This window comes from Mirounga angustirostris, unplaced genomic scaffold, assembly GCF_029215605.1.
Source record: "Mirounga angustirostris isolate CCGP_5_RB_7025 unplaced genomic scaffold, mMirAng1.0.hap1 SCAF_5, whole genome shotgun sequence".
Classification (NCBI taxonomy): Eukaryota; Metazoa; Chordata; class Mammalia; order Carnivora; family Phocidae; genus Mirounga; species Mirounga angustirostris.
In genome coordinates this window covers 126591466-127058920 of record NW_026991713.1, presented here as the reverse complement: position 1 = coordinate 127058920, position 467455 = coordinate 126591466, and the positions used below count along the sequence as shown (strand labels likewise).

Genomic DNA, 467455 nt, shown 5'->3' with positions numbered 1-467455 from the left:
AAGCAGCAGGAGAGGGAGAGGGAGAAGCAGGCCCCCCGCGGAGCAGGGAGCCTGATGCGGGGCTCAATCCCAGGACCCTGGGATCATGACCTGAGCTGAAGGCAGACGCCTAATGACTGAGCCACCCAGGCGCCCCTATTTATTTATTTTTTATTTTTTATTTTTTTATTTTTATTTTTTTTAAATATTTTATTTATTTATTTGACAGAGAGAGACACAGCAAAAGAGGGAACACAAGCAGGGGGAGTGGGAGATGGAGAAGCAGGCTTCCTGCTGAGCAGGGCACCCAATGAGGGGCTCGATCCTAGGACCTTGGGATCATGACCTGAGCCGAAGGCAGATGCTTAACAACTGAGCCACCCAGGCATCCTAGTTTTTACCTTTCTTTTAAAGAGATTAAACAGTTAGGAAAAATCTTTTATATTTTATCCACATATTTAGCATTTCCATACTATTTTTTGTTTTGCAACATTTTTCTTCCATATGAAGAACCTCAACATTTCTTTTTTTATTTATTATTTATTTATATATTTGTTTTTTTTTAAGTTTTTATTTATTTATTTATAAGAGACAGAGAGAGGGAGAGGCAGAGGGAGAAGCAGGCTCCCTGCTGAGCAGGGAGCCCGATGCGGGACTCGATCTCATGACCCTGGGTTCATGACCTGAGCCAAAGGCAGACGCTTAACCATCTAAGCCACCCAGGCGCCCAACATTTCTTTTTTTTAAAGATTTATTTGTTGTAGAGGGGGGGAAGGGGTGGATAGGGAGGGAGAGGGACAAACAGACTTGGCCCTGAGCACTGAGCCCCATGTGGGGCTCTATCTCAGGACCCTGAGATCATGACCTGAGCTGAAACCAAGAGTCGGATGCTTAACCAACTGCGCCACTCAGGTGCCCCAAGAACTTCAACATTTCTTGTAGCACAGACTTGCTGATGAATCCTCTCAACATTTTTTGTCTAAAAAAATTTTTTTAGTTCATTTCCATTTTTAATGGATATTTTTGCTGAGTGTAGAATTCTAGGTTGGCAGTTTTTTCTTTCAGTACTTTAAAAATGTCACTCCTTTGTCTTCTAGCTTGTGTCATTTCTTTTTTTTTTTAAGATTTTATTTATTTGAGAGAGAGAGAGAGCACAAGCAGGGGGGAGGGGCAGAGGGAGAGGGAGAAGCAGACTACCCACTGAACAGGGAGCCTGATGTGGGGCTCAATCCCAGGACCCCGGGATCATGACCTGAGCTGAAGGCAGATGCTTAACAGACTGAGCCACCTAGGCACCCCTAGTTTGTGTCATTTCTAATAGGAACTGTAGTCATTCTTTCCTTTGTTCCTCTTTACAAAATGACTTTTGGGCGGGCAGCTTTAAACATATTCCTTTATCACTGTGTCTCACCAATTTGATTATGATGTGCTTTGGTATAGTTTTCTGTTGGGTTCATGAGCTTTTCTGATCTGTTTTCTAGTTTTCATCAAACTTGGAAAAATTTTGGCCATTGCTTCTTGAAATATCAACCCCCCCATGTGTCCCACCCCCCCGCCCCGTGCAACCTCTAACTTCCTGGGGCTCCAGTTACAGACACCTTAGATTGCTTAATATTGTTCCACTGGTCACTCATGCTATATAAATATTTTTTTCATTTCATTTCAGATACTGTGTTTTTCATCTCTCGAAGTTCTATTTGGTCATGTTTTCTTCCCTTTCCCTCTTCGTTATATTTATGTTTTCCTTTGCATTCCTGAGTATCTGGAGCATATTTATAATAGCTGGTTTAGAAGCTTTCCTAGTTCATCATCTCTGTCATTTCTAGGTTTATTTATATTGATTGACTTTTCTCCTAGTTATGGATTATATTTTCTGCATGTCTGGTAATTTTGTTTGGATCTCGGGAGACTGGATTTTTATGTTTTGGGGTGTGGGATTTTGTTGTATTCCTTCAAAAATATTAGCCTTTTATCTGACAGGCAGTTAAGTTAGCTGGAATCAGTTTGATCCTTTTGAGGCTTGCTTTTCTGCTTTGCTAGGGTGAATCAAAGCAGTCTTCAGACTAGGATAATTTAGCACCACTACTTGGGTGATTCCCTTCTGAAGACTTCATCTTATGTCTGGAAAATGCCCATCCCTATATGAGCTCTGGGCATTGTATGTCCCACTGCTTTATGTTGGTTCTTTACTCAGTCTTGGGAATTTCATCCAAATATATGCAGATCAGAGGGCACCTGGGTGGCTCAGTTGGTTAAGTGTCTGCTTTCAACTCAGGTCATGATCCTACGGTCCTGGGATCGAGTCCTGCATCTGGCTCCCTGCTCAGTGGGAAGCCTGCTTCTTCCTCTCCCTCTACCTGCTACTCCACCTGCTTGTGCTCTCTCTCTGTCTGTCAAATAAATAAATAAAAATTCTTTAAAAAACAAAAAACAATAAAGAAATATATGCAGATCAGGATTCAACCAATTTTTTTGAAGGGTCTCCTCTGCAGATTTCTTGAGAGCTCCCCCTGGACACCTTTTTCCTCTCTAGTACTCTGCCCCCAAAAGTAGCTTCCTCAATCTGCCAGCACTTTTCCCTCAACTCAGTGAGACAACTGGGTGATATTTAGATTTCCTATATCTGCGTTGTATTCTGGAAACTGCCTCCATGTAGTAATGCTGGGCTAAGGCTCACCTCATTTGTTTTCCTTCTCTTAGGAATCCTAGCCCTTTATTGCATGTTGTTGAATGCCTGAAAAATAGTTAAGTTTCATATATCTTGCCTGTTTTTCTAGTTGTTTATGGTGGGACAGCAGTTTCTACAGCAGTTGGTCCTTCAGGCCAAAAGCAACTGTCCACTATACTTGTCCACCCCTTTTATGACTATTATTGGAAATGCATGCTTCTCTATGATCTTCAAGGTCATTATCTCCTATTACAAAAACCCTGCTCCATATTATAAGTGAAACATGGAACTTACATATTACCTTTCGAAAGTTGGTATTTGCGCCAAATGTACAAAAGCAATAGCAAGTTTGCTGATGCATTGGCAGGAACCAAAGCAGTTATCACTGAATTGCTAGTCGTCATCCGCCTGCAATCACACACACAAGAGCCAGTTTCACTCAAGAAATGTTCTTTTTTTTTTTTTATGTTTTTTTTTTATTCTTATGTTAATCCCCATACATTACATTATTAGTTTTAGATGAAGTGTTCCATGATTCATTGTTTGTGCACAACACCCAGTGCTCCATGCAGAATGTGCCCTCCTCAATACCCACCACCAGGCTAACCCATCCTCCCACCCCAAGAAATGTTCTTAAACAAAGTAAAAATTAATTTTACCAACTCTTTTTTTTTTTTTTAAGATTTTATTTATTTATTTGAGACAGAGAGAATGAGAGACAGAGAGCATGAGAGGGAGGAGGGTCAGAGGGAGAAGCAGACTCCCTGCCGAGCAGGGAACCCGATGCGGGACTCAATCCAGAGACTCCAGGATCATGACCTGAGCCGAAGGCAGTCGCTTAACCAACTGAGCCACCCAGGCGCCCCAATTTTACCAACTCTTGACACATGAGTAGGCATGTTTTTAATACTCTGTGTGATGGAACGGGAAGTACACATAAGCAGTTCTGCTGCATACTGAAGTATGATGGTTGGCTTCAGGAACAGTGCTGTGTAATTGTTTGAATTGCAAGCTGAACCAGCCCTTTTCTTCATGGGGCACTACTTTTACTTAAAAGAACAACCAGTGGACAAACACGGTTATTCAGATTTGGGTATTTGGCGGATGTTTTCTTGCAAATAAACAAAGTGAGCCTGTTTCTTAGAGAAAACAACTGACAATATTTGTTGCTGATGATAAAATATGAGCTTTCAGTGAAAATTAGCATTTTACAATTAGTTAATTGTGTCTGCCACCATGAGCTTAATAGCTTCCCAATAATTAAAAGACTTTTCTGATGAGATTCAGGGGGTGATATTAACGGATGTGATTTTATTTTCTTTTTTTTAAAGATTTTATTTCTTTATTTGACAGAGACACAGCAAGAGAGGGAACACAAGCTGGGGCTGTGAGCCAGGAAGTTTGAATTATCTGTTATTTATTTATTTTATTTATTTATTTTTTATATTATTTATTTATTTATTTGACAGAGAGAGAGCAAGAGGAGGGACACAGGCAGGGGGAGTGGGAGAGGGAGAAGCAGGCTCCCTGCCAAGCAGGGAACCTGATGCAGGACTCGAACCCAGGACCCTGGGATCATGACCTGAGCCGAAGGCAGACGCTTAACTGACTGAGCCACCCAGATACCCGTGAATAATCTGTTCTTTAAAGATTGCATGCAGTGAAAACTTCAGGATCTGGTGCTTTTTGAATGGGGGATCTATAATCACCTTTTCTTTCCGCTGTAATTGCTTATTTCAGTTATATACTTTTAGTTGAACAATTCTTGTAAGTTTTTGTTAGGAAATCATACCTTTTAGGTTTTTTAATCTATTGCCATTGTGTTGCAGGTAGTATTACTCACATTTCCTTTAATGCTTTTTGTACTCTAGGTTATTTCTCCTTTCTTATTCCTCATCTTGAATTTTTTTCTCCTGAACCCACTCTTTATTTCATTCAGTGCCCACATCCCACTAATAAAACAGTACAAAAGCTTTGGGATGAAGGGAATACAAGGCGAGACCACAGCAGACAAGCACTGGCCAGGAAGACAGAAAGGGGACTGATGGGTGTGTGGGCTGTCCCTCTCGTTTGATCGCTGCGAAAGTTCCAGACAAAGAGACATCAGTGGGGATTGCCAGCTGGTCTCTCAGCCTAGGCTTCACAGGGCCGTTGTTTGTAGATCCACCAGGATCCAAGCGTTTCTTCTCAAATTTTAACATCCTTAACTTCAGTTTTGCATGTGTTACCAGATTTGGATCGGCCTCTGGGGTAACTGACTAACCCTATTCACAGAAATGGCTGATGTGAAAGCTAGAATGCCAATTTAATAGTTTCCTAACAAATGAACCTGAACACCTGTGTCTGCTGATCAATGCATTGCTTTCTTTTGCATGCAAGTGTTTATGGTCTCCTAGATACTGCTCCTGGAGATGCCTCTGTAAGGGAATGAGGAAGGCAGGGTTTGGCAGAGAGCCTTGCAACTCAGACCTCCTGTGACCCCATGGTGAGCTCTGCAGTGACAATGACCCTTTGAGATGCTCAAAGTTGAGGCAATGAGCTGGACTTTGGAATCCCCACATCACTCGGTCATTGGTCATTGACACCACCTGGGAGAGCCTGTAACCATGGAGGACGCAGGTCCATGCAGCCTGGGGCTTCGCCCAGTGAGGGATGTGCGCCTCCTACTCCCAGCTGATGGGGGATGGGTGCCTGGGTCCTAAAGAGAGGTCCTAGGCAGAACAACACCACAGCATTCACTACAAACACATTGGTTGTAGGATACATCCTGAATTCAGAAACATTAACTGTGAAGAAAGTGCACCTTAAAATAAGGGTGGAAATATGTTGTAAAGATTCAGTAGTGTTTTTTGGTATAGAGATGCAAGCTGGACTCCAGGATGAATCCAAGTAGAGAATTGGAAATCCAGAGGGTCTCAGGGATTATTCTCCGTTGTCTGTCATTTATGATTTTTTTTGAAAATCTATCTTTCTCTTCCTTCTTGATATTCCAACTTTCTTCACTGAAGAGTTTAGCAAAGCCCACATAGGAGGTGGATGATGGCCAGCACTGTGCTGGTGAATATATAAACTGGCTCTCTGGTGGAAAAGAAGTGTGCATATATATTCATGTAATTACCTACTGATATCCTTACCGATATAAAGCATATGGAGGACACAACATTAGGTAATAATGAATAATAATAATTATTAGGTAATAGTGAATACAATATTTTTTTGCTGTGAGTTCCATGTAGCCAGCTGATTCTCACAGAATGCTTTAATTGATTTTTGCAGAACTCTTGTATCCCCAGCTAACCTGTGGTTATAAAGGATGAATGAGTCTAGCTCTGACATGAATGCTATTTAATATTTTTGCTAAATCAATGAATAAGGCCAAAGTGAAACAACAAAGATACACGTTGGAACTTCATTTGTTTGTCATGTGAGATGACTTCTTTATTGAATCAGATAATAGTTCTCGAATCCTGGAAGAATATCTCCCTCAGTCTTTTTCCTCTTTACTTACTAGGCAACAGCTGCAGATACAACACTTTTACATTTCATTTGTTATCAGTTGTTTTTGACAAGCGAGAGATTTTGCTCCTCAGGGGACGTTTGGCAATGTCCAGAGACATTTTTGCTTGTCATAACTATAGAAGGAGGGTGTTACTGGCACCTAATAGATAAATAGATGCCAAACATCTCTCTCCCTAAAAAGAATTATCTGCTCCAAAGTTGAGAAACCCTGGTTTGTATTAGTAACTTTTTTTTCATAACTCTTTAAAGTTTAGACAATCAACAAAATAATAAATCAAGTCCAGATTTGTAGTGGTTGCCAATTTCGGTGGTGTAAATATTCCCACTGTGGCTGATTGAATCTACCAATATGACATTTCACAAGTGTGGAGTTGTTGAAAAATGTGCGGTAGCATGTCACGTGGAATTTCCACCACAAAGAGGCAATAGTTATAACCAACTGCAAGAGTATAAATTATAGTAAAATGTAATAACACGATTGTATGTAATAGGTTCTGTGTATTTATTACCTGTATTTATAAAGTACTTATGTAAATAAACATTTAACTTTTAATAATGGCATGCTTAACAGCTGACTCATAAAATTCTTAAAGATTTAGCAGTTTGCTCTTGCAGGTCAGTAAAGACTGGGCTGGCTCCAGTTTGCTACTGAAATGGCTATCCACCACTCGAATTCACATTTATATTTCCTGCATCTTAGAAAGATTGACCCGGGGCGCCTAGGTGGCTCAGTCGTTGGGTGTCTGCCTTTGGCTTGGGTAATGATCCCGGGGTCCTGGGATCGAGCCCCACATCGGGCTCCTTGCTCAGCAGGAAGCCTGCTTCTCCCTCTCCTGCTCCCCCTGCTTGTGTTCCCTCTTTTGCTGTGTCTCTCTCTGTCAAATAAATAAATAAAATCTTAAAAAAAAAAAAAAAAGGAAGATTGACCCAATTCCAATGCCAATTTTCTAGGGAATGGACTCTGGTTGGCCCAGATTGCGTCAGGTACCTGCCCATGGTATAGCCACACAAAGCAGTTATGTGAATGTGGCTGAATCCAAAGGCAGCCTGTCCCCTCCCATTAGGAAATTTCCGGAAGCATCACTGTGCGTGGGAGGGCGCCCTCAGAGGAGTCCATAACTGTTACAAATACACAGGCACTTGCTTCCTCCTCCACTCCTGTTTATCAGGACTCCATGCAGACTGAGTTTCTGACTCATCCACTTTTTCCTCCCCGGAGAGATTTCTAAATAATGTATTAGATCAGTGGTTCTCAAAGTGTGGTCCCTGGATCAACAGCAGCTGCTTCACTTGGGAGCTTGTTCAAAAAGCAAATTATTGGGCACGACTCCAGACCTCCTGACTGAGCTGTTCTGGGGAGGGGGACCAGTAGTCTGGGTTTCAAAAGGTCCTCCAGGTTATTCTAAGGCAAACTGAAGAATGAGGGCTACTGTACTAGATTATCTAGCTTTAAAAAAGCTACATTCTATTCTTTAGGACAGCAACAAAACAAACCCAGGTCATCCTGATTAAATTTGGTATTTCTTCCAGTCTTTAGAAATGACAATCTCCCTTTGGATGAGTTACTCTAGCAGAGCAATAATCTCATCATTCTTATATTGATTTTTACTCTTTCTTCTTTTAGAAAATGACTGGTCTTTTATTTCTGTGAATACTTTATTATAACCTCATCTATGCTGTTAAATCATGTTTATCTTACATAAGTTAACTTTTCAGGATCTATTTCTTGATTCCCAAGCTAGCTGGTAATATCCTCAAGAGGAGGGGTAACATTTTGTATTTGGTTTAGGCCACAGAACCTAAAGTAGTATAGAGCTCACAGAAGACACCTAAATATTGGTTGAATAATTATGAAGATTTACACAAATATTTAGTGTCCAATCCCTTGCTTTCTTTTATCGGCATTATTTAAAGTTTATCACACATAATTTCTAAAGTAGTTACCCTGGAAAAATTTATAAAGAATTTCAATAATTAAAACAGAAAATGACTGCTCTCTAGATATTTTCTCCAAATTATGGAACTTGTATCAAGTTATGGTGTGAAGAAGAAAAGAATCACCAGTGGTTACTATTGACAGATAACAAGCCAATATTTTGATATGTTTCCTACCAATAATTTTTTTCTAAGTTTATATGCTTTTCTAATCGAAAAGTGACCATATACTAGATTTCTAGTTTCATTAGTTTACTTTTTCATTAAGCACTATATCATGAGCATTCTCACATAATTGAATATTTTCTGAAACATGGTTTTTAATGTTCTAGATTATTCTGTTCTATGTATGAACTGTAAGTTATTTAACCATTCTCCCATTTAGGATATTTGGGTTGCTAACAATATTTCACTTCTTAAATAACTACTGTGATGGAATGGGATGCAGTTTTTTTTAAAGGTTTTATTTATTTGTTTGTTTATTTATTTAGAGTGCATGATCAGGGGGAGGGAAAGAGGGAGAAGGAGAAAGAATCTGAAGCCGACATCCAGCTGAGTCTGGGAGGGCGGGGTTTAATCTCATGACGCTAAGATCTTGACCAGAGCCGAAATCAAGAGCCAAATCAAGAGCCGGATGCTCAACCGACTGAGCCACCCGGTGGCTCCAGAATGCATAGGTTGAAAATGAACACATTCTCCCTTAGAGTTAGGATGGGTTCGTTCTCTCCGGGGAGTCTTTTTTCCCTTCTGTATTGAAAAGCTTACTCATCACTTTGCTTGTTCAAGTACACATCTTTCTTCCATCTCAAGCCTTTGTCAAGATTTAATGCACATGTTTCCATAAACACCGAAATCAGTGAGAGTCTGAAATTTAAAAGGAGCCTGTTTTTGGTAGCTAGTTGTTTCTCTGGTTTGCACTTACTGTCTCCCATTGGCCACCTGTTCCTTTGCTGGAAACTTCCATTATTGTTACTATCATCCCTGTCAGTCCTTCATTCAGGTTTCTTTTTTTTTTTTTTTAAGATTTTATTTATTTATTTGAGAGAGAGAGAACATGAGAGGGGTAAGGGTCAGAGGGAGAAACAGACTCCCTGCTGAGCAGGGAGCCTGATGTGGGACTCGATCCTGGGACTCCAGGATCTTGACCTGAGCCGAAGGCAGTCACTTAACCAACTGAGCCACCCAGGTGCCCCTCATTCATGTTTCTGTGTAATAATCTCTTAACCCTAAAACAGGCAAATGCTAATAAATTATTTGCTTAGGGAATTATAAGTGACTCAGGAGACCAATAGCCATATAAGAGGGTCGCCGTGTTTATTAATTCAAGGACCTTTTCTTGGTAAAATATTTTAAGCTTTCCAAAGCCCTAAAAATTAGCACAGCATCTTAGGTCAGAGAATGAGTTAACTTCCTATGTTGATTTATTTCTGGTAAAAGTCAGCTATCTTTTGGATGAAATGTAACCAACACACACACACACACACACACAACTTTGTAAATTGATCGAACAGTTCTCTACCATCTTTTATTTTGATAAATCATCTTACTCAGTATCGATCGACTGAACTGAATGATATTTCTTTCCTTTTTGAGTGGGAAAAACTAGCCTGTCAAATATTGTTCAGTTGTGATTTATCTGGAATTTCAAAAACAGCTTCAATGGCATAGAACCAAAGATAAATGCTTTGTAAACAGTTCTTAGGGTCTTTTTAAAATTAAAATCTTAGACATAATTTTTCTCCACAATTTAATTTTTCTTCTTGGGTTGGACTTACACACACACACACACACACACACACTCTTTCTGATTACATCTCCAATCATGTCACTGAAAATCTTGATTGCTGAACACATGACCATAACAGTTATCTCAGTTAGCTTGGGGTAAGTGTTCAATTATCACCAAGATTTGTAAGCAGTTTAGAACTGAGAAATGAGAGACATTTACTTCTGAAGCGACTTAAATGCATATCGTCGCTTAACTATACAGGAAATTTAACAGGGTGGCAATCAACACTGCCCCTTTATTCTGTACTAATGAACTAACAGTATTGCTCAGGGTTTTCCCACTTTATTTTTTTTTAAGAACTGTTTTTTTGTTTTTTTTTAAGATTTTATTTATTTGACAGAGAGAGAGACAGTGAGAGAGGAACACAAGCAGGGGGAGAGGGAGAGGGAGAAGCAGGCTTCCCGCCGAGCAGGAAGGCCGATGCAGGGCTCGATTCCATGATCCTGGGATCATGACCTGAGCTGAAGGCAGACGCTTCTCGACTGAGCCACCCAGGTGCCCCAAGGGTTTTCCCACTTTAGTGCATTCATTTTGGCAAGCAGGTAACTTCAGGAACTCTGGTGTGAACTGGTTTAATGAGTGAGGATCTGGCCCTAATTAATATAATTGAAGTGTTCTATGAGGAGGCTTTTGCTTCTGAACTAGCAAATACAAGCAGGTGTAATAACTTCTCTTTAAAAATACAGCAGGTCGACCTCCACAGGCTTCAAGAAGACTCCTGTTTCAGCCTACTTTCCATTGTTACCTCCACTAGCATAAACGACAGGCGCGCTGCCGGAGGGCGCCGCCAGGGGGCGCAAGTCTACAGCGGCTTCGTCAACAACAGGGGCCCTGGAGCACTCCCTCCCCTCCTCTCGCTTGCTTCAGCTTCCGCCGGAAGCGGTTCTTGTCAGTCGTTGTCAGGTATTTGAGCTTGTTTGTGGTGGGTTCGCGGCGCCTGACTAGGTGAGGCTTGGTTCCAGGACCCCGAGAGGGACGCTCGAGCGTAAACCCGGGCAGCGGGATGGACGTTCTGAAATCGGAGATCCTCCGGAAGCGGCAGCTGGTGGAGGACAGGAACCTGTTGGTGGTGAGGATCCTTGGGGGTCGTGGGGCTTTGGCGATCGAAGACGTGCGGGTGGGTGGCGCTGGGAGTGAGAGGAGGGGTGAGGGGGTCTGGGCAGAGGTGAGGCTTGGTGGGAGCTCCGGAGCGGCCTCTCTAGACCCACCCTTTGACACCTCCCTCGGGAGTCTTAGGGAGGCGGGGAATTACAGCAGACCCCAAGATTTTGGCAATTTCTCCCCAGCTGCCCCTTTTCCCTCGAAGTTTCCCTGTCTGCTCCTTACACCCACTCCCATCTGTCCGTATTCTGCGAACGTGCCCCGGTTCTGGTGGTTCACGTCTGTCGTTTTACTAAGGGTTTGTGCCCGGCTGAAACGAGAGTAAGGGCAGGCCCAGAATTATTTAAAATCTGTGACTCCGTCCTACTGTTGAAACCTGAGCCTTTATTACATCCCCCGCAACACGTAACAAAAGTCTGTTGGCCAGCCCTTCGCTTGATAGGACGACTAAAACTGTTGTGGACAAACAGTGGAGTAAAAGGAGAAAAAGGAGAATTGCGTGATTTACTAGGTGTTCATGACTTTGTTGCGTAACAATAACTGAGACCAGGGGTTCTCAAAGCCTTGGGCCTCCGGAGCCCTTTACACTTTTCCAAACTGAGGATCACAAAGGGCTTTTGTTTATGTATTTATCGATGTTTACCGCATTAGAGGTTAAAGCTGAGAAGTTTTTCTTATTGAAGTTTAGTTGACATACAAAATTGTATTAGTTGCAGGTGCATAACATAGTGATCGACAATTACAAACATTAGGAAATGCTGACCACAGTGTAGTTTAACATCTGCCACCCACAAAGGTATTGAATGTTATTGAGTATATTCTCAATGCTGTACTTTCCATCCGGTGACTTAATTTTACAACGGGAAGTTTGTATCTTTTAGTCCCCTTTACCTGTTTTGCTCGAGCCCCACCCCATCACCATTTCTGTGTATTTGTTAGTTTTGGTTTTGTTTTTTTTAGATTCCATATATAAGTGAGATCATATGGTATTTCTTTCTCTGACTTACTTCACTTAGAGTAATACCCTCTAGCTCCATCTGTATTGTCCCAAATGGCAAGATTTCATTTTTTATATGCAACTATATAATTTTATATAGAATCGACGATTTATAGTCTTTATCTTTCTGCTTCGAACCATCCATCAGTAGTTTTCAAATTTTTTACTGCCCCAGTCACTTTAAGAAATTTTTTTTTTTTTAAAGATTTTATTTATTTATTCATGAGAGACAGAGAGAGAGAGAGAGGCAGAGGCAGAGGGAGAAGCAGGCTCCCCGCAGAGCAGGGAGCCTGATGCGGGACTCGATCCCAGGACCCTGGGATCATGACCTGAGCTGAAGGCAGACGCTTAACCGACTGAGCCACCCAGGCGTCCCACTTTAAGAAATTTTTATATTTTGCTCTGATATGTATATGGAAAAAGTTTCATGAAACAGTTCTTACCTTAACTACATGTGATTCTATCATGTTTTAATCGGTTGTTTGATTTAAAAATGCTGGTTGGGAATCACTGAATTGTTTTCATTACCTTATCTGTAGCTGGAAAACACTTGTCTGTGTTACATTGTTCTTCTGGAAGAGCTGCCTCAACTTGGTCATTTCAAATGATGTTGCAGCTTTTTATTGTTAGTCCGAGAGTTGAAATAGTAAGTACTTACTGTGAGTGCCTCTTTGTTAAATTGGAGAATCTCCTAAAATAGCCTCCTGTCACCTGTCCTAAATGATCTGCCTGGTGTAACTACTCAGAGGTAAGTGTATTCTCTGCGTTGCTCTCTTTCCAATGCTTTGGGGCCTTGGTGTTGGTGAATCTTGAGTTAACACAGAGCATCATTATGTGGAAAACCCAGGGGGCTTAAGAAACAGTGGAGCATAATTAGCAGTTTTCGTTGTCATTATGAGGATGGGCTTTGCGTAGAATTTTAGCTTTGTTTTTCTCCCCAGTATTTATTGAATGTTTTCTGTATATTTCTATATATGCTACTCTGTGTCTCAGAGGATTAAAAAAAGTCATGCTTGATCCTTTAAGGAATATGCATTCAGTTTCACAGAAAATAGAGAAGCCAACATGCAAGATATTCCTTGCCTTTTCTCCCGTTAAAACAGGATGAGGTGTCAGTTAAAGCTTGGCTCAGACCTTCCACCTGCACGCTGGATCCCAGCTCATCCTAGCACCACCAGGAACCTGAATGTCATGTATCTCATTTCTTCCTGTGCCTTCAGTTTACTGGCCTACCCCCACCAGCCCTGGAACATACTGATGTCTCTTCCACCTTTAACAGGGTGTTTTTGTTTTTTATAACTAGGCTTCTTAAAGTAAGTTTTAATTCCTACACGCTCCTTAACATGATGCACAAAGGTTCCTGCCCCACAACGGTACTGCATCCGTTCTAATCAGGGACAGCAGTGACCTCCATGTTTTCTAGCTGACCTCAGCAGCATTTGACACTCTTGACCAGTCTTCTTTCTACATGTGCCCCTCCACCTTTCCTCCTTTATGATAGTACTAAAAGGATCTTGGACTTAAAAAGGTCAAGAGTTAGTAATTTCTGTGCTGGTGAAAATCTGTGCCCATTACACCCTAGCACCAGAGTTGTTCTGGCTCTTTTGAACCTTTTGTCATTTTTTCAGTTATTTGAACTTGCCTTTCTTACTCATCCTTTTCTTTATAATAATCTTCTATAATTTTCTTTTTTTTAGATTTTATTTATGTATTTGACAGAGAGAGACACAGCGAGAGAGGGAACACAAGCAGGGGGAGTGGGAGAGGGAGAGGGAGAAGCAGGTTTCCCGCCGAGCAGGGATCCCAATGTGGGGCTCGATCCCAGGGCCCTGGGATCATGACCTGAGCCAAAGGCAGACGCTTAACGACTGAGCCACCCAGGTGCCCCAATAGTCTTCTATAATTTTCTTCAGCTCCTTACTTCATGGTCAGTGAGTAGCCTTTGAAAGGTCCTTTTTTTGTTTTTTTCTTTTTCCTAGTGTAGCCAAAAAACAGTGTGGTAGGGACTTTGCTGTCCTGTTGCTAGCGTATTTTGACATCTGCAGAGTAGATTTTTTCTTCATTTTACTGTAAAAATTTTCAGTTGTGCAGAAAACTCAAAATTGTACAGTTAGAGGGGTGCCTGGATGGCTCAGTCAGTTAAGCATCTGCCTTAGGCTCAGGTCATGACCTCGGGGTCTTAGGATCGAGCTGTGGGTCAGGCTCCCTGCTCAGCAGAAAATCTGCTTCTCCCTCTCCCTTTGCCCCTCCCCACCGCTTGTGACTTCTCTTTCTCTCTCAAATAAAATCTTAAAAAATTTAAAAAATTGTACAGTTAGAAACTCACATGCCACAACCTCGATTCTGTAGTTAAACCTGCATTAACATTTTGCTCTATTTGCTTTATCATGTACCTGTCCAGAAACTACTTCAGAGTAGTTACAGCAGTCAGAACTTTTTAGGATCGGTGGTAGGCTATTTTAGTAGCTTCTCCACAGTTTGATGAAGGGGCACTCACAAGGTTAAGTATTTCAGCTCTCACAGCTTAACAATAAAAAGCTGGGACACCACTTGAAATGACCAAAGATGAGGGAGCTCTTTGGGAACCATACAGACAGGTGTTACTCAGCTGCAGATGGGGTAATGAAAACAATTTAATGATTTTAATATATTTCAAGTTAAGTTACAGACATTGGTACACTTTACCCCTAAACAATTTGGTGTGCATATCATTAATGAGCATTCAGTGTTTATTTATACCTCTTTTTATGTGTATACACAAATTTATATATTAAGAAATACACAGATCAGTGAATTTTGACAAATGCATATGCCTGTGTAATCCCATCTGTATCAAAATAGAGAATATTACCTCATTCCATCTTCCAGTCATTCCCTTTGCCTACCACCCCCAGGAGCCACCACTGTTCAGATTTCTTTGCACCACTGGTTGGTTTTGCCTGCTCTAGAACTTCACAGGAGTGTAATCATCAGACTGTGCTCTCTTCTGTGTTCCACTGCGTTTCATCATAATGGTTTGAGTTTTATTCATGTTGGATAGATCAGTTCCTTTTTTTTGCTGAGTAGTATTCCATTGTATAAATAGAGCCGGTTTGTGAATCCATTCTTCTGATGTTGGGCTCTTGGGCTGTTGCCAGGATTTGGCTCTGAAGATGAAAGCTGCTGTGGAACTTGCTTTATAAGTCTGATGTTTGCATTTCTCTGAGGAAAATGCCAGGGAGTGGAATTGCTAGGTCATAGAGTACATATATGTTTTTATAAAAAGCCACCAGACATTTTTCCAGTGTGCTTGGACCATGTTACACATCTACCAGCAAGGAGGGTTCAGAGGTCCTCCAGTCGCGCAAGCAGTTTGTGTTGTCAGTCTTCTTAATTTCAGCCATTTGGAGGATTCTAGTGATACTGCATTGTGGTTTTAATTTGCATCTGCCTGATGATGATGATGATAGTGCTTTCCATGTGGTTTTTTTTTTTTTGACCATTTGTAGCTCTTTTGTAAAGTGTTAAAATTGCTTGCATTATTTTTTAATTGGGTTGGTTTTTTCCTTATTGTGTTGAAGGAATTCTTCATATATCATGGATTCCAGGTTCTGTCAGATACGTCAGATATGTTTTGGGAATATTTTTTCCCAGACTATGGGTCTTCTGTTCATTTTCTTTCTTTCTTTTCTCTCTTTCTCTCTCTCGTTCTTTCTCTCGTTCGTTCGTTTGTTCGTTCCTTCCTTCCTTCCCTCCCTCCCTCCCTCCCTCCCTCCCTCAGAGAGGGAGAGAAGCAGACTCCGCTAAGTGGTGAGCCCGACATGGGGCTTGATCTCACCACCTGAGATCATGACCTGAGCCAAAATCAAGAGTCTGACGCTTAACTGACTGAGCCACCCAGGCGTCCCTCTATTCATTTTCTCAATCATGTTTTTTGAAGAGCAAAAACTTTGAATTTTGATCAAGCTAATTTATCAGTTGGTAATGGTTATTGTTCTGTGTGTCCTGTCTGGGAATATGAGAGTACAGCTAGCTGGAAAAAAGTTGGCAGTTCTTAAAAATTAAACATATCCATACTATATACGATCTAGTGCCTCCATTCCTAGGTGGTAATTCAAGAGACTAAGGTATTCTTTTGTACTCTAAAAGCTTTTTGTTTTTATTTAATAAACAGAATTCTAAACAATTTTGCATCAGTTTTTTTGTATGATGTGAGGTAGTGGTGTGGTTTATTGCATTCCATGTGGATATCCAGTGGTTCCAGCACCATTTACTGAAAATAATTATCCCTTTGGATGGTTTTGGTGTCTTGAAAAATCAAATAATTGTGTAAGTGTGGCTGCATTTTGGGTGCTCACTTCTATTCTTGTAAACTGTTTGTTGATCTTTATGCCAATGCCACACTGTCTTTTGATTCCTGTAGCATTATGTGAGTCTCAAGGTCAGGCAAGGTCAATACTACCACCACTACTACTACTAATTTTTTTTCTTTTCTTTTTTTGTCCTCCTCTTCCCCTTTCTCCTCCTTTTTATTCTCTTGCTGTGATATTTTATTTTTAAGCAACTTTACTGAGGTATGATTGACATACAGTAAACTACACATTTTTAAAATGTGCAGTCGGGTGCATTTTGACATAGGTATATACCTGTGAAACTTTCACCACAGTAAGAGCATGAACATGTCCATCTCACCCCAAAGTTTCCTTTTGCCCTTTTGTAATCCCACCTTCATGCCCCTCCCTGCCCCCTACACCCACCCTGTCCACAGGCAACCACTGATCTGCTTTCTCTTACTTTGAATTAGTTTGCATTTTCTTGAGTTATTTGAGAAATTGTTCGGTATGTTTTCTGTCTTGTCTGCCTCCTTTCATTCAGCCTGATAATCTTGAGATTGATTCATGTGCTTGTATATATCAGTACTGCATTATTTTTGTTACTGAACAATATTCCACCATTGGGGAAATCCCAATTTGTTAATTAAACCGTTGAAAGGCATTTGGGTTGTTTGCAGTTTTTGGCTGTTACGATAGAGCTGCTATGAACATTCGTGTACAGGTTTTTATATGGATTTATGCTTTCATTTCCCTTGACTAAATGCCAAGGAGTGAGATGGTTGGGTCATATAGTGGTTATGTTTAACTTTATTTTCTAAAAGAGTTTGTGTAAGATGGGGTGTTATTTCTTGCATACAATTTTATATAATTGTATATGTTTTATAGCATATGTAGTTACAGAATAGATTTCATTTGTGCAAAGTAAATTTTCATGTAGTTTTCTCCTTTGGTGATATCAGTGATAAAATATAGCCAGCAGGATTCATTGGCACTTAATAGTTCTTTCATTTTGAAAAGCATTGTGTCTTTTTTTTTCCTTCGGTGAGGACTTTTAAGTTTTACTCTCCTCAGGATTTTCATTTTTCTTTTTTTTTTTTTTTTAAAGATTTATTTATTTATTTATTTGACAGAGAGAGACATAGCGAAAGAGGGAACACAAGCAGGGGAGTGGGAGAGGGGGAAGCAGGCTTCCCGCCGAGCAGGGAGCCCGATGCGGGGCTCGACCCCAGGACCCTGGGATCATGACCTGAGCTGAAGGCAGACGCCTAACGACTGAGCCACCCAGGCGCCCCGGATTTTCATTTTTCAATTTCGAATGTATAACAATAGTCGCCATCCTATACACTGTATCTCCATCAGTAATTATTTTATACCTGAAAGTTTGTACCTTTTGATCATCACCCATTCCCCACTCCCAACTCCTGCCTCTGGCAACCACTAACCCGTTCTGTGTATCTGTGAACTTGGTTTGTTGCTGTTAAAATTCCTCGTGTAAGTGGGATCATACATTGTCTTTCTCTCCTAGTTTACTTCACTTAGAGTAATGCCCTCAAGGTCCGTCCATGTTGTTGTAAATGGTAAGATTTCATTTTTTTATGGCTGAATAATATTCCATTCTGTGTGTGTGTGTGTGTGTGAGAGAGAGAGAGAGAGAGACCTTTTTTAATCCATTCATTCATTGATGGACAAGTTTCCATATCTTGGCTATTGAAAATAATGCTGCAATGAACATGAGAGTGCAGACATCTTTTCAAATTAGTGTTTTTATTTTCTTTGGATAAATACCCAGAGCTGCAGTTGCTGAACAATATGGTGCTTCTGTTTTTAAGTCTTTGAGGAACCTCCACATCATTTTCCATAGAGGCTCCATCAATTTATATTCCCATCAAGAGTGCACAAGTCTTCCCTTTTCTCCACATCTTCGCTAATGCTTGTTATTTCTTGGCTTTTTTTTTCTATTTTTTTTTTTTTATGTAGTGTTCCATGATTCATTGTTTGCGTATAACACCCAGTGCTCCATTCAATACGTGCCCTCTTTAATACCCATCACCAGGCTAACCCATCCCCCTAACCCCCTCCCGTCTAGGACCCTCAGTTTGTTCCTCAGAGTCCATAGTCTCTCATGGTTTGTCTCCCCCTCCCCTCCAATTTCCCCCCCTTCATTTTTCCCTTCCTACTATCTTCTATTTTTTTTTTTTTACATATGTGTTAATTTGTTTCAGAGGTACAGATCTGTGATTCAACAGTCTTGCACACTTCACAGAGCTCACCATAGCACATACCCTCCCCAATGTCTATCACCCAGCCACCCCATCCCTCCCACCCCCCACCACTCCAGCAACCCTCAGTTTGTTTCCTGAGATTAAGAATTCTTGATAATAGCATTCTGACAGGTATGAGGTGATAGCTCCTGGTTTTGCTTTGTGTTTTCCTGATTAGTGATATTGATTAGCATTTTTTCATGTGTCTGTTGGCCATCTCTACATCTTCTTTGGAAAAATGTCTATTCAGACCCTCTGCTTATTTTTAAATTGGATTATTTGTTTTTATGCTATTTAGTTTTACGAGTTCTTTATATATTTTGGATATTAACCCTTTATCAGGTGTGTGATTTACAAATATCTTTTATTGAGTAGGTTGCCTTTTCATTTTGTTGATGGTTTTGTTTGCTTAGCAGAAACTTTCTAGTTTGATGTAGTTTCACTTACTTTTTCTTTTGTTGGCTTTGCTTTTGGAGTCAGACCTAAAAACTCCTTGTTAAGACAGATGTCACAGAGCTTACTGCCTATGTTTTCTTCTAGGAGTTTCATGGTTTCAGGTCTTACATTCAAATCTTTAATCAATTTTGAGTTAATTTTTATGTATGGTTTAAGATAGTGGGGTAGTTCAATTCTTTTGCATGTGGCAATCCAGCCCCATTTTTTGAACAGACTACCTTTTCCTTGTATATTCTTGGCCCCCTTGTTGTAAAGTAATGGATTATATGTACATAGGTTTATTTCTGGGCTATTTTTTTTTAAAGATATATTTATTTATTTAGGGTACAAGCAGAGGGAGAGGGAGAGAAACTCAAGCAGATTCACTCCTGAGCGCAGAGCCTGACTCGGGGCTTGCTCTAAAGACCCTGAGATCATGACCTGAGCCGAAATCAGGAGTTGGATGTTTGACTGAGCCACCCAGTCACTCCTCTGGGCTTTCTGTTCTGTTGCATTTCACCTGTCTTTTTATGCCATTACCTTACTGTTTGGATTACTTTAGCTTTGTATTATAGTTTGAGATGAGGGAGTGTGATGCCTCCAGCTTTGTTCTTTCTCAAAATTACTTTGTCTATTGAGATCTTTCGTGGTTCCATATAAAACTTTAGATTGTTCGTTCTATTTTTGTAATAAATGTTGTTGTAATTTTGATAGGGTTGGGGTTGAATTTATAGATTGCTTTGAGTAGTGTGGACGTTTTCACAGTATAGGCATACCTTGGAGATACTGCGGTTTTGGTTCCAGACCACTGCAGTGAAATAGATATTGCAATAAAGCGAGTCAGATGAGTGTTTTGGTTTCCCAGTGCATATCAAAGTTACGTTTACACTATATTAAGTGTGTAGTAACCTCATGTCTATAAAAATATAACTTAATTTACAAATATGGCTAAAATATTGCTAAAATATGCTAACCGTCATCTGTGCTTCCAGTGAGTTGTAATCACTGATCAGATACCATAGCAAAAAATAAAGAATAATAAAAGTGAAAAAGTTTGAAATATTGCTAGAATTAACAAAATAGGGCACAAAGTACACAAATGCTGTTGGAAAAATGCTGATAGACTTGCTCAAGTCAGGGTTGCTATAAATCTTCAATTTATAAAAGACTTAATATCTGTGAAGTGCAGTAAAACAACATTAGCCTGTACTAATTCTTCCATTCCACGAGCACAGAATATCTTTCCATTTATTTGTGTCTTCAATTTCTTTCATCACTGTCTTAGAGTTTTCAGTGTATAGGTCTTTTACTTCCTTGGTTAAATTTAATTTTAGGTAGTTTATTCATTTTTATGCAATTGTAAATGGAATTGTTTTCTTAATTTCTTTGATACTTTATTAGTGCATAGAAACAACAGATTTGTATGTTGATTTTTGTATCCTGCAGTTTCACTGAATTCATTTATTCTTACAGTTTTTTGGTGGAGTCTTTAGGGCTTTCTATATATAGTAAGTCTTCTGCAAATAGTGACAGTTTTACCTTTTCATTTTGGATTTTTCTTGAGTATTTGCTGTGTCTAGGACTTCCAATACTGTGTTGAATAAAACTGGTGAGAATTGATACCCTTGTCTTGTTCCTGATCTTAGAGGAAAAGCTTTCAACTTTTCATTGTTATTGAGTATGATGTTATCTGTGGGCTTGTCCTGCTTGGCCTTTATTATGTTAGTATGTTTCCTCTCTACTGCTTTTTTGAGAGTTTTATCATAAATGGATGTTGAATTTTGTCAAATGCTTTTTCTGCATCTATTGAGATCATAAGATTCTTTTCCCCTCCATTTTGTTAATGTGGTATATCACATTGATTTGCCGGCATTGAATGATCCTTGCATCTCTAGAATAAATCCCACTTGGTTATGGTGTATGGTTCTCCAAATATATTGTTGAATTTGGTTTGTTAATATTTTGTTGAGGATTTTTGCGTCTATATTCATCAGGAATATTGGCCAGTAATTTTCTTTCCTTGTGGAATCCTTGTGTGGTTTTGAAATTGGGGTAATGTTGGCCTAATAAGATGAGTTTGGAAGTGTTCCCTCCTCTCTTTTGGAAGCATTTGTGAAGGATTTAGTATCAATTCTTTGAATGTTTAGGAGAATTAACCAGTAAATCCATCTGGTCCTGAACTTTTGTTTTTTGGGAGGTCTTTGATTACTGATTCAATCTCCTTACTAGTAATCAGTCTGTTCAGATTTTGTATTTCTTGATGATTCAGTCTTGGAAGGTTGTAGGTTTCTAGGAATTTATCCATTTCTTTTAGGTTGTCCAATTTGTTGGCATATGATTGTTCATAGTAGTTTCTTAAGATCTTTTGTATTTCTGTGGTATCAGTTGTAACATCTTTCATTTATGATTTTATTTGTGGACTGTCTCTTTTTACTTGATGAATGTAGCTGAAGGTTTGTTGATGTTTATCTTCTCAAAAAAACCAACTCTTAATTTCATCGATCTCTTATCTTTTTAGTCTCAGTTTCGTTTATTTTTCCTCTGATATTTGTTAATTCCTTCCCTCTACAAACTTTGGTATTCATTTGTTCTTTTCCTAGTTCCTTGAGGTGTGAAGTTTAGGTGGTTTGAGATTTTTCTTGTTTCCTGAGGTAAGCTTCCCCCTTAGAACTGCTTTTGCTGCATCCCATAAATTTTAGTAAGTAGTACTTCCATTTTCACTTGTTTGAAGGTATTTTTCGATTTCTTCTTCGATTTCATTGACTCTTCGGTTGTTCAGTAACGTGTTGTTTACTCTCCACGTATACATGAAATTTCCAGTTTGCTTCCTGTAATTGATGTCTGGTTTCATACCATTGTGGTTTGAAAAGATGGTTGATGTGATTTCATTCTTCTTAAATTTATTAAGACTTTCTTTGTGGCCTAATACATGATCTGTCCTGGAGAGTGTTCCATGTGCACTTGAGAAGAATGTCTATTCTGCTTTTGGATGGGATGTTTGTATGTATGTGTTACGTCCAGCTGGTTTTAAGGCATCATTTCTTTATCTTGATGACCTGTCCATTGATGTAGCATTGTGTCTCTTCAGATTGTGTTTGTGTGTCCTCCCATTTGGTGTATTACTTTAGGGATTTTAAGGCTTATTTTCATATTTCAGCAAGATGTTGACCCTGCTACATGGTTGGTGAACTCATGTATAGTGTCTTTTTTTTTTTTTTTTTTAAGAGAGAATGCATGCAAGAGAACGTCGGAGCAGAGGAGGGGCAGATGGAGAGAATCTTAAGCAGGCTCAGCCCGAAGCACCATGTGGGGCTTGATCACAGGACCCTGAGATCTTGGCCTGAACCAAAATCAAGAGTTGGATGCTTGGGGTGTCTGGGTGGCCCAGTCGTTAAGCGTCTGCCTTCAGCTCAGGTCATGATCCCAGGGTCCTGGGATCGAGCCCTGCATTGGGCTCCCTGTTCTGTGGGAAGCCTGCTTCTCCCTCTCCCCCTCCCCCTGCTTGTGTTCCCTCTCTCGCTGTGTCTCTGTCAAATAAATAAAATCTTTAAAAAAAAAAAAAAAAAAAAAGAGTTGGCTGCTTAACCGACTGAGCCACCCAGGCATCCCTATAGTGGCTTGCTTTGCATATTCAGGCTGTATATTTGTTGGTTTTCCAGTGTGTTTTTGTAGAGCTCTTGATGATGTTTGTATCTAATATATATAAACACTAAAAACCTTAACATGATTGAGGAAGGCTGATTTTTAAATGAATGAAATGTTGACAGTCATGGTTGAATGTTTTAAATTTTGATTTTCCTTTATTAGTGTAGGCAGACATTTCAGGTGATATGGTAGATAGGTTTCTGTACTTTGGACCTATGAATCTCAGTTTTATAATCTAGAAAGTACAACTTGGATAGAGTCCAAGAATAACATTTGTGAAGCAGCATGTAGGAATTAGGTTCTGTCTTAAAAAGGAGAAGCACTTTTATATATACCCATTTCACATTGTTTTTTAAAATCTGTCAGGGTGACAGGGCCAATAGAAATGTTAGGTGCTTTAGGAGAGAAACCAAAGAAATTTAAACCATCTGTTCATATGCTATCTTAAAATGTATACCAGCCACTTTTAGACTTTTGTGTTTGTAGGTCTTTATTATGCATTCTTTAGTTAATTCAACAAACTTCGAGTTTGAATATTTTAAATATAGTTCGAAAGGAAAGTAAATTTGTAAAATGAATAAACAAGTCATAAAATCTAATTGTGGCTGCATCCCTAGATAGCTCTGTAACTTTGGGCAAGTTATCTAACCTGCTTGAGTTACCTTTAAAGGTGCTGTTTCGCTGATATTTAACTTTTAATACTCTACAATTTTAATTCTATCATAAATGTGTCCCCAGCACTTTATATTTCAAAGTGTATTTTCAGTGTACTTTGTAAAATAACGTTTTACAGTTAGAGAACCTTTAGTTGCTCTTTCAAACTGCTCTTTTTTTCTAAATAGAAGGTATATAAAGAGTGACATTTGAAACATGGTGGGTAACCTTTTGTTTTAGACATCCTTTGTTATAAAATAAATGGTCACTTAGTATAAAGCAAAATATTTTTATCTTATTATAATTCCAAAATGAAAAGCAAATTAATTTTATTGTTAATTCATTCAGGGGCAGCTGGGTGGCTCAGTCGGTTAAACATCTGCCTCAGCTCAGGTCATGATCTCAGGGTCGTAGGATCGAGCCCTGCATCTGGCTCCTTGCCCAGCAGGGAGATCTTGAGATCTGGAATGCCCCTGGAAGGGATTGGCCTTAGGCAGGAGGAGGGTTTCCTTTTCCATTCTGAAATGAAGAAAGAATTGGTGCAGAGCCAGTAAGGATTGGTACTGGGAGGACTTCTCTTTCAATGGCTTTCCTTTTCTCTGTAACAGAGTGGCTTAGTCATTTGCTGAGAATTAGGGGGAAATGAAGGGATAAGAGGTCTAAGAGAGTGGAGAATGTGTACTGGTCATTGTAGAGAATAGGAGAGCAAACTGGATAAATACACCAGGATCAGTGGGCAGCATTGAGGCCCAAGTGGTTTCAGTATTGCTTGGCACACTGGGTAAAGGCATAGGGAGGGCCAATGAGGGGATTCTACTAGGACCTTGGTTCTCACTTCTTGATTTCAGAACCCCTTTACATGTTTAATTGATGGCTGCAGAGAGCTTTTGTTTTATAAAGGATGTATTTATTGATAATTACTCGATTAGAAATTAAAACTGGGAAATTTAGGGGTGCCTGGGTGGCTCAGTCAGTTAAGCATCTGAGCTGTTGATTTTGGCTCAGGTCAGGATCTCAGGGTATTGAGATCGAGCCCTGTGTCAGGCTCTGTGCTGGATGTGGAGCCTGCTTGAGATTCTTTTTCTCTCTCTGCCCTCCCCCACTCCCCTTACTAGTGCATGCATGCACTCTGTCTCTCAAAAAGAATAATAAAGAATTAAAAAATTAAAACTGGGAAATTTAAAAATACTTATATTCCATGTTGACTTCTATTTCATACTATAATAAACCTGTGTGTGTTAACATAATGCTTTTATGAAAACTGTATTTTCCAAGACAAAAGAAATTAGCAAGAAGAATGACGGTTAACAATTTTGCAAATCTTTTTAATTCCTTTCATGTTAGAAGACAGTTGGATTCTCCTGTTTCTCCGTTTAACCTGTTGCGATACATTGTTTTTGTTCAGGTATATGAGGAAACCTCATCTTCACACAGCTAGGTAGTTGGAAAGGGTAGTATTTTAATAGCCTTTTCAGATAATTGTGGATATTCTTCTTTGATACTATATTAAAACTACACAATGATAAATTTTTTAAAGATGAGAGTATGGATTCTGACCGTTATCAGTTAACTTTTTTTTTTTTTTTAAAGATTTTTAAGTAATCTCTATACCCAATGTGGGGCTCGAACTTAAAACCCCTTGATCAAGAGTCACATTCTCCACTGGCTGAACCAGCCAGGTGCCCCATCAGTGAACTTTTTGTATATTACAATCTTTTGATCTGTTATGCTCCAGATCTGTTCTGATCTATTCTGCTCATAAATCTTTTGCCTATGCATAATTTTGGAATTGTTTCCTTTGTACTGTCGTAGTTTGCTGAGTTACATAGATCTTCTACATGGTGATATGTTTCATTAGATGATATTAAAAAATGGCATTCATTAATATCACCACTGATTCATCAGAAAAGTTTTTAGGTATTGGGAAGCCATCAAGTTCATAGTGATGGCTGCAAGTTTGCCACCATCTGATTTTTGCTTGAAAGATGGAATTTTATCATAGGCAACAGATAGTATCATTGTCCTTTTAGTAACAGGCTTGCTTTGTTCAGTTTTGAGAAAACGTCTGCCAAACAGGAGACAACTGTCCTACTTTATTATGTAGCAAAACTGCTTTATATGTTTGATTTCATCATACCAAATACTAAAAGATGAAGAATACAATGAACTCTGAGACATGAAGATCAATACTTACCTTTATTTGTGCTGAGGTTCCAATGATTTTCCTCACCACTGCTTTTGTACCATCAGTGCAGGTGTGATTGCAGGGAAAAGGGGGGTGCATAACCTCTCAGTATTATTATGATAATACGTCTGACCTTGCAGAACCTCTGAAAAGGTCTTAGGAACCTCCCAGAGGTCCATGAGCCACATTTTGAGAATCAGTGTTTTGGGCTAAGATTTTCTTAGGTGTATTCCATGGAATCGGGGCGTGCTAGTAACAGATGCTACCACAGCCTGCACCACGGACTCTGGCCTGGAGAGTCCTTTATTTTTTTCCTACCTATCCGCTCTTTCTGAGAGGATACCAGTATGTGCTTATCAGCTTATTTATATGAAATATGACAGCTACGGGCTCCTGGGTGACTCAGTCGGTTAAGCGTCTGCCTTCAGCTCAGGTCAGGATCTGGGCTCCGACTCGGCGGGAGTCTGCTTCTCACTCTCTCTCTGCCCCTCCTCCCACTTGTGCTTCTCTCTGTCTCACTCTCTCTGTCTCTCGAATAAATAAAAAAAGCTTTAAAAAAAAAATACAACAGCTACATGCTCTGTAGTCAAAAGAAACAGTTGATGCTGGGATAAGATTTTAGGAGTGAAGAACTGTAGTTTGCAATACTGGATCAGTTCAAAGGATTTAAGGACCAGAGTTCTAGTTGTGCGTATTACTCATGAGGCTCAGTAAGTTGTGAAAATGTCCCCTGCCCTTTCAGGTCTCTCATGTCTAAACTGGGATTAATACTATTGCTTTCTCAGGTAGTATTGCTGTTGGGATGATGCCATCAGTTCCTTATTCCTGACAGTACCTTCAACTTTACATCTATAAAGCTGTGCTTAGTGTGTGGTAGATGAATTAGTGAATGTTCACTGAGTTAATAGACTAAAACAAAACTTTATCATGAGAAATTTAAACATATACAAAAAGAGAATTACATAATGAACCTCTATCTATCCTTGTCTTAGCACTTGTAACTCTAGAAAATAAGAACATGTTCTTTAATAAACAAGATGTGATCCTACCCAACAAAATTGCAGTTAGGTCCTTAATATCATTAAATACTCCTCTCATGTTTTAATGTCCTCAATTGAATTAAAATCTATACATACATGTTTTTACAGTTGGTTTGTTCAAATCCGAGCCACTCAGTCCACTCATTGCATTTGTTTAACTATGACTCTTGGTTTCTTTTAATCAAGAACATTTTCATTCACACTGCCCCCCCCCTTTTTTATGCCTTTAACTTGTTGGAGAAACTTGCTAGTTTGGTAAATGTCCCAGTGTTTGCTTCCCAGTGATGGTGTTTAGCTTATTTCCCTCTTCCCTAGATTTCTAATAAACTAGAGATGAGACCTACCATCAACAGATGAATGGATAAAGAAAATGTGGTGTGTGTATATGTGTGTACACACACACACACACACACAGGAATATTACTCAGCCATCAGAAAGAATGAAATCTTGCCATTTGCGGTGACGTGGATGGAACTAGAGGGTATTATGCTAAGCGAAATAAGTTAGTCAGCGAAAGACAAATACTGTACGATTTCACTCATGTGGAATTTAAGAAGCAAAACAGATGAACATAGGGCAAGGGAAAGAAAAATAAAAACAGAGAGGGAGGCAAACCATAAGAGACTCTCAGCTTATAGAGAACAAACCTGAGGGTTGCTGGAGGGGAGGTGAGTGGGGGCACTTGATCTAATGAGCACTAGGTGTTATTTGGAACTCAGAAATCACTGAATTCTACCCCTGAAACTAATAATACACTGTATGTTAACTAAATTGAATTTAAAATGAGACTTGAATGTGTGATTAGATTGACATGCGGTTTTTGGGCAAGAATACTTTGTAGATGCTATGTGTATCACATAGGGGACACATAATGTTTTCCTGATGCCAGGCTTGACCGGTGCCTTCAAGTGTGGTAGTCTGAGCTGTCCAGTGTTCACTGTCAACCCTTCTTGTCATGAACTTAGCATCCATGATTATTGCCAGAGTGAATGAGCTTGGGAACTGTGAGGTGCTAAATACATGTGTGGAGGTATTACTTGGGTACTATTACAGTTACTACTAATAAAGTAGGGCAGTAGCTTTATTTGAGCTAAATCATTAGTGGAATAATATCCAAGAGGGATAGCAGTAGACGGTAACAACATCCAAATTAGGAACTGTAGGTTTAACAATGAGAATAATGTACGTAGTAGAGAATTAATATTGTTTTCTCCTACAGATTTAGAGCTTGTCTCATAACACTGAATCTTTTTTTTTTTTTAGATTTTATTTATTTATTTATTAGAGAGCGAGTGAGAGAGAAACAGCATGAGAGAGGAGAGGGTCAGAGGGAGAAGCAGGCTCCCCGCTGAGCTGGGAGCCCGATGTGGGACTCGATCCCAGGACCCTGGGATCATGACCTGAGCCGAAGGTAGTCGCTTAACCAACTGAGCCACCCAGGCGCCCATAACACTGAATCTTATAAAACAAATAGCTTTAAATGATTTTGTTAATACTTTCAGACCATTTCATGTCGAGATTAAGATTTAATACAATTTTAAGACTTGATTAATACAAATACAATTAATTGATAAAAAAGATTCCAAGTGACAAGAAGAATTTGGACACACCCTTGCAGCTCTCTGGGTAATGGGAGTTAAGATGTCAGATACAAAAGTTAACCCTAAGTTTTGTTCAGTTGTTTCTGTTGGGAGAAAATAAAGCATCCTATTTTATGTGGTTCGTAATGAATTCATTTGTAGAAATTATCATTGAAAGCAAACATTGGGAAATCAAATCAAAACAATGTGAACATTTGGAAAATATTGCTGGTTTCTTCTCTTTCCTGTTGGATATGCCTGTTAAACTGATGCTGTAAGAAAAATACTTCATATTTAGAGCAGGGTAGAGGACAGGTGCCATGTTCAAGAAATCAGTATAATCGCTATAGAATCAAACTTGACCATGCTCTTGAAAAACTGAAGAGTGTTTTTAGGTTGACTATGGAACATGAAATTTTACCCAGGGACCTATTAATGTACTTCTTTCTTCAATAGGAAAATAAAAAGTATTTCAAGCGTAGTGAACTTGCAAAAAAAGAAGAGGAAGCATATTTTGAAAGATGTGGCTACAAGGTATGACTGCCTGCTTTTATGTTATTGTATGTTTCTGAGTTTAAATTTTTACAGCTGTTGTTAAAGTGACAAAATTATTGATCTCTGTTCACTTTATCAATGTTATACATTAGCCTATAAATGAGAAGCCATCTGGAGAGGTATGAGCTTTTTTCTTTTCTTCTTCTTTTTTAATCTTGAATTCAGGAGAATACATGCATGACTTTTGGCTTGGAATGGTTTGGCTTTTTGTGGACAGCATGAAGTGGCTTGAGATCAAAGCTTGAATTTTTTTTTTTCTTTTAATTCCTGGATCTGATACTGCCTCATCTTCATCTCCACCACCACTCCTTTCCCCACCTCTCCCAATAAAAGTCTATTTTAAAGGGTTTCAAAACATTTTATTCAATCACAGTGGTATTACCAGTGGTATTTTCCCCACTTTCACTTGAATATCTTAAGTCATTGTTTTTATGTTTGCATTGTTAATAATTCCTTTTGGCGCTGAGTACCTCTGCCTGAGATAGAATGCCATACATTTATATGCTTTTGTGTAATAAGGTACCACATTTCAAACACTGCTTGTCTATTGTATAGAAAATATGTAGAAATATTTGTTAGAAACAAATGAGTTGTCTGAAAGACTGTATATTTTTGAAGCATGACTAAAAGTATCCTTAAGGTTACCCTATTATTATCCTGTTCAGCTATTATCCTAGTTGAATAATATTTTGGGGTTTTTATTGGGAGGGGTTAAATGTTATGAGGTGAAATTCTGTTTAAATTACTTTAAAAGAAGACAGTATTTGGTTTGATAATTTTTTAAACAAAATTTAGAGGTTCTGTTGAAATATTTTTGCCAGATCATAAATTTGACATCAACTTTTTGCTTGTGAAATGTGTATAATATATTCTTGTGCATGTGATGGGGAAAGTTCTAGAAATTAATTTGTCTGGCATAGCATTTCTAGAAGGAAGCATGAGGAATGCAAATTTGGTTTGGTTTTGTAGTGTTGGCAGAGGGCAAGTGTTAAAAATGTAGTTTTACGTTTCTGATAGATTTCTAAAATACGAAAGTTTGCGTTTGTATTTTGATATTTTCCATAAATATATTGGTTTCATTCGCTTCCTGTTTAGGAAGTTAAAACACAATTTATGTAAATAGCCATCGAATACTCAGAAGAATTCTCATCTTTTGCTTGCCCATCGTTGTCTAATGGACACTTGATCTGGAGAGAGAATCACTGACTGTGGGTTTAGTGTGCTCACTTGTTGCTTTCCCAGATCCCTAAATTTGAACCTTTTCAACTTTTTGGTAAGGTAGGGAAATAATTTAAAACAGGGGCAGTTTTGCATTGTTTAGTTTGCTTCAGTGATATGTTCGTACTTTCTTGTTTAGAGACAAGCACTGAAGCAAAATAAAGATACTGATTGTAACATTGAGTCCTGCTAACAATATGTCTTCAGTTTTTTTTTTTTTTCCCTACAAGCAATGAACTGGCATCCTATAATTAAAAATGCTTTTCATCCTGAGATTTGGGGAGAAATACCTGTTTTTATGCTTAAAAAGAAAGCGTAGGGCTTTCTCTCTAAAACATGTTTAATATTTCCTTCTTGGTAGTAATGAAAATACAGCATGTATTACTCGTATTCCTTTATGAAAACTAGTTACCATTTATGAGGCTTGGTGCCGATTTGGTGTGTGAAAATATGGAAGTTTAGTTTTTTACCTCAATTTTCTGTCAGCACCGATTAACAATCTTTAGCCATTAACTACAGAATCAGAAATGATATAATTTTAACCATAGAGCCTTTCTTAACTGAATGTTTTTTCCTTAATGTTGACCTCTTATGGTTTTTTTGATCTTCTTTTGGCATTTTAGATTAGTTTCATGATCGGATGGGAAACCATGTTTCAGTATGTTTTTACAGACCACACACACCATGGGGCTTATAAGTTGCTGAACTTAATTTTCCTAAACTGTGCGCTGGGCAGCAGACGCAAAACACAGGAAGAGATTTTTGCCCCCTGCAGGTCCCTATGCACAAGAATGTCCACTCTGTGGGATGAGGGTAGAGGTGCTATAGCTATTGTTGATGCTGCAGTGCTCTTCTTTCCCGAGGGTTCCTCGCTCCGTTCAGGGGCAGATTCTCTGTAGCTTTGGCAGTGTTTGTACCTGTCCAGCAGTGATTTCGGTGCACTTGGAATCCTACCTTTCAGAAAGGAGGGTAGGAAAAAGCAGGAGCTTGAGGCTTCACAGGTTTCTTAGAAAGCAGTTCTTTTTTTTGAGTCTTCACTTAAAACCCAGAGCAAGGATCAGATAACTCTGTAGGATGATTTTCTCAAGGAAGAGAAGCAAGTTGATTGTTTTTAAGAAAAAAGTAAAATTCTTTAGAGTCTAGGGAGAAAGGAGTCTAAATTTCAGCCCTTTTAAAAGGTTTTGATTTTGGAAACCATTATATTTCTGTCACTTTTCAGTAGCAAGAATGCTGTCTCCTGTGTGCATGTTTGCTACTTGTGTCTCTAAAACGGAGGAGTTTGAGGAGTTTTCAAAAGCATGTACATTTATTAGGAGCTTTTTCCTCGGTAGAACATTTAGAAAACCTTCAATATTTAAAACATGTTTAATTTCCATGACCAGTTAATGCATAGAATGGTAAATATTAGCTGTATTATATTTTAAAAAATTGTATTTTATTTCTTTTGGCTATTAATACAGATACAGCCGAAAGAGGAGGACCAGAAACCATTAACTTCTTCAAATCCAGTGCTAGAACTTGAACTGGCAGAGGAAAAGTTACCCATGACTCTTTCTAGGCAAGAGGTAAGTTTATGTAGGGTGTTTGATAGGAAAAAAAAAAAAAAAAATCTTCAGAGCATTTGCATTTATCTCCAGTTCTTTCCAGTAAGCTCTGTGTCATTATTGCCTATATAACATGTCTGACTGAACTAAACTAATGTGCAGCTGGCCGGTTTTTCTTCTTGAGGTTCTAAATTAATCTGTTTTTTTTTTTTTTTTAAGATTTTATTTATTTGAGAGAGAGATCACACATGCATGAGCACAGGGGTAGGGACAGAGGTAAAGGGAGAGGGGAGAAGCAGATTCCCCGCTGAGCAGGGAGCCAGCCATGGGTGCTCAACATGGGGGCTGAGGGGCTTGGGGGCTCGATCTCAGGACCCTGAGATCATGACCTGAGCCAAAGGCAGATGCTTAACTGAGCCACCCAGATGCCCCAATCTCTGCTTTTCTCGATACTCTTAAACTTTTTTTTTTTTTTTAAAGATTTTATTTATTTATTTGACAGAGAGAGACACAGCGAGAGAGGGAACACAAGCAGGGGGAGTGGGAGAAGGAGAAGCAGGCTCCCCGCAGAACAGGGAGCCCGATGCGGGACTCGATCCCAGGACCCTGGGATCATGACCTGAGCCGAAGGCAGTCGCTTAACCGACTGAGCCACCCAGGCGCCCGATACTCTTAAACTTTTAAAAGAATGTTTTTCTAAACTTTAAAAATTAAACACATTGTTCTAAAAAAATATATATATTAATTATACATAAATTATTTGTCTAAATTATTTTAAACATACATTTTGTAACTTAATACATCTTTCTAGGTCAAAATACAGATCTGTATAATTTTTTATGACTATATAATTTCCCATAATTTAGAAACCTATTATTTTAATAATGGTCATTTAGATTGCTTCAGCATTTCCTGATTATAAATCAAACTAAGATGAACGTCTTTATACAGATGTCATTGCATGATGCTAATGTATGATTGTTCCTTTTGGAAAATTTGCTAGAAGCATGGTTTCTGGAGTCTGTTGACTAAAGACTGTGCATTTCTATGACTTGGGGTACGTATCACCACAGGGCTCTGTAGACCTGTTGTCCCAGTTTGTACTCTTTAACTACAGTGCTCGTCTATACTCTGGTCAGTATCAATATTACTTTTATGAAAAAGCCAAAAACAACAAAAATTTCAAGATAACTCATGTGACGTGAAGAATGCAAACTATACAGAGGGGTACCAAATAAAAATGGAACAGATGGAAAGGGAGGAAAGGACAGCTGACTCTAAATGCTGTCATGGGAAAATTGGATGAAGGAATTTGGAATACCTAGCCCAAAGAGAAGAATATTGCAGACACACACAAAAAAAATCCATTGATAGCAGCTGTAATTTTGAGAAAGAATTTCGTATTCTCTGTGGTTTCATAAAGTAGAACTAAGATAAGTGGGTAGAATTTTGAAGGAGGAAGGTTTTAGTTTATTGTGAGAAGTAAAACCTATCTGTCCAAAACTGGGATGAAGAGATGTGGTCCCTATCATTTGTCAGTCACGGACCTGGTAGAGGTGTGTTTGAGGTCATTTCTGCATTGATGGGTGATAGCACCGGATGGCCTCTTAAGCTGCTTTTGAATACCAAGCTTTGGTTAACTCAGTGGAGCTCGACCAGTAGTTTCTGTGCTACTATTTACATTTCCAGATAAAGTTCTTGATACTTAAAGAATATTTTGGATCAACCTTTATTTTTCTCAGTTATTTTTTTCTTGTTATGAAATGGAACATGTATACAAATAACATACTAAACATGCATGTGCAATATAATGAAGGATTATAAAACAAACACCCATTAACTATCACCTAAGTCAAGACACAGTATTATCAGCCCCTCAAAAGCCTGACCTGTGCCCTGCCCTGATCATTACTCACTTCTCTTCTGGGAGATAAGTGTTTGGTTTTAATGTAGTCTTGGAATGCTGATGCCAGGCTATGGTCCATGAGTTATCAACTGACTCCGGACTTATTTTCCTTCTATATAAAAAAAAAAAAGTATATAAAAGTTATCACTCCCTTCCATCTTAATGTTTTTCTTAGGTATTCTGTGATACAGATGGAGCCTTTGCTGAAACAGTCAGCCAAAGGACCTTAAACATGGTAGGGTTTTTAAAGGTGTGACAGTAACTTACTATATCCATTCACGGAAAATTAAAGAAAAAACAAACACAACTGACTTTTTCTATCTACATTTCAGAATAAGTATTTGGTCACCTAAAGGAGGAATTACTGTTACTCAAAACATTGGAATTACTTTTATTGTTATTACTTCTTACAGGTTATCAGAAGATTGAGAGAAAGAGGAGAACCAATCAGACTGTTTGGAGAAACTGATTATGATGCTTTTCAACGTTTAAGAAAAATAGAGATCCTCACACCAGAAGTTAACAAGGTAAGAAGTCAAAACAAAACTTGAGAAAGATTACTGTACCACATAAACAAGAATAGTATGGAGTTTGAGTAATTGCATTATTACAGGCAAAGATGGAAAAATAAAGTTGCCAGGTTACTGCTACTGAATGTAAGTTTTCTTTAATTTTTTTAAAAAACACCTGTCGTAAGCCTACAGTTCAGTGCATTTTGACAAATCCACTCCGAGCATGTAACCACCACCCTTAGGAAGATACAGAATGTTTTCATCACACAAAAACATGCCCAGTGCCCCTTCTTAGCCAGTCCTGTTCCTTCTACTCAATGCCTGCACAAACACCTTTTAAAATTCTATCACTGTAGATTAATTTTGCTTGTTCTGCATTTCATACAGATGGAGTCATAAGAGTATGTCTGGCTTCTTATGCTGAGCATATTTTTAAAATTATTGTTTCTGCAGAAATCAGTAGTTTGTTCCTTTTCATTGCTGATGATAGTTATCTGAATATCCCACCATTTGTTTTCAACTTCGGGCTGTTATGAATAACACTGCTATGAACATTCTTAAACAGGTCTGTTTTTGACCTGTGTTACTTCTCTTTGGTAAATATGTTCTATCTCTTGGTAAGTATCTGAAGTAGAATTGCTGAATAATAAGAGTAAATGTGTGCTTTAGTTTTTAAGAAATGCCAAGTATTTCTAAATGTCATCAGTATTTGTTATTTTAAGTCTTTTAAATTGTAACCATTCTCTTGTATGTGTAGTAGTATTTCATTGTGGTTCTATTTACAGCCTCCTGTTAACTAAAGGTAATGAGTATCTTTTCATAGACTTATTGCCCATAAGGTTAGTGCATGTTAAAATCTTTTGTTCATGTTTTAATTGGGTTATTTGCCCTTTAATTTTTGAATTGTAGTTCTTTGTATGTTCTGAATACAAGTCCTTTGTCAGATGTACCGATACATGGTTTGTGACTGTTTTCTGCTAGTCTTTGGCTTACCTGTTCTTTTCACGGTGTCTTTTGATGGGCAGCAGTTTTGCATTTTGATGAAGTCCACTTTTTTCTTTTATGGTTATTGCTTTTGGTGTTTTTCTTAAGAAATATTTGCCTATCCCAAGGTTTTGAAGAGATGCTCTTTATTTTCTCTAAAAGCTTAACAGTTACAGCTTTTAGGGCTTTTATCTTGTTTTATACCTCGGCAGATGGTCTGTCTTGGTGAATATTCCGTAGGCTCCTGAAAAAAATGTCTTTTATACATTGGGTAAATGTCAGTTACAGTAGTGTTGTTCAGATCTTCTGTGGCCTTAATTTGCTCTCTCTACCCATTTGCTCTCTCAGTTACTGAGAGACAGGTGTGGTGATCTATGGCTGTGTAACAAACCACCCCAAAACTGAAGAGTTCAAACAATTTATAAAATCTTTTTCAGGGGCGCCTGAGCGGTTCAGTTGTTAAGTGTCTGCCTTCAGCTCAGGTCACGATCCTGGGGTCCTGGGATTGAGCCCTGCATCTGGCTCCCTACTCCATGGGGGGCCTGCTTCTCCCTCTCCCACTCCCTCTGCTTGTGTTCCCTCTCTTGCTGTCTCTCCAATAAATAAATAAAATCTTTAAAAAAATAAAATAAAATCTTTTTCAGTCCTCTATGCCTATAACAAACCACCCTGAAGCTTAGTAACTTATTATTATCTCTTACGGTTCTGTGGTTTGATTGGGTGGGGGTAAACTGGACAGTTTTTTTTGCTTGGAGTCTCGCATGTGATTGCAGTTAGATGTGGACTGTGGCCAGGGTCATCAAAGGCTCCCTTGGACTGGCCTTCCAACTGCGTAATATCTTAGAGGTTCATCTATGTGATAATGTAGGTCAGAATTTCCTTCCTTCCTAAGGCTGAATAGTTCTCTCTTATATGTATGGAGAGAATTTGTTTATCCATTCAGCTTCAATGGGCATTTGAGTTGTTGCTACCTTACAGCTATTATGAATAATGCTGCTTTGAACATAGGTTTACAAATACCTGTTTGAGTGCCTGCTTTCACTTCTTTTGTGTACACCCCAGATGTAGACTTGGTGGATCATGCAGTCATTCTCCGTTTAACTTCTTTTAAGCATAAATGAATTAAGAATATTCTTCCATTGTAATGTTCACGGCAGTTTTACAAAAAATTTTCAGTCCTGTTTAAAACCTTAAATTCTTAGAGTTAGTGGTTTTTATAATGCTTCATTTTTACCAACATTTATTTCTTTTCTATATTCTGAGTTCCTTTCTTAACCAAAGATAGTATTAAAATACTAATGTGAACTATTAGTATGTGATTTAATTTTTCTACTAGTCATGTTTCATTCCTTGAAAAATTCCTAGTTATTAATATTAATTCATTACAACCTGCTGTATTTTAATCTTGCTCAAGCTTGTCCCAGATACTAAAAAGAGTTTCTCATTTGTAAAAAAAAAAAAAATTTTTTTTTTTTAAGATTTTATTTATTTGCGAGAGAGAGAATGAGAGACAGCATGAGAGGGAGGAGGGTCAGAGGGAGAAGCAGACTCCCCGCTGAGCAGGGAGCCCGATGTGGGACTCGATCCCGGGAAATTTTTTTTTTTTTTCTAAAGATTTTATTTATTTATTTGACAGAGAGAGACACAGCGAGAGAGGGAACACAAGCGGGGGGAGTGGGAGAGGGAGAAGCAGGCTCCCCACAGATCAGGGAGCCCAATGCGGGACTCGATCCCAGGACCCTGGGATCATGACCTGAGCCGAAGGCAGTCGCTTAACCAACTGAGCCACCCAGGTGCCCGGGAAATTTTTTTTTTAAGATTTTATTTATTTGACAGAGACACAGCGAGAGAGGGAACCCAAGCAGGGGGAGTGGGAGAGGGAGAGGCAGGCTTCCCGCCGAGCAGGGACCCCGATGTGGGGCTCGATCCCACGACCCTGGGATCAGGACCTGAGCTGAAGGCAGAAGCTCTCTCATTTGTAAATTTTTTTAAAAATGAGGTATAATTGACATATTAGTTTCAGATGTACAACTTAGTGATTTAATATTTGTGTATGTTGTGAAATGATCCCCACAATAAGTGTAGTTAATATCTGTCACCATACATTTTTTTTTTTCTTGTGGTGAGGACTTTTAAGATCTACTCTTACTAACTTTTAAGTAGGCATTAACTGTGGTCACCATCCTGTGCATTACATTCCTGTGACTTATTTTATAATTGGAAATATGTGAAGATGATAACATAAGTGTGAATGCACTCTAAAGCTCTCCATATTTACTCCTCCTGGCCACATCTTAGGTTTTTGATGTCACATTTTACATGTTTTTCTTGTGCATCCTTTAACTAATGATTGTAGTTAGTTAGTTTTACTACCTTTGTCTTCATAAGTGATTAATCTACTACCTTTACTGTATATGTACCTATTCCAGTGAGATTTATACGTTCATATGTTGTAGTATTACTAATTAACCCCCTGAGCTTAAAGAAGGCCCCTTAACATTTCTTTTAAGGCTGGTTTAGTGGCGATGAACTCACTTCGTTTTGCTTGTCTGGGAGACAATTTCTCTTCCAATTCTGAATGATGACTTTGTGAGGTAGAGTATTCTTGCTTTGAAGTTTTTTCTTGCAGCACTTTGAATATATTATGCTCTGCCCCCTTTGTCCTGTAAAATTTCTGCTGAAAAATCTGCTAATAGTCTTATGTACACAACAAATGGTTTTTATTTTGCTGCTTTTAATAGTCTCTCCTTTACCTTTTGATATTTTAATTAGAATGTGTCTTGGTGTGACTGTGTGTAAGTTTTTGAGGTGATTGCCTTACATTTTCCACAGCAGCTGCACCATTTTACATTTCCAGCAATGAAGGGTTCCATTTCTCCACATCCTAGCCAACACTTACTACTACTACTATCTTTGATCATAGCCATCCTGATGGATTTGAAGTGGTATCTTATTGTGTGTATTTTTTTTTTAAAGGTTTTATTTATTTGAGTGAGAGAGCATGAGAGAGAGCACGAGCAGCGGGAAGGGGCAGAGGGAGAGGGAGAAGCAGACTTCCCGCTAAGCCGGAAGCTCGATGCAGAGCTCAGTCATGACCTGAGTCAAAGGCAGATGCTTAACTGACTGAGCCACCCAGGCGCCCCGTTATTGTGGTTTTGATTTGCATTTCCCTAATGACTAGTGATGTTAAGCATCTTTTTGTTTGCTTATTGGCCTTTTATGTGTGGTCTTCTATTCAAGACCTTTGCGCATTTTTAGTGAGTGGTTTTTTGTTGTTGTTGTTACATGTAGCAGTTCTTTATATATTCTGGATATCAGTCTTTATCAGATTAGTGACTTGCAAATATTTCTCCCATTGCACAGGTGATCTTTTCATTCTATTGATAGTATCTTTGCAGAAAAGTTTTTAATTTTGATGAAGTCCAATTTTGTTCTTTTGTATTTTGGGGTTTTTTTTGCCTGTGCCTTTGGTGGTGTATCCAAGAAATGATTGCCAAATCCAATATCATGAAGCTTTTCCCATGTGTTGTCTTCTGGGAGTTTTATAGTTTTAGCTATTAAATGTACGTCTTTGATTCATTTTGAGTTAGTTTATGTATGTGGTGTAAGGTGTGGGTCCAGCTTTAAGGCTTCTTCTATTTTTACCAAATGGTCACAAACTGGATATGAATAGATGGTGGAATTTGCTGGTTTATGAGAAACCTAGTGAAAGCCTAGGATATAGATGAGACACTAGTTTCATATTATTGATACTGCTGAATGTTAAGGGAATTCAGAGTAGTTACAATGAGGTTAGACATTTTAAATAAACTGGGAAAATGGGTTGAAGGCTCTAGTGGAGACCTGCTCACTTGTGCTAGACCTCATTAGAAAATTTCAGCATTTATGAATATTCTCATTTGGATTGGTCAACACATATGTTTTATTTTTCTGGCCAGAGTAGCTATTGTGCATACATTCTTTAAAATTTAAATATGTTCATTATAATTAACTTTGGGCAATGATGATAGCTGCGTAATAAATTGAAATCTTAGAGTCTCTAGTTTTACTAAGCTCTTATTAACTCCTGTGGAGGAAAAAAAATGAATTGTACTTAGTAGTAGTGAAAAATCAAAAGGGAAACATCAGTGAAATTCCATAATGTATGTATTTTTTCACCTTTCTCAGGGATTGAGGAATGATCTGAAAGCAGCTTTGGATAAGATCGACCAGCAGTACCTCAATGAGCTTGTGGGTGGTCAGGAACCTGGAGAGGAAGACACACAGAATGATTTGAAAGTTCATGAAGAAAACACCACAATTGAAGAGTTAGAGGTAATCTTTACACCCACCTGATCTCATTACCCCATCATATCCCTTCATTCTCTGGGGCAGATGCTTGAGTTCATCATATTGTTCAGTTCAGAGCACACAACTATGGTCTGTGGTCATTACAAAGGCCTTTTTTTTTTCTTTTTTTTAAATTTTGTGCTTTTATTTACTCCCTTTTTTTTTAAAAAAGATTTTATTTATTTATTTGACAGAGAGAGACACAGTGAGAGAGGGAACACAAGCAGGGGGAGTGGGAGTGGGAGAAGCAGGCTTCCCGCCAAGGAGGGAGCCCGATGCGGGGCTCGATCCCAGGACCCTGGGATCATGACCTGGGCTGAGGGCAGATGCTTAACGACTGAGCCACCCAGGCGCCCCATTCACTCCCTCTTTACTCATTCTCCACTCACATTCTGATATATTTGATGTGCATCCTCTTATTTGTTGGTGGTCTTGTAAAACCAGTAGTATTTTGTATGCTTGTGTTTTTAATATACATAAATGATACCATACTGTGAATTTTTTTTTTTTTACATTTCTTTTTTCCACTTTGAACTGTATTTAAGATCCATCCTTGATGCTTTATGTATATCTGAACCATTGATTTTTAACTCCTGCATAGCATTTCATATTTTGTGGCATTCACTGCCTTTTACTTTTTGTTGCCTTGTAATGAGAGCTGGATTGCTCCCAGCTCCCTATTACTACAGACAGCTTTGTGATGAATAGTCTTGTATGTAACCCCTGTGGACTCAGAAGCAGGATGGCTGGATTTTTATATGTGTAACTTGTCCAGGTTCTGTCACGTTGCTCTCTGGAATGGCTGTACCAGTCTACACCCCCGTCAGAAGGGTGGGCAAGCCTTTTACTCCCACAGCCCTGCCAACACTTGGCAGTATCTTGCTTTTTAATTTTTGCCAACGTGTTGAATGTGGAGTGATACATGTAATCCTAATTAAAAAGCTGTGTTGTGCTATCTAAATATCTAGCTCAAGCAGAAATTATGGCTTAGTTGAAAGCTTCTACTGCTTAATAAACATAAACTTACTTTTCTTTTCATTCCTGGCTGCATTCTTCATGAGATCATAGTTGTTTTAATTGTGCCTCTCCTCCTACCACCCCCAGCACCTTTCTTTGGACCCTAAATTTGACAGAAATAGTGTGAGCAACCATTTCTGGGCTTTCTTTTTACTTAAATAGCTTTATTGAGATATTTACATACTTTACAGCTTACCCATTTAAAATACGCAATTCACTGGTTTTTAGTATATTCGCAGGTTGATGCAGCCATCATCACAACCTAATTCTAGAACGTTTCTGCTCCTTTAAAAAGAAATCTACCCTTTAGTTCCCTAAGCCCCCCTTTTTTGTCTTTTGATTTATAAATGATACCTTGCTCTCTAAATTTCAGTGACAAATCAGTGTGTTCTTGGTTTGTTTAACTTACCTAAAAATTCCTTTAGGTTTTTTAAAAATAGAAATTAGTATATGTAATAAAGGTCCATGTTCATACTGGTGTTGAGAACATCTGTTCAGCTTTTGGTCTTTACTAATGAACAGAAGCATTGTTTTTCTGCAGGCATTGGGAGAATCTTTAGGAAAAGGCGATGATCATAAGGACATGGATATCATTACCAAGTTCCTTAAGGTATGTGTTTTTAGGCTAGGAAAGGACATTTGGGTTGGTTAAAAACTGTTGTTGAATTTTTGGATGATTTAAGGGTTAAGGACTGGAAAGGGAATCCCTCAGTAAACATGTTTTGCACGTATACAGTTTATGATATTGCTGTGCACTGGGATATAGAGGTTAATCAAAGGAGATGTATATTTACTTCACTGCTGCACTTTAAAACTGACTTGTTAATGTAAACACGCAGAATCAAAGCAGTGGAATGAACAAGAAGTTGGGGGAGTAAAACATTTTTTTTAAAAACACTCCAGGAGGGAGTGCAGTGAGGGGAGTGTTCCAGAAGCTATTATGAGTGGTGATGACAGTAAAGAGAGGAAGGAGGTGGGAAGACCTTGGCAGTGAAAAAAAGCAAACCCATCAGCAACCTTTCAGAGACTGTTCATTTTCTCAGTTCTACAGATAGCTGCATATTCCTGCTATGATGAGCTCAATCCATCTTTCTCCTCAGCATTTCTTACTTTACTGGTTTAGGTAGAGTGTGTGTAAATGCCAGATTCATTTTAGCATTTATTCACAAACTATTTGTGTTCAGGCCAAGAGATTAAAACGCAAGAAGTGCTTTTACTTGTATTAACAATTTAAATGCAACATATTAGTCGTCAAGATTCTCAGTCTGTTGAGGATATGGCATGGAATTAGATAGGCATGGGAACTAGTGTGAACTAGAATTTTCCTTTCTGAGTGACAGCCTCTCTTTATAGAGGCTACCCATAGGTAACGCCACTAGGGGGGTATGTCCTCCGCCACCTTCCCTGTGTACCTGCCTCTAGAAACCATGTTCTTGATGCATTTAAACCCAAGGGCACTAGGGTGGCTTTCCAGGGCTGGGTGGAGGGGTTATAGTTTCTTTATTTCTGTTCTTTGTTTTCCTTCTTTCTCCTTTGTCAGGTGCTTTATTGGGAATATTTAACTAAATCATCATCTCTACTACAAAAGCAGAAAGTCCAAATAGAGGCATACCCCATTTTATAGTGCTTGGTTTTATTGTGCTTTGCAGATAATGCGGTTTTCTTCGGTGGTTTTTTGTTGTTGTTTTGGGGGTTTTGTTGTTGTTGTAGTTTTTACAAATGGATGGTTTGTGGCAGCCACATGTGGAGCAAGTGTATCGGCACTGTTTTTCCAATAGAATTTGTTCACCTTTTATCTCTGTCACATTTTGGTGATTCTCGCAATATTTCAAACTTTTTCTTTGTTACTATATTTGTCATGGTTAATTGTGATCAGTGATTAGGACATGAAAGCTCAGATGATGATGAGCCTGTTCTAGCAATAACGTATTTAAATTTTAAGGGGGGAGGGGGAGAGGAAGAGAATCTCAAGCAGGCTCCATGTCCAGCGCAGATCCTGATGCGGGGGCTCACTCTCATGACCCTGAGAACAGAAATCAGGAGTCGGATGCTTAACCGACTGGGCCACCCAGGCACCCCAGCAATAATGTATTTTTTAATTAAGGTATATGTATTGGTTATTTTTTTTTTTTTGATGTAATGTTATCCTATGCTTAATAGACTACATTATAGTGTAAACATAACTTTATATGCGTTAGGAAACTAAAAAATTCACTTGACTCACTTTATTGTGATACTCGCTTTATTAACGTGGTGGTGTGGAACCAATCCCGCAGTGTCCATGGGGTATGCCTGTATTATAACATCATACTTGGAAGATTAATTATCACAGCACATACGGTATTATGGCAAATAAGTGTAGGTGGGTTGAATTTTAGTAGAAATACGAGTAAAAGTTTATTTCTGTCAAAGTTACCTATGAAATTTGAAATTTGATAGTTCTTGTTAGGGGGAAATTGATTATCTTTGAGCTAGGAATACATACATATATAGAATAGGGAAGTTTGTGACTTGCTAAAAGCACTACAAAATATATGTGTTGTGTATGACAAAATAAGCAGAAATAGTTCATTAATTAGATATTGATGCTATTTTGATTAGAAAAAAATTTACTCTAAATATGATAATATATTGTTTGTGTGTCAGAGAACTTTTAAACCTTTTGAACCACTGGGTGGCATCGTAGTCTAAATTTACCCATTCTTTCAACAGTTTCTTCTTGGTGTTTGGGCTAAAGAACTGAATGCCAGAGAAGATTATGTGAAGCGCAGTGTGCAGGGCAAACTGAACAGTGCTACTCAAAAACAGACTGAGTCCTATCTCAGACCCCTTTTCAGAAAGCTACGGAAAAGGGTAAGGTTCCTCAAAAAATGCTTTTACATAACTGATTTTTTAAAAAAGAGAATATATAAAGTTTGAATAAATGGCAGTCTGTAATTATACACAGTAGCTTCCAAAAATAGTTAACGCTTTTTTTTTCTTTTCCAGAATCTTCCTGCTGATATTAAAGAATCCATAACAGATATTATTAAATTCATGTTGCAGAGAGAATATGTAAAGGTACATTACCATGTTGGGCATCAGTATCATGGTTATGAGCTTATCTAGGTTGTGTGTGCATAACACCTTCATTTGGTGTGGGAGTATTTTACATAGGAGCTTTAAGAATAAATGTGAAATGAATTATAGTAAAAAAAACCAAAAACCCCAAAACCTTTTATCTAATTCACATTGTCAGCTTTATTATTAGGCATTGATAATAAACTTTACTGACCACATTGGTTTTTTAGTCATTTTTAAGGTAGGTGTGAAGATTCTTCAGAGCGTGAACTGGATCTAGGCAATGTTCATTTCATGAATGGGATTGAATTTCAAAGATTGTTCAAGATTATGGCTTGGAACAAATTTTCCCATAGAAACAATGTTATGTAGATTAGTTTCCCACTCCAGCTATAAAAAGCCTACTTAATCTGTAATATAGATAAGCTATTGTACTAACGATACAATGGAATTTAACCACCCTTTATACTTGTATGAGAAAATATTCCAAGTAAGGCCACCAGAATTCATCCCTCCCATTTCAGAACAGCAACAATAGCAGACCCCTTGTTAGGGAAGACTTTTCCCCTTGCCCCCGTGTCTTTGCTCCTGAATGGGCTCGAGGAGGAGGCGGCGGCAGGAGGAAGGAGCTCCCCGTGGCCCAGCGCTCCTGGAGTGGAGTTCAGAAAGGGGAGTGGGAGGCTGTCAGTTGGTGCAGGGAACGTAAAGAGAATGCCTGCTGTACCAGTAGTGGGGATTGGAAATGTGCCCTTGCGTCTGGCCCATCAGCAGAGTCTCAAGAGGGAAGCTTCTAGTGGCAGTGCCTCTCAGGAGTGAAGAGGAGGGAGTTTCGGCCAACAGTTTTGCTGACCATTCCAGAGTAGTATGTGGGGCTCTAGCAGAAAAGTGGGGGTGCCAGTGCTTACTCCTGCGCTTGGAGTTTCTGTACTCAAGCAGAGGGTGGGCTAGCACGTGTGGGGGCTGGAGCCTTGGGCAAATGAGGTGAACGTAGTGATTTTACTCCCTCTGTTGGAGAGCCAGTTTGTTTTAGCAAAGGAAATGTTTTTGTTTTGTGCCTATAAATTTTATTCCTTTATAGTTTCTAGTAGTTGCATGGTACTTAGTAAGGACAGTTGCCTTGGAATAGATGGATAAGGTCACCGTCACTGCAGAAAGAAATCAAATCACTTGCCAACTAGTGAGCATGCCTTCCCTCTTGTTACTTTTTGCATTTTCATATGAGAGGAATGTGAAAGTTTATTTTGTGTAAACTGCTGAAGAACCAAGAAACTTTAATAACCTATTTGGACAGCTTTCTTTAGAAATTTGGGGGAACTAAATATTGGACATTTTATCAGTTAATATCCAGTGTGAAAAGTGATTCAAGTCAGAATCTGTGTGATAAAAGTGTGTAACATGTTCTTTAAAATTAAATTTTATAAAACTGAGTAGGGCAAATTCAAATTTGTCTTCAGGGTAGAAATGATCTTCCAGTTAGCCTATTTGTAATATCTGATTTTTAAAATCAACTCTGCACATCAATCACATAGGTCTTTGGTTTTCAAAACTAAAATCTCCTCGAGACCTGACTGTATGAACCTCCCTGAAACCCTAGGGGTCTTTCAGAATTTACTTCATTTCTATTTTATTTTTTTTCCTCCTAGGTAGCTAGGCTTGGTTTAGAAAAAGAGCCATTTGTCTTCATCGGGTTCTATCCTTATATTCTGTAGCTTTTCTTTTAACGTTCTTGGCAGGTGGGAGGTGTAGAGTGGCCAAAGTGAAACGATCTCACCCTGTAACTATTCGGCTCGAGGGTTAGTATTTAATCTCTGTTTACACCTCTGCTGTGGACCCTATATGATAGTCCCAGCTCACAGAGCCCCCACTGCTTTCAGAGGCCTGCAGGGCTGTGCACACATAGTTGCAGGTTGGATTCTGAAAAACCAATTAGCCTCCATCTTCAGCGTGTGACCACCTGCAGAGAAGACTGGGTCTGGAGGAGACCCGAACTAGAGTTTCTGTCAGCGCATCAAGTTACCTACCTGGTAATTCCAGATCTGAAATGTATTAGTTGCCAGTGCACAAAGGCTGCAAAGGAATGTTTGTCTTTTTACTCACAGGATTAGCTTTGGTTTCTGGTTTTCCATGGACCTGGGCAGGGCAGTCCATCACCTCATATTTTAATTTCTTTTGTTTGAATAATGGGAACGGTAATACTCTCAACATGCTCAAGAGATGGATGAAAATTATGTCATAAAGGGCTGTGAAATACTTCACAAATTGGGACCAACCCAGTATTTTTGCTTTTCTAATCTCTTAAACTTTCTTTTTAGGCTAATGATGCTTATCTTCAGATGGCCATTGGAAATGCCCCTTGGCCCATAGGTGTCACCATGGTTGGTATCCATGCCAGAACTGGCAGAGAAAAGATTTTTTCTAAGCATGTTGCACATGTTTTAAATGATGAAACACAGCGGAAATATATTCAGGTAAGCAATTGGGAGGGAAAGAATTGCTCTGGAGGTTAACATTCTACAATTCCCAAACTGTCAATTTTGAGAGCAGGAGAAGAATTATAGCAAATTGGATGTAGTATGATAGGACACAAGTCCACTTTTAAGTACTTATGTTTAAGACCTCTTCACAGAATAAAATTAGAAACCTTGTAAGTTTCATATATGACACAAGACAGGGTGAGGCGTTGTGCTTTAATTAACTCAGCATTGAAATAATGCTATTTCAGTTGGCTTTGGAAGTTTGGTGAAGAAGGACAAGTTTAGACTATTTAGCAGTAAATCTCATTTTGTTATTTTCCAGATAGATATAACATCTGGGTTAAAAAGAAGATCTGAGTAGTAAAAATCTGGCTTTAATGAATATAATTATTTTTCAGTAACATTTAATGACCCTTCTTGACACAAACAGGGCTAAAGGGTTAAGTTTATTTTCTTATGGTCCTCTGTGCCTCACATAAACTTGTTTGTGTTGTTGGGTAAAACTTTTCTCAGTGGGGTCAACTGTTAATGCCACTTTTGCCAAATTGTCAAAAATCCCAGATTGTGTCCAATGACTTGTGCCGGATGTTAATTCTAAAGTTTGAAGATGATACTCAGGAGGTTTACTTAAAATGTAAAATTTGCTTAGAATGCATAACGAGCTTTCAGGTTTTGTGCCAGAGAGCAATTATTACCATATTCATGAATTATCTTGTTATGTGATTTCAATCCCAAGTGCTGAAGATTAACTTGTGCATCATGCTTCATGCCTTATTCATACATATTAGCATTTTCAAATAGTTCAGCTTGACTCCCTAATATGAATTGTAGAACTTAGAGAGTTCAGATATACTTGTTGAAATTCAAAGACCTTTCCGTTTTTTTAATAACCACCGGTGACTGTATTGAAGGCAAAAAGTTTATTTTGGCGGGGTGTTGGGGTGGTAGGGAAATCAGCCAGTGTGTCTGTAAAAGTCCATATAACAACATAAATTGTCTCAAAAACAGGTTTTTGCTTTTCAGGAATGGCATGATTTTCACTTCCCCTCAAACTGATTTTCTTTTTAAAAATATATCTAACATTTTTAAAGATTTCTGATTTATTTTTGGAAGCTGTATAATGACCTGTTCTTCTTCCATTGGTCTTCCTTTTTAACTGTTCCCTTCCCATTTAAAAAAAATCCTACTTTTCCCCCCAAGATGATTAGGGAAAATTGGTAAGTAACTAACCTTTAGGAGGGTGTTTGACTTAAACCCAATAATTTTCTTGTGGACAGATGTTAATTTGATAATACAGTCAGGTGGACACATAGCTGGTTGAGTGCGGGTTGCCGCAGAGGAATGAATAATGGATCCATGTCTAGGTAGATGCTAGTGAGATGTCATGGGGTTCTTAGTTACCTCAGTATTGTCCTGTTAAACATTTTAATGACTGACTTGGTTGACTCTACAGAAAGGTTTATTTATCAGATTTATGGACAAGGGTAGGGTGTGTGTTAAGGTGGAAAAGACATTGGCATTCCAAAAGTTCTTGACAGACTGAAGGAAAGAACAGATTCTAAAAATACAATATTTAGCAAGGATGACCATAAAAGAAATTTGGATCCAGTGACCTGCTTGCTTGACTATACAGTCTGAGCAGTGTATATATGAGAAAGGATTAGGGAATTTAGTAAGCTATACATGCAATAAAATTGAAAGTGATATGGCTGCTACAGAGTCTAATGGTAGCTTATGCTACATTATTAGACATAGTAATCTAATTGTAGGTTCCACAAGGCAAGAACATAGTTCACTGTTATGTACCCAGAGTCTAGAACAGTACCTTACTCAGAGGTGGGTGCTCCATAAATATTTGCTGATTGAATGAATATTGTATAGGACAAGAAATGTGAAAGTCTTGTTACTTTTGTAGTTCTTTGAGAAAGGAGACTGTTGGGGATCTGGGCAAGAGAGCTGTAGATAATGGGGGAACTTTCTGGCAGAAAAGGGAGTAAATTTGTTCTATAGTTAAGGATCAGTTAAGGTATAGGAAGGAAGACACACTTTTAATCAGTGTAGGGAAACAACAGTTTTCTTTTTATTAAACGTTTATTTTTAGAATAATTACAGATAGACTCACAAGAGGTTGCAAAAATAGGACAAAGCTTTTTAACAGAAGTGCCCTGAGACAGTAGTAGGACCACTGGGAAGATGTGAGGGAGATCCCTGTCACTTGATGTTTGCAAGCATCACGTTAACTCTTGCCCTTTTTGCTCCTCGGATATCTTTGATTCTGCTCTGCCATTTTCCCTTGAGGCCGTTGCTTAAACCTAAGGTTGCAAACTCACATGCCCATGACAGTAGTAAGTGAGCTGAGTGGTAAGAAACACTTGACCCTCTGTCTTTTGTTTTCCTACTTTCATATAGGCAAAATCAAAGCAGTATTTCATTTTGTCTCAACTCTGTTATAACAGGGGATGGTGGAGGCTAGTGTTTAACCCTCACTGGTGCTGGAGTCACTTCAGCTTGTTGTTCCCGTGGAGGGATGGGGTCAGTGTTGCTCCATCTTCCACCTTTTTTTTTTAATATGCCAAATATCTTAATTTTTTCTAAAAAAAAAAAAAAGTATGATTCTATTTTTAAAACAGTGGCACCAGATTAAGTTAGCATTGTGTAAGGACAAATAAAATGTTGGGGTTTTTTATGTCTTAACATAAACCCGTGGTGCTGATCAGCTTAAGGCCAAAGAACCTGCCATCCCCACGTGAGAGTTTTATGAAATTCTTGATGGCGATGAACGGAGTAATTTGCTGTCTTTTGAGTCCTCCTTCTGTTAAATATATTATTTGAAGATTAAGTCAGGGGTTGACAAACTTGTCTTAAAGGGTAAGATAGAAAATACTTGAGGCTTTGCGTTTCCCAGGTGTCTTTTGCACCTCTTGGACCCCGCAGCTGGGGTGTGAAAGCAGCTGATGGCTGCGTTCCAGGAAAGCTCCACTTAGGAAAGAAGCGCGTGGCCTGTGGACCCTAGTTTGCTGCCCTCTGGTAACTGCCTGACCCACACATTTTCTGCCTTAAGATATTGGCTGAGTAGGTAATCATGGAAGTCCTTCAATAGGGTAACTGTCTTTTTTTTTTTTAAAGATTTTATTTATTTATTTGACAGAGAGATAGCGAGAGAGGGAACATAAGCAAGGGGAGTGGGAGAGGGAGAAGCAGGCTTCCTGCGGAGCAGGGAGCCCAATGTAGGGCTCGATCCCAGGACCCTGGGATCGTGACCTGAGCCGAAGGCAGACGCTTAACGACTGAGCCACCCAGGCGCCCCTAGGGTAACTGTCTTATTAAATTGAGATACAGTAGACCTCGAAGAGGCAGTGGGTGTGTGAGGTGTACTCCTTCTTCATTGTACAGCCCAGTGATTCTTGGTATGCGTCATAATTTACCAAGACAGAAGACAACATCTAGATACAGAATGCTTCTAACAGCACCCAGAAGTTTGTTCCTGCCTTCTCCCAGCCCAAGTCCTCTTGCCATCAAAAGTTAACCTATAGGTTAATTTTGCCTGTTTTTGGACGTCATTTAATGGAATCTTGGATGTATGGAATAATTATTTAGAAATCCTGGTGAGAAATATCTGTGTTAGGAAATATGGTTGAAAACAATTCAAGGGGCTATTTTATTGTACCATGATTTCATCTTTGGGTTTTACGCAAACCTCTATAGAATTTAAACCGTGAAAGTTGTTTGAAGTGTTCTCTTGCGGGTGCCTGGGTGGCTCAGTTGGTTAAGCAACTGCCTCTTCGGCTCAGGTCATGATCCTGGAGTCCTGGGATCGAGTCCCGCATCGGGCTCCCTGCTCAGCGGGGAGTCTGCTTCTCCCTCTGACCCTCCCCACTCTCATGCTTTCTCTATCTCATTCTCTCTCTCTCAAATAAATAAATAAAATCTTTAAAAAAAAAAAAAAGTGTTCTCTTCCTCACAAAAATTAAACACACCACAGGGAGGGTTTTTTCACCATGCAGATCAAAGAAAAGTTGTATAGTTTATTAGCTAGCCTCAAATCTGGGGTTAGATTTTAAAATGGTGTTAGTAACTTCAAGAACTTTGTTTGTTTGCCAAATACAGATGTAACCTTTGGCCCAGATTCGGGTAAAGCTTCTTTTATACAGATTATAGTAAGCTCTTGGTTATTGAGAGACTTTATAATTGAGTCATTTAAAGACCTCTCTTGAAAAGGTTCACGTCTTGGGCATTCTTGTCTGTAAAGAAGAGAAGGAGGAAAAGCTGAAATGCACATCAGGTGGCTGTTTGCTTGGCAGGTCCACTCTCTACTCTTCCTCACCTTGTCCTGTGCCCCAGAAACCTGGCTTTTATGAACACTATTGACAGGCTCCCTTGCCTTTTGGTTCCGATTGGGGTAGGCAGTGAGAGGGATGGGAAGGCGTTGTGTAGGTTTCGGGTATTTATTTCCTTACCTTCCTCCCTGTGAGGTCACTGAGGGTTGATGGCACCTCCTGTCGAAGGCTGTAGCTTCTCCCAGATGGCCATCTGCATAGTTACCATCTCTGGGCTTTAGTTAAGTACCCCTCCCCCTTCCTTGCCCCTCAGAGCACAGGCTGGGTGCCGCTTCCCAGTATTGCTAGCTCTGGGGCACTAGACTGTCTCCTGTTGGTCCTGTGTCCTGCCCATCCCATGTCTTTGTGAAGTTCTTGGAATTACTGCCATCAAGTTTTCGAGTTTGAGTATGCTCTTTGTTTCCTGCTGAAATGTCCCTGATATATCTAGATTAATTGATCTGTGTACCGTGTTACAACAGATTTTTTTGGGGATTAGATGATTAAGGAGTAATATTCATTCTGAATAATTTTTCTTAGAGTTGCAGTATTATAAAAGGCAAATGTCCTGTAACAGTCTGCTCTGACAAGTTGTTTTCAGTAATATAAGTTACTAAATTCTCTAGTAAAGACATCATCCCAACATTTTCTCTTAGTTATTTCAATCTGTATTTCAGGTTTTGGCATATATACTAGCATTTGCCAAATTTATTCGTTCATGGAAAGTTTGTAAATTTATAATATATTCATGTATTGCCCCAAATGGTGAAACAGACACTTTAGTCACTGCACTGAGTGGTCACAACTTGATCCGTATGTTGAATATACAGTCTCATGGTTAGCTGGTAAACATTCCCTAATCATCAAAGTATATGTCACATTTGTGGGTCATGTGGCTTCATGCTACCTCCTGGCATTCTTGGCTATGATCCACCCTTTCTTAAAGGCAGGTTATTGCATGATAACATACTGTTGACCCATTTAATACTTTCTGCCATATTAAATTTTTAGAGAAAAATACTGCAAGCATTTATCGATCATATACATCACCTTTTAATATCACAGAATAGCAGTGTTCAGTAGAAACACATTTTGGGGAATGCTGATTTAAGCAGTGCGTGTTTCTTTTTCAGCTGACAGCTGAACTCATTGTAAACACATTTCACTTGGGGTACTAAATCTATTTCTCAACTACGTGCTTGAAAAAAAGATCACCCTGCACTGGGAAAGCCTGGTAATCAAGTAAAGGAAATCTTCTCCCAGATGGGTCATTTAGTATAAATCCTAACTTAGCTAAGCAGGCAAGTGCTGTTTTCAAAATGGAATTCTCACTTGTGATTGTACTTTGTTACCTTCTGTGAAACAGTGAGCCTATGAGCTAGAAATACGTTCTGTTTCTCTCTCTTTTTTTTAAAATATTTTATTTATTTGACAGAGACACAGCGAGAGAGGGAACACAAGCGGGGGCAGAGGAAAAGGGAGAAGCAGGTTTCCCACGGAGCAGGGAGCCAGTGCAGGACTCGATCCCAGGACCCTGGGATCATGACCTGAGCCGAAGGCAGACGCTTAACAACTGAGCCACCCAGGCGCCCTTAGAAATTTGTTCTCTTAAAGAAGTATTCAGACAAGTGGAAAAATGAATGCAGCTCTGCTTCTTACCATAAACAATAAAGGCAGACTGAGTTAGTCCCAAGTTACCAGTTTTGCTTCAGTGTCCATTAAGTTCTACAGATACTGAAAATTCTTACACTTTTGATACTTGCAGTGGGACTTTTCATCATCCCAAGTAGCAAGATCCAGATAAGTTATTTAAAAGGCTAGAATGTGTTATTTAGATGAATGCAATTTTAATGATCTTGGGTGAAAAGAATTCCTGTAGACAGTTTTTGAAGGAATGGGCCTTTTATTTTATGCCTCACTATGGGTGTTAGTTGAAATTATAGAAGTTAACTTAGCATTATTAAGTACATGTTTTTTGAATATTCTATTTCAGGTCAACTGAGTATTCCTTCAGTCCAAAGTCAGGATTAATTCTTGTGTCATGTTAATTTATTCCTTTATTAGAACTTTGGCAGCTCATTGACAGAATTTTAAATAGCTAGGTAGAAAATGTCACTCATGGAACACTACATCAAAAACTAATGATGTACTATATGGTGACTAACATAACATAATAAAATAAAATTAAAAAGATGTCACTGAGCTCATCTCTTACTCTTCACATTCTTGGGCTGTATCACTAGACAGATCTGTACTTTCATTTTCAGGACTTTGTTCTTAAGAGTGTAGACTAGTGACAGGGACAGAAATAATTGATGTGATGAAATGTCTTCTTTATATTTCAGTACAAAGATTACTTAAGAACAACAAAATCTTCAAGTCCTAGTAACTAATGAGAGTTTATAAAAGAAAAGGCAAGTCTAGCAAGAGAATTGTGATTGTAGTTTAGTTCGGTTTTAAAAAGTTACTCTTTTCTGCAATAATAAAAAAAATTGGTAATTTTTTAATGGATGCAAGTTGATGTTATGGTTCATTGATTTATCTGGGTATAAGCAACTTTCATTATGTAGAATTTGTATCCTGTATCACATGCTATACTACACCAAACTGTATCTGTATTTGATATTTTTATACTTTATCTAGAATATCCTGTAACGCTTTCAGTTAGATTTTTGGAAAATTGTGAAATACACAAAATTTACCGCGTTCATCACTTTTAAGTGTACAGTTCATCAATTAGACTTTTATTTAAATGCATATATTTTTCTAGAAACATACTGATGAAAAAATAATCATTTTGGTTAAATTTGTGTGGGGAGGAGTCCTTAAGGAGCCATTAATGTAAACTGGGTAGAATCTGGAAGGATCAAGATGTGGGGCTGTTGGGCACTTCTTCTAAAAGGCCAGACTATGGGATGGGGCTGAAAACAAGGGAGTGGTTGAGAATTTAGGGTAAGTATTCTAGAGGTTCCTTCTCCTTTACCCAAGTGGGCCCTTCTCTAGCAGAAAGCTAGTTAACTTCCTGAGGGATTTGTACTGTTCAGGAAGGGTGTAATGCTGTAGTGAAAACAGTATACTTAACTGAGAGCCTGTGTATTGACAAATGAGCCCTGTAGGTCCTATTCTGCCCTGGTTCTATGATGCTGGAAGCCGGGTTTTTATCTTCCCCCTCAGGAATTGAGAGGATTCTTCTCTTTGAACTGACTCAAGAGAAAAGATTGGCAGTTATTGACACTCAGTAGTCCTCCAATGAAAAAAAAACTAGCTTTCTGCCGTAATGAAGCTCCATTGACAAACTCTGTCCATTCAGGGAGTTTCCCTTAGCTCTTCAGTGCCTTATTCGTAAATATGAATGTTCACCTAGGATCATCAGACCTTTAGGGAAAGTTTACAGTGTGAAAGTGACACAATAAACCATAGAAAAAAAGGAATTCAGAGAAAGAAGGAACGGGGAAAAAAAAACCCTTCAATTAAAAGCTTGCTTAATATCCTTAGCTAAGGCTGTAACCATGAAATAACAGTATGCCACAAAGAATAGAGAATCAAAATTAGCTCTTAGAAATTAAACATCATAGCAGAAATTCAGAAGTTAAAAGAGTTAGAAGGATAAGAGAATGAGGGAGTCCATCTAGAAAGATCTGCACTATTCAGATTCCAGGAAAAAGCGAACAGAAATTGGAGGGTAGGAAATAAAGATTAATGCAGAAAAACCTTCCAGAGCTGAAGGATATGAGTGTCTAGAATGAAAAGCATGCTAGCTTTCATTGAATACATAGCATATGAACAGGAAAGCTCTCACATCAAGACCTAATATAATGAAATACTGGAAGGCCAAAGATTTAAAAAAAAAAAAAAAAGACTTTAAATGCTTTGGGAGAAAAGAAATAGGTCATTTACAGGGACTCAGGAATTCAGATGCTATCGTACTTCTCATTAACAGTTCTGGAAGCTGGGAGACAGTGGAAGAGTACCTGTGTCATAGCAAGGAAAATAATTTTCAACTCAGTTAACATTCTTCTCTGAACTATCCGTTAAGTGTGAATATAGGCTGAAGATATTTTTAGACGAGTCTCAAAATGTCTTCAGACTGTGACCTCTCACATATCCTTCTCTGGAATCATTACTATAGCTAACATTTACATAGTGCTCACTGTGTGCCTCACTTTAGCACTTTAGAGCAACAATATGAGGTTGATGGTACAATTTCTCTGTTTTCCAAGTAGAGAAACTGAGCCATGGAGAAGTTAGTTCCCAGGGTTCCACAGCTAGGAAGTGGTGGAGTGAGGACTTGAACCTGGGTAATCCGAAGTCCACTGTGTTAGATCGCCTCTACTCGAGGACGTGCTCCACCACGGTGACGGAGGGAAACAAAAAAGATCCAGGAAACAAGATCCAGCACAAGAGTGGATCAAAAGGAACTGCCAGTTTGGAGGTGAAGGGATGCTCTAGGATAGTAGCAGTACAAAGATACCTGGAATTCATTTGTTCTGGAACACGTGGAGGGCTCCAGGAGAAAAATGGAACAGATATATTACCTGTTACGTTCAGTCATACGGAGCGTAGTCTGCTGGTGGAGAATGAATCGGTGGTATCTCCATAAACAAACACAGACAAATATGAAAGGGGATATCATCATAATATACCACGTGGCTCTGCTTTGGATAATATTTGTGTAGACAGTCTGCAGTAGATCCTGAATGTTGCCTTCACCAGGAATTGTGATTGGGGAGGGTGGGGAAGAGAAACGCCTTTAGATGTGTGTGCCTGTGAAGGGCCAGTGGGTGTGGTGTAAGAGGATTAAATGTCCACTTTCACAGTAGGAAGTCAGTACAGACTATTTTGAGACAGAAGAAAAATGAGGCACTGTCTCAATATTTAGAAAGATGGCAGTAAATACCAGAAGAAACATGAGATTTAAAGTGGTTGCCTCTGGGGTGCTAGAATTAGGGATTGGAAAGGCTGAGGCAGAGAACTGCCATTATTTAAGTAATATATGACTTCAAAAAAATAATTATGTATACACAAAACATGGCATAGTTTTCCTGTGTCAGCCCATAACCTGTGTGTCGGCAAACCTTGAAGGTTCTATATGCAGAGTATATCTGCGGTCTGGCCCCTTCTCCACACCATTACTGTTGCCACCTGGGCTCAGCCACCAGCTTCTCTCCCCTGGGTTACTGCAGCGTCTCCTGTCTGGACTCTGAGCTTTTATCCTTGCTCCTTTTTTTTAAGATTTTATTTATTTATTTATTTTTAAAGATTTTACTTATTTGACAGAGACACAGCGAGAGAGGGAACACAAGCAGGGGGAGTGGGAGAAGGAGAAGCAGGGAGCCCGATGCGGGGCTCCATCCTGGGACCCTGGGACCCCGGGATCATGACCTGAGCCAAAGGCAGACGCTTAACAACTGAGCCACCCAGGTGCCCCTTAAGATTTTATTTTTAAGTAATCTCTACACCCAACGTGGGGCTTGAACTTAGAACCCCGAGATCAAGAGTCGCATGCTCTACTGACTGAGCCAGCCAGGCGCCCCCTATCCTTGCCCCTCTTCAGTATCTGCACAGCACCCAGAGCGATGCAGTTAAAATATGAATCCGATTATGATGCTCTCTTGCTCAGAGCTCTGCTGGCCACCCCCCATGTCCACACACACCCCTTCCCTGCTGTATTTTTCGCCATAGCATTTATCATCTAACATTAGGTGTGCTATGTACTCCTTTTGTTTCTTGGCTGTGTTCTGTCATTAGAAGATAATCTCAATGAGTGTGGGGATTTTTGTCTGCTCTGTTCCCTGTATTCTCAGCCTAGAACAGTGCTTGGCACACTGTAGCCCCTGAATAAAGATTTCTTAAATAAATGTACTGCTTTCATGGGAATAAAAATTACATTAAAAGTAGCACCAGTTTTAAGAAGCTGTTTGCAGTAAGCTAAGCCAAGCAGCTCATTGTCTTACTGGCTTAAGCATCCTCAAGCAATTTGAAACAGAAATCCTGGGAGATCTAATTGAAAAGATTTGTTTCCATTTGGAAAATAACCATATGCTATTGTCCTGACATTACGCCCCTTGAAAAACTTGTGCTGCGTACTAGGAGTCCTTACTGCAAAAATGAATCGTAGTGTTTCCTGGTAACTCTTTATGACTCAGACTGTTGAATTTCACAACCTTTTGGCAACTAAGATTTCAGACAGGATACTGGTATTTATTTTTAAATCCTAGAATCTGCTTAGTGAGGTTAAGTAAGCATCACAGATATCTCCTATGAGGATCCAACAGCCAAGATTCCATTTCTTACAGGGAAAACCGCCTCCAGCAGTCTGAACACCAGTTGGCCTTGTATTCGCTCATAATCATTCTTGCTGTGTTGCGGCCAGCTAAGGCTGCTTGCGTTTCGTCGGGGCGGGCTTTCTCAGCCAGCCCTCTTCCTTCTCACCTCTTCGTTCAGAAAATGTCAGGTGCCAGGCCAGTGCCATCACATATATCCCCATGGCTACAGATCACATGTCTGCATACACATGGTTAGAACTCCCAGAAGGAGAAGTGGGACTGTGAGAGGGAAGGGTCTTCATCCTCGGGCCGGCCCCGAGAACACGTGAATGAGGAGCAAGGCGAAGGACACAGTCTCTCTTTGCACTGCCTGCAGAGGTCTTCTTGGAAATCAGCTGAAACCTAACCTTCCTCCACACTCCTTAAGTAGCAGAATGTGGACACTCTTCGAATCTATGAAGGACTTTAAGATGTTTGAAAATCATGACCCTCGGATGTCGAATGTGTTAGATTATAGTTCAGTTTATATTGGAAGGGATGTGTATTTGTGTTTAGTTAACTGTGACACCAAAGAGGTTTTGCAGGGACTTTTTTGGTGGTGGTTTTGTTTTGCTTTTGGTGATTTCCCTGAGTGTAAGCGTTGTTTGCCTACTTAGGTGATTACGGAATAAGAGTTCTAAATGCTTGACGATGATTTAGGTCCCCATTATATCAGTGTGCCTTTTCAGGCTGCGTTCTGCCCTTCCTCAGGCTTCCAGATACGCCCATCTGTTATTGCCTTGTATAATGATAGCCACACACTGCTTTTCCTGCTAGGTCATGAAGCTCTTTCTTGTTTAAAGAGCCGATGCTATTTCATTGTATCATTTTGAGGAAAGATAATGAATTCTGAGAGAATCCTAGTTAAGTAGCAGGCAGTGTGCTGTATACATTTTCCATATTCAGTATCCAGTAGAGCTCTGACCATAGTCAGCCTTTGGCCTGTGATAGGATTTCATTGTTCTCTTTACTATGATAGGGACTGGGTGGCTTCAGTTTTTGCAAACCCAAGGTGAGAAACCTTAAACTGATTTGTGCCGAATAATGCCTTGTGAGTCATTAAAATTAAGTGCCACTATGCTTGGTGGTGGTGGTTTATATATAGATTGCAATAAAACACTGGGCAGAGTGTCTCCTTGTAAACAAAGAAGTTTGTAGACTGGTAGACGGAAGAGTTGATAGGATTCACTGCTGCTGGCAGAGCTTTTCCCAGAATTGTTCTGGAGAGATCTGTAGTGGCATGCTGCAGGTTTCTACTCTTGTCCCTCTCTTGTTCGTGAATTTGGATAATGACTTAGAGGTATGTTTGCTCAGTGGTGGATGAGAAAGCCAAGATGGGTAACTAAAAGCCAAATGCCAACTAAGGATGTTGAAAGATCACAGAAGGATCTATGAAGGGTGAGCTGAAAGAGACCGAATGAATTCTAATAATGACAGTTCTTGTCAACAATTTAAAAAGTTGCTACAAAGTTACAGATTGGCCAAGAACTGGCCAAACTGCAGAAGAACTAAAAGCAGTTGAAATTTGTGAGATCCGAATTTGTGTGTGTCGTAGTTGCCTGAAAAGAATCAGAGTCTGGTGACAGATGCCAAAGGTACAGAACAGAGGCAGTACAGGGATCCTTCGACTAAATTCTGAAGGATTAGCCAGGTTAGGTTTGGGATGTTGTATTGTGTTCTTACGATTACATTAGAATGTTTTTATCATGTAATATTTGGTAATACAAAAGAATACATGTAATATGTAAGTTAGGAAAGAAACAAAAAAACCTATCTAGAGACCTGTTCCAGCTTAAGAACTAGAACATTCTGAAGATCCTTGACTGTTTCCTCCTCTACCCCAGAAGTAACTGTTAGTCTGAATTTGTCATTGCTTTGCTTTTTCAAAAGTAATTCTACCACATTATGTGTGTATTTATAAGACATATATTCTCTTTCTTTTTTTTTTTTTTAAAAGATTTTATTTATTTATTTGAGAGAGAGAGAGAGAGAGAAACAGCATGAGAGGGGATAGGGTCAGAGGGAGAAGCAGGCTCCCCGCCGAGCCGGGAGCCCGATGCGGGACTCGATCCCAGGACTCCGGGATCATGACCTGAGCCGAAGGCAGTCGCTTAACCAACTGAGCCACCCAGGCGCTCGACATATATTCTCTTTCAAGTTGATTTTCAGTTTTATTAAAATGACATTATACTTAATGTAGCCTTTGCCACTTGCTTTTTACATTCAACATTGTTTCTAAGATGCATGTGTATCAGTTGTTCTCAACCAGAATCCCTCATCAACAGAATTCCCCCATGAACACAGAAGATGATTTGAGTGGCTCTTTTCTCAGTTCTCGCAAGGATGGTACATAAGCGGCACTTGCTAGATACGCAGGAGAGCTGCTGTCTGGGTACCTAGCGTGGGTGCACAAGCGGGGCACTTGGGGCTTCACTCTCTGTTGGAACCTGCTGGAGTTCTAGTTAATTCACGTTTACTGCTGTAGAATGTTCCACTGGTGAGCATATTAAAAGCTTATTCGTATATTCTCTTCTCATGGACATTTGGGTTGTTGCCAGTACTTTTGTTGTTACTGTGGACAGTTTCGCTCTGTGTTGTATGTACCTTGGGTGCATGTGAATAAACATTTCTCTCCATGTACATCTGAGTGGTGTTGCTGGGGACTGCTACGTTCCCATGGGGACATTGGTAAACCCAGGAGTAAAGCGAAGGGCAATTCAGAATAGTTCAGCTATTCATAACCAGTCTTTATTCTTATTTTCTTAGGGATTGAAGAGGTTAATGACCATTTGCCAGAAGCACTTTCCTACAGATCCATCAAAATGTGTGGAGTACAACGCACTGTGAAATCTGGGTATGGTGTCTTAAGTAACGAGAAACTTAAGTGGACGTGCTGTACGGACTTCTGGAATTCCCATCAGGAACGAGGGAAGAATAATGTGGTTTCCTGTGTTTGAGTTCTACCTAACGCTACTGTCTCGGTTTTAAGAAACGGTGTTGGCTCTCCTGTCACATCTGGCTACAAACTGATTTTTGTGTCATTTACTTTAAATAGTCAAAAAATTAAGTTCTAAAGACTTTTCCTCGAATTTAAATGTGTAGACAACTGTCCCAGAAGAGGGTCTAAAATGACGTCTTCCCTCTAGACCTACAAGCTGGCACTTAGAGGATTGAAAAGGAACATTTGAGGATGGACTTAATTTCTTTCTGTAAAATACGGTAATTTTCACATTGTCTTTTATGTAGCATTTATAAAAAATATTTTTATATATTTCAACAGAAATATGGAACCATTTAATGAAACTTTATAGTCCTTAAATGTTGCTGAACTTTTGCCATCTTGCAGTAGAATTGGAATGTAAATGTTATTACTGTTAACTCAAGTGTTGTTTTTCTTGCATTTCAAGGCTGGCTTTTACCTTCTAAGGAGTGTAAATTTTAGTATTTGTCATCTCTTTGGGACAGAAGAATTAACAGGAAATCACAGTTCAAAATAGATGGTATATTATACCAACAGAAGTTTAAATTAAGAAGCCCAGTGCCTCAAGGTTCAAGGTGGGGCAGTGGATTGTCAAGCCAGCCAAGGATGGGGACGTTGTGACACCACTGGTTCTTCCCAGACTAGGACTGCTTGTGAGTCTCCTTGTTGCAGGGCCCGCGGTGGACTGCCGCTCCCGGCCCTGTGCCACCGCGCATAGAACAAGGCGCCGGGACTCTGGTCACTGCCTGACACAGTAGGCCATGCGTCTGAGTTGGCCCACATGAGGACTTCCGAATCTCACACAGTGTCCTGTGCAGATAATGGTATAATGGTGACGAATCGCTGTGCTCTGCAAGTTGAGAGGCCTCGGTTAATAGAGGAAGGTGGGTGAATGGAACCGACCTGCCCAGGGGGAGTGACAGTGTCGGGTAGCAGTAAGGGGCTGCTCCCGAGTCAGCACTGCCGAGCTGGAGGTCCCAGATCTCCCCCTACAGGTGCGAGACCCTGGGCGTCACTCAGCCTGTCTCTGCCTCCTTTTTGCCCCGTCTGCAAACGGTCGCGAGGCCCTGGGGTGTACACCTCAGCGTGCCGCTGTGGTGGTCAAGTCAAATAAAATGCTTAGTGCGCTGCCTGGCAAATGAGAGCTCAGTGGGTACTGGTTCTTGTGTCCTCGTTCCTAGAGTGTTACTGCAGTAGCGTTCCTGAGCCCTGTGCCGAGGGGCGGTGTGTGCTCAAGTCAGGGTAACACCAACGATGGGGGGGTGGCAGCGACAGCCGTAGGGGTAGGAGCGGTTACCAAGCAGGGACTGTGTCTGGGCTCGGTGACTGCTCCCGATTTCAGCCAGTTGGGAGTTGAAAGGGTGAGAGGACATGGTGGGAGCTAGAGTCCGCTGAGTTGTAGGTGGGGGTAGCTTCTCATAGCTCCACGGTCACCTATTCTGGCCCCTTTGGGAAGGCTCGAGAGCCTCTTGTGGTCACCTGTGTATGGCCATGCCTGTCGGGTCATTTCTGCTGGGTTTCTGCACAGGGTGGCTGGAGCCTGCCGTCCTGAATTGAATCAGGCTTATTCCCTACCCCACTCCCCACTTCGGAAACCATTTCTTATGATTAAATGAGTTAGGACTTAGGAGAGCTTACTCTAGGGCAAATGAGAGAGAGACTTTCGTAAGATAGGACGCTAGTCTAGACTTGAGTTACGTAATCTTGTTGTGTTGGACTTGCTGATAAATACTGTTGAATGAATACTCCCCAAATTACTTCTCTTTGTTCACAATCAGACCACAGCATGGCAGTCCGTTGTTTTCATGTTGTCTTTCCATTTGCTGTTAGTTAATACTCCACATAAAGAAGAAACTGTATCAGGTGACACCAATACCTTCTAAAATTGATCTGTATGGGTAGAAGGTTTAAAAAAAAAAATGGTAACTTTCTATAGTCCTGTGAATTGTTAACCATGGGGGCTTAGGTAGAGGGAAGCAGGTTCGTAGAAAAGCTTTCCATTTCCCTGAAATTAAAGGTCTTCTGTTACTTGCAAATAATCACGTGGCTAAATAGAACAGTAACCTCCCGCGTTCTCCACATCATGAAAATTTTAGTTCAGCAGATATGACATACTTCTGCTTTTAGCTATTTTTAAAATAATAAAGGCATCCTTTAAAAATCAGTCACAGCCCTGAAATTAACCATTCTTCCCTTTCTTCATTACTGCCGGCCCAGACTCCTGTCCAGAGGAGTTCTTTCTGGAGTCAGATTTAATAAAATGCTGGTATTCTCTCACAAGTAATCCTGTATTTTCTGGGAGTGTTCTTGCCAACTGCAAAGACCAAGCAGTAGATGTTAGCATTACAACACAGAGCCTGTGGCAGCCTGGAAGCCAGGGCTGTGCTCTCAGTCTTTGGGGAAAATTAGGAAATGAAGTTGAGGCCAAAGACAATTGAGGGAGAGAGAACGAGGATGGTCCCGATCTCCTGAGGAGAAGGGGGAGGTCCCGAGAGACCCGAGCTGGGAAGGCAGCTGTCAGGAGTCACAGAGCTGAGGGATCTGCTCTGAGCTCAGCGAGAATTGGGAGGAATGGGAAATAGGATTGATAGCAGAGGGCGCCTGGGTGGCTCAGTCGTTAAGCGTCTGCCTTCGGCTCAGGTCATGGTCCCAGGGTCCTGGGATCGAGTCCCACATCGGGCTCCCTCCTCGGGGGGAAGCCTGCTTCTCCCTCTCCCACTCCCGCTGCTTGTGTTCCTGCTCTCGCTATCTCTGTCTCTGTCAAATAAATAAATAAAATCTTTAAAAAAAAAAAAAAGGATTGATAGCAGAAGGGCTTCTTGGTGTTAAGTCCTTCCAGCTGGTGATTTCCTGACCTACTCTCACACTTTCGATTGCCCTGGGTTTCGACCCCCGTAAATACTTGAGAAACACAACTGTCTTTTCACTTGAAAGTCATTTATTCTGTGAGCAGTTTAGAAAAGACAACAGAAAAGTGTTCCAGAGTCTTTGGTAGATTTGAATTTGGGGATTCGTTATCACTGGCTCCTTTTCAGCCACACAGTCACCCCCTTTTAAGGATTAACATAGGAGATGGTAGAATTTGGGCAGTTTTAGTGAAAGGGGGGCGTTAAATTGCAGTGTCGCGATCGCCTTTGTCGGAGTGTCTTGGAGATGTGCCTCCCCAGTACGCTCCTATGAAGCCCCTCGCTGGCCAGCTTGACCCCGTAGAAATGTATGGTATGGGACCATATTGGGAGTCCTGAGCTGCAAGCCCTTCCTCACGGCTTCTGATGTGGGAGTTTCCAGCTGTGTGAGGAGCCAGCACCAGCCCCCTGAGGGTCACTACGGGACCACTGTTAAGGCAACTGGTTTTCATCACAGACCCAGTAGCTCCATTGGCTGAATTCTAACCACACGCTAGTACTTTAATGGTTAACAGTATCCTGAACATCTTTTGAAATTTAAAAACAAGTTCTGGGGGTGTGGAGTAACTCGGGGGAAGGCAGTGTGGCTGGCGGCAGCTGTGGTGTGAGCCGATCCCATTCAAGATCTGGGAGCCGTGCTCGTTTAAAAAAAAGGTTTTGTATATTTACCAAAAGCTTATTATGAAAGCTTTGATTACTTACTCAGTTGTGCCCATACTAAACCCCGGGGTCCTTGGTACAGCTTGCTGGAGCTAACCGTCCTCGCGTTGCCGGTCGGGATTGCTCTGCTGAAGCAGGCAGCTTGGTTTTGTGGGGTCCCGCCTCCCCGCCTATAAGCACCGGCTTTGAAAATACTGTCAGCCTTCCCTCACAGCATTCAGGCTGGATACATACTTTCACCGGGGAGAGCAGCTAAGAAGTTTCAGGCTTCCTTTCGAGTATGATCCGTGACCTCAGAAGTGTTCACTGAGCTTCCTCCCACGATGGGCAAGAGTCATTTGGGCAGTCTGCTCTCTGTGCCTTTCTGAACTCACAGTTTGTCATTGCCAAATTGCCTTTCCTGTCCAACTGCTCTGCCTTTTTTTTTTTTTTCAACTGCTCTGCCTTTAAGACTTAGGAACAATCGGGAAGCTTTAGTGTTGTAGTCTGAGCTTGGCTTGGAGGTTCTGCCCTCCCGGGAAGCAGGAGAGTTAAAGCTGTAGCTTTGGAAACTTTCTGACCACAATTCAAAGTATAACAGTAACAAATGCATGCATACATGAATGCACATATAACTGAAACAAAAGCACTCACATACTCTTCTCTTGTATTTCTTTTAAGAATATGCTGGCTGTGACTCCAAACAGGGTTACGACGCATTAATGCACTGTGACCAGTAGTTTGAAAACCACCCATTAAGACCACCAATTATCAGTAGAGTTAAGGATGGAAATAACCTGGTAGATGAATTCAGGGCAGAAGGACTCTACTTTTTATTTTTTTTAGCCACCTAGGCGCCCCTAAATTGTTGATTTTCCCATGTAAAGGCAAACAGGTATTGGCTTTCAGGGTCACTACAAAGGTCTATTACAGTGAAGGTTGTGCTTTCTGGAGATACGGCGGAAAGTGGGGTATGAGGATTTGGCACAACTGGGTGCTGGGGAATAACTATATTGTTGATAACTCTCTAAGTCCTGAACAAACCTCCATCCTCTTCCATGTTTTTTTTTTTTTTTTTTTTTTTTAAATAACATATAATGTATTATTTGTTTCAGAGGTGCAGGTCTGTGATTCAGCAGTCTTACACAATTCACAGTGCTCACCATAGCACATACCCTCCCCAGTGTCCATCACCCAGACCCCCATCTCTCCCACACCCCTCCACTCCAGCAACCCTCAGTTTGTTTCCTGAGATTAAGAGTCTCTCATGGTTTGTCTCTCTCTGTGGTTTCATCTTTTCATTTTTCCCTCCCTTCCCCTATGATCCTCTGTCTTGTTTCTCAAATTCCTCATGTCAGTGAGATCATAGGATAATTGTCTTTCTCTGACTGACTTATTTCACTTAGCATAATACCTTCTAGTTCCATCCATGTCGTTGCAAATGGCAAGATTTCATTTTTTGATGGCTGCATAATATTCCTGTGTGTGTGTGTGTGTGTGTATCACGTCTTTTTTATCTATTCATCTGTTATGGACATCTAGGTTCTTTCCATAGTTTGGCTATTGTGGACATTGCTGCTATAAACATTGGGGTGCATGTGCCCAGAAGGACTCTACTTTTAAAAAGTTTTTTAAATACAGAGCTATAGAGATCACACTCAGCGTTCAAGGTTAGTGTGAAGTTTAGCAGATTATAAAACCTTTCCAATGCTAAGTACTTGCGAAGCAGCAGTTCTTATATTTCAGATGAAGAGACTATCCCCCAAGGGGAGGATAACCACAACACACAACATATAGTTGGCAGCGTGGTTTGGTGACCACCTTAGGCTGGCTGTCAGTTGTATAAAGGGAGATGAACCAAGGTATAAAATAGATGGGAGCTCAGAGGTAGGGTTGAGGCAGAGAAAGATACATCGTGCATCAAATCTCTATTGAGGGTTGGCTCATGCCTTTAAAGATTACTTCCCAAGGCTGAGGTAGGGCTGGATTACATTCCTTTTTATGTAAATTTTTAAGCAATTGTGTAATATAGAAAAATGTACAAATAAGAAGACTACCATATCCTGATACATTTTTCAAAGTGAATATCTCCCCAAAGTCTCCAGCACCCAAGTCAGGAAAGAACGTTGTTAATGCCCCGGAAGTCTCCTCATGCCCCCTTCTGGTCACAACCATGGTCCTAATGTCTAACATCATTACTGCTCCATAATGTACATACCCTACAATTCACCCATTTAAAGTATATAGAGATTTAGACTATTCAGAGTTGTACCACCATCGCCACAACCTTAAGTTCAGAACATTTCATCACCCCTAAAAGAAACCCTGTACCCATTAGCAGTCACTAATAGGTTAGTTTTGCCTGATTTTTCATCTGCTCATTTGTAAATGGACTCAGTGGTCTTGACTTGTTTTATGTTTCATTTCTTCTGGTTTCTGATCCTCCTCCTCATCACATGTCATTGTGATTCGTTCATTCTCATGGCCACATCCCATAATTTATCTGTTTTACTGTTGATAGACTTTTGAGTTGGTTCCAGTTTTTGTATGAATATTGTGTGTGCATTCTTTGGTGAATATGAATCTCTGTAGGGTACACACCATGTTGTGAAATGTCTGGGACATAGGGTATGTGCATACTCAGCTATATTAGATACTGTCAAGGAATTTTCCAAACGGCCTGTACAGTGGACAGCCCCCCCAGGCAGGATTTGAAGTTCCAGCTACTCTACATCCCGGCCACACATGACATACTCTGTCATTTTCATTTTAGCCCTTCTGGTGGGTTAAAGTGGTATGCTGTGGCCTTAATTTGCATTTCCCTGCTGACACATAAAGGTGGCCACCTTCTTTATGTACTTGCTGGCCATTTGGATATTCTCTTTTGTGACGTTCCCATTTAGGATCTTATTTTTGCCCATGTCTTCTGTTTAATTGCCTGCCTTTTTCTTACTGATCATAGTTTGTTCTTCTGGCTAGGAGTCCTTTGTTGGACACGTTTATTGCAAATACTTCTCCCGCTCTGTGGCTTGCCTCTCTGCGAGGTTCCTTTTTATGCAAAGGGGAAATAACCTTTTAACGAGCTCAGATATTGACATAATCTTTGCTACCTGTGCCAGGTTGTACAAAAATCAAATTATGTGTTAGTCTTACAGTAATTTTTTTCTCTTGATTAATGATGTCATCGTCTTGGTGTGCCTTTAAGGGTATAGGATTTGAGAGAGGAAATCATGTGACTTTTAAAAATTTTTTTGCTATACTTTGGTTTTATTAGATTATTATTTAAGACCTGGTGATTTTTTTCTTCCTTTGGTGTGCAAGTATGTACACCATATATGTGTGTTGTAGACAGTGCTCGCTGGTGGCTTACCCTGTTTTCATTCTCCTCCTCTTTGCTAATAGAAGCTTAATGTGTTCAGAGCTGCAATGCACACAGTTAAAACTGCTTGCTCTCCCAGGACCCTTTGATGTTAGGGTTGGTTATGTGACATGTTCTGCCAATAATCCGTGGAGAGAGTCTGTTGGGTAGGACTTCCCGAAAGCTATTGCTTTTCCAAGAAAAAGAAATAGACTTAGCTGACAGACATCTTTTGCCCCTTCTCTCTTCTTTTCTGGAAGGTGGTTCTGAACCTCAGATGCTTTGCTGCCGTCCTGTAGTCATTGATGGTGAGAGAGACATGCTAGAGGTGGCAGAGCTGGTTCTTGGGTGGTACCATGGAGTCACTGTATAAACCTTGAGCTGCCTTCTTAGGGTTCTCCAGAGAGAGACCAATAGGAGACGTATGTATGTATGTATCTATATCTCTCTAAAATAAATGATGGAAATTTATAAATATATGAAAATACAGAAACTATATGTAATTACATAATGTATATATATTATAAGGAATTGGCTCCTGTGACTATGGAGGCCAAGAAGCCCCATAATTTGCTGTCTGTAAGTCTTACTCTGAGGGAAGGAGAAGACCAATACCCTAGTTCAACAATCAGGCAGAGAGAGCACGCACCCATGCGCGTAGTCTCCCTTACCCTCAACTGATTGGACAGGGCCCACCCACTCTGGGAGGAGCCATCTGCTTTCCTCAGTCCACTGATTCAGATGTTCATCTCCTCCAGAATAATGTTTAACTGGACATCTGGCACCCCGTGTCCCAGTCATGTTGACACACAAAATTAACCATCACAGCTGCCTTCCTCTGGGCCTCCTGTTTCATGAGAACAGTGTGGGGTCATTTCCCAGGACTGTGTTCCCATATATGGATTCAGTCCCTAAACAACATGTACGTTACTCAGATATTTCTTGGCTTTCAACATCACTGAGACTTGTGGCAGGTATGGGATGGTGCTCTACGGGTGCATCTGTGTCTGCTGGACTAAGATCGTACCTTCGCCACGCGAAGGTAAAAGTACCTGTAACCGCGTTCATCTGAGTGAGTCCGGTGGATGCTGGCACCAAGTCACCAGCTGCAGAAAAGCCCTTAATTAGGCTGATGTTAAAGGCAGTTCAAAGACAACCAGGTATCTGAGACCCAGAGGAGTGCTTCCGGCGGGTCGTGAAGATTCTGTCACCCAGCTTATTAGACGGAAGCATCTCGCTCTTGTCCCTCTCAGGAGTTTTCCCCAGATCTTCATTAGAGTAAGAAATGACTTTGAGAGGACAGACTCCTAAATACTTGTTACGAATGTGAAACATACTTGAGAAAATCAACAATCGGGACTTCGTTATTTTGGGGGAAAATAGGCTTTGGCTTGCTCTTCCTTCTGAGACCATGACTCACTTTACACTCCCATGGGCCAAAAAGATACTTGTGTATCTAATATTTTTTTAATCTAAAAATTGAAGATTGGCTTGCTCTTAATATGGCGGTAGCTTTTACAAGTCTTTCTGCTTGTAGAGCCTTGGGGTCCGTGCGTTGATGAGGCACCGTGGGCCTGCTAGCGAGGCGACGGGGACAGCTCGGGGCCACGAGGGCCGGTGGGTGCGGGTGGCGAGGTTCTTCTTTCCCCGCTCCCACCACCCCTTCCGTGGCAGCTGTGACACGATTCTCCTTGGTGGCTGGCTTCTTATTGGGTTCCCCTGACAGTGGGCACACGAGAGACGGGAAGCTAGAGGAGGGAAAGGGACCTGCTCCTCTGTTGGCTTTCTGTCCCTCACAGCCCAGCAGGACCCTCAGTTCCTGAAGAAGGAGCTGCTTCCCATGGGCAGTTTTCCACACTCGGAGCAGCGGCTTCATTCTGCCACTTGGAGATCTGTGGGTTCTGCCACCTTCCTGGGGCACTCGGCAGCCAGCCACCAAGCTGAGCAGCACCCCTCAGTCTGCTCCTCAGAGGGCTGACTTCCAGCTCTGCGGGGCACCTCCTCATGCTTCTGGGTTTTCCCATTCCCTCCCTTGCCTTTGTTTCCCTGCCCTGAGCACTGGCCGCTTCCCTAGGGTCCTCTTTGAGATCTAGTGTCCCGTTTCGCTGTCCCCTCTTCACCATCTGGGTGACAGTCCAGCCTTTCATAGGAAATCATCTCTGTTGAGATCATGGCTGTGGTCTTGGGACTCTCAATCCAAAAGGCAGCCAGATGGGCAGCACCTGCACAAAGGGCAGAGGTCCTCCTCATGGCACCCCTAAGCTCGGATGGGTTTCCCACTAGCGTGCATCAACATACACCGAGACTTTCCTCCTAGATGACAGGATTCACCCCCAGGGGCTGACTGAGGTCCTGGGGGAACCTGTATTTTCCCCGCTGTCTGGTCTCGAGGTCCTGTCCTTGCTGCCTCCCTCCTTGCTCCCGCTCTGCTCTTCAAGACATCCTGCCCATTCTTGCGGTGGCCTTGACTTCCTCAGGACCTTCTTGGCTTGGCTTTTCCCTGAGGCTCCCCTTGTCATCATTGCTGTCACTCTCCCAGGACCTTCTCCTGTCGTCTTACCCCCCCCCTTTTTTTTTTTTTTAAAGATTTTTTGTATTTATTTGACAGAGATCGCAAGAGCAGGAACACAAGCGGGGGGAGTGGGAGGGGGAGAAGCAGGCTCTCTGCAGAGCAGAGAGCCCCATGCAGGGCTCGATCCCAGGACCCTGGGACCATGACCTGAGCCAAAGGCAGATGCTTAAGGACTGAGCCACCCAGGCGCCCCTTGTCTTACCCTTCTGTGCTGCCCCACAGCACTACAAAAACCAAGCTGCGTCATCCCATCAGAGTCCTCCAGAGCCGCTGGATGGTGTTGACTAAGTGTCCGGTGTCCCCTGGATCCCAAGTGATACTGGGACATTCTCTATCTTCTCTCCTCTTGGGGGCCGTTCTCAGCTGACTGCTCTCTGCTGACCCTGCCCCGCTGTCTCTTTTCCCTCACGCTTAGCTGTGGCCTCACCTGGCTTTGCTTGGGCCAGGCTGACTGGGGGGGGGGGGGGCGGTGTCAGCGCCCCATCTGCCTCCACACTCACCAGCAACGTTTCTTACCTTACTGGGAGGAAAAGCTGTTCTTCCACCTGTCCTAAGGCTGACCCTGCTTTCTTAGCACCTTTCTGTAACTGACTTATTTTCTCCCCCTCCCTGCACTCCCGATCTCCTATAAGTCTGTTCAGGGCACGGATGCCGCATCCCTCTGGTTTGCTGCAGATGGGAGGTGAGAAATAGAGAATGACTGGCTGATCATCCAGTGGGGTTGGCCCGATGGTGGGACAATCCCAGGACTTCTGACCTGACCCTGGACTGCTGTAGAGCCTGCAGCTGAGCTGAGAAAGGTGGTGAGGGAGCAGATTCCGAGGGGAGGCTCAGAACCTCCGCTCTGGCCATGTTAGCGTGTTAGACCTGCAGGGGAGATGTTGCCGGGCCGGAAGAGGTACAAGTTCAGGAATGCGGGGATCAAGACAGGTGTCATCAGCCCCTAGATGACACTGAAAACCCTGAGGCCAAGGGAGAGCTACCGGAAGCGTGGTGGATGATGGGAGGAGCCCGAGCACAGAGCTGGGACATGCCGATGCCCGGGCGCCGGGGAGAGGAGAACCGCCAAGGAGGCTGGAAAGAAGAGCCCCGACCGTCGTGAGCAGGAAACCCCAGAGGGCGTCGCATCCTGGCCTTCCGGAGCAGGACCCGAGGGGATCCACGGTGTTGTGTTACTGGTAAGTCACATGAACTGAGAACAGAGAATTAACCATTGTCTGTGGCACTGTGGGAGTCCTCCTTGACCTTGACAGCGGTGGTTTTGGGAGAGTGGGGGAACGAAAGCAGGCCTAGAGTGGGTTTGACAGAAAACGGATTAATGAATGAAAAACAAAAGGAACCTACTCGTGTGTAGGGATAGCAGTTGATGGGGAGAGAAATGGGTTTCTGATAAATCTTGTACAAGTGTAAATGTGTGGGCTCGGTCAGTCTGCTCGCTGTTTAGACCCCTGCACTGCAGGCCCCTCAGCTCCTGTCTGAGGGGACAGTGGCTGTGCCCCGGGGGAGACTTTGTGCACAGCAAAGAGGGTGTAATGCAGGAGGGTCTGACCTCTTGGCGGCCGTGACTCCCAGCAGCCGGCTCCGTGGACGAGGTTAGCAGTGAGATCCCGTTTAGACACTTGGGGATTTCGTCCCCTTTGGACTCCTTTGAATCTTTTCCTCTGTTTCATGTTGGCGACTTTGCCCTTACGCTGTGGTTGTGGGTCCGTGTCTAATCTGTGTGAGTGTAAGCTTCTGGAGACTGGGCTCCTCCCCAGACGTGCAGTGCGTGACTGCTCGCCAGCCCTGGCCAGTGGCTCTCTGGCGCTCGCCGCACAGAGGGTCTTACGGATGGGCTGTTTGGAACTGGTACTCTGGGAGAAAAAAGCAAAAGGCCTGGGCTCTGTTTACTGCTTTCTACTGGGAGTTCTGGGTGTTTGTGTTCTCTGATAACTGAAATAATAGCTGTGTAGAACTGCTTTGTTAGCACTGTGTGTGTGTGTGTGTGTGCGTGCGCACGCTGTAAGAGGTGGGGAGAAGTGGGAAAGCAGGGTCTTCCTGCGTTGCCTTTATGGGATCATCGGAGCTTAATGAGATAGTGGATTTATCTCCTGAGCTGTGACATGTTTATGGAGAAAAGACAAAAGATCTGTTTGACATGAGCGCTGATCATCTTGAGATACAGAGCCGCTGGTTGCTTTCAAGGGCTTAGAAGTGTAAAATGTCCTAACGAGCTCGCTTCCGACATGCTTTGCGTTCTCCGTGGATTGTTTTCATTTTGGGCAGGGGTTAGCTCGCTCTAGTGGCAGATGCTTCAGCAGGGGCTTTCCATCCGGGGGATGTTCTTGGCTTCCGGACTTCTGGGCTCCCGCTAGTGAAGAGATGCCTGTTGGGCCAGGGGGTCGGGGACGCAGCTCCAGCGCAGTCTCTGCAAAAGTAGGCCAGTCGCCGTCTTGTCGTTAAGTGGGGGCTTTTGGTGCCCGTGGGCCAGCCGGCTGCTGTGTGGATGATGTGATTCACGTGGTGGGGGACAGGGTTTGAGCGGTAGGGTGAACACAGGGCTGCTGAGGAGCCTGAGCACCCTGCCGTCTCCCTAATGGGCCCTCGGCATCCTGCACAGACCCCGGGGGACCGCATGGTGGCGGAGAGCCCACGGATGGCCTCCGAAGCCACATTCCCTCAGTGTCTCTTCCACCACATACCGCTGTGTGGGAACGGGACCCACGCCTGGCATGGACTGCATACGGGTAACTATTTGTAACCGCCAGTGTCCCGACAAAGACTGACCTCTAACCTCATATCCCTTTTTGTGGCAGGAATACATAATAGAGAATGTGTTCTCTTTGTATACTTAACAAGTCAATTAGAGTAAGGGAGAATTAGCCTTGACTACACAAACTGAGCTTACCTGTATCTAGCAAGCCAGTAAGATCAGCTTTTGATTGACTTTAAAAAAGGAGTACAGCAAGGCTGCAGACACTCGAATTAAGAGATTTCCAGAGCCTGTATAACTTAGAAACAAAATCTCCAAGAGGCAACTGAGATCTTTTCATTTTGAAAATGCTTTAATAAGTGTTGACAACACTGTTTTGCAAAATGTAAAGGTACTATACAAATTCTTAATACAAAAAGAATAAATTAAAAGCAGATTTCTTTTTAATTCTGCAATTTTGTCTACAACATACATCCTTTTCATTGATTACAGTTGAACAGAATCCAGTAAAATCATTTTCCATGCTCTACAGTCAGTTTCAGGAGCAACCTAATCCTTTCTCCCCATTATTAAACTAGAGTCCATTTTACACAACGTGTAATAAACTATTGACATGAATGTATATGTAAAACTTTACACCTAGTTAACTAAGCAGTAACTGGTCATCTGATAGCACCTGGAGGGGGTCTGCTCTATTTAGAACTAACACTGAATGAAAACGAATTGAGATTTTAACAGTTTCAACACTCACCTGCATATAATAAAATAAAAAAAAATCCACCTGTCTCACAACAAAGTCTGATGTAGGTGTCCCCACCAGTCTTCAGGCTAAACAGGCAACTTCTTACACATATCCAAAGAATCCAGTAGGGGCTTTGTATCAGACCAGGGGCTTCATATTCCATCTTATTTTGCTTGAAAGAAAGACGGATCTGTGAAGAACTTGCAAGCGCTTGTTTACAGTAACTACCATTCCCCACCACACTGATCCTTAATCCCGTGGCTCTCAAAGGAATAACATTATGTACATTTGTAGTAACCGAACGCAGCTCAACAGTAAAACCTGTTTTACTTCATCTCTGTCTTTCCTACCAGACTATCGTGGCATTTGTCTGAACTGCAGTTCCCCTCCCTCTCCGTTCCTTTCTGCCTCCTGAATTCAAAACCCAAGTGTTGAGAAAGATTTTTCGTCTCGCATTCCCGGTCACCCAGCTGGGCTAAAAGCGCGATCCGGGCCGGGGCGGGGGGGTACTGCAGCCCCGATTTGAAACTACGGGACATGCTGTGTAACCTGCAGCCACGTGACCTCGTCTCCTCTGTTTCTCTGCACTTTTCCTGTCGCACACAGTTCAGTCTGATTAGCCAGTGTGTCTTTGGGGTGAAAGAAAAATGGCCCAGTGTATAATGTTCTGAATGGGGAAGGAAAAAAAACCTGTTGGCCGTAGCTCTGATCATCAAAATACCAGCAACAAAAATACCACCCCTCCGTCCCCAGGATCTGGTAATAACATTAGAACCAGTTTTGTTTATCCCGCAGGGTTTACCCAAGTGTTCTGTGAACGTTCGCCCCTTCCCCCAAGCTGTGTCACCAGTCCAGTGCCCACAGGCCTGGGGAAAGCAGGCCCTGAATTGTCTGGAGTGGCCCCAGCGTGCCATGAGCCCACAGCGCTTTCCAAGCTGCACTAGAGGGAGCGTTGTTAAACTTACTTTAGGGTCCATCTTCCCTCCTGGTCTGGTAGAGTCTCTTTCTTCTTGGATTACACATACATAAAAAAAAAATGAAGATTTTTCTTTTTACGCTAAAGCTAACTGTGGTTCTGCTTTCCCCCAAAACTAACCCTGCCCCACCAGCTCCTGTCCCTGGCTGTCAAATGCCTTTCCAATAGGAACTCGTTACAAGTGAGAAAAACTGTCCCTCCCCCCGCCCCCCCCAACTTGCGCCAATAAGCACAGCGTCCCACTTCCGTGGAGACCGTGTTTGTGCCATTTTGAATAACCCAACTAAGAGTGTGCGCTTGTTAGGATTATAAAAGTATTTTTGAGGCCTTTGAAGATAGATGGCTTTCCAGTTGTGTCTTAAGCATAGCTCAAGACACATGTAAACGTGCGGCTCTTTCCTCCCCTCTGGGTTGCTGCGGACGACTGTGGTACGTCAAGGTAGCTGCCGATGCCGGAGGCATCTGGGCCCTCTGGGAGCTGGCGTGCTCTTCAGCCTGCTCCGCCTGCTAGCTAGTAGACGCGGGAGTCAACTCTTCCTACCTAAGGGCATAGTTGGGTTCTTGGAATAAGTGACACATTGGTAACCGGGTGCCGAGAGAAGTCGGGTCTGAGCTCTTTGTCACACAAGTGCTAACAAGTATAAAATGAGCCACAACAGTTAAACACTCGAATGGATCGCGATGTGCTTTTTCCCTTGGTTTCCCATGAAAAATAAAATCAAACACTTTGTGCAAAACAATAGGACACGCTTTTACTGCTTGTTTTAATGAGAGAGAAGCGCTTGTGGCAATCCCCACCTTCCGTTTCCTCCAGACCCCAGCAGGAAAGCCGTGAGCTTGGACTGGACCCCCGTGCAGACTGGGCTGACGGTGCCCCCCTGCTCCCCGCCCGCAGGCCTGTCCTCCGTGTCCACACCCCTGGGGACCCGAGGCCGCGGCGCCCCTCTGGCTCCCTCCACTTGACCATCAAACCGGGTTAGTTTTCCAGGCTCTGGCCTGAGAGAGAAGGTGGGGCGTTAAGGGCGAGGGATAAAGAGGGGAAACAATTTACAAATGGTTGACTTTTCACTGTGATGAGTTAGTAGCAGTTGAGAATTTAAAAGATTTCATTGCAGAAAGAATGTCTTCCTCTTGGCCCCTCATTTTTTTTTTTATTTTTAAATTTTTTTTTTTTTTTAATCTTTGGCAGCATAGAACTGATTGTGATCCTCGGATGCATCTTGGACACGTGAAGCTTCCTTTTTCAATCTCCTTCCCCTCCCCCAACAGCCACTCCCCCAGGGAACATGTCAAGTGTCAACTGAGTATTCGCCGCGCACACGCGAGGCATCCTCCTCACCGAGTGCGCAGTGGGCCTGTGAGGGGGGCGCAGGCTGGCCAAAGCGGAACAGTCCTTCGGGATCACCCTATACGTAAGTCTCCTTTCCTGTTCTCCTGCCACTTGTCCACGGAAACTGGATGTCCGCCACCTTCCCTGATGGTTCCTGGCCTGGGGGCTGTCACGGCACGGGGAAGCCACCAAGGTGCCGCTGAGGATTGGTGCCTGGCTCTCCGTGGGCGAGAGCACCAGGGGGACACACAGTGGGACCGGAACCTTCCAGAATGTCTCCTCAGTCAGGTTTTTGAGGGTGAAGGGGATGCGGAGACAGGAGGAAACAAAGTGCTGAGGGCCGAAGCTGGTGCGGGGTGACAGTGCGTCTGGGTAAGGCAAATGAGAGGCAGTGAGGTGATCTCTGAATGGCGTTGAGGCGGTCAGATCGAGGCCGGCTGGCTCACACGAGGGTGCCGGGCTTGGCTTGCTCCTGCCCGTACCACTGGACGTCGGCTAGTTCGGGATAGAGGGAGGAGTCCAGGAAACAGCTGTCGGTGTAGCTCCTGCAGGGAGGGCGAGGAGGAGAGCAGCGGGTTAGCGGAGCAGAGCGCTCAGTAGGGCAAGCTGCTCCCAGGCATGGCAAAATCCACCTGCAGGAGCCCTGCCGCGGGAGCCCCCGTGGGGGGTGGGGAGGATGGAGGCGGGGCTGCTCACGCCTGGCCGAGACCTGGCCGAGACCTCGCCGAAGTCCTGCTGTCTGGGCCCTACCCTCGGCGCGGCGCAGGAGCTTTCAGAGCTCCGGGCTTCCATGGGATTCTGCTTTTTGGAGAACAGCTGCTTGGGCTGCCCTCCAGGAGACCCCAGGCGCCCCCAGCTTTGCCTACATACTATTCTGTCCCAGAAGCACGTTCAAAACGTCAAGTGAAACGGAGAAGTTATTTGGATGGGGGTCTAAAAATTTTTTTGAATGCGTGCTATTTATTTTAAACATGCATTGTTTTCTGATTATAGAAACTGTATGGAAAACATACCAGAAACTAGAATGAAAACAAAGACTTAAAAAGTCTCTGAGGTATGCGTCACCATGGAGGCCGGGGAGAAGCCGAGAGGTAATTACAAAGACACGCCGAAGCCCATGTTCAGTACTCGGAAAAATAGCCCCTTGCTGATCCCAAACTGGCTCTTTTGGGGCAAGAGTAAAGGTCAGGAGCAGCCCCTGCAGCTTGAGAAGGTGGAGGGCCCCCTCACTCCCCCTTGGCTGGCTGCCTGAGCTCTGCGCTCTGTTCCTAAACTGCAGGTCCAGCTTGGAGCCCCTTGGGTGCTGTTGCCTTTGTTCCCAGCGCAGCTCCTCGCTCCCTCTGAGTGTCAATTTGTACTGATTCCTACAGGGATGAAACTGGGGGCCTTGAGCCTCCAGGTGTTGAAGCGACATGTCCCTTGGATGACATTGGTCTGTGATTCCGGGTTATTAGGTCTATGTGTCTTTAATGCCTGGTGCTAGGGTTCGGGACGGACGGGTGAAGGAACCTGATCCTAATCCAATGTGGTGCAGAGAACAGCAAGCTGAACGAGCACCTTCCTCCCAGCCCCGTGAGCGAGAAGCTGCAGTCGTGCCCATCTTTCTCATTGGCTGACCTCTCTAGGAACGAATGGATGAAGGCATTGTGGATTTTGTAAATGTTTCTCATCTGGCTTTTAAAAAACCCACGGAAGTTGGAAAACCCAAGGCATCGGTGGCATATGGTGGCCTTTGCTGAGAGTCCTGGGCCTGGAACTCCTGATCTAGTGGGAATGAATGCTGCTTTCAGAAGCAAAATGACATACAGACCCTTTCTTCTGATGCCGGCCACGGGTCCCTATTATGGTACGTAAGCGCTAAAGGGCTAACTCCCACGTACCCACCCTGACAGAAGTGCCTTTTGCCATGTGCCTGAGGGACTGAGAACGTTTTTCCGGCAGAAGGTAGTTGGATCCACAGGGACTTAGGCTGTATTTTGGGAGACAGTCCCTCTCGAACTCCTTGTGGTCCTGGTGGTGCCCTTCCCTCTCCCCCAGGTGGGCCAGTTAGAATCCTCCAACCACAGTCACTGACTGCTTCAAAGAAGGGCTGAGGCCCAAGCAAGGCCAAGCAGCCTTCACCCCAGGAGTATGTGGGAACAGGAAGCAGAGGCAGAGATGAAAGAGAACTAGCCACGTCTGGCTCTATGTGCCCTAAACCACGAGTCAGGCACGATAGTGCAAAACCCATTCATGTATAAAAGATCAGTTGGATCCAAATTGTGTTTCTGGAAGTTGGAATAAATTCAGGTTACTTGCTCAGACGGCTAAAGCATCTGTGGAGAAGACACTTAGGATTTGCATTCACCTAAGTTCTAAATAGTCTTCCCCCTCTTTTTTCCTTCTGATAGGAATGACCTCCCTGAAGTTTGCACTTCAAAGAAATGGCCTACAGGATAGGTCCTGGAGGAGACCGATAGAGCATTTACAAAGACACAGGGAATGAAGGCAAGTTCCTCCCAGAAGGATTTTGTTTCTTAAATCTAAATATTTTAAAATATCTGCAAGGCCTTTTGAGGTGAATAGGGGAGGTTTTGGAATTGGTAAAAATAAACAAAAAACTATGGGTGGGCTTTGAATTGCTTCCAGAGCTGTGTGACTGTTGCCGTAAAGACTGAATTTGCAAGACAGGGACAGGTATTTTTAGTTCCTCAAGGACTGGGGTTGCAACTTGATTGAGTAAAGGCCAGTAAGATCTTTAAAATTTACTCAGTTGAATTGTTTTCTAACAGGATCCCAAGGAGACCTCAGATAGCTTCAGGGACAACATGAAATACACAGGCAGCTGTACCTGTGAACCCCCTGAGGTCTCTGTCACCATTTCTGAGGGCCATGGGTAAGTTCCTCTCGGTTCTGAGCTCTGCTCTTTTTGCGTTAGGCTCCCCATCGAGTTGGCTTCCCAGGCCAGCATTAACATTGTCTGGACTGACGGGAGGCTCTCACAGAGTCCCTGGCCCTCGCTTAGTCTGCAGTCCCAGGCCAGGGCTTGGCACCTGGCACCTCAGTCCCGAGTCTCCAGTTAGTCCCCAGGGCCCATGTGTTGGGGGTTGCTGGTTCCGTCCATAGTTCTGTGCTGGGAACTGCCGGTGGTGTGCACCTGTGGCCTCCTCCTGGCCAGCCCACAGTATCCTCTCTTCGGCTACTACGGGTCTGCTAATGTGCCCGTGAGGTAAAGCAGTAAGAGGTCTGTTGTCAGTGAGAACCTCAGAAGCCAAAGCTGCAAAATTGGTGGGCAGAGGTCCAGCACTTAAAAGCCGTTAGAGCGCTTGCCCCCTAACTCGAAGACCCCCGTGCTAGGGTAAGTTGGTTACAGAATCAGTTAGATGGCCACCAGGTCACCCACTGACCTCAAGAAAACTTTCACACCACGAGGTACACTGTGAAATGTCCCAAGATCCCCAACCAGTGGCACGTCCATATTCATTTGTCTCTACGAGACTGAAGGCTCAGCTGAAGAACAGGCATCCCCAGGTTCCAAAGAACGGAATGCGCCACCCACCAGCACAGCTCCTTACTTCGCATCTAAGAACTGTGGTAGTAGAACAAGCTAGAACTACAGTGGCCACTGGGAAGCGATTTCACTCCACAGTGAAACTGGAGCCTCTCAGGCATGTGCCCTCAGAAGACCGGAACCTAAGAGCTGAGAGACTTTTGTCCCGTTAAGTGCCTGATCTACAGAGGAAAGAGACTTCTCTCCTGAGCTGCGAACACCTGCCCAGGATCTCGCCCATTCTCAAGCCAGTGAACTGGGAACATGGACACTGCTAGAACACTCGCCCCCTTTCTATGAGACCACCTTCTGCAAAGCACAAGACTCCTGTGTAAGGATAAGGGCTTACAGACAGGTTTCACACCAGGTCACCTGTCACCCCCAAGACAATCCCGTGCAATGAGGGACACCTGGTCTTAGACAAGCAGGGCAAGGGTTGTCCCCCAGGAAAAGGAAATACCCCATCAAAGGCACATAGTCAGACCTCTTGGGAAAACTCCAAAAGTGGGATCCCAGTCTTGTCAAGGCTCTACGGGTGCCCCCCACCCCCCCAAAACCCCAGGGGTTTTACACTAAAAACAGTTACAGTCTCTCATGCACATGGACCAGCAGTACTGAAGACAACCTAGAATCCCAGCGGTCATTACGAGGAATGTTCCAGTTAGACAAGTTCATTCATTTAAGAAGTGCACGTGAATGCAGGGGTTCCTAAACAAACAGAATGGGATACCTGTTATAATTGGCACACAGAAGCCTCCAGAAGGCTTCAAAATTCTGAAACTGCTTCACTGAGAGATTCATTGCAAAAGGGTAATGAAAAGCCCAAGACAGAAGCGGTACCTAAAACAAAAGACTGTCTGACTGCTGGGACACCTGCCACTCTCCTCTTCTACACCCAAGTGCTCGTGGTATTCGTCCTGTATCTGGATGGTCTTCCACCCGCAAGAGACATGTCTGTCAGAGGAGGGTCCCCATACAGGGCTTGAAGAGTTCCCAGGACTCGGGGGATTCTCTTGTAACTGCCACCAGTTATTCCTGAAACAGCCAAGGGAAAACTAAGCCTGGGACACCTTGTCAAGTTCTGGTAATGCAGGAGTTACACTCCGTACTTTAAACCCCACTTGCTCCAGAGCCCACAGATGGGAATCCTGGAAGAACTAGCAAGAATCCTTACCAGAGTCCTCTCTCCCAAATCTCGTTAGCCCACTTGAGAGAGGAAGGTAAAATTTGGCGTCCCTTCCTTTCCAGACCCACGGGTTGCTGAACCTTTCTCTCCCAGCGACGGCTTTTGCCCTCCTGTGTCCCGTGAGCTTGGCTTGGCACCGTCACATTGGGGCTCCCAGTATATGGCCAGGCAGAGAAGTGGGTTGAACTCCATGTACAGCTGGGGTCCTGTGCTTATTGCCAGTCCTTGGGAAGCGTCTCAGCCTCCGTTTTTGGTCATCTTTGAGTGGCTCTGGCTCTGGGACAGTGGTGTTCTTTGTACCCTCTCTGAGGACACCTTTTGTGTCCGTGGTGGTGTTCAGTACTAGCCAGGAATATTTACTGTTTGAGCTCAAGCCTGACAAGAGAGCCAAAAGGATTTTTAAGTAGCTCTATGGTCAGAAGTTGGCCAGATTGGAAGTACAGAGTCCTCATCAGAGCCTGACAGCAACTTTTTTGGGGGCTTTCTCCCCTAAGTCAAAAAGAAACCATGTGCTCAGAGGGAAAGAAAAACATTTTGCAGCCATCTGCAGAAGGATTTACTAGAATAAGCCAGAGACTAAGCTCTAAAATCTGGAACACAGGAATCTTTTGATTTCCATCCTAACTGAAGATCTTGATATAAAGCAGCAAACTGAGGATAATGTAGTGGGATGGATGGGTGGGTCAGCCTGTGATGTCACTCAGGTCGCAACCCAATTTCTTGAGGAATCAAAAACGGGGGTCCCTGTCTTAGAATAAATCACATCCTTATCAGAACAAATACAGCTCTAGTAGCAAAGTCAAATCCCACCTGTCATTTTTACCAATGCCCAAACCTTCCCAATTTGTCCCAAAAGGCTTGATCTGGATTTAAGCAACAAAGCCCTTCTCCGAGGAATGTTGGGAAGGTTCTCCTTGCAGGAACTTGTCTTGTAGGCCATCCCTTTCAAGTGCAAACTTCAGGGAGGTCATTCTTACCAGAAGGGAAAAAAGGGGATGGCTGTTTGGAATGTAGGCAAATGAAAATCTTAAATGTCTTCTTCCCAGATGCTTTAGGCTCGTGAGCAGGTAACCTGAATTTGTTCCAACTGTTCTTCTGTAAACTAGTCAGTTTTGTATTCTCACCCTGGTCTCATGGCTAAAATTTAAAACGAAAGCTGTAAGATCTCTATGTCTGCAGATGGGTGACATTTTCCTACCTCTGGTTGGTACTGCCAAAATTAATTTGTACAAGTTTCAATTAATTGGCTTAAAAAGAAGCACTTATTAAATGAGGTATTCTAAAACTGTCACAAATAGAGGAGTAAGCCACGTATTTTTCAAGTTCATGCGATCTAGGATGAATCTTCAGTAAATAAAAGCTAGTTCAAGTTTGTGGGTTTAATTAAAATGGGAATGTCTTCAGAGAGACCTATACCTTTTATTCTACCCGCGTTTGCTAATGATTTGAATTCGTGTTATCTGTTACAAAACTTGTTCGCAAGGAAGAGAACTTTAATGTCTTGAGAAGTTTTCATGATTAACATGAACATAACTGCTGCTGATCCCAGAGCACGCATAGTCCTTCCTACGTCTCAGAGGCTGTACCGCCCTGTCCCCCTCAATCTCCAGGACTAGTAGAAAGGACTAAAGGCATCATTAAAACCCCATTAGGAAACTTCTCTGCAACTCTGGGATTTCTCTGGACCAAGATGCTGTCACTGGTTGTTTTTGAATCTAAAGTCCTTACCTTTTGAAAAAATAGTAACTGGCAGACCCATGCATTTGCCTCTTTCCCAGTACTCTGACCCTCAGATCGCCCAACAAGACCTATTAAAATATTGCCACCATTTCCAGAAACCTCTCTCACAAATTCAAGAAGCTTATGCTGAACAAGAATATGACCTGACCTGTGACTCCCTTCAGGAGCCACATCCCGGAGAATACTCGTACTGGGAGAGAGTCCCTCTTCCCTGAGGTAAAAGGACCTTTCTGGTACTGCTGGCCAGTTCCTGCATAGCTAAGCCTGGAGGCATCTGCCCCTGGATTCATCTGTCCCGACTTCCAGGAGTCACGGGACCTGAAAGGAACAAAGGCAAGAGCTCCAGCCACAGCAGCAGACGGCTAGCCCAAGGTCGGACCAGGCCTCTGTCACCGTCCACCTTTACTGTGAAAATTGTGATGGGCAAAAATGAGTCCGACTCCTCCACCTAAGTGTTTTTTTCCTCCCGTTTGCTCTTTTCTGTTGCTCCTTGACTTGGAAAGCCCGTACCTTCCTCTGCCGAGGGAGACAGCCTCTCAGGCTGCTGGACCTGCCTTCGCACACTCTGATCTGTCCATGATTTGGGGGACCCCCTGGGCTTTCCTGTGGCCACTTTTCCTTCGTGAACCACACCTGCATTCCCTTCGACGTCAGCTGATACAGTTAAACTCTCGCAGCCAGGCTTTCCCAGGGCCCTTCCCCAGTGCAGCCTCTGCCTGACCAGTGAGGTACCCGGACCTCCACACCTCAGTACAGGCGTCACCAGGCTCTTACGAGTGTCTGAGTCCCACCTGGCCCCGGCACAACGACCTCTCATCAGAAGCATGTGCTTTTGCAAGGCATTTAGAACAGCTCTTTATTTCAGCCTGGGAGACGGATTTCCTGAATATGCCAAAAACCTAACTGACCCCTGGCTTGAACGAGCAAATGTGACAATGAATCCATGAACAATGCTGCTTTTGCGGGAGTGGTCTGTACCCCGACAGGATTTATCTTTGTCCAGGGTGGTCATCATTCTCCTGGGGCCTGCAAGTGCCCGGACTGGCATATAAGCAGGCAGCCGCTCTGGTTCTTCTCTATACCCCAGCTGTCCACAGCCAAACTGAGACACCTTATCGGTCAGCTCCCCTGAATTTACATTATCATGTTAGAGGAGACCAGGAAGCATTCCTAAGTCAGGAGTTGCTTCCTTTGGCCCATCTCTACTTCCCTGGTTAGGAGGGGGTGCAAATGAGGCTAGGGCCCCAAACTCTGCTTTAACCCATCAAACAACTGCCGACTCTAGTGCTAAGGCCATAGCTATCCAGCAAAACTCCCTAGATTCTCTGTCTAAAATTGTCCTTGCCAGTAGGCCAGCCCTCGATTCTCTCTTGGCTGCACAGGATGTCTGCGCCATAGTCAATCAACATGCAGACTTGGCTTAACACTTCTGGGGAAGTCGAGGTTCAGTTACATCAAGTCTGAGAACAAGCCCGTTGGTTACAAGTCCAGTCTGACTCATCTTGGAATTTTGATTTATTCAGCTGGTTCCCAACAAGACTGGGCTTATGGTTTAAATCTGTACTACAGTTGGGTCTTTCTATCTTATTTGCCATTTTGTTTTGTGATTTTTTAAAGTACTGAGTTACCCATCCAGCCTTTGTGTAAATAACAAACGTGACAGCATTTCAAAGCCTTGGGCAAGCAAATGTCTGACATGTATATCCTGACAAAGTCTCCTTGCCTTGACCCAATATAAGTTGCTCAAGTGTGGCCTTTCGCTTGCTACTATTCCCGAAGCTGTTCTCACCCTGAAGAAGACATGGTAAAGAAAAAAGGTCCAAGTATGATAGAAAAAGACACAACGAAGAAACAGCGTGGATCATCAAAAGGTGAGGTCCATGCAAAAAACACTTAGTAATATATTGGGTGATTGCTGCCCCTCATGGGGGCTTGATCAAAAAGGGCAAATGCAGAACCAAACCAAAATGGAGTCACTTAATGTCGGACACAATGGAGACAATCACTGCAGGCTCATAAAGGAAAATGAACCTATCCTTAACACAAATTACAGCTCTTCCCAGAAATCAGCAGAGCACACCAGCCAATCCCCCAAAGCCAATTCTGTTCGGGCCCTTTCTGAACTTCCCTGTCCCCTGCAAATATGCATAGTTTGGTTTTTGGCATTGCTACTTTTCAAACGGGGCCAATGAAATCCACTTTCCAGTTCCCTCCTCTGGGGCACACGACACCTGAGGATGGTTTTCCTCTGCTCCAAGGGACTTGTGCTCCAACTAACAACATCTTGGATCAAGGAAGGAAAAAAAGGGAAAACAATGCCTAAATAACATAGTTGATCAGTGATGCTTTCTTGAGCAAGAGTGGGGAATGTGAAAGGATTTCAATCTAAAATGAAACCAGAGGATATGAAGTGAAGAATCTCCCGCATGTCCCTTCAGAACAACAGAACTTAAGAACTCAGAGACTGATTTTCCATAAATGCTTGACTTACAGAAGACTGAGCCTTACTGCCTAACCAGCGAACATATGCCAAGGATCTCTTCCTGTTCTCCAGCCAGTGAATTTGTTTAGTCTCTGGCTAGACTTTTCCCTCTTTGCAAATCCAGCCTGCCCCAAGCCCTCAATGCTCACCTGTAGCTTGCTACAGCCTGCATTTCCCAAAGTGCAGTTCTTCTGCCACTCCCAAATAAACTCCATTTCTGGTCATTTGAGCCTACCTCAGTTGACCTCCTTATTGAGGTTGTTAGCCATTATTGGGAACATTCCAGTTGGATGAGATCATTTAAGTGAACCTGAAAGCAAGGTTTGCCAAATGCAACAAATGGGTTACCCATTTTCATGGGCATGCAGAAGCTTCCAGAAGGTTTCATGATTCCAAAGTAGCTTCGTTAAAAGAAAGAGTCATTGCAAAAGGAAAATGAAAAGTGACAGAAGAGGTACCTAAAACCAAAGACCGTAACATTGATTTGACTCTTACTACTTCCCTTTATCCTCTCTTACCTCTGAGTACTCATGATCCATTCATCCTCTTAAGTGCCTTTCCACTCTGCAGAGACTACATACTGTCAACAGAAGTCTGCCCCATTACTGGCCTCAAAGGTGGGCCCCCGTATGAGCCCTTCGCATAGTTGAGAGGACTCTGAGGGGTTTCCTGGTAACCTGTGACCGGTTATTCCATTAAACAGCCAATGGGAAACTAAAATGGAAATTAATGGAAAGCTTTGCCCAATTCTGGTAGATTCCAGGGCTGTATGCTCTACTTTAAGCCCTGTTGCTTGGGACCTTGCAGGTGAGGGCCTGGGAAGAGTGGCAGAAGCTGGCAAAGGTGGAAATCCTGACCAGAGTCCGTTTCCCTGATTTATTATGACTCGAGTCTTTACAAGAACAGAAGTGCAGCAATTCACATGGAAGTAATTCAAAGCCCACCTAGCATTTTTAGCAACCCCCAAACATAACCCCTTCATCTCAAAAGGCTTGTAGTTACTGTAAAATTCTGGCCTCGGGATAACAGAATTCTGTCTTGAAGGCACTTGTGCTCTTTCTCTGTGCTGTAGAGATGTAAGTGTTCTATCTGGTCTTCTCTAGGAACCCGGGTCATTCTTATCAGAAGGGTAAAGGAGCAGGGGGAACAAGTTATTCAGAAACTAGGCAAATGAAAAATCTTGTCTTCAGAAATATCAGTGAAAAGTTTAACCCATGTCACCTTAACCTTTTACCAGGAGCACGATTTGGATCCAACTATTCTTTTATAAACTGGTGGGTTTTGCATTATTTCACCTGCCTCATGGCTAAAAATTTAAAACAAAAGCTGTGAGATCTCTGTCTGCATCTGTTTCTATGATTTTATATGTCCATGCATGCATATTACACTTGTGGTCTTCTCTGCCTCAGGATGGTATTGCCAAAATTAATGTGTCAAGAGCTCAATTTAATTGGCTTAAAGACACACAAGGGCTACACAAATTATGCATACTCAGAATAATAAAAACCCAAATGTTTTTCAAGTTCATGTGATCTAGGGTAATCTTAAAGCTAGTTTAAGTTGGTTAGTTTAATTAAAATAGGCATGTCTTTAGAGTTAACAGCATGAAATATAAGGAATTATTTCCTTCCTAGGTTAACTAAAAGCCAAATAAGCTTATTTTCTGTTACAGAATTTGTCACCAGAAAGATAATTTGACAACTGTCTAAATGCTCATGTGACTTTGAGTCATCTAAAAATTGTTAGCAAGAAAATTAATAGGTATAAGTAGGATAAAAGTTTATAAATGAACTTTTCAACAATTATTATGCTTATGTTAGGTCTACTTAGAAAATAGTTTCCAAAACCTTTTTGTTAACTTGAAACCTTACAGCTATAGTGAGATAAGTTAAAGGATGGACTTTCAGTGGTATCAGATAATTTCCAAATAAAGTACTGAAATTGTTACTTACTGGACACAGATTTATCCACTTCTCACTTCTTTTTACAGAGGATGTAAAGATATTCGGGTCTGTTAGTAAACATGTTCTGTGCCATACAGAAAAATTTACTGTGAGGAAGAATATACTTCTAGAAGTCATGAAGTGTCTTTATAGGTTTGCTGACCCATAGACTGTTCGTGTAACGGACAATCCACAGTTGCTTTTTAGTTTTTACTAGGAATTAAGAATTCTTATCAATATATGTAATTAAAATTACTTAGAAATAATAGAAGGAAACTGGATAAAAAGTAGGCAAGGAAAATAAAAATGGCTGTTCCAGAATGAGTGAAAAATAGATAAATGGAACAAAATCTGAAAGGATCTAAAAACATTGTAGGTGGTTTGTGGGAAAGGAATCTTGGGAAGGGAATTTGAGGTGTGGTCAAGTTGGTTAAGATGGGAATGGACTTAAGATTTTTAATGAGTTTTAGTATCAAAAGCAGACAGGTGCAAAAATAGAATTTGGTTTTGTCTGTTAAAAGGACAAAGTTTTCTTGGACTTTTGGTCTGCCTTTGATAAGCAGTTGTGAAGGACTCTTTAAGTCCTCTGCCTGGTCAGCAAAGATTTTGTGTCTTAGCGAAATAATTTACCATGCTTCATGTGGTCTTTTATCAAGTCTTTGGCTGTGTAAGAAAACTCCCATCTTCTCAATATTAAAAGACCCAAGTTTTGTTCACAACTACTATTTGCCTTTGTCACTTATAATTCTTTCATAATGATCTGTGATCCTGTTTAGTCCTGTGTTCAAACCTGTTGATGCTCTAACAACTTCCCATAACCAGATTCTTAATGGCGTCTTCCTGACCTGAAAGTAACTTTGAGATTTCCCTAGAGTGTCCCTGGAAAATCTCAAAAGATTTGTCTCTCCCCTTATAAAAGATGCTACACTAATTAATTTGTTTGCTATGTTAAATTACGTGGGAAGCTTTGTCACATAATAAAATCTTAAGTTATTTGTATAAACCATGTTATTAGTATAAATGGTCTTGAAACTGTATGAAGTTTCTAGAAATCTGATATGTCCTGGTACAATGTTATTCATAAGTTCAGTTATTATCTTTAAATGTTGTATATCACAGAAGTAACCAAATTTCCTTATCAATTTCATTATAATGAACTCTAATCAGATCTGAGCATCTTAAAGTGTTTTGTCATTTACAGCCACTTTTTTGTTTTACTCTGATGATTTTGCAAAACTGGGACTCATGGAAAGGAACCCTACCAAGAACTCTCGACCCCTGACACCGGTGCCAATTTATAAGGTGCTGAACCCTGGGTGCATATTTTGTGACTGAGGAAGGCTCCACCTGACATCTGGTCTGGTGCAAAAGCTGGAGACCTCAAAATCAAATTGACGAAGAGAGGTTGCGGACATCAAGGTTGACAGCTTCCTCCCAGGGTGTGGCATAAGAAAGTTTCCATTCCCCCTTCCCTCTCTGACCATCCTTCCCCTAATTCTTACTCCATGAAGGTCTTCATGATCCTTTTGTCCACCTTTTTCCTGGCCCTGGCCTGCAAAGATAATGCCATTGTTCACCCGTCTCAGGCCACTGCAAAGGGAGAGGTAATCTAACCTCCAAAAGACTGTTGGATGTCCCACGATACTCGTGCTCCTGCAGTTCTGTCCATCCCAAACTTCTGCCTGATTGTCAACGCTTCAGTTTCCCTGGGCCAAAGCCAGCCCCTCTCTCCATCATGTCACAGTCCCTGGTTAAGAACCCCAGGCCCAGGGAACTTTGCATCCAGGCTCTGTCCAAAGAAAGGGACACCAGGCAAGGGTGACCAAATAAAACCACAGACCTTCGAGTTGTACTGGCCCCCATGCTGTCCTCCTCTGAGTCCTAAGCCACAGACTCAAATGGGAATGACCAGGAAGCATTCATGAATCAAAGCTCGTTTCCCTTGGCAGATCCTACGCCTCCCGGACAGGAGTAAGCGCAAGTGAGGCTGCATTTGGGGACCTCTCCTTCACTCTCGCAGATGTTGCAGAATCGGCTGCGAGAACACGAGCTGCCTCACAGATTCCTAGGCTCTCTGCCAAAGTTGTTCCATAATTATCTTTCAGCTGAGGTGGTGCTATGGCCAACACCACTCGCTGCACTCGGATAGACGCTTCTGGGAAAGTTGAGACTCACCTACACAAGACCACTGCGCACGGCAGCTGGCTTAAGAAAGGGTCTTTCTTGGACATACTTGATTCTAACTGGTTTGGGCCCTGGGGACCTTGGCTCCAAAGGACGTTCTAGACATTGGGCGTTCTCCTGCTCTAATAACGACGGCAGTCCCACTGGTGCATGCTTTAAATACATGTTTGCAGCCGCTCACCACCCAGCAAAGGATCTCCCTAAGAACAGAACTTCAGAAAAGGAACAAAGACAATGACCACTGTAAAGAATGAACCTGATCGCATGACCTGTGAATACCACACAGAGATTCAGCAAAAACCTGTGGTAACTCCCGAGCGTTACATTTTGATCACATCTCTTGGTGAGGCCGAGAGTCTGATCAAAAGGAGGGAATTGTTAAAAACAAGAAACCAGGCCCAAAATAGAGTTACTGATGCTAAGACCCACGTCACCAAGCTGAGACCTCAACTTAGTGTATCAGTTTTCCCAGAAATGGAGTCTTAAACTAGTCAATCAGGCATCACCTGATCAGCCCAAGTGAGGTCATGTGTCTGATAGACCCCTGCCATTTCCTAAAGGAAAGTGACCTTGCAATAACCAACTGATTTTTTGCCTAGTATAAATCCGTGTTCCTGCTCCCTTCTGCTTATAGAAGTCTCATCTTGCACAGCTCCTTTCATCTAGCAGATGAAATGCTGCCCGATTCATGAGTTGTTGAATAAAGTCAATAAAGTCTTTCCGATTTCCTCAGTTGAAGTTTGTTTTTTGAGCACCATCTTCCTCTCAAAGGCCCCTGTTTTCCTAATCTCCTAACTGCCAACTTGGGAGAATTTCAATAAAAACTCTTCCATGTCTCCTCCTAATTTGTTCAGGACCTTGTCCTACCCTGCTTTTTAGGGGGAAGTCTGGCTCGCTCTCTACAACAAAATGAGGCTCTTTGCTGTTTACCCAACACCCTTACCTGTTGCTGTATCCAGTGTTTTTTGCCCATGGAATGGCCCCTCTCCACGTCCCTACCGCCCCCCTCACCCCCAACCTCACCCCCAAGCCGTGGAAGCCAGATTCAAGAGGTATCTCCATGAAGCCAAAGTCCTCCCACTCCCCTTGGAATGCTCTGAAGTCTCAGAGTAGTTAACACCTAAGTCCTGCTCTTCCTTCCTCTCCTTGCCTGGCTCCTGTTAGATTTTTCAAGCTGCAGATTTGACCGTGAACTCTTGGAACTCTGGTCTCAAGCATGGTTCCTGGAACATAGGGTTCTGTTTTTTGGTTGAATAAGCTTACAACTTTTTATCTGCTTCTGAATGGTATCCTTATCTTTTTTAGTTGACCCTTGAAATACTATTTAAATCTCAACGTTTTGTCTGCCAGATAGATTCTGGTCCCCTGGAAGCAGAACCAGACCAGGTGTTACTTGTTTTCTGCCCACTAGAGCAGTGCTTCGCAAATTTGAACATGCCTTTGATTCACCCAGGGACCTCATTAAAATGCAGATTCAAATTCAGTAGGCCCAGGAGTCTAGTTTTTCAACAAGCTCCCAGGTAATAATGATGGACCACATTTTGGAAAGCAAGGCACCTGTCCCTCAGGAATGCTGGATGAAATCATGGGTGCTCTTCAGGGAACAAGGTCAACTCGGTCTGCTTTAGGTGCTTTGAAATGTCAACCTGCAGGATGCTCTTCTCTCCATGGATTAAACCATGGTCACTAAACCAGTATGTACGCAGAGTCTGGAAAGGGCTAAGACATATTCTGAGGTCTTTTCTGGGAAGTAGCATGGGGAATATCTAACATCCAATAGACACACATACATATAAACAGAGCTCCACATGTTTCCAGAAATAAGACATAAAAATAACAGCTTCCACACCATTCAGAAGTTGCCTTCTGGAAATGACGATATGGGCAGGGGGGACACATGCAGCACATCTGAGACCACAAACTCATGAGCAGTGAAAGGGGGGAGGGCTAGGAAAACCAAACATTCCCTTACGGTACCTCTATTCATCAGTGCTTTGGTGAGTTGGAGACTCAGACCCATCCATAATGGGTGAGCTTTCTGTTGCTTCTCTGAACAAAGGAAAGCGGAAGAAGGAAGAGAAGAGAGTTCATGTTAAAGAGAAGAACTGACACAGACATGATTAGTAGCTTATTAATACATTGGAGAGATCAGCTGACTCCACACCCCAGCGTTAGTGACAGATAATCCGAGCATGCAGAACTTTCAGCCCCCGGAGTGTGAGTCAAAGACCTCCTTAGTTCTGTGAGGAAGGCAGCTTTGGTACTTTTTACCCATTTCTCTTCTGGTCACATTGCCGAGAATAGTTACTGGTTGTTAATGATCATTCACCTCAACCTGATAAAGGTTCACGTCACGGACCAAAGTTGTTCCCAATTTGTCCTGAATCCTCACCAGCTCTCTGTGGTGAGACCCAGGTTTCAAGGCCAGCTCAAGCACGTAGGCATTTGAGGTTGTGCTCACCCATTTCAGGCCTGCCGTCGGTCATACATTCAGATCAGGGGAGACTGGGCATGACCCAGAAAATGTGGAGGACCCAGAAAGAGAGGCCGCAACCTGAAGTTCTTATTTGGGTGGAAGGGTCTAGACAGCAGACCTGACACTATTGTTTGAGTTCATCTCGTGCATGCACGACTGGGGCCCGAGGCCTTGCAGCAGCTCCTGACCACACCAGGTGGCGCGGGCGTGAAGCTGGTATGTGATGGAGGGTCCTAATGACCTGGGGTAAGGACAGAGAGGGGGCAGCTGCTGCCCCAAAGGCCGACCGGGAAGTGGGAGCGGATGCAAGATCCCCGCACTTGAGGCTGTGGGTTCTCCTGATGCAAACGGACACGGCAGCAGGGGGCACAGCTCAGGGCCGCTCCAACTCGAGCAGGTGTCAGAATCGTGTTCAAACCCAACTGCCTGGCCCCACCCCCGAGCTTCTAATTTGGAGGTCAGCAGGTCATGGATGGCCCCAGACTCGGCGTTTCTCGCAAGATCCCAGGCCACAGGTGCTCAGGCTGCTGGTCTGGGGACAGCACTGTGAGAACCACCGGCCCGGTGGGGAAAGACATGATCCCCGAGGCCAGAGAACGCAGCTTCATTCCGCCGTGTGACCCTGGGCAGGGCACGGATTTCCCCGGGGCCTCATCTGTCAAACCAAAAGATCTGTGTGTTGCCCCTGCGAGGCCGCAGTGAGGGATCTATGGACCCCTCCGTGTCAGGAACGCTCCCAGCCTCTGAGCACACAGCAAGCACTCAGTGAACAGCAGCTGCCCTTCGCTTCCGTCAAATCCTGAGGCCCCATGAAGCCTGCCTTAAAATCACTACAGATAAATGAACCAAAACAAAAACACGGCTGCCAAGCGCGGGAGCTGGAAATGCAGCGGAGCCAGTCCGGGTCCCGCTGTTTCCCGATGACTCCACTCACACACAGCTGTCACACAAGGGGTCCCTGGCTCCTTTACTCCCCCCGTCACTGACAGAATGGGACATCCGGTTGGAGGCGACGTCTGAGGAGCAACAGAAGAGGCAGGAATTGTGAGGACAGCAGCTTACGTGTTATCTGCTGGGCTTCGGGAGTCACGACACCCAACTGTCCCCGCCATCAGAGTGCTCGACGCCAACACTGAAAGCTGGGACAGGGCCTGAGTGCTGGTTTCATGACTTTTCCTGTGGGCCACGTCTTACGGTTCTCAGGGTCCCCGTCCCCGGTCCCCCATGTTGGTTACCAACAAGCAGCTGGCCAGGACCGAGACGGGCCCGGAGCCTCCTGCCTTTTTCCCTCACAAGCATCCTGGTTCCAGGAGGGGACACCCTGAGGAGCATGTGAGGCCGGCGCCCAGCGCGAGGTGCTCAGATCCTCTCTCCTCTCTCCTGGCCCAGCAAGTCGGCCTGAGAGAAGCTGAACCCAAATCAAATGCCGCCTGGAACTGTGAGTAAAGAAGTGCAGTCTGCCTTCGGGCCCCTACCTTCCCCATGTTCCTGGGACCAGCGTTGAGAGAGAGAGCCGAGACCCCTGGCCCGTCTAAAGGGACAGCCATGGAAAGGAGCCGGGTCAGAGGGAATGGTGTTCGCGAGGCTTCTTCGGGAAGGAAGAGGTTTCCCAGGAACACACCCGCATCCTGTGTTTGCTGATAAACCCTTCTGTCACTAGAATCTTACACCTGTTACTACGTCCTTCCTAACTGACAAGGCAGGCTGAGGATCACTCTAGAGCCTGGAAGAGGTCTGAAAGGGGGACTCACCCAGTCTGCCAGGTTAGGATGTGGTGGGGACTGCTTGGGGGCGTCGCTCCAATTTCACTTGACGGTGTTGAGCTTCTCTGGCTTTGAGGTAAGGCAGCTGCAGAGAAGGGACACAGAAGAGACAGGGGTCAGACACAGGTCAGGTGAAGGAGCTTCCTTCCAGAGATGCCAGATAGGACCCCGCAGAGGGCTCACAGTGGGGAGATACCTGCCCCTCGCTCCACGTTTGGCCAATTCCATTTTTTCCCCCAAAGCATGTGCTCCATTCTGAGTCAAGCTGACCTGGGGATCCCGGATCCCCGCTATGTACTGGCAAGTGGCCACAGGGATGGCGACAGCCCCCACTGTGGCAGAATCCGAAGCCCCACAGAGCTCGGAGACCTGGGCGGGCTAGTCAGGGAGAGCCCCTGTCTCTAGACACCAGGGAGAGAGGCCTCCGGGCATCTTCAGATGTGGCCCCAGTATTAAAACGGTGCAATGAACAGAGAACTTCCAGAAAGGCGCTCAGCACTTGCTCCTTGTTTCAGGCTGTGACTGACCACTTGAGGACACTTCCAAGGCGCAGAGCTTTTATAGGAAAGCTCATTCAAATCTGGCTACGAGGAGTTTATCGATGTGGGCAGGATTTTTCTAGCTGGGAAAATTCACTAAAGTAAATCCTCCTTGAACGCATCCTCTGCCTTCCTGGGAACGGAATCTTTCTCATCAGTAAACCTCAGATACAGCCGCTTAGAATTTGTCGTCGAAAATACGCTTGCCAAGAGTTACCGAATTGGTCAGGGAAGCCAATCTACTAGGCAAGCGCTACAGTTTTGACAGAACAGAAACACTCGTGTTCCTGTCAGCTGGCTGCTAACACGGTCACAGAGGCTCGTCTTCTTTACTAATTTTTTTTTTAAGATTTTATTTATTTAGACAGAGAAAGACACAGCGAGAGAGGGAACACAATGTATTAATAAGCTAATGTATTAATAAGCTACTAATTTATTATGTCTCAACATCCTCCCCTCTCTTTCCCTATGGTCAGTCTGAGTAGAGCCTCCTGGCCGAGCCGCCCCCCTCTGTGCGTGCTGAGAGCCCTGCCCAGCACTGCTGAGCACTGATGGTCACTGTCACCACTGTTCTTTCCCAGGGAGGGACGGGGAAGGGAGAGTAGCTTCTGAAGCCACCGGTGGTGTGTCCATTCTGGCCCTGCTCCGTGCTCTTAGTACAAGAATAATAAGTAACCCTTCCATAATTAAATTATCAAGTATTGAAAGTCCTTTACCAACATTCCTCTGGTCACCTTCCTAACATCACGGAGATGGGGACTCCGGAGCAGTAGGACTTCGCCCTAAGAGCTGACCTCCGGTACTCCACCCGCCCGCTGCCCTGAGCCCCCACCCAAGGGACACCGCCAAACACCGGCGCCCTAGCGCCCAAGCCCAGAGCCAGCGTCCCTCCGCACGGGGCCACTCGGGTCTGTAACTAGCGTCTCTGGACAAAGGCTGAGAGCCGTCTGCACGGAGCGTCTCTGACTGTCCCTACAAGAAGTGGCTGGACGGAGGGTTTGCGCCCCGACCTCCTCGGAGGCTGAAGTGGGGGCCAGTTAGCCCAGCGCTGCTCGACCCCGTCCGAGGTCTTCGCCCCGGGCGAAACCCAGGCTGGAGCCAAGGGCCTGACGGAGGGGGCCTGCCCGAAGCCTCCAGTCTCAGCTGTCTGACGCCAAGGTTTCTAGAACTGCAGATACTCTGAGCAAACCTGGAAGCCCCGGAAACGAGCCGCCAGTTCCCACACCGGCGACGCGCCCCCCCCCGTCACTCCCCGCCGCTCACCTGACGTGGCCTTGCACATCTGGGGCATCCTGGTGACCCTGCTGTGCGCCACGAAGGTGCTCTGGGAGGAGGTGCTGTACTGGGAGCCGCTGTCCGACGAGGTGGAGCTGGTGTGCGACAGGCGGCTGTGCTCCTTGTGCGAGGCCGTGGAGCGCTGGTACCACTGGCGCAGCTCGTCCGAGACGGCGGCGCGGCCCGCGCCCTTGTCGTGGGCGCCCTCGCGGCCCAGCGACGGAGTCCGCAGGATCTGCGAGCGCGACGGCGTCAGGCGGCCCGCGTCGCCCTCGTCGCCGCCGCGCCAGCTCTCCCTGAACAGGCCGCCCGCCGTGTACGAGTTGGAGGTCTTGAACTGCGCCTTGACGCTGTAGTGGCCCTCCTGGTCGCTCTCCAGGCTGCGCACCACCACGGGCGTGGCGCTGCCCTCGACGTACAGCGGGTACTCCTTGATGCGGTACTGCGAGCTCGGCTGGCTCTGGCTGTGCAGGTAGACGCCGTGCGCGCCGCCGCCGCCGCCGTGCGCGCCGCCGCCGCGCGCCGCCAGGTTGGGCATGCTGCCCGAGTTCGCCGCGCCCAGCGCGCCCGCCGCCCGCTGCCGCTGCCGCTGCCGCGCGCGCGCCTTCGACGGCGAGTCCTCGGCCAGCGTGGAGTAGTTGGCGTTCATCTGCGCCGGGTAGTAGTGCTCCGAGCTCGAGTGGCTGGTGCAGGAGGAGCAGTCGTCCATGGGGTCCGAGCCGTTGCTGCTACGAGTCCGTGGGGTGTAGAAGTCGGGGCTCCCGGTGTCGTTCTCCGAGCCCAGGAGCTTGCCCTGGGACTCCAAGCTGGAGCTCCGGTGCCTAAAGTGCAGGGCGAGGCTGTGCAGCCGTGTGGGGCTGAGGTCCACCGACCTAAGAGGGGGAGACGGCGGGTGGGTCGGGGGCCCGGGGGGAGGGCGACGGACGGGGGGCGGGGCGGAGCCGGGATTGCCATCTGGTCGGAGCCGCCAGCGAACACGCGTCTAGGAGCCCGGGTAGAAGCAGGACTGCCCCGGGAGTCAGGGTGCTCCCTGCTGACGCCAGGTGAACACAGGGACCGGAGGGGACCGCAGATGCCTGGAGGCCAGCGGGGCCTCGCCTGCGATGCCTGATTCCGAGTGGGCGTGGGACAGGAGCGGGCACCCACGGAAGGGTATCCCCTGAAAAAATACGCCAGTAGCCTGGCCTGTTTTGTTTTGTTTTTTAAATGGGGGAAAGGGCTTCTATAGATACGAAAAGAACCAAGAGAATCCCTATTCTAGCATTATGTTAAATCAGATAAAATGCCCACTTTTGGGGCACCTGGGTGGCTCAGTCGTTAAGTGTCTGCCTTCGGCTCAGGTCATGATCCCAGCGTCCTGGGATCGAGCCCCGCATCGGGCTCCCTGCTCGGCGGGAAGCCTGCTTCTCTCTCTCCCACTCCCCCTGCTTGTGTTCCCTCTCTCACTGCGTCTCTCTGTCAAATAAATAAATAAAATCTTTAAAAAAAAAAGAAATGCCCACTTTTTGTAGCTCAAAAAACAGTCCAACAGAGGGCACTTCACAGGGTTCAACCAAATACTATTATGAAACCCACAACAATGGATTTCCATTCCCCTGAAACTCTAAAATGAAAGGTTGCTGGACCACGGAGCACTTAAAAATTACCCGTGCAAATACTTACCATGTTACTACCTTGTCTACAATCCCCTCTTTTTTTTTTTTTGAGTCCACACTATAAACATCCATCTCTGTCGCTGGCGTGGACAATGCTAGGATAGATGTGACAACCAGGGTGGCCCCACTGGCCAAGTACAGGAAGAGGTGAGTTCCCGTTCTGACGGCCACTCACAGTAGAATGTGAAGTCCCCAGCGAGGGGCCCTCCAGTACTCGGTCCTCAGTTTCCTCTCTGGTCCCACCCACTCCATCACTGGCTCTGGCCATACTGGCCTCCTGGGAACGTGCCAAGTGTGGGCCTGCCTCTGGGGCTTGGATCCTGCCGTTCCCCGAGACAGCCTCAGAACTTGCTACCCCATCCACTCAGGTCTCTGCTCAAATGTCACCTTATTAAAGAGAACTTCCCTGTCCCTGATGCTTTTACTTCACACAGAGTCTTTCTTTCCACTGTGTAGGCTCCTGTCCAATTCCTTTTTCTTCTTTGTGCTTATCACCACTTGACATATTTCTTTCTTGTGACTCCCCACTGCTAAAATGTCACTCCACTGAGAGCTGGAGTGTGTCTGTTTTGTTCACTGCTCTATCCCGTACGGGGGTCCCTGGTACGTAAAGGCACTTGATAAATATTTGTTGTATGAAAGAATGAAGGAGACAATCTTGCCTGGAGGGCTCAATCTTACCCTATATAAATCTATCCTTTGAGCCACAGTCCTGGGCAATCACTTTTTGATAAAATGGAATGATGGCTTTGGTTTTGCCTCTTTTCAGAAAAAGAAGGTGTGATTCACAGCTTCACTTTTGCCTGTTCTTTTTGCTTTTCAATGAATTTATACCTTGAGGCATTAAAAAGTCCAGGATAAACAGAAGCATCAGTCAGAAGCTATGTGAAGGCTACAGAATAGAGATCACCCGCATCCGTGCAAGGCTGTTGTGTGTGCAGCATGCTTCCCTGCTAATCTGGCTAGCCCGTCCTGCCTCCATGTGGATTAGCAAAGCTCCCTCCACGGGGTGCCCGGCTGGCTCAGTCAGCAGGGCACGCGGCTCTTCCTTTCACGGTTGTGAGTTCGAGTCCCACGTCTGGTGTAGAGGTTGCTTAAATAAACAAACTTTAAACAAATCTTAAAAAAAAAGGAAAGCTCCCTCCATGCCCACTGCCTCCAGAAGCCGGGGAATTCTCCAGGCGACTCCTGGCGCCCACTGGATGGAGCCACTGGGATAAGAACAGGTCTCGTGGCTAACGTGGGCTGCCCGCTGCCTGCTGGGGTTTTCATCCTGCTTCGCTCTAATAGGAACCTGCCTCACTGGTTCAGGCCTGACCATAGTTCACCAATTCTCTGGGTCAGTTTGGGGCCAGCGATGCCAAGGCTCACAAAGGGAGGTCCGCTCTAGGGAGGGAAGTGGCCCAAAGGCCTGGTACACTCACCTCGTGGAATGAACGTAGTGGGGACTCCGGACCCGGAGGTCTGGGGTGGACGGCATGCTGGACTGTGAGTTCCAGTGGGGCAGGCTGCGGATGGGGCTGTTCTGCAGGGAGCTGCTGCCCCCTCCAGCTTCGGCACAGCTCCCCGTACTGGGAAAGCGCTTGTGGGTGCTGCAAACCAGATACCAGGCTGGTCACCACCAGACACAACTGTCCCTCTTCCCAGGGGGCGACCCAGCCGCGGACATCAGCCCTAGTGTTGGGAAAGCTTGCCCAGGACCGCCCCACCTCTCCCTCGGATTCCTACTGTGGTACTCAGCTGTCCCCCCCCAGAAGTGGGTGGGGGTCCCCGTGCCCGATCCCCACGGCAGTGTGAGACAAACACCCTCATCAGCCTTGTTCTGCATAGTCCCTGCCCTCAACCACAGTTTCTGGTTTCCAGCCGACAAATATTTACCTGTCTGGACAGCCACTGGGAGCTTTAAAGGGCGTAATTAAAGGCAACGAGAAAAACAGAGAAACGGACCCAAAATGCCTTCCAAACATGTCTTCTCTGCAATCTCAGCCGAGTCATGAGCTGATAATGCACAGCTAGCACGACAGCTGTCTGGCTCCAGAATCTTGGCGGACGAGGCTGCAGGGTTCTGAGCCACTCTGGGATTCCTACGAGGGGCCTCTCACTTGCCATGCAGAGTAGTGCTGCCCCCGACTTGCGCGTTGACTCGCGTGTCATTGCACAACATCCTATCCCTGTGCCGACACGCCCACTGTGAGCCCCAACCCCCTTTCCTTGCGCACGACCGAGCTGCACCTCGACAGGGTCAGCAGCAGAGGGCGCTGTGAGCGCAGCACGGCGGACCGGCCGCCGGGGGAGGGAGGGCGGGCATCAGCCCGATGCGATTCTGCGACTTGTGGATGCTATTTGGGACAGCCTTTGTTTTTTGTTTTTTGTGGCCTCCCTGACCCGGCTCACCTGGAATGGCCGTGGGAGGAGCGTTTCTTGACCTTCTCGTAAGGCTCATCCAAAGAGGACTCGCTCCACATTTTGGGCTTTATGGGGGACTTGTCATAGTCGTTGCGGTGATAGTGCATCTGCCGGAGTCCCTCCAGGGACTGGGGAGGGGGGGGCCTGTTGTGTGATGGTGGCCGAGGAGGGAGTCCCTTGTGAGGAGACTGTAAGGGGGACAGTGTGCTGGTGACCTGAGAGTCTTCTGCGCAGAGATGGAGAGAGACGAACTGAGCAAGGGCCCCTCCCACCGGCCCAGACAGCCCCGCCCCGCCCCGCCCACACCCACCCCTGCCAGGCTCAGTGAGAGCACCCCGCGGCTTCCCCACTTGCCAAGACAGGTCAAACCTGAACAAACCAAACCGACACTGCAAGCGGCACTCAGTGGGGAGAGGAGTTTCACTCTGGATTAGCTACAGACCGAGGGGAGCCCGAATTCCATTAAAGACCCACAGCGCATGATGGCTTCATAGCAAACAGCAGAATGGAGCCCTGATTATACTGCCAAGTTGTCTTTCCGTGGACCCTAAGCGTCTAATTCGCTCTGGAGCAGTTTTAGCTCTGTGAGGGTTCTGTTTTGTTCACTTCTACCACCTCAGTGCCTGGAATGATGGCACACAGCAGGTGCTCAATAAATACTTGTTAGAAGAAATGAAAGTATGCATGTTGAGTGTCATTATCTGTTGGTGGCTCTGGGTGTCCATCCTCTCTGCTTTCCTCAGATCTCTATTGTCTTTTAATGTGTTCCTAGTGGTTTTCCTCTTGGACCTGCCTTTGGTTCCTCAGGAAGGAGATAGGCCACAGATATCAACTGAACGGAAGATTACTCCTTGCCTTCAGGGGAGTCACGATCTATCCCACCCTATGTGCTGAGGGGGATTCAGCAGTGGACGGGCAGAGAGGAGGAAGGGAAGAGCCCAGGGCCACGTCCAGCTGGGGTGGTGGCTGGTGAGGAGGAGGAGGGACAGAGGGGGAAGCTCCTGTCAGGGGCTAGTGCAGCTGACCTGCTGTGCCCCCAGAGATGAGCAGGGTGCCCCAGCTCACAGGGGGCCTTCGATTCCAGCTGAGGAATGGGGATTTGGTCTGAAAGCCATTAGAAGACTTAGCAACTTTGTAAGCATGGATGCGTCAGGATGAAAATCCTGTTTGAGAGCCAGTCAGCTGTCCGGGTTCAAAACGGGCAAGGCCGGGAGAGGGCCGAGGCAGGGGTTAAGGGAGAGGGAGATATCCAGTGTGTCCACCCCTCAAATCAGTGAAGGCAAGAGCCCCTAGAAGGGGCCAGCCTGCAGTGGGAGTGGGGGTCCAGGTGAGGCAGTAATGCCCCTCAGGTCGCCTGGGGCTCCGGAGACTAATCGCCAATGAGGCATCCACATTAGCTAACGACAACAGGCTCCTTCCTCCCCCAACTTTTCTCTCACCCGTGTTCCTGCTTTTGGAGAGACTGCAGTCCACAGAGGCCAGAACCAGGGCTGGATCTCCTGTGCTCACAACGTCTCCCTGCTCACCTGCAGCCTGGCCTCATCCCCACCCGTGTAACGAAGCAGATAATAAAAATATTACAACCTGACTGCTAAGAGCAGGGCCAAGACCTCCGGGTAAATAACCTGCTAGCCTCTCCCCACATCAATAGCACTATTATTAGGCTCGCAATGATCATCATGACTCTGTGCTGGGTAGACTGTTTTATATTTTCTGTCTGAATAGCCTCTTAGCACTGCCCATATGAGGTTTCCCTAAAGTGCAAAAAAAAATTAACTGTCGCTTAATATATTTCCGTATTATTAATGTCCTGGCCTTCCAAGTTTTGGCTTAAACCCACAGAACATTCTCAGAGATGGTCCTGTGCCTGGAGTGAGTGAGTGAGTGAGTGAGTGAGTGTGTGTGTGTGTGTTGGGGGGTAGGTATGAGGGACTGGTTCTAAGAACTCCCCAAGAAAATATCCTGATAACCGCTGAGTTTTCAGAGGTTAGCAAGACAGTTTCAAGGCCTGACCAACAATCTAAAGGGACATCTTCCCTTTCGTCTTCACGATTTCTCAGGATGATGTGGAGGGCTGGTTTTCTTCCTGCCACCCCCAGGCTTTCCTAATAGGCTTCCATCTTTGATTTGTGATCCAACCAAAGTCCACGTCCTTCCTCCAGAAATGATGAATACTCAAAAGGCAACTGCACCCAGTGTTTAGATACAAATGTGGTTTTAGCAACTACAACACAGTCTATCACCTTAACCGCTACCTCTGGGCCACAGGAGATACTCAAGTTCCAGCAGATATGAGTTGACCTTGAACCCACCCACTCCCAACCACTCAAGTGAGTGCTGGGGACAAGGGCCTCGTGGAGCACCCAGCTGCCACCTGGGCCCGGCTCCTGCCTTTCCACCAAGCTGTGCCCGACGACGCACCGCTTAATGCCCGTCTGATCTGGGCCCGAGTTCTGAAGCCGGAAACGAACAACCTACCATCCTCTAGCACAAGGGCATCTGAGAGGGAACTGTCTTCACTGGCAATATTTCCATCTGAGAAGACAAAAAGCAAAAGTCCGCGAGTTTCACACATCCCCCAGACAAAACCCAATCTGTAAAAATCCTGCATTTAAGACCATCATGTCCTCCTCCTTCTGATCAGAAAGGTTGCATGAAACACAATCAAAATGCTGGCTGGCATTTCTTTGGACAGTCCCTAGGGCGGCGGGAGGTGTCACTGGTACATCCCCCGCACCTGACGCTTGCGCTGTGCCCCAGGGTCTCTGTCTGTCTGTCTGTGCTCTTGTTTCCCGGGACCCGGCAGTGCCGAGTAGCTTAATATCCAGGATAAAGGCCGCCTGGCCTGGTGAAGCCACACCACTGTCCCGGCCCAATCTCAGGGCATGTTCCAACTGAACCGAAGGGAGCTAACTGCTCTTTATTCTACACACGCAAAACCAGGGTGAGGAACTTGGCTTTGCTCTTATGGCCATAAATGTCTTCTCCATAAACTTCTCAAGTCATTACTAGTGAAAACAAGCTGCTAAGTACAGCTTCTCTCCCTCCAAGGTTTATTTTTATAGATACTAGTTAATCATGACCAAATGATCCTCCCTCTTTTACATCTGGGGAAACTGAGGCTCACCTAGGGAGGAGTGGTTTCTAGGCAGTTGGTCTGCTCTCCCGACAAAGGGAGCCAAAGGTCCCAGGTCTGAAGTTCCACGTTTGGTGTTTTAGCTCTTGAAATAAAACACCAGGCTAAGGAACTACAGAGAACTGGAATTATTCCTCTAATTTGGGCACAGAAGAAACATGATGTCAAGGATGCAGCAAAATAAAGAAGGTATATTCTTGAACAGTTAAAAAAAAAAAATGGCTGCAAACCTGGATGGGACCCTGTGTTGGGGGACAAACACAGATTTGAACACAGACCGTAGCAGTGGGGCTCACAGAATAGCGCTCGCCGGGCAGGCCAGGGACAGGTGCCCCTCCCAAGCTCGGCTCTGGTGACCATGCTGGATGCTCCCGCAGAGCCGCGACTCCCCGAGGGCCTTCGAGGGCCACAAAGATGTCCCCAAAGAGGCATCACACAGACAAGGGTTCGCTGCAGCTCTGTTCGGAAGTGGGCGACAAAAGGACAAAGTCTTGGCCAAGGACGATGGGGCAGGATGGGGAAAGATGGTTATTCCAAATTTCCTACAGGGACAGGATTTGTTTATGGCCTCTCTCTTGTTTTCCTCAACTTGGGAGTCACTTTAATTGTATTGCTTGGTGGACTGTGAGCAACCACGGGGCAGAGAACCTTGACTTTGGCGTCCTGGGAGTTTCCGGTATAGGGTGGCTTCCCTAGTAAGCCCACATTCTAAGGTTGCACAATTATATTTTATATGTTATATATCACTTATATATATATAATATATATAATTGTGGTAAAATATACACAACATAAAATCTACCGTTTTAACCACTGTGAGCTGTATCGTTCAGTGGTATTAAGTCTATTTGCATTGCTGTGCAACCATCATCCGTCTCCAGAATGTTTTCATTTTCCCAGACAAAAACCAGTACCCATCAAGTACTAACCTCCCATCCCGCCTCCCCGAGCCCCTGGGAACCTCTATCCCACTTTTGGTCTTCCTAGAGCCAAAGTGTTTTAAACGCGTAAACCATGAAAGAATACTTGACATATATTCTAAAGAGTCTGCTAAACATAGAAAAAAAGGATTGTAACCATTGGAGGACTTGATGGTGTTGGTGGATTCGGGAGTATTTCCTTCTAGTGTTTACCAAATAGAATCACCCAGATTCCTGACCCCTGCTGACCTGAGCTCAGGGGTCTGGACAGCAGAGTGGGGCAGCCCCGTCCTTCCCAGCTTCAGCTCTGGGCCAGGAAGCCGTGGAGCTGGTCTGTCTGAAGACAGAGGCTCTGCGGGGGTGCTGGCCTGCCGTGTACCCCAGCTACCCACAGGTAGGGTGATCAGGTCCCTGAGGTCAGAGCCTGGGCAACTCCAGCAAGGCTGAACTGGCACGGTGAGCTCAGCCTGGCTCCTGGTGAGGGCGGGGAAGAGCCTGTAGCTTGGGCTGCAGGTCTCCCAAAGGGGCACCAAGTAGAGATCAGGACAGTTTGACTTGTATAATCTACCTCCTCCGTGGACCTGAGTACCCTTTATTGCTCTCATTTGGTATCAGGCCTTATTAGCTTCGCTTTACTGATTAAAAAAAAAAAAAAGATAAGGCCCAGGGTAGTTAAAGGGCTTGCTCAGGTCCCACAGGGAGCCAGCTTTGGACCTGCTCCCCGGGGTGGGCCTGGGTCGTGAGGCCCCGGGGTGGGGGGGGCGGGCTTAGCACTCACCGGCGATGATCAGGGAAGCCCTCTGCGTGGGTTTCTTCCCGGACTTGATGCGGTTCTCATTGATGGCATTTTCAATCTCCTGCAGCTTCTTCAGTGCATTCAGATAAGAGGTTTTCCTTTGTTTCTTCAGTTTTTTGCTGACATTGGGGTCACTGGCGAGGCGGCGGGCAGCCTCTGTAATCTGGGATTGAATGGCGAACTCTCGTTCCAGGCGTTCCAGCTCAGCTTCCTGTGGGAGGGAGAGATGGGGCTTGCTGACACTTGGGGGACACTGAGCCAGGGGCTAAGGGAGGCACTGTCCTCCCCGCCCCTGCCCCCAGGCCAGTGTGCCCTACTCTTTGGGAGACTCTCCTACTAGGAAACCAGCACTCCCAGTACCTAGCCCCAATCCTGCCTGGCCCCGCAATGGCCCCTTTCCTGAAATCTCTGCCCACCAGGCCCTGGGCACTCCCACTTTCGAGACCCTTGGTCCCTGTTAGGGTCAGGAGACGAATGTGGGTCACTACCGGGCAGCATCACCCAGAAGCAGAGCTTCCCAGCTGCAGGCCAGAGGCAGGGGGTCACTTGGCTTCATCTCCTTGATCTCAAGGTTCACAAAGACCAGACCCTCGCAGAAATCAGAGCCTATTTGGTTGGCGACTCCTTGCCATCTTGGGCTGAGGATGCACAATTACTTCCAGAGCGGGCTCCTATGAGTTTGCAGCAGGGAGCTCACATGGGTCCTCTGCCTCCCGTATTTTGAGCCCTTCGTGCTGGGACATACCCTGCCCCCCAGGACCTCTTTCAGAAGCCCTTTCTGTAAGCTCCTGCTGTCCTCACACCTGCCCACGGGCAGCCGCGCTGGGTGGCGAGGCACGGATGGGAGGGCGGAGGAGCCCGGCCCCACTCCTGGGACTGCTTCAGGGCATTCTCCGTCCTCCCCTCGGGCACCTCCCTGCGGCCTCCACCCCTGCCTTTGGCCAGAAGGAGCAGATGGGTGGATGTGCCCTCAAACAGCTTTGGTCCCAGGAGAAATGTGGCTGTGGCCGTCGGGGCTGGGCGGATGAATGGGGACGGCCTGCAGGCTGCCCACCTCTGCAACAATCTGACAGGAACTGACCAAACCACGGGGGAACCCATCACCGTGTTTGGGGGAACGGGCAGATCTTCCCGGTTACCGGCCGCATAAAAAAGGCTTGCCTCCGGGCAGCACGTACCAGGCTGGGAGCCTCCATCGAGCCCTCCATCGAGCCCAGCACCTTTAGCCAGATTCATTTCAGTTTGAGCACCTTAAGCCAGAGGGGAGCAGGTACCAGGAAGGAGAGGGGAGCGTGGAGATTACACAGAACTGCTTCGGAGATCATAAACTCCTTCCAGATCCTTCGAACGCTGGTTGCGCTTGCTCTCCGGAGGGAGAGGAACATGGGGATGGGTTCCCGCCCGGGGTCTTGAAACCAACAAGGCACCGGGACGAAGGCTGGTCTGTGAGGCTTCAGTGCTAGACGCAGCTGTTCTCGGGCACTGAGGGGGACCCTGGCCCGGGACCTGACCCAGCGTGGGAGCCCAGGACCAGTTCGAGCTCCCGGCACGGACACGCACAAGGCCGCCAGCCCCGGCTGTCCAGATGGCTGCCTGCGGCGTGGACCGGGAAGCCAAGTGCATTCCCAGGAGAAACAGGCAGTGACGGAGCTGGGGGTGGGGAGCCCTTCCTTCCTACAGGGGCTCTGCACACGCTCGTGCCGACTCGGGGGTGCTTCCTGTCACCAACGCTGGACCAGTACATGCAGCTCCCTTACAGGTAAGGGAGACAGGGGTGCACACAGACTTCTCGGGGATGGCGAGGCCTCACTTACTGGAGAGTGGGAAGGAGCTGCTGGTGGGAAGGCACTCAGGGCTGTGGGCACTCGCTAAGGTGGGGTCTGCTCTTCAAAGTTTAGTCCAGCTGTCTGTCCAGCAGAAGAGAGTGGAAGTTCCTCAGGCAATCCCGGTGACAGCCGGATTTGGAAAGTACTTGACCTGATGGTCTCCTAAATCCCAGCCACCCTCACCCTTGCTTCTGCTGTCTCCTCTCTGCTCGCAGCAACCCATGCTCACTGAGCGCGAGGCAGGTGTCAGGTAGCAAGCTAAGGGCTTCCCCCATGCCAGCGCATGTAATCCTAGCAACCGCTCCAAGACGTAAGGATTATGAAGCTCCTCTTCCAGAAGAGGAAAACTGCAGAGCGTGAGGTGCGGCTGAAGCCTCTGGTGAGTCCGCCCGTCCCCCGGGGCCTTGCGAGGGCCCATCTCAGACTGGTCCCCAGCTGTAGGCTGCTGGACACATGCGTCCCCCACCCCGAATTCATGCTCCCACTCACCCACGGTGACTGTGACACAAGAACACCAGCTCCTCTCAATCCCTTTTGTGAGACTGTACATTTCAACATGGCCACAGCATTCCCCACCCTTCCCCCTTGGCTTTATTCCTGTCCTTGTAAGCCCTCTGGTCAACAGCATTTTAATTAGTAACTTCATTCAGAATAAATCCCGGAAGACTTTTCCTGGACGTGACCTTGAGGCCTAAAGGTTTGCCCGGCCTCGTATCTCTCTTGATCTGAGGCTGGAGAGCTTGTTAACCAGATGGAGACCCAAGTCCCCACACCTCCCCAGATCTGGACTCTCCTGCCCCAGCCCCCAGCCACATTTAGTGTCAAAGAGGACAAATGAGCAATGCTTCAGGGCCTCCTCCAAATGCAGACAAATGACATCAGAATGGCCCAGCATCTTGCTCATCCTCTGGCAGCAAAGTTAGCAGCAAGGTGAAGGGAAGGCCCCTGAGGGCAGGCCCTACGGTCTTTCCCCAGCCAATGGCATCCTGAGGCCATTGGCATGACCCGAGTTTCCTTTCTCCTTTGGTTGTTTCCTCCCACAAGAGGCTGGGCTCTGAGGAACAAAGAGCTGGAGGCCATTAATAAGACAGGTGCACCTGAGTGTCTCTGGGATGGTCTCCCAAGCTTCACTTAGTCACTTGTGACAGGCCTATCATGTTAGACAAACAACTTGCACAGAAATCAAAACGCCTACTCATGCAAGCTAACAAATCCTCCCAGGGGGGCTCCACAGTGACTGAGCAGCCAACTTAAAATGGAAAAGGGAAGATACTGGGGAGGAAAGGGGAAATGGCCTTTGGCATTAGGGTAGAATGAAGACCTTGTTACCGAAAACCCGGATGCCCCAACATTTGGGACAAATATGGCTAAGGTGAGAGAATCCACCAACATCACGAAGGACACACCTCTCCTTTGGGCAGGATTTTCTGTTCATCCAGCTTGAAGGCTGTCCCGATTCTTCTCCGAACAATGGGTGGTTCCTCCCCTGGATCCAAGGGATATTCAACGGGCAGCTTGCCTGTCAGCTCCTGCATACATGCAACAGCACGAGAACAGAAATCAGAAGAGGGCACGCACTCCATTTCTAGGACGCATGCGTGCTCATGCCGTGCTTCAAAGCGTAGATTCAGTGCATAGACTTGACATTGTCAGCTCTGGCAATACGTCGAAGGGCTCCTGAAATGCAATTTCGTTTCTAAGATTTGAGAGAGAGCGAGAGCGAGCGAGTGCATGCATGAGTGGGGGGAGGGGAGAAGGAGAGGGAGAAGTGGGCTCCCGGCTGAGCAGGGAGCCCGATGTGGGGCTCGATCCCAGGACCCTGGGATCACGACCTGAGCCGAAGGCAGATGCTTAACCGACTGGGCCACCCAGGCGCCCCTCATTTCTCTAAAAAAGCATGAGAGCAGTCCTTTCTTTACAGAGCAGATGTGCTTCGGAAAGTTTCTCCCAAAGTAAATTTCTTTTGGGTAAATGAAATCGCCATTGGCTTTCGTCATAAAACCCGAATCTCACCCATTTGTTAATTTCCCAAGTGTTCCCCCGTGTCTGCTCTGTGCCCGGTGGGGCCCCACAGCCAGGAGGGGGCACAGCCAACACGACAGCTCTGGTCTTTACAGTTTCTACTTCATCAAATATTCCCTCACAAATATCTAAGTTCAAAATGTCCTTCAAATGAGTGTTCTTAGGAGGAGTGGTATCTAAATGGCAAAGCCAGGAAAGGTGCATATTACATAAATTAGAAACTGAACATAAATAATAATTATTCCACTCAGGCTAGGTGCTCAAGGAGCAGGCTGAGCTTAAAAAACATTACATGTATACAAATAAGAGTTTCAGTAGAAACTGAAAAGATAATCCGTTTTACTGACAAGGCCATTAAAAAAGATCTGTTGTGCATTGTCAGCCCTTAGAAATCTAATTATGTGAATATGATGACAGTGAACTTGGTTGATGGATCACCACAGTGACTATGGCCCCTGCAGTCGCCGGTCTGTGGAGTGATTCCGGATTAGAACGAGGCTCCATATTAGGGATCATGTCTGGGAATAAAGATCAGATTTGAGTCAGTGGCTAATCCACGTAATGGAGCCAAGTCATCAAGCTCACGGAGTCGCTTCCAGGGGCCGGAGGCATGTGGGAAAGCCACGAGCAAAGCCCAGCCCTGGGTTTCCAGGCCCCAGGCAATGCCTACGGGGCCGCTCCGACACGGAAGAGGTCCCTGTCCGTCCGCACAAATACCTTCTGTGCCGGGCAGCCCAGGGCAAGTGTGCAGTGGGTGAGGAAGCCCCAAACACCGGACTCTAGGTGTTCACTCACCTTCTGATAGGAGGAGGGATCTGGCCTTTCCCCACTGCTGTGTGTGGGCACTGGGATGGGTCCATACACTGCGTGTGTGTGTGTGTGTGCACAAGTGTGCACCAGGCTGTGTATGTGTATGCACCGGTGTGTGTGTGCATGCACTGGGTGTGAGATGGGTGTATGTGTGTGCACTGGGGTGGGTCCATACACTGCGTGTGTGTGTGCGTGCACAAGTGTGCACCAGGCTGTGTATGTGTATGCACTGTTGTGTGTGTGCATGCACTGAGTGTGAGATGGGTGTGTGTGCGCACTGGGGTGGGTCCATACACTGCGCGTGTGTGTGCGTGCACAAGTGTGCACCAGGCTGTGTATGTGTATGCACTGGTGTGTGTGTGCATGCACTGGGTGTGAGATGGGTGTATGTGTGCGCACTGGGATGGGTCCATACACTGCGTGTGTGTGTGCGTGCACAAGTGTGCACCAGGCTGTGTATGTGTATGCACCGGCGTGTGCGTGCATGCACTGGGTGTGAGATGGGTGTATGTGTGCGCACTGGGGTGGGTCCATACACTGCGTGTGTGTGTGCGTGCACAAGTGCACCAGGCTGTGTATGTGTATGCACCGGCGTGTGCGTGCATGCACTGGGTGTGAGATGGGTGTATGTGTGTGCACTGGGATGGGTCCATACACTGCCTGTGTGTGTGCGTGCACAAGTGTGCACCAGGCTGTGTATGTGTATGCACTGTTGTGTGTGTGTGCATGCACTGAGTGTGAGATGGGTGTGTGTGTGCACTGGGGTGGGTCCATACACTGCATGTGTGTGTGCGTGCACAAGTGTGCACCAGGCTGTGTATGTGTATGCACTGGTGTGTGCGTGCATGCACTGGGTGTGAGATGGGTGTATGTGTGTGCACTGGGATGGGTCCATACACTGCGTGTGTGTGCGTGCACAAGTGTGCACCAGGCTGTGTATGTGTATGCACTGTTGTGTGTGTGTGCATGCACTGAGTGTGAGATGGGTGTGTGTGCGCACTGGGGTGGGTCCATACACTGCGTGTGTGTGTGCGTTCACAAGTGTGCACCAGGCTGTGTATGTGTATGCACCGGTGTGTGCGTGCATGCACTGGGTGTGAGATGGGTGTATGTGTGTGCACTGGGATGGGTCCATACACTGCGTGTGTGCATGCACAAGTGTGCACCAGGCTGTGTATGTGTATGCACTGGTGTGTGCGTGCATGCACTGGGTGTGAGATGGGTGTATGTGTGTGCACTGGGGTGGGTGTATTAGTAGGGTATCTGTGCACTGAGGTGTGTATAAGTGCAATAGGTTGTGTGTACTGGGATATATGTGTACATACACTGGGCAATGTGTGTATATGTGTGTGCGGTGTGTGTGTGTGAGACTAGGTTGTATGTGTGGGTGCTGGTGTGTGCATGCACTGGGGTGTGCATATGTGCATGTGCGTGTGTGTGTGTGAGAGAGAGAGAGAGAGAGAGAGCAACTGGCATGCACAAACACACCCACCGCTCACTCTCCTGAGCCTCTCTTGTTGTGTGTTCAGGCCACCAGGAAATGAACTCTTGGGCTTTTCACTCCCTAGTGTAAGCATTTCAGAACATAATGGCCAACTATTGAGTATGAAATGCTCTGCAGTTTTCTTCCCTGTTCTTTAAAAAAATGTGGTTCAAATGTCTCCAGAGTAGTTATGTGTTTATTCTGCAACATTTTTATCTACTCCCCTAGAAGCCGGTCTATAAATAACACAACACACTGAGGATTTTATATTGTTAGGACTTTTCCTTTCTACTTTGAGACTTACAAAAAGGAGGGGAACACTAACACAACCATTGATTTATAACTCTAAAGTGTCTGTGGTTTTGAAACCGACTGCTTTAAAAACACAAGGCTCCTAATTTTCCACCATCCGCTGGAAGGTCCTGGAGTCAAGCCCTTGACTCTCCATATTTAATCTGATTTCACATGTAAGAGGCGCAGGGGAAGGAGCACTCTCACGCGCTCTTGCCTTGCGGAGGGGCTTGGCCTGCTCCCTTCTGTTCTGATACTGCTTACATCCAGCCACATGCTCAGCTCACTCCCCAGCGGACAAACAGCGCTTCTCGCTTCTCAATACCAAGCTGAGGATGCATGGTGTGACCCAGAGAAAGAACGCAACACTTACTGAGAAAGTTATCCCGCCCCTTCACTCCGGGGGGGGGGGGGGGGGGCGTCGGGAGCTGGGCTGAGCAAGCACAGAAGCCGTCTGCCCCCAGGGCCCCTTACCCCAGAGAGGCGCCTCCTTCCACTCAAGTTCTGTTTTCTGGTGTCGACACTCTAAGAAGTGGGAGCTTTGTTTTCCTTATTTTGCTTTTATTTCAAGAGAGACAGGGAGGCCTTTATAATGCATGCTAACCCTGCCTTGACATGTTTCTCCAATTTTCTGATGCGGATTCCCTGCTGGGTTTAGGGACGTTTCCTTTATTAAAAACAAAACAAGGCTTTACAAATTATTAAATGCAGACACCCAAGCCCATATTTTTTCAATGCTTTCAGCATATTCCCTATGAAAAGGTGACTAATATTGAGAGTACCTCAGAGCACATCCCATCCCCTGGCCAGGCCAGCTGCTTTCCAAAGCTTTGCAGTGGAATGGATTGGTGCTCAAGTGGGTCTGCTTTGTGCGGGCTCCGGTTTAAATCAACCCAGAGCCTAATTAAGCCAAGTTGAAATGTAATGCAATCTAATTCTATAGCCCCTTGTTTCATTCTTCGGGGGCAAGGCCCTGGGATTTGGCGGGAGGGGATTACACTCTTCAACTCCGCTCAGGAACCTCTTTTCCTTCCCATTCTGAACTGTTGACCTGCAGAGCTCTTTGTAACGTTATGCAGAGCATAGCTGCTCTCCCAAGGGCCCCCACCCCATCGTATCCGTGTGCAAGCACATGCTCATGCGTGTGCGTACACCCCCCCCAGTCACCTGTGTTGCATTAACAAATCAACTTTTCAAACATGCTAACAGTCACGGAATGAACAGAAGATAGAAGTGGATGTTCCAGCACATACAGACAGTGGCGGGCCACAGCATCTAAATCCCAAGGCAACACGAGACCAGTGTATACATGGGCTGGCTGGAGGAAGCCTTGCTTTGCGTAAAATTTAAAAATATCACTAGGCTGAGACTTCATTTAAAAAAAAAAAGCGAAGCACCAGATCATGAGTTTTAAAGGGGATTATATATCAAGCAAAATCTTGGTTTCCTTGTTGATCTCCACTGAGGCTTCTCCAGAGGATTTCCAAAGACCAATCCATGTGAAATATCCTCAAGATGCCCTCAAGAGAAGCAAAAGCCACCATGACAATAAACTCGGGCACAAATTTTAGGAAGATGGTGACAAGCCAGTATGTCCGAGGAGGTAACATTACAGGAGGAGACGCTTCATAAACTATGGTGCACCGCGCACATGGAAGGGACCACCATTACACTTGTCATTTGGTCTCCAGTGGGGCCGCACCAAGGATTCGGGCAGAGCCGCTCCACCTGCTGTTCCCGTGTTTCATGAAGGTCCACCCCTATGTTAATGACAGGGCCATGGGACGGGTTGGGAGTCCCACATTCGTGCTTCAGGAGCCATCCTGCCTCTCGCTGATGTGCTCTGTGCGATCCCCACCTTTGCTCTTTATAACTATGTGAAGACAGAGGAACACACACACACACACACACACACGAAATGTGAACTGCTTACAGCTTCTCGAAGACAGAGTTTCTTCAGTTCCTCCAGCCGTTGGCGGAGCGTTTCCTCCAGTGCTTCCTGCCTGGATTTCAAGGCGGCCAGCATGTCTTTCTTGGCCGACTGAGAGCTATCGGATTCCTGAGAACCTGTCAATAAACAGTGGGGTTACTTGAGCAGCGGACGGGGGACGGACACACATCCAGAGGTGGCACCGACCCAGGAGTCAGGGGAGGGGACACAAAGCAAGGTGCTGCAGAGTCCCAGGTGTGAGGAGCGCATTCTTGGCACTTAGTGGAATTTATAGCTACTCAGAGGACTGGCAGGAAAATTGACATGCCTGAAAAAGAAGTTTCTCTTTCCTGATTATCTGAAGATATGTAGCATACCTGTTTGACTTTTTTTTAAAGATTATTTATTTATTTATTTATTTGAGAGAGAGAAACAACATGAGAGGGGATAGGGTCAGAGGGAGAAGCAGGCTCCCCGCTGAGCCGGGAGCCTGATGTGGGACTCAATCCCAGGACTCCGGGATCATGACCTGAGCCGAAGGCAGTCGCTTAACCAACTGAGCCACCCAGGTGCCCCCTGTTTGACTTTCACTAGCACATCTTAATAGGCTTTATGCAATGAAGGGGAAAGTTAAAATTCAGGCCAGTAATTTTAATATAAATATAAAAATACAAATAATTTTTTTTCTATTTAAGAATGCTCATTTTTGGCTTAGTTCAAAGATGATGCATGTTTGTCATAAAAATTTTGAGAATGGAGACCTGTATAAAAATAGTCGATAAATAAGTCCCCCAGAGATAACCACTGCTTTGTATTTTCTTTTGATCTTTTTATGTAAGCACATATATTTTTAAAATAAAATTTGATTTTCATTATATATATATATCTTTTTTAACTTAATACTGTATCATGAGCAAATTCCCTCCTGATGAAAGTTATATATTTTACCACTCAGGGGGGAAATATCTGCATGATGATTCAAGCAGCAGACTGCTAGATATGAAATCGTGGTGGAAGGCAAACTGTGAACCAAACGCAAAAGGAAAATATGCTAGAATGCCAACTGGAGGAATTTAAGTTGGATCAAAAGAACGCTTTCGGGGCTGCAGCGTTTGGATCCTGAAGTGGGTTTCCAGCAGTGAAGCTGTTATACACGTTTACCCTGATGGGTTCTGACAAGGCCAATGATGCCCTGGGAAAGGAGAAGCTGATTATTACTTTGCTTCTCATACCCACGGAAGTGGACGGGTGTTACTGGGTGTGCATTCAAGGGGTTCGGATGATGATGCCACTTACAATAGCATCAAAGAACACCAAATACCTAGGGATAAATCTAGAGAAAGATGTTTAAGATCTCTACAGTGAAAACTATAATACCCTGCTGAGAAACATTAAAACACCCTAAAAAAAATAGGTATACCATGGTCATGGATAGGAAGCTTGATGCTGTAGAGGTATCCATTCTCCAGGCATTAAACAAGAGAATTGTTGCAATTCCAGGAAAAATTCCAGTGGGATTTTTTTGGGAGAGGCAGGTAGGAACTGTATTTCCATATGAAACCTTTTGGGACAAGTCAGTGATCAGATGACAGACTTGAGAACAATGCGGTCAGAATTGCCACACTCAAATGTTCTGTCTCTTCCAATGGTGAAGAAAGCATCCTAGAATCCTCAGATAGGCTAGAAAGGTCTTCTATGCCTTTGCATCAAAAAGCTCTGCTATACTCAAATCATCCCCCTAAATACACTATTCTTCTTAGTCTTTGAGCAGTCTCTTACCACGCAACTAGCTTCCTAGAATCCTAATAATAAGTCTCAACGGCTCCATACATTTTGACTCCAACTTGGGCTTTTTACTTTTTCTCCCCCAGACCATCTTAGCTGGAAATAGAGAATATCTATCACTGCAGGAATGTATCATCTTTATGCCTTCACAGTAGCTAATAAATATTACCTTGAATAAACACACACATAAATGTCATCAGTCATACTCTTGGATGATATGATTAAGCTGTAGCTCATCTTGGTAAAGAAATCTAGTACCTGTGAGTACCTATAAGTTATAGAGCCTGCATTCCAAACTTTTATTAATTTTTGTAGCTCTTCCCTGGATTTTATCATGCTTAGTTGCAGGACTCCCAACTTCAGTAGCAAACCCGAACAAAAGCTTGAATGTTACTAAGGCTCCTGTGACCTCATGGTTGTCAGACATGAAGCCCGCATGCAACACATCAATGGACAATACTGCAGGCCCCCCTCCTGATATGGCTCAGATTTCCTACCTCTGTAAGTCAATTACCCTGTACCTATCAGTCCTCAACCATCTCTAGTTTACACCCATCCAAGGTCCCACAGCTCAATCACTGTGCATCTTAATTTGGTTCTCTGAGCCACAGTCACCAATCAAAATAGCAGACACAGAAACACTTAATGGGGTTGTCTCTGTTCCACCATCTAAAGCATTAATAACAATGTGACATAATGTGAGGAAGAAGTCAGACTTTAGGTCTAAAAAACAGGACTGGAGAAAACTGGACCCAAGAAGATTAAAGGATTTCTAGCTCAAGTGAAAATTTCATTGCTTTCCCTTTCACCCCTGCCTAACCTCTCAATAGGAAATGATGATCTGTTAAGTCTAAGGATTCACTATGTTCAAGAATGGCAGAAATCACAAGAACATTCAACTCCAGGAGGCAAAGCACAACATTTTCGGATGATCTGGTCTCTAAACTTTGGTGTTGAATTACAGGGCTCATTAGTGCTACTTAAATTATTATTATTTATAATAATTAGTCTAAATACCAAACCCACATAAGACAGAGTAGATGGCTCAAGAGGCCCTTTCTGTATCTGAAACCATGAATACTGGCTGGCTCTGGTTCATACCTTTATTCTGGAAATTGCCTCATAAGGAATGTAGTGCTAGGTACCAAGTTAAATTTTACCAAGTAACTGAGCTGGCCTGGCCATGCAGATGTTTTTTTAGTGGTCACTGGATGGTGAGCAGAGGTCAAACAGACCTGGGTTTTTTTTTGTTTTTTTTTTTTAAAGATTTTATTTATTTATTTGAGAGAGAGAATGAGAGACAGAGAGCACGAGAGGGAAGAGGATCAGAGGGAGAAGCAGACCCCCGGCCGAGCAGGGAGCCCGATGTGGGACTCAATCCCGGGAGTCCAGGATCACGACCTGAGCTGAAGGCAGTCGCTTAACCAACTGAGCCACCCAGGCGCACCCCCCCCCTTTTTTTTTAAAGATTTTATTTATTTATTTGCAAACAGACCTGGTTTTGATGCACTCTACACCACTCACTAGTTGTGTGACCTTGGGCACATGACCTGCCCTCCTTAATCTGGTCCTAAAGACTAAATGAGATAATGCACATACAACACTTATCACAGTGCCTGGAACAGATCAGTCCTCAGATCCAGGGTAGATTTAATAGGAGTGAAACACACAGACAGCAGAATTAGAAAGAAAGAAACCATTGCTACCCCTCCTTGTTGCTGAAGAAAAGACCTCACTATGCAATTCTGCACACAAAGGCAGTATTTTCAAACTCTTTCTTGAATGCCTGAGTTTGCAGTTAGGCTTTTGGAGCTGCTGTACATGAGGGTGGGAACAGGGTCATGGAGATTCAGGGATTCAGGGGCCCCCCTCCATGCTCCTCAAGCTAGCGCAGCTCTGCATTCACCTGTTTATGCATTTGAAACACTGCATTTGAAAAGAGGTTCCCAGTGCCTTTGTTTCTTAAAAGGAAATCCAGGGCACTGGGGGGAAGGGTTCTGAGCCTGGGGGCCTGTTCCCTGCAACCAGGCAAACATGGCGACCACAAGAAGAGGTGACTGAGTGTGATGCCCAGGCAGCTTCCTATTGCCTCCCTGGGTGCCCTCAGGCATCCCTGGACCATCATGGCGGACACATACAAGGGAGGCCAGCAAGCGGGCCTGGAATCAGGAGGCACTGATTCACTGCTACTCTCAACTAACCAAGAGGGACTCCAGGAAGAAACCCAATCAGGGAAGGGCCTCAGGTCAATAGGAATCTCACAAGCTAAAAATGTGTGAATAAGAAATGATGCAGGATGGAGAAATCATTCCCCATCAGCACCTGGACTTGGTGAAAAGTACAGAAGTTCTCTATTGCTCTGGTTTATCCATTTCTGGTTATTTGAACACGTGTGTGCCTTGGCACACACAAGACCACTCTGAGGTTGTAAGTTTCGCCTCTGGGAAATCAAAAAAGATGTCAACCTGCTTCCTTTGAGAAGAGCAGTGATGGACAGGGAAGGGCCCTGGGGTTCCATCATATATCTGCTATTGATTGGTGTAAGCCCCTCCTTTGGTCACTGAACTCTTGGAGCCATGATGTCCCCATTCAGAAAATGACCAATTAACCAACCTCCAAGATGCTCCCGAACTTGGAGACTGTATTGCTTAATAAGCAGCTTACGTAGGTAGCTCCCTCTTGGCTCCAGCAGTCCTTGCTGCAAATGTTACAATTGTTACATAACCGTGTCAATTTCCCTCTTCTTTACCATTCTTGTTTCCAGAAAAGACAAGCACCCTGCCAACTTCTGGTCCTACCCCCAGTTACTGGGAGAGTTTGCCTGGAACTGGAAGGGAATGTCTAATTATCAAGCAGGGCTGAAAGGATTTACCCCTCCATCTCATCAACAGACCAAAGCACATGGGTCTAAGTTTGGATGCTAAAAAAGAGGTTAATCTGAGCTGTCTTTGGGATTAATGAAGCAGGAAGACGGATGGAACCTCTCCGCTGCAGACAGAGGAGTAAGACTGCAAAACAGTAGCCAAGTGCTACTTGGAAAGAGCTGTCCACACGTGACGGATTCGTGCAGGAGCCAAAGAGAAAACAGAAGTGATGTGAGCATTTTTGAAAGATATAATTGTTGTTCAAAGTTTTAAAGCAGCACCCCATTTACAGAAGGAGTGAAGTGAATATTCTTTGGAAAACACACAGGCCCAGAACCTCCCGAGGCAGAAGTCTCCAAGCCAGTGAGTGGTTTGGAGTCCGCAGGTCTGGGCTTGTGTCCCAGCTCCGCGATGCGCTAGCTGCAGGGACTTGGCAACAGGGCCCCACCTCCCTCAGCCTCGGATTCCTCCCCCTACAGTACAAGAATGAACCCAGGACTTCTTCAGAAGTTGGGGAGATGATGCCACAGAGATGCCCAAAGAGAGAGCCTAGTAAGTACCACGTGGGCATCGGTAGTTTTTGTATTAAATGGTGTGTCTGGCCTTTAGGGGGAGTTGGCACCCCAATTCCAGGGAGCCCCGTAATGTAAAAAGACGCATTAGTGGGCAGGCAAGATGCACGGCAGGCTGGTGGAAGGCACTGACCACGTGCATGCAAAGCTGCCTGCCAGGAAGAGGTGGGAGATGAGCAATACCACCTGAATGAAAGAGGGAACAGCATACAGGAGGGACCCATCACCTGGGGGCCAACGAGGTAATTCACCTGGAGAGCTGATGGTCCCCTCCAGGCCGAGCAGCTAAGGTGCCCCCCGGGTTTCTCACTGCCAGGAAGCAGCGCGTCACATTAGCGCTCTAGGAAACCTTCCCGGTTATTGCTCAGTAACCACCTGTTTCCATGACACCAGGTTGAAAATACCATCTTGGGGTTTTGGCGATTTTATTATTATGTTTCAATCTGAACCCAAAGAATTTTCTAGAAATAGGTCACTAATAATTTAGCAATTAAATTTAGGAGGGGGGGAAGAGGAAAAAAAACCTGACCTCAAAGAAGACAATTCCTATCCATCCAGCCACAGCCAGAGAGTTTTTGACCGATGTGCTCAACGGTCCGAAAAAGTCGCTTTCAGTGCCTATCTGGACATCTTCTGAGAGAACTACTGATCCTATGGTATGGACGCTGTGGAGGCTACTGGCAGAGATGTGGTGAAAACCTGCTTGGCTACCTCCAAGAAAAAGCCTCCATGATTTTCTTACTTCCCAGCTGGGGAACTCCAGACTTCAGCCTGTGGGCAGCCGGTTGCCGGGAGCAGGATGTGGGTGGGTGGGTGGGTTGGGGGGCGGACAGCAGCTCCCCTCCAGCTGGCAAACAGATGGAAGGATATCCTCATTCAGCTGTGATGGAGAATTTGCTCCAGTCTTTCCAAAGACCCTCGGCTACTCAGCACCGGATATGAACACGCATCCTATGAAGAGCACGTTGTCAGGAACTGTGGCTCATCTGTTTTTACACAGATGCAATACTGGTGACTAGCCCGCTGATCTCAGAAGACAGAAGGGGTGCTTTCCTCTTTGAAAAGAGGGGAAATTTGAAACAAACTACCCCAAAGAAGAAAGAAATCTGTTGTCCTGAAAGTAAGGGAAGGAAATGACTATCTGTTTCAGCCTTCGGGGGCGGGGGGTGGAAAGAAGAGGAAGAAGAAGAAGAAGAAGCATATTCCCAGCAGATCTGTAAAAGCTGTAAGGAAAAGTTTTGGCAGACACCTCAGGAATAAATATGAGCGAAAGGTTTGAACACTTCCTTAGGATGAAGAGATATTTATTTCCCTTACAAATCCTCAATGATGAGTTCCTTACATAAAAGATGTCCTAAGAGACCCTGCGAAATAAGGTCACATTGCTGATTTTGAGATAAATGTATGATCTCTGGAGACCGTCTCCGAGAATTAAATGTGATTTTTAACATGAAAAAAACGCGTGCTTGGACGACTCCTCATCAGGCTCAGAAATTATAAAAATAAAATAGTTCACTTCAAAGAGTAGTGAAGTGAAAGCTCTGTGGAAAAGCGGCACCTCTGACAGAAACTAGGCATTTCTGGAACAGCCTTACTGTGTGGTTGTTTCCTTGCCCAGCGGCACTTTCGCCCATGGGTGAAGTGGACAAATATAGTTGGGGGGAAAGGGACTGAACAGTTGCTTATAAAGATTTGCAGCAGAATCTAGTAAAAATATACTAAGAATGATCTCTAGCTGAAACTACTGTTTATGAGTAACTCGTATGATTTCCCTTTCCTATATTGTGGAAGGAGGGGGCTTACCTTTCTAGCTCCCAGACTCTGTTAGTTCCCTTGCAACATCAGGAGGGCTGGCCAAATGGGAACAGAGCCGTGCCTAGCAGAGGTCACAGTGATACTTATTTTTCAAAGTTTAAAATCTCACCGTTGGAGAGGAGTTCACTGAGGTTATCCATGGTTACTCTGTTCTGGTTCTCTTCATCAGGCAGAGCTATTCCTTTAGCACCAACACCCAAGGGCAGAAGTGTATCACTATAAATGACTTAATTAGGCTCCCCCCACCCACCCAATATGCGATCAGAAAGGGAAACCGTTCTCCCTTCTTCTCAGTCTCGATGCTGACCCATCCTACTCCAGCAAGCCCAGAAATATCCATTCCACAGAAGGGGAGCTCTCAGCCCTCCCTGGTCACGCAGTCCAGCAGGAACACGGCCTGCCAGAGCCTGCAGGGCTGTGTCCGCCTGCAGAGCACTGAGGTTATGAGCAAAGTTAAAGCCCCTGGAATCCTGCTCACCCCTAGACCCAAAAGCAGAGGGGGCAGGGAGCTGGTAATAGAGACCTTTAAGAGGCTGGAGAGAGACACAGGGAGAGGAGAGAGTGAGGGCAAGAAAGAAAGGAAGAAGACCCCAAAATCCAAATAAACCAAAAAACAATGTGATTTGTGGCAGCGCGAAGCAGTGAGTTCTGAGCTGAATATAGCCGTGACCGTAAAGTTGGCTGATGCCGATCAGATCACCTCTCAGTAGGGAGCGAGGTCAGATTCTGGCATCCTCATTGTTATATTAGTTATTAATAAACTTCCTAACAATGGAAGGAAGTGCCAGCCCTCAGAGAAGGGGAATGTGTGAAAGGGTGAGTAATGAACGCGGACAGATCCCAGGCGGCGTGAGGGCCCAGGTCGGCACATGTTTCCCCCAGAACGGAAAGTGTCGGGGCTGGGGCACGATCACACACCACGGGGGTGGGGTGGGGTGGGGTGTGTGTGTGTGTGTGTGTGTGTGTGTGTTTTAAACCAAAGATCCTTCGCCACATTCTTCGCAATCCTGATCACGATGATGACTCAACTGCCATCTCGTTAATCACACAGCCTATTTATAGACACAACACGGCCCTTTGTTTTATAGCAAATGGGTGGCTGGGGCCAGCAGCAGTCGCATGGTTTCATCCCTTTTAGAGAGGACACACAGTACCATGTATTTATTTATTTTTTGGTCTGGGAGGCTCCTGCGACAAGCCACAGGGGCCTCAGAACACTGTTGTTTCCCAAGTAAGTTTCCACCATTTTCTTTAAATAGGCGGAGAGCAAAACCACGTCTCGCTTGGCCCCCTGTGCTCCCACGGGCCTCAGCCCTGCTCCACGATCGCGAAGCCTTAGAACAATGCTCAGGACAGCCCTACGCTGCCTCCCGCTTTCACACAAGCTATGGAGAGGCCGTGCACGGCCAGCTACCAGGACAAGCGCCCTTGCTGGTTTGGTTTTTGTTTTGTTACTACATTTTTTTCTCCTCTCCCACCTTTTTTTTGAGATTTCAAGAGATGGGGGAAGGGAAGAGAGGTGCAAACCCGTGGAAGTCCCACAAAAAAAGATTTCGGATGCTTTTTTTTTTTTTTTGAACTTGGAGAACATCATCACTGAATGGTTTGAATTCATAGCTGTCCTCTCTGCCTCTGTCTGAACTTCCACAAATTTGTTACCTGAAGCACAGACGAGCCAGAGCCACGAGAAGGGTGTGGACAAATTGGGAGGAACCGGGCAGGCTCTCCCGGGGTGGAGTGGAGAGAGGGCCCTGCTGCCTGCCCCTGCAGCAGTCAGTGGGTTCAAGGGGCACCCAGCCAGGCAGAGCTTGTGAGGAGGCCCACACAGCATCAGGTGTGTGGCTCTGTTGGCCTGCCTTGGCACCTGAGCTGCCTCGGCGTCCCTTCTTCCAGGGGACTCTGGGAAGACTGCACCATCTCTCAGCTGATGTGTTCTGGGCACAAGGGTCCTCACATCCTTTCAAGCCTGACCACCAGGCCCCTCTACAGATGGATTCGCGATACGGGTTCCATAGCCTTCTTGTGGTCTGAATCACATTCAGTGCCTTTTAGTCCAACACCGGTCTTGCATCTTGGGCTCAAACATCTCACCGCCTCTCAGGGTGTCTACTAGGACAGAGGCCTACGGGTCTGACATGGGAGGGCCCTATGCATCACCATCGAAGAATTTAGGGGGCCTAGCCCTAAGCCTCAATAAATGGTTTCAACTATGTGGACCCTTACTTTCTGAAATGCCAGCCCCTGGCTCAGGGCATTAGTGAGTTTAGACTTCTGACTTCTTTCATACGTAGCAATGACCTTGCTTTGTTTCTCTAGCAACTCATACCTCAGATGCCAAGTACAGGACATCAGTAATTTTAAAGGTATTTACATGCCCTTAGTTAAATAGGAAAATCACCTTCATCATTACTAAGAGCTTGGAAATATTTTATCTCTGTTAACATCAATAAACAGTATGAAGCACTCTGAAGAGAGGGACTCTAACTTTGTAAAATATTGTGTATAGTACCAGGCAAGATCTGGGAGCTAGGAAAAGGGTTCACACCACAGTGATATTACATTGTCGTTACATGGCTCAGCCACACCACAATCCGGGGATAGACCAGGGTGAAAAAGTAGATGGAAGACAGCACGGATGCACACTACTTGCAAAAGGAGCCTGATCTGACAAGATGAACTTTTCAAGGTCTGATGCCAGTCTACACGGTGATACGGGACAATCCGAGGGAGAGTATCGGTGGTGGGTATCTGAGTTCTAGGCAAGGCCCAAGATGCCTTACACTTCAGGAACACAGAAGGTCCTTGAAATGCAGCACGTGCAGGATTCTTACTACTAGTCTTCCAATTCTGACTTCAATAACCCTATACCATGGACATTGGTTTTGGCAATGATTTTTTGGATTTGACACCAAAATCAAAGGCACCTAAAGTAAAAATGAACAAGCGGAACAACATCAAACTAAAAGCTTCTGCACGGTAAAGGAAACCGTCAACAGAACAAAAAGGCAGCCTACTGAATGGTGGAAGAGATTTGCAAACCATATATCTGATTAAGGAGTTAGTATCCAAAATATATAAAGAACTCATACAACTCAATAGCAAAAAACCAAACAGTCCAATTAAAAAATGGGCAGAGGATCTTACTAGATGTTTTTCCGAAGACATGCAAATGGCCAATAGACACGAAAAGCTGTTCAACATCACTCGTCATCAGGGACGTGCAAATCAAAACCACTAGAAGATATCACCTCACACCTGTCACAATGGCTAGAATCAAAACGAGAAGAAATAACAAGTTTTGGCAAAGATGTAGAGAAGAAGGAACCCCCGTGCACTGTTGGTGGGAATGCAAACTGGTGCAGCCACTGTAGAAACAGTATGGAGGTTCCTCAAAAAAATTAAGAACAAAACTGCTATATGATCTAGCATTCCACTTCTGGGTATTCATCCGGAGAGAATGAAAACACGAATTCAAAAAGATACACGTACCCCTCCGTTCACTGCAGCATTATTTATAACAGCCAAGGTATGGAGACACCTCACCAATGAATGGATGAAAAAGATGTAGCATATACATGTAATGGAGTATTATTCAGCCATGAAAAAAGATGAAATCTTGCTGTTTGGGACAACACAGATGGACCCTGAGGGCATTGTGTTAAGTGAAGTAAGTCAGGTGGAGAGAAACAAATACCGTATGTATAATCTCACTTACATGTGGAACTTAAAAAACACAAACCCAAAAAACTGAAGCTCATAGATACACAGAACAGATTGGTGGCTGCCAGAGACAGGGGTTGGGGGAGATAGGTGAAGGGGTTCAAAAGGTACTATTTTCCAGTTACAAATAAGTCATGGAAATGTGATGTTAAAAAACATTTTTTAAATCATGTTTGGAGTATCTACTGGATGTCAGGCACTGGCCTATAAGCAGAAAAAAGAATTTTCTTTTTTCTTCTTTTAAGTAGGCTTCATGCCCAAAGCTGAGCCCAACAAAGGGCTCGAACTCATGACCCTGAGATCAGGACCTGAGCTGAGTCCAAGAGTCAGATGCTCAACTGACTGAGCCACACAGGCACCCCTGAAAAAGGGATTTTAAAATGAGAATTCACTTCTCAAAATATTTTTAAGGAATATTTATTAGACACTTTTTTTGTCTTTCCTTCTCTCTTGCTCTCTCTTTTTTTCTTTCTTTCTTAACATAAGGCAGTAGGTGAAGGAGAGAGACCATGTGACCAAATAGGATACGGAATTAGATGCATCGTATTTTCTAAATGAAAAGCAGAACATGGGGTCTGGCAAGTGTAATAAAAAGAGTGTTTAAAATCAGGGCTTTCCTGGAAGAGTAATGCCTCATCCATCTGTGGGAGTGCATCACTAAGGAATGCTCAAGAAACAGGCAAGAGGACGCCAAAGGACAAAAAAGAACGGAGTGGGACACCAGCCAGCTGTGGAGCCATTCAAGCCAGCTAGACGTCCTCACTGTGGGGGACAGGAAACCCTCCCTTCCAGGTGGGGCTGCAGAGGGCGTGCCCCAGGTGAGGGCAGAAGACAGACAGCCAGCGATCAGCAGCTGCAGGGGGAGTGACGACCAGATCTGTGGACACTTGAAATTCCCTTTGTTAACTGATGGCCTCTATTCTTTCCTGTTTGGGATCTCTCCCCGCATGGTCTTCCTAAGTCACTGGAGGGAGGCCTCCCCACGGACCCTCAGCCTTAGCCTCACGCTCTGGCTGGCAGGACTGGGCAGGGTTTGAGGCGCTACCTGGTTTGGTCATGGGGCATGGCTCATACTTTCTGGGCTTCTCATCTCCTGGGGCTTTCCTCTCGCACAGTGGTACAGCATAGAGTGGACAAGGAAAGAACCCAGGGGGTCAGGGGCCACGGATGTTGCCCCTCTGAAAGTGGGGAAGGAAAGGTCTTTAGCTGCCTCCAGCAACTCCCAGACAGCTCAGCCTGGGGCCCCTGAAGCGAAGTTATCACCCATTTGAAAATCACTTTAATATCTTGGTATAAAGATGCCTTATTTGATGTTATTCTATTATTCTGTTCTATCAGGCTGGCAGCAGTCACACAGATGCACTGCTTTCTAATCTTGAAGATGCCTAGATCTCACTTGCTGATGACTGAGTGATGTCCGTTCTAGGTCAGGAGGTTTGGGGTTCCCATGCACAACCGGGTCCGTGGCTCTGTTAGGTTACTGGCATGGTGGCCCCAGAGGCTGACAGATAGGAGTGGCCAGAGGAGACAACCCAAGACACAGGTCTGGAAGACACTGAGCAACCCTGTCACCTCAGGCTTTTATCTCTTCCTCAGCGGGAAGAGTGGCTCAAGGTGTGGTCCCCAGACCAGCTGCATCAGCATCTCTTAGGAACTTGTTACAAATGCTAATTCTCAGGCTCATCCCCAGACCCGGAGAGTTAGACACCCTGGAGCTGGAGCTCAACTCGGCGTTTGAACTGCCCTCCAAGTGATTCTGATGCGCCTAGAAGTTTGAGAAGCCCTGGGCTGCAAGAATCCATTCTCCTTTGGGATAGAACCCAGAACTCCCTTGGGAAAGTACCCAGATTCCCAAATGGATATGAAACCACAGCAGGGATGGACACCTCGCTGAGCCTGAAGGATGAGCTGGGCTCATGTGTGGCTGAAGGAGGAGAACTGTTGGCAGGTAAATCCAGACTCAAATCTCAGACCCTGGGCTTTAACAAGGGTTAGAAGTGTCTAGACTACAAACACAGGGGTCGGTGCTGGCTCTGCCCTCTGCCACTCAGCAAGGGGTTGAGAGTGGCTGTAGTTTGAGGCAGGGGTCTGGGGCTTTGTAGGACATCCTCTTCAAGACAGCAACATTCTCTACAACTTTCACTGTAAACCTCAAGGTCTCAGAAATAATGATCATTTGGTTCGCTGTGCTAATGAAAACATTCTGAAGAATCTGAGGCAGGGAGGGGTTTATGGTAAACTCTAGGGTGACCTGGCAGAGGGAGATCCAAGTTTTGTGGGGCATGAAGCTTATATTGGCGGCTTCACTTAAGGAAAAGAATGCAATTATTACAATAGCCAAGATATGGAAGCAACTTAAGTGTCCACTGATGGGTGAATGGATAAAGATGGTGTATATATACACAATGGAGTATTACTCGGCCACAAAAAAGAATGAGCTCTTGCCATTTATGACAACATGGATGGACTTAGGGGGTCCTATGCTAAATGAAAGAAGTCCGAAAAACAAATACCGTATGATTTCGCTTATATGTGGAAGCTAAAAATCAAAATGAATAAACAAACAAACAGAAACAGATCCAAAAATACAGAGAGCTGGTGGTCGCCAGAGGGGAGGGGGCTGGAGAGAGGGGCGAATTGGGTGGAGGGGAGTGGGAGGTCCAGGCTCCCAATGATGGAATGAGTAAGTCCCAGGGATGCAAGAGACAGCACAGGAAATATAGTCAATGATATGGTATTAGTGTTATAGCGTGACAGACGGGACCTACACTTGCAGGGAGCAGAGCATACCACAGATGATGAATCACTGTGTTGTACGCCTAAAACTCATGTAACGTGTGTCAACTGCACTTCAAGGTAAAAAAGAAAAGAATGCAAAATGTGTCATGTTCACAGAAACACATGGGCCCTCCCAGGGCCTCTGAACGGCCTGCCCGGTGTGGGCCCCTGAGCTGAAGCTCCATTAGCCCCCCAGTAAACGGGCCTCCTGGTCCTGAAGGGGCACAACCTCCCCCTCGTCCTTCCGGTCTATGTTTTCTCCTGGCTCTGACCGCACTCAGCTAGCCTAGGAGCTACCTAGACGCTCAGCCTGTCCCCTCTGTGGGCTCTTCTCCTTCTCCCTCTCTCCCACTGCTGCTGTGTGCAGTCACTAGACGTGGTTCCAGGAAAGACCCCGGGGACTGACGGGATTTTATTGCTATGAAGACATCACTTTCCACTGCTCATGCTTGCTTACTTGTTTGTCTTTGGTGATATTTTCACTTCCATCCTTTTACAACCACGGAAGCACCGGGGAAAAGAAAAACAATGAAAAACTAGGAGAGAAACATAATAGGGAAGGTGCAACAAAGAGGAAGGGCAGTGAGGGGTGGAAGAATCTAGACCAAGCCGATGGAGGCAGGAGGCAAAATCCGGGCAGGCAGGATGCCTCCGTGAATGAAGGCGTGCTGGCTCCCCCGTCAGCAGAGGGTGGAAGAAAGGGCAGCAGAGAAGGCAAGGCTGGGTGTGAAGGTGGGGGGGCCTCCGTGGACCGCATGGGGCGGGGCCTCCGTGGACCGCATGGGGCGGGGCCATCACAGACGGAGGGATGCTCCAACAGGGGTAGAACAAAGGTGACGCTAAGGACGTAATATTCAGAGACAGCTCCTAGAATGCTAGGGCAGGAAGGAATCTTAAAAATAAAAAAAAAGAAGAAGAAGAAGAAGAAGAAAGAGCAAGCACTCTGGAAGATAGGGGAGGGCAAACGAAGACTTTTTGCTTCCCTTTCATGGCTCGGAGGCAAGGGTACACTGTCCCCAGGAACAATCAGCCTTTGATGGTGTGGCCTGGGGAGTGACCTGCATTAGTTATACTTTCTAACATTTCCAAACAATGATCGCCTCCCTCCCTCTTCCTGCGCTCCTCAAACCTCCCCCTCTTCCTGTCACTGCAGCAAATGGCCTCCCTATTCTGGACCTCAGCCTCCTCTGAATCCTCAGAGCTTGTCCGCCCCTCCCGCATCCAATGACAGAATGACGTGCCCGGGGCTCTTAGAAACAAGCTTGGAATCAGAGCCTTGGACTCAGTTGCAAAAGGCGCTTAACTGCTACAGCGCATTCCGTGACCAAGACTCCTTGCCCAAGGCCAAGAGTTTCTGTACCTTTTAAAGTCCTGAAGAGTTCCCCTGCGAATAGGATGCAGTGTTGCTCAGCACCATGAGCCTGCCTTCAGCCCCTCCTTAGTTTAATACTCGTTTAAGGACACACAAGTGAACCAACCCCACCTCGTCCTTGGACTTGACATTCCTGACAGTTGGCCCTCAGCATTCAGAAGGCTCTGGAGGGTGCCTGAGGAGAGGTATGGAGCCAACAGTCCTTCCCACACGGCATGGTTCTGCTGCTTTTTATCTCCCCCCCCCCCCCCTTGGCACTTTTGGCGGTTTTCTCAGATTCCTATTTGGCTCAAAACCTTGTTCTCACAACCGGAGCCAGCTCCTTGTGAGCCTGCCAAGCTGCATCCTCAGCGGCTGCCACTCCTGGACCTTCCCCGCAGCCACTGTGGGGTGGAAGCCACCCTCAGCCACAGCCTCTTCCCCGGCTCCCTGCATGGCGGCTCTCCAAGAAAAGCCCGCTTACCTGACGACAGGAGGCTCCCGCTGCTGCCACTGATGATCTTCCCCTTGCTCCCCATGTTGGCCAACTTGGAGGTCTTCAGCGTGCCCGTCTCGGTCAGGTCAATGGCGATCTCACTCAGGCTTCGTGCGGCATGGATTTTAGACTAGAATGGAAAAGACAGCCGGGTTACAAAGAGGTGTTCGGAGAGAGAACGCTTATCACCCACGGGCTTGGGGTCCTGAGATTTAGCAAATGGACTACTGTCCTGCCTTGCAGCACTTTTAGGTTTATGTTCTCTGGCTCTGTCCCTAATCACCGAAGCTCCCTGCAGGAGGTGTGGCTCTAGAGCGGACATGAGTGATGCATTTTCCAAGCTACTCTACGGGCTCTACCGTGCCGTGCCCAGAGCAGGGACTCTGGCATCAGACGGACCTGGTCGGAGTCCTGGTTTGGGGAAAGTCCCTTGATCTCACGGAGCCTCATTATTCCCAGCTATAAAATGGGGAAAAACACTACCTACCACTGACGGTTCTGTTAGGGTCAAAGGAAGTAAGGCATGTGAAGGGCTCCCCTATGCCATTCCGTCGTACACAGCTCTCAATAAATAGCAGTGATTATATTTTGTTTAAAGGAGGAGGAAAAAAATAATTTTCAGCTTTGTGAATGGCAGAAGTATATGAAACAGATTTATGAAGTCCCAATAGATTCTGAGGGGATTTAAATGCCTTCCAGTGTTAGCCCCGTGGCCATGGAACGTTTAGAGGCTTGGCACGTGATGGTGCTCTAGACATACAAGGAGCATGTCTACATGTGTAGAAGCCGCTGAACAACCGCTCATTCGGATGCTCAGGCCCCACCAATAAGCGCCCGACACCGTGCTCTGCTTCTATTTTGATACCTGTATGCTCCAAAGTCTTCAGATTATAGTTAACGCTCCACTCCGTTTATCCTGCATATTAACTGGCCTGCCCTGGCTAACAGTAACACCGGGCTGGATTAATTAGAGAAGTCCTCTGTTATCACAATCCTATTCCTAAAAGTGTTTGTTTTTCACAAAGCTACCTTTTTTAGTTACTGCCCTCAGTAGATGAAAATGGGTTTGCATTGCCTACACGTGTGTTTGATGTTTGCTTTTTTTTCCCCCCCTTCTTCAGGGAATCAATTTTTGTGATCGTGCTTAAGGCAATAGGCTTTACCCACAGCACGAACTTAATGAAAACCACTGTAAATGCTAGTAGAACTCACACATTTGCTGAGGTTTCTTTCCGTGGCCATTGGCTATAGCCCATACAACGATGGAACTAGGTGATGTCCTAAACTGAGATTTTCAGTCCCTTCATGTGTGTCCGCCCCCACACACCCAAGTCTGTCCCCCACACAGGAGAAGCCGGCAGAGGGCGGATACGGGGGCCACGGCGGGTGGGTAGACGCTGCCCATTCTCTTCCTTACTGACAGTCTCTGCCCAGGTGCCCTGTGCTGTCCAGCAGAGGCTCTCTGAACCCCCATGGCCTTGCCCTTCCTCTGGCCTCCACACTGATGCAGACACTGATGAAGGACTATGTCTTCCAACAGCTGAGCACTTTCCTATTATAAGAGAGTCTAGGATCGAGGAAATATGGAGTGTTTTTGCTTGTTTTGTTCTCTGGGTATGAACAATCATCTCATTGGTCCTTCCTTGACTGATGTCTCCTTTCTGACCTCAACTCTGAATGTCCCTGCACTCAGATCCAGGTCACCTTCCTCAGGTCAGGGCCTCCTTGCTCAGGATATAACCCTGGCCACCAGGGCCCCCCGCAGCACTCTGGCTGGGGGTGGGGGGCAGGGGGGCAGAAGCAAGAAGTGCCTTTTGTTTCGCATGGACAGCGCATGTCCACAGGGCCCATCTGGTTGAGCTTTACCCTCTGAGCAAGCAGAGGGAGCACACCCATTACTTTCTGCAGCACTCCTCTTTACCAACACCCACGCTCGAATAAAAAGAGCTGTCGCTTGCAGCTACTTAATGACTCATAGAGACACAGAACAACTCAGCGTGGTGGGGAGGCACCCATGCTTTGAAGTCAGAAAGATCTGGACTGGAATCTTGGCTCTGGCCAGTTTACCACTGTCTGGCCATGACCTTCAACCTGTCTGATACTCAGATCCCTGCTTGTAAAATGGAGCTCTTAAAACCCAAATGGCAGAGTTGTGATAAAGACTAAATTAGATAATATAATGTTGAGGCCACTGGAATTGAAATAGGAACAGGATCCAAATCAGGGCCTGGAAGTAATTTCCTAAATGAGGTGAGACTGATGGCTCAACCTGGTACTTGGGGGAATCTCATTAATCACACGGAAGACCTGTCTGTCCCTCCCCCACCTCCATTCCTGCCACACATCGGTCTGAGAGGCAAAAACCAAAATATGGAAAAAGGGACCAACAGCTATCCTTCCCAAGGGAGACTAGATTCGTCGAAATTTTAGGAAATTACTAGCTTCTCTCCAAATGGAAATAGGACAATGACCAAAAAGACCCAGTGCAGAGAGCGATGCTAAGAGGAATGAGTACAGACGGGGGGAGATTCTTTTCTCGAAAAGTCGAGTCTTTGGGACAACACAAAAGAGCCTCCAACATTCTGAACATTGTGCTTTGAGGGTCTTGCCCTACTGAGTTTTATTACTGTTATCTCACAAGCAAGGTTGCATTGTCCCCTACCATGCTGTCACTCTGCTTCTGATCTAGATGGAATGAAGAACAGAAGACAGATCAGAAAAAAACCAAAAAAAACAAAAAAAAACAATTAAGAAGGAAAGATGTCTGGACTGGAAGCCAACTTGAGAAGTCCCCACTCTGAGTTCAGAGGATAGGTGTCTAATGTTTACTCTCAACAATTTGAGCTTTCAACTATTTTCCTCCCAAGTCAACAAGACATTCCTTAGCTCTGGGTTCTGGGCTCCAGAGGTTGCTGGGATCCTTGGGGTCAGCAAATATAAGTTACCAGTTGTAACTGGTGCCTGGACAGACTCTCATTCTGCATAAGCCACAGGAAACCAACCAACAGGGGCTCTTTCTGTTGTCTTTGGTGATGGAAGGTGTTGGTGTGTGTATGTATGTGTGTGTGTGTGTGTGTGTGTGTGAGAGAGAGAGAGAGAGAGAGAGAGAGAGAGAGAGAGAGAAACGCTGTTCTTACAGGATTGGCACAAGGATCCTGAAAGAGGAAAATGCCTGAGCGCCAGGGAAGAGCCTGAGACTGCTCGGCCACCCACTCCTGCTGACTCAGCCCACTAGACTGCACTTGTCTCTGGGGCTGATAAGCATCACTTGGGAGGCCTGGGCTTTGCCGAAGCCCTTCAGAGAAAGGAATGGATGGCATGGCCTGGTGCAGCAGGGTGTGGGGCGATGGCCCCTATGCTGGCCAACACCGGCTACTTAGAAATATTTTGCAGCCCGTCCCAGGTCTCTCAGCCGTCACTCACCAGAGGTCATTCTGCCCATCAGAGACGGATCACATCACCCTTGTACAGAGAATGACATTCCAGAAGCGAAAGGTGTCGTAACGTAATTCCTAAGGGGAATTTTATCATCTCTGACTTCATCTGGGAAACTGAGAGAACTTAACCTTTACACAAGTGTTGGCCGGGGAACAGTATGTTGGATTAATGATGATGATAAAAGATAGCACAAGCAATTTCACACACACTGTGTCATCGGGCCAATCAATAATTTCCGTATTTTCTTTCTTGTTCTCTAATCAGGGAAGCAAAGCAGGAGCAACGGAAGACTTGCCCAGGGTCACGGAACTGGAAATGGAGTCCCTGGACTTCCATGTGGGAAAGTTGGTTGCTCACCTGCCACTGTGGGTTGAGGAATGGGTTCCTATGAGAAATGGAAGGGCTCTGGAGCATCCGTGAGCATTCAGAGCTTACTGGGGGAAAGTTCTCCTGCTCCTGGGTGGATGTGTGTTTCCTTCCGTCCCCCAGGGGTCACTGAGAAGGATGGCTGAAATTTCCCTATTGCTGTGGGCACCTGCTTTGGCCTTTTAAAAGACACTTCCTGTTAATAAATGATCTTTGATAATTACTTTTTGAAGTTGACTTGTTGCATCAGAGGACTGACCTGTAAGCCTGGCCAATAAGGCTTCTCCAACTGCAGAGTAAGACCATCTTTGAGAACGGGGAAGAAGGCCCTACTGAATGGCCTCTTGCGTTGCCCAAGAGACCCTCAATGCAAAGAACGAGCATGGGGGTTGGGGATGGGAGGGGTAGATCTCAAACCGCTAATGTACTAACCTAAGGATGAGATACACTTTGTCTCTTCTCCTTTCAAAATTGTGCTGTCAGTGTGTGTGGGGTCTGCCCACAAGAGGAATTGGCAGTGGGGTTCGGGAGGGCTGCCAAGGTCTCTACCCCTTACCACCCCTTACCACCCATTCCCAAACAATGCAGAGGATGGAATCGATGTTTTAAGGTTTGGACCTCCAACTCCCGAGACCCGAGGGCAAAATGCTGACACCCACCTACTGTCTCAATCTAAAGCATGAGGCAAAATGCTTTGGCCCTGTTTCTTTTGATCTAATCGGGCTTCATATCCCTGTGCCAATGTCCATCATCACCAGGAAAGCTGTGGAATGCTCCCACTATGCCTAACAACAACAAAAAATACCCCTCCACTCTGTGCCCATTCACCCCAGAAAATGACCAAAAAAGGGGTCAGGAAGAAGACTTAGCAGAGGAGAAAAACGTGTTACAGAGAAGAAAGTGACAGCTACCCAGGAAGGGCTCGGATTTGAAACTGAATTATGAGTTGAGAGATGGTTTCCTTTTCTCCTATTTTCGTAATATCTTTCTCCTTCCTCCCGCTAGATCCCAGGTTACTCCTTCCACTCCCCTTCCCAAGCCAGGGAAAGAGCAACCCCATCCAGACGGAAAATAAGGCAGAAGAAGAAGCTGTAAGGATCCAAGAGGGCACCAATCTGATGAATCTTGGGTCCAGTAAGCCTAGGGTCCGGCCACCTCCTCGCCTCCCGAGAACCCACATGATGGGACAAAACCTCCCAGGGTCCAACGCCCAGCTCCTTCTATAGCTCTGCAGCCCCTCCTCCCCAAGCCTGCAGGATCCTGGGAAAGGTGCAAGACCCACCCTGATGGCTTGTGGGGGGGGATGCAAGGCAGCACAGAAGACGGGCTGGAGGAAGAGGGGGCCGTGTGTTGATATAAGCTGTGTGTGAACCAAGGAGACGTCATTCTCCCACCCGCCAGAAAATGCACCTGCGTGTCTGCATTGGGGCTGGGTCAAATCTCCCTTGGAGGATGATTGTTTACCAAGGCCCGAGGCTCCAGGCCTACCTTAGGGAAACAGTGTTGGGTGCTGCTACTTCTTCTTTTTTTTTTTTTTTAATGTTTCCAGTTCTGACTTTAAAAAAAAAAATGGAGGTGGCAGTTGGAAAGGCCTGAAGCACTTTCACAGCAATTATCCTAAACAGTTAGATGGTGTCTATTAATTGCAAACGGTTGTTTTTTTTTTTTTTCTCTCTCAAAAAGCAAACAATATGCCACTGTTTAAACACCATACAGGGCTTGACGGCTTGTTCCAGGGAGAGGTTCCTGAGGTTCAGAAGCATGCTCTGAATTCCTCAAAAGGGCCCTACCTGGCTATAGTAAACGGTTTGAGAGGCTGCAACCGTGGTTGGGCCCGAGCCCCTTAACCAAGCTGCGTGGAACATGCCCTTTGGAAGAGCCCGTCTCCTTCCTCCCTCCCATAATTCTTTCATACCTGTGCACATCTCGGGGCAAGGGACACGGGGTCGCCCCCCCCCACCCAATTCCCAATCCCTCAACTAGGAGACACAGGCCCTCGTGTGCCCTTAGGTAAGCCTGCGGTGTGGTCAAAGGGCCGGTCATTGTGGAGTCCCTCCCAGCCCGAGAAGGACTTACCTTACTCTGCTTTCTGTCCAGATAGAACTGGTGTTGGCTAATGGCCATAGCCCAAATGGACTTGATCAAAGCCGGACATGCATACCACGTATGCACTGCAATGCCGCTGTGTCCAAATGTCCTCCTTGTCACTGAAGCCCTGGGATGGCAAGAATCACAAGGTTCAACCATGTTGATGATGCGGGACTCCAGTGACTGGTTGACAGCTTTTACTGAGATCCCCATGGGATTTAAAAGCCCTTGCATAAATGGGACAGATGAGTGCACACACACACACACACACACACACTTAGGGAAACTAGCTAGCAAAGGCCACCTTTTTAATTGTTTAATAAAAATCGTATATATTTTCTTTAACCATTCATCAATGGACTTTGGGGCTCTTTCCACAACTTGGCTGTTGTGGACACTGCTGCTGTAAACATTGGGGGTCCATGGGCCCCTCAAATCAGCATTTTTGTGCCCTTTGGATAAATACCCAGTAGTGCAATTGCTGGGTCATAGAGTAGCTCTATTTTTAACTTTTTGAGGAACCTCCACACTGTTTTCCAGAGTAGCTGCACCAGCTTGCACCAGTGCATGAGGGTTCCCCTTTCTCCACAACCTTGCCAACACCTATGTTTCCTGAGTTGTTAATTTTAGCCATTCTGATTGGTGTGAGGTGATATCTCATTGAGGTTTTGATTTGGATTTCCCTGATGATGAGTGATGTTGAGCATTTTTCATGTGTCTGTTGGCCATCTGGATGTCTGCTTTGGAAAAGTGTCTATTCATGTCTTCCGCCCATTTCTTTTTTTTTAAAGATTTTATTTATTTAACAGAGAGAGACATAGCGAGAGCAGGAACACAAGCAGGGGGAGTGGGAGAGGGAGAAGCAGGCTTCCTGCAGAGCGGGAAGCCCGATGTGGGACTCGATCCCAGGACCCTGGGATCATGACCTGAGCCGAAGGCAGACGCTTAATGACTGAGTCACCCAGGCGCCCCTTCTGTCCATTTCTTAATTGGATTATTTGTTTATATTTCTTTATATATTTCGGAAACTAACCCTTTGTCTGACATGTTATTTGCAAATATCTTCTCCCATTCCCTCGGTTGCCTTTTACTTTTGTTATTTCCTTCACTGTGCAGAAGCTTTTTATTTTGATGAGGTCCCAATAGTTCATTTTTGCTTTTGTTTCCCTTGTCTCCTTAGACAATGGAGTATTACCTGGTGATCAAAAAAAATGAAATCTTGCCATTTGCAACAATGTGGATGGAACGAGAGTGTATTATGCTAAGTGAAGTAAGTCAGGGAAAGACAAATATATGATTTCACTCACATGTGGAATTTAAGAAACAAAAAAGATGAACATGGGGAAGGGAAGGAAAAATAAGATGAAATCAGAGAGGGAGGCAAACCATAAGAGACTCTTAAAATAGAGAACAAGCTGAGGGTTGCTGGAGGGGAGGTGGGTGGGGGGTGGGCTAAATGGGTGATGGGCCTTAAGGAGGGCACTTGGGATGAGCCCTGGGTGTTGCACGTGCATGATGAATCACTGGATTCTACTCCTGAAACCAGTGCTGCACTCAATGGTAGCTTGAATTTAAGTTGAAGAAATTATATAAATTTCAGGTGTGCAACAGGATTTGATATATATATAGTGAAATGATTATTACGGTCAAGCTAATGAACAGAGATCATATCTTCACATATCTGTCATGAGAGCCCCTGAGATCTACTCTCCTAGTTCATTCCCACTATTCAGTACAACATCGCCCTCACACTGTACCTTGGATCCATAGGCTTATTGTTCTATGTAACTGCAACTTTGTACCTCTGACCAACATCCCCCCATTTCCTCTCTTCCCTGGCCCAGGTAACCACCTTTCTACTTTCTGCTTCTACATATTTGACTTTTGAGAGTCCACATATTCATGAGATCATGCAGTTCTTTTTTTCCCCCCACCCCTGCATCTGGCTTATTTCACTTAGCATAATGTCCTCCATGTTCATCCACATTGCTGCCAATGTCAGGACCGCCTTCTTTCTTACGGCTGAATAATACTCCATTGTACATATACACATCACCATTTCTTTATCTGTTCATCCCTCCATGAACCCTTAGGTTGTTTCCATATTTTGGCTATCATGAATAATGCTATTCTTTTTATTTACTGGCTCCTTAGGGTTCAGAATTTGTCCAAGCCTCTGCCTCGTCTGGGATAAGATGGGTCATTCTAGGTCACTGGACGGTCCTTTCTGAGCTTCAGCTCCTGGCGCTGGGCCAAGACAAACTTCAGAAACAGGAAAAGCCTTTGACAATGTCCTTTATTAAGCAGGCAATGCTGCCTATGGTGAAGGATAAGTAAATTCTGTTCTAATCACCAGCACAGGCCACAGCCTGTGGGATGTCCCGAGGGAGTCCGGACTTCTCACACTGCTCTAACTCAGTGTTCCTTGAAAGAGTTGGTTATCAATCTCAAATTTAGTCAGCCGGCAGGCAGGGTATAAGGAATCAAAACAGGGACGACAGAAAGGAGTGCAGCCAATCTTCCGCACTACCCACCGACACATACACATTTACGGAGCAGCAAGGGCATATATCCATCTGGGGTACACAGAGACAATCAATGAAAATCAATGAAAAGTGGGAAATGTGGGTTCCAACATAATTCACCACATCCATGATGTTGGGGGGAAGAACAGAGTGATAGGATTGTGCTTTCCGTGAAGTGTATTCCATAGGCTAGGCAGATGATTTTGCAAATGAAATCTGAGAACATGTGTTTGCACGCACACGCGTGTGTGTGTCTGAGTGTGTGTGCACGTGCATGCACGGCAAGGTACTGGGGTGGGGCCCAGGGTATCTGATGTGAACATTAGGAGAGAAGAGTGTGTTCTCAGGTTTAAGATACCTAATCTGGAAGAAACCTGGGTCATCAGGACTCATGAATAACTGTTTTTTTAATGACACATTTTCCCTGGAAGAAAATCTAGAGCTGTTCCCATCAGTTTTCCTTGGGGGTCTTCTTCAGGCCCACCTTTAGGGAGAAATTCAAATCTGGTGGCTCGTTAATGCTACTGATTCTAGGCACAGTAATTCTTTGTTTAGTTAAGTTAGGAGAAAACTTCAGCTCATGGGAGAGAACACGGTTGAAAATAATGGGGAGGGAGCCAGCAAGAGAGTTAGGAGGAGCACCCCACCGATCTCTAGAAGTAAAAAGAAACCGATCAGAACTCCCACGTTGGCTTCTACACCCGTGGCTGCTCCTGGGAATACGTGCAATCTTTTCTCCCAGAAAAGCTGAATTAGAAAGGAGAAGTAACTGGGCGTGTGTCTGAGTGAAAGCATGAGTGGGTAGGGGCCAGGTGCTTGTGTTTGTAAGGAAGGCGAGGGAGGAAGGGTTCAGGAGGTTGGCCAGGTCTAGGAGGTTCTGCAGGAACACCACATCAGACACTGGGAGTTTTCTCCTGCTCCATTATTCATTTATCTCTTCTCGGCATCTTTCCCTTCAGGCTCTTCCCACCCCACTGACTTCTCTGTTTTGCCTAAACTTTAGAAACGGAGTATTTGCCAAGCCCGGAGAACCACAGAACCCATGTGGCTATCACGTTGGGGGGTCCATGTATAGGAACACAGATCCAAGGTTACCTTCTATGGTCCCACCCGGGACCAGGCGACCCAGGACACACGGCACCCTCTGCCTGGGCTGATGCCCAGTCCCCGCCGTGTCCCACCGGTGGCCTCTTCAGGACACGATTCTCTTCCTCACTTGCCCTCCCATCACTTTGGTTCTGACCCCCTTTCCTGGCTGGGACCACCCCAACGTAGAGTCAACCAGACTGGTCTTCCCTGCTCCAAATAACACGGCAACAGCTATGGGCGCGGCGGGTAATGGAAGGAGCGCCCTGCAGCTGTGGGAAGGGAAGAGGTTTCGGGGCAGAGCAAAGGCACTGTGCCAGGGAGCTAACCTGCAGCAATCCCTTTTGCTTGCCTCAGTGCACACACGGAAAAGGTGTCTTTAAAGCATCAGGGCAGACACCCCCCGGGCCTCCCTCCCCGCCCCGCCCCCTCTCCGCCTGCCTGCCTCTAGGCTGGTAGAGGGCTGTTTTCCTCGGGGAGATGTGATCACACTCTGCGCTCCACCTGCCTCTAGCACCTCCCTTCCCTCTTCTTTCTGACACCCAACTGACGAAGTCTCCATTCCCCACCCAAGGGCCGACCTTCAGCTCGAAATCCTAGTCATGCTTTGAGGTTCAGCTCAGAATCCCTCCTTCTCAGGAACCTGTCCCAACCAGCCTGGCTTCTGGCCACCTTCAGTATTTATGGTCCACACCATCTGGCACTCGGGCCCCGGTGTGTTGTGTGGAGCGTAGCGGGATGCCTGTGAGCTATGCAGTCAGGCTCCCTGGGTTCAAATCCTTCCTGGACCACTTGCCAGCTTTTTATAACCTAGAGCAGGTGACTTTGTTTCTTGGGTGCCTCAGTTTCCCCCCACGTAGAACAGGAAGCTAGCAGGACCTCTTTCTGGGCCTGAGGCACAGCCCCTTAGATGATCCAGTTTTCATTCTGTCAGGCAGCCCCTTTCTGCATCTGACTCACTGTGGCAACATGCATTTCAGTCTTCACACACAGGCTTTCCCTCCCCTCACGCTTCTAAGACTGGTCTGGTTCGCTTCACCTGGAAAAGCTTGGCTGGAGTATTATTCTCAGCATCTGGCTCTCCCTCACCGGGCCCCGCACACATGGGTTCCTGCTCTGCGGAGGCAGGGTCTCCAGACCGAGACCCTCCGCAGGACCCCGAGAAACGCTGGCCAGGTCATTACTCTGCCAACGTCACCGCCTTCATCTGACTGCACACTGGGTCTCCACAGTGTTCTCCACCTGCTGGTCGTGTGGGGGCTGTGGGGCGTGGGCTGAGCTCTTCCCCTCTGCGGAGTGGCTGTCTCACGCAGATTACACGGCGGGGCAGAGTGGCCTGTCACCCCTGCTGGGTTATCACGGGCGGCAGGAGCAGGGACACTGCCCAAGCTCAGCCCTCTGACTGGGGGGCCGGCGTCCTGGTCTCTGAGAGCTCCCTGGGAGGCAGAGAGGCTTGTTTTGCTGCTCAGAGGCCATGTGTGAGGGGGGCTGGGGCATCAACGGTGCCTAACTGTCCCGTTGGCTCCTCTATAGGGTCTGACCTTTTCACTGTCTTCCTAGGGCTACTTTCTTGTAAATCCACTTTGGACCCACTGAGAGCAATTTATTCTTAGGTGTCAGGCCCGTTTTCAGGGAGTTTTGCTGCTGTTTCTGAGCTGCCTCTAAGTCCAGGACCTGCCAGCAGACAAAGAGAGGAAAAGCAGCCGGGATGTGCTGCCTGAGAACCTTCCAGAACCTTCCACGCAGAGCTTGCTGCATTCCAAACCAGGACCCTATTGTTGGGCATGTGACTTAGAGAGCCCTGGTTTTCACACTAGTGCTCCCTGGGACACAACGTGAGATGGGGAGAAAAAGAACTCTCTTGCTTTCGACATCCACCCACACCAACACCCAAAAATTACAGCTCCTGGAATCAAACAACTTCACACAACAGCTTTAGGTCTAGATTCCTTTCGGTGCCGACTGTCCTCCCTGAAACATACTCAGGAGCTCTGACAAGCCATCCTTCAGACTTCTCCAGCACAAGCTCCCGGAAAGGACTCGGACCACTACCCAGTCTAGTGTGGTGTTTGTTACCAGGTGCCATCCATCTGCCCTCGAATGCCCCGGCATGCAAAGACAACACCACACACGAACACCGAACACATGTAGCCAGAGGAGAGAATCACGGAATTGCCAATTCCTCTCGTGCACGCACATGCAAAGCACGCTTGAACCCTCCGCATCTATCAACATATTTAGGAGAAAACAAAGCTTCACCGTCAGATTGGCGTATGCTCCCCACGGGCAACTATCCTCCTCCCGCTCCCCAAAATGAACGACAGCATGAAAATAGTCATATAACTAACATGCCGGCTGGGCCACGCACTCCCAGAAGGAAAGGACTTTTCTAGCTTACCTGCGGGGGTCATGAACTTCCACGGAAAATTTCTTCTCTCTGAAATACAGGTTTTCCAACTGTCTCCATTGGAATATCTGGACAGAAAACAATGCGGTTTACGTTCAGGAGTGGTTGGCTCAGGGCTCTCGTCGTCTTTGCTGCCTAACTTCTCCAGCTAGCCGCTTCCTTATCAAAGCAGAGACTGCACAGTTGTTTGCACGCCCTCCGCCTCTTGCTGGAGACACACACACACACACACACACACACACACACGCACGCCGCTCTCCAATGTGGGTGTGGATTTTCCTGCAGGTTTCTTAACGGGAACAAAACAAGTTCTTTTCAAGTTGGTCCCCTCCGCTTTGCCTTTATTGCGTTATCCGAGACCGAGACGGTTCCCAGCTCCGCGGACTTTTCCCTCCAAAGAGAGGGGGCGAGCGGGGGCTCTAGGAGGGCGGGCTGCCGGGCGGGGAGCAGGGCCCGCTCTAGGAGGGAAGCGGGAGCCGTCTGCGCAGCGCTCAACTGAGCTTCCTCCCTCCAGTGCTGAAATGGGAAGGCGGTCAAATTCCCAGCCTCCCATCGGGACTCCACTTCCTGCCCACTAATGTGGGAGAGCTCGGACTCGCCCTGGCGATCCGGCTCGGGAAGCTTCCCCGCGAAGGGCGGGGGCTGCTGGAACCTTATTTCGGGGCAGGCAACTCGAGATAACAATATGAGCTTGTCAAGCCCCGGCTTCTTTCTGCAGCACAAAGCAAATCCAGAGTCCGGCTGGCGGGATGCTGCCGCCAGGGGCTGGCTGCCATCAGAGAGGGGGGAGGTAGAAATGAGGCAGTTCTGTGAAGGGGGGGTGACGAGTTCCTGCCGCTGCCCCATGCATGCCCTCGGGCTCTGGTGGGCACCCCTCCTTGCAGGAGGGAGCCTGTTAACGAGGAAACGGACTGCAGGTCTGGGAGTGATTAGGGCAGCCGTTCCGGGCAGGGGAGGGGGGGCCCTTTCATCGGAAGAAAGTTACTGAACCCTCTGGAAAATGTCAAAAGAGGTTAAAGTTGTATGCACACATGCCTGTATTTCTATTATTTATGCTTACATTTGATACATTTCGCAGCCCCTTCTAGACACCTAGAACTTGAGTTGATTTTGCCCAAAGTAGGGTAAAATGGGAATCCTGCGTTCCTCTTCATCCTGGGAGCGGCTGATGCCTCTCTGGGGTCTTCCCGTTCTCTGCGCACTGCATTGAGGCATATGCTTTTCAGGGTCTCCTCCTAGCCCCCGAGTCCTCTCAGCTGGGGCTCCTGACACTCCCTGACCTACCCCAGTTTTTGTCTCCTTAAAAGATGTGACAGTGATTTCCCTGTGCCCCATCAACCCTGCCCTTCCAGACCCAGACACGCCAGCTAGTCAGGGCTTGGCCAAAGGACTCCACCCCTTTGTCAAACTGGGCTGGAAGAAAATCTCTTTCAAGAATGGCTGCATTCTTTTCACGACCTGCTCTGCCCAATGTTACAATTATTTTGTCTGCCTAATAGGGAGGACGACATCTACTCCTATGACTCTTTGGTCCACAGTTCAAAGACCATTTTGCTCTGAAGCCCAAGGAAAACTGTACTTCTCTTTTTCCTTTAGCGTTGGTTCCAAGTGGGGGAGAGAGAGACATTTCAAGGCAAGCAAGTGACCCAAAGCCCTACCTTGGCTCAGACAGCTTTGTGTGAGGTCACGGATGAAATGCCCCCTGAGTAGAGCCCATTACTCAAGTCACAGATCTGAGTGTCACGCTCCTGTCGGATGCTCTGCTAAGCTCAATCCTTCAATGAAATACCTTAAGTTCCTCTCTGACCAACCCTCTCCCCTGTTGTTAGATATTTATAGACATATAGACACCTGAACGTAGCCACAGACACAAAAACGCCAGAACTAACAGACCCCAGACACTGACCTCCTAAACGGGAGGTAGTAAGTATACAGGACCCAATGGCCAGGCACACACGCCGGGGAGTCTGACTGCATCGGTGTGAATACAGGGTCCCCGACATCCAAGTTGTTTGACCTTAGGCAAGTGACTGTACTCCTCGAGCCTCAGTTTCCCCATCTATAAAGTGACAATAATGCCCCTCCAAAGTAGAAGCAACAGATCCTCCACACGGTGTCAGCACAAAGTAAGTGCTCCGTGAACTTCAGCTTAATGGGATTCCTAACTGTTCTCCCTTCTCCCAAATCTTGGCAAGTAACAGAGAATTACCAAAATAATGTTTTCCTTAAATTTCTGAACTCAAGAGCTGACATCAGGGTTTAAGAAAAATAAAATTTGATTATTCGCATGCTGGAAATCCTGGACTGAAGTGTACAGAATTACTCCCCTGCCCCCCTCCTGTTCCTCTCTGAAAAATGGGGTGGAGGGCAGGGGGCTGTTCCCTCAGGGGCACCCTCGGCCCCTGCGCCGCACCCATCTTGGCCATAACTGGCTTCATGTGTGTGTGAGGATATGCGCTCCAAAGAGCCCAGGGCTTGGTTTGATGTTTGGCTGTCTCCAGCCCACTAAGTTTTGATCAAGCGGCCCCGCAAGTTGTGTTGCTGGTCCCTGTCTCTGGTCCTGGCTGGTGCTGGGGCCCCAGACTCGGTCCTGGGCAGGGCAGCACTTAGGGTAAGGGGCCTTCTTGGAATCTGATGGGGGGACTTCCAGGGGCTTTCTCCTCCCGGTCATGAGGAAAGAAGACAAACCTGGGCTTTTGGTGTGACGCCCCCTCCCAGCGGGACGAGAAACCCAGAGCCCATGCTCAGAGGGCTTGGTGCCCTGGCACCTCCTCTCTCCCTCTCCTTGTAAAGCAGGAGGCAAGCCGAGCCTCCCCAGCTGCTGGTGCTGTGGAGAGCCTCACCCCTGCCCACTCTGCCAATGGGCCCCAACATAAGCAACAGTACTTGTGATCATGTGCAGCAAAACAGGAAAGAAAAGCCACCGTATAGGACTAAAAAGATTTGGTTTTATACTTCCTCCTTATGGTCACATTGCTGCCATTTGTAAAAATAATTCCGGGTTCAGCTGTGGTCCTGCTCCCAGCATGGACCCTGGTGGCCTGGCTCCTGGCATCTCTCTGGGATGCTATATGCTTGTGGACCTTTTCTAACAAGGGGCAGAGCGGGAGCTTTCCTTCAGGTCTGTTCTAAGCAGGGAGTCTGTTTGCAAATCAAACACTGGGAAGGGAGGGTGGGAGCGAGGTGAATGAATGGACAGGTTTTTTTGGACAGAATGCACTGGGGCATTAACGGGGCTCCAGGAACGGAAGAGGAGGTGCTCGTGTGGAAACACTAGCCTGATCCTTTTTGCCTCATGCAGGGGGGAATGGGAAGGGCTAGGGGCCAGGGTACGATGGCAGCTAAACATCTTCCACGTCCCCTGACCTCCCTGTGCATCCAGGCAGCTGTTGGCCACTAGGGCCTTCACCCCTTGCTGTAAATGCACTGTCCCTTCCTGGAGGGCTAGGCTCTTCTGTCCCCAGGCCCCTGTGCCCCACAACTCAGAGGTCCAGCCTGCTAAACCCTCCACTCTGAAGCTGACAGAGTACGAGCAGCAAGCAAACAGATGTTCGACCTCGCCTCCTCTTTGTAAACAGGGTCTACTGGGCTCTGATGTCCTGGTTTTGGAGGCGGCCCCAGATCATCTGTGTCATTTCAGAGAGCCTTCCTGGCTTGCTGCAGCTGTCCTAACCCAGCTACCAGTTAAAGCCATCGATGTGCTTTGTGAATCCACATAAAGACACATGACACACACACAATCATTATGGCTCAGCTAATTCCTTTATGATTTTGCATGACCTCTGTGACCACTGAGGCCCATGGAGCTAATTAAAAGCTAACATACTGTTTATCAATAATCAAAGGATTTATTAATTAATACCTATTAAATCAAGGCCTTTCTAATGCACCTGGGCATCTTTAAAGCTCTGCAAACATCACTTCTTTGATCTTTCAGCATCCTCCCAAGAAGAACGAGTGGGAAATTTTCTTCCTGGGGAAAGTGAGGCCCAGAGAGATTAAGGGGCACTGCCTAAGGCCTCACAGCAAGTCAGTGAAGGAACCAGAAGCAGGAGTCAAGGGCACCTGGCCCATTACTCTATGCTTCTTTTCACATGGGCCCCCTAATTAGTGGGAACAGCTCTGACTCACTAATGGCTGGGTAACTTTATGAGTGGAATTATTTTTACAAATGAGCAGCAATGTGACTGTAAGGAGGAAGTATAAAACCAAATCTTTTTAGTCCTATATGGTGGCTTTTCTTTCCTGTTTTGCTGCACATGATCACAAGTACTGCTTCCTTCTCCTCGTATAGAGACCTGATTTCTCTGGTTTCCTATACAGCGAAGCCCCGGTACATTGCAGAGGTTCATCAAGGACTAACAACAAGAACCAGGAGTAAGAACAGCCTTTAATAATTTGAGCCTGCCCTGAAAACAAAAACTTAGAGAAACTGTCCAGGGGTGGTTTCACTGAGACAGTGTCTATCACCCTCGTGGGGACCACAGCTGGCACCAGATGTGATTTGTAGTTTTTGACCCCGACATGTGATTTCCAAGTGATCACGGGCTCTCCACCTCTCCTTTCTAATGTAGAAAACAGGGAGATGGGAGAAGTTTATCCACGGAGAGCAAACAAGAGTGGCTAATAAATACCGCTTTTGAGCCCTGAGTGCAACAGGGTCCGCTATAAACACTTACTGAGCAGCCCTGGGTACTGGATCCTATTAGCTAGTCTGCTGGATTCCCACATCCTGTGTATCACTGAAGGTCAGGGCAGAAAACAGCTAATGTCCACTGCCCACACCTGCCCTCCCCCCAAGCCCTGTTCCTTCTGGGTGGGAGAAGGCACGGCAGGGCCAAGTGTTTACGGAGTGCCGGAACAGCATGTGGGGTGGTGGACAAGCTCTCGAAATGATGCGGACATAAAGGCCTGACAGGAAGCTTGCTTTAATGGCTCCAACTCTTGAGCAGGACTTCAGGGAGCCTGTCTTCCTCCTGTCCCTGAGGCTGAGTCACCAAGCTTCTTAATGACCTCTGAGTAACTTCCTGTTTCTACTGGGGGCGGGCGGAGGGGGGGCGGATCTCTACAGAATCCCAGCAGCCATCTGCTCTGGCGTCCTCCTTCCACCGATAAAGCAAGCCCAGTGGAGAGAGGTTAGGGGCCGGGCAGAGGTTAAATAAGCAGCTGATGTCAGGACTCATCCTGGGACTGGGTCGTCCTGGGCTCTTTCTAACACCAGGAAGACCTGAGGATGAGCGAGAACCAAACTGTTGCAAGCCGATGGGTAAGGACATGATCGGAAATGATCCCTTCTTCAAAGGCAGTGTCAAGATCCCGCATGCTTTCCAAGCATCAGCAAAGAGTTCTCGTTTAAAAAGAATTAGACTCACGGCCAGGAATAATCTCCGAGCTCAGAATGAAACATACAAACTAGAAATCTCGCTTCCTTGTTTCATTTCTGCTCTGTTCGCCTTCTAGAAGCAGGGCTGTCACTCACAACATGGGGGGCTCACACCATCTATCAGGGTTGTTGTTGTTTTTAACAGCAGTTGCACAAGGATTCAATATATTTTACTTTATAAAGAAGAGAGCTGAGGCCCTGGGCTTTTAGGCCACATCTAATCCCCACCCCTCTCCAATCTTTCGAGAAGTGGGTGTCTTACTTTGTGCCAACCCACGCTAATAGGAAAGAGGAAGGACGTGATGCCTAATGCATGTTTATGTTTGTCAAGAGCTCACAATCTCATTGGGAAGACAAGCCAGACAAAAAGTAGACTGTAGAGCAATGATACAGCAATTTAACTTCGTGATGGTGCTCAAAATCATCTACAGTTTCTAGGTTAGACTTTTAAAACTCTAGAGGCACCACACCTTATTCAGATAGGTTTCATGCTTCTGCCTCAGATTATCAATGTTCATGACCATCGCTTATTCCCTGTTTCAGTTTATCATTTTTAGAGGCAAGAACTCTGGCTTGGAAGTCAAGAGGCCTCGTGATAGTCCTGACTCTATGTCCCTCTATATCTTAGCTGCCTTTACCATAAAGCGGGGTGTGTGTGTGCACGCACATGGGCATTCCTAGATCCTATGCACGGGTTGAAGGTCAGCACAGTAAATCCAGGCAGTATCATAGTGCTACTCCTTGGAATTTAAAAATAAAGTCGCTGGTCTTAAACACTTCCTACTTCTGAAACTGTACAGAATAATACTGATTAAAAGCATGGTTTTCAAAGCCATACTGTCTACCACTCACTGGCTGTATATTCCGGCGATGTCATTTCTTTGGGTCTTAGATTTCTCATCTTTGAAATACTACGACTAACAAGTTTTTTTTTTTTTCATAGAGCTGTTGTATTAATGACTAGATATAAAGTGCTTAACATGGTGTCCAATAAACAGCAAAAAATACTACTTATCATTATGCTCTCTCTTCTCCATCATTTACAAACCAGTAGCAGTCTTCATGTCAAAATACAGTTCTGAATACACATTAGCTCAAAGTACAGGTCATGTAATTTTTTTTTTTTTAAAGAGATGTCCAAAATGGTGTCATTAACCTTCTAAAAAATGTTTTCTGTTACTTGGATTTTTCACAATGCAAGCCATCAGCCTAACCCGGGCTCTTGTTCATTGCCTTCCAGTTGGCGTTTGCTATCTTCTCTTTGGGCTCTTTGGTTCCAGTTATCCAGCCAATTCCCAGGTCCACTGCAATTTTGACTAGAGTCAGTATTGACCATTTACCTACTATAACTTATTAGCTCAAAACATTAACCCTGGGAAGAAAGCATCCTACCATAATCCGGCTGAGTATTACATGGAATGGGCTATACTGGGAACCAAATCAGGCCCTCCAACATAGGCAGACTAGGTCCACAGATAATGAGCTTAGGAAGTGAACAGGAGTATGGCCTTCGTTATCTGCACTGAAGGAGGGCTCCTTGACCTCTATCTTCTTCTGGGAGGGCCACATAGCCAGCAAGGAAAACAGCGGCTAATTTTTCTCAGCAGCCATATGTAATGGAATCAAGATGTCCCCCCAGCTGGCTGCCTACTCCTGTCAGACTCCATAAGCTCGAAACTGATTTGGTTAATTCAGTGACAGATACCCAGAGCGCCAGGCCTTGACCCTTTAATGGATGACCTCTTCTTAACCCATCAGAAACCTCTTAGCTTCCTTTGGCTTAAGCGTCATTACTCAGGGCAGGGAGAGAAAGAGGGTCAACAAGTACTTAACAGGCCCAGAGAAACAGGCCACTTTCTTTTCCCCATTGGACTACATTGCCTTTTATTGTTCTCCCTGGTGGGGGAGGGGGCATCTCTATTATCTTCTTGTGTGTACTTTGGTCTTTCTTAAAGAAAAGACCTTACCAGAAAGCTTTGGCAAATGTAAAAACCTTAAAGAGAAGGTGAAAGTGTTTTTCCCTTCTTATCTTTGGCCTCCTGATGTAATTTCTTCCCTCCTCAGAGTGTGTTTCTGGGGGATACTTCAGGGTTAGTGTTGAATGGAGAAATTGGCCAGTGATTCTTGATATCTAGATCTAGCTTTGCTTTCTCTTTCTTTTTTTTTTTTTTAATGAGAGACAGAGAGCATGAGAGGGAGGAGGATCAGAGGGAGAAGCAGACTCCCTGCCGAGCAGGGAGCCCGATGCTCGAGTCCCGGGACTCCAGGATCATGACCTGAGCCAAAGGCAGTCGCTTAACCAACTGAGCCACCCAGGCGCCCCTGCTTTCTCTTTCTTTTTAAGCAATGAGCACTGTGGCCCAGTTTTATGTAGCTCAACCTCTCTGAGCTCCCGGCTTTCCTTTAAGAAATATTCAAAGCTCGGGGTCAGGGGGTGGAGGGAATGGGTTAAATAGGAGATGGGGACTAAGGAGTGCGCTTGTCGCAATGAGCACAGGGTGATGTAGGGAAGTGTTGGCTTACTATGCCGTACACCTAAAACTAATATTATACTGTATGTTAACTGAAATGAAAATAAAAACTTAAACAAACCTTCAAGGCTAATCACACCTGCCCTGACTTCTGTCAATGGGATGCTTCATACAGGGAATTAATGAGACATCTGGTACATCTGGAGGGAAAATGATGAGCATTTTCACCCGCAGTGGCAAAGACCTCTGGATTGCTGTGAAGGGTTTTTGGTTGCTTTGGGGGAAAACCTGTATTTTTCTATTGTGGGCGGAGAGGGGCTGGTTGTCATCAGTCCTCTTATGCCCGGTGGCTCTGTCCGGAGGTGTGGCCTCACAGTAACACCTGATTTCTCAGGTGGAGGCCTCTGACTCCATGAAGATGGAGACAGGATGGAGAAGACCGGGTTGGCAAGCAGTTCTCCATGGAAAGAAAGGTAGACTCTCACAACTAAAACGGTTTAATCAAGCTAAAAAAAAAAAAAGCCGAAATGACAGTCCTCTACTTTAAAAAAAGATTAGTAAGGCAGCAAGGACTCTTTGGGAAGAACTAAGAGCAGCTTCTGTGCACTTTAACACGCCTCGTGCTTCCAGAGTTGGCCGATCCCCTTAGAAGGGGGGAGGTCTTGCAGACCGTGGTTTTTGCGGGTTCCAGGAGAGAGGCAGCCGGGCAGCTGCTGGGAGCTCAGGCGTGAGCTCCGGGCTCTCCTGGCTGGAAGCGTCTTACAGCTGCGGCTGAGCGGGCACCGGACCAGGGCTTGGCAGCCTGCTTTTCAAGGCAGCTTGCAGCTGAGAACACGTGTGGTCTTACAGTGGGGACTGCAGCCGCAGAGGCGGGGAGGCCGGCAACTGCCCCACTTCAGCCGGGCTGGCTGCTGGAGGGTCTGGGCCCTCCCGTGGACAGAGGCATGGAGGGCCCGGGGCTGAGCTGCCAGCCCTACGGGGTGCGGGCCCTGCTGGACTGTGGGGATTTCTCCCTCTGGATCGTCTTGCTGGAGCAGTTTTGTTCCTGCACCACCGTGTTCCTTCCCAGAAAGGGGGGGGACAGGAGGTTTCCTAGAGGTGAGGACTTTGACTCTAGATTTTGTCTTTCCCCTTTTATCCCCTCTTCCGTAGATTCTGAAGTGCGCAGGTCAGTTTGGGGGAACTGTGCCTTTAGGGGAGGTGGGGGGAGCCGAGGAGGAAACGGATACTTGGACTCAACAGCCTGCTCTTACCTGGGCTTTCTTACCAGGATCTCCCTACCCCCAGCCTGTTCTGGATATTCACGTGTGTACTTCTGCCAAAGCAATGACCATCCTGTATCACAAGGGTCTTTTCTTCTCCTCAAATGTCTTCTTGACTAGACTGTAAGCCTCCTGAAGGTACTTTCCTGGCACCTAGCACAGTGCCTGGGGCTTATCAGGCACTCCAACAATGGTCTGCTGGGGCAGTGAAGAGCTTTAGGAGTAGGTATTATGGCAACTGAAGCTCAGAGAGGTTAAGACATTTTCCCAAAGTCACACAGGTGATAAGGGTCCAGATCCCAGCTCCCATCACTTATCTGTGTGCTCAACATCCAGGCAATGTCCACACTGTGAAGAACCTCAGGGGTTGGACCTAGACATCTGGTTACAAATAGATGTCTCAACTGGGAAGGCATGTGGCAACAGGGAAGTGGCAGTGAGAGCCAGCCCAAGAGCCGCAACCTAGGAACCATAGCCCTTCCCCCTCCTGGCAGCCCTGTCTGAGCTAAACTCTATTCCACGGTCAACCAGGGAAGTCTACGGTTGCAAGCTGGAATTTGCCAGACCTGGAGTGATTCCCACAACTCATTCTGCCCACAAACTGCCTGAAGTCGGCTCTTTGTGAGGCTCAACATGGGGCCCCCTGCCGTAGGGTCTTCTACCCCACCTGCAGGTGCCCATGTGCAGCCCCAAGGAGCCGGGCCTGAGGGCCTCATGATGCTCTTCTGGCCATGCCAGCATTTGGGGTTCAACAGGCTCACACTTTCAGGAAGGTGAGGTTAGCCTGGGTTTCCCCTTAGAATCATGCTCATTAAAAAAAACCCAGAATCTCAGAGCTCCCTATCGCATGGCTCAGCAGAAATAAGCTGCTAAAGTTCTCCCCAAGACAAAGAGAAGGTTACTGGAGTCAACAAGCAAGGTTTCCCAGCAGAGGGTTTCCTGCTTGAGAAAGAAAAGGCCTCCAGCCTCGCCAGCCCGGCTCCACTGTCTGCAGTATTTCAGCGACGCACCCCTGATGTCCAAGTACTGTTCGCTTTTTGGGTCCTTTTGGTCCAAGAGGCAGAAAAATAAAATCGAGGGATGGTCCAGGTGGAAGGAACTCCTTATGCTTTTCATCTTCCGATCAACAAACCTAAGCTGTGAAAAGCTCCGGGACTTCCCTCCGCCCTCTTACCAAGGGCTTTGCTCTCACTGGAGCCCTCAAACCCTTCCTTGCAGGAGCGACGTGCTTGTCCTGACGTCCACGAGGCCAGTGCACGCACGCGGACACATCCCCGCCACCGGCGGTGGGACGCAGCACGCTATACTCGGCCCTGCTTTTACTCACTGAGCAGCTATTTACGGAGTATCTCCCACGAGTCAGGCAGTGTGCTAGGCAGCACACATATGGTACTGGGAAAAAATAACGACCAAAATCTCTGCATTTTTCTGAGGGGGGAGGCGGGCAAATAAATAAAACTACACAGTATGGAAGTCCGAGGAAAACAGGTTCCGAGGACAGCCAGACAACAGGGCAGGGCTGCCACGGTTAGCAAGGCGCTCGGGGAAGGCGTCACTGGCATGCCATTGGAGGGCGTTCAGAAGGAAATTGGGGGCAAAGCCATCTACCTTAGGCGAGGACATGGCGAGTGCAAAGGCCCAAGGCACCCCTCGTGGGCGTGCGTTTGCTACGTTAATGCAGAAAACACGGAGGAAACATTAGAAGACAATGGAATAGTCTTTAGCCATAAAGAGGAATGAAGTCCTAATTCATGCTACAACATGGATGACCCTTGGGAACATTCTTCTAAGAGGAAGAAGCCAGACTCAAAGGACACAGGTTCTAGGATTCTACTCATATGAAATGTCTGGAAGAGGCGAATCCACAGAGACAGAAAGTAGGTTCAGGGTGCCTAGAGCTGGCAGGGGGTGACGCGGGGAGTGACCAAGAGCTCCCTGTGGCTTTTCTACACGCTTGACGGGTCAGTCCTAGTCTGGGTTGATCACGAATCCCAGGATGCTCTTTGGTTAAAACTTCATAAAGCTAACTACTTAAAAGGAGCCAGCAGTCCAAGATAAAGGCCCCCTAATCCCTGGTGCCGCCCTTTCTCTGTAAGAAGCACTCCCAACCTGTCGTAAGATTCTCCTACCAGGGTCCTCCTCTTGGAGTTTCTGTGGTGGCCTCTGCAGATGACAAGGAACCTCCCCCAACTCTGACATCTTGTGGGGAGAGGGTGAGGGGTGTTCTCCTCAGTGGCTGCAGGACCTGTAGTCCTTCCCGGAGCTGGCTGGTGAAAAAGCTGGTCAGGGATCTGGTTTTTATGGCTTTTCAAGCCCCACAGCTTCAAGCATAAAGTCAATGATGTGCCTAAACACATTCACGTGTGCAGCCAAGCAGCGGCGACTCCCTCAGCTGGGGCTCCTAAGGCCTCGGCAGCCGGGGCTGGGTTTTGGTTTCCAGTCAAACAAGAGGCCTGGAAAGACGGGAATTCAGAGCTCCCCTGGCTCTTTGTGTTCCCGATAAAAGGCCAGGACAGAATATCCAGCACAAGGAGGCTCAGTCGGCTCTGGTCAGGGGGAGTCCATGGACCACATCTGATGGTAGCTTACGCTTTCTAGAATGATTATAGGGATTGGTGAGGGGGCCTGCAAAGCCCCACGGAGCCATCAGAAACACCCGTTGGCGATGCTGGAAAGAACTGGGTGGCGGATGGTCCAGGATTTCACCGGCCAGGGCTCTCTGGAGTTGCCCCAGGTGTTGGCTCAACACAGGCTTGTGACGAGCTATGCTGTGTGGGGGTGACAATGTTCCAGCAGAGCCATAACGTGGGATATGGAAATGGAGGCACCAGCTGAGGCTTTAAGATGATCTTTCTTGTTAGAGGGACCAGTGAGCAGACCACCCAGTAGTGGAGGCCAAAAAAGGGTCAAGGACAGGCTCAACAGGCCCCCACGAGCCTTGGGCTGCTGGGACAGCCCTGGTTGGTCTGAGGTCATGGTGTGATTGCTCGCCGGTGCTGTCAGTCACCATCTAAAGTGTCCTGGTTTTGATACGAAAACCCTGTGGCCACAAAAATACAAATAGTCTAAGATTCCACTCAGATGAAGTGCCCAGAGTCGTCAAACTCACAGACACACAAAGTGGAACGGTGGGTCCCAGGGGCTGGGGGGAGGGGGTGCAGGTGGTTGTTTAAGGGGGACAGAGTTTCCGTCCTGCACCGTGAAGGAGTTCTGGAGACTGGCTGCACGACAACGTGGATATACTTAATACCAAGGAACTGGACAAGTAGAAAGGTTCCAATGGTAAATTCTATGTGCATTTTATCACAATTAAAAAATTAAAAAAATTTTTTTTAAGCCTTACAGTTTAGATGACTTGAAACTCCTCACTTTCAATTGGGGTATAAAATGTTTGGGGGCGCCTGGGTGGCTCAGTCGGTGAAGCGTCTGCCTTCGGCTCAGGTCGTGATCTCAGGGTCCTGGGATCGAGTCCTGCTTCGGGCTCCCTGCTCAGCGGGAGTCGGCTTCTCCCTGTGCCCCTTCCCCTCCCCTGCCCCTCCCCCTGCTGTTTTTGTGCAAATAAATAAATAAATTAAATTAAATCTTTAAGAAAAGAAGCTTTAGAGAGGTGGAATCTGAGGGAGAGTGTTAGGGGGAGAGAGGTGTGCTGTGAGCCTCCCGTACCTGGGGAGGGAAGTGAAGGATGCCTTCTGTAAACCTACTAAGAGAGAGCTCACTAGGGGCACCGGGAGAGCTTGAGGGGTGCCTCCTGAAGTTAGGGGAACCAAAAACCACTGCCTGACTCCTTCCTGCTCCAGAAATTGAAACAATGAGAAGCAGACTTGGCCAGGTGAGTGGGAGAAGGGAGATTTAACTTTAAGCCAAGCTTGGAGCTTTGGTTGTTAGAAAGGACTAGATACTCTAATTACTTAATGAAATTAATTTTGCTGCTCAAAGTGACCGTGAGGCTTTGTATTTAACACTTGGAAGTGATCCAACAAGTCACAGGACTGCCCCTGTTTTTAATCTAGGGAAGAACCCATTTTTAATAAACAGTGTGAGATAAAAGAGATTTACCCTTTGAGAGTCCCAGGTGATCAGTGTTCTTGTTAGACTAGCAAAGTCTTTGAGTTTTCATAAGCCAGAGAAACCGAATCTGTTGCTAAGTCCCTGCTGGCTCATGGTTCCTCTGGAGTGGGTGAGATTACTGGATGCTCTTTAGCAGAGCTCTGGGATCCAACAACAGCGTTTGGTTTTGATTTGCTTCTTCAACTTGCATCCCAGGTCAGTGGGGCTCCCTGAGTAGCGGGAATCCGTTTCTGTGACTTATTTAGAAGACAGTCTCCAGGGGGCTGCTGGCCTGTCTGGCTGGGTGTTTATTTGCGTGCTACGAATACCTAAGCTTGTGTTTGACCCCTACTCTTCACACCATCACTGTGGATGTTTATACGGCCTCCCTCACGCTGTCACATGCACCCGTCCTCGTCGGGAGGAAAAAATGCCTGAGACCAGGCACTGCTCTGGGAAGTGGCTGAGACCTGGGAGAACTCACGCTTCACAAAAGGGACAGGTGTGTCACTCAGGGAGAAGAGCTGCCTCTGCTCATCTCATCAGTCTCCCTTGGGCTCTGTCCAAACTGGGCAACCATCAAAGACAGGGGTTCGCCTACTTAGAAATGGAGAATTTCTCTCTCTACCACTTTCTTCTGAGAGAACATTGCCTTTCATTCTTCCTTTTGTTAATTGCTCCCTTCTAGCTTTATGACGAGCTTGCCCCTCGCTTCATTCTCTTTCACTGTTTTTAATCTCTTGAGTCTCCCCACCTCAAGAGTCTCGATCGTCTATATCAGCCGCCCTGCTGATGAGGAATCTGAGGCCTGGAGAAGTGACTTGTCTTGCAACCCTAGAGCTAGGACTTAGTTGTCTTGACTATCATAACAGCTATCCTCCTACTACAATTAACGGTAGGAGGTAGGAACAGGAATGTGGTACCCAAAGGGTTATGCCAGGCCTGGAGGTTAACCCCCACAACCAGTCCCCCTGGGGACCATCTGGGTGGACTCTTCAGGGCAGAGTGCACCCACCTCCGAGAGGTACCTTCCAGCAGATCACCCCAGGAGAGATCTGGAGCTGCCTCTCCTAAAGGAATAATTATATTCCTCTCCTGTAGTGCTGCCGAGAAACTGCTCTCCCATGACAGTTTCTTTCTAAGGATGACCCACCTGGATGGGGCAATGCTTTTATTTTCTGCTCACAGACATCATCTTCTGCAAAAGTGGCAGTCTGACACCAGCATGCTGGGACAGTTCCAACGAGAACGCAACAAGATACAAACGGGTGTCCTTGGAGTTTTGGATAACTCAGGACTAGGTTCCAACATGGCCTTCATGGGGACTTGTGGGAACAGAGGGACCTTGGGTTCCCAGATCCAATGACCAAGAAAAAAATTCAGTCCTCTTAACAAAGAGAGACTGTTTGCTCTTCGTGGCAATTCTGCCGCTCAGGCCGGGTATAAAAGAGGCCACCGATACTTGCAATGTCAAGGGCAACAGCATTTTTAGAGAGAAGATACAGCTTAGAAGTAAACATTCAAGATGGAGGAAATCAGACTCTTATCTCATGGCTTAGTCTCCATTTCACAGATACAAGAAGAGAGGCCCACAGAGTGAATGGGTTATCACAAGTTTTCTGAATATGCCGGAAAGACTTGTGGACACAGAGTGCCGAGTCCCACCCTCTGAGTGTCTGAGCACACAGCTCAGGTGGGGATGTGGAGTGTGCACTTCTCACGGGTTCCCGGGTGGATGCTGCTGGTCCACGGCCACGCTCTGAGAACCACGGCTATAAAATCTACCATGCCCTACTGTCTAGCTTCTCCCTTCGGTACTGAAGGACTCATCCCCTCTTTGGGAATCGCCTTCCACGGTAGGGAGCCACCTTGCCCAAGGTCATGACCCCTTCCCTGTGGGTCCCTTGCATCTGGTGATTGGGGATTAGGCTCGGCCCACCTGTCTCAGAGTGATGGCTCCTCCCGAGCTCCAGAGCTTGGTCCAAGCCTGCATCATAGCTCAGCCTCCCTGTCTGCGTAGACCTGCTTCCTTCCCCTTCCCCACTGGCGTTGATTCCCAGAGTATTTCCTGCGTGCAAATCCGCCTCTGACGCTGCTTCCCAAGGAGCTGGATGTGCCCTTTCTCGGAGGGAGGCTCACTTCAATGTCACCTGCTTGGAGAGACCACTCCTCACCATCCGCCACTCTGCCGCTCTTCTGACTGACTTGTTGTCTTCCTGGAACTGGAGACTCTGACACAGTGTGTTGTAGACTGCCTTCATGTCACCGTCGGACCATCGTCCCCACTGGGCTGTACACGCTGGGAGAGCAGGGGCCTCTTTCGTGCCCTAGAGCAGCACCTGGCCCACGAGAGGCAGTTCTCAAATGGGGACCATTTTATTGGAGAGGATTTCGAATCTGACGCCCTCGACGGAAGTTCCAAAGCTCCGGTGACTTCGGTTCTCGTGCAGGAGGAGAGACCGTGATTCCCATTCCAGAGAATTCAGCCATGCCTCGTGTTGGTGCTTTGAGAACAGGAGGTCTCGTATTGATGTTCTGCAAAGGGTATCTCAACTTCCTTAGAAGACAATTGCTTTTTTCCCCTTTCTCTTGGGGAGTTCAGATGGCAGGCTCTGGTAACGCTCTATGCCCCTCACCCCCACCCCCATTACCCTCCCGGCAGGCCTGCTCTGCGGCTTTGAGGCAGGCCCCTCTTGATGACCCATGGCCAGGGCCCGTCGCCTACAATCCCTGCACCCTTCTGGGTTGGCTCCGCACCAAGGGAGGACCGATAGGGGCAACCGGAGGAGGTCCTCTGATCCAACACCGGGAAGGAGCAAAGGCTGAAGAATGCTAAATGCATGATGCGGGGGTTCTTCTCCTTCACAGTGCACAGGCTGTGGTGTCCAAGAGGGATACAGACAGTGGAATTGAGGGAGGCACCCACCCAGGGCCTGCCAAGGCAGAGGGCTCAGCAACCCGAAAATGAGTCAAGTGCATCCAAACAGAAGCTGAAAAAGAAGTCGGCAGTGCACTTAATGGAGCGCTTATGGCTGAATAATGGAAGCAGGCTAGCTCCACTGGGAGTCAGTTCACAGTTAATGGAATATTTCCTGTAAATATTATTTTCTCTTCCTGTCTCATCATCAAAAATCTTTACTAATCTGGGGAGGTGACAGTAATGCATCAATTCCCCGAGCTAATGCCCCTGCTTCTGAAATACTCCCAGGAACCCTAGGAGGCCCCACTGGCTGCTCGGGACAGGGGGCAGACCATTTACTCCGGTTCCTTCTCCTAATGTCTCAGAGGGGCCCCCACAGGGCTCCTAATTGTGCATCTAAGTGTACATAAAAGCGCCCCTAATTGCATATGAAATAAATAAGTAAATGCTGTCTGCTGACTACGTAACAAAGAGCGCACTGCCATTCCTCCCCAGTGGGCAGATTTCACCAGATGCGGGCTGGGCTGTGGGTCGCAGCCATAAACGATGAGGCGCAGATATTGAACATCCCTTCTGGGGAGGGTTCTAGAGCCACGCGTCTCGTGCTGTTTGTTCTCTAATGCCTCAGACACAGCCCGCAGGAAGGATGACTTGCACCCTCCTGGCGCCCCACTCGGAAAGCCTTTCCTCTTGTAATTTATGATGGCTTCTGAGGGTTCCGTGGCTGGGGTGTCCACGGGTTTGAGGAGCACCAACTACAGCAGCATGGCAGAGAAGCAGCTCAGCGTGGCACTGGGTGGGAGCGGAGTCCTGAGTGTGGGGCAGCCTGGTGTCCCAACACCTCTGGTCCTCGCGCTCCCAAGAGGGGACAGATGGTCCCAGAGATCCGACTTTCAGACTTCCTCAGCTTTGCTCTAAGGAATGCAAGGTCCTCCTCGAAAAGAGAGAAACCGATGGGACAGATTTCATCCAGCCTATTCATCTCTGCCCCGCATGACCCAGTTCCTTGAGAGTTAATAACCAATGCCTCCTCAAGATCTATCATGTAGTTTTCATTCAAATGTTCATTCAAACGATGTCCGCGGCAGGTCACCACTGAGAGCCCCTTTACATAGCTGGCACTCAGTCTTTTTTTTGACAGATTAGGTCTCTTTGTTTGGCTGTAAATGCAAACTAAGACGAAGCTCCAGATTGACTTCACCTGCCCAAACGCCAATCTGACCGTGTTTCAATCTTCCCTGAGGCCACGAGGACTGAGGGTAACTTCTCAAATCAAGAACCTCTTCCTTAGGCGCCCCCTTGCTACACAGGGGGGCACATGCAAAAATGAAACGTAGCGGGGCGCCTGAGTGGCTCAGTTGTTGAGCGTCTGCCTTCAGCTCAGGTCATGATCCCAGGGTCCTGGGATCGAGTCCCACATCGGGCTCCCTGCTCCGCGGGAAGCCTGCTTCTCCCTCTCCCACTCCCCCTGCTTGTGTTCCCTCTCTCACTGTGTCTCTGTCAAATAAATAAAAAAATCTTAAAAAAAAAAAAAAATGAAACGTAGCTAGGAGAAATGGGGTAAGATAATCTCTGCAGCTGCAAGATTTTATTTTCTGACCACTGTGACCCTCCTCCCCCTTCTCTTAACGGTGCCAGAGCCACACTGGCAGATGCGTGGACACTGCGGTTTCTGTACAGGCAAATCACGTTCTCGACTGTACATACAAACTGTCAAACCATAATGTGGGAAGAGAGGGCAGCTGAGGCAACCAGGGGCATGTTTCCAAGCGTCACACGGTATTTTAGTGTGAACATCCTGGAGTTCAGGAGTGGGAGGCGGGCACAGGGTGGGAGGGAACACATCACTGGGGAAAGGGGAGAAGCAGAAGGATTTGCTGAGAGGTTGTGGCGGGATATTTAAGAGCTTGTCACAAATCTGGGTCCCTAGCTTTGGATACTGTTTGGGGTGCTCCCCGAGCTTTTCGAAAGAACTCATAAATGCAAGCAGGGGCTCATGTTCTGGGATATGTGAATGTATTGTAGATTTCTTTTTTTTAAGATTTTATTTATTTATTTGACAGAGAGATACATAGCGAGAGAGGGAACACAAGCAGGGGGAGTGGGAGAGGGAGAAGCAGGCTTCCCGCTGAGCAGGGAGCCCGATGAGGGGCTCGATCCCAGGACCCCAGGACCATGACCTGAGCCGAAGGCAGACACTTAACGACTGAGCCACCCAGGCGCCCCGTATTGTAGATTTCTATTTTGATTTCGTTCTATTTGTGGATTTTTTAGTTTTTGGTGGGCTATTCTTCTGCACATGCAGTTCTAAAATACTTCTGGGGGCAACCTGGGTGGCACAGGTGGTTGAGCCTCTGAGTCTTGGCTTTGGCTTAGGCCGTGATCTTGGGGTCCTAGGATCAAGCCCCGTGTGCCATGTCGGGGGTGGGGGTGGGGTCCATGCTCAGCAGGAGAGTCTGCTGGAGATTCTCTCCCTCTGTACCCCACCCCGCTCATGTGCGTGCTTTCTCTCTCTCTCTCAAAATAAATAACATCTTAAAAAAATTAAAAAAAAAAAACTTCTGAAGTTGGTCTTGAGCTTCTGAACATACACAAAAGCCAAAATACCCTTTTCAGGTGTCCCCACGTGTCTAGCTGCTCCTGACACGTGTGCCCTGAGGACAAAGAAGCTGGTTTTCTCCTGATAAACAGCAACAGCTTGTATTTGGGGCTGTGCTTCCGCAAGCTGGAGCCCATTTGTGTAGAAGGTTCAGGTAGCAGGTAGGAGCGTGTGATTAGGAAAGGATTTCCATGTTCTCTCTACTCCACCCGTGAGGGACTCTGTGTTTTACTCCATGTCACCCAAAGCCACCAGGGGCTCAGAGTGACGATTAAGCAATTTAGGGGAGACTCTGTGACCACAAATGGCAAAGCGCACCCAACTACAGACGCTGGAATGAGCCAGGGTCCCACCCATTTCTGGACAGCGATCAGCTACCCACCCCCCTCTTTTTCAGTGGATCATATGGGAACACTTGAATGGGTTCTCACGGGCAGCTTCTGAGTTCCTGGGCTGTGTGGATGGTTTGCTGATGCATACCAGAGGATGCCTCCAGGCCGTCGGAAAGAAAGGCAGCAGGCTCAGCCTGTCGCTGCCTCTACTTGAATGTTGGCTCTTAGGATGGCGGTGCATGTGACAAAGCTGCGGTAACTGGGTCAGAGTGTCAGGCAGGGCCTCTGCCGGGGCTGGAGGTGCAGCTGTTGCTACAGAAGGGCCTCCAAGAGCAGAACTGGGCGCCACTCCCAGTCTCCTGAGCCACGCTGGGGGCCTACCGCAGTGGAGCTCCGTCAGCCTGGGCTCTGAGCAGGGGTCGTGGTGTTGCTGGAAGGCCGCCCTCCCAGGAGCCGGCTGCCTTGCGCCCTGGGTTCTGGGGCCCTGCAGCTCTCCCCGCGTGCAGAGGCGCTGCCAGACATACCTGCCGAGCCCAGCTACCTTCCGCGAGTTCACAAGGGAAGCACAGATGGATGCCAGTTCGAACTCTGGCTGCATTGGGGAACTGGCCGGGCCAGAGACGGGGCAGAGTGGAGCCGGGCGGCTGTGGCACCTGCAGAAGGCCGGCCTGGAGCAGTGCAGACCGACTTCGGGCACTTTCTGTGTGACTCCTCATTGGCCCGCGCAGCTCCATACACGCACAGCTCAGGTGCCAGGAGTGCAGGCCGCATCCCCAGAGACTCACAAGTGCCTTCCACATAACAGACGACCTCTTCCTGACAGTGGTGTTGATGTTGGGGGTCAGAAGGAAGAGGCTCCCTGCCATGTTCCTGCCGCCGGGCCTCAACCATGGTTCCTCAACCATGGCTCCGGTTTAGGTCTGGTTTTCCTGCAGGTTCCACCCCGCGTCTTTGCAGACAAGGACACTCCTCGGGCTAATGAAACTCAGGCATCTCTTCGTCTTCCAGCCCTTGCAAAGGCCTATTCTTATTTCTTTTAAAAAATTTTTTTAATCTTTTTTTTTTTAAGATTTTTATTTATTTATTGGAGAGAGAGAAAGTGAGAGAGAGCATGAGAGGGGAGAGGGTCAGAGGGAGAAGCAGACTCCCCATTGAGCGGGGAGCCTGATGTAGGACTCAATCCTGGGACTCCAGGATCATGACCTGAGCCAAAGGCAGTCGCTTAACCAACGGAGCCACCCAGGCGCCAGGCCTATTCTTATTTCATGTGCAGACTATCCATTAAGGTCTTAAAGAGGGCTCCCCAAATGTCATCGGGTTCAGGGCTGCACCACCTGGTCCCGCCTCTGTCACACAGTAAATGTCATGGTGGGGAACCCAGCCCAAGTCTGCTCATAGCTACTGGAAATTTCTCTGGTGTGCCAAGTGTCACTCCCTCTCCATCTCCTCTCCACTGCCCGTTCAGTCTCTGGTTCAGTTATGCTTTGGAAATTCTGCACACTCTGGAGCTCCCACTGAATACCCAACTGCTTACCTGTCACAGCAAACCCAGATGTCCCATCACGCCTCAAACTCTGCATGTCCTAAACTGCCCTTATATCCCATACTCTGGCTGGGAAGCGTCTTCTGACGGCCACCCTCTGGCCCCATACAACTGATCAACCTCACCTACCTTCTAAGCATCACCCTATCACTGACACCCTGCGCCCCCGCCAGTTCTGGCCTATGCCACTGTAATTACGGCCCAGTTTGCAAGTTCTGCCGTGTATTTCTCCAGCTCATCCTCCACTCGCTGCCAGAGCGCTGCTTCTAGGATGGTGAGACTCCGATCTGGCCCCTCCTCCGTGTCAAATGTTTGGTGGCCCTCACTGCCTCGAAGATGAAACCCCCTTCACAGAGCCTTCAGGGCTCCCCCAGCTGCCCGCTGGGGCCTCTCAGCCTCCTCTCTGGCCGGCCTCCTCTGCCCCTTGCTTCCAGCCCAGTGGGGCTGTGTGCTTCTCCACCTGGCACGCTGCTCCCCTTCACGGGGCTTCCATGCAGGCCTGCACGCCCGCCTGCCCCATGCTTCCTGCTCCCACTTTGCCGCCTGTGAAGACTTTTCCTTCCTCCTTAAACCCAGTGACTCTCCTTTAATTCCCCACAGACCGTCATGCAGAGCTCTCCTGGAGTACCTGGGGACACTGATGCAATTATCATACACTTTACTCCCTGAGGGCGTGGCCGGGTCTTGGGTTGTATCCTCTGAGCCCTCCGCTCGGCTCGGCACATAACGAGTATGCGATAAACATTTTTCTGAATGAGCAAATGAACGGTGACTTTGGTGGCTTGGTTGCCCCTCGATTAGTAACAGACTCAAGAAACTCAACTACTGGGGCGCCTGGGTGGCTCAGTTGTTTGGGCCTTTGCCTCTGGCTCGGGTCAAGATGTGAGTCCTGGGGTCAGGTTCCCCGCTCAATGCGGAGTCTGCTTCTCCCTCTCTCTCTCTCTGCCCCACCCCCACCTCGTAACTACTTCCTCAGAGGCCACAGAAACATCAGTTATTTTACATAACAACTCGGTTTGAGTACAGCCAATGCCCTGAATAAATATCCTGACCTTTTAACATTTTTATTTTGCTGACCTGGATAAACTCAACAAATGACAGTAAATCCTCTCAGTCAATGGCTGATTATCCACACCTTTGGCTTCGTACTTTTCCAGATCCTGAAGCCTGTCACAGAGTCCTACAGGAACAGCGACAATTGATGGAGTCCCTGCAATGTGTCCGCCCTGAGTTTCCCGTCTATTGGGTGCTCATTAATTCTCTAATCTTCATTAGTACCTTAATTAGAGAAATGAAGCCAGCTTACACTTATTACTAAATAAAACCAAATGCCAAAGAATACATGTTAGCATGTCTTTTCCACCCTCAGAGGGAGAGCAGAATTCTGCTGCATTTGAACAAACTCTGCTCACTGGCAACTATGCACATCGGCCTTGGTCTTCCACCAAGTGTGGATGATTGGGAGCTGGAGGGATTGGAACCAGGGTTTCCTGAGAGGATCTAGGAGGGTTCTCGGCTCTTGCAAGCAGGAAAAAAGGCCAGGCAAGATGCAAAGAGAGGAGAGTGGATGTCCAAAGAAGGAGGGATGGAAGAGACCATGCAAGAAAAAAAAAAAAAAAAAAAAAAAAGGCACAGAAACATACAAAGGCCATGTGGGAAAGAGGCAGAGGGGGAACCGGAAGAAAAGAGACAGTGTGGAAGAAGCACAGACCCTGCGACTGAGAAAAACACAGAAGGAACCAATCACACAGGGCCCAATGCACGTCTTGCAGCATAGAGTGGCAACTGGAGAGATATGGGATTTAGCCACCGAACCACGTGCCCCTGGACAGCCAGGTCCCTACTGCACTGTTCCCAAGGGAGAGCACCCCCCTCACTTGCTCAGGATCTTTTCTTTGAACTTAACTGACTTACTGATCAACAGAGTGAAAATCCTCCCTAGCCAAGGGCCATTTTTTCCCCCTATCATTTTAATAAAGAAGCTGGCTAAGGCAGATGCTAAGCAGACAGCCTACGATAAGCTCAGATATGTAGCATGGATTTCCATCCCGTTCGTGGATAAAGAAGCTTTTTGGAAAGCAATCCAGAATGACATAATGGACCAATATTGCTTTCTCTCTCCCACAGCAAGTGTGGTTTTGATAGACTTTTAATATGTATTTTGGGGCTTGAACTGCATACTGTCTTCTCCATTATTCTCTGCCAGAGGATCTGAATGACAGCGCTAGCCCAGAGATATTTTTCCATTATAATTTTTCAATTTGTTCTGGTCTGAAAAATGTGTGTAAATGAAAACAGAGAAAAGTCAAGCACTGTGTCCCCTTCAAACATTCTATTTTGTGTTTATGATGGCCTTGCAGACCCCGCTCTGCTTCCCTTTCTTTTGGCAAATGACCTTATTTTTTCCAGATTTCTGATCACTTCTAATATGCCATAAAGTATTTACCCGATTTGCAGGAACGCCTCTGACTCTTCTTTAATTTTCACCCTGTTTTGACCTACAATTTCTTCTTTTAGCTCCCCGCCACCAACCCCCCCCCCAAAAAAACCCCAAACAAAACAAAACAAAACAAAACAAAAACCCAACAAAGCACACCGACAAGCTTTGGGAAAGCTCAGATTGGCCTCAGGACCGAAGAGAGATGTTCCCTCCCTTTCCCAAGGGCACAGAACCCCCATCCTCCCCAGCCAGGAAATGAAGGAACAGGACAGTCCCTCAAAGCCCTTTTGGCCATCTGCTTTGGGAGAGCTGGGCCCGTCTCCTTACCTTAAATAATCATAACAGCTCAGGTTTCCCTAGTGACCGGGAGAAAAAATATTTACCCGGGAACTCAGACTGGATGACTGTAGAGTAATTTGTATACACTCAAATTAGCAGGGGATTGGTGAGCCCGGAGGCCCCGAGGCTGCACGGTGTAATATTTTTACTCACTTCTCTCTGCGGGCCATCCGCCCGCAGAGGAGAGAATGCTTACCTTCCGTGGCTTCACTTTATCGTGGTAGTCATATTGGAAGATTCCTTTGTAGCTCAGTCCCAGCCACCATGGTATCCCCTGCTTGTCCTAGGACACGGAAAGGAGCGCGGGTAAATACAGGGCCAGAGAACACACATGGGAACCAAGGGGAGGCCTCTGGCTCATGCGATAACAGAGGAAAATACAAATCCCTTGATACAGATGGAGCCCACCTCTCTCCTTTTCACCTTAACAGATGCGCCACATCATCAGATGATGCTCAGTTACATGAACAAGTGCCATGTAACATGCCCTGGGGTGGGGACCCAGCTCTGTTCCTAACCAGCAGCACATCGTGATCCTCCCCGTCCCCCTTTATGAGTAAGTGACAAATGCCTTGCTCTTGGTCCTCCTTCTAAGACTCCAGGTTTCACCACAACAGAAAATCTGAGAGCATTCTAATAAAACGACCTTCTGAGCCGAGAAACTGTCATCGACTATCAGAGCTAGAAGGGACCGTGGAGAAGGTGACTCTTCTAAAAAACTTTTTTAAAGACTTTCTTTATTCATTTTTTTTTAGAGAATTCTGAGGTTCATAGCAAAATGGAGAGGCAAGTACAGAGATGTCCCATACACCCCTGCCCCCATACCTGCAGAGTCTCCCCTGCTATCAACATCCCCACCAGAGGGGAACATTTCTTATAACTTGATGAACCTACATTGATACATCATGGTCACCCAAAGTCCAGAGTTTACATTAGGGTTCATTCTTGGTGTGGAATCCTCTATGAGTTTGGACAAATGTATAATGATGTGTATCCATTATAATAATATCACGCCGAGTAGCTTCACTGCCCTAAAAATCCTGTGTTCTCCCCCTCCCAGGTTCCGGCAACCAGTTTTGCCTCGTCCAGAATGTCATATCGTTGGAATCACACAGTATGTAGCCTTTTCACCTTGGCTTCTTTCACTCAGTAATATGCATTTAAGATTCCTCCAATTTTAAAGACAAAGAAGTCAAAGCAAAGGGTTGGTCCTGCTCTATTCAGGACCCACCCCATCTCTCCAGCAGGCCAATGGCAGGGGCCACCATGTGGTCCTGCTCATCTTAAGGGATCTGCTGGGCTGAGTGACTCATGCTGTCAGACAAAAGTAGCAAAATCGAAGCCTAGATCTTCCGAGACCTGAATTAGAAACACCAAGTCCCTCTCTTTATTCCTTTAACAGAGACCTCTTGCCACCAGATCGTAAACTGTGATCCTACATTCAGGTAGGGATGACTCTGAGCTGTTAATTACAGCTCCTGAATGCTAGGAGCCGAACGGGCATAGGAAGCAGCCTCCCCCCTACATTTGTCCTAATTGCCACACCATGAATAACCTAGTTCACCCCATTGTAGATGTCTTAGCAACTCAAAATTGGCTTCATGCCTTTCAAATACCCATGAGTTATCTTAAGGTAGGCACAAAGATAAAAAGGGGCAAGGAAATACATTTGGAATTTTTAGAAAAGTTTCAGGGTATATGATTTCCTACAGATTTTTTTTTAAGGTATAAAACGTCTGTCTCTGGAAAGTGCCTGTGTGTCTTGCAACAGTTCCAGAGAGCAGCACAAGGGGGGGATTCAAGACCACCGCAGCTCCGGGGTGACCAGGTTAGTGGTCACCACGCCACAGAACCCAGCATCTGTGACATCACGGGGCCACCAACTGGCGAGGCTGGAGACAGTTGGTGTGGGCTTGCTCTTTCTCCAAATAAGTAGGAGTGCAGTTGCTTAAGCCCAGAGATTCTGAGGGCCAAACATGCACACACTTCTGGAGCTCTGCACATCACAAGGTCTGCTTCTGCTCTCACGGATTGCAAAAGAGCCTGTTTCTCAAGTTTTATTGTAAGGCAGAGAGCACATACATCAGAAGCCACCTTTTGTCAGGCACCGGGGCTGACAAAGAGATGGGACATGCGTTTACACAAGGAAAAGACCAGATGAAGTCTCTCCTCCAAGATTTCCACTCTGTCTATAGTCGAACATCTACCCTACCAAGGCTACGCAAAGTGTTGTGCGGGCTGCCACGAGGGACACAAAGATACAGGAAACACGGAGCACGTTCCGGCCCAAAGGAATTAAAAATACAGCTGGATGGAAACATGGGGAAAAAAACTGGCCAAGAAGCAAGAGACTCTCAGTTTGGATTGGGGGGAACTGTCTTGCATTCAGGAGTATTTTCTGCTCTTTGTGGCTGGACTTACACTTTTCATGTTGGGGTAAGTGGAGGGAGGAAAATTATCCTTTCTCATCATAGATAAGGGCGCACCAGCACATCATTATCTATTATTTCAGGGAAGGGATCCCAGGCAGGGGCATTGTGGATAAAATTAAAGTGAGTTTGGAATAGGGTCCATGTTCCACTGGACTTCCACACCCAGAAGCTCTGCAGTCCCGACCTCCCAGGATTCTTCTGAGTCTAAAAGGAAGTAGTGATTTATTATACCCACTTTACAGGAGGGAACATGAGTTTTTTTTTTTTTTTAAGATTTTTATTTATTTATTTGAGAGAGAGAGAATGAGAGCGAGCGAGTACATGAGAGGGGGGAGGGTCAGAGGGAGAAGCAGACTCCCCGCCGAGCAGGGAGCCCGATGTGGGACTCGATCCAGGGACTCCAGAATCATGACCTGAGCCGAAGGCAGTCACTCAACCAACTGAGCCACCCAGGCGCCCTGGGAACATGAGTTTTGAAGAGAAACTGCATCAAGTCTTCCTACACAGGGGAAAGTTCCAGTGCCCCAGCTCCCCCAGCACACAATCCTCCTGACCCAGTCCTCCGCCTCGCCCATCTCCAGCCCCCCACCACATCTTCAGTCAGATTAAAAAGGAAAAAAGTGAGAGTTGCTTGTATGTTTTTTTTAAGGGCAGGCTTGGCACTTACCTTCACTGCGTAGTAGTGAACCCCGTAGGTTGGGAGAGACTCCACGATGCTCATGTAGCTGGGAAGACAGACAGACACACACACACACACACACACACACGAGGGTGGTTATTCGGCAGAACTGGAATCATATACGTGTGTGTGTGTGTGTGTGTGCATGACAAAGCTCTCGGAGTGATGATTTACTTGAAAATGACCCTGAACCATTCATTGCCCCCCGGAGATTGGTCTTTGCGAGCAGAACCGAACAGCCGTGACACATGCTGTGTGAACACACACAAACACAACCTCACAGGCACCGAGACGGGCCACTTACTTTACAATTGCTTGACCTCTGGTCTGGCCATTCAGTTTCTTGTAGTGTTCAATTACTCGATCCTCGCTAGAATTAAAAGACAAAGATTCTGTTATATATGGTCCCTGGGTCACCGGCCAGCACCCAGCTAATGGAGATACTTCTTCCGAGCCTGAGCAATCTCCGGAGAAGCTCCAAGGAGCCAACAGCTCCTGGAGAAATGATTTATCCTGCGTGGCATTTCTGAACTCAGCCCAAGTGAGGTGCCTGGGGCTACAGATCTCCTTGGGGTCAGCTCCCTGTAAGAAATGCTACCATGTGAGGTGAGGAAGCAGCAATGAGCATGCGTGTCACTGGAGAGGGACGCAGAACGGGGGACGTGAGGGAGACTGGGGATCAGGGCGGATGTTCTGAATGCCCACATGTCTTCCTTGCCCTCCTCATCTCCCAAATCCTGTGTGCACAGGGCCTCACAGTAGCAGGACAAAGGGGGGGGCGGGGCAGACATTGACCTCAACAGAATGCCCACGACTTCCCTATCATGAATTAGTGGTCAGGGTTGAGGGCTTCCAAGGAGGATGGGAAAGTTCTGGAATCTGGGTCTGGCTAACACAAACCACAAGACAATAAAAGGCCCAGAGAAGCACTGGGAAACAAACCAGCTACGAGAAGTGCATAGGGAACACCTTGATCTCCTGAAATCTTACTTCTAAAACAAGAGACCAGCTTGTGCCTTGGGAGACACTGGCCAGCCAAACGGCTCTTTGACAGGGCAGAGGCCATGAAGGGACTCTCTGAGAAGTGACTCTGGTGCCCAGGGAGCTATGGCCGCTGGCTTTGGAAGCACATCCCACCTGCTGAGAAGTCAAGTCCAAAACACTGGGCCTCTGCGACCCGGCCACACCACCAGGAGCCCCATTTTTCCACCTTCTGCCTTACGCCTCCCTCACCTCAGGCCAGTGGGCTCCTGGTGGTGTGGCAGGACGCAGCCCTAGGGATGAACCCTCTAGACCTCCCTGGTTGGCCTTCATTACCTATTATTTAGTATCCCAGAGTTGATCTAAAGCCTTTTCTCGCCAACATTTTTTTTTAGGAAAAAAAAAGGCCATTTCTGGGGGGTAATGTGTCCTATATGTTCACTCACTACTACTTGGGGGTCATTTATTGTTTTGCCAATTATTATCTTAATCTTTAATGGCTGTCTCTTCATTTTAGTATTCTGAAATCTGGTGTGTGTATGATCATCTGACTCTTCACAAGCAAGTGTCCTTACAAACACCCAGAACAGGAACTGGCTAGCTACAAGGAGCCCTTCTCTCATTGCAGAGTCATTTGGACGGGGTCTGGACCCCCTCTGTTCACAAAGGGGCAGGTGCAGCTCTGTTTCTCCTCGGCTCCCTGGCAACCCTGGACGCTCTACTCGGAGTGTGAGAAAGCCCCCTCCCGAGAGAATTCTCCAGCAGCGTCCTGCCTGGGGAGAACCCCACCTCACCAGACCTTCGGGGTCATGTCGAGACATTCGGGGGTTGCTCTCCTAGCTTGCTCTCCTCCCACCCACTGAATCAACGGCTGTGTTGGGATGTTTCTACCATAAGATCTAGCATTTTGTGAGGTCAACTCTTGGATGGATCCAGGCTCAAGCAACTCAGTGTAGATCTGAGCCAATTCCCTTCAGAGCTCTGGGAGGGAGGATCCCCGGGCTGGGCCAGGACGATCGAAATCAGTGTAGTGCCGTAGCTTCCCAGCTACACAGTCGAGGCTCAGACCAACACCAGGGAAAGTCAGAAACACGGGTAGGCAGCTGTTTAGCTGCTTCCCGACTAAAGTCTTCTCAGTGCTCGACAGCTGCAGGGTTCGGCCACCCCCACTGCTCCCTGGAGTTCCTCCATCGGTGAGGCCACCATATCTAGCTTCTCCTTCCTCAGCTTTTCCCACTTCTTTGGGCCCAATCGAAACACCGTGGGCCCATCCTGTGGATACACAGGCCAGGCTGACTGAGAACCCGCTCTGCCCCCAGCCCCACCCCTACTTCCTCTGGAATTTACAGATGGCTCAAGTGCGCTGAGCTTTGCAGAGTTTCCCAGCGACCCCCAAGCTGTGGTAGGGACTCAGTGGAATAACTATAAAAAAATGCACCAGCTGGAGTAAACAGAATCCCAAAACCCTAATTGGAGGACTCTGTGCTGCATGAAGGAAAAAGACAGGTGATTAAGGCTGACTGTGACTCGCCATAGCCATAGTCTTTCAGTGAGGTCATCTCTCCGCAGGTAAGGGGCCCAGGCAATGCATGGGGGATTAGGAGGAAACATGGGGATGGCGATATGGTTTCCTGTCTTGGGCGAGCCATCGCCTGCAGTGGGCAGTGATTTTGGAGGAAAGGCTGGTGCCCCTGCATATCTGGTATGGGTGGTGTGTGGGAGGGGGGCGTTCAGCGTTTGCGAACTTGGCCCTGGAGAGTAATCCAGGTCAGGGCCCTCATACAGCTCTGTTCTGTGGCCCTGAGCACATAACTCTTTTTTTTTAATTTTATTTTATTATGTTAATCACCATACATTACACCATTAGTTTTTGATGCAGTGTTCCATGATTCATTGTTTGCGTATAACACCCAGTGCTCCGTTCAATATGCTGGGCACATAATTCTAACCTCTGCCTCAGATGCCTCCCGATAGGGAAATCCCGTGGAGTAGAAGTCCAAGCTTGTTACATACACGCTTGGGGAAAATTAGCAGAAAGGATTACGGCACGATTACGCAACATTATGATGTACCTTTCACTATTTGCTAATTGCATCATGTGACTTCTTACTTCTGCTCTTCATCACAGTCTGGATTGGGTTGGTATGGTTAATTCCGTTTTATAGCTGGGAAACTGAGGCAGCGGAGAAGTAATTCAAGCTTCCCCGAGCTGTCTTTACCCCACTGTTCAGAAACGTGGCTGGGATTCTAAAACCCACGGCTTTGCTCTCTAGGCTGTAATGCCTTTCCTGGCTAGTGTGGATGGGCTCCCTATGGCTTATTCTGGCCTGACGATTGTCTGCCACATCTGAGAAGGCCAGCAAGAGCGGGAGAGCCTGGAAGAACTGCAAATCTGTGTCCTCCATTCGGGGATGATCAGGGCTGCAGGCAGCTGGATAGAGATTGTGATGTCAGGGCAAGTGAAGGTCTCCTCCACCAACAAGGGGTCATGTTTACTCATAGAGATGCATGATGCTGAGGCCAAGGGACATCTTTGAACATGCTTGGCTGCCAGCTCTATGAAGCACGAACATCACTCATCCCTTCCTGAAATCTCTGCTTTTTTAAAAGTCCAGATAAGTAGGTTGGAATATGAAGGCCAACTACAACTAGCCAACCACAGCAAAATAAGGTGTTTTTTTAGCAATGAATCAACGGGATGGTCCATGCTGCTGGCTTGTCTGTATACAGCTGGGCTGTGGAGCCTGGAGGCACCCGCTTCAAAAATGCTCCCTCCTCCCCAGTTCTGCATCCTCTCTGTGTGCCCCTGGGTCTACATGAGGCCCAGGGAAAGTGCCAGCCAGGTCACAGAGACAGAGGGATGCTCTGGCAAGATAGGTATAGATGTGGGTAAAGACAAAGATGTTCATGTTGACACAAGAGAAGATAGGAACATGAAGAAAGGCATTTCTGTATTAGTAATAACGTGTGAGCATGGAGCCGACTGTGGAGATAATTAAAGAGAAATCCAGAGAGAGATGGAGAGGGATCGAGAGGGAGGGAGAAAGAGAGCGAGAGGGAGATTGAGAGAGAAGGAGTTGGTAAGCACAGGGTGTACAAAGTGTCTGGAAACAACTGAATGAGGAGATGGTTGAGGGCTGGTTTAGGCTGGAAGCAACTTTGACCCCAGACAACCCAGCAACGCCACAGCCCCCAGCCGGCGAATACAGCCCCTTGGTGGAGGAACTATTGGTCTTCAGAGTTATAGTCTTGTGTCTCTAGCTCCTTCGCTATTGGTTCCCTAAACGTGAACAGCTGGGGGTGGGGCCCAGAACATAAGGCCCAGGGAGCGTAGGGGACCGGGAGAGGGCAACAGGGCTCCAGGGACAAGGGAACAAGAGTGTCATCTGTTGGTGTTCCCATGTGCAGACAGCCAAGCCGGAAGAAGGCACAGTGGCATGCTAAACAGATTGTGTTCTGGGGGGCAGATTATAATTCTATAAAGCCACAGGATATCGACACCTGTGTTAGCAAAGGATGAATGGCAAAAAACAGCTCAGAGAGATGAGACTGGGGCAGGCCAGCAGCCGGGAGGGAGCTCTCTGCCCCAGGACTCGGCTTCTCATTTCTGCTCCCACTACCCCATCATGTGGTCTCTTGAGGAGAACCGACTTCTGCACTGGAGTTTCATCCGGCTAATGCCCTCGAAGCATGTCCCATTCCAGCCAAAGGGGGCTCTCAGAGCCACCTGCATGGCTGAGCCACGAGTGTGCCGACTGCAAACGTGTCCAGAGGTGATGACATGTTAGTAATCCGTACGTTTCATAAAGCAGAGTAAAGAAGTGCTTAGAAGAGTCACATGATACAATCGATCAGGACTGACCTGTTCTGCGATTTTTGTTTTATTATTATTGTTGTTTTATTATTTATTTATTCTTATTATTTTATTATTGTTGTTGTTTATAAAAGCAGTCAACGCTCACTGCAAGTCAGAGGGACATGAGGGACGCGGCACGCTGCCTGTCGGGGGGGTGGGCAGTGGCCAGGGCCCGTGCACACAGAGTTTGCGCACATCACCCAGGAATGCAGGCCCCGCTCCACTGTGACCAGAACCGTAATCCGGGACCCTTTCGCATGCCCGTTTTGTTCAGAATCAGTAATTCAGGGCCTGGCAGATGAACTAGGGCGGAATGTTACATGGCAGCCAAATCAGGAGATATGAAACATTGTGGGAAAATCGAAGAATCAATCTCTCTCTTCTGCGAAGAAAAAAAAACAACAGCCCCGTAGTCCTCCCACATCTCAAAACCTCACACATCCTGTCATCAAATGACAAGGATTCCAGTACGAAACTCGAGCAGCACATGAAAGGGTCTCCAAGGAGTTTGCAAAGCATCTAAAGTGAAATTTTAGAAGGTTTTTTTTTTTCCTCTTGTTAAAGAAAACAGAAAAAAAGGAGATCTCACGCAAACCATGGCATCTAAATACATGCGGGAAATGGTCTGACTGAGGCCCAAGCCACTCAGACAAGATGGAGTCGGTCGGGCTGGGGTCCAGCCTGACCCTCGGCCATCCCGAACCCCCCGGCGCCCCGTGCGGGCTTGCTCCTGAGGGGTGTGTGGAGGGGGTGCAGCTTACCAGTAGGCCAGGGAAGGGTGCTCCTTCAGGGCTTGAGTGGGAAGCGCAGGCAACTTCTTCAAGTCACTCCTCACCACCTCATTGCTGGAAGAGAGGGAGGGGACAGAGAATGCCAAGGAATGGCTCACCCTCCATCCAAGAAAGCCACCGCGTGCTCTGGGATCTGACCTGACCCAGGAGCCTTGGCCGAGAGACCCCATATCTGTTCCCTTTGAATGAAAAGTCGGGGGCGGGGAGGAAGGGGTGCTCCCTTTTAATTAATTTATTTAATAAAGAGGAAAGAGAACACACAGGGTGCAGGGTCCAGCGGCCCTCTCCCCTGGGGTGCGGAATAGGGCAGAGCAGACTGCTCACAGGAGGCCGCTACACGGAGCGGGACACAGACCCAGTGCCCCCCGAGTGGCACGAATCTGGGAGAAGAAGGGTCACCAGGGTCCTGTGGGAGAAGCTCCCAGGGATCCGGCAGGGGCTCAAGGGCCTCCGAGAATGGACTGCTTCTCCTTGAGAGCTGTTTCCCTTGCTGACACCCAATGCTAGTTTTCTTGGCTTGGATTGACCACACGCTGGAAACTGTTGTCCAAAATATGACAAATAACTTTTGCTTTTGATAAGGCCTGTAAATGACTCTGAGAGTGGGAAGTGGATTATCTGGTACTGGTAGGAGGTCCTGGCACCAGAAATCCTTTTCCCCCCAGACTCACATGTTCTCAGGTCTGAAGGACACTTAAAACTCTTCTGGGTTTTACCCAGTGCTTTTCAGAGCCTTCACTCCAGTCCGCACACTCAGTAGCCCTGCACGCCCACTGGGCCAGTGAATTTGCCGTTTGTACCCACTCTACCTCCAGACGCAATCCCTGGCCTCCGCCCCGGGGCGGTTTTGGTATTTAGAGGTCCAGCAAGCATCTCATGGCCCCTGTGAGGCTGGCGGAGGCTCACCCCACAGAGCCTGCCTTGGTCCTCAGTTCTAACTTCTGTGCTCTCACACAAAGCAAGGCAGATTTTGGTCACTGGGACGCTGGGCAATAACATCAGAAGAGCAATGAGTTAGGAGTTCAGTAAATAGATATGGAGGAAGGAGAAGCACAGTCACAGACAGGGAACCCCCGAGGCATCTGCACAGCAAACCCCCCAACACCCATGCTGCTCACCGGAGGACGCGCCCTCCGTGAGATCCCACCCAGCCGGGAATGCTGTCCTCGGCAATGGATCAGCAGCTCCCCTGGGGATACCCCGTGCCACTGGGCAAAACCACTCCAATACTTTCAGTTCATCGATGTTGTGACAAAGAAACACACGGATGTTGGCTGGGGACACAGCCGCTCGCAGAAAGGGCGTTTCCCAAGTGGAGTGAGAAACGGTACGGGCGATGTTTGTGAGTCCTTGGCTTTGAACCAACCAACCAGAAGGCTCAACTTGCTACTGTTCGAATCAATAAATCCAAGTATTTCAACTGTTATCACCTAAGTGCTAAGGCAAGGATTTATCAATTAATCACTAAGAAGCTGAAGGTATTTGGGGAGCCCCTGCTGTAGGGAAGGTAGTGCAGGGGATGCAAAAATGATAAGCCACAGTCCTCATCCGAGAGGGGCTCACGAGTTAGTGGGCAGGCAGGACGTGCGAACAGAAAGGTAACTGAATGTAAGGGCAGCGTTTGATCACGTTGACTCAACGAATTCAGTAGCTCAGAGGAAAGAGAGCCCCCTGGGCTCTTGGGGAAGAGCAAGCTTTGGGGCAGGGTCTGTACGGATATTCCTAGGAATATCCTTTTCTCCTTGGTGGGACACAGTGGAGTGTGGTGGCAGGTACGCTGAGCCAGGAAGATCAATTGGAGTGTGTGTGGCAGGGGGTGGTGAGGGGAAATTAGGCCAACTGCTAGGCAGATTAGGCACAGAATTGTGAGGACCTTCAATTCCAGGCTCAGGGAGTTCAAACGCATCCAGTAGGCAATGGTTAGTCCCTGGAGGTTTTCAAACAGTGAAGCTTCCTGTGTTCAGGACAATTCAGTTCCCAAGCAGAGTTTGAAATTTTTAATCCCATGCTATGAAGGCATAGTGTAAAATATTCAGTTCACCAAACGCTGGAGAGCCCAAATGATGAATTTATGGAGCTTACCTCTCCCCTTTTAAGTACAAGCACCCCGATAACAGGGATTTGAGTCTCTGTAAATATTGAAAAGCACTCTTTGGGGATGAACTTTTACTGGCCAAAGCTGTGGGAGAAGCAGTGAAGCTGAAGCTGGAGTTTGGGTTTACTCACACTCATCCCATTTAGAGTATATTTGGGGAAGGAAGGAACTCAAGGAGGAAGGGATTGTCTTACCCACCAAACACTAGTTTGTTGGCAAACAGGTTTCCCCGATGACAATCACAGGCTTGACTTCCTCGCTGGAGCCTGCAGGGGCTTCTCCAGCTCTCCCCCAGGGCAAGGTTACACAGACAAATATAACAAGAAATCACTAAGGCGTGAAGCCCGTCCAAATCCATTACATTCTGGAAGGGATCCATGGCTCTTAATCCTTCCTAAAGGACAACTATGTAGAAATGTTCTATTTGCCTTTCTGCTCTCCGTAAACATCTGCACTAACTTAGAGGTAGTCAGCCCTGTGGAATGATCTGGCCCCGCTCTGTGGCCGTGTATCACACAGTTGCCCCGATGGGAGACCTGGTCACCCCATCTCCAGAAGTGTGAGAAGCTAAAACCTAATGAATATGCTAGAAGTTCCCAGCTTCCTCTCTCAGGATCTTCCACTGACTTGGACATCTCCCCCAGAGTTCAGTGCACCTGATAAATGCTAACTTAGAAGACACTCGAAAACAGTTCATGTTTCATTTTTAGAAAAAGAAAAATGGTCTCTTGGAGAGTCATTTGCTAAACTGAGAATAAAACCGAAGTTTTTCTTATTTTAAACATTAACCAGATTCTTTTTCTTAAAAGATTTATTTATTTATTTATTTGAAAGAGAGAGGGACAAGCAGACTCCCCGCTGAGCAGGGAGCCTGATGTGGCACTCGATCCCAGGACCCTGGGATCATGACCCGAGCCGAAGGCAGACACTTAAATGACTGAGCCACCCAGGTGCCCTGTTAACCAGATTCTATTAAAAACTTTTAGGTAGTTATTAATGTTGCCAGCAAAAAAAGGGGACTCCCGATGCTGCGCCAGTCTTTGGTTTAGGGGGCTCTTTGAGATGATGGGTCTCTCTTCTACCACCTACACTGCTCATCAAACATAGGAAGTTTGAATGATCTACTAAGAAAACTTTCTAAGATTTCTAGGAATACATCAAACGGGGAATTTGCCTGAATAACAGCAACGACAAATTTAACTAAGACACCATAAAGCCAAGGAAGCAAAAATCAAATTTGAGAGCAAATTAGCAAAATCCACACGGGTTTGTTTTCCTTTAAAAAAGTGAGGAGGGGCGCCTGGGTGGCTCAGTTGTTAAGCATCTGCCTTCGGCTCAGGTCATGATCCCAGGGTCCTGGGATCGAGCCCCGCATCGGGCTCCTTGCTCAGCGGGAAGCCTGCTTCTCCCTCTCCCACTCCCCCTGCTTGTGTTCCCTCTCTCGCTGTGTCTCTCTCTGTCAAAATAAATAAATAAAATCTTAAAAAAAAAAAAGTGAGGAAATACTTTTTCAGGAGATGTCCATAATTTGCGGGACAAATCTGGGGCAAAGAGAACATGCTTAGTGCAGCAGAATTCTTCCTGCATCTAGGGGTTTCGAGGCACATGGTACTAAAACACTAAAGAGCACTAAACAGGGAGCACTGCCCTGAAATTCAGAAAAGGCAACACGATGCTCGTGTCACACTAATAATGTCTCCATGCCTCCCATCATGAAGCTCAAGTTCCCCAGGGGGAGGGACTTCATAAGTAAAAGAGTCCTCATGATCCACAATTCCCAAGTCTGAAAAGCTCTAAGAAATGGACATTTCTTAACCCAGCTGGTGGCAAACCTAAACTTTTCACCCAAGGCAATGTTTGACCTTTCTCTGTTCCACGTGGTGCACATATCCATGTTCTGGCGCAGGCACGGTAAGAAACGGGGCTCCCGGTGCCCCCCCAGACGCTGACATGGTGTGCAGGAATACCCCGAATCACTGTCTAAAACCTACAAATTTCTGAATTTGGAAACACGGGGACTAAAGTTTCAGACATGCACTGTGGGTCTCAATAACTTTATTCGATGTTACAATGAATCTAGAAACCTCTGAGATAGATTAATAAGGGAAGCTGTGTATTTTTTCTTCTTTGCTGCTTTTTTTTTTTTTTTTTAGGATTTTATTTATTTGACAGAGAGAGAGATAGCAGATAGAGAGAGCAGGAACACAAACAGGGAGAGTGGGAAAGGGAGAAGCAGGCTTCCTGCCAAGCAGGGAGCCCGACGCAGGGCTCCATCCCAGGACCTTGGGATCATGACCCAAGCCGAAGGCAGACGCCCAACCACTGAGCCACCCAGGCGCCCCTTCTTTGCTGATCTTTAAAAGCCATGCAGGAGGGCGCCTGGGTGGCTCAGTCTGTTAAGCTTCTGCTTTTGGATTTCCCTGATGCCGAGCGATGGTGAGCACTTTTTCATGTGTCTGTTGGCCATTTGGATGTCTTCCTTGGAAAAATGTCTGTTCATATCTTCTGCCCATTTCTTGATTGGATTATTTGTTCTTTAAGTCAATCAGAGAAAGACATGTATCATATGATCTCACTGATATGAGGAATTCTTAATCTCAGGAAACAAACTGAGGGTTGCTGGAGTGGTGGGGGGTGGGAGGGATGGGGTGGCTGGGTGATAGACATTGCAGAGGGTATGTGCTATGGTGAGTGCTGTGAATTGTGTAAGACTGTTGAATCACAGACCTGTACCCCTGAAACAAATAATACGTTATATGTTAAAAAAAAAAAAAGAGAAGATAGTAGGAAGGGAAAAATGAAGGGGGGGAAATCGGAGGGGGAGATGAACCATGAGAGACTATGGACTCTGAGAAACAAACTGAGGGTTCTAGAGGGGAGGGGGTTAGGGGGCTGGGTTAGCCTGGTGATGGGTATTAAAGAGGGCACGTATTGAATGGAGCACTGGGTGTTATACGCAAACAATGAAATCATGGAACACTACATCAAAAACTAATGATGTAATGTACGGTGATTAACATAACATAATAAAATAAAATTAAACAAACAAACAAAAAGCGTCTGCCTTTGGCTCAGGTCATGATCACATGGTCCTGGGATCGAGCCTCACATCAGGGTCCATGCTCAGCGGGGAGTCTGCCTCTCCCTCTCCATCTGCCTCTCCCCCTACTCATGCTCTCCCTCTCTCAAATAAATAAATAAAATCTTTAAAAAAAAATGCAGGGAACTATTTCTTTCTCCTTCTTCTTTGTGAACCAAGTTCAAGTCCATGTTATAACAAAGAAAATGAGACACTTGCCGATCTCCTCCCTATCACCTACTTTTTTTTAGGTGTGTAGGGAGGGCTCAAAAACCTGTAGCTGGGATGTTGTCTGTAAAGGTTCTCCTGGCAATTGTGTGACCATCTGCGGACAAACGGAAGCACCTGCCCCCCTGCCCCCGCCCCGAGACTTCTCTAGCATGGGATTCTAGATTCTAGATTCCAGATTCTAGATCCATGGGCATGCATCATGGATAAACAGGCCACACTGTACAGAGGGGCAACATTACAAACATTATGAATTATGTGCCTTTATTTCTGATGCTAAGTACTAATATATATCTAAGTAAAGATTTTTTTTTTTCTTCACTAGTGAGTTTGGCTTCCTAGGGTGATGCAAAACATTTTATGAGTTCCTAACATAGTTGTAAACTTGTAACATTCAAAACCAGTTTTTAAAAATTTTTCTAAGTCTACAATTGAAGACAATAATCTTAAATAGCACAAGAAGAAGCAACTGATGAATTTGCTACATCACCCTTTAGAGTGGGCATCTTAATTTTGAAAAACTGACGTCGTGTTAAAGCCATGAGCTGCTGTGCTATTCACAAGGTCAACTCGAAAAAAGATATTGACATTACATAAAGGCTTCACAAAAGAGACAACTATCATAATATAAAATCTCCTCCTTACTTTAGATCTAAACCATTCCCACAGGATTTGAAGATTAACATCCTGCAAAATACCCTATCTGAATACTTTTCTTTTTTTTTTTTTTTAAAGATTTTATTTATTTATTTGAGAGAGAGAGAATGAGAGAGAGAGAGCACATGAGAGGGGGGAGGGTCAGAGGGAGAAGCAGGCTCCCTGCCGAGCAGGGAGCCCGATGCGGGACTCGATCCCGGGACTCCAGGATCATGACCTGAGCCGAAGGCAGTCGCTTAACCAACTGAGCCACCCAGGCGCCCTATCTGAATACTTTTCTATGCTCAGAAAATGTGAATTACACACTTGAAAAGCTCAGTAAAATGGACTTTTGTGCTTAAAACAAAGATTTCTGTAACAATTTATAACTTTTCCACTTGAACATTTTGTTTCAAATTTTCACAGATTCTCTTCCTTTCAAAAGGCCTTGCCGGCGTGAAAGATTCCGGCTGTTTCTCGCTTAAATCATGGGAAAAACATCACACACCCCTTTCTCTCTCTCTCCCTCTCTCTCCCTTCCTGTGAAATAATATAGGAGAATTATATAAATTTAAATTCTTCCCACAGAAACTCTTCTTTGGGCTGACAGATGTGTTTCAAGCTTAACAGATAAATTTTCTAGAAAGTTTCCAATAGGGACATTTGCAAATCTGGTGTATTAAGATACTATGAGGTTATATCAGTTATATTCCAAATGTTGACTATTCCAAACACCACTGTCTGAGACTAATTATCTAAGAGTCTCAGCAACTCTATTTCGCTCGCTATATGATTACTACCAGTCTGTTTCTTTCAAGAGGCCAATTAAAAAATTGCTGGAAAACATATGCCAAATGATCAAATGCCCTAATAATGATTTAAAGCCAAGCTTGCTTTAGTAGTAGTAAAATTTATGGAAATGCAAAGTAATGATATCAGTGGACTCAGAACTGTGATTTACAGGCTGGTGCCTTAGATTAATCAACTTTCAACACCGGGCAAGAAAATAACATTGTCACCTTTGTAAAGATAGTAATCTACACTAATGTTTATGTTATTAAAAAAGTCTTTCTGAAGAAAACCAGCTCTTTGTCTTCTTTTCCTGTGGATCTTCTAAAATTCTGCCTTTAACTTATGACTGCCTGAAAGGTCTCGTTCTGGTCTGACAAAAAGGCCAACAAACCTGGAGTTTTCAGACACCAGAGGGCCAAGCTTCATTTACGTTAATGCAGAAATGCTTGTTGAAAAGGCAGAAAAGATTTCAAACAAAAGACAAAAAATCAAGAGGGTATACTTTTTTTTTTTGTCACAGAAATTTCATTTTGTCTTTCCAGACTAGTGAACACACGGTCCCACAGTTTACAGAAGATAAAATATCAAAAGGTCATTACTTTTTTTTTTTTTGCTTCTAACTATACCCCCAGAGACCTGAGAACATGCAGCCTGTGAAAGTTAAAGGGAATTTTCCAGCACATATAAATACTCCAATTCCTCTCCTGAAAGGGAGGGAAAAATCAATTTCCCCTGTGATGGAGGACTGCTCACTCCTTAGTACCGACTGAGTAATGCAATGCTCTGTTTTAGAAAACATTATTATTTCTATTATTAATATCTTATTATTATTTTAAGAAATGGAATTAGAAGCCTGTAGGTTGCTAAACGGGACACGGTGAAATTTCTTACCTACTCCTGAACTCTGCTGAGCTAATACTTGGACCTGCATTTCACTTTGTACAGATGTCATATAAACTGACCCCAAGTACTCGATCACAGCTTCACTTCTTTTCCTGTGGTTGCTGTGTTTATTTTGGAACAGAGAGCCTGCAGATGTAGGTTTCCCTTCTCCTGCCCCTTAGGCACATGACAGGCTCGGCAGAACAGGTAAGCAAAATGTGGCCCACAGACCTTTACGTGAAATGTTAATATCAGTGTTTTCCAGGTGCTGTTTGCTTACTGGTCCTGATAAATCTTATACTGGTAGAATCCTGTTTTAATGATTAGCATCAGTACATCTGGTCCTCTATAACAAAGATATTTCCAGGTCCCAACAGACGGCCCAGTGTAACAGAGCTTTACTGATCTGGTTTCAATAAATCTTAACAAAAAATTCTATATAACAGATGTTTTTTCACTAGTCCCTGTTAATGTTTGGATGGTTCTTTATATTAAAGGTAGTGTGATTTGGGCATTTAGTTGTGCTGTTCAGCATAAGCTATTTTTTAATCAATTGACTGATTTGACAAAATGTTTAAGAACGATTTTTCTTTCCTTTTCTCGCGGCACCCTTTTGGAAGTATCAAAAGGGCTGATAGAAAGTAAAATGTGAGGTGATTCTCCAAATCAAGATAAGAGACTGGTCACAAGGCTTTTCAGTAAAGGTCCCCTTAGAGAAAAAAAAAATAATCAAGCTTTTGCATACAATGTAGCAAGAAGTCTTCTGTTAAATTACATCAGAATGTAACTATACAATCTGGATGTCCTGTTCAGTTGATTCAATGAGGGGTTCCGGCACTGACCTTTTTAAGGAAGAGATTATTATTTTCCTATAATAACTCAAGGTTTTTTCTTTAATTTTTTAAATAGGAAATATCGGTGTTCAGCGCTCAAACCACTGCAGCGTTTGTGATGCATAAAGTATGTATAAATCACGGGGAGTGTTTGTTAGCTGACCAATGTCCAGGAGCGATTATCAAATAAGAACTTTCTGTTTTTAAACAGCGTTGATCCTTCTCAACCTAACATCTGCCTACAGAGCCGCCACGCTTAGCAATTCTTAGGCTATTCAATGGTTTTTAAACAGAAACGCCAACTCTACATTTCCGGATTGTTGATGGACACTCATTTTTGTACACAAACAGACACCAGGAAGGGAAGTACGATTATCATGCTGTGCTAAGGAAAATAATACAAGTGAGAAAATATTATTTTTAGATAAGACCACTTCCTAAACCTTTAATGCTATCTCACAAATCTGTCCCATTATGTTAGAATATGAACATGTATGACACAGATTTCTTCCTACCAAGGACAATGCTTCGTATCTATCTAGACCCTGGTCATTTTCTTTCAGCACTGCTCAACCCAGCATTTCATGGCCAAGTCCAAGAAGACAGGACGGTGAGCATTTCCACTCATTGGAAAGAAAAGGGAGTTATGTAAGAATAAGCCTTCAGGGGTCTGCTGGGCAAAATAAGTCCAAAAGAAGAAACAGAACAGCCTGTGAGGATTTTGATTCTGAGTTGTCCATACACAGTTCTCCTTCTATTAAAGTATATCAGCACTTTTGACTTCTCCTTTTTGTAAAAATAACCCGTTTCCTCTTGTATTTCAAGGAAACTACTCCCATAATTTGTAGATGTTTAATATTCATTCCCCTCAATGTAATTCATATATATTCACTGACACGTAAATATATAGAATAATAGCACCCCCAGGGGCAAAATAGCCTTCTAGGAAGTTAGATTCAGGACCCTCCGGTTATAAAAGTGTTACTTTGTCTTTCGTGTGTGACCATTAGTTTAAAAAGGTTCTTTAAGCCTCTAGATTCTAGAATATCCTAGACTTAAGCCCTGGACCATGCCTTATTTAAAAGCCCTCTGCAGGGGCACCCAAGTGGTTCAGTCAGGTAAGTGTCTGACTCTTGAATTTGGCTCAGGTCATGATCTCAGGATCCAGGGATCAAGTCCCACGTGGGGCTCCACACTCAGTGGGGAGTCTGCTTGGGATTCTCTCTCTCTCCTTCACGCTCTGCTCACACTCTTTTTCTCTCTCTCTCTAAAATAAATAAATAAATCTTGAGGTGCCTGGGTGGCTCAGTCATTAGGCGTCTGCCTTTGGCTCAGGTTGTGATCCCAGGGTCCTGGGATCGAGCCCTGTGTCGGGCTCCCTGCTTTGCAGGGAGCCTGCTTCTCCCCCTCCCTCTACTGTTCCCCCGGCTTGTGCTCTTGCTCTCTCTCTGTCAAATAAATAAACTAAAACAAATAAATGAATAAATGAATAAATAAATAAATCTTAAAAAAAATTAAAAGCCTTCTGTGGTGTTCTCTGTATTCTAAACTGACATCTCATTTTATTGACACTGTTCAGGAAGACGTATTATATTTACAGGGTATGTATACAAGTCGAGGTCTTCCAGTTAAATACAACTATGGTGGCACAGCTCTGCATTAATTATTAATAGGGCAAAAGATAACTCTAAAATACTCAATTATGAGAATGGGACATCTAACATGCCTAATGTTCAGCCACCAAACCAAATATGATCGACGTCAATGTTCTGGGGCTTTCCCTGGGCATAGGTGGGAAGAGGCCCAAACAAGGAATTTAGAATTACTTCTCTTCTTCCCAAACTCCAGGTGGGAAGAGGCCCAAACAAGGAATTTAGAATTACTTCTCTTCTTCCCAAACTCCAGGCCCCGGGAGCCTCCAAACGGGCCTGCTGCAGACACCGGGTGTTTATCAGGGCACCCCACATAATAGATCACCTCCACCTTCCATGATGGGAGTGCTAGGCTGGCAGATAAACTGACCTTTGGGCTAAGGTGTCTGACCTCTCCCTCCCCTGGCGGCTAGTTCTTTCGCCAGACAGCTGGGGACAAACAAACCGAGAGGCAGCGCTTTGACAAATGAAGCTAAAGCAGGATCCTTTGTTTCCCTGAGGCCCACAAGCTGGCATTCCACAAGCTCATTAGGGGGCCATGAATTACTGGGAGGCCAGGCCTACACATCCTCCTCCTTGGCAATCCCTGTGGCCACACGTTCCCATGATCTGGGGGGCCAGACTCCACTGGTCCCAGTTCACATTCCATCCTGTCAGGGGACTCTCAAAAATAAATAATATTTACAGCAGAGTTCAGAGCTCGTGAAAGCCAAGGGGAGAAAAGTACCTTCAGAGAATCCACTGGACCTGTGGTTGTTAAAATGATTTTTCATGAGACCAGAAACCTTTGTAAGTATAATGACCCTGCACTTATCAACCCCCCCAATTCCAATGCTAAATGAAGGGCATAAAAAAGTAACAACTATAAAAAACAGGATATCTTCAGGATATAGAAAATGTTTCATTCAACAAATATGGTCAATGGTCATTGGCCACCTACAATGTTTAAGGTCTCCAGTTCAGGCTGTAAAACAGCCTTAGTTTAAAAAAAAAATTGACTATCTCTGCTTTATAGCAAGAACTTGGGAAGTCTAAATAAAAAGGGCCTGGAGGTCTCCTTATGCAAATATTCAAACTGAGCTGAAGGGACTCATTTTAGAATCCGGGGTAAGCACACTGCAACTCACCAGCTAGATCCAGCCCTCTGCCTGTTTTTATATGGCCCACGAGCTAAGAATGGCTTTTACATTCTTTAAATGGTTAGGGAAAAAAAAAAATCAAAAGAATAGTATTTCATGATACAAGAAAATGTATACAGAATTCAGATTTCCAAGTTTATAAATAAAGTTTTATTGGAACACTGTTACGTTCATTTATTTACCTACTCTCTGTGGCTGCTTTTACATTTGCAAAGGGAGAGCTGAGTAATGACAACAGAGATTGTAGGGCCTGCAAAACCCAAGATAGTTATGTTACAGATCAAATCCACCAAAGCATGAGAACACACACAAGTTCCTTCAAGGAGTAGAGGCAGGATTTGTTTTTCTTTTTAATGCCAATTTTGCTAATTTCCTATCGATAAGCCAGAATGCTACGCCCTGACACTCTGTTTTCTTGGACCTTTAGACCCTGATTCTAACACACAGGCTATCCCAGACATCTCTCAGGGAGTTCAATAACACAGAATACCAGGAGTCACGCCTGTCTTTGAGCAGACAGTCCTGTTGGTGGGGGGCTCCCCTCCCTATTCTGTACAGGCTCCAGTTGCGATCATGAGAAGCTGAGAGGCAATGCAACCACGTGGGGTGGCAGGCGATGCCTCAGGGAATGAACGGCAAGGCTGAAGCTGGCATTTCTACGGGGTTAATAAGCAGCCCACAGTGTCCCCAGTGGTTAAGTGTTGACATTCTCTCCAGTGTACTATCTAGAGAAGGAAGAAAAGTAGAAGCGGAGGACTGTAATACTTTTATGAAGGCAATCTCCCTATGGGATAGCATTTGTCCTCTGGAGGGTCAGGGGACTAAAAATGAGAGAGAGAAAAAAAGATATCCACATCACAGGGTTATCTGAAGCCCTGTTCACACCAGAGTGGTGATTCCCGACTCCATGGACACACTTGGGCAACCTGACAACCCTCTAGACAATGGCCATGGGTGACACTAGGTGTGACTCTCAGCTTTTAGTCACCTCTAGGCTTTTCATTTAGTACAGAAGATCCTCCTTGCTATTATAACGTTTCCTCTGCCTGAGGTAGTTGGAGCTCATCATTAATATATAATATGAAAGCACTGTCCTCCTACAAAGGATCCAAAGAATAATTTCTTTTAATAGAGATGTAACAGAGCACATGACCCCCCAAAATAACAAAACCAAAAAACCCCCCAACCTTTTGTAAACTCACCTAGAAAAATCTCCCTTTGCCTCCTGTAGAAGAAAAAAAGTCAACGTCAGTGAAACGTTCCAGTCCAGTGTGCCAGACTTTCAAACACATTCCCTGGTCACGACAACTTCTGTACTGAGGAAGCTCAGCTTACTACTTCTGTTGTCCAATCTGCTACAGGAAGCCGACAAGGAAAGACCAGGCATTTGCCACCTGAATCCGAGACACTAAATTACACTTTAGAAAGTTATATACAAAGAAAGCGATTCATAATGGCAAAATACACATTTCCCCTTCCTAGACCCTGGTTTACCTTTTTCTAGTTTAAAGATTCGGAATCGGAAGGTGTGTCTGGGTAGAGCTGTCTCTGTCTCGAGTTAATTGTGTTGTCTTGTACTGTGGGCTCCTTCCCGATTATACTACAGAGGAACCATGGAACCTTTAATGAATCTAGCACCATGCCTTGAATATGGTAGTTGTTCAATAAAGCTTTCTGGGAGAAATAAATTAATGACCTTCTTTCAATTCATCTTGCCAGTGTGATTAATTTGTCATTGTTGCTAATTTTCATTAATAACTCTTTTACGCATAAGCTAACGGTCTCTCCTTGCCTTTCCACACGGTATGAAATGATTCTCTTGACAATTAATTCTGCTATTGACTTGGCTTTCTCCAGAGTGGGGAGGGCACCAAACCTGAAGAAAATGGAGTCACTGAATGAATCTCAGTTTCCCCCAGACTAATGATATACACACAGTTTTCCTTTGCAGAGAGACACCATGATAAAACTTGGGAATACCAGAAGCTCCTATTTACTGCTATGGCGTAGCTCCTTCCCGTTAGTGCTATAAATAATTAAGATGATGAATAGGGAGAGGATATGGCAGCTAGCTGTGGATGCTAAATCTTATTCCTGTCTCTTCTGGGTCTGGCTCTGGGATGCACAGATGAGGGCAGAACAACCTACCTGTAAAATATAGGAGGCCAATTCAAATACCACTTCACTGTCAACGTCGATCAGCTCCTGAAAGGAAAAATCAACAAGGAAGGTAAGTTTGGTACTTTTACTGATTTCTTTACAACATCTCCTTAAAAAAAGGCCCGGTCTTCCTTTTCTGAGCTATACCCCAGAATCTCAAACCCTCAGAATATCTGTGGTCTGAATGACTTGACCCCAAATGCTCCCTGACATCCCATTCACGGCTTTTAGCCAGAAGGGACCCAGTGGTCCTGGGCCTTCTCAGTCACCTCAAAGGCCTTATCTGTTAAATCTTGAGAAATCAGGTTGTGGGCCAGTCCTGAGTGTTTTACAAATTTGTTAATCTGGTTCATCAATGGAGTAAGGTTACTTGATATCCAACTGTGTTTTCTTTGTAAACTCTACCTTAGAACCAGGAGTAAGGCTTTATTGAAGAAAAAAAAAAGTCATAACAGGATTGTAACTCTTCAAATTAAAAGGAAATGAAATTAAAAATACAGTTTCTCATTGCAATGGCCTCATTGCTTCAAGCACTAACAGTTGGATGTAGCTATTGGCTACCACGGGTTCGGAGCAGATACAGGGCACTTCCGTCATTGCAGAGAGTTCTTTAGACCAGCATTGCCACAGAATCTAAGTTTATTTATTTATTTTTTATTTTTTTAAAGAATTAATTTACTTATTTGTCAGAGAGAGCGAGCACAAGCAGGGGGAGCGGCAGGCAGAGGGAGAGGGTCCCCGCTGAGCAGGGAGCCCGATGCGGGGCTCCATCCCAGGACCCTGGGATCTGACTGAGCCACCCAGGTGCCCCACAGAGTCTAAGTTTAAAAATGCTTCTTTCCTTAAATACTTAATCATGGGGTGTCTGGGTGGCTCAGTCGTTAAGCGTCTGCCTTCGGCTCAGGTCATGATCCCAGGGTCCTGGGATCGAGCCCCGCATCGGGCTCCCTGCCCGGCGGGAAGCCTGCTTCTCCCTCTCCCCCTGCCGCTCCCCCTGCTTGTGTTCCCTTTCTTGCTGTGTCTCCCTCTGTCAAATAAATAAAATCTTTTTTAAAAAAAATATTTAATCACGATCTATGGATATGGTCTTAAAAGGACATAAACCTCTCCGTGGTTTTTGAAAAAAATCGAATACATATATATTTCAATATGTATATAGTTCATATCTGTTTCCTAAACACCTGTTTAAGGTGTAATTGATACACAAAAACCCTGCATGTTTAATATATACAATTTGAGGAGTGAGGCTGTGTGCAAACATCTGTGATACCATCACCACACTGAAGGTGATAAACACATCCATCACCTCCAAAAGTGTCTTCGTGTCCCTTTATGTGTGTGTGTGTTTACCACATGGTACAAAACACTTAACATGAGATCTACCCTCTTCACAGATTTTAAGTGCATGACACTGTATTGCCATATACAGTTTAGATCTTAGAAACAGAGGGAACTCTGGGGCGCCTGGGTGGCTCAGTCGATTAAGTGTCTGCCTTCTGCTCGGGTCATGATCCCAGCATACTGGGATCGAGGCCAGAGTGGGGCTCCTTGCTCAGCGGGGAGCCTGCTTCTCCCTCCCCCTTTCCCTCTGCTGCTTGTGCTCCCTTCTTGTGCTCTCTCTCTCTCTGTCAAATAAATAAGATCTTAAAAAAAACAAACAGAGGGAACTCTGGAGTCCATTAGCACAGAAAAATAATAAACAAATGAACTAATGTACTTCTGTTTTGAAACTTCAGTAGAAATGTCCATTTTTTTCTTTTTCTCTCTCTCATATCACTAGATGCTACAGCGGACGGGACCACAGCACGTTAGAGCTAAGCAAGGCTTCGACGACACCAGCTAGCCCAGCCCTCTGCTTTTATTGAGATCAGAAATCCAAAAATGTCAAAGGACTCTCCCAAAGCCACAAGGCCTTAAGAGGAGGCTGGAAACAATCCTGCAACCTCTTGTCTAGCAGGTGGACCTCCCGGAGTGCATGCATTCGCCTAAGTCAATAAGGATTCAGGGGTTATCACCTGACATTTGTTAGAATGGCTATTATCAAAAAGACAAGAAATGGCATGTGTTGGTGAGCATGTGGAGAAAAAGGAACCCTTGTGCACTCTCAGTGGGGGTATAAAGTGGGGCAGCCTCTACAGAAAACACAATGGAGGTTCCTCAAAAAATTAAAAATAGAAATAGCCTATGACCCAGCAAGTCCACTTCTGGGTACTTGTCCGAAGGAAATGAAAACACCAATTCGAAAAAAGATCTTCACCCCCCTGTTCACTGCAGCATTATTTATGACAGCCAGCTGTAAACATGGAAATAACCTAAGTGTCCATCAACTGATGAATGGATAAAGAAAATGTGGGATAGACACACTATGGAATATTACTCAGCCATAAAAAAGGACAAAATCTTGCCATTGGAACACCATGGATGGATCTTGAAGGCATTATGCTAAGTGAAATAAGCTAGACAGAGAAAGACGAGTATTATATGATATCACTTATACGTGGAATCCAAAAGAAAGAAAGGAAATTAAAATTCATAGATACAGAGAACAGGTTGGTGGTTGCCAGAGGCAGGGGGGTGGCAGCGGGGGAAGTGGGTAAAGGGGATCAACAGGTAAAAACTTCCCAGTTTATAAAATAAGTAAGTCCTGAGGATGTAATATACACCACAGTAACTATAGTGGTTATTATACCGTATATTTGAAGGCTGCTAAGAGAGGTAGATCTTGAAAGTTCTCATCGCAAGAAAAAAAATGTATATGTGGGGTGATGGATACTAACTAGACCTACTCTGGGAATCATTTCACAAGGTACACAAATATTGGATCATTATGTTGTACACCTGCAACTACTATGTCAATTCTCTTTCTAGTAAAAAAAATAAGGACTTGGTCTCAGCCAACATGTTCTCAGAACTGTATCTATCATCAAAGTTAGCTAAAACTAGAGTTACTTTTCCCTTGAATTATAAACCAAACTCATGGTTTTCTAATTAATTTCTTTTTGTGGTCCACAACTGGATCATGGAGTTCAAAACAACACACTCAAGCAAGCCTGTATCTTTTGAAGGAGGGATCTCATTTGGGCTCTTTCAGGCTCAGTAATTACAAAGATGGATAATCATATTTGCTACCGAACCACCTTAGAAGTGTGGGCTAAGAGAACCAAGGAGAGAACAGATGGAAGAATCGGGCACAATAATTCTTTATGCGTAACCAGCCGAGAGAGCTTTACGGCCACCATAATTGATATAGACTGTCAGGGTTGGGAGACAGGGGAATGCGTGCAATTGCCCTTCGGGGATTACCAGATCCCATCAGAATGTAAATCATTTAACAGTGTACAAATTAACAGGAACACTGTCCAGGGTTTCCACAATGGCCCATTTCTACTCACACGCCGTTCCTTTCCATTCCCACCAAGGACATGCTGAGCGCTCACGCGCACGGTCCCGTACGGGGATGTGTGCTCTCCTGTCAAACATTTACACCCACAGTGCAGCTAATGGTCGATGGCGGGCTAATCGTTAACCTTCGAGGAGAGGCTTATAACTAGCATGCAACTCAAAACCAGCCATCAGGAACAACCCTTTTAAGTGTGAACATAGCTTTTAGTTCATTATTTGACTCATCTGCTAAATGAAAATGTACCAGAGGGGAGGGGCAGGTTAGCAAAGGCAGAGGAAGGTCTTTGAAAATTTCATTTTATTTTATGCAGTCCGTTATACAATTCCAGGAGAGTCTGTCAGAGACGAACCTGGTGGTGAATGTGAACTGGAACGTGCCATTATTTAGAGTCAAACCTACCAAAAATGCATGATTCAAGGCCTGCCCCAATTTACCCAAGTTCTCCCTCACCGCACCCATCCTCAGGGTAACTGGGCATCCTCGCCCTTCAACTGGGGTGAGTTTTCACCTTCTCCGACCTTGACCGTCTCCCAGGGAAGATATTAAAAAAACAGGGCGAGTCAAAACGTGGCCAGGAAGAGGGAAAAGGATTAAAGACTGAAGTGGTTCAGACAGCGTGCACGCTTACACAACCCGATGGAAGAGAGTTGCCACCTAACCATCCAAAAGACAGCTCTGCCTTATTCTTACATGACTTCTCTGGCAATCCAGAGGTGGTGGTATCTTTCACGAGTCTCTGCTCCAGCAGAGAAAATAAGCTGCACGAGACGACAAAGAGGGCATGCCAAGTCGGCGCTGGGTTTTCGCTAGCTGAGGACAGCATGGGACAGGGGGAGTGGGAGAAGACCCGTCAGGAAAGAGCTGTAGGTGTTGCCCAGCTGGCCTGACCCAGAGGCCAGGGTATGACCCTCCTCTGTGCCCCTGAGGCTCTCAGAGCCACTGGAGAGGCGCATCTTCGGGGTGTTTGCTGAGCTCCAATCTTGCCTGGGAATCCAGGGTGGTCTGATGGGCATGTAAGAACTTTACCTTAGATGCACGAGTATGAAGAAGGTGCTGGCAGAAGAGAATGTGATGCCTTCTGGTTATTACGGCCATTCAGGGTGTACTCTGGGCATCCGTCTTACTACTGAGTAACATGTTTGGCTTTCTTTGGTCTTTTGAAAAATGCCACGGAAAGACAAAACGTGGCTATCTGCAGGTGTGCGCTTGGACGCTCAGAGTGGGGTTGGGGAGGATGGCCCCACTTCCTCCCACTCAGCATTGTTTGATCCCAGGTGATTCACTAGCCGAGGGAAGAGGCCTGAGGTCATTTATCAGCAGTGTAACTGTGAACAATATTCTCAGAAAGATTTCCATCTGTGGGTCTCCAAGAGTTCCAAATAAATGGCCCCAGGAGAACCGTGAGCGGCAGGTGTTAAAGACTTTTTCCAAAAGTACTGAGCACTGGAGGTCCTCTTCACGATCCCCTTGCTCTGAGGGGCTTGGTGGTGGTCTTCACACAGCTCAGGGATCTTAATGAAAAGCATTCCTCCGTGGTCGGATTTGAACAACAGAAATTCCAATTTTCCACATAAGATGAATAAGATAATTGTAACAGAAAACGTGATTAACCACCATACGATAGGATGACAAGATTTCAGTGAGGATGATCTATACCAAGTCCATCCAGAACAATTTGCAGAGTCAGCCCAAGGGTTTTCTCAGTCAACCCTCACCAACCACCACCACTCCTCTTCTTACCACAAAATGCCTAAAGATTACAGTTTCTTGCCATCCTCCTTAAGATCATTTCTACCCTCGCTGGAAAGTTCCAAGTTCTAGTTCCCATCCCCCAACAGCTCTGGGACATTGAATGAATCAACGGATCTCCTCGAGTTTCATCTTCCTCATCAGGAGAAGGGGGATAATGATTTCTTTTCCAATTATTTTACTGAGTTTGGTGAGGACACGGAGGGGTGATCTGGAAACCCCAAGACACACTACAAACATCCTGGTTGTAGTATTTATTTGGGCACACGGGGGTTTGTAATCTGACCTCCCCAGTGTTGCCTCTGTTCTTGAGCACTGTTGACCATTTATAGGAATCGTTGGGAAGACGTATTTTTTTAAAGAGGAGGACAGCATTGTGTGGGTGTGTGTCTACGAGTGTGAGTGTATCATCCAAGTGGCCCTGATGCCCAGAGTTGGCCTCCCTGTGCCTGTATATGTACCCCAGGTCATTGCACAACCCATAACGGCAGCATGAAGATGCCTCGAGCAAACCGGGGTTGCGGTGAGGGACAGGACCGACTCGGTCTTGCACAACCGTCGTCCTTAGCCCTTTGCCAGTTTTTCATCAGTCAAGTTACTTCATGTTTGGCTGATGAGCCACTGGGGTACATGCCACTCAGGCTGGGCCCCCATGCTCTCACTTTGTGGCACAGTGATTCCTCCTGCTGTCTCCTGTTTACAGCCCGGGTCGTGACCCCAGGGAGTCTCTCTTGTAGAGGTCACAGGCACCACCAAGATGATGAGCCCAAGTGAATTTATTTCTAGAATTGAAAACAAAAGTCCCTCTCTGTCCTTTTTTTCCTCCCACCCCGTCATATGAGCACACACACTAACCCTGTAATAATCAAACTAAGAGATAAGGACTAGGACTCTGAAGGTCTGAGACTAAGACTTATGTTGGGTCCTTTGTCCTGTGCGGTCTGATTTGCGGGCTTTGTTTCTCTCATCTTCAGATGAGATGATACAATCTACTCACTAGCAAAGCTCTTTGAAGATCTTGGATAAAGACCACTTACTTCAATTTCAGCGAGAGTGATGGTGTTTCGCCCTACATAGCAAATGTGGCCCAAGGATGCTTATTTAAATTTCAGTAACATGGGAGGTTCCCAGACCAATGTGGACATCTCAGAAAAGACGGAGCAAGACCCCCAGCCCACATAAAGCAGGAATTTTAAGCTTTTTCTTTTTTTTTTAAACTGATTTTTAAAAAAATTTTCATTTATTTATTTGAGTGAGAGAGAATGAGAGATAGCACGAGAGGGAAGAGGGTCAGAGGGAGAAGCAGACTCCCCGCTGAGCAGGGAGCCCGATGCGGGACTCGATCCCGGGACTCCAGGATCATGACCTGAGCCGAAAGCAGTCGCTTAACCAACTGAGCCACCCAGGCGCCCACGCTTTTTCTTTTCTGACATGATCTGCTCTCAGTGGGTACATGCAGGCACCAGACTTGCTAATTTCATAGGAAATACACAAATCCTTGCTCCCTGGGATTGGAAAGCAATCTATTAAGAACAAATTCCTGAGCATTGTCTATATGCCTAGTTCAGTGATAGGTCATGGAAGGTGATCATAAAAATTCACTCTGAAGAACGCTCATGCCAACTTTCCCTCCAACCCAAAGAGGGACACTGCAGTCCATCTTTAGATGGTGATCATGTGTTCTGTTTCTTTGGTTATCATTGTTGCACAGGATAAGCGTTGAGATCAAGCATTTAAGTGTGACATATATATTTAAGAGTGGATGGTCAATCCCATATTATCTTTGGAATTCCTTCTTTTTAAAAATTTTTAAATTTTTAAATTTAAAATTTTAAATTGTTAAATTTTAACATTTTATGACCTAGCACTTGTGGTTTGCAAGACTTTTGAAAATCATTGTGGTGACTAATTTTTGACAGCGATTTCCCTTTATCGGTGGAGAGAAGGCAGGATTCAGTCCCGTAGCCCAAAGGTGGGGCAAGAGCTGAGATCAGAATCCACATCCACCCAATCACTCCCATCGGGTGGGACAAGCCCACCGCCTCCTGCGGGGCTGGCCTATGGGCTTCTTCAGTTTGGCATGGGAATCCACTTCTAAAGACAGAAGCCTTGGCAGGAGTGCTCTGCTTTCTTGTGTGATTTTCCAGGAAACACACAACATCAAGGGTAGACTTCCGATGGGAGTTCCCCATTGAACAAGATACACATTTCTAAATGAGTTCTATCTATCCCCTGGTCATAAATGTTCTTTCCTTGTGAGTTAAAACACATCAGAGGGGCGCCTGGGTGGCTCAGTTGGTTAATAAGCATCTGCTTCGGCTCAGGTCATGATCACAGGGTTCCTGGATTGAGCCCCGCATCAGGCTCCCTGTTCAAGGAGGAGTCTGTTTCTCCCTTTCCCTCTGCCCCTCTCCCTGGCTCATGCTCTCTCCCTCTCTTTCGCTCTCTCTGTCAAATAAATAAAATCTTAAAAAAAAAAAACAACACATCAGAAATGCTGTTGAGCATGCAGCTGTGTGGGGTGTCAGAGACCCCCATTCTGTACCTCATCCTGCTCCACTTAAAGTTCACGCTTAGAACCCTGTTCTCTCGTGACCATATTCTAATCCTCGGCAACTTGGATTGATTATGACTATATTTTCCTGCTCTTTTTGCACAAAACACGGGACTGTAAAGTATAAAGCAAGGGGATATGAGGGAGAAACCCACTGGGTCATGGGTTCTGCCTCCTGGTGAAGAAAGAGTGGAAGGCAGGAAGGTGGTGCTCCTAGTCTGGGGAAAATTACAAACAGAACAAAACAAAATGAAACATCTTTCCTCACTTTTCTGCTGTTGAAAAGGTCAGAGGTTTGTTCTCTGGAGAAGATGAACAGGAAGCTGGAATGAGGCCCCCATCAAATGCACCAGGATTAGAAAGGGAGTCTATTCCCCAAGTGGAGGGGTTCCCTACCCTACCCTGGAAGTGGAGGACGGGCCCAGACAGGAAGTGGGAAGATTCTCCTCTGGAGAGAATGAAGAGCCACGACAAAGGACACCCAAACACTGCCATTCAGGCTTCCTACTGAAAGAACCAGCTTGCCAGTGGATTGGTCCCCAGGGCTATCCACCAGGAGACCACCCCCTCCCAGGCACCTCACTCTTCTACATGGATGGATAGACCAAGATCAACAGACGATTGAGGCAAGTCTCCTATATGAAAGACAGAGACCAAACTAGGAAATACACAGGCAGGAAAAAAAAAAAAAAGAACCGAAAGGAAACAGAAAGGACACAGAACATGCATAATTAATATTGAAACAATAAAAGAATGTTAAATTTAAAGGCAGTAACAGGATAAGAGACAATACAATGTATACATGTAATGCAAAGGTTAAAAAGCCAATAGAGATTAAACATCATATTGATGAAATCTTCCAGGAAGTAGAATAAAAAGAGGGAAATGGAAAATAGGAGATACAAGGTATCAAAGCAGGAGGCTGTGCCCAGCATCCAATTAACAGGAGTTCCATAGGGAGAGCACAGAGAAAACAGAGGAGACATCATCAAAGAAATAGTACAGAAAAATCTCCCAGAGCTGAAGAAGAATACCAATCTCCAGTCTAAAAGTCCCCAATGAATACACAACCTAGCGGATTTACAAAGACCCATTTCAAGGCATACCGCCCTAAAATTTCAGATGAAGAGGAATAAAGAGGAAATCCTAAAAGATACCATGGGTGGTGGCAGGAGAGGGAGAGAGGGTCCGCATACAATGTACAGCACAGCAAACTTCTCCGGAGCAAACTCTAAAGCAACACCTTTGATATTCTGAGAGATGTCTTCATTCGGTATTTCCATATCTACTCAAACTATTGATCAGATATAAAGGTAGCAGAAAGACTTTTTCAGATATACAAGGACCCTAACACTGCACTTCCCACATGCACTTTCCCTGGGTTTATTGGGAGGATGCTCTCCAGTGAAACAATGGCATAAAACAAAACACAGGGAGACTCGGGATCCAGGAAACAGAGGACACACTCCAGAGCTGGGTGAAGGACTGACGGGATGGGGAAGGGGGTCTGGTGCTGAGGGCTGCGGACGAGGCCAGATCCAGACTGGAGTGAGAGGATGGACGGTGGCTACAGGGAGGTCCCAGGACAAACTACAAAGGAGGCAACAATAAAAACCAAACCAAAGAGAGGAATGGATGAATTACTCGATGCATTTGGAAATTGACATGCGCATTCATTTGGGAGTCTGTAGGAGGTCTTGGGGAAAAAAATGATGGGCCCGTAGAAACTAAACAAGTAACAGCAAGGCAATTATTACCTTTAGGTAAAACGAGGGGTTGTCTAAAATGGGAATCACAACCAGAGGATGCTGCTTGGATTAGTCATACTAATGTAATGCTGTCAGCTGTGGGCCTTTACCCAGAATTGGGCTTACCACCATTTTGGGAAAATGGGAAACGGGAAAGTGTGGGTGATTGTATTGGAGACCTTAATCTTCACCCATCTCAGTTGGAATTCAATAAATCTAAAATGGATATAATCAAGGAATAATGCCTTGTGCCAACTTATTTGGATATAGGCAAAACCCAGAAGAAACAGCTAAAATTGTTGAAGGTGGTGGGACTTGGGGAGTGGGCTTTTTTTCATAATAAGCCCTTAGAACCATCTGACTTTATTTTTTTTAAATATTTTATTTATTTTACAGAGAAAGAATGAGAGAGAGAGAGAGAGAGAGAGCCCATGGGGGGGGGGGGAGGGTCAGAGGGAGAAGCAGACTCCCCGCCAAGCAGGGAGCCCAATGCGGGACTCGATCCAGGGACTCCAGGATCATGACCTGAGCCGAAGGCAGTCACTTAACCAACTGAACCACCCAGGCGCCCCGAACCATCTGACTTTAAACTGCATCACATATTACTGTGATAAAAGTATTAATTAATTTGGGGCGCCTGGGCTCAGTCAGGTTAAGCGACCAACTTGGTTTTGGCTCGGTCATGATCTCAGGGTCATGAGATCAAGCCCCATGTTGGGCTCTGTGCTAAGCATGGAGCCTGCTTGGGATTCTCTTTCTCCCTCTCCCTCTGCCCCTCACCTCACCCGCTCCCCTGCTCGTGCACTGTCTCTCTCTGAAAAAAAAAAAAAAGTATTAATGCTTTAAAAAGTGAATGAAACAGCGCTTGGAGGAAGCAGGAACAAAGAGCTCATTTATCTGAACAATTCAGATTCTGGTACACTGCAGGGATCGTTCCCGGAGAAACAGGGAGGGAGCTGATATATGAATCCTGAGCTGGGTAAACGGAGGCCCCCATCCACCAGCATCATGTCCAGGTTGTGCGTCTGGCACTGCCCTCTGGGCTCCTCCAGGCCCCCGAAGTGCTGGGGGGTGGTGTGGGTGGCACACAGAAACCCTTTGCCGAGATGAACAACTTGGGTCTGGATCCAAGTGAGCTGTATGTCCACAGCAGGAGCCCATAATGTCCCTGGCACAGGGTTAACCAACGACATTCATGCTTCATCTTGCTTCATCTTCCTACGAAGGGTGTGGGTCGGGTCCTTTAAAGATGTATTCATATATTTAGAGAGAGAGAGAGAGCACTCATGCCAGTGAGTTGGGGGTGGGGGGGGGCAGAACGAGAGCATCTCAAGCAGACTGAGCACAGAGCTGGAAGCAGGGCTCGATCTCACAACCCTGAGATCATGACCTGAGCCAAAACCAAGAGTCGGATGCTTAACCGAGTGTGCCCCCAGGCGCCCTGGGTCGGGTCCTTTAATGTCCTTGTTCAACCAGAGGAAAATTAAGCTTGGAGACATCAAAGAAGGCATCCACATTGGTTAAATTGACTATGAAGCAGAGCTACGACAGGAACCCAGGTGTGCGGGACTCCAAACAGGGCCACATTGCCTGTTCAACCACTTCCGGTCCTTGGTCCTTGAGGAAGTCCCTTAACCTCTCTGACCCCAGTTTCTTTCTTGGTAAAGCTAACGGTTCTGGCTCTACTTCCCTGTTTGGCTCAAATAAGAAAATATATGTGACAATTTTAAAGAAGCTTGAAGTGCCAATGTATGCAAATGCAAATATTATTTTTGATGACAGGAGGGAGACAGGCGGTCTTGTGACCCTCCTTGGTCTCCTACATAAACTTCAGGGAAGCCAGCTCTGGTGCGGATCCTGAGAAGAGCCAGCTGGGGTTTGGAAGCCAGACAGCAGCTGGGTCAGCAGGCAGGCTGATGTGGCAGGCCACCTCCCCCTGGGGGACCTGTAATATTAAATTCTGAGGATTTCTTCTCCTTCTTCATTTTCCATGAATCCCAGAGTCTTCTGTGAGCACGGTGTTCACAAACACCGCAGCCTTCAGCTCCGGGTAAGCATTTGTGACTGGACTGAATTGAACAACTTTGAATGAAAAACTGTTTCTCTCCTTTTCCCCAGGCGTCTGGACAAGCACAATTTGGGGCCAACTTTTACTTGGTTGAGCTGATTTCATCAGTTCGGGAACTGGAATTTCCAGACATTTACTGCCCCAGTATGCCCCCTGGTGGACAGTCTCACGTTTTATTCCCGAACTTTCTCAATGTGCCCTCACATTCTTAAAAGCCCTCAGAGACTCTTGCAATGTGCAAGCTGGTCTTATTTCCACGCTAGAATGAGAAAACGCATTTAGAGAGAGGAAGGAATTTGCAAGTTCCTGGAACTGCATTTAGTGTCTTTTTCCCCCATTCAGCAAAAACCCAAAATACTGCAGTCTGAGCGGTCTGGGTTTGAGCCCAGTTTAAGTCCTGGCTCAGCAACTGTCACCAAGTGAGGTCCTTTCACAGAATTGAATTTGATCCCTACCAGGCCTTCTATTATTGTGGACATTTGCATTTGGAGGGACTATTCTGTGCAATGAACGTGCTGGAGAACTTGCAGAAGAAAAACTGATGGCTGATGTACCAATCCAACTCGTGCGTGTGTTTTAATGTTTGGTGGGTTTGTGGCTATCCCCTAAAATAGGGTTTAGTTAAACTTGAAAATATAGGCCGTGGGATCTCTTCAGACTTCTTCCTCAGCCACTGACCACTTTACCACGAGTGTGCTTCGCTTTGAAGTCCTCTGTGGCTGCAGGGGCATTCTCCATTCTGGGGGAGAGCCTGCCCTCTGGGGCTCAGAGCAGCGCCGTGGCTGAGCTTGGGGACCTGGATTCGGGTTGCCAGCTTCAGCCCCCACTGACGTTGCCATTCAGTAGATCTGCGACCTCAGGCGAATCTCCTAACTTCCCTGTGCCTCATCTTCCTCCCAGGGGAAACAGGGATGAAAAGTAATATTCACCTCTAAGTGTGGGGAAGATTCAGCCACACAACTTACAGAAAGCACTCAGCACCTAGCGTGCCACAGGGTGATAGGCTGTGCTTCTCTGTGGCTGTTAATGAGCTGACCTGAGGTGTTGCCTTGAAGCTTGCAGTCATGACACACAAGGGAAAGAGTGTGGGTGTTTCCTTCAAATACCTTCTCCCGTGCTATTGCTTTTGTTTCACATATGAGTGAAACCATATGCGAATTGTCTGTCTCTGCTTGATTTATTTCACTTAGCATAATCCCCTCCAGTCCCATCCATGTTGATGTAAAAGTTGGGTATTCATCCTTCCTGATGGCTGAGTAATATTCCATTGTGTATATGAACCACATCTTCTTTATCCATTCATCTGTTGAAGGGCATCTCGGCTCCTTCCACAGTTTGGCTATTGTGGACATGGCTGCTATGAACATTGGGGTGCATGTGCCCCTTCTTTTCATTACATCTGTGTCTTTGGGGTAAATACCCAGTAGTGCAATTGCTGGGTGTTATATGCAACTAATGAATCACTGAACACTACGTCAAAAACTAATGATGTACTATACAGTGGATAACGGAACATAATAAAACAAACAAATACCTTCTCCCAGTAGAGAAGCTCAGCCCCGGTGGAGTCTGCAAGCCCCTCTCCCCAGGCAGGGGGTGTGTGCTGGAAACGTATGTGGGCGTTTTGGGTTGGCCAATAAAAGGAAACACTGCAAGCAGATGGGGGAACTGGATGCAGTGCAAGGGACTGTCCCACTCTGAGAATTGTCCCTGAACAGACATGTCTCTAAAGAAGATGTACAAATGGCCAATGAGCATATGAAAAGATGCTCGGCAACACTAATCATTAGGGAAATGCAAATCAAAATCACAATGAGATACTGCCCAACACCCATTAGGATAGCTATTATTAAAAAAAAAAAAAACCCACAAAATAACAAGTGTTGGAGAGGATGTTGAGAAACTGGAACCTTTACTCACTGTTGGTGGGAATATTATGTGGTGCAGTCCCTGTGGAAAACAATACGGCAGCTCCCCAAAGAATTAAATATACAATTACCATATTTTTGGGTATATACCCAAAAAAACTGGAAGCAGGGAGTTGAAGAGATATTTACAGATACATGTTCATAGGGGCATTATTCACAATAGCCAAAAGGTGCAAGAAACCCAAGTTTTCATTGATAGATGAATGGATGAAAAAATGCGGTCTCTATATACAATGGAATATTATTCAATCTTAGAAAGGAAGGGAATTCTGACACACACTATAACGTGGATGAACCCTGAGGTCATAATGCTAAGTGAACTATGCCAGTCACAAAAGGACGAACACTATAGGATCCACTGATACGAAGTCCCTAGGATAGTCTAATTCATAGAGACAGAAAGTAGGATGGTGGTGGCCAGGGGCTGGGTGTGGGTAGAATGGGGAGTTAGTGTTTAGTGGGTACAGAGTTCCAGTTTTGCAGAGGAAAAGAGTTCTGGATATGGATGGAGGTACGAACACTGTGAATGCACTTAAAATCACTGAACTGGATACTTACCAGTAATTATAATGATAAATTTTATGTGTATTTTAGTATAATTAAAAAATTTTGCCCACCTAAAGTGCCAATAGCATCCCTTTGAGAGATATTGCCAGAATATCTAAAAATAGTCAGATAATGCATGCATTTGGTTATAAGAAGTCCACTTACCCTTTGCATACAACACCCAGAGCTCATTCTATCACATGCCCTCCTTAATGCCCATCACAGTTACCCCATCCCCCCACCCCCCTCCCCTCCAGCAACCCTCAGTTTGTTCCCTAGAGTTAAGAGTCTCTTATGGTTTGTCTCCATCTGTGTTTTCATTAAATTCTACCCCTGAAACTAATAATACACTATATGTTAACTAAATTGAATTTAAATAAAAAATTAAAATAAATTAATTAAAAAGAAAGAACTAACTATACAAACTATAGAACCTAATTAAGGGACATAAAAACAATTTACTAAATGGAGAAACATTTCATACTTATGAATGGGGAGAGTTAATGTTTCAAAGTTATATATTCTCCCTCCTCCTCCAAATTTCTCTCCATCATTCGATACAATTCCAATTAAGTTCTTTTGTGTGTGTGTTTGTTTTTGTTTGTTTGTTTGGCCACATATGACAATGTATTTCTAACATTTACCCGGAAGAATAAACCAAACGACTTCTGCAAAAAAAAAAAAAAGTCCACTCGTCCTTAGGAGACCTATCTGCATGGACTAGTGCATCTGCCCTCCCTGTCCATGTATCCTCTTTGTCCCAGCTGCCAGGGGAACGGGACCCCTAAAATCAGGTAAAGGCGCACTTCCAAGGAGCCAAAACTTAGTGATGGGATCAGGAGGAGTCCTGTAGTTAAATGGGTAGTATCGCTTCAGGACGTTCTCATTTACTTATAGCAATCCACTTATAAATTACGTTTACTAATCAATAAAATCACATTGGGGCAACAACTTGGGATTTCTGGCTTCAAATGATACTTTTGGCTTTCAGTGGAAAACTGAACAGGAGGAAATGTCTTACCTTGTAGATACAGGACTTAGCATTCAGAAAGAAGAGCTCGATGGTAGCATTGTCCTTCAGGTATGAGATGCTTTCTATATAGAACCTGAAAGAGAAAAACTGCTAATGAGCCACAGAAACAGCAACTGATCAAGCTGAAAATCAGCTGTTTTCTGAGCTACAGGATTTGACATGAGGACCAGAACTCCCCATCCCAAATGAAAAAGAAAAAGGTATGATCAGTTGTTTTCATATGGTTCCTTTTTGAAAGAAAGCAGAGTTTTTCAAGCCCCTTTCTAGCACATGAGGACTGCCATGCTTGACAACCTTGACCAGAGCCAGGGAGCTGGGACTCCCACCATAGGGGGTTAAACTCAACCATCTCCTTTCTTTTTCTTGAGCCGCTTTCCAGTTTTTAAATAATATTATTGGATTTTCATACATTGCTTTTTTTTGGTCCTAATCACTGTTGAGTTGGATTTCTTGAAGATAATTTCTTCTGCTCAATTGAAAAAGGAGGCCCTATTTCTCTTTAAAACGGTTACGACGTTATCTTCCCAAAGGTGGTGAAGTGCAATTTGATTTCTGCGAATCCAGAGAGCTGTGGTAAGTGCTCTTAACGCTGTGGTATTAATGCATATTAAGCCAAATGAGAATTGGATTTTTATCCAGATGGAGCTTATAGATTTCTTTCATGATGAGACATGCTGAAATTATTTACGTTTACATTTAATGCACGCTTTTATGCATCGACTTTGGCGTTTATTAAATCACGTAATCAGATTACGCACTTGTACTTGTCTAGGGACCAGCCGTGTGCAGGGAGGGGGTGATGGAAGGCAGAACCTTGCCAGGGAATAGGCCCTGAGTGGGGCCACCGGACACCTGCCTCCTGGAAACTGGGGCTACCCCGAGGTGGCAGTGGCAGGTGTAACGGGAAGATAAGGGCTAGGTCCTTCTAGAACAGCGCTACAGTATGATGGAAAGAATCCTGGGGAGGAAGTCAAGAGACCAGCGATCTGGTCCCAGCTCTGTATGATTTAGGGCAAATCACTTCATCTCTCTGGGCTTCTGTTTTCCAAACTGTAAAAGAAGACCGCGGGACCTGGTCAGTGGTTCTCCACCTAAGAAGTCTACGGCTGTAAAATATTGGAAACTCATTTGGATGAAGACAACAATAACAGCAACAAAAACAACAAACCAACATTGCATGAGGCTAATAAAACACACCCCTAGGCAAGGACAAGCCCATAGACCACCAGTTTGCAACCTCTTGTCCGCAGACGGATGTTTTCTGTCATTTTTTCCAGTGTGGGTTGCTGTGATTAATATCATACAGATTCGTTTAAACTTGTGAGTGAATCCAGAGTAACTTCAGATACTAGCAGATATTTTCAATCAACAGGTATTAATACAATTTCCCCTCCGGGTGAGAGTCTACAAAATGTTTGGAAATTATAGTATGGCGCTCATTCTTGCAAAGAATGGACCTCTGCCACCTGGTCTCTCCCTGCAAGAAAAAAAAAGAAGCACCTGCCTCTTGCTTTTTTGGAGCAGGTAATTTAAGTCATGGAGGCTCCATAAAGGCTCTACAGTGGTCCCAAAGGAACACCCGGGTGGCTCAGTTGGTTGAGCAACTGCTTTCGGCTCAGGTCATGATGCTGGAGTCCCAGGATCCAGTCCTGTATGCATCAGCGGGGATTCTGCTTCTCCCTCTGGCCCTCCCCGCTCTCATGCTCTCTCTCTCTCAAAAAAAAAAAAAAAAACTTAAAAAAAAAAAAAAGAAATGCAGTAGTAAACTCTAGGTCTTAAAGCAGAATAAGTTAAATTGGATTTAATAAAAAAAAATCCACATTTGTTGTGAAGGATTTTTGACTGGGGGTAGTCAGAATAGCAAAATCGGAAGGAAGGAAGGAAGGAAGGAAAGAAGGAAGGAGGGAAAGAAGGAAAAGGGAAGGAGGGAAGGGAGCGAGGGAGGCCGACTTGCAGGCGTGACCCATTATAGATGGATCCTGCTTCGTGCCTTTGTTCAAGCTATTGCTCTGCACCCAGAAACCACCATTCTCCACACCCCAAACCACTCCTGCTCCCTTCTGCCCTCACTCAGGAACACCATGTTTTCCTGGGCTCTGCTGATGGCCCCCAGGGAAGAGCTCCTCCCCCGGGCTCCTCCTCTGCTTTCCGTGCTCCCCCAGGGTCCTGTACTTCTCTGCTCCCTAGGGCATCTTCTTTCTTGGCTGTGAATGGCCTCCTGGAGGGCGAGGCCAAATCCCATTCATTTTTGTTTATCTCCAGCACTGATACAGTGCCTGGCACACACGAGGACTTAGTAAGTGTCTGGGAGGGAAAGACTGTCAGCTTCCCTCCTCCCCGCGGGCTGCTGGGTGCTGCTCTCAGGAGGGACAGTGAGAGGGGCAGCGAAGGCACTGCAGGAGGGGGAGGAGGTAAGTGACCTCCCACCCATGTCCCGAAATCCCCGGTCGGGGGGCTCATATTCCGCATCCGGGCCCTGCCCCCCTGCCCTTCACTCACTGTCAACGTGGAAAGTTGCACAAGCAAGCCACTGCTCCCCTCGAATCTTAAAGCCAGGACAACAGCCTAAGTTTCTGGAGTTTGACCTCAGTTCTGCAATAATCACTCTGAGTCTAAATCTGTTGGGTCTGAAATCATGTAATTTTCAAAGCAACACCTTGTGTCTTTCCTGCATTTGTTTCAATTCTTGCGAATTAAGGACTGAGAACATTCGCTACCCCTGCCATCCATTTTCTCCTCAATAGTATAAGAAGGAAACATAACACCCTTCCACCCCCAGCAACGGAAAGTGGAAAGGACAGGGCAGGTTCTGTTCTCTGCGACAGTGTTCGTGTCCCCGGAGTTCCACGGGGTCTGGCTGGACACGAGGCAGGAAGGTAGAGAAAATAACCTATTCTGAGATGAGGAAAAATAAACCACCAACTCTTGACAGAAACTGGAAAGCAGTTTCCCGTTAACCTTTATCACCAAGAAGCAGCCTGGAAAACTTATGAGCTCCAGGCCTGTCATATTATTATTCTGTAACCCTGGATATTTAACCCATCCTGAACTTTCCATCTGCACTAGGGAACTTGTGAGTCAAAATGCCCAGAGAAAAACAGACCCCAGACATCTCAATCCAGACACCGAGGCTCAGGGCAAGCTACGGGAGCACCAGGGAGCAGAAACTTCTGGGGAAGTGGGAAACATTGATGGTTTGGGTACAAAATCCGGATTTTTTTTTTTTTTTTTAAACCAGTTCTGTTCTTTTTTATTTCATGAGAGCTCCTCGTTTTGCCAGTAGGTGGCGATGTTGCATTTCCTTAACTACCAGTGCGCAGGTGGGCGGGGGGGAGCACTTCCTCAAAGACCTGGTTCACAAAGAAAATTACGGGTCTCTGGGTAAAGCCGAGGAGCTGAACGCTTTCTTGTAGATTCACAGGGTCTGCAAGGGCACTTCCAAGTCTGGCTCCATATTAACCATGGGTTTCTGGTGCTTTGACATCTGGGGCCTTGGTGGCTCTGGAGGGACGGCCCCTCCCAGTGCTGACCAGTTCCTTAGAGGTGTGAGCTCGCCTTTCATATGCAGACCAGCCAATCAAGAGCTCACACACCCTTCCTGCTCCTCTGTGGGGCTCTCACCCTCCAGGTCACGCACGACCCTCCTGCCCTCTCACCCCAGGGCCCGCGCCAGGGCCAGACAACTCTGGACAGCCCCGATGCCCCCAAGCCTGCTGAAATGATTCAAAGTAGCCAAGCCTAAACCTGATTACCCTGCCTCACCCATTCCTTCCTGCAGAAACCACAAAACAAAGGCTCTTCCCCCCATTTCCCCCCACTCCCTCTGCCTCCTGACCAACGTCCCTGTCCCTGGGCAGCCCTGCCTGGTGTGGTGTGCCCCCTCCTCCTAGGAACTGTGAGCAGCAAGGTGTCTTTTCCATGGCCACCATCTCCTGATGTGTTGGGAGTACCTGAGTACCTGTCCCTGAGTACCTCTACCGGAGTAATAATAAAACTTAACACTTTAAAACGGGCTCTTTGGGCACATTTAACAGGACTGAATCTGATGGCTTTTTTTTTTTTTTTTTTTTTTTTGAGTCAAAGGGCCAACCTTTGTCTTAGGCCAAGGGCAAACCTGGCTAAGTCTGTTCCCTGAAAACCATCGGCAATGTCACACCCAACCTGGCCCAGATGATGCCGACCTGAGACATTGTATCTGACGCTCTGAAGCAGGAATAAATATGTGCAATGTTCTTACGTGTTTGGGCACATAAAATAATCAAGAGGCTCTGAGGCCTTGGGGAGTCTCGTCCCCTGTAACCCGCGGACGCCTTGGATGGCAGCAATCAGCCTTCCTCCTCTGAACCGCTCGCTCCTCCTCTTCCCTCCCACATCCACCCTGTGGCACTGGGGAATCACTGAATCTTTCCAGCAAGTGTTAATTAAATGGACCGCTGATTTCATTTTGTCATGAACACAAGGGTCACATTTGAAATGCTGACTTTTAGTAGCAAAAAGGAGCGACAGGAATGAAAAGGGTATTTGGTGCTGCTGTGAGTTTCTGGGGCCAAATATCTCTGATCTTTAGAATTTCACCAGCTCGAAAAAAATCTTCAGTGGGGCACCCAGTTGAGATCTAGCAAGTTCTGGTTAGCAGGCCCCTCATTTTAGGATCCCTGCCTTCATTGTTACTATGGTGACAGGAAAGAGCAACTGCTTGTCTCAACCAGCCAGGAAAGACCCCAACAGTCAGGCCATAAACTCGGCTATAAAATCCCCACTCCCGGAATAAAGCTTCCTGGGATCACCTCTCTCCCTCTTTTTTTTCCCTAGTGCTCACTTCAGTTTACTGTTGGTGAACCTCAGTTTGAGGAGACAAATCTAATCTCTATTTATCTTCCTACAAACAGTGGAGATGATCAGCGTTGCGGGGCCACTTGGCTGAAGACGACACGACTGAAGGACCAGCCCAGGCGTGGAGGGAACCATTCAGAGCACAAACGTGTTCCTACAGAGATTTCCTCGGGTGTGTAGGGAAATTTTTCCTATAATTTTTCTTGACCTATTTCTTAAGCTTGCCTGGTGAATACGGTCAGAGGGTCACTGTTCTCAGATTTGGGGAGCTTGTCTCGTAGACCGAAGCGGTGGTCTGCAGATGGATGTGACCTGGCTCACACACTGATCGCTGGGCTGGTTGTAGAGTCGGTGTGTGTGTGTGTGTGTGTGTGTGCGTGTGTGTCGGAGCGGGGGGTGGGGTAAGGGAGCAGCAGGAGGTGAGGCAATCAGGTCAGACAGGACATGCAAAGCATAACCGCAGCGTGATAACGGGAAGCCAGGAACATTTTGAGGAGGGGAGCAGATGAGAATTCTGGAAAGCTACTGGGTGGTAACCTAGAGGAGAACGGAAGGAGCCCCAGTGAGGAGAGTGGTTCCGGAAGGGGGTGTTCATGGGGAGTCAGCAGTGGGTCTAACACCTATTTAAGACACTGAAGTAACAGGAGTTAGTGAGTGAAGAAGACAAGGAGGCAGGAGAGTCAAGGTTGACGCCCCAGCTTCTGGCTGGGTGTGTGGCGGGGCCAATCACAGAGATAAGGAGGTGCCACAGGAAGAGGAGGAAGTTTGGGGGGCAGAGAGATGAAGACGCCATTGATTCAGGCAGAGGGGGCAGAGAAGCGCCCGTGAAGTTTGGGGCCTAGAGATGGCCAGTGACCATGGCCGTGATGGGACAGCCACAAGCTGAGGAGCCGGTGGGATGGGGAGAAAGGAGACAAGGGCAGAACTCTCCTTCCGGACCTGTGCAATGGACAGCGGTGGGAGCAAGGAGGCAGGAGCGGATGGAAGATACAGTCAGAGAGAGTATTTTCTTTTGTCAGGGTAGAAAAGTCATGGTTATGGGGGGAAGAATCCATGGAGAAGGGGTAGCGTAAGACAGAGAAAGACTGGAGACTGGAGGCAGGGAGTTCTCAGAGGTGCTGGAAGGGGCTGGAACATGTGGACCTGGCCGGCCTTGGACGCTGGGCTAAGGGTCAGTCTCCCTCTGAGGGGTGTGCGTGTGAGTGCGTGGGCACGCATGCAGTGGGTGGGCAAGGAGGCCACAGAATGGGCGGGTACAATTAAGTAAGGGAGCAGGAAGCTGAAGCTCCCTTGGGCCAGCTTTCCTTTTCTCTACAGAATCATAAGCAATGCCACCTTCTTGGAGCAAAGGAGTGAGCTTCTGGTTTGGAGTCTGTGGCAGGTAGCAAAAGCCACCATGGACATCGCAGAGGGCCCCAAGCAGGTGCAACGGACAGAAGTGGCTAGAAACACTGATGAGCTGTGTGAGATTGGTCATAAGCAATCGTGCACCAGCTTGCAGCTGTGTGACCCCCTTCCCCCGGCCCTGACCACACTCGGCAGCTCAGAGGCAGAAATAAAAGAAATAGGTGACTGGACGGATCCCATCCTACGTGTGTGTGCACGAGCATGCACAGGGGGCATGCATGCATGTGACCGGCAGCAAAGGCAGGGGGAGTCCTGGGGAAGGGCTGGTTGCAATGGTGGTAACACGGATTGGACTGAATCGGCAGAGATGAGGACGGGCAGGCTGAGAGGGCCCGAGAATTAGGGGAAATGGATGCAGAGGTGCACGTGGGTAGGGGTTCGTCTGCTCCGCTCCCCACTCTACCCTTAGCTCCTAAACTAATGCCCACGACACGGTCAGTGCCTGGTGGATATTTGTGCATCAGTAACTGAACCTATTGCCAACGGTGAGTGTGCAGCTCAGTGTCCCCAAGGGGGGAAACTCACTCTCCACAGCTCGAATGAGAGTGGGTCTTGGCTCTCCAGGCCCTGCAGTGATGCGGCTCAGGGTGCTGACGGGACCGTGGAGTCTTCCTACGTGAGAGGGAAGAGCACGGTGCGGGGAGAATGCCTTCCCACTGGTGTTCACCCTGGTCAGCAGACGGCAAGAAGTTCTCAAGTGGGGCTAACAACACCTACCTCGGCTTCTGAAAACTCCTGCTTTACCATGTGCGAGGCCCCTTCCTCTGCCACTATGGAGGTTCCAACCTGCCTCCAAGTTTTGCGACTGTAGGATGTCCCCCGGCCACTGGGGTGCTCTCCGCCAAGGCCACTCGGAGTTGAGTAGTGCCAGACCTGGAATGGCAGGCCTGGGAGGGCTACTGCTCTCTGCACCCTCTCTCCCAGTGGGGGTGCATCCGCGCCTGACGCCATCTCTGCGGGTGGACCCTGGTTCTGCAGCCGCGGCCAAGTGTGGAACACGAGACGGCCCAAAGTCACTGATCCTGACTTGGTGGCCTGTGGCCCGGCCAGAGTCTCTGAGAAGCAATCATGGGGTCGCATTTCACTTGTGGAGAGAGATGTAGCTTGGTGCAGTGGGGAGGGCCCGAAGTTTGGAGTCAGATCTAACTGAACAGAGGTGGCAATTTATTCGCGGTATTGGGAGGAGAATCAGCATGTTGGGCCCCCATCTCCCTCTCTTCTTTTTTTTTTTTTTTTGAGATTTTATTTGACAGAGAGACACACAGCGAGAGAGAGCACAAGCAGGGGCAGGGGGAGAGGGAGAAGCAAGCTCCCCACTGATCAGGGAGCCCAAAGCAGGACTCGATCCCAGGACCCTGAGATCATGACCTGAGCCAAAGGCAAACGCTTAACGACTGAGCCACCCCTCACCTCCCTCTCTTTACCCAGGAGTAATAATACCTGATTCAAGGGCTGTGAAGATTTACAATCATCCTGAATGATGGAGGGATGTTTCATAACGGATAGTTCCCTTCCCTCAGACCTTTTCCCTTTTTAGATCATTATTAAGACTCTGCAGGCTCTGTGATCACTCCTGGTGATCTGACTCAGGAGGAAAGGGGAGGTCCTTTCAGGCTACATCATGGGTCAGTGAAGACGGGTTTTCAGTCCTCTGTCCCGCATGCTGAGAACACCCAGCAGCATGACACCAGCCTCAGGCCCTTTGAGGACATGCTCAGAGGAGAAAGCAGAATCCCCCGATTTCAAATTCATGTTATTTAACATATCGGGGTCTTATTTTTCATCATCGGTTGAATGGAAGTGGTAATTCCGCCCCCTCTCTCACAGATGTTTCGAATATGCATTACAGCGAGAGAATATATAATTGCCAAATAGTAAGCCATGCTGGCTGGGATGGCAGCCCAAATTTAGATCCCCAGGGATACGTGGTTAATATTTCCACTGGATGAATTCCCAAAACTTGACTTAAAGCAGTCAGCCTTTTCCACAGTCTTTTACTGGGTGCTTTTATTCTCACGAAGGCTAACGGTGCACGTGTTACAGGGATGAATCTATAGATGTTTAAACAAAAGGAGAGAGGCTAGGAGCGGCTAGAGAGACTGCTTGCAGGCACGCACATGTGCTGCTGGCTGGGCTGGGGCTGTTCCAGCCGCCGCGCTCTTGTTGAGAAAGGAGAAAGGTCAGCGAGCTCGTGGGGAAATCGCCCAGCCGGACGGGAGCTCCTTTATGGACCCCGGCATAGTCCAAGGTCTGAGTCCTTTATGAAGATAATTCATCCTGCAATTCCTTTGGAGAAAATAGCCTGCGGGCACCCCTGGAAAGGCACTGAGGTACAGCTGGGAATTCTGCCCAGGCACCAAGGTAAAAATGCACAATTCACCTACGCGAGAGCATCTGTCTCCTCTCTTGGAGAAAACAGACTCTTGGTGTTTTGCTTCTGTGTTGCTCAGCTGGCTGCAAAGTGGGGACTCAGGAGAGTGGGGTCTGGGAGCCAGGATCCTCTGTGATGGGTGCCAAGGTGACACCCACCCTGGGAGGTGGTAATAATTCAAGTGACAGATGATGGGGAGAGGGGAGGATAGGGCAGAGGGTGGAAGTAGCCAGAGAGAATTAATGCACCTAAGAATCTGAGGAAGAGGAAAGACTTCAAGGTTAAAGTCTACAGGACTGAATGGATAACGACATCACAGATTTGAGGGACCACAGAAGGCCTGGGGAGGTCCAGATGATGAGTTTGGCTTTGGAGCTGCTGAGTTAGAAGCATTCAGGTGGCCAAGGCTGGACACAGAAACCCGAGGCTCTGCAGAAAGAGCAGCTTTTGCAATGAGCTACAGAAGGAGCTCCACCTTGTGACAATATTCTGCTAGGGGTCTGTCCACAAATGTGGCCCAGGAGAGTTTTTCCCTGGGCAACGTGTTCTCTGAGATGCCTACTGCAGCCACCTAGGAAAATGGGTGGCAAATGGCAGAAGCATTCATTCCTGCTTCTCCATATTGTGAGCCCGGGCCCTACCTCTGCAGCTCTCCTCTGTGTATCTGGTATCACAGACAGAAGTCACGAGTGACTTGGATCGGCCGGCATATCCTCAGCGACAATTTTGTGGCGCCCCAAGCTTTCCTCCAAGGCTCGGTTCCCGAAACCCACCAATAACTCAGCTCATAATGGACCCTTGCAAAAAGCAGCTAATATACAACCAGCCCGGTATTCTCTCTTCTTGATTAATGTTGGTGAAAAGCAGCAGGAAGGAGGGGAGATCCTGATGTATTCTGGCAAGTGGACTCATCCACCTTTGATTACAGGTTAATGAAACACTTAAATTCAACGGAGCCTTGCCCGACGTTGCCGCACCCCCACACCACCCCTCACCCCCCTAGTGGAATTGTGAACTCTCCTTTATGCAGTTACCTTTCCATTTATCTGAGAAAATGGAGCCACCATTAAAGAGACTGTGACATCAAGATCACGCCCATCAGTAATGGAAATGGCTAAGGTTAGCTCTGATAGGTTTGCAGCTTTTAAACAAATAAAAAGGGCATTAAATCCAAGTTTAATTTTGCTCCGCCAGCAGAGGTGAAGATACATATTCTCGTCTGGGACATGGACCCTTTAACTCTTACTTAGGCTCTCTGATGCCTTCCAGGGTATCAGGATGGCTAAGATTAAAACTGCATTCCTGACCATGCTCTTTAGGAAGAACTGAACTGAGTTGTTTGTGTCCTGCTCTTGAACTTGTTAACATATATATATATTTTTAAAGATCTTATTTATTTATGTATTTGCGAGAGAGAGTGCAAGCGCACGCATGACCCGGGGTTGGGGGGCAGAGGGAGAGGGAGAAGCAGACTCCCCACTGAGCGGGGAACCCGATGTGGGGCTTGATCCCAGGACCCTGGGATCATGAGCTGAGCCCAAGGCAGCCGCTTAACTGACTGAGCCACCCAGGCGCCCCATTGAACTTTAACATATTTTAAAAGGACAGGGTGCGTGTATTGGGTATGAGTGCTGGTGTCTGCTGGAAGACGGAGGCATTCGGGCCTAAATGCCCCTGCAGTTGTGCACAATGAAGGTTCTGCACAAAAACCGCCTGGTGGTTCCAAGGACGGGGTGCTCTGGGAGACGCTGGATCTGGACGCTCAGATCCTGGCTTTGCCCCTGAACCCAAGACACAACCCCCCCGCCCCCGACTTGCCAAAACCTTCTGCAAATGAAAGTGGTAAGTCCGGCTGACTTCATGTTTGCAAATGTGAGCCATGAGAAGCAAATTATATTCTCTGCAGTCACAGAATAAAACTTCTTATAATAGATTAGTGAACAGAAAATGCCCATCGTTTCTGGCATTTTATTAAGCTGTATTCTCCCTTCCTGGGGAATGCATTGAACTATGGTTTGCTGCTGCATTTCAACTATTCCTATTTGGAATAAGATAAAATAGGCAAGTTTTAAGAGGCCAAGTGTCACTTGTGAGAAAAGGAAAGAAGACTCAGGGGCGCCTGGGTGGCTCAGTCGGTTAAGCGTCTGCCTTCGGCTCAGGTCATGATCCCGGGGTCCTGGGATCGAGTCCCGCGTCGGGCTCCCTGCTCAGTGGGGAGCCTGCTTCTCCCTCTCCCTCTCCCACTGCTTGTGTTCCCTCTCTCACTGTGTCTCTCTCTGTCAAATAAATAAAATCTTAAAAATAATAATAATAAAATAAAAATAAAAATAATGAAATAGGGGCACCTGGGTGGCTCAGTCGGTTAAGCGTCTGCCTTCGGCTCAGGTCATGATCCCAAGGTCCTGGGATCGAGTCCCGCATCGGGCTCCCTGCTCAGCGGGGAGCCTGCTTCTCCCTCTCCCTCTCCCCCTGCTTGTGCTCTCTCTGTCTCTCAAATAAATAAAATCTTAAAAAAAAAAAAAAAAAGGAAAGAAGACACAGACATTTGTGATATAGCTCCAAATGACCACCACCAATAATAATAATAATAACCCCAGGATTTGTGTTACTATAAGAGACTCAGTTTAGTTTGAGACAGATGGACCACAACGAACTCGATTCCCCTTTCCTTTAATCACGCTGCCCTCCCAGACTTCTTGACAAAGAAAAAACAAAGAAGCAAAAGGATGGATACGAGGTGTACATACCTGACACAAAAGTATAAAACCACTGGTCCTGACTTTTTGGGGAAGTCATGTTCCAATACTCTTCGGTCTAGTTGAAGCCAGTTTAAGTGTCCCCTGAGGAGAGAGAGACAAATGGGTTAGGACTCTGGAGTTTGTGGAAGCTTCTGTGACGAAGGCATGTGCACAGCAGAACATGTTGGATCGCAGATCAATGTGGACCGCTCCCTCACTCCTAAGTTCTCAGTATTTGAAGAACCTCAAGGAGTTATCTGGGGGGATACTGAATCGGCAGCAGATACCATGTGACACGAAGGAGAGGAATGACAATGAGAAAGTCTGGGGTTCGCGACCTGCTATCCATTTCCTTGATTGTGCTAAAATTAAAATGGAATCCTACCCTCTCTCTCGTCCTGAATTCCCTTGCCACCACCCACCTGAGTGCCTTTTTTCCCGAAGACTCAAAACCCACTTTAGAAATGTTAGCAATCTTCACATTTTGCTGGAAGCAGACAGGGTGAAAAGTGAATCACAGACAGTTTCTTAAAAAATGCAACTCACACCCACCATATGACCCAGACATTCTACGCCGAGGTATTTACCTGAGAGAAATGAAATCTATGTCCATGCCAAGACTTTTTTACATGCAGATGTGTAGAGACACTTTACTTGTAACAGGTCAAAACTTAGAACAACCCAAATGTTTATCAATAGGGGAATGAGCATGATATAGTTGTAGAACAGAATACTATCGCCCCAATAAAGACAGTGAGCTATTGGTACATACATCAACATAGATGAATCTCAGAGTAATTGTGCTGAGTAAAAGATGCCAGACAAAAGAGTACAGACTGTAGGAGTTCATCTTTATGAAACTCCAGAAGGTGCAAACTGATCTATCCTGACAGAGGACACATTGGTGGTTGTCTGGGGGGTGGGTGCGAGGGAGGGCTTTCAGTGGGGCAAGAGGAAACTTTTGGGAGTGATGGATATGTTCATTATCTTGATGGTAGTGATGGTTTCATGGGTGTAGACACATATCAAAACTCATCAAACTGTACTCTTTACCGAGTGTTTATTGTATGTCAATTTTACCTCATCAAAGCTATTTTAAACAGTGAACCACAGAGACCTTTGATGATATACAAATGGAGTGGCTTATCATTTCTTCCTTCCCTCTCTTCTTTCCTTCTGTAAATATTAATTAATCGCCTTCTCTGAGAAAGGGTCTGGAGATGCAGCAGTGTACAAAATAAACACGATCCCGATTCCCCTGAGCTTACAGTCTTGTAAGGAGATAGACACTCAACCACTATTCCCACAATTAATGGCAAAATTACTAATCAGGGGGCACCTGGGTGGCTCAGTTGGTTAAGTGTCTGCCTTCGGCTCAGGTCATGATCCCGGGGTCCTGGGATCGAGCCCCGCATAGGGCTCCCCGCTCAGCAGTAGGCCTGCTTCTCCCTCTCCCACTTCCCCTGCTTGTGTTCCCTCTCTTGCCTGTGTCTCTCTCTGTCAAGTAAATAAATAAATAAATAAATCTTTAAAAAAAAGAATTACTAATCAGAATGGTATCAGGACCTAACACTTATGGTACAACACTTACGGTATAATGAGAACATGTAAGGACCTGAGTTTGGGGCCCAGAAGTACTGCCTGGTGTTTGAGATTTGAAGAACAATAAGAGTTAACTTAGCAAAGAGAAGGGGAACTATGTTCTAAGCAGTGCAGCCAGCATGTGCAAAGGCCCTGAGGCAGGGAGAAGTCTGGCATGTTGATGTGGTGTGAGTACAAAGGGATGAGGCTGGAGAGGGCGAGGACCAGCTGCTAGGGTCTGGGAGGCCACGTTGAGAAGATGGTCTTTGCCGAGTGAGGCAAACCACAGGACAGGTATGAGCAGAGGAGTCTGCCTTTTCCTCTCCTCTCCTGACCCAATCTCAGTCCAGCAGCCCGGAGGGCCAAGCCCTATAATCACCTTTACTCAGGAGGCTCATGTTGAACAGACACAACTGATACACGAAGCCTCCTTGGGGGCCTGATGCTATGAAACACGTTCATAATGAATATGCACGTGTGAAATGCTGGCATTGGTCTGTGGATAATGGGAGACAAAACGTGTCTGACTCACTGCATTAGAATGTTTGCTCCTCCAAGCACATGCTTGCCTCCAACAAATGCAAGACAGAAAACACGCTAGAGGTTTTCATCTCCACTTTGAGGCTCATTCAAGCTGCACCTTTTGCACAAAATACCTCTTTCAATGTGACTCTAGAGATGGCATTTGGATCTGCTTCTGGAGAGTGTCCATCTGAGGAACTCGGGCTCTTTTTCCTCCTTCAATGAATCTCCATCTAGAAAAACATTTCTTTTTCTACTAACTTTACCTTTCATGTTTGGTTATTCTTCTCTGAACATAGTAAGGATAAAAAATAATGGGAAAAAAGGTTTTCTAAATAAACGACTGGATCACTTTCTTCCAGAAAGGTGGGGTAAATTCCCGTCCAACTAGAACACGGGATCTGGAAGCAGAAGGTACCAACTTGGTCTCTGGTTGTACTGGAAATGCCGAGAATGCCCCACAGGGTCATACTTTTTCAGATCTCTGTGCCTGAGCTCATGTTGCTCTCTCTGCCTAGAATGCCCTTCTCCTCCTTCATCACCGAGCGAAGGCTGAACCATCCTTCAAGACCAGGCTCTCTTGTGTCTCTTCCAGAAAGCGCTCCTTGACCCACCTTCTCACGCCACACAGCAGCCTGGGCTGGGCACCTCTCTGGACCCTCACGGCACCCACCCCAGGCACACCTGCTCCCATGCTGCCCACCATCCATGGAACGTCCCCTGCATATGCTTTCTGTCTCCCCAGTAGACCCTTTACATCTAAAAAACAGAGACCTACTTCATAAGGTGGAAGTGTGTGCTTGATCAAACGGAAGGTATTAACACAAATGTTAGCCCTAATTATTGGATAATAAATGACAGCCACTCTCTTCCTGCCTCTGAGAAGGTCCGAAATCTTCCAGAGCCTTCTCTCTAATTAGGCTCAGCCTCTTGCAAACATGCCCCATGCATGCTCTATGCTGTGCCTCTGATCATGCTGTTTCTCCTAATTGGAATAGTCTCTCCTCCTCATTATCCAAACGCTAGCCATTGTTCAAGGCTGAGTTCCAGTCTTTCAGAGAAGTCATCCTTCATTGTTTCCGTCTGGGGTTTCTTTCAAACTTCTCCAGGCTTGTGTGTGTGTCGTCTACAGAGCATTTAGCATATTTTGTACAACTTGTTATTTAAAGAATATGACCCGTCTCTCTAAGATGTTACGTTTTCAACACTTAAAAAAAAAATGTCATCCCCGAACCTCACAGTGCCTGATAAGTATTAGATGCTCAAAAGGACTTGCTCATTGATTGGCCACCAAAAGCAATAGATGTATGCCTGCATCTCAATTTATGAAAGTGACTGAGTGACAACACAGAGGTTAATGCTATTGAAAGAAAAGCTGAATGTTATCCAGAGCTTCCCTGGTGATGAGAGGTGCACCACACCACACAGGGCCATGGGGGAAGTGCCAGTGTTGGTTATGAGGCTGAGAAGGAATAAGGAGAAGGCAAAGGTCAGAGCCTTTACTGGGGTTTCCATGGGAAAGACAAGACAAGGCAGGGGAAACAGCATAGGGTTGGCTAGTTTTAACGACTCTGGTTTTAACGACTCTGGCAGGCTCTGAGGCATAAGTAGGCTGCCCCCAGCTGTCCAGTACCTGGCCCTGAACTGATTAAGGGTCGGGGCAGCCCTATAGAGAAGGTGGCTCAGAGGATGGGCTCTGGGTCACAGGGGAGATGTAAACAGCTTCAGCTGTTCATCTGGCTTTGGAATTAATGGATGCCAAGTAAACAGAGAATCTGAGAAAACTCCGAATAGCAATCCATCCAATGACCATGCGGATTTAAATTTTAATCTCTTGCCTGACGATAATTTGTGATAAAGGGTCTAGCGGGAAGAACCTTTTTATGATTGTCACAAGAGAAAGCCACAGCCCAGTCCAATGGCCCAACATTACTGACCACACGGACTGTTGGGGATTCGACCTGAGCTTTGGGGGGCATGATTCACTTGGTGAAGAACCTCCAGGTGAGGACACTGTGCATGACGGGACACAGACATATGTGTCCCTTGGATGCTACTCTGTTCTGTTCGGGGTGCTCACTGCTCTTCTTCATCCACGTGAACAGAAGAGAAGAGGAACAGATTCCCTCTCTAGAGAATTTCATTCCCCACATTAAAATTTTTTTAAAGATGGGCACTTCAGTGGTGCAGTCAGTTACGTGTCTGACTCTTGGCTTTGGCTTGGGTCATGATCTCAGGGTCGTGAGGTCGAGCCCCCTGTCGGGCTGTGCTCAGTGTGGAGTCTGCTTGAGTTTCCCTCTCTCCCTCTCCCTCTGCCCCCCCCTCAAATAAATAGATAAATCTTTAAAAAATTAAAAAAAATTTTTTTAAAGAATGACAGTTTCATAATAAATTTACTTAACTGGAAATTCCTTTGTTCGCAGCCATATATTGGTTTAGCATTTACCAAACACTGAAATATTTAGACAGTGAGAACATGATCAGGAAGCAGAGAGAACCAGGAGGCCAGAATCACCCCAAATAGCTAGCCTCCGAGGAAAAATGAATTTCCTTTCTCCACTTCCTCTGCTTGAACTCCTCAACCCCCAGCTGAGGGCTGTGAGGGATGGCATGACGCACACACGCATGCAGGGTTCTGACAACCATGGACAGGTGGACTCCCCACACCCGGAGTCCTGAGACCCTCGGGTGGAAGGAAGCGGCCCCCTCCGTTTTGCACGCCTGCAAAAATCTCTTCACCGCAGGCTGCTCACAAAGGCAAAGACCGGGGACACCTGGGTGGCTCAGTCGAGAAGCGTCTGCCTTCGGCTCAGGTCATGGTCCCAGGGTCCTGGGATCGAGCCCCGCATCGGGCTCCCTGCTCGGCGGGGAGCCTGCTTCTCCCTCTCCCTCTCCCCCTGCTTGTGTTCCCTCTCAAGCTGTCTATCTTTCTGTCAAATAAATAAATAAAAAATCTTAAAAAAAAAAAAAAGGCAAAGACCAAAGGGACAAGTGACTCATCCAAGGTCTCTTATGAGAACTGCCTGATATCTGGGCAAAAGCTAAGAGATGGACTGAAATGTCAACTGGAAACTCCAGTACCCTGGGAACTCCAGTACTTTGGGCTTGTTAAAATATTGTCTGCTCCTTGTATGTGGCTCTAAGTCACATCTGCTATAGCCAACAGCGTCAAGGGTCCCTCACCACACAGGATGCTTCCTTCCCTGCGTCACACCCCACGGTCCCAGCACCAAGTCTCTTCCTCAAATACTTTTTTTTTTTACGTTCGGGTGGGATGGGAAAGGAACAGGTCAAAGGAGCATCCTCTCTATTCAGTTTAACTAAGAGATGCCTGATAGCTCAGTTTTCATTATTCTCATTGATTTTTCATTTGAGAATTCACCTCGGTGCATTTACCTATAACAAAGCAAAAAATAAAAAAAATGCCCCAGCTGACACTCAGAGTATCTGTGCTACTGCTTGACTGATAACTATCTTTAAAGCTGAGCAAGATAACACTCATTGGGTTTATGGTGGCGATAGGTCAAACTGTGGGGCCAGTAATAAATATGCAATTGCTTCTGGGCAACAGAAATTGGATGCATTTATTTAACAGATTGCTTTTAACTTCTACATATAATACAAATAGATTTTTGTTTTGAGTGTTGGCACCTTCAACAGAGATGGCCCTAAGGAGAGCTTTGTTTATAGGGAGCTACCGGAGGGTGGAGGTATGTGATAAGTCTGTCTGAGCTGATCGCCTCTTGGACCCCCAAGGGGGAACAAAAAGTTGTACCTTTTAGAGGTTTTTATTGTAGATAGGTTATTTCCTATGGAATGAATTTCCAAAGAAAGCCAAAGCAAGAGCATGAAAATTCTTACGGATGTCACTGGATGGGGGGCAGGGAGTTGGGCAGAGTGCTCTTCAAAGGGAAAAATGTTTAGCTAGTTCGTGTCCTTAGTTAGAAATACATGGGCACATTGGGAACAGCTCAGGGAGAGTGATTAGCTAGAAACTCTCAAATAGTGGCCTTCAATTATGTGAGAGAGCGTGTATGAAAGAGAGAGAGAGAGACAGAGAGGGAGACAGACAGACGGACAAAGATGAGTATCGAGGAAAACAGATGGCTGTTCGGTCCCACTGACTTTATGGCTTTAATTTTTTATTTATGGAGGAACTGTTTGCTCCACTATGTTCTCTTAAGGCTGTTCTGAATTTTCTTTTGTAACATCTCCTGCAATATATCTGATTATTTACCTCCTGAACTAAAAATACAAGCCTTACGGGGGGTCAAAGCTAGTCATTTCTCTATTTCCAGGGCTTAACAGCGGATGCTAAATAAACCTTGCCTAAAGAACAAATACATCAGCTTCAAATATGCTCCATTGATCAATGCTGCCAGGGTGATGACAGCCATCCACGTAGAGACACGGCTCCTGCCCTAAACGGTCTCCATACTTGGGGAAAATTCACTGCTCACCAGCTCCAGGATCTGAGCTCCACCATCTCGCTCACACTGGGAATGAAAAGGTCAGAAGACATGGATCCCTCTGGCCTCCTCAGATGGCCGCATTCTTTTTTATTTATCTCAGCTGCACACAGGAAGAGTCCTAGACCCCTTCTCTGGTCACTAAATAGAAGGTACTGTGGTTTGCCAGACATCTGGATGTCTACACGGGCTGTCTCTGGGGTAGCACTGAGCGCTGAATGTCATGTTCCTAGGAGCAACAGTTACGACTCAGGCACGGAGGTCTTGGCATCGATTTTCCTCCCCAGTCTCCTGGTACAGAGCATTTCATGAATGGAAATCCCAAACCTATTTCTAAAATTACTTTCCCAGCGCCGTATCTTCCTGTTGTTTCTCCTGCAAGGGGAAAACTGCTTTTCTACATTATTTTCAAATTGTAGATAAGCTTGAGACTGGGAATGTTCACCACCTAAACCCTTCTCAGATGCCTCCGCCATTGCTCGTCATGCTTCTCCTGGAGGGGAGCAAGGACTCAGAGGGTTCTCCCCACTGTCCCGGCACTGGACTACGGGTGCATTTCCAGTACGAGGCGCTCGGGACTTAAGTTATTTGGATAAATCAGACTGCAAATAGTACCAATCAATGATGCAATCAATGGAAACATAGCATGTTGTTAAAAAAAAAAAATCCTTAATTGGTTCTTATGCTAGGATTCCGGCTTCACGGTGTCTGTGAACCCTCTAAAATTTGAGCATAAATTATTATGTGTGAAAATTCTGGTGGAGGTGATGGAACGTAACCTGTTAACAAATTTCAAAGGGTTCTGTGATTAAATAAGAGGTTAAGAACTAGTCATTTTCTTAATTGGCATGTGAAAATACACTCTAGCTGTACCTGGCTTTTAAAATATGCAATGATGGCTAAACAAGTTTCTTTCTCCCTCAGCTTTCTGAATACTACTTCAAGGCTTTCATTACATGAATACTCATTTACAGCATCTGACACACAATTCTTCACATTTTTAATAGGAGATTCAAATTAAAATCTAAATACACTATGAAAATCATTACTTCAACTTGCGGTGTGTTTGGCTAATTCTGTTAAATAGACTAAAAGTTATTTTAAAAATTTATTATTATTATTATTATTTTTAGAGATTATTTATTTTAGATAGAGAGAGAGCATGAGCGGGAGGGGCAGAGGGAGAGGGAGAAAGAATCTCAAGCAGACTCCACGCTGAGCACAGAGCCTGACATGGAGCTCGATCCCACGACTATGAGATCACGACCTGAGCTGAAACCAAGAGGCAGATGCTCAACCGACTGCGCCACCCAGGTGCCCCAATTTTTATTATTATTATTATTTTAAAGATTTATTTATTTATTTGAGAGAGAGAGCACACACGTGCGTGCAGGGAGGAGGGGCAGAGGGAGAGAAACTCTTAAGCAGACTCCACCCTGAGCACGGAGCCTGACAGGGGGCTTGATCTCAGGACTCTGGGATCACAACCTGAGCCAAAACCAAGAGTCGGATGCTTAACTGACTGAGCCACCCAGGCACCCCTATTATTACTTTTATAAGTAGGCCCTACACCCAACGTGGGGTTTGAATTCTCGAACCTGAGATCAAGAGTCACAGGCTCTACCTACTGAGCCAGCCAGGCACCCTTAGGATAAAAGTTATTTAGAGCTTTTGATGATGGGATCCTCTGTCAACAGTTAAAAACTTAACCAAAAAATTATACACCTGGCTATGAAGGGTGTTTGCATATGTCCAAACTCATAGAATTGCACACATGAAATATGCATGGTTCTTTGGTATCAATTATACCTCAATAAAGCATTTTCCTTTAAAAAGAAACCGAAACAGGGGTGCCTGGGTGGCTCAGTCGGTTAAGCGTCTGCCTTCAGCTCAGGTCATGGTCCCGGGGTCCTGGGATCGAGCCCCACATCGGGCTCCCTGCTCGGCGGGGAGCCTGCTTCTCCCTCTCCCTCCACTGTTCCCCCGGCTTGTGCACGTGTGCATGTGCGCTCTCTGTCGAATAAATAAATAAAATCTTAAAAAAAAAAAAAGAAACCCAAACAGAGGAAACAAAATGATGATGGAGAATAGATCAGATAACTACAAACAGGGCTTTACTGATTTAAATTATGCAGCCAGAACCATGGGCTCTCGAAACAAAACAAAACAAAACTTGGGTGTTAAAACCAAATAGTCCATGGAAATATCTCAAAAATAAAATGTACAAATAACTTTCCTTCAATGATGGGAGCCAATGATGGGTAAGTGAAAAATTTCAGTTATACCGTATGTGCTCATGGAAACACTAAATCTGAGCTAGTTCTCAAAACATTAGGTTTCCTGACTCTCCCCGAAATGGAGAGAGTCCGTAACTGCGCAGGTCCCCGGTGTGTCTCATGACATAATTGGTCATGTCTGGCCCCAAATACTCAAAGTTTGAGTGAACTCAGCTTCCCTTCTTGGATCTTAGGGAGGATGCCGAAGAAATTCCCTCCAACTTTCCCCTCTCCCTCTAGAACAGGGCTTTTCAAACTTGGCTACTCATTACGATCTGTCGGGGAGCTTTGAAAGATCTGGATGTTCAGGCCACAGCCAGACCAAATAAGTCGGAATTCGGGGGGTAGGTCCCAGGCACTGGTATTTTATAAAATGTCTTGGTGACGCCAATGTGCGGTCAAGGCTGAGAACCGCGACTCTCGCAAAACATAATTATTTTAAGATCAAATTTATACCAGCTCTCACTTTGCTTCAGAATGTTTTAAAGGCTGCCAAAATGTCATTGTTTGCAGGGACCACCAGCATTCAGACCATCTACAGATGACCACTGATGTCTCTTTGTATTAGTTATTAAAAATAAGAGGGGGCTAAATGCAATCGGATCTTGGAACAGAAAAAAAAAGGGCATTCGTGGAGACACCAGTAAAACTCAAATGAAGTCTGTAGTTTAGTACCAATAGTATCAGAGTTTACTAGTTCCCATGCTAATCTCTCAGTTTTGAAAAACGTCACACACTTTGTAAACTATAACAATTGGGGAAGCTGGGTGGAGGGTCTGCGGGGAACTCTGCTCTTTTTGCCAACTCTTGTTGAGTTTAATTATTTCAAAATAAAAAGTTAAAAAGTGAAATTAAAACAGGGGAAGCAAGTACTAACGCCGCAAAACTGCAGATTAGCCAACGATATTAAATATCCTGGGGCCCAGAGTTGTGCCTGGTGGATTTAGGCACTTTATTGAAGAATATAACCTGATGGTGTGAGAGAAGCTTAGAGAACCTTCCAATTTCCTGTCTTCCTTGTTTTTTTTTTTTTTTTTAAGATTTTATTTATTTGCGAGAGAGAGAATGAGAGACAGAGAGCATGAGAGGGAGGAGGGTCAGAGGGAGAAGCAGACTCCCTGCCGAGCAGGGAGCCCGATGCGGGACTCGATCCCGGGACTCCAGGATCATGACCTGAGCCGAAGGCAGTCGCTTAACCAACTGAGCCACCCAGGCGCCCCTCCTGCCTTCCTTCTGCTTTTATAGACCTCGTCTCCAGCCCCATCCAGATCCTACAAAATGTCATCAACAGCAGTTAGTACGAAAGGCCTTGCTGGCCATCGATGACCTTAAAGTCATCTAGTCTACTATAAGGAATCTGATACTGCTGGGGGGGATCGTACACTTGTTCAGTATTTTACAGCTCACGAGCCCTTTCCAAATGTTAGTCTTGTTTGATGTGCATTAGGAAATAGGCAAATCCACAAGGTACACCATGGGCTGTAATAAAAGATGGAACTTCGACTTCTTTTTATTATAGGAGGCACAGTGTTGCACCTGCATAAATCCCTCACCCACACACACCGCACATCATAGTACACACACACAATTTGAACACACGGCTATTAAAAGATTCTATATGTTGGGGGCGCCTGGGTGGCTCAGTCAGTGAAGCGTCTGCCTTCGGCTCAGGTCACAATTCCGGGGTTTTGGGATGGAGTCCCACATCAGGCTCCCTGCTCAGCGGGGAGCCTGCTTCTCCCTCTGCCTCCGCCCCCTCCCACCGCTAGTGCTTGCTTTCTCGCTCTCAAATAAATAAATAAATAAAATCTTTTTAAAGAAATAAAAGATTGTATGTGAGTCTGGCAGCGCCCAGAGTAAGGGCCAGAGGTGCCTATCGCAAGGCTAAGTGCTCTCTGACGCGCGACTACCAACCTAGGCGGGGCTCAGCTGCAGGCACAACTTCATGGTGGCAATTGTCCTCCTCCCTCCTACCAGGAAAAGGAGGAAAGTTCAGATGACCCACAAGGCCATCAGCCAACATCTGTTGGCCCCAGGGGTTGTCAGGCCACAACTGACTGGGCCCTGAGTCACGGCCACCCCTTTGTTTCTGTCTCCTTGGCTAGTCCCTTGGGGGCTCTGGTTCTTGATTTCTGCGGAGCCCCTGACACTAGCCAGGTCCCCGTGAGTCGGGCCCACCTGGCAGCTGCAGCCCTTGCCCACTGAGCTCCCATCAGCTTTTGCTGCTCTGACACTTGCTGGACGGATCCTCCCGCCTGGCCTGGGGTGAAGGGGACGAGGGTGGCCACACTCTCCGTGGACCCTGCCAGAGGATGGCTCCCATCCTCCCGTGACTTCCCCCCACAGAGCCCTCCACGCCTCCAGTTCCATCACTCAAGGGAGTAGGATGCTTCCTGGCAGCCTGGCCTCACACTCACGTGCTCAGGGGCACACTCATGCTTTCCTGGCCAGCCCAGAGAACTGGGAGCACTAAGATCGATGGCACACAGGCTGGGTTTTTTTGTTTTGTTTTTAAGCAGGCTCCACGCCAGCATGGAGCCCAACGTGGGGCTTGAACTCACGACCCTGAGATCAAGACCTGAGCTGAGATCAAGAGTCAGACGCCTCACCGACTGAGCCACCCAGGTGCCCTGAGGGTGACTTTCTACCTTACAGCCGATTCACTCTGGCCTGTGCTGTTCAGGCAGAGATGTGCAACATTCAGCAGGCGTATTTCTTCTTCGCTGGCCTGGGACAACATGCACATTCTTTGATTCTTGTTTATTCAAAAGGGAAGTCTAATTGGGGCTCATGCAGGGTGCACGGATCTTTTACAAGAGTAAACATACTCGGGCAATGTGAACAATGGGATATGATTAATTGAAACTTCTGGTTTCCTTCTAATTAGTGAAATGTATGACTAGCAATTTAGAGGGTTTAACCGTGATTCTCAGGGAAAGGGGTAGAAAACATCTACATCTGTGAATGTAGTTGCGATGTATATTTGTTTTAAAGCATTTATTTTCTTACTATGCTGGCTCCTTCCCACCAGGTTCCTCCAGCTCCCAGCCATGCTCACTGGCCCTACTTGTAGGCACAGTGATCATTCTAGACAAGGGCAACTCTCCTGCTTTCCTTCCTGCCCAGTTCCCGAGGCCGACCTGGCCCCTCCTGGCTCTCCTGAGGAAGACAGAGCTCTGCTCCCCACACCTGCAACCTGGTTACACCACCACGTGAAACGTTGCTAATTTAGAGGGCGAATGTTCCAGTTCATCCAAGACAGTCCTCATTTACGTGCCCTTTTACTCACACCGTCCCAGGGCAGACATCAATCAGATGGCCACCCTGCCCACTTGCAGCTCCTGAGGCTAAGTGCACCCGTGTGCAGGTACATCTGATGACCCTTCCAACTGTCCGATGTGGGCCCCTCCTGCCCTCGTGTCTGAGTCTGTCCTGCCTCGATGGCACCATCTTGATGGAGGGGGCACGCGCCCGCCTCCCCATACTGTCTTGTCCAGCCACTAACCTAACCATTCTCTTTAATATTCTAGGAAATCGTCTCTGTAATTCTAAGCATTTGGAAAGAGAGAGAGAGAGAGAGTGAGTGTACACAAAGGAAAAAAATTGTGAAACTTTTCCTTTTTGCATTTTATCTAGGAATCTGTGCAGGTATTCAACGTACTCTTTGGTAACAGTATATTAAGAAGGAAATTGAAATTTTAGCAAAGATATTCCTTGCCTGGGTCGCAAAATGCCACTTTATAGAGCCAAATTGAAAACCACTGAAAACAAATGTACTTTTCATCAGATGAATGATACGAATTTTCGATTTTTATATTCTCTTTCAGCCGAGACAGTGAAACTGCGCAGATACTTTCCATTTTGAGTTTATCATCAAATTCATTTCCTGTTCCTGTTACTTTAACATTGGAGAGAAATATTTAATTTCCATAAGTTTTCATTTAACTCTAATAGGAAACAAACCCATACAAAATCGACTTTAAAAAAAAAAATAAACATGTCAGTTCTGAACATGGACCTGCTTGATTATAAGAACCAGTTTACCTAATAATTTTATATGAGCATTGCCCTAATTATATCCTTTGGCTGTTCCAGGCATGATCACAAGGTCTTTGAAATTCAGACGATGAACCTGGACTGACCCTGTAGCACAGAACCCAAGCGGCCCGCTGAGTGCATGTTGACAGATGGGACAGCGCAATGTCAGGGTCTCACTCTCCCTGCAGGTTTGGAGGGCCCGTGGCGGCACTTACGTCTCATCTGTGAAGGCTATTCCAAAGTATTCCTTTTCCTTCAGATTGAAGTGAGAGGCCACGAGGTCCAGCAGCTCCTTGGCCAAAAGCTTGGGCTGGAGGGAGAGTAAGGGGGAAAAAGGACAAGTGAGTAGAAGTGACTTTTCCTAAGTCACGCAATCTCAGGTTGATAGAATATTTTAAATGGGATGTCAAAGCTCAAGTACATCAACACCCATGATTTTTGGAAAACCCACAGGAGTAGGCAACGAGGACGCCTCCGAGCAAAAAGCCAAGCACAGGGTGACGAACAGGTGGAGACCTTCCGCCTTGTTGCCCTGGTAGTTTGTTCTAGAACAAATGGTACCTGCTCTTTGGCAAGGCTGTCAAGCCCTCCGGCTCTTCTTCCCCACACAGGAGAACATTTTATGCTGCACCAACAGGAAGATGCCTTATGTGGATATATTTTTATGTATATACACGTAATATATAGTCACATAGTATGTACTACATGTCACACCCTGGTCTAAGCACTAGTAATATACAAATACCAGAATCTCTGCTCCTCATCACAACCCCAGGAGGTGCTCCTGTTATTAACTGTCATATGGGGCAGAACCAGGCACCAGAGATGAAGCAAGTGTTGGGACTGGGATTTGAATCCTTGCTCCAGAGACTCTGCCCTTGACCACTCTATCCACTCCATAATTCTGAATACAAACATTAAAAGTACCCTCCTCCAGGAATGTTAAAATTAAGGCCAAAGAACCTTGGGATCGGAATTTAAGCATAAATGACAAATTCACCCTCCAGTTGCCTTTCCAAAGGAGAAGAACAGTCTTTATGTGAGAGTGTTTTTATCATAAACTCTTTTTAAAACACCTTTGCCAATCTAAAGGAGTGTGCCAGAGATTTAGGCATGAAACCACTGTCGAGGTCCGTATTTTTTTTTTTTTTTTTTTTAAGATTTGAGAGAGACACAGCACGAGAGGGAACACAAGCAGGGGGAGTGGGCGAGGGAGGGAGAAGCAGGCTTCCCGCGGAGCAGGGAGCCCGACGCAGGGCTCGATCCCAGCACCCTGGGATCATGACCCAAGCCAAAAGGCAGCTGCTTAACTGACTGAGCCACCCAGGCACCACGACAGTTTAATGTCTTATTTCACTTTCTGAGTGTTGCTATGAACCACACTGAGTCCCCTTCCAAAACTGTATGTTGAGGCCCTAAATCCCCTCTGTGGTGGCATTTGGAGATGGGACCTTTGGGAGGGGAACTGGGGTTAGATGAAGTTATAAGGGTGGCGCTGTCACGAATGGGATCAGTGACCTTACGAGAAAAGACACCAGAGAGATTGCTCACATTCTCCCTCTCCACCATGTGAGGACACAGGGCCAAGTCAGCCGTCTGCAAGCCAGGAAGAGGGCCCTCATGAGAACCCACCCAGGTTGGGCACCCTGGTCTCGAACTTCCAGCCTCCAGAACTGTGAGAAAATAAATTTCTGTTGCTCAAGCCCCCCAGGCTGTGATATTTTGTAATGGCAGCCCAACGTGACTAATTCAGGTACACTTCCCTTTAATTCAACAAATATTTACCGACTGTCTAATGTGTGCAGGGCACCTAGCCAATCCTGCAGGACACAGAGAAATAAGTGGCACATAGCACCTGCCGATAAGGAGCGCTTATCAGGGGCACAGCCTACAAGCTCATGTTCATTTTAAAATGCCAAAGCAGATAGTTTCCTTTGCTGTCTCACTCCCGGGCTCACAAGGTAGCCGGGTCTGGGCCTCCATGACCATCAGTTTACCAATAAAAGCAACTGGAAACGACAGGACTGGGCTTGAAGCTAGGGCAGAGCGTCCTCTCCCTGGAAGCCGGAAATCAACAGGAGAATCTATTATGATAAACTAACACTATCTAATATATTATACTTCTGCTCATGCTAAAATGTGAAAAGGTGAATAAGTAATCCCTGTAACCAACAGGGAATTCAAGATTTTCTGTAAGATCCTCCTTCATAAACGGTAGACAGCCTACCATGGGGATCCAGACGCGGTGGGGTAAATGTGGCTCAGCTCAGGATGTCACCAATCAATTACAAAGTAGATCAAAGGGGGGTGGGGTGCAGGTTGTGTTTGCTGCAGGCTCAGCACTACCTCCAGCTCCCCCCCGCCCCCGCCCCGGAAGGTCCCTGGCTGCCCAGGTACAGAGCATTTAATGCAGAGGTCGTGACCGAATGTAAGGTAGGTAGGCTGACTTTTAAATCGCAATGTACCATACTTTATCTATCCAAATGATTGCTATTCCTTTCAAAGTAGTCACAGTATTCCTATGATGCCTGCTAATTCTTAAAACATTTTTGATGATCTTTTGGGTTGCCTTTGAAGCTCATGTCATATTAGTAAAAGCATCCTCACTGGTGATAAACTTTTTGCACTCAGAATGGAGTTGATTTTTTTTTTTTCTAAGTGGCAAAAGTCACTTAAAGTCGAGTGTAGTGAGTGGGACAGAGGGGGAGGAGGAGGTGGTCCAACTGGTTTTATAAAATGAGGTGTGACTATTAGGTAATTATTGTGGGTTCTTGGGGTTTATGGTGAGGTTTCTGACCCCAAACTGAAAATGACAGAAACCAGATTTCCTTCCCTTTAAGATTAAATGTTAAAGCCAACATCTCAATGGAACTGATCAGAGACACATAAACTCACCCAGGAAGGGAAAGAATTACTCTCAGGGCTAGTACAGTTTTTCTGTAACGTCATTAAGTATAGTAATCATCCTATGGAAGGGGTGGGGTGAATGGAAGTTGTGTGTGTGGGGGAGGGATAGAAGGGGGAAGCAAATGGGGTCTTAGCCAAGAGGGCTTGGATACTGGGGCCCCAGCGGTAAGGCCTCTTATAGGCCAGACACGGAGGCAGGGGGCTACTTTAGCTGATCATAGGAAATGCTCATCCATGTAACTCTCCTTCTAACGTCGTGCCTTCTAAAGAACTCACCGAAGCCCTACCATGTCCTCAACATGGTGCTGAGCACTCTCCCATACGATCGCCTTGCCATCTAGAATAAGATCCTATCGTTCCTTTGCCAGTGGAGATTTTGAGACTTAGAGATGGCAGGCCGGCAGTCCTTGCTCTCACAGCAAAGCCAGGACTCCAGACAAAGTCAGGCCAGACTCCAGGGCCATGCGCAGCACCCCTCTGCCATCCTGCCCCTGCTGACTCTCCTTCCTGTGGGGGGAGATCAAGGATCACGTGCCCCGAGGGCCCCGTCTGGGTGGGGGCTGTGCCACTCACCGAGGCCAGTACTCTCAGTATGGATTTACACATTGGTACTTTGAACTTGGGTAATGTGGGTCTTCCCCCGAGGATGAAAAGCCATGTTTCTGAGTCTGCAGAGCTTAAGAACCGACTCGACATGCTGAAGAAATCACCCGAGTAATGGATGCCATTCCAGGAGCCTCGTGGAGACAGGCTTTTGGCTTCTCTGTGGTGACAGAGCCCTGTGATTTAGCCTGAACCACAGCCCTGTCTACAGTGGGAAAACGAAATTTCTCGGTGACTCCTCAACTGAGGAACAGCAACACCACTGGATAAATTATCATCTCAAACTAACCCTTTGAAAGGACTGTACCTATCTGAATGCTCATCTTCGGTTAAAAAATGAAAAAGGTCAGTCCCGTTGCTTTACGCGACAGTTATGATGGGTCACATGCACCACTCTCAGTGAAGAAAAGCCTAAATTTATTACGCACAATTTACAAATAGGCAGATAAAGACACTGAAGGGAAAGAGAGCGGATGCAGAAGACGCTGAGGTTACAACTCCTGAATCTCATGCCCTTTGAAAAGCCACACTCTTCCTTCTACTGTCACGATGAGTGGTGACAGCCCGGCGGGGAGCTGCTGATTGCTGGCAGGGAGGGCTCCGCTCCCACTGGCCTGACGGATGTGTAGAGTGAGCGGTTAAGCCACTGTGACATTTGGGGTGGTTTGTCCTCACAGCACAACCTCGCCTATCCTGATTGATTCAGGCACCGTATCAATGACTCTTTAATTCTCTGTATGGCTGGTTTAAAAACCACTTAAGGCATCAGCCCTGTGATTTCCTGATCTTGCAAACGGAGACAATATCCCACCTTGACATGCTAGTGATTAATGAACTACACTGTTCCGAACATTTCTTCAACTCACTTAGAGAAAGTTGCTGGGTAAGCAGAAAGCTTTATGCCATTATGTACTTTCAAGGGATGTTTACAGAATCCTGCTGATTACAGTTTGCTGGTTACTTGTGCTATAAACATTTGTGGGGCTTTGCAGGGACCAGGCTGGGAGTGAGGTCAGAAAGGCAGCTGGTGGCCCAATCAAGTTCTACTGGACACACTGGGCAAGCTGAGTGTGTCTCAGGTTAGAAGCAGCCTGTTCTGGGTCACGGGTGCTGTCCTGGCCCCACGAGGTCAGTACATTTCAGACTAACTTTTTCCCAGCCTGTAATTAACTACGCTCGCTCAGTAGTCTCTCCCTTTTCATTTTCCTTTCTCTTCTCAGATTCTTTTTCCATTTGTCCTCTAAGTTTTTATTCCTCTTTATATTTGACAAATAGAATCTCTTTATAGATGTCCCACTCAAAATGTGCTGCCTGATGGGAGCTGCTCAAGACACTAGCGGGATGGCTTTTCTGGGGCTAACAGAGCTTAGAAACCTGGGTTTTGGTCACATTCTTCAGGGAAAAGGGCAGAGTAGCTCTTTGGCATTGCAATGTGGCCCTACCACCCAGATTTGAGTTCCCCAGGGCTCTCGACTATTCCAGGGGGAAATGTGCTCATTCCCAGCACACACAGGCTTCCAGAATAGACCCTGTTTCATGCCTGGTCTGCCTTCCAAGGTGGGACATGATCAAAAGAACACTTCACACAGAGGGGGGGCTATGAACTGCTCTAGGGATGTCCCCAGGTGATGATCCTTCCAGATGATCACCGTGAGCCGCCTTGGCAGAGCCCAGAGAGAGGAACTGGATGACCAATGGCACCCTGGCTCCTCTCTAGTTTCCCACATGGTATTTTACCATCACTATGAACTTAACACGGCTACATCCCAGACGGATGCTCTTGGACAAAATGTACCACCTCTCTGAGCCACAGAGTGCCCATTTCTAAAATGGCCAACTAGGTCCATGAACTGGATTCCTGCCTTAAAACATCCACCTTTATTTTATGCATCATTACATGTCATTTCTTCCTTCCCTAAAAAGTACCCAACCTTCTCAAGGTCTACCCACCTATTCTCAAAGACTTTACCACCATTCTGCATCCCCCACCCACACCCCTTGATCTCTTAAATCTAGTCAGTTTCTTACATAATTTTGGGCAAGTTACCTAACCTCTCTGGGCCTCAGTCTCCTCAGCTGCAAAATGGGGGTGATGACTATACCCACACCCCAGGGCTGTTCTGAGGATTAAATGAATTAATATTGACCTGTACAAGGTGCTTAGACAATTAACTGGCACAAAGCGAGTGTCTTATGTTATTTTTCCAGACCCCCATGACCTCACCTATGAATTATTATAAAAATCTTCTAAAATGGTGTCAGTTTATAAATGCCAGCCTGAATTTGAATTCAGGCTTTTTGAATCTGAATATAATTCTTTGAATCTAGGTCTAGTTTACCTATGCAACCTCACTCTGCCCAGTTCCCTGTAAGTACTCAATTCTGTTCAATCTTTTGTACTGGCATAAAGGAAACACCAATCTCATTTTTACTTCCAAACTTTTGCCCACAGCATGCTCTCTCCTCCCCTTTCCCATTTAAATTTATCCTGTTCAACGCCCACTTCTTCCAGGAAGCCATCCCTAACCATGCCACTTCCAAATGGTCTCTTTTAACTCCGAATCTCTATAACATTTACCACATGTACCTCAGTCACCCTTAGCATGCTCTTGTGTTGTGGCAAATTTATTTTAATTAAAGCAATTTTAAATAGAGGGGCACCTGGGTGGCTCAGTTGGTTAAATGTCAGACTCTTGGTTTTGGCTCAGGTCGTTATCTCATGGATGGTAAGACTGAGCCCCACACTGGGCTCTGCATTCAGCAGGGAGTCTGCTTGAAGATTCTCTCCCTCTGCACACCCACCCCTGCTCACTCTATCTCAAATAAATAGATCTTTAAAAAATTGTAAACTCTAGTAAAATGCTCATAACATAAAATCTACCATCTTAGCAACTTTTAAGTATACGGTTCAATATTGTTAAGCATATTCATATTGTTGTGCACCCAATCTTCCAGAACGTTTCCTCTTACAAAAAAACCCCTCTGTACCCGTTAAACAACTCCCTCTTCGCCCTCTCCTAGCCCCTGGCAACCACCATTCTGCTTTCTATCCCTATGTGTCTGACTACTCTAGATACCTCCTATAAGTCCCCCACAGTGCCTGACATAGAGTTCCTAACAGCAGGGAACTCCACACTGGTGGGTTGGTTGGTTGAGGCGTGAGTAACCTGGGATCTCAGGTCAAACCTTGGATTAGTATTTGAATTCTCTCTTTACAGTACCCGGGAACTTTCGGGGCAAGGAAGCCATACAGGAACATCCAGGCGGGGAAGCCTCTGTCTCAGAGCTGACCCTGGGTCAGTCAATGGCACAGTGGGTTTCAACGCGGGGGGGGGACTCTCTCCTCAAACCCTTTCCGGTCATCCACTGTCCCCTTGGGGCATCTCACAAATTCTAAATCAAGGGAATTGCCACCCCTGAATTAATTGCATTAAAAAGAATTAAAACATCAAATGGCTCCCATCTGTGCTTCCAGAGGAACTAAGGTCCCAGGGCCCGAAGACTGGTCCCTCCGCTCCCCCTTCTCTCCCCTCCTCCCCCAAGGCCATTTTGGACAATTCGCTTTTCCTGCAGCGCATGCGCACAGGGACCACTGGACCACCAGCCGTGACTCCGCCCCACTGTCTGGCCCCGCCCCCCCCGTGGCACCACGACCCCTTGAAATGGTGACTCCCTGCCCTGCAGGAGTGGCCTCCGCCGGGCGGGCGGCAGAACAGTGCAAAGAAACGCGGTCAGTCAGCCCTTTCCGGCCAAGTCCAGTGGAAATCTAGAGGGAGAGAGGGGTGCAGAAGGGCAGCTCCGAATACATGACGCCTGAGCTCATCGCCCCTTTGAAGCCCCTGCCTGTTATTGTGGTCCCGAGCAGCTGAGAGCCTGTCTCCTGCCCTCCCCTTGCCTCCGGGGGCTCTGCAATAAGCAGGCAAGCGCTTGTTGGCTGCCCATTATTCCTGGGGAGGGGGCGCCCGTGATGGAGAGAAAGCATGAGGTCATTCTGCACGGGGACAAGGGTCCGGCGGCACTCCCCGCCCGCCCCAGTCACCCTCTTGATGCTCTGGCTGATTAGCTTGGGTGGGAGGCTGGCTTCCTTCCTGTGCTTAGAGCACGGCCCTGGGCTCTGGGACAGGGGCAAAGGGAGGCCGGGTCCTTTAGGCAGGCTGATGTGAAGAACAATGGGGCCTGGGGGCTTCCAGGCCCCCCCCACCATAGGTAGCAGGGGTCCTGAAGTTAAGTTGGTCCTGCCAGGGAGAGCATCTCTCTATTCAGAGGTCCCCATCAAGCCTGAACCCCAATCCACGAGAGGATATGAGACAAATGCTGTATCTTCAGCTTAGGAGTGGCCAGCAATGCAACTTGTCCGCAAAGCTAGCGTGGACACAGCCGACTAACAGCTTCTGTCCACGGGTGCGGCTTCTGTCCCATCACTGCCTGAGGTGCTTTACACAAACCGATGGGTCAGTCCTCACCAGCAGCCCAGGAGTAGATGCTGCTATCACCCCCACTTGGTGGGAGGAGGAAGCTGAGGCACAGAGAGAAGTAACTGGCCAACCCCCCACCCTAGTAACCGGCACATCTTAACCCTACAGCAAGTGAGTGCAGGTCACTCTGGAAGGCTGGGTCGTATAAAGAGCACGGGAGACCATTTACCCACCCCACTCAACTTAGAGGGGAGGAGACGAAGGGTCACGGGGTGGAGAAGCCTGTCCAAGGATGAGGGAGGTCACCTTAGCTGCTGGCTTCCTGGCCTCTCCCCCCCAACACTGTCCTTCTCGGCAGGCCTCCCCCTGCCCGGTTCTGGGCTGCAAGCTGCATTTATATCATCTAATTTAATCTTCAAAACAATCCTGCAGTAGTTTCTGGAGGAGGACACGGGGGCTTACAAGTGCTAGTGTGTCCAAGGTCACAACCCCCCAAGGGCACAGAGTACATGCAGAGCTTACGTCTGTGAGTGGTCCAAAGCTTTGGCTTTAACGACTGGGTACGGATCCAGCAAGTAACCAACAGTGCCATCAGGAGGGGACTGAGCTGCTTTTTCCAAATGCAATAGAATTTTGCCAGACAGTAAGTTCCTGAAGGGCAGGGATCAGGTTTTTATGAAATAGTGTAGCCCTGCACCCCAGCACAGGGCCCGACACACAGCAGGTGCCTAATACAGGTTTCTCATTGGTGGACTGGGATAGACTGAAGGGTCGCGTGGTTGACTCTTACAGCAGCCTGGCGGGAAAGCAGACCACGGGAGAGGAGGACACCCACATACTCTCTCAAGCGCAGATCTGCCAGGCAGAGATTGCGTTGCTGCACCCAGAAGAATCCCAAGAAGGGATGCATCACGTCCGTGTTCCTAACCCCTATTTCAGTGCACCTCTTCCTCCTACCCTGACTCCTCCCTGATGCCCACTAGCCCACTAGGTCACAACCGGCTCCTTTAATGGCCTCCCTCCCCCGCCTTCCCTGTTCCCTCTCCTGCCAACAGACTCTGCCACTAGCCCGGAGATGGGGACTCCAGCAACAGCCCTCCACCTTTGTGCACTTCCCGGAGAGCATTCTTTCTACAATACTATTTTATCCCCTTGTTCTCTTCCTCTTCTTTCCACATGGTTTCTTCCACATTTCGCTGAGAGACAGCCTGGTCTCAGGCCCCGAAAAGTTGGGGCCGCTATCCGTCTGGGAAGCTGCGTCCTTCTCATCCCTGCATTTGAATGATGCCCAATGGGAAGGCTTTGACAGGCGTACATAATTACCGCTCCTCCAGAAATGCAAAGTGCTTCTGCCAGCCGGCTGGGGAGCCTGCTTTAGTCAGGCTCTGCCCCCCTTGGGACCCTGGGCGGGCGGGCAGGTGTTCATTAGGGAGCGCCTGCTGATTCACAGAGTAACCCCCAGACTCCAGCCTGCTCACGGCAATGTCACAAGGACTGTTCTTCCAGGGTGGCTCTCCTCGGCAGACTCTTTGCAGTAATGAAATAACTGTTTCACTGAGGCGAAAACACAAAAAGACACACAGTCGTCAACTTGGCTCTTCCGGGGAGGGCCGTCAAGTCTGCAGTCCTAACTCTGAGATATTTCCAGCAAAGAGGGGGATGCCGAGGTTCCTGGGATTCAAGCTTCATCCTCCACAGGCATCATGTCTACTGCTTGTATTTTTTTTCCTTCAAAAAGAAGCCGGCTCTACAACTCCGTCTTGACCCCGTCTTGTCTGAGAGTGAGTAATAAGACACGAGTTTGGGGTGTAAACTGCCCATACATTCACTGGGAGGTGAAATGAGTTTTCTCCAGGACCAAATGGGCATATTATTTTTCCAGTTGGCCAAAAGGTACCAGGACCCAATTCGAACTTGAGGTCTTTCTGACATTGCACGCTGACCTATTCTCTTTGCTTGATGCTCAGGGAAGTGTGGAGAAGAGCGATGTTCAACAACACACGAAACTGGATCTTTGAAGTTGGCTGTCTGTGGTAAATACAGAGGCCACGAAGCCTCAGGCTAGCTTTAATCATTCCAACCATCACTTTTATGGTCCACAGTGGCTAGGAGCTCTTAGGAGTGTTGTTAGCGAAGGCACTGTATGGCCATAGGGCAGAGAGGAACAGGAGAGGTGGAGCCATTTGCTGGGGTAGGTAATTGATCTGCTACCTTTCCAATGTCATGGAGAGAAGAAGTGGCGCTGGTAGTCCTCTGCCCTGGGTGTGGCTGGTGTTCAAACAAGGTGACCCGCCTTTAGTAGGACAGTAGTGGTGGTGGTGGTGGGGGGGGAGTCTCTGTTGGTGGGGGGGAGTGTAAGTGTCCCTTCATGATATCTGGGCAGTGGGCTTGTAGTCAGACCACAGGGCTTGGAAACACAATTGTACCCTATGTGTATGCTGCTCGGCCTTTATTTTTGCTTTGAAACATGGGGACAATGTGAAGATCAAGACAGGATCGTTTATAAAGAACCTGGGGCATGAAAGGTGCTCTAGAAAAGCAGGTTCCCCTTTTCTCTTTCGACCAGTAACTGAATCCCCACACAAATCACTGAACTTCTCATCACTTCGCCAAGAAACCCACTCTGATCAGAATCTCAATCCTCTTTTTGATTGAACTGTCACACCCTTTATGGCAGGAACCATGAATCAATGCAGTACGAAGTAAGGAGGACAGAAAGCAGACCACTTCCTGTGGAATGCAACTTATCTGGGGAGACTTGCCCTAAATGGCACACCTTCTCCACTCCCCGTGTCCGCTCAGTAAGACCTGCCTCCATTCCCTGGAGTACTTTACCTCCTCCCATCTGTCCCCGCCTCCCGCTTCTGCAGGGTTAAAATGACACTTATCGGCTAGAAGAAAAAGAAGTGTCTCTCCAGCTCCAGGGAGATGCCTGGAGACAAGGCACCAGCTTTCCATTGTTTGTCAGTATTTTATTTGGAAGTTCCCCAAGCCTCCTCCCTGTGGATCCTTCCCCCATTGCTCCTGCAAACTGTTGGCAGGTACATGCTGAAGAGACAGTCCATGCTCTGCTGATGATGTCATTTTCAATATGATTAAAACGGTACTCCCCTGGGGGTGGGAGCGATGAAAAAGTGCAGGTACGGGTGTCCCGGGAGGCAAAGATCAACTTTGCTGAAAAATACTTATTCCTGAAAAGCAGTTTCATTAAAGTCAGACAAGCAGCAATGCCAAAGACACCACAGCCCACCCCCCACCATGCTAATTAAGTGGATGAGAACAGATGATCCGCCGCAGGGTCCAGAGAAAAATTGTGCGTTCGTAATATCCTCGTTCTCAGATCAAAAATATTATTTTATTATTTACCAGCCCCCGCCCCCAACCACTTCCAGGTTTGGAGAAGGCTTACAACATTTTAAATGGTATAAAATAGGGGGGATTAAGGACATATAGAAGACAGAGGCCACAGCAGAGGATCGGGCATAGGAGATAAACTAACTCCGGCCATCAGCAGACCTGACGAGGTCACACGGGCAAGTTCATCAGCAGGCTGAAGAGGCTGGCGAAGGTCCCACACACTTCCTTCCCTGGAAGTACACCAGAGAAGGAATTCCCCGTACAGTCCTGCACGGAAGGGCCAGCAGAGAGCATGTCTTCCACCTAGTTTCTGGGACTGAAAGAAATGCAGCTCACGTTTGCTAATTTAGCTCCCGACGAAGCCCAGGACAAGGCACTGTGCACCGTTTCTGCTGCTTGGAGCGGACTTTAGAGCCATTTCTCACTACTGGATGCTACATTCTGGGAGAGGCCTTAGATATTGTCGTAAGTGAATCTGGCCAAAAATTTTGGAGGCAATATTTTATTAGATTTTAAACACATGCTAATGTCAGACATTAGCAGTTTGGCATGGACATTCTGTCTTGATTTGAAAGCCAAGCCGCCTAAGAAATGCGAAGTCAGTCCCCATCCAGGCAAAGAGAAACAGGCTCCTGCAGACCGATAAGATGAGAGGAAGGAACTGTGTTTAAAAAAAACACGTTCAAAAAAGTGAAAGCAGGTGAACTGAGCCAAGTGCTCTTGGATCCCAGCGGGATGGATGGGAGCCCTGGTCGTGGGCCAGGAGGCAGGGAATGGCTTGGGTCCGCCCTTCCCCTAGGGCAGGTCTACAAGCACAGCCTAAGAGATGGCCAGGAGGGTGGGTCGGAGAGAGGGAGGGAGAAGGGGGTCTCTCTGCTCCCACCTGCTTCTGCTCTTGACTGCCCGGCTCCGCTCTGCACATCTGCTCCCACAGCCTCCGGGCCCCTTGCTCTTTGTCTACTGCCCAGACCACCTCTCGTTGGGGACCCTGCGTGCTGACCCCCGTGCAGACAGCTGTCTCCGTCTCACACCACTCCCTCCGGCGCCCTCCCTGCCGCCCCAGCACTCCACGGCTGGCTCCGCTCCAGGAGGTACCCCTGCCTCTCCTGATGCACTTGTCCTCCGACACTTTCATCTTTGTTCACATCTGTGTCTTTCCAAGAATGACCACCTCCTGGGAGCAGGAATGGTGTCGCATGCTCCTTTCTGTTAAGCTCGGCCTACATGGCCAGGGGTAAAGGGTTCCATGGATGGATGGAAGAATCCACGGATGAGTGAGCAGGGAGGCAGGGAGACGGGAAGTGTTCCCCTGGGTTCCATTCCCAGGTCAAGGCCCCCTCAATTCTCACACGAGCCCTGCGTGAGCTCATCTCTTCTGGTTCGAACGCCCACCAAATTCAAGTGTGTCCCAACATCAGAGGCACCAGCAACTGCTGCGATCTCCACTAAGTTCAGCAGGACTCTTCCAGAGAAGGGCCGGCTTAGGGGCCTGCTAGCCCCCAGCACCCTTACGAAGTGCAGCTGAGCAAATGGGGATGGTCTGGCAGTGGGAATAAAGAAAAGTCAGGATGCGGGTGCTCATCCCAGCCTGCTTTTGCCACCTGCCTGTCTCTCCGTGTCAAAATCGTTTCATCAAACTGAATCAGAGGCCTGGCCGGGCCACCTGCAACATATCACTTGAAGACTTCCAGCAAGATGATGTGTGTGCAGTGTGGGGGACCCTCTGACCCCGCTCGTTGCTGGTGTCTGCGTCCAGCAATGGCTCAGCTGGGGAGCTGCCCGTGTGTTCCTCCAGCTCGTCCTCACATTCTCCTTCCCAGCGCACAGTCAATACGCTTTACGTTCATAATAGCGTGTCAATCTGGAGAGAGAGAGAAATCATCCCGGGTTGTGACCCCACGGTGGCAAGTGTCACTGGTTGCTAGGCAGGGTGTCCTTTGGGCAGGGAGCTGTCACTCCTGGACCCTCCTTCCTTCACTTCTAGGAGGGAAGGGTCAGACGAGGGCCCCAGTCACCGGTACAAAGGAGACTTTGTTGTCTGGGCTGCTGTCTTTCAAAGCCTCTCTGAAAGTCTCCATCAAAGAAATCAAGGATTCAACTTGGCCGTAGCATTAGAATGAGAAGGTGAAAAAAAAAGGCAATGCAAAGATAACACATCTTCGTCCCAGAGCTTCTCTAAAGTCCTTGCTGTGGTAGGATGAGTCCCGGGCCCAGCTCAGAGTTCCAGGCGCTTGTCCCGACTCTGCTGACCCCAGAGTTCTGTGCTTCTAAGAGCAGAGGGGTTGGGATATGCAGTCGATTTCCCACTGCTTGATTTCACCTATTCTCATCCCCTGCAGAACCAGCGCGAGGCTCCAGAGAAACATAACTCCAGCGTTGCCACTGAACACTTCATAAGATACCAAAAGGAGAGTCTCACCCTGCAAGTTCATGGTCAGGGTCATACAGAGTGTGAGCATGTGCATATGCACACACACGCGTGCACATCTGCCCTCAATATCATGACTTTTGATTTTTTACTTATTTTTATTTTTTTAAAGACTTATTTATTTGAGAGAGAGTGCGCGCACCCATGATGTGAGTTGGGGGAGGGGCGGAGGGAAAGAATCTTCAAACAGACTCCCTGCTGAGTGCGGAGCCTGACTCCTACAACCCTGAGATCCTGTCCTGAGCAGAAACCAAGAGCCGGATGCCCAACCAACTGAGCCACACAGGCGCCCCAGGGACTTCCGATTTTTAAAAATTACTCCAGACCTATGTTCTTCCACATGATGCTTCTCAGATGAACACAGAGGCATGAGAGTGGTGGGACCCTTGCTTTCAGTCTGCCAGGTTTTTAGACCAAACATGCCTTCTTTGATCCCCTAGTAGAGCTTCCCTGGATGAAACTGACCCCGTGAGCTGCCAGCTGGAGTCCGGGGCATTGATCAGGGCCTTAAGGACCCAGGATCTCTCAGGTTAAGAAACAGGAGCAGCATGGGGTCAGACACCTGGATTGGAATCGGGGCTCATGAACTGTTGTGGGATCATGGCCAAGTAGCTTCATTTCTCAGAGCTTTAGCTGACTTTCTGTGAAATGGGTTTAATATTGCTGACCTTACAAATGTTGTGAAGATGACATAAGACCGTATGTCCAAAATGTAACTCAGTTCTTGACACATGCTTATGAAGGAATGCCTATTAATTCCCTTCACACTTTCTCTTTGCGCTTCCCCTGCCGCACCCCAGCTTATGTCCACATCCTCATCCCAGGCTGCCTTCTTTGCCTAGGAGCTCCCCGAGACTGTCACGACCAGGGAACACGACAACATTCGCTGGGGCTGAGGTACACTGGACGGGCCTCGTGTGTGTGTGGATGCACACCTTTATCAGAATTCATAAGCCCGCTCGATACCCCCAGACCTTCTTAGCTGAGCCCAAGAAAAGTCTCCTCTTGGTGCGTACCCTTCAAGACTTTCACTTCCTCGGTCAGAGAGCAGAGGGAAGAATGAAACAGAGCGAAAGTAAAAACAAAGCCCCGCCCTGACTTCCATTCTAGTGCATGTGGGGTGACAAATTAGACCACGAGAACCAATTCTCCCACGCGACTTCCCGGAGAGCAAGCCTGGACGCTGATTCCCTCCCTGCACACCTCTTCGGAGATATATCCCAGGCTGGCCTTTCCAACTACATGATTCAAATGCCCTCAAAGACGAGCCACCATACTCCCCAAATCTGTTCCTCAAACAGAACCTGGTGCTTTGTTCAGAGTTGGAGGTTCTAGAACGGGAAGCAGGAAATGTGGGCAGAAAGGTCACCTGGGATGTTGTTCTAAATTAGTGATTTCCAGCCTTGGCTGCACAGGAAGATGGCCTGGGAAGTTCGAAAAGCCTGAGCCCCAGTCTAGAGAGTCTGACTGAACGGGTCTCGGAGGGGCCCAGGAACCGGCTGGTTCTTATGTGCAACCGGGATTGAGATTCTAAAGGAAGAAACACGGACTTGGGGGGACATTTACCTGTGGTGTTATCAGAATCCTGATACCTTTCAGTTTATAGACTGTCTTCACATATATGTTCCCCTACAGCGGTGTGGCGTTCGTGATGCACGCGCTCTGTGCTGGGCCGTGTGCTGGGCGCAGGGCTATGCGACAGGAACTCACAGGGAAGCAGCCCCAACTCCCGACACATGCGGCCCCCACCACAGGCCACGTGGCTGAGAGCCCCGATTCCAGGGCTACGTGGCCTCGGCAAGTTAAATGAACCTCTCGATAAATAACAGCACTTACTCATCCTCACATTGTGAGGGTGAAAAGCCTGGCAGCAAGTAAGACCTTAGGACAGCATCTGGCATCTCACAAGGCCGTCAGAAGTGCTCAGGGATATACACGTTACCGCAGTTCATCTCCACAAGCCCATGAGACAAGTACTGTCGTCACTGTTATTCCTACAGCAAAGGTCCCACAACTGTCATGGGGTACCCGGGGCTTCAAACTCAGGCAGGCAGACTCTAGATCACATGCCTTGACCCGGGGAGGCCGTGACTCGGTGCTTCCGGTGCTGTTTGCGGGGAAGAAACAATTAAGCCCACTAAACGTGACCCGATGTGTGAGGGGTATCCTACAAGCAGGCCAGCCATGATTCAATAAAGCCTGGTTGGGTGAATGATAACACACCAAAGATGGGTGGGGCCCACACAGGGAAGAGAACGGGCCTCTGAGCCCTGTCACAGGTTGGGATCTGATTCTACAGGTTTAGGTGGGCGGATGACATGGCCAGATGCTATCACGACAGTTATGGGGAACTCGAGAAAACGGAACTGCTCCAGAGACTGAGGCACCATGGTCAGACGGATCACCCCAGATCACAGAGCCAGCAAGGGGCAGACTCGGAGTTCAACCCAGGGCAGAAAGACTGCTGAGCCACGTCTCAAGCACAGTACGATATTGCTTCCTGTCAGCGGGGAAAGTTTAAGACACCTCTACTCCCATTCTGAAGAGACGCTGTAATTTAATGCCCTGTAGGGTCCCCTAAATACCTTAGCATACCGTCTGGGAGACCAGTAGGTTAGGTGGTATCCCATGGCCAAGGTCTGAGATTTCAGCTGGGAGCAGAACGTTCCAGAAAGTCAAAGGGCACCACCCTAAGCAGGACCCACCAGGAATCTTCTGTGCTTTCTGGAGGGACAGTGAGTGGAGGAAGCAGAGGAGGCAGCAGTCTCTGACCATGACTTTCCCTGACATCCCCCGTTCCAGAAGCATCTCCTGGCCACTCTCCTTTCCTGGGAGTTGGTTCAATCACAGGAGAGGCAGAGTTCTCCTCGGGATTTCTTGCCTTTCTTCAGGGAGCACCCTCTGGGCAGTGGGCAAATCTGGCCACTTTGGGGGGCTAGGTCTGGAGGAAAGATGGTCGGAACTCCAACCAGGGGGCCTCAGACCCTCTGGGGAGCCGCCCCCTTCTCCTCTCTTTTCGAGCATCAAGTGGTCAGAGAACGTTAAGCAGGGTTACTCTTTAAGCCTATTAGTGCTGATGAAAGCACACGGTACAGGTGGTGTTAAATATCTCTTTCTTTCCTCGAAAGAGGAGATGACGTGAAATTCTGAGAAAATTAACACGGGCACGAAGAAATCCCTCACTAAGAAGGTTCTGACTACCCAAATGCTTCCTAAGAAAGAAGGCTGTGGCTTTTTCGGGTGTGGTAAGACATACCACCAAATTTACAATCTCAACCATCTGTTAAGTGTATAGCTCAGGAGCGTTGAGAGCATTCACACTGGGGTGCAACCAACCTCCAGAGCTCTTCTCATTCCGTGACACTGAAACTCTGTACCTACTAAACAAGGTATCGAGTCTATTATATTTGAAGGAAAATTAAATCAGCGTGGTTTTAAAAATTGAGGGGTAAGATCTAAAGAAGACATGGAGGTAAAGTACACAAACCTACAGGTCTTTTTCCATATACCACAAATTCAAAATTCTATAATCTATTCCTTTCCTACTGCCTCATCCTTCACTCCAGTGTTTCACACACACAGCGTATTAAATATGTAAGAAGTAAAGATTCTCAATAAATATGAAACTCCAGTTGTGGAGAAAACACACCAGTTCCCCTAAGAATCTGAACTTTGTAGCTCATTGACCCTTTAGGAACCAAGGGCTTCCCTTATTTCATGCTGTTAAAACTGAATCTGAAAACGGTGCAGTTTTTAAAAAATTCTTTTTTTTATCAGAGCAGTCCTGAAAGGCAACCCTTAGTGACTTGAGACACCAGGTCACATTTCCTCCTGGGCTGAACTGGGAACCAAGCAACATATATGTGTCGCTCAAAGCAGCACCCCTGTTCCTCATGCATTCCAGATGCTATTTGTCTTTCAGTTTTAATTGACACAGGACTGGGCAAAAGGTCTGACCCTCAGCTTACCTTTACCCGTTTCTTTCTGAATAAATCATAACCCTGACAATTGAAGAGCAAGCCATAGGAACAAACTGAGAATCTTCATGGAGCGAGATGCCATGATACATAACAGACAGGGTACATGGTACATCGTGATTCCAACAGGTTATGTACATGCCTTGGATTAAGTCTGTTAACAAAACTATGGGATGCAGACAAAGCCCTAAGGATGTTGGTGTGTTGCACTCAATCCGTGAAGAAGGATGTCCATGTTCTTCAACGTGGGGTATATAACCTTTTATGCTTGGATTTCTTTTCTTTTTTTAAAAAAATATTTTATTTATTTGAGAGAGAGAGAGAGCACGAGTGGGGGGGGGCAGAAGGAGAGGGAGAGAGAGACTCTCAAGCGACTCCCCACTGAGCAGGGAGCCCAATGTGGGGCTCTATCCCAGGACCCTAGGACCATGACCTGAGCCGAAAGTGGATGCTTAACCGACTGAGCCACCCAGGCGTCCCTATGCTTGGATTTCAAATAACTGCCTTTGTATGTCAGAGGCACGAATAAAGTGGGTATGTTTGAAATAAAAGTTTTCATAACTCAACATTTTAAAAGTAACAGAACCTTGGTAATTTTTACTTTTTTTTTTCTTGTCTATACACCTGGATGATACGAGGGTGGAAAGGTGGAGGGCTCCATGGGACAGTCTGGGAAACATAGCAGGTCTAATTCTCACACTGACATGTGCTCTGGTGTCCACCCCCCAATGCCCACCCCCGCCCTCACTGTCTGTGCCCTCCCTTCAGCATTTATTTTGGGTTTGGTTCCTGCTGAAATGCCTCAATCCTAGGACTCTTCCTGCCTGTCTTCCTGACTTGGTGCCGATGAGGAAGTGAAACGCTCCCCCATGCTGAGTGTGCTCTAGAACCCAGATTACAAGTGGCCAACGGTTCACTCCTCACCCTCACAGTCCCCGTAAGCTTTTCAAGGCCAGGACACCCGCGCTTCAAGTCTGGGGGTAGAGGCATAGAAAAGTAAAAAATGCTTGCCTTTCCTTCACGGAGCCCCTAAAAATTTGTACTGTGGTTTCCAGAGAGCCCTGAGCATGCTGTGATAATCGGCTGGCCCAGCCACCCATGGACTGCAAGGTGGGGTGTGGCGTCCATCAGCTTCATCAAGCAGGGCTACTGAGTGCTGGGGCAGGGGGGAGGTCGGGGTGCTGGGTGGGCCCGGGGGAGACGTGCTTGTTGGTTGTGGCTGCAGAATGAGGGGTTTTTGATGGCTCCCAGGGTGTACACACACGTCAAAACAATCAGATTACACACTTTAAATATGTACATTCTGATATATGTCAATTATGCCTCAATAAAGCTGTTAAAGATTACTTACAGACTTTGCTTTTTCAACAGAAAGATGGACATGATTCACAGTATAAGGTATGCACAGGGAAGAGTCAGTCCCTCCCCACTACCCCGACTTCCAAGCCCCCGGTTCTAGGGATTTTTCAGACAGATGCTCAGACACAAAAGCGGGCGCTGGGTGCTTACACGTCAAACCCAAAGTGGGAAGTTCTCCCTGAGGATGTGGAAGCTGCTTCGAAAAATACCAAGTGTTGAGGCAGCAGAGCGGGTTTTCTTAAGAAACCAGTGTCTGGACACAAATTCGTTTAGTCTTCCTTAAAATATAACTCTGCCTGCAGACATGAGCTCAACCCTCTGTGCTCTTCTCCAGGAAGAAAAATGGGGAGTTACCGAGCCTCTTACCCCTGAGGCTCCTTTCAGCTCCTCCAAGTATTAATTTTTGAATAGTCAAAGGGTACCAGAATTTGAAAGCCTGACGTTAAAAAGAAAACTTTTTTTTTTTTTTTAAAGATTTTATTTATTTATTTGACAGAGAGACAGCGAGAGCAGGAACACAAGCAGGGGGAGTGGGAGAGGGAGAAGCAGGCTTCCCACTGAGCAGGGAGCCTGATGTGGGACTCGATCCCAGGACTCTGGGATCATGACCTGAGCCGAAGGCAGCCGCTTAACGACTGAGCCACCCAGGCGCCCAAAAAGAAAACTTTTGAAAAGCCTGACTTCATCCCCCAGGGCATAAAGAAGACTGCACTGATGTGCCTGAAATTTCTGGTCCGGAGAACAGTCTTCAGGGTTACAATGAACATCAATAGAGAAAGGAATGGGGGGCCACGGGAGGGGAACAGGGAATAGAGACAGGCCCAAGCTAACGTATGACATACTTCCAGGAAGGCCATTAAGACAGGGTGATTTACATGAGCTCGAGGGAGCACCAAATGGCTTTTTAAGCAGACAGGGTTAACATTTCTCTTCTTGACTACATAGACCTCACTCTCACCTCTCAAATTCTTCTCTGCTCAGCTTTTTTCCTTAGTTCCACTTTGGCAAAGGGACTCGAAGACAATCAGATCATCCCCGTGACGGCTGTGTGCACAGAACATCGTCTCAGATCAAGGAGCTGGGCTGCTGAGGGGGCCTGAGATGGAGGTCACCGGAACCAATTCGAAAGAAACATACGGTCTCTTTCTTTTCAAAATGCACTCATTTGGCATGGCAGCAAATATAATGGCTGAGAGCAGGGCTCTGGGACCAGACAAACTTGGGTTTGAGCCCTGTTCCTTCACTCCTGGAGCTGTGTGACCTTCAGCAATTGACTTAACTCTTTGTGACTCAGTTTCCTCAACACCAGAACGGACATAGGAACAGCTGTTCCCAGAGTTGTCATAATCAGTAAAAACATACAACTGTAGTTAGTAGTGTGCCTGGCATGTAAATATTCTCAATTTTAATATGTTGTTATATACTTTTATATACAGCAACATACTCTTTATAGATCATTATTTTTATTCAATGATTCAGTGAACATCTAGAGAGTACCTATGATGGGCTGGCACTACAGGGCTCAGTAGAGAATTCGGTACAGAATTTTTCTTTAAGGAATGGATGTCAGTTTTTCTTGGAGGGAACTCTTATGACATTTATTGGACATTTTGGTGGCACCATCTTCCTAAAAGCTTCAAAACATTTTTTTGTTTTTTGTCATTTCCTTGATCTCGATAGTTTCTGGGGAAGGAAAAAGAGGTAGTATAGAAATCAACATTTTTTGTGGGGGAAAGTGAGGCACAGGAAGGCCAAGTGGCTTGTCCAGAGCATCACATTTGGGACTGGAAGCGCTCAGAGAGGACAGGTGTCTTGGAATGGAGTCAGATGGAGAATTTCTCAGAGCGTTAGACACAGAGTCCTGGGGAAGACCGACTAACCAAGTACCTCCACAGCAAGCCTCCTCAATGACTTTCAGAGCAAACGTGCCCATATCTCAGATGGGAACACACTGTAAGGCAGTTCTCAAACTTACTTGACATAGAACCCTCTCCTCTTGGAGAACCTTCTGGGCCTCACGTTCCATGGAGCACATCTCAGGGAATGCTAGTTCAGGGAATGGCTTCCTCAAGGGGGGTGGGCTTTTGAAGGGACCATCCAAAATCGGAAATACAAGTTTAAACCAACCAAACTGCCTCCTTTCTCTTTCCCTTAATATGGTCACTGAACTGGAAAGGAACTTCTCCTGAAGTACAGTGGGATGAGCCCAGCAAGGATCAAGGGCCCTGACATTGGGATTCTGGAGTCCCAACTGGGCTCTGAATCACCACTTCCCCGTATCACACACCAAGAATCCAAGAATTCCAGCCAAGATTCTTGACCCTGTTTAACAGAACCGTTCAGAGATTTCCATATATCAGAATGCCAGCAGTGGGGAACGCGGATAATTGCAAAGGATCAGAGGGTCACGTTTGCAGCCACTGTGCTTTTTCCAACAGTTGGTCAAAATGGGCAGCTTCTGCTTTTTTTATATCCTTGGGTAATATTACTCTTTAATTTCACCCCTATGTTGGCCTAGCACACATGTTCAGCTGGTGCTCCCACTCTGACCGTGTAACCCTGCATTCACCGGTAAGAAATGTGTGAGTGTGGTGCGATCTTGACTTCCTGCTTTCTTCCCTTCAAATCCCCATCCCACTCTCTGCTAGGTGTTCCGACAACCGACGTGACTCTGGTCACACAGAACCGCCGGGGGCCTCCTGTCCACTTCCTCACTCTCCGATCTGCTTCATGTTCGGACCACAGCAGAGCAGTCAGGAATTTGTCTCTGGCCTCTACGGTAACCCACCCAGGGAGCACCTTTAAAGAGGATGGAAGAGGAAAGCACACTTAATGCCACCGGAAATCATCCTTTCCGGGAAAGACAGAGAGTAACCTGTTCTCTGCTCATCCTGCTCATCAAAACATCATGGGAAACATCTCTGACTTCCCAGGTACCATCGTGGGTCTGCTTCCGTAAGCTCATCTCTTTGTGCTGTGCTTCTTGGTTAGTCCTGTTGCTTCTTCTCTGAATTGTTTTCTACGTATCTGACTGTTCTTTACACTGTAAGCTCCCAGGGGATGGAGACAGTGCCGATTTTCCTTATGATACCATCCAAAATATGGACCATGACCATGACATTGAATAAAGCCATCCACTGATGAAACAGATAAACACAATGATTAACCTAACATCAGGGCCAGCTGGAAGAACCATTTCTCAAGACATTTTGAGGAGGTCACCGTGTATTTAGTTATCCATCTGGACAGAAGACTAAGGGAATTTTATTTCTGAGGAAATACTTTCTAAATCACCCTCCTCGGTGGTCATCTCAGCCAACAGGCTCCCTGCCCTAAAATGCCGACTGAGATAAACCTGAGTCTATAGAAATAGTTGTAAAGTTCTAAGGTTTTCAGTGAGGTCCCAGATAATTTGGCTTTGGGCACAATTAACATTCTCCTCCTTTCTTTCTCCTTTTAAGTTTATAGAACATGAGGGTTCAAGATTAAGATGGTGTGCTTTTCCAGATGGCTATGTCAAAGACAACTGGTTCAATGCGCATCAAACCCAGGCCATCACAGCTCATGGCATACAGTTTCCTGGCTCACCGGGGGAAGGAGGGGCAGGGAGCCTGAGAAGCGGCCACCCATGCTTTATGGGGACTGAGACCAGGCAGTAGCAGACACCACCACCAGAGCAACGGCTCGGGTCCCAGCTGGGCATGTGTTGAGTCAGCCAGCATCTGACTCCCTCTGGGAAACACCCCGTCGGAGAGCGACCGCGGCCTTCAGAGCTAGCAACAGAGAAGCGGCCTCGTGAAACATTCACTTCCCAGGTGAGAAGCCAGGGTCTCATCCCAGGCAGCACCCCAGGGTGTCCCTATACAGACCACAGCAGGAGGCCTGCTGCATCCCCTCAGGACGCCTGTGGTGGGCAGCTCTACACACTCTATTGCTTTATGCCTCACAACTGCCCTTTGAAGAAAGAAAGAATCATTATCTACTTTCATTTTCTTTTACTTACTTTCCTAACAACAACAACAAAAAGATTTCGAATCCCAGGCTTAAAGAGGTCAAAATCACTGTTACGAACTGAATTGTGTCTCCCAAATTCCTCTGTTCAAACCCTCACGCTCAATGTGACTGTCTTTAAAAAGATAGTTAAGGTTAAATGTGATCCTAAGGGTGGGGCCTTAATGCAGTAGGATCGGGGTCCTTATAAGAGGAAGGGACACTAAGGATGCTCTCACACAGAAAAGGCCATGGGAGGAAACACAAAGATGGCCATCTGCAAGCCAAGGAGAGAGACCTCAGGCGAAACCAACCCTGCCTCCAGAGCTGTGAAGAAATAAATTCCTGTTATTTAAACCACCCAGTCTGTGGGTATTTCATTATGGCAGCCTCAGTAACCAACAGAGTCACACCGTTAAAGAGCGGTCTGATGTCCAAGTTCATGCATGGGGGAGTAGGGACTTCACACATTAACTCTGGTCTTGTTTCAACAATCTCAGAACAAACCTTCAGATTCTGGATGGCTGCCTCATCAACTATTATTGTATAACAAAGGATTTGATTCGTTTTTATCCCCGATTCCTCGGAATGTCCCCAGTAAGGGATTGTCTTGGATATTCACAAGCCCCTGGATCACACCTGACTTCATGCTAATGGGATGACTCAGATTGGGGGTGGGTCACCCCCAATCACGTGATTAGAGGGCTGGGGCTCTGAGCTGCGTCCTATCAGCCCAACCTACAACCTCTGGAGACTGGGTCCAATCACACGGCCAACGATTCAGTCAACTATGTCTATGTAACTGTTGGTGGAAATGTAAAGCCACTATGGAAAACAGCACCCAGGTGCCTCAGAAAATTAAAAACTGAATTTGCCATCTGATCCAGCAATCCCATTCTTGAGTACATACCCAAAGGAAATGAAAACAGGGTATTAAAGAGATATCTGCACTCCCTTGTTTATGGCAGCAGTATTCTCCACAGCTAAGACATGGAAACAGCCTAAGTGTTGGTCGATGGAAAAATGGATAAAGAAGATGTGGTGTATGTACACACACACATAATGGAACACTATTCAATTGTGAAGATGAAGGAAATCCTGCCATTTTGCAACAATGTGGGTGGATCTTGAGGGCATTATGCTAAGTGAGATATACCAGACAGAGAAAGTCAAATTTGTATGTTCTCACTTTCATGGAGAGTCTAAAAAAGCCAAATTCATAGAAACAGGAAGTAGAATAGTGGTTAATAGAAGCTGGAGGGTCGGGGAACTGGAGAGATGTTGTTAAGGGATACTAACTTGCAACTAAAAGATGAGTAAGTTCTGGGGATCTAATGTACAGCAGGGTGACTATAGTAAATAAAGACATGGTAATTATGTCATATGACAGAAGTGTTAGGAAACACTACAGTGGTAACCATATTGCAATATATAAATGTACCAAATCAACATCTTGTATACTTTAGACTTACACAATGTTATATGTCAATTATATTCCAGTAAAAGAAAAAAAAAGGCTATATAATGAAACCCTAATAAAATCTCTGTACACTGAGGCTTATTGGAGCTTCCTGGTTGGTGAACACATTGATGCACCAAGAGGGTGATGCATCTCTGGGGAGAGGGCACAGAAGCTCTGCATTCGGGACCCTTCCAGACCTCACCCTTTGTGTCTCTTCATTGGTGGGTCTGGGTTTATATTCTTTATGATAAAACTGTATAACCATAAATAATCAGGCTTTCCTGAGTTTTGTGAGTCATTCTAGTGAATTATCAAACTGGGGGTCACAAGAACTCCCAAAGTTACAGCCAGTTGGTCAGAAGTGCAGGGGATGTGGGGGTCCTTGAACTTGCAGCTGGCCTCTGGAGGGAGGGTCATCTGATTGGGAATGTGTGCAGTCTGCACTAAGCCCCTGTGCTTGGCGCCAGAATCACAATCCAGCGTGTAGCACCCATCCACTCTCACCCGCTTGCTTGGCACGGGGCGCTGTATCACCTTGTGATTTGTCAGTTACAGACTGGCTATTATTATGCAGCTGAGCATGTGAAGACAGAGGTGTTGGGAGGCCAAGGAACAACCAGCCCCAAGGCTGGCTGAGCTTTAGGAAATTAAATGATTATCCCAAGAATAATCACTGGTGAGTCTGTGCCCCATTCTTACGTTCCTCTTTCTCTTTTTTTGAGTATCCCCCAGTTCATACATTTGGATTCACTGAAAAATAGTTTGGTTGCTCCTTCTGTCCAAATAAATGAGGACAGAGGCCACAAATTGAAGAAAGGAGAAGTTTTCATTTGATATCTATTCATACATTTGTTCATCTGTTCAACATTGGTCAACTTTTGGGTGACAGCAGTTACCATTTACTGGACACCCATGGCTAGGGTACTTGGCTCTGTTATCTGTACTTCTCATCACAGTCCTGCAAGGTAGATACTATAATTCCCATTTTAGCAACAAGAAAGCTGAGGTTCATAAAGGTAAATATTTCCCAAGGCCACATACCGTCTGCATGGGAAAAGAGAGCCAGGATTCAAACCTGGATCTGATTTTAGCCTAGGCGTGAGCTTTATCACATCAATGGCTCCTAAGCCCCAGTACATCTGTCCATAGGTCAGTGGTATGACAAGAAAAATAAGATTAATATATGTAAGTTTTTTATACATTTAATGTATCCTATTTAAAGACAGTTTTTTATTGTTTTCCTATTCTTTTGGTATGTTTCTCTTTTTATTATGCAAATGAAGATAAAAGCCGTCTGCAAAATTTTTTAATACCCTTACTCAGCACAAAACAAACCTTCCAGTCCTACTTTCCCTTTATCTTTAAATTTTCTGGTTGCTTAAATGCCAAAGTCTGGGAACCACTGCATCACAGTGGCCCTAGCTGTGGGCCACAGAGGAAAGCTCCAGAAAGGTGAGCCTCCATACTACTGCCTGAATATCCAGGGTGCTGGGAAAACACACAAGCTCCAAAGGCTGCCTGTATTGGATCACGTTCTGGCTCTGTTCGGGGTGGAGTCTGAAAAGTTGCATTAATAGCATGTTCTTGACTGATGCTGATGCTGCCCATCCAGGACCACACTGCGAGAATCACTGAGTTACTCAAGCCAATCCCATGAATCCTACCTCCCTTGTCAGTGACTGGTCCAGACAGGGCAATATGAACCAACTGTGGTCTGGGGTGGAGCAGGCACATGAGGGACAGGGAAGGCCATCTGGGAAGGCTTTATCCCCCATGAGAAAAAGAGTTAATGAGAGGAGCAACTCGCCTTCCTGCTTTCCAACATTGCTGTGTGAAGATGAGGCGGCAGCCAGGCCATGACCAGTCTAACTATGGCTGGGAAGGACACAAGTCAAGAAGCCCACAGATTTTCCTTAGAATTGAGAGCATTTGATTTCACTGTGCTCAAACAAAGTGAAGCTGAATGGAAAAATTAGTATTTCTCTTCATGCTTCTGAGTACAATCTGGTGAGGACACTGCTGTCGAACGTAGGGTTCCACGGCAGAGCTCCTCCCCAAGATTTACGTGTTGTGTGGGTGTATGTATGCATGTGTTTGACAGAGCCAACTGACTGCTGAAGGCATTCTGATATCACGGTATTCACTAGTATAGATATCATTTTATTAGTCCCCAGAAGGCGGGTGAGAAGGCAGTGGCTTCCCCACACCTCTCTGGTTCTTATGGATCTGTGGTAAAATGATGCAGAGAATTGAGGTCAGCTGCAGGATCAGTGCGGTTCATACAGACCTCTGTAGGAATGCAATGATACCTTCTGTTATTTTATAAATCACGAACCCTATTAGAAGTAAGGAAGGAAGGCTAACGTAAAGGAAGGCTGACAAAGGATTTTTATAAGGCTGACATATGGCCCACTTTGATGTTGTAATATATCCTAGGCTCTGTCAACAATTTAAAATGTAAGAATCATTGTCTTCTGGCTCTATGCCACCCTCAAAGGGCTCTGCATGGGATGTTATAATCTTCTTCCCTTAAAGAATAAAATTTTGACCGGTTTTGAACGGGCAGTCAGGCCTTTCGGGAGCCATGAGGTTCTCCCGGGTTTCATCAAAGGCTGCTAGGATCCAGCAGGCTTGGGGAGGCACGTGTTCTTCTGAGCCTCGCAAAGTTGCACTGAACACATCTAAATGCCCCAAACTGTCCACCTGCTGTGCACTCCAAAATCTGGCTAGCAGGCCGCAACCTCTGTAAAGGATACAACCCCTAATGGGAAACAAGAGTTCATACGTGAACTTGAGAGCAGTTGAGTTCGTGAGTAATGGGCTGGGAAACCAACCACTAACTTGTGTACAAGGGGAAGAATGTGCCTTCGGTCCTACCTTCCCACATATCACAGCCAATATGATCCATCTGTATATAATTATGCACCAGCGTCACTTTAAGGTAAAGCAGTAAGGATAGGGTCACTCATTAGATACTGGGCCGCAACCATCAAAAACATTTTTTTTTCTATTTTTATCTCCAAGAATGGTAGGTGATTAACATGCTTTGACACGGGGCACCTGGGTGGCTCAGTCATTAAGCGTCTGCCTTCGGCTCAGGTCATGGTCCCAGGGTCCTGGGATCGAGTCCCACATCGGGCTCCCTGCTCTGTGGGAGGCCTGCTTCTCCCTCTCCCACTCCCCCTGCTTGTATTCCCTCTCTCGCTGTGTCTCTCTGTCAAATAAATAAATAAAATCTTTAAAAAAAAAAACAAAAAAAACCATGCTTTGACATATTGGAGGTCAAAACCAAATTCACTGATGTAGGTGGTTATCGGTACTCTGCATGAATGCACATCCGTATACATCCTGCCTGTCCTCATGTGACCTTGTCATGAGTTATGGATGACATTGGGAGGATCAGCATTGCTAACCAGTGTTTATGAAAACATCAGGGGATGATGTGTAGGAAAGCCCGGACGGTGAAGCAGTGAAGACATTTGAGAGTCAACCCATCACAGTCACGTGAACTTACATGAAATCCACAAACACACCATAAAGCCTTGCACAGAGTCATAGTGAAGACCGAATTATTAGGAGTGATAGCACAGGAGATTATGCAGCATGTCCCCCAAAAGGCAGAGGTAGTTTTTGTTCCCATTCTGCAGATGAGGTGGCAAAGACACCTCGCTTGTCCAGATGACCACAGTTACTAAGTAGTCTAGCCTGGGCACCCGACGCCTGGTTAAGACAGTGCCTACGAGGTGCCAGGAAGTCTGCTGAGCACTTTCCATGTTCTAATCTATGAATCCCAATCAGAACACGAGGAGGCCAGTAGTGTCCATTTACAGGTAAAATTATAGCAGGAAGACTGGAGGCCGTTATCCTTCCCAGGTTACAGATAAAGAAACCAAAGGTCAAAGAGGTTGCGTAATTGGCCAAGGTGACGGAGCTACTGAGATTTGGAGTTAGGAACCCCATGGCTTTGGCTGACTTTGACTTTTGGTCCGGTTTCGAAGCCAGACCATCTGGCTCCAAAGCCTGTGTTCTCAGCACGCTGAAGTCACTCTTACTCTGGAGTCACATGGCCTGACTTTGAATCAGGTCTCTACTCTTAACTAGCTGGGCCACTCTGAACGAGTTACTTAACTTCTCTGTGCCTAAATTTCTTCATCTGCAAAATGGGAACAGTGACAGTTACCCAGCTTCTAGAGTTGTGGAGGTGATTGATTATCAGCTGATGATTTAGCATCTAGGAAGCACTTAGAACAGAGTTTGGGACAGAAAGAAGTGCTCAATTAGCTAATGTGATGATTAATCACTAAGCTATAAAGTTTCTCATAGCATTTAAAAGATGGCTTATGTAATTAAAATGTGATCTACACTTAACTGTTCCAGAATGCATGCATTTGCATAGAGCAAGGAATACTTACATTTTGTCATCTGCTTTCTTTCTAGAATAATGAGTTCCAAGCCCTGAGGGGGTCTATGGAGACCCCTCAGGGGAATCGCTGTAAGAGGCAGTGGACGGCAGGTGGGATTCAGACCTCCTCCACTTAACGTGTACTGGATAGAGTATTCTACACGTAAGAGAAGTTGGAGAACCACTGCTTTCAAGGACTACTGTGGGGTCACGTGGTTGCTTCTGTATGGGACCATGGATATAAGTCCCCACAGTTGTAAAACGCAGGACATCAGCTCTGCTGGGCTGAGGCTGGTGACTACGACCCCCTAGGGCACACCCAGAGAGGGGACAGTGAGGGACAACACAGCACTCTTCTCGGCTTCAGTATACTGCTCTTATAAGAAGGACGAATCAGATTACGGAGGGACGTGAGAGTCCAACAGAGGAATTCAAACAGAGTGAACTGACAGCTTCTGAGCAGAGACATGTCACAAAGCAGTCCTTTCGGAAGAATAATCTGGTTGTGTCGAGTAGGACCAACTGGAATGGCCAAACCGTGGCATTATGGGGGTCAGTGAGGAGGCTGCTGTAGGACTCCAAGCAAACAGCGGTGACAATGTCAAAGCCGGGTGGTGGTGACTGTCTATCTAAGGGTCATGGGAACTGGAGAAAGAAAGAGACCTGGCCACACTTCAAGCTTGGTTGCCTTGGAGAGTGGTGGGCTCGCGTTCAAAGAAGGTGCGAGAAGAACATGACATGGGCTTGATGGGGGGGGGGTGTGTGGGCTGGGGGTGTGGAACACGAGCTGCCCCCTAGCTGGCCACTTACATACACCCAGCCGGCAGCTTGGGCGAGGTTTGGAAATCTTCCGTGTTGCCTGGACGGCGAAATTGTTAGTTCTGTGCTGGGCTTCGCGAGGGACCAGGAAAGCAGAGAGCATGAAGGGCTCCGGGGAAGGCCCACAGGGGCGGAAGGGTCCGAGAAAAATATACAGCAGCTGAGATTGCCCCCAACTTTTTGATCCCTTGCTCCGCCGCCCCTGGCTGCCCGACAGCTCTGTTTCTCAGGAGAGCCGTTGCCCTCCTTCGGTCTTCGGGCGGGGTGGGACAAGGAGCCGCGGGGCTGCGGGAATGAACAGATCTACCCTCCTTACAAGGGAGGACAGGGTGGGGTGGGCACAGGCACAGGGGGGAGGTAAAGAGAACACGCAGCCCGTCGCAGGAAGAGGAACCACCCAGCCCTGGATGTGTAAAAAGTCTTACGACCTGAATAATTTCTCCCCTCTAGACAGAACCTCTTACCCCAAAGGGAGGCTCTCAGGTCTGCAGCGCCCACTGGTAGACAAACAAAAGAGATTTACCAAATGAGCAAGTATCCGAATTGAGCAGTGTGCCGAACACCAATCTGTGAGTTATGGATGAAAAACCAAAAACACCCAGATTTGCTAATTCCCAGATTCCTGTGATGCCATCCCTCCCAGATGGCCCCTTTTCTCTCCAGAGCCATACTCTTCTTGGGGGTGTGTGCACGTATGTGTGTCTTTCCCCTAGAAACACAGCTACTCCCATTTTGCTGAACTGCACTGTGTGTTAAATCTGTTCGAATCCCTCTCCCCGGCCCCGCACCCTGTTCCACCCTTCTCATCCCCCTTGAGCAGAGAGACGAAAAACTAGGAGCCTGTGGTTTACAGCCATCTCCCAAGATTCCTTATCTGCCAACACTCCTATGGGGCTGCTACGGAGAATATGTGGAAACGATTTTGTAAAGGGCTCAAAGAAAAAAAAGAACTCAGTGAAAACACAACATCGGCTTTCTGGAGGGTCGTCCCTGGAAGGCCAGGAGCTGCACCGTCTCCCTCTCCTTTTCCTCATTCTCCATCCCATGTGGTGTGTGAGCCATATGGAACTGTCCCTTCCGTAGGACAAAGTTGGGCCCTAATCGGCCATTTCAAAGGGTTCCAGCTAATACATTTTCAAACTGGTTAAAATTAGCATCCAGGGAGAATGGGGGTGGGGGGGTGTTTGGAGGGAGGGTCTGGTGGGGGAGGGGAGTGGAGAAGGGGTTGTTGCTCAGCAACCAGAACCTGGACACCCCCCCCCCACCACCACACCATAGCCCCAGACGGCCTCTTCCCCTCACCCCATGCTGGGATGAGCTGTCTGGTCCAGGAGCTGCGTGCGCTTGTGTGTTGGGGGGCGGGGGTCCCTGGATGACTGCATCAATCTGCTAGACCCTGACACTCCTCCCTCCATCACTGCCCCACAGGGAGACTGTGAGTTTCTTTTGTTCTCATCCAGAGCACAGCTCACCAATTTCTCCGTCACAGCCCTCGCTGGCGCGAAGGGAGACGTACGGGTCCCTCCGTCCTTGCCAAGAGGGAGACTCATTAGCTGCTTGTGTTACCCAAGGCTGTGTGTCATGGACTATTTCTCATTCCTCCAGGCCACTAAATGAACGTTGGATTACACGTAGAGTTAGCCTTGTGGTATCTGCCTCTAATCTATACCTTAGCATTGATTTGCTTCGTCCTGCGCCTTTAAAATGTTAAATATGACCGGCCACCCGCAGGGGCCCGAAAGACATCTGTCTGGCTCATCTGGGGGAGGACCCGGCTTTGCAAAGAGCCGAAGAAATGATGAGAGCAATCGTGGTGAAGTCTGAGGTCAGCCCAAAGCAGTGCTGCCCGACACCTTTCTGGCTCTCGTTCCATGAGGCGGCCGGGTGGCCTGGGAGGTCCCGGCAGAAGGTTCCTCCCACCGAGGCCCTCAGTCTGCTTCCAGCCCCTGCACACGGCTCCCCACTCGTGGCTGACACCGTCCCTCCTGCTGAAGTCAGACCAGACAGGAGCAGATGGTAGACCCAGCTCACGCTTCAGCGGCTGGGCCAGCAAGCAGAGAAGGCTACCCTTCCCAGTTGCGCAGATAGGGAATCGGCTCTGCTTTTTTCTTTCTTCTTGGCCACACGTGCTTTGGGGGAATCCCTGGTTTACTTGGTAGAAAACAGTCCCTTGTATTTTTTTTTTTTTTTAACAGAAGAACATCCTTAACCACGGAAGCAGCGGAGGATGGTGTGAGGGTGAGCGTGCACACATAGAGAGAACCTGAGTCTGTTCATTTATTCTAGTAGCACTATAAGAGTACCAGATTTTTTATCGTTGGTGTTTTTTTTTTTTCTTAAAGCCCATTATAGGCCAGAATATTTACTTTGCCCTCCATGCTGCTTGACTCAGGGACCAGAGTATCTTACTGAACCTCTAAGCGGGAGTATCACCAGCACGGCCGTCAGACAGAGAAAAATGATCAGAAGGTTCTATCTGTTGTGGCTTGTTTCTTCCACACCTGATGCCCCGAGGCGGACACCTGATGTGGAAATCCTTCACCACGTGTGCCCATGTTCAGATCTTCACCAGACAGATGAGGAACTTAGCTCAGAGACATGAAATGACCTGGGTAAGCCCATCTTCGGTTCTAGACTTGAGATGGGGGTCGAAGCCTTTAATTCCAGTTGTTTCTGACAACACAGTGGCCAGCACATTGGCCAGCACAGTGGCCACATTACAGGCGGACTCTCCCACGTCCCGGGTCTTTATTATACATACTTATTACAGTGCAGAGCAAAAAGGTCAGGGTGTACCCTGTGTTCAAGCTGTATATACTACTACTACGACTATGTGATCTCAAGCGAGTTATCTGACCTTCCTGAACTTCTGTTTCCTCATCTGAATTAGCGCCGGCTTTACACAGTCGACATAAATATTAGATAAGATACGCACCAATGACACTCTATGAGGACCTATAAAATGTGGTCCTTCTTGCGGAGGACATCCAGCATTAAAGCTGGGTAATTTGACTCTATCCACAATCTTTTCTCTTGTTTAACTGATCTTCTCTCCACCCTTTAGAGATAGCTGTCCAACAGAAATACCATGTCAGCCACAAATGTGAGCCCAGTATGAAATAAAAGTGTGTTAGTAGTCCTATTACACAAGGTGTGATTAATTTCAAGGATGTATTTCCTTTACCTAATTATTATACCCCAAAATATCTCATTTTCAACATGGAATCATCAACATAAAAATTGTTAATAAAATGTTTTACTTTCTGTTTTTCATGGGAGACCTTCAGAATTGGGCGTGTATTTTACACTCCGGGTCGGTGTGGACTGCCCACGTTTTAACGCTGCCGCTGCAGGACACAGTCCAGCTCCAGATCCTTCCTGATGCTTCTGTCCCACCGGCTTTCTCAGAATTAAGGACACCGTGTCATGTACAACAATAACCCAGGAAAGAGTTCTCATTCTCCTGGAAAAAAGCGGAGGTTTGCGCCACTTCTCAGAATCACAGAACACTCTGTTCCTCTATTTTAACAGAAGTGGATGGTGATAAAAGGGCTGCCAATGGCCACAGAGACTGGGTCAGACCTGGCGGGCCGCGGATGCTGGTGACATCACGGGGCAGCTTCCCAAGCAAAACAAAAAGTGGGGTTCGTTGAGGCAATTGGGGGGTGGAGAGGATTCTGATTTGCAAAGCTCTATCATCGGAGGGAAGAATTCCTGCCAACAGAGCGTAACATCTACTCATCTATGGGGTTGGGGCAAAGCCCTGAAACGAGGAGAAGGCACACGTCTGTTTTTCACATGCTAGCTTGTCTTCCTGTGAGAAAGGGTGCCACGTAATGTCATAAGCCTCAAGAGAACATAATAAGGAAGGGCCACACCTCAGCCATTCCAATCAAGTGAAAATCTATTCTATTTTTAAGAGATTCAAGAGAAAGAGCCCGGGATCTTCCTTATTAACTGCTTCCAGGATTCCATCTACTGTCCCTCACTGTCAGGAAATTCTTCTTGGTCTTACTTAAATTATCCTCACTAAGGCTAACACACATTTCCCGTTCTTGGCTTTCAAAATGCTCGCCTAAATATGCGGGGGGAAAATGGAGAAACTTATTCTAAAGAAATAGCCATAGGAAGGTAAGACTTGAGAATTTTACTTTACTACAAAACATTCAAGACACACTCCTAGCTGGATACAGAAGCATCAGGAAGAGGCTGACAGAGAGACATGCATGACGGCAGCCTCTCTCATTCTGATGCAGGCTTTTTCGAGTACAATTATGATTGGCTGAAACAATTTTGGGTGACAGGGCAAATGACACTGTCTCACGTTGGATGGGAGGGTGATGTGGCTGGAACCTGCCGCACATAGATGACCGAGGTTGGAGGCTTGGTTTTGTTGCTGAAAGCTCCCATCATCGTTCCCACTGTCCTTAAGTGGAATTTAAGGACTCATTCTCCTGGAAAAAAGTGATAATACTGTGGGTACCAGGGACCTGGCTGTGGATTTTGAGATGAACCTTTCAAATATCAAATCCCAGTACGTGCACGCTTGACCTTTTCCCTTTTCCTGTAAGGGTAATGTGGGATTTACTCAGGGCAGTCAGGGATTTGGAAGCATAGATTCTGCTCAGTAATCTCAAAGGGCTTTATAAGAAGCATTAAATGTTGGGATTATGGCCATTTTGCTCTATAACCCGAAGAAGGGAAATGCTATAGTCACAGGGACCAGGTCTACACCACCACAGGAAATGATCTGTATGGGTGTCTGGTTACCAGAATCCTTCTGGGGGGAGGGAATCCTTGGTAGGTGTTGATTCCAAGTCACCTTGCTCCTCTTTCAGGCTGTTGGAGTTTTGCGAGATGTGGCCTTCCATGCATCTCTTACCCTAATGCTGGCTGAAAAACTCGACCTCCCACCTCTGCCACTATTTCTAATGTCAGCCACTCTTGTGTAAACCCGCTTGCCCTCTGTGGGAGAGAAACACTTCCTCCAAACCTGCCTGTGCATCTTACAAACCTTGTCGGGTCAATACCCACCCCGTCCCATCTCTGCAACTCCAGATCACAAGACTGAGAAGGGTGTTTCTTCATCCAAGGCTTGTTACAAATACTCTGAAATTATTATTCAGAGCAGCAACAGTAAAACCTTCCGCACCTAATATACTTTGGTGACTAAAGTATAAATGAATCTGCAAGGTTGTCACTCTGTGGACTTACGGTATCAAAAAGAGAAGTATGGGATCCAAATGCTTTGTTCTATGAAAAACCTAGCATGGGTCCAAACGAACTCGAGAAGAGGGATTCCCTTTAGAAAAGGATTTTGTCAAGAGAACATAATCCAGGACAAGGGAACTTTGTAGAGGAGAAAGAAAAGTCATATTTAACTTGGTGTTTGTCCAATAGTTTTAACCTTGCTCCTCTATGTTCTGCTGAAGTCCGCTTTGTAATCATGCCAAAAGGAGTTTAGAAGTGTTCCTTTTTTTTTTTTTTTTTTTTTTTGGTCTATAGTTTTTTTGTGCGAAACTAAATCCCCTGCCAAGCAATTGGTTCTACGACAAAAAGTCCTTTGGGGAAATAATACCAAGGCATTTTAGGATTAGCCCATTCTTTCATTCCATAAGGATTTGTTTAGTGACATTTGTGCCAGGCATTGGGCTGGGTGCTGGGGATACACAGGGATCACAACGCAGACCCTGCCCTCAAACCGTTGGCGGCTCTGGGCAACAGAATAAACAGGCAGGGACAGTGAGCTGTGACGCTGAGTTGTGACAGTGCAGTGAAAGGGACCCATGGGGGAGGGGGCGCAGTGTCTTCTAAGCTGTGAATTGGAGGCTTAACAGAAACAGAAGCAGAGTTCTAGAAAGAGGAAGTAACACGTGACTTGTGTGGGCAGAGTAGGACTTCTCTTGCTTGGCCTAATTCAACATCTTCTGGATTGTGAAAGGCTGAGGATGAGCCTTCCAAAGTTGCGCACAGCAGTAACTAAATATCTTTTCTGTGATTCAGGTTCACTTCCAATGCCCCAGTTCACATCTTCCCGGAGGGGGCTGGCCGACAGACTATAACTTCACTGCCACTTGAGGTCCCATTTCCTCTTTCAGAGAGTGGCTACTTTCTAAGCCTCTAAGTGTTGATATATATTTTTTAAAAAAAGCATCTTAAAAACACTGGACCACTCACCTATAAACTCTTCATGCTGATTCTTAACAACTGAAAGCTCCAAATGCTTTGTCAGTGATTTTGCTAACGGAAGAGATCTTGCTCACTTTACAGTTCCTGTCTCCTGCCTCACCTCACCTCCCAAATCCAAACCACAAGTTTGACTCTTAATAAGACTGTAAGTCTTGGAATCTAGCCTAATAAGGACATAATCCAAAACATGGAAGAACTCTGTACCCATGGGTAAATTAATGACAGTGTTTACTGATAGTAGAGGAAAAACTGTAAAACAAACAAACAAAAGCCTTAAATGTGCCCAAATGAGTGAACGATTAGATAATAATGGTATATCCGTTTTTGGACTTTATGCTGATATTAACAAAGATGAACCTATAGTAACTTGGAAAATGCCAACGAAAGACAATGTTAGGTGGAAAAATAAAATAGAATTACATGCATTACGATTACAACCACGTAAGAAATAGAAATCTGAAAAATGCTGGAAAGAAATTTGCTGAAATGAGACTAATAGGTAAATGAGTGGGCTGTGATTATGAGCTTTTTCCTACTTTCTGTTTTCTACGTTGCCTTTATAATTTAAATCTAATTTCAAGTATTAACTCCTTCAGGTTAGCAATGTGAACATTTTCCAAATCCAAGCAGTATATACAAGGGGACGTGAGATAAGAGTATTTCTACGCATATCTTCCCATTGTGACAGTATTGTCCCCCCCCCCCCCCCCCAGTGAATGAGCATGCAGGTGTCATTTCAACCTACCACCGAAGAACTACAGATTCTTGGGCAAAATATTCTGGATAATGAGAAGCACTGCTCTAAGAGTTTGATAGACATTTGAGGATTTCAAGCAAATACGGTTCTGAAAGTTGGAGTCAAACAACAGATTTGGAATTAAGTTCTTTAAATCAAGTTGGGCAACTCTGCGATTCTTCAGGGCTCTAGGTATAATGATGATTTCTTTCAAGAGTAAGCTGAACGAGGCCAGGATCTATGATTCTAATACAGCTCTGACTTCTTTGACTCTGATGGGTGGGTGCAAAATTTGTAGATGGACTGACTGATTCCCTGCGTGTCCACGGACACATAGATGTTCCAGAGTGATGCAACGAGGACACGTGGGATGGGGGTTACTCGGCCCCTGAAGGGGAGACAGAGCCAAGAGATTGCCTCTCTTTCCCCACACCTACGGAAGAATCACTTGGAAACAGCAAATGGTTTTCCACCCCTCTCTGAGCAGGAAAGATGACCACATCAGTTCTAGTTGCAGCAAGAGTTATTTACATTATATTCTAGTTAACTCCGGCAAGTAGAAATTGCTAATGGCAGTTGCGGAATTTCCTTTTCTAGAGATCTGCAACAATAGGTTAGATATACATCTGGCCTTGAATGCCTTAGGCGTGGTGTACAAAGAAACAGAATGAACAAAAATAGCATTCACACACACAAAAATACCATGGTGTGCCGCCCTTCTCTCCTAGATTCTACCAGATCCCGATTAAAAACTGTTTATATCGTCCCCCACCCATCAGCTGAATCGAAGTCCAAACCACATAAGCTTTGGAAGAAACTCAGAACGTTGGCCAAAAGTCAGTTACCTGCACTAGCAGTTCCAGCTTCCTGTCATCAAGAAGATGTACTTGACATCGACGGCCCTCCGTCATCTACGAAGAAAGACAAATGATGGTCACTGAGAGTCTGACAGCCTGACGCATCTCCCATTCAATAATTTCATCACACACATTAGGGACAGATTTCAGTATCCAGGCTCTGCCACCGTGTCCCCCTTACTGAGCACCTGGGAGCAGACGAGCACCCCTCTGGCAATTGCATCTGATTTCTGTGAAGCTTCTTTCTCCACAGGATTTCTGTGCTAATCGTTTATTACCTAGTCCTGACAGTGCTTTCCCCGGTGACAGAGGAACCCGGGAGCTAAACGCTCACGGCTAAACCTGACCCCTCACCCTTGCACCTTTTGCTACGCACACACTGCTGTCAGTGTAAGAGAGAGAGAGAGAGCCCGGACGGGCATCGTTGGGTCGTGGCCCCACCGGGTCTTGGGTGCGTTCATCTCTGCAGCCCCGTCTCATATACAAAAGCGAGTGGGCTGAGCCCAGGGAAATGCAGCTGAAATGTTTAATCGCCGGCTTTCTGGAAGGAAGAAGCCTTCATTTGTAGCATTTGCTGGAGCCCTGGCGACACTCTCAGAGGAAATCCTTTGAAGAATGAGGCTTCCCTTCGATGTCAGCCGGCCACCACTCTAACCGAAACTTGTCTTGCTACACTCCAGATAGCTTCCCTGGTTCTGATTTCAAGCTACTGTCCTGGCAAAATATCTCCTACACATACGGTAACCTTAAATAGCCCCAGGGGCAAGGTGATAGTAGAGTCAAATAATCAGGAAATTTTCCATCCGTGAGTGATGGGTTTTGAGTGTTTATTACCTCTGTTTTTAATGTAAGGTACTTACCTCTAAATTTATAGAATTTAACTTTAATAATGGTTCTGTTTTTACCACTGGCACACAGAAGTCCCAAAAACGTACCAACGGGCTCTCACAACAGGTAAGAGCTGGCTCCAACACCACTGTCTGGACCAGAAAACCCAGAGGTTCTGTCCAGCCCTCGTATTTTCTATGACTCCGTAGCCGCCACTGAAACCACCTTCTTTTTGCCCAGCTAGCAGCCACTTCATGCAGATCAAGGGGAGGGAAGCAGGTGGGCAGATCCTGGCCTCATCTGCATGCCCAGCCATCACAGTCCCTTCTCATGAGCGCTTTCTCCAGGAACAATGCAATAGAGATCATCTTCTCTTCCTGTACAACAGGGATTATCCTCTAACCATCAGCATGTCCAAAGCTGGCATGGACACTGGTGGGAAAATCCTCTTATTCCTTCCTCAGAAGAAGCCAACCCCTCCAACTACCATCGAGTCAAATTTCCCTAGTTATGGGATCTTTTTTTTTTTTTTAAGATTTTATTTATTTATTTGAGAGAGAGAGAATGAGAGGGGGGAGCGGGAGAGGGAGAAGCAGACTCCCTGCCGAGCAGGGAGCCCGATGCAGGACTCGATCCCGGGACTCCAGGATCATGACCTGAGCCGAAGGCAGTCGCTTAACCAACTGAGCCACCCAGGTGCCCTAGTTATGGGATCTTAACCCATATGGCACACCCTGCTTGGATGGGACCAAAAGAAATGTCTCTTGAATCTGAGTTAGAAGAATGACTCAGCAGTCCCCAGCTCTGAGAAAAAGCACCAAGAGAAGTTTTACATACCCATAGGCACTCCAACAGAGGTTAAAATAGAGTTAAAACCCAAGGAAGGCTTCAGTCCAAAGGTCTGCCATTTTGCACATATAAGCCGAAGCCGGCGGCCATGGACGTGAGACCGGTCTATGACAAGTCCTTATTCATTCTTTGGACTCTTAACTGTCGGTGTTAACTACCTTAAAAGGAGAGAGGGCTCAAATCCCATTAGAATCTACCAAGTGTGCACATAGGAGGCATCCTAGCTGACTGACTTCATTTAAAAAATCCGTCAGCTTCAAAAAATACCCAAATGGGACAACATCATGATAAAAAGCTCCTGCACAGCAAAGGAAACCATCAACAAAGTGGAAAGCAACCTACTAAATAGAAGAAAATACTTGCCAATTATATATCTGATAAAGGGCTAATACCTAAAACATATAAAGAACTCAGATGACTCAATAGCAAAACCCCACACAATCCTAGTATAATGGACAGAGAATCTAAATAGACATTTCTCCAAAGAAGACATCCAGATGGCCAACAGACACACCAGAAGATGCTCGACATCACTCATTGTCAGGGAAATGCAAATCAAAACTAGAATGAGCTATCAACCTCATATGTGTTAGAATGGCTATTATCAAAAAGACAAGAAATAACAAGTGTTGAGGTGGATGTGGAGAAGAGGGGAGCCTCGCACAGATGGAGGGTCCTTTAAAAATTAAAAACGAAGCCACCATATGATCCAGTAATTCCACTTCTGGGTATTTATCCAAAGAAGAGGAGAATACTCATTCAAAAAGATAAATGTACCCCCATTTTCAAGGCAGCATTCTGTATAACAGATAAGACACAGAAGAAACCTAAGTGTCCATGGGTGGATACATGGATAAAGAATACGTGGTGTATATATACAGTGGAATACTATTCAGCTGTAAGAAAGAAGGAAATCTTGCCATTTGTGACAACATGGATGGACCCTGAGGGCATTATGCTAAGTGAAATTAAGTCAGAGAAAGACAAATGATCTCATATGTGGAATCTAAACAAATAAACAAAACACCAAATTCGTGGATACAGAGCACAGATTGGTACTTGCCAGAGCTGGGGGGTCAGGGGGTTGAGGGAAATCAGTGAAGTGGGTCCAAAGTTCAAAAGGTACAAATTTCCAGCAGCTCAGTTCTTAATGGAAAGAACCCAGGGTTAACACAGTGGAAGTTTAAGGAAGAAAAGTGCTACAACCATCCAGCATATTACTTTGAAATTCCTTTAAAGACATTTATTACAGGTTTCAGAAAATTCTCTGAAGGGTGGGGACAGAGGAGAATTAAAAAAAAAAAAATGCTGCTGGTCCTTAGTATCTTTAGAACACAAAGTTTTGAGCTTCCTTTTATCGTAAAAAGCTAAGGATATAAACACATTCTTGACTTCCTTACCCACATTCTAATAAATTTGACAAAAATAAAGGGAAATTGGTATCACCAAGATATTACTGTATCAAATGAAGTTTTAACTGCAATAATAAAGAGGTAGGTACCATTTTCCCAAAATATTTCAGAGCACACAACGCGTGACGTGACACTGAGTTCATGCCCGTACCTAGGAGTTTACTGTGAGGCTCTCATTTTCATCTGAAAAATAAAATCCTCATTCCATTAAATAATCTCACCTTATCTGCTCAGCAGTTGAAGGAATTAACTATACATCAAGATGTTAAGATCTACTCAAAGTTTTCCAAGTTCATTCTTCTCTTCCAAAAAGCCTTCAATTTTCAGTCCCGAGGAATTTATTTCTAAGCACGCTCCCTATTTGAACAGGGAATTTCTAAGCTGCCTCCCTTTGGGAAGGCACAACATCCCTGAAGAAAAAAGCAGCCCAGAGAAGTGCGTCCAAACAGAAACTCAACTTTGAATCATCACGTTTTTGAAAGTACGCCTTTCTTTGGACGGCACTGCCGTGGTTTTTTTCTCCAAGGGGGGGGATGGCCTGTCCTTCCTGACTGAAGGAAGACTGGAGTGTCCTGTTCTCATCAGTTCAGAAAAGGTTTACCCTCCTGGGTGTGTACCGGGAAAGAGTGGACATCTGTAGCTTTGTCTGGTTTTCCAGGCACACTGAAATTTTCTTTTGAATGCTAACAATTGTAAAATAATACGGCTTTGCTTGTTTTCGTTTTCGGCGGCCGAGGCACAATTGCAGCGTCAGCATCCCCCTCAGAGGAAATCCTCTTGGAGAGCAGGGCTTCTGGCAGATGTCAGCTGGCGACCACTCCGACATAAATCGTTCGCTACAATGCAATTCCATACCAAGCAGAGGCCTGCCGAAGGTGCTGTGATTCTCGAGAAATATACAGCGAAGTGTTATTTTGGAAGTGAGGTGTCCACCCCATCGCTCCAACTTTGCTGTTAAGACACACACTGAATCGGGAAGACTATTCATAAACAGAGAAATGCATTTATGATACTAGCTTAAGGGAGCATAGCAGAATATGAAATGCTATGTGTGTCCTCTCAAGACAGCCAATAAAATTATCGTGCACTTGGACAGGAATTGGGAGGCAAAAAAATAAAATAGTTGATATGCTAGGGGAGTAGGCTTATGGGTAGTTTCCTCCCATCCCATCCAATTATGACTTAAACTTTTATTTTTTTCAGTAAAAAAAAAATGTATAAAAACAAACTTTATCTAGAAAAATGACTGACAGTGTTTGAGGTCAGCCATAGGAAATGGATCCTGAGAAGCTTCGTTCCCAAGGATTTTGTTTTAGATTGCCTACGTTTTTAACGCATCAAATCAAGTTAATTAGTTTACAACTGAGAATTACAACTGTCACACAGGTCAGAATACTGGAGACGGAAGGTCTGACACAGTCTCTCCTGGCAGGTGGAGTTAATGGGAAGCCAGCTGTGATCAGAAGTTGCTCAGGGAGCAAAGAACCTGAAAAGGGGGGGGGCATTTATAAATATCTATGTCTGAGGGCATCTTTTCTCCACTATCCTGATATATTCCTGTTGGTGGAAGGAACCACTGCCCAAATGTGGTGGGGGAGTCCCCCCTCATTGGTTAAAAAACCAATAATAACTAACTAGCAATGACAAATGCCCCCTCCATGGGGATTTTCAGATGCTTTACATGGACAAGGGCAGGCTGCCGAGTTCAGCCCATGCAAATACATTTTATTAGGAACATTTTGTCTTCAAATTCAAAACTAAGTAAACCCCATTTTAGCATGTTTTGTATTATGACCCTTTTCTCTACATATCACCTCTCCCTCCCTCTCCCTCCCTCTCTCCCTCTCTCTTAGCCACTGCGCGTCCTTTGCCAAATAAGTTACATGCTATGGTATACACACCTAGTTCCACTGTGGAAGACATTTTTGTTGAAATCTAATGCAGTTGTACAAATGACTTGTAGGGTCACTGATTCCAAGCTTAGCGATGCACGTGGCTTTCAAAAATAAAAACTCAAAAACATCTCATCGGCACGTTACTATTGTACTTCCTGAGACACATTCATACGGAGACAGTTATCCCTGAGCAGATGTCAGCTGGCGACCACTCCGACATAAATCGTCTCGCTACAATGCAGAATGGGGTGAGGGTAGGGTGGACACCGGGAGGGGAGGCAGTGTTCACAGACCGCAAACACAGCTTTGAACACGCCCACTTGGTTTTTCTCTGTGCACAGTAAGTTACTGTCTTGTGACTCATATTCATTTTGGAGACGGCAACTTTCTGAGACAACAACATAAGAAATATTAAAGCCTCCCTAGGATTCTATAAAGGGAAGAATTAAAATTTCCAAAACATGCTTTATTTAGAAAAGTTATTAATACTCCCCCCCTCCAAAACCTGAAATCCTATCCTTTAAAATTCCACCATCCAATAGAAAACTCAGATTTCAAAAGCATCCAAGCCGAGGTCCGACCACAGAGACCAGCCTCCCCTGCTGGCCTGGTCCGTTAAACCCCGAAGCATCCCAAGGCAGCCGGGTGGGCGGATGCCCTACGGCAGCACCTCACAATCCGCCCTCTGACCTGGGCCGTTCTGCGGCTCAGAAGGAAATTCCAGAAACATGACTACAACTTCCCAGTGCAGCTCACTATTGGAGCCTCTGCTCTCGGGGTCACTTCAACATGTGACTGACATTCCTCTCGCCACTTCGGTTTCCTCTCAGACTGATGAAGGCCCAGCGACCCAACGAAGGTACCAGAAGGTCACAGGCTCACGAGATCTCAATCATCATCAAGCTATCACATCCAGGAGATGAATGAATGCGCTATGTTCACAGCGGTCTCAAGAAATGCAACTCACAGTAAATATACAGAAAGGACTGCGGGCAAATTAAAATTTACTGAAAATATGCATCCATTTGTTGCTGCTCATGCTTAACTTGTACCATGGAGATGCCAGACAGAATAAATTATTATAATGTAATTTTATAACATCGTATGAGCCTCTGCCCATAATCTTTTTTTTTTAATTTTATTTATTTATTTGAGAGAGAGAGAATGAGAGAGAGAGAGAGAGCACGAGAGGGAAGAGGGCAGAGGGAGAAGCAGACCCCCTGCTGAGCAGGGAGCCCGATGTGGGACTCGATCCCGGGACTCCAGGATCATGACCTGAGCCGAAGGCAGTCGCTTACCCAACTGAGCCACCCAGGCGCCCGAGCCTCTGCCCATAATCTTTAAAGGTTAAAGGTATTTTGCCCACTTTTATTATAATTTTCCCCCTATTCAAGCCCACCTTTTTTGTCTTTCAGTGACATATTAAAATAACACGACAGGGGAAGGAGACACATGGTGCTAGACACCAGAAGTCTGATTCAGAGAGAATGACCTTGTCCCTGTGTCACCCTATGTCCTCTGGCAGATTGTTTCACCTCTGTCGCGACCATGAGTCTCCTGGATGTAAAAGGACACACACAGGCACGTCCTTGAGGCTCTTGGCTGCTGAATATAGTTGTAACTTATCAAACCCAGATGAAAGTGATTACATTCACGCGGCGATCCGACGGATTATAAAAGTTGAAAAAGCCTTGCATTCTCCCAAGCTCAACCTTCCACAAGTTTGCATCTGATGAGGTCACAAGCGGGGCCGGTGCTTTACCAGAGGATCTTGGGAAAGCATGTGTTGGGGCCGTGGTTGCTCAGATCCCGCTTCTGCCTTCAGCACAAGGAACTGGAGCGTTCTTCGATAATGCGGGGAGAGAAGTCGTGGTGTCATGGGTGCACTCAGGGCTAGGGGGCTGCGCGGGGCCGCTGCTCTGGGGAGGACCCCACTGCCCAGAGGACCGCTGCCGTGTGTGATCGAGCCACAGGTCCTGGAGGACAATCCATCTCCATCTCTCCAGATGGTACTGCAGGGCAGAGGGTCAAGAAACACTAACAGTCTCTGGGCCTAAAGTTTAAAAGACGAGGAATGGACCCAGACGGGTAAGCGGTGAGGACAGCCAGGGAGCTCCAGTGATGGGCTTTGTGATCCCAGTGCAGTGGAGCTGTGAGCCAGCGCTAAGCTGCGGGCTGTGGAGGAGGAAGGGAGGAAGGGTATCCTTCCCACCTTCCAAAAAGACATTGCAATTTGAGGACAAGCTACTGATGTGGAGGTGGGACAGGTCCGCTGCAGATGTGGAAAGACAAGGCGGAGTGGGTGCCACCCAGGGCCACCGTGGGACAGGCCACTGCTGTCCTCTGTCTGAGGCCAACCCCTCTGAGTATGCCCGCAGGACACGGGCACTGGGAGACCCAAACACACGGGCCCTGCAGGCTGACTGTGCGTCACGGACACCAAGCCGGTGAGCAGGGCAGTAAGCTCACTTCCATGAACTCATGTGCAAGAAGCGTCCAGGGTTCTGGAAGACCCAGAGCTTTCTGCCTTTCCTTCCAACTAGCCGGATGCCTAGAGAGCAGTAACTGGATGGTCCCACTTGGGTTCTGCTGGAGCATCTTCTGCAGACAGGCTCTCCTTTATCTCCGAGTATGAGCCCTCCCTCCCCTCACTCACCACACACCTGCAGCCTTCTGCCGCCCACACTCTCTGCACCTGCAACAGAGTCTCTGAAGACAGAGAAACTTAAGCCTCTCGACAGGGAGGAGGAGAGCATCTGAAATACCTGATCGGGCCTCATTCCCTGGTCTATGTCACCAAGACAATCACAGTGCCATCCCCGTGGGGCTGCTGTGACGAGTAACTCAGTTAATGCAGGTAAAGAGTGTGGATTTCTGCTTGGTGCACAGAAGGCTCTCGATCAGTATTACCTTTAGAAGTTTCCAGTCCGGGAATTCAAGGCTCCTCTGAGCAGGAGTGTCAGAGAGGCAGCAGACCATGTACCTTCACCCCCACCCCAATTCCAGAATGGCCCCAGGTGAGGCTGAGGCCTTCTGTCCACTCACACAAGATTTTTTGCTATGTGGCAAGGTGGGTGGGGAGGCTGGTGTGGACAGGCTTCATCTGAGTGGCAGTCTCCTGCCCTGAGCAAGCGTCAGGCCTTCATGAAGCAGGGCTCTGTGGGGGCCTGGCCATCCCTAGAGGGGGCACTTCATCCAGATAGGGGGCCTGGACAGCCAGTCCTTCTCCCCAGCCGCAGCAGCTCCCAGAGTCATCCTGTGCGAGCCGGCCATCACCAACAGAGAGCTGATATAGGGAACGTGGAGAAGGCCAAAGAAAGGAGGTTGAGGAAATTCAGTGCATGACCTGTGGGTTAAGGCTGGCTGGACAGGAGGCACTGCCAGACCACAGTCGGCAACGCGAGTGGAAGAGATCAAAGCTCTTGCACCTGTTCCTCTGGGCAGGTTCAGGGTGTTATTCTGTTAATCGTCACTGTTCATAGCACAGTGTCCATGTAGACAACCTTTAAAGGCGGCTGAGTGAGGTATAAACCCTGATAAAACATAACAGGCGAAGAAACAGCAAGAACCTACGTACCCAGCTAACATTCCACTGTGCTCCTTGAAGTAAGGACAGATGCAAGAAAATGACATATGTTCTCGGTCATGTGGAGTTCTGGACCTAGTATCTTAGTGACAGAGTCTTGGGGTGGAACGAAGATGCTTCTTCCAAAGGAAAAGGCAAATATCTCTTTCTTTGGCTTTGATAACTGTACCTGGAATTTGTTTTTTAAAAGATTTTATTCATTTATTTGACAGAGAGAGACATCAAGAGAGGGAACACAAGCAGGGGGAGTGGGAGAGGGAGAAGCAGGCTTCCCGCTGAGCAGGGAGCTCAATGCGGGACTCGATCCCAGGACCCTGGGATCATGACCTGAGCCGAAGACGCTTAACAACTGAGCCACCCAAGCGCCCCAGTACTTGGAATTTTTATAGTAGGAAAGGAGCACGGTGTTGTCAGACAAGGACCCCAGACACAGGGGAAACAGTTTTTAAAAGTCTAGGAAAAGAAATAAAAAGGTTGATTCTATGGACCTAAGAGAATATTGTTTTTATGAGATGGAGACTTTACAGGTAAAATTTTCATAACCTAACAAAAGTAAAATTGAATGAGAGAGTGAAGAGTGAGATGTCCAAAGTACACAGAGTGATTTGCACAGAAACTCCCAAAGGAGACGAGATTTTGGTATAATATATGCAACGTGTCAAGGGTGCACGGCACGTTATACATATTCTGTACAAATATGAGGAATGTTTTCAGTGCGTCACAGACTGACAGGGATGGAGCTGGAAAACCAAAGCTGACATGTGAAGTAAGGAAAGTTTAAGAACAATCAAAGAACTTTAAAGATAGGTTCAAGCAAGAGGAGAGAGGAAAGGAATATTTTCATTGTCTGGGGCCGATCAATTTTTGTTAAAAGATGAACTGAACTACTCAGTTCTGGGTTGGTTTCAATCTTCTGAAGCAAGAAGGGAAATGGTGGGGCTAGCTACTACAGCATAAATTAACTGCACCTCCTTCCCCCAAATAAATTCCTCCCAGTGTTCATAAAGTGAATATTAAAAATAGGTAATTATTGGGGTGCCTGGTTGGTTAAGCATCTGCCTTTGGCTTCGGTCGTGATCCCGGGGTCCTGGGATCAAGTCCCACATGGGGCTCCTTGCTCAGCGGGGAGCCTGCTTCTCCCTCTCCCTCTGCTCCTCCCCCTGCTTGTGATCGTGTGTGCGCTTTCTCTGTCAAATGAATAAATAAAATCTTTAAAAAATATAGGTAATTATGTATTAGGGCTTTCTAAGCACGAAAGCAATGAGTGAGCCCAAAGGGGAAAATATACACTGGACTACCTTAAAAATACTTTTATTTAAAAAAAAAAAAAAAAGTAATTTTACTTCATGAACACCCTGAGCAAAAAGAAAAAGCAACTGCAAATTTTGGGGGAGGGTGATAACAACTACAATGAGGGGTTAATGTATTAAAGATAAAATTATTTAATTAGTAGATAATTACAAATTAATTTGCAGGTTACTAACACCCTACAGGAAATAAAATTACACAGCAAGTGGCTAAAAAGTTCCTTTGGCTGGGTAATTTCTCTTCTAGAGAAGACATGTATCCATGTCCCCAGTACTCTAGAGAGTAAGTAATCTAGTGACCAACCCATCCTAATGGAATAAGCGGTGGGGAGAGGAGGGGGGAGGTTAGAGGGTGATAGATAATAATGTCCGCCATAGTGTGTGTTCAGCAAGTGTTCAGCAAGTGTTTATGGTATAGTGTTATATGCAGGGCATCTTATTTATATACAATGATGAACATGATTTTGTTCCTATATTTAATGAGCTTGTATATCCCACAGAGGAGATACTGAAGTTAACAGGCCATTACAGGGTATTCTGTGTGACAACAGGGAGGGTATAAAATGTTCTGGGCAGAGGGTGGGAGGGACCTTAACTCACACCTGGGGGACCGGTCAATACTCAGCTGAGGAAGTGGGATGTGAACAGGACATCTGGCAGAGGTAGCCTGATGTAAGAAGGTCTGGGACGGGAAGGAATGGGGCATGTTCTGGAAACATCAATTGTGCAGAAGAGGTGGGAGCAGAGAGTGGTGGCTGGACCAGGAGCGGTGAGAAAACCAGCTAGGGAATCCTATTTATGATGACAAGAGGGCCATATACTCAATGGCCTGAGGGTGGTACACTCACTGGTGAAATAGTAAGGAGCCACGGAACATCATTTTTTTTTTTTTAAGATTTTATTTATTTATTTGAGAGGAGACAGAGAGAGCATGAGTGGGGGAGGGGCAGAAAGCGAGGGAGAAGCAGACTCCCTGCTGGGCATAGAGATGGAGCCCCCTCCATCCCAGGATCCTGGGATCATGACCTGAGCCAAAGGCAGACACTTAACCAACTGAGCCATCCAGGCACCCCTGAACATCATTTTCAAATCAATTTCATTCTAACTGATGCAGAAATGAGGGGAGTCTGGAAAGAGGGTTCTAACTGCAAGTGTTGACACTCAGTGTCTGAAAAGATACAGATGCACTTGGAAAACCATAAGGAAATACTAAATATAAGCTGTCTTTCTCAGTATCTGCGTGACCCCCAATGACTGGTAACTGAACGAAGAACGTGTGCTGACCAAATGTACAGTTGACAGGGAGGTTTAGATCGTAGCTTCAAAATTTAACAGCTGAGATCCTATTATTTATAGTTTGGGGTCCTATTCTTAGTTCACATGCTAGAAGCATAACTTCCTGAATAATGGAATTAAGAAGCCTCCCACACTCCACCATGGTTAAACCATTTCTGGAAATCTGTGTTCATTCTGGGCACCATATTTTACACAGGAAATGAAAGAGAGTGGAGCAAGGCAAAGAAGGGTAATCAGCTTGGGTAAAGATCTGGACACTATGTCTTCTCAGGACTGACAGGAAAACCACATACCAGCTGAAAAGCAAAGGCTCTCGTGGAAGGGTAACCCTATATCATCTATTGTCCATGTCAGGACACGTGAGGGAGGGAGAAGGGAAGCGATTATTGATTTCATGGAGATAACAGATATAAATCCAATGGGGCATGCCTGGATGTGGGGACTGGCCAATTTAATAATTGCATGCTAATCTGATGATTACATTTAATAATTTAATGAAGAGGGAGAAGAACTTTGCTTTGGTGGGCAGAAATGGAATCAACGAGCAGAAGTTCCAGAAGACACATCTGACTTCAACAGAGGGAAGAACTTTCAAACAAGCATCATTGTTCAAAATGGAATGTGTTGCCCCATCACCACCACATGTGATCAGGAAGGGGCCAGAAGACCTTTAGCCAGGGACAGTGTAAGAAAGGACTGTTGACCTCCGGGGGACGGGGAGACAGACACACTGTAAGATATGTTACAGATATATGTGCTCACCCACAGACAAGAATTCAAAAAAAAAAATTCATCAATAACTCATGTATTTACTTATAACGCTTCTGTTACAATATTACATTTGATGAACCAAATGTTTGCAACATCCATTTCCTGCTTCAGAAGAGTTTTTTAAAAAAATCACATTACAGACTGGTAGGCATGAACACATCATTCTACTTTTTTCCCTACCAATTTCCTTTGTATAAATATGCAAGCAGGGCGCCTGAGTGGCTCAGTCGGTTAAGCGTCTGCCTTCGGCTCAGGTCATGATCCCAGGGTCCTGAGATCGAGTCCTGCACTGGGCTCCCTGCTCAGCAGGGAGCCTGCTTCTCACTCTCCCTCTGCCTGCCGCTCTCTCTGTGTCAAATAAATAAATACAATCTTTAAAAAAATATGCAAGCAAATGTCCTCTTTTTAAAATATAATGCTGTGGAGTGGCTGGTTACATGCATCTGTTACTGGTTTGGTATTCATGTATTTGATAACCAAGAACCTCAATGACATTTTCTTGGTAACACGAATTTGCCTCTTTTGCTCCAATGTCTAATTCAATCTGTCATTTTAAATGAAATTTTTTTTCAATTTTTGCTTATATTGTTATTAGTGGGATGAGATCACACTGTTACAACTACGGGTCTTATGAAGCAATAGGTTATCCCATTTTTACTGAAAATATTTTGTTGACATTAAAATGATATTTTATATGTGTGATCGAAACAGAATGACCCGACTGTGATAACAGGCACTCAGTACGTATTTTTACATGAATTAATAAATATATATCCAAATAACATACATCCTTATATACCATTTTAAGGACAACTCCAAAATATAGGTACTATACAACTTAATTTGCATTCAGTGAGATGTTTTTAATTTGCCTATTCTGTAGGAACATACCCTCACACCCAGGCTATGGAACACATGCATTCTTTGTAGCTAGAGGACCAAGTGTGAAAGGAGTAGGACTCTTGTCAATCTTCAATCACTGGTAGCTGGGGCATCTTGCCACATAGTTTGGGAATGGGTTCTCCTTCACGTAAACAGTCCCCTTTGTGTATAACTACAGGCAAACTCTCCATTATCCCTGGGGATGTGGGGGGGGGGGGCAGAAAAGACCGTCAGCAAGCTAGTGCGATTCGATTCTTAGGTGACTCTTGAAGTACAGGGGGAGGCGGCCGCCTGAGACAGTGGCATGGCCCACCTGCCTTCACAGAACCTACGTGGGATACGAAGCCGCCACTTGCGCCTGTCAGGCCTGAGTCCAGGGGCCCTGTGCTCAGATGCCAAGTCCTCCAGGTGTGGAAGGAAGCACTCTAGTCTGACAGCTGACCCTTTTTGAGATTCATGCTTAAATCAGACCAAACTGGGGCGCCTGGGGGGCTCAGATGGTTAAGCGTCTGCCTTCAGCTCAGGTCATGATCCCAGGGTCCTGGGATGGAGTCCCACATCGGGCTCCCTGCTCAGCGGGGAGCCTGCTTCTCCCTCTGCCTCTCTCTCTCTGTCTCTTATGAATAAATAAATAAAATCTTTAAAAAAAAAAAATCAGACCAAACTTCCAGTGGCATCCCAGCAAAGCGCATCTGAAGGCCATGGATGGCTCCATCTGGAAAGCTACGGTCCTGCAGGGTGGCTCGCAGCTCCTGGAGACGGTCCTAACCCTCGCCCTCCCTTGCCAAATGCCCCAATAAAGAGGTGTAGGGAGAACTTAGGAAACGGAAGTGCTTGCATTGAGGGCAGTTTCTCCAGCTACCTTTGACATCTGTATGGGGCGGTCCATCTGGGCTGGAGGCCGCTGCCTGGATATTTACATACCCAGAGTTCTCTGGAAAGGGCTCTGCTGGAGAGGCCTAGCAGGGACCCCCACCCCGACTTGCCCGAGCTGCATCGGTGGCTCCCTGCCTCTGTTCACCTTGTCGGAGGTTTCCACACTGGCTGGCTGCCCCATGACCACCCCAGGCCCTTCTGGAGACCTGCTCATGGAGCTCCTGATGCTGCTTCCACAGCATGACGCGCAGGACGAGTTTCTAGAGCTGTTCCACTTCTTCTTGAACACCACTTAAAAATGGGGGTGGGCATGAGGCCGGAAAAGGAAGGGAAATGGAGGGGGGTGGGCAGAGGAGGAAGGGAGAGGATTCTGAAACCAAAGAGGGTCCTCCCCCCTCCTTTTCACCCATGGTCCACAAGCCTCTCAGTGGAAAAGCTGTTGCAGGAAATAACGCAGTGCCTTGAAACTCAGTGGCCGTTTGGCAAAGGGTAGATTTAAAAATATTCATCAGTGAGCAGTTACAGAAGTAAAGACGTTCTGTTGTATCTGCGAGTCAAATCAAAAACTCTAATTGGACACAGAACAATTTCTCAAAGCTTTCGGCAGGAGGTAATTATTGTGTTGATGACACACAGAAATCAGGATGAAGCTCAGCCTGCTGTTTGGGCTGTCTCCGTGGATGGAGGAACGAGGGATGGGTTTTTGCCTGTATCAGCACTGATTAAAGGATGGCAGGGGGGCGCCTGGGTGGCTCAGTCGGTTAAGCGACTGCCTTCGGCTCAGGTCATGATCCTGGAGTCCCGGGATCGAGTCCCGCATCGGGCTCCCTGCTCGGCAGGGAATCTGCTTCTCCCTCTGACCCTCCCCCCTCTCATGTGCGCTCTCTCTCTCAAATAAATAAATAAAATCTTTAAAAAAAATAAAAATAAAAATAAAGGATGGCAGGGTTCCTGATCTTTCCTCTTTCCTGATTTCACCAGGAGCGCCGGTGTGAAAGGGTTTACACATGGTATTCCAAACCCTGTGGACACCAAACTTAAGCGTACTTCCAGCAGAGGCTTTAGGAGAAAGAACTGTGTAAGGGAAGTCAAGATGTTGCATCAGAAATAAAGGGGGCAAGGGTAGTGTCTACAGTTTAGATCCTTCCTACTGCCTGGCACAGAGGTTTAAATACACCAGGGTCTCAGGAAATATCACTGATTGAAAGGATGGAGTTACGGTTCTTGATTGTGGTGATGGCTTCACGGTGTAGACATGTGTCAAAACGATCAAATTCGATCCTTTAAATATGTGCAGTTTATTGTATGTCAATGACCCATCAACAAATCTGATTCAGGTATGAAGGTTAGAGATACTCTTTTCACATATCAAAAAAGAGACAGACCCTCAGAGGATATGGAGAGCTCCACCTGCAGTGGGACATCTCAACAGAGTTCTTCACACTTCAAGGAATTATTTCATTTCTTTTTTAAATTTTTTTAAAGATTTTATTTATTTGAGAGAGAGAGAAAGAGTGAGCACAAGCAGAGGAGAGGTGGAGGGAGAGGGAGAAGCAGATTCCCCACTGAGCAGGGAGCCCAATGCAGGACTCAATCCCAGGATCCAGAGACCATGACCTGAGCAGAAGGCAGACACTTAACTCACTGAACCACCCAGGCGCCCCACTTCATTATTTTATATCTTATATTCTTTTTATTTGATGTTTGGTGCTTGTGGTTTCCCCCCAGATGTTGTCATATTCAGGACTGAGGCCTGGCATCGTTATGCATCACTCTAGGTGGCTAAGCCCCACTTTGCACCTCCACCCGGAATTCCTCCTTTCCCAGGCTTGTATGTGATTCTGCCTAAACCTGCCCGCTCAACATCTGCATCTGGCTATCTGTTAGGATCTCAGGCTCAGCATGTGCCAAACAGAGCTGCAGACCTGTCTTCTTCCCAAAACCAACTCCACCCACGGCTTTCCCCTCTTGGTAACGGCCACTCCATCACCACGTTCTGTTCTTTAGGCCCCAGTGGGGGGACTTCTCTCTTCATCTCATATCCCACACCCACCACAGCAGAAAACCTCATTGATTCTAAAATAACCAGACCCTGAACACTTCATCATCACTTTCTCACTTGCCCAATTCTTGCAATGGCCACCCCCCTGGCACCTCTTGCCTCGCAGTCTAATCCCCACACAGCACCCAAGGGGGGCCACGATGCTCCCCAGGTCCCTGTGCAGCCCAAGGGGGGCCACGATACTCCCCAGATCCATACTCTCCAACAGCCCCCCTCCCCCAGTCGATGCCTTCAAGGCCCCACATGATTCCCACCACTATGCGCCCACCCCCCACACCAGTCTGCTCTTCCACACTCATCTCCTTCCTGTTCTCTCCGAGTCACTCTTCCCTCCCAGCCAGAGCCTCTGATGAGCTCCTTCATCTGCCTGGAATGTCTCCCCACACAACCCCATGGCTCACCTCTTCACATCCTTCAAAGCTCTACTCAAACATTACCTTTCCCACAGTGTCCCTTCTGATCCTGTATTTAAGATGGCAACCTTGCCAGACTTTCTGATCTCTGCTTTAGTTTTCCTCAGCTCATGTGCCACCTTCTAGTGCACCATATAATTTACTAGGTTTGCTGTCTGCCTTTTCCTCTTGGACTGCGAGCTCCCTGAGGGCAAGACTTTTCATCAGTTTTGTTCATAGATACCTTGCTGGGACATAATAGGCACACCATTGTGTGTTGAATGACTGACTGACTGACTGAATGACTGAATGAATTAATTGGGGAGCTCAGGTACTTCCCGCCAGCTGGGGTTTGCAAGACCAGCCCTCATACAGAGGATGACAGTTGTCCTGTACCATCTTTACTCTCTGGCCCTCTGACATGGACACATCCAGAGAGGGAAATCCTGGCTGAAAAGCAGAGAGAAGAGCTGACAGATGGGGTAAGGACAACAGGCTTACGCAGGGGAAAACTCATTCTAGCTATCTGCAAACAAGCAAAGAAATGGGAAACCACAAGATGTGACAAAGAATTACTCACTTATATTTTTGAGCACCCACCAAATGCCAGACATAGTATTAGGTGCTGCAGAATCAAAGATTAATAAAGACATGGTCCTTTCTTAGAGAGCTGGAAATTCTACAGAAACAGGTCATTCCAATTCAGGAGATGAAACCCGGGGCTGGGCGCTGTGAGAATCAAAGATTAATAAAGACACGGTCCTGGGCGCCTGGGTGGCTCAGTTGGTTAAGCGACTGCCTTCGGCTCAGGTCATGATCCTGGAGTCCCTGAATCGAGTCCCGCATCGGGCTCCCTGCTCGGCAGGGAGTCTGCTTCTCCCTCTGACCCTCCCCCCTCTCATGTGCTCTCTCTCATTCTCTCTCTCTCTCAAATAAATAAATAAAATCTTTAAAAAAAAAAAAATAAAGACACGGTCCTTTCTTAGAGAGCTGGAAATCCTACAGAAACAGGTCATTCCAATTCAGGAGATGAAACCCGGGGCTGGGCGCTGTGAGGACGCTTTGGGCGAATAAAGGAGGGAGAGACGCTCTGCTTGGAGGAAAACGAGAAGGTAGCATTGGAGGTTTGAATTCAACAATGAGCAGGGGTGTCCCCAGCACAGGAGGGATGGGAGGGGCTGCTCAATCCCCAGGATGAGCGTTTGCAAGAGGCTGACATGCAGAAAAGGCCAAATGTGCTTGGGGAAAGGCAAGGGGGGTGTGGCTGTGTACAAGAGACTACACGTTTGTGCTGCTTCCCCAAGCACCGCTCCCCCCCCCCAAGAAAGTCTTGTGTTAAGTCCTAACCTGCAAGTGGTGGTTTCTTGAGGTGGGGCCTCTGGGAGGCGATGAGGTCATGGCGTGGAGCCCTCGGGATGGGATTCGTGCCCTTATGAAAGAGAGCCCGGAGAGCTCCCTCCTCCCTCTGCCTTGTGAGGACAAGTGTGAAGACAGCCATCTATGAACCAGGACGCAGGCCCTCACCGGACACTTCCCAGCCTCCAGAACTATGAGAAGTAAATGTCTGTCGTTTATTAAGTTCCCCAGCCTATGCTGTTTTGTGGCAACCCAAACAGCCTGACACAGTGTGTCAGAGTTAGTGTAAGAAAAGAAGTTTAAGAAATGAGGAGCTGCCAGGTCGTGCTGGGTCCCTCTAGTCCATATTAAGTCCTGTGGGTTATAGGAAATGAAGGCGGGAGGGGGGCAACGAGGCTGGGGAGGGGATGTGCGTGCACTGCACATACGTGTGTGTACGTGTGTGTGTGTGTGTGTGTGTGGCAGGAAGGCGGCAAGGGGGTAAGCTGTGATGATCTTATAACCACCCAGGAAAGACCGGGGAGGTGCTGAACTATGAATGGGCACCTCACCCCAAAGGAATTTGGGAAGGAAACATAGGAGCAAGGTGTTAGAGAAATTCATTGTAAAGGCTTGAAGAGCTTAATCCCAGTCATGCAACCAAGAGGAAGAGCGAGGCGGACAAGTGACTCGCTGACCACAGGACAATGGTTGTTGAGCCTGGGAGGAGGAGGAAGAGAGGTCCCCAGACCACCACCGGTCAGAGTAGTCAGAGGTGAGACACGGCACCGCCTTCGCTAATGCGGGAGTACTGTCAGGGGTGCTCCTTTGAGGGGTCACATTGTGAGAAAATTGATAAATAGCCAAATGGACAACTGGCCATTTCAAAGCCCATCTGACGGGCAGCCTCCCTCCCTCAGTGAGGGTCTGAAGAGAAGGGCAAGAGCGAAGGCTATGCACTGTTCTCATGCTCGCCTCCCTGTCACTGTCACGGGGAAACTGCAGGAACCCGAGCATCCTCACTCCCACCTGTCTTCCATGCTAATAAGCACGTGTGCTCACATACTGACATTTTTTCCATTTCCAATGTGAAACCGAAAACAAGACAAAACTCAAGAGTTTATGGGATTTTTCCATTGGGTTTTGTCAGTTCCCTAAAAGTGTGGTCAGTCCTGTTGGCAAGAGGAAAAGAAGAATCTAGCTGTATAAGGAAGAAACAAACAAAAAACCCCCCTGTGGTTTGGATATTCTTTGAGTATCTGGATATCTTTCCAAGTTGGAAGTTCTAGATCTCTCTATCTAAAGAGTATAAAATCTCTATTGGCTAAGTTGTAACCTTAGCAACAGGGGGGCAGACAAACCACACTGTGCAGGGACAAAGAAACCATATTTTCCACAAGAAAGAAAGAAGGAACCACAAACAAGTGTCAGTTTATATTTTCTCCAGAAAATGACTGGCTCACTCCACCCTGTCCAGGCAAACTATTGCCGTAAACTGTCCCTGAGGGTTCATCTAAAATAGATCCTTGTCCTGCATACGGCTATTCTGTGCCTGTTTAATCTGTCTCCAGAAGATGGACCATCTCTCATTCTGATTTATTTTATCTAACACCAAGAAGGTTATTAAGTGCTTAAATAATTTCCGATGTTGTTATGCAAATCAGTATGTTGATTGCTCATGCTACAGAGAAACTCAATATTTCCAGAGTTGTCAGGCGGTGGGTGCAATGAGAAAAACCTCCCACAAGCATCTAGGACACTCAGCTTCTAGGCTTGTTTCTGCTACTAACTCTCTGCAGTAATTACCTGAGTTTAACATAAATAAGTGAATAGAAGCTGAAAATCTTCCTAATAATGGCAGCGAATGGGAAGTAATCAAAGAACGTTACCCAGCGATTGGATTTTTGCCTCTGTTGTGAAGAAGATGGCATCACCATGGATTGGCATAACCTTCGTAATGCTTGTTTTGATTCTAGCATTCTTTTCCAAGAGAAAAGCCCTCCCTTATCATTTTTTAAAACTGAAGAACTCAAATGCTCTCTCTGCTTTTCAGTGTAAAAGCAAAATCATCTCTTCTTCTCTTCCTTCCCCTCCCCCAACCAATCCTCCCCATATTAGCGTTCCAGGACTCAGTGGAGTCTCAGGGATGCGGACGCATGCGGAAGGATGCCCACAAGTCTTTTCCATCCAATACAAGAGGACTGCTGGGGGATGCCTTTACCTGCAGAAGTCTTTCTGGGAGACCACATGACACAGAGTATCAGAGCGAACAGTTGTTTCCCTTATGCTACTTTCTCTTTATAAAATGCATCTCAGGATTGGAGGTGAGGAGGCACCACTTCCTTGAGTCGTGTCTCCATGGCCAGTGGCCTCTCACACCCCACTGTGTGTCCCTGCAGTTAGCCGTGCTGAGCCTTCCGGTGGCATAATCAAGTCACACTGGAAGGTGGAGGGGAGGACGCAAAGACAACATCACTTGTTCTAAGAGTCTCTCATATTTTTGTGCTAGGTGTTTCACGGATGGTGTCTCACTGGCCCTTCTGAATGTAACTTTTCTTGTCAATGAAAAAAACTGAAGCTCCGAGAGATTCAGTGATGCAGTCATTCGCCCGAGGCCTCGGAGCTAGCAGGAGGCAGAACCGGGAATCCGAGCCACACGAGATGATGCTACGGTTCCACTCTCTGTCCACAGTACTTGCACGCCCCATCTAAGTCCTTGCCAGGAGATGGGGACTCCAGGCTTGGTGCTGTGACTGAGGCCTTGGCGAGGTCCCTGAGCATCTGTAAGCCTCTCTTCCTCTGTTAAAATGACCTACATGCCCCTTCTCATTCCTAGAACTCCATCCATCTGAAATCTTTGACTTGACTGATAATCCCCAAATCCCTTCTGTGCGTGGTTCACAGCCTGCACGGAACATTCAGCGTGATGTCAGCCCCCCACTACCCTACTGGGTTCGAGGCCTCTGCCCTCCAGCCAAGACCTGCAGGCTACATCTGCGCCACTGGTCAATCTGCAGTTACTCGGTTACAAAACACTCGACCATCCCAATAAAAGGGGATTGAGAAGGCAGAACACTGCTCTCCATTGTGTTCAGCTCCAATCTGGTTCTTGTCCTCACCCTCTCCTCTCTTCTGCTCTCTCTCGCTCGCTCTCTCTGAGACAGTGAAATGAGTATCTGATATTTATTGGGGGTAGCCAGTGGGAGCAGAGGAATGGGTAAGCCAGCACTGCATTCCCCAGCTCAGTGTGTAGGTACACCACCCAGCTCCATATGGCTCCACACTATTCGGTTTCCTAGTTTGGGTTTATCACATCTATACACTTGTTCACAGGCGTGTGGTGAGAGCATAATTGTGCATTTTATGGTTATGAATGGCACAGCCTGGCAACTCTCTGATCATCATTTCCATTCGCTGTCATGCATTATCAATCTAATTCCCCATTACACGCCTTTTTTTTTTCATGCATTCTTCCTACAGCAAGGACAAAGAAAGGCAAAAGCCCTGCAAAGAAGACTGAATCACGAGAAGAACAGGCTAGTCTTGATGGAAACTGCGGAGCTATCGCCTTAAGTTTGGGAGGGATAGCTTTTGGCTAATTTGAAGTGAAAATTATTATTAGAAGGTTTAGAGTTTTTCATCCATACCGAGACTTCTGGCCCTAAGGTCAGCAAGGCCACACCACAGTATAGACTAAGACAAGGTAGACACCGGATGACTTCACAGGGTACATCTCACTTTAGGCCATGGGGTGTTCTAAAGATGCCTAACTATATCCATGCGGGAGCATGGTATGATAAAGTCACTCGGTGACTTACTTATTCCGGTAGGATACTGTGTGCCCATCACGATCAGGGACTTCAATGCAGTGAACATTAAGTGAACACGAAGTATGTAGTAACCATGGGCTGGCAAGGAATTTCTAGTAAGAGGGAGACCAGAAGACCCAAGTGGATGTAGTCAGAGTTTAGGGGGGAGAGTGTGTATGTACAGATATTCTCCACCATGGACAACTAGTTTCTTCTTGTATTGCATCATGGAATGGCCAGGGTTCCAAGTTTAAAAGAAAAAACTAGAAACCACCACAGATGATAGAGATCTAGCATAACAAGCTAGATCCTAGATTCTCTATGTCTGAATGAGAGTTAGCTATGCCCGTGTGTACTCATTCAGTTCAGACCAAGGCTACCAGCCTTGATTTTTATTTGGTTATTTTCCTTGATTCTTATTTGGTAGTAATAAGGCCACGGAGCTGAACCAGATCCCTTATATCCTTCATATTCCTTCCAATAATCATAGTCTTTATTCTTGGCAGTAATTTCCATCTTCAAAGGGAAAAGCATTTCTCTTTGGGGGAAAATACCTAACTTCCACTGATACAGTTAAGAACTGAACACACACGGGGCGCCTGGGTGGCTCAGTTGGTTAAGTGGCTGCCTTTGGCTCAGGTCATGATCCCAGGGCCCTGGGATCGAGCCCCACATCGGGCTCCCTGCTCAGCGGGGAGCCTGCTTCTCCCTCTCCCTCTGCTGCTCCCCCTACTTGTGCTCTCTCTCTGTCAAATAAATAAATAAAATCTCTAAAAAAAAAGAACTGAACACACATACACACACTCATGCACAAACTCAGTAGCACCCCAAATAAGCATTAATGTGATTCACTAAATAGGAGCAACACCTCTGATCATCTTCTGTGAGAGGAAGAGAGGCATAACGATCGATACTTTTAGGATGATGCTTCTAGGGGTGGAACTGACTGCCATAAATGTAAGGGTGTGTCTAAATTATTCCTTATAAGAGAAAGACATGCTGATCTCTTGGGACACAGGAAAAGGGTGGGAGCTGATGGGTTTGGGGAACCAGAGGAAACTGCTGTGGAGAGAATTTTTGACAAGCTGGATTTATGCTGATTCAGAAAACTTCTTGCAGGATGCGGTAGTGAAACCAGCAGGCCTGTGTGTGCAGTGGGGACCCTGAAGCCCAGAGCTCCAAGAACTACTGTTCCAGCTTTTCAGATGAGACGTCTTGGGAAAAACAACAAAGGGAAATACTACAGACATACTAGAGTCTGATTAGGGCTCAAATGAACACAAGGTAAAATACTCAGATCCCACCATTCCTCAACAGTGCCCACTTTGCCCCAGATTCTTTATGGTCCTGCTTTTGCTTACTGTAGGACAAGTTCAAGTATCTGTGTATCCTATGCAACTGATGGAATGGTCCCTGTTACTCCTTTTCTCACTTCAACTCCAATATTGCCTTTTGTTGCTTTCATCACATTTCAGAGAGAGATGGACAGCAAAGAATTAGAAGCGGGAAGGTGGAGTACACAGACCCCCACCATGTCCTGGGGAGGTCATGAGGGGATGTGAGCCTGAGGCACCTTTGCTCAAGGGGACTACAGTTTTGGGTAATTTAGATCAGAAGAACCATTGGAAGATCTTTATCCCAAGGCTTATGCTCCTTTGAGGTCCCAGAAATCATCTCTAATGGAGGTGCTGGGATTTTCACTATGAGTAAACCTAAACAGAGAACTGCCACACATTTTATTGACACATCGGGTGGCACTAGAAAATAAAAGATGTGAACAGAAGTCATCACTGGATCTGGACTTATCCATTCTGCTACTGTGTGGTGAGTGGATGACATAACTTCAAGAGCTCTTTAACCGTGATCATGGTCTACTTCTCATTTTGACATATTAAACTAGAAATTCTCCAGAAACTGCACTGTTCCTTCCTTTTAAAAAAAGTATTTATATGCAAAATTATCTAAGAACAATGCTTTAGATTTGGAATCATTTGTTCTTTGAGTATCAGGCTAAACGCAACCTTTCTAACAGACAAGTGTATGGCCCGGGAGTAGAAATGTAAGTATCTTACACACGCACGCACACACGCACCAATAACGTGAACACAAGTGGTACACGTATGCAGTAAAGTCAGTAGTGATCTCCTGCGGAGGGGGTCTCACTCCTCCCCACACTTACGGAAGCACCCAGGTGCCCAGCAGGTCCCTCATACAAGATTTCCCGCATCTTCATCTCTTCACTGCCTTTCCCATCACAAACCCATCACACTTTTCCCTCGACTCATCAAAGTTGATTCTAGAGCCGCTTCCTGCACGAACGCTGGCATATCCACTACAGAGCCTTCTCCCAAGTTCCAGAACCCAAGCAAGGACTCATTGTTCTTGGCTTGTTCTCTGACCTCAGCCCGTGACTTTGTTGTTCCAATAAAACTGAGCACTGTACACATCTGGGGTGCACTTCTCATGGATTATGAAATCGGTGACTAACCGAACCTCAAGGGGTCTCAGTTTCCCCAACGACAAGATAATGCTAATGGCACTAGCCACCTGCCAGGCTATCCGGGGACTTGGCAACAGCGTCTACAAATCACCAAGAGGCCCTATGCCATAAATAACAAGTCTTATTAATAAAATTAGTTCAAGACAAGTGCCAAAGAGAATATAGCTCTGCCAGCGGCAGATCACACTTGGTCAGAACAAAAGAGGGTGGAGGGATTCTCTGATGCTCATTTCTCTTAACAGTGCCTCCCTTTAATACAAGAAGACTTTAATCTTTCTTTTTTTTTTTTCTTTCTAAAAGGTTACTTCTACCCATGCAACTTTGCGCATCAGGCAAAACTTCATTCCAAGTTATCAGGAGGCAACATTCTATTCACTGGCAGGACAATATAGTATTGATTCCAAAGCACGTCCAAATATTGCTTCCAATTACATTAACCACTCAGGTTGTGGCTACTTAACCACTCAGGACCAAATGGATTCCGATCTATTTGCTGTATGACCCTCATTCCTGTTGTGCCTGAAAGAAATCCAGATTTCATTTCCAGCAGCATGATTCTCTCAGCCAACAGAAGTGGCTCAGCCTCTGGTACTCTGGGTTGCAGGAGCTAAGGGACACTTTGAGAATCAAAATCAGGTTTCTGCTGATCTGAGGGTTTGTCCTTCTGGCCTTGTCCAAGTCAGACTCCAAAGAAATGGGGTCAGATGCTCTGAATGAACATGAAACAATGAAAAGCCCAGAAACAAAACCGTGAAATGTGTCCTCCCTTGTCTCCTTAACCCCCACACTTTTGTCGCATATTTTCAAGATGGCACACACAGCTAACTTCCAGTAAGTGTAAGGTAGAGATTTTTGCATCCAATTCCTGAGGTATTTCCCCAGGGCTGGCAGTGGCTTCCCTGGATGAAGTCAGAAGTTGGCTCCTGGCTCTCTGGCTGGTGCTTTCCCACACCTGGCAGTCACGCTTTTGGAAAAGGACAAGACTTAGGGGATGCTGAGCCGGAAGGGGTGTCTAAGCAGCTGCTCAAAACCCAATCAGGTAAACGCAGATCAAGTCAACCTGACCAGGGGTCTAAAAATACACTGGTAGCTACTCCCATACTGAAGAGGCCGTCAGCACTGAAGAGCTCAGATTTAGAAATGTGCCTGCCTTAGGTGTTCTGAGAATCCCTTTCATGCGAGGCGGTGTGGATTCAAACTGCAAGACGCCAGAAGAGAAGAGCGGCAGCCTCTATAGGGATGTTCCATTCATAGGGGAGAGAGAGAGCCTCATCCATTCATGGTGGGGTCAGGGAGTCCTTCGCCGGCACTGGATCCCCCGGCTCAGCAAGCTGAGCTGCCGGCAGCCGGGCATGGCTGCATCATTCAGAATGAGCATGTCTATTAGGAAACCACCGCCAGCGCTATTATTAGAGCGGCCACCCCTCGGAAATGTTGCAGAATTTGCTTGAATCTACTGAGCGGTTACTCTGCTCACAAGGTATTGGAGAAAGGCACCGGGCTCCTGATTACACAGGGGCGGCCCACACGGCTTTCAGAGTGCAGGACTGGTTAATCTTCTCTAAAGGCAATAGGCACAAACGTGTGGGCATCTGTCTGCAACACAGAAGCAACGCGTTTGGTCATTTTTAAATGACCACGTACTAAAGGTTTCCTCCTGTTCTCCTCCTCCCCCTTTCTCTATGCATCAAACTTGCTGCAGCCATTTGGAGTGTAAAAGAGCAGTGTATTTTAGCAGGATCATCTGCCTGCTTCCTGCCACCCTCGGGCACCCAAACGACAGGACTCCCGTCACTTCCATAAAAATGCTTTTTCTTAAAAAACAACAACAACAACAACAACAAATCCCACCCAGGGCTGCTTTCTGCAATGTCCTTTCCTTTCTCCCTGGGTAAATTCAGACAGTGTGAGGCTGAGATGCCAGAGAAAGTGTATGGGGGGAGGGGGCGGGGAGCAGAAGGGAGTGTAGTAGGTGCCGCACGTGGGGTTTGCACTGAAAAAATGTCACATCCACGACATTAAATACTCTACGCTTCCAGTAAAGAAGTGTCATGTCCCCTTTACCGGCCCAGCATTTAAAAATGGACACACAAGTGCGGCATAATCAACCGCCTCCCAGCAGTCGCGGCTGCGAAACAAAGACACATTACCTTTTATTTGTTGCGCTTCGCTCGGAGCCGAGGAACTTCAGGTTTGCAGCGGCGGATCCACCGAAACGGGCGTCCCATTCGCCCCGGGGTGCGCAGGCCCGTGGCCTAGCAGGCGGCATCCGCGCCCGGCGCCTCCGCCTCCTCCGCGGCGCCCGCAGCCGCCCCGCCGGGTCCCGGCGCGCCCCCGCCGCCGCCGCCGCCGCCGCCGCCGCCGCCGCCGCCCCGGCCCCGCCGCCCGGCCGCCGCCCGCCGCAGGTCCGCCGTCAGCCCATCGCCCGCTCGCGCCTCTCACGCCGAGCCCGGCCGCGCGCCAGAGCGCACCGCCGCCGGCCCGCCCCCCGCCCCCCGCCCGCGCCCGGCCCGCCGCATGCTGCGGGGCGACCTGCCCGCCTCCCCGCCCCGCCCCGCCCCTGGCGCCCCCCCGCCCCCCGCCGCACCCCCTGCGCGCTGGCCCCCGCGCGGCCGGAGAGGGCAGGCGGCCGCGGGGTGGTGCGGAAGGCGGGCTCCGGCGGGTCCCGCGCGGCCCGGCGCGCTGCCCGCGCCCGGACAACAATGGGCGCCCGCGCCCCGCGGACGTAGCGCCGCGGCCCCTTCTACGCCGCGGGAGCCGGGAGCGGCCGAGCCGGCCAAGCCTCGCGTTCCCTCGCCGCTGCACGCGCAGCCAGGACGAAGTAGGTCCCCACGCGCCTGCTAACCCGGAGAGGCTGTGCGGAGTCCGGCGTGCGAGAGGGCGAGCAGGGATTCTGAGGCGGAGGATCCCACCCCGCCCCCCGAAACCCCACCAGATCCACGGCGGGAGGCCCCCTCCTACCCTGTGAGCCGCCCAGAGGGGCCACCTGGGCTGAACGGGCCTGAAGATGCAGCTCCTAGCCCTCGACGTCGTCCAATTGTTTTGAGTCTTTATCTCCCTCAACTCTTTGGAAATGGAAGTTCCTGCGAGATAACCTAGTCTTAGGGCTATTGTCAAGGATTCGCAACAATTACGGCGAAGGAGACTTCCATTTCAAGAGACCCGGGGGAGGGAAACGGGCCGACACTTTCTCTTTCCAAAAAAGAGAAACTCAGAGAATATCCCTATCAAGAACAATAACTCAATTCATATTATGTGTCTAAATGTTTATTGCTTCAGCAGCTCAATTTGCCCTAGACACACTTTTTTTCCCCCCCACGAATTGTCAAAACATGGCTTGATAAAATAAAGAGAGAAGCAGACAGGAGCACCCGCTTATCGTGGGTGGGAAAGCCGGTTTGTCTCAGAGGTAAAATCTTTAAAACTCACTCATCGCTTGAAATCCCAACATCTCTCCATCGATCCATCCATCCATCCATCGATCCATCCATCCATCCATCCATCCTTCCTTCCTTCCTTCCTTCAAGGGAGAGATGCCTTCCCCTTTCACCATAGTTGAAGGATCTGTTAAATCTAGCGCAATTATTTCCCTGACACTGGCAGGAGTGAAGACTTAAAAAATTCATAATAAAAAAGAAACATTGCATATTCTTTCTTCCCAATGGTTGAAGATTAACTCCAGACACAGTTCGTGTATTCTTCGCTAAAGATCTCTGGTGAAAATTTCTGGCAGTTCAGGAGGTCTTGTCACAGTCAACAGAAGGGAATCTCTGTATACATTATAGCCTTGGAGAAAAAGGTGAACGAACACCTGTGATAAGGATGATATATCTTATTTCAACCTGTTGTCATCACAGACTTGTGACTGAGGGACTTGACTTGATTATCTGAATCTGAGTCATGGGAAGCCGTGTTTAAATGGGAGGTTTCTGTACCTTGGGAGTCCCTGAAAGCCGTTTTAATGCAAAGCCCCATTCTTTCATATAGTTGGGGGAGCACTCAGAGGGAGCGCTATTTCTTTGGAAGAGCATTTCCAGTGCTAATCTGTTTTGACTGCCCAGCAGCTAGTGAAGGGGTGATAGTGTTCGGACCTTTCTCTTGGGGTAATTAGTTCCCATCCTTCGAAGAGTCATTGGATTGCTTCTACATCTACCTGCTGCTTTTCCACCTGGGCCAATGGAATTGTTAATTTGTCCTGAACTGAACTGGTCCCATTGGCAAATTCTCTTTCCAGGTTCCCCATCTTCCTGCACAGCTTCCCTCCTCCCCGCCGCCAAATGCCAGAAACAGGTATAGAGGGGTCTTTTATCTCCTTCCTTTCTCTCATCCCTTACACTCAGGTTATCATCAAGCCTGTCCTCATAAGTGGCTCTGGAAAGTTCCTTGAGAGCAGCCCCTTGTCTGACTTAGTCCAACAGTGCCCTGGTGATGTTAGTCTTTGCCCCGGGCCTCATGAGTCCCTCTCACCTTTCACTGGGAGGTCTCCAGCAGTCTCCTGACTGGACAGCAGGCTTGTCCCTCCAACACATTGTCCCCACCAGCTCCACTCATTCTCCTAGAACTCAGATCAGATCACGGGACTCCTTTGCTTCCACCTGCTCAGGGCTTCTCTGGCTCTTAGGAATAAAGGCCACACTTCTTCAGATAGCCGGAATGTCCTGAGCACCAGGCCCTCCTGCTCCATCCAGCCTTATCTCTTGCCACCTGGCCCCACCAGGGTCCATGTCACCCTCAGCTACATAACCCTCTTCCAAGTCCCCTCTATTCCAGGTTCTCACTCATCCCCTTGTCACCTAGCAGCCAGTGACTTCAGAAACAACTCACGTTCATGTCATAATCTCTGTGACTAAGCATGTCAGTGGCTTCTCATTGCTCCTGAAAGCATCTTCTCCATGCCCATCCCATGCTCCTCTCCCTGTCCTCCCGCTATGCTTTGCCACATGGGCCACATTTCTGCCCTTGAGAGACTCTTTCCTTGCTTGGCTTTTTTTTTTTTTTTTTTTTTTGCATTTCTTTTTCCTCCTGTCAGGAATACTCATCCACCCTCCTGGCTCCTTGTCATCCTTCAGGATTCAGCTCAACAATGCTGCCTCCTCCATAACCTTTCCTGATCAACACAATGAAAGTACCCCCCACACACACACACCTTGCCCCATCAGGTAGCCTTTGTATCATTATCCTGTTTATTTCCTTGTTAACACTTAACCACAATCTATATTCATAGCCCTGTGCTATGACTGCCTGGGCTTGAATCTTGCCTTGGCCACCTGATAGCTGTGTAGCCTTAGACAAGTTTCTTAACCTCTCTGTGCCTCAGTTTTCTCATCTAGGAAGTGAGAATAATAAGGTTGTTATGAGGATGAAATGAATCAATGTACGTAAAACATTTACGACAGGGCCTCACTGTACAAGCATAAGCCCCATGAGGCTGTTCTCATGGCCTGGGCTAGTCCTGACACAGGATCCCTTTACCCCCTATACCTTATATGTTTGGGGCTCAGACTAAGAATGGATAAAAATTTAGGGAAGAAAAATTTTATCTGAAGAATTTAAGTACCAAGAGACATAGGCCATGGTAAAACTTGATGAATGAGATAAAATTCAAATTTAAATTATCTGGAAGTTAATGGACATATGAAGGAAATATATCCTCTGTTTCACCAGTGGCGATCCTGGGAGTTGATGGATGGCAAGCTTTGCCAGTTGGAATTCTGTAATGGTTTGTTTTCCGAAGAGCAGCTGATTCCGCCACCAAGAATTCAGGCAGTTACTTGCAAAGGCACAGAGAATCAAAGGATCTTTGCAAAGTGTTGGTCCATCAGCCAGTCCTAACATGCAGTCTTGATGAAAGAATACAGTGTTTCCATTTTCAGCCTGAGTTTAATACTTTTTGAAGAGTCTTAACTCCGAAAAAAGAAAAAGAAACGTGGCAGGCTGGTTTCTGGACATTTGCCTTTGTGTTTCCTTCAGCTGCTGGAGAAATTCAGAAAGAAGGAGAAATACTTTTCCTTTTGCCCTTCCACAGGGCAAGCAGGAGTTTGAAACTTGAATGTCTGGGGTTCCCCTTGCCTCTTACACAGAGTTAGGGAGCTTTATTTTGAAAAGAGCTAAGCTCTCAAAGGGTGGAGAGGTGCTCTGAGGCTTGGAAATGGGGGATGGAGACAGGTAGCTGCACCCCCAGAAGGAAAGGAATGACATCTGCAATTAGAGAGGCCCATACTTGGTCTCTGCCTCAAGAAGGCACCAGACATCTGACGGGGCAGCTTGTGGACACTGGGTGGGGGTCCTAAGTTCTAAGAGATGTCTCTTTGGCACAGCAAAGGATCTTGGGGTTTGGTCTCTGAGGGATGGAGTCTTTGACTTTCAAATGGACCTCAAGTTCTTGGGTGCTGAGCATCTCAGTGGCGACTAGGCTGGACTGATAAACAACAGACCACTTTCTGGTCTTAAGGTACAGTGTGAGCTGGGGGAGAGGAAAGAATGAGTAAATTCCTACAACCTTCGTGAGTGAGGATGTAGTTAGATTTCACTGGGTGTAGAGAAGTAAATTAGTGTGATGTTTGTTATGCCCAGAGTTGCAGAGCAAAAATTATCCCTGCTACACTAGTGAGAAAAGTACTAGGTTCTTAATTCCGGGATCTGAAGTCACAGCTTTCCTAAACAAGTTCTGGGCGGTAAAGGGGCCATTAGCAGAAGGTTCCTCAGCTCAGATCTTGGCCAGGTTATCACGACTGGTGAAGAAAGATGGCCCCCACTCCTGCCTTTGTGTAGCTGCCTCGCTGAGGACAGACGCCAGTGTGGGAGCAGGTCTGAGTCTGTGCTACATAATTCTTTCTAGTAACTTCAGATAGCCCTGGACTCCCACCTGGAAGGTCCAGTGTGACCTTGAAGGAATCTCTTAACTCTTTGGTGCCCATTTCTTCACCTTTAAAATAACAGACCTGATGATAATATCTATATCTTCAGCCCTATGAAGACTATGGGTTCAACACATACTAAGGATTTTCACAACCATACAACTGATATCTAACATTATTAGGAATATGTACTCTGTACCAGGCACAGTGCTAACTCTCAAAACATTCATTAATTTCATCATCCCAAGATTCCTATGAGATGGAAACTATTTTTGTTTCCCTTCTACAGATGGGGCACTTGGGGGTTTAAAGAGGTTAAGGAACTTGCTGAGGCCACTATGTTAATTGGACTTGAACCGAAAGTCATCCTTTTGTGACTTAGAGACCTCATCTTTCATGCTTGACTCATATATATATATAGGCAATCACAGTGAGCAAGGGGAGGTGACCGTAACTTGTCCTGATACATTAGTTCCTAACTATGGGACACTGGCGTCTTTTCCTTCCATACTCCAACCAGATTTTGAGGACAGGGAGAGACCCCTCTGCAGCAGGTTGAAGTGCTTGACAGATTTTAAGTGAACCCTATTATATTTTTATACCCAATCCTTCTTTCTCCTCACTCCCAGATCAATTCAAGGCCAATTCTGAACCACTTCAATCAAAAAGAAAGAATTCCATCTCCTCTCATGGCTTGACAGCAAGTACTTAAGACCACGTTCCCTGGGGTCCATGAAGAAATCATTTAATAGCTGTGTTTTATTTCTTTTTTTTTTAAATAGCAATATCATTTTTTTAATAGCTTATGTTTTATAATCTTGTTATGTTCTCGTTACATTAGATTATTGCTTATTATTTTTTCCTGGTTGGGATCATGGTTTTGACTGCCTCAACTCATAGCAACAAAAACCCAGGACAAGGCTTTCTGAAACAGAGACAAGAATCAATCAAAACATCACAAGCTAATTAATGTAATTTGATGCCCCCGGGAGCAGCTGTATTATAGTGAGTACGCAGTATGAAACTGGTGTACGTTAGAAGCATGCTCTAATACGCAGGTTAGCTCTCTCACCAAAACCTGTTTATTTACACTCAGAAATAGGCATTAATAACCACAGTCAACACTCAGTTGGCACTTACCAAGCACCCGAACTGATTATGTGCTTTACATAGAACTCATTTAATCTTCTCACCAGCCCTATGAGGTTGGTACTATTATTAACCCCATTTAGGAAAAAGGGAATTAAGGCACAGAGAGGCTGTATTTATTTATTTAAGATTTTATGTATTTGAGAGAGAGAGAAGGAGAGAGCATGAGCAGGTGGAGAGGTGGGGGGTTGGGGGGAGAAGCAGGTTCCCCACTGAGTGCAGAGCCCGAAGACTTTGAGCCTGATCCCAGGACCCCTAGATCATGACCTGAGCTGAAATCAGACACTTAATCAACTAAGCCACCCAGGCGCCTCGGCACAAAGAGGTTTTATAACCCACCTCAGGTCCTATACCTGACAAGTAGGCAAGAGCCAATTAGCAAACCCTGGCCACCTGACTTCAGAGTTGGTATTAGTAACATTCACTCATCTTACCTGCCAAATTCAGGGCTATGTAGAGGCTTGCATTCCTTACAGTGCCTAGCACAGTGTTTGTCAGCTGACACTCAATACCCGTTATTTATTTGTCAGGCCATTGCCTCATTACAAAAGGGAATTAAGACAGAAATATTTGTGAGATTGAATGGAAAAAAAAATTCAGCAAGTATTCTGTTTTCAGTTGTAACTTCTAATAGTGTGGGAGCTTATGTGCAGGTGACATCAATCAATCAATCTCGCAGGCAAGCAATAAGAAGATATTGAAATGATGAGTCAGTGTGGGAGGAAGAGCCCCCAGGATTTACGAGAACACAGACCCCGGAGCCCCAGGGAGAAAAAGGCAAGTCAGTTTCTTGGAGTTGAGATGGGGCTGGAAGCTGTCATGCTTGTGAAATGATGATTTCTTCAAAATCAAATCCCCCAAAGCCAAATCTGACCTACCCCAATTATGGCAAAGAATGGTCATAATACACATTATACATTTGGTGAGTTCAGTGTAGCAAATCTCTAGAGTTCTCACTCACCAAATAGGAAGCTGGTTCGCTCTTCGTTGAGATGGGGATTGGATATACATAATTAGAACTCAAAAAGAGGGGTGCCTGGGTGGCGCAGTCAGTTCAGCATCCAACTCTTGATTTTGGCTCAGGTCCTGATCTCAGGGTTGTGAGATCGAGCCCCGCATCAGGCTCTGAGCTCAGCACAGAGTCTGCTGGAGGTGCTCTCCCCCTCTCCCTCTACCCCTCCTGCTGGTGCTCTCTCTCTCTCTCAAATAAATAAATAAATCTTTTAAAAAACTCAAAAAGAGATACCTGGCTGGAAAATAAAAAACAATGTCTATAACATAGAGAACATTGAAACCTATAGAAGTTGATGGAATCATCTAAGAAAATTTTCCAGGAAAGTAGGGAAAGAGGAGGGCTCCGGATTCAGCTCTAAGATAGTGGTTCTCAGACAAGCCTGCATCAGGAGCACTTGGAAGGCTGTCAAAGGATGCTGGGTTTCACCTCCCCCCATACCCCTGAAGTTTCTGATTCATAGTCTGAGTAGGGGGTTGGGAGTGTAAGAATTTGCATTTCTAACAAGTTCCTGGGTTATTGATTCTCCTGGTCAGCTGAGTGGATACTATCTTCCACTTTGACCTTGACTTTGCTCCAGGCACCCTGGCCTCCCTGCTGTAGTCTCTACTCTTCAGGCTCTCTAGCCCCAGGGCCTTTGCACTTCCCTCTGCTTGGAATGTACTTCCCCAGATAGCAGGAGGAATCAAGCCAGCATCTTTTTCAGATCCCTGCTCAAATGTTACCTTATTAGTGAGATCTTTTTTTTTTCCTTTTTAGTAGAGAGGAATGGAAGGAAGTTTTTTCCCCCCATAATTATATCACTCAATTCTTTACATGCTCCAAATCACAGTTGATCTATGACCATCTTCCTTAAAAATGGCAATTCCTCCCATTTGCCCTCCTGCTACTGCCCCTCTCCCTAATCCCTTCCCTGTTTTTTTCTCTATTGTCCTAATCACCTTCTAACAGACTGTATACAACTTACTCACTTATGTGCTTTATTACCTGTCTCTCCTGTGAGAGCAGGGATTTATGTCTGTTTTGTTTATTGCTGACTCTCCTGAGCCTAGAACGGTCCCTGGCACATATTAAACATTCAATAAATATTCATTGAAGGGATGAATAAAATGAATGAATGAACATTCTCAGATGAAGAATTGTGGTTTTAGGAATCCTAATTCTGATGGAGGCACCTGGGTGGCTCAGTGGGTTAAGCATCTGCCTTCTGCTCAGGTCAGGATCCCGGGGTCCTGGGATCAAGCCCTGAGTTGGGCTCCCTGCTCATGATGGAGTCTGCTTCACCCTCTCCCTCTGCCCCTCCCCCTCCCCCCACTTGTGCTAGGCACGCGCTTTCTCTCTCTCTCTCAAAAAAAAAAAAAAAGAATCTAATTCTGATGGACACCCTAACTGGTTGCCTCCTTATCAAAAATGAAATACAAACATGTTGCTCCATTCTGAAAACACCTGCTCTTGCACCAGGGGTAAAGCTCTTGCCTGGGTATAAATTCATCAGTAGGTACTGGGTGGGGCTGGGACACGGCAGGGCACGTCCCTATCTTCTTTTGTTGACCACCCTCTCCTGCCTGTGCAGCCTCTTGCCTGCTTGCCACCTCCCAGTGGGCAAGAAGCACATGCAGGTCCCCGACTTGCTCACACTGCGCTTCTACCCAGGAGGCCTCCCTCCCCTCCCTCCCCTCCCTTCACCCATCACCCCCTCCCTTCACCCATCACCCCTCACTCTTCACACTCACTTTCTGGGAAGCTTTCCCGGAGGCCCCCCTCCAGCAGAGCCCATGTGTATCTGTATGCGTAGCACTTTATCATCTGTATTTGCGCACGTGCCTGTATTCATCACTTTACGGGCAATTCCTCACAGGTAGAAATCATGGCAATGCTTTGTGTGTTTTTGTTTTCAGAATTGTGTTTTGTTCCAAGTCCTCCAGATGCATTAATCTGTACATGGTGTATTTAATTTTGCTTTATCACTTTCTTTTGGCCAAGCATTGTGATAATTACCCCATAGATTTTTATAATTGAATTCATCTTGCTAATAAAAAACAGGAGAAGAGCCTGTGATGGTCGAGAACAGCGTTTGACCAGTGTTTATAAGCAATTCCATATAATTGTCTTAATAAAGGCAGCCCAAATTATGGCCACTCTGAAACTGTCTCTCATAAATGAGCTTGGGCCTTTCGCGATGCTACATGCCAACATCAAAGCCCAGCTTTTTTGGAATACCTGCAATATGTTCTAAAGATTCCTGTGCTTGTGGAGGCCTAATCAAAACACTTAATAACCCAGCAGCTGTAATTTCTATCTTAAAATGGTTGTCCTTCCATCTCTCTTTTTAGTGTCTACTTAGTGACTCTAAATTTTTCTGGTGTTGGCTGGCCGAAGCCTAAGGATTTCCCTTTGTTTATATTCTTTCACCTTCTCAAGTATGTTTTTGAGAAGATCTCCCCTGGTTTTTTGTCCTATCCTACCGCTTTCAGTGCCCCCCAAAAGCCAAAACAAAGCAAATAAACATTAAGGTCAGAACAGCTGATCCTAACTAGAGGCCAGGAGGCCTGAGGGTAATTTTGGTCTTGAGTTCAGTAGAAGAGGGGATATATAGTGGAGAGAAAGGAAAGTATCTTTCAAATCTTCAGAGAATGGCCCCCTGTGCCCTTTACAAAGAAAATTCCCTTGCAAATGGTTCTCACCTAAACTAGGACTAGCTACTCATCACTATCCTCATCGCTCTTCTTTACTGAGTGGTGCTGGGCACATCCCGTGTGCCCTCTACAATCCTCACAACAACACAGCACAGTGGGTATGATTCATTCCTGTTGTGCACAACCAGAAATTGAGGCTCATAAACATTAAGGAACTTGCCAAAGGTCCACACCCAGAAAGAGGCAGATTTGAATTGGAGTCTGTCTTCCAAGCCTCCGGCGTGTTCTGTCTACTGAGGCTTAATTTTGAGCAAAAGCAGAAATTGGTCAGTGAAGGACTCTTAGGAAGAAGTGTCTTGGGATGGTTTCTAGTGGAGTGGAGTGGATGGGTGGAGGGGGAGATCAAGGAAGGAAAGGGAAGCAGGAAGCACCAAAGATAATATTCAGCTATGGGATATTTTTGCTGATCACTGCCCCTTGCTGACCCTGGCCAACAAAATCATCCCCACCTAAGCAGAGCTCTGCAGACACACGGGGGTATTTTCTGGTGGGACCAAGTCCAATGGTGGGCATAACTGAGTCACTGCTGGCCCCCAGTTTGCTAACCCGACATAATTCTTGGTATATACTATTACAGCAGTTATTGAAGAATTCTATTTTCACCATGATCCTTGTGGTTAGCACAGTCACATCTCTGATTCTGCTCCTCACCCCTGTAGGGCTTTGAACGGGTCAGCTGAGTCTTGGGGCAGGGCCTTCCTTATCCGTCTACCTAGCAGGCTGGGACTGGGGTTACGGTCCACTTTCCTGCCCCAAGATGCCGAGAGCAACAGTGTTGTGGTTAGGAGTGCAGACCAGGAAAAACTAGACTGCCTGGTTTTGAACCACAAGTCAACAACTTACTGTTGGATCACTTTGGGCGAATGAGTTCTAAACTTCTCCCCGGTTCCCACTCATAGGTTTCCTCTGAGGATTGCACTGCATAATGTATGTGAAGTTTTTGGCACGGAGCATGTGTTTAATAAAACATATGCTATTAATATTCTTACTGGCATTATCTGCGTCATCCAAAAGCATGAAATCTGGCAGCTTTTGTGTCTGCATAATGCCCCTTTGCCCACTATGTTAGATGTTGATTCTTGGTTGAAGCCCTATACCTAAGTGTTGTGAGCTTTAATGAGATCCCAGGTGAGCTAAGCCCCTGTAAATAAATCATAGGAAATATCCTTGCCCTAAATAATTGTGTCCTGAATTCCGTTCCTTTCCTCTGAGTACATTGCATGCCCTCTCCCTGTAGAGAGTGCTCACCCTGCTCCTCCATGACTCACTTAAGAGGGATTCAAGTCCATTTATGGAGCCCATGACTTTGCTCACCTGTTGAGGGTACAACGTTTGCTTTAAATGGATGCCCCTAGGAATGACGATCAGTCACAGCATTTACCCCTATAGGGTCACCCCATCTCCTCCTCAGATGTAGGGTATAGCATACCCACACCCACATATGGACTGCTGGTTCCTTCTGCCGGCTCAGACCCTTGTAGCCCCAGGTCACTCAGCAAGTTAGTGAGAACAACAGTGAAGTGAGGCAGAGCCTCCAAAATCGTATCCCATTTCTTAGGAATCTAAATTCAATTTCATTTTATGTAAGACAAATTCTGTAGCGGGAAGGAGGAAATGAGCCTGATTTTCATAAATTTGTTCAATCTCCAGTTCAGTAGGAAAGCCAATGGGGGTTCCAGACTAGACAAAACCAAATGCCCTGACCGGTCCCTCCTGGGACACTTACAGTGCCTGCCCAGCTATGGTCCTGTTCATCGTTCACAGCCACGTGCTGAGAGTCCTAGGCTTCTGTCAGCGCCTCTGCTGGACAGACGAGGAAACAGGTGCTAAGGAGTTCCTAGCCAGCCCCAGGGCTCCCAGTGATTTTGTGGGACATTCCGAATTAGAACAGAATGCTTCTCACACTAGGTCATGAGCACTGCACACCGATATTTGTCACCTCGTGACCCATATCTGCATAGGGCTGTTGCTAGATCAAATATTTATACACTCATAAGTTACTTCCTATTGTACTGAGTTCCTCATAATACAAAGGTACCTAAAATTCTTTTTCTTTAACTTTTGCTGTCCTTCTTCAAAAAGTATTTTAAATAATAGAACACATAAGCATTGAATAACTACCATTAAGATGGAACATTCAGGGCGCCTGGGTGGCTCAGTCGTTAAGCGTCTGCCTTTGGCTCAGGTCATGATCCCAGGGTCCTGGGATCGAGTCCCACATCGGGCTCCCTGCTCTGCGGGGAGCCTGCTTCTCCCTCTCCTGCTCCCCCTGCTTGTGTTCCTGTTCTCGCTGTCTCTCTGTCATATAAATAAATAAAATCTTAAAAAAAAAAAAAGATGGAACATTCAGCCTTATAGGCTTTAGACTGCTTTTTTTTTTTTTATTGAGATATAAATGATGGAGAACATCGTGTAGGTTTGTGGTGTCCATCAGGTTGATTTGATACATTTATATTTTGCAATTTGATTACTGCTATAACACCTCTATCATGTCACCTAAGTATTATTTCTTTTTTGTGACAAAAATAATTAGGATCTAGTCTCTTAGCAACTTTGAAGTTTATAATACAATATTGTTGACTGTAATCACTATGCTGTGCATTTAGATCTCCAGAACTTACTTATTAACTAGTTGTAAGTTTGTGCCCTTAAACAACATTTTTCCTCTTCTCCCACCTGTCACACTCTGGTAACCATCAGTCTACTCTGGTTTTTATGAGTTTGTCTTCTTTAGATTCCACATATAAGAGGCATCATACAGTATCTGTCTTTCTTAGCCCAATTTATCTCACTTAGCTTAATGCCCTCAAGGTCCATCCGTGTTGTTCCAAATGTAGACTGACTTTCTTACTGAGAGAGAGGGAGAGAGAGAAAGGGAGAGAGAGAGAGAGAGAGAGAGAGAGAATGAGAACCACACCTCTCAATTTTTCTCTTTCCTCCTTAGGCTGAGGTTCTCCTAAAGTTCCTGTGTATCATTCCCATGATTGTTTTGTCCTTTAATTACATATGGATGTAGCCATGAACAGCATACACTGTTTTGTGTGTTTTTAAACCCTACAGAAATACAACCAAACAGATTTATCTTTTCCACAAAAGATAAATAATGTTTTTGAGATTTATCAATATTGGCACATGTAGATTTTGTCCATCCAATTGACTCCATTGTACAAATAGACCACAAACTATTTAACCTTCTCTTCCTACGGAGCAAGTTACTTCTAAGTTTTCACTATTACAGTTGGCCAGAACCTTTGCCCCTACTGTTTCCTCTGCCTGACATGCTCACCTCCCAGTTACTCGTTCATTCAACAACATTCTCACAATGTTCACTTGATTTGCTCCCTTATTCCTGCAGGGTGTTACTCAACTGTCACTAGGATTGCCAGATAAAATATAGGACACCCAGTTATATTTGAATTTCAGGTCAATAAGGAGTAAGTGTGTAGTAGAAGAATGTCCCAAATATTGTACAGGGCATGCTTATTTTTTTTTTGTTTGCTTTTGTTTTTGTTTTTTGAGAGGGAGGAGAGGGGCAGAGGGAGAGAGAGAGAATCTTAAGCAGCCTCCACACTCAGCATGGAGCCGGATGCGGGGCTTGTTCTCACAACCCTGAGATCATGGCCTGAGCTGAAATCAAGAGTCGGATGCTTAACTGACTGTGCCACCCAGGTGCTCCTAGGACATACTTATTCTTAAAGAAAATTCACTGATTATCTGAAATTCAAGTTTAGGGGGGTGTCTTATATTTTTATTTGCTAGCTCCAGCAGCCCTAATTGTCATGTTGTCAGTGAGGCTCTCCCTGTCCATCCTACTGAAGTTTTTAATCCCCTCCCAACACTTCCTATTCTCTTTATTTTTCTCCATAACACTTACCACTCAATCTACCTGCCATATATTTTCCTTACTTAGTTTGCTTATTTTGTGTCATCCTGCCCTAGAACATAAGCTCCCTGAAGGTGGAATTTTTGTTTCTTTTGTCATCTGCTATATCCATAATAGATACGTGGGACACAGTATGTGCTCAATAAATATTTGCTAGATGAATGGATAAATGAATAAAAACATGCAGAGATCATAGATGTCACCTTAGCACATGTCTGAGAACTTCTGCAGGATAAACACTCAGAAATGGAATTGTGTTTTGCAGGCCATGTGTCTTCGCCAGGGCTTGCGAATCTGCTCTTCAAAGTGATTGAATCAATTTTCATTCCCATCAGTCATGTCTAAATGTCCCCATTTCCCCATATTTGCATGCTTGCTTCTCTCTCTCCCTTTCCCCTTCTCTTTGAAAATACAATAACTTTAATTTTGTAGCAATAGTTAAAACCAGCATGAAAACATAAATTTCCCAGTAGTGAATTACAGTTTGTGAATTCATAATTAATGGTAATCGTTAATCCAAAAGGTTTCAGATGTCCTTAGGTGCTTATTTAAAAGATGGCTTAGTTCTTATGGATGTGAAAACAATCCTAAACCATGGTATCTCTCATGTAAGAAAATAAACAAAAATTACACAAACCTATCACGACTGCAGGGACATTGAAAATGCCATTATATACATTTTGAAGGAAAACCACCTTACTATTATTATTTTTCAACTAAGAAGAAGGAAGTCTTGGCCAATATCCAGTACTAAGCAAAGCTATGAATGTTTTTTCCTGCACATGGTTAAGAGCCTTTCTATAAAAAGGAAGTTCTACAAATGAATGCAAAGAGTTGATGGGGAACAATAAGCCTTTTGTAATCCTAAATTCATTTCATGTTATGAAAACGATCGCCATGAGGGTCAAATAAAGAAGAATACTCTCAGTCATCTTCACCGAAAGCCTTAGATAGCCAGGAATTTAAGAGACTGACTACTGGACCAGAGACACTCTCAGTCCCCCAAATGCAAGATGTATTTTTTAACATCTCCATATGCAGAAGCCTCAAAATGCTCCATAGTTTGGTAGCATCCCAGGGAATCTTTAGGGATTATGCTGGCATAGTATGTAAAGCAGGGTGAGAAATGTTGCTCTTTCTGCTCACATATGTAGGGGCATCCACGTCCTCAAAATGCGAAGGCACCAAAACAAAGAAGGGAAACTCTCTGGACACTGAAACTGATAGCTTTCATTTTCTTCACTCTTCTTTCACACAGCTCAGCTTTCCAAGATGAAGAGGCACCATTTAAATACTTCCCATTTTTGGTTTTCCTTGATTTTTCCTGATGGTAAGTAATTTCAATTCTGGAAATGAACCCTTTATATCATGGAAAGGAATGCAACATTTAAAAGGAATGCAAGATAAATAATGAGACTAAAAAGAAGCTCCTTCCATAACCAGTGTTGGTGAGGAGAAATTGGAACCCTTATGCATTGCTGGTGGGAATGTAAAATGGCGCCGCTGCTGTGGAAAACAGTCTGACGTATCCTCAAAATGTTCAACATAGAGTGACTATATGAGCCACTCCTAGGTCTAGATCCAAGAGAAATGAAAACATACATCACACAAACACTTGTGTGTGAGTGTTCATAGCACCATTAGTCACCATAGGCAAAAGTGAAAACAACCTAAATGTCCCTCAACTGATGAATGGATAAACAACGCATGTTTCCATCTGTACACTGGAATATTAGTCAGCCAGCCAAAGGAATTAAGAACTGGACAGCTACACGTAAAGGAATGAAACTGGACCAGTTTTTACACCATACACAAAATAATTCAAAATGGATTAAAGACCTAATGTGAGACCGAGACCATAAAACTCCTAAAAGAAAACCTAGGCAGTCATCTCTTGGACATCAAACTTAGCAACATATTTCTAGATCTCTGTCCTCAGACAAGGGAAGCAAAAGCAAAAATAAAACACTGGGACTACACCACAATAAAGTTCTTGCACAATGAAGGAAACTATCAACAAAACAAAAAGGCAACCTACTGAATGGGAGAAGGTATTTGCAAATGATAGATCTGATAGGGGGTTAACATCCAAAATACATAAAGAACTTACACAACTCCACACCACAAAAACAAACAATACGATTAAAAGATGGTTAGAGGATCTGAATACACATTTTTTTTCAAAGAGGACATACAGATGGCCAATAGACACAGGAAACAATGCCCAACATCACTAAGTTATCAGGGAAATGCAAATCAAAACCACAATGACACATCACCTCATACCCATCAGAAAGGCTAGTATCAAAAAGACAAGAAACAAAAGTGTTGGCGAGGATGTAGACAAAAAGGAACCCTTGGCCACTGTTGTAAATTGGTGCAGCCACTATGGAAAACAGGTTCCTCAAAAAACTAAAAACAAAAAGACAATACTATCCAATAATTCCATTACTGAGTATTTACCCAAAGAAAATGAAAACAATTCGAAAAGATACATGCCCTCTTGTGTTTCTTGCAGCACTATTTACAATAGACAAGCTATGGAAAAACTGAAGTATCCATCCATAGATGAATGAATAAAGAAGATGTGGTGTGTGTATGCAATGGAATATTACTCATGCATAAAAAAAGAATGAGATCTTGGCATTTGCAGCAACATGGATGGACCTAGAGGGTATTACGCTAAGTGAAATAAGTCAGACAGAGAAAGACAAATACCGTATGTTTCCATTTATATATGGGATTTAAAAAAACAAATGAACAAATAAACAAACATATACACACACAAACTAAGCAGACTCTCAAATATAGAGAACAAAGTGGCAGTTGTCAGAGGGGAAGTGGGTCTGGGGGGAATGGGCAAAATAGATAAAGGGATTAAGGAACACAAACTTTCAGTTATAAAATAAATAAACCACAGGGGTGAAAAGTACAGCATAGGGCAAAGAGTCAATAATATTGTAATAACATTGTGTGGTGACAGATGGCAACTACACTTATCATGGTGAGCACTGAGCCCTATGTAGAATTGTCGAACCAATATGTCATACACTTGAAACTAATATAGCATTGTATGTTAATTATACTTTAATAAAAAAATAAAGTGAGGACAAAAGGGCAAAAAAGGACATTAAGGACTGAAACATGATACAACATGGATGACTCTTGAACACATAATACTAAATGAAAGAAGTCGGTTACAAAAGAAGACATTTTTTATGGTTCCATTTGTATGAAAAGTTCAAAATAGACATATCTACCTATAAAGATAATAAACTGGTGGTTGCCTAGGGTTAAGGGCTGCGGTGGGGTGGCAAAAGTTAATGGGTACACAGTTTCTTTTTGGGAATGACAAAAATGTTCTAAAATTGATGATGGTGATGATTGCATTATTCTGTGAATATACTAAAAATCCCTGAATGGTACACTTTCATGGGTGAATCACAAGGCCTGTGAATTGTTAGCATCCAGCTTTCATTATGGCCACTATACCCAGGCTCTAGTGAATGTCTTTGGTCTTCTCTGCTACCGGTACTGGAGGATTCTATTGTCCTAAACAAAAAGTCTGGAGACAATCTTCTCAAGTACACAAGCCCTATTTATTTATCTAATGAACATTTATTGAGATCCTACCAGTCAGACACTATTTTTAGTATTAAGGATATAGTTAGTGAACAAAAAAGATCTCCCACCCCCCCCAAATTCTCTGTCTCTATATACATGCAGCTGAATTTTGACAACACTTAGTGGGAGCCTAAAATGTCATGTGGTGGACCCAAGAGTTAGCGCCATATTAGTATACAAAATAAATCACAGTGTTCTTGACAAGGGTGTTCATAGGACCAATGGATTCAGAACATAAATGATTTGCTGTGTTCAGTTTCATGGGCTACGTTTTAAGATGAATGCTTGCAAATTTAACAACGTCAACAATTAGTATGAACAACGAGGATGGGGAAGCTCTGAGGGCCAACTTCACTGGCGGAAGAGATGGCGAAGGTGGAAGGTGGAGAGCTGTTCCCAGGGAGGGCAGGTGTGTCGAGCACTGGTCCCTGAAACCAGGACCCCCACGTGGGGAGGGGCCAGACTTTACCCTCGGGAGGACTCAGAGCTGCTAATCCAGGGGAAGACTTTCTTGTGAGGTGGTGGGCAGGGGTCCTGTCACCGGGAGTGTCCCTGCAGAGGCTGCACACCACCTGTGAACATGAGTGGTAGGAACCCCTGCCCCTGGAGGCGGGTCCTTGGACTCCTGACGTCCCCCTGGCTCTCAGAGTCTGGGAGCAAACCGCACCAACTGAGAGCTCCAGCTGGCTGGTTGGCTCAGGCATGGGGGTTCCCAGCACTAGTCATTCCTATTCAGAGAACAAACACAACATTGCCAGATTTTAAGCACCACTGAAGCCTGGGCTTTAAGAAGTAAACGTTATCTGGAATGGTGTTGGCTGCAAGTAAATTAGAAATGCAAATCTCTCCAAAATAGAAGTGTGCTGGCACCCTCTATGGCTGCCTAGCCCGGCTTGACCCATCCATACGTGAGCCCTGGAGTCCTTTACGAAGTTTTATCCCATCCTCCTGCTCCAGTGGACTATTTCAGGAAGCCCCTCTCCCAGCTCTGCCATCTGAGCCTCCTACGCCAATCTGCCCTGTCACCGCTGTAGACTGTTCACTCGGGTTCTGCTTTCTGCCTTCTCTGTGCGGCACTGCCTCACTTCCCGAGGCTGCCTTCCTCCAGCCCCTATGCTTCACTGCTCCTTTGGCTCCTGGGGTTCAGCCCTGTCTACCCGCCTCTGGATTTTGTGGACCATAGCCCAAGTCAAAGTCTTTACGCCCTGGAGGGAAGGTCCAATGGGTGTGTGGTTGGCACTCATTAGCCCCATAATAGTGTCATTTATTATCTACTATGTGCTAGACTCAAACGGTATATAGTTCATTTAGTCCCGATAATGATATTTCAGAGCAGATGTTATGCCCATTTTATAGAAGAGGAACCTGAAGGTCGGAGGCTAAGTAACTTGCTCACTTCCTCCATGAGCACAGATAGAATCTTATCTTCTGTCTGCCTCCCAGATCCACATTTTTCCCTAGTTTTGAGTCAGCACCGTACTAAAACTATACCAGATTTTCAGTAACTATTTGTTGATTATTTCTTTTTTGGCCATTTGTTTATTTTTAGGGGATGAAGAAAAATATTCCACTCATTTAAGGAAAAAAAAGGCCATGATCTTACGACTTTTACATAAACAGTGGCTGAGCACATTTCATATGAAAGCTTTCTGCTTGACAGGTTTACTTTGAGGTTTTATACTTGGATAATTCTAAGTAGGAAAAAAAATTGTCTCTGTGGGTTTACAGAAGTTTTGGCTCTCAAAACCTAATTTATGAATGAAACTAACAAAGTTTTCAGGATAGCAGGGTTGACTTGTACTTCCTGACACAGACTCTCCTCACCAGGAATTGGCTTTCCTTTGATGACTAACAAGTCAGGTGATGGTCCACTGACAAACTTACGCAGTACCAAACGTGGTAGGGAGAGCAGCTCCTAGCTGTGCCTCCCTCAAGATGTGTAAGTTCGGGATGGGTGAGGGGGTTTAGGCGCAGATTGTTGGGAGAGTCTTCAGTTTTACCCGATTCCTTTCTCTTGCTGTATATTAATACTCTTTACAGATTTCATTTAATAATAAACACACACTGCACTTTTGTTCCCCCTAGGGAGAAAACAAACAAACAGACACCAAACCCAGAAACTAAAGGTCAAACTCCATGAAACAGCAACTCTGAGCGGAACACAGATGCACCATGGTGGGCTTCCCCATTCCGCCATTGGCAGGGGGGATGCAGATGGACACTCTCTCCACATCACCAGGCAGTGAGGACGGGAGATCCCGGCCAGTGCCAGACAGCACCGCTCACTGGGCAGACGGCTAAGCTGTGTAATCCCTCAGTTTTATCATCAATAACATGGGGACTCTGGAGACCTCATAGGGCCGCAGAGAGGATCAAATGAGGTCCACATGTGGGAGTCCATAGTGAACTCTACAGCTTTGCAAAAAATGGCTACCATTACTTTAAGTCAACAGTCTCTTTCCAGTGGGGAGAATTCAAATGACATGCTCTTAAAAAGGAGATCTCTTATGTAAAATTGCCCACAACAGGTTCTCTTCCCCATCACTGGTTTTTCTCCTTTGTACTTATCACTTCCTAAAATGACCCATGTTTTCTTTATTTGCCCATTGTCTGTTTCCCCATATTAGGTGATTTCCCCAAGGACATGGTTTTCATCTGTTTTGTTCTCTGTTGTGTACCCGAGCCTTGAACAGTGCCTGGTACGTACTAGGCTCAATACATTCTTATTGAATGTATGAAGGTCAAGTGATATTTCTAGTCTAAATAATCCCCATGCTAGCCCCCAGCTCTGATATCATGAATAAAATGTCACAAGATCATAGTTTTAGGAACTTGAGCTTTGGAAGAAGGATTTAATAATGGTTTATTCATCTATGCATAAATTTTTCTGAGCATCTACTATGTACAAAGCTTTGGGCTAGGCAATGAAAGAACCACGCTGAGTGTGGGTCATAATCAAGAGTATTATAAAATATGGGACACCTGGGTGGCTCAGCCAGTTAAATGGCTGCCTTCAGCCCAGGTCATGATCCTAAGGTCCTGGGATCAAGTCCCACATCCAGGCTCTTTGCTCAGCAGGGAGCCTGCTTCTCCCTCTGCCTGCCACTCCCCCTGCTTGTGCTCACTTTCTCTCTCTCTGATTAAAAAAAATATTATAAAATAAAGCAAGATGGGCTCTGTAAAAAAAAAAAATGATGTCAAATACATATTGAAAAGACAAATACCCCTAATTCCCAGGGATCATTCTATTTGATGTCTTCACAGCCCATTTACAGACATTTTTGCTTTTAGTGGCTCCTTTTTAGATTTAAGAGGTTTGTTTTAATTCCCAGAGTGACATCTGGTTGGATGCTGAGAGGAAGATACTATATTCTCTGGTCTCTTCCACACCCACTTCTAAAATAGTTGCAATTACTGGAGCTCTGTGGGTTTAAATGATAACCCTAGTAAGTGTGGTTGATGTGCAAAAAAGTTCCTCAGCAGAAAAGGTTAAAAAGAAAATCCCTGTTCTCATGTGATGACTTTTAAATGAGTCAGTTGTCTGTGACTTTGTTTATCCTGCAGTCGGGTATCGTTTTACTCAGGAAGCTGTTCATTCATCGTTGTCCTAATGAGTTAATAAGTAACCAGATGCCCGTATTTTCCAATTATGTGCCCCACTTTATTTCTGGGCAGTGACAGAAAGAACGGTTTGAAAGGAAGGGCCCAAGGGGGAAAGAAAACTTAGAAACAGCTCAGAACTTTTAGAAATACGTTTGTGGTACACAGATTTCAAAGAATAACACATTATCACTGGATTGAGGGTATAGAAAATGCTTCACAATGGTATATATATACACAAAAAACACCAATAAATTTTAAAAGTCTCAATTAAGTGGAAGAATACCCATTTTGGAACCCAAGTAATTTTTTAAAACTTTGGATTGAAACTATGCTCCTACATGAACATCTGACCTGACGTATGAAACACAATGGGGACCGTGAAGGAAGCCAATGAAAACTCTAGAAACTACCCCCCCCCCCCCGCCCCACCGCAAGGTCCCACATCTGTCCTATCTCTCAGAAAAGGAGCAGGATCTGCAAAGCAGTAAAGAGTTCACATCAACTGAAGAAAGCCTTCAAGAGTGAAGAGATTATAGAATCGCACCAAATCTTTATGAAACCAGTTAGATGAAGAAAAAGAAAATCAGGCCTGTTAGCTCTTCTCTAACACTCGGGCGTTTTTGTGGTGGAAGCAAAACTGTGTAGCTACTGACTGAATGCTATAGCCTTTCCATCCAAATGTGTAGGCTTTGTTAGGACAATACTGCAATGCTGTCCTCAAAGCTATGGTGAGGTTCTTTTTTATCAAACACCTGCAATGGCTCCTTTTTTATCCCGCCTGTCCTCACACACTCCTGCCCGATTATTTAGCCAACATTAAACTCTTTCATCCAGGAGGCAGACATTTAAGGTGATTATAGGATTTCTTTCCAGGACGTAAGAACCTACAATACAATCTATCCTTTGGTTGCATCCCAATTTGAGCACATTCTCAGAACATGAATTTTAATAATTTAGATATGTATTGAAAAACCACCATACCTAAGTATTTCCTTGACATTAGCAGGAAGTCAGAAATTCAACACTGGGTTCTCCCACGGGAGCATTCTATTTGAGGCAAGTGCCCTTCATTATTATTCCAAAGTTTTTTTACACCCATTGTTTGTCTGGGCCTGGGAGCCAACTTTTATATTCAATGCATAGTGTTCTTTTTATCTTTTTAATCCCTCTGGAGCTTTTAGAATGGGACCAGGTACTACAGGTGCTCCCATAGCAAAGCAATAAAGAACATTTGAGAAATTCTTCCTGTGTGTCAGACACTGGGCCAAGCACTTTATCTACCTCAATTCACTTAATCTTTGTTCCATTTTCTAGATAAGGAATACAGTCACAGAGCTTGTGGGAGCCAGAAGTGAAATTTGAACTCAGACAGTGTGGCTCTAGGGTCCTTACTTTATTCCGTATTATTTCTCATAGCAACCTCTGCCTCCTTATATGTGAAGAATTTAGGAATTTTATATGGTGACTGCTATGGCCTGAATTGTGTTCCCACTGCCCCCATTCATATGTTGACGTTCTAACCCTCAAGGTGTTAGTATTAGGAGGTGGGGCCTTTGGGAGGAGATTAGGTTTGGATGAGGTCATAAAGGCGGGACCCCCATGATGGGATTAGTGTCCTTATAAGAGAAGATGCCAGAGACCAGAGCTCTCTCTGCCAGATGGGGCTCTAGGAAGAAGGCGGCCATCTGTAAACCACGAAGAGAGTCCTTACCACGTACTAACAAAATCCACCAGTACCTTGATCTCTGACTTCCCAGACTCCAGAACTGTGAGAATAAATGTGTGTTGTTTAATCCACCCAGTCTATGGCATTTTGTTATATAGTAGCCCCTCCTGCCTAAGACAGTGACAATTCATCTGTCTACCTCTGATACTGATGATGTGCAGAGAAGAATAAATAATCAAGGTACCATGAAAGTAAGTAGGTAGACAATGGTCTTTAAGATCAATGTGAATACATGTATTACAACAAATATTAAAGAATTGTGCAGAGCCAGAAAATTTGCTTGAGACAATGGAGTCCAACCCTTTTATTGAATAGAAGAAAGTAAGTCCCAGAGAGCTTAAGTGACTTGCCCCATGTCACGAAGAGATTAGTACAAGGAGTAGACAGATGGTTGTCTATTTTGTGGGGTTAGAGAAGATTATTTTCTATCCATAAGGTAAGTGGACTCTGCTTTGAAAATAAAAAGCTCTCATTCTTGTCCTACCTAGACTCAAAGTAGTAAGTACAATTCCTGTTTCATTATTCTAATGACAAGATCCCACCACTTCTGACTAGAAAAAGCCAAAATATGAGATGCAATTGGAATCATATGATGCCAGTTAAAAATTATTTAGAAACCAACAAGTTCAGTGCTTTTTAATTTTTTTCCCTTTCTCTAGGACATAGTTAGTAGAAGTGAATCATTACAATGAGACCTGTGACAGAAATGTTGACTATTTCTGCCATGTCTGTCTATTTATGACTTCTTCAAACTACAGTAATTCTCAGCAATAAATAGACTGTATTCAAACAGCAGGACTGATTTGTTATTCAGTATTATAACCGACTGTGAGTAGTTCGTTCTTTGGTTAAATTATGCTCGTCAAAAGTGAGAAAATGGAAGGAAATAAAATGCACTCCATCTATGATGATAACCTAGGGTAATCACATATTTTCTCGAGAGAAATAACAGGGAATAAACACCTTGGACACAGAATAAATAGTATGGTGTAAGACTAGAGCGGGAAGTCAACGTGAGTGAAGATTTCCAGGGACAATCTTATCAAAAATGTCCACCTGCTTGAATTTTAGAAGCATCCACACACGGTTCCTTGAAGGCGATATTTAACTAACTCAGGCTTTCCCTTTCACCTCAGGGGAGATGAGACATCCGTGTAAACCCATGTACATGGGCATAAATACAGTGTACATGTAAATACATGGCTTCCTTCTTCAGGTATCTGCAAAGCCTGAGGCCAAGCTAAAATGTGAAGGAACACAGCGTACCCAGCCACCAGACAGGTGTTCCCGAGTGTGGACCTTTCTGCTTCCAAACTTGCCAGTATCACGGCTTCAGATCTAGGTCCTGCAGGCTGGCCAGGGCCTTATTCTGATGAAAGAGGAGTTCCTGCTCACACACGCACACTCATGCACACACACAAATACAGACACACACATACATGCAAATCCAAACCAGGAGTGTTAGTACCACATCACGTACCCCACACTGGGCTTTGGTGTGGGGTAAATGTAAATGTGCCAACCTGCTTAGACCAGAAGCATATACTTTTTATTTTTATTTTATTTTATTTTTTTTAAAGATTTTATTTATTTATTTGACAGCGAGAGACACAGCAAGAGAGGGAACACAAGCAAGGGGAGTGGGAGAGGGAGAAGCAGGCTCCCCGCAGAGCAAGGAGCCCGATGCAGGGCTCGATCCCAGGACCCTGGGAACATGACCTGAGCCGAAGGCAGATGCTTAACAACTGAGCCACCCAGGTGCCCCTATATTTTTTATTTTTTAGAGAGTTTTTTTTTTTTAATTTATTTGAGCGAGCGAGCGAGAGAGTGAGAGAGAGTGTGCACGCATGAGAGCGGGGTGGGGAGGAAGGGGAGAGGAGCGGAGGGAGAGGGACAAGCAGACTCCATGCTAATCTCAGGACCCTGAGATCATGACCTGAGCCGAAACCTGGAGTCAGACGCTCAACCAACGGAGCCCCCCGGGAGTCCTAAGAATGTACTTTTTTTTTTTAAAGATTTTATTTATTTATTTATTTATTTATTTGAGAGAGAGAGAGAGAGAAACAGCATGAGAGGGGAGAGGGTCAGAGGGAGAAGCAGACTCCCCACTGAGCCGGAAGCCCGATGTAGGGCTCGATCCCAGGACTCCGGGATCATGACCTGAGCCGAAGGCAGTTGCCTAACCGACTGAGCCACCCAGGTGCCCCCTAAGAATGTACTTTTTTTAGAAGCAGCTACACCCCACATATGCCTTGCACTGAGTTCAAGTTCTGCTAAAAATCAGACTTTTTTCCACCTGAACTTTAGTAAAGGTAGACCTTATCTATCTTATATATAAGCAGCTGATTTTGAATATATTTCATCTTATTGGTGCTAATCAGTCCTGAACAATTACTAAAGAACGCCCTGATTACAAAGACATTTTATTGAATCCCTACCATGCACCAGCACCAAGGAATGGGGAGGCGAGTGAGCACCGCTATCCTGCCTTCAAGTGGCTTGGTGCTGAAGAGGAGAGAGAGGACGGAGCTCACAAGTCACAGAGGGAGCTGATGGTAGAAGCAGGCACCCACCTTAACGGAACAGCACCTGCGAGGCCTAACCCCGGCAGAGGGTGAGTCTGCGGCTGAGTCTGGGGTGAGCAGGGAGGGCTTCACAGAGGAGGCTGCTATTTAGCTGGGTTGTAAGAGTTAAGAAGACATGTTTTTAAGATCTTGATTCTGGTAATGTCCCTGCTTTGTATTATTTGCAAGTCTCACGAACACACTTTCTGTTTTGGCCAGTCAGGAAATGACTGAAGACCACTTGGGCTACAAGGCCTGGCCTCCGATAGCTTTTCTTCCAGGCAGCTGTCTGAGCAACCCTTTAAAATGATAAACCAGGATCACATTATGCCACAGTTCAAATCCCTCCAAGACTTCCCAACTAGTCCAGCTTAAATGTGACTAACAGCATTTGGAATGCCTTCTCCCAGCTCGGATGCGTCTCCTCCCACTCTCTCTCCCTCCCTTCATTCCAGTCGACAGACCGGCCATGCTCCCACCTCCAGGTCATTGCCCTCCATCCCCTCTGCCTGGAACTCTCTTCCCCAAACGTAGTCTCTTGGTTAATACAGGACTTCTCTCAGAGAGACGCTTCTTGATGACCCAGTCTAATTAACACTCCTGCCCCAGCCTCCACTCTCTATCCTCTTCGACTGCCTTCTTTTTCTTCATGGCATCACCCAGCATCTGGCACAGTCCTAACTTATTTTCTGTCTACCCTGGGCCCCCACAAAATGGAACTTCATGAGAGTGGCAAGGGTAGGTTTTGTTCTCCGCTTTCTCCCCCATGTTTGAGGAGCGTCTGGAACATAGGGGGTGGTCAATAGCCACTTGTCGAAAGAATGACCTAATAGACAATGCAATTGGAGCATTTCTTCATTGAACATAGGCTGCCTGGTGACGCAACTAGAGATGCTCTGCAGCCACTTGGAGAGATCGCTGGGCTGGCTGTGACTGACCTCATCCCTGGTCAGGATTGAGAGTCAGTCACTGCACCAATGGATTTGACCACGGGGCTGAGAGAGAGAGAGAGAAGTACAGACATCACACGAAGAATTTCTTCGAATGGCAATTGTTACAGGCAGTCAGAAGCAGTTGCATGTTTATTTTTGTATAAAAATTCAATCTCACTGATTGGATCACTTCCCGCTCCTGTTTATTCAGACCATTTTCCTGGGAAAGTTAATTTGAACCAGAGGAAGGGTATCAGTGCTTTTCAGTTTTTAGCTTCTCTCTATTAAAACACACTTTCAGTATAACACAATGAAAGGGTCCATTGTCGTGAAATTTATTTATTTATTTATTTACTTACAGGTTCCCTTTTACTTCAAGCTACGAAGATTCAAAAACCATAGTGAAGGAATATATTCAATTTTGACCTGTCTCTGCTTTTGCATCTTGGGCATTAACTGGGAATTACATGAAGACATAGAACAGAGGAGAAAGTGAGGTTGTATATTGGGAAACATTTCTCAACCTGCCCAGGCAGATCCTGAGCACAGATCCCCAGGGAGCCAGTGAAAACCTCCTTCTTGAGGTCATGTGCATCCAGACTGCTCCAGATACTTGAGATTTTACTGGAGGGAATAATGCTGTCTGGCCCCTGAAGGCACAGGGATGGGGAGGGGTGAGTATGATCTAACAGGCTGTTCCCTTTCGTAATGGGTATTGATTAATGCCAAGACAATATCCAAAGCAAGTCCAGTCCACGGGAAAAAAACCCTACACAATAAGGAGCCAGCAATTTAGAAGCCAAAGGTAAAGATAGGAAGCCTGAATATCTGTAGGCTTCTTCTTCTTCTTCCTTTGTTTTTTTTTTTAGATTTTTATTTATTTATTTGAGAAAGAGAGAGAGAGCGCGTGAGAGAGTATGAGCAGTGGGGAGGGACGGAGGGAAAGGGAGAGAGAGAAGCAGATTCCCCACCAAGCAGGGAGCCTGATGCGGGGCTCGATCCTGGGACTCTGAGATCAGGACCTGATCCGAAGTCAGACTCTTAGCCGACTGAGCCACCCAGGTGCCCCTATTTGTAGGCTTTTTAATGTCATCTCTTTCTATTTATCATAAAGCACAATATTTCTTTTGTGACCCACCAGTTGCTGTTGACGCCGTTTTGCCTGCAGCGGTAAGGGGGGTAGGTGGGGGCTGTCTCACTCAGTGCCCACTGAGCATGCCTATCTTCACGTGTCCTCTTCTATGTACACCGTTTCCTTACAGGGACAAGTAAGCAAAATGTGCTCGGTGTCCGAATGCACAAGGATACACAAAATGAAGGGAATAAAGACACCAAGAAGCACCACCAAGCCCCGGATGCTTTTAGAAGAGAGAAATAAATAGCTGCCATAGGGTCACTCCAGGAATCTCCATCTTTATTTCTACTTACTGGATCTCCCGCCTTTCCAAAGAAGGTAGTAGCATGGTCAAATGATCCCAAGTCCAGAGTTCCACATAAATCTCTAAGATTTCTATTTAGACATAAGCCCAATGTCATTGTTCGCCCTCCAGCACAGAAAACCATCTAGTCAGAAAGACCAAATCTATGAGAATGGAAAGTCTCCTAGAACCTGGCGGCCTTAGAGCATTCAGGCTGCTATAACAGAACACAGACTGGGTGGCTTATGAACAACAGAAATTTATTCTTCACAGTTCTGGAGGCTGGCAGTCCAAGATCAGGGTGCCGGCATGGTTGGGTTCTGGTGAGATCCCTCTTCTGGGCTGAAGACAGCCAACTTCACACTATGTCCTCACATGGCAGAAAGGGCAGGGGAACTTTCTGGCGTCTCTTTTATGAGGCACTAATCCCATTCACAAGGGCTCCCCCCTTCATGACCTAATACCTCCCAAAGGCCCCGCCTCCTACTACCATCACTTTGGGGACTAGGTTTCAACATATGAATTCTGGGGCACAGTGCGGGGGGAGATGCAAACATTCAGACCATAACACTAGCCTTACCCTAAATTCATGTCTGCCCGTGAATTTCTGCCTGAATTTTTACAGCATAGTGAATCATATACTGGTAGCTGATTTTTTCTCATACCACTCAAAAAGTAAACATTTTGAATGTCAGTGGGGTTCAGTTGGGTTCTTCTGTTTACCTGGACACAAGTATCACAAGGAACAGCAAAATATTTTTAAAAGAGCCAAGAAATATCCTCCACAGCAGGAAAGGATCAGGAAAAGTTATTTCCATTCGGCTGTCTTCTTTTACAAGTGGAGCTAACATGATCATGACGCAGAGACTATAAATTCTATACATGTGGACAGACTGTCAGTACAAAAAAGAAGGCTGTAATCTCATAACAACATATGGAAAGTGAACACAATTTGATCTTTAAATTTTAAAATAGTTGGCAGTGCTTGAAATTCCAGAAACTTAAGTTCTTTGGGAACATGTAAGTTAAGCCGGAGATCCTAAGAAATGAAATTCATTTTTTTCTCTAGTATCATTTTTAGAGTCCATTTTAAGATTTTGGCTGAATTTATATTCAGGATTTAAAATTATAGCTCAATGATCTATTTTAAAAAGTAGAAGTTCAGCTGGAAGAAAAAGGATGCTTATACTTAACGTATCTTTAGCTGCTTTCACAACTGAGTTTTTCTCTTCTACTTAAAAAAAAACAACAACCCTGAACTGTGGATTCTAATCAATGAAAATTGAATTATTTGCACAAGTATTTGAATTGGCATTTATATCTTGGGCTTGAGGCAAATGATCTAAATGCCCAGTTTTTAAAAAAAAACTTGTGGAATTAAAAAATAAAGACTCGGGGTGCCTGGGTGGTTCAATCGGTTAAGCGTCTGCCTTTGGCTCAGGTCATGGTCCCAGGGTCCTGGGATCGAGCCCCGCATGGGGCTCCCTGCTCAGCAGGAGGCCTGCTTCTCCCTCTCCCACTCCCCCTGCTTGTGTTCCCTCTCTCGCTGTGTCTGTCTCTGTCAGATAAATAAATAAAATCTTAAAAAAAAAAAAGTTGAGGATAGGGGCGCCTGGGTGGCTCAGTCGTTAAGCGTCTGCCTTTGGCTCAGGTCATGATCCCGGGGTCCTGGGATCGAGCCCCACATCGGGCTCCATGCTCCACGGGTAGCCTGCTTCTCCCTCTCCCACTCCCCCTGCTTGTGTTCCCGCTCTCGCTCTCTCTCTGTCTGTCAAATAAATAAAATAAAAATCTTAAAAAAAAAAAAAAAAAAAGGCGCCTGGGTGGCTCAGTCGTTAAGCGGCTGCCTTCGGCTCAGGTCATGATCCCAGGGTCCTGGGATCGAGCCCCGCAGTGGGCTCCCTGCTCCGTGGGGAACCTGCTTCTCCCTCTCCCACTCCCCCTGCTTGTGTTCCCTCTCTCGCTGTGTCTCTCTCTGTCAAATAAATAAAATAAAAATCTTAAAAAAAAAAAAAAAAAAAGAGGGCGCCTGGGTGGCTCAGTCGTTAAGCGTCTGCCTTTGGCTCAGGTCACGATCCCAGGGTCCTGGGATCGAGTCCCGCATCGGGCTCCCTGCTCAGCAGGAAGCCTGCTTCTCCCTCTCGCACTCCCCCCTGCTTGTGTTCCCTCTCTCGCTGTGTCTGTCTCTGTCAGATAAATAAATGAAATCTTAAAAAAAAAAAATAAAGACTCTTTCTAGAAGACAAGCAGCAGTTTGGGTTTTTTTTTTTTTTTTTAAAGATTTTATTTATTTATTTGACAGAGAGAGACACAGCGAGAGAGGGAACACAAGCAGGGGGAGTGCGAGAGGGAGAAGCAGGCTTCCCGCTGAGCAGGGAGCCCGATGCGGGACTCGATCCCAGGACCCTGGGATCGTGACCTGAGCCAAAGGCAGACGCTTAAGGACTGCGCCACCCAGGCGCCCCGTTTGGGTTTTTTGTTGTTGTTGTTGTTTTTAGTGGCTCCAATTCATTTCTTTTTACATTCAGTGATAAGTAGGGATTATATAGTCTCCTGAATAGCGTGCTCCGTGATTTCCCCAGCAGCAAGGCTGGCTAGCTATATGTGGCTAAGGCTGCTGCACAGGGGTCCCGCGGGGATGATGCCCCATTCCCGTTCATCCACCCAGGGCTGAAGGACCCACTGGACACTCAGCCAGCACCCGGGAGGACACAAGTCATGGAGGACTTTCTCCACTTTCCCTTTTCCTCTTCCACCTTCTCAGAGACGTGCAACAGAATAACGAGAAGCAGGAGGCCTGCTTGGAATAATGGTACATGGAATTTTTAATTTAGCCTCCGGTTTGTTCCAAACATGATTGAACATTTGGTGGCATGTTAGAATTAGTCCGAAAGTAAGTGGACATGCTCAGGATCCTTTTCTTCCCGTGCCAAGCCAGCCTGCTATTCTCACGTTTTCCTTCCTTATTATTTGTAGACGTGTTTGGCTGCCCAGCAAGCTACAAATTATTGGTGGGAAGGCAGCCCGCAGCGATTTTTTATTTTTAAACGAGGTTACCACTTGACGTACAAAATGTAAATTTTCTGTAATCATACAGAGACAGTGGCAGCCCATGCTTCACAATTTGTGCAGATGGACGATCAGCAGACGGGCTGACAGACTCCCTCATGCGTTCTCCATGACAGGCTCTTGCCTAAGACCATCCTCAGTGACGGGGACACGTGTCTTCCCTGGAGGCCCTCGGGGGAGGCTGGGGCTGGGCCTGGAGGCCCCTTGGCACCAAGCCCACCCGTGTCTATGGTCACCTGTTCATGGGAGTGATGCCCCTTCAAGGTTTTCAATGGCCCAGTCTGGTGGGGAGAAGTGTTGGGCACTTCCAGAGTGAAGACCAATATAGGAACATGAGAACTGCAGTCTTTGGAAGGGGAACCTGGATCACATAATGTAACTGGCCCATAGCCTGATCCTGCTACCTGAACTAGAAAGGGGAGAGGAGCAGAGCTCCCCAAAGCTGGAGGATATGGGCACGAAGGCATTCATTCCCAAGTGGGAACTTACGCACACTTTTTATAAATTCCGTATTTATATTCTCTGTAGGCAAAAACGGTGGGGAAGATGTCGGAAAGAGGCAGGATCTGGGGTCAGCCTCTGTGGGTGTGAGTCTTGGCCCCATGCTGCTTACTGGCTCTATGATGGGGCAAATTAAGTTACCTGTTCTGTGCCTCAGTTTGCTCATCTATTAAAGGGGGACAACATCTGCCTCATAAGGCTGTCGTGAGGATTAAATGAGATCTTCCATGAGAACCGTACAGACCAGAGCCTGGTACATAAAAAGCATGCACTACATATACACGTTAGCTGTAATGACTATAATTGTTACTATTCCATGCCAACACATACAGTGAGGATTCATCCTTTTTTTCCCAAGCAAAATCCTTGGAATATCAGCGAAGAAGAGTTTCCTCAGATAATACAGCATCTCAAAATTAGTAAGAAGACAGAGAGGATTTCACTGGTGCACAGAGTTATGTGTTTGTGGAGTGTTTCTAGTGAAAATTCCAGGAGGCTAAGTCAGGTGTTCAAGGGGCTGCCTCCCTTCCTCATCATAGCCTCCTTCAAGCAGAGACAGTCCTCTGGATTTGGTGGCTTGTGCAGCTCTGGCTGAGAACTGGAATAAAGAGGTGATGAGTGACAAGAGTGTAGGCTCCTGCCACTATCTGACCGCTCGGGTAAGAGTCTGATAATGCTGGTCTATGCTCGATAAGCCACAGGGGTTTCTTGTCCTGTGTGAGCCTTCCAAGGAATGAGAAAGGAAGCTGGTTGGTGCCTGTGGAGGCTGGCAAATGGCCTGTGGATTGTTTTTCAACGAGAGACGGTTTGTTCCTACGGTGTACAAGACGATTCTCTCTAATCTGCTAGAAAATCCAGTCACAAGCAAAGAGAGTCACTACCAGATAGTTCCAGAAGTGCTGTGGGGAAGAGGCAGATAAGGGGATTCCAGCTTTAGGGAATAATGCCGTTTGAGCAAAAGAACACTTAAATAGAAACATAACAGTGCAGAGTTAATAATAAGGTAAATGGACCCTTTAATTGCCACAGAATCCCAGAGCAGATGTTCTTCACCTAGATACACTAGGTATACACTCCCGGGGAAGCTTTCTCACATTTTAACCTTAGACCCCAGGTGTGATGGAGCCTAGTAGAGGTCAGCGGGGAGAAGGGGATGGAGGTAATCCAGTTCATTGATTTGTTGTCAGGAAAAGGGCTAACTCTGGACAGATTGGCGAGTTGCTCAGGCTGCAGAGCTAAATCACAGCCAAGGCAGGACTAGAATCCAGAGCACTTGGCCTCTCACTCTGGGCCTTCTATACAACCCCTTGTCTCCACATGACCCTTCAGGACTGGGATAGCTCCAGCCAAAGGTGAGCTTCATCCCAGGACTAACCAAATCCATTTTTCCTCCCCACCTTTGTGCATTGTTGCACCCTTAGGATCCTTTACGATGGCTCTGGTTACTGATTAATTCCTCTGCATTCCTCACATTTCAGAGCTCAGACTTCACCACATCATTCCCTGGGAGTGTTGGTGGGATGCTCCTCTCCCCGTGCTTCTAAAACCCCCATCATCCCTCCATCACCACGTATCTCACACCTGTTATGACTGCCTGTGCCTGAGGGAGAAAATTTAAAAAAGCAGCTACACAGAAACATAAAGATCCAGAATTAAGAAACAATAAGGCAAACCTTGTGCACTGCTGGTGGGAATGTGATTGGTGTAGCCACTATGGAAAACAGTATGGAGATTCCTCAAAAAATTAAAAATAGAACTACCCTATGATCCAGCAATTCCACTTCTAGGTATTTATTCCAAGGAAAGGAAAACACTAGCTGGGAAAGATATCTGCACCCCCCCACCATGTTCCCTGAAGCATTATTTACAATAGCCAAGATGTGGAAATGACCTAAATGTGCATCGATGCATGAACAGATAAAGAAAAGGTGGCATACACAAACACACACACACACACACACTGGAATATTATTCAGCCATAAAAAGAAGGAAGTCTTGCCATTGCAACTGCGCGGATGGACCTTGAGGGCATTGTGCTAAGTGAAATAAGTCAGACAGAGAAAGACAAATGCTGTATGAGCTCACGGATATGTGGCATCTAAAGAAAGATACATAAATAAATAACCCAACTCACAGGTCCAGGTTGTCCGAGGCAGGGGGTGGGGGAGGGGGCGAATGAGTGGAGGCGGTCACATGTCCACACTTCCAGTTATAAGGTAAGTAAGTCCCGAGGACGGAATGTACAGCATGGTGACCATAGTCAGTAATACTGTATTGTATATTTGAAAGTTGCTGCAAGCGCAAATCACAAAAGTTCTCATCCCAACAAAAAAATTTTTGAAATTATATGTGGTGAGGATGTTAACCAGATTTGATGCGGTGATTATTTTGCAATAGGTACAGATTAGAATCATTAGATTGTACCCCTGAAATGAACATTGTTATATGTCAATTATATCTCAGTTTATTAAACAAAATTTAAAACAAGTTATATCTCAATTTAAAAAGATGAGGTAAATGGCCTCTTTTCCCCATAGAATTGTAGAGAGGTGGTTCCTAAGTCAAACTATATTGCCCCTTTGGAAAACATTTTTGTTGGGGTTTCCCCCACAAGCTCTAAGTTTTATAAAAGCAGCAACATGGTCCCTCTCCTGTTGCCCTTGGTTTCCCTCCTGGGCACACAGAAGATGCTCGACAAAGGTTTGTTTAATGGAAGTTGAATGAATGCATTCATTATAACTAATACGAATCAGTCCCGTCGTCCCTGTCGCTTCTCTTCTTCAAGCTAAACATCTCCATTTTTTTCTGTTTCTCATGGTTTCCAGAATCTTCCTCACCTGAATGCCTCTTCTGGGCCAACTACTGGTTCTTCAAGCTCTGCTGAGCTGGTCGCTCTGTAAGGCGACACCATGCTCCAAACGGAGCAGGCTGGCCAGTCCGCTTCATTCCTCCCGTGAGCTGGTCCCTGTGTTTCTATGAACAAGACTGAAGCTCGCGTTGGCTCCCTTAACCGCGGGGCACCACTTTCGGATCATCTGAACATAGACTCATCTAAGCCCACCATGTATTTTTAGAAAGAGCTGCTCTAAAGAACTTACAGTCTATCCGGAGAAGTTAGGAACAACAATAAAGTGATAGTGGAATATACACTGCAATAGACACGTGTGTGAATGCGGAGAAAGGAATTGATTTTATTCACTGTAACTACAAAACCATTTTGACTACATTTAGAAGAGTGAAGGGCTTCTAAATTATATATGTACCAGAAGTCACACTCGAAACTTAACTGGGAGGCACTAAGGCAGTATAGTAACCAGATATTCCCTTATTTTTTTAAAGTCAGATTTGTCCACATTTAAATTTTTCCCTCCCAGTTTTTCAATGTAAGGAGAAGTTTGGTTGTTTTGCTGGTATTTTCATTAATCATGGCCAGTGATTGCCTGTCTCCTGTATCTCTTTCCCTGGTGGTCCTTGGGGCACAGATAGAGAGGACCTGGCATCCCCAAGGACCTGGGCAACAGATGAGGTGGCCAGGGAGGGGGAGGCAGGTGGTGAAACAGATGGAGAGGAGAGGCTCATTTCTGTGGACCATCAGGCAAGCCCAACCCTGGGAGTAACTGAGCAAAATATAGAAACATCACCAGTGTAACTGTGTGGGGAAATATAGCATCCTTGACAGCTCTATAACTATTATGCAGAGAATAGCAACACCCAGAATCATCCAAGGTTGTAAAGAAACATTAAAACCATTATGAATGAAGATCTAAAAAGACATGATCAAAAAAAGTACAGGATTTGGCAAGCACCTGGATGCGAGGTTAATTAAATTTTCACACTTTGGAAAAAATATATGAGTTCTATGCCTAAAAACCACTGACGATGACAGCTTTGAGGGTGGTGAGAAATATCGAAGGGGTGCTGAGGAGGGCTGGAAAGAGCTTAGTTTTAGGGACACATTTATTTTATTATATCTAAATCAAATGACTGCTAGAACAAGGAATAGATTCTAGCAAGGTGTCGCCATCTAGTTTCTAATCACGCCAGCCAGCAGAACGGAGAAAACCATTCGTTTCAACATCTGGACATCAGAATTTGGAGAAAAGTCTGAATGCTTTCCCTCAACAAAGATCTAGGGATCTACTTAAATATATTCATTTAATAGCTGGATACATAGGCTTGATTTTATAGCTGGAAAAACAGGGTTCTAAAAGTGTCCTTGCCATCCACTTAAATTTTTTTTTTTTTAATTGGAGAAGCTGACTGTTCTGTAATGTTTATTGACCAAAGGGCAGAGGGAACCCAGTTTTGCGGGGCATCCCACTTGATCTGTGTTGGTAAATATGGAAGCTTCCTCAGAGTCTATGCCCTTTGACTATACACTAGCTGAAATAAAATGCTCAGTCGCTTTGCTCTCAGTGACTTGCAGAACATTAACATTAGCTTGCAGAACTTTGCTCTCAGTGACTTGCAGAACATTAACATTAGCTTACAATGTTAAATAGTAGTTCTGTTTTCTCCCAGATAAACTAGAAATGGACCAAGGGCCAGTTACCTTGTTAAAAATTCGTCATCAGGTTATGAGGAGGACCGTGTAAACTCAAGACTAGAAGAGCAGCCCTCATTCCAGAAGTGATACCAAATCATTGATGATATTCAAGAAAATCTCAGGATGATCTCCATGCAGTGCGCTGAGTAGAATAGTTTTATATAAAGTGTGCCATATTTTCTAGAGACTGGGCAAAAGCAAGTTTCTCATCGCTGATATTTATTTTTCAGTGGTGAAGTCCAGCAAAGCCGTCGTTAGACAAGAGCGCTGGGAGCCCTTTCGTGAGCGCCCCCTACTGCCAGGAGCTGTGTCCCCATGGATCTTCCCTTCCCACATATCTCCCGATTGTTGATTCTCACACCAACTAGGGCCTGCTCAGCTTCTGTTATACTCTTTCTTACAGACCCGAAACTGAGGCTTAGGGAGGTCCACAGAGTCCCTAAAGATATGTGTCTTTTCAGTGGAAAAAACATGACTTGAACCCAAGTCCGTCTGCCTCTGTGATCCATGTACTTCCCATTATAACAGGTTGTCCTGACAACGATGTTTGCCTTTTCTCTGTCCCCCGTGACCTGCCACAGAAGATTTGTGTAAATAAGGGGAAATGTGTTTGCACAAGAAGTAGTTCTTCACACTCTCCTTTGTTCAAGCTGCTGGGTTAGACACTGTAAACAAAATATAAGGAAATGGGTATCATTCCTATCCTGAAGGGGCTAGTACACATATGTACACATCCAGGAAAGCATCACAGAAGGATCAGCATAGGAGCTTAGTGGAAAATCAAGAGCTTCTGGACTCCTTATTTCAAACAAGACAGTAGTCATTGTTTGAAGTCACTGAGGGGTGGTGACATGGCAAGAATGGCCCAGAGCTAGAGTCTGAGGACCCAATGGGGCTCCTTGGCCCAGGCTCTGACTCACGTTGGTGACCTGAGATGGCTCTTCATTGTAAATGCTGAGATGAGCCAAAGATGCGTGGGTTGCTTTGAGTCCCAAAGATCTAAGCGTCTACGTTCTACTTTGGTTAAGAAAAGTCTTTCTCATTTTGTTATGCTTTCATCACTTATGCAGCACACCCATGTGTTAACTAAGGTTTTCCCCTTAAAGGAATTGTTTTGACGTTTTTTTGTGCTGCATCTGATCCATTTAATAAACACTGCGGAGATCTCTGTCACCAATGACTAGACAGGCACCGACAGCATTTTTGGATGGGCTAGCCGCAGGAATCTTTGGTTCTCAGCCAGATGGGAAGACTCCTGATGGCAAAAGGGAGGTTGAAAAAGTCCTCCAGGGGTGACATTTTTGCAAAACTTTTGGCGAGTAACCCTCTTTACTCTCTGGAAAGCATCAAATGTTTGCCATCCCCAGAAGCGACGTGTCTTTGGAGAGAGGAAAGAATAACTCTCATTTTGATAATAGCAAATATCAGGTGGGTTGTAAAGGAGCTCCTCCTGTGATTACAGAGGTGCTTCCAGCAAGATCTGAGATAATTGACCCCATGGAGAATGCACGTAGGGAAGCAGAAAGGGGAGAGGTAAAATCATAGTCAGCAGATACACTGAAAAATAGCTTTAGGGTCACTCTCTGAACAATGAAAGCCAACACCACAACCCTTCCCCCCACAACCCAGTGCCAAGCCTTTCAATGTCCTACTTATAGTTAGGGTGCTGTTCCTTTACTTGTGGTCATGGATGAGGAGGGGTGTCTTTCAGGTTTAGACCTGCTTCGAATTGAATAGCAAATTATCAGGCTCTTTTATGCTCATGCTGCTTTTTGGTTAACTGTGGTAGTGACGTTCATTATCTTCTGGGAGCCATACTCCAAGGCCCTTTGGGCATCAGTGCTCATAAATTAATATTTATGATGAAGATTAATAAAACTGAAATAAAAAAAGGGGACTTAAAATTAAAATTTAAAAAGCTCTTCAATCTGTAACTCCATTTCCAGCGAAAGGGATGGAAGAGCGGTTAGTATCATGCGTGTTCTGAAACATTTATCGGAAGGCAAATCTCTTAATTGTAACCATTATATTATGTTATGAATGATCCACTAATCTCTCAATTTCATTCTCCAGTGTTTCTCACTTAGGCATATTCTTTCTTCCCTTGTATGCCTACTTCATCATTAAAGAAGGAAAAAAGCCTCTTGTGAAATAATTTACTTTTCTCTCATATTCTTGTGTACTTGCACGCTTTTCTGTTTACGCTTTTGTTCAATGTGAAAGAAACCAAACGAGAAGTTTGAAAAAAAGACTTAAAGAAAATTCCATTCTATTTACCCACCCCTCCCTAAACCACCCACTACAGATAGCCTTGTAATTTAATTTTTAAAGATTTTCGGAGTGGCACTGAATATCTGTCATTAGCAACTAATCTCAATATTTGAAAGTTTTTTTTTTCTTGTGTTCAGAAATCACTCCTGTGGTGGTTTCAATGTACTGCCTTTTGCTCTGTTCTTAGAAAGTCTCAATAAATCATGATAACATATTCAGACCGCACACATTCAGGTGAAGTCTTGGCAAAGCTTTGTAGCGGCCGCAGAGGAGTTAACAGTGATTCTCAGCAAGGGGTGGTGGCGGGGAGACTTTGCCCTCCCTCCCCTCCCCCCGCCCCCTCCCCCCACCCCAGGGGACATTTGTCAACATCTGGAGACATTTTTAATCTCTACAACTTGAGAAGGGCTACTGGCATCTGGCGGGTAGGAGCCAAAGGTGCTGCTAAACATCCTCCAGTGCTCGGAACAGCCCCCGTGACAAAGAATGATCTGGAATGACGTGCCAGTATCGCCCAGGTTGAGAAGGCCCTGGTTAGGAGGAAGTGGGGGCCACATGAGAAAGCAAGGCCCCCGAAACAGCTGTGGGGAATTAGACCCCAGTATCGATTTCGTGGTTCCAATTGTTCAGAGTCTCATGGGATTAATCAATGTGGAGTGAGATTAGGGAGCGCAACCGCCCCGGAGATTGCTTGAGGTTTTGAAAATTATTAACCACATGATTTTAGTTATATTTTGGATTTATTTCCCATTTTATCATGAGATTACTAACCCAATTTGCCTTTATTTTTCATCAGGTAAAAAGTTGTAATTCATTATCTGGGAATTCTAATTTTTCAGGAAACACTTTGGCTTGGCCAGCTTCGCTGTCAGCCTCTTGATAGGCTTCCCCGGCATAAAGAGTGTGATTTATTTGTCATATAAACTTCTGGCTGGTTAGTCCCTGGCATTGACTTGAGAAACTACCACATTCTGGGGGAGCTGTACTTTCCCAACATTAATGTGAGAGCATGAATGTTTTTTCCCCCTCCAGAAAAATGCCTATGTGTCAAATGTCAACAATATAAAAGTATTCCTAATTTCATAGCAGGCATGACTAAATATAGAATGAAATAAACTCCAGTGACTTTGTGGAGCCAAAAACAACAAGATTAATCTACAGGGCTGCAAAGTGACTGTCTTGCCTGACAACTTCCAAATGTGCAACATGTCTTTTCAACAGGATGGTCACAAGGGAAGTCGATATAGAGCCCATGTTCAAGCAGATTTCCCACCTTGGCAGCAAAATGGTTTCCCATCTCATCACCTTGGTTGGAAACGAAGGTCCAATGTCCTGACAGCGAGAGGAAGTACTTTGTAAACTGTAGAGGGATACACACTTGTAAGACTCATCCATGTGTTAATTTCCAACGTGTTAAAAAGCAAACAATGCAGCCCTTTGACGGAAATAAATATGGGAAAACTACTTGATACTTGCTCAAGTCCTGTCCACCACAAGCCTTTTGGCCCTATGAGTTAGAAAGAGAGAAATGTTACTACCACTCCCATTTGCTTGGTGAAACTGAAGGAGTTTGTGCAATATCCTTCCTTCCCTGGAGGGACTGACGCTGTTTCATTCAGAGCAGTGTCAACTCAGGCCAAGGTCCTGGGTTGACTCCTCCCATGAGCAGCCAGCTTCTTCAAGTCCTGTGACCAAAGCCCGCCCTCTTAGCCTTCCCTAGATGTCCATTTGAGAATATGCAAACTGCCATAATTGGAAGGCACAAGATGTGGGATCATTCCTACTGGTCCACTTCCAAGAAAGGCCATCCTACAGTGTAACACTGATTTCATAGTCAAAAGATAGGAGTCTTTAAATTTAATGTGGTGCCATATATGTCATCATTTCTTGTTCCATTAAAAAAAATGTGTCCTTGTGTTAAAATTAGATTTCTGTGAAATGTCCATTTATTGGCCTGGGAACATTTCTCTTTCTCAACCCGGATACTGTGAGTCTGGAGGAGGAAAGGCTCCATCTCTCCTTCTTTGCACTGTATTAACTCTCTTATTCAGTGGATTCTGAGGGATTGAGGGATGGAGGGTGACAGGAGCAGTGATGGGAAGAGAGTGCTGACAGGACAAGGGTCTGACTGCTGCTACTGGTGAACAGCATCCAGATGGGGTCTATCCAGCTTGCCTCTCCAAGAGCCTGACCTTGTTACCTTATCCACAGGCTCGTGGAAGGTTACCGCTCAGGAAGACTGTGGGCCAGAGTGGGTAAGCGTGTCAATGATTACATAGGCAGCCAGTGGCCAAGTTGCCATCGGCCTTCTACTCTACACTGCCACTGATTACAAAGCGAGGGAGCAGGATGGACCAGCAGGAAGGTTGGAGAAGGAGATCAAAGACTTGAAATTCCAGTGTCTAAGAACCATGGGACTCTTAAGAGCCCAATTTTGTTGAATATGAAGTGTGGATGGAAAAGAAAACATATAGCTCTGCTTTCTCAAAAAAAAAAAAAAAAAAGGCATACTAAAGAATATGAAGACTCAAAAAGCAAAACAAAATTAAACTAAAGCATGAGGGGAGAATTTCAGGTGGTAGACCCCTGACAGGTTACCCAGGGGAGGCTTTCTGCTACCTAGAAGCTCAGGCTGGTAGAATTATAGCAAGGATGTGTGCTTGTCTTTTGGGGAAGGTCACCACAAGCTCATAACTGCCCCTGGAATAGAATGAGCCCTCTCCTACTATACTGATAGAATCAGTGTTCCCCCGGCCTGGAACCTCCCTGCTTCTGGGAGGCTCCCACATGAGGGGAACCAAGTGGTAGACAAAGGGTGATGCCAGAAAAGGTTTGAGGTGTTCCAGAACCATGACTTGAGCTTGATGTGGGTCCCTGGAGACGTCAGACCCTGTTCCAGGGCCATCAGAACACGTGCACTCAAGATGAAGACCAGAGATGTGACAGGAAGGGGCAGAGAGGGGCCCGGCATGCCCACCATGCACCCTTAGCTTGTTCAGGGGAGCTGCCAGTGAAGCCTGCAGAGCTAAAGGCAGGGGCCCGGGATCTCCAGGTCAGCAGTGTGACCTCTGTTCTGGGTCGTATTAAATTTTCATCACTGTATTTCTGTGATGGAGGAACTCTGTCCTTTCTGATGGGGGCGACCCTCTCTGAAAACTGTTCTGTGACAGGGTAAATGAGTCAGAAAGTTTCTGATTCAGCCACAAATGAAACTGGGAAAGGCTCATTAAAGGCACTGATGAGTTGTCCCTTTCATTCCCGGGGCTGTCTTGACTTCTCCAACACCGTGGCAGCAGCGCTGGGCCCCTGTGCTCTTCGTGGGAGAGCAGACTCACTCAGGTGGAACTCTACGAACAAAGGCAGCATTCTCGTCTGAAAGGCAGGTCCACCCTGAAGGCATCTGAAAAAGTCACGGAGCTGCGGCTGCCAAGGCTTCCCAGGGCTGGCTGAGGGCTAGCCTGGATTTCTCCTCTTAGAACAGTATTCAGGACATACAGTGCTATAGATGGATGCTGTGCCCCATACCCCACCTCGTATATGTTAAAACCTGCCCCCCAGTTGATGGAGTTTGGAGGTGATTAGGCCCTGAGGCGGGCACCCTCCAGAATGGGATTAGTGCTCTTCCACCCTTGTGACGACGCAGAAGGAAGTGTTCCATGAGCCAGGAAAGGGCTCTCACCACCATGGCATCTGCAGACACCTTGATCTTGGACTTCCTAGCCAGAAGTGTGAGAAGCAAACTTCTGTTGTTAGTAAGCAACCCAGGCTGTGGTATTTTGTTACAGCAGCCCGAACGGACGAAGACATACAGCTTGAATTTTTCTGACCAAGATGCCTAGAAAAGGTGTGAATGAGTTGTTTCACACCTGTTTTACAAAGATCTCTGAATTTTGTGCAAAAACAGAGAGCTTCTTCCCAGATGGCAAAGAAATGGTTAAAAAAGTTCTCTTCTGCTTTTATCTTCCTTGAGAGAAACAAGGTGTGGTGTGGCTTATGTCATAAAATGTCTGATCATTTGGGGGTCGTGGATTTCATGAATTATAAAATGCTGTTAAGTCATTCTAAAACTATGGGCTATATGTTTCATACGGAAAATTTCTACGACATTTGCAAATAACTGTGCTTTTTCGCATGGCAAAATGTCCAGGAGAACACAAAAGCCCACCCTAACTTTAAAAAATATATATATCATATATATATATGATATGTATATATATAGAATGTAATATATATTAAATTATATATAAATATATAATTTAAATTTATATAAATATAAATTTATATCCATTATTTAAATTTAAATATATTTTTAAAGATTTTATTTATTTATTTGACAGAGAGAGACAGCGAGAGAGGGAACACAAGCAGGGGGAGTGGGAGAGGGAGAAGCAGGCTTCCCACGGAGCAGGGAGCCCGATGCGGGTCTTGATCCCAGGACCCCGGGATCATGACCTGAGCTGAAGGCAGACGCTTAATGACTGAGCCACCCAGGTGCCCCTAAATTTAAATATATATATTTAAAGACTTATTTTTACATTTGAGAGAGAGAGAGAGCAGGGACAGGGGCAGAGGGAGAGGGAGTGAGAGAATCTGGAGTAGATTCCACGCTGAGCGTGGAGCGCAAGGTGGGGCTCAATCCCACGACCCCGAGACCATGACCTGAGCCGAAATCAAGAGTTAGATGCTCAACCGACTTGAGCCACTCAGGCCCCCCGAAGCCAACCCTAATTTTTTATCAAAATAGTTAATTTGGTGAAAATAGACCTAAATCAAAAGTAATGTTTTATGTATAACCATAAACCAATAATTTTTATTCTTTGCAGATAATACAGAAGCCAATGATCTGTCTTTAAAAGTGCCTGACACGGAAGAAGGTTGGCATTTATGGGTTAAACTGCTGTTGAAAGTCTGATTCAGAAGAGGCTAGAGCAGGGGGTCCTGCTATGGCGGGAAGAAAAGCACACTCCATATGGCAGTGAGAGGATATGGTCATAAATAACTTGAGCATACGTGAGAACACTCAAATCTCAAATGTTTCTTCCACCTAGAGACAACAGAATTAAAGAGCTGGAGAAACCAGAAGAGGCCATCTGGCCAGGACCTCCCTTCAGGCAGGTGAACACTGAAACCATCAGGGTGGTCTGTTTATTCTTGGGGATCTTTTATGAGATGGGGACCACACACCCGCTAGGGTCTGACAGAGCATGACACTATTTGGTCTGCTTCATGTTCAAGGTGTTTTCCCTGGTTAGACAGAAAACCCCTGTTGCTATGTTTGTAGCTGTTTCTGGAGACCAACGCTGCCTCGGTTGCTGACTAATGGCTTCTCTGTAAGACGGGAAGGGTTAACAAATGCACGCTGATGATGTGCTTTCTCTGCCTGCGCGTGCAGCAGCAAATAGGAAGCGACCCCTATCCTTCCAATGAAGACCATTGACTCTCTGAGTCTTTGTGAGACCCAGTCTGATGAGGACAGTCCTGGGGTATGGATCTCATCGTGGGGAGGTCAGCATTATCGGGTGAGGCCATGATTATGTGATGTCATGTGAGTGGGGCTCCGCATTGGCCTTACCCTGTGTCCGCCTCCATGCCACTTCACCAGCAACGGTGTGATGGGAATAACGGAGAAATACACCTGAGCTGGCGGGGAGTTGGGAAGGCACCAGGCTGCCCTAACCCCAAACCTAGAACCAACAGACCAGATGTAGAGTGAAGTAGACGAGGGAGCAAAAAGAAAAGCATTTCTCGGGTGGGTCTGGTGAAAACTGCCAAGTCCGTGTCTTAAATACTTTCTCTTCAGCAAAATTTTTATCTGTTACCTCGGGATGATGAGGTCTGTGTGGTTAGTCTCCTTCTAAACATGACGAGTCCAGATGCTTGGTTTGGTCATAAGACTTTTTTTTAAGGCAGTGGTGAATTTTTAATAGGTTCCTTTCTTCTCTTTCCCTCCTACAGCAGACCTGGGAAAGGAACTTAAAACCAGAACGCTATCAAATTCTTTATGAAACATTTGGGGCTAATTACCCTTGCTGGAAGTCTCAGGGTTTTTTTTCTTTGCTCGCCCTCCCCCCTTCATTTTAACAGAACACAGTTCAAGTCTCATAAATGCTTAAATATGTAGTCGTAAAGTTTGAGATGTCTCTCGGGCACCGCTGTCTGCAAGTCTGCCAGGCGGGGCTCTGCGGAGGTTCAAATCTGAACTGGTTTCCGCCTCTCAAACGGAGCGTTATATAAACTGAGCCGGGAGACTTGACATGCTCTGCGTGACAAGTAATTCCATAAAGCTTTCTCGATTCTACACCCAGGGTCTCCCCTGGAAATCTGGACCCCCCACCCCCACATTTAAACAAGGAAGAGAACCGTGCATTTGTCTGTTGTTTCTCCTTATCCATTTATCACCAGCAACTAGATCTTTCATTTCCTTGCTCATTAGTCCAGGTTTTGAGAAATAAGCCAGACCAGGCCAGGGGCAGATACCCCAGTTTCCCTTTTATCTGGCTGCAACTGAAGCCATAAATCACACATCCTCTAGGATTTGCCTGCCCCTCTCCCAGAGCAACATGCCAAGTGGTTTAGGGAGGTAAAAAACAGGATCCCGGTGCAGAATAATTTGGGGCCCCATAACTATGAGTTGGGACGGAACAGCGCAGAGGAAGGGATCCTGTATACCCCTAACTGTTTGCTTCTAAGCCTGCCAAAGCCAGCATGCCTGGCCATGGCAGGGAGAACGGAGGAGGGGCGGCCGGGGAAATGAGAGGCCCATGAATCCTTCCTGAACTTCAGAGCTACAAGAACAAACTTTCCAGACAGGCCCTTCCCTGAACACAAAGGACTGTATCTGACAGGTTGAAGATCTGAGCCTGGAATCGGGGAGCTGAGACGGGCTGGTTACCCAGAATCCCCTGCTCTCCTCAGGAGTCAGGGGATTTCTCAGGAGAAGTAAGCATTTTTCTCATCACAGCAAAGACTTCAGGTGCTCCTATATAACGGTCACTTGTTTGTGTGCCTCATATCATTTCCCTAATCACACAGATGTGTCTTTCACTCACTGAGTACATTTTCATTTCTTTTTTTTTTTTTTTTAAGATTTTATTTATTTGAGAGAGAGAGAGAGAGAGCATGAGCAGGGGGAGAAGGAAAGGGAGAAGCAGGCTCCCGCAGAGCAGGGAGCCCAATGCGGGGCTCGATCCCAGGACCCTGAGATTATGACCTGAGCCGAAGGCAGATGCTTAACTGACTGAACCACCCAGGTGCTTCTTGTCTTTTGTTTTACACCCTCCAACTTGCACTTCTTTTCTCTTACACCCTTTTCCCAGTTGAGCTGTAAAAGTAATTGACTGGTTAAAAATCAACATGGCAGCCTGTCTCTGTCATATGTCATGAGCCACACAAAGCACAACTATGGGGATGATAAATAGAACGTACGATGCCAAGTGTGAACCCTAAGGTAAACTGTGGACTTTGGGTGACTGATGTGTCACGTGGCTTGATCTCTGGTAACAACCATATCATCTGGCAGGGATGCTGATGACAGGAAAGGCTATGCGTGCGTGGGGGCGGAGGTGTGTGGGAGATCCGCTGTACCTTCCTCTCAATTTTGTGGTAAACCTAAAAGTGCTCTAAAAAAAAAAAGCCTTTCCAAAAATTGCATATCAAAGAACCAGCCAAGTAGATTACTTGCCAAGTGAGTGGTGTGTTTAGTCAGTCAGTTGGTGTGTCTATCTTGACACGTTGGGTCTGTTTAGAATTTTCGGAAATGCCTTGCTGGTGAGGTGACTCTTCATGCCATCAAGAGCCAACAAGACGAACCCTGTATTGGCCTTTTCATCAGACCTGTGAGTGTCCACAAAGGACTTATCCAAGTGTTGTAGGGCTCTTTCTTTCTTGTGCAACCAAATATCTTTCCCATTGAATGGCCTTGTCATAGCCTGATGCTGTACGGTTATGCTGTTAAAATGTCCTCCTTCCAACCTGCTTTATACATTGGGAGTTGAGCGGATAATTCCACATAAAAAAAGTGCTTCGCTGCTGCAATGCTTGGCCCTGGAAAGAGGCAAACAGGAACCACTGAAGGTACCAGTACTTTAGCAGACAAGGGACGTATCCCGTGGTGGGTGAAACAAACACAGTCAAAGATGGTAGGATAAGGTTGGGGAAGGAGTTCAGGGCAGTGAGTGGGCAGCTCAAAGGTACAAGCTTGGGGGGAAAAGGGTCGAACAAGATGGCAGGTGGTAGAGATGGGGAGACAGTACCAGCAGAATTGATAAGCCAGTGGAAAGAGAGGATTTTTAAAAGGGAAAATACGAATAATTTATTTGACTGTTCAAACACCTTCTGGCATTTGCAATAGATGCGTCCCCTAAAGGATGGCTAACTGCTGTGGTGTGGGAACTGGAACTTGCTCATTTTTAGGACGCATTCGATCTTTCACTGAATTAAATATAATCCCAAACCTGGAATCGAACGATCTTCCATTACTATGTAGCCACTGTTAAAGGCCTCTCACTTTCCAGATCAGTTAACTCAGTCAAAGCAGGTCTGCCACGGTGCCCAGGGTACAAATTGTTGGTCCTAGTACGGGGCAGTTTATGAGAGGGGCTTTTGTATGTTCTAAATGAGAGGTTTTCTGCTTGTATTTTCTAAAGCTTAATTTTTTAGGTACAGCCTTGCTTACTTACACAGCAATTTCGCTCATGTGGAAATTAGTGTGTGACTTCAAGTTGAGTTTTCTTGGTGTGCTCATCTGCCTGATTTGGAAAATACAGCATGGGTCCTAGGAGCTCACATCTAGGGCCAGACTTAGTCAAAAGGAACTCTGGGCATATTTCGTTCTTGTAGCTCCATATAATGAAGACCAGAATGGATACCGCCAGGACTTCTCAAAAGCTTCAAACATACTTAAATGTTCTAGGCCCTTTCAGGACTTACAAAGCAATTTCACAAACTTGTGATCTTCACACCAACCATATTAGTTAGATTTTATAAATCCCTATTTTGTAGATAAGGACACTGAGGCCCAGGGTGGGTAAGTGACAGTTAATAAAGCCTGCCAAGCTGATAAACCTAGGTGTGATATTGTGATTTATAATAAGAAATGTATACTTGGCTTTCATCCCTGTTCCTGCACAGAGCACCCAAAACTCTAGGCATTTCCTAAATGGAAAGAGTGGTAAAGTTGTCTTTTGTTATTCATAACAAACCCCTTTCAATCACGTCTGAGTTTATGTTAACGGGGTGACTTTTGGAAAGCCCCAAAGGTTGGGGGCAGTTGCCAAGAGATCCAATCGTGTGGAACTTCCCAATCACAGGGGTGGAAGAGAGGCTGGAGGTTGAATCAGTCTCCAATGGCCAACGATTTAATTAATCATGCCTACATAATGAAACCTCCATAAAAAAACCAAAACGGTGACGTTTTGAGAGCTTTGCGTTGGTGAACACGTAGGGAATCATGGAGGGTGGTGCTCTCAGAGAGCATGGAAACTTGCACCCCCTTCCCACCCACCTCACCCTATCCTCTCTTCCATCTGGCCGTTCCCTGAGTCCTATCCTTTTATAATAAGCCAGTGATCTAGTAAGTAAAATGTTTCCCTGAGTTCTGTGAGCTGCTCTAGCAAATCCATCGAACCTGAGGAGGGCTTCTTGGGACCCCCCCGAGCTATAGCTGGTTGGTCAAAAGCCCAGGTGACAACTTGGGCTTGCAGGTGGTATCTGAATTGGAGGGGGGGTGGTCTCGTAGGACCGGGTCTTCAACCTGTGGGATCTGACACCATCTCCGGGTGGACAATTCAGAATGACTTAAACTATAACTCAGCTGGTGCTGCAGAATGGCTTGACCTGTCACATATTGGGTGTCAGAGGTACAGCAGTGTTGGGACGACTACCGAGGGTCGGGGGGAACCTGAGTGCTTTCCTTTCACACTAGATTTTCCAACGCCAGGCTGCACCTTGAACTGCCGAGACTTCTCGGTGTTTTGTTCTAGAGGTGATGGTTATGGAGAGCAGACATCCACATCTGTGCGTGTGTCTCCGTGGAATGCACGAAATAAGACGCTAGTCATTCTCCATATCATCTCGAGTCAACCCTCCTCCTGACAGACTGCAACGTCCCAGAGAACGTTCAATGCGCAGTGGTTACCGGCTTTGCAACGTGCAGACTGCTTCCCCAGGAAAACCTTCTGGGTCAATTCAGTGTGACCTTATCCTGTGTTAGGAATTTTCCTCCACCCACAGCTGGTCCTGCGGAGATGAAAAACAGGCACACGCCCTGAAATCTTGTCCCAGATGAGTGGCTTTGGGGGATGCTAAATTCCCAGGCAGGCGGAGACAGAAGAGAGAGGGACACTTGGCGTGGTCGTTCTGGCTACCTTTCACGGATGTTTCAGTGTGATGTCATTTCTGGCACCATTTTGATGAGCGATTCGAAGACTGGTTTTTAACTTGGGGAGAGTCTGTCTCTTAGCAGATTCCATTTCTGTCTTATCTCCTTCGCTAACATTCAGCTAATTTTGATACTGTGTTTATCTAGTGCTGGAGGGGATAGAAAAACAAGTAAGATCTGATCTTTCCACTTGAGAGGCCTACAGTAGGAGATGTAAGACATTATGTGAATAATGCCATGACAAGGCAGAATGATAACAGTGAGAGAATTGCCAAATGATGTAGGAATTTAACATTTCCTGGAAGAATCTACCTTTCTAGACATTCTTTCTTCCACTCTCTCCTTTGCTCACCACCCTCTAGCCATGCTGTTTTCTTTCTCTTCCTAGAGCATACCATATTTTTTTCTGCCTTAGGACCTTTGCACCTGCTCTTTCCTCTGCCCTCCGTTCTTCCTCTAGAACTTTGCTTGCCTCATTCTTTTTCATCGTTTGGGTCTCAGCTCAGATGTCATTATGTCAGAAAGCCCCTCCTGATGACCTTATCTTGCTTGTGTAGTTATTGTCCTCTTGTCCAACAGAATGTAAGCTTCCCTTATATATTTGGGAGCTGTGAATAAATTATGTTGGTGAACATGCTCAAAACATACTGAAATTCAAAGGGAGTACAGTTAGCCCTTGAACAATGCAAAGGTTGGGGGTGCTGACCTCCCACACAGTCAAAAATCCTTGTATAACTTTTCACTCCCCCAAAACTCAACTAGTAACAGCCTACTGTTGACTGGAGGCCTTACCGATAACATAAACAGTTGATTCACACAGATTTTGTGTGTTATATATATTATATGCTGTATTCTGATAACAAAGTAAGCTACAGAAACGAAAATGTTATTAAGAAAATCATAAGAAAGAGAAAATACATTTATAATACTATACTGTATTTACTGAAAAAAAAAAATCCACATGTAAGTGGACCCATGCAGTTCAACCTCGTGTTATTCAAGGGTTAACTGTATACAGAGAGAAGAGAACAAGACTGGAAGTTGATCTTCGGCTTCCTCCATTTAGGTGGAATGAAGAACAAAAGACACCAGCAATGGAAGCTGAGAAGGAAGAGGAGGAGAGTAGCATGGGGAGAGAGAAGTCAAGGGTACTGGGCGCCTTCAAGGGAGAAGCTGATCCCATTGAAGAGGGTGGGAGACTGGCATTGGATGTGACAAGTGAATGGTCCCTGGTGGCTTCTGAGGAAAGCAGGGGCAGTGGGGGCAGGGGCCAAGATCAGGAGGGCTTATGGAGGGGGTGGTGAGGATGTGGGTCTCCAAGAACAGCACACTCCCCCTGCTTGCTGGTAGGCAAGGAAGGAAAGTTAGTGCGCCATCCTGGGAACACAGCCACTTGAGAGAACTTGCTTTGGGGATAGATGGGAAGGTCTGAGTTTGAATGCAGACCAAGAAAAAACCACAGAGGGGAAACAGGATGAAAGAAGCAGGGGGAGTTTTTACAGGAAAAGCCGCTGGAAGATTCAGGAGGAGGAGAGACAGAGGGTACAGAGGAAGGTTAGGGCCAGGCTTGGAGCCCGGGGTGTCATCCTGATCTACAGGAAGAACACTGAGGATGGCCGTGAATTATGACCTAAAACTTTGCAGAGAAGTGGTAGGTGAGACTATCTGTTCGCTTCGGGTTTCCAAGTTTTGGAGTTCTTTTCTTAAGATGTTCTTTCAGATTTTCCATCTTAAATTAGAAGTGTCTTGTTTTAGAGCCAATTAAATCTGGTTTAACGAACATCTCTGAGATGAAGGATTTTTTTTCACAATGTATATGGTTTTTCACCCCCTCTTTATGCTTTCTATTTTTTAAATTTTTCAGGTAGTATATGCTCATTGTCAGAAGCAAAATTGGAAAACACAGAAAAGTGAAAGGATGTTAATATGTCTCTGTATTTCTACTACCCAGAAATAACTGCTCTAATACAGCATGGTGGCAAAGAGCATGAATCGTAGAAGCACCCGCCATGGTTCAAAGCTGGCTCCATCACTTCCTACCGAGGGCTAGTTGCAAATTAGGTAAAGTGTAAAGTTTCAGTGTCTTCCTGCATAAGATAGAGACGGTGGTAACAGTCATTGCCCAGCAGGGCTGTGGTGAGGATTAGATTGTATAATGTCTCCAGAACATACACCTGGTACCTCAAAAGTGTCTGCTGGTATGATAATGGAGCGCCTTCCACCTGACTCCTTGAACATATAGATGTTCTGCCCCTTACCAAATGGGGATTGCTTTGTCTGAATATGATGTATCCTGTTTTTGTTCCCACATACCACTAACTTGTGAACACCCTCCCATAACATCTACAACATTTCCTGTTATCCTAAGGTGAGCAATGGCATGATTCCCCCAGCTCGAAAGAACTGCTTGTTGTCATGACCTGGCGGGATCGACCACCCTCTGGAAAGTAGCAGAACTCCGCCCGTCATCATCAAACGAGGAATCGTCATAGGGCAGAAGCCGGTCCTTATTCCTTCTTTACATAAACAAATGAGAAGCGAAAACGAAGGATCCGGCACTGTGCCAGCATGTCAGTGAAGAAACAGACTGAAACGTGCCCGGTTTCCAGTTCTCCACCCAGTCTTCGCTGCTTCTCTTTTGGTTGGGGCTGTGTTTGCAGAAACACAGAAGGAGAGTCCCCTTTCCTACATGCTCAGTGGCGCCGGCGGTTCAAGTAATAGGAAAGGGACGCCGCATGAGCAACGTCCGGCAGCCCTTGCAGATGCTGGCTTCACGGGCCCAGGGTGGCATTTCCCCATCCCCACCTGCTGGCAGCCTATGTGATCGTTGGGGTCATGGGCAAACTCCTCCAGGGCAGCACCTGGAGGATATCACAGACACGAGGCCCTGGGTCCAAAACCCTGCACTAATGTCCCACCCTCAGAGTGCCCGTGCGAAACGCAGGGTCTGCACACAAACCTGACTCTGTCGTTACCCTTTTAATTGGTGATACTTTAGATCATTGGTAGGCTAGAAATAATCAGCAATTGTCTTTAAAGGCGATGTGAGTTTTCTTCTAATGAAGGACATTGACTTTAATTCTTTGAGCCACAGACACAATTTTCTTTCCCGGACAGGCCCCATTTATCAAATGCCACAGGATCTTAACAAAGCATACATCATATTCAATTGGGTGAGGTAGTCTTCCAACCTGGTTTTAATAACTGCTCTTAAATGCCATTTAATGGGTCATCGATCCATCGTACTCTTAACCCAAGTTACTGAAGTGTAAATGCACAAAGAAGGATCTGGAGGCTGGTGAGGCTGACAATTCAGCAGGGGTGGAGAAGGTTCTCACTGGCTCAGCGTCTCTCCAGTCTGCCCATGAGTGGTATTACCAGCCCGTGGGCTTTTGCACAGGGCTAAGAGCTAACCCTTGAAGTCTGGGACTGCAGTTTCTTCCTTAATTCAAACCACATGGTAATACCAGAGACGGTGCCTGATTGCAGGCTGATTCACCAAAGTGGAGCCCGTATCCTACTGGGGTCTACTTTGTTTTGGAATCTCTAGTGTACTAAAGGCCCTACAGAGAAACTGTTCTCCATATGTGGAGATACCCAGCCCTCCAGAAAAGCAGAGGCGAAGGGAAGGAGGGGCTTTGTTTCGTAGTCAGTGCTGGGAGGGGGGAGGACATTGTTCTAATACATAAAGCGGTATATGTGAAGACCAGTTCTATATTTTCCAGGCTCTCCCACTCTTGGTTTGAAATTGGTAATGCATGTGAAAAATATCAAGGTGGTTTTTATTGTAAGCCCTTTCAAATTCCTCCCTGAAGCTGCTGCCAAGGGCCCTCCAAGCGAGGCTAGACTTCCAGGAGTGCTTAAATGGTGAATGAAGAATTGATGATGAAACTACTACTATTTACTGAGCACCTTGGGTGCGCTATACAATATGCTAAGTGCTTTAGGTAGGATATCTTCTTCTCAAAACAATCATACAAGAAATTGATTTTCATCCCCCCATTTTGTAGATGAGGAAACTGAGGCTCGGAACAACTAAAGAGCTTGCCAGATTCATGCAACAGGTATACGATGGACCTGTATTTGGTGGAGACAGGTAAGGTGAACATGTATCAGTTCGACCCCAAAGTCTGCTCGTTTTAGGTACAGCATGATGCTAAGCTAAAATGACAAGCTGTACCCCCATGTTCCTTGCAGCATCGTTTTTTTAAAAAGATTTATTTATTTGTTTTAAAGAGAGAGAGTAGGGTGCCTGAGTGGCTCAGTCGTTAAGCGTCTGCCTTTGGCTCAGGTCATTATCCCAGGGTCCTGGGATCGAGCCCCGCATTGGGCTCCCTGCTCCGCGGGAAGCCTGCTTCTCCCTCTCCCACTCCCCCTGCTTGTGTTCCCTCTTTCACTCTGTCTCTCTCTGTCAAATAAATAAAATCTTTAAAAAAATAAAATAAAGAGAGAGAGTAAGCACAGGCAGGGGGAGGGCCAGAGAGGGGAGGGAAGAGAGAGAAACAGACTCCCTGCTGAGCATGGAGCCTGACACAGGGCTTGATCTCATGGCCCTGAGATGATGACCTGAACCAAAATCAAGAGTCGGACGCTCAACCGACTGCGCCACCCAGGCGCCCCTCTTTGCAGCATTATTTACAATAGCCAAGGCATGGAAATAACCAGATTGTCCGTCAGTGGATAAATGAATAAGGAAGTTGTAGTATATATACACAACTGAATATTATTCGACCAGAAAAAAGAAGGAAATCTTGCTTTTGACAACATGGATGGATACTGAGAGCATCATGCTAAGTGACATAAGTCAGACACAGAAAGACAAATACTGTATGATCTCGCTTCTGTGTGGAATCTAAAAACAAAACAAAAAGCAAACTCATAGCAAAAGAGATCAGACTTATGGTTATCAGGGGCAGAGGACAGGGGGTGGGGAAACTGGAGGAAGGGGCTCAAAAGGTATAAACTTCCAGTGATAAGATTTAAAAGTCCTGGGGATTTAGTGTACGACCTGGTGACTACAGCGAACAGTGCCGTCCGGCATATAGATACGTTGTTAAGAGAATAAATCCCAAGAGTTCTCATCAAGGGAAAAAACCTTTCTTTCTCTCCTTCCTCCTCCCTCCCTCCGTTCCTTCCTTCCTTCCTTCCTTCTCTCCTTTTCTTTCTTTCTTTCTTTTTCTTTCTTTCTTTTCCTTCCTTCCTTCTCTCCTTTTTCTTTTTCTTTCTTTCTTTCTTTCTTTCTTTCTTTCTTTCTTTCTTTTTCTCTCTTTCTTTTCCTTCCTTCCTTCCTTCTTTCTCTCTCTCCTTTTTCTTTCTTTCTTTTCCTTCCTTCCTTCTCTCTTCTTTTTCTTTCTTTCTTTCTTTCTTTTTTCCTTTCTTTTCCTTCCTTCCTTCCTTCTCTCTCTTCTTTTTCTTTCTTTCTTTCTTTCCTTCCTTTCTTTCTTTTTCTTTTTCTTTCTTTCTTTTCCTTCCTTCCTTCCTTCTCTTTTCTTTTTCTTTCTTTTCTTTCTTTCTTTTTTCCTTTCTTTTCCTTCCTTCCTTCCTTCTCTCTCTTCTCTTTCTTTCTTTCTTTCTTTCTTTCTTTCTTTCTTTCTTTCTTTCTTTCCCTTCCTTCCTTCCTTCTCTCTCTTCTCTTTCTTTCTTTCTTTCTTTTCCTTCCTTCCTTCTTTCTCTCTTCTTTTTCTTTCTTTTCTTTCTTTCTTTCTTTTTCTTTCTTTCTTTTCCTTCCTTCCTTCCTTCCTTCCTTCCTTCCTTCCTTCCTTCCTTCTCTCTCTTCTTTTTCTTTCTTTCTTTCCTTTCTCTTTCTTTTTCTTTTCCTTTCTTTCTTTTCCTTCCTTCCTTCCTTCTCTCTTTTCTTTCTTTCTTTCTTTCTTTCTTTCTTTCTTTCTTTCTTTCTTTCTTTCTTTCTTTCTTCTTTTTCTTTCTCTTCCTTCCTTCCTTCCTTCCTTCCTTCCTTCCTTCCTTCTTTTTTCTTTCTTTCTTTCTAATGAGATGATGTATGTTAACCAAACTTATTGTAGGAATCATCTCATGATATATGTAAGTCAAATCACAGCGTTGTACACCTTACACTTATACAGTACTTATGTCAATTATATCTCAATGCAACTGGGAAAAAAAATAAAATCACTAGCTAGGAAAAAGAAAATAATTGGGAGTGTATGGCTGGGTATTTTTCCCAGTGGCACAGAAAACTGTGAATTGATTTGGCAGTGAGTTTTAAGATGCAAATGAATTCACATGAATTTCTGACCAGCATGAGCAATTTGGAGAACAGCACAAAGCTGGATGAGAAAACAAAGCAAATGAACTACTCCCAAGTCTTGGCCCTCAGCAAATGCCTGGGAGGGGCAGAAAGCAGGAGATTTGAGCATTTTTGAAAACTGAGATTCACCAGGAACTCCACATTCGGTTCTGATCCTCCCTCCCGCCTCCACACTGGGCACTTCCTCCCGGCCTGAGAACTGAGTGTCTGCTTGTCCAGAACATTCTTGTTAAATCACTGGCTTGGAAAGTTGTGAAAAGAGTCAGCAGACCCTGAACCAGAGGGTAACCCAAACAGTTTATAAATGACAAGACCAGCCCTCTCTAGCAGATGGCTTTGATTCCACCCAGATGTGTGTGTGCAAAGGCAAATCTGTCGTGAAACTGAAAGATTAAACAAACAGGCAGGTACCTCTGACGGGCTATACTGTCCAACTGTTGATGTTTATGGATCTTACCCCTTCTTTTTGGTTTGTACTTTATCACAAGCAGAGTCCAGAGAAAAAGGAGGTAGTGTAAACCCCTCCTTTGCTGGGAACGCACAGTGTCTCCTAGGGAGAATCTAGCTAGGAACTGGGAATCCTTGGTGTTATTTCTGGCTGCAATAGTAATTCATACGGTTGAGCAAATCATAAGCTTTTTTCTGCCTTCTGTTCCTCGTTCCATTCATTCCGATTTGTGTCCTTGTATCTCTTTGCCCCCCTTCCCACCCCCCACCCCTACTGTAAGCCACTTAGGAGGTTGATCATATATGGTAACGTGGATATGTTGTATGCTTCTTCCTCTTTGCTTGACTGTTCTTCTATGTGGAAACCCTCCCCTGAACTACAGCCTGGACAAATCCTGTCTCTTCTTCTTTTTGAATCCTGCTCTGAGCACCCCGGAAATCCAGCAGTGTTTGTCGTCTGACCTTCTCCTGGCCTCCTTCGACTCCTACCAGGCATGGCCATTACCTCTCCCCCACTTGCCTGACTGATTTCCCCAGCTGCTTTGGAAGTTGCCGCAAATATCTTATCCTCTTCTTTTGTGTCTCTCCCTCAGTATCAGCACACTGACTGGCATGGAACTCAATAAATGTTGGTTGATTGAAAGGTAAAACAGTGTCAACACAGTGGCTACCTTTTTTTTTTTTTTTTATTGAATGCTTACTGTCTCCCAGAACCATGCTAAGAGCTTTGCAATGCAATATCTCACTCATGACACCAACATTTTGGGGTCTCATTTACGCTCATTTTACAGTGGAGGGAACTGAAGTTCATTAACAAGATAATGGTCATACAACTAGCAGGTGGTAAAACTGAGATGTAGCCCTAGAGCTCTAAGCTTCCTTTATGGTTCCACTCCCAGGTCCCCCTGCCCCAATCAAGAAATACTTGATTGATGAAAACAACAATGATACAAGGTGGGAACATTTGCATCTGTGATTCATGAGGCCATAGGAATGGTAAGTAGGCAACTAAAACAGGAGAAGGGAGATAATGTGAGGACTCCATGCCTCAGCAAGAGCTTTGTAGGCAGCCGATTCTCATGTTGCTTTCCCGTGTAGGCTGCACTGCTGAGTGCTTCAAACCCTGAATTCTGAACTCAAAAGGACTGGGTTTGAATCGTGGCCCTACAACTCACTAGCGGTTTGATCTTGAGTGACTGACTTAAAGCTTCCTTGTGCATAGCATTGGACAATAATGGTACCTCCCTCATTTGTTTGCCTTGAGGATTCAATATATACATGAAAAGTGCTCATATAAATTGTCAGCTATTATCATCCAGAATGTCTTGGGGCGCCTGGGTGGCTCAGTCAGTTAAGCACCTGCCTTCGGCTCAGGTCATGATCCCAGGGTCCTGGGATCGAGCCCCGCATCGGGCTCCCTGCTCAGTGAGGAGTCTGCTTCTCCCTCTGCACCCCCACCCCTGCCACATGCTTGCACGCTCAATCTCTCTCTCTCTCTCTCTCTCTGAAATAAATAAAATCTAACTTAGACCAAAGCAATTGAATCTAGGCTTACAGGCAGAAGTTGGGTATTTCACAGGGATTTTTTTGGGAAAGAGCTCTATTTTTACCCTTCCATTCCTAACACAACAAAGAAAGTGCAGACAAGTAGTTTCAGAAGAGGAGAAAGGCAACCCAAAGACCGTGTCTTAAGGATTACCAAATACACAGCTGCCATGTTGACCCGAAACTCGTCATGACCGAGGTGAGAGCCAGGGTGGGCATCAGGAAGGTCCTCCTGCTAGTACAGGTTGATATTGCAGTATGTTTATTGGCATTCTCTACAATTTCTAAACCCAGTGATGAAGAGCTGATGCAAATCTGGCCTGAGATTGTTTCTTAGTCACTAGGTGACCTTGGGGCTGGGTGACCTAACCTCCATGTCTTCTCTGTAAACTGCGGTAATCATAGTAGCTACCTCAGAGGATCCTTGGGAGAATTAATGTATATGTAAAGGACTTGGAACCAAAGAAACACCTTTAATTTATTTTACTTTTTATAGTTATAACCAGTCTAGACAAGTATTTCCCTTGGGTGGTTGTGATGTAGCCTTGACAGAACAGAAGGGCTCACTCTAGACTACCCTAACAAGATTCCCCAGCACCCCAAGTGTTTTATTCTATAAAGTGGATTAAATATGGGAATTTTATTAGACAGCTTTGGCTGGAATTCTTCAGAATCCTCTCTCAGCGATTCCCTCCCTGCCATGGTTATCTGATAATGTCGATCCAAATTCAGAAGCTGCGAATTTCTTTTTTTTCCTTTAAGGTTTGCTATCAGCAGGTGATACGCTCTGCATGCCCTGCAGAGAGCTTTTGGAGGAGGGCCAGGCCGTGTTGCAACGGCTGAGCCAATTCTTTCCAAGGGTTTACCTAAGGCTTCCTGGGCGTGGGAGGCAAACTAAATATAACATCGGTTGCTAAAAGGAGGCCACGCCAACCTCATCCGTGTCCCCGATTCCGACCCCGAGCACACAGTGAAAGCTGGCATTTCATCCCCTGTCTGCTACCATGCCTGGATCAGAGCCCTCAGCTGCAATTTGCCCCCCAGGGCAGAATATCAATAAGCACTTCCTCTTGCTCAGAAAATGCTTGGGGGTGCCCTGATCTCTTGGCCAAGAGAGAAAACACACGGCAGGTTATTTGGCCCAGACCCGGAGACGCTGTGGAAAAGCCACAGCGGCCTCCCCAGAACAGGGAAATCACAAACAGAATGCTCCCTTAGGGAAACAGCAACAAAGCCACATGGTGTGGGAGACGCCGCCCCCGAGCTTGGATCTGGGCTCCTCGTGGAGGAGAGAACAGAGGGCCCTTCAGATTCCTAGGACCCACTACCCTGTGACTTGCATTCGGCTCTGAGTCCCCAGTGGCATCTGCTACCTAAAACACCCAAATTGCCTGCTTATAAGCTTGGGTCGCAGCTTGTTTATTTTCCGACAGAATTGTCCGTCAAGAGACTTCCTCAAATTTCCCCTGGAAACTTAAAAGGAAGCTCACGAATCACAATCCTATACACATTTTGGAAATTGAGGGTTTTTTTCTTTCTTCGAGAAATTAAGAAATATTGTTTTGTATCCCTGCTCACTTCTCAGATGAGCTGATACAACATGACTGGATATCTGCAAACTTGCTTCTACTTTGTAGCAAATGAATACGTTGATAATAATGGTTTAATATTTACTGAGCCCTTACTATTTATCAGGCATGGTCTAAGTATTTTATATATAATGCCTAATTCCAGAGTTTTTCTTTCCATTTTATAGAGGAGGTTTGGTCTAAAAATTGGGACTTACACTGACTCCGGGGGACATGCCCTTAACCCAGGCTAAGCTGACCCTCTGCAGTAGGCGGGCCAGCTGCCCATGCACCTGCTCTTCCCAGCGCCCCTGTTGGCGGTGGTCATGTGACTGTTCAGGCCAATGGGATGTGAACAGAAGGGAAGACCACCACGGCTAGGTCTGACACCTAAAAAAGTCTGATGGGTGCTTCCCTTCTGTCTTCTTTTGGTAAGTGAATAGGTCACTGGGCCCCTAGAGGAGGGCAAAGTCCCAAGATTACCCTGAGTGATCCCATGGAAGGCTGTCTACCAACCAGGGTACTGTTGGACTTACTATGAGTGAGAACTAAATTTCTGCCATGTCACGTCACTTAGATTTCCAAGCTACCTGCTGCAGAAGCCCAAGTTACTTTAACTGATGTGCCCTACGATAAAAATGAATCGATTGTCTACAGTTGAAAAGTTACTATTCGTGGAGATATGGCAGAATGACCATATAGTTCTAAAGTGCATGCTTTCTCTCAATCTGCAGGGTGTACAGCCCCAATGAGGAAATTCTCCTCTCACTTGGAAAGATGATAGGGACCACGCACCCTGCTTCCATCTTCCAAAGGGAGTCAGCATGACAAGAAAATAATCAGATTGCACAATCATCATTTATTGGGAACCCATCTGGTGTGGGGATGAGCTCATAGTCTTGACAAAGAAGAAAATTTCCAGCTGAGGTTGGTTGGTGGGCCTTCCCAAATAGTCTAGCTGGTTTTCAGAAGGTCCAGCAGTGGGTTAGGACAACACTAAGTGAAGAGCATCCAGTGGCCACACTGGTCAAGCTGTATGCTCACTGTTATTGTAAATGATATAAAACACATTGCACTTATTAAAGAAGGGCATGTGATTGATGGGCCTAACAAATTCAGTATTCTTATTCTGCCTACTGCAGCAACTTTGGGTCAGTAGCTAGTGTTACTCCTGCCCGTCTCACTCCTACCCCTTTGCCTTGTTCACGCCCACTTGCTCATGTGTTATGTCCTCAGGAATACTTCCCTGAACATATCTAAGAACAGGCAAGTTCACCAGGTACCTTGTCCTCAGAGCATTGACCACAAGTGTAATTTCACCTGAGTTTCTGTAATTATTACACTAGCACTACTGAGTGAATGAATGATTGTCAGATCTCCACCACTGGTATACAACCTCTATAAGAATATGGAATCATGTTTGGTTTTGTTCACCACCCCATCTCCAGAACATAGCCAATACCTCGCACATAGGAGGTGTTTGCTCATTATTTGTTAGATGGATGGACAAACACGTGAATGAATGAGTGAACCTGCATTTAATAAGTGGAGAAACTGAGGCAGACATAGGCCATACCCAGATTCGCTGTAAAAGCTGGAAATGTAACTTAGAAGACTTGGCTCCAGCAGCTGCTGCTGATCACCGTTTTCCAAATGACTCTTGAAGGGGCTATTCAGAATCAGCTCGAATATGCATAGCTGGGCATTGCCCCAGAGCAAATGTCCAGCGCTGCTCCTGAGGTCCTTCCCCAAAAGAGGTGAGCCACAAGCTTCCCTGAGCCTCGATGTGATGCCCTTTACTTATAACACCTCCCAGTGGTGTGGAGAACCTAAAAGAAGGGAAAGCATTTGAAAGCACTGGGTAAACTATAAAAAAGATATGCCTGTGTAGTTCTCTTAAAGGTAGGAAGTGTGAAAAATTGTCTCTCAAAGGATGGGATTTTGAAAAGATATCAGTTTGTGAAGAATAAGACATTCTGAGGATGTTAGGCAAAAAATCTCTGTTTAGTTAAATATCATATTTTCATGGAGATGGCAGAGAAACTAGGGCCCCCCGGACTCCATCAGCTCCAACCCAGAGACGCCCAAATATACAATTTAAGTGAAAAATTGGCTACTCCCCTTCTAATGGGATTACTATCCGCAGGCCCCACCTAGGTAGAATTTAGAAGCTCTCGTCATCCAAAGGTGGTCTGATATTGGTCCAATGCTAAAATTCTGAGTTGATTTGCACAGTGCTTTGAAAGTAGATTAGCATGTGTTGGGAGGGACTGAACCAAAGTGAGAGATGGTTGAAGCAGTAACTGACGGCTTTTTAAACCTCCAAAGTATTACTTTCTTACTGGAACCAAGGAAAATGCCTTCCAGGAGGATGAAAACATACCCCATGTCAGACTCAAGAAATATTTTATGAACAAAGTAAAAATCGAGTTCTTACATTGTTTGTAAATTCTGTCCACATCAAAGAATTAGAAAAGCCAAGAATGGGAGTTTTACTCCCGGTCTGATTGCAGAGACGTGCTTCCGTGTCAATGTAAGAACATACTGTTGCAAAGGACAGGGCGTGTGACATTCAAGCCCTGGTGGAAATGGAAACACATCATCCTTTACTGACAGGCACCAACCAGTGAGTGGAGGAAACCTTAAAACACACAAATGGGCAGACTTGACAAAACTTAGAAAGACATAGGATAAATTAGCTAATTGTTCTTGGTGAAAGCCTTCCTTTTTTCCCCCTCCTTTACCCATAACACATGGTATAGATCACTGGAGAAAAGGCTAAGCCCCACGCCATATGTAGGCATTAAATAATACAAAGGGCACAGCCCTTTGAAAACATACATTGCCATAACACAATGATGAAAGGGGAACAGCAAAAATAGCAAATTGAGAATCAAAGCCTAACTTTCCACATGTGGAAACGTTTGCTGGAATCACGGCAAAACCCACTGGCCCCAGATTGGTTGAGTTAGTTGTTTCAGAAGATACAGATGAATCACTGAAAACCCAATCTCATTTGAGAGGACTGGCGCGTCGTTAGGAGAACGTAGCACTGTCCTCACTATATCTAGTCATGCGGACAGCGGACAACATTGCACTTTCAAAATAGTTCAATTTCCTGGGTGATAGACACTGGGGAGGGTATGTGCTCTGGTAAGCGCTGTGAATTGTGCAAGACTGTTGAATCTCAGATCTGTACCTCTGAAACAAATAATGCAATATACGTTAAGAAAAAAAAAAAAGAAGAAGAAGAAGAAGAAGAAGAAGATAGCAGGAGGGGAAGAATGAAGGGGGGGATATCAGAGGGGTAGACGAACCATGAGAGATGATGGACTCTGAAAAACAAACTGAGGGTTCTAGAGGGGAGGGGGGTGGGAGGATGGGTTAGCCTGGTGATGGGTATTGAGGAGGGCACGTTCTGCATGGAGCACTGGGTGTTATGCACAAACAATGAATCATGGAACACTTCATCTAAAACTAATGATGTAATGTATGGGGATTAACATAATAATAAAAAAAATAAAAGTAAAAAAAAATAGTTCAATTTCTAGAACCTCTCAGTTTCAGAAACATGTTTTCTACTAGGAAGAAGACACATGAAGCTTTCTCGCTGACGATGAACCCCATCCCAGGATGGTAGGGCCCGTCTGTGGATTAGCTGACGGTGTGTGTGTATGTATCCAGGTCAATGGAGGCCTGACTCTGGGCCACAAAGAGCTAGGGGTAGAGACCTGGGATGAAACTGGTACATATAATTTAAAAAGGACTCTTTCCCGATTCCTGACACTTGGGTGGTCATGAGAGCCACTGGTCCATATTTCCTCCCAGAAGCAGCGGTGATGGGTGAATACAGATAATTTGAAAACCATGGAACAGAACACACTTCTCAGAGGAAGGTGGGGATGTGCCCTGGGACATTTTTCTACTCCTACTCTTTCTGATACAGCTTCTAGCCTAAAATCAGGAGGACCAAGTATGTGGCCTCTTTTGTGCTTTGTTCAGCAGGCATCAGAAAATAAAAAGCAGAAACAAAGTTGACAACTCTCATGAAGGGTGCAGTTTCTAGAAATAGACCAAAAATAAAAAGATAAAAAACAATTTTAAAAACTGATGACATCCAACTTAAAAAAAATCACAATCTAAAACAGGCTCACACATGCCATACATATGTGATCCCCATCTTCGGGGCCAGAGGCAATTTATGGCACGGCAATAATTCAGGTTGTTGGTCTTATTCATTTTATTTTTCCTGTAATTCATACGCACAACCAGGAGGTTGGGGGGTTGGCTGGGAGGGTAAGGGATGTATTCATTGCAAAGCTTAAATTCCAGGGTTCCTCGCTTCTTGGTCTCTCCTAGGTCTCCGGGACAATTCCTAGCAATATGTGCACCTACTCATATTTGCATAAGTGAGCTATTTTAATTGGCATCAGTTATGACTCATGGCTCTTTCCTCACTGACTTCCCCTCTGTTAAACCTCCCCTCTTGATCAGGTAGCATTCGACTGGCTGTGGGCATTTTTGGAATAAAGCTAAGGGTAAAGTTGAGTTGAGGTACTCGTAGTTTGAGTTTAGTGGGATGTATGTATGAGGTTCACAGTCATTTCCAGCTATGAAAAGATGGAAGTGAGCTGCACCAGTGTGGAAATGGATTCCAGCCAGGTTCCTCACCCCTAGGTGCCGACATCTTGTGTCGTTCACGACAGTCCAGAGAGAGACCTTATGCAGATATTACTCCATGTTACAGCACCTGGCTGTGGACAGGTATATGACCTCCACCCACACAGGAGAAATAAGGTTTAAAATGCTAGGAGCAAGGGGCACCTGGGTGGCTCAGTCAGTTAAGCATCTGCCTTGGCTCAGGTCACGATCTCAGGGTCCCGGGATCAAGCCCCACGTGGTGGGGGGGGGCTCCCTGCTCAGCGGGAAGTCTGCTTCTCCTTCTCCCTTTGCCCCTCTCCCTGCCTGTGCTCTCTCTCTCAAATGAATAAATAAAATCTCTTTAAAAATCAATAAAATAAAATGCTAGGAGCCAGAAGCCAGTCTGTGGAGAAACCTTCCAACCACCAGACCAGTAAAATTATAAGAGATTGTTTCTCATAACACCTAGTCGAAAGTGGAAGTTTTTCCCCCTGTAAGGAGTTTATATAATATACAACATACACAATTACAAAAGCACCCTATAATTTTTTTTCTTATCAAAGGGAATAGGATGTAATTGAATTTTCCCAGAATTCCTGTGTTTAGAGGGCACACACCTGTGCCCTTACTGTAAACAAGTATGTTAGGTAACAGATCATATGGAAACGAAGCTTGGCAGAAGGCTTTCCAAATTTGACAGCAATTTTAAAAATTTGCACACTATTTCCAACAACGAGTGTGCCTGAAACATTTCTAACGTAACAGTAATGGGGGGCACATTCCGCTCCGCTGTGCGAGAGGAAGACAGAGTGATTTCCTCATGAAGAAGAGATCAAAGAGTAAGGCAGTCGGGACACCTGGGTGACTCAGTTGATTAAGCGTCTGCCCCCGGTTCGGGTTATGATCCCAGGGTCCCGGGATCGAGTCCTGCATCGGGCTCCTTGCTCAGCAGGGAGTCTGCTTCCCCTTTTGCCTGACTCTCTCTCTATCTCTGACAAATAAATAAATAAAATCTTTAAAAAAAAAAAGAGTAAGGCAGTCAAAAGATGCAGGACAAAGAAGGATAACAGTTAATTAACAGACATGTCATTTCTCTGGATTTTGTGATGCTTACGGTATTTGCTGCCTTCCATTTGAGTGTGCTGTGATTTTCCATTCACACCTAAGTTTGCATAATTTTTAAGTCATTTTTCTTTCAAAACTCCCCCCCTCCGATTATAGAATTATAGATTCTATATCGATTATGGGCTCCACGATGAACCCTTGTCCGAGAGAGGGATGTGGGAAAGAAGTGCTGGGAGCCAACCACTGTGGAAGGGCAGAGGTCCCTGCAGGGAAGAGCCCGGTGCTCCCAGCAGTGTGACCTCGAGCTGGAGCATGATGGGGATCTGGGAATGAGGGGCATTCCCCCAGGGACTGTAGTCGAGTCCTGTTCTAGAAGGGGTCACTACATGCTGACTAACATGATACCCTCTGCGTGATCTCACGTGATCACGTTCATTCTTGGAATAATAAAAGCAGCTCACATTTACGGAGTGCTTTGCATGTGCCAAGCAATGGGCTTAATTTGAACTGAGTTCATCCTCATGATGATCTCGTCCTTAATTATAACCCTCACTTTTTAGGGGTCACAGTGCTTTTTGTCTTCCATTAGTGGTTCCTACTAATATCGTGGATCATATACAGAGTGCCAGCCCCTGTGCTTAGATATTCTGAATCATTAAGTCTAAGGTGGGTCTCATGAAATTAATGTATGTGTGTGTATATTTTAAAGTGGCCCCCCTGTGATTCTGCTGCTGCTTATTGAGGTTTTGCAAGTATCTGCTTACTCTCTGACAGTAGAATGAGGCTCTCTGCTCAAGGACCCTCTAGCACATTAGAATCACCTGGAAAGCTTTAAAACCATACCAATGCCCAGATCCCACATCAATTAAATCAGAATCTCTGGGAGTAAGGCTTGGGTATGGGGAGTTTCTAAATCTTCCTAATTGAATCTAAAGTTCAGCCAGGATTGATAGCTATCACTCTGGGCCACAGAGAGACTGTAAACCATGAAACCATTGCTATGAAATAATAGAAAAAAGTATATATTGGTCTCTGCGCCTGCTTGCTGGCGCAGAGCTCCTAAAACCCTTGTAGTTTTCCTAAGTGGTAAGAGCACGGGGAACATCTTCTGTTCTAATATTTGGTCTTTGACCCTGGTTCCTGACACAGAGCTCCTAAATCCCGTGGAATTTCCTGGGTGGTAGCAGTGTCTTTTGTTCTGATGAGGTGACTCTGGGTGGGATCCTGGATGGGGGCTGCTCACCAGAAACCCAAGCCATAATTAGAAGCTTGGAATGTTCAGCCCTACCCTTCCATCTTCTAGGAAGGGGAGAGGGAAGTCTAGGAAATGGACTTAAGGATTGATCAAGCCTTCTTGGAAAAGCCTCCATTAAAATCCCAAAAGTCCTGGGGTTCGGAGAGCTTCCAGGGTGGTGAACACAGCTACCTGCCGGGGAGGTGGCACAACCCAAACTCTCCAAGGGGACAGGAACCCAGGATCCTCCCAGACGCCCCCTGTGTATCTCTTCATCATCTTTTGTCACATCCTTTATCGCATCATCAACTGGTAAACGTAAGAAGTGTCTCCCTGAGTTCTGTGAGCTGTTCTAGCAACGATGGAATCCAGGAAGGGGGTCCAGGGAACCTCCGATTTGTGGCCAAGTCTTGGGGAATCTGGGACCTACTACTTGTGACTGGCATCTCACGTGGGGGCGGTTTTGTGGGTCTGAGCTCCTCACCTGGGGAGTCTGTGTCCAGACTGCTCAGTGTGAAACACACCCACCCCTGGTACCAGAGTGTCATGAGGATGGTAGCAGGGTGTGAATAAGGGAGAACACACAGGCTTTTCTCCAATTAACTAAACAAAATATATAGGAATGGCCATTAGTCACCTTATCACCAATAAAGACAATCTTGATAAATTTTTTCCCAAGATAGAAAACAGTAAGAGGACAGTTTGTTGAAAAACAGCACATCCCACTTGTATATGCTTTCGTATGTGAAACACACTCTCATGAACGTGCCCTTACTTAATCCGCGCACCACTTTGAACTATCATCCCTGCTCTAGAAGGAAGGAAGCAAAGGCTATGAGAGAATAAAAGATATTCTGGTAAAGTCTTCCCTGAGCAAAGTTAGTTTCTCTCTGCTCTTTCCTTGAAGACTCTATTAGTCAAAAACAAAATTTGGGTTCTTGACTCTTCCCCAGGAGGCTGTGACCTTTGGAGGATGAGCCTGTATTTTATTTTAAATGTCTTTTTAAACCAACCCTGCTTGCCTATGTGAGTGGGGGCTGGGAACAGGGGGATGGTAAGTCCTGTCTGGAACTCATTCCGGCCAGGTGCTTTGGGCTTTGGGCTCCCCTACCTACTCCCTACTCCTCAGCTTGGCTCTGCAGACTGCTGACTGGCCACCTTGGACATCTGGGTTAGTGAACTGTTTAGACTTGCCATCCTGGCTCTCCCTTCAGTGACTGGATTCCGCTTGTACGTGTGGGCATTACCTGCTGGCTGTGGACGAGGCTGTGCGGGTTACAGGCATCTGCCCCTGGGCTGACCAGCCCGGCTCAGCCAGAGACAGGTGGTGAATGAGGCTGAGGTGCGATTAGCTAGCTTCTCACAGGGCTGGTGAACTGACCTGAGGCTGAGCAGAGACAATTTGTTTTTCCCAGGCCTGGTGGCCAGTAATCCAATGTTCTCCTCAGGACACTCACAATGTTAAAGGAAGTTCTGTAAAAGCCCCCTGGGTGGGGCTAGCTCACCCTGCTTCCCTGATGTAGAGTCTTGGTTTTTATATAGCTTGATGAGACATGAGAGGAGACAAACAAGAGGTAAATTGGGAGACCGGGGTAAGGGGTCAGGACCCCCAAACTCATGCGCAATCACGGTAACAACTGGGAAGACAGAATTTTCCTAAGGAATTATACCAAACGCCAACCAGGGGTTCAGGAAAAGCTTCAAATGGACAAACCAGCCACATGACTACTTGAATCTCCCATCTGGGAGGTTTTTTCCAGAATTCTTTCAGATTCACAACTCATCATTTGGAAACACCGTATACATTTTTCAGACTGCTGTCCAATTTGGGAAGACTGCTCTCAAGTTTCTTTTATGATCTATTACAGATAGATTTGCTATTTGTAGTAAAACTCCAGGTATGTGCCTTTAAACACAAGAATTCTGGAAAAAGATCTCATTCCCAGAAACCACTTGAACCACGTTCACCCCATCTGCCAACAAGGTGATGAAGAAGCAGGACTGGGAGTCCTGGAGGGTTATGTCCCTCTGTGAAGTCAACACAGGGCTCTTGGGCGTGTCTTCCAAGGAAACGTCCCTTCCCAAGGCAAGTCCAGACATTCCTTGAGGTGGGGTCAGGGGAGGGGCGGCCACATGGCCCTGTACTGTTTAGCAATTACAGTTCATTAAGGGATTATATGCTGCCAAATTACGCCTAAAAATACAAAGGCCAGCTGTATGTCCTTGGTTCCAAGCAGTGGGGTGAGCCAGCTAACTGAGAGAGCAAAACCACTCAAGTTGACTTAATGAGGGAAACTAGGTTGCAAAAACCACCAGCGGAGGAAGAGCTAGTGACATTCCCTTCGAGAAGCAGTCAGGGGAAGAGCTGCCCATTACTACTCTGCCTTCACAACCCCCAGTAAGGTCCGAGTCCTTTCTCTCAGTCTGGGCTGGGGACGTCCCCGTGGCAAGCAGGACCTGGCTTCATGCCACCAGTCCGGATGGATGATGGGGAAACCAGACCCTCTCGTCTCCTCCATGTGAAGGGCTCTGCACCCCAAGCCAGTGGACTCAGAAGGGCCACGCTCCTGCAGAAAATGTTCTCTCTTGAGAAAAAGAGGCTGCGTGTGGATGTGTGACTTCAGAGGCTGCTGAGGAAGCCACCAAAGGGCAGGAAGGTGAGGACAGAGACTCAGTATTGTTTCTCAGTGTTCTTCCCTCCTTGTCTCCTGTCCCATGGCCACCCGCTCCTTACCAGCTGGTCACCACCCCCAACACACACACACACACACATACACACACAAAATCTTTTGAGAAAACAGCATTTCTTCTGTGAGAGGACCATGAACCCATGCCTTTTTAGCCAGAAAAACCTTGCTTTAAATCACAGGGCTCTGTCATTTACTAACAGTGTGACTTTGAATGAACGATAAACCTTCCCTGAGTTTCAATAACCCCATCTCAAAACAGTGACAAAAGCACCTACTCTACCCCTTTGTTCGGAAGACTGAACTGCATCCTATTTACGAAGCACCTCTCACGGTGCCCGGTACCTAGAAGATGATGCTCAATTAATGTCAGCCCCTTCCCCACTATTACAACACGCTTCATAGCACTAAACATGATAGCAGCTTACACTCCTTCCCCACCATCCCCCTCTGATTTCTTATGCTGCAAAGAAACGTAAGAGGAACTTCAGATCCCACCTGGTAGACAGCCCTGGAGATGCACCATGGTTTCAGCATCAGCTGCAGGACCCGAAGGTGTCCCCCTCGACACGTCCTCAGCACCCGGGAAGTCAGGCCCCACACGGGACGGTCCCAGCTACATTGCAGGTCTTCTGAGCCCAGCGGCCCTGCAGCCATGCCAGCTCCAGGCCCCGCCTTTACCCCTCTGGTCCCAGGCCCCACATACAGGGCTGTGTTCTTTTAGTAACACAAAGTTCAAATGTCACCAAGATTTAACCGGGTAAGGGAAAAATGCAGTCAAAATAACTCTGTTTCCTCTGTCCCATTCTCCTCTCCTCCTACCTTCCCTCTACCCTCACTAATCTGCAGGGACTGTTTTCCCTCAAGGATTAGCAAATAGCTCCTAAATCAAAATGTTTTCTCCCTGTCTCTGGGAACTAACCAGGGACAAGGTAAAAATAAGCCTCTCACCCTGCAGATAATCGTACATCCCTCCCTGTTGGGGGATTGCTGCGGACACAGAGCTGACTTTGGGGGCAGGTCCACCCAAAATCGAGGGAAGAGCATCAGCCCCGAGTCATCACTGGGTTCTCGTGGTTTCGAGATTCCATCCAGGGTGAGAAGCAAAGGGGAAGGAGCTCTGGCTTGCCCTGCCAAAATTCCCAAGGCATTCCATCTCTTCTCTTAACTCTTTAAAACTTAGAGAACCAAAGATTTTCTGCATGGTGAAGCAAGAAGTCCAACTTTGTATCAACACTGGAGAGATTACTATTTCTGGGGGCACTTTACAAAAACGCCCACATTTTCTTTGGACATTTCCCAAGTTTACATTAGGATTAAAAGGGCTGCAAGAAAACCTATCTATCAGATTTAGTATCAACATCTGTGATTTTGGAGGAAAGCAGATAAAAGAAGGAAAGGCAATGTATCTCATTTCTCCCCATAACGGGGCATTTTCTGCAAAAGCTCTTGCAACTCTTTTATGTGTTGGATAAGCCCCATGAAGACCTTAACCCAAGGAAAGACATCCAGTTAAACAGGGTACAGCTATTTGCCATGTCTATTAAGTTTTTTGAGTTTTGGTCATTGTTTTAGATTTTTTTATTTACTTGAGAGAGAGAGCAAGGGCCAGTGAGTGTGGCGGGAGGGGTAGAGGGAGAAAGAGAAAGAGAAAGAGAATCTCAAGCAGATTCTGCGCTGAGCGCGGAGCCCGATATGGGGCTTGATTTCACGACCCTGAGATCATGATCTGAACCAAAACCAAGAGTCGGATGCTCAACCAACTGAGCCACCCAGGTGCCCCAAGTTTTGATCATTTTTAACCTTGTTTCAGAAGGGCATCTGCATCCGAATTCAATTGGTTATACGCCAAAAGATGAGATCCCAAAGTGGGAAGGGCAGGCAAGGTGTAGGGGAAGATTCAGTCACAACACAAGCTGTACACAGAGTTAAGAGTAGAGGCGTATTTAGACTTAAATTTTGATTCCATGGTCCTGAAGAACCATAGTAGTTACTGAGGCATATTTGCTTTCTGCACATCCTTCCCACGGATTAATTGATTGATTATCTTGTCTCTTTAATTCAAAACTTTCATGTCATCAGAAAAATAGTCAAGCCTAACTCACTAACCTATGGGAGTGTCCAGGAGTCAGACGTACCTGAGTTTGAATTTGGCCCTACCACTTAACTGTGTGACCTTAGACAAATTAATTGACTTCTCTGACTTATTTCTTTATCTGTAAGAGAAAAATCATAATGACCTCACAGGGTTGTTGTGAGGATCAAATGAGGTGATATACTTCAAGTGGGTAACACAGGGTATGGCATGTAGCTGATTTTAATTTTTTTTTTTTTTTGAGCACTTAACCACGATCAGGCAAGTCAAGGACATGCCTACCACTGATGACACAAAACTCTTGTGATGATTTAAAATTTTGTGTTTCTCTAAATCATCTCTTAATTCCTTTTCTCTTTTTGCTAAGGATAAATGAATTCATTAATTAATATGTGAAGACCATTTTCATTTAAACTCTTGCTTTGATGAATTTTATCACCATGAGTAATAGCTCTAGGGTAAAACATTACGCATGATTTCATTCCTGTATATTATTCTTTTATTTCCACACAGTCTGTCATAAAAGGTGAGGGGATACTAAGGAATCTTGCCTTTCTACAAACACGCCATCAGCAGATTGTTTTATTAAGACAGAAAGAAGGAAGGAGGAAGGAGAAAGAAAAGAAGGAAGGAAGGAAAGAAAGAGAAGCAAAGTTAAAAAACAAATAGTATGTGGAAAATGATTGCTCCATTAACATTAGTTAACCACCTTGGAATTCTCAAGAAAAAACAAAGGCAAGCTACATCATAGTTAGCTTTTGCCTGTGTCCCTGAGCTCATGGTCTCCATCCTCTGGGGATTTTGGCTGTGAACCAGGCTCTTATCCGAAGCATGTAGTTATGGAATAGATAGGGACAGTTTTAAAGGCGCTGTTTTACTCTATGATTAAACAATGTGACTTAAAGAACTTTTTTTAAGTTAAATATATATATTTAGCTTATGGTCTAGGAATCTTTTAAGTATAAAGGTGCCATAATAAGCTTTTAAAAACATGCCTGAATATGAACATATCAGTTCCTGAGAACAGCAAGACTTTTTTTTTTTTTTTTAAGATTTTATTTATTTATTTGACGGAGAGAGACACAGCGAGAGCAGGAACACAAGCGAGGGGAGTGGGAGAAGGAGAAGCAGGCTTCCCGCGGAGCAGGGAGCCCGATGCGGGGCTCGATCCTAGGACCCTGGGATCACAACCTGAGCCAAAGGCAGCCGCTTAACGACTGAGCCACCCAGGCGCCCCCCCCCCTTTTTTTTTTTTAAAGATTGAGAACAGCAAGACTTACTCAAACTACCCTGAAATCTTTACCACTCCTGGGGACAGACACGTCCTCTGAGGAGCCTGGTAACTTTAGGAGATGGGCTGGTGCGGACACTGCCCAGTGTCTTCAGCTGTCTCTGGTTCTGCCCTAGATCTGAGGTCGATCATTCAGACTTTGACAGGGCAGCTTCCCCGACGGCAGATGGGAGGTTGTACGTGCAAACAGCACCATTACCATTGACCATGAAGCCCTGTGCTTTGAAGGCGATTTAGAATGCTCAGAGCAATGGGACACAGATGTGTGTGTGTGTCGTTGTGCGTGTCTGTGTCCATGTACGTATGTATATCTGCGTGTCTGTCTGAGCTCGTGGGTCTGCGTATGCATCTGGAGGAGGAGATTACGGTGCAGAGGGTGGCAGCAGCCCGCGCAGACCCCATGCCTATTGTGATGGGACGGGGACAGGACCTCAGGGCTCACTGGGCAAAAGAAGGACCTGCATTTGCCTTACTCCTACCTCTTTCTAACCACGTTCTTTACTCTTTCCTGGGAAATAATAGAAAATCGGGGTTTTCTGGACAGCGTAGCACTCAGATAGTTGCTCACAAAACTTTAAAGAACGATGAATCAGTGGCCTTGTGGGTGCCCAAGGGGTGACTAACAGCATTTGAGATACCAGGAAGGCGTCAGAAAGAGCGATTATAGAATCGCCTCTCCTTTCAGGAGACTTTTTGCTCACGTTTGGCGTGAAGAGAGTCTGAGGACTGAGTCAGTTGGCAGGACTGGCTCAGTTGCTGGGTGCTGGCCTCCCGTCTGCCCTGGGGGAACATCACAAGGAGAAGCAGAAGTCTTGATCCTGTGGTTCCATATTTGGGAAGGGACCGAGACTGGAAACGCTAAATCAGGTGCTGACTGTGGGAAGGAGACGGGGTGGCGAAGCCAAGAGTTTCCACCCAGGGCAACGGCAGGAGAGGCAGGTGGGGCATTGCACGGGACACAGGGCCACCGCGGGGCACTGTCCACCTCCGCCTCTGGGTTTTCTGTCCCTGCGCGTAGAGACTTTCGTTCACTGTATTTGTAAAGACAGAGGAATTCTTTTCAAAGCAATGAATGCCTTTGCCTGACTCTAGGGATGTTTTCAGACATAATTACCGCCTCGAGAAGGACTTGGAAAAACTCTTAAGTTGAAAGTAATATGCGGCACAATTAGGAACAAAATTTGCAAATACATAAAGATACATGAAATTGCGTGCACACAGTCTATTTATAGCAGCCCAAGAAATATATTCAGAAATGCATTCTAATGTAACCCATCTTAATTATTCAGTGATTATTTATTGCCATCTATTTTAGAAAATGTCAGCCCTAAGATGGATGGAGAACTCCTATGCTCTCTGTCAGGTGAAAGTCAGCTGATGAGAGGCACAAATACCATTTTTAACAAGATTCTCTTGGATGCGTTTTGTTATCTTTTACTAACAGAATCTGAAGGTCAAGGGCAGTTGCTCCCACATCAAAGCCCAGTCCAGTGGAGCTCCAACACCAAGACATTTCAACCAGAATGAAGGCCTTACTCCAACCAGATCTGTTCTCTTGGAAGGAGAGGGATCAATGAGCAATGTACTCCAAAGTGAGCCCGACAAGGTGCAGGAAAAGAAATGAATCCACAACAGTGAGGGGAAAGCAGGGGCATTTTCAGAAACACCCATCAACCCTATTTCCAGGTTTTGTAGAAAGCAGATTCCTTTTGGTTTTGCAGTTACCATTTCTGTGCCACATGTGGACCTTTTCAGTTCTCAGCTACTAACTCACATTTTAATTCTACATTCGCCTCCTGACTTCCAACAGGACTCAAACTTGGGCTTAAATGTATTGCACATTTTGTTCTTTCCTTCTATTGAATGCTTGTTATTAAATCCCCATGTGCAACCAAAATGCTGGTCTGGGGCAGAGCTGGAAGCTTTATTCTTTAAGTGAAGGTGGTCCATACTTCTTTGTTAGTATTCTTTTTATTTATTTTTTAAAGATTTTATTTATTTATTTGACAGAGAGAGAGAGAGAGCACAAGCAGGGGGAGCAGCAGGCAGAGGGAGAGGGAGAAGCGGGCCTCCCGCTGAGCAAGCAGCCCAATGTGGGGCTCGATCCCAGGACCCTGGGATCACGAGCCAAGCCGAAGGCAGACGCCCAACCGACTGAGCCACCCAGGCACTCCCTTTGTTAGTATTCTAAAAAAAAAAAAAAGAACCCAACAATTGAGATATAATTTACAGACCATACACTCCATCCATTTAAACTGTGCAACTCAACCCTTTTGGAGTATATTCATGGAGTATATACAACGATCACCACAGTCTAAATTTAGAGCATTTTCATCACCCCAAAAAGACAGCCTGTACTTATTAGCTGGCATCAGCCCTCCAAATTTTCTCAGCCCCTCCCCAGCCTCCGGCAACTGCACATCTACCGCCTGTCTCCATAGATGTGCCTCTTCTGAAAATGTTATGTAAATGTGATCTTTGCGACCGGCTTCATTCACTTAGCATAATGTTTTCAAGGTTCGTGCATGTCGCGGCATGTACCACACCTCATTTCTTTCTCTTGGTGAATACCATTCCATCACATGGATGGACCATATTTTCTTCATCTGTTCACCCATTGATGGGCGTTTGGGTCATTCCCACTTTTGGGCTATCAGCCATAATGCTGCTATGGACACTTACAGACGAGTTTCTGTGTAGATGTATGTTTTTCGGTTCTCTTAGGTAGATCCCTAGGAGAGCAACTGTGGGATCATGTGGCAATTCTACGTGTAACCTTTTGAGGAACTGCCATGGTGTTGTCAAGACGGCCACCCCAGCGGCGTGTGAGGGCTCTAATTTCTCCACATCCTCACCAACCGTCTTAGTGCCTGTCTTTCTGATTAGAGCCATCCTAGTGGGTGTGAAGTGGTAGTGTTCTTGTTTTCCTAATCAAAGTCTATGACATGCCTTTGAGTCGAGGGGATGTGGCAGCACGTGGAAAGGGTGCCTCTCAGGGGCTACCTGCTGTCCCCCCCCGACCGACTGAGCCCCGTGCTTGCTGCTGCAGATGGACTCTGCGGAAACAAGATGGAAGGTGCTGGAAAGCCCAGCATTTCCTCTTCCGTCCTTGACTGCTCCTTCCACCATGTCTTCCTTCCTATCCTGACCCTCTCACGCCCACCATCAGGGGCAAGAAGTCCAAACGCTTTTCGTCCTCATTTGTCTCTTTATCGTCCTAGCGTCAGCTCTTTGGGAAAAGGGTATTTGGAAATAGCATTGGTATGGTTAAGTGAGTGGGCAACGTGCAAAACCCAAACCCAAACAATCTTTTGAAATCCAGAGGCGTTTCAGGGCCGCCCACTAACATATTTTATCCCATATTTGGGTCTGGAAGATACCCCAGCTCTGACAAAGAGTCATCACTGCATCATCATTCCTCAACCTGAGAACCCAAGGGGCCCATTTATATAAAAGCTCGGGAGCTCACTCTGTTCATTTGGGAGCATGATTTTTTTTAAAAAATGCTTGGCTGTGTATATAAAAATATTTTGGGTCCCTGGGAAAGTAGAAGAGAGGCAGGAACTGCCCTCTGGCTTAAGCGCTTCCAGAAAAGCACGCCAAGGGCTATGTTTAGAAATATCTCCCCCACGTTCTACAAACCATTATACAAGTGGTCCTATGGCCTTAAAAGTGATGTCATCCTATCAATTACTGTGGTTATGAAAGTAAGTTTTCATATATATGCCAGGCCCCAACAGAAATACAATCAGGGCCGTCTGAATTCAATCAATCCAGGCCCTGAATGAGAAATTAAATGCTCTCGGCTCCTCTTTTCTTGATCTCTTATTATTTGGTTTCCATGGAACTTAGTGGCCAAGGGTAATTTTTGATCATCAAATTTTGCAAGCGTGTGTTTATGAGATCATGGCCTTCCATGAAAAAACATATGCTTTGTTTTGTTTAGGACTCCCAGGACAATGGTTTGGGCCTGTTGGGAGTGAAGGTATAAGGTTGGGGGTCCTATTCACAAAACAGGGGGTTTGCCTGTTTGAGAATCCCTTCCATCTGCTCTCACACAGGAAGATGCGCTAATTCTCATAGGAGAGTTGTTGACAGATCATCAACACTTGCCCTCCACGTGGGAATTGAGATGTTAGAAAACTCGTATCTGGAAGCCGTGAAGAGGTTTGAGGATAACTCAGTGAGGAGGAAGTTAACGTTTCTCTTCCAGATGTAAAGGGAAGCAAGTAGAACTGAGTAAGACATAAACCAGGATAAGAACACTCAGTTTTTACCTATTGCTTATATTCCTTTTAGCCCTTCCCTCAGCTGTGGGTATTACATTGTTTATAATATTGTGTTACTTATAATATATTAGGAGGTTTTTAAGATAATGTGTTATTCATTTCCATGAAAGTCTATTTCCTCTCTAAAGCTCCTTCCAATTTAGCAATCTTATTTTTTAAAAAAATCCTTAGTGTTTGAACTTAATAGAAATGTAATGACTATGGAATGAATAAAAATGTGCATTTTATGTAAAAGCCTAGGCTTGTGGCTTTTCCTGCTGCTCTTGGGTGACCTGCCTTCATAAAATCTACTCTGGAGTAGCTTAAGTTTCCTAACAGGAAGTTCTTTTGTTCTTGTTTTGGCTTCTCAAGGAGCAGGCATATTAGGGTTAGCCCTCCATCCCCATTTCTTATTCAGTAACGAAGACATGACACACTATGACACAGACAATGCAGGAGGCTTGATGAATGGGAATGGAATGCCTTCCTAATGTACGTAGGGTCAATGCAGCTCTGTGGGTCAGAGGCAATTTTGGCGAGCTAATGACTTTGGGAAGCCATTTTCAAGGTTACATTTTTCTCTTGCTTCCTTAGAATGCTTTTCTCAAGGGAGAAAAAGAAAGCAGAGATGTAAAAGAGGTCTGGCCATCCCAGGAACCCAGCTGGGAGACTATCCGCTGACCACCACATTGTCCCACCCCAGGGCTCCGAATCATTAGTATCACGGAGTCCAGAGGTCAGGACTTCAACAAGCCCAGAGCTACGCCTGATTCTAGAGACCATATTCCAACAGGAAAATCTATTCTATTCTAGTCCATCCCATTTTCTCAAGTTTACAAAAGTTTTCTCATGAAAAAGCATCCCTAACAATGATAGAAAACCCCCAAACGCACAACACCAAACAAAAAGCAAGCACGAGTTCTTTACTCAAGTTGGTCAATGGGGTTTGGATTAATTAGTCCATGAGCTGGACTTTGGTATAACAAATTCCACGTGAGCCAAAAAGCAAATCCTTTGATATATATACAAAGTTAGGCCTGTTTTAGGATAAGTTTATTGATGTGGTGAGTTGCCTAGACTACCATGGAAGAACTTAATACTGTACTTTTCTCATTAAGACCTCTCTCTCTCTTTTTTTAAAGATTTATTTATTTGAGAGGGAGAGAGTGAGAAAGAGAGGAAGAGCGAGCATGTGAGAGCAGGTGGAAGGCCAGAGGGAAAGAGAGAGAATCTCAAGCAGACTCCCCGCTGAGCATGGAACTGGATGTGGGGCTCGACCTCACGACCCCGAGATCATGACCTTAGCTGAAATCCAGAGTCATATGCTTAACTGACGAACCATCGAGGCACCCCTTTCTCATTAAGATCCCTTATAGATAAAAGTATTATTTGGAGTGCTGTCTTTTGGAACCATTTAAATTAGCCAGACTATAGGTAGCAAGATCTTTTCTGCATCCATGGCTGATCGAGGATTGTAGGGGTGGGTTAGGATTTAGCAACAGAGCTTGGAAAACCAAGAACTCTGTTGGGGTTGGTGGGAGGTCTGGGCAAATTATGGTTAGGAAATCAGGACAGTGGTCATAGACATCCAGAAGGGGGGCCATGGCTGGATGGAAGACTGAAGGAGAGCCAAGCAGGCTGAACCCAAAGTGCAGGTGTGCAGGTGAGGAAGAGGCGAGGTGTGCAGGTGTGCGAATGAGGAAGAGGGGAGGCCCTGCCAGGTACTTCTGTCAACCGCTTCAAATTCCCCCTGTTTGGATCTCTCCTATGTTCTGCCAGTCTCTGAGTGGCTAAGTGAAATATTTACTGAACTCAAGGCTCAGTATGTCCCTGAAATTGCAGGAGGCCCCTTTCGTCCTTCAGCAACCCTGCAGTCGGTGAACCAGGGAAACCACCGATGAAACGAAATATAATGTCTTTTAACGATTCAAGAGAAGAAATGTAATTACACCCATGCCGGCCATGAAAGCAACTGAAAATCTATAAGGAAAACTAGCTTAGACTTTACTGTTGGATTTATCACAAAAAATAGAATATAATGAATTTTTTCCCTTTTTTTTTTTTTAAAAAAAAGAAAAAAAGTCTCAGGCGCCTGGGTGGCTCAGTTGGTTGAGCGACTGCCTTCGGCTCAGGTCATGATCCTGGAGTGCCAGGATCGAGTCCCGCATCGGCTCCCTGCTCAGCAGGGAGTCTGCTTCTCCCTCTGACGCTCCCCCCTCTCATGCTCTACCTCATTCTCTCTCAAATGAATAAATAAAATCTTTAAAAAATAAAAATAAATAAATAAATAAATAAAAAGTCTCTGTGTGTTATAATTTGAGGTAAGTTTCCAGGAGAGAAGAAGGAAATTGGATCCGGGTATTGGTTATTTCCCCCTTGTTGCAGAAACAAAGGTGATGATTTAAGATTCAGCTGGGAGGGGATGCGGAGGAGCTAAGCGCCTTCTGCTTGTGTCTCTTAATAAACCCAGGACAACAGCCTCATTGTACCTCAGCTGGGACAAGGCTCCTCGTTAATTAAGCGCCAGTAATAGTCAGGTCTGAGCTCTCCTCGGTGAGTCTGACCACAACTAAGCGGCCTGAGGCCGTCTCTCGAGGAAGCATTCCACCTCCTCCACCAAAACTCAGGACAAATTTCAAAATGCGAAAACCAGAGCAGCCCACACGGCAGAGGTTCTGTGACATCGAACCTATGTTCAGAGCCCAGACCCAGGTCGATAACCCCTTCCTCATTTCCAGTGGGACTCGTGGAAGCATTCCCCTGTCGGCTTTCACACCCCCAATCCTCCAGGTTTCAGATATTTATTGTTTTTTTTTTTTAATTATGATAAGATATATATAACATAACATTTACCATTTTGACCATTTTTAAGTGTACATTAAGTATATTAAGTACATCACAGTGTTGTGCAAACATCACCACCAGCCGTCTCCAGGACCCTTTTCATCTTGCAAAACAAAACCATTGTACTCATTAAATGCTAACTCCCCATTCCTCGCAGCCCCTGGCACCCAGCATTCTACTTTCTGTCCCCATGAATTTGACTGCTCTCGTCGTGTGAGTGGGAGCGTACCGTGGAAGCATGCAGTATCTGTTCTGTGTTGGGTTTATTTTGCTTAGCATCGCGTCTTCAAGGTTCATCCATGTTGTAGCAGGTGGCAGAGTTCGAGTCCTCTCTAAGACTGAATAATATTCCACTGTATGAGGCTAGACCGCGTTTCATTTACCCGTTCATCTGTCAGTGGACATTATGGTTGTTTCCGCCTTTCGGTTGTTACGAATAGTGCTGCTATGAACATGGGTGTACAAATACCTGGTTGAGTTCTCTGCTTTCATTTCTCTGGGTATTTATCCAGAAGTGGAATTGCTGGATCATACGGTGAGTCTATATTTAATTTTTTGAGGAACTGCCATTCCATTCCATACTCATCTTCTCCATCTCCTGCCGCTACCCTGTCCAGTTCCTAGGCCTTTCCGGAGGCAGAACAGGACTTTGCCCACCGACGGGCACACAGCCGCTGACATCTAGGAGTTGTTTGTCCCAGTGAGTCCTGTTCATTAGGTGGCCCTGAGGTAGACCTATGCTTCTTTGCATGCAGGAGCCTCCGCTAGCCCTAACCTTTACCATGTCTGCTGGATTTGCATCCTTTTTCCTAGGCTGGACCTGGGGTCCAGCTCTGAACTCTAGCTCAGGTATTTGGTGCCAAGCACTCTGTGTGGCCCTCACAGTTCTCTCCTCCGGGACACGCTGTGCTGGCCACTCTCCTCATCATGCCCCATAGGGCTTTAGTGGTCAGGCAGACAGGTTCCTCTGCTGAGGGCTGAAGAAAGGGAAGGAAGTCAGGAATGGCTGGGGCCCACTGAACAAATCACACTGGTCTAGGGTGTCTGGGGCTGATTGAGGCTGTGGCCCCACGTAAATTACCCTGAACATAGGCTAGTGGTGGTGAGTGAGGGTCAGGCATTGGGATGTGAGAAACTACCAGACAGGGATGAGGACCCTTTCTGATTTGAAGAAGGGCCCCCATCTGGGAGCAGGGTTAGGAAGAGCGAAGCAGGGCATTACAACTAGAGGCCTAGCAGGTTCTAACCTCTGTGGGAAAGCAGACACAAGTCAGGGTCAAGGGCCCGAACCCACCGGTTTGGCCTGGGTTTAGGAAGAAACATGTACAACCTGGGTACATGTGGGTCCCTGGCACACCCTAAGCCATTGGATGCCAGGCTTCAAGGCCAAGGCTGACAGTTTTCACACCTGCAGCTGGGAAGGGCTAGAGAGGCGGCCTCTGACACGATGCTGCCACCTGGCCCTCAGTGAAGCCCCCTCCCACCCCCACTGTGCCCACTGATGACAGGAAAGCCACCACAGCTCTGTGGCCTGGCATGGCAAGTGTGCAGGTCCTGCCTGGACCCTGACCCATGGACTGCAGGCTCCCTGTCCCGGGCATCAGCACCTTTTCCTACCTGGTCCCTCCTTTCCTGTAGACTCACGGTGGTCTACCCTGGTGGCTCGCTAGAGTCACCAGGGAAGTTTTCATGAAATGTTTTGACTTGGGCTCCCCCCCTTAGGGATGCCAATTTTATCCGCCTGAGGGAAGGATTTGGTATCGATATTTTTAAAAAGCATACCAGGGGTTCTAACAGGCAACCAAGGAAAAGAAGCAGCATGGAGGTCTCTGTCCTGCAGACAAGTTCCTTTGAGTTGTGTGGTTACCAGGTCTCACACTGTAGCCTGCATTAGAATCCCCAGGAGGGTTTCTTAAAACAGGGATCTCTGGGTGGGGGTGGTTGCTGGGTGGCTCAGTCAGTTGAGCATCCGACTCTAGGTTTCCACTCAGGTCGTGATCTCATCGATGGTGAGATTGAGCCCTGTGTTGGGCTTAGTGGGGAGTCTGCTTGAGGATTCTACCCCCCTGCCCTTCCCCCACTTGCTTGCTCTCTCTCTCTCTCAAATAAATAAATAAATCTTTAAAAAAAAACCTGACAGATATCTGGGCCTCACCCCAGAGTTTCTGACTCAGTAGACTGGGTATAGGGCCTGGGCATCTGCATTTCTAACACAGTCCCTGCTAGGGCTGAATCTCTGGCCCAGAGACCACACGCTTTGAGAGCCACTGATCTAGGCCTGCCAGAGCCCTTAATTCTCACAGTCAGGGTGACTGAGAGCAATGCAAATGAGCTGTGCAAGTCAGTTTACTATGTATGGGTTGCATTCTTCAACAGCCTCTCCAAAAGCCCTGTGCTCGCCTCTGAGTATCACGGGAAGGAGCACTCTGGTGGAGTAGCGGGTCCGGGGTAGAGGCTCATAAATGAACTTTTCCCCATACACGAGATGGAAAATCAACACTTAAAGACCTTCCACCCAACTATTGCTTTAATTATTCCTAGAGAATAATTAAAGAGTTAAAAGAAATGTTTTGGTAAAAGAAATGGAAGTTTCCCCCCATCACAAGGATTGCGTACTGACTTGAAAAGCCCGAGTATTAGTAACACGTGTTTATTTCTAAATTAAAATGGTTTCTTAATGACGAGATATTTCAGTCCTTGGGTTCCCCAGAGGCAGGAATGAGGCAGTCAAACTGAGACCCTGAATCACTCACTCCTTTGTCCTTGTGGCTGGGAGACCAGAATGTTCAGAGGTTACAAGCCGCCGTCAACAAAGAGCATTTAGACTCTTGTTTTAGAAACGAGTGACTCATCTTTGGGTCATTTTCTTGTCTATCTGTCCTCTCTCTCCACTCTCCCCTAACCGTGAGGAAACTGCAGGCGACACCCTTGCTCTTCTTTATCTCGATGCACAAAGAACACAAATGTTGCTGATCGCAGAACCTGACTTCCTGTTAAGGAGGATATCCTACAATTTAATGGAGCAAGATTTCTAAGCAAAGCAGAAAGTCAAATGATTTCAGAGTTTGCTTCCCACCTACAATTAACAAGGCTACAGCTGTAGAGGAAGAGGGAAAAAAAATTAAATCACTCCAAGGCAGGAGTACTCGCTATCATCTGTGGCTGAAAAATAAATACTTCATTTTTTTTTTCTTAAAGAAGGAGCTCTAAATTTAACAGAAACAAAACATTCGAGATATGATAGAAAATGAAAAATATCTGATCAGACAATAGACAAAGGCTGGTGTCTCAGGCCTACTTATTTTATTTCCGACTTGTACAAAACAGAGAGAGAGATGCAATAATCTCCTTCCTGCCTAAAGGCCATGATCTGCCTTCCATCTGTGCAGGGGACTTTTTTTAAAAGGATGATGCACAGCCTATACACATTCCCTTTTGGTCATGCAAGGGTTACAGATTTTTTTAAGACCCAGGACTGTTTCAGGTCTGTAGGAGTTCCAAATTCGGCAAAATGTAAAAGTCTCATAGCGGACTCTTTGACCTTGGGAGGATGTCAAAGAGGGAGAGGCTATTTCTGAGGGGATTGTATTTTAAGTGTCCGCAATATGCAAGGAAGGAATGTTTTCAGAAAGGGACATCTCAATGTGCTGTGTTCCTTCCTTTCTCTCTTATAACCTCCTGCACCAGGAGGATTTCATTTCTTGTCGAGTGCATTGGACACTCACACTGATCTTGCCCATATGTCTGCATAATATGGTCAGGGTAAAGATAATAGATAGGTATAGGGACAGTCAAAGAGATGGATGATAGATGATATCTGAAATACAGAAGAGAAAGAAAAATAATCTATGTCCATGTGCATCAGTTAAGATACGTCAGAGTCTTGTTACTCAAAGTGTCTTGCGCGGACCCTGGTTTCAGCACTACCTGGGAGCTGGTTAGAAATGCAGATGCTCGGGCCCTGCCCCACGCCCCAGACCTAAAGAATCAGCATCTGCATTTGACAAGATTCCCGGGTGATCCCTTGTCCACTGAGGTTTGAGAAGCCCTGCTTTCGAACATAACAGCCTAGAACGGAGAACGGTGATTTTTGGTGACTTGTAAGTTACGGAAATCTTAGCCCACATGAAATCTTAGATGGGAAACACAAGAACGATGGCAGAAGTATTCTGGTGAGGCAGGGCTGGGGGAATCGAAGTCTCCCCGATGCCCTCGGGTGGCACCTCCCACCCCTGTACCTCTGTGCAGCACCTGCTTTTCTCCTCTGGGGGCAGGGAGGATTCCCAGCGCACGTACCCTAACACCTATGGCTTAGAGAACGCAGACCACCACTTGGAGTCTTCTGAACAACAGCGAAGCCCTAGCATCTTATGGGCTCTCAAACAATAGTAGATGATCATTAACAACTGATTTTCAAGCAAGATGATGCACCAAAGTCGAGCTCAGAAATTGCACAGAAGGACCTAGGAGGAGAAATCAAGGAAAGCAGGGGGATGGCACACTGAATACAAGAGGAAAACAAGAAAGACAGAGAGAAGGAGAAATGGAAGAGGCCCCGATCGTCAGGGCTGCCAGATAAAATATGGGGCACCCAGTTAAATTTGAATTTCGGATAAACAACACGAGGCGTCCTTACACTAAGCAGCTATTTGTTAAAATTCAAACGTAACTGAGTGTCCTGTGTTTTCATTTGCCGAAGCTGGCCATCCTGGTTCCTCCCTCAAGGACACTTTTCTCAGCAGCTTGGGCCCCAAGAGTCCCACTCTAATTTAGACCCCAGTCCGATCCCTGGAGTCAAACTGCCTGGATTCAATCCCAGACCTGCTACTGCTGGCTGTATGACCCTGGGCCCATGATTTCATCTCTCCGGCTGTTCTCCTCTGCTCTACACTGGGGATGCACACCCACACCTGCTCATTGCATAACTGTACTTTACATTGTTGGCTATCAGGTCAAAGTCTCCCGGGTCTCGGCAACGTTCTCTCTGACTTTGCTCCCGGTCATTTTCTTGGAGACCTGAGATCAGTGTGGAGAGGTTGGGGAGGGAGAGGAAGATGAGGTGCCTGAAAACCCGTAGAAGGAGGTGCTCTCCCCTCCGTCCCCAGGGGCCTGGCCGGCGCGTCTATCTGATCAGTGCATTTCCTTCCTCCTGTTCCCAGAGGGCTGTATCTGGAGATGTGCTGGGGAAGGAGGGAGGAAAATGTGTCACTTGATATTTGCTCCTTGACCCTGGCTGACCCGGCTAATTCATTGCAGGATGGAAGGAAGCACAATGCGGAGGCCTTCCTTTGCCAGAACTTCTTGGCCTGACGTCTCAGCCATCAGGGAGCGAGATCTAGCTTCCTCGACACTTTAGCTGAGCCACGGGAGAGCCAATTGCCTGGCAAAGTGGACAAGTCCTAGCACAGTGACATCTTCTATCTCAAGGTAAAAAATTCTCAGAAAGCTGCTAAATCCCGGAGCCAGCGTTTGGGGATGTGTTATTTCTTCCTCTCGGAATAAACCTGACCCACCAATGAAGCCTCGTTGTCTTGAAGCTTTTCTTACCGTCTTTCTTCCCCGTGAACCGCAAAATCCGAGACTATATTCCAGTAATGGACTGTTTTTGAACATTAGAACAAGAAAGCCAAGGTACCTGGAAGCATGTGGGGCTCAAAGTCCCCCTCATCCCCTGGAGGAGATCATGGAGCCAGGTTCCGAGGTAGACGCTGACTCAGAATCCCTAATGGAATTGAACAATGATCCCGAAACTGCTATCTGAATGCTGTGATTTCCCTAAAACAGCGTTCTTGGCTTTACTCCTCTTCTTGGCACTGACCCATTGCCTGCAGCAGCAAATCTTTCCCAGGAACCTATTGTTACTTGTGTATCTGATAGTTTACAGCAGAGCACACTGACGGCAACATTTAGTAAGAAAAGGAAAAAAGAAGTGTAGGGTGAAAAGGACAAAACGGAGGCTTCCAACATCCTGGAAGAGGCAGAAACTGCCTCTTTTTTGGCCCTCTGCACGGCGGGTTAAGACGCTATAGAAAAGTCATTGCCAGGCCTAGCTGCAGCCTGTATGGAAGCTGGGCGTCAGACGCAGAGATTCCAAACAGGAGTACGCACTTTCTGACCCTCCACTGGGGATACCCATCCCCAGTGTATTCTCTGTTCTCCCCAAGAACACCCCTTCAACCGCCGCCAAGGGGCTGTGCTCAGTCACCAGGTATGCACAACGCACAATGGGGTGAAATGGAGTAGCTCTGTATTGTCGGGGCTAAACGCTCCGAATGCATTCATTCCCTTCTGGGAAAAAGAACTGCCTTGCTCAGAGCGCAATGTTCCCATGTCTCAGCTTACCTTTAAGCATTTCTGATACACCTGTTGGGATCATTAGTTCTGCCAAGAGAAGGGAAGTAGGATGCTTTGTTCTATTTTTTACTCTCAATGGTCTGTGTTGCCATTGTGTTGGTTTCCCTTTCAGAAAGGAACACAAACAGGAGGGGAACTTACACGATTCTCTGCTGCTTGGCAGGGGTGGAAAATACAGGCATATAAATAAATACATGGAAAATAAGAGTAAACTAGGAAATGAAGGATGATAGAAATAGAAAAAAGAGCTACTTAAAAGGGTGGGATAACTGTGAAAAGGCTTCTGGAATGAGCTGCCCCATTTGTTAGCTGGCAACAAAGGTAAAAAAGGTAAGCAAATCTTATCATCTCCTAAAAGGAATGAATAGGGTGGAATTTATATAAGGGATACTGAAAAATGTAAGGAACGATATCTTGATTTATTTGAGAGAGAGAGAGAAACAGAGAGAGTGCAAGCCGGGGGTGGCGGACCGGCAGAGAGAGAGTCTGAAGCAGACTCAGCACTAAGCGCAGAGCCCGATGCGGGGCTCCATCTCAGGACCTGAGATCACGACCTGAGCCGAAACCATGAGTCAGACGCTTAACCAACTGCGTCACCCAGGTGCCCCAAGGAGCAATATCTTTAACTGTCATTTTGAAAAAGCCTCGGAAGCATTTTTGTATGTTTCTTTTCTTTTCTTTTTTTTTAGATTTTATTTATTTATCTGACAGAGAGACACAGCGAGAGAGGGAACACAAGCAGGGGGAGTGGGAGAGGGAGAAGCAGGCTTCCTGCCGAGCAGGGAGCCCGATGTGGGGCTCGATCCCAGGACCCTGGGATCATGACCTGAGCCGAAGGCAGACGCTTAACGACTGAGCCACCCAGGAGCCCGTTTTGTTGGCTTTCCGATCAAGGTGGTCCATTCCCCACCCGCTCCCTGTGCTCAGACACACCACAGCTGTGTAAGGGTTTCACTCAGTTCGCCCAGACTCTTCCTCCCACCTTCTGCTTTGAATCTACTTCTCTAATTTCTCCGGCCTCCGTCTGACTGTTTCATGCAAATGCTTCCAGCCCTAACACTTTAAGACTCATGCCCCATTCACCTGTCTGTGGGGCTTGTTTCAGAGATCACAGGCACCAGCAAACCCTCTTATCTGGCCTTGGTTTTATCTTCTGAAACTCCTGCCCCCTCTGCTCCGTGTCCTGCCCGAGACCTAGGTCTGTGGCCGGGTTCAGGCCCAGAATGAGCTGCTGCTTGTCGGAAAAAAGGAGGCTAAACATCGAGCCTCAATAAAGATGAATAAAATCTTAACTCAAAATATTCCCTGCAGAGTGTTGAGAAAATATGGCCCAGGTATATTGATATTTGATTATTTAACTTCCTAAAGATATAGCACGAAGGAATTAAAGTAATGAATAGCTAACAGTTCCATTGATCTGCTTTTCCTGGGGACGGATGTCCTTGGGAACCCTTGGGTTAAGTGCTAGAAGGCAGTCAGTTCACAGGGACCATATCTAGGAAGAGGCAGAAATAAAGCTATCCTGAGATGAAAATGAAAGAGACACGTCTCTGTTGCAAATATGACAAGTGAGCGTTGCTATTCAGAAGGGACAGTTAGGAAGCGAGACTGGCATTGTCTTCCAGCCTGGAGCACCCTTCCACCTGGTTAGGATCAGGAGTTCTGATAGGAAGAGCCAACGCGTTCCTCAGAAAGGGAGCTGTGAATCCGTTCAAGTTCTCCCCCGGGGACTTGGCTGAGACCCCAGAACTCCCTTCCATCTAGCATGAAAGAAGTGATTTAGAACTAAAAGGTTTTAGTTCAGCTGTTACCAGTCAACCACCTTGATCATAAAAGAACCTCATTTTGGTTCTCATGTGGCCTCTGGTTTTGAGTTGCACCACACACTGCTGGTCTGTAAATATGGGTTAGCGGCAAACTATAGACCTCTGGGTGGTGGGGCGATGGCTTCATTGGCTGAAACTGTTCGATACGGTTTCCTTTAACACTGGGAACATCTGCTGAAAGCAGAAGAATGTGGCTGATGCTAAGCTGTCCTATCAGGCAGTAATTGGACTGTAGGTTCAGTTGCTCCCCAGTTCTTTTCTCCTTGCTAGGTGATAAAACTATGCTCTCAGCAAAGAGGATGCTGTCTTCCTATTTCCTATAGCTGGAGGACATGCATTCAATTTATTTAAATATATTTTAAAATTTGCATTTAACCTGTCAAAAGAGTTTTTTTCTTTTCTTTTTTTTTAAAATAAATTCTGATTTAGCAGTAGGATTATGATGCCAGCTGGAAGGCCTGAGGATCTATTCCAGGATTAGGTTTTTTTTTTTTTTTAATTGAGATGTCTCCTTTTTATGAAATTCAAGACTGGGGAGAGAGAATACATAGATGTTTAGGTTGGGGTGGCAATCTTTTTATTGTAGAGGTTAAAAACTGGCATCTTGTGGGTCAAATGTAGCCCACAAATGTGCTTCGTTGGCATGCAGTGCTTTTTTTTGAGCTTGGATTGTTTGCCAGCACAAAAAAATTGAGATATTTCTCTCTCTCTCTCTCTCTTTCTCACACACACACAGACATTTTCCCTTAACTTAGAAAAAAATTGCACAAAATTTTTTTGGAAAAGTCGGAAGTGCAGGACCAGCAAGCCCTGTCTCCCTGGTGGCAGAGCTGAGTAGTGCTGGCCCCATTTGCTAGGGCCCCTTTCCTTGTTGTCCTAGTTATCTGACTGCCTGGCTCGTATAGGGTTTGAGTTATAATGCCTGGATGGGGCCTTACTTTACAGGACACTGAATGTGAATAGAGGCATTCCAGGATTAACATGAAGGATTAGGTCCCAAGGGTACCATAGGAAATACATATAAGCTCTTGAAAATAACCATTTTCTGATTGGTGAGTCTCCGAAGGAACAGGAAAGTCTTGGCCTGCACATTACACACGTTTCTCTCATGCCACCTTAAGGCCATTTGATTGAAGGAAAAAGGAAGTCACGAAGTCTCAAAGATACTTTTATCTGCTGTTAGGCATGTTGGTTCACTACTGTCCAGAGGGGACCGCAGAACACACACGTCTAAGGAATTGTACTAGAAATAAGGGACAATGAAGATGCTCTGAGCACGGACCCTGACTGAACAAAATGCCACAGGATATTGGTATTATCGCACTGAGAAGACATTGGATGGGATGGCACATAGCCTAGGGAGCCTGGCTCCTGCTTTTTGGACACTGGTCCTTGGCAGAGACTGCCCAGCTGCCATTGGAAGTGATCACATGAGTGTATCGCTCTGTGCTGCTGAGTTCAAATCAGTAAGTGTTTCTGGAGGATTTTATTTTTCTTCCGTAGCTCCTCTTCCTAAAAGCTCTGCTGCTTGAAAACTCAGAGCTGGAGCCCAGCAGGATGAGGGGTGCCCTCCCCTCTCCCTCTCCTTAAGTAGTGGGTTGACGTTTTCACAACAGGGGTTCTAGGACCTGGCCCCCGCATTGCTGCCTATACGCACGGACTTGGCCACGCAACACAGCCCTGCAAGAGCAAGGGTGTTACTGCTCGTGTGCAGAAGGGTGTGCTCTGAGCACTGACAACTGAGCTCATCCGTGCCCAGGCCCACCAGTTCTGCTCCACAAACAAAATAGTCTTATTCACCATCATCAGCTCACAATCGTGGGAGGGACCCACAACACGTCTGCTATTAAAACTGTTCTCACACTAGTTCTCACACTGGTAGTTCACACTCCCAGAGGCACCTCCTTACCTAGAAGGGGAACATGGGCGGTGATGGGGAAGGGAAATCTGCACGCTGGAACTGGGTGAACCCTCTGATGGGATCTACCTCACGGACTGTTCAAATCGCTAATGGCTGTTATTTTCCTTCAACCCAACTGGCAGTTAAGAGCACAATTTTCTTCTACAAGAACATCATGGGGCGCCTGGGTGGCTCAGTTGGTTAAGCGACTGCCTTCGGCTCAGGTCATGATCCTGGAGTCCCGGGATCGAGTCCCGCATCGGGCTCCCTGCTCGGCAGGGAGTCTGCTTCTCCCTCTGACCCTCCTCCCTCTCATGCTCTCTGTCTCTCATTCTCTCTGTCTCAAATAAATAAATAAAATCTTTAAAAAAAAAAAAAAAGAACATCATGAAGGCCCAGTGAAACAGAGCCTGATGTCAAAGACATAACTTCTTCCATTTCAATTCAAACCCATTTGCTTTTGCAGGCCAGCTCCGAGGCCTTAAATCCAGAGTTCAAATTAGGACTTGCTCTTTTCAGTCCCTCAGTGGCTGGCTCAACCCTAAACTATACTTTCTAAATATATTCTGGGACTTGGCTGGGTTATGAAGCCCTGACACATGATTACATCAATCCATTTTTTAAAAAAAATTTCAGAAGCCAAACAAAACAAAAGAGGTCTTCTTCAGATAGATCTTAGGAGAGCTAAAACTTCGAGGGGGAATGTTCGCTTTTGATATAGGTGACCAACAAAAGATATTGAAATTTTTCATCTTCTTTCTTGTGGGTTTATTTATTTATTTATTTGTGGCTGGACAAGCTGTAAGGGACAATGCAGTTCTACCTTTCTGATACGGTGGTTTAAGTGTGTGTGTGGTGGGGGGGTTGGAGATGTCAAATAGGAACACTGTGTTTCTAGGGTGCCACCAGGAGGAAGACTCACTCTTGGCCTTGGTTGTCATAAGCTTCCTTCCCCTCATTACTCCCCATCATAGCCTCTACTTGCTGTGTCCGAGATTGACTTTGGTGGAGTGAAAATTGTCCCCAGACTCTCTCTTTTCCTGTCTGCATTCTTTCCCCCTTCCTAGGCTGTGCTCTCTTCTCTTCCTCCCTGGTGCCTCTGTTTCTGGAAAACTATACTTCAGGTACTGTTTCTCAAACTTGAGTCCATGTTGTATGGCCCAGAGGTTCAGATTCAGTATGTCTGGGTTGGAGACTAGGCCTCTGTGATTTAGAAAATGCCCAGCAATTTTGATGCATGCCGTTTGCACACAGGCTTTTTGATAACAGTGTAATGAGGTGATTTCCTAGTCCCTATCTTCCATGGCTAGCAGCAGCACTGGATAGCCTGACGGTCCCTTCTGAGAATTTCTTCTACCTCACTGGCTGCTCCTTACTAGTCTTCGTTGCTGGATCCTTCTCATGGAATTGACCTCTAAACTCTAGAGTGGCCTCGGGTCCAGTCCTCAGACATCTCCTTGTCCCCATCCACATACATTCCCCAGGTGACATCTCCTGGTCCTGTGGCTTTAAACACCATCTGCTGGCGGTATCCTAGTTTAACTATCAACTCGCTAGAAAAAAAATAAGGCCTGATTTGTAATGTTTGCTAATTTGTATGGTGCATTTCTCCCACCATGACCCATCTCAAGCTGCCCACCTGTCACCACTGAATGGGGAATTGGGAAGAGATGCGCACAATCGGCTCTTGAGAGCCTGGACGAACCAGCTTCAGGGCACCCATGACGATGTCCACATTTACCTCCATAGCCCAGAACTCTCACCTGCACATGAAACTTACATTCTTAATATTCTCCATGTGAATTTTAATCATCTCGAGTTCACTCCATCCAAATAGAGCTCTCAGTCTCCCCCCCGCCTCTGCTGTCACTCCCACCGGCCTCTCGGCAGTGCCTCCAATCTTAGTGTCAACCCCAGGTTACAGCTGCCCAGGAGTCAGTCTTGACCCTTCTCTTCCTCTCCTCACTTGCCACCCGATCCATCAGCCAATCTTGTCAACTCTACCTTCTAGATAAATCCAGAATCCATTCATTTCTCATTTCTCAGCACCTCTAGAATATCCTCTGATCTAAACCATCATCATCCCTCATCAGGATTATTACACTAATGACCTAGTGAGTCACCCTGCTTCCGTCCATTTTCCTATCAGCCTTGTAGCCACGGGGATTCTTTCAAAACATGTCAGTTGATGTCACCCTTCTGTCCCCAGGCCACTGGTCTTCTTCTGTCTCACTCAGAGGAAAACCCCCAAGTCCTTATCATGGCCCACACAGCCCTCTGTCACAGGGGCTCCTAGCACTTCCCTGATGGCTGCTCTGTTCCATGTACCCCATCCCCTCACTCTGCTCCAGCTCCAGCTACCCACCCCCCCAACCCCGACTAGTTTCCAAGCCCATCAAGGATGCTCTGGAGTTGCATCTCTTATATACTGGTGGTTTCTTCTCCTGGGCACAGTCCTTCCCCAGAGGGCTCTGTGGCTCATCCCCTAACTCCTGTATGTCTCTCCTCAAACATCTTTACCGAGAGCCACATCATCTAAAATTGCAGCACCTCCCTGCTCTATTTTTCCTTAGAGGCCTTAGCATCACTTAAGAGACTTTGCTACATCCCCTAGGTCTTGAGCACGGCCTGGCATGTAGTAGGTATTAAATAAAAATCTGTGGAATTAATAACTAATGTATTGGGTCCTAAGTATTACATTCCCTGCAGTATTTGTATTTTGAGACTGATCTGTTTGAACTCGGACCACATTTTCCAGAAATGATCAATATACTTCTAAGCCTTATTGGTTTTCCTGATTAATGTTCCAATAGAGGTATCAGAGGACTATGTGGAAGCATTATCCATGTGGAAATGTGACCTTGGCATTTTTGAGAGAAGTTAGCAAGCAGTAGAGGAAAAGGATCAGAGACATACTTATTGACTATCTCAAAATACTCATATACAGATTCTGACTGGGAAGGAGGAGGACAGCCCACACACTCAAAAGTGTTAATTGTGTAGAGGAATTTCAGTAAGTTTTTCATGAGCAAGTTCTCTACCAAGAAGAGCTAGCATCCTAAAATAAGTCACCTCTTAGGACTAACAATGACACAGATATTCATCTGCATAAGAAAGGCAGTCACTTTGCAACCCTATCCTTAGGGTACAATTCTTTTTGATTGAAGGACTGAGTTTATGACAATGAAGACATTCTTTTTATTCATCTATTCACATTCATTCAATAAATATTTGTTCACCCAATATACATGCCAGGCACTGTTCTAGGTTCTGGAGCTTAGGAGAAAAACTGACCAAGTCCTTTGAAGCAGTTATCTATTGAGCGACCAGAAAGGAAAAGAAAGAAAGAAAAATCCACAGATGTGGTGTATCCACTCTCAGATTAGAAGACAAAGGTCCATGGCCACAGTTTCTTCCATATTGTTTTATACATGTAAGATAATATTGTTCTCAGAGGTGCATTAATGAATCAATCCAAACAAAAGTGTACTGTTTTTAACTGTGTGTCCAAAGAAACTCTAATGTTACACAGGTGGATAGTATTCACTCTGCTAGAGCAATTTATAAGAGATCTGTTTTCAAAACATCCACAGAAAGTGTTCAGAGATTACATGATTGATTTTGAGGACAGAGCTGCAATGTAGCAGGTTGAAAAGCTCATTCTGGCCAAGATGGGAAGTCATTGGTTTAACTTGACATAAGCTATTGTAAGAAATAAAATCAGTGTCAGGTCACCAAGTTTGGGTCACTTAGAATTGCACAGGACTAGCCAATATGGGGGAAAAGGGCCTTCCACTCGGCCTGTGAACCAGAGAACTGGAGTCCCTGCTAGGCCATGTTCTTCTCCAGAGAGCGCTATATTTATAGAAGGAACAAAACCTTATGCAGGATGAGGGGGTTGGATAATAGTATGTGTGAATACACTGATCTGTCTGAACAGTTTCTTGGCTGTCTGCTTTCAATGGTAATAAATATCCACTAAAAGCCGTCTGCTGTATGTGTTTCTGGTAAAGTCTCACACTTCCCTGCATGAATACATTCAGAATATAAGCACCACACACTCGACTATAGAGACTCTGTTGTATTCTGAATCCTTAAGTTATGCAGTTTAGCAGCTGTGATAATGTAATGGTTTGCAAAATAATAGACTGGCAATACGTCAACCTGAAATAACACATCAAATAATGAATAATGTGCGTGCAAAGAGGTTTAATTTATACTGCGTTAAAAATACTGCTCCAGAAATATCACACCATTTCAGTCTTTCCAAGACAAAAAAAAAAAAAAAAATCCTTTCACTTAAATATTCAAATAATTGTGGCAAAAGAGAATGCTTTCTTGTTCCTTTTTCTTTTTTTTTAACCCAATAAAGATGTCAAATTTACATTACTCTGTGAAGAAACATACGCTGAGTCTGGTCAGTTGTTCACACACATGCTTCCTTCTACTTTAAGACACATGGTATGGTCTAAGAGTTTAGAGCATTTGTCTCCTCAGTTTGTATGAACACGTAAGAGCAAACACATTTCCCGTCAGCAATAACTGGGCATGGGGTAATTTAATGTAAAAAAAAATGAGGCTGTTTCTGTTTATTTCTTAATTCTGGTCTTCTTCCCAAATTTTCTCTCTGAGGGAAGTTTATAAAAAACTTTCAGATTTCATTTATTTTTCTCATCTAGTGAATATTTATCACACTCCTATTATGAGCCCAAGACCAAGATGTGTTTCCTGCCCTCAAGGAGCTTGTCATCATGTGGAAATTTTACGTGACAGAAATAGGATGGAAACAGGGGGATTCAGTGCAGTGTGATCTGTGCTGCTGTGGGTAGGGGAAAATGCAGTGTGTAGGGGAGCCCAAAGGAAGAGCACTCATTCAGACTTGGGGAGGGGGCAGGGTTTCTGAAAAGCCTTCCCAAGGGTGTTAATTTTAGGCTAAAAGGATGTGACTGGGAAGTTAAGGAGGTAGAGGGAGGAGGCGGTGTGTGTCAGGCAGACCAAAGCACATGCAAAGGCCCTGAGGCAGGGGAGAGCATAGTGGTTTAGAGGAGCCTCAGACGTGTGCAGTGTGGTTGGAGTCTAGCACTCTCAGGGTAAAGTAGGGGGAGAACCGAGGCTGGAGAGGGTAGCAGGGTCCTAATCATGAAGGCCTTGTAATTTTATTTAGGCATTTATCTAAGTACTTATCTTGAAGCAGGAACCACTTCAGGGTTTTAAGTAGATTAGTGGACACGACCATGCCTCTGTTTTAGAAAGATCACATGGCTGCAACACAGAGCATGGACTTGGTGGAACACAAATGGCAACTGTTTGAAAGTGAAAGGCGGTGGTGGCTGAGCCAAGAGGAGGGAGGAGGCAGGGAGGGCACCTGGGTTCTGCTCGGGGTGTTCAGGTAGCTGGTGGACTGAAGGAGGAGCAGGATTGTGAGCAAGATGACCAATTCCATTTTGGACATGTTGAATTTGAGGTATTGCAGCATTCAGGAGAACAGAGATGTCCAGCCCTTCCTGGGATATGTGGGTCTGGATGCTAGAGAGGATAAATCAGCAGGAAGAGGAGCATCCTTCATAAACACACATCTGAAACAGCGGGCTGGGCCACAGGAAGCTTTGCCTACTTATTCTTGGGTTTTGGAACTCTAAAGAAAGGTAATTTCCAACATGATGACATTTCCTCATGGTGTAGGATCATAGTAGTTTCATAAAAACATTAACCCCGCTCCAAGGCAAACTCCCAGGGAAAAGGTCTACATTTACTCTTTCCTTAATTCATTTACATGTTGTGCTCTTAGATGCATGAGAATTTTCCATGAAGTTCATTTTTACCTCTGGAGTAACAACATCTGGCTTTGGAAGGAAGGGACCCTATAGAAGCATATGGGCTTGAGAAGTTTAGTTAGTTGGCATTTTCGTGCAATGAATTTGAAACATTTTGTTTTCTAAGTGTCTTACATAAAATTGGGAGTCCAAGGCAAATCATCACCAGGAAATCCTGTCTGTCTTGGCTTTACTTGGTAAAGATCCCTAAAGGACCTCTCCAGGTGACAGTGAAGTGTGACCAAGAGTGTGATGACCAAGGCCATCAGCTATGAAAAATACAAGCCGAGTGTTCCTCCACTCAAAGTTAGGCAAACTTTAAAAATACTCTGTCATTAATGATTGTTTTCTATATGTGAGGTATTGTGTTAGGTCCTTATTTACGTTCCCTCTAATCCTTAACAACTGCCCTCAATGGGGGATAGTGCAGATGTATAAACTAAGAACACTGAGTAAGTCTGGTCACTCTGGTCAAGAACACACAATTAGTAAAGGGTGAGGCTGTCAGTTTTGGGGACCCAGTGACTGCAAGCCCTACCCTTTCTATCCCACCTTCCTACTTTCGGTAGCACCTAAATTGTCTTCATTTCTTGTTTTGTAGCTAAATTCATGCCCTGTTATGTCAATACTGTTTTGTTTATGTAAACCTGTATCCCTAATCTCTCTTGTCTTACCAAGCAAAGTATTTATATTTCTGCTGTTTTTCCCACCTCACCTAGCTCCGTGATGGGCTCGTGGTAGTCCGTGAAACCATGAACAAAAACCGAGCCTGGTCTTGCAGCCCAAGTGAGTGTTTCTGAATCAGGATTTGATAGAGGTCTAGAAACATAGTTAAAAAGGTGTGCTTCTTTTCTTTCAACTCAACTGGCAGTTGGAAAACAGGAACAACTATGCACTCCTGGGTGCCTGAGGGCACATGACCAGCCCTGGAAATCGTTTTCTCCTCGGTCGTGAGTCTTCTATATTCCCTTTCATGGGAAGTCCTGGTGACAAGTTGCTTACAATCCTTTGCTTGGGGGCAGGCTGCCATGTTGATGCTCCCCCAGGGAGCAAAGGTGATGAAACAGGGACAGAAGATACTGGGTCCTTAGACATGGGTCCTGTTCTGTGGTCAACTCTATGTCCCTGGACAGAAGATTAAACCCCTCCGTGCCTTGGCTTCCCTGTTCCTACAGGACAAGAGTGATAACCCCCATTCTCTGTGTCTCGCCAGCAACTCAGGATCGTAATACGAAGTAACGAATATAAAAGTGCATTGGAGTAAAGACAGTGCATACACGAGATTTAGGATCATCACATTTCGCGAGACGATGGAAACCAACCCGAATGTCTGTTACCCTCTAGGCTGCTGATGTAACTGGAAAAGGGCCACTGCTTTTAAGGCAGGGAGTCCCAAGAAAAGAGTGCTGGTTCTCAGTATCTGCCCTTAAAGCAGATGCCGCGTCTCACCTTTCCTGCCCTCCTTTTACACAAATGTTTGACTCTGATTCTGAAAATTGTCATCAAGTCGGCAACAGTATAAAATGCCCAGTTGGAATTGACACATTCATCCTAGGTTCCAATTAGTGTCAACCTCCCTTAGAGTGGAAGGGGAGATGGGCGGCTCATAAGGAATGCAGGGGCACTCTTCCTATGAGCGATGGTGTCCCAGCCCCATCGCTTCACCTCTAGCAACTGAGATGAATAGGATGTCTGACGCTCCAGTGATGTGTGTGCTTTCTCCTAAGGGCCCAGCAGCTTGCAGATCTAAGAGGCAGGTAACACGGGTGTGTGCCCATGGGCAGAAAATAGGTCTGTGTGTTTTGAACGTAAGTAGATGCCAACACATGTGACAATGTTTTATGTATGACGCTGTGTTCATAGGCTGTCCGTTTTTCTTAAATTGGCTAACAATGAATAACAGAAATGGTAACTGCATACATCTGGATTTATTAAAAATCCACGATCTATCAAACATCCATCTGGAGATTCTAATGGTTAAATAAAGGTTCCTATGGAATTTTTTTGTGCCTATGCCCAGATAACTCTCTCCTAAGTATTGCCAGGTTCCAGAACTCCAGCGTGTACAATTCATGTTTCTAAATGACTAGTTGGGCACAGAACACATGATATAAACTTAGTTACCGCAAAGGTCAGGAAATTCTCAACAAAACCTAAAATCATATCCAATATAAGCCTGATATACTTTTAACATTTGCTGTAACTGTTAGTCCTATGCTCAAAAGCTATTGGTATAGAAGGGAGCATGCGATAGGCACTTACTGTATACTAGTTGATGACTCTGAGATTGAGCCCAAGACATATGTCTCAAAATAAAGACCTACAGACAAACAGAATAGGAAGTGAAGCTTTTTTCTCTTCATCAGCACTCAAGTGGCAGAAAGAACGTCCCTCATTACAAGTCAGGAGATCAGGCCCACCTGCATTCTAAATAGACCCTCATATTTTAAAGTTTCAACTGTGCTTTCCTTACATTTAAAAATCACTGAGTACTAAGCCAGAAAAAGTGACTCGAATTCAACCCTGGTCCCCTTTATAAGATGCAGCAGGTTGCTTATCCATCAAGAGAGCTTTTTATGAAGTTATTTGCCTTATGGCTGTTAGATCCCACCTTAAACCAGGATGTCTAAGTAGACTCTACAGCCCACAGAGGGGCCTGCCGTGATTCAAACAGGAGCTTCGGGGTTTCTGAGACCCACAAAGCATTCCACCCCGCAGGGGTGTAGGCATTTTGTCCCTCCATGAACGAGCCCAACATCCCAAGGACACCTAGCTTTGTATCAACTTCAGTCATCCCCAAAAGTGCATTAGTCACTCCGAAGAAGGACAAATCCTTATTATTTTACAGGATCATCTCTGCCAGGGGTTGCCATAAAGTAAGCACGCTTCAGAAAATTAACAGAGTCATTTCGAGCCTAAATCCGTAGTATTAAAAAAACAATCCAAAATGATAGCAAGGTATGTGAAACAGCGACAACACAACAGAGGGGATTCTCTTCAATGGGGGCATAATTTAAACCCCCCAGGCATCAAAGCCTCCCTTGAAGACACGGTCACCCCACAGAGGACATTTGCAGCTGTGTCGTACTAATGCATCTGCCTGCAGCCCCTGCTCTTCTCCCCAGGCACTCACATCTTCCCATCCGATTCCGAAGGAAAGTCCCCACCCCAGTCTCTACCCTCCTACCTCATCTCTCACAGCACCCCCACATGCACACCTGGCAAAAATTTGTTTCAAATTTTTTCATCATCCTCTGTTAAGAAAAAAATTTACCCACGACCTAGTATTCTACCGTCCCAGGAATTCAAATTTTTCAGGAAAACAGGGCGACCAGAAGGGATGCTATGTACAATGAAACAAACAACTCCTTTTCTTTGGAGCAATTGCTCCACGCAAAGCAAACAGCCCGCCACGTCGCTTACCCTCTCCACGCTGCGTCTTCTCAGAGATCCATAAGGAATTTTCAGTAAAAGTCTTTGAGATCTGTTCGGGGCCACTGCAGCCTGAACCACCATGGTGTAGAGCCGCGTGTGTGCGTTCCTGTGTGTATGTGCGTTCCTGTGTGTGAGTGTGTGTGTGTGTGTGCGTGTGTTCCCAGCAAAGTGAGAGACAAGGCTTCCTCCAAACTAAGTTATGGTCTCCTGGAGGTTTCCCAAATATCAAATAACCGAAAGAGATTTTTCTTTCGACCATATGAGTCGATGTGGTTCGTTGGGAGGCGGGGGGATGGGGAAGCAGAAAAATAGCCCAAGTTCTCCAACTTCAGCCCGCCTTCAGCAGCAGCGTTGGCCGCCCCTTGTCGGTCCCTGCCTGTCAGTCCTTCGGTGAGACTGCGTGTCCCAGAAGTTGGCAAGCTGTGCCTCTGGGGAGAGTGATCCAGAAATGGCAACTTTGCTTCTCGTGGCTACAGACGGTAACCAGGTCAGTTGTCTAATCGAAGAGCTATCAGTCGTATTATTCATTCCATCACGTGACTCCAAAGCCCCTCGGCCATACAGTAGGTCACATGCTCACCTTAAAAAGACTGTTTGGAATATCACCATCTGGTGTGGAGATTAATGTGAAATCCTGCATTCTGATTTCACTCTTTTCCGAACACAGGAAAAATATTTGCAGACCCGTGACATAACGCACTGGGGACTTGGAGGGATCCTTGCTCGCGGTCATAAATTACACGTATGACCCTGAGCATCAGATGCACTTCTCTGGTTTTTCTCTCCTGCTTTCCAGTGCATAGAAAAATGAATGTAGGAGTGCAATTAATTATATATGTGAATGTAGTCCGCAGAGATAAAGTGTGAGAGAAGGGGAAAAAAAAAAATGTTGGGGTATCACGTGGTCTAGATGAATCGAATATATGAGACAGACTCGCATTTGGCATCTCTTCATTTAAATGTTTGTGTTATAGAACATTTATTTTTATGTGTGTCAGTAAATGTGAAGAAGTTCTGTTTGATTTTACAAGGCTCTGAAAAGGACTAAGTTCAGATTCATCCATCACGTTTGCCTATTCTTTTCTAAAAATAGCGTGTAATTCCAGATCAGATAATCCTCTGAAGGATGGTACACATGGCCTAAAATTTTAACTTTTCTGTAATATTTTGTAATTGATATATTCGTCATCTGTGGTCCCCTGTCTCTGCTCCCCCCTCCAAATATGCTTATCTATAGCAGAGAAAATTACAATAAAGAAAAACAAGTAAGGGGCTTCCAGAATTGGAGGGTGTTTTTTTGTTTGTTTGTTTGTTTGTTTGTTTGTTTGTAATGTATTTCTACATCAGCTGCTCCTCTCCATTCTGGGTTTTATGAAAGGGATGCCATTTCCTTTGTAGTAATTCATGCTTTTTGGTGTTAGCCTGATATCACTTACATGCTTTGGGATCCGGCTTTTATTTACTCTCTGCAGACCAGTTTATTGCCAACCATGGAAAAGAAAGTTCTGTTTATTCAAAGATTCTAATAGGAAGTGGGGCGGGGTGCAAGGGGGAAGAAGTGGAGGTTTACATGCTGGAAAATGAACCAGGAAAGACTCTCAGAAGGGGGGTGCTGGTGGGGGTAGGGTGGGAAGGATGGAAACGTGGGTCTGGTCACCCAGTGCAGACACACATTAAGAGGCAGTTAAAGAAAGCATCAAGTTGATGTGGGAAATTCCAAATATACAACAATCGGGCTTTGTTCGTAATTGGTTCCATATGTGCATGGAGGAGCCAGTGAGGGGGTGAGAGAGAAGGCCAGCAACAAGGAGAGACTTGCGGAGCGTCTCTGGCTAGGTGGTTGAGGTTTATATACCTTTTTTTCCCTTTTCTCGCTTCCTTCCTGCACTGCCTGGTTTCAAACTATTTTGGGGTGGCAATAGATCTGGAATGATACCCAATGATTGGGCCAAATGCATCGAATTTCCTTGATAAAACCCCACTCGACTACGTAACCGTTTTGAACAAAGGACAGGCACATTTTCAAAACACTTATCTGTCGCGAGTCCTGGGACTGCTTCCTTCCAGGGCGGTTTGAGAGGGGGCGCTGGACCACATCAGCTGAGAAGTCACTGTCTCTCCTCCCTGACCCGGACCAGGGCAAAGCCCCTGGGAACTGAATTTATTTATATTTGACTAAATGCAATTTCCTGTTTCCCAGGGGTATTAATGAGTGTTTCACTGAAGAGCTTAAGGCCTCATGGCACAGTTCAGATCATAAAGGACACTTTGATGAACTAAGTGCAAATAAAACAAAAACATATGCATTTGATTAAGGTTAAAATACATATAGAAGAGAATGTTAATGGAAACAAAAATACCCCTGAGCCAGGCTCGCACACAGTTGAGCCCCATCTACTCTACCCCCCGGGGGGTGAGGAGCAGGATCATTTCTCTATCAGAACCAGTGCCTTCTCCCAGCTAATGGGGAGGAGGAGGTTGGCTCTGGAGCTTTCTGCAGTCCCCACAGAGTAGCCAGCCACCTCCTCAGACAGATCTGAAGGCTCTCAAAGGTCAGCTTGTCCAAAACTATCTTTTTTATGGTTTTGCTGTAGGTGTTTAAGATTTACACATTTAAAATTAGTTATTGAGACAAAAGCATTTAATTTCAGAAGGCCACTGTTATAATACAGACCTGTTTCCCAGGAAGGGATATGCATTCACACCTTTGCAGATCTGACCACTTTCCGAGAGGTGAGGGGGACTAACGTTTACTGCGTACCTAGCAGTTGCCCGGCAGCGTGCTAGAAGGTGACCCAAGGCTATCTCAATGCAGAAATGAGCTTCGGGGTCCATATTTTACAGTTGATGAAACTGGGGCTCAGAGAGGTTAATAATTTGACCAAGGTAACACAGCTAGAACTGTCAGATCTAAGATGAAACCAAAGTCAAGATGTTTGATTTCAGGGCCTGACTTGGCCCATTATATACTCTCACGTGACACAGAGGACTTCATCAGATTACAGCAGGTTAGAAATCCAGAAAGGACAGATATCCATGGGACCTAACAGAGAAAGTGAAAAATCCCTGGCTTTGAAAAAGAGAGAATTTAAGCCAGGAAATGGCATAAGAAGGAGCAGTTCTAGAGTCTCCAGAACTGCTGTTCTGCTCTCCCTTGGTGAGGAGCATGGGTGACAAGAAGAGCAAAGAAGCCCACAGGAGCTAGGGAGGCAGGACAGCCCCTGGCCTGAGGGGTAAAGGGAGGAACCTAGGGCCCGGGTCACCTTGTAGAGGCTGGAACCCTGTGGACCCACGGGTAAGACCTGATCACTGCTGGAGCCCTGGGCCAAGGCCAAGTGGGGGGCAGGGGGGAGGGAGAGGAAGGCCCTGCTCCTCCCTTCTACTCCCCTCCAGCCTCCTCGCTGCATCCTCCATGCACTGATGTCAGCCGGTTGACAGGGAGCCCTGGAAACAGCCATTGGGGCGGGGGAGGGAAAGAGGAAGAAGAGATCTGAGGGTAGATGCCCAAGATCAGCACTGAGACCAGAGACTTGGGAATAAAGGACTGGGAGAGGGTGAATAAAGAGTAACTATAAGACAACAGAAAAGCAAGGGGGAAATATTTGGAACAGAGTATTACTTACAGAAAGCATGTTTTTGCCAGGATGGTGGGCACGGAGGTCCCCCGCGTACCCAGGGCACAGTGTAATGGCCCACGGGACAGATGGGGAGCCTGCTGCGGGGATGCAGTGAGTGAACCCCCAGGAGACGGGATGGAGAAGACCCACCTCTGCTCTAGAGCCCCTGTAGCTGCTGTGTTTGATGCCTCTTGGAGCAGAGCACCCAGGCCTGGTGGAGAGTTTTTTTTGTTTATTTTGAACATTTCCTTCCCATCTCAGTGAAAATGTTTACATTCAAACTCTGGAATGAAAATGCATAGGGATCGATTGAACCATATTTCAGGAAAATCAATGGTCTTGACACACCAAAGCAAGATGTATCAAATCCAATGGGTGTTCTTGGTCACAAATAGCAGGAGGTGGAAGAGGGGGCTTGGGGGATAATGGCCTGTCAGGGAGAAAGCACGTGACAACACCAGAGCTAGTGGGGGGCAGCCGCAGGAGAGGGGAGACCCGCTGCTGAGTGTGTGGACAGGGGCACGGCAGCTGACACAGATCAGGCCAGCGACTGAGCTGGCATGTGCTGAGAAGCCATGGGAAGGTTGGTGGGGGGGGGGCGGAGGGGTTCCTGATAGGATACTGAGAACTGACACAGAAACGGGGACACTGGTCACTGCAGCCTCTTGTCCAGACTGTGCCTGGACTACCGGCCTCCAGCGTTCATCCCAACTGTGGCCCAGTTCCTGAAATGACCATTCGTGAGTCTCATCCTTTTGGCCCCCCGAAGTTCCCCGTGTATGCGTATCTTACCTCAGACTTGTAATCACTGGTACTAGGTAAACTCGTCTACACAGCTTTATTTTGTTCACTTGCCAGAATCCGGAGAGAAGGGATAAAGGGGCAGAGAGGTTTGGGCCAGGTTTTTGGGGTGGGAGGAAGGAGGTAACAGGTCACACAGTGGGTACAGTGGGGTGCCATAATGAAGCTCCTGGCCCGAGGGCAGCCTGAGGCCACTGTGGCGGTGGGGGGTGGAGGGCAGGGGCAAAGGGCAGTGAGCTGAGCAGTGTTGGGAAAGTGAGTTGAAGCGCCCTTCTGGAAAATAAGGACAGAAGCATTTCAAGAAACGGTACCCTTGTCTTCTTTCATTCTCTCTCTGGTAAAAGGTGAAAGACCGCTTACATTAAGGACACAGATACAAAGCTGACAGTGTAAATGCCTCTTCTAATGTCCATCTCAAGCCATTATTTGTTGTAAATTTAGCAGCATGTTCAAAGGGGACTCTCTCGGTTTCATGGGTCTGACGACCACAGGTGCCAACCATTCCCTCCTTCTCTGTGTCTTCTCGAAGCATGCAAAGGAAAGTCTGAGACCAGATTTGAGGTCCATGTTGACCTGGTTCTGCAGGCTGTCAGCAAAGGAATCAGAAGAACGAGGAGGGCGGGAGCCTGCTGCCCCCTCACCTCAGGCCCAGCGAGGGGCTCCGAGAAGGAACCTATTGGGAGGGGTAGGGCGAGTTTTTTAGGGGATAGGGCCTGGCTGAGCATGGGTGGCAGCCAAGAGAGGAGAAGAATGGTGTAGGGGAAGTAACTTCCATCCCATCATCTTGGGTCAGCTACGAGTGCCTAAGAGAGCTGATCTTGGTCCGTCTCAGGTGCTCAGTGTGGTGTATGAAGGGCTATGGAACTCCAGGAGAAAGGGGCTGGGGCTGTGGGGCAAGAAGGGATCTTAAATGACTAAGTAGAAGAAAAGACATCACTTGTGCCAGGGAACTGTGGTGGGAAGGGGACAGGGTGTTCAAAGAACCCACAAGGCACTCCACTCCACAAGGACCTAAACATTAGGTTTAGACATCCATCAGCCCCACAGAGAGAGCCCAGACGTGCTAGAGGCAGCTCAGGGAGCAGGGCCCATGGGGAGGGACATGGAGGAGGAAGCCAGGAGCCACATGCCAGCCTTTCCCACAGCAGCCCTGAGCTGAGGGAGGGAAGACGAGCTTTAAATGAAGTTTGGGGTATATACTCCTTGTCTTATAAAACAGGTGGGAGGATAAACAGGATGAGCTTGAACCAAAGACACACATGAAGAACTCCTCAGCGATTTGGAACATTCCCGGAGTAGGGGTGAGGGGAGTTGGGAAGGGAAGCTCTGTCTTTCTTTAAAAGCCCCATCACCCTTCCCATTAGCTTCTAACTCAGCTAACCTGGGTCATTCATGTCACCTTTTATTAGAGTAAGCTCTGACTGAGGTTATGCAAACATAAATGCTGCCTGCATCCATAATTTTATATTTGAAAAGTGGCTGGAATTTAGGCCAAACACGAAACCCAATATCCCCAAGAGCAGGAGGAAGATAAGCAACACAGTTATCACCAGACCTCACATGCCCAAGGCCTGTGAGATTATTCACAGTCCCCCCGGGGCAGGAAAGTTGAGGGTTCTCTTGGTTTTAACACAGGTTTGCATTGACGAAGTGCATTGTTGACATCGTCCATCTTTGGACAGATTTTTCTCCTCTTAGGGCATTTGAAAGAAACTGTAGGTATAATTACAGCTAGGGTGGGTAGGCAGATAAAATTTTCCTTCCTTTCCCTGCTTTTCCGTTCATTCTTCCTTCCTTCCTTTTCCTTCCTTCCTTCCTTCCTTCCTTCCTTCCTTCCTTCCTTCCTTCCTTCCTTCCTTCCTTCCTTTCTCCCTTCCTCTCTCAATCTTCCCTTGTCTACTTGGTCTACATTCTGGGCTTTATTTAATAGTTCTCTTCCATGACCAGCCAGACAAAGAAAATAAAAGAAGATTGATTTGAATTGTTCAGTTTGACTCCTAATTGTTGTTGCTGGTAGAGGTCTGGTGGGCTGGGATGAGTCTGCTACTTGCTTCTGATATTACATTGTCTGTGCTCTTCTTGTATTCCATACCAAGCTCTACGCAATTGGCCTTGCCCTTGTCTAAACCAATTTTTAAAATATCCTTTTATTGCTTACACTGCATGATTCATTCAACAGTTACTTTCTTGAGTGTCTAACAGAATAATGGCAACCCCCTTACATGGCACAGTCTATTGCAGGCCCTATTCTAAAGGCTTTTAGATATATTGATTCTTTAATTTTCATAACACCTCACCAAGAAGGTACTTTCCTTTTCCCTAGAGGAAGATGGAGACACTGAGGCACAGAGAAATGGAGTAACTTGCCCAGGGTCACACTGCAAGAGGTTTTGGGGTCCATTAACTGCTAGATAACTACTATGTATCGGGTGCTGGGCCAGGAATTGAGGATACAAGGGAGCTTCTGCTTTTTGGAAGAGTTTGCTTTTGTTCCTCACACTTAGTTCCCCCTGTGATGAGGTATCTGTAGAGAAGTAGAACAACCTTTTACCTGATTTACACCTGGAAGTTTACTGAACAGCTACCCAACAGGATGAAATGAAATTTGTCAAAGTTCTTTGTAAATGGGACACACATACACACACACACTTTCCACTCTCACTTCTGCACACTGTTTTCCTGTTGCCTCAACATAATAGCCGTCGTGGATCTCACCATTCACCTCTCTGCCTCTTCATACATATTCCCCTATGACATCCATGTTTTATCCTTCTGCATTCCTTAAAGGTCGTGCAAATTAGCTACATACATTGGGTGGTAAAGAGGCTTCTTCTTGGACCTTTGAGAACACCCTATTCAGTAGTTTCATTGGAGTGACTAGGAGTAGAGAATTAATTAGCCCAGAATAAGACCCCCATCCCCATCAACTCAACAATACACATCCCATCACAAAGGAAACAAGACTACATTCTTCCGAGGTAGGGAAAAAAATACAGCATTTGCTGCATAGAAACCTCACGTGCTAATTGGGCATCCCAGAATCTCATTCAATCTTTCTGGCAATGATCATGCTGTAGAGAATGTCAAGTGGAAAATATTAATGGCCTGTGTGGAGGATTAGTCCATATTGTCTTAGCATCCCTTGCTTCACAGACATCAAATTCCAGGTCATCGGCATGCTGGCAGGATTATTCAACTATCCACCCAGAGAAGGAGAGGCAGGGAGACATCCTGCTTGCAAGTGGCAGACAGATTCTATTCCAACATATGAAAGTCCTTCACATCTGCCCTGGATATGATTTGCCCCCATCAGAGCTCCACTTGCCCTTCCCAGCATGAGGCTAAAACAGGCAATCAACGGCTGCAGCCTGGGATAATGGCTATTCTGCATGGTGGTAATGGATTATTGCATGTGCTATTAGAAGTGATGTCATGTCCAGGTTCTGAGGAATCGATAAGATTGCCAGGATGCCTGTGTGATTAATCAGGTAATAAGCTGACCCGTTTGGGGCTGGCTGTGTAGATTGGCTTTCGAGACCATTTTGCAAAGCTCTTTTTCATGGGCTATCCATCCATGCGGATGGATTTTGATAACTAGCATTGATTTGCCATTTTTATGAAGTGCAGTTTGCACAGGGTAAACTGTGTAATTGCACCCAGAATGGCAAAATAAATAATGTTCTTATCTATGGTATCGATTACCCAGGATTAGCTGAATATATATAGTACACCTCCAAACAGAGTCAATGGATGTTGACTTTTGATTTTTACTAGGCTCAGCTCTCAAATTTCAGGTGTCTTAGATAAGCACTGGGTGGCTAATGATCGACTTTTAAATCTGCTTCTAATTTCCAAGCTTCCTTTTTCCAGGAGGAGAAGTTTAATGTAATTTCCTTCAATAGGAGAATGGTTGTCTTGGTTCAAATAATCCCTCTGGTGCTGCAAAGGAGGATGGCTTTCTTTGGGGCATCAGATTGCTTTCCATACTGTGCCCAGGACCATGTCATTCCTAAGGGCAAGTGCCCATTTGCCCAGGAGTCTCTGGGATAAGCCACATGACTTGTATTTTCCCAAGGTGAGGAAGGAAAATACTTGATCTGATAAAAAGATAGGTACTGGGAAATCTCACATCATGAGAATAGGGTTTATCTTGAGTATGCCCTAGAAGGCTGCCAATATCCCAGTAATCAAAATGAGAAAGGGTTACCCAGTAACAAGGCAAAATATGTACAATGGACACCTGCTGAGATGTAAATGAAGATGCCCGGGGGGATGCTCACTGCTACTATCTGCATGGGGTACTCCACTCCATTTGTTTTTTAATTTTTTAATTTTTTAAATTTTATCATGTTTTGTTAGTCACCATACAATACATCATAAGTTTTTGATGTAGTGATCCACGATTCATTGTTTTCGTATAACACCCAGTGCTCCATGCAGTACATGCCCTCCTTAATACCCATCACTGGGCTAACCCACCCCCCACCTCTCTCCCCCCTAAAACCCTCATTTTGTTTCTCAGAGTCCATAGTCTCTCATGGTTCGTCTCCCCCTCCGATTTCCCCTCTTCACTTTTCCCTTCCTACTCCATTTGAATTTTAAACTTTGATAGCACGAATGCAGATAATAGACTTGTTGAGAAAATTAAGTGAGGCAGTAGAATCACATATGTGGGAACAAAAGCGGTAAGAAATGCCATCAGAGCCAGGTTCTGACATACATCCTATAGAACAATATATTTTAGACCTCATTCTGTGAGCAACAGGGAGTCATTACAAGTAACTTTTTGCAAGGAAGTGATACCCATCTAACTTGAATTTTTTGAGCTTGAGTGGAAAAGGCTGAGTGGTAGAATGGAGAGCCCAGATATATCTGAAGCCAGGAGAGAGGTTGCAAAGTTACTGCAAATGTCCAAATGAGTGGCGATTAAGCCCAGAACTAGGACAGTGGTGACAGGCTGAATATAAGATGTTTGGGAAAAATAAATGGTAGAGGGACGTATATATATGGTGATCCTCTATCATGAGTGAGTAGAGGAAGGATGGTCCTATTAGCTAAGTACCCAAGAGAAGGGGCAGGTTTGGGGAGATGATAATGAGTAGCTCTGGACATACAGAGCTCCTGGTGCCCAAACATTTTGACCTGTAACATAAGAGGGGAGTAAAGCCTGGAAATGCAGCTTTGGATTTCAACATCAGACAAGGAACCACTAGTCAAGTTATTAATTAAGTGTAAGGGAAGACATTCAAGAACACAAACGTTGACTTCTCATGCACCTTGTCTCAGGAGTTTACTGGAAGAGAGTCTCCAGTAAAAGAAAGTTAAACCTACAAAGAAGGGATTTGAATTCTAAGAAAAAGAGAATAAATCCCAGGAGAGCTGAAAAGGAAGTTCTTGGAATAATGAAGAGGGGAGCCCCAAGGACCCAGTCATGCAAGGGACTCAGAGAGGAGCTAGCCCAGGTGGTACAGGAACTTGGAGAGGCCCAGGAAGGAGGGTGTCTCAAAAAAAGAAAAAAAATGTATGGAGTGAGTATCTAATGAGTATGCCAAATTGAAAGGAGATACAAAGCTCTATTAAAGTTCTCAAAGAAAAATGATTGATAGGTATACAGAATATCAAGCCCCCAATGAAACCAGGCAACTAGTACCACCTAGAAAAACCTAAAGTTGTAAAATCCAGGGTATGTAATCATAATATACACTGTTTCCCCACTGTAAACAATGGATTGGTAGTCATAATAAGATTGAATTTTGATTTAAACTGTGATATTGATATATTGGTAAAGATCGAGGGAAAGAGATACATGGGTATTTTTAGGGATGTGGAGCAAGGATTTAAGTAAGTCAAAACCTCATCTTTCAAGGGATGTCCCTGGGGAGAAGACTCAGAGATTGGGAGAAAGGGTTGGAAGCCTGGTATTTTTCCTTATTAGTCTTTATAGTACTCTTCAACTTTAAAATGTTACGAACATTGCCATGCACATGTATTATTTTGCTAAAAATGAGTTGAATTGTAAACAGAGGAGCAATGTTCCAGGCAATGCACGCAGATGAGGGCTGGGAGCAGTGTGTGGCATTCAAGGGTCACTGATGGCATTGAGAAAGTGCGCACAGAGGGCTGACAACAGAAGCCAGGCTGCAGGACAGAGAGCTAGAGCCGCCTGGCCTTGTTCTGAATGGACAGATTTGAGTCTACATCCTGGGTTATTGAATCTGACAAGTAATGTTTCAGGAGCCCTGCTTGATCTCCTCCGTTTTCCTTTCCTTCAGTGTATGTTTCAGGGCTCCTAGTCTATGGATCTGCTGTTGAAATGGCTGCTGAAAGAGAAGCCTCCACGCTGTACCTGGAAAGGAAGAACCTTAAATCCTTTGAAACTAGTTGAGGACACACGGGCAAAAGGAAGCAGGCCAAATATGTCACCAAGGGCATTGCGGACAATTCTGGAGATAGTTCTGAAGAGTCATCTGTGCACTCTGACTGGGCCTTCTCTGCACTTTACTTTGGTGTGATGTTGTGTGTGTTTGCATGAATACACTCCTGCACACGCACATGTGTTATTTCCTCTAGTATTGCAGCAGCTACAGGAGCCCCAGAGTGGTGACAACTAATTATGAAACACCAGGTCTGATATGTCCCTCTTATCGAATCTTGCAGAAGCCTTGCATTCCCACAAAATCCCCCAGTGGCCCTTTGTAATCCTGGAAAGGAAGTGCCAATCTGCAAACAGCTGTTCTTGAGATAGTGGGATGACATCCTAATGAGCATGCCATGAGCAACAGAGGAAACCCAAGGCTAATGGGACTGTGAGGCAAATATTTTTTCTAGACAATTAGACTCACATGAGAAAGCCTATATTCCCTAGCAAGGCTGAGAGGAGAGTCACTGACCTAATAGATGTCAAGTCCCCAAGCCCTGTGGGATGTGGGACACTTTCTCCGGCTCTCTCCCGGGCGATGGCTCTGGCAAGGCAGTCCAAAGTCACCTTGCTCAGAGGCTCCACTAGGGAAACCCAGCTGGAGAGCAGAAGAAGCCAAGTACAGGCCTGTCCCCAGGGCTCCATGCCCCTGTTGGCTGCAGAGCTCAGGACCAGGTAGCTCCTGCATTTTGGGAGCAGGCAGGGAGAACGGCCACAGATTGATGAAGTCGAGGCCAGGAGTAAATGTTTTTGCCTCCACAGAACCAAAACTCCTGCTAATTCCAGAGAGAAGTTTGAGTGTGAGTAGGGAGAGAGAACTTAGGGGTAGAGAAACAGAAAATGACTTATTGCAGTTCAGGGTTTGAAACAGATGCCTTTTCTAGGGGAAGGCAAAGGAAAATGAAGACTAACTCATGACTACCTCCTTTGCATCAGGCATGGCCCTCGGCACTTGCACTAAATTACCTCTTTTAGATCTTCACTATGATCCTGTAAGCTGGGTAGCATTAGCTACACTTTATTGATAAGGAAATCAAAGCTCAGAAAGATTAAATGCTTGCCAAAAGTCAACGCGAGTAGGACACGGTGCTGAGCTGGGATTGAGACTTGGTGCTGAGCTGCTCATGTGATTCTAAAGCTCATTTCCAATATTTTTTAGGGATGTGTACAGAACATTCTGTCCTTAACAAGGCCTGCCCTCAGGAGAAACTATTTTATGAAAGCCTAAACAATGGGGAAGGGAAGCCTTTCTGGGGAGCCTCCCTGGGGAAGTGAAATACTCAACTCTAGCTGGCTCTAGTTTTCCATGTGGCGGAGGGGAAATGCCTGATTCCAGCCCATCCACCCATCCTGTCTCACCTAAGGGAAAAAAGCACCCTGAGAAACTCTGGTGTAGTTCACACCCCAAGGCCACAGGCTCACTAAAAGACTGAGAGAACTAGCATAGGACCATACAATGCCTCTCCTCCTCCCATACCTTACCACCACATTACTAAAGGCCTATTTCCCACAGTTCCTTTCACACAGTACATCATGTCCACTTTGAAATTAACAAGACATACTAGGAGGCAAAAAACACAGTCCAAAGAGACTGAACAAGCATCAGAAAGAATGAGATACAGCAGGAAAGTTGGATTTATTAGACTAGGAACTAAAAAATTAACTAAGATTTATATCCTAAGGGCTTTAATGGAAAAAGTTGACAATATGGAAGAAAAGATAGATGGATAATGTAAACAGAGAGATGGAAATTCTAAGGATCAAAAAGAAATTCTAGAGATCAAGAACTGTAAGAGAAGAGAGTGATTTGATAGGTTTATTAGTAGACTGGACACAGACGAAAAAAGAATCTCTGAGCTTGATGACATGCCAAAAGAAACTTCTAAAATTGAAAAGTAAAGGAAAAAAAAAGGACTGAAAAAAAACCAGAATAGAATGCCCAAGAAATGCAAGACAACTATAAGATGTATAACATATGCATAATGGGAAACATATGCATAGTGGGAATAGAAGGAGAAGTAAGAAAGGAACAGGAGCAATATTTGAAGAAATAATGACTGGAAATTTCCCCAAATTTAATGTCAAGCACAAAACCACAGATCCAGAGAGCTCAGAGAACACCAAACCAGATAAATGCCCCTCCCAAAACAAAAACAATCCACAAAAGCCCCAAATAGAAAAACCCTCCAAAGTACTTCTAGGCATATCATAGTCAAACTTCAGAAGATGGAAGATAAAGAAAAAGTTTTGAAAGAAACCAGAGGAAAAAAACTTCTTACCTATTATAAAGCAAAGGTAAGAATTATATTCAACTTTCCCTCAGAAACCATGAAAGCAAGTAGAAGGTGGAGTGAAATATTTAAAGTGTTGAGAGAAAAAAAGTCCACCAACCTAGGATTCTGTACCCTGGGAAATTATCCTTCAAAGTTGAAGGAAAAACAAAGATTTTCTCAGATAAACAAAAATTGAGGAAATTTGTTGCCAGGAGAACTGCCATGTGAGAAACGTTAAAACAAGTTCAGCAGAGAGAAGAAAAATTATATAGATTAGAAATTTGGATCTATGTAAAGAAAGGAAGAGCATCAGAGAATGAATAAATGATAGTAAAATAAAATTTTACTCATTCTTTTTTTTGTTGTTGTTAATTTATTTTTTTATTATGTTATGTTAATCACCATACATCATTAGTTTTTGATGTAGCAGTCCATGATTCATTGTTTGTGTATAACACCCAGTGCTCCATTCAGTGTGTGCCCTCTTTAATACCCATCGCCAGGCTAACCCATCCCCCCACCCGCCTCCCCTCTAGAACCCTTAGTTTGTTTCTCAGAGTCCATAGTCTCTCACAGTTCGTCTCAAAATTAGGAACAGAGAACAAGGAAAACAAATAGAACATGGTAACAAATATAGGAAATGTTAATCTAACAGTATCAATGATCACTTTAAATGTCAATGGTCTAAATACATAATTAAAAGACAGATTGTCAGAGTGGATCAAAACACAGGACCCAACTATAGGTTTGGGTCTATAAGAAATCCACAGACACATATAGATGGAAAGCAAAGAGATGGAGAAAGATATACTATGCTAACACTAATCGAAAGAAAGTGGGAGTAGCTATATTAATTTCAGAATCAGCAGACTTCAAGTAAAACAATCAGGAATAAAGGGAGTACTTGATAATGATAAATGGGTCAATTCTCCAAGAAGACATAACGATTCTTAACATATATGCCCCTAATAACAGGGTGTGAAAATATGTGAAGCAAAAACTGATAGAGCTGCAAGAAGGAAAAGATAAATCCACTATTATAGTTGGACATGTCAATACCCCCGTATCAGAAATGGACAGATATAGTAGGCATAAATTTAGTTAAGCACATAGTTGAACTCAACAACACCATCAATCAACTGGATATGATGGACGTCTATAGACTATTCACCCAACAACAGCAGAATACACATTCTTCTGAAGCTCACATGGACCATTCACCAAGATAAACCATTTTCTGGGACATAAAACACACCTTAACAAATGTAAAAGATTAAAAATCATACAGCGTCTTCTCCCAGACCACAGTGGAATTAAACTAGAAATCAATAACAAAAAAGATAGTTAGATAATACTTGGATGTTAAACACCATAGTTCTAGATTAACACATAGATCAAAAAAAAAAATCTAAAGAGAAATTAAACATTTTTTGAACTAAATGAAACTGAAAACACAACTTATCAAAATCTGTGGAGTGCAGTGAAAGAAGTGCCTCATGGGAAATTTACAGCATTGAATGCATAACTTAGAAGAGAAAACAAGAAAGATCTAAAAATCAGTAATATAATAGCTTCCCATTAAGGAAAGTAGAAAAAAGAAGAGCAAATTAAATCTAAAGTAAGCAGAAGAAAAAAAAAAACTTAGAGCAAAAATCAATGAAATTAAAAATAGGAGATCAATAGAGAAAATCAATAAAACCAAAAGCTGATTCTTTGAAAGGATCAATAAAAGCAATAAGTGCTTAGCCAGGATAAGTTAAAAAAGAGAGAAGACACAAATTACTAACATCAGAAGTGAAAGAGGAGACATCCTTTGGACATTAAAAGGATAACAAAAGAACACTATGAACAACTCTGTGCCCACAAATTTGATAACCTAGATGAAATGGATTCATTCCTTGAAAGACAATCTGCCAAAACTCACACAAGAAGAAACAAATCAATAACTGATAACCTTACAAAACAGAAAGCACTAGGCCCAGATAGGTACACTGATAAATTCTGTCAAACATTTATGGAAGAAATTATACCAATCTTCTATAATATTTTCCAGAAGATAGAAGCAAATACTTTCTAATTAATTTTATGAGGCCAGCATTGCTCTAATATCAAAACTAGGAAAACACATTACTAGAAAACTACAGACTGATATATGTCATGAACACAGAGGCAAAAATTCTCAAAAAAATATTAGCAAATTGAGTAAAATAATGCATAAAAAAATTATATACCATGATCAAGTAGGATTTATCCCAGGTATACAAGGCTGCTTCAACATTAAAAAATTAAATAATGTAACAAAAATGCAATGAATAAAATGCTAAAGAAGAAAAATCACATAATCATATCAATTGATTTGCATCACATCAAAAATGCTAAAAAAGAAAGATCACATAATCATATCAATAGATGCAGAGAACTATTTGACAAAATCCAACACTTGTTCATGACAAAAGCTTTCAATAAAGTAGGAATAGAGGGGAACTTTCCCAACTTGAGAAAAAATATCCTCAAAAGCGTTCAGCTAACACCACACTCAATGGTGAAAAACTTGAAGTTTTCCCACTAAGATAAGGAGCAAGGGAATGTCTTTCTCACCATTGCTTATCAATATCCTATTGGAAGTCCTAGCTAGTGCAATAAGACAAGAAGAAGAAATAAAATATATGCAGATTGGGAAAGAATATATATAAAACTGTCTTTGTTCCCAGATGACATGATTATTCATGTAGGAAATCTGAAAGAATTGACAAAAATACTCCTGGAACTAATAAGTGATTATAGAAAGGTTACAGAATACAAGGTTAATATACAAAACTCAACTGCTTTCATATATACTGGCAATGAACAAGTAGAACTGGAAATTAAAATATGTTACCATTTACATTAGCACTCCCTAAAGTGAAACATTTACGTATAGTTCTAACAAAATATGTACAAAATCTATGTGAGGAAAATGAGAAAACTTTGATGAAAGAAACCAAAGAAGAACTAAATAATTAGAGAAATATTCCATGTCCCTGGATAGGAAGACGTGATATTGTCTAAATGTCAGGTTTTCCCAAATTGATCTATAGATTAACACAATCTCAATCAAAATCCCAGCAAGTTATTTTGGGGATATCAACAAACTGATACTGAAGTTTATATGGAAAGGCAAAAGATCCAGATTAATTGATTTAATATTGATGGGAAAAAAGCCAGAGAGCTGACACCAGCCAACTTCAAGACTTACTATAAAGCTACTTCAAGTAAGACAGTATGGTATTTGTGCAAGAGCAGACAAATAGATCACTGAAACAGAATAGAGAGCCCAGAAATAGATCTACATAAATATAGTCCAGTGATTTTTGGCAAAGGAGCAAGGGAAGTACAACAGAGCAAAGGCAGTCTTTTCAACAAATGGTGCTGGAACAACTGAATATTCACGTGCAAAAAAAAAAAAAAAAGAATCTAGACACAGACTTTATACCCTTTACAAATATTAACTAAGAATGGATTGCAGACTTAAGTGTAAAACCAAAACTATAAAACTCCTAGAAGATAGCATAGGAGAAAATCCAGGTGACCTTAGATATGGTGATACCTTTTTAGATATAACACCAAGGCAAGATCCATGAAAGAATAATTGATAAGCTGGGCTTCATTGAAATGAAAAAACTCCTCTGCAAAAAACTTCCAAGTGAATGAGAAGAGCCATAGACTGGGAGAAAATACTTGTAAAAGATGTATCTGACAAATGGCTGATAGCCCAGATATACAAAGAACGCTTAAAACTCAACAATAAGGAAATAAACAACCAGATTAAAAAGTGGACAAAAGACCTTAACAGACACCTCACCAAAGAAGAGATACAGATAGAAAGTAAGCATATGAGAAGATGTTGAACATCATATTATCATTAAGGAATTACAAATTAAGACAATAATGAGATACCACTACACACCTATTAGAATGGCCCAATTCCAAAACACTGACAACACCAATCCATGTTGGCAAGGTTGTGGAGCAACAGGAGTTCTTGTTCACTGCTGGTGGGAACGCAAAATGGCACAACTACTTTGGAAGATAGTTTGGTGGTACCTTGCAAAACTAACCATTTACCACACAATCCAGCAGTTGAGCTCCTTGGTATTTAGCTCAAAGGTATGGAAACCTATGTCTACACAAAAACCTGCACACAGATGTTTATAGCCGAATTGCTAAAACTTGCAAGCAACCCAGATATTTTCAGTAGGTTAATGAATAAATAAACTTTGGCACATCCAAACAACAGTCTATTATTAAGCGCTAAGAAGAAATGAGCTATCAAGCCATGAAAAGACACGGAGGAAACATACATGCATATCATTAAATGAAAGAAACCATTCTGAAAAGACTACATATTATATGAGTCTAATTATATGGTATTCTGGAAAAGACAAAATAGTAAAGGCGACAGTAAAAATATTAGTGGTTGTCAGACATTAGGGAAGAGGAGTGATCAATAGGTAGAGCACAGGGGATTTTAAGGGCAGTGAAACTATCTTACATTATTCTACAATGGTGGATACATGCCATTATATGTCAGTCACCCACAGTCAACCCTTAGAGTGTATAACACCAAGAGTGAACCCTAATGTAAATTACTGACTTTGAGTGATAATGATGTGTCAGTATAGTCTCAGTAATTACAATAAATGTATCATTCTACTGTGGGATGTTCATGGTGGGAGAGGTGAGTGTGTGGGAACAGGAGTATATAGGAAATCTCTGTCCTCTCTACTCAATTTTGCTAAAAAAATATTTTTTAGTAATTAATAGAGTGTAGGGCGCCTGGGTGGCTCAGTTGGTTAAGCAACTGCCTTTGGCTCAGGTCATGATCCTGGAGTCCCTGGAGCGAGTCCCACATCGGGCTCCCTGCTCGGCAGGGAGTCTGCTTCTCCCTCTGACCCTCTCATGCTCTATCTCATTCTCTGTCTCAAATAAATAAATAAAATCTTAAAAAAAAAAAGTAATTAATAGAGTGTAAAGAGGTTGATCTGGAGATGATAATCTAGGATGAACTGGAGGAGAAATAGTGGATACAGGAGAATAATTAGATGGTTAGTCCAAGTGAGGGGTAGTAAGGACCTAAACTGAGGCCATGAAATTATGGGTTGTATTTACAGAAAAGGAGGGAGTATGTGACTGCACTCTCCTCCAGGAGAGAATGTATCTGGGAGTTCCCAAACAAGATAATAGTGGTGGGAGTATTAGAAAATAGTGTGTGTGGGGGGGGGGGGGGCAGTTAAGGAGAGAAGGGGACTACATTAACAACTTTGTGGTATTTCAATAAAACAACTTCCTAATTAATTTTCCCCTGACGTGACCAAGCTCACACCAACCCCTTGGTAAGCCACAGACTGCCCCCACATAAGACCCTACAGCCACCCACCACCAGCCACCACCATAGCGGACCGTGGTGGTTGGGCAGAGGGTATCAGCTGTCAAAGAAACTTCCCATCCTGCTGCTCAATCTCTATTTATACTTCAGAAAATAGCGATGCTGTCCATGAATCTCCCATCACTGGAAATCCAGGTCGCTCTCCCTTCTTGACGCATAACTTCCTGACCCTCCAGTCAGAATGAATGTGAGGTACTGGGGATCCCGGTATCCAGCCTGGAAAGGGCGATTCCATCTGGGAATCCTGCCAGTGTAATGTTGCTTCAATTAGACGACAGATTATAAATTAATAAAGAAAAAAAAAAAGCCCCAGACTCTAACGTCTGCCAAAACACACCATTCCCTGTAAGGTTCCTGAAAGGGACTTAGTGATGTATAGAGAAAAAGCTAACCCCCCGCAGCCTTTTCCAGATTCAAGACGCAGACTGGCTGGTCCTCAAAATGTACCACCACCGCCTTTCCCGGGGGAGCGCCAGTGTTGTTCTTGGAAAGAGAGCACCTTTCTTTCAGCTATATTACCGCCGGCATGCTTCACACAGTCTGTAGCTCCCTAAACCCCCATCAGTAATACAAAACAGACCTATCACCAACAGAAAACCCTGAGAAAAGAGTAAGAACGACTGTGGTTGGTTTGGGGCAGAAACGATGTTTAGGTTGCTATGGATGCCGGGGGTTTTCAAAGATTGTGTTTCCAGAAAGTATCCTTATCAGCTGCCCCTTCTTTAAAAAACAGTCACTCAAACAGCCTTATCCCATAAAATCCGTTCCTGAGAAAGCCATGGTGACCTAATCCCTAGGAAAGTGGCCAGGATCCAGGGGCTGGTGCTCTGCACAGAGTGATGTGCTCTCTCTACCCTTACCCTCAGCATTCCCCGTGGGAAAAATACAGTATGTTGAGCCCTTTGTTTTCTGGAATGATCACTTCACTTCACCAACAGATCCGAGTCTCCCAGGGAATACCTACTGAAGCTGCTTTTGTCTCTTTGGGCAAATGTGTTCTATTTCTTCATCCCATTCATTCAGACTCCTGAACATTACTTGTTCTCAGAAGCCATTTCCCTGCTAGGTCATCTGTACAGACCATTCCGCACCACTCAGGCATTTAGCGATTTTATAGTCTTGCCCCCCCAAGGCACATAAGCATACATAAAGCCACTGTGTGAGCACTGGACCATCGTAGAATAGAATCCTTGTCGGGAATGGGGACAGAGTCTTGAAGACTCTGGGGGTGCAGAAGGGGATCTGTTGTGCAGAATAAGGGAAAGCCTTTACTTACAAACACATCCATGAGGAGATGTTCCAGTGTCACTTCAAAGTCTTCCAGTTTGGCAGCTAAGGTCATAACGAACGCTCCGATGTGCAATGAGGCCCCGCTGACGGCCCACGCCCGCGAGCTCCTCAGCTCAGAGAACACGGCAGGTGTCAGATGGAACCACAGGTAGGAATGGCGCTAGCGGGACGTGGACTAGAACATCACAGACGGCACAGACGGATTTCTGTAGCCAGAAATCTCCAAGGGCTAAATGAGAAAGCTAGATTAATGGCACGGGGGGATCAGACCTGATGCAAATAGACGTCACCAGGTGAAGAATGCAGCCACGGCCAGCTCTTTGCAGCAACCTGGTCTGAGGTGCTGTGCAAAACGAGGGAAACCCCAACAGTGGGCGAGGGAGAAGGCACCGGGGAGACGGTGAGGGGCAGCAGGGAGAGAATGGAAGAAGCCGTCTGACTCTGATATTTATAGGGCCACATGTTTTTGACTCTAGCCCATTTCTCAGTTCATTTCTGACCTTTCATAAATGGCCAAGCACACTGGGATGTATTGTAGAGCGGGGGCAGTGGGTCCCACAGAAGTTGGCTGTGACCAAGGCCAGGGCAATTCACACAGACACGCCATCAATGGTTCTTTGTCAAAAACCCATCAGACCTTGTTCTGTACACGATGACAGAAAAGCACATAGTCTTGTGAAAAACAAGGAAACGAAAGTCGTGGGGGTACTAAATTTTTCCTTGGAATATTATTAGATCCTTACACTCTCCCCCAGTCTCTGTCCTCCCCACCCCCTCCTCTACGAGAGTAGATAAACATCAAGGAAAAAATTTAATCTCTTGTGTCAACTCCTCAAGCTTCTGCCAGTAAAGAATATCCACTCTATCGCGCAAATGTCATTTTCCTTTTTGGTCTTCAAAATTTGACTTTTTTTTTCTTGCCTAAAATATTGTAAAATTGTGGTAAACACACAACATAAAATTTATCATCTTCACTGCATTTTATGTGTCAAATTCAGTAGTGTTAAGTACATTCACGTTGTTGTAGGCCGCATCTCTAGTCTCATCTTGCAAAACTGAAACTCTGTACACATTAAACAAATCGCCGTCCCCCCTTCTTCCCAGCCTCTGGCACCCACCATTCCATTTTCCATCTCTGTGGATTTGACTAGTCTCGGCACCTCATATAAGTGAAATTATACAGTATTTTGTACCAAGTCCTTTTGTGTCTGGCTTATTTCACCTAGCATGTCTTCAAGGTTCATCTATGTTATAGCATATGTCAGAATTGCTTTCCCTTATAAGGCTGAAATCTCATATCCTAAGAAAGACCCCCATTTTGGACAATTTTTCAGTCCTGAGAAAGTCTCTCACGGACACTTAGCCATCAAGTCTTTAGTGGCCATTCTTGCCATGACTGTCCTAACAAAAACAGCCTTGCTCTACAAGTGAGTGCTGTCCTGTTCCCTAAACAATTTCCAAGCCAGATGATCCATGAAAAGTCTAGTCTCTGACTCCAAACAAGGCTAGGGCAATTCACACAGACCTTGTTCTGTCAATATTGATGCCAAAGAAGAGGGGGCCCCACGTGAAGTCGAGAAAATATAAAAAGTCTCTGCTCTACGATAAAACTTCTCCCCTTCTTGTCAGAGCTCTTGAAACTGGGAACAGCTGAAACTGTCCAGTTTAGTATCTTCCCATGAATTTTCATTTTCCCAAAGGAGATCCAGACCCACTTAATTCAGCATTTAACATTTAAACAAAGCAACCATAAAGTAAAGGACAAGGAAAAAATTGATAAAAAGCATCATATTATTTCTAAAGCGGATTTGGAGTCTGTCAGAGTAGTTTTAGCTTGACAGTTGGTCATAAATTGTCCATAAATGCTCTTTGAGTTATGGTTTTGATTCTGTTTTGGGGCCTCTCATAGAGGAATTACAGTCGCTTCATAACAAGCATCTCTGTTTAGGCAAAGGCACCAGGGAGGGGGCAGCGATGCTGTGATGAATGGCTCCAATAGCCAAGAATGTACAGAAAATATATTTCCTGGGTGGGTGAACTCATAGTCACAGCACTTCCTATCAGCGAATGCATTTGCCGTGTCCACAGCTGGTACGATGACTAGAGCAAACAATGTCATCAACAAAGACTCAGTACAAGTCAACTTCTGCCATGTAGTTGCCATGTTTTGTTAAAACTAGGGCTGTCCAGCAGAGATTCAAAAACCCAGGTGCCTTCTCTCACCAGGAAAGAGAGCGTTGGGTGAACGATCGGCCATATGATCAGGAAGATTGCTGGGGAAGACAGGTGTGCCATCTCAGGAGGGCTTTCAAAATCAGGTTTTGAAACCTGCTCTCTTTATGAATTAAATTTGGATGAAGTATTTTGAATGTCTGGAATTTTGTAAAAAAGATACTTGATTCTTTCATTAATTTTCTTCCTGGGATGGACAAGGCATGAACCAGTGGAGAACAGTGAATATTTTTCATTTAAGGCAGGCAGTCTCCCAGCCCCAGCAATGAGTTTACATGGTCTGAGGGAACAGGCAGTGGCTTCTCTAGAATATAAACAGCAAACTTCAGGGACAAGAAACTGTGCATAATTTGAGCCATGTGAGTAGTTAGTATTCTGGAACTAGGGCTCTGAGGAGGATGTGTTGAGAATATACTCTTTTTGGGAACAAAATGGCTTTAACAGTCTCCAGAGGGGAGAAATCGACCAGAAGGGAGCCAGCAGGAAGAGAAGACGTAAACTGGTAGTGAGTTGTGGATGTCACCCATAAGAGACATTTATTATGAGTTCCAGTCTTCGTGGATGATATGAGCCATGTGGAGTTAAGTGGGTTCCCTCGAGGGAGCAGGACCGCACTAGCCTTAAGGCAGGGAAACTGTTGATACTTAGGGCAAGTTCACCAGCATCAGTGCTTATGAGAATCTGGTGAAGGGTGGCTTTGGTAAATGGAAGGTGGAAGTTTTTTTAGTAACTCTGTTCTAATTAATATATATTTTTGTTAATGACAGAAGTTTCCTTGATGCTAATGTCGACTCTGAACATTTATTTGTTCATTCATTCATGCATCCTTTCTACAAAAACTTATTTAGCACCTGGCCCAGAGAGTGGGACGACGGGTGCTGGTGCTGCTAAGCTGAAGACACAGCTCTTTCTTCAAGACCTTACAGTCTTGAGAATACATGGAAAGATGTGCTGGTGTAATTCTATACTCTCCTTTTTTGAGGTTATGAAAAAAGAGTATATTTCCCTGTCAGGGGCACTTACCCCGGGACTTGGGGGTTGAGGGAGGGCTCACTGATAAAGGGGGAAGGGAGAACATCACTCCCACCTTATGGGAAAGGCATGAGCAAGAATAAGTGAGAGGCAGAGTCCACCCCCGGATAGGGATTTATAGCAATGAGTGGCAGGGACATGGCTGCGGGCAGTGATGGAGACTAGGGGTCCGAGCCCAAAGACCACTGTATTTGAGAAGGTGGCAACCAAGTTCTCAAGATTCACAACACAGGATCCTGATATCATCCCACAGACATGCCTTTGATGATATAATCTCACTTGAGAAAAAAAAAAAATACACTTTAACCATTGATCAAAGCTTCTGGGCCACCTGAGAAGGATCTGACATGCACCACCGTGCTGGGGCTCCCCACTGAGAACAATGAGTCTGCAACACACCTGATACAGGAGGTAAATGCTAGAATTTGTTCTTCAACTTGAATAATAACATTGGAGTGTATGGTCTTAAATCTCGAGTTTCTTCCTATTTAAATCTTGGGTGACCATCTTCTTCTCCCTTGTCTATGAAAAATCCCCCCAGCAGGCTCAACATTTTGGTGATAGAACTCAATAAAAGGAAAATCTTTGGAAAGTGGGGATTTGACCGAATTCCCTGTACAGTCTCCCTCGGTCTCCCCAGGGGAGCTGTGGGTAAACCATCCTTCTAGAGAGTACTGTGTTTTCTGCAACCCTGAAAATTAATGTCTACTTCAAAAGCCTGAGTCTTGATGGAGGTAAGGTCTGTGGCTCAACTAGATCACAGTCCAATTCATAGCAAACAATTTCTATTAAGTACAATGACGAGCAAGCCCAAAGCAGTAGGCAATTGGATGGGCAAAAATGTTTTCCTGGAAAGGTCTTTCTCTTTCCACCCTAGAGCAGTGATTTTCTATTCAGTAAAACCATTTATTTAAAGGTCAGGTACAAAGCACCTGACGGATCAGACCACCGTCAGGTCAATCAGAATCGGTCGTTGAGATAACTTAGTAACCATTTTAGTGCCTTGACTGGTGAATCTAAGCAGAAATTTGATCCAATGATGAAATAATTACTGAGATTTTTTTAAAGCAAAATCACTGACTTTTATTTTGATCACTCAATTATGTCCCACAGACCCAGTTTATAATACAAAACACCTCCACCAATATGTATAAAAGCAACTAATATTAATGTCCTATTGATGACCTTGTCTGTCAAGCTTCTGCCTCGCCTTAAAACCAGAAAGGGAGGGTCTTTAAAGTACTCACGCTTGTTTAAGTAAACCAGACTCTTCTGATGGCCCTAACAGACAGCTGCCTGTCTGGGTCTAGTTATAAAGGCTCGCCTGTCTGCCTCTTGGACGACAGACATGGTAATTTAAAGGTTTGTCTCTATAGGGCCCCTGGCAGGCTGGCACAGCAGTGGGTCAGGGCTTGGCTATCAGCAGACCACGCTCTCAGTGTCTGCCCATCCTTCCCGTGTTGGTGTCAGATGGTTAACACAACCAACCTTGTCTTCCCTGCTCACAATGCATTTTCAATTTCGACAGCTTCTCTGACAAGTACAAAGGCTCTATTCCTCTCTATCTGTCCCCCACCCCACTCCGCCGGTCTCTCCCACCCGCATCCCCCGCCCAGTCACAAGGAAGAATTTCAAGACTTTCAAAGCCAACAGGCGGTGAAATTCGTGTCAGGCACATTCAGTGATGCCCTGGGCTCATGATGGACAGAAACACATAATAACTCGCCTGATCTCTCAGTCTTGCCACCTGTCATGTGCTCTACCACGTGGAGTAAGGGAGGCTTGTGGGGGTTCTGCAGCCAGCACCAGCGGGGCACAGTGGGGATGTGCCAAGAACAGTCACCTCAGCTCTGCCACCTGTGTTTTCTAAAGACACCTCACTTTCCAGAGTTCAAATGCAGGTTTTGGAAACACAGATCCTTACCACATTCTCCCAAATCTTTTACGGATGTTTTTGATGACTCTTTCTCATCTACAAAAATTGCATGGGATTTAAAAGATTTCCATGCCTTCCAGGGTTGTTTTGAGAACAAACATGATAAAGGTAAAGCACTTAGAGCTAGTCCAAAATGAGAAGCTACGCACACAGGAACGACACGATGGTTACTAGTTGCCTGGGACTGAATGTTTAGGTTTCCCCAAAACTCATAGGCAGAAAAACCTAACCCCCAATGTGATGGTATTTTGAGGTGGGGCCTCTGGGAGATGATTAGATCATGAAGGGGGGAGCCCTCATGAATGGAATTAGTGTCCTTATAAAAGAGGCCCCAGAGAGCTCTCTTGCCCCTTCCTACTGCCATGTGAAGTCACAGCTAGAAGGCAGTTATCTACGAACCAAGAAGTGATAGGACAATGAAGCCAGAAGTGGGTCCTCGCCAGACACTGACCTGGCCAGGGCTTGATCTTGGACTCCCCAGCTTCCAGATCTATGAGAAGTAAATTTCTGTTGCTTATAAGGCACTGGTCTGTGGTATATTGTTATAACAGCCTGAACAGACTGAGACACTGTTACATATGTTCCTTTTTGGGGACCTATGAGTGACAAGTTAGCTCAGTTATGTCATTGCCCAAATGAGTGAGTTTGCTGGTGGTAAGAGAACCACCATCCATCTTGAGTAACTGACTTGGATTGGGTTTTCTCTCCCCAAAAGCCTTCCTCATGTTGCCTTAGAATGATCAATGACTCTTAATCCTTTCAGAGTCAATGGTCTTTTGTTACAATGAATCTTTTATAATGTTCCTTACTGTCCTCAAGTGAAATCATAGATAATGTAACCTGCCTACACATAATCTTTAAAAAATATCAACACAACTCTCTGCTACGTAAAGAAGCAATAAAACAAAAGTAATCTATAATGAAATAACACCATACCAGTATACATAAAAGTCTTTGTATAATGCAACTACACAGAAAACATGGTGAACTGATCACTTAATCACTGTGAACGCAACAGGTCCAAATACAAACTGACATCAGCCTGCTCTCCATGATGTCAGTGTGGTGGTCAGCCTCCCCCCACCCCTCCTCTCTCATCTGTTGTTGGGGGACAGCCTCCCTGGGCTTGACCAGTGGTAACACAAGAGAAGAGAATCTGGATGGAAGGAAATATGGCTGTGAGTGTTTGGGCAGAAGAGAATGGTGTTTGGGACTCAGGCATGTCCTGACCAGTCTTAGTAACTTAGTAGCCTATTGCTCCAGACCAACTCAAGAGTGATTTGAGAGGCTGTAATAATTACCAGACAGGCCTGGAATGGAGCTGAATATCTACTCATCTCCAGTATATTCTTGAGATACTATGTCCTTGCATAGCAAGAGCGATCTAGTGTAACTTGAACATTTTTCCATTTGGACCTTAGGGTCCTCCACTAAGGACAGGCCAAGAGGCTATGGCACTTGATCTTGACTTTTCATTTTGACTTTTCCCAGGGGCTGATCAAAATGCATGTGTTGTATCTTGCATGTCCTGGCCTTACTCCTCAGGCTGCAGGAGAGATTGGCCAGGCCCAGTGAGTCGACTGTGGCAGGCTGGCATCACATGAACGAGGTTCTCTAAGAGCTCGTAGGTGATCAGAATCCCAAGACACTGGCTCCTAACTGTTGCTCCGTCCTTCCTTGGGCACGGCCCTGTGTTTTCCATATATGATCTCCAGAACTTGGAAGAGCATTCTGGGTATAGCCGGCTACATAATTGCAGTGGGAAGATGGCTCTTGACCTTTAACCCTTGTGCGATTAATATAATCCCATCACTGAGAAAAATGAAGCTTCCACAAAACAACAAGATAAATATTTTTGTTAGAGGTACTCTGAAGGGGTATGGATCTTGGGTTTTGGGTGGCCTCTACCCACACCTCACAGCCCTAATCAATGAGAAAAACCTAAGCTTCAGAGGCAATTGACAATGCCCTGGCCAAGGTTAGCTAGAGCACGAACCCGGATGAGAGAAGGACTTGAAATGACGTGAATGTATCTCGCCATGGCAGTACTGGTCCAGAGACCAGGCCCTAACATCCTCACTCGGGCCATCTTTGAAGGGAGGAGGGCTCATTGCGTCATAGGTTCTCTGACATTTCCACAACAACTACAGCTCTTGGGGCGATTTCATAGTAGGGAGATGAGCCTGCTAAGGCAGGGGCACGGAGGAGCTCTTCACTGATCTTCCTCAGCCTTGAAATGGAGTCCAAAGCATCAGGTGTCTTAGAGTTCTGTTTCTCTTCTGAATCTATGCAACGATCAGAGTAGAGTGAATCTTTTTCAAAATATGGTAAGATGAAAGACCCACTGGTCACATCAAGACAACAAGGCATTAAAGTGTGAAAACCTTAGTAACGGATGCTCTACTGAGTATATTATTAATTATGATACATAAAGATGAAAGTTTCTACTTGCTTCGTGACTTGTCCCAAGTTATTAGGGCTGTCTCCATAATTAATATTGCTTCTCTCATTTTTTACATAGGACCTTTGGCTTAATATGGAGAGCGAATGACCCAAGAGCTAATTCCATGGGATTGCTGCACAAACAGCCAGGATCTGCTGTAACTTGCTTTCCACGTGGCTGCCAGTGGGCTGGCTGGTTGGAACTGGAAGTCACAGGCACAGTGAGGACAGGGCAGTGTGTACTTCTCCCTGCACAGGGAGGCTGTCCCAGGGCAGCCGAGGCAGGAGCAACGCTGGGCTCCCCAGTCTGTGACTGTAGAATCTCAGCCTCTTTGGCTCAGTTTCCTCCTGGGTCCACTTCCGGGCAGAGATTAGACAAAGGTTTCTAGATGTTGGGCATTATGGCACAGTACAATTTGCGCATCAAGTTAAATACTGTGGGGACCAAGCTGGGATTGCCAATATGCTAAGTTGGGGCATTAAAAAAAAATAACAAAAACAAGCCAATTATCATCTGCCATCACCATGATTTTATTAAAGAAAAGACAGTTCAACACACAGCAAAAATGGAAGAGATATAATCTCAAATTCTAAAGTGGAAGGAAGTCAGCTGGATGGCTAAGTCCCTCTGTTGTCGGTGTGTATTTTCTGCCATGCTCCAAGGACTTTATTTCAGGCCTGTGCGGATCAGGGACTGGGCCCTGGAAGCGGAGGATGAGAGGGTCCTCAGGGGCAATTCAGCCCTGACGCCTGTGGCTTCATCTCTAGTTTTCAGTACATCCTCACTGCTACTAAAACAGACTGAGACACGCAGGAGTGAGCTGATAGGCGAATCCCTGGAGATAGATCCATGTGATTTAACCCTTCACCAGCTCTCTTAGCATTGAGAACAACTTCAGCAAGGCAGAGAGGAAAGCCTAAATAAACACTCTGCCTTCACCCTGAGAGGTGTGGAGAAGGGACGAAAGCCGACCAAGGGAGAGTAGAGTGACGCTTATTTCACTTCTCGATCAACGCACATCCTTGCAGGCTTGTACTGGAATGGGCAGCGCTCTCTGGGGGCTACAGCCCTCACCATGATGAAGACTCTTCCCCAAGCGAGTGCTTGGGAGGGAGCAACCTGAATTCTGTCCACAAGACCGAGGCCCTCTTTTTTGAAACTTGTTTTGTTAATGGTTTAGAATAGGTAGTATATGCAGATGATACAAAATTAAAAATTAATAAGAGAGTACAACTAAAAAGTTAGTCTCTTTTATACCTCTGACTTATAGCCACCCAGTTCCCCTTAGAGGCAACTCTTTACTATTTCCGGAGATGTTCCAATCAGATGCAGGCATAAAATATTACCATTTGTGTATGTGATATGTATATGTAATATATATATTGTAATTATTTGCAACTGTAAATAGTATTTCATTGTCTGGAAGATTTCATTTAACCTATCCCCTATTAATGGTTGCTAAGGCAACATGAAAATGCATCTTGCCCAGGTGTGAAAATATTTTTTTTTTTTTTAAGATTTTATTTATTTATTTGACAGAGAGAGAGATAGCGAGAGCAGGAACACAAGCAGGGGGAGTGGGAGAGGGAGAAGCAGGCTTCCCATTGAGCAGGGAGCCTGATGTGGGACTCGATCCCAGGACCCCGGGATCATGACCTGAGCCGAAGGCAGACGCTTAACGACTGAGCCACCCAGGCGCCCAATGTGTGAAAATATTTTTAAGGTAGAGTTCTAGAAGTGGAATTGTTGGCTCAAAGATCATGTGCATTTAAAAAAAATGATATTGTAATTTTTACTCTCTGTAGCGTTTGTACCAATTTATACTCCCACAAAATGGAGAGTGCCTGATTCCTGACACCCTCAGCCACAGGGTGCGATAGCTAGCTTCTGAACCTTGGGCGATGTGATGTGAAAAACAGCATCACGTTGAAATTCAATTTAAAATTTAAAATTTAAACTTCAATTTAAAATCTCGTTTAATAAGTGAAAATATTGTTCACAAAAATTCCTTAATACTAATTCCCTTTTTTAAACCAAGGCTTCATTGATCCAAATGGGTCCAGCTGTGTCTCATAAACATTCCAATGATGGGCATACACTAATGATCAGCAACAAGATGACCCATCTACCCACTGAAGTCCACATTTAAAGGCAATTTAAGAGAATCTTTACTAATGGTTCCCTTATGCATCTCTGTATTACATACCCCCAAACACACCTGTTAGGATGAATGAAAATTAAAACCACCCTGAGCAAGAACAAAGGGTAATTCATCCAAATAGTCCCCTTTGTAAAATTTCCCTTTGGCCTTGAGAAGAGAGATCAAAACCGAAAAGGTTGAATCTTGACAGACTTTGGACCATGACACCTGGTCAGATGTGGACTGGACGAAATTGATAACACTTGTCAGGTACTCAATTGTGAATCTCCCAAACTCAGAAGCTAATCTCATGGAGGATCAGTAGGGTAGGCAATAAAGGTCCTCAGCATTTCCACCGTGTGCCGAGATACATGAGCGTCAACACTTCTAAGTACAGTTGCAGTTTCCCTGTGGCTTTGTTGAGCAGACCTGTTACCCACGGCTTGTATCAGCAAGGATGAGCCTCCTGCCTCACTAACCTCATGGTGGGCCTCTATTTTATTCCGTGGCTAATATCTGCTTAGGTTTCCACTTACTCTCCAGGTCACACGAGCTGTGTTTGGAAAAATGATCATAAACACTGACCTTCAGAATACCATTTCTTGGGCATTTTTGAAAGGGACAGTGTAGACACCGTGGATTTCTTGGGCGTGTAAGAAATCATTACAGAACAGCAGTCGACACATGAAATCATTTAATTCATTTAACTTAATTTTAACATATTAAATATTCACCGAGCTTGTTTTCTATGGAGTTTGCATTGAGGTTGTAGTGATTTTTTCATATACTGCCAGCCCTGAGCTTTTAATCCTGTGGCTGGAAATGCTTAGACTCCTGAATTGTTAGACTATTTTATAGAGCATGACCCGTACTTAGGCCATTTACCTCTACTGTTGTTTAATAATATCCTTTTTGCTCAAAATGGGGTAGATGTTGTATATACAACTGGTGAAGCAGGTCTTTCACATCTAAAGATTTGCATTTCTAATTTCTAAGTAAGATGTTATTGCTTGCTCCCTTGCTCATCTATCATCTATTATCTACCCACCTACCTACCTATCACCCATCTAATCTTTGCTCTGCACCAGGCACTATTTTAAGTGCCTTAAAAATATGAACTTATTTAATTCTCACAGTAGCCCAATTAAGTGGTTATCCCATTCCATCCCATTTCACAGATGGGGAAACTCAGGAACAGAAACATTAAGTCACTCGGTCACAGTCACACAGCCAGTTCAATGGTGCTGTCTGAACACGAGCTCAAGTCTCCTGGCCCCATACACTGGGCCTGTGTGTGTAAAGCATTCTAGTTTTGTGAGTAATCACTTGTCCCCTGTCACTGAGGGAAAATCATTCCTCTGTTGAATGAAACAGGGAGAGGTCTCGTGAGGAAGCAGAGCTGGTTACAAAGTGTGTATGGTGGTTGGCGGGGGGGTTTGCTGGAAAATATCTGGTATCCATTTACAAGATACTCTTAATAGCATCTCCACTGTGTCATGGAGAGATTCAATAATGGTACCAAAGGAATTTAGTTGAAGTGAATGTTGGAGCAAAGAACATACAGTGATGTAATTCTTGAAGTGGGGGGAGGAGTATAATGTTCATTTGGGACTAGAGATGAGGGAACAGGCCCTTGGGGCCTTGGCCTTGGTTGGCCTGTCTGCCTAAGGCCAGCATGGAAACAGTGGCCCAGGTCCAGATGTTCTGTTATTTATCTCCTGTGCTCTCGCCTCCACCCCTGGTTAAGAGGACTGTGGACTCCTCAGACACCACAGATTAATTCAGGCGTCTTCTTTTTGCTCTCTGCAAATGCGTTCTTCACAGGCACTGAGGTGAGCAAGAGATGGGGTTCAGCCGTGTGCTGGGTACGGCGGGTTCTGCCTTCCTCATGCAGGTGTTTTCTTTACCGAGGTCTTGATGGGAAGGTGGTGGAGACAGAAATGCGTGGAGCGTGAGAAGAGGGAATGGTGAGGTGTCTCACCAACAAGCCTATATAAATACACTTCTCTGGGCTTCGAAGAAGCACGTACCAGGCCTTCAGAGTGGAATAACTATTTTGCTTCCTCTTAATTAAAGGAATTATATGACTCCCTTGCGAGAAAGCAAAATGAGTTATTTTATCATAATTAAGCTTTTAAAACAGCAACTTGCAGTACTTTGAAAAAGTCATGGAGTATATGGAGTTACACTCGATTCCTTTTTTGTTTTGTTTTGTTTTGATGCTGAAATTGGGCAATTAGAACACTTCTTCTTTCTCCAAATGGAACAGAGCTCTTTCTGTCCTTCCAATTTTTCAGAGCTGCTTCTTAAGGAAGCCTACCAGCTTCCTTATGACATTTCTCAAAAAGCCTTGCTTTGCTGTAGTGTTTCCAAAATTTCAACATTTTATCTACAGATTAACTTTCCATCCTTAAAATTCCAACTAATTGGAAGTTCTTTTGTCTGTTTATCGATTAGTTTTCTGCACCCAAAGGGAAACACATCATCATCTTCATACCTGAGCTATTTTGTTAAACAAAACTTAAAATTAGGAACATTTGCTAATAAGTCCCATATCCAGGCATATTCCCAAAAGAAATGTGTCTATATGAGCACCAAAAGATATGCCAGGGATTTTCATAGCAGCATTATTCATAAATGCTCCAAAATGAAAACAACTCAAATGCCCATCAGAAATAGAAGAGAAAAATACGTGGTATATTCATATTGAATAATCATGTAATGGGATCAAATATATCAATAAAGATGAATGAACCTCTGTTATATTCAAGAACATAGGTAAATCTTATGAATATATTTTTGATTGATGGGAGCTAGACATAAAACATATAGTGCGTTTATATTTACATATAAGTTCAGAAACACTGAAAATCTTAAAGGCATAGAGATGGGATAAGACTTAGAAAACTTTTTTAAAAAGGATACTTTTACTTGCAATATGTTACCATGTCATCTGCATATTGAAAAGAATGTTTTCTTAATCAAAAACCTTGAATGTATAATATTGAAGTTGCTGAGGACTGATTACAAATCTATTTCTGACAGATTTTCTTTTTATGGGTCATTTCCGCCATATATTCTATGTTACTTTGTGAAGAAATCCTCAAATTTGTTGTGCTGTGTGGATACAAAGGTAATACTCAAAGGAATTGTCCGAGAATATACGTTTATGTTTTAGCAGAGGATTAAATCACAAGCTTTAACCACAGAACTATTTTTTCCTTCCCTTTTCCACCTCACTTCTTGCCCACTGGCCTCTTAAATTCTCCCACTGCCTTTTCCTTCCCCCCTCTTCTTCTCTGATGTGCAATTAAGCTGTTCTCCCCAGTCCCATCTTCTGCCTTCCCCCTGCATCCCCTTGCCATCTGGAACTTTAGCTACTCTGATGATAATTTCTCTACCTCCTTCGCTGCATTATTCCTAAATCCCCACTACCTGCCCTAGCGCCTGTCCAGCACTCTGGTCTCGAACGCCCAGCTGCCTGGTCAGACACACATGGCTACATCTTTTGCCAAAATTATGCAATAAAACGTAAAATCAAATTCATTTCTCACTAAACTAGCTGTGGCTTTCTACTTGGTGATCTGGGTTGGTGGCACCACCACTCACCCAGGTGCCCGGCCCCCCATCTCTGGGTTACCTTTAACTCCCCTCCTCACCATTAATAACTAGTCACCCAAAGACACCGACTCTGCCTTTTACATTCTCTCTCCTCTCTGCCACAGGGTTGTCACCATCTTAGACCTTCGTCATTTTATCTCTCTGTTGCAAGGCTCTCCTCATGCTAATTCTTCCTATGTTTGGCTACTTCCCTGGGTTGAATAGTGTTCCCCCTCAAATTCATGCCCACCAGGAAACTGCAGATGTGACCTCATTTGGAAACAGTCATTGCCGACATTAGTCAAGTTAAGATGAGATCAAAGTATAGTAGGGCTCGCCCCAAATCCAATACCATTGGTGTCCTTATTAGAAGAGGCAAATTTGATGGGGAGACATTATCACACGGAGAGAGAATACCATGAGAAGGCAGAGACAGAGATTGGAGTGGAGCATCTACAAGCCAAGGAATGCCAAAGATTGCCTGCAACCAGCAGAAGCTACAAGAGAGCCACACAATGGATTCTCCCCAAGAGACTTCAGAGGGAGCACGGCCCCACTGATGCCTTGATTTCACACTTACAGCCTCCACAACTGTGACAGAATAAATTTGTGTTGTTTTAAGCCACCCAGCTATGTACTTTGTTCTGGCGGTCTTCATAAAGAAAGAAAGCTACCACCATAGTCTTCACAAAACACTGCTTTTTACCATAATACTTCTCTCTTCCAGAACTTTCAATGCCTCCCTCTTGTCTACCAGCTTAATCTCAGTGATGCCTTTACCAGTCAGGTGGTGTGCTCTGCTCCTTCTGCTGTTATAACTTCATGTGAGTTCTGCTACAGCCTAACAAATCCGCATGCTTCATCCCTTCCCAGCATCCACCTGCCTTTTCCCATGTGCACGATGTCTGACGGGACTTCTCCCCTTGACTTCTTCCTGCTGAAATTGTGCTACTTTTTCAAGGTGTTCAAAGACTCAAACTTTTTTTAAAATATTTTATTTATTTATTTGACAGAGAGAGACAGAGAGAGAGCACAAGTAGGCAGAGTGACGGGCAGATTGAGAGGGAGAAATAGGCTCTCTGCCGAGCAGGGAGCCAGATGTGGGGCTCGATCCCAAGACCCCAGGATTGTGATCTGAGCCGAAAGCAGCCACTTAATGGACTGAGCCACCCAGGTGCCCCCAAAGACTCAATCTTGAGACCCCGAGATCATGACCTGAGCCAAAGTCAAGAGTCGGATGCTCAACTGACTATGCCCCTTTGACATATTATTAAAAAGACACAGGGCAACATGCAAGGCTGTTCTGTAACTTTTTTTGAAAAAGTCTTTTCCCAGTCCAACTGAGTCCAAAGGGCTTAATTTGACCATATTTTAAGGAAATGAAAGGCAGAATTATTCTAATACTTGTTAATGCCAAAGTGGAGGTCATTTTCAGCTTTACTGGTGTCTCTGGTGATCTTACTCCTGGCTCCAGCCTTTCTGATTCCTGACTCAAGAGAGGAAATCATTTCTGTTTGCTCAGGGCAATGATCAAGGCCCTGACCTTAGAGCACACAGCTAGAACACTTTGATGAGCAAGGTTTCAGTATCCTGCCGGGCTTTGGCCTAGAGCAGCCTAAACACTGGGGAAGGGAATGGTTTTGTGGCTCCGCTAATGAGGAAAATCCAAACTGATCCACATGTGGAGATATCATATCCCACCAAGTGATAACTGCCACTATTTGGAAGCATGTTTATCAGGGCTGGTTGCTGGAGATACCTAGAGAAGGGAAAGAGCGAGGTCTTTATGAACTGTGGACTATGCTATCCATATTCCTTCTGATTTGTTAAGAGATGCATTGGGCTTCCATCTCCAACATCACTCTCAGACTGTTGTGGAATAACCCTCTGTGAAGCATAGTGATGTCTTGATCTGAACAGAATTTTGATGACTTGTGTCAAAATTTTAATTCCATTAAATAGATCCATTGAGTAAGGAATAGATTCTTTGTGGTGGAAATACATCATTGCAAATGGCTTTGTTTCAATTTCTTTATCCTTTGCAATTTTGTTTTTATTTTTGTCCTTGCCTGGTGGAAATGATGTGAAGAACAGCTCCCTGGTTCCTTAGGAGTGAAGGTTGCCCACAGATTCTGATATGGTTTGGTTGTAGTAGACCTGTATCTCATAGCAAAGCTCCCATACAATGCCAACTGTCTTGGCTGTCCAGGTAGAAAAGTTCTTCATATGCCTGCCTACCAGCATGTAGTCTATGGGCATTCTCTGCTCTCTTCTTGTCCCCTGATGAGAATGGAGTGTTTACCCTCAAGGAGCTCTGTATGAACTAGCCTATGTAGAGACATCTGGAGTGGCAGCTAAATGGGTCTGCAGGAGGCAAAAGGTCCAGGCCTTGAGCACTGCAGACCACACTGGAAGGTGGCCCAGAGTTAGACATCCCAACCGTCTAGGACAAAGTAGAAGGTAGTCTTCTAGAGCCCAAGGCTGAGATGACTAATCTGGTGTTGACTTTGCAAATTGCTGGGAGAGGAAGAGGGTCTTAAAGCTAGAGTCCACCATAACCACTGCCTGAGTCTAAGATTGACCACTTGATGGCTTTTGGAGGCTCTCCTTTTAAAAACTGCCAATTCAATGTTGATCATCTTTACAGGAATTTTTACTTTGAGAACCCTTGGCTTCAAGAGGACTGGGAAGCCTCAAAGACTGTAAATAAAATGTGTGTAAATACATGTATAAGAAAGAAAGAGAAGCCATTGTGTTCATTTCAGTTTTTCAAACTGGGGCGTAGTTAGTTTTGGTTATTTCAGAAACCAGAGAGTCAAGGGGGTTGATGGGAGCTCTGTAAAATCAGCTGATTATCAGTGGATGGGAAAGCTAATTTCAACATTCCTGTCTATGTCTCTCCTGGCTATGCTCTGAACACCTAAAGAAGAACCCCATTTTACTAGTGCTGAATAACAGAAAGCAAAACTGACTATAGCATGAAACATGAAACTTTAGGTTTGGAAAGTACTTCCCATCTTAGAAATTTCCCCTTTGAGGAATTTCCATGTCCAAGAAATACGGGAGAATGTGACTCTGGGGTTTTAATACCAGTGAGTGGCAAGGTAGCGGCCTGAAATAGAAAGAGGCTTTGGAGGTACGCAGAGCAGAGTTAGAATCATGGTACTGCTCCTTCCGCACTGTGGGGCCTGGGGCAGACCGTCGAAATCAACTCTCAGCTTCCTTCCCCACCAGGGGCGACAATGGTACCCACCTCATAGAGCTGTTCTGACCACTTAATGGAAAATGTATAAGGCATTTAGCGCACAGCCTACCACATTGTTGCTCTATAAACAACAGACATCATTTCTTTGTTCTTTCTCAGTAGGATCCCGAGATAATGCAAGAGGGAAATAGAGACTTCATGGAGGAGGAGGAAGTTAGGGGAAATCAAGGAAGGATGTATGTGTGTTGGGGGGGGGGGGCACGAGGCAGTAGCCAATGGCCTTGGATCAGGATGAAGAATGAACCAGCCTACCAAGATATTACTAGGATGGCTGCCACTACCCTGAAAGTCCTGACCAGCTGCAGACTTGGAAGGGTCCCTGTGCACATTCAAGCCGGAGCCAGGGAACTGGAATGGATTTGGATGGTGAATCATGAACTTAGGAAAGTGTTGCGAGACTGCCTTATTTGTGGCATTTGCCTCTTAATAGCACAGTTTCCCCCATTTTGTGCAACTGATTTTGTGTGTGTGTGTGTGTAAACTCCCCACTTATTACATTATGGCAGAGTTTTACAGTAATAAAAACAGTAGTAATTTTTGTTAGCAGAATGGGACTCTCCCCGGTTGTTACTAAAACAAAGCTGTTTCTTTCCTTCTGGCCCTGTGTCACCAGCTAGACCCCAAGACCTGACCTTTACTGTCTACCTGCTTGGACCCACCGACCTTTGTCCCGCAATTTTCCTTAAGCTCTTCTTTCCAGCTTATCTCTTAACTCAGGCAAAGGACAGTATGGACACAACGTCCCATGATGGGAACGGAAACTACCCCACCAGAGATAATGACTGCCCAACTCTACTGGCCCAGACCATCCAGACCAGCTTGAGTTAAAGCTCTGACTCGCCCCTGCTTTAGGTGGACCATGGAGTGACCTCTGGAATGACTAACAATCACCTTTATCTCATTAAAACACTAAAATCTCCACCCAAGGAGGAGCACAAGCCTCATTTACATAACATACCATGTACGTATAGGCATGTTTCCTTAAGGCGCATGCATGACCTTAGGCCCGCCTCTACGTACCACGCAAATTGTCCCTATCTAAATATTCATCCTAACCCTAAATAGAAGGAACGCGTTCACTCTTGGTCGAGGCATCATGGCTTTGGAAGTCATTCCCCATGATCTCTCTTTTTTTTTTAAAGATTTTATTTTTTTTATTTATTCATGAGAGACAGAGAGAGAGACAGAGGCAGAGGGAGAAGCAGGCTCCCCGCGGAGCAGGGAGCCCGATGCGGGACTCGATCCCAGGACCCTGGGATCATGACCTGAGCCGAAGGCAGACGCTTAACCGACTGAGCCACCCAGGCGTCCCCCCCCATGATCTCTTTATGGGCTGCAAATAAGCTTCCTTTGTGACAGCTCGCCTGATAGAGTGTATCTTTGACTCACTAAGGAGGGAACTCACTTAGTTCTATGACACCTGGAGATTTCCATTCACTCCATTTCCTAAAGTTCGCTCGGAAATGTGGTAAGAGCTGACCTGAACAACAAACGCTCTTCCTGGCAGAACATGGAGAACCAGCTTGTAGTTCAAAAAGCAGGGTAGTCATGCTACCAGGGTTTGTGTCAAACAACAGTCTGGGACGCACAGAATCATGTGAAAAGAAGGTGAGAAGCAGTCCCTCTGGGAAAAAAGTGTTGGTTTTGCCCTGTGCTGCATTCCTGATTCACTGATGTGCTGGTTTAATTTGTACCTGAGACCTTTCTCATACCTTTTTCAAGTAAAGAAGGTTAAAGCTAGTAAACAGAGCAATTAAGCTCATTAGAATTACAAATGTGCAGTGGGGGAATTTGGGGTGAGGAGATGATTGTCCGTATAAATAAGCAATTTATGGTGAAGTGTAGAGTTTCACACTAGATAGAGTCTTTAAAATAAGGACAGGAAGTTGAAGACACAGGCTGGCAAGCGTTCTAGAACTTTAAGAACCACAAGTGGATGTTTTGTTTTTTTTTTTTTGAATTTTATTTATTCACTTGACAGAGAGAGACAGAGTGAGAGAGGGAACACAAGCAGGGGGAGTGGAAGGGGGAGAAGGAGACTCCCCGCTGAGCAGGGAGCCCAACATGGGGCTCCATCCCAGGACCCTGGAACCATGACCTGAGCCGAAGGCAGACGCTTAACTACTGAGCCACCAAGGAGTCCCGGACACTGGCCTTTTAAAACTAGGATCCCCCAGTGTGGTTGTTGGTGCATAAGGAAAGAGGTCAGCCAAAACTGTGTCCTTCCACTCATAATTCATAGTGCTCTAAATTTTTTTTCCTCTCAAATTTCCTTAGGGGCTGTTGGATTTATCTTTTCTTTCTTTTTTTTTTTTAAGTTGGGCCTCATTGGGTAATGATTTTGTTAAACATGAGGAAGTATTTTGCTTTTGTCTGTTGGTTGTGTTTTCACAGTTGTCCTTCTGCATGCTTAGCACACCTCTGGGTAGCCTAGACCCTCATGCCAACAAGGGTTTACTGAGCACCTACTATGTGGAGACAAAAGAGTCATGGTTTTGAGCAGAGGCTTTGTCTTTACTGCCTACAAACTGCCTTGTGTCAGGCACTTCTTTAATTTCTCAGTTTTCTCATCTGTAAAATGGGACTAAGGGTATTCATCCCACAGAATTGTGAAGATTAAATGAGTTAATACATGTAAAGCACTCCGAACATATATCAAAGGCACATTCAGCAGAAACTGCTCTTAGGTACTGAACCATTCCCTGGTGCCAGGCACTGCCATCTTGAGAACTTTGTATGAATTAACTTACTTAATTCCCACGAGGACCCTGTGAGGTAGGTACTATTATTATCCTCTTTTGTGGATGATGAAACTAAGGCTTACAGAAGTTAAGTGATGCTCTAGTTATTAGAAAGACTAGCAGAAGTCATCAAAGAGTAATCAGTAACATAAGAAAATATAAAATAGTATTGTGGTATAATTAAAAAATAAATATTAGGTCTTAGTCCTTGCTTCCTGGCACAGAGCTTCTAAAACCTTTGGAATTGGGGTGCCTGGGTGGCTCAGCCAGTTAAGCATCTGCCTTCGGCTCAGGTCATGATCCCAGGGTTCTGGATCAAACCCCATGTCAGGTTCCTTGCTCAGTGGAGATCCTGCTTCTCCCTCTCCCTTGCCCCTGTGCCTCCCCCTGCTTATGCTCTCGCTCGCTCTCTCTGACTCCTGTACTCTCTCTCAAATAAATAAATAAAATCTTTAAAAAAATAAAACCTTAGGGCGCCTGGGTGGCTCAGTCGTTAAGCGTCTGCCTTCGGCTCAGGTCATGATCCCAGGGTCCTCGGATCGAGCCCCACATCAGGCTCCCCGCTCAGCGGGAAGCCTGCTTCTCCCTCTCCCCTCCCCCTGCTTGTGTTCCCTCTCTGCCTGTGTCTCTCTCTGTCAAATAAATAAATAGAATCTTTAAAAAAATAAAAATAAAAATAAAAAAATAAAAATAAAAAAATAAAACCTTTCGAATTTATTCTTTTGTATGCTAATGAGATGGTTTACTGGGGAGTAGGGGCTACATAGCTCAAGGATGGGGCTGGTCCCCAGAAAGATCAAGCCATGGTTAAAGGGATGGAACTTTAAGCTCCGCCCTCTGACCTTTGGGGATGTCAGAATGGCTGGAGATTGAGTTCAGTCACCAAGGTCAATGATTTAATTAACCACGCTTACATAATGAAACCTTGCTAAACCACTAAACAACAGGTTCAGTGAGCTTCTGGATTGGCGAACACGTCAAGGTGCTGGGAGGGTGCTCCAGGAGAGGTAGTAGAAGCTGTGAAGCTGTACACTCTCCCCTCCCCAAACCTCACCCTATGCATCGCTCCCATTTGGCTGTTCTTGAGTTATAACCTTCATAATAATCCCGTAAACAAAGCAAAGTGTTTTTCTGAGTTCTGTCAGTTAGTTTTATGAATTATTGAACTTGAGGAGGGTGTCATATGACCCGCTGATTTACAGCCAGCTGGACGAAGTATGGGAGGCCTGGGACCTGTGATTGGAATCTGAAGTGAGGGCCATCTGTGGGACTGAGGACTTTAACCTGTGGGATCTGACACTAACTCCAGTAGATAGTGGTAGAATTGAATTGAATTGTTGGACACCTAGCTGGTGTTTTAGCATCGAAAATTGAGAAGTATTGGTCTGACCTAAATCTCTTGCCTCTAGGTGTCTTCTCTTTTTCTCTTTTTGAACTGAATCTTCATCTCTTCCACTTTGGAAGGATTCTCCTTGCTGAACATCTCACCCCCATCCTTATCTCTGCATTCCCATGACCAGGTCACGTGTGCCTGCTCAATGGTCACATTATTTCAACTATGTCTCCATGTTCATGTGAGGACTTAGACCCATCTGAGCATATTTGAGAGGATCCATGGTGTAGCAATGCCTGGTGTCCCTGAGGGGATACGTGTAGCCTCCTGTAAATAACTCTAGAGGAGGAGAGCATCATGTCGTGCAAGAGAAGACATCATGTCCTGCATTGGGAGGGTGGGCTGAGTGTGAGCATAGCAAGTCTTCTACTCGGCTTGCCCTAGTGCCTCTATCCCAAGGACTCCCGCTTGGGTCCCAGAGAGGGGAGCTGGAAACGAAAGAGAGTCAGAACTCAAAGGGCAGTTTCCCTCAAACCTCCCTGGTTGATATCAACTGGGGGAGGAGCCCAACAGGCTCTGTCACCGGAGGGTGGGGTGGCAGGGGGAAGGGGATTGGCACTGTGGGAGGGGGTGGCATCTCAGCTTTCAGTGGATGCATTGGGTGGTGTGGGTTTGCACAGGGCAATGGCAGCTTAGTGGAGCCTCAGTGGCCTTGGCAATAAAATTTCTCCAGGGAGAGGGCCCAGAGCAGGGCTGGAAGGAAACCAATACCAGGGAGTTGCTGAGAGGAACGTTTCACTTGCACACAGTGCTGGTTGAGCAGTGGCCCTCCACCAACTTCATGTCCTTGGGACCTCAGAACAAGAGCTTATTTGGAAATAGGATTGTTACAGATATAAGATGAGGTCATGCTAGGGTGATCCCTTAACACAGCTGGTATCCTTGTAAAAAGAGAAGAAGAGGCTCAGAGACAGGCACACAGAGAGGAACAGGCCATGTGATGATGGTGGTTGAGATTGGAGAGATGTATCTACAACACAAGGAGCACCAAGGGTTGCTGGCAACCACCAGGGGCTTGGAGGGAGGCATGGGACAGACTCTCCCTAAGAGCCTCCAGAAGGAAACAACCCTGCTGACACCTCAGATTTGGACTTCCAGCCCCAAAACTGTAAGAGAGACAGTTTTATTGTTTCAAGCCACCCACTCCGTGGTGATGTGTCATGACCACTTTTGGAAACTAATACGCACAACTTAGACCTCTTCCTGAGCACTCCCAAAGTACATGGGGAAACATTTTGAAGGATTTCTACAGTGAGTGTGGAGCCAGAACCACATAAACATTGTTTTTTTATTCTTTGATTTCTGTTTTCTCTCTCAAGCTCATAAGCGCTATGAGGGAAACGAGGTCATGGAACTGCATCTCTCACCACAGTGACTCATGACCACTGATCCATGATGGCAGAGTATGGCTGATTAGCTGCACTGAAAGAGGACCAGGTCCCTGTGAGTAATTCTGGACCTGCATAAGGGACATCTTGTAAAATGTGAGGGTCTTGGGGTCGGAGTATGCAGGAAGCACCCTGCACATACTGAAAATCATGTAAATCATATGGCTTTGTTATCAGCAGAGCCCAGCCCTGCACATCTCCCCTGGCTGGAAATAGGAATGCTCTTCTTTTCCACGTCCCTTATGTCCCTAGAATTCTACTTCAAATGTATGTTTCCCATGATCCTTAGCTTACTATCCTCATCCAACACAGGCAACTCCTTTCTTCTACATTCTCTGAGTGTTTTAGTCTCTTCCAGTTGCTATAACAAAAATACCATAGACTGAGTGTCTTAAAACAACAGGAAATTATTTCTCACAGTTCTGAAGGTGGGGAAGTCTGAGATCAGGGTGCCAGGATTACTGAGTTCCAGCGAGGGCTCTCTTCCAGAGTGCAGACCTAGCCTTATCCCCTCACCCAGCACTGAGCACTGAGAGGCCGGTGCTCTTGTGACTCAAGAGGGCACCAATCCCGTTCATAAGGGCCACACCCTCACGACCTCATTTAATCCCAATTCCCTCCCAACGTACCTCCTAATACCATCACACTGGGGGGTAGAGTTTCAGCATATGAATTTGGGGGGACACGGCATTCAGTGTATGACACTGAGTACTTACTTTTAGTTGTCAATTTTTGACCCTCACAGCTTAGGACTCACCCTCCTTTGAATTCTAAGCAAGGTTACACTTGCTTTTTATACCCAGATTATTATGGTATCAGTCTGCCTCCATCAAAAAGACCCCTGCTGTTTCTGAGCACTTCCTGAAGCTCTGTCTTCAGTTTGTTCTGGGGCAAACAGCTCTGGCCCTTGGATTTGGCTCTTCCATCAACTGCTTATGCCCCTGTCATCTCATCTGTCCCTGGTGGCCTTGAAGACATTATCTTTCCTGGTCTGGCTGCTGCTACCCCAATTCTAGTTTTAAGACACGGGATATTGCTCTTTCTTCCCTGTATAAACCTGTCTTAAGAATGGACACAAGCCTTGTCCTAATTTCCCAAACTACCCTGAGACGCTGAAACTTTTATAAGGTTTTATTGAAGATTCAGCAATAACTGAAAGAAAAATTAAAATTGCTCTGCAAGTATAGACCCAGCCCAGAGTTTGCTACACAACCAGTATCCCACCTAATGCCTGGATAGTCTTCCATGGATGAGGGAGGCTGTCTAGATCTTTCCAGGCTTCATTTTCAGGAAAAACTGCCTTCTTGGATCCCATGAGAGGGAGTAATTCCCTCTACCACCATCTCAAGTCCACTTGGCCGGGTCTTCAATTTCTGCCTCTTCCCAGGAAGACAGTGAAAGTATGGATTCACTCCAGAAAAAAACTTACCTCCAGCCACATAGCATCATCTAGTCCTTTGTCCCCAGCAACTCAACCACACTCACTTAATTAATGTATCAGTGCTCCATTTTCTTCAAAGGAAGATGCAAGAAGCTTAAGTTATCAGGTTGCATCATGAATATGCATTAGTAGACCTGTTCTCTTCAGATGCAATGTTCATCTTCATGTCTGTATGACATCTGTGCTCCTAGCTAGACAATAAGATTCTCAGTAATAGAGAGTAAGGGTTGTATTCCCTTTCTTCTGACTTTCTTGTACCCTCCATCCCTATGCTACACACACACACGCGCGTGCGCGCGCTCAAGACCTAAAATCATGGATCCTGTATACACAGCGGGCACTCAATGATCACCAGATTGTTTTGTCACAAAGCTTCTGAAACAACTGAAGGATTAAAAAGACTGTGAATAATGCCTACTTCCATTCTGAAGATATTTTGCTTTTTTCAGTTTTTACATGCTAAATTCATTAGCTTTTTCAAATTGAAAAAAAAATTAAAAGTATTTCTTTCCAGTATTTCTACGGTACCAGTCTCTGTCCCAATTACCATTTCTCTGGACCTCCACTGTGTGCATGGTGTCACTAATTTGCTATTGGCTTTCTAAGCTGCTACTCACACATCCTCCATCCTATCCAAACCCACATTCCCTGGGAGACCTCCCCACCATCTGCTCCCGTTCATTCACGCACAAATACTTAGTCATTTCAAATGCAAGCTAAGCTCTTTGCTGCTTCTTTGTCTCTTCCAGGGAGAGAAAAGAGCTGATATTCTTGCTTTCTTGAGTTCTTGCTTTCTGCCCCTCATACAATCAAAAGAGAAAGAAAAGGTATTGCTTATGGGATATTTTGAAAAACAGTCAACTGTTCCCAACATTTCCCCAAATAGCAAGTGAGTTTTTCATATTCAGCCCTGCCACGTCTGGCAGATGATGTTTTGTCATAAAACCTTGAAGCCATAAGTGGACTGACACGTCTGTATCTCTTTGGCCTTGTCATATTTAAGAAGCAGCAGACAATAGAAATGCAAGAATCTTCTTCAGTCAGGCTTAGGGGAAGAGGCCCCAAAGAGCTTTGCAATTAAGGCATTTTGCTTTTAGGTCAGTGGAAGTTATGCAATGTAATATTGTCAATACAGACCCTACATTCTTTTTCTTTTTTAGCTTTATTTTTTGAGAGAGAAAGAGAGAGCGTGTGCACACATTGGGGGCAGGGAGGGGGGCAGAGGGAGAGCGAGAATCCCAAGCAGACTCCCTGCGCAGCACAGAGTCAGATGAGGGGCTCAATCTCCGACCCTGAGACCATGACCTGAGACGAAATCAGGAGTTGGAGCTTAACCGACAACTTAACCAACTGAGCCATCCAGGTGCCCCAAGACCTTAGACTCTTAAGTTATTTTTTTCTTGGATAAGGCAACACAAGCAGAGAACACACTGGTGCTTCACTTTTCAAATTCCAATAAGTACAATGAAGTTCTTAATTAAATGAAAGCAATAAAACAGAGGGTTTTTTATTTTTTCCTACTCAGCACCATCTGAATATAGTACTTTCTTCACACATCATCTTCACCCTTGAGCTGGATTTATAAGGATATGTCATGTTGACAAATACAAGAAAATAATAAATACCAGGCTCTGTGGCTGTTTCATATTATTGCTTTAATTCGAGAAATTTCAGGGAAAGAGAGGCAGGAATCAAACAAGACAAAAGGCAATGTATGTTGCAGCCAAGTTTGAAACCAAAGGACTCCTTTCCCATCCACTGGGTTTATTTATACTCTTGCTCTCATTTGATGTATCAGAATCTCTTAGAACCAAACTCAGTTTGCTTGACTGTGTTGGTGGATGTTATTAAAAAAATAAACTCACCCAGAAATAAAAGAGTAATTTTCATCACAGAAGTAATATCTAGTTACAGATAAAATAATCCATTTACCTTCACCTAGGTCTTAAGTTGAGCTCAGCATAAATGGGAGTATTTTCAGGTTCCATCGGTGGGTGAAAGCAAGAACAAATGGGCTTGGTTGAGGGAGGTGGTGGAGGGTAGGTAGGTTCCTCTTTCCAAATACACTCCATCCCCAAATGCTAGCTTCCTCTCCTTCTTTTCTCTGTCCTCAGTGATGAGAAAGCACGGGGATTTGGCTATTTTCATACTGAATTCATAGAATTCATCAGCTTAGGGTCAATCTGAAGTTTAAACTTACATACCTTTTGCCTTTTTTAAAGGACAAATTGTAGCTAGCTAAGTGCAGTTTGAAATACACACTTTCAAAATCTTCATTTCTCATCTTAAGAATCTTTTTCCCATTTCTCCATTAGGAACACTGTCTAATCTGGATCAATAAAAACACTGGCAGAAAATAGAAGAGTCTGAGAAAGAAAAAAAATGTAGAGTATTTATTTTAACATCTATGTTACTATTCATATCCAGGACTTGCCATTTTCTATGGTACAGTTGAAATTGGAGGAAAAAAATTGATTTCATTTCACAAAAAAGGATAAATACAGACATTCATTGTTGACCAAGGACCTAATCCCTGTGAGCATAGAGTGGATTCTCATGGCCCTCTCTCCACGCCTTGTATGACCAGAAGGGGATGGGCTGACTACAGTGCTGTGGACCCCCCAGCATGGCAGTCTTCAAGGGCAGCATGTGGCCCTTTGGTGAAGCAACGTGCCACAGAGCTCCCTGCAATTGCAGAGTCTCCAGAGAGTGGACTGGCTGTGCCTGTTGACACACACCCACCGGCTAAACCACAGGTCCAAATGCAATGTGCAGCGCTCAGAGGCCACATGTGGAGTTTTAGATTGCCATAATCATGTATAATGCCTACCCTTGGTTTAGAAGATGGGTGGGAGCAGGAGAAAAATGCCCTGGTCAAACTAAAAATGTTTCCTATAGTCAAGGCAGTAATAATGGATTTGGATATAATTGAGGAGAAAGCAAAAACAAAATTCAATGCATACCTACTTTCTGATAATTTCAAATCATATCAGGATTGAAAGAGAGAGCAAACCTGGTCTAAATATAATGATGTTTTGTGAAAGTCATTGTGCAGTCTAATGTTTGTGTGTAGATAAAACCATGTGGCTAGCATTAGCTAGCGTTTCTGTTACAGTTCCAATGCTATTACTCCAAAACACAGAAAAATGTAGAAGCTAGAGGTGGAATTTCTTGGAAACTATCCCTCTGCTTATTCAGTTGGGTGGCTCAAGAAGGCAAGGTCCCCATGAGCACCCCAAAATCATTTTCCATCTTCCTTTAGTTCTATTGTCAGGATCTGAAATTGTCTGGAATCAAGTGAAGATATCCCCTGGATAATAAAAATAGCTTTTATGTATTTTGCGCTTACTATGTGTCAGGTGTTACTCTAAGCACTTTACATGTGTCAATTTATTTAATAATTACAGTAACCTTATGAAGTAGGTACTATCATTACTATCCCCATTTTACAGATGAGAAAACTGAGGCATGGTGAGGTTAAGTAACTAACCCAACTGGTAAGTGTTGGAAGAAGGATTCCAACCCATGCACTGTGAGTCCAGAGTGTGTGCCTTTAAAGTTATGATGCCCTACCTCCAAGTTTAAGCAATAGCTAGCATTTATTATGCCCTCCCTCTGTGCCAGACTCTGAGTATTTTACATGAATTCACTCATTTAATTATTACATCAATTCTATGAAATAGGTACTATTATTATTATCCTGTTTCGTACAAGAGAAAACTGAAGCACAGTGGGGCAAAGTATTGTGCTCAAGGTCATATGAAGTTACAACTTTTTGTAAGTGGACAACTTGGGAATCAAACCCATCACTCTTAGTCCAGTACCTGTACTTTTTAATAACAGGCATGTGTATGATTAAAGACAAACACTGGGTCTGATTCATCTCTGTTTCTACTTTCATCCATAAGCAAGGTGCTTTCAACATTGAAAAAAACCAATAAATATCTGTTGAATGCTTCATTTTAAAAACTGGTGTACAAAAATAATTTACATATAAGGGAATTAGTATCTTATAAAGATGGCATTCTCCAATTACTGGGGAGAAGATGAATTATTTAATGTTTGCTGGGACAGATGGCTAACCACTTAAAAGAAATATTTAAAAAAACCACAGGTGAACGTGTTTTGATCTTTGAGTTGGCATGGACTTCTAAACTTAATAATGAAGCCAGAAACCATAAAGGGAAGAGTGATAAATTGGACTACATAAAAATTAAAAATTCTGTATGGCAAAATTCACTGTAAAGAATGTTAATAGGCAGATAGCCAATCAGCAGAAAAATTAGCAGCATCTAGGATCCTAATACACAGGACTTACTTTTCCTAATGTACCCAGAGCACTTACAAACCAATAAGAAAAAAATTTTTGAACAAAGGGCAAAGAATATAATCAGGCAGTTTTACAAAACAGCCAATAAATACCTGAAAAGATATTCGATAAGTAGATAAATACAAAAACAAGGTATCTTTTTTATGTATTATCAGATTGACAAAAGGCAGAAAAACAGGTACTGATGGTGAAAATACAATGGACACAATCTTTCCGAGAACACCTTGTCAGTATTCTCATCCCTAAACTTTTCTTAGCTATCACATTAGGTGTCCAGCCAATTCTGGCTAAGGGATACAAGAGGGAATTTGCTAGGAGCTTCTGGGAAGCATTGTTCTTGGGTAAAAAGAGATGTATGGGAGGAAATGCCCCTCTTCTTACAGGTGTTGTCATGTAATGCCTGGAATTCTGATGCCATTTTGTAACCATGAGGGATAAGCTTGAGAACTGGACCAGTACACTGAAGATACCAGATGAACAGGATGGAAAAAATCTTGTATTTGGTGACATTACTGAGTTGCTGACTTAACCCTAGAATGTCCCAACTTCCAAACTTCTTGTTATGTAATTATACTCAATTCCTTATGTTTTTATTTCTTTAATCGGAACTCCTATTCTTTGTAACTGAAGGAATCTTGACAAAATGAATCAAATGTGTATATGCTTTGAATCTAAAATGTAATTTCTAGAGCTTCACCTCAAGGAGATAACTAGACAAGTACAAAGAGAGTATCTACAACATACTATACGCAGTGAAAAACTCAGAAACCATTTAAATGCCCTTCAAAGAGAAATTGGTTTAATACACAATGTATTTATGCAACAAAAAAAATGATGAGGCAGATTTATATTTACAGACAAAAAATGTTATTCAAGACATATTGTTCAGGGGAAAAATCAGGTTACAAAAGAGCATACATCAGTAAGATGTCATTTGTATAAGATTATGTATATCTGATTAAAGAGATGTGTAGAAGGATATTCACCAAATTGAGGGTTAAGGGTAGGGTTGTTAAGCCATAGATGCATAGAGAAAGACCCTTCCAGAGACAAACACAGGAGGAGTCTGATAGGCCATTGCTCCTGGGAAAGTGAGTATTGGTCATTGGCCTTCAAGGCTTTTTTACCAATGGCAAAGCTATCTTTAAGATGCGGATAAGAATAAGGCACTGTAGTGGTGCCTGGGTGGCTCAGTCAGTTAGGCGTCTGCCTTCAGCTCAGGTCATGATCCCAGGGTCCTGGGATCAAGCCCCACATCAGGCTTCCTGCTCAGTGGGGAGCCTACTTCTCTCTCTCCCTCTGCTGTTCCCCCTGCTGTGCTTCCTCTTGCTCTGTCAAATAAATAAATAAAATCTTTAAAAAAAAAAAAAAAAAAAGAAGGCATTATAGCCAAGGAACTTCACATTTCTGGTCTCACTGGCAAGACTTCCTCTTGTGAGATGGTGTATCCATCGGAGCTGGTGTCCTCTGTTTCTGGCCGGATGCCTTCAGTGGCAAGTTCCAGAATCCTCAACTTTAACCAGTCAGGAAATGATTATCTTGCCTAACTCAAGTCCTGAGTTAGAGTGGACTTGCGGTGTGATTGATTCATCAAAGACCATTAGTCACATTCTTACTGCTGCACTTGAATTAACTGCTTGGGATAAGGATAGCATTGCCCTCGCCTACCTAGGTTTTCCAACAGAACTGAGGTTGGGTTGGTTTTCCCTGAGTGGTTGGTACCTGACCAAAATGTTAAGAAAAAAGTGGGGGAGGTATTAGAGTTGTGGGTGGGCACTCCACAGTGTCCACTAGCTCACTGCACTGGTCCTTATTTTATTACTCCAACTTCCTTGTTTTAATCCCCAGTGGTTTTGTGTACAGGGACATAATGTGCTGATCTTTCAGACATAGCATGTTTCCTGTTTACAAGCACTTCTGATAATAACTTACATCTAGTTATTATTTAATGAAGTGCTTACCATGTGCCAAACACTATTTTAAGAGCCTTGCACATAGGAAGGAGAGAATATACTTATTTTGCAGATGTACTTATTTTTGAACTTATTTTTCCATTCTAAGTAATCAATCTAAAACTATAAAAATGCATTCAAATTAATAGCACCTTAGGACCCACCTCAGTCTCCTGCGTGCTGTGATTACTGTGTGTCTACCTCTCCAGGCTGAATTACTCTGGAAATTGACAAGAGTCAATCTCTGACTCTTCAAAGCAGAGGCAAGATCCAGATGCTTCTTCTAGCTTTAGTCCTGATGTGCCTCATCAAAATGAGCCAGACATTCACTATGCTATTTATACTTATTAAGTTATCATTCTCTCAACAACACTATTAGGTTTATTTTATTATCTTGGGAGATTTTACAGATATGGAAACAGGCTCAGAAAGTTCAAATAACATATCCGAAATTAAAGATAAAAGCCAAAGTTCTTTCCACCATATTCCCTTTTCTCTTAAAAAAAAACAAAAGTCTTACATTATAAACTTTAATTGCATATCCTTAATTTAGTGATCCACTCCTTATTGTTCTTTTGAAACTCACCAGGTTTCAACCAAATGCTGAGCATGTAGTTCTAGCTTAATAACTATCTGGCCATTATCCAATCAAATTAGGGTAGACTGGGGATCACTGCTTTAAGCACACAATCTTGCATGTGAATTTAGCTGCCTCCCAGCTGGTATGCATTCTCCTGATGGTGCTTTCGGAGCTACTTGGAATTTCCTATCTGCCTCTGTATAAAAGACACTGTAGTCAAAACATGAGAATTAGTTGACTTGCTATATACGTGCCATTGAAAAATTGCCCCACAGGTTTTTAGCTCACTAAAAAATTATGAAACAGAAAGAGAAATTTTACAGCTTCCCCAAGACTTTGGTGTAGGGGGGGTGGGGGCTGAATGGTTCAAAAGCTTAATAACAGCAGCCTATCAACCAGGGATTTGAAAAATCAAGTCATGTTCTTCCTGCTACTTAAGTCAATACCAAGGGTAAAGATTTTGCAATCAGAAGCTCACTAGCAATTTTGCTGGGAAGTGCTCAACAATGGAATGTCACTTAATCCCCCCAGCTGGATGGGAGCTGTGGCCCAACAGAACCAAGTGTGTCATCCTATTTTTATAGTTTTAGATTGATTACTTAGAATGGAAAAATAAGTTCAAAAAAAGTACTCAGAAGCATTCACGGAGCTGAGATATTGAGGTCCTAAAAATAGCTTATTTTTATATTAGTGTTTTCCCTAACTACAGCCTCACTGAAAGAATGCATGTGTTCACAGTTCCACTTTCCCTTTCATAGTGCTTTTAAATTACATGCCCTTACGGCCACTTCCAGGCCTCCCAGAAATACTTCTTATTGTAAAACAGGGTCCTGTGGAAGGCTGCCATCCGAGTATCCAATTCCCGCGCCTGACATTGCCATGGCCACCAGAGGGGAAGACTTCTCTTTAGCCTTTGGAAAACAAGAAATGCTTATTCTCAGGAAAGTATGATTTCTTCTGCCCCTGAACTTTTAAAGGCACTTTGCTGGTTCCCATGACTGTTGTGCTCTGATGAGCTTCAGCAATCAGAATATTTTGCTTATTTTTAACATTGAGGAAATGGATCATTCTTTGACGTAGCAGCAGAGGCAATTTTAGAAGGCAAAACTGCAGTGATAATAACATATTATAATAAAGCCACCACATATTTACTGGATGTCATACCGTTTTTAAGCATTTTCATAGCACTACCTAATTTGAGTGGGAGAAAAGGCTGGCCGGGTTGTAAACCCATGTCGTTGGCTTATCGGATCCTTGCTCACACTCATCACTGCTGTTTTATTCTACCAGCAACAGAAGGATGCAGATGGAGAAGAGTGGCCTTGCCTCATTCAGCTGAACTTTGTTTTTCTGGTTCACATTTGAAGTAGCATCGAAGCGAAGGCCTCAGTGCAGCCTCTCCAATTTCCCCCTGAGATACCTAAGTCACAGAGAATAAAAACTCACTCAAGTGCCTCAAACTGGAACCTCAAGAAACAGAATCTGGGAGAAATTTCCACTATTAGAAAGGCTGTTGGAATTAAAATAAACAGTAACCTAGCCATGCTTAATTTTATAAAACAAAGAAGCCCTATCCCCATGAAAAAAAGATAAGGACACATCATTCCCTCTTCTTTACATGTCCCCCTGGCTCAGACTCAGGGCCCGAATAAAGCATGAAAAGGGTTATAGTACTCTCTGTCTCTCTTTTTTAAAGATTTTATTTATTTATTTATTACTTACTTAGAGTCCGTGTGTACATGAGCAGGGGGAGGGGGAGAGGGAGAGGGAGAGAGAGAGTCTCAAGCAGACTCTGTTCTGAACATGGAGCCTGACATGGAGCTCCATCTCATGACCCCTGAGATCATGACCTGAACCGAAATCAAGAGTCGGCTGCTTAATTGACTGAGCCACCCGGGTGCCCCTCTAGTACTTGCTGCTACATGGACTAGTTTAGAGGTGACCAGGTTCCTAGCCCCTAATTGACCCCAACATAATTATACTGGCATAAGCATTCTGTGACTTCCAGGAAACAACAAAGGAGGAAATGTGAAGTGGGAGGGATGTAGGACATGTGTGTATGTGTTGGGGGAGGTTGGGATGGGGATAAGAGACTGGTGGTAGCTCAGTGTCATCTGGAAGGTACAGCCTTTGGATGTGAAGTATAATGGGCGTGGGCTGGTAGAGATACATGATGGGGAGAGAATGCTCAGAAATACTGCACTGATTCAGAGTTGCAGAAACCTGGCCAGCTGAGGAGGAGACACATCTTGGTACAGGAGAGCCACACTAGGAATTGGATGGGATGTCTTGCATTTCAAACTGCTGCTCTTACTGATGATCCAAATGGGGGACTGACCTCTCCGCAAGGACAGTTGAGCCAATGCCTCTTCTGATGAAGATGACTGGGGAGCCCACCTGTGTGCTCAGGGTATGGGGAGGTGCATGTCTATTTCCTCAGTGCCTTAAGATCAGGAATCTGGCTGATTGTATTTCAGGTAGGCACTTGATATTTGTTAAAGAAACAAGGCAACGCTGAGTCTGGATAGAGAGGATGAGTAAGGAGGATAAAAATTACATATATGTGTGTGTTAGAAAAAGAGAGAACTATACTAAAAGCACACAGAAGTACAATAGGGAGCAACCACCATTTGAGGGATTCAGAGGCAGAGATTACATCTTGTGTGCTATACACTGAATTCATGGCAAAAGGCTCACAAAAAACTAAGAAGGTCAAAGTATATTGGTGAAGGACACAGAATCCACAATGACATCAAAAGTTATGAAACTCTATGTAGTAAATAACCTAACATAAAAATACGTAAGGCAAAACTATTAAACAATATAAAGAGAAATTGGGAGAAACAGGACTGTTATTGTTATGAGAGACTTAAATGCACATTTTTCAGCCTACGACTGATCAAATACGTAAAATCAAATAACACTATGGAAGGATGTTAACGATCATAGAGCTGTACCAACAGATATACATCTAACTTTCTGTCCTTCAAAGAATATACCTCCTTCTCAGGAGTCCGTACAAAAACTTGTGATACAGTAAGTCACATAGAAAAATCTCAGTAAATCTCTCATGGAAGTGAATGAATTTTTAAACATTAAAGCCAGTATAGGGTAGAAAAAGAAAAATTAAAACTCTATAAAACAAAACTGAAAGAAAAAAAGTTAAACTTGGGAAAATCAGCCTTATTTATAATAGCAGAAATAGGAAATAACACCAATGTATCAGTCCCCTAGCTTGCTGCCTTATTACCAACACCGGTATAGACACACACCCATACATGTATACATAAACAGAGTCATCTCATTACTAGTAATAGTAGTAGCAGGGCTGGGGCCAATTCTAGATATCAAAAAATAATATAGCGAGATTTAACTTGTGCTGGGAAAGTTTCCTTCCACTGCAAGTATGTTCTCTAACCAGGTGTTTTTCATCCGAGATTCTACCATTAGAAATTCACTTTAATACATTAAGCAATGTACTTTCTAGGCACATCTTTCGGAGGCTAAAGATACCTGAGAAGAGTACTGAATCAAGTCATTAACACCTCAGCAGGAATTCCAGGTATTATGAAGTGCACCTTTTCCAGGTTCAGGCCCCAGGGAGGAGTGAAGGTTTTGCTGGTGTCAATGGAAGGAACAGTGTGTCATTTCACTGATGGCTTCTCTAGATTGTGATTATATCAAATATCTGAGGGGAATGTTTGGGAGAGGGAACCAGTTATGATGAAAAACAAATAATATATAATAGATCTCCAATATTTATTTGTTTTCCTGTGATTGTATCACTCAAGTGTGGTACAGAAAAATTTAGTTCAATAAAGCCTTGATTGATTCTATACACATTTATATATAATCTGGTACATTTACTGTATTTTGTTCATTATATTTATATTTAAATCTGACTTCGGACTGTGCTAAGTAGCTATACTCGGAGTTCTCAATCTTGGGAGCTAAAAAAGGTTAGGGTATTAAGGAGGGCACGTGTTGTGATGAGCACTGGGTGTTATACCCAACTAATGAATCGTTGAACACTACATCAAAAACTAATGATGTACTATACATTGGCTAACTGAACATAATAAAAAATAAATTAATTTAAAAAATAAAAAAATTTTAAAAGGTTAGGGAGGTTGGGAGGGTTATTGTCTTTTCCTTAGCACTGAAAATGACTGCATAGTACAGAAATAATAATACCTTACATTTGATATCACTTCCATATGTGTGAGCTCAAAATTCTCACACATGCATTATCATAGCCTTCTGGGTAGCAGCTGAACTCAGGATTTTCACCTATTAGGATGTTAATTTTGTTAGGGTTAATTGGAATTGTTTCCTGGATCCTCCCTCTACCCCCCAGGCAAAGCGAATTGAAGGAAGCTATCTTATTTACTCAGTTCTCTCTCTTAAAAACATCCTGAATGATTTATGGTTATATTATTCTCTCATGTGAAAGTGCGAGGCTTTTGTTCTGTCTATTGTCACTGTTTCCAATTACCTTCTTCCCCCCCATCCCTCACTCCCAATCCCTATTCCTGCCTCCAGGGTAGTAAGAAAGTAGATTTGCTGATTTACTTTTCTGCATTGTTGGGGAAATGTCATTTGCTCATTATGTTATATTCTCAGTGTTAGGTAGTTTGGCTAAGTCAATGTTGAACTTAGGTCATGTGAATTTTATTCCTTGGTCTGCCACTAATTCACATGGTAATAGACTGTAAGTTATTGAACTGTCATGCCTTAGTATGCACAGCTATAAAATTAAGATAAGATTGCAAAAACTACCGGCAATGGTACTTTTAATTCAAATGACTGATCTCTATTAGTGCAATGGGTTCTCTGGGGCACAAGTACTTAGTTTAGAGATGACTCCCTGAAGTTCTCTGCAAAAGCTTGTGTGTGTATATGTGTTTTCTTGGGAGAGGGTTCTTAAGTTTCCTTGGGGTCAGAGGAACCTGTGTGCCCTGCAGCCTCTGGGGCGGCTGTTCATAAACACTGGTCTGGGGATGCATGAAGCATTTTCATTGGTCCATGATGAAATGTGAAAAAAAAAAAAAAAAAAGGACAATTGTAAAGGAGTTCCCACATAGCTAAATGTATTTAGTTTTAAAAACTGCATTTCATTTTAAAAGTATATATTTTCCAATTTGTTGGTGTTTAACTTAATGTTATGATAGTGTTAATGTAGGGTAGAGCCCCATCCCCCTGCCACAGTGGCTTCCCTTTGCAAAATTTAAGTTAGCTTCAAAAAATTTATTAATATTTTCATGGCTCATGAAACTGAGTATTTGGGAATTACAGCTTTTCTAGAGGATTCTCTTGGCCTTTATTTTCCCTTCTAACTTTTGCTATCTGTCTCTGGCTATTTTGAGAATAATATTAATCAAGTATCATTGGTTTGCCTCTAGAGCCAGCCTATTCAATACCAGTCAATAGTCATCAGCCTCGAAGAACAAACAGGTCTTCACCTTAGGTGTTATTCAAGGGATGGCTCACACACAAATCACAGTGCATTTAGACTTTTCTTCCCCTCAGATCTCATGTTCAGCAGAACTGCTCAGCTTCTTTCCCTTAGCCCTTGCACTGCCAACTTCCCCCTGCCTTCTCTACCCCCTTCTGAGCATGGTGCCATGTCCCATCCCTTGCTCCTCCCTGGAGACCCTCCAACTTGGGCAGATCCCCATGGGGTGTGATCCAGCAGCTAACCTACCTCCTTTCCACTGCCTCCTCCTTCCCCAAGCAGTCTTCCTAGAATTTTGGAAGATAAAATACTTGTAACAGAAGTTACAGTTCAAAGAACTGAGACTTGAAAATGACAACTAGGGACGCCTGCGTGGCTCAAATGATTAAGCATCTGCCTTTGGCTCAAGTCATGATCTCCAGGTCCTGGGATCGAGCCCGTGTCGGGCTCCCAACTCAGCAGGGAGTCTTCTCCCTCTCCCTCTGCCTCTCCCCCTGCTTGTGCTCTGTCTCTCTCTCTCTTAAATGAATAAATAAAATCTTAAAAAAAAAAAAAAAAGAAAAGAAAATGGCAACTATAAACTACATTATTCATCCTTAATCTGGATGGATGTTTATACCTGATATCCTTAATCCTTAATCAGGTGGATGTTTACACCTGATATCCTTAATCTTTCATTTCGTTTGTTTTTTCCCCTAGCCTCCTTCTTCTACCTACATTTTATTAGTAGTATAGAAGGGCAGCTCATTGGAGAAGAATTGGATGAAGGTAAAACATCTGGTCAAAGAGGGTAAGCCATGAAGAGAGGTAGAGAAGTGAAGAGCTGGTCTTCAGTCTGAGCAAGAATGGACCTGATAAGAGAGCGCTGTTGGTTTGGGGCTTCAGGAGTACTGGACAACTCATCTACCCCGGGTCTTTGAAGTGCCTTGAGACTGTTATCCATGCTGTAGTGCTATATCTGGGTTCATTCATTTATTCAACAACTGTCTGTTGAATGCATGCTGTGCACTAGACACTGTACTAGGCACTGGGCATGCCACAATGAACAAACACAGACATGGTTTCTGCAAAGGTGAGCAGCTCAGACTGACACTGAATCAGCAAGATTAGGGAGAAGGGTATGTTTCAGATCAATGAGTTGACAGATGTATTGCCCAAGGAAGTTTCTTTAGCTTCTTAAAAGGAAATACAAGGATTTCAGACCAAGATTGATGCATCTAATCAAAGGGAATTAAAGGGTTGCAAGACAAGATCCATACCAGTGAGTCTTTAGTAATTATTCTCTAGCAAAAGGCATAAACTGAGGTCACTGATGTACCAGAGCATGTACTCCTTTCTAAGAAAAAAGCCCAGATCCCTGAATTCTTGTGTCTTCCTCATTTTCTTGATTTGCCTTTCTGCTGCTCCATGTGGCCATTCCACCTGTAAGAGCATTGAGACCTCAGTTTCTCAGAAACCAGTCAAGAGCAAATATAAATCCAGGGCTGACTTAGTGCCCCCTGAAACAGATGCCCTCCATGCCATATTCACAGAGGCCAAAATTAAATCAAGCTGGCATCTGAGTTGGCTGGGGTGGAAGTCTATTTAATGCAACATAACCTTGAAACAAAGTTCATATTAACAGTGGCCACTGTGTAAATCCTGTTTTTTTAGCTGAAAGGTAAGTACACCCTTTATACCTCATGCCTATGTTACCAAAACACTGGAGAAAATTTTGGTTTTAGGATGAATTACATCAGAAATTTTTAAATGGAAAAATTTTCTTTGTAAATGATCCAGTGGTTTTCTGCCATCAGATGGAAACAAAATGTAACATCCAAATTATTATTGTCCCTAAACTCTGTTGTTAGGAGGTGAGTCGACTGGAACTCGGGTTCTCTTGGTGCCTTAGGATATGGGTGATAATGGGGCAGAGGGGATGACCAAACACATGTGTGGGAAGATCAGCACTTCTCCAAGGTAAGCACTGAATGAAGGAGGCTAAGACTGGGTGAGAACACCAGGAGATGGTGGACACTGGGGTGGACACTGGATGAGTGGGAGCTGGTGGCTGGGGTGAGAGGAAGAGGGTAAAGTGTTGGGAAGGACTTCTTTCCCTGTGTTACAAGGCCGCTTCTCTTAGTTTTGTGGCTTTGACACAAAGCACAAAGGACTATGACCAACATCTAATAAGCTTTCAATAAATGTGGGTGTTTACACCTGATATTCTACCCATTAGACACTGATATATACTAACAACTTCCTCCATAAAATAAAAATTCTCTTGGGAAGGTTTGAGTCCATTGACCATTCATTCTCTATGATGAATGTTTAATAAGAATGCTTTCTTCGGGGTATCTAGTGGAGATCAGCTGAACAACCAGAGTTTGATGGCCAAGTAGATAAGAAGAAGCAAGGCAATTTGGGGTCAAGGAGATACTGGGCTGAGTTTGGGCACAAGTGGGGCCTTGGGAAGTCAGAAGTTTTTCTTTCTCCAGGATAATGTCCAGTGAAGCCAAATACAATAACTGTGGCTATGGGATTTTTGGCATAATACAGGATTCACATAACCCTAACTCTTCTAAGTTGTTAAGCATTCTTTGGGAAAAAGAAAAATTCTAAAATATTTTTAAGATTTAAATTCTGTGAGTTGAAGTCAACTGGTCTTCTAAAGTCTAGTGTCTTCTGAGCCTTAGTGGCCTTATCCCATCCTTCAATCATCCACATTTGCTGTCCAGATCTGCGAAGCTCTAATTTTCAGCAAGGTAGCTGAAAATTAGGTATGAAGTAGGCATTTGATAGCAGTAAAAGTAGCACCACAACCATCACCAAAAAGGATCATTTATCAGTTATTTTGGGAAAGGGGAGGATTTTATTTTTTTTAGAAGAGAGGAAACTATGCTAATAAGTTTTTTGTCTGCATTCATTTCTCACTGTGATCCCCTATCAGTGTGTCTCAGTTTGCTACATATTTACCCTTAAAGGAAAATGAGGTGAGATAGAGATATTTAAGTCACAGAAGTAATAAAACATGCTTCTGGAAAATAGCTTCTCTACGCTTCCCTAACCCTGCACCTCCCAGTTATGAGACTTGTTTCTTCAATGCAGTCTTGGTAAAGTATAGCTAGGGATACTGATTACTAGGAAAATATATACATATGTTTATAATTTATATGAAGGGAAAGAGAGAAAGAGCCAAAGGAAAAACAATTAAAGAAAAATAGCATAATATTAGAAAAAGAGAAGAGAAACAAGGACAAGGCTTGCTCCTTGAGGATACTCCGTTACCAGCACGCATACCAACTTCCCAGGCTAAAACTCAGGGTGTCGCCATCTCTTAGCTCAAGATGTTGGTGCTAGGCATTATCTTCTATTCATATGCTTTTCCTGGGGATCTTGCTGATTGGTATACTTCTTATAATTCCTTTAGCAGGCTGGGAATGGGAATGACATGAATGTTGGCTGCAAGGAGATAGAGGAGATAAAGTTTGAAAGTATCTTGGTATAAAAAGAAGTGTTCTAAATCTACTGGGTTCTCTGCAAGAAATGTAACATTCTTCAAGAGGCCAGGCGATTCACTTGACTTACCTATCATCTTTGCATGGCTGGGTTTGTGGTTGTGTGATTGAAACTAAGCACAAAAGACTGTGAATGTACCCTCCAAAACGAATATATAACTGGGATCCGAGCTGAGATATTACATGGCTGGTATCCATGATGGGAAAGATCTTGGATGAAGGCTAATGTGGTGATGTCTTAGCTTGCACAAGGGCTGTTATAAGGGGAGGGGATGGAGTGAGGGGCAGTTCAGGGAAAAGAATAAGCTATCTTCATGGGTTTTTCATGATGCTATTAGGACCACCCAAATGGTCAAGTTGAAGTCCCTGAAAACTCAGGTGTTGGGAGACTGAAAGTTGCCCTGTACAACTTGGGTCATCAAAAGTTCCTTTTACATTTTATGTAGTTAGTACCATGACAACAGCAAAGTACTCAGATGGTTAGCAGAATGTAGTCAAGGTGCGTTGTGAGGGTGCAGGTTATAGAATAGGGTCTCAGTGGACAGAGTAAAACAGGGAGCAGTGAAAGGGGTGGGGCAGGCATATGTCTCAAGGTTATATCAGCTGCCCCTAGATTTAGGCTCTGTGTTCCAATCTTCCATTCATCCAGAAACTGAGGATCAGATTCAGGCAGTACACATGTTTAAGACCTGATCTTCAACAAAATGAATTATTAGCTGTCTCATGGCCGAAATGTTAGATATACACAGATGAGAAAAAACAACAGCAACCAAAACCAATAGTTGAGAAGACATCACAGCCATTGTGAAAACTATAAAGTGCTATGTGGAACAACAGCATTTCTGTGCCCCTGGAAAGTAATGCTTTCAGAGTCCATGCCTAACGAACACATAGAAGAGGAAACGCTCAGCCAGCAGGGTGTTGGATTGATCTGCACACAGGTTTGGTTGTAAAACTAGTTCCTTCCCCTTAAAAATTTATTGAGTCCCTACAGATTCTGGGAAGTGTCCAAGAATCAGCCCATCTGCTTACATACGGTTGCACACAGCTGGTATGGAGGTGACTCCAACCGGGGTAGAGGAGGAGACCCACACAGGGTAGGAGGGGATTTTATGAAGAAAACACGGGTAAGCCTTGGCTAACCACAGGGGATGGGGTGATGGAAGGCTGCATAAGAGAAAAGCCTGCAGGTTTTTACTTCAAGGGACTTAGATGGTTTAATCTCGATCCTGTAGAAGCTTATAATATAACAAATCCTGCAGAAAGGTAGAGGAGATTACCCAGAATTAGGTGACAGTCTACTATTCCATAGAATATAGTCAGAGAAAGATGCCCTTAATAATTGGTTACCAGAGCCAACTTCTGGCTAATAGACTTGCCAGGAAAAGGTTCTACAAGGTCATCTGTGGTGACTAGATACGGCTTATTTGAAATTATACTCATATTTGCATGCAAACAATAAATGGTCTGCATCTCTCAAACAATGGTTTCTCCTCTCCAGTAAGTACTTTATGTCCTCATGAAATCTTGATCATGGGATTATTTTACTATACTGGGAAGAGGAGAGGCAAGAACGGGAAGAAACATTATTTCCTTTGTACCTAATCAATCCGAGCACCTATTAAATACATTACTTCCATTATCAGATTGAACAACACTATGCATTACTTATTATCAATTCTATTTTCCTAATTGAGAAACCGAGGCCTAAAGAGTTTATGTAGTTTTCCCGGTCCCTAAGAACAGAGAGAGTTCTGGAATCCATGTCTATCTGCTTCCAGTACCATGCCTCCTCTCAGAATACTGTGTTGCTTCTCTAAACCAACAGTGGAAAAGTGTATTTTAGCCCAACTTGGGCTAAAATATTTTATCTATTAATGAGTGAAGTTTCACTGGGTATGTATGATATAAAATTCTTAAATATTGGCTATATATATGTGTGTGTGTGCATGTGTGTGTATGTAGTATGTGTATTCACATTTGATTAAACATTAATGTATATTGTATATGATATATATTACATTAAATAAATTATGTAAATATATGTTCCATTAAATAACAAGCCTGCATTAGCGATGTTCTCATATTGTAAAGACAGAGAGTGGGATTTCCCCAAGTTATAGGAAAAGGCTCTGTTCTGTGTCTACGCCTGTTTACTGATAAATGTATGTTGGGCAGAATTTGGCCCAAGACTTGTTTTCCTTGTTGTACACCCCCTATCTTTAACCACAGGAGGGTACTCATACTTATTAGAAGAATCTGACCTTAACTGAATGGCTACCTGGTCTTAAATCCATCTGCCACTCCTGAGCCCCATGACTATGAGGCCAGCCCACCACGTACCCCTTTACCTAGTCACCCACCCAGTGTGGGTCAAGCCCAGCAGCTGTGTCATGAAGACTTGTGTATGAATCCCTACCAGTCTCTACCGGGTTACCTGCATGCTTACTAAGGACCTGGAACTTTTTGAGGATGGCCGAAGAATGAAATGTGCTTGGGTTTACTTTGTTATTTGCACAGATGAGTTAAAACCGTCATTTTAAGAAGCTAAAAGGTGAATGGTTGTTAAAACAACATTTGCGGGGACAAAGTATCAACATGGGTAAAATCCGCTAACTTGCCTTTCCCTACACTTGTCTGTATTTTCCCCTACTAATTAATTATTTAATTGATTTCTTCATACGTCCATTCTACACATATCCCCTGAATGTGACAACTTGCCCTGGAATGCAAAGCTGAATGGGATGTGGGCCTTGTCCTCCCTGAGCTCCCAAGTAAGGGAGCAGAGGGGAGACGCAGTGATGGAGAGATGCAGGGGCTGGGTGAGGAGGTGGGAACCATGCAGCCAGCGTAGAGGGGAGGGGAGTGTCCGGGGCTTTCTGGGAAGGCAGCCCTTGGAGTTCCCCACTTGGACCCTCTTACCACAGAGCCTGGGTCTAGGAGAACCTTGCAGTTTTCATGAGGGCCAGCTTAGGGTCACTCAAACACTCAGTGAAGCAAGGAGATGCCAGGGATCCCGGGATCTACCATGCATGGTACCGAGGTACGTACTGTAATGGACTGAAAATGCTACTGGGACTGAGGACGATCCATGAGACAAGAAATACATGCTGGAAGAGTCATCCTCCGGGCCCCAAACTGTTGTTCCTATTCAAAACTCTTCTTGCTTACTGGGATGTAAGATTTGAGCCTGGTCAGCTGGAGGGCAGGCCTTTCTTCTGCAGCAGCATGACTGTGCAACCTCTGAGCTTTGACCTTCTCATTCATCACATGAGGGTAAGAACAGTAATCATAGTAACAATACTGCCTAGTCCACCGACCTCTCCCGGTTGTTATGAGGCTCAAAGTGGATAACGCACGTGAAGGGGCTTCGTAAACTCTAAAGTGTGCCCTCAGTATTTGCAGTGATGATGATTTGTATTGGCAAAATGTCAATTTCTGCATCCCCTTCCATCTGAATGGAAAGCCTTTTTGTCGCCCTGCCATTAGGAGGTCACGCATGTCAGTGCACAGAGGTCCTTTGCAACATGGGAGTTTAATATTGCACCTGTGGGTTGCATCCTCATAAAGTGTGATGAATGCATTAATTTTCAGAAGCAAACACAAGGGGAACAGACCTGTTTGCACTGAGGTTTCATGTCTAATGTTCAGAGGATTTTAAAATTAAGTAATAGATTTCATCTTCTGAAATACTCAGAAATAGTCCCATTCTCATAGAAGCTTGATATCTCGCATATTCCTGTTGCTTGTTATTAGGTGACACACGTGTCACCTGGCATGGGGATGGGCCTGCTCCTGTGCACTCACCCACATGTGTCTAGGGCGTAGGGTAGGGAAAGGAAAAGATGGCAGGGAAGAGATCATATAAAATGAACCCAGTTGTGCAAAATAGAACACAATGGTGAAAGCCCCAATCCACCTGACGATCACTGTAGCTCCAAGGATTAATGAGCCTTGTCATTAGATTTCAGAGGCAGACAGCATCTCATTGCGGGAGACCATTTCCTTGACTGGATAATTCTAATAAATAGCAGCCAGAGGTTCATCTTCTCTCTGCTTCGCCGGACCTTGAAGGGACAACAGCCCTGCTTGTAGCATTTTTGGGGTTTTTTTTGGAATCCCAACAGTGGAAAGGACCCGGAGGATCACTCTGTTTTGTCCCTTGTCTCCCAGCAAGACTGCCCCAAACCAAACCAAATGGGGTGGGAGAAACCTTGATATGGCTATGAGAGCAAGTTCAAGGCTTTAAAACTCTGGCTCTGAGGAAGTCTTGTGTGTGTCGCATCTTACATGTAGCTTACATTTAGTCAGGGCCAGAGGCAATGAGACCCGTTTTCAGTGGCACACTTTAGTAAGCTGCCTTTTCTCCCCGCCCTCCCTCCCAGAGGATACACAGGCTGTGCCTTGGGTCACCTGAGGCCAGAGTGGAGACTGCCTCACTCAACATTCATTGAGCTCTTATAATGTGCAAGGTTTGAGACATGCTGCATTGGGACATGCAGATCCCATGACGTCTGTTTTCTCATGTGCTGGGGGTTGGGACTCCTATCTTATGGATGAAGAAACAAATGCTCAAAGAAGTTCTGTGAGTTACCCACAGTCCAAAGACAGTGAAAGTCAAACTTAGGTCTTCTGGCTCCAAACCCATGTCTCCCGTTCCACCACAGCAACCTCTTGCCACCCTGGGCTGTCACCCTCTCTGTGGAGATGGACATGTCCGCATTCAGCCTCTCCCTGCTGACTGCTTGAATTAAGGCTCCATGCTCTGGAAGAGTCCTAAGAATTCCTCACAGGAACAAGGAAACAAGACTACCTCTAGGTCTTGAAGAATTTCCCTTAGAGACTAGAACAGTCCAGGGTTTGGTCATCTTGGAGTGCCAAGGCAGGGCACCAAGATGCCTCGTCTTCCTTCTCATTGACCCCAGTCATCAGGCACTGCAGTGTAGGAGGGGCCCAGCCCCTGCCCGTCGTGTGGCAGAGAGGTTAAGAGTAGATCCTCGTCGGTAGTTCAAATCCCATCTCTACTACTCATCACCCATGTACGTACTTGGGGTGCTGCACTTGCCCCATCTACATATCGGTGGTAATAATAGTAAACACCTATGAGGTCCACATGAAGATTAAGCATACAACGCCACAGAAAGCACTTAAAACAGGGGCCGGTATCAAATAAATATTCAATAAACGTTAGGCATATTTATATCTCAAAAAGGTAAGGAAAGTAGATGAGATAAAAATGAAAGTATTTTCTAATATTTCCATGAATGAAAATTATGGTTCTTGATTCCACCTTTTTTTTTTTTTTAACATCCAGCACTAATTTTCAGGTAATCAAGCCTCGACAGTAATGGTATTTAATGACATGGGTGAAATACACAGTGCTTTTTAGACAACATGTTTACTGGCCAGAGACTAACGAGCTGTGTAGACTTGCTTCTGTGCATCCTTCGACACCTCAAACACCTCTACACTCCGTAAGACTGTGGTCTTGGTGTTGGGCAGCTCGAGTACTCCCTCCATCTCCTGCACCTGCAGTGTCCTAGAGAGAGACATTTATATCCAAAGCATCTGCTCTCTCTGCTACTTTTGCACTTTTTAATTTGTTCCTTAGGTACCAACTGAAGGCTTTTTTGATGTTCTATATCCCCTTCTCTTTTCCATATTTTTCCAGCCTGTGGACACTGGAACTGGCACCTATGCATGGATTAGTCCAGAAAGGCACCCCCCACACCCACAATGTCCTAAGCCCCCCAGCACCTCACACCCTCTTTCATCTTACTGGACTCGTGGGGAATAGTGATTTGACAAGCAGGGAGTGTCCTTTGTTGGTGCTTTGCTCTTTCCTTGTGCCATGTTGGTTCCAGGGCCAAGACGATGAGTCCCACCTGGGCTGGGGGTTGTTTGCCAACACTTTACTAGACCAGATGACCTTTCGGATCCTGGGCATGGCTTGCAGTTATTAAAGGATACCAGGAGCCAGTTATGCAAGCCCTCATTTTACAGGTAAAGGAACAGAAGCTTGAGAGGGGGCAAGTCCTGCCAGCAAGAGGCTGAATTGGAAAAAGGACCCGGGGTGGTCAGTGCCCAGTTGGGATCCCTTTATGCCTCTTCTGCTGTCTTCTTGATCATTTTTGCCAGGCTTCATCGTCAGAATTAGGGACTGATCTCAAGGAGATAGATGCGTCAAGTGACAGAGAGGCTTGGAGAAAGAGGCACTTCATTTGAAGTGGGGAGCGCGCTGCTGGGAGCCCAAGCTGGCTCAGACGAGGGTGGGGATAGTTGTTATCTGTGCAAGGGGAGACAGCGAGCGTCATCCTAACGAAATCACAGCTCTTCGCTGCTTTTATAGAATGATCACTCATTTTATAATAATAGCCCATAAATTAATAAATGCCACTAAGTATATGGGCTTCTCCTAGTCAGAGTTCTTTTTAGCTGTCAATTTAATTTTTAATAAACTCTCCATGACTTGTAAAAACCACAGTAGTCAATTTCTGGTCTGTGCTGAAGTGACATTTCTGATATCAACTTCCTTCTGCACATGTGTGTGCACTGAAGTTGAAAGGGCCCGTAACAGAAGAGAAATGAGGCCACGAGACAGTCATCAGCTTACTACATTAGGCAACTGGAATCAGGCTGGTGTGTCTCTCTCCTGGGCTCTGGGCACGTGCCTAGCTGGAGAGCTCAGGTGGAAGAGCAGACAGGGAAGCCACCTCCGTGTGAGATCCTCTGAACCAGAACTGGGTGGGAAGCAAGTCTCACCAGCAAGTGATTTCTCATCTAAAAATAATACCAGGGGTGCCTGGGTGGCTCAGTCGGTTAAGCGTCTGCCTTCAGCTCAGGTCATGATCCCAGGGCCCTGGGATCTAGTCCCCCGTCAGGATCCCTGCTCGGCGGGAAGTCTGCTTCTCCCTCTCCCTCTGCCTGCCGCTCCCCTTCCTGTGCTCTCTCTCTCTCTGTCAAATAAACAAACAAAATCTTAAAAAAAATAATAAAAATCATACCAGCTCTGCAGACCCTATACAGTGAAAATAAAATAAGCGAAAATAAAATAAGCAAAAGTTGAGTAGCAAGCTCTATGTCACGGAGACTGTAAAAGTGCAATAATATGATGATAATAATAATGGCAAATAACTATTATACACTGTCTTCTACCACGCAAGGCAGTGTGCCAAGCTCTAGACAGTCATTATTGTTCTTGATCCCTACAGTGCCCTTAGGAGGCAACATCATTCTCCTTGGGCTCAGAGCGGGTGGGTAACTTGTTTGAGGTGACGCAGCTAGCTTTGTGTGGCAGATTCAGAATCTGTTTTCAGATTCAGGGGCTGGTCATCTGGCTCCAGCCATGGTGTTGCCCTGCCCTAGACTACTCAACATGCAATTTTTCTTAAAGTAAATCCTTCTTACTTTGAGCCATATATTTAAAAGATTTTCTACTAATTGTTAAAAACACAGATACAGCCTGGCATATTTTTATTAATATTCCAGGCACAGATTCTGCAAAAGATGTGCCATCTCTACATGTGTGACAGCCAATGCAAGAGGCTTCCTACAGAAGTTAACCTTTCTTTCCCAAGAGTGACTAGAAGCCTACGGACTTGGAGGGTGGGAGATGAGGGGTTAGATGGTGGGGATCCTGGTAACCACGTATTCAAGGAGGGCCTAGAATTCCTAATGGCATTTGGAATCGATTGCCCATGAGCCATTAAATCAGAAGAGATTATAGAGTTCTCTGAATCCAACATCCTTATGGTACAGAACAAGGTTCTGTAGCTCACGGAGTCTGCAGTGCTGTATCCACTGTGACCAACTAGTTGGTGATGGAACTGGGCTAGTTACTTTACCCCCGGGGCTCCTTCCTCCATGCCACGCTATCTCTTGGGCTGAGTGGCATGGCCAGTGGCCCACTGCTCTGGCATTTCACTGTGGCTGAGATGGGGCTGCCCCGGGTGAGAAAGAGGCATCTGAAACTCCAGTGTGTTTGACTTGGTAACTGCTTTTTATGGGCACTGTGAAAATGTAAACAGAGTAGCTCTGCAGCCCATAAGCTAACTCTTCAAGTCATCTCTCCCAGCACATTTTCAGACCTAGCACTGATCATGACAGGTAGTCACCAATCTGGGTGAGTTTGACTGTGACTTTACTAGAGTGACCTGCAAAGATCTGACAAAGATTGAAACAAACAGATTTTTCAAGAATGGTCACTCTTTTATCCCCAGCACCTAGAAGAGTATCTTATACATAGTATCACTGACAAATATTTATTGAACAAGATAGATTTTAATATCTCAATTTCCTGAAACGGTGGCTCTCAGAAGCCAAATCCAGTAACTTGTTCTGCATTACACAGGTCTATCTAAGAGGTAAGGTGAAATTTTGAAGGTAGATGTGGCTGCCTGCAAAGTCCCTATCCCACCCACTGTGCCACCCTACACTCTAAGATGGGGCTCTCACGCATTCGTGGGCTGAGTATATGTAAGAACCAGCTGGGCTGCAGAATCCTGGAACCATCCCTAGGAACTGTGATTCTGTAGGACCCTTGTCACAGCTTCTTAGGTGATTTTGCTGCAGGTAGACCCTGGCCCATACATACAATGCTGTTCAAACGATCATTAATAGTGGCTGACATCTTTGAGCCCTTACTCTGTCCCTGGAAAGGTTATTTAACTCATTTCTCTTACCAAACTTATGAAATAGGCTCTGTCATGTCACTGCCTTCTAGAGATCAGGAACAAAGAACCCTGAAGCACAGAGAGATTAGGGGACCAGCACTGGTCACTGGGTACGTAAGACTTGGAGCCAACTGTCATGCTGCTTGTTTTCAGCCATCAGGCTCTGCAAAAGGTCAGTAAGGAGGAACAGTGGGGTGTGATGGGCTGTGACTGTCTCCACGCGGTTCTGTCTTAGCTGAAAAGGAACTGGGTCCCCAGGCGCCTCCACATGACAAAGGCGGCCCCTCCGGACATGGCTTCAGTCTAGGCACATAGCAGAGGGCAAGGCTAAGCAGGGAAGTAACAGAGGAGTGGGACAGTGTCTCTGATGGCCACATTACTGCTACCGTTTCATGCCCACCAATGGATGAGCAGACATTTCAAATAGATTCCTTTCTCAGCCACAGTTTCTTCGTTTATGGGCACAAAAGCAGGCAGATAATTGCAAAAGACAGCAATAAAACAAAAACTAAGTATGAGCTCATACTATGACATCAATAGCTTGGTTAAGTGCCTCCTCCGCACCTTGCCCGGCTGGAACTCCAGGTAATGAAAACTTTGGCTGTTAAAGAAGCAGATGATCATATTTCTAAAGAAATATTTCCATGACCCAAGCACTGGAGCTAATAAAGACCCATTTAGGAGAGGTTCCGCCCAGAGGAAAGGAATACAGGGGCACGTTTCAGGCCTCATGGACTTGCAAACGGTGCATACACAGTGTGTTCCACCAATGTCAAAACCGTCCCATAAAATATCTGTAGCCACGACTGCTACTTATGTTGTCATGGGGGAAAGTGAAAAAAGGCACAGGCACAGAAGGTTTTTTAAGTGTTCCGTTGTATTAGTCATATTTTTTTTGTTTTCTACATTTTATGATGTTTTGACATCTTGGCACCCCGTGGACCTGAGGACAGACGGTTTCTCCCAGGGTGAGCTCATTCCTAGCGATAGCAAACGATTTGCTTGCAAGCACACGTTGGTGTGCAAACTGACCAATTCTGAGTCCGTACCCCCACCCAGCTCCTTTTATCAGGCTCCTACAGACCAGGACACTGTCCTCCTACCCTAACTCAGCTCAGGGCCAGGTAAAGGACAACTGGGGACCGCCTCTATAGCCCAGAGCTTGCCCAAATTACTCAAAGCACCCAATCCTAAACCTGCTCAGCTACTTACCCTGACTTGTCTGTTCTTTTCTGTGGAAAAAAAAAAAAAACCACAATAAAGGCTTTGGCCCACGCTTTCTCCTTGCTCCTTCTGCCTCCTGGCCAACCTTGATGCTTCCCTGGGTGGCCCTGCATGGCGCACCATGCCCCCTCTTCTTGGGAACTGTGAGTCACAAACTCTCTTTCCAATGACACAGATATCTCCTGATGTTGGCTTCACTGAAGCTCAATGAAAACAAAATGCCAGGTATATTTTGAAACATGTCCTTACTAAAAGCCAGAAGAAATCCTCCTCCTTTTTACTAAGGGAATCACCTGCCCCCCATCTGCTTGTATAAGAAGTGTTCGTCAAATGCTCTGAAAACCTTCTCACAAGATAGGGGACCTCATGCCAAGCTAGGCCCGTGGTTAAGTGTATGGATGCTGGAGACAGAAAAGTGTTGAATTCGAGCTCCTATGTACTAGCTGTATGACTTGGGGCAAGTTATTACCTCTCTTATCTCTCACCTGTAAATGCCGATGTGAACATCACCTCCTAGGGTGGGGGGGTTACTCTATGAAGGGTAGATTTTAGCAGTTATTTTCTCCAACCAACAGGCCTGGTACAATTTCTTGACCACCTCTGGGTGAGGCTCTGGTGCTTGCAGGGAGCATGCTCCCTTATCATAAATTCTTTCTGCAGCAGAGAGATTGCACAAATCTCAGAAGCTCATATTCAGAGAGCCTGCCTTTCAACCCAATGCCCCTGGGTATGCTGGGAAAAAAGACTGTCTCACACATTGGGCACCGCAACACGCCAGCGAGAGCTCAGCCTGCAGAACAGGGTGGGAACTTGTGGGTAGCTATCTTCCCATCTATTCATTTGCGCTCACTGTCCTGTGAAAACCTCCTCTCGGTGAAATTGGTGCAGTCATGATTTGGGGGATGGACCATCTGCCCAGTCCCAAATGTGATTCATGAACTTGGACAGATTTGCATTAACTGTTCATTTCAGCAAGAGGAATTATCAATTCAATTCACAGCTTCGAGAATCTGCACCTTTTTCAGATTGCAGCGGGCATGCATGGACTCTGGTGCTTTGATTAGCACTGAAACCAATTTTTGTCTTTTTTTGCAAAATCCTTTGCTTTCAACTTTAATGTGACTGGCAGTAATCCTTTTATATCTAGGTCTTTCAAGAGCCCTCCATCATATTTAAAGGCACATATTTCCACTCTAGATATATGTTTCTCTACTAAATGTATACATTTGGTACAAGTGTAAAATAAATGAAAGTGCTATACTTTTCTATTTAACTCCTTAGATGTAAAACCAATTAGGTAGCGTGGAGATTGGGGTATACTGATTAATTTAATTATCTGTGTAAAGGCTAGACAGAAAGCTCATTTTGGTTTCTATCACTTTAACAAAAAAAGCTTTCAAATGTACCAGGCTGCTTTTCTGCCTTAGTGGACTGAACATTTGATTAATCTTTGATAATTCAGCTTCTGACGGAGCTTCAGATTCACGAATACGAACATCAAGTCTGCCAATACAAAAAAACTTGAATCAATTTTTATGTATTCTAAACAAAGGCTAGAAAAACTAATTTTAAAAAAAATTCTTCATAGTTTACTTTTTAATGATTTGTATCATACCTTCTAGAAGTGGAAAACAGGGCTATTTCCCACTAATAAAATTTGGGATAGTCAGTTTCTGTTAAAAAGCATTTTATCATAAGTTGCCCCCTTTCAGCTGAATGGGAGAGGCTATTTCCAACATTGACTTAATGGATTTACCATTCTTTCAGGATCTACCATTTTGGGCAAAGTTTGTGGCCCTCCTTGACCAGCATATAGTCGCAGACCAAGCCTATCTTGACAATCTGTTATGCATAAATCCCCTATGAGTTTATTTATATTTGTATTTTCTTAGAATTATGAGTGGTCACCATGGCATAAAGAACATCCCTGAGTGGACTGATTCTTGGTCTTCTGTCTGACTCCAGAAGATCCTTAGCCCCACTCCGCAGCAGGAACTGGATACATGATTTCACTGCCCTCCACCTCAGGTTCCTGATTTCTTGGGTGTGTCTTGAGGTCCCCCCAACTCCAGAATGCTGGAAGTACATGATGTATTATACTAGTGGTGTGTATGTATGTGTGTGTGTGTGCGTGCGTGCGCGCGCCCATGTATGTGATGACCAACCATCCTGTTTTGTCCAGAACTGAGAAGTGTTCCCAGGACTTAGAACTTTTAGTGGGGCCACTGGGAAAGTCCTCATCCCAAGTGGGACACGTTGGCTACTTAGTGGGGAGTGTGAGAGCACAGGCACTGATTTATACGATGTGTTACTAATGGCCTTTGACTTGGGGGCTGAGGTGAGAAGGAAAGAGATTATATAAGTAAAGTACTAGCTTGTGACCTGGCACATAATATTATTATTACTATCTTTCTCAAGCGTTTCCACAATTTGTTTCTCATATTCACAGCAATTCTGTGTGTGAGGCAGAAGCATTTCATCCCAAGAAGGCATGATGGCTTCATCAGTACTGTGGGTCCTGGTGGAATCCAGAAAGAAAAGCAAGCCTTCTGAGTTGGAGGGTTGGAACAAGAACCAACCCTGGTCCCCCTGTCTCCTCTTACCTCTCTGAGAAAAAGGAATGAAATGTGAAAGTCTATTTCAGATGGTGCCATAGTCCTAGCTTAGAAGATGGCTGTGATTTAAACAGCCCATACACAGCATAGATTTCAAAGTAATTTACAATCAATAATTAATCTAAACAACAGGGCTGTGTGTGCCACATTGTTAAACAGAAGAGGAAACAGGAGCCTAAGTGAATTCCTTCTGAAGGCTCGTGTTGCAGCAGTTTCTGCTGCAGAGTGAATAGTAAATGCTAGTTGGGGACTGTCTGTCATTTACAAGAGGGAGAATTGGATTCCGTTACTTTCATAAAGTCACCTTGGTATCTGGAAGGATAATTGTAAAGTAGAACCCGAAACAAACACTTGTAAACCAAACACAGCCTGGACGTTCAGGACATTGCCTCGCACCTGCTCACACATCTCTTTAAGCCCAGAGCTCAAATCCATCTGTTCCACCATGATTAGCCCTAAACCTTATGCAAGGTACAGCTAAGTCCCCACTCACTTGTCTCCCCAAAGCAAGGCTAATTACAATAGACCTTTTTGTATTTCTTTCTGTTGGAACCTGTGTCCTACATCCATCCAACTATCTATCTTTCTGTCTCTCCATCTATCCATCTGTCTCTTTATGTATCTATCACAATAATAATCACCATCATCTATCTGTCTATTTGCCTGCCTGTCTATATGTTTATCAATCCACCTGCCTATCAATCTGACTACCTATCATCTATATACCTATTCCTTGTTGACCGTTGATAAACATGGCTCTTGGAAGTTGGGGGAAAGAAGGGGTCTCCCTTGCATGTTGGAGTCCCCTCCACTGATTGTCAGCACCTGCACAAGTGGCCTGAGGACATGTCTGTCCTGGCAAGCCTCCAGGAGTTTAGGTAGTTTTTGGAAAATTTTGATGGAAGGAAAGTTCACAAAGGAATTCCACACAATTTTCTCTCATCAGGCCTTCCCTTCCTAACTTCACATCTTCTTTCATATGACAGTTCTTTGAATATTTGAAGACATTTCCTGCCTAGGCTTTTATTATCTGGCTGACCACCCCTGATGCCTTCAATGTCCTCTCATCTAAGGACACATTCCCAATTGCCCATGCTTCCCCCGGAGGGCAGTGGCAGGAACCGCTCATGACTCCAGAGACAGCTGAGTGAGCTTGGACTCAGACAGCACCACTACTTACAGAGTTAAAAAAATTATAGTTCTAGTAGTGGAGCTAAAGTCTGTATGTATGATGTTTTTGGTAGTTTCAGCTGTGCGTTGACTCAAGGGGAGAATATTGTTGGCTGAGTCCTCTGCGCCTTTTCCCCAGCTTCCTGCACACTCAGGGTGGTTAGCTTTTCTCTCTCGTGCTCACCCACTGCTCCAGCTACTCTGGGCCCTTTGGATGCTCCTTCTGTCATCCACAGACTCCCCATCCTCCCGGCTTTGAATCATCTACCCAATGGTATCTCCTGATTGAGGAGCGGTCCCACAAGCGAGCTAATCACCATGAACGCTGCCACGGAACCCAGCACATGTGAACCCAAAGACTGGAGTGGCTCTGTTCCCAGCATGCTGGGTGGGAGGCTGGGGCATTATAAGCAGGATGCTCAATGGGCAAAAAAGAAAGACTTACAGAGAGTTTGCTATGTGGATAGTTCCAGGGAGGCGCTCAGTCCTCACATCAACTCTGTGAAATCGGCACTATTCTCGTCTGGGTAGCAGACACCTCTGCTGGGGTCCACGCCCAGGCTCTGCGGGCTTTGCTGCTAACAGTTGACACCTGCTATCTGCTTCAGAGACTTGCCCTCAGACTGCTGGAGCTGTTTTGCCAAAGAGACAGAGAGCCAGAGGTGCATGGAAATCGAAGTCTACCCCACCACCCTTGCGATGACCTGACTGCTGAGAAGGTACAGAGGCCTGGATCCCTTTCCTCGAGAGGGGGCAAACTCAGGGATGCAATTTGTACTCAAGAGCTCCCCAGAGGATCAGGCAGAAGCTGGGACTTCCCCTGAAGTCCAACCCTCAAACGGCTTCTTCGCCCACCTATCCTGCTTACCTCCTCCTTTCCTAGTTTTCCTGGGAGCACTTCCTGAGTTCATCACTTTCACTGGGGTCCTTGGTTCAGGATCTGCTTCTGGGAGGCCCAACCGAGACACTCGGTTTTGCACATGAGGAAATGGAGGTACGTGAAGGCTGAGTCACGGCGCAAACTTACACAGCTGGGATGCGGGAAAGCGGGGACCCAGGCCCGGAAGGGAGCTGGTGGTGGGGCTCTGATGAGGAGCAGGGGTGTGCCGGGAGGTGTTGGGAAAGGCCTGTAAGCTGAGTCTCAATTATGAGGGAGCCCGTGGGGCTCATCCAGCAACTCTGGTCACCACCACTTCAAAGCCTCTTTCTTGGAAAGCCCCCAGCACTTGAAGTCCATTTACTTCCACAGCTGGTTTTACTGTCACAAAGGTTCCAAATTCTACCTCTTTTCTCACAGGCCCCTGGCAGGGGCTCTCTGGAGGTTCTGTGTCCTCAGGGAGAGCACAGGGGGCAGGGTGACTGCCTCTGGCCGACTTCCCACCAGTTATTCATTCTTTACCCCCTGCCGGACAGGCCCCTTGGCCCCAGGCGCACACGTATCAGCCAGGTTCCCAGAGAGCATGGTCTCTCATATTCTGAACTGTCACCTCTTCCAGGGAAAACAAAGACCCTCTCCCCCAACCTTCTACCCAGTACGCTGGGAACAGGGCCAGCCCCATTTTATGTTTTCAATAAGTTTCCAAACATGCTCATTTCGGCGGCAGCTTTTGTGGTGATTATCTCATTAGGGTCTTGGCCTCAAAACACCTTATTTATGGTGGATTGAAAAAAGTTCACCCTCACAAGCTTTAAAAAGAAAAAAAAACGCAGGCTATAGTTTTACTGGAAATTTTTCACTTGTGGGAAAATATCTACTTGGCCTCTTGTGAGATGCCATCACCATCGGTTTGGATTTATGGGAGGGGACTGGCCCTGATCCACAGAGCAGAAGCTCACGGATGGTGCAGATGTCTAGGTAATTTCCAGACCTTGTTTTGTTTCGTCCAACCTCTTCAGAGGAGTCCAGGATTAAACCTCATGAGACAACAAGCTCCTGACTGCATAGTATAAATTGCACAGATTTTTCATGAAACTAGAATAAATCTTGCTCTATCCTGACAGAGCTGGGCTGACACTCTCTAGGAGAGGGGGGATCCAGAATGGATGGCAGAACTGTGGTTATGTCACCCCAAACAGCAAGCATAAATAGTAAAACCTGGTCACAGGCGCAGATGGCCGCTGAGAGGGTATGTATATAGCAGGGGCCTGGGAATCACTGTAACGGGAAAGCCTCCTGAGTAGTAAGAGACCGCTCTTCCAGGTAGCACTTCACCTAGAAGACATTCTTGCTCCTGTCTAAAGTCCTGGAGGGCTGCGGATCCACCAACACCCAGGAGTGAATATTTGCTCTGTTCACAGAGTGCACAAAATTCATACCTCAGGGACTCTGTGCTGCACAGATAGGACAGGGATTGGAAACAGGAAGGAAGTGGTAAGATTATCAGGGGCATCATTAGGGAATTTTGTGCCACCCGCTGCAGACTTGCAGAAAGAGAGCCTGAGGACACCACAATCAGCATGATAATGGGCATCAGGAAGGGGCTACTTGGCAAGGACCTGAGTACAGGCAGGAAATGTAGAACTGGGTCAAGGAGAGAGGGGATCAGGGTCCGAATCAGGATGTACTGTCCCAGCCACTCTGCACTAAAGTCTTCCCCACTGCCCAGAAAGCAGGTGATTAGCTAATCCTGGAATCTTACTTTGATTAGGCCTGGATACTCTTTTTTTCCCTGTATTTCTGAATTTATGAACTGCATCAAGTGCTCTTTGTAGCATGGTTCAGTACCTTTGCAATACATCTTTTTGTCATCATTTTAAATTCTCGATCTTCAGGTTTTACTAAAGAGAAGTACCCAAATTAAATACCTATTAGCAAGGAAATCATCACCCTTGGGTTCTGAGAGCAGAGACTAGCAAAACATGAAATGACACCAAACATATCAGAACATCGAGGCAAGCACAAGACTTCCAGGAAACGAGGGAAGAAGTTTAGACTCCTAAAAAAGCCTTCTTCAGGGCGCCTGGGTGGCTCAGTTGGTTAAGCAACTGCCTTCGGCTCAGGTCATGATCCAGGAGTCCAGGGATCGAGTCCCACATCGGGCTCCCTGCTCGGCGGGGAGTCTGCTTCTCCCTCTAACCCTACCCCCTCTTGGCTCTCTCTCTCACTCTCTCTCTCTAATAAATAAATTAAAAAAAAAAAGTCTTCTTCAAAGGATTTCCTTATATACTTAATTTCTTAAGTAATTTTATCTTTTAAAAATGCATCAAAAGCAATCAGCTGGTGTGTGTGTGTGTACATACAGGAGAAAATGTATCTTGCATATAGTTTTCAAAAAAAAAAAACCAAACAAACAGTACCGTAATTCAATTTTAGAGAAAACAGCTGCATGAAAACATGCACTGTGCAAGTAAGGATTTTTTTTTTTTCTAAAGAGCATCTTTTCCTAAGCTGATTTTTCCAATCTTACTTTCCCTATTAGGGAGTTTATCTATGTCTGCCTCCTTCCAATGGGAGAAGCAAAGAGGAGCTTGGCATTTACTCATTTGCTTTCCAGCTACTATATCACTAAGACTTACAAAGTCTATCTTTAAGTCCCCAACTGGAATCGCCACTGTTATTAACACCCCACACTACTCACTTACAAGATAACTAACACCGTACCAAGAGCACAGCTTTTCTAGAAGGTACAACTGTCCGTTACACGTGGAAACTTAACCTCAGATGATTTCACTTCCTGGCCTGTCTTCTGCTCGCCACCACCTCGAGATCTCTTGATCACTTACATGATTAAAGCTAAGGCAGGGTGATTTTACATTCCTGACACATTTCATCTCTCTTACAGCAAGTGAATCAGGCAGAACGTGAGTGGTCCAGGGTTTCACACCCCAAGCCAGGCAGGTCCCTCACGTCTGTTCTGTGTTGTATTTGCTGTTGGGGCAGCAGACCGTGCGGACCCAGGAAGACAGTGACTAGTGGAGTATTGGGCACTGTGATTTTTTTCTCACATTGAATAAAGTTGGCACCAACCTGTCCTTCATCAGCTATGGAAAGAATTCTACCTGAAACCAAGACGGGACACTTTGATGACGTCAGACACAGCCAGCCACGGCCCAGTTTACTGGAACAGGACTGGGTGGGACTGTGGCCCGGGAAATCATCTTCCTGCAAAGGTGGGCAGGGTGGCAACAGACTCTGCTGCCAGTCTTGGGAGAAGGTGCTGAGGCAGAACACAAAATCTGTAGGCAAGGGGTAGCTCTTTGGTGACAAGGACCATGCCCTATGTGCATTGTATCTCTTGTACCCAGCTCGGAGCCTCGCTCACAGTATGAGTCATTGAGTGCGAACATAGCAAAGCTGCAGTTTTTAATGATGATCCTCTTTGGAGGGGGTCAGCGTGGAATCGTGTGGCTCCCAAACAGCTCAGTGGAGGACACTCTTGGGACTGGGAAGCTAACAATATTCAGCAATCAGAGGCATGCAGTTGGCATGGGGGAGGGAGTCTGTCATCAGGCAGTGGGGTCCTGGGACCACCAGGCAGGGCTACCAAGGTAGCACTTTACCTTGGAAGGTATCTGGCAAGAGCAAGGCGGGACTAGAGGGGTCAAGTGGTTACCAGGATGGGGGCTTAGGTCTAGAGAATGGCAGAGACCTGGGTGTGGAGAAGAAGCCAGAAGTTGGAGAGGCCCAGCCATGAGAGTTGGCGTATGAGATCAGGGTTAGAAGAGCAACATAACTGACACAACAATGCTGCTGTGTCCAAGAATGTGTGCTAGAAATAGACCTCCCGGCATCACTTCCGTTAAGGTCCTGGGGCCAGGGCCAGAGTAGCGCTGTGGATGGGGAGTCAGTGGGGTAGGGGGCCAACGTGATGATGTGACAGTGCCTGCCCTCCTGGTCCCCATGAGGTCAACTCTCAGCTGCAGGCAAGACTCAGCAGTTTACAGAAACGGCCTTTTTGGTTGATTTACAACTGTTTTCTTCCCCTCTGAACAGAGTGCATCTAGGTTAAAAACCAGGCAGCAAATAAATAAACTAATTGACAGTGTATGTCCTCAGATTTTAGTGTCCTTTCATAAATTTGAAGTTTTAGAGTCTTCCCAAAGCCAAGGCCGTGAGATTCCAGGCTTTACCTGCTTAGAAAACCGACCCTGAGTTTAATGGGGTGGAAGGAGTGTTCTTCTTGATTGATAAAGGGAGACGACAGTTATATGGAGAAATTAATCAAAGAACAATGACACTTAAATCCTTAAAGTCAGGGGCGCCTGGGTGGCTCAGTCGTTAAGCGTCTGCCTTTGGCTCAGGTCATGATCCCAGGGCCCTGGGATCGAGCCCCGCATCGGGCTCCCTGCTCCGCGGGAAGCCTGCTTCTCCCTCTTCCACTCCCCCCTGCTTGTGTTCCCTCTCTTGCTGTGTCTCTCTCTGTCGATAAATAAATAAAAATCTTCAAAAAAAAAAAAAATCCTTGAAGTCATCATGAGGCACACACATTCGCATATGCACCCACATGCACGCACATGCAATTACACACTCACACTGACACACACATACACGCAAAATTGTTTCTGAATGAGTAGGACCTAGTTGTAACCACGATTTTCTGCAAAGGAAAAACGCTTATGGTGGCTCAGTTGGTTAAGCGACTGCCTTCGGCTCAGGTCATGATCCCAGGGTCCTGGGATCGAGTCCCACATTGGGCTCCCGGCTCAGCGGGGAGCCTGCTTCTCCCTCTGACCCTCTCCTCTCTCATGCTGTTTCTCTCTCGCTCGCTCTCTAATAAATAAATAAATAAATAAATAAATAAATAAATAAATAAATAAGATCTTTAAAAAAAAAAAGAAAAACGCTTATAGGCAATAATAAAATGTTTCTGGTTTCGACAATTGTATGAATACAACCGGGATAGAAATGATCAGCAGAACTTTCAGAGTAGGTTTGCCAGTAAATCTTGCACTTCATCATTTAGTGAAAACTAGGTGTTCCCCTTAAGCTGCAGTTGGTCTTCTCTTAGGAATGTGTGTCAGAGCCCACAGCTCGAGGAAGGATTTTTTTTAAATTCGCCATTTGATATCCTGGAATGTTTGACGGCACTTTGCCTCTGAATGCCTTTCCAGAGCAGCTCTCTTTCCCTCCTGTTCACTGCCACCTAGTGCATTTACTTGGGAAAGAAACTATCGCAGGAAAGAAAATGTTTTTTAAAAGGCACCAGCTTTAAGGGGTGACTTCAATTGCAGATTTGAGTGCGTACTGGTGTAGAGAGGTGGAGGCTCTTGCCAAATGGCCAGGGCTGAGTAATGAAGTCAGCCCGCAGGAGCAGAACACATAGATGAACCGTCCAGTGGGGGCTTCTGAGAAGTGTGGATTGAAGCCGGCAAGCCGTGACAACACAGGGCTTCTGATCACGACGGTCTGGCTCAACAGATTCAGTACACTCCTTTGATTGCCTCTTGGTTGAACCCGAATGCGGGGCAACCTGTTGCGCTGGCCACCCCATGCGGATGTTGGTATAGAAAAAGAGTGTTTGGCTGTCTGTGCAGGAGCTCCAGTGTGCATGGGAGACATTAAAACTATGTTAACGAGGCCCCCTGGGGGGATGATCACAGAAGTGAAGGAAATGTAATTAGAATGGAAATGTAATAACGTGCGGCTTTCCCACATCCTCAACTCTGTCTTTGGCCAGCCTTCCTTCACTGTGAACACAAAGGCTGTAATCTCGTAAAGCGAGAGCGGGCCAGGGTGAGCTTCTGCTCCCCATACCCAGAGTCACCCTGCGCTTCCTCCATCGCTCCACACACAAAACTGCCTGAGACAGGTGGGCGTGGTGCTAATTCAGGGAGCGTGGCATGGCCCCATCTGGCCATCCTGGAAATAAGCTGTCTGTTCCTGAATCTACCTTGTTGTTCTCTATTCGACAGACTTTGGCCCTGCCCAATGTCGGTGCACAAGCTGGAGAAGTGGGTTGCTCAGGTTCAGGGAGTAATACCTGTGCTGGTCCCTGGAAAGAAACACTGAAGTTCTGCAGTGGCTACTGCCATTGGAGTGTGTGTGTGTGTGTGTGTGTGAATGCACATGCACGTGCATGGTTGTATACGTGTGCATGTGCACGCATGTATGTGTGTGAACACCAAGTAAGAGGCTGATGACATTGAGTCTTTTATTGTCTTATTGTACACTGTCTCTGAAGGGTGAGTTTTAGTGCCCATGATAGTTGAGAAGATGGTAAGGCTGTTTAGCTCAGAAACTAAGAAAAAGAGCCCAAGGATTTTAATAATCAAATGAGACCAAAATGAAACTTGCTCACTTAGGAGATCACTGACCATTCACCTCATGATGTCTTTTTCCCAGTCATCCTCCAGAAAAGATTTTTTTCTCCCTAGGACCTTGTTCGCGTTTTAGAGATTCTGCCTGTAACTGAGTGCTTCCGGGGAGCCCTCACTTTCACACTCAGAAGAGATTTGCCACCCTGAAAAAATGGTGATATCATTTGTCATGGGCCATTCACTGATTTGATGCTATTTGTATTGTAATTTACAGTTGTCAATTGAATTGGAATGCTTGCTAAGCTAGTAATAGAGCAATGGGGACATAAGCTATTAATAGAGCAACGTGGGGACATAAGCTATTAATAGAGCAATGTCTAAAGAGCCTAAGCATATCGCAGGAGATCAGTCAGGTTGAATTATTTTACATATGCACTTCTAAACATAATTTCAATGTTAGCACTTTGCAGTCTATGGGCCGGTGTGTTCACTGGATCCATTTCTCCAAATCATTGTTCCTATACCACACGGTGGGTCAAAACCTTACTCAATATGAAGTAATGAAACAAAGACCACATGGGTAGCTGTTAGCCCAGCTACAACGTGGCATATAATTAAGCCTAGCCAACATGCTTTCCAAACAATAACCAACTTCTCCAGAGCTTAATGACACTGGGCCTCTTCCAGAGGCTGGTGGTCCCACCACTGGGCAAGCTCAAAGTGTACCAAAGCAAAATGGCCAGAGCACTAGCTCTCCACGGATCAATAAAACCAAGAGAATAGGAAGATTTGGGGAGTAAAAATGACAAACTAGAACACTGTAGCACTGCCGTGAATTTGGATCATCTGTGCCCAATTGAGAGCGGCTGTAAAAATAACCCTCACCATCCTGTTCTTGGGGAAAAATAGTGCCAAGCTTTAATTAGTTCTTTCCCTAGCAGCAATTACGTAGAGGGATTCTATGATCTCCAAATCCCACTAGATGTAGGGAGTTGACTTGACAGAAATTTTCTGGGCAGCTCTGGGAAAAATTACTTTTAAACCAACTTTGCCAATAAATAAATTTTTAAATATTAGATATTTCCCTCCAAAGTAATGAAAGATAATTCACTTAAAGAGAATAAGCTTTAAGCAACTAATTTTGTGTGGGGCTCACTCTGGCCATGAAAAGAGGCAGATCTGGACTCTGCTGTCCCAGAGTTGGGGACCCAGGAGGGACACACAGGTCTGAGCCAAATAGGCAGTGAAACAGAAACATAAGAGCAACACACGATTTATCACCCAGCCAGTGGAAGTCATTAGCAAAACAAGCTGTGTTGCATTTTATATCTTTCAACTAAAGGACAAAAATGTGTCTATTTGTGAAAGACACCATGGTACCCACCGCAGACTCTTTACCCTACTGGTCCATAAGAAATGTTAGAAATGCAACTTTTGAAAAATTTTAATTGTTGAAATGAGGTCATAATGAAATTTCAAAAACTCCATTCTGATTCTCTGCAGACTTTTGTTCTCTGGTGGAGAGGAAGGACTAAGGCAGTGAGGAGTATTAATACTTATTATAATGACAATAGAGTAGCGACTATTTATTGAGCACTAACTACGCGCTAGGCAACTGGATTATAATTCCTTTTGTCATTCATCTTTTTAAACCTCATTTTCGTAATACCCTTTAAGATAATATCATTGCAATGGATTGAATGTTTGTGTCCCCCCAAAATTCATATATTTGAAACCCTAGCCCCCAGTGTGATGGTATTAGGAGGTGGGACCTTTGGGAAGTAATTAGGTCTTGAGGGTGGAATCCTTATGAATGGGATTAGTGACCTTATTAAAGGGATCCCAAAGAGCTCTCATACCCTCTTTCTGCCGTGAAGGGATACGGCAAGAAGTTGGCAGTCTGTACCATGGCAGTCTGTACCATGGCCCCAAACCCAGCCGTGCTGACCCTCCACTCTTAGACCTCTAGCCTCCAGAACTGTGAGAAATGTCTGTTGTTTATATGCCACTTAGGCATATGTCTGTGATACTTTGTTATAGCAGCTCGAACTTGCTAGGACAATCATTGTCTCTGTTTTACAAAGGAAGAAATTTAATGTCCAAGGTTAAGCAATGAATATATGACAGAACGGAGATTCAAACTTTGAACTATCTGATCCCAAAGTCAGTGCCCTTAATTGTCATAGTTATGGATATATTTAGTTACATATATAAAATTTCTTTTCTATTCCCATTTTCCTAGCCCAGGAAACCCTTAAGGGACTATAGAGATAGTCTTTCAACTATCTCTGCTCCAGTAGAGCCATCCCCAGAAGCTGCTATTTGAGTTATGTTCTTAAAATGCAAGTCATATCATTCTCTCCGATATTCAAAAGCTCTCCATGGCTCTCTTCACTTGACTGATAATAATGTAAATACTTCTGAATATGGTGCTCAAGGACCCCATGATCCAGGCTCATGTCTTATTATTGCATCTCTCATATCAATTTGAACACTTTTGTTCAATGTTCAAAAAGTCCAGGACTTTTGTTCACGCTGTGGACCCAGTCTGGCCTGCCTTCTGGGGGGCAGTAGGGCATAGTGGGCATGAATATGAGCTCTGGAGTTGACTGACTTGGGTTGGAATCCCAGCTCTGGCACCTACCAGCTGTGTGATCTTGGATGAGTTATGTAACTTCTCTAAAGCTTGTTTCCTTCATCTGAAAACATGCATTGTTGAGAACGTCAAATGGAATAATAGACACGTTGTACTTAGCACAGTGCCTTACACACGGTATTCAGTAAATGGAAGCCATTTTTATTTTCCTTGGGAGGTTCTCTGGCCTTGGAAAGGAAGATCTGTGTTCAGGGGGTACCTAGACATATAGGCCTTGCTCTATTTCATCTGAGCTTCATACTCCATTTATGTCGGATTCAGGCCTGACTTTTGGCTTAAGCCCCAAGCCCACATCTATGGTTCGGCTTTCCCTTGGTCTTCCAGATGCATCCAAGAAAACAGTCTTTACAGTCTAAATTCACAGGGCAGAGTCAGGAGAGAGGGGAGGTAGAAGAGGGTAAAAATCAGAAAGTTGCATAATAATTACGATCAAACCAGCTAATATTCATTGAACACTATGTGCCAGGCCCTGCATTAGGTGATGTAGGTGTATAACTTAATAAATCTTCAAAAGATGGGTATAATTTTTATTATCTTTCTTTTGTAGATAGGGGATGTTTAGAGTCAGAGAAATTAAGTCGCTTTTAAGTGACATCCTGATTTGAACCAAGGCGGCCTAGCTTTAGGGCAAGCACCTTCTCTCTCCATCCACTGTTTGTCTGTCCCTTCAATTCCCTGTCCCTGTCATGGATGCCAACTCTTGGGTAGAGCATAGATCTCTGGTTGTCACCCCTAAACATGCCAGCCCTGGGTGGCTCATCCGGTCCTTGTTTTATAGTCAGCTCAGCAAAGTCAGCTGCTTGGGCTGTCCTATCACTTAGGTCATCCT

General features: G+C 45.4%; 2 protein-coding genes and 1 long non-coding RNA gene across 18 annotated transcripts; 2 read left to right on the top strand and 1 right to left on the bottom strand.

The window, feature by feature from the left end:
* Nucleotides 1–10751: 10751 nt before the first annotated feature.
* Nucleotides 10752–66395, top strand: PRPF18 (pre-mRNA processing factor 18). Of its 6 annotated transcripts, none has more exons than XR_010411704.1 (12): nt 10752–10959; nt 28559–28636; nt 28750–28776; nt 31336–31440; nt 33739–33852; nt 38989–39135; nt 40709–40777; nt 42880–43020; nt 43156–43227; nt 45540–45695; nt 59089–59541; nt 59730–66395. XR_010411704.1 is itself a non-coding variant. In XM_045874392.3 (12 exons), the coding sequence occupies exons 2-12, from the start codon at nt 12593–12595 to the stop codon at nt 59167–59169; spliced, it is 1032 nt and encodes a 343-aa protein (XP_045730348.1). In that variant the 5' UTR covers nt 10767–10959; nt 12528–12592; the 3' UTR covers nt 59170–66395. The 6 variants fall into 6 exon arrangements, 5 of the variants coding, with proteins under 5 accessions (XP_045730346.1, XP_064448124.1, XP_045730349.1 ...); XM_045874392.3 differs by adding an exon at nt 12528–12634 and having other exon boundaries at nt 10767–10959; nt 59089–66395; XM_045874390.3 differs by having other exon boundaries at nt 59089–66395.
* A 5404-nt stretch (nt 66396–71799) lies between these two features.
* FRMD4A (FERM domain containing 4A) lies at nt 71800–403857 on the bottom strand. Of its 11 annotated transcripts, none has more exons than XR_010411703.1 (24): nt 354516–354689; nt 260525–260590; nt 223251–223345; nt 210159–210251; nt 198789–198873; nt 183760–183816; nt 182814–182836; nt 170246–170329; nt 164952–165017; nt 164636–164693; nt 161733–161819; nt 138192–138268; nt 132171–132309; nt 126279–126420; nt 110913–111046; nt 105780–105902; nt 102530–102758; nt 100174–100230; nt 97684–97921; nt 96714–96881; nt 93623–94506; nt 91809–91905; nt 73177–75062; nt 71800–72383 (listed from the first exon to the last, which is right to left on the bottom strand). XR_010411703.1 is itself a non-coding variant. In XM_064592039.1 (24 exons), exons 1-23 carry the CDS (start codon nt 354672–354674, stop codon nt 73178–73180), a joined length of 3204 nt encoding a protein of 1067 aa, XP_064448109.1. In that variant the 5' UTR covers nt 354675–354696; the 3' UTR covers nt 71800–72383; nt 73177. The 11 variants fall into 11 exon arrangements, 10 of the variants coding, with proteins under 10 accessions (XP_064448109.1, XP_064448112.1, XP_064448110.1 ...); XM_064592039.1 differs by having other exon boundaries at nt 73177–73220; nt 354516–354696; XM_064592042.1 differs by lacking the exon at nt 354516–354689 and adding exons at nt 263847–264511; nt 265527–265737 and having other exon boundaries at nt 71800–75062.
* An 11208-nt stretch (nt 403858–415065) lies between these two features.
* Nucleotides 415066–438476, top strand: LOC129045810 (uncharacterized). The gene is made up of 3 exons (XR_008506056.2): nt 415066–415282; nt 425769–425892; nt 434967–438476. It is a non-coding gene; the product is annotated as an uncharacterized LOC129045810 (long non-coding RNA).
* The last annotated feature ends 28979 nt before the right edge of the window (nt 438477–467455 follow it).

Coding starts and splice junctions, on each gene's coding strand:
- PRPF18 (XM_045874390.3), top strand. CDS start 10,894: ATGGACGTTCTGAAATCGGAGATCCTCCGGAAGCGGCAGCTGGTGGAG. Junction 28,637..28,749: donor TTGAAAGATGTGGCTACAAG/GTATGACTGCCT, acceptor GTTATACATTAG/CCTATAAATGAGAAGCCATC. Junction 43,228..45,539: donor TGCAGAGAGAATATGTAAAG/GTACATTACCAT, acceptor CTTTCTTTTTAG/GCTAATGATGCTTATCTTCA.
- FRMD4A (XM_045874386.3), bottom strand. CDS start 354,674: ATGGCTGCAGGGCCGCTGGGCTCAGAAGACCTGCAATGTAGCTGGGAC. Junction 170,330..182,813: donor GCAAAGGGAGATTTTTCTAG/GTGAGTTTACAA, acceptor CCTCTCTTCCAG/CAATGAGGTGGTGAGGAGTG. Junction 132,310..138,191: donor GAAGTTCATGACCCCCGCAG/GTAAGCTAGAAA, acceptor TTGCCATCCCAG/GGCTTCAGTGACAAGGAGGA.